The 576,716-nt window shown below is 43.0% G+C and overlaps 10 protein-coding genes and 2 long non-coding RNA genes across 40 annotated transcripts in view; 8 read left to right on the top strand and 4 right to left on the bottom strand.

Annotated features, from left to right (window-relative positions):
* MAP3K9 (mitogen-activated protein kinase kinase kinase 9) overlaps positions 1-2,758 on the top strand; it is a 132,017-nt gene extending 129,259 nt beyond the window's left edge. Inside the window, exon 11 of the mRNA XM_027642429.1 lies at positions 2,687-2,758. Coding sequence (XP_027498230.1) covers positions 2,687-2,749 — 63 coding nt within the window. The 3' untranslated portion in view covers positions 2,750-2,758. The remainder of the gene's footprint in view (positions 1-2,686) is intronic.
* LOC113946728 lies at positions 1,431-3,405 on the bottom strand. The gene is made up of 3 exons (XR_003527531.1): positions 3,221-3,405; positions 2,726-2,980; positions 1,431-2,367 (listed from the first exon to the last, which is right to left on the bottom strand). It is a non-coding gene; the product is annotated as an uncharacterized LOC113946728 (long non-coding RNA).
* MED6 (mediator complex subunit 6) lies at positions 3,343-33,468 on the top strand. Of its 4 annotated transcripts, none has more exons than XR_003527528.1 (9): positions 3,343-3,425; positions 9,605-9,764; positions 10,233-10,324; positions 12,542-12,624; positions 13,342-13,450; positions 13,835-13,950; positions 14,711-14,738; positions 19,317-19,388; positions 33,357-33,468. XR_003527528.1 is itself a non-coding variant. In XM_027642433.1 (8 exons), the coding sequence occupies exons 1-8, from the start codon at positions 3,404-3,406 to the stop codon at positions 15,436-15,438; spliced, it is 741 nt and encodes a 246-aa protein (XP_027498234.1). In that variant the 5' UTR covers positions 3,343-3,403; the 3' UTR covers positions 15,439-17,499. The 4 variants fall into 4 exon arrangements, 2 of the variants coding, with proteins under 2 accessions (XP_027498234.1, XP_027498235.1); XR_003527529.1 differs by lacking the exon at positions 33,357-33,468 and adding an exon at positions 21,582-21,969; XM_027642433.1 differs by lacking the exons at positions 19,317-19,388; positions 33,357-33,468 and adding an exon at positions 15,308-17,499.
* Positions 22,076-27,610, top strand: LOC113946720 (disintegrin and metalloproteinase domain-containing protein 20-like). The gene has a single exon (XM_027642432.1). The coding sequence runs from the start codon at positions 22,091-22,093 to the stop codon at positions 24,395-24,397; it is 2,307 nt and encodes a 768-aa protein (XP_027498233.1). The 5' UTR covers positions 22,076-22,090; the 3' UTR covers positions 24,398-27,610.
* Positions 29,461-38,064, top strand: SYNJ2BP (synaptojanin 2 binding protein). The gene is made up of 4 exons (XM_027642437.1): positions 29,461-29,599; positions 33,357-33,493; positions 34,987-35,082; positions 36,587-38,064. Exons 1-4 carry the CDS (start codon positions 29,533-29,535, stop codon positions 36,725-36,727), a joined length of 441 nt encoding a protein of 146 aa, XP_027498238.1. The 5' UTR covers positions 29,461-29,532; the 3' UTR covers positions 36,728-38,064.
* Positions 38,065-61,830: 23,766 nt separating this feature from the next.
* LOC113946725 (deubiquitinase DESI2-like) lies at positions 61,831-133,719 on the top strand. Of its 2 annotated transcripts, XR_003527530.1 has the most exons (6): positions 61,831-62,990; positions 97,204-97,276; positions 98,629-98,722; positions 99,734-99,875; positions 117,551-119,675; positions 133,709-133,719. XR_003527530.1 is itself a non-coding variant. In XM_027642436.1 (5 exons), the coding sequence occupies exons 1-5, from the start codon at positions 62,952-62,954 to the stop codon at positions 117,791-117,793; spliced, it is 591 nt and encodes a 196-aa protein (XP_027498237.1). In that variant the 5' UTR covers positions 61,831-62,951; the 3' UTR covers positions 117,794-120,583. The 2 variants fall into 2 exon arrangements, 1 of the variants encoding a protein (XP_027498237.1); XM_027642436.1 differs by lacking the exon at positions 133,709-133,719 and having other exon boundaries at positions 117,551-120,583.
* On the top strand, positions 122,444-169,201 carry LOC113946727 (cytochrome c oxidase assembly protein COX16 homolog, mitochondrial). Its single transcript, XM_027642438.1, has 4 exons — positions 122,444-122,562; positions 134,130-134,207; positions 152,828-152,890; positions 167,645-169,201. Exons 1-4 carry the CDS (start codon positions 122,503-122,505, stop codon positions 167,762-167,764), a joined length of 321 nt encoding a protein of 106 aa, XP_027498239.1. The 5' UTR covers positions 122,444-122,502; the 3' UTR covers positions 167,765-169,201.
* Positions 169,202-201,102: 31,901 nt separating this feature from the next.
* On the top strand, positions 201,103-315,320 carry SLC8A3 (solute carrier family 8 member A3). Of its 7 annotated transcripts, XM_027642080.1 has the most exons (9): positions 201,103-201,210; positions 201,385-201,633; positions 221,515-223,326; positions 289,696-289,802; positions 300,718-300,735; positions 309,498-309,622; positions 310,146-310,245; positions 311,763-312,038; positions 312,363-315,320. In XM_027642080.1, the coding sequence occupies exons 3-9, from the start codon at positions 221,561-221,563 to the stop codon at positions 312,737-312,739; spliced, it is 2,769 nt and encodes a 922-aa protein (XP_027497881.1). In that variant the 5' UTR covers positions 201,103-201,210; positions 201,385-201,633; positions 221,515-221,560; the 3' UTR covers positions 312,740-315,320. The 7 variants fall into 7 exon arrangements, with proteins under 7 accessions (XP_027497881.1, XP_027497876.1, XP_027497877.1 ...); XM_027642075.1 differs by lacking the exons at positions 201,103-201,210; positions 201,385-201,633; positions 289,696-289,802 and adding an exon at positions 291,212-291,315; XM_027642076.1 differs by lacking the exons at positions 201,103-201,210; positions 201,385-201,633 and having other exon boundaries at positions 311,766-312,038.
* Positions 315,321-321,941: 6,621 nt separating this feature from the next.
* SMOC1 (SPARC related modular calcium binding 1) lies at positions 321,942-464,014 on the bottom strand. Of its 12 annotated transcripts, XM_027642086.1 has the most exons (17): positions 463,111-464,014; positions 461,323-461,377; positions 459,959-461,005; positions 457,611-459,124; positions 413,170-413,341; positions 404,872-404,984; positions 394,875-394,974; positions 392,391-392,438; positions 371,915-372,004; positions 366,093-366,173; positions 349,515-349,707; positions 348,534-348,616; positions 344,675-344,780; positions 334,045-334,292; positions 327,367-327,381; positions 327,122-327,172; positions 321,942-325,424 (listed from the first exon to the last, which is right to left on the bottom strand). In XM_027642086.1, the coding sequence occupies exons 4-17, from the start codon at positions 457,695-457,697 to the stop codon at positions 325,408-325,410; spliced, it is 1,404 nt and encodes a 467-aa protein (XP_027497887.1). In that variant the 5' UTR covers positions 457,698-459,124; positions 459,959-461,005; positions 461,323-461,377; positions 463,111-464,014; the 3' UTR covers positions 321,942-325,407. The 12 variants fall into 12 exon arrangements, with proteins under 12 accessions (XP_027497887.1, XP_027497889.1, XP_027497890.1 ...); XM_027642088.1 differs by lacking the exon at positions 463,111-464,014 and having other exon boundaries at positions 459,959-461,011; positions 461,323-461,512; XM_027642089.1 differs by lacking the exons at positions 459,959-461,005; positions 461,323-461,377; positions 463,111-464,014 and having other exon boundaries at positions 457,611-459,952.
* A 34,085-nt stretch (positions 464,015-498,099) lies between these two features.
* On the bottom strand, positions 498,100-502,643 carry SRSF5 (serine and arginine rich splicing factor 5). 2 transcript variants are annotated; one of them, XM_027642098.1, is made up of 8 exons: positions 502,537-502,643; positions 501,968-502,125; positions 501,687-501,757; positions 501,382-501,477; positions 500,962-501,031; positions 499,597-499,670; positions 499,150-499,260; positions 498,100-498,990 (listed from the first exon to the last, which is right to left on the bottom strand). In XM_027642098.1, exons 2-8 carry the CDS (start codon positions 502,091-502,093, stop codon positions 498,741-498,743), a joined length of 798 nt encoding a protein of 265 aa, XP_027497899.1. In that variant the 5' UTR covers positions 502,094-502,125; positions 502,537-502,643; the 3' UTR covers positions 498,100-498,740. The 2 variants fall into 2 exon arrangements, with proteins under 2 accessions (XP_027497899.1, XP_027497900.1); XM_027642099.1 differs by having other exon boundaries at positions 501,968-502,122.
* A 15,592-nt stretch (positions 502,644-518,235) lies between these two features.
* Positions 518,236-576,716, bottom strand: part of SUSD6 (sushi domain containing 6) — a 114,389-nt gene continuing 55,908 nt past the window's right edge. For 6 of the 7 annotated variants that reach the window (XM_027642557.1, XM_027642552.1, XM_027642558.1 and 3 more), the window contains 6 exons: positions 568,610-568,791; positions 564,108-564,137; positions 530,237-530,434; positions 527,143-527,281; positions 525,537-525,958; positions 518,236-523,743 (listed from right to left, as the gene is read on the bottom strand). In XM_027642557.1, the coding sequence (XP_027498358.1) occupies positions 523,718-523,743; positions 525,537-525,958; positions 527,143-527,281; positions 530,237-530,434; positions 564,108-564,137; positions 568,610-568,730 (936 nt within the window). In that variant the 5' untranslated portion in view covers positions 568,731-568,791 and the 3' untranslated portion in view covers positions 518,236-523,717. The remainder of the gene's footprint in view (positions 523,744-525,536; positions 525,959-527,142; positions 527,282-530,236; positions 530,435-564,107; positions 564,138-568,609; positions 568,792-576,716) is intronic. The other variant, XM_027642559.1, reaches the window with a different exon arrangement.
* LOC113946781 lies at positions 537,735-542,195 on the top strand. Its single transcript, XR_003527544.1, has 3 exons — positions 537,735-537,897; positions 540,069-540,197; positions 540,371-542,195. It is a non-coding gene; the product is annotated as an uncharacterized LOC113946781 (long non-coding RNA).

Here is a 576,716-nt window from a genome sequence, read left to right as displayed (position 1 = left end):
TGCATGTGTAATGCCATCTGAAGACACTGGCCACGTGATTGTTTTCTGGGTGGAAAGAAAGAAACTTCACCAGCAAAAATGTTAAAACAAAATGCGGGGGATGAACTCATGGTAGCCCACTCAAACATTCCCTTTCCCTCCCTTCCAATTTTGTGATTTCAGCATTTGCCCATAAGTTTCTGTCACTGGTTTGTTTATTTTTTGATGTCTTTCCTCACAGGATAAGGATTTAAAAGAATATTTTCCCATTCCTATTTACTATAAAAAAACCAGTAGCAAATTGCTCATTTCATAACTAATTCAAGCCTAGCAATTTTTTATTAGCATAGGAATTTAAATTTCCCTTGTGCTTCACTGCAGAACTAGATTTAGTAGAACACAGAATGGGACTTGGAGCTTCTTACTACTAATCTGTGAGTTCAAATGCAGGTTGGCAGAATCCACAGTGCTGTGATGATCTCCTTCAGCAGCCTCTAATATGTTTTGGAAACTGCCCAGAGTATAATGATAAGGATACATACACAATAGTTTTCACTTGATGGCATATAGCTAGATTATTGTTCAGTCCCTGCAGACTGCTAGAGATGTGCACAGAGATGGTTTTCCATCCCTTTTTAGATGTAGCCTTCTCAATTTAGCTGTGTTTATTTGAGACTATAAAGGGACTCCTTGGTAGTCTTCCTGCTATGCCCATAATGTGGTTTGGAGCACATAGGATTACCAATCCTGCATCCGCTGGAGATAACGAACATTGCAAATTACGGACAGTCTCTTCTGTTATATATATATATGTGTAGAGGGGGGCACAGTAGAATGAGATTCCTCATTAACTCTGATCAGAGAAATACACAGAATAATTCCACTGGGGGAGGGTGATGCTAAATGACATCCAAATACCGAGCCATGAAAACGTGTCAGTTTTTATCCAAGTATTTTATGAATTCTTAAGTACACAAATGGAATGAATATGTCTAAGTATTCATTGCTTAAGGTGCCTTTCTTTGACATCAAAAGCAGTGTGCATAAATTCCTCATTTTATCTGATAGCTTTCATTAGCTCTCCATCTGTAATCCACACCTCCTGCTGAGAAGGACAGAACCGCAATGCTCATTAGGACTCTCCCTTTAGAGGAAGTCGAGTGAAAAAGCCCTAGCCTTTTATGCTATAGCAGAAGGTGAAAATGTTACCAGATGAACAGTTCTTTCCAGCAGTGCTTTGGCTAGTCACACCATGTAATTGAAAATTTATTGTAAGCCATCAAACCCCATTATTTCCCATCCAGAAATCTTTGCTTTTCATCCTCTCACTCATCCAAAGACATACTTGCTCTGGAGAGGTGCAGAGTCAGCAGGAAAGATGGACAATATGAATAATTAAAATAGAGTTTGAGTTCCTATTTGCTACTGAAGAGAAATGGTTTGCACAAAAATAGAATGAGACAGGGCGTCAGAGATTCTCCAGAAGGGTGGCTGTTATGTCGGTTGGCATTTTTGCCCTTCAGGAGGATTGTTCATGACAGGGATATTAAAGTATTTGGTTTAGAGTGGCAACCTATCATAGTATTATTTGGAAACGCTCTGGTGAGGATAACACCAGAGACATGTGTTTGGCAAAGGTTCAGACTGCTGACAAGTAGCAGCTACCTAGTGCATGGGGATATGCAGTGTACATGCATGTGAATTACCCCATGGAAAAGTATATTTCACAGAATATTATCTTGGTAAAGAAAATGAGCACTCAGGAATCATAAAATTGAAAAATTAAAGTTAGATTCAATTTTTACTGTATTTGTGCCATTAAAGACTACCAAGTGCTGTGTTTTCATAGTTTTCTTCTGAATTCAGTGCTACAATTGAAAAGTGCTGTTCTGTTCAGTAGTTTTTTTCCACTGTTCAATCTTTTTTACTTATTTTTTGCACAATAAGCAAATCGTTTTTGAAGAGAAGATCATTTTTCTCAGGATACTTACCACCCCAGCCTCATATTTTTGCAGACATTATTAAATTTATTTTCATGAACCACTCAGAGCTAAGGAGCATGTCATCATCTCCCTTTTAGAGATACAGCCGTGAGGTACTGAGATTACAAAAATCTTATTTTGGCTGATTAAAGTGTGAGAGATTTCAGAGAACTTAACTTCTCAGTGTGCAGAGACTTACAGAACAGACAAAGCATGACTATTACTGTATTTGCAACAAAGGCTCAGCACATCTATATACCACGTTATGTTGAAAAAAACTTCATTAATGTAATGTAATGACTATATCACTGGCATGACTAAAGTCCAGTTTTCCAAAGCAGCATTATTCTGCCTGATCTTGTCACTTTCTGTAACCTTCACTTGGTACCTTCACATCTTTCATCACCTGAAACACATAAAGCAAGTGTTCTTCAGGCAGCTCTCCTTCACAGAAAATAAACCCAGAATATTCGCAAGTCAGATAGTGACTGTAACATATTGAATGAGACAGGAAACCTTGGGGGTGGAGAGCTGGGGGGAAGAATATGTGGGTTTGCAACATAATGTTTGTCTTCTAATGCATTGGTATGAAAGGACTGAATAAAGAGCAAATAAGCAGCATCAGCTCTGGTTTGGTCTAACTTTTTGATCGTTCTCATACAATAATAATATCCCTTTCCTGTACTTTATACACACTAAAGTACTTGTGTACTTTATTCACGCAGATCTCTAACAGAAGGGGAAGAAATTCCATCACTAATTACCATTACGTGCCATTAGTGAGCTGATAACCTCCAGACTCACTTAGACCCTGCTGCTGCCAGCAAAGGAAGGGCTGATCTCAGCAGCCTCTTCAAAGGCTCGGGCAAGATGAGTGCCTGGAGCTACGCTAGCATGACACAAGGGTATTGGATGCTGTGTACAGCAGATTGGTAGATTGTAGTTGTCAATCTAAATAAAAAGCTCGTTAATCTTTAGTGCATGTATATTCTTCCACCCACTGAATGTTGTTCTTCATCCTGTAAATGACCAAAGAGCCAAAATGCCAAGGACCAAACCTCAGGGCAGGAACCATGCACTGCCAGTGCATGGCCAGTGCTGCCCAGTATTCTGATAGTGTGATGTCAAACATCCCACATTATTCCCACATGGCAAACTAAATCAGAGATACCCCAGCCAGCTCAACCAGGATGACTGTGATGCCGAGCAGCAAACCTGCAGCCCGCATCTCTTTTACTCTGAAAGTGTCCGGCAACTACCAGAGAGTCAAGATCAGGTGAAAACGACTGCTCTTCGAGCGGGTGCTTCCCCGTCCAGCAACTCGGCCTCGACCTCAGGAGCCTTCTCCCACCGCACCCACTGTCCCGCCGGCGCCGCCTCCCCGCTTCAAAGCCGCTTCCTGCGCGTCGCCCCGCCCCGGTGAGGAAGTGCGCGGCGCGGCCATGGCGGCCGTGGACATCCGAGGTAGGCCCGGGCCGGGGGCGGGCGCTCGGGGCTCGCTCCCCGCGGCTCCGGGGGGCCCTGCCCGCCGCCCTGCGCCGAGCTCCGCCCGCGGGCGGGGAGCGCCCTCCGCGGGGCACAGCGGGGCCCCTCCGCGGGGCAGAGCGCGGCGGGGCGACTTGAGGAAGGGGTCGGTGTGATGCTGTGACGGTCCTTGGAAACTGTGCACAAGTGGCGTTGCTAATGCATCCGTGCGATGAGATGAAAAGCTGCCCAAAAAACCAGTTTTCTGGGATATGCAGCGGGCTAGGAGGGTGTGCTGAGGGTCACCTGGGCAAAGCAAGCCTCCCTCTGGTAGGCTCTGCCTTTACAGGTGGGATAAGAAGGTCCTGGGGTGAGATGTTGATATAAGGGAATAGCTAAAAAAGAGAGTTTCAGCTCTGAAGTGTGGAGGAAAGTAGGAAATGCGGGCACGTGTGTGGGACTTGCATGAGACCAGAGGAGGGAGTGAGGCTGGTAATCTTAAAAGCATTTCAGGTGGATGTTATGAGGGAGGCCAGATGTTACGAAGACCAGAAAGCAAGCTGAAGTAACTGAGAACAAGAAACATTTGTGTGAGAATTCAGGGTTATGAGGAAAAAGAGATAATGTTTTGAAGAAGGGGTGATATTTGAATAAAGTATTAAAGAAGGTTTATGTTGTAATCAAAATATAAGTTACATTACTGCGAAGAATTTGAACTTTGAGAGAGGAATTGGGGGTTGAGAAGGCAAGAGAAAGGAAATTATTTTTCTTCATAAGGGTGACAGTGGAATAACATCAGAAGCCTTTCTGGTGGAGTCTCAGTGATCAAGAGCAGATATTTAGGGAAAGCTTGTTAAGAGTCAATTTTGATAATGCCACAGAGGTTTTCTCATTTTTTTCTTTAAATTCTTAATGGTACGTGTAGTCCTGTGTGTTTTTCTGACTGCCTTATTTGAGATTACAGGAAGGAATTATTTGGACATTTAACTTAACACTGTGTTAAGTTATTAGCTGGTGTGAGGGCCTTCTGTCTTAATCCAGATCATTTAAGCTTCCTCAGAGTCTTTTATCTGACATGATTTAATATATTAAGTAGATTTTGAGGCATACTTCTGTTTTTAAGCTGTCTGCTGTGGGTTAACCCTCGCTGGATGGCAGGTGCCCACCAAAGCCACTCTATCACTCTTGTCCTCAACAGGACAGGGGAGAGAAAATAAAATGAAAGGCTTGTGGGTCAAGAGCAGGACAGGGAGAGATCACTCACCTGTCATGAGTTACTGTCATGGGCATACCTGACTCAGTGTGGGAAAATTAATTGAATCAGAGTAATTAAATCAAATCAGAGAAGGATAATGAGAAACAAAACAAAATCTCCCCTCTACCCTCTTTTCTTCCTGGGCTTAACTTTGCTCTCAAATTCTCTACCTCCTCTCCCCTGAGCAGCAAAGAGGGACAGGGAATGGGGTTGTGATCAGTTCAGACATGCTGTCACTGCTGCTCCATCCTCCTCAGTGGGAGGACTCCTCACACTCTTGCCCTGCTTCCTTGTGGCATCCCTCCCATGGAGGACTGTCCTACATGAACTTCTCCACTGTTGTTGTCACGAAACGGGTTCTTTCACCCATTGCGCAAGAAGCCCATCCACACACAGAGTTGAGGTGTTTGATTTATTGCTCTTAAACCCTGTACCAGCCTATACTCCTTAGAACGAGGCTTCTTTATTGGCATTAAATTCAGATTGACAGTCTCTAAGCAGCCTTCAATACTGCATCCAGGGTGACACTTTCTGGTTCCTCTCTAGTCTGGTTCATGGTAAACAGATTTGACCTTTCTATGCCTTTTCCTATGAGATGTAGAGCTGTACAGAGTTCTCCAAAAAAGTTATTTGTCCATTTAGCTCAACAACAGTGGAAGAGGACATTCTGGATATAGAAACTTGTGAGTCAGTTTAGTCCAACTGGACACTCCATGAGTGTCAAGAATGGCAGTAAAGCTCTTTTTCCCATTGCTCCAATAATCAGTATCGTAACTTTACTTAGCAGGCCCTTGCAGCTAGTTATTACTGATTGTGTGGCTCTGCTGTCGATCAGAAATCTATTGTTTCATTCCCTGCTTGTACTGGAACTAGGAGACCTGCTGGGGATGCCCTGGTATTTTCCCCCGACCCCTTCCCTCATTGTCAGAAATTCTCTGGCGTCATAACATTTGCATCCTCTAGTTGACCCTTCCTGCCTACAAAGAGCACATTGGTTCAGGCCAAAGGTGGGAGCCCTTTCAGAGCCCAGCCCCCCTGCCTGTTGCTCTCCTTTCACCATCTTTAATACAGTTCTTTTTTTTGTCACAGTTAAAAGGTATTCCATATAGCCTTCATAATTCCCCAGTTAGGATTATCAGTCAGTGAAACAGTTTACAAAAGGTGGTACATTCCAGTAAAACAGATTTAAGCCTAGCCACTTTGGTTATATATTTGAAAAATGAATGCGGTCAGGTAAGGCTGAAGCTGATAATAATATTCCCTGAATTCAAGAAGAAGGGTTAGGAATTAAAGTAGAATGCTGGATGATCAATGGATCTACCTATAAAAAGGCATCCCAGTTTTCTGTGCATCATACATCAAAACCAGCAGTGAAAAATCCAAAATTTTGCACCTCTGAAAAATGGAATTGTTGGTATAATTTTACCTTATGCCTTTGGGCCCACCATAATGTGGGAATATCATTTAAATTCAAAGTAGATATTGCTGACACTAAAACCAGCCATATTTTTGGCAATGAAAGAGACTGAGAAAATTTTATCTCCACAAATTTTTGAAATTGGATCATGTGCGATCTAAAATACAGGTCAGCAATGAATTTTGTTTAATACATCTTGGTCTCTTAAATTGGTGGAATTAATAATGCAGATTAATATTCTGCACTTAAACCAACCTGCTTACAGTTTTTAAGTATTTTCTATGTAGGATGAGTAGCTTGGTTACACGGGCGATCCCTCACTTTTCCAGAATGACCAAGACCTTTGCAGCCCCCAGGGCTGGGTCAGGATGGACATCACCCCCCAAGAGACTGAAGCAACTGTCCATTGTCACAGAGAGCAGGGCCTGGCAACTCATGGCTGCTTGGCATGGCTTGTATTGTACTTGGCATTGGGAGAAATGTGAATGAGGTGCTCCAGCATGGGTCCTCCACAGGGTCATAAGTCCTGCCAGCAAACCTGCTCCAGTCTTGGGCTCCTCTCTCCATGGCACCACAGGTCCTGCCAGGAGCCTGCTCCAGTGATGGCTTCCCATGGGGTTGCAGCCTCTTCTGGGCATCTACCTGCTCTGGTGTGGGATCCTCTAGGGGCTGCGTGTGGATCTCTGCTCCGCTGTGGTTCTCCATGGGAACAGCCTGCTTCACCATTGTCTGCACCATGGGCTGCAGGGGAATCTCTGCTCTGGTACCTGGAGCACCTCCTGCTCCTCTTTCTTCACTGACTGCAGAGTTGTTTCTCTCTCCTTTCTCCAGCTGAAATTGCTGTTGTGCAGCCTTTTTCCTTTTTCTTAAATACATTATTGCAGAGGTGGAACTGACATTGCTGATGGGCTTGGCCTTGACCAGTGACAGGTCTGTCTTTGAGCCAGCTGGCATTGGCTCTGTGGGACATAGGAGAAGCTTCTGGCAGCTTCTCACAGAAGCCACCCCTGTAGCAGCCCCACTACTAAAACCTGGTCATGCAAACCCAGTACCCTATCAGGCTGTTTTACTAGCGTTGGGCTATCCAGCCGTCAAGGCCAGGAACAAGCCATTGTGTGAATTACTCTTCTTTTTTGCTATGGTTTGCTGGCTTGTCTCCCAAATTGTCTTGAAATTCATGACAGATTGGCAGTATTGTCACAAGCACTTTACTTTTGCATCTGTGATGCAAATTCCACAAGAAATGCTTTGAACAAGATGTCCTATTTTTGAAATGAACAGGGAAGCAGGAACACCATCCTTTCTTTCTCATACCCAAAATAAACAGTACTCCTTTCAGTATAACAGGCATGTCAAGTTCGAGATTGGTTTTATTCTTCCTCCCTTTTTCCAACAATAGTTTAAGAGAACAATCTTTCTAGTTATAAAGGCAGTTGTAAATACTGGCACTAAGCATCTGTGGATAATTGAGCCTTAGAGTCCAACTCTGTATTACATTTTATGATACATTTATCAGTCTATATACAGCATTATAGCTATATATATATAGATCTAAAGCTTGCCTGACATTCCCCAGAGAAATGCAGTTATTATTAAGCATACAAAAAAGAAAAGCTTGTATTTGAAATATAATGTGAGAATTTATTATGACAATAATGCAAGCACTTCATATTTTGTGTGTTTTTTTGAAAGGAAAGCTTTTTTGGCTTTGAAAGGCATTTGGAATAATCAGCATTACCATAACTTAAGTGCTTAATAATGGATCTTAGTGCTGTGTTACTGAGATTTCCATTTTTATAGCGAGGAGAGAGGATAGTGTGTGTGAAATAACATGAATGCCTCTAGACCTCCCGCTCCCCACCCAAAAAGAGTTAGGCTGGCAATTCTGAGATTAACAAGGTTTATGTGTAGCTGTTTATACTGCATTTGTCCTAATTAGCTGAGCAGGTAGTGTTACTTAATTAACTGTTCCTCAGAGAAGCTGCTAATAGTGTATGAACTGACATTTTTGGGACTGATCCAGTCATCCTTGAGCATGCTGAGTTGTCACAGAATTGCACAGAAGTAAAATATTCTTAGCAGAATGATAAAAGTGGGAGTTCTGGGTAAGTATATAATGTGTGAACTTTAGGGAGTGGTTCCTGTGCAGAGGGAATTTCAGTTCTTCAGTCAGTCTTCAGTGACATCTCATCACTTACATTTTTTTAAATCTAAACAATACATGTCTTTTCCTGCTTTCTTGTGTCTTGGAAATTCTATTTGCTGCTTCTGCAATTTAAAATGGATGAGTTTGAATATGTTTTTTAAGGTGCCTCATGGATCTCCAATGTTAGCAGATTTGTTGACAATGAAACTAACTGATTGTTACACTGGGTTTTTTTTGATCTGCTTGAGGAATATGGTGTTGTTGCAGTGTGATAATAAAATTCAGGGATGTTAATGCAAATTTCCCTAAATCTGTAGGAATTTAGCTGGCATGTAATGACTTGTAGGTTATTGAATATGTTTCATTTAAAAAGCTTGCTTTTTATATAATTGTTAATGTTCTGTATTTTGAGTTCTGTAATACCTACTGAGTTGTGGAGTAAATAATTTTCTGCAGGCAAATTGGCAGATTAATTATATAGCCAGGAATAGAATCTCTTGTTCAAGACTAGTGGGAAACATCTGCCTAAAGATAGCATCTTTGTATCTGCTGTTGTTTTTTGGGGTCAGTTTTCTTTTTTTGTATAGTAACAATCTTTGAAACATCATGATGATAGATATTTTAGTAACAGAACATATGAGAAATGTTACTAGTAGCGCTATTTTGTTTCACTCAGTAGTTTACACGTTGGTTTTAGCAATAGAAAACTCTTGGTTTAATGTGTAGAGTTCTACCTGGTTTTCAGTATCATAGTTTACAGCTTGGAAACTGTTTTTGTAAGAAGTAAATTGTTTTAAACATGGTCAGGTTCATATTTAGTGTGGACTGTATCATTTCCACTCCACCCTCACCTCCGTAACTGATTCTGACTTAGTTTAGTAAATTCAACTTACTTACCAGACTTAGTTTTCCAAAGGAACCATGCTTTGTGTTGGCTTTCTACTCAGCTAATGCTGTGTTCGGAAAGTAAACTCGTATATAATACTGCTGAGTCAATGTAGTATGATAGTATTATATGCAGTGTCAGAGCCAATTAAGTCCCAGCTGCACAGAACACATACATGTGCACACAGACCCTGCTCACGTTCTTGAGACACAAAGGTGTCTAGTGGTCAAGGAAAGAAAAGTGCAGTCATAAAAAGAGACTGTTTCTTTTGTGTACCTCCAAGAGAACTGCAGCAGGTTAAAGGTTATCAGTTATTATTTGAACTCTGTGAAACACTTTTAATTATAACGGGTTTGTGTGAGGCTGTGTTCCATCTCCTTTCTCTGCTATAGTCATTAACTGGTGGCAATTTACTCTTGGATGGATTTGCGTGTTTCTGGCTGCTTTAGTACTCAGTGTAGATTTATCTTCCCAGACAACCTCTTAGGAATTTCCTGGGTTGACAGCTCCTGGATTCCAATATTAAACAATGGGAGTGTGTTGGACTATTTCTCAGAGAGAAGTAACCCGTTCTATGACCGAACATGTAACAATGAAGTCGTCAAAATGCAGCGGATGACCTTGGACCATTTGAAGTAAGTTGTAATTTGCAGCTGCTTCCTGTGCAGTGTCCCTTGTCCCTCCATCCAAAGACTTTGATGGGTGAATGGAAGGATGCTGGAAACCTCCTTCTTGTGCTTGGTTGTGGTTGCAGAGAGGCTTTTACGCCAGCCATGCAGATGGTCACATCATACATGGATTCTTAGTTGCTGTGTTTAAATGAAATCTCGATGATGATAGATTGTTATCTTTCTTGCCATTTAGTTGTTGCTAATATGTTCCACTTAGATGTTGTGTCAGGTTGTTATAACTCCTTTTGTACATGCACCTAGGGCTTGGTAGCTAACTCAGGAAATCTCATGCCTTTATTTACTGCACATTATATAGAAGAGCTTCCAAAGCATCAGAACTTTGTCGGTTTACTGCTGGGCCCCTTGGTTGCTCTTCACATCCTGCAGATTTTACTTTGAGGAAGATACTTATTCTGGTTGCATCTTTTTCAGCCAGATGGTTGGAGTGGAGTACATCCTTCTCCACGCTCAAGAGCCCATTCTCTTCATTATCCGAAAGCAGCAAAGGCAATCTCCAACACAAGGTATGGTCACTCAGTTCTTCCCGCTGTTGAGAAGTCCGATCTGTTAGTCGTTTTTATCAATTCCTAATTTGCATCTAAGCGCTTCTGTTTCCCCTTTTCTGTCTTTACCTTAAATCTAACTGGAAGGGTCTGAGGCTTTGTGATGGGGCGGGCGTACTTCTCCAGCAGCGACCTGCAGAGTGCCGGCAGCAGGGACTGCCATCTGGTGGGGAAATGGGAACAGCAAATGAGAAAGTGCTGCCCCGTGGTACATGTTGCCACGGCAGATTGGTAATAGCATTCGTTCCACGTCACATTTATCTGTTAGGCTATGCAAGAGTGTTGATTTCTTATCGGGATGGAATCTTGTGACAACAGCACCACTCCTTACAGGGTCACTGATGACCTTTTCAAGATTTTTATCCAATACCTTAGCTTTTTTTTACCTGTCTGCATGCAACTGGCATAATTATTCCTTTTTAATCTTGAATTTGTTTGTGTGTGTGTGTGATTAATCAGATAAGTAGTCACATTTCAGTAGTTATTGGACTATCTTCCCTGTTTACTGCATACTTATATAAAATAATTTAGGTTATTTCAGAGTAAACTTTATAGAAAAGAGAGGCAAAGTTAGTGCAAGTTATGTTTTAACTTCTTTTTTTAGGGATTTAAGCTCTGCATATGCATTTTGGTCTTGTATGGGACTTTACCTTGTCTTGCAATGTTGCTTATTTGCTTACATTAGGTAATGATCTCTTTATATTGCAGTTCCATATTGAAAAAGAATATACATGATTGATTCTTTGGTAGATTTGAGTTATTTCCTTATTAAAGGTTTTGAATCTAGCTTCCAGCAGGTGAGTATCGAAATATCATGCAGCCCTTAATTTCTGGTTTTGACACCTTTTAGATGAAGATTGGATTTCCACAATATGTGTGTTCAGACTTGTGCTGTAAGGCAAATGTATGTTTGGTGGAATTTAGCTGGGACTTTTTTGGTAACATCTTTTTCTCATTGTGACCGTACAGTTTGTGCTGGGTACCTTGACTGAGTCACACAGTTCCCTAGCTCAGATGTTACCCATATGTTTCATTTTGTAATGGTACAAATATTAGTGTATTTGAGACATGGGAATGGGGAGGGAAAACTAAAATTTAATGAGTTCACAGCTAGTGTAGGGTACTCAAATACAACTGGTGCAGGCCTGTCTTATGACTTCTGTGTGTTTTTTAAAAACATGTATTTATATTTTAAGTTCTTTAAGACAAGTTTTTGCCTATTTGAAGTGATTTTAGAAAGATCTTTAGATCCAATTATTAGGGAGAGTAACCTGTCTAAGAAAGTAGGCTGCTCTGGTACAGAGCTCTGAGACAGTAAAGCTGCTGTTCTGTATCTTGCTCCACTTGTAAGGAAGTGCTGAGAATCTTTTTTTCTTTTGAGGATAAGTGGGTACTGGCTGAACTATGCACCCAGCTGTCTTGGACTGTTAATTTAGGCAGGTGTCCAAGCTTCATAAAATGCAAGTAGTGGGTGAATTGTTAATACAGATGGAGGAACTGCAACAAAGGTGTGCACAGTCCTTAGGAATGCAAAGCTGATAGCATTGTGATTGTTGCTCAATTGAAGAATGTTTGGCAGATTTTCACGAAGGCAGTTGTGATGTTTCTCTGCACTGCATCTCTAATGAACAAGAATTTTGGATTGGTCAGTAGAGGTTCCAAATCTGATTTAGCAAATGCCTTTGGAAGGTAGTCTTTTTTTGGCAAAATGTTATTAATTTAGAAAGGCATGCTCTGTGTGTGCTTAACACCATTTGATCTGGGAAGTCTAACTGAGAGGACTGTATGAGCTGGAGAAAGCTGAGTCCAGAAGAATGAGATCTTACAGTGTTGTGGGTTTATGCTGGTAGCCAAGGCAAGTGGAATTACTTCCAGTGCAGTTCACTTGACTCTACTGGTGTGGCTCTGAAAACTCCAACTCTTGTGAGGCCAGCCATTTGTTTGAAGTCTTAAAGCTGATTCTTTTCTATTTGTTAAACAGATTTTGTTTTTTTTTTTTTCTTCTTATCAGTCTATGGCTAAGCTGCAAATAAAGCGCCTTGAAGAGAAAGGTTAAGAAGAGAAAATTTTGTGATAAGATAAATATTGCAATTTCTGCTGTTACTACTGAAATTCAGCAATACACAGTCTTAAACCAGAGCTTTAAATCGATGCTGCTCTTTTTTTTCCTCCCCACAGTTATTCCATTGGCCGATTACTATATTATTGCTGGAGTGATTTATCAAGCACCTGACTTAGGGTCTGTCATTAACTCCAGAGTTGTAAGTGTTCTGTGCATTTGATGTGTACTGGTTTGTGTTTGTTTTTACTTTTGTTTTTTCTCCAGACTGTTTAAATCTTTCCTTCACTTTTTTGAGGAAAGATCATGTGTAGTAACAGTGCAATAACTTAAAAACAAACCCCACTGGTTAATATTGTGTGCATCCCACATGAAAATGAAAGATCCTGTGACAGTGCAGTATTGCCCAAAAAGTGAGATACATTGCTTAAGGATGAAGGATCAGAATAACTGAAGCTACACAATTGCTAAAACAGCATCAGGTTTGAATAATGAAAAGAAAAATTGCTTGACAAATACACATGAAATAGTAGCTAAATACATATTCAGTGAAGCTTGCTTTGAAATGTGAATGTTGATGTTAAGCTAATGTAATATATATTTTTAAATGAGGCTTACATTTTTAAGCTGATGTGATGGCACTTCTTTTTAAATTGCATGCTTGGGTTTGTTTTGATTCCTTCTGTCTCGTAAACTACTGCTTTTGCAAGTTTTTCTCTGCCAGTTTAGAAGAGCATTTCAGAAAATGCCTTGTGAGCACCTGTTAAATTATATTCTTGGTCCAAATCTAGATGTCCCAAGTTCCCTTCCCAGAATAAAAATGAATATAGAACACTAATTTTAAAAACTCTGCTTTCAAAAATTTATATTGTATTTTCTCCTTAAATTCTAACACTGCCATATGTTCCTGTCCTGAAAGCTCACTGCAGTGCATGGAATTCAGTCTGCTTTTGAAGAAGCTATGTCTTACTGTCGCTATCACCCATCCAAGGGCTACTGGTGGCATTTTAAAGATCAAGAAGAAAGAGGTATGATTCCTAGTTGCTCCTGCATACTTTGGAAGAGGAAAGGTAATGTAGGGAAAAGCTTGAGGCAATGCATAGTGATGGTGTAGAGGTGAGGTGAAGTGTCTAAAGGGTAAGCGAGAGCTCCCTATGTGAGGAAATGAATCTTGTTCTTCTGTGCTGGTGGGGATGAACATCGAGACATAGGTGGGACATGAAAATGGTGAGCTGAGTGTCAACAAAGTGGGTGACTGTTCAACCACTGGAGGCCAGCGTACATTTTCATAAGTCAAACAAGTTTGTCAAGTGGTAAGGTTAGAGGAGAGTCAAATACCAACTTGTCGTACAACAAAGAGCTGCTAAAAGAATTTTTAATACCTCTTTCTCTAATGTTTCTGTGACCTGCAGAGAAAGCTAAACCAAAAGCCAAGAAGAAAGAAGAACCAAGTTCCATTTTCCAAAGGCAACGGGTAGATGCTTTGCTTTTAGACCTAAGACAGAAGTTTCCACCCAGGTTTGTTCAGGTATGACACTTAAAAGCCACAATATTACTGTAACTTACTTAGAAATTAAAAGACAGTGATAAGTACTTGAATAGTTGAAACTGAATAGGAATTTTGTGTATTTCTGCAATGATAACATGGATTAGATAATAAATTTAAAATGGAAGGCTCTGATTGAAGTGCAGGATTCCCCTTTGTAATTGCAGAGTCATTAAGACTTAGGAGAAACTATGAGGGTGAATTTTATTATACAAACTCCTTATCTAATAACAGAGGGTCTCAGCTATCACATTTTGCTGCTGCTTCCATTTTCATGCTTTGTGAGCTCAGTCAAGTCACCACAATATTTTGTCTTAGTTGCTTCATTGTTCTGAAGACTCATTAATTAGTGTGGAATTCTTGGCATTCTGTGAAAGTTGTTGTGATTACCTCTGGTTGTCTTTGGTAGCCATTTGTTCCACCAGGTGGTCTGCTTGGGAGCAAAGGAAATTATGTTTACAGCATCTCACAAAATCATTTGCTCCTCAGATGTGGTAAAGACCAGCTAACTGCATATTTTTGCTTTAGTGTTCTTCAGTTGTAAGAGAAAAAACTTGACGTTACAAAATGTTAATTGGATTTTGTTTGAAGTGTATTTAGTGATCCATTCTACCCTCAATTCATATTTGTAAGAGTGCACTGCCTGGATTTTATTCCAAAATGAATAGTTGGAAGGGTTAAAAATTATTATTTTGGTTTCCTTGATGTGTTGTTTTATTTTTTTTTTCTTCTTCTCCTACAGCAAAAGCCCGGAGAAAAGCCTATCCCAGGTAAAACTCTAATATTCTCACAAGACATAAAAAATAGCCTCTATATGGCAGTATTTTCCAGTTGCCATGTAAGCTCTTGCTGCTGCTACTGAGGTAGTTTGGAATTCTGACACTGCCTAATTGTGCAAAATATTGGATAAGAGTTCTCTGTGAGAGCCAGAATGAAAATGAAAAAAATATGTATTCTATTCCTACACTCACTGTAAAACTGGATTGCCTGAAGGTCCAAATGCAGGCAGTGGTCTTTGAAAGTAGGAGGGTGAAAGGGTGAATGAGGAAACAGTTTAGTCAGTCCAGCATCTTAGTAATTTTGCATGGTACTAGAAGCTCTAGAAAGCCTCTGAAGACTTTTGAGTTGATCACAAGCAACCTCAAAACAGGAAATGGATGAACTCTCTTCAATCTATTCCACTTTTTCCCACATAAGTATGAATTTACTCCCTGCTTATTCTTACACCTTTGAAATTAGTTTTGCCCCTTTGACAGCAACAATATTTTCTATGTACTCTGAACAGTATTTTAGCAATAAAAATCAGAGGTTTGACTTTCTTTTGCTGTTACATCTTTAGTGGATCAAATCAAGAAAGAACCAGAACCAGCCCCTGAAACTGTCAAGCCAGAGGAAAAAGACACTGTAAAGAATGCTCAGCAGAGTGCTGCTGCTAAAGGACCACCTGAAAAACGAATGAGGCTCCAGTGAAGGGAGAAGTTGTTGTACTTCTGGATTCGTCATTAACTGAAAAACAGGAGATTCTTGCTCCCCTTTCTTTATGTTTAAGCTCTTCCACTGAGGCTGACAATTCAGGAACTGAAGTCCCTGTAACGGCTTTTTCTGTAGAAACCTCTCATGCAGATGTTAATGTCAGGATGTGAGCTGCCTCAAAGAAGGTGTTTTCAGTCTTCATGGTTTTCTGAATGTTGGCTTCTGAGCATCATTTTTACATGGACATATTTAGCAGCCTCTTGAAAACTTTACAAACTCTTGCATCCTTTGTGTTTAAGTTTCCCATGTAAAAAGAAAAAACTTTTATATATATATATATAAAAAATCAGAATTCTTGGCAAATAAAACTCCTGGCTGCTGGGATACCTTTCTTAGATGCATACTTTGTTAACAGCAAATACACCGTGTGTGCTGGCAGCATTATTTTTGCTCGGCTACTGGAATATATTTTGAGGAGGAAAAGTTCAACTAAAGGATTTAGGCTGCCTGCTATAAATTGCTGTGCCTTTAGTATGCTTGGGATAAAGATAAAAGATTTGATAACTGGAGCCTCAAATCCGTCTAATTAGATGTCAGACTGCACTCAGTCTCCAAATGTTCTTTGGCAGTCATTTTACTTATAGGTTAAACTGACACTTTATTATAAAAGCCAGTGTTCTGTGAGAGAGATTCGTAACAAAACAGGATAAAATTTCTTGCTGTGGCACACTCAGTGAAGCTGTTTATATTTCTAATTTGTCACTCTAACTCAAATATATCAATTACATCTCTTCCTCTGTGCTCCTAGCACTTCCTTGCTCCTTGATTAGACATCACCCTTTTAGACCTGAGGAGGTAGGGCAGTGGAAGAGAAACACCACTGACAGCTATATGCTTATTGAAGCATATTTATTGCACAAACCTTTTTTTTTTTAATTGAAGTAATGGAGCAATCCTCAAAATAGCTTGCTTGCTTTCCACAACTGTTACCTTCTTTCCTGTAGTAAACTGTAGTAAGCAAGAAAAAGGTTTGTACATAGCAACCAAAATGTAGATAGGAAGGCAGACTAAGATATGCTTAGATGGCTGTGCCAAATTTATTTTCAGGTTACAAGATACTCTTTTTCTGTTTCAGTAACTTAGCTACCCAGTCAGAGCTATTTATTACTGAATGATAGAATGACCTGTCAGAACTATTTATTATTGAATGATAGAAAGACCCATGTCATTTTTGTCCTGTAATCCCAAGCTGTAATGTTACAGATGTAGATAAGCCAATAGCTGTTCTCTGCTGAAGCAGATACAGATCTGAAATTCATATGTAGGTGTACTTCAGTGTGTATTAGGTTTATTTCATACCTGGGTCAGATTTGAACAGCTATTTATCCAAATGTTGATGGAAGTAGATAATAAGCTAGTGTGAACTATTAGGTCAAGTGAAAATATAGAAAGCAGTTATTCTGGGATGCTTAAAACGAGACAGAGCTAATTGTTCGGCATTGAATCATGACAAGGTGGTGTGAATATCCTTAGAACAAAAGGGTGTTGGTTCCTTCTTTTATTAAAGAAATTCCTCTGAAAACAAGTAGCTGAAGAAGCACCAAAGCCATCGTCTCATCTACCCCAGTGATGGAAAGGAGGGATCTCCAGAAATAAGACCTGAATGATGAGGAACCTCAGGAGTCCTTGCTGTTGATGTTCAGAATGAAGTCCTTGGAAATGTCCGTTTGAGGAGCTGAGGGACCTGTATGTAATTTGGAAAAACTTAAGCAAGAAAGATAACTAGACTGCATTGTAATGAAGATCTAGGGTGTTAGGCTTTGGTTGTGGGGGGTTTCTTTTGGTTCTTTTTATTGTCGTTGTTTGTTTGTTTGTTTTAATGGAAAAAAATTATCTATTTGTATACCAAGGAAATATTTACCACTACTAGCAGAAGAAAGATATCTTGCTGAAGAGACGTACAGCTGTGGTAAAAAATGGATGGTAGAGCACAGTATGAGCAAAGTATTCTATCAGCCACTGGACTTTACCTGAAATAAAGTGTGTTGTACAGCTCAATGTCTGAAAAAGAATTCCTCTAAAGTAGGGGGGGTTGAAGAAGGGCCATAAAATGAGTTTTCTCATTTCATAGGAAAGTTTCTCCTATGATGGTACTGGGAGAACCAAGACTTCAGTTCCTTTGGAAAGAAAAGACAAATACTGAGTGTTTGTAAAACTGAGTAGTGAAGCAAGTAGGAAAGTAGAGAACTCTTGTTCTGTCTTGTAGTACAAGTTAATGAAGCTGAATTGGAGTTAACATTTAGACTGAATCATATTCCATGCTCAGAATTTGAGCTAATTCAGAGATAAGGGCCTGAAGGGGCAGACTGTCCTCATCTCTTCATCTCTTAGCAGCCTTTTGGCTTTCTGCAGACATATCTGGTATTGGCTGGTGTCAAAGGGCGTTACAAAGAATGGACTTCTGGTCTGATCCCATCTGAGGTAAAGTGCTAGCATCTAAGTTATTGAGAGGACAGAAAATGGCTTCCATTCATAAAACAATGCATTTGAATGTGATAAGCCTCTTCTAGGGGAATGATCTTTTCCTGAGAGAATTACATTATAAAGCAGTTAGGGATGTTACCAATGAGTGTGCCCATTTCTTAGCAGCTGTCCAGTGCTGAATGTCTGCCATACAAGGGACTGAAATACCTTTTGATCCTGTTACTTGCTGACCAGATATTCTAAAATAATTTTATCAGTTAAGTGAGCTATGATATTAACTTACTGAAATGACATTATGTCAGATATTACTGTTAAACTCCAAGTAATTTACTGTTAAAAAGAAGTTAAGCAGCTATCTTGTAGTCAATAATGTTTTCCAGTGTATAAGAATCTAAGCCTTTTCTCTTTGGTATTTATAGGCTCTCTCTTAGTTTAGAGCCTGACTGCTGAGGTCCAAAGTCCTTCCAAAGCACCTTCAGTATTTGTAAAGCTTATAGATGAAAGGGAGATAATCCAGCAGTTCTGAAATTTGCCCATGCTCCTTTTGCATAAAGGAGAGATTTGGTCATACTGTCTCTACTTTTTGCTCTTAGATAATAACCATTCAGACTTCAGAAGGGCTTTTCTAAGTCACAGGGTAGCAGGAGCTAAAAATTACCTAGAACTCTTAATAGAAACAATTCTTCTCATAGTGTGAAAGTACATATAAATGCGTGCATACCCATGAACGGTTATGCCTGTATTGTATATATGTGTGTATGTATACACATACATGTAAAAATCCAGCCAGACTGTAGGAAGAGGGTTAGTCTAGCTACCTCAATGTAGTGTGTAAAGCTAATGGTGTCTCAGGTGCAGCAGAAATACTGTCATTTTCAACTTTTCACTAAGTAAGGTCTGACCAGGCTATGTGTTGCTCTTGCCCATTTCTCTTTGCTACTCTGCCCCTATACTTCATATTTTAGTAACCTTTTCCCAGCAAAAATGTTAGATGCCATCTGGACAGTCAGTACGTGTTGTTTGCCAAAGCAAGCTGTATTTGGAGCAAGGCTAGAAGGGTATAGGCAATAGGAGGGACAAGGCAAAGGGGATAGAATAGCTTTATTTGGAGACATAGAGGTTCCCTTTGAGGAAAAGGGTGAAGATATATTATGCAAATAGACTGTGGTTTCACTGAACCAACAGATGGTTTCTGAACAAAAGCTGATGTGATACACTTTTTCAGGGTTGTTTTCATTATTTTTTTCAATAGCAAAGCAAATGATAACTAGGCATTCAAGGTTCAATGAATCATAGATGGATGGGTAGTGGGGAGAAATTTTCCCAGTGGGATGAGTTATGATGTATTAGTGATTTCTCAGCAATCATGTGGTTAAATTTCTTTCTAGCAGTACATGGATTTTAACCTGTGGTCCACAAGGCTCCTGGGTTTTTGTGACCTGTTCCTAAAGACTCAACAGAAGGTAAGTGAGAACAGTAAATTTGTCACTGGTAGGATTCAATTCCATAGGAGCTTGCACCTTCATTGGAAATTTTAGGGGTCTACAAGATTGAAAAAAAATTTGAAAAACTCTCATGAGAAAGCCAATTACACCTGCCAAAGAAATGTTTCTGCAGTTGAAGTAGCAAAGACTGCTGTGATATTTTTTCCCTGCTGTACTGTAAGGCCAGTCATTTTTTCTTCCCAACCTGTTCATTGTCATGCAATGAGAATCTTTCCCTCCCTGCCCTTTGATCTTTACCTGGTCCATACAGAAATGCAAGGGTCTGGTAACCTGAACATAACAGAGTGATCACTCTATGAAAATTATTTAACCTCAATGCTGAAGGGCTTGCTAGGGTGCTGAATGCAGTGGCACAAAGTTACATTGGCACTACCCCACAAGAATAATCTGCCATGAGTTCAACAGTGGAACTAGAGTATTTTCTAGTCCTAAATATATATTAAAAGAGAAAGAAAGTAGTGGACAACTTCAGGCTGGGGGGTCATACAGGTGGCAAGGGATGTCTCTAGCAAATTGGCAGAGTGATTTAGTAGGGCCTTTACTATAACTTAAGGAGTGATCACACAGGAGAAGTATGTATTTAAAAATAGCACTACAGACATTGCATGCAGATTATATAACAGGATTTTTCTGTTATTGTAGTCTGAGTTATATATATTTCAAAAGACATAATCTGACATAATTCGCAGCCCTGGAATGCAAAACTAATAATTGAAAAATAGTGGATCATTTTTCAGTAACTAGCTGCACATAAAAGACTTCACAAAAAAACCCAGTTCCTATAATTTTAAAACTAATGAGAAAATAAATCTAAGGCTAACACACATCATGGATTTGGATGTATATCTAGAAAGATCCTTCTAGATCGATCCTAATAGAAGCAGGCATCCTGTTTTCTTTAATCTGAGGTACTGTATTACAAAGTGTATGCTACTAATGCTGGCCATACTTGCAAGGAGTGAGCAAGGTGTCAGTTCACAGAATCTGAAGTTCCTTTGGACAACTGTTGGTAACCTCCACAGCTGTTGGTTAGGCCTGCCAAGTGCCCAGCTTAGAAAACCATCCCAGTCAGGACCCTGGGGCATGAGGCAGCAGAAGGAGGCTCTGAATATTTTGCTAGCTGCTTCTCTCACTGCTCGGCCTCCTGAGGGGCAGTGCCTCAGATAGTTTGAAATATTAAATGTTGCTGCCTGTCCCAGAGTGATGGTCAGCACATAGAAACTGGTCTTGAAAAGCAGGATTCCTGAGATGGATATGGGGTGGTGGGAGGGTGCACCTCCTGCAGCTGAGGAAGATAATAGCCATAGCAGGTTGGACTTCATCCCAGCTGTGCTTTCAGTGCTGAAATGAAAGTTTTGAAGAATTCCCAAAAGATAACAACTGTGGCTATGTTGAATCCCAGCAATATGTGCCAGAAAACCGGTGTGCAAAGCTGTGTTGCACAGGACATCCTGTCCTACCACAATCCAGATCACTGTGTTCTAGCTGTGTCTTGATGTCATCATGGCTAGGCTTCACGAACGAAGATTTGGGATGGGCTCTACCCACATTTGCTACAAACACGCTGGTGACTAAAAAGGCCAATGCAAGATAGACTGGTCTGGTTGCAAAAGGCACAGCAGAAAGACTCCTGAGGTGGTATCGACAAGACACCGTTCTTTCTGCATTATCTTTTCTCCTCGAGAGTGAGCCTGTGTGCGTTCCCAAAAGAAGTAGCAGTGTTATATAGTGTGTCTCCAGACCTCCCAACTGGAGGCCAGAGTAGACCAGTTATGATGATGTCTTGATGTAGCTGTATCCCAAAATGAGAATGGCAGCCAAGTGGTAGAGATACCTGTAAGTATTCTCTTTCCAGTGCTGTGCAAGCACAAGCCTTTAGAAAGGCCATGATGTGGGAAAATGGCTGCTGCATCGGTTATGTCTGTAATTAAAGCATATTGTTGTAGGTATGTAGCATCTATGGTGTAAATAGGCTTGAGGTTTTATATTTGGTGCTATTAGTTTGCCTCTATATTATTGAATGTAGTGGAAGTGAATTACCCTTATTCTATCTTTTTTCTTGGAGGGGTGTGTACAGCTGTAAGTAGCTATAATAAGGCACACACTAAGAAAGGGTACCACAAGGAGTATTTCTATATTTTTTCATTTCAGACTCTAAACTTTTCCAAATATTCTTTTGAGCTGAAAATTGCCTGTTTCTGGTGTCCACTCACAAATTATCCTCTAATAGAAAGAGTGAAAAAAGCAAAAGCCATCCTTTGAGATTTTAAAACAGATTTTCCCACTTGTGGCCTACCCAAGAATGATCTTGCTCAACACAAACATCTGTGACAAAGAGTGCAAATCTGAGCTGGGGGCCTCTCTCTCTATGTCTGCTCAGAGGGAGAAGCACCCATTAATTTGAAATGAGGCTTATAAAAATATGGGAACGTGCGTATGGAAGGCTGATTTACTCCTTCCTCCCCACAAGAGCCTCTGTCCGTGCTGAAAGGGCAGGGTCAGGAGGCAGCGATGTGCCCCCGGCCGCAGGTGCCGTTTCCCGCGGGGGCCGGGGCCGGCACGGCGGCAGTTGGAGCCTCGGGGCGGTTCCTGCCGGGCTGGGCCCTCTCAGGTTCCATCCCCGGTCGGGGCGGGGGGGCGGCCGGTGCCGGGCGGCAGCGATGGGGGCACTGCCGGGGCTCCTGGTGCTGCTGCTGCTGCTGGGGCTGGCGGGGTGCCCCGGTGCGCGAGGGGCCCGCCCCGCCGAGCCCCTCGCCGCGTGGGTGACTGTGCCGCGGCAGCTGAGCCCGCGGGCCGGCAGCGACCCCCCGGCCGTGACCTACTGGCTGAAGGTGGCGGGGCGGCCGCGGGTGCTGCGCCTGCAGCCCCGGCGGGGCCTGGTCTCCCGGCCCTTCACATTGGTCACCTACGGCAAGGACGGGGCCCGCCGGGAGGAGCACCCCTTCGTGCGGGACAACTGCTTCTACCAGGGCGAGGTGCTGGGCAGCCCTGGCTCCCTGGTGGCCCTCAGTGCCTGTGACAGGGGCCTCCACGGCGTGCTCTGGGTGGAGGATGATACCTTCCAGATCGAGCCCATCCCCAATGATCCAGCCTTTCGGCACATCCTCTACCGCATGGAGGAGGCCAACAGCCCCATGGGCCCCACCTGCGGACTGACCCCTGAGATGCTGCAGCACCAAAAGGCTGTGCTGCCCTGGTTCAAGGCTCCAAAGGCAGAGGAGGAGAACGAGGAACTGAAGGATTGGTGGACACACATCAGATATGTCAAGATAGTAGTGGTCGTGGACAATGTGCGGTTTGTGAAGTCGGGCAGGAATAAATCCGAAGTCTTGAGGCAAGTCATGGAAGTCATCAACATTGGGGACATTCTGTACAAACAGCTTTCTGTTCGGCTGTTTCTTATAGGATTGGAGATATGGACCGAAAGCAACTTAATAAATATTACTAGATCGCTCGGCAAGGTACTCAGTGACTTTAACAATTGGCGAAAGTCAAACCTGTCCCAACGGATGCACCATGATGTTGCTCACTTATTTGCATTCCAGAGCTTTGGAAGCACCCTGGGATTGGCATATATAGGGACAGTGTGTGATAACCACTGGTCATCAGCTGTTGCTTCCTTCACTGAAAAAAAGTTGTCCACATTTTTTATCACATTTGTCCATGAGCTGGGCCATAATCTTGGGATGAGCCATGATAAACCAGACTGTAAATGCAAACGAGAGAAATGCATTATGTACGAAAGCAACGCTGACACTGATGCGTTCAGTGACTGCAGTTACAAATACTACTTTGACCTGCTTGTAAAAGGTGCTGACTGCCTTCGTCAACCACCACCACCAGGCGCTTTCTACACCTCGAAGCGTGAATACTGTGGGAATAAGATATTAGAAAGTGGAGAGCAATGTGACTGTGGTTCAGAATCAGTCTGCAGAAAGGATCCTTGTTGCCACCCGAACTGTACGCTTACTGTAGGTTCAGTCTGTGCGTCTGGAAAATGCTGCAAGAACTGTAAGGTTCTTCCAGCAGGAACACTCTGCAGAGAAAGTACTGGCAACTGTGACCTGCCAGAGTATTGCAATGGGATTTCCCCTCAGTGCCCACTGGATGTCTACCTACAAGATGGAACCCCTTGCAAAGATGGTGCTTATTGCTATCAAGGAAAATGTTCTTCCCACAGTAAACAGTGCCAGGATCTCTTTGGCAAACATGCCAGGGCTGCTTCTTTAGATTGCTTCAAAGCAGTGAATACTCAAGGTGACCGGTTTGGGAATTGTGGTATTCATAACAATATCCATTTTACAAAATGCAGTATTGAGAATATCTTATGTGGTAGGATTCAGTGTGAAAACATAGTCAAACTGCCTCCCTTGCAGAACCATGTAACGCTAGTCCAAACTCCTGTTGGAGATAAAAATTGTTGGGGTCTTGACTATCACGTAGGGATGCCAGGAGCTGACATGGGAGCTGTGGAAGATGGCACACCATGTGGTAGCGATATGCTTTGTATCAACAGGACGTGTATGAGTGTATCAGTGCTGAACTACGACTGTAACGTGACAAAGTGTCATGACAGAGGAGTGTGTAACAATCGTAAGAACTGTCACTGCGAGTATGGCTGGGCTCCTCCATATTGTGAACTGGAAGGATTTGGAGGTAGCATTGACAGTGGACCCCCTCCAGCCAGGAAGACTTCTCAGAGAGCAAAAGTAAGACTAATACTACTTACTTTTTTTTGTCTCTGTTTCCTTGGAGTAAACATTACCATGCGTTATAGACAGGAAATAGTAGGATGGCTTAGGAGGATAAAGGCCCAATTCCACAGAATACTGCAGTTATTTCAAAGACTGAAAAAAACAGAAGTACCTAAAGAAGACTCACCTGATGGTAAGTCAAAATCTACTGAAGACCAACAAGCAAGAAGACCAATGCTCCTGGGGAAATCTCTCTTTAGCAAAGCCATCTGATAATATCATCAAAATAATTCAACACATTCTGAATAGCTCTAATCTCATATGATATCATTAAATGCGGAGTAAAAGTTATCTTTGTTTATTTTAAATTAATAAATGTAGGCATTAAGGCCTGCTGTTCTTTGTACGCTGAGCTCTTAAATTGACGTAGTTAGGTAAACTGTAGGTAGAGTGCATCAACAGTTTAAAAATGCAAACTTCTTAAATAGATAAGATAAATTATCTGTAGATAAATTATTTGCTTCAATTTACTCCTTCATCTAATGCTTTCTTTGATTCAGGGAGAGAGATGTTTGTGAACATCTTGCTTCTGTCATTCGTTAACAACTAAAGAGAAAATATTGCTCTTGCAGTCTCCCCTGGGTTCCTTCCAACACGAACCATTCTATGGTTCTATGATTTAATTTGCATCTGTGACACACAAACAGGCAAGAAATAGGTATTGCAGTGAGATGCAGGTGTCTGTTTCATAAGTGTTTCCAACTGTTTACAGGGAGCAGCCTTTCAGGAGGGAGGTAGACCATAGGAAACAGGGTCTTCATTTTGTGAGACAGTAGAGAAGGATTATCCAGATCACACCAGTAAACATTACATTTTTGACCATCAGATATATATCAACAGTGTAGTGGCATCAAATCTGACATTTCACAAGAACAAATTGTCTTTGTTTTCTGGAAATTTTCCAGTGCCTTGAGTGATGGCTTCTTCTGAGAAGTGTTGTGTATTTTATTGTCACTAAGAGGAGCTGTCTGTGGGGTTGCACAAGTTAACTGAATTTCTAAAGTATTCGGAACTATTCTGCAAGAGTTTTCCCCACCCAGAATTCCTACAATATTTGACAGATGTTTTAGCTGACTTTCTCACGACGTTTCTCTTGGTTTATGATGTGATTGTTTCTTACGCTATAACTGAATGTGTCCTTGCAGCTCTACAGAGTGCTACACAGAAGCACTGTATTTTTCTTTTTTTTTTTTTAACACAAGATAAAATGTGTCTAACTTCTGGAAAAATATGAGGGACATGGAAATACCATTCAATAAGTTTTAATTTTATTATTTATATTATAGCAGTGACTAGATCTTTCTATCAGATCAGCATGAAGAGGATTCTGTAGTCCAGATTACAGTGAAAACTTTTTTCTAAAGGTCTGGTGTTTCTGGATTAAGGGCTATAATGCACTTCTCTGCTAACAAAAGAATTATTTGTATTTAGAAAGCAAAGAGGACATTTTTAGCAAACATTCTATAAAGGCAGAATAAGTACCCCAATACTTGCAACATTTGGGAAGAAATATGTTCGTGACTCTACAAATGATGATGGTCAACTCTAGCTGCCTCCCAAACGTGACATTTATGTTTTTAGAATACACATTTTCCTGTAATACTTTTTTTTCTCCATAATTATTTCCTATATCCAGAAAGGGCTGGTTAGATTATGATTGAATGTGAAATACAAAGGATGTGATTCACAGTGTTTCATGGCTTTTTGTCTAACGCAAATGGATCCTTACATAATTATCTATATTTGTCTGAGGAAATGAGGTAACACATTGTTTGCTCAGCAGGCTATGCTTATTGTCTTGATAAAACATGGATAATTTTGATTAGATGAAGAAAACTTAATCCTGTGTTTATGTCAAATGACAAGATAACTGCCCCTTGACTAACACCCCAAATTTATTCCTTATAGCCAGAGACCTTTTTCTGGGGAGCATAGGGGGAGTGTTCTCTGAGAAATAATAATCGTAATGCAGGTGTTGCTAACAAGGGATACTTGATAAACAAGGGGGATAGTCAAAAGACAGAGACAAAAAGTAACACTTCACCTTCCAACTAGCTATGCACAACTGGTAAGTACTGGCAGACTTTTTTAAATTTTGCTTTTTAAATAGATGAAGAGTGGCAGAACTTTCAGACAGCCATCTTGATGGCTGCCTATTGCTGATTGATACTGTACCATAAATTGCCAAGTATAGATCTGTGCTGAGACCAGAGAAAAGTTAGAGGGTCAGGGAGTTTTTATTTACAGACCTGCATGCTGAAGAGACAGAGGTATAAATGAAAGCACAACTTAGGCTAGAACATTTATTTGCAAACGTAGTTTTGGAAAAGACAAAGCAATAAAATGCTGTAGTTTCCATTTTTCTCTATGCTTAAAGATTGATCTAAAAAACCAATTACTTAATTAGGAGGAGGCTTTCAGTGAGCTTTGGATAGGAGTATTTCTGTACGCTTTTCTCCTGTTTTTGCTTAGGCCATATAAGCAAGACAAACACCTATCCCAACAAACCTAGTCTGTGTTTTATAAAAAGTGTGAGCTGCCTTGCTAAGGTTTTCTCTTTGAAAATATTGTTGTTTCTGATTTTACCATAGCTATGAATAACTTGATTCTTGTGGTAGTTTGTTAGAAGTGTCCCGCTACTCTGAAGATGCTGCTCTGAAGGTGCTAGGAAGGTTCAAGTTTAAATTTAATCCTAATCTTTCTGGTTTCCCCTTTTTTTCCCCTCATAGTTTTAATCACCTTTTAAAATGCTTTAAATGGATGCTAGAACTTGGTTAATGTATAAGTCACTTGAACATGGAAGAGGCAGCCTGCAAATGCTGCTGCACCATCTCCCAAGAGATGTGGGTCAGTGGAGTACTTGAAATGGTGCTGGAGGAAATAAGACGACACAATCTGGTCTAGTGGAAGGTGTCCCTGCCCCTGGCAGGGGGGTTGGAACTAGATGCTCCTTAAGGTCCCTTCCAATCCAAACCATTCTGTGATTCTGTGAAGTGGCCTGTGCCAGTGCAGTAAGGTATTAAGTCTTAGGTAGCTGTTAACATGTGGCAGGCTACTTAGCGATAGGTGAAGCCTGAACCTGCCTAAGAATAAGTTACAACAATAGTATACAACATATATCCATGTTTCTTGTTTGAAATATCTTCCTGGCTAAAGAAGACTTATAAGAACACTTAATATCACAGTTATCTCAGATCAAGATAAAATTGGGTTTGTTCTAAACCAAGATTGTCATCTTTAAAATACATTAAACTGCTGCTAAGGAACAGTATGTATCTTCAAGGAGTTTGCCAAGTACCTCGCAGTTGCTCACTCACTCTTCTCCCACCCCTCCCCAGTGGAAAGGAGATTTGGAAAAGAAAAGGTTACCCTCGTGGGTAGAGATAAAACCAGTTTAATAATTGAAACAAAACAAAACAAAAAAAAGAAAAAAAAGAAAAAAAAGGCAAGAGTAAAGGAAACAAGTCCTGCACAGTAAAATTGCTAATCACCCACTGGCCAATACCGATTCCATCCCAGAACGTGATTTGCCCTCTTCCAGGTAACTCCCCCAGTTTATATACTGAAAATGTATATGTCTAGAACTAGACTGTTCTGGGGTATGGAATATCCCTTTGTCCAATTTAGGTTACCTTTCTGGCTATGCTCCCTCCCAGGCTTTTGTGCACCTCCTCACTGGCAGAGCATGAGACACTGAAAAGTCCTCAGCTCCTCCACTTAAGGTTAACACTCCTTAGCAACAACAAAAACATCAGTGTGTTATCAACATTATTCGCATACTAAATCCAAAAAACAGAGCACAGTACCAGCTACCAAGGAGAAAATGAACTCTGTCCCAGCTGAAACCAGGACAGGGGGAAAAATAATGGATGACTGTTGTGCAAATTTTATTGTGTAGTGTTCCTATTTAATGGCCACAAAAAGTATAGACATCCAGGACAACATAACTCTGCGAGCTGGACTGAAACAGATGTGAAACTGAATGCTGTGCTCAACTGTTTTAAGAAGTCTTCCCATGATAGACAAATCATGGTTTTGCCCATCATTGCAGGTGTAATTGGACCTTGAATGCCCGTCTCCCGCCTCTGAGGCAGATGTTCTAACACTCAGTTTAGCACTAAGCAATAATGTTGTAGCATTAAGGCACATAGCACACTCTTCCTCTAATTCAGAGATCCATCACCCAGATTGCCTCTCCAGATTGCCTGTCCCTATTAAATTCAGGAATCCAAAAATGCAGATCATCTGGGAATGAATGCAGTCAAAAATATTTGTTATCTGTACTGTAATACCAAACAAACTGATTGATAGTGTTAACACTGAAGACCAGAGCAGCTGGTCCTCATTTTCATCAGAGAAGTTCCTGCAACATGTAGATGTGACTGATCTTGTAGTGCCAAGCAATCAGGCAATTTAATTGGATCAGGCCTGTTCATTGTTCCCTGTTGTCATTGTCTGTATTGACAGATTTGTAGCATGTGCTGAAATAGATAAGGATACAGTTTAATAAGGAAATAAGTAATGATAAATTTTGCCTTGCTGTTTATTTCCCAAGAATCTGTTGGTTCAAGAAATCCCTGTCGTACAGAGTGCCAGGTTCAAGTGGCTTCTCTGTTAGACAGCAAGTTGAACTACTTTGCCCTTTATTGCTAGGTAATTATCTGTAGAGTTTTGAGGAAATTTCTCAAATCCTCAAACCAAACGCCTTGCTCAGGGCATAGTTAGGTACTTATTGTCCCGGCAGTGGCAGTCAGCATGTACCATTTGTGTTTCTGAATCTAGAGCATCACTTTATTGCATCACAGGATATCTAGGCAATGGCATAGATGCTGTCTCTGCAATTTGCCTGCATTTGGCTTTTGCTCCTGCCCATCACTGTCTGATCTGCTTTTCAGCTTGCTGTGAGGCCAGTTAAAAGGGCTGGGAACAGGTCAGATATCTCTCTCTTTCTCTGCTACGTTCTCCCTAGACAACAATCACCTACTTCTTAACCTTCCTGAGCAAGCCAGCTCCAGCCTGGGGAGCAAAGCACGGCCAGGCACAGATGCCGCGTAGGATCTGGGGAAGGTGCGGGGGGCAGGAGGACGCTGTGCTGGGATCCCCCGGGCCCTCTCCTCTCCAGCCTCTACAGTGAGCGCCCGTCGCGGGCGGCCCGAGGGCCCAGCGGGAGCAGCCCCGTCCCGCGGGCGGCTGCAGCTCCCGGGCCGGGCCGTGCCGCTCGCAGGACGCGCTGGCACCGCTTCCCGCGGCGCGGACTACAACTCCCAGCGCTCCGCGGCGCGGCCCGGCGGCGGCGGCCGAGGGGACGGGAGCGGCTGCCCCGGGTGTCGAGTTCATCAGGCCGCAGCATGAACGGCAGCGTGGCGGGCGGCGGCTACGCCGAGGAGATCATCAGCCTCACCCGCAGACCTTCAGGTAAAGACGGGGGCGACCGCCCCGCGCTGGCCCCGGGCGCCTCCCGGGCCGGGGCAGCCGCGCCGAGGCCTGCGGAGCTCCCGGGGAGGCCGGAGCGGGAGCGCGCGGTGGTGGCGGGGGCTGGCAGTGCTGCCGTGGTGGGCACAGGCGCGGCGGCGGAGGGCCCGGCGACGAGGTGCCGGCGAGGACGGGAGGGAGAACGGGCAGCCCTGCGGTGAGGGAGAGCTGGCTGGGTCAGGCTCGGTCCTCTGCGGGAGCCCCGGCCGGTGTCCCCGTGAACAACTCGCCTCTGGTTTTCCCAGGAAGCTGCCATCTCCGGTGGAGCTCCTGTTGCTTCCAAGTGAGGTGGCAGGCGTTGAGCGCCCAGCCGCGTTGGATACCCTGAGTTAAGTGCCATTTCAAAACCGTGTGTCCCAGTGACCGTGCCCCGTAGTGTCAGCTTGGCGGTCATTGTACGGGGTAGCACGAGGGGCTTCGGGGTGGTGAGAGAGAGGAGCACAGGCTGGAGGGGAGAGGGAACAGGGCAGTCCTTGGGGCATTGTTTTGGCTTTGCTTTTCAGGATTTATGATGCCATTCAAATCACACTTTCAGAAGTGCGGCAAGTTAGCACCAAACGTACAACTCCTGAGCAAGATCCTGGCTCTAAAGAACCTCTGGAACAAAATCCTGACTCCAGGGAGGTTTCAGAGCTACAGCTGTACTTTTGTGTGTGAGGCCTTTGTCTTTAATTAAAACGAGCATAAAAGAAAGCGTGGCAGTCCTTCCGTCTGTCTGCACAACTGTTAGGGGCGGCTGCTGGCCGGCCTCGGCTCCATGGGCTCCCCAGGGACTGCAGCACCCACAGCGTTGGCCTGTGTGCCGTTTTGCGATTTCTGGGGTGAACGTATTTCTTGGTAGGTCCTGGCCCCTGTGCTGGCAATCAGAACCCAGAGGGTGGGCCCGGGGTGCAGTCCTCTGCCTCCCCTGCTCGCCAGAACGGCCACTGGTCTGAAAGACGTGTAGCCCTGCCTGTAGAGCCATGAGGTCAAGCTGTGCTTGTCAGTGAAAACTGTTTGCTAAACAAAGCCGGTTCTGATGCGAAAGCTGTTTCCATGCATTTGGGAACCTAAAATTTTGAGAGAGGCGGAAGGGAATGTTGATATGCAGAGTTGAGAATGGTCTTGGATGTGGCCACTGTGATTTAAGTCTGGTCATTAAGACGAGCTGTGCATTTTTAGTTAGGCTTCTAACTACGTTACTTGATTTGAAGGTTCTACAGCCCCTTTTGGCCTTAATGTACTTACCATATAAATTCATTTCTGTGGAAGGAACAAAACACTATTATCTGTGAAGCACAATGTAATACCATAGTCTCCCAAATCAAAGTTTAGACTGCAACTTGTTAAAATAGGTCTGATGCTAAACATCTCTGGCAAAAGTTTGCTAAGGTGTTGAATGTATTTCCAGTGGCAAAATGGTGTGTATATGTCTCTTTTTCAACTTTCTTTGTATTCAGTTCTTTTTTTTTTTTTTTTTCTAATCCTGGCAATTATAATTTTTTTCGTGTCTTTTTGAAGGACTTTTTTAGTTTCAGGGAGGTTAAATGAGGCATAGGGAGGTCTGCAGCCTCAGGGAGGGTGAGAAGTTTAACCCAGAGCCTGCTTTTAAAGCTTTACTGTTCTGCTTCTGTTTCCTTTTAGACAAGAGACTTAGTGCCATGTGCTCCCTTCCTCCCCTTGCTCCTTTTCTTCTGGCTGTGCTGTGTCTTTTTCTATGGCTACATGAACTGTAAGGGAGAGAATAGCAGAGAGCTCAAGGAATTATAGGGAAGATATTTTTAGCCAGAGTGGAAGTTTAAGTGCTGGAAAGGAAAGACACAGTGAAAAAGTTCAGTGAATACTGAACTTGGTCTAGCATGAATTGCTGCTTCTTTGGCACAAAGATTTACATCTGCTGATGAAGGCTGTGACTTTTGATTATTTCTCCAATTGTGGATGAAAAGTTGCAAAATATATACTTTTTTCATATATATATATATATATTTGAGGGCTTTTATATATGTGAAAGAGAATCAATGTGTTCTGAAACTCTAGCTCCTTCTTTCTGGCTTTTTAATAAGTGCTGATTAAACCTTATACTTTCTGTAGTATTGATTTCCTCTGTTTCCAGGGTATTGGCTTTGTGGCAAATAATTTTTAGGTTTATGGATTTTTAATTTTTTTCTTTTTTATTTCCATTGAAGAATGTGTTATTGTTCTCGACGGCCCCTGCTTGGAACAGATATTAGTCTAGTTGAAAAGTCAGTGTTTATTCAATTTGCTCTTGCTTTCATTTTCTTCCTCGCTTGTCTGAAGCTGCCAGGAAGGGAATTTTTAAAAAAAAAAAAAAAAAGCATGGCAAGATTGCAGTTAATATTTCTTTACTTCCAAGCTGTAGATGCACACTTGAAATAGCATGACTCATTTTGTAAATCCTTTGATCTCCTATGACTGATTTTAAATGCTGCTTCCCAGCAGGCACAAGGTGGTTTTGCTTTCATTTGCAACTCCTCTTCTCCAGGTTTCTAGCCACAACTTTGAGTGAAGATAAGAAAGAAAGTGAAAACAAATAAATCAGCCTGGCTGAACATGGGCAGAATTTACCTTCAGCTGTTCTTGACTATAACTTTTGGATGACTGATCTATGTAGGAAAAAAAAAAATTGTTTTTTTTTCATTTGCTTTGAATGTGTATATGATTTTTTTTTCTTTTTCCTTAGCTTTTCTTTCCCTTATTTCTTTGCAAGCCTCTTCTTAGGGACCTTTTCCTGTCCCCTGTCATGTATTATTATTTATAGACAATCTTAGCTGCATGTGCAGTGGGGAATGTGCTCTTGTAACCTGTGGTTTTCCAGATTCCCAGATTCTGAATTCAGTTAGTTCTTCTGGGTTTTGATGAAGCAAGGAATTTTAACTTTAATCCAGAAGCTGGATCCAGCTAGATATCTGTAACTGAGGCTTACTTTAAAGAATGATATAAAATGGCAAAAATGTGAAGTGGACGTCAGTTCTGTTTAATGTGTGCGTATTCTTTTTTGTTTTGCTTTAAATCTGCGAACCTTGTCTTTATTTCCTGTCATGTTTTGAATTCATGTAACAGAACAAAGTGATTGCATACAATTTGAAGAAGCTTCATGTAGGATAGTCTTATTCTTGGAGGTAAGGCACACCAGTTCCAGCTCCTGGGATGTGGAAGGGGAGCCTTCTGAGCTCTAGTACAGTTCTGCTTGCCCGTTTCCTCATCATCTGTAGACAGAGTCTGATGTTTCTTGCCATTCCTTACCCTGTTTCCCAGCTCACAAAATGCTTGTCAGGCATTTCTTGTTGCTCAAAGGTAATGATTTACTATAGCCTCATGCGAAATGCAAAATGATTTCATTTTCCTTCATGCTGTGCTGAAGAAGTGTATTCCTGCTGAGGGCTGAACCGGCATCTCAGAGATGATGGCATGTCCCTCAATATTCCCCAACACCCTGAATACAGCTCACCATGTTTTGTGAAATGAAGCATCTGGTTCCTCAGGCATTTAGTGTCTCTCCTCTGCTTTCAAGACCAGTTTTGTGAGACTAATTTCTAGACAGTGGTAGTTTAAAAGGATGATGTAGATTTATGTGCTGTGAGTTTTAGTGTGGTGAAGAAAGTAGGGCATCGTGGGAAGGTGCATTCCCGATAAGCAAGACAGCAAGAATATCTGAAGCTTTGAGCTTTTTCTCATCGGTTTTCTCTTTGGCTTACCTTAGGGCTGGGCTTCAACATTGTTGGTGGGACAGATCAGCAGTACATTTCCAATGACAGCAGCATCTATGTCAGCCGGATCAAAAAGGATGGGGCAGCTTACCTTGATGGCCGATTACAAGAAGGAGATAAAATTTTAGCGGTAAGCCCTGTCCTCTGTCGCCCCGTGTGTTCTTGAAGTGCTGTTATCAGTGATGTGATATGAGAGGCAGGCTTGCCATCGCACTGCACAGAGAGGAATGATTTGGTGAATGCAATTAGGTGATGCTGAGCAGTCTTCATGGAGGAGCTATCTTGGGGTTCTGGGGAGAGCTTTGAGTGCTGCCTCTACAGATGTGCTCGTCTCTTGCCTTCTTGATTTGTCTCAGAAGCACTCTATGGTGCTGCATTTGTGTTTCCTCTGGGACTTGCCTTCCTAAGGTTATAGAATCCATCAGAACTTCTCTTGTTCACAATGGATCATCATTTACACACGTGTAAATAAAGGTTTTCCATTTTTTGACCGGTAATCTATGATTACTGATCCTTTTGCTCAGGGGGATTTTTTAACTATAAAACTTCTAGACCATAAAATTCTTGTTTTCGTTTCAGCTCCTCAGGAATAATACAGGCTGCTTCTCCTTTTAGAAAAATGTTTTAAGATGACTGATGTTCGGTCTCACTGGTTCTTCAGGCAGCTGGCAATCGTACAAGACAATATGCTTTACAAAGTGATGGATGAAGAAGTAGCATCTTCTAGTGTGATACACAATCTTCTAGTACTCCCTAATTTTATTTTACACTTGATTATTATGTTCCACATGCAATATTTTTAGCCTCTATAGACTGCCTTGCACTAATTGGAACCTATTATTGATCCATGAAATGATCCTAAGTTAAATAGAGAATATTATCCTATCTTTTCTCAACTGTTTAATATATATGTATTTGTGTTTGGGGTATCTAAATATGAAGAGAAGGAAGGCATTGGATGTGATCTTAAGGGATACAGTTATGGGTAATGGGGATGAAAATAAAAAATTAGGATAATATAATCACTTAGTGAATGAAATCAAGTGGGCTATAAAGCTTTCTGCCATGATATATTGTTTTAAATTAAGAAAAATCCTACCACTTTCAAGGGATGCCAATAAGTATATAAGTATTTTTTGTTTTGTTTTGTTACATCAATGTGCTTTTAAATTTATGTTTACAACACTTTCTCAAACAGCGGGGTTTCAAAGGTGCACCAGTAGAGGGAACAATGTGGGAAAGAGACTCATAATAATAATTTTGCTGTAACTGCTCTTTTGTTTTCATTAGCTGTCAGAATCACTCCTTTGATTTGTTTCCAGTAAAGCAACAGCATCAGAAACTGCTATTGACACAACTGTGGTCTTATGTTCTGATTTTGCTTCTAGGTAGTTTTTTTCAGTACCCTCAGTGTTTTGGCTTGGTGTTTCTCATGTTCTGCCTCAACGTATAAAAATACATCTATAATGATGAATATTGATATTGCTGATTATAGTATCATGCCCCAAATACAGAATTTTGTGAAAGATGAAGATTTTTACCTCCTTCCTATGTTAGCCTGCGTCATTAAAAATTTGCTTTTTTTGTCTTCAGCATCTGGTTCTCCTTTTCCTTTTTTGCTAGGTCAATGGCAAAGACTTGAAGGATTTGCGGCACAAGGATGCTGTGGAACTGTTCAGGAACGCAGGCTGTGATGTGTCTCTGAAAATTCAGCGCAGGGTATGTGTTACCTGTTTCTTAGGGTTATTTCTGGCTCAGTTTAGGCTGTTTTTTATGATTGGTAGCTGTCTGTTTGATAAGGAAGAAGAGTACTATGTCCAGGTGCTCAGTGTGACATGTGCATATAAAGATCTTGTTTGACCTATGGCCTTCTCTAGTTGCCACAGCTGTAATTGTCTGCGTATTGCTTTGTAACTCCCCAGGTCATTGTTTTGCTGGAGTATGGTGTGTTTGCTCACAGATCTCCTTTCTCAGAGGTAAAGGTTTGTCTGTGAAGAGAGAATCCCAAGTTCTCCAGTTTTGTTTCAATGGCCAAAATTTTACTGGACACAGAATTCCTCTGTTGTTTTCAGAGGTCATCACTTATGTTAGTGTTGAGATGTGTGTGTGGCCCACCACTACAAGAAAGACACTGAGGCACTGGAGTGTGTCCAGAAAAGGGCAATGAGCTGGTGAGGACTCTGGAGTACAAGTCTTATGAGGAGCAGCTGAGGGAACTGGGGTCGTTTAGCCTGGAGAAAAGGAGACTCAGGGGAGACCTTGTCGCTCTCTACAACTACCTGAAAGGAGGTTGTAGGGAGGTGGGTGTCACCCTCTTCTTCTGAGTAAGAAGTGGTAGGACAAGAGGAGATGTCCTCAAGTTACACCAGGGGAAGTTTAGGTTGGCTGTTAGGAAGAATTTACACCAGGGGAAGTTTAGGTTGGCTGTTAGGAAGAATTTCTTCACTTGAAAGGATTGTCAAACATTGGAACAGGCTGTTGAGGGAAGTGGTTGAATCACCATCCCTGGAGGCATTTAAAAAATGTGTAGATGTGGGGCTTAATTTAATGGTGGACTTGGCAGTGCTGGGTTAATGGCCAGACTTGATGATCTTGGAGGTCTTTTCCAACCCAAAGGATTTTATGATAACACGAAATGAGGACTGCTGTAGTTTGAATGTACTGGCACTATTTGAGATATAACAGAGAGGAATCGTCAATCCTTTGTTAGCATTGAATCCTTCATTTCTGGCTAGCATTGAAATTGACAAAAGAAATGCTGATCAACCTGAAGCATGTTGGTGGGGAGAGGTGGGTTGAGATCCCTTTTCTACTCCCTTAGCAAAGGAGTAAGTCTTCTGGACCAGTGTAGAGGGTAGGTAAGAAAAACAGAGATAACTAGTGATGTCCTTTTCCTGGTAATGAGGAGGAAGTGGTGTGGTGGGAAGTGTATCAGTGAATGACTGGGTATGTGTGTGTTATTGTTTCTGCTGTATCCTGCTTCAGTTCGTTAGAGTCCTAGTTTACAAAGTGGCAGAGAAACACGAACATGCCTGGTACTGACTGGATACTCTGCAGTTAAGCTCAGTCCATCCAAAGCTGTTTTAACCTTCCCATGCGTGGAGTTCACAGACAGTGGGGAAACTATCTTGAACATCCTTACAGAACCACCTGGTCCAGACACCAAACTGGAGGCTCTCCTGTGATGGGTTCTGACACAAATAACTTCTTTTTTTCCTTGTAGTTGCAGCCACAAAATGGCCCTGTGGGTCATCAAAGCGATGGAGAATCAGGTGGGCTTCCTCTAGCAGCCATTCTTGTGCCAGGCCTGGCGCTTGCCGCAACAGCAGTCTGGATCTTGCTGAGGTATCGACAGCGGATGTGAAGAGTTCACGTTTGGGATATCACTGCATATTTTACACAACTATGATGTAATTTAAAGATAGAGAATCAACGATCGTGTCACAGACTGATGTCAAAAAGGATTATTGCCTATCATCAAAGCTGCTGCTGATGTTCTTATATATTGATTTTGTTGCAGGGTTGATGGAAACAGAGAGGAAAAGGGGAAGGGAGAAGACTGTATTTATGCAAAGAGTGGGATAGCTGTTTTTTGGACAAATCTGAGGAGGTTTTGCCATCCTCCTCTATTTTGCACCACGAACTTTCAAACACACTCATCTATTCCACATTTTAAGATGTAACTGTTGGTTAAAGGGCATGGGAGTTGGGGTGATTTTAAATCAAAAATATTTACTAGAGGCTTTGCCTTGTTTCCACAGAATTTTTTCTTGAAACTAATGATCCCTGTCTGAAGCATGAATAAAGAGAAGCAATGCAGAGGGTATATTATTTTTTCCATTGAATTTTTGTTGGTTGTTGCTAAATAAATGCCTTAAGAAAAATGTGTAAAATATAATATGTGGTTTTGCAGGTAAAATCATTGGCGTAGCTGCTGATTTAACAGTAATATGCAGTATTGGTAAGGTATTTTGCCAGTTGTGGAAAGATAGAAGATAGCCTGCCACTAGAAAAAGGTTTTGTTTGTCAAAATGTCTGCTCATTCTTGAGTCAGGGTTGTAAGAGAAAGCTTTCTGCAAAATAGTAGCATACTGGAGAGAGAGAGACAGGCAGACAACTGATTCACAAGGATAAGTGGAGGCAAGAGATTTGAGCATGTTGAAGCTGCAGACGAGCCTTTAGATGAGTAATGAAGTCCCTCCATTCATCAACTGGATTGAAGTCTGCATCTCTCAGGTTAAAGGTCTGGTTTGGGGATTGTTTTTTTCATGGGGAATACTTCAGATAAAGTAACTTGCTCTCTGCAGTTGGAATATATCATGATGATTGAAAGGGAGAAACTGAGAGCAGGCTGGGATCATCCTGGCTATTGCTTGTTTGTGTTGTATGATGTTCAGGAGATAGACTGACAGCTTTAAGTCAGGGTAAACCTTAGCAAGTAAAACCAGAGGGAGAGACCATTGCTCTGGAAAGCACATTGCTGAATTTACCTGCAGGGTCTCATTCTCCTCACTGTGATTTGAATAGTTTTAAATGCCCCAGCTGATATGAGCTCTATGGGGTAAGAACTGTTTCTCTTGTCTCCAAGAAATCAATATGTTTTGATTTTTTTGTAAAAGAAAAGCAGAATGCATGGTCTGGTCTGTATAATGCCAAAAAACCCAGTCACATATGCAATATATGTATTCAAACAAAGAAAAACTGGTGTCTTGGTGCTTTACTTATCTCTGTTCTTATTATTCTAGCACTGGTGTTTGCTCAGGGCCTGTCCTGCTGTCTGCCGGAGATAGAAGCGCTGTGCTATTATACATGGCGTTCCTAAATCATCATGGAGTCTCAGAGCACTTAAACCTCATGAAATACTGCTTTGGCCTATAAACTGCTCTAGTGTAGTGGGGAGAGGAAATGGGAGGAATTTTGCTCCATGTTCTTAGGGGACTTTAGGAACAGACTTGAGGTTTGTTGAATGTATATTGGTGTTGGATGGCCTGGGCTGATGCATGCAGTGACTTGCCTTGGCCTGCAAACCAGTTATGCCTGATAGCAGCAGGGCTGCTGTTCAGACAGATTGTTGCGGGTACAGCATGAACCAGCTTGTTTGTCTGTGACCTTCTCTGAATATTTGGCTGTGGTTTCCACGTGGAGCACATGTGTGTATTATGAAGGATGATAGCAGTTGATGGTGTTTTATCACATTCTTCAGAATAAAGATGCAGACAGTAAGGAAACGGCCCATCTGAAACAAACGTCTTGTTAGCCCTTGCCTGAGCTAAGTTTTTGTGATGAGGAGTATATGGAACAGGCTAGGAGGATGAGGATTTGCAGAAGGGAGTTAGTTTCCCTCATTTCCCATTGACCTAAGAGAAAGCAAAGCCTTTGGGGTTTTTTTTGTTTGATTTTTTAACCTTTCAGCTTTGGGACTTTCATACTGTTCAGACATGATTGCCATCTGTGTTGCAGCAGGGAGAGGGTTATATCCAGCGCCCAGATAATGATGTGACTTATTGACCAAGAAGAGGCTGTTTCTGGTGCACAGTGTTCCTTTGGATTTCTTTTCACAGTTACGGAATGATTTTAGTACCGCAGCATTTAGTCAGTAGCTTTTCTAGAAATTTGAGTACTAGTTTTTACTCAGAATTTAAACCATCCAGTCTAACAGTCAGGAACACCTTTCTATGTCTGCCTCCTTCAAACTAGTGCCTAGGGAGTACCAAACAATCCCTTTTCCAATCCCCAGCCCCTTCTTGTCCCATTTATTGACAAAATCCAAGTGGAAAATGTCTCAACTCCGAACTCTCCTGTGAACTGTGTCTTGTATTACTTTCTCTCAGCAGCCTAACTGTCTCATCTAAACTTTCTGTTTTTTCCAGTCTTTTCCACCGTCTTTTTCCAGTCTTTTTCCACCAGCCTTGAGTTTAATCTGTGCACAAAATGCTGTATCTACATTTTCTATCATTGTGGAAGAAGTGAATTAAAAAAAAATCTAGTGAGAACAACTTGTAAGTACAAGTGATCAGAGAGAATTTTAGCTTTTGTTACAACTTAAATCTCTGGGATTTAGAAAAAAGGTAAGTTGAAATCTATGAGAGAAACATAAAACCAACATAACTGTTTATTTGTTTGTTTTTTTTTTTTAAGAGCTCATTTGCCATTAATACTGAGGGCAGCTGAAACTCTTAAACCCTATGTTTCTCTCCCATTCTCATCTGGGTCCCTCAAATGTATTGTGAACTTACTGGTCTGCTGAAGACTAGATTTTCATATTCATAGTTTAAAGACATCTATCTAGTTTGACTTCCTGTATATTCTAGGCTTTTGTGTCTCAGAGTCTTCAGAATTGTATGTGCTAATAATAAATATTTTACTAGGACGTAACAGTGAGAAAAAGCAGCCAGACTTGATCTGAAGATTGGTAGGTGTACTACTTCTGGCACTTTTTAATTAACACAAACTAGAAGGGAGTGTGTGGGAGTGAGAGGTGCATTGCTTTCAGTTTGCCTTTAGGTTCCAACAACTGGTTTGTTGGGTGGTTCTGTGCTAGATTAAAGAGGCCTCTAGTAACTGATAGTCCCTCCCTTTGAGGGGATTTGTGTGTTGTAGTTGCCTTACCTCACTCATTATATTTAAGAAAAGAAGTCAAATGAGCACTTTAAGATTCTCAATGTAGGGTACTTTCTCTCTTTGAGTAGTTTCTGTGGCTCTGTACTGTTTCCGGTTTCCATATTGCTTTGTAAAATCCAGACACCCCAACCACGTGGGATTCTCACTTTTGACCATGCTAATACCCTATAGTAGGAGTTTTTAATATAATTTTTATCTGCAAACCTTTAAAATTTTTTTGTTAAGGTACAGATAAGTGCAAAACAAATTTAAGCACCAATTCCTAAGAGCTTGCTTTTCTTAAATAACTTTTACAGGTATCTTAGGAGTTGCACAGAGCTTTCCCTTTCTTCATTTGCAGTCTCAAGTGCCCTGAGGAATCTGTAAACCATAGAAAAAACAACATTGCCACATGAGGGGTAAATTCTCTTAATTCCAGTTTGTAGGTCAAAAGAGCAATTCTGCTTGGTTGTAGTGTGACACCAGAAATGAGTGTTAAGTATTCCAACTTCTAAATCCTTGTTCATACCCAGTGTGACCTGCATAGTGTGGGGGAAGGTGTCTGACTTAGCATTTTGTTAAATCATTGGACCTCCTGTTTGCACTGGCTGCGTGCACTGATTACTCTCTCTGCCTTGTGTGCTATATTATTTATGAGCCCACTACCTTTAGCAGTACTGGTTTTGAATTCTGCTCTATCATCAGCTAAAATACCGAATGGAGTTTGGTATGGGGGCAACTTCCCTCCATGGTTATGATTTTTCAGTAGCTGTTGGTATCTCCTGATTGTTGGATTTTTTATGTGTTTAGTGGATGCATTTTGATAATGTATGGCATTGATTTTTTAACAATACATGTATCGGCATGTTGAGTAGTACTAAGTAGATTATATCTGAGTGGTCAGTAAACTTCATCTGTTCTCTTTCTGGCAGAAGCTGATACCAGGGTAAGAATCAGGTCAGGTGAGCTTTATGAGCCTGTCTTTTTCCTATCCTCTTTCCTAATTTATTGATGTGGGTTTTACCAATGGAAGTAATTTTCCTGTACTCAGGATGAAGGAAAGAGCGGATAATTTGCTAATGGGACAATGTTCCACATGCTGGGGGCCCAAAGGAAGGCTTACGTGGTGAAATATGAAGGAGGGCCTTAACTATACCCTTGTCAGTGCTGTATTGCTTGGTACGTGTCATCTATGGAGCTCTGCTCTCTCTCTGCATGTGCAGCTGAGGGGAACTCCAGGCCTTTCAATGCTTCCTTCAAGACAGAGCCACATATGATGAGAACATATACAAGTTTAAATGAAGAGCAACGCTGTACAGGCTCAGAATGTCTTTCCTTGTCAAATTTGAAAGCTTTTGCACTTGCTGCTGTAGCTGTAACTTGTCACAGGCAAACTTCACTGCAGAGTGACTGTATCTGTCTTACCTGGCTGCCAAAACCAACTTTCCTAGGCTGAAGCTCTTAGTAAAGAAGAGTAACTGTGCTGAGTATGCAGGGTAATTCATCAAAGCGGTATGTGAATGATTTGAGATAATTCACCAAGCTTTCATGCTTGTTTCTGTGTCCCAAGTCTTCCAGCCATGTTTTGTTTTGGTAAAGTTCTCCTCCCTGTCATCACCACCTCTTCATCTCTTCACAACCTCTCAACATCCTTAAAGATGTTTTTTAAATTTAGAATATTTGAGATATTAGCAATCTGTTTTTAAAAGATGTTAGCATGGGGATTCCCCGGAGGAAATATTTGCTGTCCCACTTAAGTACATAGGCCGTGTGGGAGTCCAGATGCAATACATGAAATAGGGGGTCTAGTTACCCCAAATGATCTTTTGCATTCATCACTCCTCAGTATGTTTTAGTAAACTTCTAAATCACTGAAACAATAAAACAGAGTAGAAAAGGGGATAAAAGAATTACAATATTTAAGGCTTCTTTCACTTCCTTCTTTTTAAATATAGCAAGTTAGTACGAAGTTTGGGAATATGGTTCAGAAATTTAATTTTTAAAGGTGGGTAGTAATCCATGGATGTTTTTCTTCTTTCGTTGGGTAAATAATACTTTTCAGAAGGGGTTCTAGTGAATGTAGAGAAGACTCTGTGGAGTTCTGCTTATGCGCCTTCACAGACTGCTGTCAGCTGATACACAAAAAGGCATGCTGGTCACACACTCTGATGGCAAAGATAATACCTTTGTCTGTAAAGTGTTCCTATACAAGGGAAATATGCACATATTCTTGGCTTTGCCATATTGGGGTTACATAGGAAGGGATTTCATACATCAGGTGGAAAGTAAGGCCAGAAAAAGCACAGAAGCAGGGTGGGTATCAGTGGAGCACATTGCAGGAACAAAACTCTTGGCCCCTTCATCCAAGTCCCTGTGGCTGTGTGGGCCTTCTAGTTCCTAGCTGAGTTGTCACCTGCCACATGGCTGAAGTGCAGCAGGACTGCCACAAAAAGCCAGTTTTTCTGCCAGGCCAGCACTTGAAGATTACAGTTCTGCAGGGTATTGTCAGTCTTGGGTCCTTTTTCTTAAATTGCTTTATTTTTTTTCCCCCTAGCAGTGGTCCCTGCTTGTCCAGTTAAGTATAAACCACTGATGAAGTGCCATGTAGGTCAAGGATATGGTCAAGGAATCTGACCAAACTCTTAATTTTCTTCTAATGGCAATTAGAAGGTAGTGTTTGAATCTGTGCTGAAATTACCCAGCTCAGTGGTTTATGGACTCCACTGCATTTTGCTCAGAAGTTGAAACAGGACTTGTTCTTGTGTCGATATTTAGACATGCTGGGATGAGGAGGAAGAACTCTTCTTCATTCTGTATTCAAGTTGTCCCTGCTTGTCAAGCTTTAATTAATCTTTCCTTGAACTGCTGGTATGTCCCATTTTTGTAACTGAATTTGTTTGTATTGCATAAATACTTATAAAAATCCTAAACAGAGGATATATGAGCACTGATCAGATGAATGGGAACACATGGTTCTGAAGCTGTGATATGAAGCTGGAAAATAAAATCTCTTACTCAAAAACTGCTTCAGGGAAAGAATTTTACTGCTGCCATCTCTAAGTGCTGTTTTAAATGCTGGCTTCAGAACATGTGCTGTTGTTCAAGGTGAACAGCACAGTATGGAGATGTGGGCTGAGTGTGAAAGGCCTTGATTACAAAAGATTGGCTGAAGAGGTAGTAAGGTTTGGATAACCCCAAGGACTCAACAGTTATTGCTAAAGGACAAGGTCTGTACCTTGGTCAATGTCTTGGAAGTATCTGTGCTGATTCTCTGCAAAGCAGGCTCTACTTGCCCAAAATGCAGGCATATTTTTGCATAAAGCCAACACGCCCTTGATTTTAAAGTGGTTAAAATTAAAGTGATTTGTTCTCAAAGGCTTCAACTGACTAAAATAGGTTCTGACAGTCATGATATTCAACATTTTAGAGGTGAAATTGTAGACTGCCCCTTACTAGGAGCAACAATTGCTGATGCAGAGCTTAACAGCAGAAGATACAAAGGTTCAAAATCTAGCATTGAAAAAAGAAAAGCAACGCTAAACTGGTGTTCCCATCATGATTGTCCTGGCAGTGGGGACAGGTGGGAGGAGAAGAAGGATGACAGATAGTTGTCTCTGTTACTGATCAAATGCTGATCTATTTTAAAAGCATCAAACTAGAAACCGTTTTCTAAAACTTTACTTTCTTATGGCCTTCTAGTGATTTTTTTTCAATGTCCAAAATATATTGCAAAACCTATATGACCTTTCTCCACCTATTTCTGAAAGTTTTCTTGTAACCAGCTCCTCAGTGCACTGCTCTGGAAGAATTGCTGTTCCTAATAAGGCTGCATGTTTTTACTGGGTATCTAGTCACTTGAAAGTTCAAAATTTTGGCCTCATCCTTTGCTGCACACAGTCCAAATCCCTTTGAATTGTTTATACTAAAGAAAGTGATGATACAGTTAGGAATCTTTGATGTTACCTTCCAATCTAAAAAAAATTATTCACGGTCCTCTTCTAGTACAGCAAGTAGTGTCTGTGCTTTCTCCTTGTCTCATTCAAGGAGCTACCCAGATCTCACCCCAAAACTCCCTCCCTGAATTGTTCTCCAAGCCAGGTCTGCTTGTTCTGTCAGGTTTTTTGCTTTCTTCTACTTTGTACTGGTTCCTATGGTGTTTCTCCTGACTGTCACTCTACTGCAGCTGTGTATGTGCAGCCCTCTACCAAAAGCAATGTACACCTTAGCCCCTTTTATCGAATCCCTGGGCAACCCCAGAAATGCCTTTGTTTTGGACAGTGACGTATGCTCATGTTTGGAGTGAAGACTGCTAAACTCTTTCAGATACCATATTGAATAATAAGTCCTAGGTTTTCTATTAGTTTCAGTATGTATTATGTTGATTATGATAGATTCTTATCTTCATTATCAAACTTCAAGTAAGCTAACCTTCCACACAAGGAGATAGGCTTCAGGGTGCTGATGTGGCTGGTGATGTGTCATTGAGTGCAAAGATTGTTCCGAAGAGAGAGCTCCAGTCTCCTTCTGCAGGTGAGCTCTGGGTAGAGACTCATATTTGCTTCACTCCTCCATGAATGTCAGTTTTTCCTGTTCTTTCCACACTCAAATTTACCAGAAGGGAAAGTGAGATTCCTTCTGCTTACTGTTCTCCAGATCACTTCCTTTGCCTTTTTGGAACATCAACACAGAGTTTCCTATGCTCCTCCAAAGCAGAATCTGATCTTAAGAGATAGTATGATTTTTAGTTGAGATGCCAAAGGAAAACAGCATTAACTCTCTAGTCTTTTTGCTGGTATTTTGCAGGTCAGAAGAGTGCCAACCAAAAAGACTCAGTCTGGAAGGAGTTTCTCTTTAAGGGACTCTTCTGGGCAGCTATCAGTGCTCAGCTCATTGAAGAGTCACTGACTGGGTTTTTGTGATTCTCACAAACTCTGAAGTTGTATAGTGGTCAGAGCCAATCCTTTACAGATAACAGCACTGAGACAGATTCAGGAAGGTGTGATCTAATAATATTGCAGTGAAGCAAGTGGAAGATCTCCCAACAGGTAGTGCATTGTTTTCTGGGACAAATTAATAAAGCTATAGTGACCCTATAGTGTTGGGGGAGTAACATATACATCCCTTAGAGGTAGTTGTCTTTTTTCTGTGGAGAACCACATAATTAGTGGTGTTCTAACAGCTCCTTTCCTTTTCCAGCCTTGTATGTTGTTCAGAATTGGAGATCACTTAAGAATATCAGGAGATAAGTTTCTTATATCCACAAAATGCCCTTTCTGTACCTTGTCTTTATCTTTCCCTCTTTCAAACATCAACAGTTATGACAACAGGAAAGTCGGAGGCAAATAAGCAGCTGACAGTCTTCCTAATGGGCAGAAACACAGGCTGGAGTCTCTCCTGAATTCAGCAGCACAGTGGTAGAACTGCAGTAGCATTGCTAACGTGGCACAGAGTGCATTTTCAGCTTGCAGGGTAGCTGAATTTAATGAGGTGACGTATTGCTCATGCTAAACCTTCTACCAAAGCTGAACAATGTGATGCATACAAATGCAGAAAACACAGTTTAAGGTTTTAAAATGGCCTTCTTTATTTATTTATTTTCCAGAACAGAATGGTAAAATGTGATTTGGGTCGCAAAACCAATTTGAATTTCAAGGAGTGGAAGCATCAGGAGGTAGACAGGAGGAAAGCCAGTGGGGTTCCCTAATTACTAGCAGTGTTTTAATTAAGTAGAGCTAGACAAGTTTGATAATCTGAGTTCCTCTTTAGACTAATACTGTGTATTAGGAGATACTTGCACTGGAAGTGGTTCCTTCTCATAGTACCACAGATCTGAGAGCCATTTTATCCTGCCATTTTTAATGGAAGTTAAACCAGGACTGATAGTATTTGAAGGCTGTTACTTCTGGCTGCCAACTATTCATCTCCTTTTTCATGCATTCAGCTTTACGTTTGTAAACATTCCCTGTAAAGGTGCAGCTTAAATATCCAGAGTTCTGCATGCCTGTACTGTATATGAGCTACCTACAAAATCCATTTGTTTGAGAACTATTCAAAAGGCAATGTTTACATATGCACAGTATGAGAGTGTGTGTCCATGTCTGTGTTTGGTGGCAGACTTTGGATTTAATCCTAAAATACCTTCCAGGATGCAGCTATAACACAAGTGTTGTTAGTGAGTATGGTGAGCTCATCATGTGTCAAATTGTATGGTGGCACATGTCAACAAAACAGCTCTTCTACAGTCATAACTATTTTTAGTGCTGGGACATCCCAGAATACTGCAGCTGCTCCCTCTTGCACTGAGATGCTAAAAGCTTTACTTTGGCCCATTCTAGCTTCTGCTCCTGGGATCTCTTATTCCTCCTCTACAATGGAATGGCCATGCAATGGTGATAACACCCGGGGCCCCTGGGTCTTAGTATCCAACCATCTAGAAGTAAAGCAGAAGGAATTGGAGCCATTACAGCACTCTGGGGTTGGAAGGGCAGAGGAAGCAGAGCCTGGGGCTCTCTGGAACCACATGCCAGTGAAAATGTACTGAATGAATTTTCTGCGGGGCTCAGAGCAAGCTTTCACTGTGCTCCAGCTTTTCAGGACATGAAAAGGAATTAGAGCCTTTACAAACTTGTCTAAGAAGTGTGTTAGGGCTGCTCACATAGAGCCTGGCAATCAAAACCTCATGGGAAGTAGATTTGCAGTTTGGAGATCATTAGAGGCAGAACAGGGATCTCTTGTGTGTAGCAGCATGTGCAGTGATGTAGTCCTTGTTCCATGACAGGGGCTCTTGCCCAGGGCCTTTTCATCCAGACTTTGCTACTGTCTATAAACAGTATGGTGAGTTCAGCTAGGCTAAGTGGGCATCAGCCAGTGGGCATATGCTGAAAACTTCAAGAAGCCCAATAGCAGGGAGAGTACGGGTATTCTTTCTTTTTTTTCTAGGATGAATCATTGGCAATTCCTTTTTAAGAGCATTATATTACAGGAACGCTTAGGCTTCAGTGACCAGAGACTTGGCACCACAGGAAGTTCTCATCACTGTCCGAGAGGCCCTCAGCGCTTTGCAGAATTGGACTGCACCTCATCATCCATGTTGGACTGGCACATGGGCTCTTTCTTCTTTCCCTATACCTTGTCTTGCTCTCTGAGTGTGGTAGGACACTTCCTCTTTCCGCTATGGCACAATTCCCAAACCTGTGAAATTTGTCTGTTTCTTAGCACTGAAATCTGATCTACTCCCTGAATCTTTTGGGTCTGATTTTGCTTCTGAATTTAGTGAGGCTTTTCTCCATGGTTTCAATATATTGGGAGAGAGACATTGTTGAGAAAGCAAAGCAAACAACATGAATTCTGAGCAGGAAAGCCCTTTTAAGGTTGTCACATGAAAGGGGGGATGGTCCTCGACCCTTAGCGTTTGATTTGTCTGTCAGTGCCCCAGGAAAGCTGAGACCCTTGTGCCTGACCAATCTGTCAGCATCCTGTTATGGGAGCCCTTCACTGAACAGTCCTGATGGATTGAAGGTGATTCCGCTGCCCTTTTCAGGCAACTGTGCCAACAGCGTAAGGGAGACCCTTCAGCAGGTATTCGCACTTTATTCAAGTGTATTACCCTCTGCCAGCAAATGCTAGCAGCTGGGAAGGACTGCCACTAACAGTTTACAGAATAACATGCTTTGTTAATACAAAATAGGGACAGGTTAAGGTTCGAGGATTGGCAGTGATAGTATCTGGCTGCAAAAACATTTTAAAGCAATATTTAGACAAACTCTAATCCCAGTAAAAGTATTGAGCATGCACAGAGTATGGCTCTTACCCAATAGGCGTCCCTATGGGGGAGGAGGCAGATTCATCTCATCCACTGATGCCAGCAGTTACGATGGAGTCTTCCCTCACTTTTCCCACATTCTTGACTTACTTTTATACTACTTTGTTGCTGACTGGTGTAGAATTCTCTTGCTTTGCTTTTAAAGAGACAATAAAAAAAAATACAGAGCGCATACCCAGTGGTAGGGGGTGGTCATGCCTTGGAGGTGGGTAACTTTGAGGTTGAGGTGTGCATTAGTATCACAATTAGGCTTTAATGAACCAAGTTCATCCCAGGAGAGAGATTTTCCCACAGTCGTTTGTAATGTCCAAAACTACATGATCCCAATTTTAGGGGTGAAAACTGGAATCTTTATTGAACATATAAAATGCAATTTAAGGGTCTCAGAGGCAGGACATGTTAATGAGGAGGATGGGTTATGTTAACCAGGGGATGGGTTATGCTAACTAGGGGGTTACACAATTGATTAACATTTCCCGTATCCAGGATTACATGTGAGGGGAAGATGGTTAACATTTCCTGTAACCACGATTACGTGGGGAGGAAGAGAACAAAGGGGTTTCAGCATGGTCTGATAACATCATCACAAAGTCTTTCCATATCTTGCTGCAGGAGACAGGCCAATCAACATAGCCAAATATCAATAAATCTTGTGATGAAGCTCCTCAGAGCAAGGAGTCTCTCCCAGCCCCTGCTGTCCACTGCTTGCCACACAATCCCATAAGTTCCTTTTCTGCTGATATCCAAATTTCAGATTGCTACAGTTGTTGGCTCAGCAGCAGGACATCTTCTCCTATGTCCCTTGGCTGACAGGTGCTATGCAGTTTTATCTGAAAAAGTACCACTGAGTTCCTCTCCCTGCAAGGGTTTCCAGAGATCCTGGCTGTGGTGTCTCCACCCTGCTCCACCCTCTGTTTCATCCCCCTTAGCAGGTGCTTACTGTTTTATGGGGAATCATCATGGAGCTGCCAACCATGTTCCATCCAGGGAGTAACACCTGCGTTTTACCCTGAAATTTCCATACTGGTATAACTTCTGTTAGGATGTGAATATAACTTCTCAGTTTCCTCTACTTTTTACCCCCAACCATCTTCCCACAAAAGTGTAATTAATTTTATGGCAAAGTGCCTTCAAAAACAAATTAAGGAAAATCCTAAAAAAAAAAAATAAAAATTCTTCAACTACAAATTTGTAAAACAAATTTGCAAAACAAATTTGACACATTATATAACATGTTAATAAGCATCTATAAAATTGATGGTGGTTTTGATCTTATTTATTTTTCAGTCCTGTGGAGACAGCTGATGAATTATACATGGTGGTGGCACTTGTGAATTGTAAGTCTCCTCATGACTGAAGGTAAATGTCAAAGACACCATGTGTCAGAACAAGATATTTTGCTTGGCAGGTATGGCTTATTCAGGAAATAGGCTTCTGTTTAATACATGTGCTACATTGCTCAATTGAGCGTATCAGTTCTTTGGGCACCCATCCTGTAGCTGTCCTGTGTGGCTGAATACCTCCTCATTTAGGTAAATAGCATTTTCTTTGATAGTGGAAAAGGAAGAGGATATGATCAGTGAATCCTTTCTCTTTGGCAGTCTTCTAGTAAGTTATCAGCAGAACACATCTGTCACCTCTGTGGCTTGGAGGCACAATGTGACCTGGGTTAGAACTGAGCTGCCATAAGGCAAAACATTTGTGGCCATGTACTCTGCTCTTGGTGACAAATTATGCTTTGGACCAGCATGATGGAAGGATGGCGTTGGTATGAATGAGAGCTTGTCCTGAGCAAGTAGACATTGGATAGGGTATGACCCTTGTTGAGTATATCTAAAGATGAGACTACCAAAGTATTTTGACTCTGTAACTGTTTCAGTAGAACACACATAAAGGAAAAGTGGAGCTTCAAGGCAAGCACCTGTACAAAGATGTGTCCCTAACAGTCCTGAGTGGTTGGAGACACCATAGTGCACATGTGAAACATGCCTCTGATGCTTTCATCTTGATTCCTGTAGCTTCAAATTCTGTCTCTTTCTCCTAGATCCTCACCTCTTGCCTATCTGCTCTACTTACAGCCACTCATTGCCACTCCTCTGCTGTTGTGTGCCCCAATGAAATTGTGGTCCTGAGCCAATCTCTGTAAACTCAGACACTCTGCTGGATGGTGGTTTTGACCTATCCTACTGTCTTCTTTCTGGATGCTGCCTTGCTCAGAGATTCTAGAACTGTGATGACACAACACAGGGCAGTTCACAGGGAACTGTTCAGATTACATTCAGTTGTGATTCTTTAGTTCCTACAGAAACGATTGATCCCCTCCTGCAGGGAGGTAAGCTCATCTTTGACCAGTGATGATTAGTGGATTAAGTACAAGGGAGATGGGGATGTAGCCCTGATGAAAACCTCATTGGAATGGAAAGCAGGCTTATTTCTGTGCTGTTACGTACCCTGTGCATGTCTAAAATGACCTCATATGTGATAGTTTCCTTTCTGCTAGCAGTGAGTTTCATATATGGAAAATTCAGATGTTCTGAGTTGTTACAGCTGTATCTTGGGCAGAAATTTAGCTGAGCTGATACAAAGTATATTGTTGGCTGTCCCTCGGCTGCTGGGATGAGAATATGTTTCTGGGTTGAATGAGTTTAACTGAGCGGCAGAGATAGGGGATGCCACTAAACAGATTTTACGAAATTTCATTTAAACCAACATTTTTTTGGATCTGATATCTGAGCTTCTCTTCTTATACTAGGTACAAGGGATGTGATTAGCAGAGAGATTTCAAAAGCAATGCACTTCATCACCTGACGTGTATCTGATTCCATTTAGGATCTCAGTAACAGCTGCAAATGAATTCCATCAGCATACCAAGATTTCAAGAGCCCCTCTGGAGTCTGCCCAGAATACAAAATACAGCCAACACCCTTGCATTTATTAGCATGATATCTCCCTGAGTGGGTGATGTGAATGTGTGTGACTTGGTGGCTAAAGGCGGAGTTGCACTGCTTAAATTTCTAAGGATTAATTCATTGCGGTCTTGATGTTTGATGAGGCTGGGATGCTTTTAAGCTGGGTAAGGAGAAAGGTTGAGCTCCTACTGGGATTCCATTTTGCAAGCACTTCCTTTCTTTATATTGACAGAGGTGGTTCTACTGCAATGTGTTTTTAGTAAAACTGTCTTTTTATTCAAAAAGCTAGTTGTTTGGGTTTTTCTTTTTCCAGGAAACATTTTTTTCCCATTCAGTTTCAGTGGGATTTACCAAAAGAAGCTAATTCCCTTCTTTTCCGTTTTCTGGGGAGAGACTCAGGGGAGTGAGCATAGGGATTTTAGCGAAGTGTGAATAATAATGCACTGAACTCTTGCCTCTGAAAACCACACAGATGTGTGCTAAGACTCTGATAGGATGGGTTGAAAAAGGATCAGTTTATAGCTGCTGCCTCCCTCTTTTTCCCCTCTTCTTCCCCTTTTCCCATCAGCTTCTGTGTAAATCATCTCCCTCTTCTGACTGTTTTAGGGTTACAGAAGCAGAGGGCCCTCTGGCCTTGCATAGGAGATGCTGAGATCATCATGTCAGCATGAGCTCTCTGGCCAGTATTTCCTCTTGGACTCAAAGACATCTTCTATGGCAAGAGGAACCTGGGAGGAAAATGGATAAGACCAGAAAACATAAGATACTGTCTTGTCCTCTTGATGAGAAAGGGCAGTGGTGCTGGTTGGGGGTAGGGGTGATATGTAGAGGCTGTTTCTTCTTGCACACTTTTAACTTAAGACTCTGTTACAGATCCTGTGGGAGCCACATCAGCCTGTCTCCTGCTCAGCAAATTCTGTACATGAAGGGGTTTTGTTCATTAACTTTTACCTGCCACAGCACTGTCACTTTTTTCTGCCATCCCTGACATCTGGTGGGTGAGATTAGGAGTTAAAAAGGAAGAGAGGTGCTGGTCTGGGAATTCACAGCCCCCTGGTAGGAGAAAGGGAGAGGACTGAGAGCCAGATTAGTACCCTTCTGCTCCAGTAAAACATGTGAAGTACACGAGTGCAGTCTGGGTATAATTGGTATCTTTGGAGCCTTAGCCTAAGGACAACCTTTTTGTCTCTTAAGTGCAATGATTCTAAGTTTTTGCTATATATTCTTGAGTGCTGGTGTCACTGCAACAAAAATGCATATGAAATCAAGATAGCAGGTGTGATGTGCTTTAAGGATCATGGCATTATCCTATTGGAGCAGATGAAAGAGCAGATGGTGTAATTTAAGTCCCCAGGTTCTTTAGGCAAGGTCTGTTGGAGACTTGTACAGTCCTCATATCATTGTAAGGCATGTCATAATGTTAGATTTAACACATGACAATAAAAATGGAAGTCAGAAATCAGAGAAGAAAAATTACAGTATAGAAGTGTCAAATTTGAGAAGCTGGAAGATTTTTTTCTATCTCAATCTATTGTTGTCCTCAAGTGCTGTGTCTTGTACTTACCTTGCCTCTGTTAGAATACTGCTAAGGGTGTTTTTTGCTTTTCAATATGAAGCCATTTTCTATGTAATAATCATGTAGCAGCTTTTATTTTGGAAATGCCTGTCCTTCAAACTGACATTTTCACCCTAATTCAGATCTGGAGATCCTTCCTTGCTGTTATTTTATAGGTGAGAGTTATTGTTGTTCCAGAAGGTGACTGTGATTACTGCTGTTACAAAGATGCAAATAAGGGCAAGGCAGCCTCACTGTATTTTTTCAAGACACGCAGAAATGGAATCTTTGTGGAATAAAATAATCAGAGACAGTGGGAGTGAACAGGAATAGACTCTAGGATGGGGCCTGAGGAAGACTAACACATGGTCTGGGGGAGTTTGAAAACGCAGAGAACCAAAGATGCACATGCGGATGTGTGCATGGAGAGTGTGAGACTGAGAGAGGTGGTGTTGGAAATGACCTGACAGAGCAAGACACAGAGTTCACTGGGAGGAGCAAGCCTACTATGGGTTTTCCCTTTGTTGGTGGAAATAGGACCTTGTGTATATTTTAATCCAGCAGGACCATACATGCATAACATCTTTGCTCATATAACAGTTTTTTCCTAATAGGAACATGGATAGTCCTCTGATAGTGGCATACTGTTTAGGCAAAGTAGGCAACACAGGAAGAATAATGCTCTATTATTTTATAATTTTAAGATTTTTATTAAGGTATTTTTTAATCAGAAAGAAGCAAATATAATTGTTTCTGTTAGGCTTGGTTGTGGCCGTAGGTGGGAATGTGTGTACTTTAGTGTTCATGATACCTATGTGAGGAACTGGCAGAACAGGCAAACTCTGATAAAGGTCTGAAGCAACACTGAGATTTTTATATATTTATTTCATTATTTCCAGCGAAGTTCTGAGGATGAACAGTGGATTTGCTCCCACTGGCTATTCATTCCAGGACTGACCTTGCAAAATTATGTACTTAGACCCGTTGCCTTTGAATTTTTCAGTGATTGAGGGTTAAAGAAATATATGTTAGCTATGGAGCTTGTTGAGAAGATTACCAAATTCACTTAATTAATTCCTATAATAATAAGCTAGTCCATTAGCCTGCAGTGCCACCTAGCCTCCTCATCCTTTGGATAGTAGGGAGTATGGTGTGAATATTTAGAAAGATAAAAACTACTTGGAAAACATACATATAATGATCTTTCCCCCCTTAATTTAAAGATATGATAATTCAATCTCATCAGAAGACTTTAATCAGCAGTCTGAAAGTCGTTGCCCTGATATTAGCCAGTAAGGGGAAAAAAAAACCCAGGGAGAATTAGAGATTATTTTCCTTCAAAATGTTAGTTCCTTGTTCAAAACAAGTATTACTCATAATTTGTAAGCTTTGAGCTTGATAAGGAAGCAGAAAGCTGCTACATGACTATTAAATTTTTTAGCAGTCTGATTCATCTCAAAATGATTCAGAGACTATTGATAGTAGTCCTGTCAGGACTTGCCATCTCTGTGGTGAAGTTGGAGTGGTTAGTGACATACCACTAGTGCTTCGTGACATTTCATAGCATTCACGAGTTAAAAGTATATGAGGTAATGAAGGCAACAAATGAAGTTCTACTGGAATGCTGATATTAGCATCTCTGCTATCTGAAGAAGTCATGCAGGGTTGGCTTCTGTCCTTGGGTGGGTCACAGGGCAGACTGGTGAGGAGAAAAATGGCCCTGGGAAAGGGGAACTAAGGCTCTGCTACCTATCCTGCCCATGCCTGCCTTGGGGAGCCAGGCCTGTTGCTTTCCCATTCCTATTTCTTCCCTTATTCTTTACTGGGTGAGAGGAAATTGGTGTGCTTGGATTTGGAGAGTGGCTACTGCAGGACAGCCATTTGGCTTTGTTTCATGGTGTTGTGGGTTGACCTTGGCCAGATTCTAGGCACCCACTAAAGTTGCTCTGAGCTGGGAGAGGTCACACAGGCAAAACAGACTCAACGTGGGGTTAATACTAAAATTTATTACTAACAGGATAAGATCTAAAGAGTGAGAAATAAAACAGTCTTAGACACACTTTCCACCCACCCCTCCTTCCTTCCATGTTCTCCCTCCTCCCCCCGCAGCAGTGCAGGGAGACAAGTCCACCCCTCAGGCAACAGGTCTTCCAGATCTGCTGTTCTGTAGGTCACTCTTCCATGGGTGCAGGGGGACAGCCTGCTTCATCACGGTCCTCACCACAGTTACAGGGGGGTCCACAGCTCTGAGTCCTTCCCCTGCTCCGTGGGGTCCCTCCCACAGGTAACAGTCCTTGATGGACCTCTCCAACGTGGGTCTACCCCTCAGGCAGTAGTTCTTCCATATCTACTGTCTCGAGGGTCACTTCTCTATGGGGTGCAGGGGGGGCTCTCTGCACCCCGATAGTCCTTCATAGGATGCAGTCCTTTGTAGGGTGAGCTGTACCAATGTGGATCCCCCCCAGGGCCATGAGTCCTACCTGGGAATAACCTGCTCTGGCGTGGATTTTCCTCTCCACAGGCCAAAAGTCTCTTGAAGGACTCCACTCCGTCCTGGGCCTTCCACAGTGGATAACAGCCTTCTTCCATGCATCCATCTGCTCCAGCATGGGCTCAGCTGCACTGTGGCAGGCCGCCACAGCCCAGCTGGCACTGCCAAGAGCAGCACGGGCAGCTCGGCTAGGGTGCCGCTGCCTGCTCCGGGCTAGGTGCTGAGAGGCCCTGGGCTGGGCTGCTGCCGCCACCCACCCTTCCCACCACGGTGGAGGAGGCGGCAGGGCCGTGTGGGAGCTTCGGTCAGCTCTCCCCTGGCTGGAAAATTCTTCTGCACAACAAACTTGTTCTTAAATATGTTATCACAGAGGCGTAATTATGGGTTCTCCCTTGGCCAGCAGCAGGAAGTCCCTCCTGTGGCCAGCTATCATTGGCTTTCCAGGGGAGGAATCTTCTACCAGCTTCTAACCGAAGCCACCCTATGTAGTCCCCCTGCTACCAAAAACCCAGCCACCTCAACCCATAACATTTGGGGAGCCATTGTCCTGGAACTGGAGGAAGAGATTGAGACATTAGTGAGGATGCAGGGTGGGAGCAGCATCCCAAAATCTGGTTGGATGAAGTAGGTTAGTGAAGGGTAAGAAACATGTCATTACATCCCTGAATTCCACAAACTTTGCAATAGGCCTTTGTGCCTCTCCCAGCCTCTCTGAAGAGAGCTGAACCTTCTCCATCACTGTTGCAAGACAGAATTGTTTTCTTCTTACCCTGTGGGTAGTTGGATTCACATTTTTTTGCTCGCTGTTCAGATGATGATCTGAATTCTGTGTTACAGAATTGTTAATAAATGTAAGATGAGTAAAAAATATTAAAGTAATCAATTTCTGACCAATACACTTCCAAGACATCTGTGACAGCTTCTGCCGTCCTAAATAACAAATGTATTTAATCTGAAGCTTTGGGTTTCAGTAGCTCTGTAGAAACAAACACAGCTTTTTGCTTTGGCACAGTTAAACAGAATCTCCCTTCATTTAGACTTGAAAAAGATTAGCAGATACATCCTTTGTGAAAATCTGCAAATGGTGACTAAACATGGGGCTGTTCTCATGATGACAACAAAAATAGGCAGAAAATGGAAAACATGTGCTGTCACAGTCTGCCTTTGTGCAGTGGGCTTATTTGTCATTGCCAAGTAAGACCACAAACTAAGCTCAACGAATGTAGGTGGGATGGGATGCTGCTATTGGTTTTCTTGGTATGGATTTCAGTTTACATTATAACAGTATTCAAAAACATTGGTAGCCAGATTATGCCATGTGTAGCACAGAAGGCTTATGATAATTTGAGGGTGGGAGTAATGCGAGGGAAAAAAAAAAATCTATTGAGTTTCATCTCCAAATCCTGCTAGATTTTCATCTTTATCAGCAGACTTTCTTTCACTGTTTGAATATCCTTTTAGATGTGAACAGTTTTGTTTGAGAAGGCACCATGGTGGGTTTTGGCTTGACTGAAAGAGTTGCTTGAGCAGTGTACACGTGTCTAATGGTTAGGCACAGCCTGTTTGCTTAAACAGATTACATGAAGGGGACTGTTAGAGCCCTCCGAGTATGTCTTACAGAATATATTGGGTTAAACAAAACCCATCACTAAGCCTTGTAAAGCCTTAAAAAGCTGTCCATATTCAGAGATCCAGTGAATCAACGCAAAGGTCTAACCCTTATTGTTCTGAGGGAGTGAACTTCCCAGTCTCTGTGTCTAACCAAATGAGGGACGAGGTACTTCTGGGGAGTTAGGGAGCTACCATCTTTACTTAGTCATAGATCAATAGCTCACTCTTTAACAGAGGTTTTTGAGTGAAGGGTTAAAACTAGTAAAAAATGAACTAGCTAAGGCTGGCATGGTTGTACCTATGGTGGTCATAGTCTTGAATTTATCAAAAGGCACTTGTGGATGCACCTGCCATCAGATGTGGTGTTTGGCGTGTTGTTCTAGAAGCTAAAAGGCTCCTTTTAGAGTTGTTAGAATGCTATAATAGCCCCAGAGAATTGCAGCATGCTATTGTATCTGCTGGCTAATCATCCAACATGAATGGTATGTAAAATAAGAAAAGGGAATTAAATGTTAGTATTCTGGAAAGAAAAAGTAACCAACCACAGTTGATTTGTAAGGAAATTCATACAATCAAAGATGACTGGAGCACCTGTAATTACTAATCACTGCTATCAAGCTGTAAAGATTAGCTTGCAAGTTGCATTTTATCCTACTTTGAACATACAATTTTAAAAATTGATGGAAAAGTTAAAAATTAGAACCAGTTTTGAAATACTTTCAATACTTTTTTTTAATCTTTTTTTAATTTCCTCTATGTTCAGGTTCTATGAAAGGACTGCAAAGAGAGGTTTAGGTATAGGATAAGGAATATCTAAATTCTCTGAATAAGTTGTGATGAGTATATGCATCTCTTTAATCAATATCCTGTACCACCACCTTTGATCATTTTTCTAGAATGACTGGAATGCAGCTATGATGCAGCTGCAGAACATGATACTCAGCAGATAAGCTGTTTGACTGAAGTCTGGTCACTTTGCTTCCCCATACCTCTGTGACATGGGATTAATGATGTATCTTTTCTCGTGCCATTTACCTATCAATCGCATCTCTTAAATTACCACCTTTCATTGATTAACTGCACTCCCCTCCTATGTGTTCATATAGTGTCCAACACATGTCCCTGCCCCCGCCCTGCAGCTTCTGAATATTATTATAACATAATGCAAATAAATAATCAGAAGATGTTGCTGGTGGAAAAACCCTCTGAAACTAAGCCTGCTTTGCTCCTCAGGTATACAACACAAATTCCTGTTACTGTGTTCTGTCCCTTTTAACTGCATCCATTGGCTGCTTTTGACCCATGATTGTTTGTGCTGTGAATTTTTAATAGCAATAATAACAACAACAACTACTTGCCTAATCCTTAGCATAAGAATGAGCGGGAATGTTCAGCTTTTTCATCCCAGGTTCCAGGTTGAAAGTCTCTATGTACATTGCTTGCCTCTCAGTTGACAGTGTTGCTTTATGTAAACAGAGGAGATAGTCCTGTACTCCCTGGGGCCTCTCCATGGCCCAGGAGCACCATTTCAGCCCAGCCTGGGGTCACAAATCCCTGCCCTGGTGACGTTGGTAGGGTGCTGGTCTCTGACTCTGCCTGGCTGGGCCCAGCCCAAGGGCTGATGTCCTGGCTTGACCTTAGACCTGCCTTATCATTATGAACTTGCCTGGTGATCTGGACTCTTGGCTGAATGTGGTGGCCATCTCCAGGTCTGCCCTGCACACCTTGCTCATGGGCTGTAGGCCAGAGCCCTAGATAGTGAAGTCCCTGCCCTGCCAGCCATGTTAGGAGCTGCCAGCCTTCATTGCTTCCTGACAAACAGCTTCAGAGTAGAAAGTTGCAGAGTGTAGCTGCAATGAAAAGGGAGACAAAATGCAAAATCAGGATTGACTCAATTCAATGTAAATATCAATTATTCCCCCGTCTACTAACACATGCCTAGCTTTCAGCTACAAATCCCCACAGTCTTGAAGAAAATATTTTAAATGATTGAGGTAATCCAATTTGGCTGTTTTTCTTTCTCTTTTTGGTGCAATATGAAGTTAAATATTTCACGTGTTGCCTTACATAGGGCAAAGCATTGCTGGCATCCTATGCTGATTTTCTTTCCCCATTTTTTCCCATAGCCCATGCTCAATTCAAATCCTTGGTATATGCAAGTGTCTTGGATAGAAGTGAGATAAAATTCTTTCGATCAAAATACCTCCTCTCACATTCTTGGAATGAGGCTACAAAGCTCCAGTACCTGTCCAGGTGGTGATTTATTGCTATAGATGGAAGAACAACGTAGCAACTCCCTTTACATTCTCAAAGCAGGGAGACAAGTCTCAAAGACCTGAAAAAATTCTCAAAGACCTGAAAAAATATTGTCTCTAGTTTTTAAAAGGTGATTTTATACCTCTTTTAAAAAGGATAGTCTTGACTAATGTACTCAGAATGGGATAATAATGACAACTTGACATGGGTGGAAGCACTTTATACAATTCAAAATGACAAGTTGTCAAAAAATATAATGGACACCCAGGGGTGGTGTACCTAATGTGGAGACACAACCATTAAATGTCTTGAAGTTTAAACTGGGCAGCCCCACTGTGAAATGTGCTTGAAAGCCCCATTGTCTGCTGGGTGGCTACTGAGGCTTTGAAAGCGCATGAGGGTAAATTAAGGAAAGGTGTTTATTTAAACTAGAATTCCTGAATAGCAACACAGGTAGACAAACTCGAAGATAGACCACCACCTCTAATCTAGCCATTATTTCTCTCTTGCACTGCTGTTCTTTTGTTCTTGCCCCCAGTGGAATGTCACAGCTCTGTTTACAGTGCCCAGCGATGCCACTTTTGTGACTGGGGCCTGGAGAAGTTGGCTGAAGTTCTCAGCTACTGACTGCTTTGGTTAATGTACCAGGTAATTCCTGAAGGTTGTAACTGATTCTTGTTTTTTTAGTCCATGTTGGGTGGTAGCACTGTTTTCCTTTTAACCCTTTTCACCTCTTTCTTAATCAAAGAATTCATGTAAGACCACGCTGTCTCCTTTAGACACTGATCCTTGAAGATGCACACAGACTTATTCCATGAATAGTAAGTGGGAATGATCACAATTAAACTCAAATACATTAATCCCTTGTAAGGGAGTGCTAAGAATGTGGAGAATCTGAGAAAATGCAAGCTTGCAACAGGCTGCTTAACTGTGAATGAAAGTCTTGTCTAGCTTTAGGGATGTGTATGGAAAAAATGTGTGTGTCTGCTATGTCCTAAAAGCAACATAAGTGTTTAAAAGAAGAATTCAAAACAGAACCCAAAGCACTAGTTCCAGCTGCTTTAACCAGTAGTAAGAAGAATCTCCCTTACCCTCTGTATTTGCAATTCATTTAAATGTTAATGTTTTTATAGGGCAAGATATGGATTCTCGTGCCTGTAGGCAGTGTGGTTATCTGCAGGATTGTACTTATGCACCTGAAATAGAGCAGCTCACTTTCTTGACTGTTATCAGCCTGAGCTGTTGCTGAAACACTTCAACACAGTCCAAAGCAAACTAAGCCTTGTGAAGAGTTTATGTGACTGTTAAACATCTCATATTAATGAGCTGTTTGTATTCAGACCGATCCCTTCTACCTGGAGTTAGAATAAGTCACCTAGAATAGAATGGGGTAAAAAAGGAACTTTCAATGGATCACTGAAACACTGGAGGCTAAGTCACCATGTGGAAAAACTTCTTTCTGTGAAGGGGAAGAAAAGGGAGCTTGGAGCAATGACATTTGTAATGTAGGTCTCCCAGTTGCTTCAAGTTAGAGGGAGTGAATCCAGATCTTAATGTGCAAGTTACATTTACTGTCTCTCCTGCAGCAAAAGTCCTTTAAATAACAAATGTCTACAGGCAAAACATCTAAGCTTGTGGCTGACTGTCATCTTTCCCAAATCCTAAGTATTTATATATGTCTGTCTCTGGAAGGTGTATCTGGTTTAAGTCTCTAATTTGTTTTAGTGAACTCTGGGCATAGCAGTCATTGGAGTTAATTTAGCAAGTAAGCATGTGGACAAGTGTGGAAAGAGCTTGTAATGCTGCTTTTCAAGTTACATCGGTTAGTCTAGTATCAGCTGTTCCCTCTCCTTTCAAGTCTCCTTAAAACATCACCATCACTAGAGCAGGACACATACAAAAGTGACAATCTCAGAGTATTTGTGAAAGTTTAGTAGGAACCCTCTGGGATTCAGTAGGAGGTTTGTCTTACAAGTTAGGGCATGAGTGATTGCAGAGGGAGCTTTTCATTGCTCCGTAGCCTTTAAAATGAAATGGGGACTCAGTCTATCCTCTGAGGAATATCTGGACTCTGAGATGGTAGGGAGGAGAAAGTGCCTTTTCTCTTCTGCACAAACAGCTTCTTCAGCCCCAGGCTGCTCAGACAGATGGTTAATGGCATCCAACAGTTTGAGTTGGTGGGCTGGAGAACTGTGGGGGGAGGGAAGTCAGGGTGCTGGTCAAGCCCCTGTTCCATGTGTGTGGAATTGCCTTAGCCCACCCATGGAATTACTAGTCCAGGTGAAACGACTGTACTGGAGTCCCTGCCACATTGCATACCTTCATGCCTAGGCCTGAACTGTGGCTTTGCTCTTTCAAAATGCAAATCCATACAGTTAGGGCAAAGCAGTTCTGGATCTCCTTTGGCAATATCCGGAAGAAAAGTTTTATGTCTGACTCTGTTGGGCTGGCACTCAGCTATGCAGGACATGGGCTCACTTCCCTTTCATGCTGCCTGCCTTCACAAGAAATCCTCCTGCACACCGTGTAACAAGTCTTTTACGAGACTGCAGCTCTATGGTATTGTCTTTCCGGTCCTGACAAAGGGAGGTGAGCCCTTCTCCGGGACGGGATGCAGCTGAAGACAGGGCTGAGGCATGCTGGGCTTTGCTGATGTAACGGGCTCCCTGCAATTTTCATTCAGATCTGGTTGGCTGTGAGCTGGCAGAGAGCCTCAGCCTCAGATACGCCTCCAACTCAGATGAGGTCATCCCTGCATTTTTTTGGGTTTTTTTGGGTTTTTTTTCACTTGAGAAGTCTGTCGTGTATGAACGTGTAAGGTCAGAGTGCTAATTGCCACACCACTGCAAATCTCTGGATATAGAAACCCTCTTTCTCCCTCTCAGCTGCACCGTCTCCCAGCACCATCTCAAACCCTGCTCTCCCTTTAAAGAGAGAGGAGGAGCAAATTGAAGATGAATTTACCGCAGTGCATTTTATAATTAATTCTCGCATCCAGGTCAGAGGGGAGTGTTTGCTGGCAAGACATTGCAGAGCTGCCCGGTCCCAACATGACTGTAAAGTAGCTCCAGGACGGAAAAAACTCCAGAACCTGCTGCTGCCAGAAGCGAAACTACTCGCCCTGCCCAGTCGTTTCGTCCCTTCCCCGCCCTCCCACCGTGTGCCATGCAGCGATGCATCCAGCCAGCAGAGGACGGGGTAGGTCCCCATGGCTGTCAGTCAGTAGAGGCTGCCCAGCTCGGGACGAGCTGATCGTGAAATAAGGACTGGCCCTGCGGAGAGCAGAGCACACAGAGCTGGCTTACCCAGCCCCGGCCCCCTGGAAGCCTGGAAGCATCGCCCGCTCGGCATCCTCCTTCCTCCAGCCCCAACGCCGAGTAATCCCGCGTCGTCTCCCGCGGAGAACTGCCTACTAACTTCGGCGCCGACGCCAGGTCTGCCTGCACGCCGTGGGCAGGATGGGGGTTGCGGCATCCCCTCTGTGCCCCGGGGGCAGCCAGCCCCCTCCTCTGCCCCCTCCCACCGCTGAGCCCCGCGCTGGAGCCCCTTTGGCACAGCCTCTTCACCATGTCCTGCCGGCGGCGGAGAGACCGCAAAGGAGAGTCTGAGCAGGGATCAACCTCAGCACCGCGGACAGATCCCGGCTCTGGACGGACCTATCCCGGTACCGCGGACAGATTCCGGCTCCGGGAAGATCAACCGCAGTACCGCGGACAGATCCCGGCTCGGACGGACCGATCGCAGCACCGCGGACAGATCCCGAGGTGGCTCCGGGCTCCGGCGGCGGGAGGAGGGACCTCGGCGCCCGCTCCGGCCCCGCTCCGTGCCTTGGAGCCCAGAGCTATTGCGTCGTGCTGGCAGCCCGCTGCGGTAGCAGCCTGCCGCTCTGCCGAGAAAGCCCCCCGCACACACTGCCCCCCGCCTTGCTCACGGTGCCAGAAGAGGGCTTATATTTGGGCTCAGAATCTGTCTTCTGTGGATCGGGATTTACAAGCTTGGACGGTGCCTGGTTACAGTGGTGTATGAGTCTACTGACCCCAAGGTGCGCTACAGAGTTAGAAAGAAACCTTGGATCTGTCACGCCGTGGAAGGCTAAAATAAACCCTATACAACCAGCAAACCCAACTCAACCCTTACTGCCTCCCTCCAACCAACTTTACACACACATACACATACCAGTGAGAATTCTCTCCTTTCCTCCTCCCTCCACACTCCTTCCTTCGGCACGACTGTAGGATGAGGCATTTCCCTCTATCTGGCTCAGGGTGAAAGCATATCCTGGGGCATCAACACACATCTGGCAGGGACTGAAAGGTTTTAATCCAGCCTCTGCTGCAGTCAACAATGGCAAATGAACCAGTGATTCTGAATGTTTATGACATGGTGAGTATGAAACTGTACTGATTGAGGGGACAGTGGGGCTGGGTGGGTGTTCATGCTTGGAGGCAGGCATTGTACAAAGAGTAGCCAAGCACAGATCCCCAAAGAGGCTGATTCCCTGCCCCACCTTCCCCTCCCCGGCCCAAACTCCTCATCCAAGCATGTCATATCAGAGATGATGCTGACCCCAGCTTTTTTGGTTGTTTAGCATATTGGACCAGATTACAGGTATTATGCTCGATTTTCTGTAGGATCTTTCAGGAGCAGCACTGGGTGAGGAGAGTACTTTTTATTTTCCAGTGCCCCAGTTAAGGAAGGAAATGTGATCACCTCTGTCTTTGCTGGAGATAATTGTTCTTTAATTTTAAGTGAGCAAGCACTACCATGCTGTAGGGAAGGAGCCAGGATTTCATCTAGGGAGAAGAAACAGCTGTAGAATTGCAATAAGGACGTAGTTTCTAGGCTAATAATATGGATCAATCCCTCACATGCATAAGAATGTAGTTAATCATTTTCTCTAAAGGTTAATTGCAACAACAGGACTAAGAAATTGTCTCGTGAAGTTTCAGCACAGAGAGGAGCACAGGCACATGCTGCTGGGCAATATTTCCTGAAAGTTCACAGGATAGCAAGTTGTTTTCCTTGACCTTTTCTTGCAAAGGGGAATGTGAGTGGGTGTTATCTGTGCTAACAAATCAGAAGGTCCAAATCTTGGCACAAGCCTCCAAAGAGAAGAAAGCTTGGCACAACCTATTTGCTTGGTGGTCTGACAGAAAGTCAGGAGAGGCGTGTTCAGATGAAGAGCATTTTGATGATTGTGTACTTTATCTTTGTTTTTTGTTTACCAACTAATGATTAAAAAAAAAAAAGAGAAAAAAAAAGTAATTTTCAGATCTTCCACAAATTTAGTGAACTTTTCTGGGGAAAATACAACCTTATAAGGCCTCGTGCTGACTGAGCTCTAAATATCCAGCTCCAGACCTTTAAGATTACAGCATACATTTGCTTTTTATCATCAGGCAGTGACAACTTTTATCAGGAAGCCCACAGAATAGTGTGGGTTTCCCTGTAGGGGGAATAGACACCAAAGAGATAAGGAGTGGGTTGCTGTAAAAGTCAAACCTCTTCTTATCACAAAGATTAAGGGATCTTTTCAGGACTAAAACAGGTGGGTTGCTTTCTGAGGGAAGAGTGAGTGGTAAGGCCTGTTCAGGTGTGTGTCTGCTCTGAGGGACAGTCCAAAAAGCACAACTACAATGAACTGAAGCCACCTCTTCCAGTGCTATTATTGGTAAAATTGAGCAAGCTGATGTAAAATCCTTCCCCAGACTTTGGTCTTGAGTGTTTAAAGATCAATTGCTTGGCAGCCTGAACTGTGAACTCCCGCAAGCTGTCCTTCAACCAACAGGTCTGGTAACCCAAGTAAGTGGTAGCTAGTGCTTGATAACAAGGGACTGGCATTGCAAATGCACACACAGGAGTTTATCATTAATACTTTGAGGAAAATAAAGGAGTTGTGTTGTCCTTTTATAATATCCCCTCTCTTCCTTGCAATTTTTTAGTTTGTTCTGCAATAAACTATAGTCTGAACTTTCCTCTCTCAGCCACGGTTGATCCGCCCAAATCAGTGAATATTTCACTACTGAAAGAGATCCAAATACTGCATGGGTATCATCTTTACCTTTTTATGTTTGATTGACACCAAAGATCAGCCCAAAGGAATTATGGAAGAAGGGGCTTGCTGATCATGGTCACTGTGTTCTGAGATGGAACACAGTGAACTGAATTGCAGTCATCATTTTAATTCAGACTAAGTAGTTTTTGCTGCTTAGCAAACCATGAAAACCTTCATGTGTGAGTACTAACTCCATGGGTTAACCAGTGTGTACACAGAAACTGTTCAATTTTCATATAGACAACCTGGTTTGACTATCACTGAGTCACCTGTAGCTCACATCCTACATTATGACTATTGAGGCAACATGCTTTTTCATTGTTGCTATGATTTTAACACCACGAAGTCTGGAATGTAGCTATGCAAAATCTGCACTTTATTACACTGGTGGGGAATCATGGGGAAACTGGGAAATGAGCACATTTGCTTGAATAACTGTTGGAAAATTGGCCTAAATGGAAAAAAACCCAACAACAACAAAAAAGACAGCTGGGGACAACAATTAACTGGATGTAAAGCTCTGCTTTCCTGACAAAGAACATGACCCCCATTTGGCATCTGGAAGCACTTACACTGCAGGAAAACTTATCCTTAGGGCAGAAGTTCAATTATGGGCTTTGTGCAGCTATGAAATACCCGCTCTGTGTAGTCTTGTGTATTCAAAGATTATAGTAATTTATCCTTTTACCCATTGGATATGTACCAGGCTTCTTTAGGAAAAAAAGTGCTGCTATTTAATGAGGTGTTTTGCACAAATAGCTGAAGCAGGTAGATCTATTCGTAGACTTATTTTCTTCAGCATAAAATAATGGAGCAAAAATCACTGGGTATTCCTAGCGTTCAGAATATTCTCATCAAAAGCAAACTTTCCTCACCCTCAGCACACTGGGTGGTCATATCCTATTCTATCTCTTGCCAAAGACCTTGTACAAGCTTGTATGGACTTGTGAACTTGCAAAATGGACAGAGCAGGAGAACTTTGCTGATCAACTAGGACATTTTAAAGAGTAGATATGCAGGATATTGAACTCTGATTTAATGTGTAAGTGTGAATACAGAATATGGATCAGAGGTTTGATCATGGGTATACCTCTTTCCCAGTCTGAATCCCAGTCCAGCTCTTGCATGGACTCTAAGCCAACTTCTGGTTGGAAACCTGCAAGAAATAACTGGATCTATAAAATCTGTGGCAGAGTTTGCTCTGATCAGTCAGTTATCACTTTTACTTCAGAAGGACAAATCAAATTCCCTTTCATAACTTGTAATTCTCTTCCCTCTGGTCTGCATCAATAAGCTGTTTATCATGGAACACATCTTAGATTATGGGGTTGACTTTCTTAGGCAGGATATCATCCTGTTTCCTCATCACTTTAAGTCTTTGTGGCTTACTTTGGAATAGTTTGCCTAATCACTGTACATTAATAAATGTTGCCTATTTAAATCAGGCAGAAGAGTAACTGCAATTATTGCCTGGGTTTTAATCTTTAACAAGCAAGCTAAACACATTCCACTAAAAATAGTTTACTTGGCAGAGATTCAAGTTGGGGGCTCGGATAATATTTCCAGCTTATTGCATAGCACATTCATGCTATCATATTAAAAGCAAAGATATTCATATCACTGTTGTCCCTCTTTTATTACAGCTAAAGTTGTCCTGAATTTCCACTGTCTTTGCAGCTGATAATATATAAACCAGTCATTTTGATCTACTGGCGTTTTTTTTTTTTGCTTACTCTTTCTGCTGGGGAAAATGAACCCCTGAGATGTGCTGTAGAGGAGAATGAGAGCCCTGGTCAGCACAGAGCCAGGGAGCAATGATGTAGGGTCTATTTAAAAGGGGGTGTGTGTCTCTTTCTCAGCCTTGTCCCACTGTTATTCCATGTCATCCCATCTGGAGTGAATGAGAGGGAAATAAGATTCAAGTCACTGTAGTTGGACCGACTCTGAGATTTTCCCCTGTGACTTCAATTTCAGAAAGGTAACAAAAATGTAAATATTTATAATGGTCCTCCCATGTTCTTTCAGTTCTTTATATAATTTATATCATTTGCCTGCTAAATGGCCAAAGGCTGATAGTGATGGCAAAGGATGGCCCTGCAGCTGACTGACTGGTGTCTCTCTTGCTTCACTGATCAGTGTGTGATGGTGCCATTGGTTTGATTTCTCCATCACACCACAGAGTGGATCATCCAAGTGGCCCTGAAAGAAAAACAAACACAATAGCATTCTTGAATTCACAGCGGTGATAAAGGCCTCTGTTTTGGTTTTGTGATATTATGGCAAGCAGCCTATGTTTGAAGAAGGGGTGGCATTTTGGGTTGAGGATATAAAAGCTAAAAGTTATGCATATAGTTTCTGAGAGTCTCTGCAGAGAAGAGGACACACCAGCTATCTCTGAGGAAAGGCATAAAGCTAGGGGGTCGGTATGGCCACAGAATAATTGCATAAAACTTTAGTACTTTAAGCCAGTTTCTCTGATACAAAATAGTAGTATGGAGGAAGGAGTTACTTTTCCTTTTGCACTTTTCAGCTCTATCATTTTCAGCAATTTGCTCATATATGATTTGGAGGTGATGACCTGTGTGTACCATTGAAAACCAGCATAGACTTACCATCCTAGCATCCCTTTTGGGCTTCCTATGCAATGGAAAAGAGAGAGTGAGACTTGGCCTCTCCAGCAGAATGCTTTAGGACTGAAGGAATAGATATTCTTTTTACCTCTAGCTTCAGTATATAAGGAGCCTTTGAGTCTATTATAGAAGTAGCAACAAAATTGCAAGCACTAGCACTTCATTCTGTGAAATAATTGTTTTAAGCACTGACTAGATCATGGAGCATGTTATTATCTCTTTGGAGCAAAGAACAAGTCTAGTTACTCAGAAAAATGTCAACATGTTTCTGCTTACTGTACGTAAAGGTCTCCAATGCTCTCAGCTCGCTTAGTCAGAAGAGTGAAAAATCCTAGTGCAGGTAGTGGACCCACCTCTGCTACTTGTTAGTTGTTTCTGAGCTGCTCTGTGTGGAGAAGCACAGCATCTCCTGACTCTTTTTGGTATTCCAGGAAGCCATATGGAAAGCAAGGGAACTTTTTTGTCAAGTATGTTGATAGCTGTGAAGTTTCTTGCTGTGATGAGCTGAAGAGATGCTGTAAGTCAATTGAAGAACTTGTGGTCCTGAAAGAGTAGGTGATGGAAAGTCACTAGGGTTTCTTCTTTCTTTTTCTTCCTTCATGTGTTGGCCGAAGTGAATGTATTTAACAAATAGAGAGCAAAAGCCAAAATATTGCCTTTGGGAGATTTTAATTAAAGTCTAACAACACATGGACACACAGACACACAGACATACACACACACACATATATATACATACACATTAAATGAAATGTTTTGACTCTCCTTAAAATATTTACCAGTCATCTCTATCCAAAATTATTTGCCAAATCTGAATCATTTTAGTTCTCCAAAACACACTGTTCACTCGAAAGTTTGTCATGTTCTTGGAAGAGCTTGGTAGGTGTATCATACTCTTATTTATTCTGTGGCCAGTCACAAAACTCAAGAATTTCCTCTTTCATGAATAAGGATTGGCTAAGGAAGATCTGGGGTGTTTTAATCTTCTTCACAGGCTTGTTGTGGGGGTCAGCTCAAAGATAAATCCTTAAATTCCTGAAAGAAAAGGGGAAGATTTTAACCTTGGAGTTTTACTTTATCACTGACTCTTCATTTATCCAGAGCTTTATTCATTCTGCTGTCTTCAAGTCATATCAAGTACAGGGTACCGTATAACAAAACAAAATGGTGAGATAACAGGTGCCCAGTGCCTGGAAATGGGTTCCCACAGTGCTATAGTATGTCCGACATAAGTGCTAAACAATCTTTTTTTCCAAGAGTAGTCAAACATAGTGTTACTCAAAAGTGGTAGTGTGAAGGATCAGGTAGACCTCAGATGCTTGTTTTATGCACCTTCCTAGAGCTTTGAGTAGGCCTTCTGTGCTGTTTTCTGGTTTGCTTTGTTGTGTTTGTTTGTTTGAAGGACTGAGTTTAGACTATTAGATTATCTGTATGCTGCACAGTAGGTTCAGGATTCATAATCACTCAGGTATCATACTTTCTATTATGGGCCCAAAAACTCTCTGGGAAGGCTCTTGGTTAAAGGGCAGAGAGACTACATAGACCACTGCTGCAAATGAGAGAGGAGGCAGAAAAAGCTGCTTTCACTGGTTGTCAACAGAGTCCTGAGCCCAAGATATGAAAGGTCTGTCCAGACTGCTTCAGTTTTCTTGGATGCAACATTTCCCACTGCAAATGGTCTTGACTTTGGAAAAAAATATGAACAATTTTTTTAAAAAAGGTGTTATGGCAAGTCTGATGGCAGTACATGAGAGGTTTCAAATAAATTAGGCTGAGATGCCTGGCAGTGTGCGCCAGTGAGGAAAACTAGGCTTTGTTTCTGGTCTTCTTTTCCTCCTAGACTGCATCAATTTAATTTGACTGACAACAGGCTGACCTCAGGCAGGATAGTCACAGATTGGGATTGCTCCCTTGCCCTACTTGAACTCAGAAGCAGAGGGAAAAGGAAAGCAGTTTGGTGATGCTGAGCGCTGTGTTATAGTCAGTGCCTGCTTCAAGCCTGTGAGAAGATGATGAAATGCAACTAGACATCTCTTCTCTCTTGTGTCTTTGGACAGAGGAAGTCAATTGGAGGAAGAAAAGATTAAAAAAACTAATACACTGAGCTGCAGCTGAGTCCATTCCTTCAAGAAGAAGGAATCCAAACATGTCAACTGATTTAAATCAACTGAGAAGCTAAAGAGTAAGTGGCATGGCCTGGGTTAATAAGTCCTGCAATGAAGTGTGCCCATTTATGCATAAGAAGTGGATTTTTGTTGTCTTAGCAACAACCTGGAGATGTGTTATCCATCAGGGGAACAGTCTGTTTTAATGTTGTCAGTGTGACAAGCTGACTACCTGTCCATGTTACTGCAGATCTTCTCCTGCACTGCAGTCTTGTAGCTGGCGACTGTATGCTTATGCATGAGATGTTGTAAGAGCTGTCTCTTGACTGTACATGGGTCATTGCTATCTCTGGCTACAGCATTTATCCTATCAACAAGCTCACTGAACCATTGCTCTGTTGCCCAGTGGACTGAGTTGAACTGACTCATCCAGGGCAATACAGGAGTTGTCACTTCTCCTAGTCCTGCATGCCTTAGGAAAACTGCTCCACAACATGCTCTCCTTTACATCAGCAAATATAAGAAACTCGTGTGAGTGAGGAGATCCAGGAAAGCTAACACAATGTAAAAAAATGTGTGAACTCTGCTTCTGGAGCAAAGCTTCTCAGCTTTGCTTCTCAGCTGTCATTAGCTTACAGTTCCCACATCAGTACTCTTGAGTCAGTTCCTGCAGATGACAATCTGACAGTGTCTCTAAAGCACTCATTTCAAGGCAGCCTGAACTCTTGAGGAGTCAGGATTCTTATGGCCAGGATTTCAGGTGTAAACCTAGGGGCTCAAAGTAAGGTCAGCTCTAAGAGATACAGAAGATATAGAGATACTTTTACTGCTACTGGAAGTTGTCCTTTAACTCTATCTACAGGCAAAGGCACAATCCCCTGGCCTGGCTCTGAGCAGCTCTGAGAGAAATGATTGTTTCCTCTTGAAAGCATATGGAAGCTGGTTTCCAGTGATTTTTCTCTGGTGCTTTTTGGGCTTTCCCCTTATAGCAAGGCACAATTCTTTTAGAACATGACACTTTTGTCAGCAAGATTTAGCCTCTGGCTCACTTTGCTGTCAAGGTTCCTAATGTTACTTGGCTGTTCTTTAAAACAAACAAACAAACCCCTAAACCAAACAAACCCCTCTTGGCATTGATGAAAGCTGATGTATTGATAGTACTGGAAACTGTCACTCTCCTAACAAATAAGTTTATGCTAGCAGTAGCAAAACAGACCCTTCTGCCTTTTTTACCTTGTCCCTGGTGTGTAGGTTGAGCTGCTCTGGTGGTGTGGCTCAGCTGGTCATCCAGCTTCCTACTCAGAAGCCCAGAGGGACTAAGTTGTACATACACTGGGAGCTTCTGCAAGGGAGAGCTGAGCATTAGTGGTAGAAGCAGAGCTACTAAGTTGGAACAAATGTCAGATCCATTTCTAAGTGTGATGATAGGCAGGTATATAGTTGTGCATTAGTGCAATGAACTGAATTTAAATGGGTGTCTTAGTGCTGAAAGCTATGTTGGTGACCTGAGTTGCCCTTATTCTAATTTTCTGTTGGTTTCAGTCTCTCTTGTTCCCGTCATTATGCCAAGATGACGTAGCTGAAGCTGGGGAGGGAGGCAGAGACCAATCAATACATAAAATCTATATTTCTGCTGGGGAAGAAAAGAAACAAAATTCACAAGTCTAATGATTCTTTCTCTAACAAATGGACTCAAACTGTTAGGAAAGAAAAAAAACACTGGATGTTCTTGAGTGTGAAAGATCCAGAGCAGAGAAAGTAGGTATCTTCTTACTTCAGAGCTTTATCTATCAGCATGTGAATCTGTGAGACTTCTTATCTCAGAAAAAAAATATGAGGCTACATCCTAAGATTGGAACATGGTTTTAATTGGTAACTTAATTTTTAAGCAATTAATCTTAAGGTGTCTGGAAACATAATGATGAGGGAAGAATAAATGCTGGGAGTTACAAATGATCTCTGATAGGTAAGAATGGTGATCTGCAGAAGCGTCTGATGCTAGAAATGCTGAAAGCATTTTAGCCTGTGTAGTGCCTTCATTGAGTGTGTCAACAATGGGTTGAATGCCATGTGACTCCTGGCAGATCCACATCTCTGGGAAAGGAAGGATCTGGCACAGTGTAAGCTCTATTGATAATGTGGTTTGTTGAACTTTCAACTGTGCATCTGTTACTGTGCTTTCCATGAGGTCATGCTTAAATCCATGAGGAACTATCAACCCCTTTGCTGTTCTCTTCAATATCTTCTACTAGTGATTTATTTATACTGGATACTCATGCAAGAAAAAAGGCTTCCTAGATGCTGGTTGCTGCCTCAGGGTTTAGAATGCATGAGGAGCCCAGTGTAGCCTTCCAGAGTGAATTATAGGCTTTGCTATAGGTTATCTTTTGCTAGGTACAAAATGTTCTAGACATCTGTTCTTGGCTTATCTATGTGTCTTGCTCTGTTTGGAACTACTTGGAGCTGATGGTTTTATAATTGCCCCATATTTGTCATTTCTCCCAGCCCTGGATTAGCCTGGTGAGTGTGAGAAGTGACAGAAAGAGAGGAGCAAGAGGTTAAGCATGGTACTACTCTGATAAATCATCACCTTTGTCATTAATCTGTATTCTTGGGCAGCACCTGGGGCATGAGCCTCAGCAGTATGCTTCTAGTTGCATAGGAGGCCTAGGTTGTAGGTATTTTCAGGCAAGGCTGAGGTGCTTTCTTAGCAAATCACTTATCTAAAAAATGAAAGGCTCTACTAGCTGCCTAAGCACAGATATCAAAAGATATTTTAGGATATCCATCTGATCTCTGGATTCCTCTCCGGAAAGGTCGAGCTATTTTCCCTCATTGATTCTCTTTCATAGCTATCAAGTTTGCAGAGATGTCTTGACTATTTTAGGGCATTTGAGATGGCATGACATACCCAGAGGTTCTGACATGAGTGCTGCTTATGGGCTGGGGGAGTAACAGTACTAGTTCTGCATTTGACTTCTACCACTTACTGTGCTGATGCATTTGGAGGTTAAAATCCCTGAGGGATTCAAACACAACTGCCGCTTCACATAGGTCTGCCAGAGAAGCAGACAGTGGGATTTGGTTGTTCTGGGTCTCTTGTGTGAAAACATTTAGGTTTTGTTTGAAATACTCAGCAGAAGAGTGGATGTTTCCAGTGGATCCTGGCCGTTCCAGGAGGTTGTCCAGGCTGGAGCCAAGCAATAGTGCTACTCACACTTGTTCTCTGGCCCGCTGAATATACATTTTATATGAAAGAAATCTATTATTTACTTTATATGACTCTAAAGCTGCTTCACCAGGAAGGAATGAGAAGGCCTGACTCCAGCTACACTATGATGGGGTGGCCAGGCTGCTTTCCTCTGAGGCAGGTGGAGAGTCAAACCCCCTCTGGCCGGCTGAGGTGGTCAGAAAGTTGGTCTGTATCCTCCCAGACAAGTGTCTAGGCTCCTGGTTATCAGGTACAAGCAGAAAGCACTTGTTCCTCCTGGGAAATAGAGGCCAACCTTGCTCTTCCCTCCTCCTATATGTTTGTTTTCAATCAGGGAATTTTTAGACCGATGTCAGGCTTTGTTGCCCTGAGAGGATCTCTACCCCTTTCCTCCTTATGTGTCTACCTAACCTGGAGAGTCAGTTACTTGTGCAGCTTTTTTTCTGAGTCTGTCCCAGCACTCATACAAGGGCTAGTATGTCTTTAGAGCAACCCTGTGTTGGAGACATTGTGGAAAGGTGGGAAGGCAGCGCTGGAGGTTTTCATATCTGTGGAGGCTGGAGCTAAAAATGCATGTCCCAGGCTGAAATCCACCCACCATCTGTCTCCAGTTCTAACATTCATTGTTCTTGATTGCAGTGCCATTTGCTGTACTTTTGTTCACTCTAATTTTTATGGCTGCTCGTTTTCCAAGACAGCTGGCTATCTTCTCTTTGACAGTTCTTTGGGATGTGGAACAGACCTATTTTCTGCTGCTGGAGCACTATGCCTCTTCTGCTTACTACTGGGAGAAAATTTGGGGCCAGGACATTGAAAAATGGGTTGTGCTGAATTGAAAGAGAACAGATTAAATCCAGCATAAGCTAAGAAGAAACAGGGGCAAATTAAATAGGTCCATTTCAAGCTCAGGTGTTCTTGGGACCATTAAAAAGGAAGTACTACAAATCCTTTTTTCTCCCTATGTATCTCATAATATAAGCAAAAGCTTTGGAAGGATAAAAGAATGCAAAGCACATGGATCTATGAAAATTTCAATTGTTTTTATTGTTGAGATTAAATTCTGCCTCCTCCCCTGGGCAGAACGCTGCTGGCGGGAGAGGCTCTGCACCATGGTAGCTAGAGGCCTTGGCAAGCAGGCAGGACACCCCCTGGGGGGCAAGGGAGGACAGAAAGGTGTTCATCCCAGCACCCTGTTAATTGGATTGGTCGTACATCCCCCTGAATGCTGTGTGTGTACTCTTCTGTCCCTTGTATTCAGGCAGAGCTAATAGGAAGGAACGTGTCCCCTGAGAGCTGAACTGGGACGTAAGAGAAAAGGGGGATGGGAAAGGAGGGACTCCTTTTACATCTCTCTTTCACAGTTTTCAACGCCACAGGATGAACTAAAGCTTTTTCAGTGCTCTTTGAAACACCTTCTGTCAGAAAGGCAAGGAAGCAGGAAGCAAGTAAAAGTGACATCCTACCTTCCGAATCCATCTCTGCAGTAGTTATGCTGGGAGGCTCACACGTCTATCTGTGGCTTTTTAAGTGCTGTTTGTAATATGGCATGTTATTGAAATGCTTCAAGGATTCCCTTTGTAATGTGTAATTACTCTGAGATATGCAGTTCAGTGCCTATTGCAGCTGCTGTTCTAGCTAATTTTAATACAGTTAAAGCCGTTGGTGGATCAAAGAAATTTATGCAGATGAAATTTTAAAGCTAGTGTAATGAACAAAAATTAATAGTCTCTAACACATCAGGTACTTAAAAATCCTGTACTTGGTACCTCTGAACTTGAATTCTGCTTCTCATACCCACAGGACTTTGAAGCATGTTTCTAACTGTCTGTTACCTCTCCCAAGATCTCAGAGGTGTCTCATTAAAGCTGATGTTCAAGCCTATTAAATACATGAATATAGCTTCTAATGATGCATCTCATTTGGGTGAGTTGGCACCAGGAACTGGCAGGCATCATAGCTGCTCTGGTCCCCCAGTGGCTGGGATAGTGAAAGCCACCTGGAGAAGTGCAGGATAATACCTTCTGTGTTGGGAGATAAAAGGCAAAGTGTCTTGAAAAGGCTGCTGAGTTCCAGGGGCACACCAACCTTGTCACCTTCTCACCTACCAGCTTCCCTCCCTCCTTCCTGAAAAGTGCAGCCTCAGCTCCTGGAGATTGCAGATGGGAGGCATCTGTCCTTGAGCTCTCAGTCTCTCCAGCAAGTTAATTATTAATCATCACAATATCCCTTATGTCAAGCATCTGCACTGCCCATGAAACATGGAGAACTGTTTTATCAGTCGAGTCAGAAAGGTTTTAGTGTTCTGCCATTCATTATCGTAAGGCTTTTGTTCTGTCAAAGAACTTAAGCAGCCAGAATTATCTTACCTGACTCCCACACCAGATGACCTGGTACTAGCAGGGGCAATAAATGTGTGAATTGGAAAACCAGAAGAAAAAGTTAAGCTTGTATCATGGATCCTGCAACAGAACTGCTGTACTATTGGATATATTTACAACTGTAATGCTACTGCAGTTACAGGTATATTGCCCATTATGAGCACCTACTTGCTAGGAAAAATACCTCAGTATTTAGCTCCCTTGAAAGATACCTGCTGGGCTATTAAATCCTGAGGGGCACAACTAATTTTGTGACTGTTGGCTGGCTGTTGTGCCTCTCTTTGGTTTGCTGGTGCTTACCATTGCTCTAGAAACTGAGAGACACAGGGCTGTGTAGAGCTTTAGGACTTGACTGCTCTCTGATTCAGCTTATATGCTATCCTAAAAGAGAGATTAAGAAGAGGCAGACCAAAGAGTAGGCATGAAAGAAGAAGAACGTCATTCGACTTGTCTCAAGGCACTTCTTACTGTTGGGAATATTCAGACATGAGAACCTGATGCCTGACTCCTTCTAGCTGGGACAATTCTAGTGGAGATGGAATGGCACTGGCACTTTATTTCTGGTTTAGGCAATATGATGCTTTCCTGCCACCATTTAAAATCATACTGTGGGAAGCCTTGGGTATTGCAGGTAAGTGAACCCATTATGACAGATGATACATGAGTTAAATTGTGCTCTTTAGGATCCCTAGGACATGGTTAGGTCCTCAAGTATTTCTGTCTTCCCTTCCACCCTTCCTTCTATTCCAGGATGTCTTCACGCAGAGTGAAAGAAATTATGGTGGATCTGACAGGATTTTTTTTGTCTCAGCAAATTCATGGTAGATTGTCACTAATTATCACAGCAAGGCTCAAAGTCACTCTTACTTCATTCTCTACTAAGGTATCAGGATTGTAGAAGACCAACTCTTATTTACATGTAATAATAGATGAAGATGTTTTTTCCTCCTTTCAGTTCAAACATAACATTGTGTTCAATTACACCACCGTGTTTTGAGGAAAGTACAAGTGCTTTGAACATGTGGGAATCAAAAAGCTCTAAACAGATTGTGTCATGCTGCCAACAAAGCATGTCCTTGGACCCTAGCCGAGAACAACCAAACCTTCATTTTGAGTAAAGCACTGGATGTTGAGAAAGAGAAATACAAAAACTTTAGTCCTAGTTCCCATCTCAATTGCATTTCTAGCAAGTCACTTCAGTCTCATTGCCTTGAGTCATCTCACCTGTAAGATGCTCTTGTTGGGGTGGGAGGAAATATTTGTGGGATGTTTGGGAGGTTAAAACCCTAACTGCTTTTTGGCATTAGCGTGTAGCTGCCTGTTTTGATGTGACTCCCATAGGAATGGGAGGTAGCAGCAGGGTTTCTGGGTAGTGGGCTGAGGGGCAGCAGCCCTGCATCTTGCTGGCTGGCTGCCTGACCTGTGCCCAGGTGAGCACATGCTGTGTTGCCACCTTACTCCTGCTTACCCTGGCAACTGTTCCTAGCCTTCCTGTCAATAAGGAGGTGGGTGGTTCCACTCCCTTCTCAACAGAGCCTGCCTGGCACAAATGGAGATTTTCTTGCAAGTAGTCAGCCACTACACCTGCTCCTGGCCTTGGCCTTTACTGCCCTTTGATTAAAGATAGCAGATGAAGTATTTAGAGACACCTGCTATTTCTGTCATTAGCATCCAGACTTCCTAGGAGAAAATTGCTGAAATTTGTGACAGCTGAAATCTGAGTCAGAGGAAGCTTTTTACTTCAGCATGTACAAAAGCAAAGGGAGAGTGAAGTAAGGGGGAGGGAAAGACAGTGCTCAATTTGCTATTCATTTAGTTCAGGAAAGCCCAAGGAACTCAAGATGATGGTGTGCAAATTGCAGACATGCATGTTGCTGTGTGGTGAATATTGTTCAAGGGATTGAAGATGCAGAAATAGTGGGTAAGTGCAGTATGAGGGGGCTATGTGCTGTGCTTTGTGTCAGGACACATTTACTCCCACTGAGCAGTTCTGTGCTCTGGACCCTGCTGATGGTACTTGACAGTTTAAAGCAAATGTGATTATCTCTATGTTGTGCTGCCGTTGCAGGTGCTGGAACAGGAGAATGCCCAAGGGATTTGCTACTCCAGCACACGATCCTTTCTCAGTCTTTTCTAGTGTATTTCCCAGTATTTCTCTGGAGAAGGAAAAGGCTGTCATTCCCACTCTGCAGCTGAGGCACTGACATGCAGAGAGGCTGACTTGTCTGATTCTAGGACATGAGGAAATGGAATGAAGCTGTGTCAGGGGAAGTTTGGATTATATGTTAGAAAAAGTTTTTTACTGAGAGGGTGGTTGGTCACTGGAACAGGCTCCCCGGGGAAGTGGTCACAGCATGAACCTGACACAATTCAAGCACTGTCTGGACAACATTTTTAGTCATTATCATTTAGTTTTAGGTAGTCCTGGGAGAAGCAGGGAGTTGGACTTAATGATCCTTATGGGTTCCATCCAACTTGAGCTGTTCTATGACTCTATGACTAGGTAACTTGTTGCTGTGCAGTCTCTGTGGAGTTATGATTGTGAGACTGTTCTTACTCTTCTCCAGCTGCAGCTGCTGAAAATGCTCTGATTTCTTTTTAAGGACTGTGATAGATGTTTCAAAGCAAAGTGCTTACATGAGGCTTCCCGGTTTACCTGTGCTCCCCTTTGATGGAGTTCAGATAGCTTCCAGCACTGAAAGGAACTGTGGGTCAGAAGCACTCTTCCAGCACTCAGTCTTTTCAAAATGAAAGTGCAGGCTTTCTGATGCTATCATGATTTCCAGTTTGAAAGAAAACTCCTAGGATCAGAGATGGTTATTCCCAAACCAATTTATTTACAGAGCACCTCTGGTAATATAATTCAAGAGGCTTTCTGAAAACTTAGTAAAGAGGGGAGTAAACAGGGGCGGATGAGTCAGAGCATGAACAATTAATGCCTCCGTTGATTCCCATGGCTCTGTATAAGCTTTGGACTGAGATAGGAAGAGGTAAAGGAGAAACAGTCAGTCCTAGTTCTGCCCAATTACTCAACAACAGGATTAGGTATATGTTAATCTACCAAAATTTATCTTCTGTGTTAGAAATAAGAACAATTGCTCTGGACCAGCCTGAAGTCTTTATGCTGACCAGTTTACACAGGTTATCATTTAATTTGAAAATATTCTTATGTTTTACTTGGTACTTGTCAAAATAAAATGCTACCTAGGATTTTGGGGGGATAGGAACACATTACACACTGAGGTTACAGGAGGTGATGTGGTTAAACACTGCACGCACATATGTGCTCTGGGGACAGCTTGCCAGACTGGAGGCTTTTGGAAAGAACGAGTCTAGCAAAGGGCCAGGGGGCGGGAGGGCTGTGCAGAGGGGAGAAAGCATCTGCCAGTGAATAGATAGATAAAGATTGTCTGTGCTGCTTTTAAGAAGCACCAATCATCTTTGTAACTTTGACAGGTGGCAATGGGGCAGAAGAGGAGGAAGAGATTCAGAGAATTGTGTGGGTGGGGAAGAAATTAATCCTAATGAATTGGAAGAGCAAATCCACAGTGGGCAGAAAGCTTTGGACTTCTGCCCTGCTGGATATGGATAAATGCAAGAGAATCCCTTTTGCACGCAAGAGCTAATTGGGCAATTACAGCATAATCTGAAAACCTTTGCTTAAACTGTATTCTGACTATCAAAGTGTGAGGCAGATTCTCTTCCAGGGGTTCATAAGGCTTGCCCAGAGTCTTTCAGGTGGGTGAAAGCTCATCTTTGAAACAGCTCCCCTCTTTATACTTCCAAGGTTTCCTTTCAATGTTTTCATTCTTATTCACAGAAAAGAACACACAAGCATTAAAAATGGCTGAACTGGCTGAGACCAAGGATCCATCTAGTCCAATTTGATTATTCTTTCCTCAATGCCTGCTTGTGGAGATGGAGCAGCTCAAGCATATATGACACTTCTTTCTAACATGGTCACATATTTTTTTTGCTCTGAGTCGTCTCTGAGCTTGACCTCTGCCTCTTTACTAGTCCTCTATGGCTCTTTCTTTCATTCAGTTTTCCTGAACAAATGTAATCTTTTGTATTAATAGTCCTTGCAGGGAGTTTGCAAGTAGGTGTACTACATAGTGGTGAAAAGCTAAGTACTTTTCTTTTTTTCTCTCTTTTTTTTTTTTAATAATGGCTTCATTTTGATAGGTTTTATATCAGACAGAATAGTTAGTTCTTATCTACTTTATTGCACTACCTGCAGAACCTCACTGTATCTCTTTGCCTCTTGACTAGTTAAATCCTTACAGATGTTTTCTGGAAAATGTGATCAAAAACATTTTTGAAATAAGTTAACTATGTCAATGAAATCACTGCTTTCTCCAAAAAATATCAAGAGATGAGTGTCACAGGACATCCCCTTGCAGAATTCATGTTGATCCTTACCTGAAAGATCAAATTTATTGCCCATTAATGCTATATTTTGTTATCATTTCTACTAATGAATCCAGTTTGGATTCCAGGCTAGCAGAAGTGTTTTTCCCTGGCTCTCATACAGACCTCTGAAGATTAGTGTTACACTTGCTACATTCTGGTGTTCAGGTCCCAGAGACATTTTACACAAAGGCTGCCCACAATCATTAACAATTCAGCTATTCTGTCCCTGTCGTTCCTCTGTTACTCTTGGGTAAGTGTTGTTCTGCCCCTGGAATCCTCCAGGGCCAATTCTGTCTGTGTCATACACCCATCCATGTCAATGTTTAACAGAGCCTCTTCTGATTTCCTCACTCTTCCTACTCCTTATACAAAAATAAAAGTGGGAGTTTCAGGCATGGGAATCTCACCAGTTTTTTGTGGAAACAAGAAAGCTCTGATGGAAAGACTGAATTTATTTTCTCTGCAACAGTGAGTATCAGGTTTGAGTTCTTCTACAGCTTTGCTACCACTTGCCCCTAAAGACTTTTCTTCTGACATGTTGGAGGAAGAATTGAAGAAATAAATGTTGCTGGAGAGGCTATTCTTATAATTTTTAGGTCTATCTAGAAGGTAAAAGTGACAATGTTTTTTCTGCTTTTGAAAGCACAGGGTCCTGAGACAATTTGAATGAGGAATGATCAATAAGAGCGCTCTCTGTCTGCAGTGCTGTCTGCTGGATACCCTGTGCTTTTCCCACCCCTAATTTGTGTATTCATGTTGTCTAAATCTTTTATGTGATTATGCATTTGAGCTAAGATTTGAGTGCGACAATACCAAGCAGCTCCACATTCCAAAGAAACAGAGCATCTGGATGCTTCTAAAATTTTGGCTATTCTTAAAGCTTTAAGACTGAAGTTTGGTTCCTCTTTACTTCAACCATCTTCCAAAAGATCATTTGTGACATGAAGCATGTTATTCTCCATCCCATCTCTCTGCTGAACCTAGTTGGCGTTCTTTCTCTTAGGAAGTGTTTTTCTTCAGAATTGGCATCAACACAGAAATTCAGCATCAGGCTGGTCTTGCTCATCCATTGTGTATTGCTATTTGATCAAATGGATAAAACAGAGCATGTGACTTGCTAGGACTGAGTTGGAAGGGAAAGCAAAGAAGGTATCTGCAAACACGGATGCACAAACCACAATGGTATTAGTGCTCAAGTGAGGTAGAAACCATGGCTACACAACTGTACAAAATACAAATGAAGTTCATGTCACACTGGGTGGTCTTTTTTTACAAAGAGAGAGGAAAAAAGATCCATTGGGGGCTAGTATTTCTCTATTCAGCACTGTTTTCATGCTTGGTTACCTGAATGTTGCTGCTGCTGCAGGGTAGCAAACCAAGCTGTGTATTTACTCTCGTTGTTCACAATGTACAAATACACCTTGGAGGATAAAGTAAGCTGAGAGTTAAAATATTTGCATCCTCTGTAGTTTACTTGCTGAAGAAGGTTCTCTTCTGAGCAGACTATTGCAAAGGCATTCAGCAGCACAGCTGTGCAAGTGACTATATTCTGGGAGAGGATGATTAGGAGAAAATTGTTCCTATAAGGAGTTTTGCCAAGGACCAATTACAGTGCTGCACCTTTGGTGCCATACTGGGCTTGTTTTTAGGCTTAGTTACTAAAATAGCATATGTGAAAGGAGGCTGATTGTCAGTCACCCATGGTTGGCTTTGTACACACTCTTGGGCATGTTTGCTTATTGCTAGCAAGCCACCTGAGGGAAACCAGAGAGTTAAAACGCTGCTGTTCTCTAAGGCTTCATTATATACATACAGACTGTATTTATGCTTGCACATGTGATTCACGAGCAAATATGTCCTATTTGCTTGTGCAAGTTTTATCCATGTTCTCCTGCGGAAGGAGGTAATGTTCTCCTGCTTACAGCATGCTGGCGTTTGCCTTGTCCTTCTGTGAATGTTTTATTTGTGATACCAACTATGAGCCTCAATCATGAACTGGGATTCCACCATGAAGACACTTTATAAATGGGAACCAGAGAAAGAGCTCTAGCTCCAAAGAGATTATGAGCTACTTTTCATCTAGATCTGATAGGAAGCATGCAAAGAGTCTGGCTTATGGGCTCTATCTGGTGACACTAACACCTCCCAAGATGAGATCTCCCAGTCATGCAAGCATTCCTTTGGTCATGATGACTAGTTTAATACTGACTATTTTGGGGTTTTTATCCCTTTTTGGTCTCTTCCAGTGTGAGAGGCTAAGCAAGATTATTGTGGTGCTAAAGGGAAGCACAGTAAAATGAATTATATAAATCCTACTGAACTCATATTTTATAGAGTAAATGGAACTTTCATATAAGATGAAATATATCAGGCTGGGCTGCTGATCTTATTTGTTTGATGAATCTGTTTACCTCTTGCATGCATCCATCTAACTCAGGAGAAGGCAGATACATGGAGTGGGAACTGAATGGTCTCAGACCTATCCATTCATCACTTGCATGATGCATTGCTTTCATGGTTAGTGTCAAGATCACTTCCCTGTTATACAGAAATAGAAGTCTTTCTTCTCTCTTGATTTGCTGGATAATTAGCTTAATTCATAGCTTTATGACCACTTGTATTCCCTAGCTTGCATTTGTGAACTTAGAGAAAAGTAGCTCAGGAAAACTGAAATCCCCATCTGTCCCCCTTCATGTCTTGTGTGAGTCGTGTCCATATCTAAGCTAAGCCCAACTGTATGGGGTTTTGCCCTTGTTCTCCTGCCCTTTGGATCACTCTGGAAAGAGTGTGGTGATTTTTTTAGTTCTTTGGTTGTGTGGGAAACATTTTTGGGTCAATATGGAATATGGGTTATGTACAGTGTCCTATTAAGAGCATGGGCTCTTCTTTTCAGGTACTAATCAAAATGGGTGTGTGCTTGGAGCATGCTTCTTTACTCCTAGAAATGAGTTACAATCTGCTTTTAAAAAAGGTGGTGGGATATTGTTGGCTAATGCTGAATAAGGCTTTGTTTTTCTACATTAGATATCTGGGCATCTAGAAGCTTCTTACAAGGGCCAATCTAGGGAGATAGTTTAATCTGAGAGCAGATATCTTTGATATTAGAGGATGTTGTGAGCTAGATGAGCCATTACAGTGCTTACCTCTTTTTCTTACGTCACAGTTCAGCCTGGCCACAGTTGAGGTTAGATGTCTGCTCTGCATGATGGAGAGTTTTTTGGCAGCTCTCTGAAGAATCTGGCAGACAACACCATTTGCACACCATGGTACAAATATACAACCCTTTCTCTTTTCACTAAAATAAATAGAAGCCAAGATGTAGTTGCGGTATCTAATGGATTTTTATGGAAAGAAATGCAAATGGAGGTGGGAGGGGAAGGGAGGAATATTGCCAGGGAAACCTGCTACATAAGGCAAAATCTTCTTCTTGGTTTTACTGAAGTATTTCCTTATCTTCCCTTTTCCCCTTCACTCCTTGATCTTATTGGGTACATTTCAGATGTGGAGATACCATAAGATGCAAGTCCATGAAGGAAGCAGTTGTCTTAATCACTGAGGTCATTTCAGGTCTGTTTCTACATGTGCACAACACACAGCAGACTAGCACAGAAGATTTGCTTTAGCACAAGTGTAAAATTATTATTGTGCCCAGCAGAAAGGACATATTTAGGGCATCCTGAACACTAGTCTAACTCATGCTGTGCTGTTTAGGATGTGGGGGCAAGGAGAAGAAAGAAAGGATAACTTAGTGTTTTCTGAGGAATCTTCACTGGCATGTTTGTGCCTCTCCTTTTGCAATGGTGTGTGTGTGACTCTTGGGAGAAGCAAGCACAGAGGCTGTCCCTTTGAAGAGACAAACATCTGCACTTTAATCGGAAATTATTTTCACCCAGAACAGTATCTTCATAGTACACTGATGATTTGTTGCCAGGCACTGCTGCTAACAGCCATCTCTGTCTTTCAGTAAGGGATGGTTATTAAATGCTTTTAGAGCTGGACATCAAACCTGCTCATTAAATAAAGACAGAGGAAATCCTTGGAAAAAAAACACCATAAAATCCCTGTAGCCCCCAGACAAACCAAAGCAGAGCACATTACATCAGAGTTGTTAAGATATTCCCACAGCTTTTTAATTTTTTTTGTCAGCCATAGTGGCATGCTGCATATATTAGTCACTCTGTTGCATCTTCATTTTGGGGGGGGGGGGGGGGAGTAACCTTACAGCACTTTGTCAGCATCAAATAGGTAAATGTCAACAATAGAAAATGGTTAGTCATTTCCAAAACTATTAATATTTAGTATCTTTGGTCATTTTAATCGCTCAGCATAGAAGCCCTTGGATCATAGGTTATAAACAAGTTTCTATCTGAACTTCCCTGATTGCTGTTTCTGTATCAGTTTTGGGCTTTGTAGAAGATTCCAAAAACTGAATTTGGCATTGGACTACATTATAGAGCTACCCCTTTTGGAGACAGTTCCCTTCTCAAGGAGATGTTCCTTGCTTTACTATTTTTTTCTTTCCTTCTTCAGACCAGTAGAAACTGGAGTTTTGAGGGAAGATATATTTGAATCTCCATGGCACAACAGCATTTTATCATTGCTATATTCAAGTTCCTTACTTTCTGTTTATCCCTTAAATCTAATCTGGAGATATCACTGCAATGCGATTCTTCGGTAGCTGTGCTGGAACAGCAGAGAGAGAATGTACAATTATGGCAAAAATGCACACATATCCTTTTACTTGTAGGAAAAGATAATGCAGAGAGATGAGACACTGTATGAAATTGGCACTATATTTGAAGGCATGGCCCCTGGAATCTCTCCAGGAAAATAAATCTCAGCTCACATTGTGAAAGGGTTTCCCCCATCTATGCTGCAGAATAGATTCCCTTCTCAGAAGCTTAGAGATAAATATTGATTTTTTTTGCAATAGCAAACTAATGTTAGTGGCACACAGTCAATTTCTGTCATGGGCACTATAAGGTATTTTGAACACCACCAAAGCCAGCATGGGAGTACAGATTCCTTAGGTGCAAACAGCCCAGTTCTTTTCTGATCTTTTCTGATCTGCTATTGGCTCACAGGACAGGCACAATTGTTTTTGGCAAGTGAATGGGAATGATACAACATATAATTTTGACCTTAAATAGCCCTTGCAGGGAGAAGAGATCTGGAGAGTATTACATTCTTTTTTTATTTTTCTGTAAGGATCCAGATTCACCTGTGGGTACGTATAACTCCTGTCTATGTGGTTGGTGGTAATGCTGCCATTAGGAGCCCCTAGGCCCCTAAGGCCTAAGTTTGTGGACTTCGAGCAGCAAACAATGTGTTTGAAAGGAGAGCTGGGATCTCCATCTCTGTCTGGGATCCTTTTTATCTAAGTATCTGAGTATGGAGCTCACACTGGAGTGGAGTGGGAAGGTCTTCCGTTCAGATTGCTGATAATGATGGTGTTAAACACTTTAGTGTATATGGGGATTTGAAGAAGAATTTGGAGTATCACAGTTTTGAATTTGAATCTAGTATCCTGCTGATGAAATTTTAGTTTTGAACTAGTGTGGAGTAAATCTGGAGTATGTCCATAGCAGATCAGGGAATATGAACCTCCCAAAGTCCTTGTTTGACATCCTAGCTATGGGACTATCCTTCATCAGTTTTTCTATAGATGTTCAAATATGCTTTCACCTCTTGCTGGAACATAACATTTTTTTCTCTCCTTTCTTTTGGGCAGTAAATATATTTCATTTTTTTCTCTCCTTTCTTTTGGGCAGTAAATTTATTTCCTTTAATGTCTGCGTGCCTCATTTTATTTTTTTTCTACTGAAGATGTCAACTTTTGTCTAACAAATGTAACCCTGCCAGCTTACAGATTCCTTTGAAGTTGTTTGCTGTCTCCCTTGGGTCTCTACACAACAGGTTGAAAACAATATGTTATTGTGCTTTGCATTAATGGAATGGAACAAAAGGAACTATTTATTCCATTGCCTGTGGTGTTCATGGTCTTTCTGTGATATCATAAGGGGATTTCTTATCCCTTTCTGACGGCTGTAGTTGCAATTACTTTGTTGTTACCTCAGTCTTCTCCAGGTAGTTATCTACATAGAAACTTGGCAGAAGTCAGAAGTTGTTTTAACCAGTTTTTTATACTTTCTTGGTATAAAGAGAGATGTTTCTGCCTCGTGTATCTAGGAGGCTGCTGTCCTTGGTGAAAGCATTAATGAACTGGATTGCAATGCAAATATGGGTATTCCTTCCACTCGGCAGTCATCTCTGAGAGTTTTCCTCCCCACTCCTACCTTAGCACATTATGCCTTCAGACAGTATCCCTGTTATGATCCGGTTATTAAAATTATTAGAGATGCCTCTGCCTGAATTAAGGTGCAAAAGTCAATAGTATGGGTTTTATTTAACAGTAAATGTGAGGCAGAGAGAGAGAGAAAGAAACAGGAAAAAGGAGGGGTGGGGAAGAAAGAGAGTTACAAAGAGATTAAATAGAAAATATATTACCACTCTGTGGAATCCCATGGAGTCCCATAGGTCCTCTTCTTCTGGTCTTCCTGGTGGTGAGGGTCCAGTAAAACATAGAGTCCAGTGGATTAATATACATTCAGGAGATGCCCAGGCACCTCCCCTGGGAGGGAGAAGTTTTGCAGTCTCTTGAGACAGACTACGGATTTGTGCACTCCTCTCGTGGTAAAAGGCCTCAGGAATGAGTCTGTGGGGTGCTTTGGGGGTCTTTGATGGTTTATGACCCTTCTCAGCTGCCTCTCACATGAATGTCCTGTGTGTATGTGGTCTTCCAGGAGGTCAGGGATTACTCTTTCTGTTTTGTGTGGAGAGATTTTACCATCACACACCCAAACCCCTTCTCCTTCAACTAGGGCTGATTCTTAGCACAGCTGCTGAGTTTGGCTTTCTTTGTGGATAAATTCTTCTTGACCCAGGCTTGTTTACTTCTCATAGGCCTGAGATAATTGGACAATAGTCTTATCTCAAGTTCTGGTCACAGTCCAAATTCCAGTTAGGAGGCATATTCGGGATGGGGGGTGTGTGTGAGGGGGTGTGCTTCAGTGGTTCTTTGCAGTTTGACAAAAAGTCTTTCTATGATTTTGGCAATGTTTAAGACATTAACAACATTTCAGTTCATCACAATCACTTAAGGAGATGTTCCTGCCAAAAGAAAGTTGAAAGTGGCCTGCATGCAGCTGGTCAAAATTTTCAATGTCGTGTGTCTGATGAGCGGGGCTTTATTGTTAGTCTATTGCATCCCTTCAGAATGGTGACAGCCTGGAAATTTCGGAGATGATCCTCCCTTCTACCACTTGCCTAGAGGATATCTAGAGTGATATGTAGACTGGAGTGCATTTTCAAAGGATGCGCTGAATGTCTGTTTTCTCTCTGTAATGCTGGACATCAGGAGGGGGCTTGTCTCTTCTTTGGAGAGAAAGACTGGTAGAGGTCCACAGAAGACAGCAAAGTATCCTTACCAACAAGGAAAACGACATGTTAATGTTTCTTGATCTGAGCAGGACCTAGCCACAGCATTACTCCTCATCTGAGAAATCATTTAACAGCCTTATTCATTATTACAGTTCTAAGTTACATCCTTTCTACAAAATGAAGGACAGAGAGCCCTGAGGCCATATTGCTGACCCTACCATTTTATGTCAGGGTCAAGGCAGTTCCAGAGCCAAAGCATCTGCACTGTGCTTCAGATACCTCCTGGTAAACCAAGCTGTAGGGTATTTATCTCCCTATGGTTTGGGTTTTTTTTTTTCAAATCACCTGAATCCTCTTTGGTGGAAAGCCTACTTCTTGACACACTTAAGCCTGGGCTGAGGGCTCACAATGCAGATAGGTGTGCTGGGTCTGAAATATGCTCAGCTGAGATGTTAGCAGCCTCACTGACATTAGCAGAAGAAAACATTTCGGACCATTCAATACTGTGTCATGCACAGGCACACTAAGGCTTCCTCGATATCTGGCTCTCAGTCATACCAAAGTTTTCTTGTTCTTTTTTGCTGCCAGCAAACTTCTAAGCACTTCGTCGAAGTCTCTCCTCTTTTTAAGCTATGTTGCTCCTACTTGAGTCTTTTGTATTGTTCTTAAGAAGTCTTCTCCCATAATTCATGTCAGCCCTTCAAATGTTTGCAAATTTGTCATCTGCAGTCATGGCTTTGCCAAGCTATTAGCTCTTCTGAATTAATTCTTTTATGTCAGTCTCTTCATTTCCCTGATCATTTTGCTGCTGTTCTTTCTGCATACCTCTCAATTTGTCATCGTGAATGCATCTAAGGCAAAGGTATTATCCTTTCCTAAGTTTCTAACACATGTGAGTTTCTCAGGTACATTCCATGAGGTTTCTCAGGTACATTTCAGTGTAAACCTGCAACAGATGTGCTTTTTTCTGCCTTTGTATACTTGAAATTAAGACTGTACGTGAAAGTTGTCAAAATTAAGGAGATACAGCATGTGAAGTGGTGTGCAATAGCATAGATAGTCCTTCTGCAGGGCTGCTTAGGAGACCACTGTGTGTGACAGGCTCTTGGCACTGGCACATGCTCCAGCAACTCCCCCTCAGTGATTTCTGTTTGATGTCCCCAGTCCTACCCTGGCCCCTTCAGCTGAATCCTTTAGGCACAGTCAGTAATGAGGTTAAGGGAAGCAGGTGGAGGTTGGGAAAATGTCGTATTCCTTCTTGTATGCTGTAAACAGTTTACTATAAATACCATGTTGTGTGCACAGACAGCCAAGATGAGCCATTAGTTATGACTGGTGTGACAAACTCTTGGGATGGTGGATTCACTTTGCTGGTTTTGTGTGAACCTTCAAACAGAAGAGACAGGGATGGTCATTCTGCAGGGACAGAAAATAGTTGTTTAATTTAGCCAGCTGGTTGCCCTATGTCATTATTGGTAAGACAGGTTCCCATTCAAGTGGCAAAACATAAATTGGATGAGTGTTCACTGTCCTCAACAAGAGTTAACAGTGGTAAATGTGTAAACTTCCTCACACATGTAGCTGCAGAAAGGAAGCTCTGCTCAGGACAATGCCTGCCACTAGTGTAACAAGGTAGAAAGTGGAACAGTAATGGAGAGAGCAGAAAACTGTAAGAGACTTGAAGTAATACCAGTATATTGAGCCAGAACTATGCCTGCCCATTTATAGAATAAGGCTGTAAGTGGAAACACTGGAGGTATCTCAATCTCACAGCTAAATCTTGTTTGTGATTTTTAATTTAAAATATTCTGAGTACACCCAAAAGTTAACTGCTGAAATGCTTACTGTTTCCTTTCCACAGCATGATTAATACTTTCTTCTGTCCTGCTATTCTTCCAGTAAAGTCGCATTGCGTCACAACATTGAAGCATAAGTAGATTTCCAATCTCTCTCAGCAGCAGCATCAGTTTTTAATCCACATACAGCATTTTAGAAGCCTCTGAAATAAGCTCTTTATGCTTCATGATTGTAAAGATTTTAGTGTTGGCTTGTGCATCAGGCAATTCAGAAGCATATTATAATGTCTGAAAAGCCACAGTAAACTCTAAAGAAATTCCTTTCTGAAAAGACAGCTAAGGAATGTATTTAGTCCAACCTGAGAGGAAAAGAAAAGAGCAGAACCTGGCAGAAGTAGAAGAGCTGCTGAGAGAGAGTTGGTTGTCACAGTCCCACAGAGGGTTGGCCTGTCATTCCTTTAAGGGGTGCAATTGAGCATCTTGCCTTGTGTCTCTTCTCTTAGAGTCTGTGGGGTTGCGTGAGAGAATAAGTTTAGCAGTGTAAGTTTTAAGTATCAGGCTGTCATTTTGCAGGAAATTCCTGTTCTAAGAGAGTGTATTAACCTGAGGGATGGAGAACTGTCCTCGACAGAAGCTCCTTTTATTGAAAACACAGCAGAGAAGAGGCAGTTGCATGCCAAAGGATATCTTGTCTTTTTCTTCTTTCTCTAATATGACTTTGCTCATTCTTCAGCCAGTTCTCCTGTCCCTGTCCAAGTGTGAAGTGGGGTCCTTGTGTGGGGTCCTTGTGTAGCCCTGTATCCCTGCTTCATCAGAGCTATGTCAAGCTCTCTGGCTGCACTGAAGCTGCAGATTTCTCAGTACTTGAATGCTCTCCTGGAGGAAAACCTGTAGTTCCCAAGCTTTGATCAGTTCTGTCAGTTGGGTTATATGCAAAAAGGCCAGTGCCTACACTCTGGGAACTGTTTTTCTTGAGACTTGAAAGTTATTGCCTATTGCAGCTGGAGGCTGAGCCTGTTTGTAAATATAGACCTGCTTACTGCAGTATTTTGTTTCTTTAACACTGTCTGGCATTTTGGGTGAAAGTTAGCATACCTGACTAAAGCAGTACCTTTGGCTAGCTGGATTTAGAATGACCTGATGGCCTGTCACACCCTGGTCCATGACTTGTAGATTGACAGCTTTTGACAACAGTGATGAGGACCTGACATAGGAGGTGATCCTTCAGGCAGGAAGAGTCATGTCTGGCATGTGCTGGAGTAAGAACCTACCCAGGTAGTTTTTCCCAAGTATGAAGTACCCAAGACAGGTCTGTGTCATCACTCCTCTTCTCAATACTCTGTTAAGTTTCTTTATTTTGTTGTTGTTCTGCCCACATGCATTTAAATCCTTACCTGGTTAATCTGTATTCACAGTATACTAGGAAAACAACATTTTAGACTTGGTAAATATACAGGCCTTGGACCTCTGGAGAATGGAGTGTAAGAGACACGGGTCACACTGACGTAGCTTGGGTCTCATCCAATTGCTAAAGCAAACTTCCTAATAGTAGCCATGCTGTATAATTTGATGTCATCCCACATGATAGTGTGTGTGCCTGGGGCCTTGGAACAGAAGTGAGCACTGCTGCAATATGGCTGAGGTGCCTTGGCAAAGATCTGCAGGAAGCTCCCTGTCCTGAAAGTCTCTAGTTGAAGTAATGCTTCCTTCACCTCTGCAAGCATTACTTGGGGAACATGTGATCTGTTTTGGGCTCTCTCTTTCCACCTTTGTGGGCCCAAGATTCTGGATCTCAGTTTAGAAAGATGTATTGGGGGAAACTGAAACTCTTCTGAAGTTGCTGGCCATATAAAGCTGGGATTTTACTCACTGCTTTCCTAAAATGCTGTTCTCTAGCTTCCCCCTCTAGTTTTGTCTTTTGTGCTCTCAGATTTCACATCTGGATCAATGCATCTCACGACAATGAGCATATTCCTTTCTTTTATATATATATATAGAGCACATATATATATTTATATATTATATATAAAATATAATCTCATTATATAATGAGATATTGCTTTAATGTTCCCTGGCTGGTCTCCTGCATCAATCTGATTTTGCCTTGAAAAGACTGGCTTTTGTATTGAGCTTTAACATTGCAGAGGATCCTCTTGGTGTTTGAGATATGACTGATCAGTGCATTTATTAGTGCACACACTCCTTTGCATGTTTTCATGAGGCTGCTTATGTAAGTTGACTGCAGAGGCCAAGCACTGCCCTGGGTGTCCTCCACTTGGATTTGTTGAGCCAAGGGTCTCTTCTGCAGTGAGCCAGCTCCCCTATCCTGTAGAGAGGAGACATTTTTGCAAAGGAGAGCTTGGTGCTACAGTGTGTGACTTGGCCCTGAAAAAGGAAAGGATTAAAATCAGTCCCAGGTAGTAGGACAGACAGTCTGTTATTTGACCTGTGTTGACAGGAGTACCCTAAAATGCTCCTTGCTTACTAGCAATGTCAGAATGTCATCTGTATCTCATCCACCCTTACTGTCTTTTTTTCTTCCTCCTAGAAGCAAGGCTCTGCCAGTGAACTCACAGGGAAAAGGAAGTAATCCTGTTGAATTATATGCAGATGATGCCTTGAGAAGAGATACAGTCAAGTTAGTTGCTGGTTCATCATCTGCACCCATCCTTGGTAAAGGTGTCTTGGTCATAGTAGTGTGTGGTCATATATGGGTATCAGAGAACTAGACTAGGTCAGAGCAAAGCTCTCTCTAGCCTAGTGTCCTAACTCAGACAGTGATTGTATACAACACCTAGTGAAGAGCAGAAACTCACTGCAAAGACTTACGACACTGAGTACTCTGAGTTTGTAGCTATTTGCTGAAATCAGATTTATTTAGCAACTACTGGTGGATTTTTTTCTATATGTTCATACAGAGTGTAAGAAAGGATGGCTTAGCATCTATTCAGTAGTGGATGGATCAGGTGGAGTGGAATATCCCACCTATTGGGGTGATAACTATAATATTGCTTAGTGTGTTGGCTGCTCAGAGAAAATAATATCTGAGATACTCACGGAAATGGTCTTGTCTCCAGAATTCAGGAAGCTGTTTAGTTAAATTGCTCAGCACATTGATGCAGGAAAGATTTTGGTGACACACAGTGGAAAATAATAGTCTCAAGTAGGGAAGCAAAGAGAAAGTTAGTGACAGAAACTTCAATGTTATCGTATGATATTAACTGATGGTAGAGGTTAGTGGTTACATGGATGGGCCTCTTCTGCCTGGAAACCCATGTTTCTGGTAAGAGTCCCCAGTAACTCCTGCTCTGAAAAGTCCCAGGATGATATAATCTGCTAGTATCACATCATCTGCTTCTCCATCCTAGACCTAACAGAAGCATACCAGTATAATAAAGCTTTTTAGTTTCTTTCCTTTTTGGAAAGTTAGGGCATGGTTCACTGTTCCAGTGAGACTTTCACTTTTAACTCTGTGTGATGGATAAATGAAGTGAATAACACAAGACCTGAATCAGAGTATCTCCCAGAATCTAAACCATCTCACCATTTATTCTGATCTCTGAACCAAACCAACAGGAAATCAGAGAAGACTTGAATAAAATCTCAAAAATTTCAAATTCTGCTTCATCAGAGACCTTAATTAAAAGCTATTAACTGATACACTACAAACTGTAGATGCAGAGGTTCCTCTCTGGGTTTCAATTTTGAGTCCTGGGCTATCTGCTGCCTTTATGAAGCTATTACAGTCTGGTTAGCTTTCCTTCCTGCCTCTCTTGTGTTCTGAGCAGTTCTCTGTCTCTGTTGAAGATGAAAATGAAAAAGAATGCTCCAAGTCCCTCTGAGTAGGGTTTAGGGCATGATTTTCCAGGCAGTATGCAATGCAGACATGAATCACAACTCCCTTTAAGATACTATTGTATTCAATTCCCTGGGTCTTTTCATCTGACTGAACAGGCTGCAGATTTTTGTTTTTAATCTAAGCAATAACCAGTTTACTCCAGAGATGAGTATTTGCTGATTGTTACTGCTGTTCTCATGCTCAGAATTGCAAACCCCTTGGAAAATGAGGCCAGCTTGTGCATGAGTGTACAAACCTGGTTTCAAATCTGGCTTGGATTCTCTCTTCCAGCTCAGCAAGTGACTGACATGTTCACTTTGGCATAGCTTCCTCCCGAGACAAGCCGTGGGCTGTGCCAAAGTGCTGTGAGGCATTCACTGTGTGTTCAGTCACACACTGGAGGCAGACTCTACAGCACCCTGGAGACATGGGTGAGATGAGGACAGTACAGCCATGATTCAGAGCTGCCTTGTACTTTGGTCTTGCTAGCAGGTCATATCAGTATCATATCAATAGAACCAAGATATAAATCAGACCCCACTTCAATTACACCCTTGTATTACTGAAATTATTTGAAAGAAAGTACTAAATCAGAGTAGCTTCAGTTCAAATTTAGGTATAGCTGAGGTTGTTGCAATTCCATAATAGTTCATTAAAGGAATTCATACTGAAAAATACACCATTTAAATACAGAAATGTCCATGTGATGGTTGTAATCTTGCAACACCTGGCATCAGCCAATGAAACATTCTTTTAACTCTGGTGGAACCTCCTCATCACCTGTGCTTCCAGAGCTGTCCCACAGCCTGGTTCTCTGCTCCTGGAGTTGGGCAGGGTGGATTCCAGGGGCTGAAGTTCTGTGCTGGGAACCAGGGTAGTCGAGGTATAGGGTGGGCTTGTGATCTGACAGTACTCTGTAGGTATGAGGTGATCAGGTCTCAACACATTACCCTAAGAAATACTCAGTCAAAGAGAGGTTTTTGGTTTTTTCCTGTTTGATTGTTTATTTGTTGTTTGGACATAAGCTTCAACATGGAAGAAGAAAATGGTATAGCTGCATGTGGCTTTCAGTTTAACCTTCTTTTTTGAAATATAAAGCATGATGCAGATGAGGCTCTGCAGACAGCCCTGATTTTGATAACTGGCAAGAGCATTTCTAATTTAAAAAGTCTCCCTTCTCTTCCTATTAGTTACCTCTCTAAGCAAAGCAGCTGGCGTGACCTGGGCATGTTTTGCTTGTATTGTTGCTGTGAGACAATTGTTCAGCCTGAGGGAAGAAGACAACCTACTTACCATATCATCTGGGAGTTGTTGCAGTAGGACTTGAGAAACCAGCGTTTCTCTGAAGCTTGCTGAGACTACCTGGCACTATCTGAGGAGTTAACCCACATAGTTAAAACTTCACCTTCAGTCAGTTTGCAGACCACACCAAGTTGAGCAGGAATGCTGATCTGCATGAGGGTAGGAAAGCTCTGCAGAGGGATCTGGACAGCCTGGATCGATGGGCTGAGGTGAATTTTATGAGGTGCAGTAAAGTGAAATGCTGGGTCCTGTAGTTGTGTCACAACCCAATGCAGCACTACAGGCTGGAGGCAGAGTGGCTGGAAAATTGCCCAGTGGAAAAGAAGCCAGGGTTGTTAGTCAACAGCAGCTGAACATAAGCCAGCAGTGCCCAAGATGCCACGAAAGCCAATGGCATCCTTGCTTGGATCAAAAACAGTGTGGCTGGCAGGACCAGGGAAGTAATTATTCCCCTGTACTTGGGTGCTGGTGAGGTGGCACATCAAATTCTGTGTTCAGTTTTGGGGCCCTTACTACAAAAAAGACATTGAGATGCTAGTGTGTCCAGAGAAGGGCAAAAGAGTTGGTGAAGAGTCTGGAGCACAAGTCTTATGAGGAGAAGCTGAGGGAACTGGGATTGTTTAGCCTGGAGAAAAGGAGGCTGAGGGGAGACATCATTGCTCTCTACAACTACCTGAAAGTAGGTTGTAGTGAGGTGAGGATCGGTCTCTTCTCCCAGGTAACAAGTGAGAGGACAAGAGGAAATGGTCTCAACTTCTGTCAAGGGAGGTTTAGAATATAGAGTATATATAGAAAAATATCCTCACAGAAAGTGTTGTCAAGCACTGGAACAAGCTCACAAGGAGGTGGTGGAGTCACCGTGGCTGGAAATATTAAAAAAATGTGTGGATATGCCACTTAAGGACATAGTTTAGTGGTGAACATGGTAGGGTGCCATGGCTGGACTTGATGATCTTAGAGGTATTTTCCAACCTTAATGATTCTATGATTCTACAAGATTTGGGAGATCAAAGAACAAAAATGGGGGGTTATGTGTCCAGGGAAGACAAGCTTTTGTTCCTGTGGTAGTTTACTTTGGCTGAATGCCAGGTGTCCACCAAGGCTGTGCAGATCTCCCCCCCAGAGGGAAAAGGGGAGATGAAAAAAAAACGTAAAAACCTGGGATTTACCAAGAAAGGCAGTTTTATATTTATACGGAGAAAAAGGAAAAAACTAATAACACTACAAACACATAGGCAAAGGAAACTAACAGTAAAATTCTACTTCCCACAGTAAGCGAAGTGCTCTTTCTCTTTCCTCCAAGGAGCAGCCGTCCTGCCGGATAGCTATCATGGAAGAGAGTGAGCTACTTCCTTCTCCCCTCTTTATATCTGAGCTGACATAACGTGGTATGGAATATCTTCCGAGTCAATATGAATCAGGTGACTTATCCTAGGTTTCCTCCCAGGAAAAGGAAACGAACCCACTACAGTCCCCTGGTGTCATATGTGGCCTCCACCTCTGTATCTTCTTCCCCAATTAGAGTAGGGATGTTCCTGGTGCAGAGGACAGGGCAACAGAGAACTGTGGAGAAGGGCAGTAGAAGGCAAGGGCACCTAAATACTAGGCTCGGTGTTCACCAGAGGGTTCACTGCTAACATGCTGTCCCAGCTGGCAGAGGTTGAGAGCTACCTGACCCAGCTCCAGTTTAATGCTCTGATGTATCCTAAAAAACAAGAGTTTGCATAATTCAAGTAAAGAGGTAAGTGGAGGTTACACAAGGTCTGCAGAGAGCAGTGGGCAGGGGTCCAGCTGGGGTCAGGTGGTTTGCTGCCCTCCAGCAGCAATACGTCATTTGTGATAAGAAAACTTGCAAAGAACAAGTAGCATTACAGTGTTTTCTGGAGGGAAATGGAACTGTACTCTGGCTGTACTGCCAGAGGCAAGCATTTTTGGGGGCATGGTTTAAGGTATCAAGATTGGCTATACATTAAGTCAAGCCTGGGACAACGCTTTTCATATCAAAGCTACTGTGTTTTTTCACAGTAGCAATGGTCTTGCAGAAAACATTTTCAGGTGATTTACGGAACTACTGCAGTCATAAATACATAAGCAAGCAGTGTGAGTACAGTAGTTGGAGTATGCCAGACCTCGGGTCACCTGACAGCAGAGGGGTTCTTACTCATACCATGGCAGGTCAGTGACACCAGACACAGGGAAGGTGCAGCTTACTCTGGCTCCACAAGAAGCTGCCACCAGACCCAAAAGAGAATTTTAGTTTAATGAACCTGTCATGTCCTTGTACAGGAACAAGTGAACAACACTCACTTTCCTTGCAGTGCTTGATTAAAACAAGAATTTAGTTGCTCTGAGTTACCAGAGACATATCTTCACTGCACAGCAACTGTAAGTGAACTGTAAATATACCAGGCATGTGCAGTTTGCTCAGTGCCTGAAAACATAATTTCTGTAGCACCGCAGCTCTGCAGCTGACCTAATAAATGCTGGTGCTGGGCAGGGCTAATTATCTCCAGTGCAGCACTGCCCTGGCATGGCTGTACAGCTTCCCACTCCAGAATTAGCTTAGCTGGGACTTGTTTGGGTGTCTGTGCTGTCCTTCACGGTATGGTGAAAATGGTGGAAGAGCATCACATGCATACACTAGACTGCGGCATTACTCAGCTCTAAATGTAATGGGGAAGTGCTGGGCTACAGAGCAACAGTCACTTAACAGCTCCTCTTGAAAATTTGTCTGACTTGGATGAAGGTTTGGTCATCTTGGACCTAATTTTGGAACATCAAGCCCCTGTCTCTTCTGAAATCAGTGCTTGATAGTATATGGTGCCACTGAACAAAATGTTGACTAGCATGCTCCAAGTTCCTTTTTTTTCTATAAAACAGTTACCAATGTTTGATAGATAATTACTAAATAGTGCCCCTCTGACCTATCAGGGTAACAGACCTGTGTCTCTATGATCTTTTTGCTTAAAACCAAAATACTAATAAGTAGATGTTGGGAGGTGATGTAAAAAGGTGTGCGGAAAATAATTGGGGATTCTCTTACTCCAGATTTTGAGATCAAATAAAGCAAGTGAATTGATAAAACTGGCTCAGTGTCAGGTATTTAAGTGAGAAGATAGATAAATAATTTCACATCCTGTAGCAACTGCGTTTATGGAGGTTCAGGTTGTTATATCTTAATACAGGTTAGTGCCTTATGTGGAAAGGATTAAATGAGCATTTTTGGAGACCTAATTCCAGCCAGCTGTATAAACACAGTGCCCACTTCTGTTGGTCTGTAAAGAGTCTCAATTTGTTTGTCTCTAGATAATTTCAAAATCACTCTTCTCCTTAAGAGGAACTGGGGAGATAGGGGATATATCCTAGAGCAAGATCATTTGTTTCTTTTCCACTAATGCTTCCCAATTCCCACTTTTCTTTTACTTTAGTACTGGATAAATGAATACACCTCCACCTTGGGGATTGGTGTCTTTCACTCTGGCATCGAGATCTACGGCAGAGGTATGAAGTATTTCCTTTTCACTACCTGCAGAACATGGGACAATATATGCCTAGTCTGATATGGAAAAGTATCCCACATTTACAGCTTTTGGCAAGGAATGTTTTGAGGAATGAAAAACTCAGACAGTTCTCTTTTTAGAGTCCATTGTGCAGTCAAAGAGGAACTTGTGCAGTTCTGTCATGAATCATGTAGCCCTTCTTATTTTCAGCATGTAACTGCAGCCTCTAAGCTTGTGCAGGTGTGAGTAGGATGGCAGATAGGAGGAGCTATGTTGGAAAGCCGTTCCAAGAGTAGTGAAGGAGAGGGATAGAGAATGGGAGAAATGGGGTTGGGAGAAGGAGGGCAAAGAGAGGCAGATCAGTAGTGTTTTAAGATCAGTGGTGTTTTAACACCTGCATATGTGTTTATGCTAATTCCCTGTCAGGGTAAATCCATTTTCCAGTCATTCTTTATGAATGCCTATGGTCTAGAAATCTTGTAATCTGGGTTTCCAGATTTTGGAAACCGTTCATTTGAAACAACAGACTTACAGGAAAAGAAAATATCTTGTAAGACTTTTGAAATTGTCTGGATAGACCTAAAGCTGATTAGAGCCACCCATTGCAAAAGGTGAATTCAAGGGATTTGGGGAAACAGCTGTAGTGCAGTGAAGGATGGGCTAACATCACTGACTTTCTGTTTCCTTCTTCAACATTAAATGGGAATGACTTGGGCTTCTCACTCATGGTATTTTTACCCAGTGCAATTCAGTAGACAGAATCCCTGAGGTGCCATTTCCATCTCGAGCACAGAGGCTTTCACAGGCCCTGTGAGATGGCCTGTGGGACACTGTGAGGACCACAGGCTGTGTTTCACAGGCTATGCAAGGTGGCCTGTATGACATGGAGGGACTGTGTGCTGAGGCAGCAGAATGCAATCAGCCTGGCTTTCTGCAAAGACTTCCTAATCACTGCCTGTAAATACCTCTGAAAGATTTGATTTCTCCCTACTCCAGAAAAGACTTCTTAAAGCTCAGTAGCACCACTGGCAGCCTCTCACAGTTTATCCAGATGCCTTCAATGCAGAACTTGCCATTGAGAGGAAGTCACCTGGGTGGGCACAGAGGCAGACTCAGAGAGTTTTCCTGGTGCTGTGGGAAAACAGTAGTGTTAGCATGGAGGGAGGCTGTGAGGGCACCCTCAGTTTGATAGGTAACCAGAGAGTGAAAATGGCTTTCTGAGTCTGGCTGAAAAAGATTTTGGCAATAGCCCAGGCCCTGGTGCTGATGTTGAGCTGTGCAGACAGCTGCCATAGACTTTTTCCTGACATGGCGTTAATTCAATTACTCACAGCCTGTTTCTCTCCTTGTCAGAGTTTGCCTATGGAGGGCATCCCTACCCTTTCAGTGGGATTTTCGAGATCACACCTGGCAGTGCGGTAGAACTTGGCGAGACCTTTAAATTCAAGTAAGGGCCCTTTTCTATATCTTCTCCCCTGCCCCTGGTAGCCATCAATGTTGGAGGAGCAGGGAAGTCCTGTCCTCTGGGTCCCCCTTTCACTCTCCTCATAAGTGCCCTCGCTGCACCCTTTACATGATCCTAATTCAAAGGCAGCCCTGCAGGGATTTTGGAGATAGATAAAAGAGCATGTACACCAAATAGGGAACAGTGCTGAACTGTGTTTGTCAGGGATTAAAAGCATGTTTACAAAGGAGTGCAGTTCTCTTTCCTATTTTTTTTGTTTTCCGTTCTCCCAGTTTCACCTGTTACACAGAGCCAATGCACAGGGGAAAAAATAAAACTTCTCTTTTTATGACTAACTTCTATTTGTGGATACTGCAAAGAGTACCTGAAGTCATCTCCTGTGTTTACTGTACCTCTGTCACAAGGGACAGACGGGCTGCCAGAGGAGTCTGGGAGGATGCTGCATTCATGTGTTGTTCAAGGTGCTCGAACTGTGGGACTGTGGGTCAAGGAAATGCCCGTGGCAGGTGGCACTTGACCTTCTCAGACCACCTGTTCATGTTGAAGGTTGTTGGAGACTTTTATAATAAGTGCTATTGAGTGAATACTGGGAGAAGCAATAGGTTTTTGCATGTTTTCAGTCTGCTTCTTCCTGGCCCACCCCATGAGAACCCTCTCAATTGTGAAAAAAAGGTATCTCCTCTGTCATAATGGAAATTTCTGTTGTGGGATGATGGACAGAGTGAGAGCAGACCCCCAGAGCTGAGACTGCCCTGGTGGTGAGCAGGAAGTTCTTGGGGCTGTTGCCTGTGTGGTAACCTGCTTTGTGGAAAAGCTGGGGATATTATTGTGCCATTCTGTTAGTAAGAGTCTCTGATAGCCTCAGATATGATGTCCATAATGTTTAAGCCTGTCCTTCTTGCCAATATCTGATCATTTTCTTCTCCCTTAGTATGTATCATGCTCTTCACTGTATCTTTCCATGTTTCCTGTTGTGTGTTTTGTTTTAACTAGAGAATCCATTGCCTTGGGCACCACAGACTTCACAGAAGAGGATGTGGATAAGATTATGGAAGAGCTTGGCAAGGAGTACAAAGGAAATGCATACCACTTGATGCACAAGAACTGTAATCACTTTTCTGCTGCTCTGGCTGAGGTGGGCACAGATTTTTTTTTTTTTTATTTTTTATTTATTTTTTACTTCTTCAGGTATGTAGTAGTGCTCACAGAAAGGGAACTGGAGTCAGCACAGCCTGCCAGATTGGAGCCCATAGCCAAATCTCCTGTCTCTACCCTTACTATTTTTGGAAGCCTTTTGCTGTTGAAAGGGATTGGATCAGGAGGTGGAGATATGATAGGTTTATCACATGTTTTGTCTAAACTTTGTGGGAAATTAGGAGTGCCTGTAATTTGTTTCACTGAACAGGCACTGAGCAGGAATTGGAAGGACAGACCTGGTTAGCATACAAATATGCATTTTAATAACAAACATAAATAACTGTACATGATCTCCAAAGGCATAAAAATGGTTTATAAGTGTTCTGAAAACAAAAATTTGCAGTATTCAGGAAATGGGTGTTCTTTTTCCTCATTTAATGTGCGCCATCCAAAACACAATAAAAAAAAAAATTGATTTTCTCATAGACATCTTTGGTGCTTATTCATTTCCATGTTCTCAAAACCACTGTTAATTTTAACAAAGCTGTTATTTCTCTTCAGACACAACTGAAGCACAGAGACAAATTTATCCCAGCTATCTGCTGATTTGGGGTATCTGACTTTCTTTATTCCCAAAGTTCTGATTATTTTGGGGGGAAGCTGCCTTCCTCCTCACCCTCCCAGATGGGAGGTTTAAAGTGCATTTCAATTAATGCGTGAGCATTCAGCATTTGTGTAAATCTGAATTCTGGATCTTGACCCAGTGCCAGAAAAAGATGGGAAAAGCATAAGATGGAAGTGACCTCCCATAAAAACTGTTTCTGTGCTTTCCATAGTTGTTTTATGGCAAATACAAGGAAAGAATATCATTCATTACACTACAGTATGACTGCCATAATGGTGAAATTTTCATTTCTCCTTCTGGAGTCCCCATTCTCATTCATTACACATCTCGCCTTTCTTCATCATATGGGGCAAGAGTCCTATGCCAATAACTTCTTTTGCCTCAAGTGTCCATTCAGCCCCAAAGAAGCCCATCATGGATCCCAAATGAGATGTGTAGAAAAAATACTACATGATTTTGTAAGAAATTCCCTAGTGAATCTGAGAATCAGCAATTAATTTACAAGTGACCTGCTTAGGCTCTAAGGGACACCAACTCTCTATTGGTTTCATCCTTACTAATTATATATATGGAGAAAATGACTTAGTCCTTTCTGTAAATGTTAGTGAATTAAAACAAACAGGAGGAAATTGAATTGGTACAAACAGAGAACGAAGTTTCAAGCAGTACCGAGCAAATCAATATTAACCACACAACTAGTCTGGAGTCAAATAATCAAATTACAACAGAAAATGGAAACTTCAAAAATTATGAAGGAAACCCAGGAGAAAGTTATGTGATTATTAGGGAAAGGTAAATAAAACCCTTTACTTGCAGCAGTGAAATAAAGTCACTGCTTATTGTGTACTTTGATAGGTAAAACTTCTTTGTGAGGGGATGAGGGGTGGACAGTGGTGAACAGTGACAGTACCCAAGGGAATGACCTGAAGTTGTCAGGGAAAGTTTAAGTTGGATATTAGAAAAAGGTTCTTCTCCCAGAGGGTTGTTGGGCACTGGAACAGGCTCCCCAGGGAAGTGGTCACAGCACAAGCCTGACAGAGTTAAGAAGCTTTTGGACAACACCCTCAGGCACACGGTGTGACTCTTGGGGATAGTCCTGTGCAGGGCTAAGAGATGGACTCAATGAGTCTTGTGGGTCCCTTCCAACTCAGCATATTCTGTGATTCTGTGTCCAAACCATAAGCTCACAGCCACTTTTCCTTGATTCTTCTGCTACATATCAGTGAATCCCTCACTGCCTCCTCCTTATCTAGCCTTCCAAACACAAGTCAAGTAAGATATCTTATAAAAAAAACTAGTAGGGTATTTTAAATTTTGCTTTCAACATGCCTTCAGTCAGCATCTTTATAGGAGTGGAATTTAGGGTTAAGTTTTCCTGCAAGAGCTTTCTTGGTGGATTCCAAGTGCTCATTCATTGCTCAGTAACCTGTCTAGATAATAAAGCAACAGCCTGAATGGCGAGTTCTGACACTTCTGCTCCCAGGAGCAGAATTTACTCAGGATTTACGTCAGTTTAAATAAACCCTTCAAAGGCAAGAAGGATTTTTTTGTTGCTGTTTCTCTTCACATATGCCTGTGTTTATCAACCCTCTCTAAAGCATTACAAATGCAAACCCAGGGGAGCTGAACAGCAGGCCCAGGAGCAGAATGTCCTAGATAGTCTCTAGCATGGGGATATAGAAAACGGGAGCTGAAATTATTATAAAAATTGCTGGTACTAAGGCACTAAGCAGAAGTGCTAGCCATCCAATGTGCCTCAGTCAGCATGAGAAATATGTGTGGCTGCTTTACAATGGATATCTCCATCTGTTTTGGTAAACACAGTAGTTTGGCAATCATTGTGTTTCAGAGCTGGGTGAGAAGTAGCACAGCTTATCTTGGGATACTTCTGACCTCTTGAAGGAATCTGTTGAGACAGAACCTGCTTGAGCTGGAAGCAATGAAAGTTTCTATTCTCATTTCTCAACATCTGATTGCTTGCTCAACTTCACAACTTAAGTGATTTTTTTTCTTCTTTTTGCTATAGTTTCCATTAAAACTAAACAAACCAAAAATCACTCCATTGGGAAGCTCCAGTCCATTCCATGTAGAGCTATAAGATGCCTCACAGTGCACAGAACATGCTGTCCAGATGATGTTTGGCTCACAAACCTGTGTAGATATGTGTCACCATAGAGGGCAGAAAACAGAAATTGTACTTATGCCCTAAAATCAATTCCAAGATGAGTCCCTTTAGTGTTTGTTTTGCTCTTCAGGCCCTTCACCTGTGAAGGAGCAATAATAATAATAATAATAATAATAGTAACAATTAGCATCTATTTATGCATAGTCATGTTATGTGGCAGTTAAAGACAGTAAACTTGAAAAAATATCCAAAGAATTAAAAGAAAATATGTAGAAATTTTACTCAACAGAATAAAATTATGCATTAGAACTGGGATTTAATTCCAGCCACAAATAAAAGCAGCCAAGGATTTTTAAGTAAGTGTAAATTCTTGGTCTCTCTGTTGTTGTAGCCCCAATGGAAGGTGATGCTATGTGTACTGCAATGCCCTTTCACCCCAGAGAGGGGTCAGGGTGGAGGATACTTTTTAGTTTGAAAGAGAGAATGACCAGCTGTGCTTCCAAACAGCCTTTTAGGCTTTTCTGCTCATGGGCATAAGCAGTTGCAGACAATCAAGGAGATGGTTGTTCTGAGCCTTGTGGCTAATGCCAGGCAGATCACTTCCCTGCTCTGTGCCCAAGTATCCCCCCCTTGTATACTGGGTTATTTCCTTCCTTCAAAAGGGGCCCTGAAATCTTTCAGTGACAGCTCTTTCATCTGCCAAAGTTAATTATCTGGTTTATGGTTTTTAGCGTTCTTTTTCAGCATGGAAAACCAGAGACAGAGCTTTATAGCCAAGTGGTGATGTATGAGTTAATGCATGTTTATGCAAATGCATCTAGCAAGCCTTGAGATTTGATTGTAGGCCTGTGATAGGTAGCTTAATTTCCTTATCTGACTTTGGGCTTGCTAAATAGCGTCCAGACAGATGTTGCCCTGGTGGAAGGGCCATGGCCTGGGAGGATAATACTATCTGGTCATACAGACTGAGGGCAAATGTAGCCATGTGTGCTGCTGGCTGAGGTCACAATTCTGAACAGGGAAGGGAAAGGAGGTGTAAGGTTGGCTCTACTTCCCATATTGGCTTCCTCAGGATCACACTGTGAGACAACAGTCACATGCCCAATTGCCACGACCTGTAGGACAGGTTCCTCATTCTTGGAAGCACTGCTAAACTTTATTTTCAGATTTTTGTTTTCTTTTCCTTTACCAGTGTTCTCTCAGTAAATAAAACATCCATTCAGAAATTTTCTGTCTACATTTGTTAAAGAAAGATTTTTCTGCCGAATTCCCATTTAATACAATGATGCCTTGGGTTCCATCATGATAACTGGTATTTGTAGTCTTCAACAGTTACGTGCAGGCTGACTGCTAATGGTTAGGGGCATGTGGACCTATGATCATGACTCTGCCATTTGGCCATGCATCTTGAAAAATCCCTAGACTATAGGAAGTTCAGCACAGGCAGATAAGCTCTGCTTAACCACTGGACATGCCTTTGACCTATCTACCTCTGGAAAAACTCACTTTGCAGTGCAGCCTCATTTTGTGCTGCTGTGGCTTTAGCCTCTCTCTGCAATGCCATGCATCTCATCTGAGTCTTCTGATCTTCCTGCCCACATTCACTTGTAAGCTGCAAAGGGCTTTGTTACTCTCTAATTGCCACTTAGGTCTGAATTTTCCCTATTCCCTACTGCAGACTGCCAAGCATATTCACCTTGCTCAAGACTTAGTTCTCTCCCTCCTTTGCCAGTTCCCTACAGACTTCTAATGAGCAGTGACTGGATCAAAGAAGCATGGCTGGGTCTCCTCACAAAGCAGCTCCTCTGGAAAGAAAACATAGAATGCCCAAGTTTCAGCTGCAGGAGTTCAGACTTCCATCTTCCCCAATGCCATTTCATGGCAGTCTTATCAGTAAGTGATTCAGTGAACATGTTGCATGATCAGGAGTCTCTTCCTGTGGATTCTTCTTCATCAGGAACTTTGGGGTTTTTTTAAGAAGTGAAGAACTACCAGAAAGCATAAGTATCTGCCTAATAAGTGCTGCACACCATCTTAATTAGTTTTGAAAGACGTTCTGATGTAAAGTAGGGCAGAATTTCCTAGTGGATAATCATGAGAAAATGAGAAGGAAATCAGATGCGCTCCCTGTGCATTTGCCCAGCTTTAACTTAAGGTCACTGGTACACACACCACTTAATATCCCTTTGCAGTCTCCCTTTACCTTCACCATTTATGTCCATGTAGGAAGGCGAGAGGAGCTTGATTTAAATCAGCACTCTGACTCCTGCAACATGGTGTCATGATACCTGTATTTATAAATCACTTAAGCAAATTGTGGATTAAAATGAAGAGGTTCATCAAACTGTGGTTAGCAATTTGCCTACAGGAAGTTTACTCCTTTCACGTTGCTTATGCTGACAGTTCTGAAAATCAAGTAGTATCCATACCATACTCTCTGAAGAAACTGTCCAAGAGTATGGGCAATCCTTATGGAGGACTTATGTTTGCAATTTCTGCAAAGAAAAATCAGTCAAGCCATGAGCAGCAGATCCCAAACTTCCCATCCTATTCTGAGCTTATGTTCCTTTCTGTGTTTCAGTACTCCAGGGGGTTTTCATTCTGATGAAGTTATGCATGTATGGGGAATTCAGTTAGGACTATGTCAATATTGGATAAAGCCCTTCTGTTTGATCATCTGTTTTTAAGTTACTTTGTTCCAAACAATCCCCCATGTATACTTACAGCAATATGTTCAAAAGGCCCTTCAAGGAATTGCAAAATATTTATGTTCTTTATAAGTCGTCCTGGCTGATAAAAAAGGGTATTTAAACTCTGCCAGATGGAAAGAAACACTGGCTTTTGAACATTAAAAAAGCATTTTAAAACAAAAAGAAAGGATAAAACAATTACTTTTTTCCATAATATGAATTGTTGAGTTTCCTGATTCTTTCAGAACATGGAGACGTGAGATAGCAAAAGAACAGAAGTTACGAATTGCTGTAAAGCAGACATAAAGGAAGAGGAATACATTTGTGGTTTCAGGAAAAAGCCAAACTCAAAGAAATTCCTGGACTTTAAGTTCCCTTGCAAGGACCTGCAGGTCTGAGGTCCCAGTCTTGCCACTGCTTTGCAGAAGCACTTGTCACTGCAGCAGTGGCCACAAGGAAGTATGACGTGAGGTGCCAGAAAAGATTTGCAGTTATATACTATGTCATGAAAACTATAAGGTAGGAGCACACAGACAGAGGGAATTGTGAAATTGCTGTCAGAGGGTTTTTTCAGTGCAAGATTTCCCTGCAAGTCTACTTAGAGTCATGGAAGGTAGATATTAGGTGAGGCACAAGCATACTTGGGCCAGCTTGTACTTCTGAACACAGAAGGTAAAAGTGAAAGGTTGATTGACAGGGTTCAAATACGGGCATATGATATCAAGATCTGAGCCCTGCTGATGTGTGGGCATGTGGTGAGTGTACAGTGCCTGAGGACAGGTTCTTTAGAGGAGACAGCAGCAACTAGAGGATCAGAGGGAGGATGAAGGGTTTTCTGCTGTGAAGTTCTTCTCCAGCTTGGCAATTTTCCTCAGTGTTGAGTGTAAGGATCACACCGTGTCACTGAATCTTAGACTTTAAAAAAGGTTTTGCTGCTTAGCCCATTCACAAACAGAAGACAACTCATTTCACTTCCCACCAGCAATTTTCTATGCTTCTGAAGTTTCCTAAGTAAGCCTGGAGCTCTGTTCTTACCAGAGTGATGACAGTTGCTACAGCACATCTCAGAAAAGGACATACCACCAAGGGAAAGGAGAAAACCACCTTTGAATCAGCACCATAACTGGAAGATAAGTGGAATGACTTAAGGAAACTACTCCTTCTCCTTCCATTAATGTGATTACTGCCAAGCAACTGGAATTATCCCTATTTAAGGAAACTCTTCAGCACCTTGCTATAGGACATATGGTGCATAATTATCAAAGAAGTGTGGCTTCTGAGCACCAGGGAAGGCAGCCCCTTTTAGTCCCCAACAGCCTTACTGATGGTGGAATAACAATAAAGTCAGTGGGTCTTATGGGCTCTTTTGCTAAGATATGAAGTTGATGCTCATCATAATTAGGAAATTAATTGTGAGGCAGTGGTTTCATTCACCTAACAAACTGCTGGTGTTGGAACTTTACCTGAGAACAGCAGTGGCAGAAGGTTTTATTCTTATATCATGTCTTTCCTCCATCTTCTTGAAAGAGGAATGATATGCTTTTGATTTTTATGAGTAATTTATCTTAAGTACTGGAAAAGATCAAACTCCTCTGTATACCCTGAGAAACACTTAAGTGATCTGGTATGAATTTCCTAGAGTCGGTGACAGCAGAATCTCACCACATCACTGAGGGGTGACGAAGCACAGTTAAAAATCCCTATTTGCTTCCAAAATCATCTCATCTTTCTCTTATACCCAGAGAAATCTCTTAAAAAAAAATCAGACTTAACTGTAAAGTTAGTGTCCACATTTCATCATTCTTCATAAGGCTATTTAAAGTAATTTGGATTTGAGGAATTAAAAACTCTTCAGGAAAACAGATTAGTATCTCATTATCCAGCTTCCTTTTGTACCCACCGATCCTTTCCACCCCTTTATTCCTTTAAATATTAACGAATCTGTTTCCTTATTTCTCATAATTTCTTGATCCAAATGACTGGACTCAGGGGACAGGGGTCAGAGACGCCATCTGGGTAAATGGCTAAAATCTGAACTAATTATTAGAGTTGAGCTGGGATTTTTGGAGCCAACCAAGTCATCAAAAGAGGAGCCTTTTAGAAGAATCTGATAGTTTTATAAAACTTTTGCTGGGATGCTCTGTGGGTTCAAACAAGGCTTTTAGCTGATGAGACATATTCACAAGTAACTGAGAGAGAGAAGCTTGCTGAGGTGCATGAGAGAAAATTGGATTAAAGATTTATTTACTTTTTTTCTTATAATTTCGGCAAAAGTTCTGAATATCAGCCACAAGATGTTCTGAAGCAGAGCGTCCCTCAGCCTTTCTTGTGGGAACTGTCCTACTTTAATTATTTACATAAATAGGGAGATAACACATTTCAGCAGGAGAAGAGAAAGGCCTGAATCAGAATTTTTGTGTTTCTTGTTTTAGAAACTCATTTTGAACTTGTTGAAATTGCAGATGTCTCTAGAGAGAGAATATTATTTTGGAGAACTGGGGATCTTGTTCTTGGGCTGAAGTGGCCTTGAAAAATACATCTAGAGGTTAACAAAGTGAGCTTGGCCCATTCTTTGTTGACACAGGAGGAAAAGAGTCTTCTAAGCATTTGAGGTGGCTTAGGTCAGCCTTGGAAAATTCTTTAGCATCCTAGATGAGGCTGGCTACTAGAGGGCAGGGATTATGAACCCTGTCACAATTGAATGCTTTGCAGCCTGTCTTAGACCTGCAGCACTTCATACTCAACCTGGGAGGTAAATAGCTTCCAGTCTCCTGAAGCCAGTAACCTCAAATTGGCCTAAAAAGATGGTCTCCAATAGGAAATATCCTGAAGATTAACAAATGGAGTCCGCACAGTGGATCCTGCAACCTGATGGTTACAGAGGACTGCAGCAGGCATCTAGCATACCCAATATTGATGACAACACAGTGATATTATTACATCACTGCATGCCAGATGGGATGGAAATGCTTGGTGAAGCCACACATCTGAATCTCCTTGGGAGGCAGGGGATGATCTTGGTGCAATCAAGTTTGCTTGCTTGATCACTGGATCTAGGATGGATGCTAGGGCTTCTTTACCCCTTCCTTTGTATTACTGGTAAATATCTGCGCTACTGATAGTAGCAGAGAGGCATTGTCATTGCATATCAGTCTGATAGCAGGAAATACATATCACTTGTGACTGCAGTGCAGCAGGAGATATCTTTGTGACTGGCTTTACAGCTGTCTGGTGTATACTTCCCTGGTGGTGTGGCTGTCTCAGCTGTGCTTTGTCAAGGTGGTTGGAGCTTTGGTAGAACAGAGGGACTGTATTTTACTGGTAGAGGGTGTGGAGCTGTGCTCAAGTGACAGGAGATGGTGGTCAGTACATAGTATTTTCTTTCTGGATATTCAGCTGTCTTTTTTCAGCCACAGCAAAACTGACAGCATATAACAAACCCACATCAGAATCCTACTTTCCTCAGAGAAGCTTAATTTTCAGCAAATTCTCTGAAAGAAGGAAGGTTTGCTGAATCAAGGACCAAATGAGGACAGTTTTTAATCATCAGTTAATAATTCAAGACTAAAGCTTTTCAGGTCCATCCCCAGGCACATGTGAGTTTTCATCATAAAGTTATTAAAAACCAGGAAGCTCTCCTTACCCTGAAAGCTATGAGAGAGAAAGGCTTAAACATCGAAGAAGAGAGATTCAGGTGGCATTTGAGTCACAGTCAAAAGCAGCAGAAGCTTTCATAAACCAATCTTTAGCAAATCTTAAGTAGACAAGTAATACTCATGTTTTCTTTAGTCAGCAATTGCTTTTCAGCTGCCTCTGTTGCAGAGGAGGTAGGTGTTTTGTTGAGTAAAAACCTAAGTGCAATTCTGTTAATGGCAGGAGAGAAAAATGCTCCCAACAGACATAAAGGACAGAAGGAAGTGAACGAACAAACAAACAAATAGCAACAGGACAAGAAAGAACATTAGGAAAGCTTTATTTCCCGGTGCCTGAGCCAGTCCTCACTGAAGCTGATGGAAAGCTTTGCTTCATTGCAGCAGCCTTTGAACGTTGTTAGCTCTATGGTGAACAGACTATGTTTGTTTTGTGGTTTTTAGCTGCCATGTATGTTTAGAATAAGCTTATTTATAAAGATGCCCTGCACCCATAAATTTATCCTCATGGTTTCAGATTTTTCCTTTTGTTTCTTCCTGTATGTATGCACAACTTTGACTGCATGCAGTTAATTAACTGCTATATCACATTTCCAGTGTGGTGTCTCTGTGGTAAAATGACATTTCCCGGTGTAGTTTGTCTATCAGATGAGATATTTGAAGTCTTTGGGAATTTCTTAGAATGAAGGCTGCTATAAAAACATATTTTTTTCCTGTCATTAATCTCTCTAGCCTTGCTATCATGAATGAGTCCATAGGCCAACAAAAATTATTACTAGGATAACACTTATATGTACTTTTCAGCTCTCAGTCCATCTTCTTTCCCACTCTCTACTTGTGCATGGGAATAATATGAGGAGGGAAGTAATTTGAAACAGAAATCAACACTCCTTAAGTGGCAAGTTTTTAGCACATCATTTCAACTTTTTGGAAAAATGGTCCTTTTGCCACATATACCTCTGCAGTCACTTTAGGTTTTCCCTTTAATGTGGTCTATCTAGCAAAAAGAGATTAAAATTGAAGATATTTTAAGAAGAAATTAAAAAAAAAGGTGAGCTCTCTGGGGCTGGTGTAAATGTGGGTGTTTTTATCCATCTAATTTATTTTTTCTGCCTTTTGCACCTGCCTTAGCAACCTGAAACCCCTGTTTCCTTATCTGTTATAAGTAAGCATGATTCCTTGGAGCTAAGTTAGTTCACAGTATCTGGGGAGTTCATCTCTAGTCACACCATTATAGAACCTTCGAGTCTCTCTGTGCAAATGCCTGAAAAACATGCTTCATTTCCAAAAATGAAGATGGCAAGAAAAATCCCTGTCCTTTAAACCAGTGCCTGTTGATAAATGAAAAGTGTCAGGAGAGTAAATGAACTGTCTGAGTGTGTTGATAGGCTTTTGAGACTGGTATCTTTCGCTTTGAAGTCCTGCCAACACTGTCAGACAGCAGGTCTTTCCCTGTTCATATGAATTCTTGTATTCTCCCTTCTCATTGTATGTCCATCTGCAGCAACCTGCTTCTCTCTAATATTAGGAAACACGGCTTGAGACTGAAACACAGGACTTTTCTGGTTAGCTGTGCAGAAAAAATAGATGTTCTTGATGTCCATCCCTCTATGCATATGGATTGGCCTGGTCCTGTTCAGCATGTCCATAACACTTGAAAGTATGACCCCATTAGGCAACAGCTGTTCTCAGCCACTGATCTTGAAACAGCAGCTGCTAGGAGAACGCAATTCCTCTTCATGACCTCATGATAATAGGAATGAATTGCAGTTGTTAATTCATTTGGTGGGATATTCTTTATTTTAAACGCCATTAACAAGCCCAGACTTAATTATACTCAGCTTTCCCCAAATGGTCATCTGTTATGAGGCCACTTGCTGCCTGTCCTATCACCCTGCAGCTGTTGGCTGTACTTGTAAGTGCTTTTTACAAGGACCTTCGTGCTCAAGAGGGTATTCCCATGCTTCAGTGTTGGTACAAGACTAATCAGTGATGCCACTCAGAATTCAACTCTAAATATGGTTCAACAAGATGTCACATTTGCAGCCACTGTGTCTCTCCACTGGTGGCCTGGCCAGTGAAGCTGAAACAGTGCTATGAGTGCTGAGGTGCTATAAGCCAGATGTCTCGTTTGACACAGAGCTATCTACTCCATCGTCTCTGCTTGCAGACTGCAAAAAGGCAACTCTATCCTTCTACCAAGGTCCACAGAAGTGACTAACATGTTCCAACTAACATCATAAGGGGAGCAAGACTGTAGGTATTAGTCCCCCTTTTCAAGGTTTTCCTTTTTTCTTCACTCCTGGCTAGTCTCAGGCAGATGGCGCAGATGCTACCTCTGCTTTACAACACCCACAGCCCTGGGGAAGACGTATAGGAGTTGCAGTGCCCTGCCTGCTGTGGAACAAAAAAGATTGCACAGGAGAATGGGGGCATTTCAGATAGTTGCTTAAAATAATTTAAAATTCCTTTGACTTCTACCTTTGACTCGCATTGCTACCTCCCAGAACACAGCCTCATTACTGAGCTCATTTATCCTCATCTACAGCTTCTCAGCTATACCCCTTCCTGTCTAAGTCAGAGGCCATTCCTGGCTCTGCTGAATGTAGTCTGTGTGCAGCCTCATGGCCCAGTGCCACCTCATCTATTCTGTTGATCCCCACAGGCTAGTTATATTCCCTAGAGTAGAAATTGTCATTTTTAAACAGTAACTATACAATAAATCTGTTTCAAGCAATTGAACTTAGCATGCCAACTCCACCAAGGTGAGACTGTGCTTTCAGGTGTTTTGTGAAGGCTGTATGTCCATTCTCCTTCAGAAATCTTATTTTCAGCATACACACTATGTACAGCAGCCAATCAGGAGTGCAGAGCTAGAGGTATGTTCTCTGTTGATGCACCCAAATTCCCTTAGCCCTGCCAGCACTGGCATCAGGTGGCAAGATGGCAAAAAGATGTCTCTTCATTGAGTTAGTGGTTTATTCTGGATGTGTCCAAGAACTAGTTTAATCAAATTGGCACACTTCTCTTTCCACATAGGCATTTTGGCTACCCTAACATAGCCTGCAGGCTTTGCCTGGGCAGATGTGCTTGTTTGCGTCTAATGGCCTTATTTTGAAATTCTGATAGGCAACATCTATGCTATATTGCGTAGGCCTTGTAGGAGCCAGCTCATGCAAACATGTAATGATGTATCATGTATCATGCAATCATGTAATGATTCCCCTTGGGCTCTAAAGTCTTTTCTCTCAAAGTGCTCTGGGGTGTGTGTTAGACTTCTCGGATGCCAATAAAAGCCCTTTGCATTCTCTAAGACACGCTGAGGGGAATATTGCACAGTATCTCAAATGGATACATGTCCCATGTGGATGCCACCTCATTTTTAGCAATGCTGCTAAGTCGAAAATCAGTGGGTGGTTCAGCAGGTGTTCAGTGCTGAACTCTCCAAGCCTCAGTCTGATGACAACAATTGAAGGAATTAGCTTGTATTGTTTGAAGAATGTTATATTGCCTCTGTTCATTTTGATTTTCATGGATTGGAGCACTACAGAGTGCCTTTGGGAGGGCTCACTTAAAAAAAAATCCTCGGTGCCTTCTATGCATGGCCTGAATCACCCCAATTGCATCATCCAGCACAACACATAACCTATTACATTTGAGAGATCTCTCTTAGGATCTACTCCTGATCAGCCCTTCTCTTTGTTTTGATCGGGGCTCAGCCTGTTACACTATCTCAGATAATATCTAGCATATGCCTATAGACTCAAAGCTCTCTCAAAATGCAGCACATTGATAACATTGTCTTCTAGAAGGCAGGAGACTCAGCATCTTCCATTGTTGGATGGCATTTCAACCCACGTTTCCCAGCTGTGAGGCTTTTTGCCTGCCCACAGCAAAGCTTTACAGGGAAATGTTAAGGCTTGCCAAGCAGGGACCTAACTCTTAGGACACTTAGGAGAGGGAAGAGGGGTACAGGGCAATTTGTACATTTTAGACAATGACTTTTAGTGCAAAATGATACAGCTTAAGATGCTTAGAGGATATTTTTGTATCTCAAATTACTTGTTTCTTGATGAGTTGAAATCCTGGTGTGGATTTGACAACTGCCTAGAAATAGCACCAAAACTGTCAGGTCCCATTTCTCCCCTCCATTTGGCTTCAGCTATGCATGTCTGAACGGCTATTCCCGCAGCTGCCAGCCGGGTCATTCCCAGTTCTTTCAGAGTCCCCAGAAGAAGCTGCAGCGCTGGGAGACTTACTTATCTTTCTGTCACCAGGTGCCGCTCAGTGGAAGCTGCAAGTACGTGCAACCTTCTCCCAGGTTTCTGCCTGAAGTGAGGACTGGTGTAGGTGGGCAATCAGTTGTGCTCGCTGTCCCACATGGTGGATTTCAGTCTGTGATAGGGACTGGGTGCCTCTGAAGGTTGAGAATAACTCACACTTTCAGAACCTGAGAGTGAGAAAAGGGTGAGAAGGGGCTTTGATAGGCAGTGAGAGCTGCACACTGTTCACAGGGGGGTTGCAAAGCTTAGGGAAGCCCTACATGAGCTGATGTGTTCCAGGCATTGCTGCCACTTGTCCAGCCTCTCATGTACTCCACGGGGTTTCCCATCCCAAACACTTTTATGCCTCAGACAAGTAAGCTTATATCTCACATAGGTTTAGTCCTTCTGTGGACTGTATGTTTCTTAGCCCCTTCTCTAGTCAGCTACATATCAAAAGGCTCAGCTACTTTCTTTTCCAATGTCAAGCTCAGGGTCACTACAGGTGTCTTAAGTTTCCTAAAGGAAAGGTAGCAGGACAATTTGTATGGTGGTCAGGACCAGCAATTTCTGACCCATAATAGTTTATTATTTATTTACAATTCCTCTCAGAGTTAGCAAATGATCTATCACAGAGAAGTTTACCCCCTTCAAAGAAGAAAACCTCACTTGTTTGTTAAGGAAGAAAAAACCCCGTGTGAAATCTTAAACGCTAAAAACATCTGAAAAAGGGTTCTGTTGATGGTAATAAAGGAAGGTAACTGGGTTCTGTGAGTTTACCATTGCAGTGTGTGGTTTTCAGTGGGGAACTGATCTGCAGTAGGTAGATTTTTCTGTAACTTTGTATGCAATTGGAAAACATCCACTTCATCTTGCTTGTGCTGTTTTATTTAAACTCAATTGGCTTAATCCTATGGCAGCCAGGTTTATTTGATGTTTCTCCATTAGCTAAGCACTGCTGGATGCTCCAGTACAATATGCTTTATGGCAAGGAGTGAGAAACACAGAAGCAGACTGTAGTGTTGGTGGCATTCCCTGCCATTGCCCTTTTGCTCCTATTGAACATTGTGTTCTGCTGTGGAATAGTAATGAGGCTACACTGACAAGAGGTGACTTGACAAGCATGACTGAGGAAAGGGAAACCACTTTGACTTTATCATTATCCTTACGCTCCACAAACTGCCCTCTGTTGCTTGATGGCCTGATGCCCACACATCTCCATTCTTTTTCTGGCTCTTTCTTGCCTCACTAATTCATTCTGGGTGAAGAAGCTCCCACAAACAAAAGAGGAACATCTCAGCTTTGCTTCCGCATTGGGAAGTGCTATTTCAGTTGCTAGGGAATCTGCTTAGAAAATAGAGCCAACTCTTAAAAACAGTATTTCTATTTCCAGGCATCTTACCTTATGCTATTCTGTTGTTTCAGCTAATTTTCTGAAGAATCATACCCTTGTTTAGTTCTTCTGTTAATATCTGTGAGAAAGTCTTTATTAAAACTTAAAACTGCTTCAGAACTAAACTCACATGCATGCATACATAACAAGGAGCCTAAACTGAGTCACTTGCTACACTGGCAATATGCTGCCTAAGTTCCCGGATAGGAAGGAAGAGAAATGCTACAAAATCTAGAGGTGCAATTGTACTGAAATTTGTGACCTTGGCTCAGGGTCAAAGTACTGTAGTGTAGGCCAAAGTGTTCAAGTAGAACACATTGAATCCAGTTTTAAAAATTCAACAGTATTCTTGTGAAAATGGTCAGATATGTCTGGTGAGAAAATGAAATGGATCAGCCAATTTTCTATGAATGAGTCTTAAGTAGAGGTTATAATCTGAGGTTATAATCTGAGGTTAGGTAGAAAGCAGCATTGGCAAGAACTGAAGTAAAAGTCCTTGGAGTGTATTAGGTAAAGAACAAGCTATGCTTGCAAGTAATTTTAGCAGCTAAATGGCTCTGTTCGTGCTCTGATTCCTAATGATAATTTCTCCAATTTCACACATTGATTTTTAAACAATGCATGTCAAAATAAAGTGAGTTCCGTAGTCAAATTAGCAAAGTCACAGGTTTGCTGCCTTCTCCACACCTCATTGGAAACTCCATGCTGTTGGACCAAGCAATTCCCTTATGCTCAAGGTAACTATTGGAGTGGGGCTTAGATCATTCTGCCCAGGCCTTACACATAAAGAACCAGCTGCTCATCAGCCATAACAACTGTAGTTGGCACAGTCCATCCCTAGAAAATGTTTCAGTCGTTCTCCCTGAAAATTTCTTGAAAACTCTAAGCACTACATTTCCCTTATCAATAGAATCACAGAATATGCAGAATTGGAAGGGACCCATCAGGATCCTTGAGTCCAATTCCAGGCCCTGCACAGGACACCCCAAGAGTCACACCATTGGCCTGAGAGCGTTGTCCAAATGCTCCTTGAACTCAGGCAGACTTGGTGCTGTGACCACTTCCTCAAGGAGCCTGTTCCAGTGCCCAACCACCCTCTGGGTGAAAAACCTTTTCCTGATATTCAAACTAAGTCTCCCCTGACTCATCTTCATGCTGTTTCCTCTAGTCCTGTCACTGGTCACAAGAGTAAAGAGATCGGTACCTGCTCCTCCACTTCCTCTTGTGAGGTCTCTCTTCAGTTTTCTCTCCTCCAGGCTGAAAAAGCCAAGTGACCTCAGCTGCTTTTTTTAAGACTTTCCCTCCTAACCCTTCACCATCCTCGTGCCCCTCCTTTGGATGCTCTCTAATAGCTTAATTCCTTTTTCATATTGTGGTGCCCAAAACTGCACACAATATTCAAGGCGAGGCTGCCCCAGTGCAGAGCAGAGCGGGACAGTCCCCTCCGTTGACCGGTTGGTGATGCTTTGCCTGATGCCCCCCAGGACACAGTTGGCCCTCCTGGCTGCCAGGGCACTGCTGACTCATATTCAACTTGCCATTGACCAGGACCCCCAGGTCTTCCTCCGCAGTGCTGCTCTCCAGCTTCTCATTCCCCAGCCTATACACACAATCAGGGTTGTCCTGTCCCAGGCACCGAATCCAGCACTTGCCCTTTTTAAACTCCATATGATTACTTCTCACCAAATAATCTCCTTAATGGACTACAGACAATCACCCTCTTAGTTTTTGCAGCAATTACTATTAAATTAAGTGTAATTTTAGCCAGAAAGAGGGTGGGAGGAAGAGCAGAGGAATTTACTATCGGCAAAAGGTGCCGTATGGACAACCCTGGAACCACTAATCCATGTAAATTGTGGAATAAGGTCTGTGGGGTGGAGTTTCCTCTCTGTCTTTCTTGCTCCATGGGAGACAACAAAGGAAGGGAAGGAGAATTCAGGTATTATGGCTACTGAACCTGCCACAGACTTCCAGCTCTATTGGCTGGTGTAGGGCTGCACAGGCAGTATATTTATTTACTAAAGACAGGCTCTCGAGGCATGCCTGCTGATCAGTTCCACGTGCCTCTTCTGTGTCTTGTACAGGATATGGTAAAATGTAAAGGGAAACAATCTTTATGTAGTCTAAGCCAGATACAGCTACTAAAATCTGGCACCTGTATGTATGTGTGGTCATGTGCTACTGAAGAAATCGTCTGCTGCATGCAGAAAGTTGTTTCATTGTGCTGAATCTGATATGACATTGGAAAACAATATCTGTGCTAGCAGAGTGTAACCCAAATCAGTGTCAGGAGCATCTGTGATGGAACAGGCCTAGTGAGAACCTAGTATTTTTTGTTTTGTTGCTTTTTTCCCGTATTTAGGATATGAGGAGAAATTAAAGGGTGGTGTGCTAGGATAGGAAAAGGTTCCCCAAACACTGTAATTTGACTGATCCAGTATGTCAGCCCAAGGAGGAAAAGGGAGCAGCAAGAACAGTTTCTCAGGCATCTCCATCCCCCTAGTCAGACTCAGCTTCTTCTCAGCTCAAGGTCTGTCCAGCCATAGCTGAAATATTTTTTCCAAATTTTTTGAGCTACTTGGAAAATGAATGCCATTGTCTTGGTTGAGAAGCACCAGCAGGCCTGTCCTTTCACCCATGGACTGCTGGGAGAACATAGTCACCAAAGCTATTGAGAGCCATGAACTGTTTTCCCTGGTCTCTGCTGTGATGCTGACAAGGGCTATGGCTGGCAGGGCTCTCTGTGCATGTCAAGCAGTTGTGTAGACATTTACAGTTACACTACTTCTGACTGCAGAAGATGCTTCTTTGTCTTCTGAGCAACAGGAAATTCACTGTGCTATAGTGGTGGTGAGGATGGGGATGACATGGCCTCTATGCTTGTGTTTTGATACTATTAACCATGTTCCTTTTTGGTTTGCTCTACAGATATTATGCGGGAGAGAGATACCCCGCTGGGTGAACCGCCTGGCCTACTTCAGCTCATGCATCCCCTTCCTCCAGAGCTGCCTCCCCAAGGAATGGCTGACCCCAGCAGCCCTGCAAAGCCACATCAGCCTCGGCCTACACAAGGAGGAGCAAGGGGACACAACGGATGAGGAGTCACCCTCCACCTCTGCAGCCCCCTCAGCCTCAGGCACATCGCGAAGCTGTAGACATACTCGGGTCTAAACTGTGCCCAGCTTGCCCCCAAATAACATCCACGCTCTCATCCTATTTATTTCTCACACCCTTTTGCACACATTGTTTTCTCTCTTCTTCAGTGGACAACACAGGGGAGGGAAGACTTTCTACTTCAGCCCCTTTTCCAAGGGCTGCCACTACAGTTGCTTGGCAAAATGACTGTGAACCCCAACACAGAACTGAGGAGTGTGGCGACTAAACTGGATGCTCCTCGCAGGGTCCCCATGACCCTCAATCCACAGAGAACTGCTAAATCTCTCAGGCATGAGAGCATGCGTACGGGCAGAGTGCACATACTGTGATGTTCCTTCTCTGGAACTGTTTTATCTTTTTATCTCTTCTCCCTACCCATGGAAGCCCAGCAGCCTCTTCTCCATTTTGGCTGGGTTTCCCCTTACCCTATGACAAATCTCCTGCCCATACCCAGTGAAGGAACCAGAGCCAGAACTCAACCTTCTCATCTCTTAGACCAGCAACAAACTCCAGTTAGCCCCACCCCTTCTGTGATTATCAGGTTTCTAACTCATATGAAGGACAAATGAAAGGTGCTCCTATTCCACAACCACCAATTTTCAGTACTCAAATTTAAGAGCTCAAATTACTGTCCTGTTCTTGACAATAATAACAAAGAACCTAGAAAATGAATGTGTTACTGTGGCTTTTCTTTGGGGTCAAAAAGAGGATGAGGCTGTGGTGGTTAAAGGCAGCTGCTAAGTAGATGCAGAAATGACTGTTGACCATATTCATGTTTTTTGGCACAGACCCCTCTCAGTTCTCCTAATTTTAGGCAATATTCCTGGTTTCCTTTTTCCCCCCATATTCCCTGGGGAATCTCTCTCCTAGCTGACATTTGCTGGTTATATTTTGGGGAATGGCCCTTCTGAGCCGAACGAAAAGGAGAGTAAATCTGTTGGGAGGGTCAGTATTTCCTTTAGATTTTCCTCCTGCACTCACAGACCTAAAATATAGCCATCCTTCCCTGGCCTATTTTTGAGCCAACCCAAAAAAGTAAAAAATAAGTGGTGAACCCAAAGAATGTGAACCTGTTCCTTTCTCCTCCCTTTTTGGAGGTGGAGGAAAAACTTAGGGCCACATCTGGAAAGTGCAGATAACCCTTCCAATGCATGGGTCACCATGGTGCCTTCCATTGTGTGCACTGTTTCAGTGGCATGAAAAATGGGCACAGCTGGCTCACTGACCTTTCCAGGCTGGCTCCTGACAAGAATCCTGACAAGAATTTGGATGTATTTATAGATGTATTTATGCTAATTCTGACAGCTAATGAGAAAGCAATGGAGGAGGAGAGGACAAGTACACTAACTCTTCTACTCAATTACCTCACTAGGAATTCTAGACAGGAGGTGCAGGAAAAAATCAAAGGGGAAATTCAGGGCCCCTCTCTGCCTTGCAACTCCTCTTGGCTACACAAAGGAGGACAAAAGATGAACAGGCACCATGTTGAGAGGGGGTTGCTGTTTTAGAAATGCTGTTCTCAACAGTTGCTGCCAAGTCAGAACTTCCACCCTCCACCCAGAAAGAATGACATGCTCCTTTTTTTTGGTCACAATTGCATGCTAAATCCAACCAGCTGTTTCTTTAGCTCAGGTATATAGAAGTATGTGCTTTCAGGGCTGAAGGTCTTGGCTATGATGTACATCATATCTGCACAGACAGTGGTTAATGGTTTGTCACATGTGCATGGCCTTAGCAAATCAGGAGGCTCTGGAGAGATCTGTTGGGTGGAAGTGTAACTCACAGGATGGCCTCACGCCACTGCCTCCTGAAGTGATGCATGGTTGGGCAACAAAACTGTGATAACACGCCTCTCTTTTTCATCCTCTGTACAAATTGCTGCAAGTTCTGTACTGAAGTCATGTTCTTTATTAACCTTGGCTGCTCACAGCCAACGCTGCATTATGAGCAATTCTGCAGCTCTTAGTAACGACTCCAACACCAATTTTGATTACTCTGGTTTGTCCAGGAATGTTTAATAAGATTTCCATCCTGATCTCCATGCCACTGCCCAGAAACCATGTTACACAACGTACTATTTCGCTCTCTATTCCCCTGCAGTCGTGGTCATTGCAGCCTAAATTGGCAGTGCAAGCTTCATTTGTCTGAAATTTCCAGGGTTTCTGCCAATAGCCAGCAGCACATTATGTGCAGTGAATTTTAAAGGTCCTTCTCTAGGGAAAAGTGAGAAGAGGCTTTCCCAGAGCTTTTGTCTAGGCCAGGGAAACTGCAGTAGGAAAAATGTAGTTCCTGTTGTTGTGATAAAAGCCAGCCAGCCAGCCAGCCATCACCCTTGTGTTTCTGCTCTGCACCTGAGCTCCAGACAAAGCATCATGTACTCATCTAGGAGAGAACTAGGGCTCCAGAGGCACATTTCACAAAGGAAAAAATGCTTAATTGACTGTATGGTAACCTGGACAAGAAAAATGCATTCAGCCTCCTTGGGAACATGAATATGTGCTTGAAGTATTGGGAACAACACTTGAGGAGAGCTGTGAATGTCATAAAAAACCCCAGATGTTTGTTTACCTACTTTTATGTTTGTCTGTCTGTTTATGACAGTAGGGGTCACATCAAGGAGGTATTAAACCTGTGCTGTGAATCAAAACTAGAATCTATTCCAATCTTCAAAAGTATTTCTCCTCACCCCTCTCTGTTCAAGGTGATCAACCAACCAACAAAGAACAAAGAGACACTGTGGAAATAAAATATATATTGATGATAGTTTTACCTCTGTAATTTAACAGCATTTGAGATTATTAAACATGAAGACATTTTAAAATCCTAGTTTACTGTTCCCATTATTACAAAATTATTGTTGTTACTATATAATTATATCATATTTGTACTTAGTTACACATTTGCTTTCTCTTGCTGCTTTCTGTGCATAACAACATGGGGCAATTTTAGATACCACCAGTTATCAATGAAAACAAAAAAGCAGCTTACAAATCTTAACAAGAGCACCCTACAGCACTGAAACAAACTCTTAACCTTCTCCTTACTGCCAGGACTTTTGGTGCCCTTTTAAAAGTTGGGATGAGAGGGCACCAATTCTGCACATGGGCATCAGCAGCTGTGGGTTATGGCTCTAGCAGTGACCTAATAGTATTCAGGTGGGACAGTAAGACTGAAGGTGGGGTTACTCTAACACTGGAATATTAGAGGTACAAAACAAACTTTCTAGGGAAAGAGGAGGAGGAAAGTAAGTAATAACCTCTTTTCTCAGTATGTCTTTATCTATAGTAGCAACTCTCTTAACTTCAGCAGATTATTTTTACTGATTTCTTTTTAGTCATTTGCTTTCCTCTTCCTAAGTCTGTGATTTGAGGCCTATATCTCTCAAACTGTTACAAAGTTTTAGAGGGAACAGTTGTGCTTTCAGAGGCCTTGGGTGAGCTGGTTACCCAGCACTGAACCCATACTCCGCGATAAATTCATGCCAGGCTCAGCACAATATGGGGATGGACACAGACCTGTTCTCTTGCTCTCACTGCTCTCAGCAGACAGTTTGCATATCTGGAATTCAAACCCATGTTTCCTTTGTGTTACTGAGGTACTCAAGAAGTAGTCATTTCCTGCTATATTATTTCTTTTATTCTTCAGTTCTGTTTATTTGTCTCTAGGCTGGTAAGGCTCTCAGAACAAGTTAGTGGACACAGGATTGCAATAATATTAGCTTATCTTCTTATTATATGTGTTTGATTTTCTTCTCATTTTAGTTCCTACATATGTGCTGGCTTGTTGTTATGTTCAGAAAAGTATCTCCACCAATTCCTTGATGTGATTAATGGATAAGACCAAAGGAAGTGATCATCAGTGTTTCATTTTCAAATGTTCTTAAAATACTTTTTGAGTTGAGGCAGCAGGTGCCCTGTTCCACTTTATCCCTGCTCTGCTTGCCATCAGGCAATGAATTGGATTGTGAAAAGCCTGTGTAGTGTGACTCAGGAAGTACGCAAAAGAGGAGCTGTCATTCTTTGTCTCCATTCTGCCATTGCCACAGGCTACCAGAACATGGCAGAACCTCAGGCTATAGTAATACAGGAAAACACTGCAGCCCATGGAGAATATGAGCTCTTGTCTCTAACAGGTCAGTGCTGTACCATTGTGAATGGGGCTGTAGCTGAGTGGTGTTCGAGTGGATGGCACATTTAATTCCTATCAGGTATGAATAACTATTGATTCTAAATCTCAGAGTAAGGCTGTCTGTTGGTGCTGTTGTAGCCAACTTTACTTTGAAAACACTATAAAGGGGTTTTTTTAGTTCATTTTGACTGGGATAAGGGATAACAATGCAGAAAAACAGACAATGTGATCACGGTAATCTTCCTTCCACAGGAAACCAGGCTACAGAATGAATGATACAGCTAGGGGCTAGGCCTTCAGAACTGCTTTAATCAGAGAGGTGTGCATGCAGAGGGGGTGCGTGGGTGTGAGCGAGGGAAGAGGGGTGAGCCGTGGGTGATGCCCACAGCGCTGTGGCGGCTCTGCCACCGCAGCTCCCCCCGTCGAGCCCCCCGGGGCACGGAGCTCACACGGCTCACAGGCCGCAGCGGAACCAGTGTTGCCGAGGCGGAGCGGCCGCTGTGGCGGCGGAGCCGCGCTCCGCCGGAAGCGGCAGGGCCGGGCCGGAGGCGGGGGGGCGGCGCCGGGGCCCGCGGGGCGGGAGAACCTGGGGGGGGATGGAGAAGCTACGGAGGCTGTGGAGGGGCCGCACCATGACCTTCGGGGTGCCCCTGCTGGTGAGCGCCGCGGGGGGGGGGGGCAGCGTGGGCCGGCACAGCGCGGGGAGGGCGCTGCTGGTCGTGGGCGGACCGCGGCAGGTGGAGTTCTGCGGTCAAGGAGGAGGGGGACGCGTGTGGCCGATGGGCGCTGCTTTTGTCCCCCACCTTGTGCCCTGAGAGGGGATGAGCCGTGTGCCCGCTCTGCCCGGAGGTCTTCAGAGCTCAGGGACAGACTTTTAAAATATACCCCTGAAGATATTCCTAGCTGGAAGATGAGGCGAGTGCATCTTGGTGTTGGTTTGTTTTTGTTACGGTTTTTTTGGGGTTTTTTTGTGGTTTCTTTTTTTTATTTACAACAGCACTTATATTTTTTTTCTTACTTGCTTTAGCTTTTCAATGGATTTTGAACTGCAGAGGCACTGTTGGTCTGATAATTTGTACATCTAAATAAATGGAAAGAATTGGAGTGAAATGAGTTGATGGGTTATAGTTACAGTTGTGCTCAAAGTGCTGAGGCATAACTTTTTAGAGCAGTCGAAGTTAGAAAAAAATACTGTCAAAGGAATAAAACAAAATAATAAGACTCTCTTATACACATTACCTCTGTAATTAGTGCACATTAGGTTGCACTTTCCTGTCGTAAGTACCTGTGTTCATTAGAGGAAAAATGAAGCCATTCACATCTGCTTATGGATAAAAACTCAGGGAGGAAGACAAAAGCATCACCAAGACCAGCATGGTTTCTGTTTGTGCAAGTCATGTCTCATTTTCTAAATATACAATTGGTTTGCAAAAATTAAGTACATTTCAAGGTGGATAAAGAATAAGACAAAGGATAATTCCAAAACTCTTATAATGCTCCTAGAGAAATTAATGGCATCTTCCTCAAATATTCAGCAGCTTGCCTTAGAAAAATGGAGTGGTCCAGAGGACAGTGACACTTGTTAGAGTTAAAAAAGTTCAAGGCCGTTTATTTTAAAGGAATTTTACACAGGTTCTAGAGTAAGGACTTTCAGTGGAAATTATTAATGCAGTTGAATACGCTAAAGTATCTTTTCTCACAATATTGATGGAGGCATTTGTAAGAAATGGAAACAGTTAAACCAAACAGAACAACAAAGTAGTTGTTGTTCTGTGAATCATGGGCATTAGCAACTCCCCTCCCTGTTATGGCATACAACTTCTTCCTATAATACCTTTGTTAAAGTGACCAAGCACATTGTTAAAGCTGTTTAGATATCCTGCTGCATGAATGTAAACCTAAAAGGCTGGAGATGTTTAAGATGAACTCTTAAAGACTAGAGGAGAGCAAGCTAAAAGATAAAGCAGACGTTCCACCTTTAAGGAATGCTTGAAGGAATTGACTTAATTTATTTTAGAAAAGTTTGAGCAATTCTTACATATTGAGAGTGGTGATTGGTTTTCATAATTTGGGAAATTATCAGATGTTAGGAAAATATTATTCTTTGTTAAGAAAGAGCACTCGTGATACATGCATCTGGTTTTTAAGAAAAGGCTAAACAACCATCTGGCTGCAGTTCTGCTTTAGTGCTGGAGCCAGGACTTCAGCCTCCCAGGCCAAGATAGGCCTATGTTTGTCCTTTTGGCCATCTTAGTGTTTTTGCATGGTTTGCCATAGATCATAGCAGAAATTTTTAAGACTGATTTCTTTGACTTTGTACTGCCTAATTTCATTCCATTCCTGTTACCACAGAGCTCTCTCCTCCAGACACAATATTATATAGAAGAATATTCTGTTATATTTCTTTCCAGGATTTCATGTCTCCTTGCCTTAAAATTATTCTCCCTTGTGAATACTTCAGAATGTTTCTGTATTGCTGCCCAAAAGCTTCCCAGGGAGGAAGAAAAAGGAAAATTCATGCAATTCTTGTCAGTTCCCCAGCTGTCTACTGAATTCTGAAGGCATTTCTGAAGCTGAACAGAATTGTGCTAAAAGATCAATTACAGCAAAAAAGACAGTGAATCTAGGCACAGAATCAAAAGCAGCATGCCTTTGCAGCCCTTTAAATCCTGCTGAATTTGTTAATAATACTGAAACCAAAAGTTTCTGTTAGATTCTTGCATTCTGTACATAATTTTTTTTCGCTAGACAGGTGCAGTACTATTCTTCAGTACTGCTGGACTTTTCATAAGTACCATATTTGCTTTTTTGATGGAAAAAATAATCAGATGGCTTTCATATCTTGCCTTTTTACACTGCATATTTGAATGAAGAATCCTCGTACCAGTTTTCCTGAAAGCTTCAAGGTTAAAGAGATCCTATTCAATGGCAGATGAGTGTCTCAATACACAACACCCGAAATGTATCTTTAAAATATTCTTACTTTTTAGTGTAAATTATCTTGATAGTTTTTTCTGTGGTTTTTTTCAGCTTGGGGCTATTAGAATATTTCAGTGAAGAAGGAATTTTCTTGGCTGATCTTTAAACCTCATACTGACAGCAGCTTTCAGAGTAAGATGTGTAAATCACAGTTTTCAGTCATACTTTCTCAATAGCTAAGAATGTTTCTTTGTGAGCACCAGCAACGCTCTAGGGGGTAGGACTTTACCCTTTGGGAAACCTTGATTTGCGAATTTTCCTTTAACTCTGTAAACTTTGTAGATAAAATATCGCTGTGTGGCACAAAACAGTAAAACAGTGAAAATGCAGGAGAGAGTGATGTAACCTGGTATGGAATATCTTAACAGCTTAAATGCTACCAAATGCGTGGTCCCAAAGCATTTCAGAAGGTGGTAACATCTCTGTAGATGTTAGGAGGAACTCCAGTGACCTTAAAGATGTATCTAAAATTTGCTGTTATGATGATGGAGGACCGTACCACCTCTGTGGTAACTTAAACATCCTTGTCACCTATATTTTCATCGCTGTTTACTATCATGATAATGGGAACTCTTTCCTTGTTACATGAAGCTTAACTTACAGGTCTTCAGCATGGTTCTATTACAGAAGAACTTCAGTCTCTGCTGCTTTAGATTCCACAACCAGCTCTACCTGATGAAAAGGATATGTCTGTCAATGTCATGTTGCTGCAGTGATGCTTCTGTAGGATCCTGAGAGAGCATGGCTCGTTGGTCTTGCAGCTAGTAGATCGAGTGTCAGACCTTTCTCGGTGTCATGAGACACCGAACATGTAAGGTTACTTCTCCAGTGCAGTTAGAACATTTGAAGGTTGTTGAAAGTTATTTTTTCTGACAAGTATAAATGGTGGTTCTATATAACTGAGGAAACATGTAAGGATTTCAAAATTGCAAAGCAGTAACAAATGTAAAACACATATTAAAAAACCTATTATTTCGTATGCTGGTGCCACTTTCCAAAACTTGCCTTTGTGGTTCTGCCTCTGTCTGATTCCAGGCAAGGAGTTTTCAAATTCTTTAAGTTCATTTGGCGATTTTCATTGCAGACCGAAGATAAGTATATTGCGCTGTGTATGTAGTAAGGCACATTTTCAGATTTGCACTATGATGCAACGTTCTCCATATCTATAGCTGTACGTTTTGACCTCTTTTCATATTTCTGTTTGGGTCCCCCCCCCCATCCTGTAATGAGTACTTTTCCAAGTACTTTGCTTCTCCTTCTGGGTCTTGTCTTTGGTGTTTTACATGGTGTGCCTGGTGTTGCCAAAGGAGAAGATAGGGGTAGCTTGGAACAGTGAAAGATTTTTCTATGAATAAATAAATATGTTTCTAAAATCTACTTCTATCAGTGTTGATGAACACAGACTGTGCTACAATGCTATGTACATTGCTGCCTGGAACAGTGCAAGTTTACTTTGATAAACACTTGGTCAAGAGACACCAATAATGCATGTCATGTACAGGACAAGAAAAAAGGTCAGACTTGAGCGAGTCCCTAACAGTTCTGCAGCAATGTTGTCAGTGCTTCTAGGCACCAGTAGAGAAGATCAGTGACATCTCAGGCTTTTGTTAATGAGCCAGTTATTTTGACAAAACGAAACACCTCTTGCAGATATCAGAAAATGAAATTACATGTCTGTGGATTAGTTTTGTTCACTGGTGAAGTCAGGGTCGTCTGGGAGCAAAGACTGATGCCCAGAAATGTTTTGCAAATATTCTGAAATGATACTGTGTTGTGCTGTGAGCCACTGAAAGTGAAAGTTTTACAGGGTTAATGGGATATTTTTATCATTCAAATAGCTAAGTTTTCAAAGATTTCTTTAAATACAGCATTCCTAGTTAATTTCATAAAAAACTGCTGAATTCTGAGTCCTGGGGTATGCTGAATATAAGGCACACTTTTCCTCACAGATTCTGGAGGATCTGCCTGTAAAAAGATGATATGAACACCGAGAAATATGGAAGTAATCATCTTTGAGATCTGTTGTTGCTATTGGTGTCTGTGAGTAAAAACTTATTACATTATCTTCTGATATTGTTTGAAGAAGGATTACTGCAATCAGCATTTTTCACTTTTAGATATTGCCAGTTTTATTGTAACATCTTTCACATTATTGCCTTGGACAATTCATAATACTGAATTGCAGGACTTTTATTAATATCTATTACTTCATGTAACTTTACAATAAAATTTTACGTGCACAGAACAGTTGTGATTTAAATGTTAATGCACTTCTGAGAGATGAATAGAAGTTAACATTTACCCATGAGAAGACAATTCTGATTTCTAATATTTCTAGATAAATTGTGATTGCCTGTAAAAGTCTCAAGTATTACATTTGCAACCTAGAAAAGCAATAAATACAAAACTGTTTTTAGAATTTTAAAGCAGTTGCCCCCAATCAGTGAATAACATAGTGTTGCCTTTATGCTTCAGTGACTCAAATTGTAATTATTGGGTCTCTAAGCCTATGATGAGATGCGTCTTCAACTTCTACTGTGCTTCTGCTTTGCATCTCCTGTTCATCTATGTGTGTTTGAATCCACAGTGTGGAGCTGTTTGAGACAAAACCACCCCCTGGAACTATTGTGCTGGTGTGGAAGCCAGTGTTAAAGCTGAATGGGCTTCTGTGGACTGCAGTTTGTGCAGTCTGAATTAGTTTACTTCCATCTTTCAGTTGACTGTAATCTCTTAGAACTTCTGAGCTCACCTTTTGAATCAACATGTTAAACTTTTCATTCTTAATCTTTGAGAACTGTTTTCCAGATATAGGTGACAAACAAATAGTCACTCTTTAGTACTTGAGATTTCCCCTCTGTTTCATTTTAAAACGTAGTGTGTATTTGCATTGTTTAATGCTGTTAGAATGGACCAGTCTGGCACTTGGGGGAACCAAGGTTCTCTTTTGATCGTCAGAACAGAAACAGAAGTACAGACATGCCTGTTTAAAACTGTGTGGTTTTAGTCCTGCTCTAAGTCTCCAACATCTTCAAGGGTGTTGATGGTAAAAATGTAAGATTAAAAGTTCTGTAGAGTAAAAATTAATCTTCATTCCCTGTCTAGGATTGTCAATAGGGAAATATTACTAGTTGTGCTTCTTTATGTTCTTTAATGCTGGTTTCAGTTTATTGCTGTTTTGAGCTGGGCCTAACACATCACAGGAGCACCAGCTTGCCACGAGATGTAAACAGTTTCTCACTGTACTTCATTATCTTGGCTAGATTTGAACCTGTGAGTACTGGGAATGATAATTTCAATAGGGAATTGAAATTTTGGCCTTTAGAAGCTTATGGAGAAAATGAAGGTGATGTTTAGAAACTGCAGCTTGACCACTAGGGCAAACTTGGTTTCAGGCAACTGCAGAGTGAAATTCCCTTGTCTGACCAGCCCAAGGAATGTGTGTAATGCAAAATGACAGTGCAGTGGCTGAAAATGGCCTTTTCCACTCATTCATGTTGAGGACCTTACAGGTTTCTCTCTCTTCTGCATTATTCTTAGATTGGTTTCTATTACATGCATTTTCTGTGTTTTAAAACCTGTTATGAATCAGATATTCTAATAAACAAAGGTTTTGTTTTCTCCTAAGACACTGGATAGTAACATTGAAAGGTTATGGACAGTTTTTTTGGTTTTGTACCCTGGCCTGTAGCCACTCAAATTGCAATCTTTAAGATCGTTGCTTTGAACATGGTCTTACATGGAGCCAATTAACCTGATACCTTGGGCCAAGTTTAATATTCTGCACGTGTTCTACATACTGTGAAAACTACACTCTTCTGCTTTATCAGTCAGTTACCACTGGCTCCAGTTTATACCAGCTTCTGTCCCAGGTTGCCAGCATGGGTATCCATCTACTGGCATATTTCATCCTTTTTTGAAAGTAATGCAGTTCTGCCTTTCTACAATATGTGAATGCTAATACATGCATTAAGTCAGAGCACAGGCTTACCTTGATGTGCTTTTGAACGAAATAACTACTAATGGATGCATAGTTTTGGTTTCTGTTTTACCCCAAAGGAGGCCTCCGATGTGAACTAAAAATGAATTCAGTTTTTTGCAGACAAGAAGTAAAGGTAGACCCACTTCTGCTTCCATTGAGAGTGCGGAGAGGATTTAGGAAGTTTCTGAGAATTTGCACCGTTTCTCTCTCTTTGCAGTCTCAGTGTTTGAGCCAAGTGCAGGAATGGCTGTAGGAAATAAACTCTAGAGAGTTAGAGCTGGCAGAGGGGGGCACTTCAGGTTAAGATGACTTGCCTGGGTCTTTTCTGGGACTGGTAATTTGCCCTTCTACTTTATTTAGGGAACAGAAAAGAGACTTCAGTCTTCTAGACTACCAGATTGCCATCTTTCACCAGTCTTGCACTGCACTTATGACAGTTCTTTAAAAAGGAAGCCCCAAAACTCTCTTTGCTGTTATCACTGCAAAGATAATGAAAATAATTTATGACTGCTCTAGTTTTGAAGCTCCTGATGAATAGCTGGAGAGTTTTGCAGCAGCGGTCTTGAAGAAGAGGGTAGAAAATTACTGTGTTCCTTCTCCAGTGATATGTATCATAACATTTTTTACTACTTCGTGATCTGTGTTGTCAGCACTAAACATTGTCATTTGGTTAATTTAGAGATTTATGACTTTGTAATAATCTGGCTTTCACAATTGGTATTGTAGTAGGAATGGTTTTCTCTAACAGCAGGGATGCCTATAATGTGCCAAACTGCTGGTGCTGCCGAAGAAATAGTTTCTTGTTATTAACCCAGTGAAGTGAAGTTGGCTGCTTTAGATTATGCAGGAAACTGAAAAAGTAGGGATCTGTTGTAAGTCCTAAGTTCTGCTGTTATGAGCCCTCAGTGACCATCCATTGTAGTTGGTGACAAATACAAGTATTTCCCATTCTAAGATGTGGTTCAAGGGATCAGTCTGATGCCATCCATAACTGATTGCATAACGTACTTCCCAATGGAGAAGTGAACAAATAGAATTTTAAAAGAATGTTATTAAAGATAATTTTATGTCATTTTTTTACATAAAATGTTTATTGAGGTTGCTGAGTGTATGTGACAGATGGTGCTCTTATGTCACATCCTATCTTTCATTTTGTTTTGGAACATACAAGTCTTCCATGCATGCATAATTGCATTACAACATTGTGGGGTTTTTTTGTGTACTCACTGAAACATAAAGGATTAATCCAATATGGGATCTTTACTGGGGGGTTGTGCTAGCAGTACTCTTAAGCTGTTTGCTTTGGTGTTAAGTGCTGGCTAACTAGTATGGTTTATGATTTTTGCCTTCCTAAATTAAACTTCAGGTGTAAAGGAAAAAGTGAGAAGTTATTATCATTTCTTCAGTCTGCTGAAAGCATTCAAGTAACTAGACAGATGATGTTCACTATATAATAATGTTTTATTCTCTGCATTGTGAAGCACATAAAAATGAATAGTTCCTTCACAATAAAAGAATGCAGGTATATATGAACTTTCCAGCTTGAGCATCCTTCAGATGCCAGTGCCTTAATATTTTATGATGTACATTAAGTATCTGTATGAATCTAAAATTGTAATGAAGAAAAATATATATTAGTTTTCATTATATGTGGCATTTTTCCTTTTCAGTTAACTAGAGAGTGAACTTGAGTCTGACTTCATTAGGATGTTGCCAACCTAACTTTTATTTATATGGTGTCCTGAATAGCTTCTCCTGTCTCTTTATACCTGGACTAGTGGATGGAACATGCTGGACTTTGCTGTTGCCCTTGGCTTACATTGAGCAAATTTGTCCAGTGTTGTGCTTTTTTACCTGAAGAGTGTTTTGCAAGGAATATAGAGGTTTTCTCTGTTTTACAGGTTGGAAAACTGGAAACGTATGTAAGACATACCGAATATGCAAAGCCAACAAGCTGATAATGTTGCTGGAAATTTTAACTTGAGTCTTATCCCACTTGTGATTATTTTAAGTGGAGACTCTTGCAGCATTATTGTTACTTGTCTATAAATACAGTTAACTGAAATAAAGATACTGAGGACATCTTCCATCGTAATACAACAAAAGAGAAAGGACACCAAGACTAGTATTTCTACTCAATGTATTGTCAATCACTGAGTCCTTTGCTACCTTTGAAGGCATTATTATTACATAAATTCATTTATACCTTCTTTTATTGGCTTTTGAACACAGTTTTCAGAAATGTAATTGAATAGCTGTCCATTGCTGCTCTGGCTTGTGTAGATGAATGTGATTCATGCTGTGATTCAGGGCTGTCAGCTGACTATATTGACATGCTATTGGTTGATTAAGTGCTAAATATGGCTGATTCTTGTCTGGTTTTGCAATGAAGTCAGACATCATGTTTGGTTCTTCAGAGCATTGGTCAAGTAAACTTGCAAACATTTATATTTTTTGTATGAATTCTGTGCTTTGGAAAATTATTTAATCTTAATAACCTTCCAGCATTATAGTGTGTAATATTTCAGCATCATTTGTACTTTCTAACAGCATCAATGTCTCAGCTTAACTGATGTTTCATTGTAAGATTCATCAACCATTGCAGTATTGGAAATGTAAGAGCAACTATACTGGTACTGCCTGATATGTGAAATGTGCCAACTTGCTAGGCTAGTTACACTGCTTATGCTGTATGAAGAGCAAAGTACATCAGAAACCAAGTGGGTTTTTTCCCCTTAGTATAAAGGTGGTGTGAGTGAAACTGCAGTGTCAGGTCACAACCTGTCTACAGTAATTGAGTCGTGTGTGTATCAACTTTATCGTGTGTAGCTGTAAATGTAAGATGCACTGTGTAATGGATGGTTGCTGTCATATAAGTGATGGGATGTGATGAGACAAAAGGAGTAGTACGTGACTTACTTCATGCAAAAACCCTCTACTTGATTTCCCTTAGTTGCAGTGTCCATTACATAGTTTTAAATGATCAAAGCTAAAGAATATAATTTCTTTTTTAGCTTGCAGCATGTCTTCGTAAGCCATAGGATACCTTTTCATTATGTTAAATAATAGTTGGGTTATGAGGAACAGGCCACTTGTTCATATTGCATCTCATAATGGTATATATTCCATGTAAGTTTATTGTTGGGGAAATTAATTTTTAATTGATGTTACAAGTAATTGCTACTTTCTGCGTGGTTTAACAATTGAACCATTTCTAGTGCAGTTGCTTTGGCCTGCCACTCTTTGACAACATACTCATATACAAAAAGGCAGTAAGTTGTGGTTTGTAACAACCATAAACTTGTCTGTAGCATTTCTGATTTCTCTTTATTAGGGCTGAAAGTCTGTTAACTCATTGGCTGTTAATATAATACTTGTTAGGAATTAAAGAAGATCAGCTAATGAAAATTTATGCTGAGGTGTCAGCCATGTTAGAATTCAATTATAGTCTGATCTTTAAGACTTTCAGCATCATATGTTACCATATCTTCAGCTGACAAATATTCTGATTTGATTAATTAAATATTGAATAATGTTCAGATTCTTTTAAACCATTTTAACACTTTATTTTCTGCTTCCTTACTTATTCTTTCTTACCAATTACTGGCACGAGGAAGACTTTTTTTCCCCCTTGTTTTCTGTTGAGTATTTTCATGATCCAGTATTTGCAAGATCATCATTAATTCTTTGAAACAGTTATGACACAAGTATAGTGCCATGCAGTTTTTGGTCATTTATATTTTTAATTGCGGGAAGCTAAGTTGCTACCATGTGTTGATTTTCTGATTGGCTTTCTGAAATCAGAGTTCTGTGGCCTTGCAGCTGGGTCTTAGAGTTGCAAAATTTTTATCTCTTTGTTTCTGATTATCAGCTAGATGTTTAGACTTATCAAAAGGGCCAGAAAGAGGATCTGGAGCCTTTAACTTCTGGCTGTTGGTGAAGGGTACCTTCTTCTATGAACAGAGTACATTAGTTCCTGGGGACCACTGTAACTTAGTAGGATCTGAATGTGTGTGGAGAGTGTTCACATGGTTGTGAGTAGTTTTACCTGCTTGATGGGAAATCACACAGTGTGCAACTTTGAGAATGAATAAATGTAGGTGGCTTTTTTTGTTTGTTTGTTTAATTCTAATTTAAATTGAATGACTATGACTTTGTGGTACAAAACATGCATTTTGACTACCTGTGCAGCATAATTATAACGGTTCTTGGACACAGGCCATTGCTGCAAACCTAGTATGTAGCAAGAAATCAGCCAGCAGTGTGTAAGTTACCAGTGCAGCAACAGCCTGTAATGAGGGACTGTAAAAGCAATGTGGCATGATAAAAGAGGGTGGTGGTGGCAGGTTTTGATTGTTTGTTGTTTTTTTTTTTTAATTTCACTCAGGTCCTTAGAGCTTCCTCATGCCTCCACCTTCTTTAGATGTGCATCTCTAACTGTGTAGCCTTTTGGCCTCCTGTGCATCTTCCTTGAACAGAGAACAGCAGACAGTCTGTCAGGTTAGAGCAGTAGCAAGAGGCCCAATTCTTCTGCAAAGTAGCTAGATTGCTAAGCTGATTTTCTTTTTTTTTTTTTTTTTAACAATGCTTGATCTTTGGTTGATCTATCCATTTCTAATGGTAAAAATACATAGTTTTGTGGTATCACTTTGTCATATGAAATCATTAAATTATTCTTTCTTATGTGGATATGAAGCTCCTCTCATTTCTCCCTTTATTATCTTTATTCATAAGCTTCACAGGTGTGGAGGGAATTGCAGGACAACTAAGGAAGCAATAATAAAAGGGTAGGTGTGATGGATATGACTTTTTAGTCTGTGTGATAATATAATATTGAACTTCAGCTACAGTCATGCTCTGTTCAGAAGCTTAATTAGATCTCTCAGCCACAGACATCAGAGTAAGTCAATGTGGCATTGTTACTTCTCTGTAGAGTTTGAAGATTTATGAGAATAAATCCTGTGGCAGTGAGGTAAAGGTTCCCTTGCTGCAGTTGTGTCAGGAAACCACATGGAGAGGGGAAGGAAAGAGTAAAAGGAGAGTAAGTCCCTAGAAAGTGTGTGTCATGTATTGTATGAAGAAGGAAATCTGTGACACCTAGGCCCAGAGAATGGAAGAAGGCTCCTATACTTATGTTCCAATATATTATTTTCTTCAGCTCCTGGTGTTTCTGTTGGAATAATCCTTGGTAAATCAGTTGGGTCAGTATGCAAAGTGTTCTTTTTCATGATAGTCCTAACATACTTGTATTCATTTTGTTTTCAGCTGTATCTCATTGGAGGATCTTTTGGACTCCGTGAATTTGCTCAAATAAGATACGATGTCCACAAACTACATGGCAAGGTAGTTGAAGTGGTTTTATTTACTTTGCATTTCATTTTGCCTACATACTGTTTTCCAAAGAATTGCTAGGACAAGCAAACTTTGTATAGGGGATTTGCCTTTGACTGCTGGGCCCTGGGGTACAGCTGAGGCTCTTAAGCACTGGGCAGAGTAGGTAGAATAAAGGGGCTGACATGATGATGAAAATCCTTTTACTGTCTGTGATAAGGATCAACATAAATAATAGAAACATTTTGTTCCTTTGGTTGCTTATAAGTGGCAATTCTGAATCCTGAGAAGGAGGTGTAGCACATCTAGAAGGAGGTTATTACAAAGATACTGTATGCAATTTAGACTAAGGAAACTGATATTTTAAAAGGTTCGGTTTTCAAACAGTACTTGGCAGTCAGTATATAATGTTAGATGATTTCTGGGGCTTGGCTTTGTGTTGACTGAGACAAGCAGATACCTTTGACATTGTGCTACATCCTGCTCTTTAAGCTCTGTGAGAGAAACAGGAGCTAGTATTTACCCAGTATGTCAGAATATACTATATAGAAGAAGCCTTTCTTTAAACGAACCTGAAACCTTCTGTCTGAGGAAATAACATGTTTATTGGTGCTACTTACACCTCCAAGTGTAACATTAGGTCCAAATCGCAAATGAAATTATCTGAAAGGAGCATATCAGTTTAGCAGAAAGGAATATTGGCTTGCTTTCCATAGCTCGGTAATATGCAGGTCTACCTTTGCAATGCAGAGAGACTTTTTGGTCTCGGTGCTGCTGACTTTCAGGTTGCATGAAGCTTTTTTAAAGATTATATGGCACTTTATGTAAAAAAAAAATTTATAGAATTTTTTGCAGGACTCTGGACGCTGTGGCTTTCTACTGTAGCCAAATCTTTGAGATCCTGAGATGTTGAGAGTTTGAAGACTGCCTTGTTTTGTCTTAGACTCTTGTTGTGGGCCATCTAAATTACTTTAATCATTCCTCATTGATCCTTGTGTTGCATACTTTACAATCTGTGGCCTTTCATGCACCGTGTGGCCCACTCCTGTTAAGTTCTGTGTATGACATAGCCTGTAGACAGAGGAGAGTAATCTTAAAAGTCTTTTCTCCAGAGCTGTCTTCTGGGTAGCTATTTTTCTATCAGTCCTAGTCCTTTAGGACTAGTTGGAGCCTTTAAGTTTTTCTCCAACCAGATGAGGTTCACAACAGGGGCAAGAATTTGCCCATTGTGTTTCTGTCAGTTTTTTGGTCAGATTCGTACTCAGTGAATTGCATTTGACTCCATGATCTTTGCAAGCTGGGGAAAAAACCTGTTAATAGTTGTGATTGTTCAGATCTATGAGGCTTTCGTCCCAGCATTTATACTCAAGGGAAACATCTCTGATTTAGTAGCACATGGAAGCTCTCAGTGGAATCTACTTCACCCTGGAAGCTAAAAGAGGACGTCTGAGTTCTGCTCTAACCAGTATTACTTAAGGCTGCAGCATCTCTCCTGTGTTTTCTTTTTCTTTTCATTGTGATTTTATTTAGGAGTAGATGAAATATAAATAAAGAACAGTATAATATTGGCTGAGAACTAGCAACACCTCTGGGCTTGTTTGTAGACGGACAAATCAAAGCAGTGTGTTCTGTTAATTTCTGTTTCTATGTCCAAAAAAAGAGTTGAAGCCATTCTAATTCATTAGATAAGACAGCAAAAGAGATTAGAACGTATTTTAACAGAGAAACAAATCTAGTTTAAAATGTACATGAAACTCAGGAAAATAACATTAAGTAATTTGAAAATGCTGTTAAAATCCTGATAGTCATAACATCTGGGTTTTTCTGTCACTGGTAAAAATGTTTTTGCGTTGGACTAGAATATATTTTTCTAATATAACACACTTTGACTACTGTAAGTGGTTATCAGAACAGGAAGAAGTGGTCAAGTGCTCCTTTTAGGGGGTTGGACAGTTATATGCAAATGGAAATAAGCAATAAAATAAGTAGGAATTTTTTTGTTACAGCTGCTCCTTTGGGATAATAAGAATATTTATTAAATAAAGCTTTCCATACAAGGAGCTCAAAAGACTTTCACGGAATTTAAATGAATTAAGGTTCATAGTCCTGCTGCCTGAAAACATAGGATTATTAATTACATTTTACTGCTGAAAAAATTGAGGTTGCAGAAGTTTAAGCAACCCGTCCAGAAGTAGGCTAAGATTCTTTAAGGATGTGCAAACTCCAGTATGTCCCCTTTTGTAAGCATGACTCCTGAACTTGTTTTCTTGCTAATTCAACTGCTAAAAAGACAGAACTTAGACAATCCTTTTGTGGTAAATCTCTCATACATTTCAGATGCTAAACTATTATCCTTTCCCTTCAAAAGTATTTGTCCTTTTTCCCTCTAACTTCTCATAGTGCTGAGAGGGAAAACACAGTAGTAAGCCAGTTCTCGGTCAACAGTCATATATTTCAAAGGCAGCATTATAGTAGAACTGCTGCTATGTAGTCATGTTTCAGTGACTAAGGGGTTAACTGCCACTTTGTATTCTTGTGGCTTAATGAGTAAAAGCTGCATTTGTAATAATGACTATGTTTATTAACGTCAAACTGGCTTTTGAAGAACACTCCCTGATAAAGGAACTAAAATTCGTGAGAAAATGGTGGTTTGGACTTTTTAGGGAGTATGGTTTGGTGCTGATGCATTGAGCTGGGGCTAGCATTAGGGTAGGGAGAGAGACAGAGCCTACAGCTGTAGCTGGAGTGGGGCTGGGAAGAGGCTGCAAAAGGAATTATGTCCTCCTGTTCGTTTGGGCTATATCTTGGACTGTGTCACAGCCCATGTATAGGATAGAGAGACAGACCCTAAAGCTGCAGTTGAAGAGGGGCTATTAGCATCTAAAGACCAGATATTTCATTCATTTAGTATAACATCTTTGGATATCAAGCCTTGGATATGCCCATCCCTTGCAAAAGCAAAAAAACATTTTGTGTACACTTCTGTCTTCTCAGAATACCGGGATCAGTCCTGTTCCCTCAGCGCACTGAATGTCCTGCATTGAAAGGAAACTTGTGCTAAGGCTCTTCCTGATCTAATACCTGTTTATGCTGATCAGAATTCTCCTGAAACTAATCAAGGCTTTCTCCATTATTCGTTGCTGCCAATATGTCCATTAATGGAGAAATCATTAGGTTAGGTAATTGTTCCTTTTCTGGGAAGAATTTATGCAGATCAAAATTGGTTGCAGAAAACCAGGTATGCTTACGGGAAAATCATGTGGAATTAACAGAGTAGAAATTAGGAGGTTTGTATAGGCATTGTTCCAAATGCCTTTATTCTCAAATGGAAAATTGGGCCCTTTCTTTGTCTTACTTTCTGCTGAGTATGTAATTGAAGATGCTTATTTAAGTTTTTTTTACAGAAAATGTGACTTCTATTAAATATACAGAAAATGTCACTTTTATTAAATATACAAAAAATATTTTTTCAACTATATAATCATAGATTATTTTTATTTTTGCCATTCAAGGTGTAGTAGACACTTGCTGATTCAGATTTAGTTTTGGATATAAGAATCTTGGAATGTGTGGTATGGTTTGTACTCTTGGCTGTTAGCTACTGAAGAGAGTTGAAGGGAAGCAACATATAAACTACCTGGGAAAATCTAGGCTTTTCCCCCATCAGCAAACCTTTTAGAGTAAGAGAGTTTTTAAGCTCCAGAATGACTCTTTTGAAGAAGTACTATTGCGAGGTAGGTTCTCAGGCTGTTGGGATGGGATAAGACTGAGTTCCTCCTCAGTGCAGCAGAAGCACTTCTAGGAAAGCTGGAATCCCTATGCTGTTTTGTTAGGAAAAAAACTGTCAGTTAGCCTTTGAAGTCTGCAAATATTTCCTGCTGTGTGTTACATATGACAGTGTTACATACTGACCTCTTAAATGTTTACAAATTATGTAGATCCTGTTCACTTTTCCTTTGTCCTATATAAAGCGAGTGTACCCCAAAAGTAGAATGCTAAGAAAATAATAATACTGGTTTCTGTCTTACTGAGGGAGAAAGTAGAGGTAGTAAAGAGTCAAAATGACAGAATATTGATCTTTTCTATTCCGTCAGTTTTACTCTTGATTCAGTTGTTGTGCCTTAAAATGTGTGTGGCTGTTGTGTGGCATTCCGAGAGTTAAAATCCAAATGAAAATGAAAATACCTGACCTGTTCTTTCACCATCCTCTATGAGCAATAGAACTGCAAACGCAGAAAGAGTATTAAAGGAGTGACGATGGTTGTTGGAAGCAGACTCATTAGTAAGCGTGCAAGGAGTGTCAAGCCTGCTTTATGCAGACCGAATAGATTGCCTTTAAAAATTCTTTAAAGGGAATGGCAAGGTTTTGAGCTCCTTAGCTCATGTTTTTGACCAATTGACTGGCATGTAATTACCCATGAGACGTTGCTTGTAGACACCTGGAGAGTGTTAGTGTTGCCATTGTCAATTCTGATTTATTGCATTTAATTGGTGTCTTGAGGTCCTAACTCAAGAAATTATATAACTGTGGGGATCTCAGCTTTCATTTTATAATCCTAGACCTTGGAATTGGGAAGAAGAGCACATATGGTGTGTAGGGGATTATTCTGGAAACCTTTTTGTCCTTTGAAAGAATGAAGAGTGGAAGAGAAAAGAAGGCTAAACTTATGACACTCTGACTTTTACTGGTTTACAGCGGTCCTTATAATTGGGCTTGATAGTGATTTAAGTGCATTGGCTGTCTGGTTGGTTATACTTATTATTACAGTTTTAGAATATTGTTGGTTGGTCCCTACTGTTCTTTAACATCATGTCTTGAAGCTCATGAATGGGTGTCAGGAGACCCACAGCAGTATGTGATTTAAATAACACCCACTGATCTCAATGGAAATTTTATTTCCGTCTTGTTTAGGTTCTTGCATTTGTTGCCTCCTCTACCACAGAGCTCCTCTCTACCTATCTTTCTTAGTCTGTAAAAGGTAGGTAACTAATGCTGTTCTACTTTACATAGGAAATAGGAAACTTAATTAATTCAAATAAAAGAAATTATTTAAATTTATATGGGTATTAAAAAAAAAAATGTCCTCAGGTGAGATCCATTAATTCAAGTATTCTGGGTCAGGGTGAAATAGCAAGGAAGAAATAGGAGCAGAAAACTGACCTTTATGTTAAGGGAGAACGTATCTGACATTTGTCTCAGAAAGGTCTAGGAAATCAGTCCAGCATTTTCTCATTGTTTTAAGTGGATAGCTGAGCAGTAAGTGGTATCCGCCCATAGGAATGCTTTTGTGTTGCTATCAAGACATTTCTCTGATTTGCACACGCAGCACAGTGTTTCATACAGTTGAGCTGAGATTATTGGAACTGCAGCAGCAGTGTTTAAATGAGGTTCAGCATCCACCCGAAAAGGGAATACATCTGTGAGTGACTGAACAAGACTATGCCTTGTTGCTGGCTGCCATATTCATGTTGCTGTCCTCATGTAAGGTAGCTCAGGTGTGTCTGCAGGAGCTGCACACATGGGCATGTCCTGAAGTATTGCAGCAAAAATTGTCTGTTGCGATTTTTTTATAATGCGATTTTTTTACCTAGAGTTGTAGAACGTCAGCAGATTGTCCCAATCACTAAACATACTGCAAGCTGCTAGATAAAGCTGGTTTACTGCAAGCTGACTTGTTTATCTTATTGGAGGACCTGCATCTGTGTTAGAAAACAGTATTTTCTCTATTTGCAAAGCTATAAAAGATACTAAGAATTTAACTGAGATAGGTAGCAGGATGGAAAGATGTGTTTTTCACTTTTTTCCACAAACTGTTCAATTGACTGAAAACTGCTAGGTGTTTTTATTTCAGTTTTTAGGGGATAAGCATCCAGGCTTGAAATCATATTACACCTTGGTGTTCCCAAAGATCGTTAAGTCTGACCAAAATTTGACTGACTTCATCATTTCAAGGAGTAATCTGTATAGCCAAGTCATTGGGATTGGACTGGACTGGCAAGGTCCACAGTGATGTAGTTAGTTCTAATGACAAGTAATGAACTTAACACTGCTGCTGTGAGCCCAGGTTGTTCCATGGACTCAGTTATTTTCTGTGTTCTGCATGCTTTCTGCTTTATTGTATTCCAAATAGATTTAGATGGATTTAGACTCATCCTCTAGACTTCATGTTGTGCCAACGCCCCCTACCAATGCTACGGTCAATTTAAATTAACACTGTTGAAACTCAAAAGACTCTAAATGGGTTATTTGTATGATTAAAGCTAGGGAAGTGAAATTTCAGTATCTGCTCAGCTAAATCTAAATGTATATTTGTGGTGCTGTCCATTAAGTCAGTGTTTTGTCTTGCTCATTTTTCCATTATCTTAAATGCCTAGTTTGATATAGCTATTCAGGTAGTCCATTAAGGTGGTTTGAGAGGAAATGCCCCCCTAATAGGCTTCATTCAATTTTAAAAGAGATGCTTGTGAAACATGTTGTTCTCTTTTGATGGATTGAAAAGTAGAGAGATTGAGCTCAACATTTTATTATTATCCCATTGCAGTGAGATGATTACCTTCCTTACTGCATGATTATACTTAACTTGACCATTGAATGACAGGTGGGATAAACCTCTACTTAACTTCAAGGTACAGATGAGTTAGGTTTTTGGATATATATCTTGAAGTGGGATTCATTTTCTTAAGGAATGCCCATCTACAGCTGACTGTAGGAAGTGCCTAAATAGAGAATTTATACTTCAAGTCAAAAGTTCAGATGGATAAATTTAGGTGAGATGAAGCCTGCTCTAAGTATTCTTTCCCTGGAGCTTCATTGGCAAACTAGCAGATGGCTTGAAGGTAGAGGAACTCTTATTTAATCTGTTGTTTGTGCCTGAGGTACTATTGTATTCTGGAGAACCTGATTTCATAGGAGTTTGTATTAAAAAAAACCTGCTTGATTTGAGTGTGAACATATTCAGAATATCTTTAGTTGCTGTCTGGTGGAGTATTTTGGATTGGAAAGGTATCCTTTCTAAACCTGTCAGCCAAAGGAATGTGGAATCTTTTTAGTGTCTGTTATTGGACTTGGCAGAATAATTAAGTCTTCTCATCTAGCATTTTAGCATTTATTTATTTATAACTGCATCTTCATGTGTTTAATTGGTTTCAGTAAGCTAATTACTCAAGTGCAGTGTGGCAAGGAATTGATGTTGATGATTATTGTTTTCTTTTTTTTTATTTTCCTTAAGCAGGTCAGGTTGGCCTGAGTCTCAAGTTTAATGACAAACTTTGGCTAATTTCCTTGTCTAAGTAGATGTAGTTGATTTTCAAAGACTAAATTTATTAATGAGCTTGGCCCTAGGTCTTCCAAAAATTAAGAAAATAATACACCAAAATGTTTGATGCTTAAGAGAATGTAAGAGGCATACATTTATGGTTGCTTATGGGAGAAAAAAAAAGATCTTTGTCAGTGAATTGTCTTTAAGTCATGAAGTATGTTTTACTAAGTTAAAGAGCACCTTGCTTTCAAACATGACCTGCTTAGTGGTGGGTTTTAAAATTGTATGTTCAGTGAGGCAGCTTGGCTCCCGATTGATGGCTAGGGTACCCTTTGTTTCTTTTGGCATGGGGGATTTGTGACTTGTTACATCTTTTGACCATGGTTCAGAACTATCCCAGGTAGTAATTTCAGTCCTGCAATGTGCCACAGAAATGAAAGGGTAGCAAGAGCTTTTCATACTCTGTATTGTGGTGGTACCAGATGTTCAGATGTCAGTTTTCTTTCTTGCTTCAGTTCAATCCAGAGGGATTGTATGGAAATGAGCTCTTTATCCATGCTACTCTTGAAGATTTTGAGGTTCAGCTGCTAGTGTCTGGTTCATGTTTTTGCATTGATTTTTGGCGAAAACTAATCCATTTTACTTGAGCTCAGATGACTTCTCCACTTTGTCTGTGAAGAGCTGCTTACTGAATTTGCTATGATACCAGACAGACGTGTATGTTTTTCTTTTCCAGACATTCTTTCAGTTTAGCATACCATTTTTATGTAAAATGCAAATACAGAGTCAGTCTGGGATTCAGTAAGATTTTTGTTGTCCTATTCTGAGGCTGACACTGTGGACTTTTGGCTTGTATACTTCTGGTTTACAGGGATTGATCCACCTAGATCCACTGTTTATTGTCACCACAGACAGCTTAAAGCACTCTAGGATAACTTGGAGTTCAGGAATTGCCGTATGTGCCCTTTCATCCCTTTCATACCATCTTGTATCAAGTTGAAAAAAAATGAGACCAAGGCCATGTAGCCTGTTCTGATGAAATCAGGAGACCTGTCAATGGCAAAAGACCTCTGGTAACAACCTGAAACAGGTTTGGGCTCTCAAAATCACAATATGGTTGTTAAAAGTTGGGACAGTCTCATGAAATCAGGATGTGATGATGTTATTAATAGAGATTATGTTGGTAATATGTATGTTCACTGATGAGGGATTAAAGCTGTACTGGTTTTTAACTTTACAATATCTGGTTTTTAAATGAATCTTGAGTTTCAATCTTGCAATATTGTGCCAGCATAATTTTTGGCAATAAATATGAACGTGCATTGTTAATGATACTAAGTTTGGCCAGAGATCATAAGTAACAATATTCAGGGTTTCCATGTGTGTTTCACTGAATCCCTGTGAAGCTTTTTTAATAAGTTTGGGGTTTCCATGAAGAAAAGCCCTTACATATCAGATTCCATGTATGCAGTGGTTACGACTACTGTAGAAATCACAGTACCATCCATGCCGGGATGTCGTTATCTCCTGTGTAAGGATGCATTAATAAACATAATCAAAAATGTCATGTCTCTGAGAGGCAGAGAGATTTTGTGCCTTTTATAGAGATTGGAAAAATTGACTTAAATTGACCTTAACATCTGATTAGATCCAAGTTTTCATTCTTAAAACTTTCGTTCTGCAGCTACCTGGATGTATATTGCTTTTGGACTGAAAGTCTTTTTTGTACTTAAAATTCTTCATTTGGCCAAGCTCTCAAGTACCATAGTGTTCATGGTGCTGCATAGCTCTGCATCTGTTAAATATATGAAAATCTTTTAGTCCATGTGAAATAGGTGTTCCTCGATTTGTGTTAGCTGAGATGTATGTGCTGCCAAGTGAACTGCTGAGTACAACTTGTAAGGCTTCATACAAACTGGCTGTAGGAGTAGGGGTGCTGCTTCCTGTGACCTGCTGGTTCAGCCAGAGGGCAGGTACCCAGGATGTGGATGATACTTCAAAGACACATCTCCTTTCTTTGAGAAAAAGCAGTAACCATAAATTTGTAAATTGCCTGGAGCTGCAGGCATTATCAACTTTCCTTTTTAAAACTCATCTCTGTAAGGAATAGTTAAGAAATCAAAAGAATGAGGGAGTGGTTGTGACTTAGTGGTTAGATTATATATATGAAGTAGAGGAAATCTGGTTTTTTATTTCTGTGCCATTTGGAATTTCTGTATTTTTATCAAATAAGTATTTGATATTAAACATATTGAAGCTGGGCCCTCTTTTTTCAGGACATTATTTTTTCTCTGAAATGAGGGACTTGTTCTTTAAAACAAACAAGCAAAACTTGGTCCATCTCACTCTGAGATGGCTAAAGACTGTGAATCCTAAATGGTGGATATACATTGTCAAGAATTTACAAACATCAAGCAGCCACATTAGAGCTACCACCTGACTATGTTGCCCAGCATCTGTAAATTGCAGGCAAATGGCCAAATTTGTCCTTTTTGTTTGTTTGTTTTTGTTTTTCCAGGATGGAATTTGGAGGGGGAAAGTAGGAGTGCAGGGAGGAAATAGGGCTGTGTCTGGAGAAACCTGAACATCTGGCAGCTTTACCTCGGATTACTGAGCTTTTTTGTGATAAAATACAAAATACAGTTAAGAGTTCCTTGGTTTAAACAGAAGCCATTTTCCCATTTTTTACTTCTTGATGGTGTTTCTGTTGTCAAGACTAGATTCAGGTGAAGAGAAGGTTATTAACTGGAGAATCTCATTCTGATGCCATTGCAAGTGGAACTAATTTCAGTATGTAAAATGTTGGCAGCTTTCAGATATTTACATTTTATATGCTACCCAGATTTCTGTTTGGTTTATTTAAATCCTGTCACATTGCCACAATTAATTACTGGTATTTTTGCCTTGCAATAGAAATGATTACAAGTGCGTATAACTTAACTTCAAGCAGCTTTTAGCCAAAACATAATTTAATATCCAGCTGTTTTTCCCAACACCTCCCTCAAACACCAGAAAACATTTAGCTTTCCAGATTCATCTTTTGAAGCCAGTAGCCATGGTGTCAGCAGATTGAAGCGCAAACAGAAGTCCCGGGGTCCCACTCCCCAGATCAGTGGCAAAATATCTTTCAGAAGAAAGTAGTGCATGATGTACAAGTGTGTTGCAAATTCTAGTAATTTAAAATACAAGTAATTTGGAATATTAAAAGCTTTCTGTAAGTGCAAAGTATTAGAATAACCTTTTTCTTCTTACTATAAAACTTCACTAGATGTCAGTGTGGAAAGTATTTTTACTTAAATGCATTATGCAATATAGAATGAGAAGTGCTAATTCATTTAACAAATGCAGATTTAGGGTGACACTTACTAGAATTTGGTAGTAATTTATTTGTAGAAATGCAGTTTCAGAGCACCGAAAGCAATTTTCATAAATTCACGCTGAATTCTAAAAATTGTTTCTGTGCAAAAAGACATTAAAAAGTCAAAATCTGTTTTCAGTATTCAATAAATTTCTGAGGTATGTGCTGTAAATCAAAATAAAATTTTAAAACATAATTTAAATTATTTTTAGGGTTAAAACCATCAGACTTTTTGGTATTGTTTTATATTCTTAATTTTCTTCAGTGAGAAGAAATGCTAATGTTTATTTTCTTGCTTTTGGGTTGTGGAAACTGAGGTTGTTTGTATGAGGGTAGCAAATATATTTTCACATGGCTCAAGACAGGGCTTAGGCATTAACTTACATACTTAGAGAAGAAAAAAAAGCATATCTATTTGTACATATTTAACTTCAATTAAGAAAAGTATTCCTAATCTGTAAGTGTGCTTGTGCATTCTTGTAACTGTATTATGTGTTTATATTACATTTAAAGAATCAGACTATTCTGTGCCTATATGAGAAAATTGATTGGTTTTGGGGTTTTTTGAGCATTTTTTGGTGTTATTTTATTGGATCGTCATTGCTTTTATTGAAGGTTTTAGTCTCCTATGAGCTAGTTAGACTTTTCCCTTTAAATGAATTCCTTTTGTTTCTGAACTGATACGCCAAACGAAAGATATTGGTTTAGGTACTCTATGTGCCTTTGGTTTCACTATATTGTTAAAGTGGGGTTGTGGCCAGGAATAGTTTACAGATGAGCCTAATTAAACAGTCAGTGAGCATCTGAACATAGGTATTTCTGCTGAAGTACAGAACGAAAGAGGACACCCTCTCCAATGCTATTCTATCTGCTAGTACAGCAGTGAAAAGATTAGGATGAGAGGAACACAGACTGCTTGCATGCTGACTTCAACTGCCAATTCACGATATCTCTCTTGAAGTTACTTGCTTTGAACAGACATTTAAGTGACCTTTCTGTTTTTCAGAGTTCACACAAAGAGCTTGATTCTGTGCAAAGCTACAATATGACTAAGAGAGCCATAAGGAAAAACTTAAGCTATGCTTGCACTAATTTTCCAGGTTTAACTTGCATAGTGGGTACATAGTCATTAAAAAGCAATCTTTGAAAAATATGATTAAAAAGATGCAACTCTGCTGGATTTGCATTCAGAAGTTGAATTTTGGGTTATTTCAATGTATTAAGTATCTTTTTAGAAGCCAAAAGGTTTTTGGGTTTTTTTTCCCCTAAATACTGGCATCACAAATTCACACCTTTTTTTTTTTTTAGTACAAAAAAGAACATTTGTTTGTGCTGAATTTTACTGTGAAATTAAATCCACGCTAGCATACTGAGAACCAAGGTTTACGGAACTACTTTATGTTTTATAAATCAAATAAATAATGATGTATGTGAAAATCAAGCTGGATGTGAAAGTATACAAAAATTGTATGAAAAATCTAGAATCTTTGTTAGTTTTTATGACCTTATATATGAGAAATCTAGATATGCTTAAATGCTTGCTAAAGTATGGGATGGTTAGGTCTTCATATTAGCCTTTAACTTAATTGCGTTTCCAGTGGTATTATCACATGAAAAAGGATGATCCAGAGTTTGGGATTGTATGTCTTTTTTTGATCAATCTGGAAGCAAGTAGAAGATTTGGATTTTGAGAGATCACTGGTGCGCTGTGTACTGTAACTCTGGAAACTGCTGCTGTAACAACATTTTATATTGCTCCTTTGGAAATGTCTCCATCGATTTCTGTCAGAGACTGGATGAGATTTTTTTTAACTGTCTGTGTTCTATGCAGATCATAGGAAAGAGTCAAAGGAAACAAAGCTAGGGTTTACATCTAGTCTCAGCTGTCTCCCCACTCTTCATAAGCATTCCTGTCCAGGCGATATTCTTGGATCCTGTCCTATGCAGTACAGAATCAACAGAGTCATAGAATTGTTGGAAGGGATGTTAAAGATCGTTCTGTTCCAACCCCCAGCCATGGGCAGGAACAGTTTCCATTAGACCAGGTTGCTAAAAGTCCTATGCAACCCGGCTTTGAACACTTATGGGAATGGGGCATCCACAACTTCTCTAGGAAGCCTGTTCCAGTGCCTCACCACCCTCACAGGGAAGAAAGTAGCCTTATGTAAGTGTTGTTTGTGTATTAAATATTTTAAGTAATGTAGTTAAAGGATTGTTGTGACTGAAGTTGCACAAAAATGGTATGTTTTACCTTGCCCTTCTCTGTTACCTAAGACTGTATGCCAGAGAGTTTGGCATAAGTACAGTCTTCATTGTACATTACAACCTTTACAAGCTTTGTTCCTTTAATTTCTTGAGTAGAAAGGCTCTCAGCTTGGCTGTAGTTTACACTGCATTTCCTGAGTCCTGGGATTTATCCTCTCCTGTCTACAGCTTCTCACTCTGCTCATAAACCAGAACTTAGAATATTTATGACATAGACTTTTGTAGCAATTTATGGGAGTCTTCTCGAGGAAGATTAAAGTTGACTGATCAGCAAGATTGCTGATTTTCCATTTTGAGGAGTTAGGCATATGATAAATGTTTTTAAATAAGATACTCTAGTGGGAGAGCTAGAACTGGTGATTCTGGTTTACTCTAAGTTTAAAAAATGGGTAGGGAGAACAAATTGAAGAATTTCATATAAACAGTCATTTTGTGGACTCTGTATTGTGAATACTGCAGGAAAATTGTGTCCTGTATATTTATGCTGGTGGGAGCAGATGAAAAAATAAAAAAACTTAATTCACATTCATTAAATTCAGGCCATCATCTTCTCCCATTTCCAAAGTAAAAGCTGAAATCATTCTCAGTGGGGTGTTATTTTGTGGAGGATAGGGTAGGAACAGAAGCTCATGTTTTAGTAAAAATAACAAACTGATTTTAGAGTAGAAACATCTTCTACCACTTTCTGGAAATGCTTGCTAGAGGGAAAGTTCTGTAAGACTTTGGCATACAAATATTTGGTCAGTACATGCCAGTCTCTGGACACAAGTATACACTGTACTGCACAGACTTATGTGAGAGGAGACTGTTAAAAGCACAGTCCTCTCCTCATGATGTGGTTGTCTCCTGACTGTTTCCTTGTGTAGTAACTGAAGCCATAATTTTAGAAGATGTAATATTTTCAAGACTTGGTTTGCTCTAAAACCCATGGCTACAAATAGTACATGGACAAATAAATAATAATGGCTACAGCATATAAAGACTGCTTGTGAAAGTGGGCTGTTTAAGTCACGAATCGAGGCATACGTGTACTGCGGGCAACTGGTATGTTACCCTGAAAATCAGAATGTGAATCAACTTACTCCTCCTCTCTGAATGCTGAACAGGAGTGACACTGCTAATCTGCTTTGTATTCCTGTGTTTCATAGAATCATAGAATATTTTGAAGTGGAAGGGACTTTTAAAGGTCGTTTAGACCAACCCCTTGCAACTAGATCAGGTTGCTCAGCGCTCTGTCCAACCTGACTTTGAATGTCTCCAGGTACGAGACATCCACCACCTCTCTGGGCAACCTGTGCCAGTGCCTCACCTTCCTCGTTGTAAATACTTCTTTCTTATACTTTGTCTAAATCTACCCTCTTTTAGTTTAAAACCATTAGCCCTTGTCCTATTGCTACAGACATTGCTAAAAGGTTTGTCCCTATCTTTCTTATAAGACCCCTTTAAGTACTGAAAGGCCAGAATAAGGTTTCCCCGGAGCCTTCTCTTCTCCAGGCTGAACAACCCCAGTGCTCTCAGCCCATCCCCATAAGGAGAGGTATTCTATCCCTCTAAACTTCAAAAGGGATGGTGATGGTGTTCTTTGTGCTCCCTTGCAGAAGAGCTATCCTTTCCTTATCATGGAGGTAAAGTTAGTGACATTTACAAATTTCACAGTCACTGTCTGACTATATTATTTACTTCTGAGCCAAAATGAACTGTGGTCACTGAGGATCAATACAATATTGTTAGCTGGAAAATTTTTCTTAGTAGCAGGACATTTAGATTTATAACCAGAAATACTCGTGTCACAGACAAAAAAATTCCCTTTTTTGAAATGAGTGTACAGTTTCTCACAGTGCACTGCAGGAGTACCTGATTTGGTAGGGGCTGCAAGCACCAGGTATTCCTGCTTTGCTATGTAATGATGCCCCTTGTCTGCACCCCAAGGTGCACTGTTTCTTCCACCTAGAAATTCTGTCTAGGTTCTAATTGAAAAACTGAAATGTCAGCCTTAAAATGAGAAGTGGCAGCCACATTTTAGAAGGTTTTTAGGTAGTTACAGCCTCAAGTAGCTGCCTACAAAGATTTCTAAGAATATATCTGTGCTTAACATCTATTACTTTTAGCCATCTAAGAATTTTTTTTAAGTCTGTTTCTTTGGGAACCTTTTGAAGTTAAGTAAGGGTAGGTTTGAAGGAACAGTGGGAGTGTGAAATGGACCAAAATTCTAATTTGAAAACTGTGTTCTTAAACCCTTTTTGGGATTTTTCTGTATTGCCCTTGCCCTTTCAGTTGATGGAATATGAAATAAGCCTATATAGTGCAAGTTACTCTGAGGGTTTCATTCATTTTTGCTGCAACTGCTACAAAGGGAAAAAACCCAAACCTTCACCTCAGAAAAAAAAGAAGTAAAGCCTTGAAAAATTGTATTTACAGTATTGGTTTCAAAGCCTTGCAGACAGCATCTCACAAAATACTTGCATCAAGTATTTCAGTAGTCTTTCAGTAAGAATTTAATGTGAAGTTATACTGTAGTTATAGATGCACACATCTTTGAATTCCATATTTAGAGACAAAGTTTGAATTTAAATGCATCTTTAAGGAGCATCTGAGATTTTGCCGAACAAGGTGGAGTCCTCTAGTGTAAAGGAATATTGTTTTCTGTTCCCTCCTGTCTCTTAAATAATGGTGCAGAGGACACTGTCAGGCTATTATGGCATTTGGGCTTTGTCTGCTGCCCTCATCATATTTACTAGTACAGATTTGTATCCATAATTCAGCTGATGATTCATTTGTCAGTACATAGGTGAATACTTCTAGCTCATTTGGCAGTATGTGTGTTGGCATAGGAGTCATCATGGAAGCAAAATGTATGTGTTTGTATTTGGATCTTGCAGCAGATGTGTAATACAAAAGAGCTGCTGCTTTGGCATGGGCACTTTCCTGGCTCTGCCCCCACTTTATGTGTTCCCTTGTTATCATCTGTGATTGTGACTCATATTGATGTTTATCTGCATTTTCAGAATGAAAATAGCATCGTTCTGTTTTCCTTTTTTTTTTTTGTTCTTGTGATGTTTCAAAGATAGTGCAACATCTTACAAACAGTGGAAACTGAACTTTATAATACAGTTTTTCTCAACTGCGATATTGATTCCTAAAACAACTTGTAACCCATCTGTCTCCATTTGGTGGCTGAAAAGCAGGGATTTGCAATCAGGGTATTAGAATGTGCAGGTGGATCAACAGCTCTGTGGAGTCAAGTATGTTTAAATTATTATGTGTGGTAAGTATGAATATAGGGAACAGAAAAGGTAATGATAAGAGAAAATACATACTTGCTCCCTTTTTTTATTTTTTTTTTTGGTGGGCCTTGGAGCAAAAGTGGACTTAAGATGTGTATATAGTTTGCCCTCAAATCAGGGTTTAACTAGTCTTATTTGGTAAGTTAATTTGCCGAATAAAATTCTGGCTTCTAAAGAAGCAGCAGTTTCCGTTCCTTTCACATTTACAGGGCATTTTTCTAAAGAAATTTCAGCTAGCTTCCTTCATTTCTGCATTTTTGTTAATACTAAAGCTACAGCATCAAATTGGAATGCTGTGTTTCAGTTTTGCTAGTCTTCTCCCTTTCTGCAGGCAGAGGAGAACAAAGACATGAAAAGGTCTGAAGATACAAGGGGCTGGAAGGGAGAGGAATCAGCAGTAACACTGCTTGTTTGCCTTTACCTCACACAAATGTGGCCATGCAAACACCACACATTAAACAAACACAGTAAAAATTGCGAAAATAGAACTTGATAATGGGGATATTGAACTGTCTTTGTAAGTTGAATTCTGGCTGTGGTTAATTAGGTAAATGTGCTGCTCCAACCATGTTATTTTGCTTGCCTCATTATTAAATGAAGGGAAAATGTAGGATGAAATCAAACTATTGCATCTTTACTTGCTGGAGCATGTATTTCCCCTTGTCCATACGTACACTGCGAGAACACAAAGCATAACAAATAGTGTTTGCATTTAGTTCTGAATACAGTGAGGTCCATGATCACTCTTCTCTCTATGAAAGCAAACTTCAAAGCCTGTCTGGCTGCCCAGACTTTGCATTTCTGCACGTGTGATGGATGGGTTCGTTGTTCTAATGAAGCATGGCTGTTGTTGGAGGTCATGGTCACAGGAGAGAGGCAATCCATCTTTAATGAGGGGCAATTCTACAAAGGCCTTGAATGCCAAGGCAGAGATGTAGCATTTCATTTTTTTTATTTGATATAGAGGGCCAGTGCAGAGACACTATCTTGTTTTACAGATTTTTTTTAATTATGAAGAAGATGGGAGCTGTATCTGGTACAAACATTAACCATTTTAGATATTTTGGCTTAGTTCCCAAGTGTAATGAGTCTGGAGGTTGCAAATGTATATATTTCTATGGCCAGATCGCTGATGAGATGGGGAAATCAAACCTCTGGCCATGCACAGATGCTGTTAGACTTGCCTGTCTGAGCATCCATCCTTAGGAACTGAGGTCTCACAGGCTGCATGCTAACTAGCAGGCAGTGTCTGTAATCAAGGGGAACATTATGGCCTAGGGAGATTCTTCAGAGCAATTCCCATCAATACGGATAGTAGGTGTGTATTTTAAGTACCTCTGATGATTAGGAGCTTGTTTTAGGGGACAGTCTGAAGGTGGATCTTCTTATGGACCAGGCAAATTCTGGCCAGGCAGATTTTGTTATACGAATTCCCTCCTTTCTGTTTTCTAGGCTGCTTATAGATGTTGGTTGTGATGAGGTAACCGAGTCCTTGTCAACTGAGCCCAGGTCAAGAAACAGCAAATTAAGAATAACAAATTTTCTTCACTGCATTAGTCATAGTTGGACTAGTGTACCAGGGATGTACAACTATGCACATTACCAGTCTCCTTACACATCTGTTTTGGTTTTTAAGATCTAAAAATGAGATTGTTCTCTCATGGTGGATTTATTCAATATTTTAATTAATTTGCCTAAAGACTATGTCTGAATACTGTGTATGTGGCTGATGTCTGTTTGAGAAGAACATAAAACACTTTCTTTAAGTGTGAAGAATGCTAATTATCTTTTTCCCCTTTGCTTCTACTCTTGGGCCTGTGGGAGACAGATGTTACTTAGCAGAGGGAGGGATGAACATCACTTCTTCCGGGCTCAGAAGAAGTTAAAACGTGAAATGCATCTGCTGTGCTTCATTGACATGTCTGTTCTTGGATTTGTTCTTTGAATAAACTTCTCTGAAAGGTGGCAGGAATCACCAGCACTGTCAGGACAGAATCAAAACTAGGAAAGAGCTGTGTGTTCACCAGTAAATTGGAAATTCGACTCATGCTTTGACTTCGAAAACCAGAAAATATTGTATTCACTGAACTCAGCATTCAGGAGTAAAATATGTGATGCGATCACAATTTTCTCTTTCTTGCACTTGTTTCATTTATTTAAGCTTTGTTTAGTTTGACAGTTTCAAACTAAACAGATACAGATTGAAGTATCTAAGGACTGCAAGTGCAGGACTATAGTTAAAAATATGCTTCCTTTTTGAGTTTAAAAGTTTGGCTGTTGACCTCTCTCTTTTTAGCCCAGTTCTTGTGCTGTGTTTATCATTCTGGTATCTGAACAAATGGCACATAAACTGATTTAGAGGAGAGGAGGGTTTGCATGTACCAATATTTAGTATATTTTAAGATTTCTTTTAAAAAAATAATCTTAACAGTAAGCATTTTTACTGTATTTTTGTTTGTCTTTCAGGTTGATCCAGCTTTGAAAGAAAAATTGAAACAGAACACTGTGACACTGGAATCTGAATATGAGGTAAAATAAATTTGTTGCTTGGGGCTCATAACCTTGGGTACCCTTGGATACCCTGGCTGCTGGTGGGTTGTATCTGTCCCTAACTAAAATTAGATCAGCCATCTGCCTTTAACTCACTGATGTCCAATAAAAACAAGGTTTTTATGTAAAGAAAGGTTTTTGAACACATAATGCTTCCTTCTGAACACAGCTTCACTTTGATGTCCAGATGCCAAGTGCAGTGGTACAAATAAATTCCACTCTTTCTGTGGTTAACCTAGTTTATAAATGTAGAGCTGATGTTGGCCTTAGAATGTGTGTGTGTGCATATGTCAACACTTCTACTGCATGAGTTTTGATGATCTTTAGACCAAATTACAGAGCAATGTGCATGATATGCTTTCTGTTATTTCTTGCTTCTGAAATTTATGCGCATCTTTCAAACAACTGTCATTCTTTTTACATGGTTTCAGAACATTTTATAGAGAAATATTTCACTCAGGTTTCCGTAACATTGCATTTTCTTCGAACATTACTGTCCTCCAAGATGTCTGTTCTGACCAGTTTAATATCCAGAGTTTCATAAATCTTCAGGTCTACAAAAAGCCATGTTAGAAAAACTGGAAAAAAACCTCCCTTGAACCAGAAACAAAGGATAAAGCTATTTAAGATAATTTTTAATGTTTTAAAATTAATTGAATCAAATGTCCTGCTAACACTTTATCTATATCTATGGTCCTTTTGCTGAACACAGGTTTTTTTCTTCCCATGACACATTCCTGTGACAAGCCTTTGAAGATCTTGATAGCACCCACTGTTCTCGTACTTAGGTCTCCAGAGGGCAGAACATGGTCTTCATAATAAAACGTTACTATCATATTACTCTTCTGTGATTTCTGTATTTTTGCATGCCTAATTTCACAAAATATCTGTATACCTGCTAGTTTTTACCATTATTGCAAACACTTTTGGGATGTCCCCCTGCTATGAAGAACTACGGTTTGTGGTGTAGGGAATAAAAAGATGGAAAGTTCCAATGGAGACTCAAAACTTACAGATCCATTAGGTTCTGATTGCCTCTGGGATTATTGTGTCTCTCACTTTCCATTCAATATACTGTAAGGCTGCTCTGATTTATTTATGTGGAACAAAACGTAAAAAGAACCACAAGCAGCAAAAAGAACCAGATCTCAAACTCAATACCTAACCTCAAAATCAACTGATCTGTATTCAGATATGCCTTACTTTCTCTTCAGAAGATAAGTAAATAGTTGAAGGATAATATTTAAATAGCCATAATTGCATTAGCTTTATGGATAAATCAATGGTAATAAAATACATCTGACATAACAATATATTATAAGCCTACTTGGATAATGAGGCTCCTTTCTGATGCACAGAAATGAGAGAAGCAATCTTATTTTTTTTCTTAATCTAAACCACAGAGAGTTCCCAGACCAAGATTCTTCCAGAGTAGTGCTTGGGTGTTATAGAGAGCAGATGAGTTCAACAAATCAAATGGATTTGCATTTCCCCATAATGAAAATAGATTTGGATTATTGTTTTGAACTCTAATATCAATATATTCTATAGGAACCAACTTGCAAGCACTAGGCATATTAATTTCTATCTATAGTGAGCCTTGTGAAACTACCAGCAGTCCTGCACATGCTTCGCCCTTCCACTCTGTGTGACAATTTTAAGTCAATGTTAGCTTTGTGTTCTGGTGGACAGAATCTAACCAATCACTGAGTTACAGCTGACATTTGGGAGAGTAGTTTCTTGTGGACCCTGTCTGTTCCAGACTAGGGGATTTTTGGGTGGACTTTTTTCCTTTCTGTATTTTTTTGACTTGTCCAAAATACACTTCTTAAGAACATCTTCTAATTCAATATCTAGCTCACACTGAAGGATTACATGGGTGGCTGTTACTAAATATGGTGTGATAAGAGATCAAGGGCAGTTAAAAAAAAGTTCCTGTTTTGATATGTAAAACTTTATTTTCAAATATTATTAGCATTATATATGCAGCTGTTACTGAGGATACCACACTTTTGAATCATGGTTGCCTGATACATGCAAATGTTCTTTGGCTCTCCCTAAGACTTTTAAAAATATCTTACAGAAATGTACAAGTCCCACCAGTGTGCTTGTAGCAAATGTGGGTAGAGTCCTTCCCAAATCTTTGTTCGCGAAGCCCAGCCACGATGATGATGATGATAATGACAGAAATGTACATATTGAATACATACTGAATTCCTCTAGGATGTCAGAATTTCTTTTATAAGTATACATATGCCCTTATGGGTGTATTGCAAAAGATAAAGACATTTCTGGTATTTCAGACATGTTGAAGTCTGCTTTTTGTCTCCAGTGGGGGGGTGGTGATGTAAAAAGTTGTAATGACAGACTTAATTTACTGTGAAGAAATCAAAATAAAGACATTTTCTTACCTTCTAGTTTACTAAATTATCTCTTCTCAAGCTATACAAAATTTACTTTATTTCATGCAGGAGTGTTTCTGGTCAGGATACTATTTTGTGGAAGGAAGAATTTACATGTGTAATTCATGCTGCATTTCTTATATCTCAGATCTGTTAATAATGCCATTTATCTTGTGCCTTGGGATATGCCAGAGGAGCAAGCTACCTTTGCATGCGTTCTCCATTGTTTATGCATTCCTCTCACACACTTATGTGTCCTCGTGTGACCAATTAGTCCTTGCTCTTCCCCTTTGCCTAATAAATCATGGCTCTGTCCACTAGTGACACTGGTACTAATGTGATTGCAGTTCTGCTGCTGAGCTGGGGCCTTGTAGAACACACTGAAAAAATGTCAAGTGTTTGACCTGTTACAAAAGGATAGAGTATTTTATTTGAAAGCAGAAAAATACAGTTTGAAAAAGGGAGACAAATAAACTGATTGAGTTAAAAACATTCTTGTAGTTGTTCAACAATCACAGTACATTCTTGTTCATTGGTTTAATGCAGTCTCAAAATAACATCCCTTATCCTAGCACTTGATTGCTGTACTTCTGTGAAATTAATGGTTTAGTAAGCACTAGAAAATATGGCCTCAGTTACATCTGACCCCAAAATATAGAATTGTTGTTAAAGGGTTTTCTAGCAAATAAAAACATCCTTATGAATTTATTAACCTTTTACAATGGGAAAATCCTTTAAGTTTGAATCAAATATATGATATCCAGTCGGAACCAATAGCAAGCGAAAGTAGAGGAAAAAATATCACAATAAATAAAAATGTGAGGGATTGCTATGGAAACCGTAAATGAGAAATTATAAAGCAGAGAAGGTTGACACAAGATGTTAAGGGCATCAGAGCTGTCTGATAAGTAAGCTGACAAGGGTATGGGTAAGAGGATGGTGTTGCAGCAAACCATAAAGAATAAAATAATGAGGATGTGAAATCATGAGTAACTCTGTTGGCAAAGTAGATATATTGAAGAAACATATCTGTATTTTTTTTAATAGCAAAAAGTCCTTTGTATTTGAATCAGATGTACTTCCAAACTCCTTAATAACCAAACAAGATGTTATTTAATATCTACTAGATTCTCATGGTTTATAGGTGAGTTCCAAGAATATGCTTGGAAGACTTCAGTGGCTGCTGAAAATTTCAGTCTGGGATTGATGGTTCTCTGGGAATCATTATTGGGTAGGAAGGTGATACTATGAAGTGTTCTGTGAGATTTGAGGTATCTAGGCAATATTGAGTACTTTTTTCAGTATAAAGATATTACAGAAATTGTAAGATCCTTACTAACATGCAAGTGACACGAAAGTATTGCAATAGTATATGTATGACAAGGCAGGGACAGAGAGCTGTTCATGTTACTTGGTAAGCTGGGCCCATTAAATGTGCAAAGTACCTTTTAAAGTTGCCAAAGCTATTTATTTTTCAGGCCAGATCGGACTGTGTTATGGAAAGCAGCAACTCTGGAAAAGACTTAGGAGTCAGTGACTAAATAATTCAGCTTGATCTTCTACTGTGGTATTCAGTGTATGAATATAAAGAGGAATGGTAGATGTAGGAACAGGTGATTTTACTTCTGAGTGTGGCACTGATGAAGCTGAAACACTGGTTCAACTTTTGGTATCCATATTTTGAACAAGGGTTTACGAATGGATTAAGTTGCAGAACTGGCTGACTGTATTAACTTAGGGCTAGAGAAAAGGCCTTAAAAGAAACTTAAAGATTTAAGTACTTTTAAAAATACCAAAAAGAATGTTGCTTACGTATCAATATGTTCATAAGGAGAAAGTGATAGCTATTGAAGATTTTTTTATTGCAGAAATGATACTAAAATTAGAAATAAGGTCCATTATTGATAGATGGGAACATTATTTGAATATAACAGCAAGGAAAATGGGTCCTCTGTCTTTCAGAATATCAAAACTGTAAAACTTTTAAAGTTTTCCTTCAACTAGTTGGAAGCTATTGGACTCAGCATGACATAATTCATTGTGAATGGTCATACCAAAGAATGCTGCTTTCTTGACAAAGTGTATAAACGTTGATCAGGTTTTGTTCCTTATAATTTGATAATCACAAAAGTTTAACATCAGATCTGGACAGAAGTTTTGTAATCATTTGTCCTGAGAATTACAGCAAAAGTATTGTAATTGCAGTGTTAAAATATATGTTGAGGACAGTTCAAAAATTAAAAACAGATATATGGAGAGGTTTCTTGTGAACATAACCTCTTTATTTATTGTCTTAAAAGAAGAATTTGAATAGACTTTACATAAAAAGATTCAAGCCACTTAATGCTCATTTGACTTCAGGCATTCTGGTGCCAGCAGAATGGAGGAAATTTCTTTTCAGGGAATGACAGTGTAATAACATCATAATTTTTGTTATCAAATAGATGCGTCTAAGTGTGTGGACATCGGGAGTACTCTAGAAAGAAAGTAATTCCTGAATGTCAGTAGGTGAAATTTGCAACTGTCTTATTGTTATCGTTATCAGTAACTGAGGATTACTGATTTTGTTGTTAAGAATTAACAGATTAGTGTATTGAATTGATTTACTTCACTATCTGTGAAGATACTAGTGGCTAAATGTCTTGAGCTGTTTGAGAGCTGACTAAGATGTTAGGAAAACATCCCTAAGAGATACCGTTCTTCCCACTTTAGTCACTCCGTTCCTTCCATGCTCTCTTCTTGTCGCATTGTCCAACCTAGACATTAGATTCCAACTGCCCACCAGGTTGTGTTTGGGACAAGCTGAGTTTCTTGCATTTCAGTTTATTCACACGTAAAATGGTCTAGATTGCTTTTATTTCACTGTGAGTGTTCAACACTTAATGTTTTGTAGAGAAGGACAAAGTGGTGTTATTTTATCGTTAATGGAAACTGCCATGGGAAAGGATTTTAGTTAGAACAGTTTGTGTTAGGCATTTTATTCTGAGGGTATGTACAGTCCGTAGCCAAGCTGTAGTCTGGACCTTTTCTTCTTGACATCTCAAAAGTTTTGTGTGCCGTAGTTCAGTATGTTTGAAGTATAAACTACATTCCTAGTTTTTCATAGAGAAACGCAAGAAGTGGAATTTGGTGATGGGCATAGCACAGGAAGAGTTCATAGTGGAAAAGCCTTCTTGCAGGAAAAAAGACAGCCTTCAAAGGAAAGTTCATAGGGTATTGCTTTTTACTGGTCTTATTTCTAGAATTCATCTCTATTAATAGTCCTGTAAATTCTTTCCTGGTCATCTCTTTGCACAGGATTTTCCGTAACTGTGAGCTGTTTCTTTCATATATGTTGCATTTGCACTTTTCTTATCTCATAAGAAGACATTGACTTTTCATAGATGGAAAACGAGGTGGGGTGATTAACAGTGGAGTCAGACAGCAAACATGATCGGGACACACAAATGCGTATTATAAATAATCTCTTCACCATTTCTGCTCTCTCTTCTGCTTGTGTTTCCTGTATGTTTTTTTTTTTTTAATCCCAGAGGAACTGACCAACTCTTACCATGTTAGGGCCAACACTGTGTGTTGTCTCATTCACAAAAAACCCAAAAGTTTGAGTAGAGAGTTGTATCCATACAGGATGGCTGAATTCTTTAATTTATTGTCCTAAGGGATGTTGCTAGCTTCTACCAGGCAGTATTGGGAACATCTTCTTATGCAGATGACTGGGTGGAAATGTTAAGCACTTCTGTCACAGTAATGGGCCCCCAGTGGGGAATTGTTGGATCTTTGGTATGAAATATCTGAAGTAACTTTAGTATAGTGTATGGGAATTTAGCTACACAGCTGAGGCTGTATACATTCCTTTCATTGGCCGCCTCTGAACAGGATACAGCAAAACATATTGTTTTAAAAGAAGGTCTTGTCTCTGCAACCAGGCAAAACGACTTTTTGCAAGAATGTCATCCAGTTTGTTTTTCTTACTTTTTAACTTTTTTTTTTCTTGGCCAATTTCACAAACACTATCTGGAAAATTTTGTGACTGCCAGTGTACTTCCAGATGATGCCCACATGGACAATGAAGTCTAAATGTGAAATGCTTTAAAAGATTATTATACAATTCTCGCATGTTCCTTGCTTCTCAAATTATTGTTACCTATTGTTATTTAATGTTCAGACTATGCTATAAAAATGTACTCTGCTATAGCAGGTTACTGTCAGAGAGTGGGTCAATGCCTGTCCTAACAAGCTTACTGATCATACAGAAAAATGAGATTTGAGATGCTTAGGGAGGCTGACCGTAGAGTTTGCATACTTTTTGGCTAAATAATCAAAGTTCTGAAAGTTGGATGGAAAAGTTCCCAAATTCAGCCCCTGACTTCATGATGTGCCTGGTAAGATTTCAGTTTTGCCCAGGTATAGCTGTTCAAAGAAGTTCAAAGGCTGAGGGAAATGCTGTTGGCAATTCAGTATATAATAACCCATCTTGTTTGTAGCATCTTCCCCTTAAGTCCTTGGAGAGCCAGTGCCCCTCTCTGCCATCTTATGGCTCTCACTGAAGCAAAGAAACTCAATGACCACAGAGTGTCATTAAGCAAGGTATTCTCTTTATTACGGCGCCGGGCAGCACGAGGGATATCTCCTCCTAACGTGCGCCTGATGGAACGGTGAATGCATATTATATACATTTACAGTATTCATATTAATTACATTTCTTGGAATGGTCAGGTTTAAGCTAATTATTTCTCGGAACTCATCTACATGATTTTCCGCCTCCTTGCACGTGCACATTATCATCCAGAGGGTCTTCTTTGAGGGTCTTCAGATGAAAGCTCAAGGTCTTCCTCTTGGTTAAATTTTTGAACTTTCCTTGTTGTGCATGCTCTCTGCCATCATGGTTAATAGCCAGACCACTAGTAGAGTTTATACCAGTTCAGTTCCTGTACCTGGTGTTTGAATCACCATATTGCATACATCACTTTGACATTAGGTACATCCTGTGAGTATTGCTGATCCCAAAAATAATTCCTGATATATGCTTTATTTTCAAAAGGTTACAGGTTAACTCTGTTTTAATTACAAAAGATTAAGAGTCTACTACTTGTTTCATAACATAAATAGTCTTTAAGCACAATGCAGTTCAAAACCAAAATATCTTCCAACTTTAGAAAGACCCCAGACCTTAACTTCTAAAACTTCCTCTTCACTCTTGTAAAAATTTAGATAGATGCCTTGGTCTTTCTCAGATGGAAGTCTTTCTGATTTGATTTGAAGATCCATTGGTTCTGATAGAACAAAAGAGTTATTCACCAGTTACGTGTACTGTACATTCAGCAGTATTGCTGAGAAGTAGCTTTACTGTCACTGGCAATATAGTGGGGCACTAACACTCTTATTACTACCCTCAGCAAATAGACAGGGGATGTTAGCCACAAAGAAGAAACAGGAGGATTTTTTTTTTTCCTGTGAGAAATTTGCCCAACAGCACAAATCTAACAGTAGCTATTGATGTTACTGAAAAACTATTTATGGTTGAAAGTTTTGAAGTTGCCCTGTTAACATTTCGCCAAAATCATAGTTTCTCCACAGAGAAAAGCATTCTGTTTCAACATATAAATTGAAAAGCAGGTTCTGGAAGAGAGACGAGTGGAAAATGAGCAGGAAAGTGTAGATGAGAAACAAAAGTCCTAAACTATGCTAACTCTGTGTGAATGTTACCCGTACTAAATGAGACCAGAGTAGAGGGGGAGCATGTGAGAGGCAGAAGATTTAACTCACCAATTCAGCAGGATTGCTTAGTAAGGTTGACTGCTGATTTGAAGGGGTGTGGTTACTTCAGGGTGATTACTTAATGGCATGGATTTAAGTTTAATTTGACTCTGTTGTTGTAAACCTTCTCTAGTTGTTTCTTTTTTTATGCTCACACTCTACTGTTAGTAATTCCGCAGTGGAAACTGATAATTTCTTGTTGTGGTAATCTCTTGGCCTTTCGCTGTGGTATTCATCGCAGCTTTTCCTTCTCACATAAGAAACCTGCAAAAGGTTGCTTTTCAGATCCCTTCAGAAGAAAAAACACCATGTGTGACTCGTGGTTCTAATACTTTTTGATGCTGGTACACCTCATTCTTTTTTTTATTAGAGTATCTTTTTATCTGTATTAGAAGGACATACTGTGCCAGATTTTATATACAGAAAGTAAAGAAATTGTCCACACTTCAAGTATTCCTAGGAAGATGTTTGAAATAAACCTTTTCTGTGTTGTTGGGAGGATTTTATGAGCTCCAGATAGGGACACGCTGTGGAAATCTGTATGCTCTTTCTAACAGCAACAGAACTGTCATTTTTTTGCTCTTACTGGTCTCCTGCACTGTTAAAGATCACACATCCCCTTCAGTCAAGTTCCTCTTTATATAGCTGAAAAAAATACTGCAAATATCCTAAAAGTCTGTCCCTGGCTGCTCCTCTTTTAGGGAGTTGTGTTGCAGTAACTAGGACATACCTTTACAAAGTTTAATATGATACAAAGTTAGCAGGATCAAGCAGTCAGACTTGGGAAATTCCTTGGTCCTGTTGACTTGGCTAGCTCTCCCTAGTTGTAAATTTCAAGATAAATCTTAGTAACCAGCGCTTCTCTTTCTGGGGCACAATAACCATAGCTTAATAAAACGTTTGTATACAAGGCAAATGAAAACTATCTTAAATGTACTTCATTCTTAATTAAAAGTGGAATTTGCTGAATTTCAGATGTTTGATCTTGAAGTTGAACTGTTGCATTCATGCTGTTATTTATATTGGATGTTTCTGGGTTTTATTTTTGCTTAAGAAGATATACCGAAAGTAAATGATGCATACATGAGTTCTGTTGACTTTACCAATAAAGCTTGCGGATCTTTTGGACTGAGAAGTCCATGTTGGGTGATCTGCAGGTGTAATCTGTAAATGGCACTGGGTTATCCTCTGAGATTCACTGTCGTTTTTAAGAGATTCTTAATTTTAAAAAGGAAAACTGCTTGTAAATTAGGAGGAAATCATGGCAAAGCTTAATTCCTGATGCAAATCTGTCTAATGTTATATTCTGTTACGTTAAAAATTCAAGGTTGTATAATCATGTCATTTTAATTGAATGATATAATTGTTTAGTTTAGTCAGCAATTTGTATCACTGTAGCACCTTCACACAAAACAATAGAAGAGCACTCTGTGAGCGTTAATTAAACTCTATGACACCTCTTAGATGGAGGCAAGTTCTGCTCTTGTGCTTCATATTGGGAAAACCTTGCACAGAAAAATTGGCAGTGCTGTTTTTTGATACACATCTTTTACAACATAGTCACTTGAGGATGTTTCACTTCTCTCTCCACCCCATGATTCCTTCAGCTGTGCCAGTTCGAGTGTTTGCACAGTCCTATACTTATATAGGATTTGTTCATAAACCGTATTAATTTGTTATCTAAATTATTTTGTTTTTGTGATGGGAGCACAGCCCCATGTAATGTTGAATTGGCATAATTAAAGGGAAAATAACCCATGGGGAAAGAATCTCTTAAACCAGTTTACCATAGATTAATTAATTGTGCCATAGATGAATGGTAGTGGATCCCACTGAAGTAAGCAACAAAACGTCTGTTGGTTTCATCATTGTGGTGTTTGCCAGTCTTCAGCAAAGCCAAAAAGAGAAACAGCTCCCTGGATGCTTAGAAGCAAAAACCCTCCCCCATTTCTTCCCTTAATAAACAAAAAATATTTTATTCTGGCCATAATGTGCTGCTTGCTAACTTGCTCGTATACTAATAACATAAAACTAAACATTCTCTGGTTGGAATAAAACACTTCATTTTAATCTGAGGATTAAATCACTAATCATTGGCTGTTGAATCACAGATTATTAAATCACTAATTGCAGATATTAAATTATGTCACTTCCTAAAGAAAGTAAATAACATTAAGTTTATTTTAAGAAAATGAGATATCAAAAAAGTGGCTCTGGCAAGGAGTTGTAAAAATAAGGCCATTTCAGTGTGATGATGAACTTAAGATTTTCAGTCATGCACAAGACAGATTCAGTGTTAGCCTTAATTCTGTACCTCTGCATCTATATATCATCATAGAGCTCCTTGATATACCTTTTGTCTCTATAAGCTGTTTTGACACCTTTGCAAAAACAGACTATTCAATTGGTTTAATTCTTTCACAGAGTCACAGAATATTCTGAGTTGAAAGGGACACTGCCTTGGCTCATCTTCTGTCTACAAATGGGTGTGCTTATTATAATGATGGGAAATAATTGTCTCTCTGAATTAGAGCCATTTATTTCTGTGGTGTTCATCACAGAATTTATTACATCAAGCTGTAAAGTAAACAGGGTTCTCTTATCCCTCCTTTCACATATGAGAAACTGAGAATAAAGCCAAACATTTTTTGCAAGTGGCCACCTTGAATTAACTCAGCCTGAGCAGTAAGAGCTCAAAATGAATTCCTGCATACTTCAGTTTGTGTATTGTGGCATGAAGACTATCCTGCAAGAGTAGCATTCAAACTCTTTTTTAAATTTTATTTTATTTTAAGGCTGACACAGGATTATGACTTCTACTTAAGCCAGGCATTTGAACCAGCAATTAAGAAGTGAAGGTCTCTTTGTGTCCTCATTGGTATCTTTGCACAAGTCAGGCTGTTTAACAGAAGTTTTAAAAGTCAAGTGTGGCAAACAGTTGAGCATATTTTTCTTTTTCATGGTGCTTGTCTGCATAACTGCATTTTTTTTCTTGGATTTACAGCTTCTGTCAGTCCTGTACTCTTAAGAGGCAGTTTAGCTGATTTAGGGAGTGAACCAGTAGATTTAATGGACTATACTGATCTTACTTTAAACAGCTAAGTTTCAATATCCTTTGGGCTATTTGAGACAAGCAGGAAAAGTGGTACTGATCTGATCTGATTACATTTCATTGTAGTCTCCAATGATTTACTATTTAGTGCATTTGAATTGGGAGAAAAAGGTTTTTTGCATTTTAGACTTCAAATTCATATGATTTTCAGTTTAGTAAAAGCTGGAATTAGTTAAAGATCTTTATGTGATGTCTTTATAAAGTTAGGTAGGCAGAGTCCAGGTGACTAAAATGAAAAAAAGAAAATAAGAACTTAAAAAGACCCAGCCAGATAGAATGAAAGAAGTTGACTTCATCTGAGAGTAGAACTAGCTGCTTGTCTGAATTCTCACTGAACAGATCAGGCGAACTGAAGGACCTCTGTAACTTTGCAGCTTGTGCAAAGTTTGTGATAGAAGGACTGCCGATCGGGTCTTAGTCTCAGGACTAAAATGAATTTAAAATGTAGCTATGTACATGTCTTTAGCCTACATCTAATGTAGCCATTTATTATAGGGTGATACTGTTGCATGAATTTTCATGTCAGTGACCAAGCAAAAAGGTCATTGGTTTTATTCAGCTGTATGTGAGGTACTGTCCTGGTTTAACCCCAGCCAGCAACTAAGCCCCACACAGCCGCTCCCTCACTCCCCCGCCATGGGATGGGGGAGAGAATCAGAAGGGTAAAAGTGAGAAAACTCATGGTTTGAGATAAAGACAGTTTAAAAGGTAAAGCAAAAGTCATGTGTGTAAGCAAAGCAAAACAAGGAATTCATTCACCACTTCCCATGGGCAGGCAGATGTTCAGCCATCCCCAGGAAAGCAGGGCTCTGTTATCTGTAATGGTGGCTTTGAAAGACAGACTCCATCACTCTGAATGTCCCCCTGTTCCTTCTTCTTACCCCAGCTTTATATGCTGAGCATGATGCCATATGGTGTGGGATATCCCTGTGGTCAGTTGGGGTCAGCTGTCCCAGCCATGTCCTCTCTTGAGCACCCCCAGCTTACTGGCAGGTGGGGAGAGAAGCAGAAAAGGCCTTGGTGCTGTGTGAGCACTGCTCAGCAGTAAGGAAAGCATCTCTGTGCTACCAACACTGTTTTCAGCACAAGTCCAACATAGCTCCGTACTAGCTACTATAAAGAAAATTAGCTCTACCCCAGACAAAACCAGCACAGGTTTCACGTATGTGAAAATAGCTATGAAGTTTGAAAGCATTGCAGAACTGATTTTCAGGTCCCCTTTCAGCAGTTATACTCCTTCTTAAGCTTATCCGCATGTAACAGAGTCCTCTATTATTCTAAAATCAGATAGCATCAGTTCAGAAAATTGGAATGTCTAATCATTCTGCCTTCTGATGACTGATACCTGTCCCATAAGCTACTAATTTTTGCAGATGCTGTCACATGCCAGTAAGGGAGCTGCTTTCTTTTTGAATTGCAGTAAGACATTACAGTGTTTATATATGAACAAAATGTGAATGTTCTCTATAAATATAATGACAATAAAAAATAAAAATACAGTCCATGTGTGCATTAGAATCTTTATTTCTTTGTATTTTAATTGATCAGTGGATCTTATTTGTCTTTTCAGAAAATGCCATTCACTGTACAAGTCTGTGGTGGTTTTATTCTATCAGTATATCACAGTATGTTTTCTAGGTACCTTTATGATTTCTGTTGGAAACTGCCAAGATACTTTCTGGTACTGGTTTGTTTAGATAGTATAGTTTGGAAATGATTCCTGTTTTGGACAAACCTCCTCTCTAACAAGCCTTTGTGAAGTTTCAGGGGCAAAATAACATGAACTTCTAGTAAGGATCTCCAGTATGCATGTCTCTTTTGATAGACTTCTTTATGTAGCCAATCTTTAGATACCACAAGTTTTGTACTTATTTCAAAAGTTGATTCTTGTTCAGACTTTGGGAACTGAACACCTTTGGGAATAGTTTAGATCCTCACAGCTGTGTGATACCTTTGAGTTTAATAAAATCAGCATGTTTCCCTTCTGTTAAAGCACATGTTATCTTCAGTGTAGTTTCCTTGAAGCTTCTATTATAATCAGGGGATAGTCACTGTTGCATGGGATGATGAGTACCTTTCTCCTTCTCCTTCCTCCCGTGTCAGCTCAGATCCTTTCCAGTTGAAATGAAGTACCAGCTAAGCATAAGATGTATAAAATAGTCAAGACAATTCTACAGAAAGACCTATGCCAACTCTACTGTACAAAATAGTTCAGTTGCTCCTACCTTGTGAAACTCTGCTGTGTTTGTGCATGTGTTCTCATGTATCTTCTGTAGATTGTTGCCTAATTTCTTCTGATATCTGACTAACCTCATTGCAATTTCCTTAGCTGTAGAAGTGGCAGGAAACTTTTACATAACATGAACTAGTAGCAGCAGGTCTATTTTGTTATAGCCATTGAATTATTCTGCAACTATTATTCAAGTCCCTCAATGTTTACCATTTATTTGAATGATTGACAGTAGGAAAATTAGACCACAGGCTCAGGGCAGGGTTAAGTATCTTCTGGTATATTTTTACAGCATTTGCTGAGATGAGGCCCTGATCACAAATCAGACACTTAAATCACACTGCATTGATGGTATGCAGTGTTGATCTGTTCTGTAAAACATGTAGAACAGCCCTGATTCTGGCAGTGGTGCAGACCCTCAGTCTCCCCATCGTGTCCAATGAGACTTGAGGTCTGTGTCTGCTGGGAAGGGACTTCCATGCCTCTGCCAGTAGGGCTGTGAAGATGCGGTGGATGTTTGTGTTCTTCAACTGCAGCACTTGGTAGGTGAGGTCAGGAGGGCTCCTGTTATTTGCTTTTGTGTGTCTCTAAGTCTAGATAAATACTGCAGTTGTTGGTAGTTCCAAGTGGGGATGATAGGAATAGGCAAGGAGGTAATTAAATCTAGGGTTTCTAAGTATCTGACAGTTCAGTCAGTTATCTGATGTATGACTTAGTAAGAGACCTATCTGCAATGGCTGGGTGCCATGGGAAACTAGTCAGCAGAAAGCACTGCACACCTCTCTCAAGTTAAAACCACATGGATTGAAGGGGTTTGCACTGTTGCTGTCTCTCTGTATTTGTCTCTGCTTTGTATTTGTGCTGACAGGATACCTGAGGTCACTAATTGCTATTCTTCTGTATTAGCTATAACAATAGTTATCACTCTTACTACTTCAGTGCTTGGCAGACTCGCAGTTGAAGAATAGATCTGGAAAACAAGGTGAGAAGGGAGAAAGAGAATACAAGATATCTTCAGTCGTGCTTAGATGCTGCTGTGCTTCCTGACCTTAAAAATTATTTATGTGTTGATAAGCAGATGCAGTAATGCCCATCCTAATCATTTATGTGGCCATATGGATAATGACTAGGTTTTTTCCCTTCTTGTTGAACTTCTTGTGCAGGGTAGATGAAAGTACTTTAAATCATGGATCTGTCAAGGTGATACTGTTATTTTTGCTGTTTGTCTGCAGAAGCTGGAAAAGTCTGACTTGAATAACTGGGAGAACATCAGAGGACCCAGTCTGTGGGAAGATTCCAGGACTGTTCAGAAGCAACGGCGGGAGGCTCTCCATCTCAAGCAGAGTGACTGAACAAGCCTACTTTGGTGCCTCTGAAAAAAAAAGTCTCTGGGTGGACTTAGTTTTTAATCCAGTGTCAGGAACAGACACGGGAGCAATTGCACCGAGCAATTCATGCTGGTGTATATATAAGTAACTGTGAGATCAGTCCAAAAGGCACTGTATTATATGAAGCTCTGTGTTTGCATCCATTTGCAGAGTACCACAGGCTGTATATGTGAATTTTCAATTAAAAAAAGCTGATTATTTTACTTACAATATCCCATTGTTTTTCAATCTCTAACATTCAAAAATGCTTCAGCAAGGAATAACATTTCAAGAATCACTTGTCAGTACCAGAAGTTGTCATCCTAATGAGAACAACAGTGCTGTCATCTAGATGTGTGTGACCAGATAAATGCTGCTTCAGGGAGCCACTGCCTGACTTCAGGCTTTTAAGCTTGGAAGGGACTCCACAGGCATATGAGCTGTTTGGAACAGTGAGTCCATTTTTGGCTAAATAATACTCATGAGTTTTATTTCCAGGGACTTGACTGTATAAAGGCATGTACAGAATGTCAGCTGGTAATTGCTGAAATAACATTTGTTTAGCCGTGTTTAGATTTTTATGATTAGTTTATCGATACCTTCGTGCAGGCAGGACCTCTGCACTGGAACTTCTCAGTTTAAGTTGGAAACACTCTTCCTCACTAAAAGCTGTGCTGTTTCTCTGTGAGTAAATATTGTAGCAGAATCTTCTTGAACTACTGTGTAGTGGCAAAGCTCATCTTACCTGTATTATTACATGTATTTGTGCATGTGCACAGAAATTTTTTATCTTTCAGTGGATTCTTCTGAAATGCTTGTCTTTTTATATTTGTCTCTCTGTGCCAAATGTTTTTTAGAGGACATCATGCTAACATTCAAGACCCTCCTGCTGAGAGAGTTCAATGACAAAGCGTCCAGTTAATTTTTCAAATTGACTTCTGGGGAAGAAGCAAAGATATTTCTCTTGCATGAAGGCCTTAAACTTATCAGTTTTCTTGATGAACAAAATACTCACTGAAACATCTTGTGTATTTTTAGCAATTTGATCTTCTGCAAAGACCGTTTGGGGAACGGTCATCTTATTTCATCAGTTTTTGAATTCAGTTGTAAATAATTACTTATATGGACAACATTGCTTATGTCATAGCTTAGAACCCAGTTTTAGTGGATTGTTTGCTGGTTGTGGGGTCCTCCCACCCTTCCCTTCTTCATAGGCACTAAATCCTGTAGTTTCTGAGGACATATCTGTAACTACCTTTGAAGTGGCATCTCTGGAAAGTGATGGATTTATCTTAGCATCTCAGAAACAATGACATGCAGTTGGAAAACTTTCCAAATTGCTCTTCTCTTCAACTTTCCTTTTGACAGACAGCCCATATCTATTGATAGTCCACTCAAATAAAATTCCACCATTTTTATTAATGCTGTTGACTCATTTATGAATTAAAAAACCTTCACAATAATAATAACTGGTACAGAAGCTGTACTTCTCATAAAATGGGAAGAGCCATTTCAGCAATTCATCTTTATTGCCAAGCACTTGAACAATGGCTTCATGTTTTATGCTATGCTTTTCTTAGCCATTGAATTGGAAGTAATACTTTTGAAAGGGGCGTTGAGAGCCAATTAAGTCTCTTAAGTTGTCATGCAACCTAGGGTAGAAGGCACTCCAGAAATGTGGACAATTATAGTTCATAACACTAGCAGGAGAGGCAAACTTCAATTGGTTCAGAACTCATGCTTAGTTCAGCTGCTTATTTGAACTATCCTTTTGAAAGCCAGTTATAGCACTTCTGGTTATCTCCAAGGCACCTGGAGACAACCTTGTTCAATTCCTGAATTGTAATTCTACACATTTGTGGCTGGAGGGTGTCAGAGGTAATTAAATGCAATTGTCAGTCTGAGCCACTGATTGACATTTTTGCATCCTTTTTGGTAACTGGGATATACAGGTCTGAGGGGAATGAAAACAAGGCTTTAGTGAGAGGTGTTGAGTATTACAAGGGTAAAAGAGAGGACTGAAGAAGCCAGATCTTCTAATCAGTTTGCTGAAATGAGAAATAAAAGAAGGAAGTCTGGATAGGTGTCTCTGTGACCGAAAAATCAGTTTCAAAATCCCTATTTTGACAGTAAGGGAGAAAGTGTTTTTCTCTCAAAAAAAATTAGCAAGGTTGGTCTTTGGGATCTTCTGTAACAAGAAAAGCAGTGGGATGTAGAAGTGCAGGGAATCTGGAGCATCTGTCTCCAGAGATAGGGAGAGGTCAGCATAGCACCACAGATATATGGGTATCTGTCTGGATGGTTCCCAGTGGCAGCTGTGTGCAGCTCAAAATGTGGACCTGATCTTTGTGTGAGATCAGCCCTGTGGATCCTGCCTATTGAGTGTGGTTTTTCTGTAGCACTTTGAATGTGCAGACGCACGGATGACCCAAAAGAGAACATGCTCAATATCTTCATTCATCTGTAACAGATGAAGGAGAGCCTTAGCAAAAGCTTAGCAAAAGCTGTAGCTACTGCAGTGCAAACAAGGTTTGTAAACTACTGAATAGCACAGCAGTTGAATTTCAAAGCTACTAAATACATCTGGATGAGCAGTTCACTGTTAAAAACTTAAGAGAATCAAAATGCAGAGAACAGTCTTGCTAATAGTGATCCTCCAAGGTCTTGAAGATGGGTCCAGCCACCCAAAAAAGGTAGGTTATGGTGTAATAGGACATGAGTGATGGGAGTTTACATAGAATATAGAATGGAGAAACTTCTGAAAAACAACTTAAACCTATCTCATAACCTGGGGACCAGTCCCAAGAAGCAGAGGAAGAAATCCATTTCTTCACAGAGGAGCAGCAGCTTGGAGTGACTTAAAGGTCACTGTTCATTGGATGTTTTCCGTGAACACTTCTTGTTTCATTGTATGTGTGTGTATAGGTGAAACTTAAAACAGTAGGTTTTACCTTCTGAAATAACTACACAGACCCTTGTACTTCTTGATGATCTTGACTTTGCTCTGAGTTGCTGTGTTTGAATTTCCAGCACAAGTCCAGGGCAAGTTTCATTTTATATTCTGTATTTTCCAGAGGGTTTTATTTCTGCAAAAAATGTGAAAGCCTAATATTATTCTTTGCTGCTACTTTATGTCCACTTGGGGGAAAAAAAAAAGAGAAAAAAAAAAGAATGAAGAAATAGAGAAAAGAATGGAATGATCTGAAGTCTTAGGAAAGCAAAATAACTATTTTTACATAAATATGCTCAAAGAATTTTCCTTAAGCTTTTATGGTTGCAAAGGCTGCTTATTGTCAGTGTTTTCAGTGGAAAGCCGCTTTACATCATTCACTGGAGTAAGGTTCACAAAAAAATTTCCACTCTTATTTTAGACTAGCTAACTGGAAGGTTTTAATCAAAGGAAAGTAATTGCTTACTGTTAGGCCTTCGTTTTTTACAAGGACTTGCAACCAGACTCAGCCAACACACAAATAGTCTCTAGAGTTAGAAACAAAAACTCCATACAGATGTTTTTCTTAGAACTTGTACTCTTCCTCAGGAGGCCAAAGCAGTCTTTCATACCACTGGAATCAGACTGACCATATTTTCTTGTTGAATGTGTGTTTTAACTGCATGTTTAACTGTCTTGCTTAACACAGGCAATTAAAGTTTCACCCTCGTGGTTTCCATGCTGCTTGGGAGATGTGTTAAAATTAAATTCAACCACATTGAATTTAATGTGGTTGGTAGTGCAGCTGGTAGTGCTGCAGAATGGACATGTAAAATATAGTTATACATTGCAAATGTGAGTAGTATATGTGTCATAGTCACAGGTCACTTGAGAAAGAAAAAACAGCCCACCAAAAAAGCCCCCAGAAGTAAGGGAGTACTGTGCATTGCCAGTGCATCTGTAGGAGAAATCGATGCACTTTCACCTGACATACTTGGAGTCTGGAATGATGTGCCTCAACAGAAAAAAATGACCATACCTTTTCAGCATGTCAGTTGCAAGGTAGTTGATGAGGTCCTTGATGTTTGATACCAACTCCATTGTGTGTGTTCAGTACCAAATCCATTATGGTATCAACCTCAGGAAGGCCCAGTGGCTCTCAGGAACATCGCTTAATCCCATGCAGGATCAGGGGTAAACCCATCTCTCTGCCCTACAGGTCCATTCTCCCTCCTTTTTCTGTCCTGTCTTCCAGTGTTCCTTCTAAAAAGTAACAGTTCAGTCTCTGAGCTGCTCTTTTCTAATGGAGCTGGCTGTAAAATGTCACTCTCTTTTTTTAAAGTTCATTGTCTACCAAGAATTGAAGAACAGTGGTTTCTAAATGAATTTGAATATGCCCTGTAAAATGTAAGCTCAGAAACACAGACCCAGTGTTATATCCCCTTAAGGGTGGCATGCAGCATACAATGGGTCTCTTTTTATCTTCAGATACACAATGCTGTGCTCTCTATTTTATGTACAAAGGAAATTAAATGTACTTTTTTCTTTAAAAGATGAGATCTTCATTTATCTCCAGCTGTCAGCTCCTAATAACGTTGCCCAGAGAAGTGTTATCTGTGATTTAGTGGCTTTAGTGGACTATCTTTTGTTCAACAGAGGACAGCAGAATAAAATTTCAGCTTAATATAGCTCTTCTCTTACTCCTTCTGAATAAACAGAGGAAAAAAGGAGAGCAAGAGCAAAGAATCTTCCATTCCAGACTCAAGTTTCTTCTGCTTTGCAATAGATAGGGCATTTTAAGAAAGGAAAGGAGGGAAAGTGAGGGGAAAAAAAGGAAATACGAGAGAAGAAATATGGAAAGAAAAAAGCTTAGGGACAAAAATAGTAATAGTAAACAGCATGGTTCTTTCTGACTGGTCCCTCTGGATAGAATAAGAAGGAAAATTGTTTCTTTCCATGAAAAACTTCTGAGCTCAAAAAATACTCAAGTCTGAATGAAAAGTCGAGTTCAATATTTTGCAAGCTAATGGTTTTAGAAATACTTCTATTTGGGTGAAGTCCAATGTTTTATTTTGTTTTTCCTGTTTTTCCATTCTTGATTCTTTTTCCTCAGGTACCTTAACTCTGGAAATGAAAAACCGCCACTGATCTTAAAAGTGCAGTTTTCACTTAAAAGACTGACAGCACAAAATACTTCAACAGTTTCCCAAACTTTTCACAAAAAGTGTTCTCAATAAGAGTAAAATCTACCAAAATAGGTCTTTCTCAATGAACAGATTGCAAAGTGTCAATCAACCAGATTTTAAAAAAAAAATTGTGAAAGATCTTTTTTCAGTTTTCACCAGTCAGTTCCTTTGTTAATTGGTGAATGCTGATGCTGCTTACTGATGAGGATGTGACTGCACACCTCTGTGGCTGCATGTGCCAGCCTTCTCCCCACCAGACGTGCACACCTGCATTCGGAATATGGCATACTTGCAATTTAACAGAGGATTTTGCTACTCAGCAACTTGTAAGAAAAGACCTACCCCTTATTGCCTCCAATATTCTGCTATCCCAGATAATGACGTTGCAAGATTTACATGAACTAAAGAAGTTTCCTCAAAAAACAGTTCCTTTTTCTCCCTGCTTTTGCTAATTCTACAACCTAAATTTACTTCTGGTTAGTTCCTTTTAAATAATGTTACTTTTTATTAGATATTCAAACAGCATGCTCATATGTCATAATATACTAAGAAGAAACCCAACATTTTTCCCCATCTAAAAAAAAGCATTGCCCCTGCTTAAGTACTAGATCTAGGGTTTCCATCATTTTAAGTTACCTGTCTAGCAACAAACTGGCAATCAAAGATGGAAATACTTCAGTCCTGCTAAGGTTCATACATATTTGAAGTGACTATAGTCCATACAGTTCAGGAGTCATGTCTTGCCATTATTTGGTTATCCACCCCACCACTGCAGATGCTTTTTTGCCTTGCAAACAGCCTGACTCAGATGTGATTAAAGATGTGATTAAACACGTATTTTCAGTACAAAAATCTGAGATTGCACACTGCTTATAACAGACCTTTTGGGCTGAGCGCTCCCTGTGAAGTACAAGCATCCTAATCAGCTGTGCTGGAATAATAGCAAAAATCGTATATTTTATTTTTATCATCCTTTAAATCAAGATGAACTTGAATACAGTTTGATCAAATTTTTAAAAGTTCACCCTTGCCCTGATATGGGGATTTTTTTTTTAAGATTTAAAACAGTGTTATGACAGGCAGTGGTTTTTTGCAACTTGGCTTAGGGAAGTAATTGCTGAGGAACAGCTGGGAATATTCACGGTATGTTTCAGTTTAGGTAAAACCCTCATATTTTAAATAATCAGAAATTTAAATATCTTAAATACTCATTTGAATGTTTGAATTTTAATGTCTTTCATGACCAGCATAGAACAGGCTTCTGACTAATCCAGGTTATTCAGACTTTGCAAGAAAAAGCTGGATATGGAAACTTGTACTTTGTATGGACAGACCCAGTTGGCTGGGCAGTGATTTTGAATATGAATAGGAGCAGGAGACCTTTATCTCTTATCTTTCATCTATTCAAGAAGATTTCTTACCCCTGTATTGAATTATTCACAAGAGAAATTAAAAATTGAGCAGTCTTTGTCCCTTGAAGCTACACAGGGTTGTGCAATGTTACAATTGCACAAAAAATGTCCATTTTTCTCACACATACTGCACGTGATCTTAAAAGTTCTGTCACTGGCATGCACTATCTACTTTAACAGCCACATATTCTGTACAGTGTTTATGCATTTCCCTTTCTGTGTGTTCAGGTAATGCCAAGAAACTAGCAGGAGAACAGGTGTTAGTTCTCTCCTGTGCTGTCTGCCTGGAGATGCTGTGATCTAGGAACTGCTGCAGCAGTCAATGGAGGTATCTCAGTGCCTTGTCCTTTTGTCTCTTTTGCCATCGGAGGATTCACCATTCTGCTTTCTTTGCATGAGAGGTGTAGCAGAAGATCTGAAATTTGGAAAACATGAATACCTTTAAGTGTCATATGTGTTGTCATAAGACTGTAAAGCTGTTTTTTAGAGGGTGTGCATTATATACCAAATATTTCACAGGAAGGGACCCACAAGGATCATCAAGTCTAACTCTTAAGTGAATGGCCTGTACAGGGATCAAATCCATGACCTTGGTGTTATTAGCACCATGCTCTAATCAGCTGAGCTAATCTCAGGGTCATATGTATAGACAGAAACACATATTTAGGCAGCCCCAAGTCTTTGTTTCCCTCTCTGTACACACACTGTGGAGAGCTGGAGCATGATGTCCCTTGACAGTCACTGCCCTGTCAAGGTGGGCACATGCAGGGATCACCTCTGAGGAATGAAGATGGTTGCTGTAACAGGAGTGGTGACTGTCTGCCCAGGTTACACAGAAGATAATTCATTTTCCTACTGACACAGATGGTAGCTCCAGAGAAGTCAAGCGTCTCTTCAAATGTCACATTATCTCACTCAAAGGTAGGTGTTGAATTATGCTCTGCTACTTGTCCCCTTCCACTGATTTTGGAAAGCACTTACATGATGAGTTTTGATCACTTTGCCTTTTTAAGTCTAGTTTTGGGTGAGCTTGATCCCAAGAAGTTTGATTTAGCTTTCATGGATGTTAAGACAAAACCTTGGCATGAGGGCTTGCAAAACCAGCAAGGGCCTGTGTTCCTCTGAAAATGCCCTTGGCCTCTCTCCTTGACCTCTCTGGTACAGAGTTATCAGCTGTGATTGAGTTTGAAAATTAGGGCAGCTCTGATGCTACCATGTTTTTTAATTTATTATTTCTTCTTTCTCTTGAAAAGCTGATGAGTTTCCTGACAGTTTAAATAGATTCTCTCAGTAAATTATTATTACAAGGATCAACAAATGTTTTAGTGTGTCACACTGGTGTTTAGATAGAAATTGCAATGCCAGCATTGCCTACTAGGTAATGTATGTAAGCTACTTTTCTGATAAAATCTGGCAAATCGTGGCATGGACAAGGGGAAGTCATCCTGTAGGCAGGACTGAACACAGGCCTGTCTGAAATAAGGATGAAATAAAGTAAGGAAATACATCTTTCCTACTTCAAAAGCAAAGTTTTTCTTTGACCATCCTTCAGCCAAAGCTCATGTTGTATGAGCAATAAGGTGAGAGGATCCATCGTCTCCCCTGAGTCATTGGGGAGTGATAAAAGGTACTTTCTGCCATTACAGATAACCTTGTATGCATTAAGGACATGAACAGTGTCAGCAAACTGGCCCTGTGAGACCACTTTATTGATGCTGCTTCAGGTTTCTTGTAACATGCAAACCAGCGTTATTACAGTAGAGAACTGGCACAGACCTTTCAGGATTATGTCTTGAGAGCAGCAAGTCAAATACCATCTGCCTAATGTGATAAATTCCAAGTATTATTCCAAAGAGGTTTGCTGAGTCTCCTCTGCAGAGCACACAGAGACAGCTGCCAGTTGCTTTTATCCTCAGCCCCATTCCCATCATCGCTTCTTGACCTTTTGGCTAAGATCAAGTGTAGTATCAGTTGAAGTCTTGGCTTGTGCTGTCTTTGGGGACTCTATCCTGCCCTGGCAGCAGGCTGGGCTCAGTGACCTCCTAGCTCTTATCCATCTGTAACTACTATTATTCCTGCTCTTTAAGAGACCTGGCAGCTTTTAGAAGTTGAGTCCCGTTTAACATGCCTTGCAAGTACAGCTGAGATGCACTGCCCTGAATTACTTCTGTTTCAAAAGGCAGGTGGGTCTCTGGGTTTTGGAGTGGGAGAAATTGCAGTGTGGCTTGATTCTGTTCTGTTGAGATCCAATAAAGAACATTTATACTTTTTTAAAATTGTTTTAATGCTTAGAGGAAATATAACCCCAAAATTTTTGGAGGAAGACAACACCGTTAAGTCCTCTGAGAGTTTTGCAACCCTGCATGAATAGGGTTCTGGGACCAGGCAAAAACATCTCTGATGTTGGAAGACCTTAAAATTTTGTGATAATATGTTCATATTTGTCTGGGTTTGTAAACTTCCTAAATCCAGAGCTGAGGATCCACAAGGGACACCGTAGTTGTCAGCCAGACAGCGCCTGAAGACCTTATCTAATCCTGGCTTTTATACACAGATCTATTAACTGATCTTGGTAGTTTGTTTTGTTTTGTGTTTTTTCCTAAGTCACTCATGGAACAGGAAGTCATATATATTATTTCTGGAAGAGACCATAAAATTATATAGTGGATCCTTGTGTGTAACTCAATTAGAGGAATTTCACTCCAGCATTCATACATCAAGCACAGTAACTGGGTATCTTCCAGTCCTTGTGTTGGCAGAGATCACTTAAAAAACTCCACCTTTGTCTCTGCAGCTGTCCTTTGTAGAGGAGGTACATGGAGGATGATGTGAATTTGCCTTTCACCTAGGGAGGGCTGGCCATGTATCCTTCAAAGTCATTTTCTGGGGCAGCACCAGCCAGCTCTCTGTCCTTTGGCATAGAGAGGGATGTAGGAGACTGCTGCTGCAGAAAACCTCTAGCTGGGTTTTATGGGAAGGCAGCAATGTCTTCCAGAGTGCTAGTCTCCCAGCTGATTTTGTCTCAAAGAGCTGTCTGGTCTAATGACACAAGTTGTGGGAGGCCAGGTTTTGTTCACTGTCTCTTGCTGCTATTCTCAGGATGTGATTTTTCTATTTTGGTTGGCTGGGTGTGGAGGGAGTGTTGCTATGCTTTAGGGAATACTGCAATTAGATTCACTCAAAATGATCATGTACATGGCTCCTGTGTAAGTAATCCAGTGAGTTCTCTTACGGAAGAACCTCATTTACCAGTTGGTGACTCTTGTTAGGTGAGTCCCAGATAACTCCAGCAGCTGGGCAAATCTCAGGTGTGTTCCAAATAATTAGCAAAAGTGTTTGAATCAATAGTGGCAGGGAAGCCACTGAAACAGCTTTCCTGAAACAAATTGGTGAATAAACACTGAAAATTTTCAGTCCAAGTGAAATCTGTTTACCGAGGACAGCTTTTTTCTCCCTGTGAATACATGGCCTCAGGCCTGTGATGTGGAGTAGAAGCTGTTACTACCTGAAATTGCACTTCATTATCTCATTAGAAACTGAGCTAGAGAAGTGCCACGCTAGCCTCTGGCCTCCTTGCTCCTCCTGATGTTGTGGTCTGGGGATGTTTTCACGTCAGGAATTAGTGCTGAGGGGTTGCAGGCTGTGCTATCCCTGTGGCAGCAGCTCCGCAGAGTGTCTTTGGACCTTTTTGAAACTCTCTTATTATTTATTTTTATATATACACACACACATGTATTATACAGGCAATTAACTTTTGACTTTGCTTCATACAAGCTGAAAAACTGTTTCAGTTAGTTCAAGCACATGTAAAAGTAAATTAATTTCTTAGAAAATTAATGAATTCATATATACTGTAGTTGAAACAAAAGGTCATCTTCCCTCTGCCTAATTTTTCTGGAGACAGCTCATGTTTCTGAGTTTACTAAGGAACTCACTTCCATATTCCCAAAGGAGTAATTATTTATCCCTTAATACAAATTCTATACTTAAACGATCTCTTGATCAATAAGTACAACATAAAGTGAATGTGCTGGGTTTGCACATAAAGATGTCCTCTTCATCCAGCTTCACTGTGAAGTTGTTATATGAGGCTTGCATACTACTACAAAATGTCAACCTGCAAAGGGTTTCTAATATGTAAATGTCTGATTTTAAGAGAATCAAAAATTTAGGGAAAACAGAAGATGTTGTGAAAATGCTTTCAGTTGTCCATTTCTTCTATGAAATTTTGAAATGAAAATTTTGGAGTGCTTATTAAAAAAAGTGTCTTTCAATAGCCCTATGCTTTTGTTTGTACAAATTGGAGACATAAAGACATTTTCATATGAAAAGACAAACAGAAGCCAATGTCAGTCCCTGAGTTGTGGGTACTGACCGTGATCCTGAGTGGAAATGTTTGTATTTTCTTAATTGTCCTAATACAGAAGTATTTCATAGACTCTGTCACTTGAGGGAAAATTTTCCTTCTAACAACTGAGGTCTTGTAGCAGACTAATGTGTCCTGGTTTTAGATAAAACCAAGCATATTACTGGATATTCCTCCCTTTTGATCCTCTGTTGTTGAGATTTATTGCCTGCCATTTATAGCATTTGCAACTTGCAATTAAGGCTTCTATTTTGAATACTTAATGCATAAGCAGGAATTACCATACCTTACTATTTGGATATGTTTTTCAAACCACAGCAGAAAAATAACATGTTTCAGATGTGACATAAAAGCATTTAAAACAAGATAAAGTTCATAGTGACCTAACGTTATATGAATAAATTATAATTTTGTTAAATACTTTCCCATCATTTTGAAGAGCTTCCCTGCATAATGTCTGTCAGATTGCATTGAGCATTTGGAGCAAGGAAAGTTTAATGTTTGTGTAATTAACTCTTTGTTTTCTTAAACCCTCTTTGTTTTAAATGCTCAGCTGGCTTTGTGCAATAGAGACTAATTGGGCATTCGTCTCTTGTCTGGAATGGGTATTGGAGCACCTGATCTCTGTATCCATGAGCTGTATTCCCTCAGGAAGCACAGCTTAGCCTGTGAACTGATCCCCAGGGCCTCCTAGGAGCAGCAGGCAGTTGGCAGGACTTCTGTGGTGTCTAGCTACTGGGAGGCTTGAGTTTTGGGGGAGTATCTGGCTGCTGCACATGATGAACTCCAGCTCTGTGCATCTGCTGTATCCTCAGTTTTATGGCAATGAAGGGGCTATGAGGACCTCAGAGAGTAGCAAAGGGAAATTTGGGTGCTACTGGGCTAGACCTTTAATCATGCTGAAGGGCTGGAAGATTGAAGGATGGGCAGGAGAAAGGCTTTCTTCCCTTTGGCTGGACTGAGAGAGTGCTAACTAATGGTCATCCAAAGAACTAGACTGGGCTGTAACTATGAGCCTTGGTTGTTAGTGTTGTGTAAAGGGGGGAGATAATGAAAAGAAAGCAAAGGTCTTGTCCTCCCAAATTCCTTTCAAATGAAATCACTGTTTGTGGCTATCAAGAAAGCTGGAAATTCTATTCCACCAGGGACGGGGGAGTGGAATGAAAGCCCATGTGTATTTTTAGCATCCCTTATAATCATGTCACCTTTTGAAATGAAAGCATCAGTGCATTAGAGCGTAGAAACTGGGTAGAGGACATCTTCTACCAAGAGAAATGTTATGCTCAGAGTGACTGAGTCACTCATTGTCTGAATATTTGTGCTGGCCAGGACAGACCCATCTCCTCCTTGCTGCATACTTCCTCCCTCCTCAGTTTTATTTGGCTTCCTCCTTCATGCATCTCTGCTGGTTGTCTCCTCGTGCATCTCAGGTGATTCTACCCTCCAAACTATATCCAGCTGGAATAAAACCCAGCACATGCAACATGCTTTGGGATATTCACCCAGTTTCCTGCCCAGAGGGTTGGCGGCCCTGGCAAGGTGATGTTACATGCTTTAATGGAAGCTACTTAGCAATGCCATTTTCTTTCATCTTTTTTTGCCTATGAAGAAAGCATATCTAACACAAGGAGGAGAGCAGGGTATCTGTTCAACTGTGAATGTTTATTTGCTGTTCACCTCTGAAATGCCAATGAGCATTTGTGCTGTCTAGTTTGAACTGACTATTGGCCTTAGAGAAATTACTGATGCTGCTCTTGAATGAAATTGTCCCTTACTTTCTAAGGAGGCAGAAAATCAGTGTCTCCCTTTGTAATCTCAGACACATCATGTCATTGCTCTGCTACATCCAGGAAAAGGGAATAATTCCCCATTGTTCCTACCCTTTGCCTTGCTTTCATACACTGATAGCAAGGCAAAACCTAGTTCACAATACCCAGAACAACAATCCTCTGCTGTCGGTAAATTCCTTGACACTGTTAGCAGGCAGATCCAGTGGTTAGAGGTCACTTGTAGCTGTTCATTCTGTGTCCCTGGCTCAGCTCTGGCAGGGATATGTGGGTACCAGCTGTGAGAATTAGCGGAGTGGTTTGCACTGGCTTTTAGCACATTATTCAGTGCTGAGTGAGATGCTTTCACCCCTGGAAGGTAAAGAAACAGGAGTGATATAAGTGCTTGAGGAGGGTTGGCTATTGCATGCCCAGGCCATTCACTGCAGCTCTCAGTGCTTTGGTGAAGGTGTCATCTGTGGCTCAGGTGACCTTCCTTACTGAACAAGGTGGATGTGCAATTAGTGCTGTAATCCTTTAAACAGATCCTGTTATCACAGACCCTCCTTTATGTGCCCAAAAGAGTCAGGCAATCCTCACCTTTTCCCCCTCCCTCTCTTGAGCACCTTTTCCCGCTTCTTCCCTTGAGCATTACATTAAATCCATTACACTGGCACCAGAAGTGTGATGTTTCTGCAGTGTGCCAAGACTCGGGTCTCATGTTTGCGCTACCTCCTGCTGCATGGCAGCCACCCATAGGATTAATTAAGCCACAGTGCTGACTTTCTCCTCTTTCTTGTGTATTTTCACTTGATATACAGCTTCATGACTTGATTGAAGGTAGAAGTGGAAAACCAGGCCACAAGTCCAGCAAGTGGACACCACAGAAGGGAGCTGGGCTGGGCTGGGCTGGGCAGCAGCATAGTGTTTCAGCCACTGTGCTGCCCCTGAAGCTCCTGAGACAAAACATGTTTTTTGCCCTTGTCTCCTAGCACCTGAGGAGGGATGTGGGTTCAGAGGCAGCCACAGGAAGACTGCCTGCCTGGTGATGGTTTTGTTTGTTTGTTTGTTGTTTGTTTATTTTGTTGGGGTTTGGTTTTTTATTTTTAGCCTGATCAAGGATGAAGACATTTTTTAAACAATAAATGTGGATTTAATAGCTAATTTATTCTTTTTTCCCAGGCAGCAGACCTATCAAAAGGATCAGCATAGATCTCCCATCACGCTTCTTTTTTCATCTTACCTGGTTGTTAGTGATGACAATTTCTATTTGCACAGCACCCACTGAAGGGTCTCCAGATATTTTTCTAAAGGTGGATATCTGTTTTTATCCTAATTTTATAGATGGTGAAACTAAGAAGTACATACATTTGTGCAACAAACTTCTTGCAGCACAGCTGTGCCGAGGTGAGAAGAGGTGAGCTGCCTGGCTGCTGGAGCCATGCCGGAGGACAAAAAGGTGCAGAGTTGCTGGGGAGGCTTTAGGGCTGCCCACTGCAGTATATGGATGGGGCTGGACAGCCTTCCTCAGCCTGCATCTGTCCCCCGACCTCCCTTTCTTCCAGTAAAAGTGGATTATTTTCATCCAGAGTTGTTCTCTCAGTGACTTGGGATCACGGTACAAATTTGGGGCATGGCTTTGTCATCCACTTGTGTGCTCACCAGTACAGTACCTTGCTAAAGCATTCCCACTGCCACCCGAGCAAGGCCTCTCTGGCTCCCCAGTGAGCCTTGGCTGAGTTAGGGAGCAGCCCTGCATATACATAAGCATTTGCTTCAGGGACTTACCCATCAGTTAAAGTGGAATTACATGCTTAACTTACTAAATTACCCTAGGCTTTGCTTAAGTATGTAATTAAGAATTATGTACTCAAAGATAACCATTTGAAGCATTGGGGCTTGCTGTCCTGCTTCCATTTCCCTAATGACATAGTCAAGTTACTTGTGCTCCTTTCTTGTTCTGCCTGGGTAATGTTTTCAGCTGCTGGGATCAGGGTGTAATAGAGACAGGAGGAGAGACAATAAATACAGACCCATAGCAACACCTCATTGCTCTGGGAAGCCATCTTAAAACATGGGAGCGTTTCAGAGGTCCAAATATAGTTAAAGAAGCTTCTTTAAATGTTGCACATGGTCAAATCCTGGCTGTCCTCCAACTCAGAGTCTTTCTTCAAGGCATCTTTCCCTCTGTGGGTGGGTTGGGAAGGAAATGGCCATGGTTGTCCTCAGGCAAGCTGCTGGCAAGGCTGTGTCCCAGAATTGCCACCTGGCCAAGGATTGCTTGGTGTTTAGCAAGCTCAGCTTTGCTAGAGAGACCAAAGTCCTTGTACACGTCCTCTGCCAGTGGTTTCTCAAAATTCTGTCAGTGTTTCAGGGGACAGCACTGGGGCAAGGCAAGCTACCCCTCCCTTGTGGTTAAACCAGTATTGAAGGCTACAAACAAAGAGGGCTGACTGGGCACTGTGACCACAACCTCCTACTGGAGACACCCATCTGCAGAATGAGCCCAGGAAGATCGTTTTCCTTGGGTATCCAGACTGCAGCAAGCAGTTCCTGAGTAGCAATGGGTCTGAACCAATAACAGTCACAGGTGATGCCCTGGTTCCATCAGCTCCTAGATGCTTGTGTCTCCCCACAGCACTTTTCAGAGGGAGAGGTTCCCTAGTCCCTGTGTGATTTTGGCAAGCTTTGGCTATGGCATGGGAGCAGTCAGAGGAAACATGTATTGCCTCCTAAGGAAAGGAGTGCACTTTGGTGATGGCCACTGTTGTCCTTTCTTGTCACCTCTCTTACCTTTCTCATGAAGTCTGCGTTATTTGTATTTGTAAAGATGGGGAATGCAGGTTAAGGATGTAAAAGCCATCTAGAGTTTGTGATTTTTATATACAAGAGACAGGTTTGGGGGCAGTTTTTCCTTTTCTAATGATTTTGCACTGCCTTTTCAGGGCCAATTTGCCAAAGCTCAGAGAAGGTCAGATTTTTTTTTTTTTAGCCTTTTAATTAGGTTTGCTTGCGCTCTGCTCCTTTCTCCCTTGCCCAGACTGGACCTGACCCTTTGTGGTGCTTCTTGCAGCCTTTGGGCTCCTCGAGGTAATACTGCAGGTGGGATGTGGTGGTAGGCAAGAACCACTGCATGGACCCATTCCTGTGGGCAGCTCTTCCTCTGCCCACATTGCAGGGACAGAAGAATGTGCAACCACCTCTGCAGAGCTGTAAGAGATGGCATCTTGTGCCTGTGATGTGCAAACAAATAACAGTGGTTGTCAGAAGTTCTCTCTTCTGATGTTCGTATTGTCACAAAACCTTGGAAAAGAGCTGTGCCTCCTCCAGGCTGTCTTTTTGCACAAGCCACACCATCTAAACACATTGAGTAATCCCTGCCTCAGGCTCAAAAACTTCTGCTTGAAATAGTGTAGATCAGTTTAAAGTATCAGATATTAATTTTAACATCTTAAGTTACTGAAAGATAGCCATGTTTCAGAATGCATTGTCCCAGAGGCTGATTGTTTCCATAGCTCAACATCTGGGGCCAATCTATTGAGTTCTTGGCTCCTGCCAAATGTCACTTGTCTATGCAGGTATTTTGAGGTCTAAAATCCCGTGGTCCCCTACAAACTTTCTCCTCGGCAAGTCCAATGACCATTTTATCTGCAGAAACATATCCCCCACTGCTATTTGGATGTTGCCTTCTTCATGGTCAAATGGTTATGGTTAATGAAATATTTGCTGCACTCCTTCAGATCCTTTCATTTCTGTGGTGGATGGAGTGACTCCGGGTGGTTTTGTAGTTTTACAAAGATTTTTCTCTGAGTCTTGGGAGAAGATGAACTGCATCATGCCTGGTACATATCCTTTCTTTCTGCAGCAATAAGCAGTTTACAGTTTATTTTCTCTCTACTAGGTGCAGCCAGGTGCAAACCAGCTTGAAGAATAATTTAATGGTGTCATCTACAGTATGTCTAGAATTTAAGGAGAATCAAACCATATATATAAAAATATGCCTTTGCAGCAGGCACTCACTCTAGCCTACACTGGAATGGAAGATCCCTGGCCTACAAAATGAGCGCTATGTTCAGTGTCCTTGTACTGATCTAGTTCTCACAGTAAACCTAAAAATGCTGTTTCAACTATTCAAACAAAGGATTGCCTGCCCACACTGAGTAATTTCCATTTCTTTTTTTTTTAGTCCAGAGATCCCCGTGACAAACTTTGTATTGCTTCAGTGCTATTGTTCAATTCATCCTATGCACTCAATTCAGTTTTCCACAGCTTTTAGTAGCTCTGTTTGAACACAGCTTCACCCCACATCTCCTTCCTGCATAACTCCTCTGTCTGAAATAAGCCAGGGAAAGGCAGGTTTGTGTATGTCTTTGAATGAGAAGCAGCTCTTTCTAAATTCCTGCCCATCACACAGCTGTTCAGCAGCCATTCAAGTGTTGTTTTTTACAGAGGTGCCTCCTTGTCTCTGATCTGATAGCAAATGTCTCCTTTCATGTCCTACATCAAGGCTGCTACTTTGGCCTCCTATTCCATTTCCTCCTCTTTTTAATGCCGTGCCAAACATATTAATGTCAGGCAGTGCTGCCCTGGACCTCTTGGCATAATTCCAAACGCAAAGCCCTCCCTTTGCCCACATGGCCAGGTCTTCCCTGGGCCAGCTCCTTCCCAGCCCCATGTGTGGGCTGTAGTGGTGGCACCATCCAAACCATGGCCTGTGTATTGTCCTATTTATTGTTCTCGGGCATCCAAAGGACTGGATGATTTCTGGCCCTGCTGGCTCTGGATGGATGCTGCATTCATCTCTAAATGCACCCTGCTGCCCTCTAGTGAGAAATACCCATGGTCCAAGCCTGGCGTTTGGGACCAGAAGGAGAAAAGGGCCCATGGAGTAAAATGTCTGTTGTATGCAGACAAGGGTGCACTGTTGAAGCACGGTGGTGAAGGGCCTGTAGCTGACCAGCTCCTTTGGGTGTACATGCCACCTCCTCCTTCAGGCTCTGCTGCCTGCAGTTCATCTGCTCACACAAAAGCTTTATCCTCCTTATATACAAACCCACGGAGAATCAAGAGCAGGTTGACAGGGAGAGAAACAGACTATAAGGGCAATGGAAGGGAGTGGAGGAAGGGGTGGTGCAAGATATTTGACAGGTGATTACGGTTAGGGATTTTCTTCCTATTTATCCTGGCATAGCTGCATGCAAGACAGTTGGACTGCTTGGTAGGTGCCCTGGTGTAACTGGATTTTGCTGCAGTGTTACCAATGTTATGAAGGTTAAGAACATTGCCCCACTGCTGCAATATGGACAGAGAGGCTTCTCATCATCCACACCTCTAGTGCATAGGAGGGGTTTATTCAACCTGAGTGATGCCCTGCAACACACTGCTGATGCCCAAGTTGTTAAGACAGGGTAGGATCCAGTCACTGCATTACTGACAACCCCCCTGGGCAGCCAGAGTACTGCGCAGTGTGACAGCTCTTGCTGGCTTCGGCTTAGCTGGCAATGAGTCACCTTGAGTGCCTGACTTCTTGATAAATCCTGGAAAAACCAGGGCAGTTAAATGTCAGCCAATGGGGAAAATTTTCAGCTGAGGTAAGTTAAACTAGCTCCACAGCTGTCAGGGACACTTGCCCACAAACCACCCACCTCCAGATATGGCTGGTTCAATAGCACTAGTCTGCCATGAATCTTCTGGGAGGAGGCTGGTGAGGTGGTCCACAATACTTAAGGAAAGCCTGAAATGCTGGTACTGTTTTCTCTCTTCTAAGGCCTCAGAGTTTGTCTTATTGCTGAGGCCAGGTATGTAGAGACATTTTCTTCCTTCGCTTCTCAGGAATATAGTTGAAGGTAAAATGAGAAAATGCCTCAGTTTTTACCTAATCTATGTTTTTTTTTCTAGGTTCTCAGCTGTCTTTTAGTCACTTTAAAAGATGATAGGAATTATTGATCTCATTTACCCTCTGTGTATCTCAACTGATTTCTTATTTGGAAACCGGAGTCTTGAGATACAAAGAAAAAGCAAAGCTCATCTCATGGACTGGAACAAAAATGCACTTTAGAGTATTTGAAATATGTAAGGGGGCTTTGTGTTTCTATGGGCTGTGCTGAAATACTGAGTCCCTAGCAGGGAGGGGACCATGACCCACTTCTGTGCTTCAGAGAGGACTGTAGCCTCCTGGTCCTCTAGCAAGAGGCTCTTTCGCTACTGCCCTTGTGTACTTTTCTTCAGGTTACCTGAACTTGCAGCTCTGGGGAATGGCAGTTTTCTGCTCACGAGGAAAGCTGCAGCCAGCATTTCTGCCTCTGCCCAGGCAGCTCTTGCCCTTTAGGGCAGTTCTTGATGGTTCTAACTGTGGTGTAAGAGACAGACCTAACCTTTCATTTCCAGTTAGCTTCACACAAGCTTTCCTCAGAGCTGCATATCTCCTTTAAGTCTTTTAAGTGGGCTTGATGGTCAGTCTTAAGAGCACTGTGGGAAAGCTCAGGAAAGAATATGGTTGATTCTTTAATGCTAGGAGAAGTTAGAGCTACCTTTTCCAAAAGCTGTGCTCAACAGTGAGATGTTTCAGATGACTCACCTGCAGAAGAAAAAAGGTAAAATAATTTCCAATTCTGGACACTTCTTGACCTACTTCCAAGCCATGTTACTTCTCCTACCATCACCCACTGTGAGAGCACAAGCTTTGCAAGGAAAATTGCTGTGTGACTCTTAATAGTTAAATGCAATTTTGTTTATTGGATGTTTTGGAAAACATAAAAAACAGCTAAGTGCACATACAGACTGTTGCATCCAAACGATTTACTGCTTTGCCTTTTATAGCTCTTGATTACATCAGGTTGCTGCATCAATATCTTGTCTGTACAGTCCAGCCTGATGGACCAGCAAGGCAAAGAATATTGTTGCTGGGTGGTTTTCCAGGTGGAGTGGCAATTAAAATAGCTTTCCAGGGAGACGTAGCATAGATCTCACAAAGTTGGGAAGCAATTTAAACTCATCCATGTTCAGATGCTTGTCCAGCCCCATAGATCTAAAATTAAAATACTGTTTTAATGAAATATTCTGGGTATTTTGCTTAGGACTGCCTTGCTGTACTTGAGCAAAAACCTCGCCTGAGTATTTCACTACATCTATCTTTGTTCAGGTTGCAGTCTAGAAGTACAAATAGCTGTCCATAGTAAGGGATTAGTGAAGGCTGGGAACCAGGGTCTGGACTCCAAAACCTCTCGGATATGAAGCTGTTTGAGTCAGTTCAGAGATAGGTATTGCTACTGATGCCTTTTCTTCAGGCTGGGATCCACAGGCTCTGTCTCCTTCAAAATATCAGTAAGGTAGGATCCAGAACTTAGTGCCCCAGTGCCACATCGCAGCTGTCTTTGCACCTGCAAGTCTCACAGTCTTTCAAGAAGAGTGTCCTCCTGACTGCATAACAGCTGAAGAAGCATGTGATGGGATTTGACTTTGAGGACCCTGCAAAGCCCACAACAGGAACAGATTCCCAGTGTTCTGATAGCTCCTGTGAGGCCAGATCTGAATCCAAAGGAGATTTTGTCATGTATTAGAAAATCTACCCCTGCCCTGTTATGGTCCCACTCCCTTCAGCAAACAAAGCAGCTTTTCCTGTAGGATGCAGGAGGCAACAGAGTGAAGGTAACTCACACTGGTGTGCTCAGTGTATTACCTCCACTGTGGCCCAGAGCAGCTGGTACAGGAAGGAAGGGAGAGGGAAAGGGGCTCAGTGCACTCTGAAAGAGCTTCCCTCACAGTGGACAGAAAAAGTGGGGCTAGAAAAGCGAACACTAAAACAGTTCTCTTGGTGAAAGAGGCAATTGTTGTGACCTTAAGCCCCAGACAACACAGAATGGGGAAGGCCAGGAGAGGACAAGGAGGCTCCCTGGTAAAAACCATTTTCTTCAAGAGTTCAATTTCCTACTGTAGCCAGAGTTTGTGTCTAATTGGTGTACATCTCTAAATCAGATGCACTTCACATTCCTGTTCTTTGGTTGTGCACTGGACACAATGAGTGGCGGCAGGAAATTGAACACACAACTGCATGTCTGCAGCTGTTGGGAATGCAATGGCATTCGCAATCTGGCCAAGAGTCTCTTTTTGGTGGCTCCAGAACTCACAGAAATACAGTATAGAGCCTCAGATCCAATTTCCTCCTCTCCTTTGTCCTGGGTGTACATGTCAGTCAGAGCGACCTTCTGTCATTATCAGGTGATCCATCATATTAAAACACGGGGGAAGGAAAAACCACAGCAGAAAGGAAAATTAATGTGTTGAAGACTTTGAAGTACTTCCCCTTTCATCCTAGCCCACAAAAGTTTGATTTAGTTTTGTATCCTGTCTCAAGGGTTTTTCTCTATCCCAGTGTTCTGATCTGATCAGTCCAGTTTGGACATTGGTGGAAACCAAGCAGTACCTTTACCCATGTGTGTGCTAACCTGGCCCAGTCTAGCTTTTTCTTCTGGACAGGGTCAAGGCCAGTGCTTTGTAGGATTGTCACTTCACCCATGCTGGCTAACACCATTCCATGCCAGGGAACCAGGTTCATCATTGCTGCCCCAGGTTTGTGCCCCTTCCCCACCAGGCTCATTAAATAATAAACAGAGTGTAATGCCAGGGTGGACAGTGACCTTGTGCCAGGCTGGTGTGTGAAGGAGGAGGACCTGCAGCATACCAGGGGATGTAGGCTGTGTCAGGAGGTCTCCGTGCATGTTGTACTCTTCTTGTTGAGAGGCTGAGACAGTGCCAGTGGGACTGCAATAGCTTCCAGTCCAGTTCAAGGTCAGGAGCAAACCAATGACCTGTTTGTCTGTGATCTTGGCTTTTAGTAGCAGGCATCAACTCAGCAGTTGTCATTAAAGGTCTATTATGCTCCACCGATGTGGCTGTGACATTCTGAACAGAGTACAAATTTCATTCTGCTTCTGTGAATTCCCCTTGGAAGGTGTTAGATGCAGCATGCTTTGCTTCTTGCCCTCTACTGCTCTGCACTGCTTCTCATGGCTCTTCAGCAGCTCTCATAGAGTGGTGTGGACTATACTTCTTAAAGTGACAAAGTTCCAGCTGATTTCCATAGGATCAGGATTTGGCTTGATCTCCTTGTAATCTGTACTCTGATCCAGTGACTGGAAGCTTTCCACACCTTCCTCTGTGCCCTGCAGTAACACCGGGCTGGTTGGGATCTTGTTGCACTTTGTAAAATTGGGTAAGGGAGAGGTCTCACATTGGCAGCTCTGAATGTGGGTGAGGGCGAACTGTCCTTAGGTTCTCCAGCTGTCCAGAGTTCATGAGTTTGTGTTTCATTAATTGGTCTTACAAGATGTGGGAACCCTTGACCTGGCCAAGAGCCATGAATGCTCAGACAGTTCAGACAATGCCTGGAGGCTGAGTCTCAGTGCTTGATGCTTCACAGCCAGAGCACCCAGGCTCAGAGCTCTGCCCTTGCTGCTGCTGAGATGTGCAATAGCCAGAGGAAACATGCATGTGTCTTACTTACTTCTGTGCTGGTGAGAAATCTGTGAAGGGAACTTCCCCTGCTCAGTACCTTAGCATCCTGGGAGGCTTCTGTAGCAAGGACTGGCACTCATCTGCCTGTTTTCATCAAAGAAAATAGGTGACCTGTTTTGGACTGTTTTCTCTCATCTCCTTCCCCAGTGGTACCTGGGGTAAGGGGAAAGACTGAGTAGCTGAAAGTGAACCCACAGCTGCAATTGCATTCAGGAGAGGAAGGTTTCACATCCCCACCTTCTGTGATAAAAACCTCTGTTATAAAATTAATCGGTGATTTTACACTTCCTGATACACTATGAAAATGATTAGACACAGCAGCAGCTGGGGAAGTGATGGGACTCATTGAGGCTTTGCTCCTTCTAATAATATCTTTTTTTCTCTTTTATTTTTTCCCTTTTTTGAAAACACATTCATTGTTCATGGAAGCTGACAAAGGACTTAAAATCTCAATACACCTACCAAACAAGTCCAACAAGGGAGTTGCTCTTGCAACCTGTCCCCATACCACATGGCAGCAGCTCTGTCTCATTAAGGCAGTGAAAAACCATAAACCCACCAATAAAGAAATGAGGAGGAAACTGTCTAGGCAGAGGCTAGATAAAAGGTGTTTCCTGGTTCCTCTCTTTCTGAAGGCATGAAGAAATGAGCTTCACCTCATGGCTCTATTGCATGATTTTTTCCCTGCGTCCTGTTACAGGGATGGGATTAAAATCGCTACAGCATGTGAAGTGGAAGCTATGCCCTTCACCTCCCCTGGGTGAGTGAAGACTGACCACTGACAGACCAGTGGGTCTGTCTCTGACCTTAGCCAGAGACCTGCTGCCAGGCTTCTGAATGTGGTAGGTGACGGGTGGCAGCCTGGATGCCTAGTGGTCCACAGGATAGTGTTGTCCAGAGGGGAGATGCCAAGGTGCTAATGTTCCACTAGCCAGTTGAGAAGAGGGGAGCCTGGATCTTTTCCCCAGGGGTGGCTGCAGCAGCCAATGGCTTGGCTGTCCCTAGTCTCTAGCAGCAGTCACAGCACCGTCTGTGCCCTGCATGGCACGGAGCCATCCCTCCACTCTCCTTCTCACTAACAAGAAAGTACTTGAAGAGGCACTAGAAAGATGTTAAATGGAATACCAAAGGAATATAACCATACTGAGTAAGTGAGGGCTCAGTCCATTTCCAGATGCAGCTGAAACCAGTGAGAGGATGGCAGTAGGGACAGCAGCTGAAGGGGGAGTGCAGTGGTTCATAGCAGAACTAGATGAAAGGAAATCCAAGCACTGCAGGACCTACTGCTCTTGCAGTGTGAGCAAAGACATAGTGCTAGGGAAGGAAGCTGCTTTGCTTCTCCTAGGATGCCATTTCCCTTGCCTAGTAAGTACTACTTCTGGAATGAGCCACATAATGGGCGTGCTGAATTACACCTTCATCTTCTGGAGGACATCACAACCAAGGGTCAAGCAATTAGCCCTTGCAGTGCCTTTGGGAGATCAGTAACTGCCATTGCATTTGAGGAGTTGCCTGGCACTGCTGAAGCTCCCCGAGTAAGCTAAGGTAGGGCTGGAACCAGCAGGTCTCCTGGGTGCTGGTCGAGTGACTTGGTCTGCTTGCTGCTGGAACTCAGGAGCCTGTTCTGCTGCATGGGTGATGACTAGGAGATGTACCTGGAAATTGCTTCTGGCATTGTCAGTACCTTTGATTTCCAGTTCAGAAGTAAATCCAGGCCACTCTGAGGACCCTGGATGCAGTGTATATGACCTGAGTGCAGGCTGGGGCAGGGAACAGCATATGGATGCAGTGTCTGGGGAGCTTATATGGATTCACAGAGACTTCCTGTCCCCAGGAAGAGAGGGGGTGGTGGCAGTACAAGAGCGAGGGCTCTGTCACCCCAGAGGGACTCCTGCAAGACACACCTAGGGCATGGCAAAGGGAGGTACCTGGCCTTCACAGAAGGGAAGCAGCATGCTCCCAGGGGCCTGGACCCCACCTGCAGCTTGTCATCACCCTGTTCCCACACTGCCAGGCAGCCTGCTTGGAGCATGCATCTGCTCTCTGTGCCTGAGAGCTGGGCCTCCTGGGGCACGCCAGGGCAGATCCTGAAGGGAACATGGTTCTGCTTTCAGTTCCTGCTTGCTGCTGGCCTTTGGGGCTCAGTCTTCTCTCAGCTCTGGTGTTTGCTTCAGGTTCTGCTGCTCTTCCCATTAAGGTAAGTGGCATTTTCCCATGGTTTAGACTTTATAAAAGGCTTGTGGAGTTGGTACTTAATCTGCATGTGTGATACCTGCCTGTAGTGGCTTCTGGGCTGGGCTTCTGAGGCAAAGAGGCTGTGTGGTCTTCCTCTGCCAGCAGTACCTACCTGCCCCTCCTGTAGCTCTGGGACCTGCTAGCTGGAAATTTTGTAGCCAAGTAGCAGTTCCCAAAATCCTAATTTCCCAGTTGCGAGCAATTAGGAAGGTGGAAGAAGAGGCTTGGAATGCCCAGTCTAAAGGAAGCACGTGGTATGTTAGGGCTCTACTGCGAGACACTGAGTGTTCCCAGCTGGGTCTTGTCTGCTGTCAGCTGTGCTGAGTGATGCTGGGTCACTCCTGTCAAGTGTGGTTCAGGTGGGTGGTGCAGCTGTGAACCCTGACAAATCTCTTACTGGCATGTGGAGATGAGGCAGGTTTTTCTACCTGTTGTTCCTGCTCCTGGCCTTTGGGGTGTATTTGGTGTATTTGGGAAAAAATGCTATGAGCCCCCTGTGACTGGGATTCCCGAAAGTGGAAGATACTGCTTTGTAGCTGCAAGGTGGCCAGCAGTGCAAAAATGAATGTGAGAAACCACACAGTCCTGAGCCTGTGGAAAATGGCCATTTTTGGCTCCTCCCTCTGCCAGGAGTGCCCTGAGAGCCCGAGATAGGCAGCTCAAGACTCTCCAGGCTGAAGTGCTTCTGCCATTTCAAGTTATTCCCCCTGTTATCTCCAGAAAAAAACTGCTTCTGCACATTATGGGATATGAATCAGTTATGGAGAGAAAGAGGGAGTTATTCTAAGTTCACAGTTTATGTGATGTGTTGACAAAGAGCAACAGCTAAACCCATGTCCCCATAGCAATGACACAAAGAGGGGCTTAAAGGCGCAGCATAGTGAGAGGAGCAAGAGCGAGAGGGAGGTGCAGGTGGGAGACAGTGTACAGAAAGGGGCAGAGGAGAGGGCAGAGGCTGAATGCAGGACTGTGTACAAAGTACAGGACAAAATGCATATTGCGTGTAAAAGAAACCCCTTTAGAAAGAAAACCCAGGCTATGGAAGACCACCCTATCTTTTGAGCATACAGCTGAGTGTGTCTTTCTCCTCCACAAATTAACTTCTTTCCATCTGAATTATTTTCACTGCTCTGAGGGTGGGATTCTGTTGTTGGAGCAATCCTGTGGGACTGCTGTGGGCTGTGATGGCCTGCCTGCAGCAAGTGGGCTGTGTTCAGTGGGATCTAAGCATATATAGGTATATGTTGCATGTACCTAAGTCCTTTTGTGGTTGTGCACTTTTTTAAAACAAGAGATAATACTCTTGTAAACTCAACTTTTAGGAGAACCTGAATAAATTAATACTTAAAGGGATAGACAATGTTTTATCATCCACTTAATCCCAAAACATTACATCTATCAGAAGGATGATTTGGCAACATAACTATGTATTAAAAGGCAAGCCTTCAGCTGAGGGTGATGGCAGGCCTTGTGTGGTGTCACAATGGCAGGCCTCTTCCCAGGCAGACTGTCTCTGTCCTACCACCACCACCAGAGCAGTCTGGGGACAGATTTGTACCAGAAGTGTTCATCCCATACGTGTTTCCTGGATCCTGCCAGACCTGGACAGAAGCCACGTGTATCCTAGAGACGGATGCATCTTTCCTGTCTCTCTGTGCACAAGCTGCTCACTCCTTTAATTAAACTGTTAACTTTCATTAACAGATGATCTTAATTCACTTTAAAGTTCTTTTTTTTCCCTCCTGATTTTTATAAACCAGGATTTTGGATTCTCCTAGAGGAAAGCACGGCTTTCTTCTAACTGTTTTGTTTTGTGGTTTGTTTTTTGTTTGGTTTCTTTTTTTTTTTTTGGTAGGTCTCAGCTGTTTTGCTAAGAAAATTATTACATTGACTGTAGGGGAATTGTAAAATTTTATTCTATCTTTATCCAGCATTTATTGTTATCCCCATTGGACAGTGCTATCAAGGTCTGTAGTTATGCTACCTGGTAACAGCCACTGAAGTTGGAGACCATCAGCTCTGGCATTTTGCATGCTCAAAGTGGAGACAAATCATAGTATGAAACCTTGATTGTAGGCCCACCAGAAGCTGCTGTGAAGTTAAGGACAGGGGTACCCGCAGCCACACCAGGATTTTCTGCCCATGTGCTGAGCACCCACAACCCCATGCCAGACACTGCTCATGTAGGTGGGTGCAATATAACATAATCCCAACTATTTTTCGTTACAGCATACTTTTAGCCTGTTAGCAAGCCCACTGGCCAGGGAGTGGTTTATCCAGAATGTGAAGATACAGGCATAGGATGCAGAGGGAAGAGTCTGAAAGAGGTGCAAGAAAGCCAGCCTGTGTTGGTGCCTGACTGGAGCACCAGCTACTGCTCTAGAATTGCTGTGAATCCTCCTCTCCATGAAGCACTGGTTTAGTTTAAGAAACATGGATTTTTTTTTTTATTTTTTTTTTTATGCAGGTGGTGCAAGAAGCAGAAAAAAAAATCTTGGTGCCAGTGTTTAACAGGGAAACCAGAGTGCTGGAGGTACAATTGATTTTTGTCTTTGTTGGGTTTCAAAATCAATGAAAAATGAACTTTTCCCATTGATTTTTTTGAATTCAAAATTATTTTGGGAAGCTGTTAAATGAATTGACAACTTTGTGAGCTAAATCCTCAGTAAGACATGTGTGAGAACTGATCAGAATGTGCCGATGTGCTTATAGGCTTCTTGCCACGTTAATTTGTGTTGCTGTTGTCTATCATACCAAATCTCCTCCTCTGAGGCAAGGCTCCTCAGTCCTCAGTGGGAGCAGGGAGAGGAGCAGATCCAATCCTCTGCTATAATCTGAGCCTTCTGCAGCTGAGAAAAGGGTGTATCACCAGCAGTGTTGTTGGTGGTTGCTCATTACGAGTCACTGCAGCTGAAACGGACTTTTTGAATGTGCCCTTTGTCCTGGCACATACCCTGATGCTGTAAGCTGTAGAGTCCCACTGGTCCTTTCTAGAAAAAGTTGTTCTTATAAAACCCCTCAAAAAACATATAACCTAGTTTGTAATAGAGTTGCTATTAAGCTATTGCTCTAAGACACCAAAAAGAAGGAGTCTCAGAACTCTTCAACCTGAGAAGGTCCCCCTGAACACCACCTGTGGATGGCATTTAGAATGCTGAAAAAAATTCCCTTTGATTTAGTCCTGTTTCCTGCCCCAGGATGCACTGGCTTGCCAGGACAAACCCCTGGTATTTGTCCTGAGCGGTGGATATCCTCCACCACAAATGTCCACTGTCTCCGCACCCTGCAGTGGTCCATCTATGGATCAACCTAGTTCCTGAAGCCAATGCTAAAATGGAAAACATTGGAATTAACATGTGTCCTGGATTCCACCATGATCAAAATCTGGTTGTGAGGTGTGCCCTCACTTTCCATTGTCACATAGATTCTTTGGAAGATGTCACTTCTCATCAAAAGTTTTCAAGGGTTTTACTTGCCCAGGACTCCCAAAGACTAGTTGCTGTCTTTAGTCAAGTTTTTTATTTTTTATTCTTTGGGTGTTTGTAAATGGTGTCTGAATGCTGTGTAAAGTTGCCTTAGGTCCATGTTCACTTGCACAGAAAACCCTTGGCAAACCCAGACCAGGACATTTTTGCGGTATCAGTCACCTACATGTGGGCTTGTCTCTGCATTGTTCTGCACTCAGTTGCGATGATGAAGATGACTGCACAAAGAATGGCCCTTCCTTATAAGCCAGACCTGAGGAACGTGGTCTCTGACCCTAAACTTAAACTCCTGGGAAGCTCTGCATTCAGACTAGAGGATCTTACTGTAACCTACACCTATCGCAGCCACATCTGTGGACCAGAAACATTAAATAGGTATTTTGCTCCTTTCTAATCAGTGCACAAAGGATACACAAAGAATCCTTGTCCATCTGTGGCAAAAACCCATTTGCTAGGATCTGTAGAGGAATTATTCACTGGTTATGGGAAGTGCCATGAAGAGTGCATGGACTGTCCCAGGTGTCCCATGACTAATAAGAATTTGCACACTGTTGAGGATGTATGTGTAAAGCCCAGCTCTAGCCATGTTTGCAAAGCAGGCTTTTATGGGGGAAAAAAAATAAAGCACAGAATTTTACATTTGAACTGGGTTTATTTGCTCTGTAATCATGGATATCCTTGAAGCTGCCTTCTACATGGTGGTTCCTTTCCTCTTTCCTCTAGAAAGTAATTTTTTCTCAGATTTGGAACTTTCTTTCAAGGCTCTGCAAATGCATCATACTAATAAAATGTCACATTATCTCATCCCTTCTGACACAAATGTGAGCAGGCACCTGATGAAAGCTGATGAGGGAGAAAAGAGAATCTATGGAAAAATAGCCCAAAACATAACACAGATTCACCAAGATGAAATCTTGAATGAGAGAAGGGGGCTGTGCCAGGCCCTTAGGTACAAACTTGAGGTCAGGAGCACTCGGGCTGCTTGTATTCAAGGAACAGGGGCCAATGTACATAGTGTTTGTGGCCATTCTTGGGTCATTAGGCCAAGGGCTGGAAGACTGTGGGAGGACAGCAATAGTGGGAGCAATTCCAAAGGCCTTGCTCAGGTAGAAACTTTCCAAGGTGTAGCCAAACCTACAGCTCATAACGTCTGCCATAATAAAATAGTAACATGGCCATATCCACCTGAAACTTTGGATGGCAACTGTGTGAAATTCTTACCCATATGTGTTGAGTGCATAGCCGATGAATGAAGAGGAAGGAAGAGGTCCTTTCAGACCCAACTAATACCTCCCAGAGTTTCCTCTGGAACTTGTAGGCCACTGGCAGGTTTTTATGCCAATAGATGTTGTTGGCCTGGCAGAGCAAGTCAATTCTTGTTAAGCACACTGTCTTTACGAACAGCGCTGCCATCAGCTACATTCTGTTGTCAGCATCTTTATTATCAGCATGGTTGCCAGCAGAAGGCTCAAGTCATGAGATGTTGAAACTATGGATTAAATTAGAAAAATCTTCACTATTTTTAGGTGGACAGGGAAAGGAAGAAGAAAGCCTGCATTTCTTGTTCTGCTTCAAATCTCAAGAGCTTCGAGACAGGTTTGAGAGAAGGATTAAGGTCCCAACTGTTTACAGGAAAAGTCCCAGTGCTTTTATGAAGAACTTCTTTACTATGAGGGTGATTGAGCACTGGAACAGTTGCCCGGAGAGGTTGGGAAGTCTCCTTCCCTGGAGATATTCAAAAGCCATCTGGACACAACCCTGAGTAATATACTTGTGGTAGTTTAGTCTAGGCCTTCCTTGGTGACCAGTTTGTAACCAAGGAAGTGCCCAGATTTACCCAGTATTCCCTACGATTTTTACATAAGCCAGGGTATAAGAAGAAAGGAGGAAAGGTCTTCGCCCCTCTTTCCTTCCAGCAGCTTTGGAGGTGCAGGTTCCCTGCTGTTGAGTCTGTCGTGTTGGGGAGTGAGGCCTGGTAAGGCCTTGCCAACCTTGGGAGATGGAGGTTGCCGGCGATCGTTCCAGCGCGACTTTCTGTTGTCCCAAGGAGAGTAGTATTCTTTTGCTAATTCCTTTAGTTGCTAGATCCTGGGCTATTGATCATGTATATTTTATTTTGGTTTTGTTCCTTTTTGCCTTCCCCCTCCCCTTTCCCTTTTCCCTTTTGAAATTGTACATGTATTTCAATTGTATATAAATGTAATATAAGTACAAATATATTTATATATATTGCTTTAGCTGTCTCTCATTTCGGTTCTCTTGTTTTTTTTTTCTCTTCTCCCTGAGGTATGGGGGGGGGGGGGGGGGGGGGTGGAACTTGTTGTGGTAAGGTTTGGAGACTTGGCAGGGAGCCAGCTTCAAACCATATCAATACTCTAGGGGACCCTGCTTGAGCAGGGAGGTTGGACTAGATGACCTCCAGTGGTCCCTTCCAACCTTCCCCATTCTGTGGTTCTGTGCTCTTTTAACATATTAGTGTTTTTGTAGTCTTCCAGTGGTTTTGGGTTAGAATCATAGAATAGTTTGAGTTGGAAAGGATCTTTTAAAAATCATCTAGTTCCAGGCCCCTGCAATGAGCAGGAACATCTTCAACCAGATCAAGTTGCTCAGAGCTCCGTCCAACCTGACCTTGAATATTTTCAGGGATGGGGTGTCTACCATCTCTGGGCAAGCTGTTCCAGTGTTTCACCTCCCTAATTGTAAAAACTTTCTTTCTTATATCTAGTCTAAATCGACCCTCCTTCAGTTTAAAAACATTAGCCCTTGTCCTTAGGTGAAACATAAAGTGATCTTGGTATTCATTAAAAACTAATATCGATGCTTATTTAGTGAGATTGTGCTAAACAGCCCAAGAGTTTAAAACTCCTGTATTTTATTTGCTAAAGTTAATATAAACAAGAGGTGGTTGGTTAGTTGGAGTTTTTTAAATTTTTAATAGTGTTTTTATATTAAGGGTTTGGTTGCTCTCATCCCAGGTTAGTACCTTGCAAACACACCTTTAAGATGAAGGAAATAAAAAATTTCATATACTCCCTCTCATGATGAAAAATTTCTGCCTGAGCTGAGCAATGTAAGATCAGGCCCATATGGAAGGGAAGGGAAGAGGGAAATGCCTGGGAGCATTTCTTAAGTGTATTAGGCATGATTTTATGTAGTGGGATGAGGTGAAGCAAAACATCTGTGTACCATAAAGAGCTCTGTCTGTCTTAAGTTATTGTCAACTGTAAATTTGTGTTTTGCCCCCAAGGCTTATTCCTCCTGACGAGCATTTTTTACTGCAGTTCCTCAGCTCCAGACCCACTCTTGCTGAGCCTTAAACACAAGCAGTTGTTTGGAACTGCCTGATGATGAGATGTGGGTTGGGAGAGTTTCCCTGTGCCAGCTGGGGTGGTTTCCTTTGCTCTGTGTTGGAGGTGTCTGGAGAGCTGCCACCCTTGGGGTCTGTCCTCACCGGCAGGGGTGTGAGGTTTGGAGGAGGCCACCTGGAGATTGGGTGACACTGGCCAGTGCCAGAGTTCCTGCATCCACCCAGTCCTGGATTTCAGCCATTAATGCTGTGATGTTGATTTTATGTGTTGATGTCAGTAAGAGCTCTTCCACAGCTCCAATGAGACTGCTGGGTACTTTAATGCCTTAGGCCACACATGCACATGTGCCCGTGTTCCCCCAAGCACTGGGAAGACCTTTGCCTCTCTGAAATCACACAGGAGCATCATGCAGGCTTACAGCCCTGTGCGGGGCTGGCCAGCTCCCTGAGCTCAGGCACTTAAGTACGTTAGATCTTGCCGTGTCCCCTGGCCCATATGCTTCCCATACCACGTTCTTACCTGGTATGCTGCCTTGCTTGGGTTATTTGGGGACACCAGGAGTGGCAGGTGGCATCTGGGGAGATAAAAGGCTGAATCTGGGCCCCATGGGATGTTCTGTACTCTTCTGTGCCACCATCTCATATTTGTTTGCAGCAACTGTGTCCTCTATGTGGCCTCCTCTGGCTGCCCTGCTGCCTCTGGGCTTCCATGCCCTTCTCTAACTAATATAAGTAAGTAGCCAGACAGTATGGATAACTACTTTTCCAGGTCTCTGGATCCTTTCTGTGCCGAGGTGTGAGGTCAGAGGCTGCCCTGTAGAGCCATAACTAGAACCTACCGGCTGACTTCCAGGGACTTAGTGGTATGTGCTTTCCTGCAGGGGACCACTGCCCATTTGCAGCTTTTCTTATCCATTTTGGGCAGCATGAAGCAGGTGCAACTCTTCTACATGTCACCCTCCCAGTAAGTGTTCTGTTGCCCTTTCCGCTTCTCTCTTTGTATGTTTGCTGCCTCTGCCTGCCTGAGGTAAGAGCTCTTGCCCAGTGTAGGACTCGGGCTCAGGTTTCTCATGGCAGTTTATTCAGCTGCTTTTGACAGGGATGGTTTGCACTTGCTTATGTGCTCCGGTCTTGACAGAAAGCTTTTGTGCCCTCATCACCTCAGGGGTATGGGGAATCACTGGGGACAAACGGAGTGCGGACAGCTTCTCTCTGGAGGATGAAACAGACCATTCTGTGGCAGGATAGCCCCATGTCATGGATCGTTTCCTTGTAGTGCCTGGGCTTCAAAGAAGTGAGAAGCCATGCCAGAAGGTAAATCTTCTGGAGGCACATGTCTGCCCATAACTGCTGTGGTGGAAACAGAGGGGATCACAAGGGGAGACAAATCTATGTGAAAACACTATGATGTGTCTTGTGCTACTGCCCTGTTCCGTGGTTCTGGAAACCAGCCCCCAGTTGTCTTCTGCCAAAGTCAAATAACAACTTTAGAGGCAACATGTATTTTTGCCCTAAAATGACTTGCTGTCTCATAACCTGTTATTTGACTTCGGTTAAAAAAAATAGCCGGGTGGTTTCTGCAAGTATAAACCAAAGCACACAGCTTCAAATAAATACCAGGACCAACTCTGTGTGTGCAATTATATTGCCTATATTTAATCTCTCAGAAGTGTTTGGCAGATGCTTTAAATTTCAGATATGCAATCAATATCGTCTTTTCTGAGGCTCAGCTACCGTGTTCTTCCCCTCCCTTCCTTGAAATACACAAAGTCAAGTCAATATACTTGGAGGGTACAGGAGTGATCCCCGCTCTGTGAGTGTATATCTTTATCTGTATATACTGACAGAGACCTCGTAGAGGTGTGTGTGTGTGTGCGTGTTACATGCAAGACGTGCTCTGCCTTCATTTATTTTGGAAAGGGTTTGCCTTGGTTTTACCGTGCCTTGCTTTAAACGATCTGAAAATCCCCCCCTGGATTCAGAGGAATAAATATGCATGGCTTGTAATTCTGTTGCAGCGCTCGCTCCCAGCTGATAGGTGACGTGGAGTTTGGAGGCTCGCAGATTGGCTTTTTGATTTGGCTTCTTGCTGCAGTTGTGCAAACCTCGCTGGCTCCCAGAAATCAGGCTCAGCGCTCTGCTGTGCACCGTAATGCTGGGAAGCCTGGACCGAGCCCCGATGGTGTGAGCGCGGGAGTGGGGGAAGCCCAGCAGATTCAGTGGCAATCTGGGGTACAATCCATTTTCTCTTCCCCCCTCCCTCGACCCCCATTCATCTCCGTCCTCCTCGCCCTCCTCCCCCTTCGCCAGATCTCCCTTCCCTCCCCAAACTCCACCGCACGGAGCTGAAGATCAAGGCTGGTGGATTTATCAACATTTTACCTCCACCCCCACCCCCTTTTCCAGATGCACCTCCCCGCTCTCCCTGACAGCTGCAAAAGGGAGCACAGGTTTTGTAGCGAGCGAGGCAACTTGGACTGACATGCAAAGGCGAACCCCCCCGTACCCACACACACCGTCGGTGAATCACCGGGAGATGCGATGAGCTCCCTTTAGGAACCGGAAGGATTTGTGTTGGGGAGCCAGCGGAGCCCCCCTCTCCCCCATCCCCCATCCCGACCCTCCAAAAAAAAGTCAGGAAAGCTGCCAGAAAGGGTAAGTAAGGGGGTGCCACCCCCTCTCCGTGGGAGACGCGAGGCTGGCGGGCAAGTGTCCTGCTGCCAAGCGGGGCTCCATGCCTTGCACGGGAATGGCCGTGGAGCGGGGGGTGCTGGGGTGGGGTGGGGGTGGAGGGGGCGAGGGCTCTTTGCGGGCTCATCTCCCAGGATGGGGGGGAATTCGCGTTGCCGAGGTGCTGGGAGCTCGCTTCATTCCTGCTGTTTTCCCGGCGCCACGGCGGCTCCGTGCCCGTGTGTGTGTGTGTGCGTGTGTGTATTTGTGCTGCGGAGGCAGGGCTTTGCCCACGGCGCGGAGCGGGCGCTGCGGGGTGGATGCGCGGCGGGGAGGGGGCTCCGGGCCGGGCCGGGCCGGGCGCTGCGGGGCCGGGGCCTGGCGGAGCGGGCGGGCTCCGGCGGGGCGTGCGCGGCAGCACCAGCCCGGTCCCGCGGCACCGCGCGCGGCGGCCCCGGGATCCCTCCCGCCGCCGGGCGGGGGTGCCCCGGTTCGGAGGCGCGGCACGGCCCGCAGGGATGCCGGGGGCCCTGGGGGAACGGCTCTGCCCGGGGCTGCCAGGCGAGGGAAGCGGCTCTCATGCAGGGCTATAAATTTCCTTTTTTTTTTTTTTTTTTTTTTCTTCCCCCCTTAAATTTCCTTTTTTTATTTAATTTTTTTTTCTCCGCCGGGGGAGTCCGTGCCGGGCCATCCCCGGCCGCGGGTGGGGGCACCGGGGGCGCCGTCCCGGGCAGCTGTCGCGCTCCGTCCGCCGGGGCCGGCTTGTTTACCCCGGGTGTCAAATATAGCCGCTGCGCCAGGCGCTGCCCTAAATAGGGCACGGGGCTGCCGGCGGGCCCGCAGCCCCCCATGGCAGGGGAAGAGGAATTCTACACACACACACACACACACACACACACACACACACACACACACACACACACATACATGCGCACGCATGAGAGCTGACCCATATGTGGGGTGGTTTCATACTCTTCGTCTCTCCCAGCCTTGCTTCAGGGTTTTGTGCTTTTCACCTGTATCTAAAGGATCAATCACTCTGGATGACAGATGAAACCATTGCAACTGTTTTGGGTTTTTTTTCTTACTGATACTCTAAAACATGAGGCCATGGCCATTTCCCCCTCTACCTCCTCCAATGGAGCTGTAGTGTAATGGTTGGGTTCCTGACTTCTTGTTTTATCCCTGGCTTTGTTCTGGGGATTTCACCTTAAAAATCTGTTTCAGATTTAAGGGGAGACACTGGAGGGACAGTTGAGGTGAGAAGGGGTGCTGTACGCACATCCTCCCCCTCCTTGTGTTTATATGTATATTCCTTTAATTCCTCACATCTATGAAGCAAAAGGTTGATTTCATCAAGCTGTTTTTTTATTTGTGGAGGGGACAGGGCTGGAAGGCTTAGGTAACAGTCGGTAGCACCTTCCCGTTCAGGAGCACTCATCCCATGCTCTCTGGGAGGCTAGCAGGAGACCCTAGAGACCAGAGCTGGCTTTGGGGAACTGCTGAGACACAGAGGCCTTGAGAGTGCTCTCTAGGTGTGGTGCAGCGGGGAGAGGCATCACTCCCCTATGGCATACACATTTCTAGAGAGTCCCTCATCCTGCTCCATCCACTGCTGTTGAAAACATTCGTTTACTCTGATCATGGTTTGGGGAGCCAGTGGTGGTGCTTATGTTCATTCTTCTGTGTTCAACTGGAACGATACTTGTTTCCTAAACAGAAGTAGTGATGTTGGAAAAGAGCATGTCCAGCTACTGCCGAAGGCTGGCTGGGGAGGAGCAAGAGCAGCCCAGGGGCCCTCAGTTCTGCCATGAGTGTGCAGTGTGATGGCAGGAAAATTGGTTACCCCGTGTTGTAAACAGAAGGGTGTAATATCAACCAGGGTGGGGAAGGAGAGGACTGATGGTGGTAGAGAGTCCTACTTAAAAGGTGCAGTACTGCTGTCTGGTTTTTTTCCCCCTAAGCCAAATATGAGTCCTGCTCTTAATAAGTGGGTGGTTTAAGCATTTCCCAAATGCCCAAGGTAGGACAGATTGTGGTAATCCCGCTGCTGAGAGATCCTGTGTGAGAGCAGTGGAAATGCAAGTAGGTTTCTGGTCTCTGGCATACCTTCAGTGTTCTGCTAGGCACATTTATCTCCTGGATCTCATTTGTATCATTAATGGTATTTTTCTCGCCCTGTGGGGATTTGGTGAGGACACAGTTACAATAACTAGTGGGTGACAGGATGTGAGAAAAAGGCAGATGTGTAGCCATCCTAACACCACTTTGTGTAACACTTGTCCTTTGCAGAGAGATTGCCCCTTGCTCTACAAAGCTGCCACCTGACAGGGTGACACCTGGGATGGCAGATGCCATCATCAGGTGAGATAGTCCTTTCCCTCACCTTGGGCAGTGTTGGAGCAGTCTTCAACACCAGCACCCAAAACAGGAGAGTGCACATGGAGCACATAGCAAGCATGGCCTGGCTTGTTAACCATGCTGTGCTCTGCAGGCTCTTACTGGGCCGTGGTGAGGGCAGGAGCTGCCCTGTCTGACTGAAACAGGGTGTGTTGTTGGGAGTCATGAGCAGTTTTTCTGCATAGCAGTTGTAGAGCACTCAGGGCATTGCTCCTTGGCTTGACTGGCTTGTAGAAAGGAAAAGGGGATGAATCCAGCCTGCCTGCTTCTTCTGCTTTCCTCTGAAACTGGTGGGTCTGAAGTCAGATGAGGCTGATCTGAGAGAGGCAGGTGTTATGGTATTGCGGGTTGGACAGGTAGAGAGGTTGCTTAGGGCCTAGGCTGGCCTGCTGCTGTGTTGTGCCTGAGCCCACATATATCCGTCATTTTCAAAGGGTCCTTCCTCAGAGAGGCATCCTCCATCCCCAAGGCAGGGAAAGGCCATGACAGAGTGTGTCAGCACTTTTATTAGAAACCAAGTGAGGATGTATTCCCTCGGCCAATATTTTCAAGTGAAGCACTATACAGATAAATGGTCTGTCTGTCAGGGTTTTGTTTGCTTGTTTTAAACAAACAGCATCAGTCTCCTCCCCTAAGCTTCCCCAATGACCAAGTGGCATTGACAAATAGTTCCTTGTTCTTTGTTGCTGTCCTGTTTCAGATGTCTTTCATGTGCTTCACAGTTAAAAAGATGGCTTTGATTGCTGGCCAATTTTTTTTTAAACCAGGCAGTAATATCTAATTCTATATTAAAAAAAAAAAAGCGAAGGAAATTAAATTACAAAGGCGAAAATATCTTAATAGGAGGAAAAAAGTCTCTGAAGCCAGGAAATTGATACTTGTGATGCTCCACCTACAATCACCCACTGTGTTTAGGTATTGTGGCATAGATTAATGCTTTTGTTGATTTACTGTTTGATAACGGTAACTCCTACAGGCATGGTTGGGGGCCCATGTTTCCAAGTGCTATACAAATGTCTAGTAAATTATAGTCCCTGTCCTGAAGAGTTTCATGCATTGAGAGGTTACATAGATGACAAGCTGTTCTGGGGGAACCTTTAAAACACCTGTGCTGCAGAGCTTGTGGTCCCGCACTTGCTGATTTTGGTGACATGGGGTTTGGGGCTGGAGAGGAGCTCCAGCTCATGTCCCTGCTTACCTGCAGAATGAAATCTGGGAACTACCTTCAGTCTCCTGCAGGTGCAGTGGTCTTCTGGGCTGCTTGAGGACTAACATGGTATAGACTGTAGTTGGCTTCCCTGCTTCCCCTCTGCCTTAGTGCTTTAAACTGCAAGCTCTCATTGAAAGCCATCACGGATGTGAAAGCATGGAGTTCAGCATGATGGCCTCCCAGTCTCCCCCCTAGGCGCTTCTGTCACTGAGTTTTGCAGGAATAGCAAAACATGAGGTGGCAGGGATGTGTCATGCCATTTTGAAGGTACCACCACAACCCCATCTTGGCAGTGTCACAATGAATAGACCCAGGTGCCATTGTTCCTGCAGTGTGGCATTATAAAGTAATTAGTTTGCCCCATAAGACGCATTTATAGGTAGCTGATGATCATGCCCCTATGCTCCTTCTACTCTCAATTTCCTGGTAATTCTGTCTTTAAAGCTGCTTGCTGGAGCCTTTGATCACATAGCTGAGCTGTCATTGATGTCTCTGACAGTTGACATCATGGGAGAGAAGGGAGCTTAGGGCTCCTAACATTTCTTTTATGATAGCTTGTTTTCTAATGAAACACTCCAATGAGGATTTTCCATCATAATAAAACAGGGAGCTCTTCCAGAGCACTCAGATTTAGGGAGAAGCTTCTGTTTCCATTCAATAGCAGATTATTTTAAGGCTACAAAAGTGAACTTGCTCTGTTTGCTGCCTTCCTGTACTCTGCTGTCTTTTTACCTAAGCCACCTAACTCAGGACAGCAGCAGAGACAGCCAGGTCAAGAGCAATCAGCAATACTAAATATCCTATGCTGCTGGGCATGTTTTGCAACCAGTGAGGTGCCAAAGAGTTTTAGAAACTATAGACAGATAAGACTGCATTGCCACTGCTTTCATCTCCCTCTCCTAGACTGGTACTTGGAGGCTGCACTGCAGAATACAGTTTTAATCAAAAGAAGTGTAGTGATGCAGGGATGTACCTGTGAGAGGGCACTTAGATCTGGCTGCTGAGGTTGTGTTGAAGGTGACGTGTCCAGAACTGAATGTGGGACTCCAATGCCGACAACACAAGGTGCCCTACCAGTGCGTTCATGTGCTGCATGCTGGTGAAAACTGGTTTCCTTCACCAGAGTGGGAGCAAAAGCAGGGAGAGTTAGAGCATATCTGCTCCTCGCTCTGCAATCGGGCTACATCTCACTCTGGATGTGTCCTAGCTCCCCTCAATGCAAGTAGCAGTAGGAGAGAGTTTGTCACCAGGGTCCAGGCTGGCTGTGAAACACACCATTGCCACAGCTCCCCACACCCAAATTAGGAGAGGCAGCTCTGCCTCTGCCATGCACTGATCATGGATGGGTACTCAAAATAATGCTCTCTGTGAAGAAGCTGTCCTTTTGCTCTCCATACTCTTTGCTTTCAGGAAACTTTGTCTTGGGTCATTAAGACCTGGATGTCTTGGTTTACTGCCTTGAGGGGGCCATTCCTTGTTGGGAAGTAATATCTTGATGTTGAGCTTAAAGTTAACCTTAATAAGCACCTTTATCCTCTTCTTTGGTTTTAGTTGGAATTACTCAGTGACCCTTGAACATGCACATTAGTTGGGAAAATGGAGGCAGAGATATGTCTCTGCCTTTATGTGGCAGGACAAGGCTGTTTCATGGTCCATGAGGTATTACAGGATTCACTGCTGCAAGAGGCAAACCTGCCTCTGCCATACAGCTAATGCACTTGCCACACTTGTTATTTGGACCTTGTTTCCTGCAGCTTTCCCACCCTGGTTGCTTGTTCCTGCTCCTGTCCCCCACCTGCAGGATACTGGCGTAGTGGCATGAGTGGCCAGGTGGTGGGTTCAGCTTGCTTTTTGGCCAGATAGATTCCTCATCCTTATTCATGCCCTAGCCGTGCAAACAGTTCTGCCAACAAAAAAGAGAGAGCTAGAGCAGAGTGGGAAAAAATGACCAGAGGTGGAGAATTTTCAGGCTGGCTTAAGAACCCCTGCTTCCACCTGTAAAGCTGCTGCCTAAATTGCGTGCAGCAGTTAAGGCTTGGAGTTGGTTCAGCCTTGAAGTCTGCTCTTGATGAAATGGATAGTGCTGAATGCAAATTAGTTGCAAAGAACCTAATATAGTGATGGAGTGTGCAAAGCACTTCTTAAGCTATTAAGAGGCACAAGAATCGGCAGAGAAAAAAGATAAAATAATTTTTAATATAAAATCTTCCTAAAAACATGCATAGGGGTTGATCCTGATTAAAACAAATCAGAGAGTCTGGGCCAAGCTATTTCTCAGATGCAACATGCCAAATGGACTCAAGTTTTTCAAGAAGAGAATAAAATGAGAACTTCCCCTCTGCTCTCAATTCTTTCAAGTCCCTTGAAAGCTTCACACTAATATTCAGCACTTTATCAACAACAATCTCTACACGTTGAAGCCTCCAGACTGCGTTCCCTGACAGTGCAAGTGGGAGCAGTGCCAACTGTTTTATTAGGTTTGAACCCACAAAACCCACTAGCAAGGAAGGTCTTCATGAGACCGCTGCAGGCTAAGTTTGTGCTGCTGCTATGCACTTGCTGTGGGTGAGTCCTGGAAAAACTGCCTGCCTTGGAGCTAATTGGGAGCCCTCGTTTGAGGACCTGAGGAGCAGAGTGAAGTGGAGGTCTCGTCATTATCTTGAAGGTGCGAAACAAGGTGGGTCTCTGTATGCGTTTCCTTTGTGAGAGATTCTTATGAAGGACAATAACTTGCTACTGCTTTTGTTTTGACAGCCCGTAGACAAGAAAGCTTGGGTTATAGGAGGTTATAGGAGGCAAACAGAGGGGATGCTGCTGGAGTTAAACATGATGGGGTATTCTCCTGTATGAGCATCCTGGAGATAGGTGCGCTAGACATTGGCCTCACATAAATTACCACCTGCTCTGACTCTTGAAGCATCATTTTTTCCTTTCATTTTAACCTTCCAGAGTAGTTTCAGGTTCACTTCTTCTAGTAAATGTTTCCTTTTCTCTAACTTAAATAATCCATCTCCCCAAAGCTGACCTGACAGATGTTTCTCCCGCAGTGACCCTGCGCACACAGCACACTTCATGAAACCCTGGCTTCCGTGGGGAAACGCAGCACCAGCAGTGACCCTGCTGGTGTCCCAGCTAAAAATAAAGCCTGTCCCTCCTGGCAGTGTTGGGGTTTGCTTTTGCAGTTTTACCCATTGGCTGCACTATGCTCTTGTGCCAGGCAGAAGGCACAGCTTAACCTTCAGAGCGTGATAGAGCTGCCTTCCCTCTGGGGAATCATACCAGGAGACTGAAGGTGAGAAGATGCTCAGCTGCACTTGGTGCACCTTCGTCACTCCCAAAAATCTGCTGGCTTGCCTGCTGCCTGTCTAGAACCATCTCCTTGCTGCTTCATGCATCCCAGTGAGTCACAAACACCCCTCCTTCCCTGGCTCTGGCCTTTTCCCTCCTCTGCTTTTTCTTCTTAAATATAGAGATTTCTTCATGATTCTCCAGTAACTGCCCCAGCTCGCCACTTCCCTCAACAACTCCATGCCTCATAGCTTCCCAGTGTTCTAAGACCATAGCTCACGTGTTCAGCCTGCCACATTTCCTCCGATTGTGCCTTTCTGCCTTCTCTCAGGTCCATATGGGCTTGGCTGCTAGGCCAAAGCAAGAGGTTGGCCCAGTGAGGCAGCAGATGCTCATTTAAAAAGGGCCTTTCCAGCTTTCCATACACATTAGCAAGTTTCACAAACATTGCTGAGGTAGAAGTATTCTCTGGAGCAAGAGGAGGGATGCATCCTATCTGGTGAATCTATGGGTATTTTGAGTGTCCCATGCACATCTATTTTTCCTCTGAGTGTTAGTTAGAGTACTTAATTTATTTCTTATAGCATTGAGTTCCACAGATTACACAAATGGACGACATAGAATTAAAAAAGTTTTCAGTGCTCACTAGATGAAATACCCAGAGTCTGGAAGCTTTCTGTTGGTGTTGGCCTCGAGCTTCTTTTGGCTTGGTTGGCCATCTCTGTCCCTCTGACCAAAGCTGATTTCCCACAGAAGGCTGAGGGAGGGGACGTGGGAGTTATGCTGGGTTGTGCAAGATTCCAGGCACCTCATCTACTTACTGTTGCAAAGGGAGCATGAAGAGGTGGCATGGTTATAATTTACAAGCATCTGTGTGGGAGCCAACAGCCACCAAGCACGGTGGGCTGGCTGCAATAACCTTGGACAAAGGGGCGGTGGTCTTGATAGCCACATTTGGGAAGAACCACAGGGGTGCTGTCGGAGGAGGGATCAGGGGAAGGATCACAGAAGTGTTTTCATGTGTATCTATGGGGAGAGCAGAGGGCATGGAGAAAGGGCAGAGGAAGGATTACTGCAGAGTGAAGGGTTTTTATGATATGGGGCTCAAATTCTTTGACTACCCATTTTTACTCATTTGTCTGTCAGTGAGCTTCCACTGCAGAATGGATTCATTTCAAGGCATCACTAGTCTTGAAAAGTGACCATCATTTTGTTGAAGACCTTTTGTGCTTGTTCTTTTGCCTATTTGAGTCACTGACCTGAATGCAATAGTAATGGTGGCTCTGCTTGGGATAACACTTCCTATCACGTTGCTCCTCACTTGCTGGTGTTTGGGGACTGTTGCTCCTGTTTTGGCAAAGCATTTTTCTGTCACTTGTGACACATTTCCCAGATGACAGGAGTTACTGTCATCAGCAGTGTCAGGAAGAGCTGAGTTCACGGTACCACCACAGAGGCATGGCTGGACATGAGAGGCTTTCTGGGCTGGGGGAGGAGGGGGCAGGGAGTGAGTGTGGAGTAAGGGTGTGAAAACAGGCTGTTTATTACCACCTTAGCTGTTGCTCCATTGAAACCTGCAGTAAGAGTGGGACCCTGCAATTTTCTTGCCTTAGCTGTGTCTTAGGAGAGATTTGGACTTCAAAGCAAATTAAGCGCATCCCAGTTTTAATCTTTTCTTTGCAGAAATAGATGAAGAGATAATTTCTGCTGCCCCTGAAGGGGACTCGAGCTCCTGAGTAAAACTGATGGGGATGTGGGACTGCTAGCATCCATAACGGAGGCTGTGCCCCTCAGTGGCAGTACTGAAGCTGTCATCTCTTTTTGCCTTGATGGCTTACATAGATCGTACAGTGGGTGGCTGCGTGGGATGAGTATGTTATCCAAGCACATACATGAAGCCAGTTACTCCTGTCATTTTACCTTCAGGATGAGGCACTTGTGCTGATCCAAGGTGACAGTGGGCACATGGTGGAGGAGAGAGACTCCAAGCCGTGTTTGCTGGGGTCTGAGACTGGGGGGGAAAGAGAATTTTCTCCTTCCCTTGTCTGGTTTTAGTGCATTTGGCTGATGTGGTCATCTCCCATGACTCAGCTGATGCTTCTGTTGGCAGGACTAGTTGTAGCAAATCTGGGGCCAGCGTGGAGCATTGGAAGGAGGGAGGAACCTGGGCAGGATGGACAGGAATACAGTTGATATGGAGGAAGCACAAAGATGCCCCTCAGCTGCTGTGTGATGCAGGTTGTGAAGAGGAAATAGATGAAGCTTTCATTTTGGACGTTTCTATTATATGAAATGTTGCCAGGGTTCCTCAGGCAGCACTTTCGGTAGAATAAACTGGTTCTGCTGACTTGGGCTCATAGGACCTATGCTGATTTACGGCAGAGAAAATCTGGTCCTAAGGGCCTTCTCTCTCTTCTCTCTTGCCAGCCTTCAGCTGATGGGATGCAAGTTGACTGGGCTAGAAAGATAGTTGTCATTTTGAAGATGACTTTGTGTAAAAGGAGGCTTTTGGAGGGGAGGGTCAAGGGAGGGAAGCTGGTGTAAGTAGTGCTCTGAATACAACGAAAATGCTATTTCTTCCACTTTGGAGATAAACAGCAGTATGATTATAATATACTTTGCTAGAAAATTCTTCTGATACACGATGCCCTGCATCCAGTTTTCAAGTGTTCTGCACTGGTATCTAAGTTAAGACATGCTGACTGCTGGGAATTGGGAGAGTATCATTGCAGGCATGTTAGAAATGGCAAGGGAGGAGTCTCATCCTTTTCAGACAAGGTGCTTTTTTTGTACGAAGTGTCCCCAGGTTGGCATACACATATAGGTAATCTTGATTTTTTGAATCTTCTTGAAGGATCAAGTCACATATTTAACTGACTTAGCCCTATGACATCTGTGTGGGTGGGACCTGCCTGGTGCTCTTGGCAGGAATCAAGAAATAAACTCAGGTCTTTCTTTGGAGAAAACAGCAGTAGCCTCTCATAGCCACCTGTTTGGTTTTCTGCAGGACTTTAAAATCATGTTTAGGTGTTCAGTGAAAAATCTGTGATTTCAGTGAGGTCCAGATGTCCAAGTGGGTTAAAAAGAGCCGATCCTTTAAGCTTCTAACCAGCCTTTGAAATCTGATCCTTCGCGACTCCTTCAGTGAAATATCTGAAACACATGGAGACCATGAGTGAGGCAAAGAAGAAATTTAGTTCTGTTGTAACAGTGGGTACTGAGGGTATCTAGGTTCAGACAATATTTCAGATTACTGGGGCAGCCAGCCAGGGAGAGCAGACCTGCAGCTGGAACACAAACTGAAAGGAAAAAGGTGAATCAACCTGTCTGATAATGCTGTAGCGAAGAACAAATCTCCACTTGTCTTTGGTATAGAGATCAGAGTGGCATATGGCTTTATACAGCCCACAGGAAAGCCGTCAGAGGGTGGGGAGAGAAGAAATGAAGGTGGGGCAGCAGATAGCCTGGAGACTGCTGCCACTTACTGTAATTGCTGTAGCAGCTCAGCTTCCACTGTTTGTTGTCCGTGTCATCTCTGCAATTACCATATGGTAAATATGACTTGAGTCTCTAGCAAATAACAGAGCTAATATTAAAAGAGAATCTGTAAACAACTAGTGCATAAATGAACAAAGAGCAATAAACAGCCTGGACTTATGAAGAATGAATTAATCATGGTGGATGTGAGGAGTTATTTTTTTAAAGCAGTTGCAGAATTAGCAGCTGAAAAAACAGCAAAGGATTAAGATATCTAAATTGTCAATAAGAGAGACATGGGGATATATGGCAGTAAAGGGTGAGGGTGCTGTGTGGAATCTTATTTGATAACTGTATTCAATTTGAGTGAATTTACAGGTTTTGGCACCTTCCAAGTGAAGTGGGAGGTATTTTGAGGATAACCCGTAGCTCAGTGCATTTTTCATGCCTCCTGCTGTGCTCAGATCTGCAAAAGCAGTGGGCGTGTTACAGTGTATTTCCCTTGTCTCATCTGGAGACCCTGACTTTTTGGCTGAAACTCTCTGCTTTCGTTCCACACATGCCAGTCAGCAGCACAGTGCTCCTCATGCCAGCCCCACTGTGCTGGGGACACAGCAAATGGGTGGAGAGACCTTCAAAAGTGAGCAACACAGTGAGCTTCTGTATATCAATCTTGATTTAACCTTTGTAGCAGTCTGGTATCTGATGAAAACCTCCTGTGCAGTAGAGCTGAGAGGCCAGTCTTCACTATCCAGGCACGGCATTCCTGCTCCAAAGAGAGCAAGTCTGCTGCTGGTTTTGGTGGGAGCAGGCACTGAGCTATGTCTCTTTACAGATACCCGTCTGCTTCTGACCGCCTTGAAGATGGAGAACTAAGAGGAGATGAAGATAAATGATTAAAGGGCAGCTTGGGCTAATTTATAAAGATTAAAATAAATTTGTGTGCTTTGGCCAAAGAAGAGCTGTGGAGGAGAGCAGCTATTTACAAGTATCTGAAGCATGTAAATCTCAGACAGGGAGGAGAATGGTTGAGAGTGCTCCAAGGACACAATAATGAGAACTAGCATCATAAATTTTCCTAATTTCATCCTAAATATAAGGAAGACGGCTAAAACCTCCAAGATAAATTACATCATGGCAGAGTGTCTATGGGAAGTTGTGGAAATGCCATCACTTGGATGATTTAAAACTGAGCTGGACAAAGTACTAGGAAATAATGTTCACAAGGGGAACAATGCAGTGGCAGTCCCTGAGGCATGGACCAGACAACTCTTCTGTCTGTGGTCTAACTTCCTGTGAAATGAGTGAAACCTGTGCTAATTGGGCTAAGTAAGGGCCTTTCCTATCAGTCTAACATGATGAACAACAACCACTTGTTTTTGCTGCAGTGATAAAGATGATTTCTGAAGTGTAGCATTCTCCTCCTCCTCTCCCATCTCTGTTTTCTGCCTAGTCTCCCATTGTCCCGTTTGTTTCTTTTGCGTTTTTTGCTGTGTATAGACAAAAAAAAGATCAGAAATTTTCTTTTTATATTTCCTTGAAGGAGAAGTTAAGAAATAAACAGGCCATTCTGGAGGATTGGAGCACTGTGTGCCCCAGCTGCTGGGGTTAGCACCCAGCATGGCTGGCTGATGGCTGTCCCAGGAGCCCACAAGCCAGCCAGGGAAGGGCTCATTGCCTAGCTACTTGTTGCATCAAATCCAGCACATCACATGATTTGTTTGGTTTGCCTCAAATGAGTGTTTTCTGTCAGAAAACTTCTGTTTTTCTTACCTAGCTCTGGATCTGAAGAGAATGAGATATGACTACAACACTTCTCTTCTTATTTACCATTTAGCGTGCCTCTGCGTGCACATAACTACAGGCTCTGCGGCACAAAGGCACTGATGACAACAAACCCCAGGGTCTTTAATTGTAACAGTTTTAGATCTGTCACCAGAGTGCTAAAGGAATGTCACGAGTTGCCGCTGTCATCTGTAGGATGCTGTGAGTCACCAGGTGATAAGTCGCACTCTGATGGTGGCACCTGAACCAGCAGTATAATATGTCTGTGAAGCAGGAGCAGTAAATAACACACCCTGCGTGCTGCCACGGGCAGTACATAAAATGTACTGACAAGAAGTTTTCCTCACACTGCTGAAATTTTTTCCCCTTCCCCCGTTGTTCCCCAAATGATCTTTTCTGCTCTTCATAAACCATCAAGAGAGAGAGTGATGAAAACCAGTGCCTTGAAAGGCTGCAGCAGAGAAACCAGTGCCTGTTCCAACCCCATGTGTTGTCAGGTACTCCAGGTTGTCTCCAACAGCTGTAGTCCATGGAGGAGGCCAGGGAACCACTGAGTGGGTGACTCAAGTAACTCCATATATAACTGCTATATTTCTCTCAGCTTCCTAAACCTAAAGGAAGGACTTTCAGCCTCTTCACTGGGCCTTTCACATTATGGGCGTAAAATCAATGGTCTGGAGATTGTGCCCTATCAGTTTGGGGTTGTTCATACTGTGAACAATGGTGTGTTCACATGTGCACTGGAATACAAGCACATAAAGACTTTAATTGTGTCTAGAAGTTCCTCTAAATGCATTGAAAGGACTGATGTTTGAAGATCTGCCTCTAAACTTGCAATGGAGGCTTCCCAGTGACTTCTAAAAGGTCATGACAGCGACTTTTTGCCAAATACACGTTTGCCACCAATGGACTGCAGTGAGCTTCTAGTGCAGTTTGTACACATGGTGGGTTTGCTCTGGCTTCCCATGCGCCAACACTGGGTGTGGTGGTCAAAAGCAGTCCTGGACCCCATAACTGTGCTTTCTTATTATTTTACTGTGTAGGTGACTGAGCACTGGCGCAGGTTGCCCTAAGAGGTTGTGGAGACTCCATCCTTTGTCCTTCAGTATCCTCAGATATATTTTTGAATATATTCAAAAGCCAACTGGATGTGATCCTGGGCAACTGACTGTAGGTGGCCCTGCTTGAGCTGGGGGGTTTGAATTAGATAACCTCCAGAGATCCCTGTGTGAACCGCCCATTTTTAGGTACTGGAAAAACAATGGCAAGATTGTGTAATACTCATGAAAAGAAAAAACCTCATCTATATCAGAGCAGATAGTACTGCCTTTTAAGCAGGAGAATGCCCACTACTAATCTGTAGGTCAGCCTAAATACCAGGTTTTGTTTTTTGAATGTGAAAAAGATATGGTTCTGGCAGGAAAAAAAGTAGAAAAGGGTAACTTGCTGTCTCTCAGGCTGAGGAATCTCAGAATAGGGATATGTATGGGGAATGGAAGAGCAAACACACCGTGACTGAGCTAGCCCACACCATAAATAAGGATGGGGCTGTGATTGCCCACTGAAGGCTTTCTGCAGTGTCTTCCACCTCCTATACGTGTCTATGCACAGAGCATAAACTGCAGCTCCTATATCCCTATAGCTGTCTATCCTATACAGATATTTTTCAGCTGAAGTGAGAGCAAGGAAATAAAATGCCTGGCCAGTCAAGTGCAGTTGGTGAGGAAGAGGACAATTAAGTACAGGCATCTTTATGGGTTAGCTATTTATGCCACTGCTTCTCCAGGAGCATCACGGATACTAAAATACAAAAAACCCAGCATGGATTGGTTCCCCAGGGTGAGTTGAGTGTTTGGAGGTTGCTCCTAGCCATACACAGACTTGTGCTCCGTTTGGGCCAGCCCCTGGGATCACCGGATATAACCAGGTCCCATCACTGCAGCACTTTTAAAAGGAATTAGTAGACTTGAGTCATTATGTCAATTAAGACCCATTTACCATGCTAGAATGGTAGGTACTGCTCAAATTAGTAGAGACACCAGCTTGTAAATATTAAAAGACTTGTTACGGGAGCCAGTAGCTTTTTTTACAGTAGCTTTTTGCATGGTCTTGAAAGAAAAGAAAGGCTCTTTTTGACACATATCAGGGGGGATTAATCCGTAGGCAGTTAATTTTGGGTTTTGGCACATTTATTATGAAGTGCAGAGCGCACTTACAGCTCCTCGCTATATCTTTTCCATCGAGCCAAACTGGGGGGATCTGGTATGGCTTAAACATGAGTTATGGTGCTTTTTTCCTCATAAAATCTAGCTGGTGCAGTAGTACAGAGCTAAACTACCTATTGCTGTGTCATAACCTGTGTAAAGTCAGCTTGGGGTCCTTGGTTGTGCTCATTTCAGGTAGGCTTGTGCCATCAGTCTGATGATTTAAGGCCTGGTCTGTACTGGAAATTTGCATTTGTCAGACAAAGTGGACACTGCTCTGGCTTTTGGCTTGCACATAAATCTTAACTTGTACTCTGGATGCTATTCTTGTAGTGATGAGCAAGGGGTTTAATAGCATTTGAATGGAAACAATCGAAAAATATGCTTTGTTTTTTATTAAATATTTTGCTGTGCTTTTATTTCAGGTGAGGGAGGAGCGTGAATTAGGTATATAATACCTCTGTGAAAACTCAGTTATGTATGTTCTTTGGCAGAAAGGCTATAGTTTCAAGTTTTGCTCATATTTGTAAAAAACCCGGTGTGCTCAAATCAAAAAGCTTTTATGTGCTTTGGAGCTGAGGAATGTGAAGTCATGTTATTAAGCTGAACCTTATTTCTGTCTCCCCCAGCTTTGGAGCAGGGCTATAAGGCGACATTAATAGCAATGCTGTATCCTCTCTGTTCTGGGACAAATGCTTGTCAAGTGCATCTTCATCCTGAGATATCTCTGTCTGGCCCTTGTGCAGCACCCACGCCTGAATGAGGCTCACCTTGTGCTGAGATCTAATCAGCAGCCTTTCCTGGCTGGTCTGGAGTCAGGGAAGAGAGGATGTATGGCCACAGATGTACTCCCGTGTCTCATTTATTTGGGAGATGGGAGGGAGAGGGGAAGGAGAGGGAAGTGCCAGAAAACCTAATCTTATTTCAGTTCAAATCCAAAGGCTTTTGTGATGGTTTAAGGCAAATTTTACCCAAGTTAGAAATTAATAGGGACTTAGGGTGTTGCTTTTAGTTTTGTATTTAATGAGCAGTGATCTTGGGAATTTGGTATGTGGCGATTACGTGTTATCAGCCATCTTTGTGTTATGTTGCATCTTGATTTGATTTCTTATAAATGCTTCCTTTTGAAAATATCCTTGCCTTTAGAGTCATGTGAGAAGCTGTGTATAAAAAGCTAAGTTATAAGGGATCAGTATAGCTCTCCCAGCTTTCTACCTTATATAGGTCCATAGCAGTCAAACTATCAGTCTTCTGAAACTCAGCTATTATAAAACGTCATAAAATTGTATCGTAGAACCATAGAATGGTTTGGGTTGGAAGGAACCTTAATTGTGACAAGCACGGTCCATGCTACTTTTTGGACTGACTTCAGAAGTATTTCAAGAACTGGTCTTTCTGTTTAAGTGTGTATTTATGGATCATGTGGCCATTGTAAACTCTTGTAGAAGAAGGAGTTCCCTCTGCTAAAATAACTACCATGTGTCTTCCCAGAGCCTTGATATTGAATGCTAGCTCATTCTGGTGCAGTGATGCTTGCAGCATTTTGTCTCTCCTTTGCATTGATTGATTGCTTTGAACTTCTCCTACCAGATAGGTGATACTATCTGGTCTCCTCACTACCAATACTGAGCAGAAAATTATGTCCAATAGCAAAGAGGTAGTGGAAGTTATGGTCCTCATGGTATAAAGCTGAAGATCATCCAGCACCAACTGACTTCCCACTGCTGCTGCAGCCTCCTGTTGTTTGCATCCTGCAGTGATGTTGCTGGAATGACACCTTGCTGTGCCAGATGTGGATGTGTTTTGTCACACTCATGTCAGAAAAGTGATACTGTGGTGCCTCCTGGGTGACTAGGACTCAGGACTGAGCTGCAAGCCTGCCTGTAGGCTTGGTCCTCAGAGCAGGACTCATGCTGAAGGATGGCTGTTGACACAAGCAGCCCTGCTGAAATTAATGCTGCTACTTAGAAGAGAGATGGGGGATGTGTCTACTGCGCAGATGTGTCTACCGGGGGATGTGTCTACTGGCCAGAACCAGGCCAGACTACGTAGATCCCTTCCAGTGATCTCTTGGCTGAGTTTAGTAGTTATATTTGAGGGAGAACGTTCACCTTGGATAAATAACCTTGCTGACCTAGAGCTACAGAGTGAGTTTTAGCTCTTCTGCCTTCTGTTACCTGAGTGTTAAACTGTTACCTCAATGTTTTATTAAGAGCAGTTTTAAAATTTGATACTTTTATTCTGTTATAAGTAATTTTTGCAGCAGTTCTCAAGGGGGGATGACCACAAGAATGCTTCACTGTGTTTTTCAGATTGGTTAGGTTGCTAATGAACACGTATTAAAATTGTATTAAACAGCATGTGTGTGGATAAAGTCCCTGAGGAGTTTTACCTGTGACAAAGAATTGCAGGATTGGGTCATTGCTATATCATTTTAGAAAAGTGATTGTGGCCTCCACTTAACGTTAAAATGTTTGTCAAAGCAAGTGAAAACCAGTAAAGAAAAATATACCCAAATTCTGAGATTTTAGTCTACAACACATAGCCTGAGTTTGGAGGTCTAAACACATAAATAGAGGCTACCCTAGTAGAGATTGTCTTTGAAATAATATACTATTCATTTGACAAATAGTAAAATTACCCTCTACTTAAAATTAAATTAAAAATTTAAGCAGGACTGACAAGGTCCTGGAGTGTGTTGAGAAATGCCTAGCAATAAAAACCATCATGGCATTAGGGAAGTTAGACAGATAGTGTTAATTACAGAAGTTGTTTGTCCCACAGAGAAGGAGATTGGTGGTAGCAGTGATTTATTTCAGAGGGCAATTTAGTCATTGAACTATTCCTAGACAAGGCTCTGAATTTAAGTGATACTTAGACTCCTAAGTCATTTTTGCAACCAAATTTAGGTGCTTGAGTCATGTAGATGTTTTTGAAATTCCTCCTGTCTTTCTGTCAGCCATTTCTACATGGCTGAACTTGGAAGACACAGCAGCTACTGGCTGTGGTACAGTTAGGTAGGAGCTGGGAGCTGGAAGTGTCAAGAGGTTGGTGGATACCTGCCAGCAATCATAGTATGGATAAGGATGATCTGATGTGCCTGGGGTATTTTTGGAGCTGCTGCGCTTGTGTAGTTGGTCTCTGTGTGCACCTTGCATCAGAGGCACCTGGAATGTGTCATCTTTGCTGTGAACGTGCACACATCTACCTTGCAGCCCAGACATCTTGGGCTTGCTGCTCGTAGTCACTCTGCACATGTTCACTGGCTCTTTCTCAGGGATTTCCCAACATCCTGCAGCTAGAAATCTGGTAAAATACCATGTGGAGAGGGAAGGAGGACAAAATGGGAACATCAAATGGAACCCAGGTCGTATGTGCTGGTTAGCTGAGTCCTCCCTGAGACTCTCTGCAGGCAGTGGGGCGTTTTACAAAACTTCAAGGCTGGAGCTGGGGCTGGGCTCTCTAACAGCCCTGGCTGGGGCTGAGGTCCCTCTGATCCCTGGGAGCTCAATCAGGCACTGCAGCTAAGGAAGACAGGCAGATAGATAAGTAGGCATTGGAGTGAGAAGGTATGTAGGCAAATGTGGGAGAATCTTGCTCTTCTGAATTAGTCTACATAGCATGAAGAACTATATTGTTTTTTAATATCAAGGGTGTCAGACATGGATTTGTGATCCTGATACCGCATAATCAATTCTCTCCCCTCTGCTGTGCTTTGTCAGGAGCAGTTTTGTTCATTTGCTTGTTCACGCTTTCCTTCCTGTTTTGCTTGTCTTTATAGATTTTTATCTGAAAGTTGAAAACGGTTTTTGTTGATATCGGGAAGATTGCACCTGCTTTTGGAAATAGGCGAGTGACACAACATGATGATAAAATAGCCATTTGAGATACATTTGTTAATGCTGATAACAGACTAACGTTGCCTGGAATATTTACAGTACAAGGGAGGGAGGGGGGAGTCTCCTCAAGTGTTTAGGGGTCAGTTCAACTCTTTGAACTGCTGCCATCTGAAGGTTAGGCATCTGCTCTAAACTGACTGACTAGGCACCCTCTTGAGACCATGGCGAGAGGTGGGAAGGGACATAATCCCTTCTGGAGATGCGTGTTTTAAATACGTCTTTTGTGTCAGAACAGGATGGGACAGGAAGGATTGTCCCCTGGAAATGACTGTCTCTTTCCACTGACTACAAAGGGAGCCTAAGTGACTTTGACTTGCTGCCCAAGATTTAGATAGTTACAGTAGGGGAAATGAATCCCAGGCCTGCTCATTTGGCAGCACAAAGCACAATGAAAGTTAGTGGGAGTTAAGGCTTTTGAACCTTCCAAGTGCTGTAGATAATGCTGCTATTAAGTTTGATGTTTCCTGTGAGATACTTGCCTGTGTCTGGGCTCACAAATGTGATTTGTTGGTTAAGCCTGAGACCAAATTCTTCCAGAGGTCTGTTAGGAAGGAAGGAGGATAGTGTGATCCGTGACAATATGAAGGGTTCAGAATCCAATTTTAAGCAGTGCAAGCCCTGCAGCAATGTAGTCTGTAAGTAATAGAAGGTATTGTTGGGCAGTGATATGCCAACTCTATGTGATACATTGATCAGAGCCATTGTTTTTGTATGGTATTTTAGGTTAGAGATTACTTTCATTGTAGAAGATATTTTAATATATATCAATTTCTTAGGGCTGCAGAGGGAATGTTGGTGGGTACCTGCATTTTGCTCTGTCTGAGTTTATGAGCACAACTTTTTTCTAACTGTACTGGTTTTGTAGGTTTCTGTCACTATTTAAAAACAGGATTATTAATGTAAAATGTGACCATCCAGATCACAGAAGAAAGGCTAGTGAAAAATGGCCTTGCCAAGCACGAGTCCTGTCCCCTATTTCTGGGATGATATCTTTACCTCCTAAAATGGAGGCCCTGTGGGAGCCCTAGGGCCCTTCTGGAGATTCTGCAGCCATTAGGAGGGGCTGGCTGTAGGGATGATTTGGCCACTAAGGTACTCCATAATTTATAACTGAATTATATCCTAAAATGGACTTCATTTGGAGATTGCTCATTGGCCTTAAAAGTTGCTTTTTGTGTTGCTAGTGATTGCTTGACTTGTTTTATTCCCTGTGTTGTGAGGCAGGGTAGCCCTTAAATTTGGGTTCTTGTACTGAGTTGAAGTGCTATGTGCTGTGGAACACCATGACATCACTAGGTGAGTGGCAGCTGAGCACTCAGTTCTCCTGTTACACATGTTGTAGGTCAAGAATGGGCTATTTTATATATATATACACTTTTCCTCTGAATTACTTTTCTAGCAATTGATCTTCATCTGCAGGGCATGTAAATGCTGCAGTTTGTTAGAGTCCCTGCTAAATACCTTCTTCAAAGTGACAGAGAGACAACCCATGCATCTCTACCAGTACTCTTCAGTGGTGAGATACTGAAGTGTGTTTGGGTAAATTTTGCATCTTCCTTCTCTCTCATGCTTCCCTCCCTCCTCTCTGTTTTGTTTGTTTCAGGTTCTCGGCCTTTTTGGATCTACGCAGTGGAAGCTGCATCTTGTGTATGGCGTGGTTAAGCTTGCAGCCTGTCACCTCGGCCTTCCTCCATTTTGGGCTGGTTACTTTTGTGCTGTTTTTGCATGGTTTGCAGGTGGATGCTGGCCTGACGGGAGACTCAACCAGTTCAGTACAAAACAGCTCGTGTTCAGGATCTTTTGACTGCAAGGAGGGTGTTATCCTGCCAATATGGTACCCAGAAAACCCATCCCTTGGGGACAAAATTGCCCGTGTTATCGTATACTTTGTAGCACTGATCTACATGTTCCTTGGAGTCTCCATCATTGCAGATCGTTTCATGGCATCTATAGAGGTCATTACATCACAGGAGAAAGAAATAACTATTAAGAAACCAAATGGAGAGACCACAACAACCACCATTCGGATTTGGAATGAAACTGTTTCCAACTTAACCCTCATGGCTCTGGGCTCCTCTGCTCCTGAGATCCTCTTGTCTCTGATAGAAGTGTGTGGGCATGGATTCATAGCTGGAGACCTGGGGCCGTCTACAATTGTTGGCAGCGCAGCTTTCAATATGTTTATCATCATTGCCATCTGTGTCTATGTGATCCCTGATGGGGAAACCAGAAAGATAAAACACCTGAGGGTTTTCTTTGTCACAGCTGCATGGAGCATCTTTGCTTACATCTGGTTGTACATGATCCTCGCTGTCTTCTCTCCAGGTGTGGTTCAGGTTTGGGAAGGCCTGCTCACGCTTTTCTTCTTTCCACTTTGTGTCGTTCTGGCTTGGATAGCAGATAGACGTCTGCTTTTCTATAAGTATATGCACAAAAAGTACCGTACTGACAAGCACAGGGGCATTATCATAGAATCAGAAGGTGATCACCCTAAGGGAATTGAAATGGATGGCAAGATGATGAACTCCCACTTTTTAGATGGGAACTTAGTGACTGTGGAGGGGAAGGAGGTGGATGAATCTCGCAAAGAGATGATCCGGATCCTTAAGGACCTGAAGCAAAAGCACCCAGAAAAGGACTTGGACCAGCTGGTGGAGATGGCTAACTACTATGCGCTGTCTCATCAGCAAAAGAGCAGAGCCTTTTATCGCATTCAAGCAACCAGAATGATGACGGGAGCTGGCAATATTTTGAAAAAGCATGCAGCTGAGCAAGCCAAGAAAAGCACCAGCTTACATGAGGTGCGGCCAGAGGAACCTGAGGAATTCATCTCCAAAATTTATTTTGACCCATGCTCCTACCAGTGTCTTGAGAACTGTGGTGCTGTTCTCCTGACAGTGGTGCGGAAAGGAGGGGACATATCCAAGACCATCTATGTGGACTATAAAACAGAGGATGGCTCTGCCAATGCTGGTGCTGACTATGAGTTCACAGAGGGGACTGTTGTCTTGAAATCCGGGGAGACCCAGAAGGAGTTCTCAGTGGGCATTATTGATGATGACATATTTGAGGAAGATGAGCATTTCTTTGTGCGGCTCAGTAATCTCCGTGTGGTGGAGAGTGAGGAACCTCCAGAGCTCAATAACTCCCCATACCCGAAGGCCATACTGGCGTCTCCTTGTGTGGCCACAGTGACTATCCTGGATGATGACCATGCTGGCATCTTCACATTTGAGTGTGACATTATACATGTCAGTGAGAGCATCGGTGTGATGGAAGTCAAAGTCCTAAGGACATCAGGTGCTCGTGGTACAGTCATAGTGCCATTTAGGACAGTAGAAGGGACAGCGAAAGGAGGTGGAGAAGACTTTGAAGACACTTACGGGGAGTTGGAGTTCAAGAATGATGAAACTGTGTAAGTACCCCATTCATTTCTGTTCCTGGGTCTAGTTCTGGTGTTTAACCCCACATTTTGCATCCATTACAGGTGAATGCTGACGAGGGACAGGCTCCTTTCTTCACTTTTCCATCAGTTTCCCTACTTACCTCTTTCAGGCAAGAACCAACAGCAGGATTTAAGAGCTCAAAGCTCTTGTCCATTCCCTCTTGGGAATGACAAATTGAGGCTTAGAAATACTGGGGGCCAGGGGATAGGAGGAAAATGTATCATTCTCTGAGGTCCTGTACTAAAGCTAAGGGCTAATGGAGAGTTAAGATAGAGAGAGAAGGAAAAGGATGAGGTTTTACTTGGCTAGGCGAATACGGGAAAGCCTCTTTTTGAACACCAAACGTAGAGCTCACAGGAGTTTTTTGCAATCCCTAGATGAAAGGTTCACAACAATTATTCCTAGGCAAGCAAGAGCTGCTCAGTAGACATGGGGCTTTATTTTCAAAGGAACAGCACATCATACCTGTGTCTCTAAGCTTGCCTGTGCAACAGTGAGATCCATGGGGCAGCTAATTTAGAGCTGCAAGCTATTCTGCTGGACTTGAAATCCTTCCAGCCTTTATGTCCCTATGGTCTACCCATATTCCCCACATCACCTTCTCTGTGATTTTTCTATGTCTGTTCATTTACTACCTGTGTTTTTTCCCCTTATCAAATACCATGGCAAATGGCAATAATGCTCCAAAGCACTGCAGATCACAGCCTGTCCATGTGGCTTCATGACCCAGTGTTTTCATACAGAATAAAGAAGGGAAGTAGCATCCTATTAATTCAGCTTTTTTTATTGCATACAAAGTAGTCGATACTAAGCTAGGAAGTAATAAAGACCAGAGAGGCAATAATGTCTAATTGCTCTAAGTGCCTGCTGTTAACTTTAGGGAGGAATGAGAAAAATCCCTTACCTGAGTAGGGAGAGGGAGAGGGGTGTGAACCTGGTGCTAAAACTCCCTAGTGTTAAGTGCCTAGGTTCCTTTTGTTAAAACCTAATCACTTGACCCATCACAGGAAGAATTGTGCAGACTTGCATCTGGCATCAGAGAAAGGAAGTCTTTGTACCAAGCCTCCCAATACGGTACCCAGAAGGATGTTAATATATTAAGTACTATAGAGTAGGGATGCCCTAATTCAGTAACACCTGCTGCCTTAGCCCACTAAACCATTTAATCCAGCTAATATCCACTGCCCTGATACTTGATTATAAGTACATGTTCTTCCTATTAAAGGAAGAGAAGTTTCTGATTGGCTGACTTCAGCCACTGTCAGAGATGGAAGGGGATCAGCTGTCCTCATCTGGCCTTTTTCAGGGAGATGGGCCATGCGGGTTAGTCTTATTAATTGAGCCGCAAGCTGATTTCTCTAGAGAAAGTGAAGAAGAATGTCAGATGTGTGATTACAGTCTCCTGTGAGCAGGCTACCTAAAATATAATGGGTACTACCTTGATTCAACCAGGTCTTCAAGCAAAGAGACTTTTCTTGCTTGAAGAAGACCCATCAGTAAAAGGCCTGCAGATTTGGGATGCCAGAAAACAAGCCCATGAGCCATCTTCCTCCAAACTATATTCCCTTTCTCTCATCTTCTGGCCGATGGAAGAATTCTTTTTGTCTTTGAAAAATTTGACAGGTCAGAACATACCCATATAGTTGCTTCACTTGGGTTAAAACAAATCACATTCAGCAGAATCAGGCGCATCCTTGTGGGACAGACTCTAGTGAAAAAGAAGACAGTCCAGAAAACAAGTATGTGTAGGTTCCTTAATGCTGTCGTTTTTTGGGACAGTTTTGCTGTTTTTGGGCAGTGTATGGGTCACGATATTGCTTGGTACAAGGCTGTGTGAAGACACTGGGTCACCAAATAGCCAGAGCATTGTCTGGCTGAATATTTGAGGCCCTGCCTCTTAGATGCCTTGCCACTGAGGGGGATCCACTCCGAGTTACTGACATCCCCTGCACACTGAAGTGGGAACCAAGAGTCTACCAAGCCAGTGTAGAACAGAGAGGAAAGCAGGGAGACTAAAATGATCAGTAGACAATACTAAGGGTGTCATAAAGCAGTGAAAAGTTACGTGCTTCCTGCTTCAGCCCATTGATTAGAACCTTGTTTAGGAAAGGTGGAACTTGGGCTCTAGTTTCCATTCTGGTGTAAAATTCAGTGTAAGAGTTTTACATGCCCATCTCACTGCCTTAATCTTCTCAGTCTCCTCATGAAGTCACTTTGATAAGATTTTTTGACTCATGGAGGAAGGAAATTAATTAACAGCATCTTGCAAACATGTAAGACAGTGCTAAACTTTACTGTGGCTGTGCATGTATGATAAGGATCTGCAGAACTGCAGCCTCAAGGAATCTGTGATCTGTGTAAACTGAAGGAAAGTGAAAGGTTCAGTTCATGCTCTCAGCTTGTTGTCCAACACATGAACTAAAAAATTCCATCTTGCACTGTGCAGCAGTAGGCAATCTGTAAGTAGTTCAGTAGTAGGTCAGCCTCCTAAAGTGTGGCAATGGCTAGATTAATCTAAGAGGCACTGGCTTACACAGCGTCCCTGAGATTAAACTAGAGGAGAGGCACTGCAATCTACCAGATCCCTAGGACTGAGGATAAGCACTTTCCCTGGAAACTAAATAGAGAAGGGGTCTTCACTTCGATATAACAAAACAAACTACCGCAGGGTTGTCTTTAAGAGGCTTTCCCTAGAATATATGGGTCTAAAAAAAAGCTGAGTTGATGTGAGTGTTAAAGAACGAGAGGGAAATGGATCCTGCCAGCGGGTCTTGCTTATTGCCTCTGTGATTCTTTCTAGACTAACACAGTCAAAGTTTCCTTACTCACATTTGGGTAGGAGCACAAGAGAAAGCAGGCTGAGATGAGGAGGCTTGAAACAATGCAGTCACTACTGAAATATGGTCCCATGCAGTGTGTGTGTGGGTGTGTGTATGAGTGTGTTTGAGTGTTGGACAGCTATAAATCAAGCCATGTAATCTTGAGTGCTGTCATCTGTTGAGAAGGGAATTGATCAAGTCTCAAATATTTGATTAAGCTGCCTCTTTTTCAATACATCTGTTATTTCTGAACTCCTGCACCAGTGAGGGTCAGATACAACCTAAGCAACTGAAGTGGGATCCTAGCTCTCTTGTTGACTAAAAGGATCAATCAATTCCAAAACCTTTTTTCAGTATGACTGAATACTTTTCTCTTAAATGATTTTGCATGTAAATAAATGTTAGGTTCTTCAACGTATGAAAATGTAGAATGATTGACCCTGCTGCTTTATCATGTCCAAGCAATAAAGAAATCATTAAGAGCCAGAAGCAAAAAATTAATTGGGTTTTAAAGGATTTTCTTTTTGCATAATAAAGAGAACTCTATCAAGTCATTAAATTTAATTTAAATTTTTTTAGTTTAAATTGTTTTCTCTGTTTAAAATTTCAAATTCATATGGAAATTTCTATATGTCTTGTTTTAGAAAATTTGGGAAGATACACAAGTTACCAGTAGCTAATTGATAGGCCAGCTGGACAATGAAGTCACAAGTTTTGCTGTGGCCCTGTCACATGGAGTTAAGGTTTAGGCCAAGGAGATCTACTTTGTAACTCACCTTTGTTACTGGTTGCAAAGTTACATGCAGGACCTTAAGGCTACTAAAATCATAGCTGTCTGCCCTGAGACTATAGTTCACTGAGTATTGCTGTGGCTCAGGAAGGAACTGCATGTTGAGAGATGCTGAGTGTTACACTGGTATTTAATGGCCTACAAAGTCTCTTTGCAAAGTCAGCATGGCTAAACTTTGGTAATATGTGGCATCGTGGGTTGACCTTGGCTGGATTCTAGGCACCCACTAAAGTTGCTCTGAGCTGGGAGAGGTTACACAGGCAAAACAGACTCAGCATGGGGTTAATACTAAAATTTATTACTAACAGGATAAGATCTAAAGAGTGAGAAATAAAACAGTCTTAAACACAGTTTCCACCCACCCCTCCTTCCTTCCATGTTCTCCCTCCTCCCCCCGCAGCAGTGCAGGAAGACCAAGTCCACCCCTCAGGTAACAGGTCTTCTAAATCTGTTGTCCCGTAGGTCACTCTTCCATGGGCTGCAGGGGGACAGCCTGCTTCATCACGGTCCTCACCCCCCCTCACCAAGGGGGTCCACAGCTCTGAGTCCTTCCCCTGCTCCATGGGGTCTCTCCCACGGGTAACAGTCCTTGATGGACCTCTCCAACGCGGGTCTACCCCTCAGGCAGTAGTTCTTCCATATCTACTGTCCTGAGGGTCACTTCTCCATGGGGTGCAGGGGGGGCTCTCTGCAACCCGATGGTCCTTCATAGGATGCAGTCCTTTGTAGGGTGAGCTGTACCAATGTGGATCCCCCCCAGGGCTGTGAGTCCTACCTGGGAATAACCTACTCTGGCGTGGATTTTCCTCTCCACGGGCCACAAGTGTCTTGAAGGACTCCACTCCATCCTGGGCCTTCCAGAAGGGGTGACTGCCTTCTTCCATGCATCCATCTGCTCCAGCATGGGCTCGGCTTCACCACGGCCGGCCGCACCGGGTCCCGGCTCAAGTCGGCTGGGGGGGAAGGGAGGGCAGTGCCTGCCGGCAGGGGCCACTCTGCCACCCTGGCCTAGCCCAAGGGGCACCCCTCCCCACCCCTCACAGTTCACCTTGGGAGTTTTGGTGCTGTCGATGCTGTTCAGCTCCTCGGGCAGGATGGGCTCCAGCATGGGCTGCTTGTGGGGTGGGCCCAGGGGGCTGCAGGGCTGCTGTCCATGGGGCCGCACGCCCCGGCCCCGACCCCAGCTGCCCCTTTGCAGGGGCCATCACTCGGCTTGGTCGGCACTGCCGAGAGCAGCATGGGTGGCTCGCAGGGTGGACCTGGGGGCTGCGGGGTTGCTCTCCATGGGGCCGCACACCCTGGACCTGGACCTGACCCCAGACTCGGCCCCAGACACCCCTTTGCTGGGGCCACTAATGCCTGCTCTGGGCTAGGTGCTGAGAGGCCCAGGCTGAGCTGCCACCACCCTTCTCCCGCACCCCCCGTGGTGGGGGAGGCGGCGGGTCTGCCTGGGAGCTTCAGTCAGCTCCCCCCTGTCTGGAAAATTCTTCTGCGCAACAAACTTGTTCTTAAATATGTTATCACAGAGGTGCAATTATTGGCTCTCCCTTGGCTAGCAGTGGGAAGTCCCTCCTGTGGCTAGCTATCATTGGCTTCATTGGGGGGGAAACTTCTAGCAGCTTCCAACCTGAGCCACCCTGTGTAGCGACCTTGCCACCAAAAACCTAGCCACCTCAACCCACAACGCATGGGAACCTACAATCCCTTATCTATGTGTGTGTTAGGCAGAGCACTTAATATCAGAAGGGCTATCTCCTCCATTTGTACAGATACTGCTGGAGAAAAACATATTAAGCCTGCCTTGTTAGGCTGTGAGATGTTATTTTTTTTCTTTAGGATTTGGGCAGGATGTTGTGTGCAAGTTGCCTCTCCTTGTCGGCTTCTCCCCAGAGAATCCCCGAGGCTGCTGTGTGCATGGCTAAGGCTGTGCCATGGAGTCTCTGTGAGCCTTGGGCTGTCTCCCAGTATGTGCTTAGTTTGGTGAGGCTGGTCTTCCAAAGTGCTACCATAGCACTGAACAGTGGAAAACCACATGCATTTCTTCCTGTTGGGGGCTTCAAGCACTTTGTGTCAGGGGGCTTATGAAGTATGTGTCTGTCTATGCATGTGGTCAAAAGTGTTCCTGTCTGGGTCAAGATCTCTTTGATGCTGTGCCCTAAGTCTGGTAGTTGACAATTGTCCCAGGGCAGACAGCATATGCTGCTGCTGCTGCCGCCCTCTCTCCTGTGTGTTGTGCCACCCTTGTTTGGTAAGAAGGTCAATATTGCTTCCTCCTTCTTTCCCCCTCCTGTCCACCCATGCTTGGATGCAGAGATACCTGGACCCTAACCCTTTGCTCATTTTCCTGATTGCTGTTAGTTTCTCCCAGCAGATCTTGTGAAGGTGATAGTGGAGAAAAGTGAATGGTGTTTTTCTGGTTGAAGGATGTCGCACTGAGGTTTGGCATCATTAATTGTCCTTCCTTTTTGCCATGCAGCACTTGAGGAAACTGTCAACTTAATTTTTTGATTTGATCACCTACGCAGTCATGGTTGTGGCATTTTGAGGGAAATGCTGTTATTGATACTTAGATCTTTTGCATGGTATTTCATCAGTAGATCTCATTGCACTTTGGGAAGGAAATTGAAACAGTATTCCCATTTTGCAGATGAGGGAAAAAATACAGAGAAAGTGACTTCCTTTTGGATTACCCAGCAGATCAAAGGCAAAGACAGGAATAAAAACTAATCTCACTGAACTGCCGGCCTGCGCTGTATCCAGAGAAGGTGTGTGTATGTCAAGCTTATAATTTTCTGTTACTCAGGAACACAGTGAATTTATGCAGATTTATTGACCTCTCCCCAGCCACTGAGAATTGGGTTGGTACAGGTGTAGACAGAAGCTGCAATATCTCTCTGTTCCCCCAAACTGACAAGAGGAACCACAGTTTTGGATTCTTGTTTTCCTAAATAAAATTTTGTCTACGTGACATGGAGGTGTGCTGTGTCGGCAGACTTTGCTTTACTTATATCAGCTGTGATGACTCCAATTAATGACTGAGGTAATAACAAAATTATTTGGGTACTCTAGTCTTAAATCTTGTTCAACAGGTCTCATACACCATGCACTGATCCTGAGGCTCTGGGCTCTGAGGAGAACAGCTCTCAAATAAGACTCAAATAAATAGGACTCCAGGCAATGAGAATTTGTTGTGCGAGGCTGATGCTTTCCTTCTCTCAAGACATGCTTCCTTCCCATTAGAGCCTCTTGAGATTGAATCCTCCAAACTTTTCTCCAGTTTGTCTCTATTAGTGGGTAAGCTACCTTCTGGCTTTCTCATCCTGCTTCTTCACTTAAATTAGAAGTTCTTGACCCCTATTTTAATTCTCATTAAGGGAAAACAGTAGCAGTTGTCCTCCAGTTAAACAACTTTTCTCCTGCTATTTTGCCAGTGGTGAAAGGCTGTTGTATTTGCTTCTTACTATGAAATTCTCAGCAGTGCCTAATTTAACTGATTCCTTTGCATACATGCACAAATGCTTTAGTTTCTGCTACAGTCCGTCCCACTACGAGGTCTAGGTGATGTGACCTGCAGGGGATTAGTGTAAGGCGTCAGGGGACTGTTTCTGGAGTGTCAGTAAAATCAGCCTGCAGAAATGTGAGACCTTGACACCACACTGGGAAGAAGAGAAGGCCTGAGCTGACCTTTACCCTCCCAGATAGTCCTGTTGGCAGGTGTCAGGGGGATATACTTGCTATCTGTCCATGAAGAAGGACAAACAACATCCTGTTTCAGGGACTGTGACTTCTTGCCCACCAAAGGAGGCATTTGTATGAGTTAATGTGACAGCGTTAAACAGGAGAGGCCTGGGACCCCAGCTCAAAAAAGAGGCATGTGGCAGAGATAGCTCTTCAGAACTGGTGCATGCTTTGATCTAGCAGAGAAGCCCCTGGGGAACTCATGGATTCTTGAAGTAGGAGTGCCTTGGAAGGGACATTTTGGGAGGTGTTGGAGAGGGCAGTGATAGTTTAATGCAAACACAGGGAAATTCACCCTGATGAATGACCCAGCCAAGGTTTGGATTTAAAAACAAACAACAGATCAGAACTGATCCAACATAAAACAAGTCTACCGAGGCTTTGCCTCCTTTACTCATACTGACTCATGCCTGACTGAGTGGAACACCTTTGCAAAATTAATAGCTTAGAGGTCATGCCCTTTTCACACAGGTTTGCAGAGACACAGGTTGTATTTATTTCCCATCTGTAAGAAGGAGGAGAAGGCAGAGTTTGAATGATGCAGCTTCAGGGGATAAGAAAAGATGCTGGTGGCAAGCTTGGTGGACTATATATCAGTCCAAATATGTGCTGGGATTTTTTTTTTAAGCCAACAGTGGGAACATTTCTTACAGCATTATGCGTCTGTGACTTCTAGCAAATCAGAGTGCCAGTAAAGTCTAAGTTAATTATGGGCTTATCCTTTTGTAATTGAGATGAGGAAAACAACAGTCTAAAGTCTCCCAACCTGAGATCCTTCAGCACCTTCTTTATGTGGCTGAAGAGAAGCAGCTCATCCTGGTGTGAGGTGGCAGCTGTTTCTAGTAAGAGATGATTTACCTGTTGCTAGCAGTGTAGCTCGTTTCTTATTTACCTCATGTCAGGAAAAAAGGTGATAAAAGAATTTGTTATGCTAGCTGATTGAAGCATGAGAGACCAAGTTCATCTTCCATTCAGCTTCAGCAAAACCAGCAGATTTAAACCTGGGAGGAATGTGGACTGGTACATATTTACAGCTGTCTTAGCAGATGGGCTGTTGACAGATGAGGCCCCTCAAGTCTCTACCTGGGTGCTGGGTGCCAGCATGCACTGCTGCAAGCATTTTAGCTGAAGTCAGCCCTGGTGTTGAGCAGGCGCTGGCTGCATGGTGGGTTGGACCCTTTGGGTGGATTGTGCTGAAAGGGCAGCGAGGTGGAAGTCTGAATATTAAATAGGACCAGTTCTTCCAGCCAGGGTTTGCAGAAACCGTCCTTAGAAGGCCAACGGAGACGTCTGCTGAAATGCCGCAAAGCCTGAGCAGCTTCATGTGGAGCATGGTGTAGCCCCAGAGCTGGACTGCAGTGTACTGGGAAACTCTCCTCTGGACAGCACACCCCTGATAGCTGGTGCTGTGTCCTGCCTCTCTCCCTCTGGGTCCTCATGTGGAGCCCCTCTGGGTGTTAAAAGCAGGCCAGGACTTGATGCTCTACTCCTTGTGAGCAAAAGCCACTGCTCTGATCTTGTCCTGTGAGATGACTGAAAATCTCCTTCAGTGTTTTCAGGTGCTGAGGAGGAAAGAGACTTTTTCTCTCTTCCTTGCTCATCTCTCCAAACAGTTTCCAGGAGTGGTCGCTCCTGCCTGTATTACAGCTGTTGAGCCAAGTGTGTCTTTGCTGGTTTATCTGCTGCTACTGAACTCTATGTAAAAGTATGTTGTTACAGTGAAATGGGGCAGGAATCATTTTTTGTGCTTCTGTTTTTCTTTCTATGAGATAAGCGAGCCAAATGTGTCCTACCCTCATAAAAATACCCACCTGAATGGTGTGCTGCTCTGCCTTTATCCTTTAGAGAAAAAAGTGTAATAAAGCTATCAATATTTAATGTAGAAATTTTGCTCCACTTATCTCTGCTTTACCTGTCTTTCCTCCTGGTTGAGGGTTTTGCCTAATACTTCTATCTCCACTTCTCTCAGTAAAGACAACTGGACCACGATGCTGTTTAAGAAGGATGTGCCAGGATCAAGTGTATTGACTTTGCAAGACTAAATAAGCATCAAATGCTCTGTTTTCTAAGACATCAGAAATGCTTACTGTTGGGGTGAGTTGTGGTGGGCTTTTTGATAGCTCACAGTAGTTTTCTCATTCTGTAGTGGAGCTGGGGAGAGAAAACATATGAATTGGCAGTTTTTCCCAGATGTGTCCTGTTAGCTGACACTGCCGGAGGTGGGCAGAGCTTTGCATAATGCAGAAGCACAGTGAGCAGACTATGTATGAGCAATAACTGCTTGCCTAGCAGCTGGGCTCCTAGAGTTTCATCAGCTGTATCCTACAGAGCAGTACCTGAAAGCCATAGCAGGGTGGAGGAGCCTGGCTACTGCTGGTGTGAGAGGCTGTAGCACTGGGGAGGTGTGAGGAACTGTGTGCACTTTATCTCAGTGGCAACTGTGGTGCCTGTCCTATTGGGAGGTCTTAATTTTCTGTAATTAGCAAATTCTTGTCATAATTATCTTTCATGCTCTTTTTGTGGCCTGACAAGTGGAGCAGTGCTAGATGTGGTCTGTGGGAGTCAGAGCTGATGGCAGCTTCAATAGGTCATTAGACTTTGTGATGGGCAGCTGATGCTGACTTTCCCTTGAGGTAACTTTAAAAAGGAGAAAACAAAAAGGCTCAGAGGCCTGATTAACCCATCCTTTGTATGGTACCTAGCAGCAAGAAAAGGCATAACAGACGTGACATCTTCCCTGGCTTGAAACTAAGTTGTAGACAGCAGTGGAGGAGCAGGAGAGAAGTTCAGGGTAGTTTCCTTGTAGCACAGTGTCCAGAGGAGAGGGTAAAGAGCAAAGGATCTGCTGCCTTTGGTGCTGAGAGAGCATCAGTAAGTGGCAGGTGGTTTTTTTTCTTCCCCAAGCTCAGTGGGGAGCATTATGTCCCCTGTGTGTTCCTGTGCAGTGCTTCTGGCCATCCAGGAGTTGGAGCAGGTGAGGTACCACAGTGCAGCGCAGTTTAAGGGTACCAGTCCCCAGCTCACAGGCGGGCGGTTCAGGGATAGCAGCTGGTTTTGCAAGTCTAGTGCTGCAGCTCCCCTGGGGAGATCACATTCACGAGGGAAAACGTGAATGAGTCCAGACTAAAATGGAGAGCAAAATCCAAGGGTTGAAATACGCCACTCTCTTTGTATGACCAGGTGATGAAAGCATGGCCAGCCTCGGGGGAACAAGCTGCTTTTTCCTGGGGTCACTCCATCTGTCTCTGAGAGACCAGGGTAGCCATTCACAGCTCTGGGGCATTTGAAGACAGGACAAATGAATGGGCAGGCTAAGGGGGGACCCTTGCCAGCATGTGCTGTATTCACTGGAGCCCCCGTTTGGCCTGGCCTGGGACTATTAATGTCATGCCTCTGGAGAACACTCGTCAGGGTCTTTTCTAAGGAGGTTGAGGCTCCCTCGTATATCTCATATGACATGTCATGCCTTGTGCACGGCCATATTTCCTGGCCCTGCACTGGGAATAGAGCCCAGCAGTTACCTGGGCAGGGAATGGTGACTGCCCTTGGTGAGGGACTTTTTCCTTGTGTTGCAGGGCTGTCCTGGTGGCAGGCAAGGCAGTTTCTCAGGGCTATGAGACTGTGGAGGAGAGGCCCAAGGAAAAAGTACACAGCAACAACAAATTTTTGCTAAGGGTACCTTCCTTCCAATTTGTGGGGGGAGATGATTTTTTTTAAGTGAATTGCTGCATAAGGTAATGGCCTGCTCCCTGGAGGGTACATTTAATGGAATTAAAAGGTGTCTCTATCTTGTTTTGGGCGGTGAGAGCTTCCTCGAACCGCTGCCCAGAATACTTGTGAGACACCCTATAATTCAATTAGAAGTACCCTCCAGGGAGCATATAATTATATCATATCTATGAAACATAATGACAGCCCCCTCGTATCACATGGTGAGCAACTGTCTGCTGCTGCCCAGAACCTTTCACCGGTGAGGAACTAATCTGCTTAGTGCAGATTGAACTCGGCGGTGTACAGCACTTACCCAAATGCTTCTGCAGGGAATCCCTGCCAGCAGAAAAAACCTGTTAGCAGCGTGTGAGCATCACCGCACCCGCATCCTCTTCCCAACCTTTGGACCACTCCAACCAGGGCTGCTCACCTCCACCTTTGCCATTTTCTCTAAAGCTTCTTGGGAATTTTGAAGAATGGGAAGTTTTCTTTAACCCTTTAAACTTATCTTTTTGCCCCGTATTGTGTAGTACTAGCCAGTGATCCAGAATGTGTTGAAGGGATTGAGTTCCATAATAGGCAGTGTCCTACCTTTCTGCTGATAAGCCTGTAAGATTTTGATACCAGTTGGGATGTTCTAGGGAGAGAAATAATTATAGTGCCAGTTGAAATGTAGACCCTCTGGTGTGAACCACAGCACTACACCATCTGAAATGGTTTAAGACTAGGGGTGAGGAACGCTGTACCTGACCACCATGTAGGGGACTTCATGGGATACTGTAATTCCAATTAACTCTCACAAGAAGTATCAGCTTAAATCACTCTGAAGAAGACCGAAGAGGGAGGGCAGGGTGGTGAATTGGCATGACTTTTGAGTATCTAAAGAAATCACATGAAGGAATTTCCTTACCCACAGTAGTAGTCAGCTGGGAAACAGCGTTGTGTGCCTCATGATTGAAGAATACCCCTAGTCCATTGAGGACTGAGGATGCCTGCCAAGACTGGGCTGCCACCAACCCTGCTGTAGTTCAGCAGCTTCTGGTGGCTCTCACAGAAAGTTTGTCCATCTACCCAAATAAACGCATCTATCTCTCACAAGATTGTAGTTGCTGTGGGTGCTGTTGAGTTGCTGTCTGTCAGCCGTCAGAATACCTTTTTACCCTCAGATCCCAGAGCTCTGATTGAGCTGGACACCTCTGGAATATGGGACAGGCAAGGGACCTTTGAGAGATGATGGAGGCAGTGGATGAGTGAGGTGTGCTCCCATTAAGAAGCAGGAGAACATTGTGCTGACCTTGAAGACAATGGATCTGAATCCCAATCCTGGCATTTTGGGGATGAATCACCAAGGGTGGAGCCAAGTTGTGTTTACATGGCGTTCTTCTGTCCTTGGGGACAGTTACATGGGGAATCACTAGCCATCAGGGTCCTACTGGGGGTGTGTCTGGGGCTCAAAGGAGCTCTGCTGTGAATTGCGAAGTAATCTGGAGAACGGCAGATAGACGGCAATGTGGTTGGAATGAGAAAAAGAAATGAATGAGAGTTACTTGCTGTAAGCCGTGGGGCTTTGGTCTTCTCCCCTAACGTGGGGCTGGGACTCAGTTTCCTGCTTCAAGGACAGTACTTCAACCAGGACTTCTTAGTCAGTGGAGATGTCTTGGAGATGAATTGAAATTCATCTCCTAGTTTCTCCTCCACTAACTGGTAGGAAAGGAATCTTTCAGTCTTGCTGAGACAATACAAGGGAAGGAGGAGCTGATTTCTGCTTCCTGCTCTTTCCCTGATGCTCTCTCTACTCTGCCCCCACTCTCACCCCCCAAAAAAAAGTAAAAATAGCGTCTTGGAGCCTACCTGCTTCCATTACCTAGTGCCAGTGAATGCTTCAGGTCACACTGGGAAGGCATCTGTTTTTTTTCAGACAGCACTGCGTTTAACTGAATATGGCTGGAGTGAAGAGAGAAGCAGCATTCTTCCCCATGTTTATCTTCTTACTTCTTGGCATCTAGGTGTCTGTAATGATTATTCCCAGCTTCAAACATTACAGCAAAGCAAGAGTTTTGGCATGAAGGAAAACACTGAACCATTGTGTATATCTTTGTGGCTCTTGAGCACCATATCCTTGTCCAGGACAGGAGACTTAGGCAGACACTTGGGGCAGGCTCTCCCTGGCTGCATTAGAGTTGTGTTTTCACCACAGCTCTGGAGTAACTCTCTCTGCTCACCTGCATTTGCACAAGGAAATTGTTGTGGTGTAACACCTTGGCTTTCTGTTCCTAGGGAAACCCCTTTTACCAGTTGACTCATACTTCACTTTGTTTTAGGAGCAGTTGCATGCTTTTTCTGTAATAAGGTGGTGGGACAGTAGCATGCCCAAGGTTATCTGACCTCCTGTAGGCAGAGCATGGAGAGTCCCTGAGGAATACTGAGGTAATATTATTTAGTTACCTTGGGCTGTTTCTCATCACAATTAAAGATAATTTGTGTTTATATTTCTCCTTTTGTATGGAGGGAATCCCAAATTACTCAAAAATTGGGCAGCAGGATCATTTTATCTACTGAGCAAAAGTACCTGTAATCATGCTGTGTTTGGCACCCCGTGGTCCTGTGAGATACCACAGGACAGGGGTTAATCAGGATGAGGGGATGCCCATGCTGGGCAGGTTGGGGGCTGGCACGGTTGGCGGCAGTGTGCTTGTTCCATGAGGAGGGTTGTGGTGTTCTGGGGGAGCATGCAGTGAGCGAGGTGTGAGCTCCTGGGTGCTGAGCATCCTTCAGTGCTGGAAGGTGATCGAAGAGAGTTTGTGTGGTGCTTGGTTGAAAACACAGGCTCCGGAGAGCAGAGTGGTTGACATGACTGGGATACAGGGACTAATAAATGGACAGTTTCTTCAGCAGGAACACAGCTACTGCAGAAATCACAGTCTTCCTTCCTGCACGGCTGCTGAATAGCACCAGGCAATGGAGGTGCTTCCCTAGGGTGACCTGTCCAGGGTCACCTCTGAGATGCTTCTGTTGCCATGCCCAGATGGGGCGTGTTGATCCTCTTCAGGAACAGCGATATGTTGGTGGGCTTTATGCCATGCTGTGACACGGCTGACCCTGGGTCCCACAGCCCTTTCCAAGGAGCCTGCTTGGATCTGAATGTCAGCTATTGCTATGAGGCTCCTGCAGGGATGTGGTGTCTCACCAGAGCCTGCCATTTAAAGCATCAACCTTTTGCTAACCCCTTAGCAGCTGTGGAAGTGTTGATCTGTTTCTACCTGTTTGCAGCAACTGGGCACACCATCCCCTCCTCTGCCACATGCACACCACAGTTGTGGGCAGGAGGTGATGCCACTGTTTCCTTCACTCGTGCTATCTGTACTGTCTCTAATAACTACCTGCTCCTAGACTCTGGTGAGCACCTCTGTGAACTGTAGAGGCTGAAGTTGCATCCATAGAGGTGGCATGGTCTTGCTCACAGCCTGCTTGTTAGCTCACATTAGGCTCCATGATGTACTCATCTCAGTTTGTTCAGTAAGCCCTTATTCACCCAAACCTTTCTCCAGAGACCATTTGGGTCCCTTAGCAACTTTAAATTGCTTTTAGCCTTGACCAAACTGAGAACCTACATGGAAACACTTTTTTACAGTGAAGGAAGACCAACTAGGAGTGGATATATGCTTAGATTGTGCTCTTTCTAAGTGCAGGAAGGTGACTGGGAACATGGGTTTACCATAGCAGATTATGCTTGACTAACCTGATGGCCTCCTGTGATGAGATGACTGAGTTGGTGACCATGGAGAGACCAGTGGGTGACATTTACCTTGGCTTTTGTTTTTTGACATATTCTCCCATAGCATCATTATAGCCAGACTGGGAAGGTACTGCCTTGATAGGTGACAAAAGATGGATTAAAAAGCTGTCTGGTCTGTCAGATGGAAAAGGTAGTGGTCAGTGCTGTGAGTTTTAATGGGTAGCCAGTTCCTAGTCACAACCTTGAGAAGTCAGCATAAGGCCTGCACAGTTCAGCATCTTAATCTACATCAGGGATGATGGGGTGACATGCAGCCCTGTCCCGGTGAGCCCATGTGCACCGTGGTCCAAGGAAAAGGTCAGTATGCTGGAGTGTGGGTTGCTGGCCAGAGGGGCCTTGGTGTAAAGCAGAAATGGGCCAAAGGGCCTTAGGAAGCTGGGCAAGGGAAATGCAGGTCCTGTGCCTGAGGTGGGGGTCAGCAACTGCCCTGGTGCAGCTGGGGGCTGGCTGGCTGGGAAAGGCTCTGCAGGGAAGGAGCTGTGCTGCAGGGAAAAACTGCTTGGTTCTTGCAGTTTAAACCAAATCAGGGTTGAAGCAGTGCATCGATTTATCAGCGACATATAATTAACCAGCAATCAGTGTACTATATAAGGAGGATCAGTATCAGCAACACAGTGAAGAAACCACAGTGCTGGACACCTACGCAATGCTCACGTTCAACTATAAATTTCCAAGAGTCCTTCTGTAACATCCCCAGAAGTTATTCCCACATACACAGTTATGTGGCTCCATGGTGTTCCTGTCTCAATGATTGTTGCTGCCCAGGATAAGCCCTATGAGACCCCACAGACCTGGTAGTTCCTGTAGACATCAGTCAGCAGCATAGCATGTCCTAGATATTAGCCTGAGTCATCACTGTGCTGACTTGGGATTTTGCGTAGAGTGGCAGAGGTTTATTCCCTGTAAAAGATGGAAGCAGCTCTGGTCCTCACTGGGATGCCAAGGAAGGGTCTCACTGGGCTGCTCACCTTCTCCCCTGCTCTGGAGAATGCCCAGGCAAAGCTGGTGAGCTAGAATTTCCCACCCAATGCCCATTTTCTGACTTTTCCCCATCTGAAATAGTTGAGTGCCCTTAGATGCTGACCAGCTGAGATTCTGGTTACTAGACACAAGTAGAGCTCCTGGGGAGAGCACAGCCCTGCAGGAGCAGCTTATATCCCAATGTGGCAAGCGTCCTCCTTGCTGAACCCCTGGGCAGCGTTAGGGGATGTCCCTTTACATGATAGTTACATGTGATATGGACTCACCATGTGTTGTTCATTTTCTGTCTGCCCAGGCATACACAGATGTTGTTAGCTGCTGGAAATGGCTGAGGGCATGCAGCAACATACTCTCCTCGTGATCTATTGCTTTGACCTTCAGGTGGTATTTCTAAATTTTGAGTGTCCAGCACACACTGAAACTGTGGGGACAGAAGTGCCCCCAGGCTACACCATGTGTGAAACTGGCTGGGGACCAGCAGTGGTGTCCACAGAGCAGGTTTCTCTTCCAGATACCAGTATTGTAGCAGATGTGGCAGACAGGAATATAAAGCAGGAGAAACTTTTCAGAAATAATAGTGAAAGTGCTAATGACAAGGAGGGAAGAAGCACCACCATCTTCTTGAGATCTCAGGTAACATGTATTTCATGTGAAGTACACAATAGCCTACCTGGCTGTTTTTGAACCCTAATGTCTGGTTGAATTTCTTCTCTTTTTTCTGTTAACATTCCATTTTAAATAGAGTAATCCTTTGAGGGCCTAAGCTCAAGCCTCTTACATGTGTCAGAAAGATTTCTACAGTTAGAGGGAGTGCATTAACCATCTCTTTGCTGGTATTTGCTGTTTTGTTGGCAAATTACTTCCATGTCATTTTCACTTGATCAGTTGGAAGAGCACAAGCCATGCAGTCAAGACAGCTTATGTAAAACTTCCCTTCTCAGGCAGTCCAGGTGTCCCTAGATGGCTGTGTACCACGAGGACATGTCAGTAAATAGCCATGAAATTGGTCTATTTACACGAAATTTTGACCAAGGTCTGGCAGGACTGGAGTGCAAGTAGGCACTGAAATATTTAAGTCCCATAAGGAGTGGAAGGACTTTATTTTCCTAGCTGAGAGGGTGTGGAGATTTCACAGGCCCAGAAGAGCAGTGTGTAAGATATTTTTTGAGAACCTCAATTTTTGGTAGTGTTTCTGTGTGAAAAACAGAATAAAAGGGCAGTTCAGACTCTTTTGGCTGCATAGCATTTTTGTTCCTTCTGGTGACTTGTAAGGACAATAGAAAGCAATGAGAAGATGCAGTAAACAGTAATTCCTACCATTAGGGGCCTTTCCTGCAATTGTTCCTGTTCTCCTTGGATTTCAGTTGGAGCAGGAATTTGGCTCTTCGATTTGCTTTCTTGACTTGGATGGAAATTGTGAAGTTTTCTCTCAAGCAGCTGTGGCTACATACTTCAGTTATAGGAAGGGTTAAATCTCAGTGATTTGGGTTGAAAATGGGCCATAGAAGATTAGATCTAGAATCCCATTTTGCTGGTGCACTGATAACAGGAACTTATCAGCCTGCCACTCTTATTTGATTACTAACACTTGCTACTGCAGAAACTGAGAGGGAGAGATGGGAAGTGGCTATTGATTGGCAATCAATAGAGGCTGAGGTGCTTTCATCAGCCCCAAGGAAGGTGGTACATTCACCTGCTAATTGCAGCCTGCAAATCCCAGAGGAGATGCTCTGGCATGGCATGACAGCATGTTGTACTATCAGAAATTAGTACTTTTTGACGCTGGCCCTGTGGAAGTTGGAAACTGTGCCATCCAGTGACGGAGCCACCCATGCTTCAGCCTAAGGTTAGCAGCATTGACTGAATCCATCCAGCATGCCCTGGGAGTATACAGAACAACTGGGTATTGTACAGTGGGGCTGACTGTACTCACTGTTTGAGTACTGATTCTTCATTAAATAATAGGGGCTTGTGCAGTTGGGAATAGGACCAAGCCTCCATTTTTCTTGATAGAAGCCAGATGGAGTTTCATAATCTTTTTCTTCTCTCTTTTTCTCTGTGTATGTTTCTATATGCATCTTTTATCTCCTCTCCTGTAGCCCTCCATTTCTCAATCCACGTGTGTTTTCACCTCCAAGTACACCTTTGCTTCATATGCTTTAAAAGTTCTTGGAAAAAGGAACCAGGATTGGCAAGTAATGCAAATATAAGAAAAACTGAGGAACATCATGCATAATGCTGGTGTTACCTCCAGTAAGCGAGTTTTAAGATATTAGAAAGGTCAGTCTCTCACACAACTCCATGTGTTCAGGATGCTGTGGTGGATACAGACTGGGATGCAGATGGTCCCTAAGTTCCTGGTGACTGGGAACCAGAGGACAGAGGAGAGACCAGCCCATTCCCTTCTGATCTTTCCTGAATTAGAACTGATGCTGGACAAGGCCAGGGTACCTCCTGCCATTGCTAGTTATCCGTACAGAGCACGGAGTGCTGCACCCTGACATAGGGCCATTAGTGGTAAACTGGGACATTGCTGGGCCCAAATAAATGGTTTTTAATGTTCTGTACGCATAAGCAAGACAGACATTTGATGGCACTTTTGGCATCAGGCAGGGAATATAACTTTGTTCTATATGAAATGGAGACTTTGGGCAGAGCTTATTTCTGATAGAGAGGTTTATGAACACCATGTGTTGCAGCCATTCCTGCTTTTCTTCTCCTTAACCTGCCTTTCCACTGTTAGCATGACTTTTGTTCTGTAGTAAACTGCATGAAGCTGAGCATGGCTATGCCATGCCCCAGTAACCCGCACCTATGCAGGCTGCCTGAGCTGGGAGCTGGGGCAGGATGCTTGCTCAGGAAATCCCATGGCCTCCTGAGCATAGTTGTCTGAGGCATTTGCAACAAAAGGTGGTTTTGTGTGATAGCCTTCTCTGCGATGGAGATACACCCTTTTTCTTGTACATTCTCCATTTAAACCCAAGAGAGGCGATTTTTAAAAATTCTAGTTAAGAGAATATCCCGTTTGCATGATTATATCCTAGAAGTCAGTAATGCCAAGCAGAACGTTAATTCTGCCCCCAGTGTGTGTTGTTAAAAAAATTATATTTAATTACGCAATTACAAACTGTTTATCTGATAAGCAAATGTACTCTCAGTGTCTTCTACACACAGAGCTTTGTATGTGAAGCATCTTGTTGGAATTTGCAGTCCACTGTACTCTCACTAGATTAATTATCCTGATTCTGCCATGTGCAGCTGAATTGACCTGTGCCTAATTCTCTCTTAATTTTTACTGAGCCACTGGTGTATATGAGAAGATGCATCCTTCATGTTAAGAGAGTTACAGTGGTGTAAACCAGGCAAAATAAAATAAGGAGTTGTCCCTCATACAGAGATTATCAGCCCTTCTCAATTTTTGCTGCCTTCAAAATATTCTAGGGGGATCTATGAGCCCCTTTAGAGACATCTGACATCTTGTAAAGTACAGCAATCTTGTTTTTCCCAGTAACCTTTTGTGAATCCCTCAGGAGAAGTTCGCATTCTGCCATCAAAATGGCAGGCTGAAAGCCGCTGCTCTAAGCCTTTTAGGCAAAAATTCCCTTCCAAGTCAATGGCTGTGTATTATGCCATTCACTGTCCATTAGCACTTTGCTTTGGAGGGTGAAACAGTTAACTTTGGAGCTATTTTAGCTGCAAAACTTTGGTGGCCTAACTAAGCCTGCAGCGATTCTCTCATTATGTGCTGTTTTATTTAATTTCTAGTATGTTGTGTAAGAGTAGTGTACTAAGCTCTTGCTCCTTAATAACTCTGAGAAGTTTGGTCTGTAGTACGTAGAGATGTGCTGTACTGCGAGGTATTGCACTGACTGATATAATATGGCTTCATGGTATTTAAAATGACATGTGGTTATATTGTTGTTGTCTGCACTGTGTGTGAAGAGTAGGAATTACTTTTGGGAAAGCATGTCTGTCATACCATGAGGCAAAAATGTAATTATGCCATCATAGTGTTCTCCTTGATATTCCCCACTTAATTTGGTTGATGTAGTATGTGTGGTGTGCCAAAGCTTGAAGAAACCAGCAGTAATCAACTCAATCTGCTTCAAAAGTTATTGGCTACAAGGTACTACACCTATAGTGTTTTACAGTAATGCAGGCAGCATGAGGAACAAACAAGAGGAGGTTGAAGCTTTGACCCAGTCCCAGAGATTTAACATCATTGGCATAATTGAAACCTGGTGGGATGAGACCTTTGACTGGAGTGCCCCGTTGGATGGTTACAGGTTCTTCAGGAGAGGCAGACAGGGCAGAAGAGGTGGAGGGGTGGCACTGTATGTTATAGAAGGGTTAGAATGTATGGAGCTCACAGTTGGCAATGGCACAGTTGAGAGCCTCTGGGTAAGAGTCAAGGGGCAAACTAATGATGTGGATGTCACTGTGGGAGTCTGCTATAGACCTCCCAACCAGGACGATGACACTGATGAATTGTTCTTTGAGGAACTAAGGAACACTCCCAGGTCAAGTGCCCTTGTCCTTATGGGGGACTTCAACTTGCCAGACTGAGCATCTCTGTCCTAACAGAGGACATGTAAGAAGGGTCAGAGTGATTTCGAGGAAGATTGAAACTAAATCATAAGAGGTAGCTGCCTTAGCAGCCTACCCAGCTATGGACAGGGATGAAGATAAAGGCATCTGTCCTTCATTGGTTGCCAGTATGGCAGGACACTGGCTTCACCAGAGCTCTGTGTAGGATCAGGTCCTTACATGTATCCAATGGCATGGGCTGTGATCAGGGGAATGCAGAACTAAAAATTATGTCAAACAGGGCATCTTCAGTGTCCTGGCCCCCACTGGACTGAGTATCTCTTCCTTCTGGGGACTGAATATGTTTTTCAAGTACGTTTATTGAACTACACATTAGCTCACAGCTTAGTATCTTTCAGCAGTAATAGAGAGAACTATCACTTGGCATTGGGCTGAATGGAGTGAAATCACCTGCTGCATTGCAACCCTAGGTCTAATATAGTATGTTAAACATAGAAGAACATTTTCTTCCAGATGGAAGGAAAGATCTTTTAAATTTTACTTTCAGGGTATTGCTTGCTTAGCAGTCTCAATACTGTATTTCTTAAAGAAAGGAGAACTATCTAAATGTTCCTACCCACGTTATGCATCTCACTGTGGGTAATTAAAATAGATAATTTTTGAAATCAGAGCAGCTACTCATCATTTGCATGAGGTCATGTGCTACTGTGAGGATCTGTCCACAGTCTCTTTATATAGATGCTGCCTAGCCTTGAACATGTCCAGAGGTGTGAGGTGTCCCTTAGTAACTGGAGTAAAGTTAATGGGCTTGTTCAGAGGTGTAAGGGGAGAAGAATAGCTTTTTCTTCAGATGGAGGCTAGATCAATAGGAGTATTTCTTTGCTGAAGGGCCTCATTTGTGCTTGGTTAAAAAGTCAGCTGGACAGGCTAAGCAGAGACTACTGTGACAACTTGAAGCCTTGAGAAAACCCCTGAAAGGTTTGGTATGAATTCTCTCATGGCAGAGAGGGGTCCTGCTCCAGCCTGCTGGAGAAGGGAAGGCCCCAGAGATCTGCCCCTTCCCCATAATGTGCTGGGAGAGCAGTGGGGAATGGTACCCTGGCTCCTCCTGGCTTGGTGGCTGGCATTCGCACTCTGGTGGTGTGCTTTTCCCACTGGCGATGGGCTCCCTGCCTGTTGGAGAACTGTTGGCATGATGTTGACTACATGGCATGGTGTGCTTCCCGGGCTGTGCTGTACACAGGGGACATGATGGATACAGGACTTAAAAAAATAATTGTCTGCTCCCTTCCTCTGCCAGCTTCTCAGCTTTAATGTTATCCAAGGGTGGTCTTGTCTGTGTGAATTGCTTCTATTTGTGCAGGCAGCATGGGTAAGCTATTCTTGATCTTCCACAAATGGGATAGCTATGGAAAAACAGACTGGGATCTCTCCTGGCTTGTCTGTCAGCACCAGGCTTTCCTGTAAAATTACAAGGTCTTTATTACCAGGGAAAGCAGACAAGGTCATGTCTAACTCTCAGATCCTAGGCTGGGCTTGAAGAAGTGGCAGTTAAAAATAAATAAATAAAATGGTAATCTTTTTACTTGAAAACTGAACCTATTTCATGTGGGAACCATTGCAGAAGGAAACCCAAATGAACAAACAAATGAAAAAAACCCAACAAAACAGCAACAATAAAAAAAATTACAGTCCCTCTGACATTAACCATACTCTGGGAAGCTAAATGTGTCTCCCTCTAACCCTCTAATATTTAAAGCATCTAATTAGCAAAGCCAAGCAGTTACACCCAAGACCACCATTCATCTCTGAGCCTGACACCTGTGACTTCCTGACAGTGTTTGCAAGGTCACCCCTTTCCTATCTTTCCCACACCAAAACCTGACATAGCAGGGAGCATGTACCATCCATTTCCTCCTGCCAGGGAGTGACAGGAAAGGTGCACTGGGAAGATGAGAAGCATGACTGATGGCAGCGTAGCCACACTGAATTATTGCCTATTGCGTGGGGAGCAGAGATTTGCTTTTGGGATGTTGGACTCTAAATCATCCATCTCTTTCTTTCAAAGGTGAACTGAAGAGCTTTGCATGGGGGAAAGAACTAGCCAACTATTTAAGAGCGCAGTAAGCTTTGAGCACAGATACATTTGCTTATTAAAAATGAGGATTGAAAATCCTTCCTCCTTTATTTATTCTCTGCTTTTTGGTAGTTGCTTTTGTCTAGTCAACAATACCAAATAAGTCAGTGTTGGAAGGGGTTACAGTATTATAGTTCTGGGCTTTCCAGGGTACTGCCTATTCCCTCCTGTTCTCTTGAAATGCAGTGGTCCTGGAGTGAAGCTGCTGTTGTATCTTGAGATCTTGGACAATGGGATGGGGGACTGGTCAGCACAGCCCCACTTCATCTAGAGTCCTTCATGAGGTACAAGTTGGTTATGTGTTTCTGTGTTGTCAGAAAATGAAGGCGTGAATGAATACCTGCATCTGAGGCAAGATTTGGGGTGCAGAATAGCTTTTAACCAAGACTTGTGCGTCATCTTACTGTGTGGAAATCCAGACATGAGTTAAAAGTAATGTCAGGGTAACTGGAGGTTAACCTCAGGGAACATCTGTTTCTGTGAGCATGAAAATCTCAAACAGTAAAAGGATTCTTAAACTATCCCAGTTCTGATGTGATACCCCACTGTGGAGTCACCTGCCCTGGGTCAGGAGGCAGCAGGGCAGGGACCCTGCTGCAGGCAGAGAGGGAGTCTGCCTTACAGCTTCCATAGGAACATCAGTTTGCTCTTCAGTGGCATCTTCTAGCATTCCTTACTGATCTTGCACCTTGTTTTGAAAATGAAACTAAGGCAAAGAGGCAGTTTTGTGAAGTTAAACCATGAAGCTTTGTGGAGGGGAAGAATGGGACTGAAGTCCTAAAGCCTCCAGGGTCACCAGGGCTTTTCTCTGCTAAACCACTCTTCCTCCTTCTTCCTCCTGAAGGAATACATTTTCCTTTTTTGTTTCTCAGGCTTAAAGGGTTTCTTTCCTTTCTCCTTAGATGTAAAAGCACAGCCCTTAATGTGACATTACACCACACATGGCATCTGTCCAGGGAGAAGGTTTATGAGTGCCAGCCTGGCCATGAGGAGCCAGTCTGGGTGCTGAGGGTAATGGAGATCTGTGTGGGGAGTGTGTTTCCCTGGGAATTTCAGACTGCCAATGAGTAGTGGGGAGCGTGTGGACCTGAAGAGGCTTTGTTAATGGAGGCATTGAGCTGCAAGCCCTGCTGGTGCCTACCATGAGCTAGGGAGACCTGGTCTCATGTCCCAATGTACCTGAGGGCATCAGTAAGGGACTCTGGGAGCTGGGAAGGAGGGACTGGAGTTTGTAGGAGCAGAGGTGAGTAAAAGGCTCTTGCAGAGGAGTCTCCATCCAAAGATCTGCCTGCCGCAGTGTAAGGCACATGTTGATATGAGAACCATTCAGACCCTCAGAGCCACCCTGCACAGGGAGAGCAGGCAGTGCTGTGCCATGGGTGAAGTGCCTTGGTAGGAGTGGGTGAAATTTTGGAACTAGAGCAATAGTTATCGCCATGACCTGGGACCGAAATGCCGTGATGGGAGTAGGAGGGTGGGAGTGCTCTTGCATGGCTGCTTCTTGGCTCCCCTGCTTGAGCATATCCCTTCTCATCTGTTTTTTCTTCCACTCAGGGGCTTTAAAAGCCCAGAGCCCAACACTACCTTCTGTTTGAATTATCTCTCCTACCCTTCTTCTGGGGTGTGGGCTGACATTTCCCTTTCTAGCAGATGAATTACTTGCTGCTGTTTGGTGTGGTCTCACCCAGAGATCAGCATCCCCCCAAGAGCCTGCTTGGGTTTTAATGAAGCACTGCCTGCCTTGGAGACTCCCATGGAGCTTTCCGTCTCTTTTGTTTTTATTGCTATAATAAATCTTCCCAGATTTCTCTAGCTGGAAGGGTGGGAGGGTTGAAGAGGGGAGGTTTCCTGCCTAGTGCATTGCAAGCTTTTATTGACTGCCAGAAGTATCAGTAAATCTGAAGCAGGAGGTGGGCTGGCATCAATGCACTGAGCACTGAGTCCCCGATGGGGATCCAGCCCAGTCCCCGTGGGATCACTGCTGTTTCACAGTCCCCACCAGCAGACAGATCTCAGCTTCAGGATGGAGCTAGGCTTACAGCCTTGGTGCAGCCAAGCAAGACAAGTCATCCACTTCTCCAGGGCTCGGGTCAGTGTGTCTTTGCAGATCTTCAGCAATCTTGGAGTGATATAAATCTGACAAAAACCAAAACCCTACCCTAAAGTGTCCTGACTGGCACTAATGGATTGTTTGGCCACCTGGCTTCGAGAGGGTTAGCAGCTAGCTTGTCATTTTAGCCAGGTTTTTTTTTTCTAAAGTCTACAACTCCAAAGCCCAAACTATCTTTGTTTTCCAGATTACTGATTCTTTTCCTGTTAAAATTTTTTCTCTGTGTTTCTCAAAAGCAATGTCAAGGACTGGCACTAGTAAAATCTGTGTCACCTGGCGAGGTTGCTGCCAGTGCTGCTGTTGAGGTCTCCCAAACTTCCTCAGTGAGATTCCTGCCCTTAGACCCCAGCACTTCCTTTGGCATGGAGAGAGAACTGTCATGGGTAGAGCAAAGGCAGCAGCATCAGTGGTTGTGTGTCCTGAAAGGGTGCAGGCTGTTGCTCTGAGAGCACAGCAGGGTCCAGACTGGGCATCTGGAGGGGTGGGAGAGAAGGAATGCTACTTACATGTGGTGCTGCACCCTGCCTCTCCTCCTACACCATGCCTGGAGCAAAGGCCCTGGATATCTTTTCAGAAAGCACTAATGCAGTCAAACCTCAGGGTTATCACATGGATGTGAGTTCTGAGCATAGGAGTCAACAGTCCTTTCCAGCAGGCTGCAGAGAGAGCACACTGTATTCTGTAGTAAATAAGTATTTAATACCCACCAAAACATTGTAAATAGTATTTGAAATGCTTATGAAAGCTTTTTTCGGAAAAAGCTATTAGACAATTAATCTGCTGGGGTTCTCTGTGCAGATCTTCCCACTTTGTCAGGTTTATGTGTGAGGCTACAGTGTAACAGTAAAATCCTCTGGTTTTATTTCAGAGGTGCTTTCTCAGACTTGGTAAGAACAGGACAGGGGATGTGTGTCACCTGGATTCCTCTAAGCTGGGAAGAATGACAGTGTCTTTTCTCTTATTTTTGCCATGGCCCATTAGAACTGTGTCAACCAGGTGAAGTCCAGGGTTCCGTACAGCCAGCAACATTCTGCTATTTGGGTAAGGCTAGAGTGCTGTCCTTGGTTGCTGGTAGATCACAAAACCTGTAGACTGCAGCCCAGATCAGACAAGTAATAGACAGGCTTGTCTGTATGAGATACTTTCCTTGGATTTCTCAGTGCATGTCATTTCCCACCCACCCCACCCCCATTAAGTCCAGCATGTTAGATGAGAATCTCCATATCTCTGCTTCTGTGAGCTCTTCACTTCTCTCTTTTAAAGGCAGCAAGAATCACAGCTCAGTGTGATGACAGAAGTGGTTGTGGCCCCTCTAGCAATGACAGTTCCTTCTTCCTCTGATGTCGTTTAAATGAGCATTAGAGGCAAAATGTAATGCTAGCAAAGGGCTCTTGAGCTAGAAAGCCCAGCTTTTGTAACTCATGGCGTGAAAGGTATTGATGTGGCTTGTATCTCATCGTTCTGGCTTTAATGTCCTTTAATTACCAGCCTAAGGAATCCTTCAGAACGTGACTCTGCACCCATAATGAAGCATCCTTGTGGTCTGACATCTCCATCCTTGGACAGGAAAACACACACAGAGGTCTGTGTCTTCTCCCTATGCTCCTCTCATTTCTTCTCCCCTACAAATAAATGCTAGACTGTGAAGCCTGTATGCAGGCTCCACACCTAGAAGGGATGTTCCTGTCTTTCTTGTGAAATTTGGATACTTCTTACAGCAATTCAGCTAGATGCAAGTCTATCTTTTCAAATTAGATTTCAGCACACTGACTGAATTTCTAGCCAGAATCTGGCAGTTTGTTGGCAAGAGAACATGAAAAGAAATAGGGGAGAAATGTAAAAAACATCAGATTCTTAAGGATGTTTCTAAAACTGGTGATGCTACAGAAATGGACATGGACCTCAACTCTGTGAAACCAATTCTCACATCCATAATTCATAGTCTGTCTCACCCGAACAGTGGGGCCAAATGTCTTGGCAGGGCAGGGGATTGATAGCATCTCTACCACAGTGCAAGCAATGTAGTGCTCTGGCTGTTTGAGGTCAAACTGGGTAAGCAAAAGGCTTTTCTTCTCCCAGCTAGCCAACTCTCAAATTAGCCTTGTTGCTCATCCTCCGTTGGCTTGGGTATTTATAGAGGAGAGTACCACTACTCTGTTCTTGTAGTTTACCATTGACAGTCACCAGTCCCAGCAATGGCTGTCAATGCAGTGCCCTGTCTTGCAGGGCAGGGTGGACAGGCAAGGAGACGGCTCTTGATGAATTCCCTCTGGAGAAGCAGCTCATTTTGTGGAGTGTTACAAGGATTGCTAACAGTTTACAAAATTTCCTCTGAAGAGAGGTGTATCCCTCTGAAGAGAGGTGTATCCCTCTGAAGAGAGGTGTATCCCTCTTTTGCTGTCCCAGCTAAGCACAATGACTGTTGCTCAGCTGAGAAGCATGGGTGTAATGTAGCCATCTAAAGAAAGGTGGACCATGCAACATCACCTCAGCCTAAGGTAGAGCCACTTGCACCTTTGTATTTTCTCACAGGTATTTTTTCATCCTGTTCTTAATCCTTAATGTTCAGTGCAGAGGCATCTACAATACCCCTAGGCAATTTGTTGTAGGACTTCACTATCCTGATATATTAGAAAGAGGTTCCCAATTTTTGAGCTAAGTTGGCCTTACTCCAACTCAGGTCTCATATTGTTTATTCTCTCCATCAGGGACATGAAAAATACATTTTCCTCAAATCCTTTCTTTCCTCAATTCTTCCTGAATAAGCCTTTTACATCTTTGAATGCTGTGCCTAAAAGTTGCACTTCCTCTCCCGTGCTCTCTTCTGTACAGTGATCCCAGTTCCTTTAACCTTTTTTAGCCCTACTTACTTTTCAGTTGTTCTCCATGCTTTTATGTGGACTTCTTCCATTTGGTCCATTTCTCTCTGGAGGTACAGCACCCTGGACTTGACCCGTACTCCAGCTGGGACTTTTTCAGTTCTAGGTAGCATGGAGAGATGGATTTGGTCCCAGGATAGCTGGTTCATGTCTCTCTCTGCCACCTTCTGTAGCTCCTGCCAACCCATACTGTTAGAGCATTCTTTCCAATCCTCATTTGTGCTTCCTTTCTTAGCCAATTAGAAGTAGATCTCATCTGTTTCTGGAATTAACACTGTGGTCAGCAAAACTTTCCCTGTTTGATGAGGCTGAAGGCATAACTGCTGTGGCTGCTCTTCCTGCTCTCGCCACTACCTCTCAGCTTTGTGCCACTGCAATTCCTCCTTGTCCTCTCTTAATGCTCTCAAGGACATCTGCTTTCCTGCCTCTTGCCAGGGTGTGCTGGCTGCTGAGCACAAACCCTTGGGCCTAAGGACTATTCACTTCACACCCTGCCTATGAGAAGATGGCTGTTTATCATACTTATAGTCCATGCTCTGTTATGAAGCCGTTGGGGTTCCATCTGTCCTCAATCCGGCCTTAACTGGTGGGGTGGGATGAGAAGCTGTGTGAGCACTGCTCAGAAGTAACGAAAATGTTCCTGTTTTATCGATGCTGTTTTCAGCACAAATCCAAAACATAGCACCATATTAGTTACTGTGAAGAAAATTAATTCTATTCCTGCCAAAACCAGCACACCTTCCTGTTGCATCTTAGTTGTTTCTGTGACCCCTCTGGCTGCAGTACTAAAGACTTCCTGAGAGCCTGCCTAGCTCTCTAAATTTATTGAAGAACTATGAAGTCTGTAACATGCTAAAAAAAACCTTTTTCATACCCAGATAATATTTTGAAATGTCTGGGGCAGACATCTTGAACCTATTTTTGGAAGATCATTTGGCTAATTAAGAAGCGTCCTGGTGTTCTGAGGGGACACCATATTTCTACCAAGCCTTAGTTTGAAGAAGAAGCAAGGAGAGGTATGCTCTTCCCTGGACAGAGGACTAGCAGGATATGCTCTCCACTGCTGTCTCAGGTACTGTCTTGGCACTGATCCCCTTAAAGACCCAGGAGACCTCAGGATGGGATTTGCATATTCACAACACACTTCTCCCAATCCACAAAAGGTAGGGATGATGAGGGACACTGTGGTGCCTTGTGTGTTTGCAGAACTGTTGGTGACATCTCTTGCAGGGGTGATGCTGGTACATCACTCAGCCAGGCTCCCAAGGGTTGGCAGAGTCTGTCCCCTCCTAGTGTCTTCCCCTGCTGTGGGATCTCATCCATTCATATAAGACAGGCTCATGCCCAGAGTCAACAGCTTGTGGAGTCAAAGGAGTTTGTCCCCGTGACAGAAGTACTCCATAGAGGTGAGTGTCTCTGAGGCCAGGCCAGCATCGTCTGTCTTCTTTTTCTGTGTGTTGCCTCACAGTGTAACATAAGCCTGGACAAGTGTGATGCTCCCTTCAGTGAACAGCACAAGGCAAATCCCTAAATTCTCCTGGTTCTCATCCCTCATTATTCCCTCCTCCTACTTTTCCTCTCACTTTCTGTCTCACTCTTGCTTGTCCATGTCAATGAATATTTTGGAGATAGCTTAGAGAAGGCAGCTGAATTCCCACCTCTGATTTAGTTGTGCTACTGACAGCCTGGACTTAACTGTGTAGGTCTTCTGAGAACTCAGATAGGGATGCCGTCCCTTAGCCACAACCTCCATCCCCAGAAAACTGTGTGCAGGCAGAGTACCTGGAGCAGCAGGTGTGACTGATCTGTTCCAAAAATTCTCTGAGCTGCCAAGAGTTGCCAAAATCCTACAAGGAAAGCAACAAGAGTTTCTTGTGTTCTGTGGTCACTTGAGTGAGGTGCTGGGTATTTCTTGGAGGAGCCTTTTGGTGCCAAATCTGAATTCAGTATTTTACAACACCAGTAATCAGTTAATTGAAGAGGCACTGTGATAATTGGAAAGAGACTGGAGAGAACACTGGGGCCTTGGGGAGAGGAGTTGGGGAGAAGATATTTCTCAAACCAAATGTGTTAGATCGGTCTGTGGATCTGTCTGAGGACTTGAGATAGCCCAAGAAAAAAAGACTAGTGAAAAAGGGTGGGGAGGAAGGAAAAGGTAGATATGGTTTGTCAGATAATGGCATCAAGGTAGCAAAGCCATGACAGGTGGAGCTGCAGTAGGAAGGGTACATTAGCTCTGCTGTGACCTCATATTTGATAAGGCTTTTTGCTCCCATATGTGAACAATGTTTCTATGAATTAGACATTTCTCTGAATCAGAATAGCATCACCAGTTGTACAAATTAGGATGAAAGGAGTCCTCCAGCTCTCAGACAGGAGCTAAATGCCTGCCAGGGCCAGGAGAAAGCAAGGACTGTTTAGAGACCTCTAATACAGGTGGATGTGCCATGGACACCATGCCCAAACCAGCTGGAATTGGGCACTGCCAGGATGTTGAGGTGGATCAAACAGGTCACCTGCTTGGTGTGGCAGACATTTGCTGTTCTGTTGTGGGAGGTAGGGTAAGAATAGGGTCTATATAGCATGCTCTGGGAAGTAAAGAATTCCAGCTGGCTTTTGCTCTTGGAAAAGCAGGCACAACTGTTGGTGACAACTGCAGATGAAGAGGTAGGGAGATTGCCTGGGATGCCTTCACTTTCTGCCTTTTTGAAGATCTCAGGAGGCACTTCTAGTGACATTAGCGCAACAGCAAGTATCAGGCAGAGAGCTCAAAACTGTTCCCACTCCTCTGAGACAGGGAACTGCACAAAACTTCACTGTGGCTATATATACAGCACTGCTTCCAGGATTATCTGCTAAAAGGTTGCTCTTGGATCTTGGTGTAATGCTTGCTTTACACAATATTTCTAGTTATTTTTAACTGCATGTCTTTGATACACTCAGTGTGTCTGAAGCTTGCTCTTTTTTTCTGGGATGTGAGATGAACCCCAGGTTGGCCATCAGCTATTAGTCTGCTTTCCTAGGGAGACTGTGTAGGAACCAGCAACTTCATGATGAAAATCCCCTAGATCTACTGGCAACCATCTGAATTACCCAGGCCTTGGAAACTGTTCTGAAAACACTCTTGTCTCAATTCTCATGGTGGTCTCTTATGTGCTCAGTGCCTGAAGTTCAAAGGAGACAGTGTTGCATGGGTCATGTCATAAGGTCATGATGGCACCAGTCAGACCAGGAGCTGCAGGTAGGAGGAGAGATGCTGTGATGGATCTGTAACTATTTTGTCCCCAAATTGCAAATGGTGGGGAATAGTCCCAGCTTTTTTCCCCATTCATTCCCTCAACAGGTCCTACATGGATCATGCATTGATGGGTTTTGGGTGCATCCCCTTTCAGCTGTTTTGTGCAAAAGAGGGATGCTGATGCCACTCACCTTATCAGTGTCTCTTAGCCAGGAGCAAGCGCTGTGTGAACCTGATTCCACGGGGTTCCATCTTCTCCCTCAGAAAGTCAGACTTGGGTCACAAAAATTTGGTGTCACTATTCAGATGTATGCATTGACCTGAGCCTGTATGCTTTGACCTGAGTGCTTCCTCACCTCCTGGAAGGGTGTTAACCACAACACAAATGATGTTTTAGCTATCAGTGTGATACTTTAGCTGTCAACACTGTGGAAAATGTGATGGAAAAGGAATTTTAGTCCTTGATAAGAAGCTATACATCTAGACATGGTCTTTTTAACTTAAATGTTGTACGTAGCTTGAAATTGAACCTTTCATTCTGCACTGTCCCCTAGAGCTCCCTCCTCTTCCTACAGACATGGCTTTTGTTGTGTAGAGTGTTTTTTGTTCTGAGGCATCTCCTGTGCTTGCTTTCTTCAATGGACACTGATGTGACATGCAGAGCTGAGCTGCCAGAGCTCGGGGTTGTTTTTTTCTCCGCCCTGTGATGAGCTGTGACACTCCAGCATCCCAGCTCCACAGGCCACTTCTCCATGCTTTTGTTCACGTCTCATTGTGAATGCAGCACAGGTTCGGGGGCAAAATGCAGTGGCTAGAGGTGTGCCCAGTTCAGGGAGCATTTTTGAAATACAGTATTTTTTCAGCATTACTTAGGAATCCATAAGATAGCATTGCAGATTATTCCTGCTCCCTTTCTTCACTACTCTTCTCCTCCTGGATTTTTCCATTACTCTAGATTGTTCCAGCCATTATCTTCTTCCCTCTGCTCCTCTTCTCTCTGGCTCAGGGAAGAGTTTTGTGGGTGGATCATGGGCTCTTTGGGGCAAATTTACATCCCTTGGTGATGCAAATGAGGAAATACATTATTGGAGTTGGTAGTACCAAGCAGCATAATTGAAATGATCCCTGCAGGCTTATTTCCATGGAATAAAATAAGGCTGAATATGAGAAAAAAAGAAGTGGGTGCAGCTTCTTTGTTGGATCTTGTTTAACAGCCATTGCAATGAATGAAATTTCACCTGTGTCCCATACAAGGGCCAGCTGGTAGGCTGGGCAGTGTGAAGGCAAGATCTTGGCCTCCAGCCAAACTGTGGAGCAGGGAAAGCCAGGAGGCTGGGAGCAGCTACCTGGGTCCTGCTGAGAAAGAGCAGGTCAGGGACAGGCAAAACTATGGGCTCCCCAGGGCTGGAGGGGACATATCTTTGTAGCCAGCCTGGTGGAGGGAGGGCACTCAGCCCTTTGCTAGCTGGGTAGGCACTGACCTCTGGATGAAAGTGAATCCTGTAGGCTAATCCTATTAAGATTTTCAGCAAAAACCCCCCTGATGTTTTTGCCCTCCAATATATTAAGGCTGAGCTCTGTTTCATCTCGTGTTGCCTTTGCAATAGCCTCTCTGGCTTTAACCCTTTGGTGGCCTGTTGCTGTTTAACCCTGACGACTTGACATATTGGAGTTTTTCATGGGAGACACGTGGGATGTGAGGACAGCAAGCATTTCACTAGCAGTGCTGCATTATGGGGGAGTGTGCATTTCCAGTACAGCCTGAGAAGTGTTTGATTAATACTGCCACAATATGTGGTAAAACCCTAGGCCTTGCACCTTCCTCTCTGGACACCTGAGCTAATACACTGGCTTGGGAGAAAGGGTGTGAGTGGGAGGAGGTCTTCCTGGAGAGCTGCTTCTCCTCAGCACACCAGGCACTGTGATGGGCTTGTGTCCTGCTCCCACTACCGTTCAGGATGGTGGTTGTTGCAGCTTGGAATGGTGTCTGTTGGCACCTGCACATCTCCTCAGCTGCATCTTGTGCAGTGGCAGTGGCCACCAGATGCTGGTGCCTGGACCAGGCTGATACTACCTATGCAGCTACCCATGGTTTAGTGGTGACGTGGTGGTTCTAGGTTAACAGTTGGACTTGATGATCTTAGAGGTCTCTTTCAACATTTATGATTCTATCTTCCTCTGCTGCATCCTCCATGGAAGCCTATCTCCTTTACCTCCTGGGCTGGTGTCCCTGTAAGTCTCACCTACATGGAGCCAGGCGCTCAGGCCACATGGCTGCCAGCCCAGGGAAGAAGGTCAGTATGCAGTAGTACACTAGCACAGCTCAAACAGCTGCCCCCGACACTTTCTGTCAAAGGCCATCACTTCATTTCTGACTGCAAACTAATTACTGCAGTCACTGCGTGGCAGGTATCCAAATGAGTGACTGGGGACAGGATGGATTGGGGCTGGGGCCGTCCCCACACTCTGGTGCCTGGGGATGTAGGATCCAGCTGGCTCAGGCAGGGAGCCTTAGTTGGCACTGGCAGAGGTCCTTCCCAGGAAGAAACCAAGCATCCACTGTGTCTATAGGGTGCTAACAGGACTGGGATGGGGAGGATGTGAGGTTGTCTTGGGGCACTCTCTGACGGGACCCAGTATGCAGGGGAGGTTTGATTTTGGAAATGCTACTGACCAGTCATACTAAATGAATGTTTGCATGGCTTCAACCAGTCAGTAGGTTTTACTGGGACTATTTGACCCTTTGCCAGACAGTTCCAGAGTCTTTTTCAGAATGGCTAGTGTGCACTGGCACCATTCCCCCTCACTGCAGGGGGCAGTGTTTCCACTGGGGAAACACTGGGGTCTCACAGGGGAGATAACCTGGTTATAAAAGAGGCAAGGTCTGTCAGGGAAGCACCCATGTAGCTCGTTGGTCCCCAGGGATCCCAGCCATGCATCAAGACGGGAGAAACAGTGAGCTGCAAGCAGCATCACATTTTGCTCTCCCCTTGAGTTGCAACTTCTGCATTTCAATTTCTTTTGGCTGTGGACAAGGTCAGAAGGTGTCACCGGTGCCCTGGTCAGTGGGAGCCATGGGAAGAAGCAGCCCTGTACAGGGAGCAGGGCAGTGTGGGGGGAAACTTGGCTTTTGTCACATCAACTTGGGCAGAGCGGGAGGGAGAGGAGCAGGGAGCCAGGGTATGCAGTCAGATGGGGGAGCAAGATTCACATTGGGACACCCCCAGCAGACTGCTGGAAGGGGCAAGCAGGAAAAATGACCTTTCCTTGCTCCGAAATCTGTAATTTTTAACTATAATCCAACTATGATCCCCACTTAGAAGTCCCAGGCAAGGACTTCTTTGAAAAAACCATGCATCTCAACCATGTTCCCAGTGGTGTAGTATTGAACAAGATTAAATACTGGGAACTATCACTTGTTGTCTAGCAGATGCCCTGGCATGGAAGCCAACTGGAAATCCTTCGAGTGATTACCCTGATCTCCCCACAAACACTGAAGCATGAAATAGAATAACTTATTTTAAATATTAATGCTAATTTAACATTAGTTTTGACTTTGTTACTGGTGGGAGATACTATGTGATGCTCCTAACAAACTGAAATCTTAGTCATAAAAAACTGAGATGGAAGGATAGAACACAGCTTTGCTGTGATCTTCTGCCGACTGGTGGAAAATCTACTGTTAATTTGACTATTTGCCCATTTTAGTGATTCTTTGAACAGTAAGGAAAAGCTTTTTAAAAAAACCCACCCACCACTCTCTTGTAGTGGTGGCTTTCTTTTTTTTTCTAGGTTAGGAAAAAAAGCTGTAGGCATTCCAGAGGGAACAGTTTAATTTGTTGATACAGCATCTCAGAGGGTTTTCTTCAGGTTTATGCTTCCAGAGTAGGTAAAGCAACTTGTTGGTGAACAGGCTTTCCATAAAGAGCAGTTTCCACAGTAGTGGAGATAACAGGACACATACATGGATACTAGGATGCCTGAAGATCATCTAAGACCTGAACACTGAGTCTTGTACTGCCGTAATTATGTTGAAAATATTGCTGAATTTGGAAAAGGAATCTGTAAGTTAGATTTATTGCTGCAGACCCACTGCCAGTGATTACCCTGGAACTTGTGCTGTGTCTGCAGAAGTTAGGGCTAACTTTGGCATTCCCTTCAGTGCACCTTGGCCTGAGCTTAGACTGTGATAACTCTGAGACTTTTTGGTGTATATTTGTTGATAAAGCAGGATTGTGGTGCTGTGGCCAGATACTGGGAGGGACCAGGCCTTCTTTGCAGTGTTGTGCACTGGCACCATCAGTGCAGGGCTTATTACTAGTTTTGCTGGGATATTGCAGGGCTGAGTTTACCAAACTCAGCACAGGTTTTCCCAGCAACAGAGCAAGGGTCTGCTCTGGTCAGGGTATGCTGTTAAACGTAATCATTACCCTTTGTGTATCCATTATGAAAATTTCATGAGATGTAGAAATATTACTCTCCCCCACCCATTGCGTCTACATCCCAACTGTGCTAGAAATTCACCCAGGTACGTGCAAATACTTGTGCAAAATACTTATGTCAGAGTATTATGCAGCAATGGCTTTAGAAAAGCACAACTCTATTTTGCAGTAGTTGAGAGTTTTTTCCAGAGCATTTAACAGCAAGCAGAACCGATACAGCCATACCAGCATCCATGACTGGGCAATTCCTGCATCTCTTCTGGATGCAGTAACATCTGTTTGCCACTGTGAATATATTGTGTGATCCTTTTAGTCCCAATTCCATGAATTTTGCAGATTTTCTGATAGAGCTGTTTGAAATACAACCAAACTCCTATTTGTTTGGGTATTTTTTAAGCAGCACTGAAACATGGGGGTATTATCTTTGTGTCCTGGCTATGTGGAGAAAAGAAAGTTCAAGATACAGCCCTTGGCTCTCCTGAGCTTTGTGTGAGTGTGTATACGCATGTATTTAGGGATCTTTTTTCCATATGATGTTTATCTCACAGGTTTACTTTAACTGATAAGATTTTACAGACCTGCTGTTTACAGCTGCATTGTAGACAAAAAAGTGATGATACAGCCTCTGGGAATCAGACTCTACCCTTGGTCTTGTGAAGGGCGAGGGCAGAACTGAGCGCAAATGGTATCCACAGAGCACTGAGGCTGAGCTGTCTTTCAAAATAAGATGCTTCAGATTGTTCTAGGGAAAGTAAGGAAAAGTCAGAGAAAAACAGAAGGTGACTTCGGGGTTTCTTTTCCATGCTCAACCAAACCAAGCCTTTGGCTTTTAAGCTTGGGGCTGTATAACCTCGTCTCCCTCAACCCAACTATCATGCTGTTGGAATTGCTGCTGATGACCTTGTTTCTCTTTGGCAGGCATGAATCATGCCTATGCATATGTCAAGCTGCAAGAAATAGCAAAGGAAGGAATGAAGGAAGAGAGGAAAGGTCTCTTTGCTATAGGGCACTTCCTCACTTGGTTCGTCCTGGTCCCTTTCTGCTGGCATCCTATCTGGATGCACCTTTCCCCTGATAAAATAAAGGACCAAAAGCTCTGCGGCAGGTCTCCTTCCTTTGAGCACAGTGTCTGGGGTAGAAGTAACAAGGTGCAGTGCCTTTTCAGAGGAAATCATGTGTCTGCCACTATTCATGAGCTACAAGGGTTAAGGAGATTAACTGTTCCAGTGGATTAGTAAGGGGCTGCGAGATCTGTTAGTCTCTGTGTGGCTAGATGTCTTGCAAGTGGATGTGTTGAGCATCTAAAAATAATTCAATTATTTGTGCAAAATATCTGTCAGACTTGTTTCCCTCAGGCAGGCATTTGCTTCCAGAGCACTGCTCTTGCAGAGTGAGGTCCCACCGGAAGAGAGATGGGAGCAGATCCCTGCCACGTCTGTGGAGTGTCAAGCTGCCTGTTCCTCACTCCTCCTCTCTACAAACCAAGGAGACTCTGCCCCCAGTGCTGTGTCAGGTGGTGGGCTTCCCCCTTTCCCTTAGGCCCCTCTGCACCTCAACCACCCCCTTGCTGTCTGTTCCTCAATGCTGATAGCTGGGCAGAGTCACTGCCAGTAGCCCCGAGGTCTGGTGCCACCCTGGCAGTGGTGCAACCGTAGGAAGCATGGGTCGGGGCTCAGCCTGGAGCAGGGCAGGCAGGCTGGTAAGGACAGGGTCTCCCTGCTTCTCCCCTGGCTGCTGGGGACATTTCTCAGTGGGAATAACTTGTGCTCAGACACCCAGTATTACTCTTCTCCAGTGTCAGCACAATAAAAATCAGTGGCCCTGGGCAGTGTGAAATGAACTTTGGAGGTGTTCTGAAGCTTTGGCTGTAGATTCTCCACCTGTTTCAATATATGAAAAATAATAAAATTTTTATAGATCCCTGAGGCATCTCTTAGGCAGGGGAGAATATTTCAGCTCTCTGTGCTGGTGTTACTCCCACCCACATGTAGCTGCTTCAGGTAGAGATCCCTGTGGTGGTATCTGATCAAGGTTAGAGCTGTGGGGTAGCACATAGGGTGGGGATCAGGAGCTAGGGAAAGGGGTCAGAAGGCAGCAGGATCCTAGGATTCTGTCCTAATTTTTCCACTGAGCTCCTTAGCACACTGGCAAGTCACTTACTTCACTGTGTCTCATTTTTGCTGTTTGTAAATGGGAACACATTTCACCTCGCAGTGCCACTGTGAAGCTTAATTAAGATTTGCAAAGTGCTTTGGTGCTGTATAAAAGCCAGTCACTTTAATTAATAAAATGAAATGACTGCACACTCTTGGCTTCTTTACTTACCTGTATGTGAGCAAGCAGCAGTTAGTGTGATAATACAGTTGATATTCCACACAGTTCTGTTTTATAAATGTCCTGTTTTCCTGAAGGCACCTTGGGGTGTCTTACTGACTTGGTAGACTCGCCTGCTCCCAGACTCGTTATCACTTTTGGAAAGCAGGGATCAGTGCTCTCAGGTCTATCCTTCAGATCCTGGCCCAGATCTCCAGCAGCTGCTGTGTCCAGTGTTACACAAGCTAAGGTTGGTTGACTCTGCAGTGACCCAATATTGTCACATGCTGGTCCCATAAGAGCAACCCAGAGACCAACAACCCTACATTTCTGGCCACTCTAGATCCAGATCTGAGCATCCTTGCTCTGAAATCAGGAATCAAAACATAAGATCTGCAGTCTCTTTGAGACTCCAGTAGGTTTGACTCTGCATCTGGAAGATGCACTGTGGTGATCTCTGTGAGCTCTCTGAGTGACAGAGGCTGGGTTGTTCAAAGAGAAGTCCTAAATAAATGTAGGTGCGAGGAAGAATTCTGCATGAGTGCTGTTGGTTTCTGGGCAGGTATCCCAGATGAAAGTTGGTGGAAAGAGCCCTCTGACAAGACTCTTCTTGGAGTTATTAATAGCCTGACTTTGCCCAAATTCTTGTCTGATGTAGATATTGGGGACAAGGCTGCTTCTTCTCTTTCTTTTTTGTTTGTGGAAGTTGAATACTCTTCCCCTTGTGAGGTTGTAATGGTTAAACCCCAACCAGCAGCTCTCTTTCTCTCCCCTCAGTGGGATGGGGGAGAGAATCAGAAGGCTAAAAGTGAGAAAACTGGTGGGTTGAGATAAAGACAGTTTAATAGATAAAGCAAAACCACGAGTGCAAGCAAAACAAAACAAATAATTAATTCACCACTTCCCATGGGCTGGCAGGTGTTCAGCCATTTCCAGCAAAGCAGGCCTCCTTCACATGTAATGGTTACTTGGGAAGACAAAAGCCATCTTTCTGAACGTACCCCCTTCCTCCTTCTTCCAGCTTTGCATGCCGAGCACGATGCCATATGGTATGGAATATCCTTGTGGTCAGTTGGGGTCAACTGTCCCAGCCGTGTTCCCTCACTACCTCTTGAGCACCCCTAGCCCACTGGCTGGTTGGGTGGTGTGAGAAGCAAAAAAGGCCTGTTTTCAGCACAAATCCAAAACATGGCCCCATAATAGCCACTGTGAAGAAAGTGAATTCTATCCCAGCCAAGGAGTAACCAGGATAGCCACATACAGCTCCTTTCCTGTGGCTTGGACCTGTCCCTTCATTCACACTGAGAAGGGTGGAGCAGCAGCGGAGCCCCATCTGTATGCTGTTGTCTTTCCTTCCATCTGAATGTAGCTGCAGCATGGATGGGTCTATACCATAAAGACCTCAGACTCCATAATTTTTCTCTCCTGCTGTTGATTCCGATCCTGAAATATTAGGCCAAACAAATGGTTTTCTGAATATGGAAGTTTCCCGTCATCCTGTCCAAGGCCAGGTCTATGGAGACCACCTGGTTTGATGAGTCCTTCTGCCTCATCCTCCCTTTCTTTCCTCTTCACCCTGGCCTCCTGGGCAGGAAAAAGGAGGAAAGAAGATGCTCTGCCTAATATTCACTCCCCCACCCCAGGATGGTCCCCATCCTTCACCCATCAGTAGGTGATGCAGCCACCAAAGGCATTGCAGTCTGACACACCAGCATATCCTCTCCTGGAGGAAACAGCGTGGGAAGGCAGGAGATCCCATGTCTCCCAGTGAGGATGATGTTTGAGCATGTAGGTACCAGTGTTGGTACACTCTGTTAGTGTGCATTGCTGTGTGTATCTCCACACCTATCATTTGTACTGTAGAGAAGCACTGCCTCCTATCTGGAAGTCTGCACCATAGAGATGAGTAGGCGTGTGTGTAGGTGACTGCTTTTTATGAGCTGCCAAAGGTTCGTACGTGCAACCTGCTGGGGTGCTTGTACTTGAAAACCAGGTGCACCTCCCTCTCTTTTCCACCCCAGTCCTTTGAGTCAGAGTTTTCGGTGTGATTTCTTAGCAATCACCTCTATGCTGGACTAAAACTAACCTTTGGCTTCTGAACCATGGTTCAGGCTTCTAATCAGAAATCCATATCATCTTTCTACCCTTGCAGAGTATGAGTAAGTCAAAGTACAGGCAGCAGTGAAGGATCGGGGTGCGTATGGGCTCTCATATTGCTTCTTACTCATGTCTGTGTGACCCTGCTTAATATGTTGTCCAGAAAGTACTGGGTTAGCATAGTAGCAAATACTGGAGAATCACAAGATCAAATTAAACTACATGCCACTGACAGATTTGATTTCAGGAGTGAATTTACACCAGGGACTGGATATGTAGAGTTGAATTCTGAGACCAAAATGAATTTCAAAAGTATAATTGGAATCTTTAAAGACTGATGGGACTATTTTAATATTTTTATGTTTTACATAGCCATCCACTAGTACTGATCACAAAATTGTAGAATGATTTGGGTTGGAAGGGTCCTTAAATATCATTCCTGATGCTCAAAGCCCCATCCAACCTGGCCTTGAAGTCTTCCAGGGACGCGATATCCACCACTTCTCTGGGCAACCTGTTCCAATGTCTCACAACCGTCTCAGTAAAGAATTTCTTCCTAACATCAAATCTAAATCTCTCCTCTTTTAGTTTAAAACCATTCCCCCTTGTGCTATCACTACCTGCCTGTGTAAAAAGTCACTCTCCCTCTTTTTTCTAGCCCCCCTCTAAGTACTGTAAGGCTACAGTAAGATCTTCCCAAAGCATTCTCTTCTCCAAGCTGAACAACACCAGCTTTCTCAGCCTGTCATAATATGCTGTTGCTTAAATTTAAAAGGGCAATCAACAGTCAGATCTGGCACAGATAGCTCTTAAACAGGTTATTGTTTTTTGCAAATCTGAGTGCTAATACTCGATTAACCTTGTAGCTTGAACACCAAGGAACAAATGCTGTTTCTTAAAAAATGTATGTAAGTTAGGGATCTACTTAATGTCTTTACTGTGGTTTGCACCAGACTTTAACCCCATTTTAATTAAACCACTACAATTTCTTGTGTGGTCAAAGTCAGTAAGGATGAGTACAAACTACTTGAAAGTAGTATGTGTAATTCAGTGGTGAATATTTTCTTGAATTGGTGTTACGAGACTGTCAACACTTACTGTGCAAGATACAAAGCAATGTGCTTTCCTGGTGACATCTCCATTAATGAGAAGGTGAGTGGCCAGAAAAGGACACATGGTTTGCCAGCACAGAGAGAAGGTGAAACTGTGGAAGTCCAGTGGGAGGGGTTAACCCTTTTTAGAGATATCCAGACCTCATAGGAGATATCCCGAGAGGTAGGCAAAAAACCACACTACCTTTGTCATTGGTGGGTTAGAGTTCAGCCCACCTTCTCTCAGAAATATCCTCATTAGAGGACCAGTGATGCACAGTGGCTGAGCTGTGATGGAAATGCAGTGGAGGCCTCGTTATTGCAGGACTAGCTGGTACCATACAAAGCAAACACAGAAGCCTTGGTTTTGATCCTTATTCGTTAGTGCTGCTCAGTCTGAAAAGAACCATTGACTATGGCTGAAGTCAGAGTGGCATAAAGGCATGGGACGTGCTCCTGGCTTCTGAACAAAGACAGGAAGCCCTAAAGGAGATCTTAAAGGATTTGATTAAAAGCATAGCCAGAATTGGAGTGTTTAAATGAGTTCAGGCCTCTTCATAAAGGCTGAGGGTATGGCTTCACTTCAAAAGGCTTGGAATTGCCAGGATGATGCTGAACATGATCCACACACTATGAAAACAGCATTAGTCTACTTAGCCTTTTCACTGTCCAAGAGTGGAAATGCAAAGAGCAGTGAGACGTTAAAAAGCTAAAGAAACTCCTTTAAAATCTCAGGAGTGGGAATCAGTTCAGATGCTAGCAACAAAAGTTCAGAGAGCGTTTTTTTCCATGTTATAACATTTTACTCACAGGAACATTGGCTGAGAAACTCAGAAAACACCATTCATTCACTGACAGATTTTGACTTCTCAGAAATACTGTGTGACTGTCCCACCATCACTTGGAGGGCCCTGTGAGCAGGAGGAAAGTGGCTCATCTGTCTGGCAACTGCAGAGTGGAACCTGCAGCAAGGCTCCTGCAGGCTGCCTGTGGTCTGGACCAGCTCTCTACATATATGCTGGGTCAGACAGAGTGATTTTGATAGGTGTGTTGGCTGCATTAGAGGACTTGCCTTCTTTTATGTCAATTTTTTGCCGAAACTGGTGTGTCCCATCTTAGTTTCAAAGCTGTGAGCAGAGAGACTATGGGAGCGGGAGCATTTTCATGGTCAGGGAGTTGTGGGGCTGCTGACTCACTGTGCATGCCAGCGGCACTGCTCTGCCATCCCCAGCATGGAGGGGGAGGGAGATGGAGCCACCGCAAAGATTGGTTGAGAGATAAGGTCACCTACTGCCTCAGGTCACCAAGTAGCTGGGATTTTCACTTTGCTGTTTGTCCGCGCTGTGAGGAAGGAAGCAAAACTCTTTACATGCTACCGATGGATGGATAGATTCCCTTCGTAACAGCCCTAATGTCATTCAGATGCCTGATTTAAAACTACTTGTATCAGGAAGGAGATTCAAGAACTGATTAGTGTTGATCTGGCCTGTTTTGGTGTGCTGGGTGAGATTAGCCTGCTGTGGGTTGTGCTTTAGGTATTTGAGGTGTTTTGCACTGCATTTGGAACATTATCTCGTTTGTTAGACATTAGTGTCCTCTCCACCAGCAAGAGGCATATCCCACTCTAATCCCATGCTCAGGATCAATAATGTGTTATATTGATGCTTGTGGTTAAATTCTCCACAGTCTTGAACTGTAACTGCCAAGGTGCTGTGTCATTTGCTTTGCCAGGCACAGCCCATGTCAGGCAGTGGAGTGACTTCCCACTGGAGGAACAGACTTACCCAGACATTGCCCCCTCCCTCTCTAAATGCAGGGTACCCTCCTGTGGCAAACAGGACCACACAGCAGCAAGTACCCTGAAAAAAGAAAAACATTAAACTCCATAAAGACAAAACTCTATGCTGCATCCAGAGCCTGGCCTTCTGCACCCAGAGTCCACAGGGAGGATGGGAGTGTTAACAAAGCACACGTGACAAGCATTAGTCACATTGCTTAACGCAGAGCTAGAAGGCATTTGCAGACCCTGAATAGATGAAGACTGCTACATGGAATTTCTGGCCCTGAAGATAAGGAAACATAGGAGACCTTGTTTTTACAAGATTTCAGGTCAGCTTTTTCTATCAGAAATGCATCTATTCAAGATAACCCTGTAAGGGAGCTCTTCAAAGTGAGCTGAAAATGAAGGGGGTTTGGGAATTAGTGTTCTTTTGTTTTTGAAAATCATTCACCTAGGGTGGCAGCTGAGGATCTCCTTGAGTTGATCCTCTTGACAGTTTTAGTTTCCCCATCATCTTCCTCTCCTCTTCCAGCCTCTCAGTTCTTGACCCCGTTTCTTCCCTGAGGTAAATACAATGGCAGGGCTAATTATCCGAAAAGGAAACATTAGTGAACATCATAGGTAGAGTATGAGTTGAAAATCTCAGTGCAGTGGGCACAGCTGCCTGATTAGAGCACCCTGCCCAACATGATGCTTACATTGTTTGCTTGCTTTCTTCACAGACCCTTTGATAGATGAGTTGCAATGCTCATTACATGGGTTATAGTTCTCTGGCTGGCATTTTTGTGGCTTCATCTACACATTACAGATCAGTCATCAAGAAGGTTCAGGAGAGCCTAGTGCAGACAAGCAGGCTAAGGCTCCCTTTTAGCCCAGCTCGTCAAAAATAGTCTTGGGAAATTGTTATTCTTGGATAGGAGTAGAAGGAGCTGGGCAGGCCTGTTTTAAAAGTGACATATGTTTTGCTATTGCAACAGCAACTGGTCTGGCGACCACAGAGGGATGCTCTGCAGGCCCCTGGTGCCCACAGACCATGATTTTAGAGCCACTGGCTACCATGCCAGAAGTTGGCCTTTGTGTTCTTTTGCTCACTGAAATATTTAACATCCTTTTGCTATTTTGCATTGGCTGTTCTACTTCAAGATCCCAGGAGTGTAAGGTTTGACTTTTCTCTCAACAATTTTCAGCCTTCATAATGATCAGGGTGTATTTTCCTTTCAGAACAGAGGGATAGGCAGTCATTTTGCTTAATCTGCTTGTGGAAGTCTAGCCAGTGATTTAATCCATCTCATAACAGGGGTCATCAATCCTCTTTTCTCTGTGGACATGTCATTGAATTAGGGGAGCAGGGAGGAAACCATTCCCTGTGTTTATCCAGTGGAATAGCAAGCATTTTCTGGATGGAAGGAGGTAGGTACCAGTGTGTTAATTAAAACATGCAAGCCAGTGCAACCGAGTTCCCAGGCAGAGACATTATTACCATCATCAACTTGAGTCTTACCAGCCATTGCCCATGTCCCAGGCACAGCATCAGCTTGCGCATACTCTGCTTGTAATAGTTTTCTCACGGCACCATTTTTGGGGCATTTCTGGTTTGTTGTGCTCTCTGGAGAATGATTATACCACTGGAGGGAGAAATCTCACACTGCTCATTGCACTTTTTAGTATCCTGTTTGTTCACAGTTCTCACAGAATCACAGAGTGGCTGAGGCTGGAAGGGACCTACGGAGGTCATCTGGTCCAATCTCCCTGCTAAGGGAGGGCTGCCTAGAGCCAGTTACACTGGGACTTGTCCAGCTGTCTTTTGACTGTCTCCAAAGATGTAAACTACGCAACCTTGCTGGTCACCCTTATAAAAAGCTGTTTCCTGATGCTCACAAGGAACCTTCTCTATTTTAGTTTGTGCTCGTTGCCTCAGATACTCTTACTGGGCATCACTGACAAGAGTCTGGCTTCATCTTCTTTGGTATTTATATACATTGATAAGATCTCTCTGAGCCTTTTCTTCTCCAGGCTGAATGGTCCTAGCTTGATTAGCCTTTCCACATAGGAGAGGTGCTCCAGTCCTTCAGCTGGGGTGAGATCAAGTGCTGCATGCTTCAGCCCTCACTTCCACTGCCACAGGAGTAACAAGGGCAGCTGCGGTGGTGTAGGCACCAGCTAGGTCCTGACATCAAGGAGATCCTCGGTCCAGGGCTGGCAGGAATTTTGTATACTGTAGTGAGCAGTCTGGAGAAGCTAAAGCCAAAGTTCTCAAACAGAAGTAACAAGACCACTATAAATAGGAAAAGGAAGCGGGAGCCGTGTCTGTGTAGCATCTTGGTGGGGCAGCTGGGGTGCATAAAGGATAAAACCTCTGTTTTAGGCCTTTAGTTCTGGACATATCTGTTCTGTGACTGCAGCTTGTTAAAGGAGACCTGAGAGTTTTAGAACAGTTGCAGTAACTTGGAAAGCAATAGTGTAAATCAATTTTTTCCCATATTTACACATAGCTTTAGCCTGTGAGGAGCCTCGTGTGGCATGTGGCTCGTAGCCTCCAATCTACCTGGTGATAGCCAACACAAGGAGCTTGACACCACCCATAGCTATAGCAGTGATTGCGGTACAGATGCAGCCCTCAGCGTGCAAGCCTGAAAATATTGGCCTGTCTACCCATACGTAAATCTCAGTGCATATATTTATTTCTGTCAAGAACTAAATTAAATAGAAATGGATGGTTTGCCAAAGCTATAAAAATGTCAGGTCTTCCGAAGAGCCCCATCTCTGCAAGAGCATTTGAAATATTGCATAAATATTGGAGGGGATTAAAGCCAAATGAGAAGATACCAGATAGAGCAATAAACTCAGCCTTGCAGCCTGTTTTGTCAGGGCTGAGGAGAAAAGAGACTGCAGATCCATGTTGCGTCAAACAAGTTACTCTTAGGAAGCATGGCAGGCTCCACATGTGTATGGAGGAGTTGACACAACTTCACTACTTTTATGTGAGATTTTTTTCCCTCCCACTGAGCTCAACAGACAGGGTCTCTTTCATGACTTCATACTCAGTGTCTTCAGAAAATGGCATTAAAGCAGGGGGTAGGTTTCTAACACAGGGTAGGAAGTGAGTGTGGCATGCTAGCAGTCATGTGGGAGCTAGTACAAGTCCTCAGGAATGTCTTCTTCAGGGCTTCAAGCTAATGACTTTCCTTTTGACAGGTTAGATTCATAATGCCCCTTTTAACTTGAGCACTTAGATTGAATAACAAAACCCAAATGGAACAAACACAAACCTTCTCCTTGGTCCCTAGCCCCAGGATTGAGCTGGCTGAGATAAGAGAACATGGTGAGAGCCAGATATTTGCATAGACCAAATCCTGTTTCTCATTCAGCCTGTAGGTTCTGCTGTTGCTGCTTTAGTCTTTGTCTTATGTTTCCTTCTCTTCCATCACAGAGGTTATTTTTTGTTTCCTTTCACAAAACAATAGCTAATAAGGCTCTGCAGGCTATAAATCTCTCCATTTTGGGTAATAAGATGAGGCTCAGTTTAGGCACCATATCTTAACTACCTTATGCAGAAGATAAGCTTTTATCCAAAACACACACTACACATCTGTCACCTCTGGTGCTTCTGGCAGGCTGTTCCCTAGAGGTGATCAGGACTCAGATTGAGAGAATCACTTATGCATGAGCTGCAGGCCAGAGTCACTTGTTAAACGTGCTTTAACAGGAGCTTCATCTCTAGCTCATTCTCTAAAATCCAGAGTATGAGAGGGGGAAAAAAAGAAGTGTGATAATTTTATTCTTTCTCTTTCCTCTCCTGTTCCCTGACCCAAATGCAACAATAGCCTGAAAGGAGGGTGTAATCTACTACTGACTTCCCTTTGCAGCCAGCACCCCAGATTGTGTACCTATTCTTAAGACAAAATAACAAGAAAAAAAATTCTTTCTATCTTTGGGTGTAGTCTTGTCTTATGAGCTCTTGTAAATCAAACCAAATACAAGGCAAAGTTTGACTCCTTGCCCACACATTACTAGTGTTTGAAAAGCAGTGAAGTAGAGGAGATGCATTTGCAAGTGGTTCAAAACCATAGCATATTCTCCAAGCCTTGGGCCCAGTTCTGAGTGCTCCACACAAGAAGCTGACAGCCTCAGCTGGTAGGTGTAAAAACATGCCTGTTCAACAAGTTCAGCTCTAAGACCATGTTTCTGTCCAGGAGCCAGTGTGATCTGGCTCAGAGGGGTTCACTCCTGGTGCAGCCATGGGGAGCTACACATGCTTCTGATTTATGGGGTGGTAACTTCAGCCACCGAAATCTCTCTGGACAATCTGGTTGAAGGCATCGGACCCTGCCAGTGTTCAGGTATCCTCTTCCATCCCTAGCTGCCATCTATGGGCAACCCTTGTCTAAGGAAGGATCTTCTCCCCAGACAGGAGCCAGTAGCCAGGAGCTCTGTGGTGCCTGCTGGACACTGGGAATGGGAGCCACAGCTCCTATCTTAATTCTTCCTTTGATTTCTGTCTCATTGTCATGCTGCAAAGGTAAATGCATGAAAATGTGTGAGATATTAGGACGTGAGGTCCTTTAAGAGACTAGATTGCTAGAAATGGCTGTGGCCTTCCTATTCACAGCAAGCCTCTAAGTGCTGCCAGCAAGACTCATAATTGATAACAAGCAGAGGTCTAAGGGTCTGTGGCTTTATCATTCTTGACAGATCTGCTGAATTCTTGGTTTATGAGAGCTGGGGATGCAGCAGGGCTCCTGAAATGGACTAAGGAGCTGAGCTGACCCCAGCCTTCATTTGGGTTATGTGCCACATGTCCGTGTCATGCTGCTGCTGGACACCCTCCTGCCAACAGAGAGAAAAAGTCTGTGGAAGTCAAGCTTTTCTCCTCTTGACAGCTTCATCTCCCTTACAGGCAGCTCCCTGCCTGTCTCTACGCTGTTGACTAGTCCCATGTGGGTCCTCCTGGGGATCGAGAGAACCTTGCACAGGAACTGCTGGGAGTGAAGCCAGAAAGGGTGGGAAGAGAAGAAAAATGGGGCTGGTGTCCAGGAAGACCGCCTGGCTAAGAACATCCCTAGGGAAAAATCCTGGAAAGGGAGAGAACACAAAAAAGCATGGAGGATTGTCTGAGGCCAGGTGCTGAGCTGCCTGGTGAGGTGGAAACCTGCCAGAATTCTCTGCCTCACAGTGAACTGTGAAAACAACCCATGTGCAAAGCCTGTGAGAGTTGCTTTGGGGCCAAGAAAGGTGTTATCTTATTTTGTATATGTAGTAAAGCAAGATTTCCAGTCTGTCTGGGAATGACAATGCTGACGGCGTGACTGGAGGAAGGCAGGCAGGAGAGGTGGTGCTTTGGGATGCCCCCTCTGGGGCACCTTCTCTGCTCCCATCCTCCAGGGCAGTGCCACCCTGGGCTCTGAATGGGAATCTCTGATGGCTTACATGATTCCAGTTCCTGCAGTGTGACTGCTCATGTCCAAGCATACTGTGCTTTTCAGACGTCCTTGGCAGATTCACCAGGGCTGTTGCTCTTTACAAGAGACCAGGAGCACCTTTGTAGTTCTTAAAAGCTCACAACGGTCCTTGCTGTGAGACTGAGGTCAGTTTTACAGAAGTTTGTCTCAGGCAGGCTCTCCTCAGTCTCAGTGAGGACTGAATAGATGTTCAAGAACCTTCTTAAGGGTTTGGCCTATTAAGTTTCATGTCTTGCCATTTCCTGAAAGTTGGGATTTGTTTCACTAGGTTGTATGAATTTGTGTAGCAAGGTGAGTAGTTATAGGGCAAATCATCTCTCTGTGTGCCGCCTTCCCTATGACTGGAGCTATAAGCATGGTGCAATAATGGTGGAATATATTGTTGCAGCAAATATCGTAGGTTTCATCTTAGGCTGTCTGAAGGCAGAGCTGTGGTGGGGAGCTCAAGTGTTTCCAGAAGCTGATGAGGATGCCTTCTTATTGCTTTCTTACTTTTAAGTAAGAAGTTAATTAGCTATTTATGTTGTTGCAAACCATAATGGCCTAAGGATATAAGTCTCTAGGGGAGAGCAAACATGAGCCCAGTTGATTGGTATGGATTCTCAGGAAAACACAATTTGAGGCAATGCAAACCTTTTTATACAGGCTCAAACAGAAATCCCAGTTTTGAAAATGAGTACCTTTTGGGCAAAAAGTCCCTTATGTTCAAAAGGTCATAAAGCAATATTAGCTAGTAAAGCATATTACTTCTTCTTAAAAACCTTACTTCTATTTATTTATGCATTTCAAGTGTTCTTTCCCCCATAATATTGACTTGTCTTTAAATACTGATGCATTCATGCTTACGACATGCTTCAGAGGCAAAGGAGAGCTTGTTCCCATTTTACAAGTGGACAAAGAAGTGACTTTCTTGCAGGAGGATGCTGCCAGAGACAGAGCAAGGACTACATGGTGGCATCTCCAGTACTGTGGTTCCTTTGATTAGGAGAGCTAAATTAAGCTAAGGAGCTTGAAATGGGAGACACTACAGCCAATCAGCCTTGTGACATGAGGAGCAGGAAGGAAGGGGGATACCTGAACAGGCAGTATTTTCTTTCCAGCTTGATGACCACGGGTGGTGAGACTGGGGCTGCTGCAGCGCCTTAGCAAGCGGCGATGGCCAGTTTTCTGCATGGGTCCCTTAAATTTTCCTGGTGGCTTTGACATCGTAATTTGTGGCAATGATTTTAGTGCTGTGTAGTTTAACACGGGCCATGTTTTGTTCTACCAGCTGGCACTTTCCATGGGGCAGAAAGATGATTTTCTATTATAGTTTGTGAAATGCCTTGTGTTGTATTTCAGTAAGCTTATAACAGGACAATGAACCTGGTTTAGCAGGAGAGACGTAACAGATGGGAGCTAATGTATAGAAAATCAGCTTATGTAAGGGTTCGGTGCCTCCAAGTGATGACTTTTTACGTCAACAGGAATGGCTCATTCTAGAGAGAAGGGTACTGGGCAGATGCTTTGAACTGAAGGACGTCTGAGTACAAGGACCTGAACTGAAACAAGTAGAAAACAGTGATTTTTGATTTTTAAATTCAGATATATTGGGTTCAAACCATGTTTAGGCACCTGGCTGGAGTGCTTTATTTTAGGGGTGCCTTATTTTAGAGGCACCTGATTTTTGCCAGAATTTTCAATAATAATGTGCAATTCTGAGGGTCTTGATTTATAAATTCTCAGTGCCAAATATGTAGATTTGAGAAGAGGCTGGGCATTCCCTTTTCTCATGATATTTTATTATGCCTCAGTTTCTCATGACTGAAGTGAAAATGTTAGTATTTACCTTTATTTTTTGAGTTGCATTTATTCTTTTTAGTTCTTAGATAGGAAGTAGTGTTCCAGTACAAGGAAATGTATTGCTGTGTGAAGGAAATAAGAAGGAATTCCTGAAAAAAACCCCTGCATTTTGGAAAAATACTGTATCTTTATAATAGAAACAGAGATTTTAGACTGTGACACTCTAAGTATTTTCCAGTGATGGTGTCACCCTCTGAATAGCAAATTTAATCTGACTAGTAATAGGCTAGCTTGTCCAAGGTGTTTTCCACATTTCACAGGAATAATCCATGGATCCATAAACACCTGTCAGCCACAGGACAGCTACTGCTGATCTAGTATTTAGAGCTGTGCACACCAAAGTGGGGTTTTGGCTGGTCCTTGCTCTTGCACACATTGTAGGAGGATCATTATGGAGGACAGGAGGTAGTAATCTCAGTTTTATTCTTCTTTGAAAAGCCAGGCTTGCAACATTTTTTTATCCTACATTTTTCATCTAAAGTGGGTTTTTTTCTGTGTGTTTAGCTCCCACCCCCACAGTGGCACAGAGGACATCATCCATGAAACATAAACCACATCCTCCGTGACCTTAGCTGTTACCAAGTCTCCTGACTGTACTGTCCAGTTCTACCACTGCATTTTGTGAACCCTGGCAGAAGCCCATTTTTTACTGAAAAAGTTGTTTACAGTATTGGTAGACTGAAACAGTCCCCTTGATTTATCTCTGTTTTAACATTTCTGCCTGTGGGTGATTGAGTTTAATTAAGGTTGACTAGTAAATATTTATTCTCATGGCAGAAATAGGTCTGGGTTTGTCTGTTAAAAATACTACAGAGCTTGCCTCTTTCACTGCAGTTAACTGAACCAAACACTCCACAATTTTATTAATATCAGCAAGGAAAAAAACCTCAAATCCCACTGCCACAAGCTTTTAACTGTGCAGCTCTCCCCCAGCTGAGGAGCACCTCTCCCCCCAAGCATCCCTGTCCCCTACATCCCGGTCCCTGCTGAAGTGAAGCCCGTTGCCATGGAAGCCTCATTAAATCTGCATCTCGCCTGGCCGGGGCTTCAGGGGCTGCGGCTGTATTTTTAGCCGGCGGCGGTTGCATAAGGGGGGCGGGATGGGACTGGGATGTGCCTTATATCTCACTTTGATGGAATTCTGCCAGAAACTGGCCGAAAGACATGTCCTGCTCAGGAAAGCTCACTTGGGCCAGGCAGTCCTTGGCAGCCACCAGTGTTGCTAGAACTGAGCATGGGGAAGATGCAGCACATGGAGTTGGGCTTAATGGTCAAGCAAGCTTTAGGGTGGTGGCATAGTTCTGTAGAGTGCCAGGGGCTCCAAAGGCTGAGGGTCTCTTGAGGTTAGACTAAAGATAATAAATCTCTCTTGACTTGAGCAAAACCTTAACACCTGGAGGGGTAGGAAGAAACTCATCAGAGCGCAGCTGAAGAACAGCACTTCACTCCTAGCCATGTACATTTTGGGGAAAAAAATGCCACATCTAAGTTCATAGCCCCTAGAAGAAGAAAATGGAGCTAGATGGTGTCAGAGATGCTCAGGGTGAATCCAATCTTGGGTACAAAATTGCCTAAATCCATTTTTGGGAGGACTGGATTTGAGTCCATCTCCCTGTTTGACAAATACATGACACTGAAGGATATGAAATCTGTACTTACTGTAACCCCCCCCCCAACCCCTGACATAGTGGTTTCTATCCCAAGAAACCACTACATACACACACACACACACAAAAGAAAACCCCTAAATCATGCCACATGTTCATTCTCGGTCATTTCAAATCAGATTTGATGGCAATAGAAGACAAAAAAAAGAGGAGGTTTTAGTGTCTCTGCACTATCAGGATTTCTCGGCTCAAAACATGGGCTTGCTCTCTCTCTCTGAGCACTGAATCTCAGCAGTGCTAAATGTTCCAAAAATCAGATTTTTATCCTGAATTACACCTGGGCAATCTTTCAGTCTTCAGGGGGTCTCACAGATGGCCGAGAGAGCCTTGTTTAGCCTGCAAAACTGTTATTATTTGTGCTGAGACATGAGAAGGAAGGGGTCCAGCTTGACTGTAAATGAATAACTCTTGCCTCTAATAAAAGTCATCTCTTTTGTTGGAGGCTGTGAAAATTTGATCTGGAGCAGTTGGGTTAAAATTAAATAGAGCCCAATGCTGCTATCCTGTACAGTCACACTCCATCAGAGCTGAGTCATATGTGAAGCTCCAAGGCCTGGTAGGGACTGTTACTATCATTGCTTTTTAAAGAGATGGTCATATCATTAGAAGCTGATTTTGTCCTTTTTCCAGTCATAGATTTCCAGATGCCTGCCTCTGCAGGAGACGCCAACTGGTAAATAAACATTTAAAACAAACAAATAAAAAAGAAAACAAAAAATAAGGGTGAAAAAATAAAAAACAAAACAAAAAAATCCCAAGACTCCACAAAAACCAAATCAGCAAACCCAGGATTATTTCTAATTTACTGGAAATGGGATATGACCTGATTCTCTGTAGGCAAGTGTGCCTGACAGAGCCAGCTTTTGCAGCTGCAGGCTGTCTCTGCTGTAGACCATCTCTAAGTCCTTCCTGGGGAGTTATTTCCAGCTTCAAGGCTGGCTCCACAGACCTTTCTCAACTCTAGGCTAATGAAAAAGTCAATGCCTATGGTTTGCAGGGGTTCACAGACTCTCCCCTACAGTTGTAGAAAATGCAACTCACCTTCAGTTTTGCTATGAGATTAGGGCAAGTGATGTTTTGCCCAGGCAGCCTCATTTCTCCTGGTTCAGTATCATGATTGTGAGTCTTGCACAGGTCAAATGAAAGGAAAGTAGGCTTTTCAGACTACTTCAGAAAACCCTACATGACTTCCTCTAACCCTTGCTCAGGGCCTGACTGTGAGTTCAAAGACCCAACCTGTGAGCTCCTGCTTGGCAGCACCCACCAATCCAGGAGGGCAGGTGTAGGTACCTGGAGGGCCCAGAGTACTCCTCCTTGGGCACTTGCAGTCTCTGTGCACCAGTGATGCTGCTGCAGATGGGTCACCAGACAGAAATAGGCTGCTGTGCTGCAGCTCAGAGCCAGTGCTGTGCCACTTTGGCAGCAGCCCTGGGTGTGAGGGGTGTTTCCTGGCAGCAGGGAGGCCGGGTGAGTGCCTGGGGAGCAACCAGGCAGTAAGGGCTCTGTCTTAAGTGTTTCATTCCTGTCTGCTCCAGCTGATTGCTGCCAATGAAGCCAAGCAAATCTTTGATATCCTCTCTGCTTCCACTCTGCCTCTGGGGAGCAAAGATAAATGCAGTCTACCCACAGGTGAGAGGCCAGGGCAGAACCTCAGACCAATGAGGTGCATGTTCAGATCCAATTTGTGGGTGGTCAGCATCAGTTTGCAGGGCTCTTAACATTTAGAGTTTATTTCTCAACATATTTACTCCACCGCCTTTCTAAGGTGGCAAAGGAAGCATGGGGCAACATGATGGCACGGAGCAAGGGACAGCATTTGAAAACTAGAATAAGCCACTGATAAGCATAGACAGACACCCTGGAAAACAGACAGACAGAGCAGAAGGCTCCCGCTCCTGACAGTCTCCCTGGCGTATAGCAGTTTCCTTGTAAGAGCACTGACACTCACTGCAGGGCACATGTGCAGTGAGCTGGAAGAAAGCAGAGGCTGCAGGAGGGAGGAAGCAATGCTCAGGCACCAATGGCATTGCAACCGAATTATGTTCTGGCTGGGAAGAGAGCTGGGATGGGACCTTTCTTCAGAAAAAGATCAAAATCAGCTCAAAAAAAATCAAGCGCACCTTTTTCTTTTTTCTCAGAAGGTCTTTATCTTGGGATTTCAAGTCCTAAAAAGTTTTCTAGGTCCCATAATGGGCAAAACTCATGATGGAGTCAGGGAGTTACATTTTTAAGGTGAGAGGTCTAGGAGGTCAAAGAGGGAGGCCATTAAACAACAGTCCTTTCTCTGACACCCCAAGGGATTCATTCTAGAGGTCTTTTTGAGGTTTTAGCCTTCAGAGCAGATGTGTCATGTTACTAAACCCCTGAAAACGTGTTTACTGATGCTGGGTGAAGGGTGCTGCACCTGCCACCAAGCTGGGTGTCAGACCAGGGCTCGGAGAATGATTGTTTTTTCTTATCAGTTGCAGTTCTAACCAGATGGAGAGAAGTGTGTGAGTCCAGCCTGCAAACCCAGCATTCAGTGAGAGCTTGATGCATGCCAGGGGGCATCAGGACTGTGGCCTGTGCTTTGTCAGGACAGGTCAAATCATACAGTTGTTCAGTGGTGAATCAAAATTTGGAAGGGAGAAGACAGACCATAATTTAAGTTCTGAGGTGTTGAGGGTGTTAGAGGGCTTAGACAGCAAGAAGGGGAATAAGAGTTGAGGAGCATGTTGGAATGAGGGTAGGGCAAGCTTTTAGGATGAGTAAAGGGCCTTGGGAGGCATACAGCAGCCCATCTCTTTTGAAATTAAAGTTGGGTCATTAAGCAAGGCTTGAAGGTTGCCCTGCTCCTAGATTTAACCCTTCTGAAGCACATTTGTTCATGGCAAATCTGGCTCATGACATGATCTTTACTCAGTTTATGAATAAGGAAGTGGCTTTTTAATGGTGCAAAGCTCTGGATTCTGAAAGTAAAAGCCCATCAGGGCTGGTCTCCTCCTGGGAGCTTCTCCTAGGGCATGAGCTCCTTGAAACTAAGAAAATGGCCCTGTTTGGTTTTTCGAGGATGTTTTTATTCTGTATGAAATAGAAATAAAACAGCCCCAAAGAGTGAAATGAGATGGTGTAACTGAGTATCCTCTGTCCTATTTTCAGTGCTACAGAAGTGCAAGTACGATCAAATACACAGGACCTTGTATAATGATGCAGTATCTTGGCTCTGTATAAATGGTTGGATATGCAACTTTGGTGTTGCTGTGGCAATTTGGTGTGCTGTCCCTTATCTTGGTCACAAGAAGCCTGTGACCAGAGCCAAGGCACCCCAGCTCCAGCTCCTTTTGTTCCTATATAATAATTGTATCTGTGGTGTGCAGAGCAGGCCTGTTTCAGGCTGGCAGCTGCACAGCGTTATTTGCAGCTCATTAATTTCCTACAGATTGCTGCCTTGCTGCTTTGGATGTAGTGCAAAACTCCAGTGGCTGGGCTACAGAGCTGAAAGCACTGTCTGCTTGGGTCTGTGGGAAGAGCAGAGTGAGGGAGGGGGCAGAGGGACTTGTGAGGCTGATATCCAGATACATTTGTGATGAGAAAGTTAGTTTCACTCCCCAACCTTTTTGATGAGCTTTTAGCACTGAAATCTGTGAATGCTGTCATGTGCAGGAGCCACAAAGAAGTGGAGTGTTCCTGTGCTGGGAACTGGGGGGATTGTCCTGACTGTTCTTGAAAAGCCAAATTACATTGCCAGTGTTATCCCAGAACAGGTTCTTTCACCCAGTGTGCAGGAGTCGAGGTATTTGATTAATTTACAGTTCCACACAGAAAGGGGTGCTGGGTGGCAAATCCACAAGGCCAGCACAAGGACTATCAAAACTTTTCACTGTTTATACGTTTTAGCAAACAAAGGCATTAATATTCATTGGCTACAAGTTGCATAGTTCTCTTTTTAATTACTATTCTATCCTCTGTTGGTTAAATGATTCCATTGCTTCTTATGCTAGTTAGTCTGTATGCTCAGTCTTTCTCTTCGAGTTGGTGGATTTCTTGGGTTGGTGGTCCATGAGTCGGTGGTCGTGATCTCCCCCTGCCAGAATTACCTTTTACCCAGTCAGAGCCGATTTCAGCACAGTTGCTGAGTTGGCTTAATTAGTTTTTTCCTTATCTTGGGATTTCTGCCAAATGTCCTTTGGCCTGTAAATTCTGCATTCTTTGTGTCCACTATCAGTGGTACATCCTTCTCCCCAAGCTTTGTTAACCTCCCCCTAGGTCTGAGATCACTGAAGCATGTCAAGCCCTAAACTTTAACAGGGTAATTCTATGGACAAGTATTATATCTAGCCCCTGGACATCACAGTGCAGTAAGTGTAGGACAGTGAGTCCTGAGCAGCCATGTTAGGAGGAGCCCTTGGTCTCCACCTATATTGTCTCTGCTGGTAAGAGCAATGTTGTGGGCAGTAGATGTGAATCTGCATATCTGTCAGTACCTGCAGCTGATGGCAGCCCAGGGGATGTGGATGTGGCTGGCATGGGGGTGATCAAGAACCTCCTGTAATCCCTGTCTGTAATCCACCTTCACTTCCACCACAGCCTGGCTCCTCTGGCGCTAGGATCAGCAAGCTGAGGTCTCCATGGCCATCAGCATTCCCTCCTGTGCTGTGTTGCTTGTCCCCAGTGTGCCAGCATGCCCCTGCCCATGCTGCTGGGGAGCCAGCCGCAGCTCCCTGTCTGCCTTCACTGTCAGTAGCAGAGAGAAAGCCAGCAGGAGCTGGCTGATTACAGAGTCAGTGTGAACTTGTGAAGCAGCATGGCAGTAGCAGAACATGCAGGGAGCTTCCACAGGGCTGCTTTTGGCACCCAGGCAGCAGAGGCTGGCATGTGTCTGCTGGGATGCCATGCAGCACTGCAGGTTTGGTTTTTGGGCACCCCATGTCAGAAGGCTTTTGAAAATTCATTGAGAGTTCCGAGAACTGAATTTTGAAGCTATACAGAGTTCAGCTGGGCTAGTGAGTGACAGTTGGCCCTCCAGAGCTGTGCCCAGAGAGGAGCACATGGGTGGTTGTCCTCTGGACGTCGGGATTGGATGAACTGATGTTGCAGGTGACTATCAGCACTCACAGGAGTGATGATCTGAGCAGGGATTGGTACTCAGCACACACCCTGGGTCAGCAAGCTCAGGTCAGTGGGGCCATGCTCTCCCAAAGGAACAGTGCTTGAAGGCCAACCACTTGTGTCTCTTCAAACCTGCTGTGACAAAGACTGAGAGATGCATAGCAGGGCCATGCCATTAGGCAGTGCCAGAGGCTCATTTTGGCTAACAAGCTCCAGCAGTTTTTGCCCTGGGAGGAATTTAAAGCCTTCTCAGGCTGGTGAGGGTTGTTTTGAATCTGGCATTTCTCATTCCTCAACTTCCTCTCCCCCTCTGTCCCCACCTTCTTGTCCTTGCCAGCATCTCCATGGCAACCCTGTTGCTGAAGAATAGAGAAGACATCTAAATATAGCTTCCAAATCTACATGCCTTCAGCAAAAAGTCTAAAAACAGGGGCGACAGCTTGAAGCACTAGTTTGCCAATATCAGCCAGTGATGAGTGTCTTGCAGGTGGGATTTGGGAGCAGGGTGGTGGGACAGGGGATCACTTCCAGCTGAATGCCAGTTTCATGTTTGCTCAGGACATCTCGAAAGGCTTCCCCCTCCCCTCCCCTGTTGTGGCTGAAGTTTTCCTCCTCTTAAAATTCCTTTCTGAGAGAAAAAGGGCAGAGTCTTCTCAGTGAGGTTGTTCCCCTGGGAACCTGCCCAAGGTAGGGAGGAGAGAAATGTCTGCACCCAGGGCCCTGGCAATGCTTTGCACTTACAACAGGCTGATACCCACCTGAACTGTCTGGTTTCATGGGCTGCCAAGTTGAATTATTGCTTGTACAAGACGTACTTACTGTACAGACCTCAACAAATAGCTCCACAGGCTGTTCAAATTTTGTCTGTTCTCCCCTGGCCCAGAAGCATCAAGTCTCATAGGGTCAGGAAGAAAAAGCTGACTTGCAGCAGGCCAGGCAAGGGCCCCTCTGTGTCTGTACACACAGCTTCAGTACTTAGACCCAACAGTCTGAAAGGTGATGCACAGATTAGCCTAGATTTCTTTTCTTTTTTTTTTTTTTTTGAGAGGAATTTAAGCAAAGATTATAGCTGAACCTGAAAATGTTTAATAGAGAAAAAATAGCTTTATTAAACTGAATAAAGAAAAGAAGACCTGTGGAGCTGGGCTATTATGCTTGTACAACACAAATAGCTCATGGATCAGCAATATAGACTCAGCTGAGAGAAGAGGGATTTAACAAACAGTAGTTTTCCCCTTTTTGAAGAAATTCTTAACAAACTGTGGCATCTTTCCATGAAGAACCCTGTATATTAGAACATTTTATCATGTTTGAACAATGTGAGATGTAGAGTGCTTTGGAAATCTTGTCTGATAGGGCTGACTGCATTATGGAACCTCCTGAAGCATTTTTGGTGCTTCCCTACCATGCTTTTTCCAGCTCTTCAGGGCTTCCAGCTTGAGTGTGACACATTTATCATTCCCTAGCTTTGGTGCTGATTCCCATGGCTGATGCATGGATATACCATATCTCTTGAGTTGCCCTGAATAACAGAATAACACATCAGATACTTAAGGATTTTTTTCCAAGACCTGGAAATGCTTAATGGGCTCACTTGCAACTTAGCAGCTCTGATTTCTCATTGCCTGTACAGTTACTTGCACTGGTACAAAGTAGGTGCAAAACACTGTCATGTGAAGTTGGCAGCATTTCATATCTCTTTGCAGTGTTGGGTGGGAGTGGAAAGTGAGGGCTGGGCTGCTGTGCAGGAAACAGCAGGAAACACAACTGAAAAGTGAAGATGACCAGAAACACAAAATGACCCCTTTAGTATTGTCATCTGGGATGGAGGAACCATAAGAGTTAGGCAATTTATTTTTTTTTAAATTTGGATTGATCTTTTTACCAGCTATCACTATAAATCTTTGACCGGTAACACTTTAAAGTTTTCTAATGCAAGTAAAGACTTGAAAAAATAGGGCTTTTAGTCTTGGCTATGTCCCTTTAATTATCATGTGTCAGCTACTGAAGCATTTTTAATAGTTCTAATGGAAACATGAGCCAATTTACTAATTAGCCAAGATTACATGAGGAATACACAAAAGGAAGATGTCTTTCTGAGTCAACATTTCCTCCTTTATCCCTTACAGAGATCTGGTGTGATGTGAACAAAGTACACTGCTAACAGCCAGCTGGGCAGAGCCCTTGAGCTCCTGGTGGTCCTACACGGAGTCCCACACAGTCACGGGGAGATGGGCATGAAGGACCACACAAGACTTTGGACAGGGGTCATTGTCTACACTTCGGGGTACAGCCACGTCTTGTATGGTGTCTTCTTCAGTGGACCTTTTCCCTCCTCCCTGTGACCCTCTGTAGCAGAGCTGGATGTTTCTGTTCCTGGCCCTCGCAGGAATGGAGCGGAGGTCCCTTGTGTGCTGCACGTTTGGCTGGGATAGGGTCTTGCAGAGGGTAACCTTGACTCTAGGCCACCTGGGCCAGTCCCAGATCCCGTCTTTGTTGCAGGGACTGCAGGGGCAGTGCCAAAGTTTCTTCCTGCTCCCACCTCGTCAGTCTGCGTGGACTTTTTAGGGGTAAAGAGTTGAAATATGGGGAAAGATTGTCCAGAAAACCATCTTTCCCATGTGGCTTTCAGAAAGTAGTTGGGCAAACACCTACCTGTCAGGAACGACTTGGTGGAATGGCTCTGCCCAGAGGCAGGGTGATAGCAGTTGCTTGCTGACCTATTTTCTGAGGTCTTTTGGTTCCCTAATGACATAATGGAACTTTGGCAAGGAAGAGGAGATGCCTTACAGAAGTGCACAGGTCCCTTTAAATGGGAACCACATCAGATGAAGCAAAACAAGTTGATACTCATATGAATAAGTGATGTGTCCACCACCACTTCAATCTCTCTCTGCTCTCTTCCCTCACCTTTCTGGCTGCATCACTGTAGCATCTTCCACATGAGGAGTTCAAAGGAAGTAGGGATTGTTCCCTATCAAGTCCCTGAGAGAAATATGGATCACAGGCACTGTATGGATATGGAAGTATCCACTGATATGGAAGTATCAACTGATTTGCTTGTATGTTTTCAGGGTGCCAGGAGAAGTACATAGGTCATATGGTGATTGGCACTGTGAAGAACCTTATTTTAATGATAAGATGATAGTTATCTGATGATAAGTTATCAGTTGATTTTAATTATAAGATAACTAGTTACCAACTGGTTATCCCATAAGCCAACTTGAAGACAAAAGAAAAAAATCTCAATTTCTGAGGATGGTTTCTGTCTGTGATACTTTATAGCTGACTGGCCCAGTAGTGAGACTGTCAGGCTGTCCCCCATGTTCTTGCTACAGAAAGTGGGATAACTCTTGCACAGCTGCTCTTCCAAGGTCCTCATGAATGACACAGCCAGTTCCTGGAAACTGGCCCACAATGGCTTGTCTCCAGCTTCTGTACTAGCACCAGTTCTTCTGTAACTCAGACATCAGCAACTTGCGCATCAGTGATCTGCTCGAAACTGTTTTCTGACAGTTCATCTATCCTGTTGACATCTGCTTAGTTAATTGGTACCAGCATCTAATATGACCTTAAAGGCACCTTCAATTCTGACCTTTCTGCTAGAACAAACTGGGACCATTGCCAGTGGCTACAGCTGGATGCTTGAAAACCTGTTCCCCCTTCCACAATCCCCATGGGAGCCGAAAAATCTTTCACGAACATGAGCTTGAGCCCAACGTGCAGCCTGCCTGTCTTGGTCATAGTCTGGATAAGTTTCTGAATTACCATGATTTCCTGTTGAAATTAAGATGACTCAGCACCTCCTGTCTTTAGCTGTGCTGTGCTACAGCATAATTCTTTGCTTCAGAATGGCTTTGGTTGTTACTCTGGCTTACTTGATGTGCAGCTTCTTGTGACAGTGTGCATCAAAAAAAGGGCTTCTCTTGCTGGCTTCTTCACCTTTCCTGCGAGCACTGTCACTTTGCTCTGTTAAATATCCACCTCCCAGTGAACTGGGCAAAGACAGTTAATTCCCTCTGGTTTGCCTCAAATGCCCACCATAGCCAGCCGGTCAAGGGAGATGATTGTCCCACTTTACTCTGCACTGGTGCAGCCTCACCTTGAATACTGTGTGTGGTTTGGGTACCACAATATAAATAGGACATTAAGCTACTAGAGAGCATCCAAAGGAGGGCCATGAGGATGGTAAAAGGTCTGGAGGGGAAGCTTTATGAGGAGTGGCTGAGGTCACTTGGTCTGTTCAGCTTGGAGAAGAGGAGACTGAGGGAGGACTTCGTTGCAGTCTACAACTTCCTTGTGAGGGGAAGTGGAGGGCCAAGTACCAACCTCTTCACTCTCATAACCAGTGGACAGGAGTTGAGGAAACAGCATGAAGCTGAGTTGGAGGAGGTTTAGGTTGGACATGAGGAAAAAGTTTTTGACCCAGAGGGTGGTTGGGCACTGGAACAGGCTCCCCAGGGGAGTGGTCACAGCACCAAGACTGCCTGAGTTCAAGAAGCATTTGGGCAACGCTGTCAGGCACATGGTGTGATTCTTAGGGTGTTCTGTATGGGGCCAGGAGTTAGACTTGATGATCCTGGTGGATCCCTTCCAACTCAGCATATTCTATGATTCTGTGACTTCTCTATAAGGTCTTCTACCACAGTGAATAGGTCATATTTGTAGCTTCACATTGAAACCTCAACCCAGTGCAGAACTCTGGGGAAGGGTCAGACTGCTTTGAACTTCATGCTGCAGGGATGTGAATCCACAACAAATCAGACGAGGATTTGTCAAGGTGTGTCAAGAACACAGTGGCTTGACCCAAGGTGTATCACTAATGATTCACATTAATGAGTCACTGAAGATCTCCTGGTACATCTCACTACCCAGAGATGTTTACCTTGCTGTCCTGGCTGCTTCTCATTCTGGCTAACAGCATCCCACCATGGACTGTAAATTCTGCCCTTGCACAGCCCTGCCTGTTTCAGTGGTATACACTATATGATATCTCCTGACTTGCACTGTTTTTAGAGCTGAGCTTTATTTCACATTCCAAAGTCACATAGACACACACAGACACATCCTCTTAACCTCCTCGGCAATAATTCCTGCAAACGAGAGTGTCCACACAGAGAGATACTCAATATTTTCTAGCACATTAATCAAATAACCATCCAGTTGTTGTCTTGTGTGTTGGAAGTGGACGTGTTGTCAAATAAAATGATTTTATATATTATCCTCTGTACTTCCCAGATGGGGAATTTAGCAACATCATGTGCGCAAAGTCCTTTAGGAGAAGATCGATGTCTATTCATTTCATCTTCTGTTGCTTACTCAGGGAAATCTTATTCTTAATGTTGCTCCCCAGAGGAGCTTTTCCATCCCTAACTTTTAAAATCAGTGGTTGTTTCTAAGTGCATGTTGAAAGGAGAGCCTGGACTGCCATCATCTGAGGGCTGTTGGTGGCAGCTTGCAATGACCTCAGAGAAAAAGAAGGAAGCAAGCAGCTATCTTGACTTCTGTATGGCCAGGTTTTCCTCGGGAATGCTGGCTTTTGACTTGTCTGGCTATGTCACAGCCCAAATTGAAAGCATTGCTCCATCTGCTGAAAACACCACCAAGGCCTGAATTAAAGAGCTCTTCCCATCACTATATCGTGCAGGGATTGAGATTGGACTGTACTGTGGCTTGGTGCTGGTGGTGGAGCTTTGTGTTTACAGAGTGGCTCCTTGCCGCCAGGAGAGGCTTTTGGATGGTCTCTGTTGTTCTCTGCTTTTGAGGTCTCTGACATATGTCTTGGCCACAGTCAAGCTGTCAGGGAGAAAGAGGAAGGCTGGAAAGTGTCCTCCTTTCCTCATGTGAAACAACCAAAGGCTGGGGAATGAAAGCTGCTCAGCTGAGCAAGGTAGGCTTCAGACTCCTTACTTCCCATCGTGGTGAGCATGCCCATCAGGGCAACTGCACTGTCAGCCCCTTTCATGCTCGCCTCTGCCTCCATTAATTTCAAGAAGCTGTCACGATGTTCTCCCAGCAAAACGTTCCCAAGCCTCCTGCTCCCACACACTCTCTGCCTCTTGGTGTCCTTCTGTCACATCTCTCACATTAACGTGATGTATTCCCAGGGCAGTGTTACACTCCAGCCCTTCTCTCCATCCATTTCCTCCATTCTTCATGCCTTCTGAGGAGGCAGCTCTCAATGTTGCTGCAGGTAAGAGATGAGATTGTGCGGGAGCAATCTGTGTTTTGGCCTCCAGACAACTTATGACAGCTCAGGATGCAACTGTAGTTACAGTTGCTTTAATAGTCCTGGAGAGGAGCAAGATGCTTGCAGTGGGTAGGGAAGCTACAGAGCCTGGGAAAGGGCAGCCCTCACCAGCCACGTTGGGCTGGGAGGGGTGGCCTGATGGGCCCCATAACCCCCCTCTGTCAGCACTGGCTTTTCTGTGGTGACAGTCATGGGAACAGCCAGCCAGCTGAGAGAAGTGTACTTCCCCTCAAGGTAGCAAGCCCAGCCCCATGCCTCCATCTGTGCAGGCTGCAGAGTGGCCCGGGAGCGGGAATGCTGCTCTTTTCTCTGCCACAAAATCCCAGTGAAAGGTTAACCGCTCCCCATTATGTGGTACTGCGCCTGTGAGCCCTTATCTACCTTCCCCTGGCACTGCACAGTCCTTGCCAACTTCTGCCCTGCTCCTTTCCTCTTTGGAAGGGGACGGCTGGCAACACTCTGGCTCTGGAACAAGAGTGGGCAGTTTGGCTCCCATCATCCCTATCCCACACCACCTGGGTCCCCAAGCCACATGGGCCACACCTCTGGGCTCCTGCTCTGGGTCCTGAAAGCTTTAACAGTGTGGAGGACCTGCTGAGCACTCATCGCCTCTCAACAAAACTGGAGAGGTCGGGCACCACCTCTTTTGAGATTCAGTCAGTTGGGATGAGGGGGCACCTGTATCCATGCAGGGCACCTGTGGCTTTGGTCTGTCACTTTGGTCTGTCCCTGCCCTGTTGTTTCAGAGCTGGGTAAAAGGTCCTTTTCTCCTTCACAGCTTGTAGCAAAAGAGGAAACCAGAACTTTACTGGATTGATCACCAAATTCAGATTCTCTTTTTGGAAAAGTCACCTGAGGCTTGAGTGTGTGGTAATGGTCCAGATCACAGCAGAGCTGAGCTGGTCTAGGAGCCCAGAAGGTTTTCACTTCTGTATTCCTGACCCAAGGGGACCTGCTTTTGAAATCCAGCATTTTATCATGTTAGCCTCTAGGGATCCCCAGCATGTTTTCTTTCTCTTTCTTGACTGTTTTTATCTTCTTTTTTTTTTTTTTTTTACATTAAAAAAGAGTACTCTAAGGACTTCTCACCACTGTGGAACTATTTAGTAGACCATGTAGAGCATCTTGTACTTAACAAAATGTACACATAGTGAATCATTATTTCATCAGTCCACAGTTTGGACAGAAGGAAGGAAGAAAAGGAAGCAAAGAAGGAAGGTTGTTATATGAAAACAAACTGAAATGGTATACATGCATAATATTAATTGCATAAAGCCTTAGAATAGCTTTGTTGTGATAACTAAGGTTGCTCACAGGAAACATGGTCTGTGGTATTTTTTTCCAAATTTTTGCAGACAGGCAATACTGAGTGTTTTGAAGCTTCTAGAATGGAAAAACCATAAGCAATGGTACTTATGAATAGGATTTTTAAAAGCAGCCCGTGTTCAGGAAGCACTGGCTGCTTTTGAAAATCCCACCTTCTGTTTTGTAGTAATGAGCAAGGAAAAGATCAGAGCTATGAATCAGCTGTAGATTTAACTCAGCAAATTGAACAAGCTGTGCAAAGTATCAGGGGCCCTGACAACATCTGGTTCAAAAGGCAAATTCAACCTCTCCAACAAAATTGCAAAAAAATCATCATGATGAAGTCTTAGCAGAGTGGCAACATTTACACCAGAGATGTACCATTTCAAATCCTATATCCTTCAGGCTGGATTAGCAGAGATTGAAAGGGTCTAAAGAAGGGAAAGTAGGCTTGCTGGCATTGGTGCAGGGTATAGGTAGAGCAAGCACTGGCAAAAATAAAGATGATTTAGCTTAGAAAGAAGAATTAGAGGTTATTTGTCCTGCATATTCCTGCACTGATGGGTATGGCAGAGGTTGTATGCCATCATTTGAAAGACGAGGTTTGGGACCAAGATCAAAACTAGAGTCAGCACAGGGAACAGGATTTCCACAGTTGGAGTGCAGGAGCAGTTCTAACTTGAGGGTCAAATTGTAGGATGACCAGTTAATTTTGTGGTCATTAATGCTATCACTAGGAATGCAAGCTACAGGGATGACATGCGATCAGTTCTCCTATTCTCTGTTGTGAAATGGTTATTTTCAGGAGGCTGCTGGCAGTGACAGCATCCCCAGGATGAGGATTGCAGCATCCCCAGGATGCTGTGGGATCAAAGATACTGGGTATATTTAGTGCCAAGGGCTACAGGCTGAGGCCCATAGAGATTTCAAGCTTGGGGCTATTTTTCCAGACTCTGTGATTGCCAGTCCTGCTTTTCTCCTCCTTCCCATCCCCAGTCAAGACTAATTGTGCACAACATGACCTGGGGCTGATCTGAATGTTGAGGATGAGCAGGAAGGAAGGAGAGGTCATAGCCACAGGGCTATGTGTGGGTACGTGTGTAGGAAGCGGGTAGTCATTCACTTGTAGGAGGGGGCAGCTGGCCTGTGGCTCCTGGGGCAGTTGTTTTGGGGTAAGGAAAATGCTTTTTATGTGGAACTGACTTTTGGTTTAATGAATGCAGTTCCAGCTTGGGGCTGGGGCCAACTGGAAGTCCAGGAGCCCCAAGATGACAAGCATATATGCCCATTCAGAGCAGTTCCACCTGCAGACAATGTTGTATTTAAGAGGGTGTGAGATGAGCTCAGAATCTAAGTACCAATCTCTTCAGTCATGAGTGAGGGATGGAACTGAATGAAGCTTTGCAGCCACTGGAAAAGTAAGGGGAGCACAGGGGTCATTTTGGGCCTGCAACAGTCCTGACTGTAAGGAGGCAGTGAGCCTTTGAGTCACTTCCATTGTTCTCTTTGGGTGTGAAAGCTGCAGGACAGTAACCTCTGCATAAGGCATGTATTTATTGTGAAGGAAACCATGGCACGGTGAGCTCTTCTTTTCTTACAAAATGCTTTGAGAACTTGTAAGAAATTTGCCAAAGGAGAGACATAGGATGTGCTGCCTGGCTGCTCCAGCAGCCAGCACCTCTCAGAGCAGACCCATGAAGCTATCCCTTCAGCAGCTAAGGAACTTGCTTCACCTAGAGCTCCCTCTGACATGAATTACATCAGAGCAGCAGGTTGCAGGGTTCTCCATGACCTGTGGGGCCAGCAGGCATCTGCCAGGCCAGTGGGTGTTGCTGGCAGGGAGGCAGCAGCATGGTGCCTGTGGGGTATGTGTGCTTGTGTGGCTGCTGTTGCCTGTGTGTGAGGGGGGGAGGATGGGGATGTAGCAGGATGAGGGAAGCCTGCTTCTCTGCTGGCCATCAGACCTACTGCCCACAAGCTGAGCCCTGAGCCGGTTTGCTGGGGGATCAGAGCTGGTTTTGTCTAACTTCACTCTGCACAGTGTGGCCTGCCATTCTGCCTTTGGGTTAAACAGAAAATTGGCCAGTGTCACTTGTAAGAGTGTGGGTTTAGCCTTTCTTAAGGGCCTAGTTGAGCTTGTTCAGTGGGTGAGAAAACTTTGACTCTCTAATGTACCCGTTTAACTCCTTCCTTCCTCCACTTTTGCTTCTCTGTTCCCCTCTCCCCTTTATGACCCTTATTATTTTTCCATCCACAGCAAAACAGTTCACATCAAGGTAATTGATGATGAGGAGTATGAAAAAACCAAGAATTTCTTCATTGAGCTGATGAGCCCCCGCATGGTGGATATGAGTTTACAGAAAGGTGTAGTACTGGCCCTGCAGACTAACATTAACATTCTTCTTTCCTCCTCTCTTCCATCTCCTTCCTCCTCTTGTCCTCCTCTTCCTCTGATGTCTCTCTGTCTCCAACTGCTCTGCCCTAAGCACTGCTGTGCGCGCACACTGTGTCATATGGTACCCATGGGGTGGCATGAGGAGTGATGCTGGGGTGGGGGAGAGGCAAAGTGGTGAGGGGAGCTCAGAGAGAGCTGAGACAAGGATGGAAAGAAGTCATGCTTGTCCATATTTTTGTGGCAACTTGAGAGGGACTTTCTGCCATCGCCACTGAAGGGCCCAATCAAATTTTGTAGCATCAGTGGGAAGATGCTAGCTAGAAACACATCCAGCATCTCAGGAAATCATCACCCAGTCCTGGTCCTATGGATTGTTCTGGTCACACCTATGTTAGAAAATGACAGGAATCGAGGCCTGGAGTAGAAGCAGCTTTATAACTTCTGAGCAGGCCAAAGGCTGTGCAGCCTCTGCTGTGGTTCCTGCAATGCAACTCTGGGAACAAGAGCTGAGGGCAAGGAGGAGCTGATGCCCCACTTTGGTTCACATGGGGGCTCACAGCAACTGTGTGCATTGCAGGGATACTGGAGGGAGCTAGGTGAACTGGCATCAGGAGGAAGAGACCAACTCCGCTCTAGTGCCCAGGGCATTTCCTTTTAAGCCTTGGAGGCATTTTAGTCCCATTGAGTCCCCTGTGAGGTCCCAGCAAAGCTGTTCATTCCCTGGGAAACCTGAGTTCTCATTTGGGGAAGAGGCTAGGAAGAAGAGATAGACACTATCAAGGAGAGAAAGCCATAAGATGTGTAATTTTAAAAATAGAAGGTAGAACTGTCAGCCTCCTTTGCAGCTGACAGAGCTGTAGCCCACCAGCAGAGACCCACCTCACCCCACTGGGGAATGTGCCTTTCTCTTCTCCTCAGGCTCCCAGCCCAGAGTCCCTGCAGATTTATTATTAATTGTGAGGATATTATTATTGTATTTATTATTAATTGTGAGAAGCCATTGATCTTCCAGCCTAAACACAGTGGGTACCTCAGGGTGGTGGTCCCTGGTAACTTTCAGGCAGCTGATACCCTTTCCATTACCATCTGACACTGAAAAAATATGCGCTACAGAAGTTGCCTTCCACTAACCATCAGCAAGGTCCCTCTCCTCTTTTCTCTCCCTCTGTCCTCACTCCCTTGCCAGCCCCCTCTAACCCTAACACCCTTCCGCTCCCCAAGGAGCAGCTGCTACGGATGCCCTGTGTCCAACATGCACACTGCCCCGGAGGGGAAGGGGCTGTGTGCCAGGAGCCCACGCCGCCTCTGCTGCTGCTGCTACCTTGCCTCCAGCCAGCCGACCCGCTGTACACGGTTGTCTCTCTTGTTGTCCCTACAGGAAGACCATAAGGGTTAAGATAGTAGATGAGGAGGAATACGAAAGGCAGGAGAATTTCTTCATTGCCCTTGGTGAACCGCAATGGATGGAACGAGGAATATCAGGTGTGAGATCCTTTTTGAAAAAAATGAAAAAAGAAAAAAATCAGAATCAAGTATCCAAACCCCAAATCTAGAAAATATAACCTTCTTTCTCCTCCTTACCCTTCCTCCTTTTCTCCTCCTCCTCCTGTAGAGGGCTTGACTTTTACTTTCTGCCCTCCTGTATTCTTGCTCTCACCCTGTTTTGGTGTCGTCTCTACCTTTTAGAGCCCAGCTTACTTCTGATCCTCTTTTTGTGCAATGCTTGAGCCTCGGAAGCTGTATTATTTTGATTGGGTTTCCTTGTCTGGATCTGTTTTTCGTTCTGAGTGCAGCTTTGCTGTTCTCCCTGCTCCTGCTCCTTTGCCAGGACTTTGGGGAACGTGAAAGACAAGAGAAGGGTGTAATGCATGGCTACCCCTTCAGCTCCTCCTGTACTCCCCTGTCCTTCCCTCTGTTGTTACCTCCAGTGGCATTGCCTTGGTACTCTTGAGTCTCTATGATGTGCAGCAAAAAGTCCATAGGAGAAGAGGAAAGGTGTGAGATAACTAGTTTTGCTTTTTTTTTTATTAAATGGTTCTTCATGTCTTCCATCTGAAAAACCCCTTTAATGTGTCACAGACAATCACAATCTGTCATGCAGAGACTGTGAAGCTCTGCTGAAGTCCTACTTCATCAGCAGTGAGACCCAGGATCTCCCATCAGACCAGGATCATAGTGGGAATAACCCCAGACTTACAATTGTGCCTTGCCTACATGTATCTTTGTCCTTGTCCTATGTGTTTGATCTCTTTCTCACGGAGTCTTACCAGTGGCTTCACCAGCTTTAGGATGGCCTGGGAGGGCCAAGATTTAAACAGAGGCACTTTTCAAAAGGGAATTCAAATCCACCTTCTGGGTTTCTGTTACAGAGTAGAGTCAGATGTGTGAACCCATGGCCTTATTTCTGCTCCCATGTGCTACTGCCGGTGATGGAACACCTGGCAGTTGCTCGTGCATGGCACGGCTTATCTCGCCAGCACAGCAGCTGCCCTCTGGCCAGTCTGAGCTCCCATGCATGGCTCTGTAAGATGTCCAGGATAGGCACAGGTTGCATGAGCAATGTAATAATGTAAACCCATAGTTTTAATGCCATCAGACCGCCTCCTGCAGCCCGGAGGCAGTGAGGGGCATCAGATTTCTGTCGAGCACAGGCCCTCAGGTTTCACCAAAGTCCAGATGCCCTTGAGCAGAAGCACAACTAACCTACCGTATCCAATGGAAGTATGTCCCAGCAGTCAGTTGCCCTCCAGGGTAAAGATGTGAGCATGGCTTCTAGGTAGAAGTTGTCTGACCTCAACTTGTAGCCACTAGTTATTTCCGTACTTTTCTCTATCGCATGAAAGAACAATATAGCGCCGCAGCTTCTGTGCAGGTATCTACTCACTATACCCAGAGTACACTCAGATTTCTTCTTGGGTGTTTAAGGAGATTAAGCCCTTTAAATCTGTGTAAGCAAAGTGTTCAGCCCTGGATCAAAGTCTTCAGTCCTAGAACCACACTGGGGTTCTCCTCTCCACATGTGCCTCTTCCCATCTGTGGGTTTTCCACCTCCATCTCAGCAGGTACAGGATGAAAATCATGGGCATCCGTCTCTCTCCTGCTTATGCACTTGTCAGTTTGGAGCATCACACTGAATTTTCTGCTCAGCTGTCTGCTCTCTGTGAGTCCTCATTTCTAAACAATGAGCTTTAGGATACAGAGTCAGGATTGGACTAGTTTTTGTGAAGTTTCACATTTCTTTTTCCCATGTAGGAGGTCACATTGCATCTAGCTGAATAAAAACACGTATTTGAAAAAAATCCAAATGGCCCCAAGTGGCCACCCTAAGGTGGTTCAGTTGTAAAATGTCCTCATTATTATTAGGACTGCAAAGCCAGTTTGCTGTATCATATGTGTCTCGTTTACACCAACATCAGCTAGAGTCAGTGGGACAATCTGATTTGCAACAGGCAGAGAGGAGATCAGAGCTGGACTAAGTGATTTGCAGCACAGAGCCTGCAGGCCAGGGGGTGAGTGTGCACCCTCGGATGGACCCTCTTTGCCTAGAGGAAGTAAAGGACCATGCCAAAGAGGAGATGCAGTGCCCTGGTTGGCCTCGTTAGAGAAAAGTCAGAGTGAGAGCACCATGATTTTAAAATCTAAGAGGTGGGAGATTAAATTGCATTTGTGAATGTTGCTGGCACAAGGTGGCACAGTCGCTACACTAAGTCCAGGGCATCTGAAAAGATCCCCAGCTCCATAGTGCTGCACACTGTGGCATCTCTCGTGAGCATCTCTGGTGAGTGTACCTTGTGCTTGGGATGAAGAATAAGGAGCTACATGAGGCTTTCCCATAGAGAGCATTGTGAGCAATCAACAGCAGATGCTGTGGCCAGCAGCTTCATGGAATGCATGCTTGAGTGGCCAGCTCCTGGCAGAGAGGAGGCAGCCCGGGAGGTGCACAAGCTTGCACATGCTCAGGCATCATGTGACGTGCTGTACAGCACTGGGAAGGGATGTTCATGCTGACTCCTGCCCATGTGTTTCTGCCAGCATCATGCCATTGTAGGGAAAGAGTTCAGGTGGTTTATTTCTTGCAAAGCTGATCAGCTTTGACTCACGACTGATCAGCTCCATGGGCTGCAATGTCTGCACAGTCACTGCAGAGCAGACAGGCCCCCCACAGTGCTGTGCACGTGCTGCCATTACCCGTACCCACAGACAGGGGGAAAGTCCTACACCACAGTCACCTAGATGGAACTTTGCTTGGTTTTGTTGTGATGATGAATGTCCCCCCCCCACGACTCACATGACAAAGGCAAAGCATAGCTCCTGCCTCTCCTGGGGGGGATCCAGGCCCAGTTGCTTTTGAAGAAGAGTCTCTCTGGGTTTTGGTTACCCATACATTTTTTTTCAACGCTGCAAAAAAGTGTGTTTCTTCATGGTGTGTCCTTGTTTTGTTGTTACTTGCCATTTAGCTGTGTCCCACTGAGCCTGTGCCTAAAAGAAGCTGTAGGAGTATTGATGTTCTCAGACAGCTCTTCATAGTGTCTTCAAAACATCTCTCCTGCCTGCTCTAGAAGCAGGGCAGTGTTGGACATCTCAGATGAGTGGCAGTTGTTTTTGAAAGTAATCTGCAATCCAGGTCACACAGAGACAGCCAGTCCATCACAGTTGTGCCTGCACTACCATAGCTTTGTGCTGAGGGCCTGTACCCACCCCAGGACCTCTCCATGCAGAGGGTAGCTCCCAGCTTACCTTGGGGATACAAGCTAGGTGGCAGTGATGAAATCAGGGGTGAAATGTCCCTTCAAAGGATGGTAGAGGCGACAGCAGGGATGAGTAGTATGTGGTTTTCAAACCAGCCTGGAGCAGAGTTTGAATGGTTTATTTTGGGATGCAGAACTTGGTCCGGAGCCTTATGCTATTCAGACCCAGCGTGCTGTCCTAAGGGTACCTGCACTGCTGCTGGCTGCGGTGGCAGTGGTTTCTGATAGACATGCAGTGGAGGAGGATGGAAGGTGAGAGCCGGGTTTGCTACCATGCGGTTGATTTGCATTAGTGTCTGTGCTGTCCTGTACACCTGCTGATACAAAGCAGTCACCTCCACTCAAGGGAACTTCTCCTTGGCCGTGATCAGAGCTGTGGGGCAGAGGAGTCTGCAGGAGAGTCTCTGTGAGGGCCAGAGCTCAGCATGAAATTCATTCTAAAGTACCTGTGGTAATCCAAACACAAGTTCCTGTCTTCAGGTTGATCACAGCTTGCAAAACACAGAACAGCCACTGATACAGCCTTTTAGCTGAAACATTTTGCATCATCTGCAGATGCTGTTCTTTACTCTTCACCCCCACTTATATCAGAGCTGTGCTGCTTTGAGCCTTGGGACATTCAGTTCTTAACCCTTGCTATAAGGAGAGCTCACCACCTACTCCTGTTATATAAATGCTACATCTACAACACAAAACTTTGTCTTGCAGCTCATCTGTTCTTTTTCACCAATCACTTTCTGCAACTGGAGTTTTTCAAAGCCTTTCTGATCATCCAAACAAATCACATCAAGTAGTCTTACTATAGCAGCTCTTTTGTTGATGTGCTCCAGTAATTCAAAGAGATGAGAATAGATCTGAGATTGGTATCTTGCTAGCCTGGCCTGTGATGAAGAGCGATACCAATACTGGTAGGGGCATATCAGATGCACAGAGCACTGGCAAAGATGGCACTTGCTGCAAGCTTGTTATATTGAAGTAAATTAGGAAAAAGAAATCAAAGAGAGACTCATGTTCTTTGCTTGACAAAGATGGTAAGTGTTGCTTTTCTCTATACTCCTGGCTATTTCCCAGGTTTCCTTACTTCTTTTGTCCTCTCCATTTCTAAGAAATTAATCTTCGAAACCTTATCTCACCTTTCCTACATATGCACAGCCATGTATACTGAATCTCTGCTTACTGAGTGCTGCAGAACTTTGAAACCTCCCATCACTCTGAACCACAGTTCTGGCCATCCTTTTCTCAGCACCTTTTTAAAGGCTTTCTGCAGTGAAATGAGTCTTTTCCTTTATGACGAGGTGCTGTTTGTTGATTTGACTCTTGCTCTCATGGCAACTCTGCTATTGTGTCAGCTCACAACTGAGAACAAGGATTTTGCTGCTGTCCCAGCAGGATTTTGGAGTAATACTTTCTTTCACTCGTCAGCTTTCACACTTTTTCCACAGCCCTGGATTACAGGAGAAAAACTTGCTTTGCTTTCCCTGGATAAAGTTGCTCTTCTGGTTAAATTGTGGTTAGCCTTAGTGTTGATGGAGCCCAAATGGCAAGTGAGGCTACTTTGGAAGATTTCACTTGACTGCAGATAACATTCAAAATAACATTTGGAAAATATATTACGTGAGGGTAATTGGGAGTCAGCTTGTAAGAATGCAGCTCATGGCACAGCAGTGGAAGATTCAGCCTCAGAACTGATGTTTGAAGGCTGAGTCTTGAGGGTTATGTTTTGTAAAAGGGACTGACATCCTTCATGCAAAGTTTTGATTCAGAAAGCATGTCTCCCATAAGATACAGCTTTGCTGGAAATGGGAGCACGGATGGCTGGTGAACACTATTAAACAGCTTGTTGGCATGACTTGGCTTGGGAAGATTTTGACTGAAATTCTCTCAGCACTTCCAGCACAGATTCAACTGGTGGAGAGAAATCTCATAGCATATCTCCTTTTAACTGAGCAGCACCCTTGATGGGAAAGCTTTGTGCCCCAGAGGAGGATGTGGCTGGGAGTTGCAGAGTAAGGATTAAACTGCAAAGAAAGAAGGGTTCCTAGCTTGGATTGATCCAACAAGTTGTCTATATCAAAATATTGATGAAATTATGTGACTTGGTACAAAGATCCATGCCTGTATAAGATAAGCTGCATTGATCCATGAGCACATGTGCTTCAGTTTTCTGAAGTGTGGGCAGATGCTAAGAAGCTCCTTCTTCCATCAGCTGCTGATGGGAATAGCAAAGAAATGTTAAATTGCTGTTACTTCATTCCCTGAAGGTTTAGTGATTTGCTCGCAGCTCTCTGATTAAACTGAACGCTGGTGATTCTCCTGATAGAGAGGAGTCTCTTGGAGTCTGCAAGAGCTTTGCTATTGACTTCAATAATATCAGCATTCAGGTTAATGCTGCAAAATCTCTGCCTTGTTTAGCCTGTTGAAAAAACCCCATGTTTATAGCTCTTCACAATCTATTAGGAAAACAGTTTGTTCACCTCAGTGAGCAAATCTGGAGGCAGAGCCTGTGGACAGTTACATCTGGAAGATGGGGGTTCCTTATCTCTTTGGGGAGCTGAGCCTGTGGTTTGTATGGTCACTGCATGGTTACCTTTGGAACTGCAGGGGGTGCAGGCAGTGTGTTCTCCTTGCCTTTGGCTTCCTGTGACAGCCCTGCTGTATGACTGAGAGTCTCCTCAAAATCCAGCCTCCTGTCCCTCATTTCAGCTCACCCTGTAAATCCCAGGCCTTTAACAAGGATTCTCTTATCTACACAATGGCTTCCTGGGGTCTTTAGGGATATTGATTAGAAAAGATTTATGTTAATGAAGAATGAGTCCAGAATAAAACATGCAACATGGTCGAATCTCTCTGTAAGGTAAACAGCAGAGAAAAGTATTTCACTATTTAGAAAAAGGCTGGGACACACCTTGTGTTGTAAACTACAGGATTGCTCGATTGCTGGTCTGCTCCCGTCCCAAACCTGGTTCCTCTTGGTTTGAGCTCTTTGGCTTCAGTAGAGTTAAAACAAGAAGGAATTAAATTCCTGATTTGTAACCCACACCAACATGCATGTCACAGTAGGATTTGACCCCAAAGTACCCCAAAACCATACAGATTAAATAGCTTATTAGTAAATAGCTTTTTTAGCAGCTTTTTTAAATTCAGGCATAAATTGTGCAGTTTCAGGGGTGGCAGGGGAAGCAGAGTTCATGCATGCAATTTGGTAATCAAAACCAGGCCTTCAGGGCAGAGAAATTCCAGTAAAGGAGGAACAGGGATCCAGAGTTGAAGGCTTTGGGTCCTCCTGGAAGAGTCAGCATCACCTACCTTGTCTGCAGGCATGCCTGTTTGTCCACAATCACACCATGCAAGAGTTAGGTAAGGGATACTTGGGACTGCTATTTTGGATTTGGCTGCGGAGCTAATTTTTGCAGTTCCCTTTAAGAGTACATGTCAAACCCCTGAGCCTACCTGAGATGCCAGGAGCAATGAGGTGGCCTGGCTCGGCCCCATAAGGAGCGGGATGTCCAGAGCAGTAGTGCAGGAAAGGGAGAGGTGCCCTGAGGAGGACTGGAGGGATGCAGCCTGGGCTGGGGGGGAGTGGAAGGAGGCTTGTTGGATGGGAACAGCGTGGAGGCCATCAGTGAGGCTGGTACAGGTACAGCATCCCCAGATGGGCTGTCAGGAAACATTACAGGTCAGGGCTAAGGGCACATTAGCAGATGCGTGTGCAGGAAGGAAGCTTTAGTCCGTGAAATCATTTTCTTGCTTGCATGCACAGCATTCACTCAGAAATATAAAGATAAAATAATCCCTTGGTGTTCTGCATGCTGTATTCTTGATGTTTCATTCATAGCTTTATAGGCTTCTTCAAATATTCATGTATCATATTATAAGTGAAAGGGAGAAAAATTGTTCTTTTGCAGGCTCACAAGCAAATGGGAAGAAAAATAAACTCAAATCCCAGAGCAGTAGAATAACAGTTTTAAAAAACATGAGGAACCAATGATTTTTTTTAATAACCACAGTAACTTAGGGGCCCAGCAATATTTCATTATATTACATTTGAACGCGAAATTGACCCATTGTACTAATGCTTGTAATTGTAGAAGACAAATTAAATTTCTGCACATTGTCTGGAGAAGCAGAAGACCATGGAATAGTAAGGAGGCCACAGGGCAACCTGAACTGCAGCAGGACAGAGCTACAAGAAGACTCAAGATTCATGCTACAAGGGGCAGAGACAAGCATGTTGGAGGCTTCCTGGCAGAGCTGTATGAAGCACAGGAGATGGTGTGGACAGAGCAAATATCCCATTGCTTCTTGTGGCTCAGTGGCACTGTATGAGCTGCAGAACATATTCACAGGTTTTGACTCTCAAAATGAATTGACCCTGAAAAACAAGGGATGCTCGGCAAGGAGCCTCTTCATTGCCCCTTCCTCTTTCACTGCGCCTCTACCTGCCCGCATGGACAAGATCTCCTAGAGTGCCCACAGTATTTCCAGCTGGGGAGATGGATAGGTGGATGAAGATCTTGACTAGGTCGATGTGTCTCTGCAGACTGTTGGGAAAGCTGTGCCAATGGATGCTGCTCAATGGAGCAAGGAAGTGACTGGGAGTCAGGACTCAGGATGTTTCCCTGGCTCTGCCATGGATGCACAGTGGGACCTTTGATAAATTGCTTAGGAAATCACTTTCAAATGGCACAGATACAATTAGGTGCATCTGTATAAAAGTGCATGCTTTTCAGAGGCCTGAACCGGCAAGTCTGGGAAAATTAGCACTTCTGGACTCCAACCCACTTCTGAGTTTGCAAGATATTCCCTTTAGCTTCTCTTTGCTTGCTTCACCATCTGTCAAATAGGGCTGTTAATACTGACTCAGTATTTGTACAGAGTTTTAAACTTCTGAGACTAAAAGTGCACAATAATAAGTGTTAGTAATTACAATACTGTCATCACATGCAACCAAGGCTTCAGGAACTGGTTTGCTGTTTGAAGGACAGGTCAAAATCAAAGCTAAGGTTCAGAGTTGGTGCTTGGCCTCTCTCAAAGAGGGTTTGGGTTTTTTTGCTATATGGACTTTCTGTAGCTAGTTTGACACTTGGATGTAAGCTGTGGCTTTCTGTGGGTAACACCTAAAAGAGATCCAGCCAGATATTTCTTTGTGACAGGTCTGGGGTGTGGGGAAATCAGGACAGGGGAGGGTCTGCCCAAGGCAGGAAGGGATTTGGGCTGTGTCTGTATTGAAAGTCAGGGTAAGGTCATCCCTTGCAAGGAGCTTTGCCCCTTCATCCTCCTTTCTTCCCACTTCAAATCTCACAGGACCACACAGTCACATTTTAATTTCCTGGCAGGCAGTTGCATCCCGCTATGATGATGGTGAATGGCCTGTGTCCATGCAGCACTGTCTGGCAGACCAGCAATTTGGAGCAAAGAGAGCTAGGAGGACTCAAACAGTGATGCTTTATGTGTGCCTATGCTCCTCTCAGCACCCTCACCCTCTGGGAGTGGTACTTGTCGGGTGTGGGATAGGTGTAGGTGAGCCAGGATGTCCTGGGGGATGATGCATGGCCGTGTTACCCCCTACCCCATTTGACACTGGAGGCCAGCATACATTTTATCAATGCCTCCCTCTGATGATGTTCTTCTCAATGGTCTGCCCATCACCTCCTGGCCACCTTCTCTTCTCAACAACCTACAGCTTTTCTGGGTTTCCTCAGTTGTGCCAAGTCTCGCCACAGCCACACATACCTGGCCAAAGTGGGGGCACCTCCCATGCCTTTGAGTCAGTTTGGGTTGTGTCAGGTCTCAATGGCAAGTGTAACTGCCCCTCTTCCCCCTTTCTCTTTCCCTCCTTGCCACTCCCCAGCTGCATCCCATCCCTCTGCCTTTGCCTGGGGGGAGGGGGTGACTTTGGGGAGCCAGCGCCCTGGTGCTCACTGGTGCACACCAGCCTCCTCTCCATCTTGCTGCTGCAGTGTCTGCTCCCCAGCCTGTGCCCAACATGCAGCCCTGGTGAGCTCGCATGCTGCCTTGCACCATGTCCATTGCTCTCTGACAGCTTTCATCTGCAAAACATCTTTGGCCCTTGAATATTAACTTTTTCCCTCTTTTTCTTCTCTCTCCCTGTCTTTCTCATGTTCTCTCCCCACAGCCCTGCTGCTCACCCAAGGTAAGTGCTTTTTCTTCTTTTCTCTGCCTGCCCTTGCTCTATTTTCATCCCCTTTGGTCAGACCCCGCCATGTTTATGTTTGCTGTGTTGTAGACAACCCCAGCTCATGGTGTTTGTGTCTAGCAGGAACTATTTAAGAGCAATGCATTAAGAAAATAACAGTGATTGATTGACATCTAAGAGCATTTCCCACATTCCAGATTTTCTCCTGCAGTCTGGGGGAAATGACCCAGCCAGAGTCACAAAGCAGAACACGCAACTCTGGCTGTTCTAAAGCTGTGACTCGACCCTCTTTTTGGGCAACTCTGGTGCTTGGGTTGTGCTTATGCACTGGGGTGCATGGGGCTTTTCTGCTGGGGGTGACACTCCTGGGGTGCAGGACATTGTTGTCTGGGGTGAGCAAGGGTGCGAGGCTATGCAGGTGTCCCCTTCCCATGGAGGACCATACATGACCCCTCAAAGCACCCTTGTGCTTTCCACCTTCCATCCTGGGGGGTTCCAGGGGTGTGCCCAGCACCAGGGGAGCACTACTAGGACATGATAAGCACCAGTACCATTTCCCTACTCATCCTCAGCTCTGGCTCTGCACTCTTCATCTCCTTTCCCTGTGCCAGGATTTTATATGCATTAATACTGAGCCCTCTTCCTTGCCTGAAATCCCCATTACACTGGTCTCTCTTTATCCCACTGTGGTGCAATGTACGCCTCCTGTATTTTCATTATTCCTTCAATTCCAGATATGATTACTGTTGAATGTGCACTGAAGAAATATTTGTTAGAAGGCAAGGGCGGGCATGCAGGGTGCAGACAGGAGCTTGAATCTGACACGTTTGCAAGCAGAGCTGAAAACCAAAGCATTTATGGCGCCCAAGCTGTGCTGCAAATCAAACGAGCAGCATCTGCTATGCAGGCTTCAGTCCCTGCTCCTTTTCAGAGGATGCCAAATCTGCTGCTTAGGGGATGTCCAGAGCCCACTGGATATTGGACTAATTAGAAAATTGCTAGTGGCAGGCAGAAATCCCCAGTTCCCCAAATATCAGCTTAGGGTGTTTATGGAAAACTCCTCAGAATGGTTTGGACGATTTCCTTTGTTACCTCTTCAGGTCCGGGAGGACTGGAAATAAGTTGAGCACAGCCTCCTTCCCACTAATTTCATTGCCTTAATTCAGTAGCTGCCTAATTTGATCAGAACCCCTGGAACCAAATAATTTCTATTAAAATAACATAACTTTCCTCTCTGTGTTGTGATCCAGTCTGATTGCTTTTGGCAGCTGTTATTGGAGAACTTGGTCACCAGCTATGGAAAGTTACTTTTCAGTTAATAAGGAAAAGCCTCCCCTCTGTCTGGTGGGAGGCAATCCCTGGGGTGCCCCCTTGGTGAGCTGCCTCAGGGTGCCCTCTGTGCATGTGATGTGTGTTTGACCCCCAGTTCAGGCTTGCGGTGCTCAGCCTCCACATGTGGCTTCAAGCCAGCAGCCAGCCAGCGAGCAGACACGTGCTGGAGTGTCACTCAGCACCAATCACAGCTAATCAGTGGGGAGACAAGTGACATCCTCGTTTAGTCCGTGTCATGTTAGATTTAGGTTACACAGGCACGCAGGAATCTTTGTAAAAAAACCTGCACTATTGAATGTTTCAGTGGAATCTGTCGGTCCCGCTCCTCGTCCCCTCCTTCGTGGAGCAGCTCACACATCTCTTTCCAGGCAGTGCCCCTCTCCTGGAGCTGTGTCCCTGTGACTGCTGGGTGCCCTGGCTCTCCTCTGCAGACCTGGGGCATTCCCCCTCAAGTGGCATCCCTTTGACAGCCCCCACAGTGCCAGCAGCAGCATAGCCCCCACTCATGGGAGTGACCCCCTTTCTTTGCAGAAGCTGTGGGTGTCCCAGTGGATGAGCCCAAGTGGCAGTGCCTCTCTTGTCCGAGGAGCCCTTACCTGGGGGAAATGAGAAATCCTGGCCTTGCCCCCCCTGGCCTTCCAGAGCCCTGGCAGGGAAAATAACTGGGAAGGGCACAGATTCAGCTCAGCATTTGTTTCTTCAAAATGGGCTCTCAGAGCCAGGCTTGCAAGACTGTGCAAAGATTCTGAAAGCCTTGCTTGGCCATGTCCAACTGTCCAATGCCAGCTGTTCAGGCTTCAGAGGACCACTATAGTATAGGATTGCTGTGGAGAGACTTGAGAGTCAAACTTGGGTTGTTTTTTTTTAACTTCTCTGGTGTGTAACCTTCTGTTCTGACACTGGCAATGATCTCTCTGTATACTCTTTATACAGGGAAGTACTCAATATCAAAGTGCACAGGTACTCCAGTTGTCCCCACCTTTGCTATCAGTGGATGAACTGCTCTGATGGTCTTTCCAATCCTTGCAAAAGTCATTGAAAGCCTGTGCAGAACCTTTACTTGAAAGTTCTTGGGCTCAGGTGATTCAGATTCTTAAAGGGATGCAAAATTACCCAAATAGTAGATATGTCTATATCCTAATTTGTACATACTCATCCAGATCAAAGAAAGTATTTCTAAATCTATTTATTTATGCATTAAAACTCCTGGGTCCACTTTGCAGTGGGAAAGACTGGGGAACAGAGACGCCAGTTGTCTGGCCTGTCGGGGACAGTTGTGTCCGCAGCAATCTCAAGGCAGAGCCAGGAGTGCAATAATGCTCAGTTCCCAGCCCTGTGCCTTAGCCTTCCTCTCATGAATGTGCAGCATTTCTCAGTTAGCATTAAGGAATGCTAGGGCATGTATACAGGATGTATCATGTCTCACAAATAGCTTTCAGGGCTAAGTAAGTGGATTCCTCACATTTTAGAAAGCAGCCCAGGCTGCCACTGCTTGTGTGTGTGCATGTGCTTCAGTAAAGGGTATATCCATATGCTAATCTCCAAAGGCAGTGTGTCTTTTAGCCAGCAGTCTTCCCCACTTGTGACTGACAGCTTGACAGTGCTCAGGAGATAAGAACTCATTCATGCTCACTATTTACTTTGTTTAGCCAGGATTATATTTTGCTAAACCACAACAACAAAAAAATAAAATCCCATTTTAATTGTTGTTTTGATTTCTACCTAGCAGAATAGTCCCTAGAAGGGGTGACCTTCATACAGATACATGCCCACTCCAGAAATGGATGGAGACAAGATAGCTCAAGGCGTGTGAAATGGCCTTCATAGCAATCTTTCATGAATACATGCCTGGTTTTAATCCAATTTATTCAGCAAGTGATAGGGAATACCAACTAGTCTATGGCTGCTTGGTAGTCTTGCAGCACTGCCTGTGATGAGCGTCTACCTCTCTGATGGTGTTACAAGGCCTTCCCATTGCCTTTTTCAGCTCAAAAGATGCGGTGGCCAGATTACTCCATGGAAATTGGCTTTATCTAACTTGGATTTATGATGTGTCCAGGAGGCCTACAGGCAATGTCCAGTTGCCATTTGGTCCCCCCCATCTGAAGGAGGTTGAGTGGGCATACACCCATGTAGTATTCTCCAAGAGCAATGCATGATGTGGGAACACTGCTTAGTGCTCCCCTTTCCCCAGAAGAAATACAAGGAGGAGGGGATCTCCTTACAATATTTTGAGCCCAAGAAACTGCCTGTCATGTGCAGATCTGAAAGCACTTTGCAGATCACTGCAGCTCAAGTTCCAGAATGGCCCTGCAGACATAAGTGGAGAGAGACAGACTGAGAGACAGACACGGGATGAGACCTGAGGAGCGAGCATGGCAGGGACATGCCCAGGGCTGCAGAGCACAGCAATGGCAGGACCATAACCGGGAGCTGCCAAGCCCCCTTGTCTGTCATAGCTTTAAGGGTCTGAACAAGGCAGAGTACATGAGAGAGCATGGAATGGTTTAACCAAAAACCTCTCCTTGCTTTCTGCGGGGTCCAGTGCGTAGTGGCTGTCAGCTGTGGCCATTGCTACAGCCTGAGCAAAAGTGGACTTCATCCTCATTCTTCCCACCCAGCCTTTAATCTTATCAGACATGTTGTCTCCCCTGTTTGTAGCTTCTCCTCTCTAACCCATGGGCTCCCTGGCACCCGGAGTGGAGTATCTTGGTGCAGCTGGCACATTACCCCCAACTTGCCTAGCCTCAGCAGCCTCTATGTGCTCCTACAGCCCAGAGAGATTCCTAAGACTTGATGGTAGCACACACCAATGTACCAGGGCAGGCAGGATTTAGGGGACCCCTCTCCAGCCACCTTCCCCTTCCCAGGGAGGAGGTGGAGGCAGCCCAGGAGGTCCTGGCAAGCTCCTGTTCTTGCTACGCACAGCCAGACCTTATCAGACTTAATTGGGGTTGACAGCAGGGAGTCCAAGGAGTCCAGGGTGCAATCCGCATTGAAAAGTAGGTACTGATGCAGATACAAATAGAAATCAGGCTAGTTAATAATTAAGCTGAAGCTCGCAGCATTCACCTTGACAGACTTGACCTTACAAATTAAAATCTTTCTCGCAACACCCAGTCCCCCACCCTTCCCTCTTTATGTTTTATTTATCACAGCCCTCAGTACTCTTATTTGCAGGCTACTGCATGAGGGTGATGTGTGACACACCTCACAGATGTTCTGTCTCTGCTTCCTGGAGGAGCCCTCCAAGGCCCCAGCCCTACACCCAGTCCCTCAGGAGTTGGGGGCCTGTGGCTACCACAGACCATATGGGAGCATGCCCCATGCTTGATGTGGGGACAGCAGCCTCCTGCAGCTCCACAGGCATCCTGGTGCATCCTGCTGCTGGCCAAAGGGCTTCCCTGAAAGGCAGGAGCATTGGGATTGTGCTCTGTCACTGGGATGTTGCAAGAGTTCATTCCTTCTCAGCTGTTGAGTCAGTACACACAGGGCCTAACTCAGCCGTCAGCATTCCCATTGGAACAGGCAGACCTAACAAACCTGGAGCAGGTTCAGCTTGGGCTCTGGTGTTTTGTAGAGGTTGACACTGATTCCTATCAAAAGGTGCTCATATGTGTCCTAAACAGTAGGTGGGGAGAAGCAGTGGAATCATGTAGGTGCTTTGTATCACTCTTTAGAGGTGCTTAGCTCTTCCCTTTAACTGTATTGTGGTATAGGCTGGGGCAAGAGATGTGTCAGCTGGGCTTCTAATTTTGTCCTTCCTGCCACAAATGGCACAGCCTTAATTTCAGAGGACAGTCAGCAGCCTGGTATTTGGCACCTGTGGGTCACTTGAATGAGTGCCTTGAGCAAGATCCAGCACAGTATTGACATGTGAGTCTTGATCTGTGTTTGTCTTCTACATTAGGATAGAGATTCAGTGAAAATATAATGGCAGCTTAAATGTTTTCAGATGCACCTTTGAAATTTGTTAAGTTTCTGTGCTTTGCTTTCCTGTTGCACATTCACAAATGTGATTGCATTTTTATGAGATAAGAAGGAATTACTTCCTTTCTTCCTTATCTGAAAGCTTCCTCTATTAACATTTCTGTGAGGTACCCATTTGGACATGCTGCCTGTTCCTGTTCTCCCGTGGTTTGCTTGCAGCTGACATTTGAAAGACTTAGCTTGGCAGTCATATTCAATCAGTTGTTCCCATAGGACACCCTTGACAGGCTTTCTTGGGCACCCATGTTTCTTCTCTCTGCTCCTCAGTTCACAAACTGGGGCAGAGAGTACACACTGTACAAACAGCCCCAGTTCACCATATACACCACAAAGAAGGCCTTGTGTGTTGACAGCAGGACCTCCATTATTCATGTCTCGATCGACATGCTGTCAGTAGGCCGAAGGTCTCCATTGCTGGTCAGCTTGTCCCTTCACTTCAGGTGGCCTACTTAGGGCTTGGAGGTGCCTCTGGTGGCACTTAGTCCAGTAGCAAGGTGCCCTCTTGAATAGCAGGACTCCCACTGCCCCTCAGTGCTGTGGTAAGCAGCAGCACCTTTATTTTGTGCAGTGTCTGGTGTCACCCTCATGCTAGCATGCAGCCTCTAGGCTGACAGAGCAATCTGTCCACTCTTGGACAGGGTTGTGTCGCTTGACTTACTCTGAGAGCTGCCTGGCAAGTGGTTGCCCCATTCATCGAATCAGTTGGTGATCCACAAGTGCCTTGCAGAGACAATAAAGCCACCTGCTGGCAGGTGCAAGGTCCTGTGGACACACATGTTCCCATGCAGCCTGCCCAGCAGCCTTGGACCTGGCACACTCTGAGAAGAGATGCAGGAGATCTTCCTCCATAGGGAGGGCTTCAGATACTGCACTGTCCTGCCTGGTGCAAGTACATTAACCAGCCTGAGCAAGATACCAGGTTCCGGGATAAAGCTGTGTTGGATAGCACTTTCTATGTAGATGAGCAAGTTTTCTGCACTGGACATGCTTAGAGACCTGCCAGCAGCTCAGCCTTGCTGAGAGGGATAACATTTGCATGAGGCTCCGTGTTCTCTTACCATGCCAAAGGCTTTTGTCAAATCAGTTAAAGGAGGGACTGAGGTTTCATTGCATTATTTCTCCTGGAGTTGTGAAGCCGAGGAAATTTGGCCTGATATTCCCTGTTTTCAGAGCATCTCCTCAGATTCCAGACATTTGCTTTCTGCACTCTGCAACTGCAGCCAGTGGGCGGGAGCCCAAGGGACTGCGACCGCAGCTTTTCAGATGCAGTTACTGCCCAGGGAAGGTTGTAGTGAGTCAGACTGTCACAAATTCCGGGCTTTGCAACCCTGATGGGATGGCTGTAGTGCTTTTGCTCAGCTCTGTACTGTCAGCACATGTCAGCATGCCAAGCTGGGCTTTGCAAAGCTGAGGGTGCCTCCGCCCCTGAGCTTCAGGTTATGGGGAGTTCAGACAGAAGCAAAGCCATGTATGTGCTTTGGCAGCTGATGTATGAGCACCTGCATTTTCATCAGTGGATATAGCTTGTCATCCTCATATGCTTCCAGGTAGAGGCAGAGACTGGTCTTCCTTGTTCTGTGTCTTAGAAAGAGATGTAGATTGCATCTGACTCCCTGTTCCAATGAATAAAAGTATCTTGAATCTTGTTCTTGATAATCATCAATTCATGCCTACAAGCATAGTATAAGGCAGAACATTTTCATAGAATCATGGAGTCATAGAATCATTAAGGAAAAGACCTCCAAGATCTTTGAGTCCAGCCTTTGACTGAACACCACCGTGCCAACTAAACCAGAGCACTAAGTGCCACATCCAGTCTTTTTTTGATGTCTTCCAGGGATGGTGATTCCATCACTTTCCTAGGCAGCCCATTCCAATGCTTAACCACACTTTCACTGAAAAAATTCTTCTGCACTTCTGCAGCTCAGCTGCCTCCTCCCCTCTGTGCTCACTAGGTCTTTGCCTGCAAATGTGTCCCCTATATCCCCCAGCAGTCTGTATTGCCCATCTTCTTCTCCAGGTGCTGTGCTCTCCTGTCTTTGTCATTTCTTGTAAACTTATGTGATTCCTAAATCCAGACTATTCTGTCTTTAAGCTAGGCAATGATGGTGTGGATGTACATCATCGATTTCAAATGATGGATGTAGCTTTTCTGCTTCTGTGATGGGTTATAATAATGTCACCTGCTACAAGAGTTATTATATGTTTTATAAATTCTGCAGGTCTTGCAAGGCTTACAATCAATCAGTCTTTGCAATCAATCTAGTTGGGCAGATGAAGAGAGAAGTCAGAGTTTATAAATAGATTTCACTGGGACTTCATAACATCTGTGTGATTTTTGGTAGGAAGCATGAGATCTGCTGGAGTCCATATGGGATTAATCACATGTGAGGCATTACCTGGGCATTTGTAACCTCTACAGGAAACCTTGGGTAACACCTGTTAGCCAGAACAAGATGCTCTGCCGGGTTCTTCAGAGCTCCAGCTTCTGCTCCCAGGCTCAGCTGAGCCTTGTATTGCAGCTCGTACACCCTGACTGGTCAGACACAGGAAAACCAGGGGAAACCCAGCTTCTTTCTTGAGATGTCAGAGCTTTACCGAGACCCCATCAGCATGTGTCTGCACTTGGGTGGGTGGGTGGAAGAGGAGACCTGGGTCAGGGCTAGGAAGCTGCCTGGGCAGTTGGGATGCTCCTTCCCATCTGGGCAACCATAACCCTTTCCAGGCATCTTGCTGGGTTAGCTGGGACATCAGCAAGATGAGCCTGACACAGGCTCATCTCAGAATGCTGCTGACCTGAGGTCCTGATTTAGTTTCCTCCAGCAGAAAATAAACGTATAATCAGAGAATGGAATATGTTGGAAGGAATTTTTCATCTGGTTTCAACCCTCCTGCCATGGGGTTGCTGGTCCCTAGACCAGGTTGCTGAAAGCCACGTCCAACCTGGTCTTGAACACTTACAGAGATGTGGCATCCATAACTTCTCTGGACAACCTGTTCCAGTGCTTCACCATCCTCACAGTAGTATGAAAGAAAAAAGTACTTGTTTCATTACTTACTTATTCTTGTTCATTTTTCCAATTCATGTGTGGTTCCCATGCAGTTGTGACTGTGTGTTGCTCTGAGTGCTAGATCAAGCACTGAGTGGCACAGTGATTTTCTGCTCAGAGGGGAATAAAAAGATCCTGTCTCTTGTTCATTCAAATCAGGGAACACATCAGGGTGTTACCTCAGTCTCCCCAAAGATGTGGCTACTGCGGAGCTGATGGGAGGGTATATGTCAGCCAAGAGCACCAGTGCAGATTGAAGAAAGATTCAAGGGGATTTTTTAAAGAAATTGAAAACATGTTTCACTTGGGCCCTGCAGACAAGCCCCCATGGTGCCCTGGAGCTCCAGGGCTGCTACCTACAGCTTAGTGTTGACCTTGCTTTCACAGAGGTGGCTGAGAGGAAGCTGACAGTTGAAGAGGAAGAAGCCAAGAGGATTGCAGAGATGGGCAAACCAATACTCGGCGAGCATCCCAAACTAGAAGTCATCATTGAGGAGTCCTATGAGTTCAAGGTCAGTAGGTGTCCTAGGGGTCTTCCAGGAGGGGGAAGCCATGTGGCACTGCTGAGCAGCCTTGGAGAGTAGAACTGAGGAGGCAGCATGTGCAGGGAAAGAGCTGTTGGAAGAGGGAAAGAAGTATGTAATGCAGTAAAGGGTGGGTGAAGTCTACAAGAAATGTCAGAAGTAGCAGCTGCTGGTAGTCAAGGGTGGAGGGAGAAAGAAAAAGGAGCCATGCTGTAAGCAGAAGCAGCCAATGGGGAGTAGCAAAGCTGTCTCTGGTGAGGCACGGATGAGGGAAGAAGAAGCCTCATCAGGATTAAAGGGTGGGAAATAAGCTGTCTCTGGTGAGGTTTAGGTCAGCCAGTCCAGGGAGAAGGTGACCTTAACTCCTGTCATGACTTCATCTGGCTGGTGGGAGAGTGCTTGTGGCACTTCCAGAGTTTGGAAAGGGTCTGTGAGACCACAGTGCACTCAGAGATCGTTCTTGCCAGCTAACAGCCAGTTTAACTGCTGTGCATCTTTATTCCCACAACAGAGCACCGTGGACAAGCTGATTAAGAAGACAAACCTGGCTTTGGTTGTAGGGACACATTCCTGGAGGGACCAGTTCATGGAGGCCATTACCGTCAGTGCAGGTGAGGGGGACATCAGAAATCCCATACCAGCATCCATAGGGTTCATGCAGCCTGGAATGAGATCTATCTGGGCTCAGGACACCACATCTCCCTGGTCGGTGATGCTCATCTGTTGCGTATGTGGTGACCATCAGCAAAGCTAGTCCAGAGAGCTCCTCTGCTCCACATACAGTGGGCTTTTGCAGATACATTAGCCAGGAGCTCAGGAGATCCATCCTTTGGTGCAGAGCTATCCAGGAGGCCAGTTTTCAAAAACTTTATGTCAGCTGGCAGTGCTCCTGCTGCTTCAGTGATCTGATGAGTAGTGTACAGGCAGCAAGATCCTATTCTGGTTGGGGTCCTGGTTTGTGGCATGTCCAGTGCAAGTAGCTTCTACTGCTGGAAGATGTCCTGTCTGCCACAGCCAGTAGAGTTTCTGGGAGCAGGAAGGGTTACTACGTGCAGACAGGAGATGTTGCCCCATGAGGCAGCAGCTGGTAGAGCAAACGATCCAGAGACCTGTCAGCTATTGCCTGGCGACAGAGCTCACCACTTTCAGAGCCAGGCAGCTGTGGAGCATATTCTTTAGGCATGTCTATGCCATTAATGGCATTTGAGCATCTTTCTGAACCTGTCCTTGATGGTTTGGCATCTTCCCCAAAGGGATGTTTTACACCCAGCTGTAGAGCAGGCAGTGGACAGGCAGGCAGTTGGGTGGGAGCTGTTGCCAGTGACCACAAGGGCTTCTTCTGACATGAAAGAAGAGATGCAGGGTATTCAGTTTTCTTCTTTCTAGCAATTAAGAGAAGCTGCTTCTGTGGAAGCATCCTTGGAGCAATGTTATTTCCCTGGTCTGCTTCTGTTCCTATGTCTCTCCCCTTCCCTTGACATCTGCCCTGTGCTCCCTACCTGCTTTCTCTTTCTCCAGTTTATTTCCATTGTCCTGTGTCTGTACAAAGACCAGCAGTACTTCCAGTTTTGGGGCTGACCTGGCCCACCAGGCTAAGCAGGAGACTCCTCCAAGGGCCTGCACCACCATTGCTGATACCCTCACACAGATGAGAAATTTCTTGCTGGGCTGCTGCTGGTGTCCAGCCCATATTCTGGAGCAGGAGGATCAAGAGGTCTCTCCAGTTTCCCAGTTCTATTACTTTCTGCTAGTTTTTGGACCAGATTATCGCTTGCGTGTGTAACTTTATCGTGCCCCTCAACAGTGATCTCCACAGGTTGATTATATCCTATGTGGCTGCCTGTGGATGGGGATAGGGCTGCCCCTCTGTGGGTGTAGTATCCCACTCTGCCACTCCCCATCCCTGTGGGCTCTAGAGTGTCTGAGAGGCACTCCTATTGCCAAGCCTCACCTATCACTGAGGGATCTGCTGTGCCCTGAGCCCAGTGTCATGGCTGGCACCATCCCACCTTGTCCCAGGAGAGCAGAATCCCGGGGTGAAAGGGCCAAGCAGAGGCTACATCTAACCCCTGTAAACTTGACCTGCCCCAACATGAAGGCTGGACCTCTCCTTCCATGTTGTTTGCAGCGGGTGATGAGGACGAAGATGAGTCTGGTGAGGAGCGGCTGCCATCCTGCTTTGACTACGTGATGCACTTCCTGACTGTCTTTTGGAAGGTGCTGTTTGCCTGTGTGCCCCCCACTGAGTACTGCAATGGCTGGGCCTGCTTCGTTGTCTCCATCCTCATCATCGGCATGCTCACGGCTGTCATCGGCGACCTCGCCTCCCACTTCGGCTGCACCATTGGCCTCAAGGACTCGGTGACTGCTGTTGTCTTTGTCGCCTTCGGCACTTCTGTACCAGGTGAGGTGGCTGCAGGGAAGGGATGGGGTGGGAGGTAACTCCTCTGATGATGCTCTTCCTTCCAGGGGAGCAGCTCTGTCATGGGATGGGGTTCAGGCTGGGAAGGGGATCCACAAAACCCTGTTCCTAGACAAGGTCTGCACTCTGCTTGGTGGCAACATGGAGTCTCTGGACCTGGGAGGGGGTTGTGCACCAAGAGAGGTGTGTGTCCTAACCTGGTCAGTGTCACACCTAAGCCTCCGTTGTCCCCCAGACATGAAGCGTTGTCTGTTTCTCCTGTTGAAGCCCCCAGTGATTTCTCCTTCCCTCCTCCCTCAACCCCAGACACATTCGCCAGCAAAGCCGCGGCCGTCCAGGACGTGTACGCTGACGCCTCCATCACCAACGTCACAGGCAGCAATGCTGTCAACGTCTTCCTGGGCATCGGGCTGGCATGGTCAGTGGCAGCGATCTACTGGGCGTCACAGGGGCAGGAGTTCCAGGTGTCGGCAGGGACGCTGGCATTCTCCGTCACACTTTTCACCATCTTCGCCTTCATCTGCATCAGTGTCCTCCTCTACCGCCGGCGACCCCACCTTGGCGGGGAGCTGGGAGGCCCCCGGGGGTGCAAACTGGCCACGACATTGCTCTTCGTCAGCCTCTGGCTGCTCTACATCCTCTTCGCCACCCTGGAGGCCTATTGCTACATCAAGGGGTTTTAGGCAGTGGAGGGATGGTGCTGCCGGAAGGAGGGACCCCCTCCTCCGTTACCTCACCGGACACCGGTCCTGGAAGTGCGGTTTCACCCGAGGGTACAGCTGTCTGTCAGGGGCTGCCACTGCCCAGACGGTCAGACAGCTGGGTGCCAAGAAGGGCAAAACCATCATAGAGTGAAAAAAACAAAGAGACAAAACCCATCCAAAAATGGTATAAAAGAAAGCAACAATGGCAAGTATTGAAATAAAACACAATAAACCCAGCCACTGACCCTATTCAATGAGATTATGAAGTTTCAACCATCTCCAAAGGCCACCTCTCCCATAGGGGCTCGTCTCCTTTCCTGCCGAGCACCCCTCCACTGTAAGGAGATGTTTCCTTATTTTTACTAGTTGAGAATTGCAGAAGCCTGATTCAGGAATTTGAGGGGGGATTTTTCTTTTTTTTTGTTTGCTTGTTGCTTTTTGGTTTTGGGGGAGCACGCTAATTGATTTTTTTTCTTTTTTACTACTTAATCAGAAAAATGTTAAAAATTTAAACTCTAAAGCTTCAAGCTGCCATCAGTGCTGGAATTGAACATGTGTATTTTATGAAGCCACAAAAGACTGTGACACAGTCAAAGAACTTCTTCACTATTACCTGTTCCCTCCCCTGCCACCCTCCATTACTTTCTTTTTTAAGAACATCACAAGACTGATATATTTTTAATACAAACACAGACACTCAGTCACACACATTTAATGATAAAGGCTGGAGCATGTAGCATCTCAATCACCTGCCTGGGCTAAGAAAAAAGAAGGAAAAAACCCCCAACCCTCTAATACAATACGTGTCATGTATATTTTGACTATGGCATTTCTCTTTGTATAATTAACTTTGAGCTTGTGGTACTGCAGGGAGAGAAAATTATGTTAATTTACAACTGTTAAAAGAAATAAATGGCTACCCAGGAAGAGCCTGCCGCAGGGGGAGCAAGGGGGCCAGGGAAAGTGGCACTGGCTCCTTGGGATGGTGGTGGTGGCGGGTTTGCTGCGTGGTTCTCCTGCTCAGAGGTGGAAATGAATTCAGGAAAACCTGGATAGTGTGCCCATATGTTCCCAGTGCCATCTCACCCTGAGCTGTGGCATGGCTGCCCTTTTATTCAATTGCTCCCCCAGTTTTCACAAAGCCTGTATCTTTCTGGTGGTCTTCAGGCCACTGACAAGTACAGGCTTAAAAACTGCCATCCACATCAGGACTCCTGCGTCATCTCAAGTACCTTTTAGGCACACCAGACAGACAAAAAAGCATCCTTTTCATTTGAAGTGCATTTCTTTTTAAGGAAAAAGAAAGAAAAAAACCCACCACCACGAGAATATGTCATGAGTTACATCAAAAGCTGAAAATTGAAATGTTGGGTTGGTAATAAAAATAAATAAAAATTATACCTATATCTATATAAACAGTGCTATCTAGAAACATATTTCTTAATTGAGAGCCCTGGAAGAGAATGTTAAAACCCTACTCTTTGTAAAGTGTTTTCAAGACAAAGATAATTTCTTCTATCAAGAAACAGGTGCTGTAAAGGCAACCATTTTCATCGAGTTCTCAATAATAAGCCAAACTTTGGGAGGCAGCAAGTAAGAGAGAGGCTGCTGAAAAGTACATCTCTGCCTGCTGAGGTGTTTTTGTCTGCTCCAAGAGGCAGGCAGGAGGTGTCCATAGGTTAGGGAAAAAGCAATGGGAACAAGGTTGTCATGGACAAAAAGAGATTAACATATAATGTGACTAGGTGGAGGTGACGATGGTTCTTAACACCCAGTCGAAGTATTTATTTTCATACAAAATGTTTATCAGATATCTGTATCTCTATACAAATGTGTATACATGTGAGGCAGAGAAGAGGGATTCTTCTCAGAGGAGCAACAGGAGCTTTGCCAGTGGGAGCCCACCATGGGTGAAAACCACTGGGTTTGAAGTAACAAGCATCTGACATCCTGCCTCCTTATCCTCCCTTCTCCATACCTGTGGTAAAGGGCCTGAAAAAGATGGGCAAGAAATCCCGAGGCCAGGCTCCCACTGAGCTTGCTGGTTCTTCTGGCCTCCAGTAGTGCCAACAAGAGCAGCTGCTGCCACCGCCATGCTGCCCATCAGATGGGGACCCAGAGCTCACACATGAGACACTGAAAGAAACATTACAGAAGCCCCCAAACGCTTTCTGGGGGGATTTAAATTGCAGCTTTCAAGGGGAGATTGTTACCGTTGCTGTTTTTAATTTGGACATATAGAGTATGTTGAGTATGTTGAGCTCTTATTTTACCCATGCCAGCATACCCATTCCTGGATAAAGCCCAGCCTGGAGCGTTGTTGTGCTGTTCTTCTGTTGCTTGTGTGTATGCACCATGTGCTTTTCATCCACCTCCTTCTCCAGCAGACTGCAGGGAGGGGGTGGAGGTAGGACTGGCTACCATGAGGGCCAGCTGCATGGAGACCCTGATGCCCTCCATGCACAAGGGTGATCTGCACCAGGCTGACAACCTCTGTGGCATGTTTCTTTCTTTCATTTTTATTTTTTACTTCATTAAAAATACGCAAGCTGAAAAAAAACAACAGGCTTGGTGCCTTTGGGGATTTTTTTTTCCTGGAGCTTTTATGTTTCATTTTGGGTCTAGTTATCTGCTTGCTTCTGTTTTCCTTGGGGCAGGTGCCTGGACTTGGTTGCAATGGCTCTAGCTAGTTTGCCCCCTGATTCCCAGCCCTGCAGTTCAGTACTGCTGGGAGGACCCTGCAACACTTGCCCCTGGCTTGCTGGCAGAGAGGTGGTTTTGCTGCTGGTTTTGTTGTTGCTGATCCTTCCCCTTTGTTTCTCCCATCAGCTTCCCATGGCAGCCTGCAACAGCAGCCTCTCCCAGCAGCCTGTGTGCTTTGGGCTGCAGATCTTACCTTTCGGTCTCTTAGCATTGTATGGGGACATAGTCTAAGGGTCATGCATGGTGTGGGGCCAGTGGTACCAATGGCTGCCTTCCCACCACTGTTGCCATGGGGGGCACCTCCAGCATTTCACAGGTTTTGCTATCCAGGTGATCCTGCCGGTCTAAAATCAGCCTTTGCATAAAGAAGAGTATTACAAAGAGGAGTCACTCGCCTGTCCCCCTCAAACTGTCCAGGAATTGCATCCCAGTTTTGGTCAGTACCATGCTGCCTCCTCACCCAGCATCTGACTGTTTTTTTCACTTGAATTTGGGTGCCTGACCCCCAAAATGCCCTTCACAGCGGGCCTTGAGCTAGAACTGTTCCTATATGCCCTCTGCAGCAAAGGGGCAGCTGGTGCAGCCCATAACCCCAGTTTCCCATCTTACCTGCCAGCATGGGGCCCACCTATGGGGCTCCAGGGGAGACTGGGTTTTGGGCACCTCACAGCGCAATGCAAAATGTCCAGGTGGGGTGGGAGAACTCCTGGGTGGGCACCCATGCTGTAGGAAGGGTTGCCCTAGTAGAGCAGCTGTGGGAAGGCTGTGCTGCACATTGCTTCCTCGGAGCAGCCAGATCTTGGCAAAGCCACAAAGAGACCACTGCCCTACTAGGTCCGGCATGCTCCCACCCCCCTCCACAGGCCTGTGGGATCACTTCCCACCTCTTGCCCTGTTGGCTGGCTCCTGCCCACGGTGATCACACCTGCTTCTGACACAGGACTATTCATGACAAGCTTAGACAGAACACAAAAGTATTCTGTGATACACATTTCTTCTGAATCCATGGCTGGGGCTGCTGGACTAGTTTGTAAGTCAGTTGTCCTCTGGCATAGGAGAACCTCTCCACTACCCTCCATCCCTAAGTAGCAACATGATGTCTCCTCACAGCACCATCTGCAAGGAGAAGCCCCCATCAGCTGCATGTGCCACTTTAGGCTTCAGCTGCCCTGGCCCACTGCTGTGGTGGGATGATGCCTACCTGCGTGTCTCCACCAGTGTAGCTCTTTGCTTTGGAAAAACATTTTTGGAGGACACCCAGTACTGTTGTACTGTCACTGGACACTGCTGAGATAAACTATAGGTAACAAAAGTTTTGTTCACCTACAGTTCACCTCATCCACCCCCATAGCACAATAGCACATAGATACAGATCTGGATGGTAACAGAAAGGCACCAAGGAGGTCTTGTCATGCTTGAATATGGCACCATTCAAAGCCAGGAAATTTCAATCCAGTCTCACTCACATTTGGCATTAAGTGGCAGCAGGTCATTCCTTGTATCATTCACCTGGAATTGCTTTCTTTCTCCCGAGGGAAAAAAAAAAAAAAAAACCAAAAACTTTTTTTTTGTTAATTCTGCCAGGAAGCTGTTGCAAACCTGACCTTGATGTAGGACCCAGCCTGCACAAATGGGAACAGAAGTTGCTCAGCCCTGGCCACAAGCTGGAAAGCACTTGTCACCAAGAATAACCTTTGTAGTATTACATGGAAAAAAAATGTTTTTAATGACCGTTGTCATCCATGTGCATGTGCCAGGAGCAGCCAGCTTGCTAATAATAGAGTTATGTGTGCCAGTGCTACTTAGAGCCCAGCAGAGAAGACAGCACTCCCAACCTGCCTCTATAGCAGGAGGGGATTAAGTACCTCCGGTATCTAAATAAGTCATTTAAAATATGTAGATAATTACCACCATGAGTAGATTTACCCCTCCTCCCTCCCTTCCTTTCACCCAGGGGGTCTGTGTTTTGCCCAGAGGCGTGTGGGTGGCAGGGGCAGACCAGCCCCCTAGATCCATGGGGCATCCCTGCCAGCAGCAGAAACCCTTGGCCCCTTTCCCACATTGCGTTTGGAAACCCAGCACTTCCCCGCATGTGGCCTGGGGTGGTAATTTGAGCTTAGACATGGAGCCTACAGGCATGATGTGAGGTGGATGAGCTCAGCAGATGTTCCCACTGCATCTAAATGTAAGCATTCACCCATGTTCCAGACTGTACCATTGCTATTGCCATGTACATGGCAAGCTGAGTGGGAGCTGTGCCTAAAGGAAAACTCACGACCCACCTACTACTCATTGCTGGGCATGGCCCAGTTTCAAGAATGCAATAAAAATCCCCACAGGCCTAGGAAGTACTTTGTTCGAATGATTTATTTCTTCAATTCACCTAGATTTCATACCCGTTTCAAAGATTTTTTTTTTTAGAGTGTAAGATAGAGGTTATAAATGTACAACCTGGGGGAACGGGGGAAAAAATCTCAACACAAAAGCTTCAGAGGCTCTCAGAAAGTTCCTGTGGCAAATCCTTGGCACTAAGGCATATTGTACAGAGCACCTGAGTGTCTCTATTAACACTTTAAAAAGTCTTAAATGGTCTTAAAAAGGTCTTAAAAGGTCTTAAAAAAGCTACCAAAAGAAATTTGATTGCCTCCTCTTCTTGTGGAGCATCTTCATAGAAACTAGCAGCAAACCCAAATGTGGTATGTGGGGGTGGGGGGGTTAGCACTCTTAATTTTTTTTTTCTTGTTTTATTGACTAGGGCATAAAAACAACTCGTTGCTATCCTTACGGTAAGAAGATTTTGTACATGGCATTGCCCTTAAGGTTCTCCACTTTCTCCTTTTCCAGCTTCTGAGAAGTCATTTCTACGGAATTGCTGCCTGGTGGGTCTTGCTTTGTGTTTGTGCATTCAGACAGCTGCCTTATGGCAGGTCATCCCATGCCTCTGCTGAAACTCATCCTGTTGACTTGGATTATTTCTTCAACCTATCAAGCATTCTGGTCCTACCCTCCATAGGTGCTGACAGACACTCCCCAAACCCCCCAAAACCTCACCCCCTAAGTTAGATATCACCAGGAAAATATTTAGCAAAACAATTTCCAAAAGTTGCTGCTGAAAATACCGAATAGACTTGGATGCTGGACAATCACTGGAAAGATTTCCCCAGAGGGCTCTCTGACTTTGACACTGCACTCAACGTATTGTGAATCTAAAGAGGTTGCATTTCCTCAGCTTGCTTACAAGAATGTCTTCTGGGACAGTGCCAGAAGCCTTTCCAAAGTCAAGACATATCACATCTAGTGCTGACCCCCCTAGCCACAAGGCTCGTTATCCTGTCAAAGAATGGAATCAAATTAGTTTGAAACGATTTGTCCTCAGTGAAACCTCAACAAGCCCATTCCTGCCATTTATTTACAAACTTATAAATCTATGTAGGGTATTGGAGAATAACTGGTCAGTAGCTTGCTCTTTTAAGTTTTCACATACAGATATCAGGTCTGTAATTCTCTAGGTGTTTCTTCAGCTAGGTGATGTTGCCATGGCATCCTTAAATCCCCGGCAGCTCACATGAAGTCTGAAATGCTCCAACATTCATCCTACAGTTCATATTTTCCCTTCTCATGCTTCAGACTGTTGAAGAGCTCTTGATCCACTTTATTGGTCTCTACTTAGGCTCCTTTCATTTCCCTTGGAGCAGGATAGTTTCTTACTGGGATTTTGACCCTAGTTCTTTTGTCAGTCCCCAGATCTGTTTTATACTTTAGGAATCTCTTCACAGATCCTGGACACCTGTTTTCTGAATGCACTTATATTTGGTATCTTGGTTTTTTGGAGTCTAAATACTTTAGATTAACTCATTTTACAAAGCTCTGGTATTCAAGTACGTTTTGAGGAGAAAAAGCTTGCAGCAGACATTTGAACACTGGAAACAATTGTAACAGTTCAAGAGATGCAAAAATTCACATTCATGTTGGGCTGCAGGTGAACAAATACAGCTTCAGTCACCTTCATACAGCTTTGTCTGATGCAATGTGCCAGTTCATAGTGGGAACATCCAAGTCACTTCAGAAATAGCTCCCTCTCTTCAGCCAAATGCTGTGTCAACTCTTTTCTGACATGGTGAAATCAGCAGGGATCACTTCCATGGTCCCTGCCAAAATCATGACTGAAGGAGATAGCAGTGACACTTTGTGCTGTGCAAGGCCAGAGCTGAACTGTGTAATGGGATACTGGACATTCAAACTCTGCAGTTTTTAAGTGCTTGAAGCACAGCTCTGAAGTGCTACAGAAGAACGTGTTTTACCAAAGTGAGTCCTTCATTCACAACCAAAAAGCAACGAGTTAAGGATCTGCCTTGTACTGGGACTGAATTTCTCTGTTTTAGTGAGTTGAATTCGTCTGTACTTCAGACTCCCAGATGTTGCTACTCTGAACTCCAAACAATGGCCACCTAATCGTGAGTTGTATGCATGAAACCTGAGCTATTCCTGCTGGCACCAGAGACAAGGGAAGGTGTGGAAACCTCAGTCTCCAGGAGCCACAACCTGCTGCCTCCCTCATCACTCAATGTACACCCTGTGCACCTCTCTGCCTGCAGCACAGTGCAGGTCTAGCCCAGGCAGGGAGCGGAGAGCCACCCATCACCACTGCCTTGTCTGGGGGTGCAGGCTGGCTAAGTACACAGCAGGGTCTCAGGTCCTCTGCCTTGGCTGAGAGCCAGAAGACCAGTCCAGTCCCAATGTGTTGAAAGAAAACATAATGTGGAATAAATGTTCATTTATGCTTTTGCAGGAGATGGGGGTATATGTTTGTGATAAAACACACAGCACAGAGCTGGTGGTGCTTTCTGAATGAAAGCTGGACACTTCATGGTGTGCACAGGCAAGGCTCCTTTGAAAAACAAAAGCCACCATTAAAATCAGTAAGCAGGTTCTCAGATAGAGAAGGACAAAAAGCATAACTGCTTCCCCAAGTAGCCAGTATCAGGTTTTCTGGCAAACACTCCATACAAAACACTTGCTGTTATACTCTTAGTTCCTGAGGTAGCATTTCTTAACTCACTTTGTTTTCAAGGTGTTTTCCAAACTAAGGAGCATCACTTCTGCAGATCCTGCTGTCCAATTTAATAACAGCTTTTGAACAGTTGCCAGGTTATTTTGCTTGAAATGGCTTGTAAGGGCTGCCTGCTGAGAAGTCAGAAGGTCGATGTTCTGCATGTGGATTTTGTTACTTATGTCAAAGATAAGGAGAAAGGAGGCAGAAGAAGGAGGAAGAAAAGTCTTCTGGACATATCACTGTTGGAAGCAGAGGCAGAAGCAAGCCCTTTATAGCCCTTTTGACTTGCTTACAGAATGACTGCACTGCCAGGGAAGGGTGAAGGCCTCTCAGACTACCTTACATTGACCCCAGAAACAGGAAGCATGGCCAAAGAACTGGCCTTTTGGGTTTTTTTTAAAATACCCTTTCCCTATTTTTAATTAAGTCTTGCAGAACTCCAGAGATGACAACTCCTGCTCTTCCCTTAGTCCAAAAACTTGCTATCTTGGTAATACAAGGAAAGTAGCTTGGTTTGTCAGTTTGTTCTTGACAGATACACACTGGGTGTCACTCATACCTGCATTTTCTTCTTTTATCATTGAACTTGCACCTAAAGACAAGAATCTTGTCATGGCTCTCTCTGACCATCTGCAAGCAATTCAGCCTGTTGACTACCATACAAGCAGAAAACCTTCTTTGGGATTGCACTTGCCTCCCTTTTGATGTGCAATTAACGTCTCCTTATTCATTGCAAGAGAGCTACATGTAAACAAGTGAAGACAGAGACATGATGAGAAAGCTGGTCAAATGCACTTGAAGCAAACAGTGTGTGGCCTCCTCTGTCATGGGCCGGGTGCTGCAGCCTCTGATGAATGACACTTCTTTGTGGCCTAGGAAAAAGCATGTTTTACAATAACACAGTATTCTAGCATGGCTTGTTACTTGTCATCTCTGAGGATTACAAGGTTATGGACAACAGCTATTTCAGGCTCCTATATAGTGAGGGATGACCTGCAAAAGTAAAGTATGAAAGCTCTTATGAAAGGGAGGTACAAGGACATGTAAAGTGCAGGGCCTGACTGCTGCACTGGGTTTGGGGAGATGGTGCTACAAGATCCCACCTGGCTGTGGGTTCCACCTTCTCCAATCATCTCTACACTCCTGCTGAAGCTTCACAGTCTTTCTAAGCAGCCTGCATAGATCAGACAACTGTCATCGAACACAGAGACACACTCTGGAGCATGTTTTAATTCAGCCCAAAGGCTTACACACAAGAGAGAAACATCACAGACTGCAGAACCCAACCATAGATTGACACTTGATTCTGCAAAGAGGAAAGTCTCCTTCCCTCTCCTAAGGACTGCAAGGGTAACAGAATATTATGTAGAAGAGAGAAGTTCTGGGAATCAAGATTGAACAAGAAACCACCACAAGACACTGGAGTAAAAGTTATCTATTTTATTACAAAACCAAAACTAAACAGATGCCTTTCAGTTTAACAAATGATGCCATAGGCAAAAATGTGCTGGGGCAGGGTAAGTTCAATATAAACTCAAGCCATGGAAAGCAGTGCCTTCACACATGTGAATCCCACCATAATGCAGTTTCCTCCAACATACTATGCCCTTGGAGGATCAGCAAAAAAGGAAAGATTTTTATCTTTTGGTAGGAGGAACAGATGACTTGCACTGTGGGGTCTTGGTTCTCTTCTCTGCTGTTTTCAGCTGTCATTCAAAGTAGAGCAGGAGAGGCCCAGGAAGACTTGAAACTTGAGGAGACACCTGCACAGTGTCTGCTTCCAGACACAACACTGACACTCCCCATGTCCCAGCTTCAGTAAAATGCTACTGATGCAAGGCAGAGCAGAAGAATGCTTACCACCACCAGATAAGGACACATTTGGCCTGGCAGCCACATGGACTGGCCAGGTTTTTGGCAATGAAAGCAACAGGGGAAGCAGGCAGCTGAGGCTCTTCTGATGAATACAGTGTTTGGACAGCTCATAGCATGGGTTGTATTAATCAAGACCAGTACTGTCTGCATGATCCTCCAACACAAAATCAGAACAAGTAACCTAACATCTACTTGGACATTACACAATCATGCTTTTTGGATCTTCCATGGCAGTGTACAAGTATTACCAGAAGCTGCTCAGAGACCCACACAGATCAGGATGCAGGGACTTGGACTTGTCTTGTAAAAGGGGAGCAATATAATGCTTGGTCCCCAATCCATCCATAGAGTCAGCTCTAGCATAGCAACATGAACACCCACTAATGCCAGAGCTAATCAACAGCCACCCCTTGTCTGGCTTCCTTGAAGAACTGACCCAATTTTAATTGCGAACTTTATGTGAATGCAGGCCTCTTGGAGGGGAAGGACACAAGGATGAGAAAAAAGGAAGTCAGCAGAAGAATTTATGTGACAGGTAGGAGTGTTGGCTGGGTGATTTATTTACATTTCCAGAAGAAAAGATGCAGTGAGTTTTAGCAGTTCTGTAGTCCCCCCACAGTCCTGTGGGGCATTGCCCAGCCCCAGTGCCTGGCTGACACAACTCCTATAGGCATCCAATTGGTTGCTTCTGCTGATGCAACTATACATTAAAAAACAAACACACAAACAAACAAAAAAAACCCCACCCCCCCCAAAAGACCCCAAAACCCCAAACCACCAAACACCAACCAACCCAGCAGCCAGATCTTTAAATTCCTAAAACTAGCATATTTAAAAGGAAAGGGGTTTTTTTTGTACATTGGATTCATTCTTTACTCCTACAATAGAATTAGTGAGTGTGACAAGGACATTTCTAACTATACAGTAAACCAAATTATTTCAACACACAAAAGATATGCCCTGGGCATTTAAAAAAAAAGGAAGGAAAAAAAAAAAGGGAAGAAGCAATCAAGAAGGTGGGAGCTTGCAGACCAGAAAAGCACATACATTGTATGTGAGAAACCATGAATATCCAGCAGCAGGATCTGCTCTTGCTAGAGAGACGACATCTTTATATTATGGTGGTGTGATGTATATTTCAGAGATTACAAGAGGTGTTTTCAACCAAGCTACATGTTTTAATTAGCTCCAATCTACTTCCCAGAAGTTATTACTACACTTAAACAGTTACTTGCAGAACTATTTTTTTGCTTTTCTTTTTTTTGTAACTTTCCATTTTGCCAACAATCACTAACTTACTGCATCAGGACACTTTTGTTTGTGATGTATTTATCTAATACTATTCTCATGATGACATGACACAGAGTGAAGATGCTTTGTTGTAACATCTTTTACCAAAGCAACGGGGATATAGACTCAAAGAATGACTCCAGTCTCTACAGTAACCCAGTGCTGTTGCAAGCAATTGTTGGTGTGATCTCATTAGCGTGGCATATCATCATCTCTGACTACAGTTTCTTCTAACAGAGACAAGTGGCATAAGGGTCACCAGGTCTGAAGTGGGAGGCTTCTCAGAACAGGTGAGTGCTGCCAGTGGTTGGAAATACATAAAGCAAAACACTGTCCCATCACGCTCTGCCCAAACCTAGGACTACTGATATGGGTGCCCCTGCAAAAGAAACAACTTTGGTAAAACTTCTAGTTGTTGAAAAATCCCCTGTGGCCTCCAAGAACACCAGACTCCTCACTCCAAGCCTTCACTGTTATTGTTCATCAGACTCCAGTGTCATCTTACACAGATAACACTGGTAACAGCAAATTAGGAAGAGTGGATACTCTAAACTAGGCAGGCACACCACTGTGCAGGAGGGAAGCTTGGATTCACAGTCATCAAGGACAAGAATAGTCATTTCTGACAGACAGTCACCAGTGAGCACAGGCCAGGCTGTAGTGTTGAAACATAAGTAAAGCAGACACTTGGGGACCAGCAGCATGATTGTGTCTTTCTGCATTGACAACTATGTTCTTTGCTCTTCAGGCAAGCAACAGGCAGGTAATGCTGCTTTTAGCAGGATTCTTAGTATTTTTATTCTTGTATGACATATAGATGAACACTTAGTCAAAGAGGAAGATGTACAGCTTCCTTCCCCTGACTCTGCTAGACCTACAGCTCCCACATCATTCCTACAGCGTTAGATTCCAGAGGCATGGTACATCTTTCTTAAGTATATCATCTGAGCCTGGATAGCAATGCAATTGTAATTAGTTTCTGTCCAACTTGCAACAGGTGCAGAAACTACTTTTATATGTCCTTAATACAACCCTTTTCTATCCCTACTTTAAGCAGCTTTGCAGTGCACCAATACTTACATGATATCTGTGCTCTCAAAAGCCCAATTGCCTGTGAGTTGCACAGGCTTTACAGTAAGAAAGGGGGTTCAGATGCTCTCAAGAAGCATTTGGTATCTGGCACACTGTGTGCACATCTGCAAGAACAAGTCATGCTGATACACTGGCTCCTTTCCGCATGGGAGTGTTAAGGTTTGTCACTGAATGATGGTTTGGTGGCAGAAATGAATGCATTACTGTAATCCAGTAAAGCTAAACTGTCTCTCTAGCCGTAACAGCCTTCAAAAGCAAAGGGAGGAATAGAACAGTGACTCCAACCCTGTACAAGACAACTGTACAATTTACATATATATTTATATACAGTATATAAAAGTCTTTGAGTCCCAGTGAACTCAATTTTACATCATCAGTAGCTGTTCCAATTTTAAAAAGTCATGATCCTGCTTCTCTCCACTCTCCAAAGTATTAGATTATGGCATTGAAAAGCAATTAAAACCAAACCCAAACCAATTATTAAAAAGTGCAAAAATTCTGGGTGCCACTTCTGCTACGCTGGATGTTGCTGATGCTGCATGCTTGCTCACAAGCAGCAAGGTGTCTGTCCATCTGTCACTGGATCTTTCCTTCCTTTGGGTCAGCTCCTGCCTTCCCTTCCCGTCTTCTGCTGCTACACCAGGCGACCTACTGAAAGGGTGGGGTGGGCAAGGAGGAAAAAGACAAAGAGAACAGAAACAGGACAAGTGAGGAAAAAAGGCAAATTAAAACCAAAAGTAACATGGCTGATAAAGATAAAGAATAGCCTCTGCTGAAGCCATGGTCCCAGAAGGCTGAGATCCCAGAGTAAGCTGTGAGGCTGAAAACAACTAGGGGCTAATGAGACAGCCTTGCTGAAAAAAACACTGAATGATTCACACAGAGCCTTAGGGACTGCCATATTTTTAAATATAAACCACCACTTTCCTCCCCCTCCTTGGAAATGGGCATGCAGTCTAGGGAAACAACTGGTCTCCCTCCGCTCTTCCGGTTGCCACAGCTGATGCAGAATTCCACTGCTGCCAGGTTGCCCTGCCACCATCTCCCTCAAAGGCCACAGCCAGGTGTCTCCTCCCCTAGAAGACAAGCAGGTCTCGAAGGAGGCCTTTCTTCAGAAAGCTTTTAAGTCCCTCATCAAAGATTCTTAAAGAATCAAAGCTCTTACAGGATCAGAGCAAGAGCTCTGTGGATTAATTACAGATGAAAACACACTATAGAGAAAGCAAAAGTATGGACTTGATTTTCAGAAATTAGAAGGGTTACATCACTGGGAAAAAAGGCCTCACTGGGATCAACATGCCCTGCCACAGGGGGCAAATACTGTCAAATGCAAAATTACTCCAGATAGTCATATTTGAAATTGACTGCACAGCTCTGCAAACAGCAATTGCAGTGCTCAGTGAGCAGCTCATAAAAACAGTAGATTACCTTCAATGTCCATAAATGCAACGCAGAGTGTGAGTGGGGATGACTTGTCCTACACTGAGTGGTCTGAGTGACTAGGAAAGAGTCTGAAGCCACAGTACGCACTTGTTTGAATGCCTCTGCTCAGCTTTTAGCGGCAGACAAAAATCAGATACATGCTCAGAACTGAGGACACACCAAGAAACATCACTACATCAGTGTATAAGGTTTAGTCGATCTTTATCTTCAGTTCTCCATTCAGCCCATCTCAACCAGGACCACATACGGTCCCCAGAAAGGTAAGGACAGCAAGAGGTATGGGAAGACTTCTGTCCTTAAGCAAATACGTAGCCTAGGTCTTTTCAACACAAAAAGGAACCTAACCAGATGTATACTGGATGGCTATAGAACAAGTGGGGGAGTAGGCAGGGGAGAACTGCTCACTGCTTCTTACAGTCCAAAATGAGAAGCACGCAATGAAACCATGAGGCAGCAAGCCTAAAAGCAAAGCAAATAATGTTGTTCATGCCTGATAAAAGGGTGCAATTTGCTGCCAGAAAATACAGAGGAAAGCAGATCTGCACCATGAAGAGTATAGTGTCTTCATGGAAACTTGTCCATGGAGTAATATAATGTAAGCACAACAAATCAACTAAATTATTGCTTGCTAGAGGGAGAATAGAAGAGGAGAGTATTCATCCCATAGCTGCTGTATCCTATCTAATTCCTCAGCAACGTACTGTCTGCTCCAGCTAAAGACACAGAGCTGGACTTGGAGATGATGCAGTGGAGCTGCATGTTGGTATATTCACACCTCTTATGAACAACTTTGGTTTCCATCTGTTTCTATATTGCTGTTCGTGAACATGAGAGAGCAGGGAAAAATTAATTCTGAAATACATGGGTATCACAGAAAAAAGGAACCATTTTGACAAGATACTCACTGAAAGGGTTAAGGCCTTGTCTTTTTCCATTGGGCAAACTGCTCAGGCTACCTGTAAAATCCAAGAACCACATTAAAGGCAATAAATGCTGTGGCATGACAAAGGGGGCTCCTTGTTGTCTGTTGCCAGAGGGCAGGTTCAAAGGAGCCCCTCTGAGCATGCTCACAGCAAGTCCTGCCAACACTCTCTTAAGATTCACATGCAAGAGTTTGACTAATATGCTCGAGATGACAGATATTAAATACCTGGTGTTGTAGTAGCTGAATGTCATGAAATCCAGAGGTTTGGTGGGGCAAGAAACAACAATTACAAAGTTAAACTGAACTGTGGAAGGAGAAAGAAGAAAGGAAGGATACAAGTACTGTCATGAGGTTTCCCCAAGCAAGCAAAATAATGCCATGTAGAAAGAGAGCAGCCAGAAAGAGAGAAAGTGCAGGCAATACAGATAGCCCAAGTTTATTAAATCTTTCACTTGAACCAAACAATCAAACAGGTGCCTAAAATCAAAGACCTGAACTCATAACTGGTGGAAAGGCAGAACTGTGATTGTGTTATGAGATAACAGGCACACGCACCCTATACCAGTTGGAGCTCATGGCAAGGGCCTCTTACCTCAATATAAACCTGTTCCTACCATGTGTTGAGTACAGAGAGCTCAGGGATTACAGGAGCTCTCAAAAGCATGCCACATTTCCTCCTAGCTGCTTGGTCTGATTTCAGAGAGGGATTAGCTGAAAACGGGAACTCCAGCTCCCAGCCAGCAGCACTAAGCCTGTTGCCACTCTCCACTCTGCCCAGCTGAAGACTTTGATTTGTGCATGCACATGAGTTGACTGCACAACTTGTTCTGCACATCAAGTACTCTGCACGCCAGCAGCTACAGCACACTTTGCTCTGTGGAGAGACGAGATGGGCAGAAGCTCAGAGGGCAGCGGTGAGGTGGGGGAAGCCCCGGAGGTGGGAAGGCTGGGCTGCAAGATGCAACAGAGCTGCTGGGAAGGACAAGAGAGGGGGAGAGAAAGCTGGTGCTGGCCGAGATTGAAATGGGTCACAAAGCACAGCCTCTTGGCTTTAGAGAGCATTAATACGAGAAACTGTGTAAGCACACTAAGTTATATGAAGGCCTCCGAACACCAGCCTGGTACCAGCCACCTGCCCTGGCATGATCAGCGGAACCGCAACTCGATGATAGCTGTGCCCAGCCGTCCACGTGCGTGTAAAACACCAGAGGTTCCACTGCTGCCATCCCGTCCAGCAGCCTGGGTAAGCCAGAGGGCATCCGAAAGAACCCTTACCCCCCTTTAGCACCCAGAGCAGGTAAGCCTGTATACAGCACAGTGCTGGGAACGAGAAAGAGGTGAATGAGCACTATCTGTCTTTGGAAAGAGGTGGGGAGCTCCAGGTGGGTGTGTGCAGAAGGCAGGAGGATCCCTCGAAGTGGGGCACGGCCCCATGCACCTCCATGGGGAAGCCACACTGTGAGGCACTAAGAGAGCATCACCTTCAGCCCACTGCCTGCCAGATAAAGCCATGTATACCTATGGAAGGCAAACCCCTGCCACAACAATGCTGCACAGAGCAGAAAAGAGAGGAAGGAATAATACGGCAGGTGGCGACAGTGGGTTACTAACATACTTGGGAAGCCCTTGGGCATTACAAGGTAACATCCCATCACTCAGCAAGTTTCATAATGGAGAGTATTTGCTCAGCCTCACAAGTACACTGTTTTGAGTAACAATTCTAGCCACACTGGTTTAGGCCAGGTGTCTTTCAAAAGAAAAAGCTCCAAGGAAACTCCAGCAGCTTTTTACATGAAGAGATGATTCCTCAGACTTACTGAGCAAATCTCTCACCTTTTGGGGAGAGAACCTTGCCACCACCAGCTCTGTATTCTCAATACATTACTGATGTCCTGATTTATCACTAACTTTTGTCAAGATTAAAGGCAAACCACTACAAAGCTCCAAAGGGGGATATCCAAACAAGAAAAATAAAACCAAGCACTGAACCAGTGGAGCTCCTTTGCATTCTAATCTAATTGTAACTAGATGCACTTTAAATTTCCTTTTTAATTCAGTCATTACCTGGTTATAGTTTTCTCATGGCTGCGCAGACTGTTGTTTTCTACCATCACTGGTCCAGAAGCATTTCCCAGGTGACTGCTCTTTGCTACCTTCTCCCACACAGCTGCTTGCACAGTAGTGATATAGAGTGACCTCAGTCCCAGCCTCCCAAGCATACAGCGAATCAATTACTTCTGAAGATACCAATAAGAAAGGTCCCGAGCATCATTGAAGGAAATCTGCTGTTCAGATTGTCTGTTACTTTCCCTTCTTTCTGTAGTATTTCCTCAGATCCAGTAGAAAGTGACATGCTGTTTATTTACACACACACACTTTTTAATTAAGATATTTTGATCCTGTTTCTGGACTGTGGTCTTGGTGGCTGAGTTCCACCTCAGAAGTCCTCATGGTCTGTGAAGCACGCCCAACACCTACCATCTGACAAGCTCTTGGACAGCAAAGCAATCACGGGATCTGAGCTGGCAGAAGGGAACCTCCCATCAGCTGGCAGAGGGATATTTCTTCCCTGCCTATTCCCTTAGCTCCTCTTTAGGCAGGCACAAAATGCTGACTTGTTCTTCTGAACTTGGAAGAACAGAGAGGCAAAACTCAACTCCAGCATTTTGCAGCCAGCACAACTAGCATAAGCCTTACTCAGATGTACAGCCCTCCTCTCCAACATGACTGGACTCCAATTTATCTCGGGTCCAGTAACTTTCCAGCAAAGCTTTGCAGTGTGTGTCTATTTCCTCTCAAGGACCCTGCCTTCTGACTAATGCAGAGAGCTAAATTTGTTCTTTGATCACAGATGGTTCCTCCCTTAACTCAGGTTGTGCAGACTGCACTGAGGAATGCTAACTTTTAACAGTCCGTTTTCCTTCCACAATTCCTCAAACAGACAATCCTATATCTAATGATGGTAAAGACCATTTCTGGCATACTCCAAGCTAAAAGCCCTCCCTGCCTGTTCTGCTCCAGTTTAAGAAACTATTTGCAGGCTTCTGCAGATCCTCAAAGGCTGACTCCATGTGGCTGCTCCATTCTGAGATTCAGAAATGGCATTTTTCCATGTGAATGGCCCTTGACAGAAACAAGTCAGGTTTAAACAGAGGGACAAGAGCTGTGCAAAGTGGCAACCAGACCTAGCAGATTTTCCAGCAGCTTTCTAGATCACCATAAGGATGGAATAGGAAGGGTTTCTGACAGACTGGACAACTACTTTCCTCACTGAAGAACCACTGGCTGGCAGTACCCACATATTAAGTTACCACAGGCATTAAGAACCTGTTGAAGAAGGGAAGAGAGAGAGAACTATGCACCTCGCACAGATTTGATCCTAAGCTGGAAAGAGCTCAGATTCAGGTTTGTCCTTATGAGTACCCTAGCTGAATCCTCACACATAAATCTTATTTATTTAGACTCTTTAGTCCCTGAGAGGCATATAAAAGTAGTGATTTATCTATGCCCTATGCTTCCTTTAAGCAATACTATTTCCACATTTGGATGGAATTGGCCACAAAAAAATGGCGAAACACTGACAAAAATGTATAATAATAATATCTCTATTCCTCAGCATCCCAAATGCTACAAAATTTGTATTATATTTTATTTTCAAAATCATTATAAGTGCTCAATTTGCCGAGCAGGAGGCATACTCACCTGGAATGATGACCCACTTAATTTTAGTCCTTATGCTACTGAATACTCAACCACAATTTGGAACATCTGAGCTAAGTTCATTTGTAATGAGGTATATCAAGGGGAAATTATGATTTTCTTGCCTCCTTCCAACCCTTCCTCATCCAATCCAGACCAGAAAAACCTTTCAAACAAAGCTTTTGTTAAAACAAAAACATTTCCATGAAAAGTTTTGGTTTCATCTGATGGCAGTTTACAACTGAAAGTACATGATCAAAAAGGTTCCCAACTAGCTCTTGGCTTGAACCTACAATGACCTCAGCCCCAGCAGATCTTTGGGGGCCATGGTACAGAGAAAGAAACAGACAGCAAATACATGGACTAGTTGATTGACTACATTCGCCCATGATCAGGATAAGGGAAAGTTAGAGAAGGGGTAAGATCGTAGAATCATAGAATAATTTGGGTTGGAAGGGACCTTAAAGATCATCTAGTTCCAACCTCTCTGCCATGGGCAGGGAACCCTTTCACTAGACCAGGCTGCTCAGAGCTCCATCCAACCTGGCCTCCAGGGACAGAGCACCCACCACTTCTCTGTGCAACCTGTTCCAGTGCCTCACCACTCTCACAGTAAGGAATTTTTTCCTCATACCTAATCTAAAGGTACTCTCTTTCAGTTTCAAGCCATTTCCCCTTGTTCCATCACTAAATGCTCTTGTAAAAAATTCCTCTCCTTCTTTCTTGTAGGCTCCCTTCAGGTACCAGAGGGATGCAATTAAGTCACCCCAAAGCCTTCACTTTTCCAGACTGAACAATCCCAATTCTCTCACCCTTTCCTTGTAGGAGTGGTGCTCCATCCCTCCAATCAACATTGTGGCCCTCCTCTGGGCTCGCTCCAACAGGTCTGCGTCCTTCTTGTCCTGGAGACTCCAAACCTGGATGCAGTACTCCAGGTGGAGTCTCACCAGAGCAGAATGAAAGAGCAGAATTCCCTCCCTCACCCTGCTGGCCACGCTGTTTTTGATGCAGCCCAGGACACGATCGGCTTTCTGGACTGCAAGTGCACATTGTCAGCTCATGTCCAGCCTCTCATCCACCAGCACTCCCACAGCCCTTCTCGACAGGGCTGCTCTCCATCTGTTCATCTCCCAGCCTGTACTGATACTGGGGGCTGCTCGACACAGGTGCAGCACCTTGCACTTGGTCTTATTAAACCTTGTGAGATTCCCATGGGCCCACTTCTTGATGCCGTCCTGTTCTTAGGTGTGTCAACCACACCACTCATCTTGGTGTTGTCTGCAAATCTGCTGAGGGTGCACTTGATCCCTTTGTCTGTGTCACTAATGAAGATATTAAATAACACTGGTCCCAATACAGACCCTTGAGCAACACCACTGGTCACTGATGCCCATCAGACTCTGACCCGTTGACCACTACCCTCTGGATGTGACCATCCAACCAATTCCTTATCCACCAAACAGTCCACCCATCAAATCCACTTCTCTCCAATTTAGAGAGAAGGATTTGTGGGAGACCATGTCAAAGATATCGACTGTTTCTAAATTTAGAAGTTCTTATGAATAGAAAGCATAGAAAACTTAATGATTTCTTAAAAAAGATCCATCACAAACGTGCTTACTGCACCTCTAGAGTATTTCCCTGAGTTCTTTCCTACACAGTAGTACCTGCTCCCTGCACTGCCCCCTCCACCACTTTTTAGTCCTCACCATCCTTTAACTTACCCATTTATCTTTGATCCTCAAGGCTTATCAGGCCTGTAGAAGGTAAGTGGAGCTGTATGACAAAACAAGATCAGAGCCCCTTTTTGACCACAGTCCTGTCCTCATACAACAGAAGAAAACATGAAAGGTCAAGGCTGCGTTCCCAACAAACAGTTGGACAATTAGGCACTCACAACGTCTCTCTGCTTTCTTTCCCCTTCATATGGGCTCAAAGTTTCACATTTTCTTTCTTCTCCACATTTGATTTTTTTCCCCTTCCATAAACTAAATTTTGAACAGTCAGTTGGCCAAGGCAGCAGATTCCAGAGAGCCTTATTCCAGGCCAAATAGCAATAAAACTCATTTGGCATATCCATCTTATTGGGAAGGTAAAAAAATTAAGGATTGCTATTTTGGTATGTCATTCCTCAGTAAGGTACTGATGACTATAAAAAAACTTCCACTGGGCTACAGAAGCTGAATGCTTCTAACAGCTGACAAGTAATGCAACATGCCTATTATGGTAACTAAGATGTTTACAAAGCACCTAGAAAATGCAATTTCCCAACACCCAAATGTACTGACTCCCTTCCCACTTGTGCTAAACCTGAGAAAAGACCTAAGGAAATGTTAAGATGAGACAGAGAAAGCTACCCACCCTTCCCAACTAGCACGACAGTTATAACAAGAGCTGTCTGCACAGACAAAACACCTGCACAGGATATTAGTCCCCTGGAATCCCCCTGTTTGCCTTCTCCTGCCAAGCAAGTCTGCCCACAGTCAAGAATGACTGATAATTATTGAATTTGGGTTGAACAGTTTCAATTCATAAAATTTCCAAAAATACCCATTTGGTTCAGGTCCCAACAGATGATGAGGTGAAGGTGAAAAAGCAAGAAAAGGCAGGAGGGTGGGTTGATTGCTCAGGCACTAAACAAAAAGGAAAATAGATTATTCACATGCCTTATTTCTCCCCCAATCTTGAAGTACAATTTAACTCTGAAAAAGGGAAACAGTATATCCCTGTACTTTCTTTCTAAGTTGTTCTCTCCCCATCATCCACTTTCCTCCATGCTGAATTTAGCAATGAAAGTAAGTATTATATCTGTTAGTCAACAAGGTCTCCAGAGAAGGCCGGGTCTGTCAACCTCCATGGTTGAGACAACCTAATACTGTTAGCAGGGTATTACTCAGAAGGGTCTTGATCTGATCTGAACTACAGTTTCCAAGGACTTCTACAGTACAAAGCAGAGTTCTGGTCAAGGCTTATCTGTTGCCCTGTTTCTGTATAGTCTTAGCACAAAGGTCTGTGATAAGGGATATAAGATGGAGCCATAACACAAATAACGAACTACATTTGCATGGCAAGGTATTAATCCCACTCATTTTCTCACACAAACTCTGGCGCTTTTGAAACAGTTGGAAGAAAACAGATTCCTGAGTTTGTCATAACTCCGTGTCAGTTTTTATTGTCATGCAACGGGGAAGAAAAGGCACTCACCTCCTTCCTTGCTGACTCCCAAACACCCTTTCAGTTCCTGAAGCGAGATCGACTTGTCCTTGTTGAGATCACAGTAGTCAGTGAAACGTCGGGCACATTTCTTGGGCTTGGCTTTCTTCTTTACATAACGTTTGAAAGGCTTTAGCTCCCGCTTGTTGATATCATCACTGCTGTTGTTGTCCAGCTGGCTGAAATACCAGTGTACCACTCGCTCCTCTAGTGTGTGGCTGGGGTCTGGCTCAGAGAACCTGGAACAGAGGAAGCACAGGCCCCCGAAAAATGGGTGCTCTCACCAACACTGTCAAGCATATGCTGAGGAGCAAGAGCTGCTCATCAAATCAGGCAAGTGTTATGTCATATTTAAAGAAGGCAAAAAACACAGGTCTTCCAACCTCCTCCTTTTAGCTGAGCTCTATTGAGAGAGATAAACTTTTTCTGAAGGTGTCCTTTAGCATTAACAAGTGGTGCCAAGAGAATCTTGGACTCTGATACTCTCAGTAGCTCTGGTTCTCCTCACACCAGTTGCTGAAACTCTGTCTAATCCTGGAACAATCCCCTTTAGAGGGTAAGAAGCAATACCCTTGGTCCTTCTGACCCTTGGGTTCCCATTCAAGTTACCAGCAGGAGAGCCATGAGTGTCAGCTGCCATGATAGTTTTTGTGACAGCAACATCTAGACTTCAGAAAGGGAACAAATTAATTTAATGAAAGAGACATTCGTTATTTGGAAATGTCCTTGGCAAGATACAACATCTCCCTGTATCTGTACACCTGTGCTGTATTTTCAGCCTTTTTAATGCTTTTCACGTGGCTGATTTACACATAAGAGTTCCACAGCAGACAAACACCACAAATCATTAAAAGCAACACTACAGATTTGGCAACTTCAGTTTGCTTCACTTCTTACTCGTGATATTACAAGCTTGATGCTGTTTGACTCATTTTATTTCTATGGGAAACAACAATATCAGAGAGGAAGAGAAGAAAAAGAGGAGGAACAGCAACAGCTATAGATGCAAAAATAGAGAATGCTGACTTTCAACATCAAGCCATCACTGAACAAGCACCATTATGTCATACCATTTAAGCAGTGTCTAGTGCTCTGCAGCAGCAGTAGGAAAGGGGTTTTTCCTCAGTGATATTGAGAACCAGGGAAGAAACTCTTTCTAAGCTAGCCTGTCTTTTCTCCATATGATGAGCATGCCAACAGAGAAAGCTGAAAAGATGCTGAAATGAGGCTTGAGACTTAAGCCTTTTTGCTTACAAGAATAAAGCATTTCAGTGCATGGAAATTAGTGGATAGGTAGTCAGACATGGTACACTGGCACTGGTTGCTCTGACTTGTTCCAGGAGACATACCCAGCTGCTGCCTAAATTCCTTCCCCAGGAAGGAAAGAGGAACAGTTTCATGCTGCAGGCAGCCAGATTCTCTGTGTGAATTTGGAGTATTCTAGCTGATGGGGAAATACAAACTCCAGCACCTTATAAAATGTACTCTAAGACTGTCACCAACCTTGTTTAAGAAACTAGTAGGATCTATATTTAAATGGTCACTAAAAATTTCTTTGTTGGTAACTAGAAGGGAGAAAATTCTTTTCACTTTCTGGTATGACCAGTTTTGCCTTTAAAACACAGCTATAGAGCCTGAAAAGTAACCCCCCCACCCTACCACCATGGTAAATTAAATCATTAGTGATGAGGAATCTATAACATGCAGAAAGCAAGAACTGGCACTTAGATGGAGAACAGAGATCCTCATTAACTTTCTCTGATAGCTTTTACAAATTACCTTAGAATATAGAAAGATGGTCCCTATCCAGAGATCCATGAATCCTTACAACATGTAAACACTCACAGAAGGGAGAGGCAAATAAGCTGCACAACAATTTTCCCAAGGTTTTCCTTGAAACTATCTCTATCATTTAATTCTTAGCTGAGAGGCAGGCTGGCATTCAGTCACAGAAGCTGGTCAATGAACAGCAGAATAAACACTGTGCAGGAGAAAGAACAGGTTAGGAATAAGTCTGGGGTATTTTTCCTGGCCAAAATACCAGGCAAACCCATAGATTCACCTGTGGACAAGCAGAAATTACAAAAATCTCCCCAGGAAGTTAAGGGAGTGCCCAGATTTTCAAAACTGTATACGTTGACCAGGATGACAGGAGAGAACAGAAACACATCCTCTGCCTGGTTTTTATGACATTTATTAACATAACTATTGGCTTCTCTCCCTTTTGGAAAAGAGCTGGCTATCATTTGAAGACTAGCATGTTTTCAAAAGCCTCAAGGAAATTCTATATTGCCAGAAGCAATATTCTGCTTTTGCTGAGATAGAAGAATAAAACATGAGTTTTTACATGTAAGATTCCCCTTGTCCATACCTTGGCTTGTGCTTTGTTTCCTGAAAGCCCACAACTGGAGAAGCAGAAATGGAAAAAGTAGCAGAGCATCTTAGAACCAACATCAGAAAGACAACAGATAGGAATACAAGCTTCTTACTATCTGCTGAAGAGACACTCCTTTTCATGAGGAACACCAAGGAAGAGCTCTTATGAGTTACCAAGAGAAGCAACATAGCTCTCTTCAGCACTTCCATACAGAAAATTAGGGAAATCTACAAGTTAATACAAATACATTGACTCATGAGGTGATGATAAATCGATCTTTGCCATTACAAACATGTTGAGAGCTCATACTGAAAACTGCAGCATGCTAATACAACTAAAGGGAATTAGTTCAATGGCTGTGACTTTAGGAGGAAGGAAGATATAGCCATTTCTGAGTTTATACCACTTCCTGTAAGCTACCTTAGCAGGACTGGAATTCCTAAGATGTTTGCCTGCTCTCTCTGATTATCATCCAGAATCCTGGCACAGGAAGCATCCACATCATCTCAGTTCAGCCATACCTCCCTGGCTCATGAAATCATATGATACACTAATGAAGGCTGAGGTTACCATACTTTGACAACTGCTTGTGCAAGGCACTTAGGCAACACCATGAAACATAAATTCATGCAACTTTGTAGCACTGCTAGGCCACCTAGCTTTGATAATATGCATGACACCAACCATACGTGCTGGGTCAGCTGAAATAAATCTGGGGCTCTAATTGTCCTGCAAGCACAGACTTGGCAAGAGTATTCCAAGGGAATTTCCTTCTATTTGCCCCCCCCCCCCCCCCCCCCCCACTGTTGCAAGAAAAATAAATCAGCTCTCAGATGCAAACTTCATCTGTTGGGCTGCCTCTCTACTCACTCAGACCATAAAGGAATCATAAACACCAAGACAGAACAAAGCTGCCTTGTACATTCTCAATTTCCAACATCTCTTGCTTTAACACCAGTCACACTAAAATCCACTGAATTCCAGTACTTCAGTGCTGTAGCAGCTTTGTAAGACCTAGTAAAGGCAGACATTACCAAAATATAGATGGTCTTCTCAGGTTGACTGCATTACAGCTGTACTTACTTTTTTTCCTAATTGTTCCTCTTTAGCACTCTGTGGCAAAACAATCAACCCCAAAGAATGAGTACTAGGGTAGCAAGGAGCTCTGTGCAAGCTGCTTTTCCAAATGTAACCTGCTGGACTGCTTTTGTACACAATCCAGCAGGTTTAGCTCAATTAGCAGCATAAGCCCACCAACATTCCAATAGTGAGGAGAAGCATGGTCTGTCAGTAACAGCCTAGGACAGCAAAACTGCTTTCTCAGTTGTCTTACAAATTTATTAGCATCAAGGAGATAGTTGTCTCTAAGTAGGCTTTTGCTCCTCCTTGTGTATATTGTGCTAAGAGCTCTGTCATAGCAGAAGAATACTTAGTTCTTAGGTGGCTTATGCTTGGAGGTATGTGAGTTAAGGTACTGTGACTTTTAACAACACTATCTTCCAGCTGAGGCACACTTCAACAGAATATTTCACATCATCTAGTGTAATTGGGATACAGACAGAACACACAGAGGCTGTGAAAAAACATTGATATAACACTTTTGTAAGCTGTGCTGAATTCTGAATGAGAGAGAAGACTGCTAAAATATCAAATAGGTAGCTTGAATATGCACTTTGCATGCCATCTGTAATGCTTTCCAGTCCTTGAGGCTCCTTGCAAGAAAGGAGGAGTTAACTAGCAGGAAGGACCAGGGAAGAAGGGGAGATAAATACGGTGTGCAATCACATTATCCTCCATAGAACTGTGCTGTCAAAGGGTAGTATGACCGCCTAAATTTTACCACATAAATTGAAGTCCATTCCTGCCAAAGGTGATCCTTTGCTCCCTGAACACTTACAGCCCCACTGCATCCCACTTCACAGGCTGCATGGACCCACAGCACTGTTGCAGTGACAAAAAATCCTAATACAAACTACTGCTTTGACAGAAAGCAAGGTTGCAATCTCTGAAGTACCCACCAGATGATCACCTGTTTGAAGACTTTTAGAAAATCTATTCTTCTATAATACAAACTTTATGTAGCAACATTAGCAGCTGAGGCAGAAGGAGGGAAGGGCAGTAAGACCAGCCTAACATCACCTAGACGGACTGCAGAGACTACAGACCACAGGGTTTCATCATTCCAGGATGAAAGAACGAAGGACAAGAAGCTGCTAGCACATGCAACAGTGTTAAAAAAAAAAAAATCAAGTCCAGCTTTCATTCCTAACATACAAGGCACATTTGTGGTCAGGACGTTTACAGGAGTTTAAGTTGTAAGTTTCTATGACTTGACAATATTTTGCAAGATGGAAAGTGACTGACCCTGCCAGTCAATGCCCATGACTGCATTGATGATGTCCACCAAAGTGCCAGCAGGGAGCAGTGGAAAGCAACAAGTTTAACAAATTGAGGTAAAATCCATGATTGTTCTTTCTCTGCTTCCACTTCTTACTCCCCTTTTGTTGTTCTTTGCAGTTGCCTGTTCTAAAGTTAAAGGCTGTAATGGTGGAACACTGTTTGAATCAAAGAGGATTACTCTAATAGAATTGCAAAAGGATCCTGTATTTGTTTTCCTATTCTCCCTTTCCTGTAGCCAAAGAATCAAGAAGCCAACAAAAAACTAAGCTGTGTTCAGACTAAACAAAAGGGAACTAGGCAGTCCAATTTCATTAGGGGAAATGCATAATTCCTCTACACTTAAAACTTCAGTTATCTCCCTATTACAGTTTCTTCCTCTCCTCTGGCTAAGTTGTACATGAAACATTATTCTCAACTTTTCTGAAGACTGTGGGATAAATCATTTAGAAAGTTAAAAAATAACCTCCCTTCACTCATCATTGACAGCTCAAAGACCCTCCTCTTACATGAGCTCTCCTGTATCTTTAATTAGGTTAGAATTTCAATAAGAGGACAAAGAGAAGTTGGTATCCAACTTCAACTGAAACACAACATGAACTGAGCATTAACTTCTCTGTGCTGTTTGAAAGCGTCAATCTTTATTAAAACATGGATTGACTTCAGAATGCCCTGGAGATGTGCTGAGCTGTGCTTGCCTGCTTCAAACTGCTGAACTACAGCATAAAAGGGAACCTCACAGGCATTTTCTGAAGTACGTTTTGGGGCTATTACATAGAGAACAAGTGGCAACTTTAAATGAAGGGACATAGCTGCTGTGTTACATAATAAGGGTGGCTGTTGTAAGCTGCCCTTTTACCCTAAATTCCACTGGGCAGTAATATTTTTGCTGATAATGTATCAAGCCATAGTGCACACATTTTGGCAACTAAAACTCATTTCTGAATCAGCAGGGACCAAAGAAAGTTTCTCAGATCAGGGAAACCCAAGCTGGGATTCCCTTTGATCTAATTTAGTTTAGGCCCTGTGTAATATGAATATATCAGAATTAGAAAATAGACTAAAATGTACTAAAGCAAAGTATAAATTTTTTAAGTGCTGCTCCTATTATATGCTATTTACATGTGAACAATTTCAACAATGCTTCTTTTCAATATGGATACCAAACACTGGCTAATAAACCAATTTCCTACAAGTGCTCCCTTAATTACTTTGAAAGCATACAGTAACAAGATGTGCCTTGGAATTATTACATAAACTTAAAATCAAGAATGAATTTTACCAGAGATTTTCTGTTTCAAAACTCTAAATGAAGTCTACGTGGCTATTATGCTGTAATATAAACCTGGGCCACGAGGAAGGGAAGTTCTCATCTCATTTACATTATTGTAAAGCAAGAGTAACTCAATTAAAGTCAATAGCTTTGAACTTTCTTAAACAAGACAAGACCTATAAGGGATTACAAGGTTGTTTTAAGCATGCCCAGTTAGAAAAAAAAAAGTCTTATCAGGTTTTATTTACATGGCCTGCAGGAATCCAAGTGGTACTGCCTCACTTTGCTGCTACTAGATTGTTTTTGGGTGCAATTTAGCACAGCTCTATGCAGTATTTTAAAAGCAGATCTCTAATTTCTCCTCATGCTCTGCCTTCACTCCCTCCCCACCATCCCTGCAAAAAATAAAAAAGCTAATATTAATTGCAAAGCCACAGACAGCTTTACATTATAAATAGGTAAAGTCTTGAAGACAGCAAACACAGGAAGTTTTTACTCACATATTGAGATCCAGACTGAAGGCAGCAGGGTAATCTAATCTGATTTCCTGTATATCATACTCATAAAATGTGAATCAAATTATTCTTAGGACCATAACTCGGGTTTGACTAAAGCAAGTCTTTCTGAAACACAACAGGCCTAAGATGAAAGCCTTAGAGAGAGGGAATTAGTCACCTCCCTCATGACTTCATTCTGCCTTAGATTTGCCCTCACTTTAAAGAAATTTTGATCACGAGTTTGTTTATATTCAGTTAATCATGTTCTTCCCTGATAGATTAAAGAGCCTGCAGAGTCTTTGTCCCTGCGGAGATACTCAGATTATACAAAATCTTTCAACCTTTTTTTTTTGTTTCTCTTAATACCCTGAGGAAGGCTGAGCTCCTTAAGACTCTCACTGTTAAGATTTTTCAGTCCTTGACACTTTGGAAAGGCTGTTCTCTGCCTTTGGTCCTATATTTTAACACTGATGCATAAAGATGCATTATTGTATGTTTGTATCATCTTCCTGCTGCCACGTAGAAACAGGAGTACTCCCCCACCTACCCTAAAACTCATACATGCAGCTTCTCTGATTAAAATACATAGGCCCAGTTGACACGGGGGTACAGCTTGCTGTTTGCCTGGTCTACTCCCTGTATCAAGCATAAGGTTTGCTGCTGATATGTTAAAAATTTACCTTGGATAATTAGATGCACTTGTTCAAAACCTAAAAAAGGCCCAGGAGAATAAAAATCTGAGCTCTATTAAGGAGCAGAAAGAGGGAAGCTACAGAGGGAACCAGTGCGTGTTTAAATACAGAACCTGTTCTGCCATCATTATGGCAAAGATGGAGAAGAGACTCCAAAAGTGAAGCTTGCCTCATGAATAAGGAAAATTACATTAAGACATTAAAACTGACATGACTGATATTAAGAAAAATCAGATAGTCACATCTTTAGCTTTTCTTTTCAACAAGAACTGGTCAGTAAACATGGGCCAGGGAGATACAGGATAAGCATGGTCATAAATACAGTATTTGGCTAGTTGTTAAGGCTGGAAATTAATTAAACATACGATTAACACAATAGGTAAAATATCCCTTCAGCTTGGAAAAGAGCTTTCATTTCCAGTGCCAAAGTCAAGTTAGGTTACCTAGACAATTTCAGATATACATAGAATCATAGAATTGTTAAGGTTGGAAAAGACCTCCAAGATAATCAAGTCCAACCATCAACCTAGCATCACCACCATGTTCACCACGAAACCACATCTTTGAGTTCCATATCCACATGGTTTTTGAACACTTCCGGGGATGGTGACTCCACCACTTCCCTGGGCAGCCTGTTCCAATGGTTTGCAACCATTTCTGTGTTTTTCCTAATATCTAATCTAAACCTCCCCTGACACAACTTGAGGCCATTTCCTCTCATCCTGTCACTTGTTACTCGGGAGGAGAGACCAACCCACACCTCCCTACAACCTCCTATAAGGTAGTTACATGGAGAAATAAGGTCTCCCCTCAGCCTCCTTTTTTCCAGGCTAAACATCGCCAGCTCCCTCAGCTGCCTCTCACATGACTTACTCTCCAGACCCTTCACCAGCTTCATTACCTTTCTCTGGATACACTCCAGAATCTCAATGTCTTTCTCATAGAGAGGGGCCCAAAACTGAACACAGTTCTCAAGGTGGAGCCTCACCAGTGCCAAGTACAGGCAGACAATCACTTTCCTGGTCCTGCTGGCCACAGTATTGCTGATACAAGCCAGGATGCCATTGGCCTTCTTGGCCACCTGGGCACACTGCTGGCTCATGTTCGGTTGGCTGTCAACCAGCACCCACAGGTCCTTTTCCTCTGGGCAGCCTTCTAGCCACTCTTTCCCAAGCCTGTAGCACTGCATGGAGTTGTCGTGACCAAAGTGCGGGATGTGGCACTTCACCTTACTGCACCTCACGCAACTGGCCTCAGCCCATTGATCCAGCCTGTCCAGATACCTCTACAGAGCCTTCCTACTCTCCCACTCAGCATGGTGTTATCTGTCAACTTGCCAAGGGAGGACTTGATTCCCTTATCCAGGTTGTTGATGAAAATATTAAATAAGGTTTAATTTTTTAATTAATTTTTATCCAATACTGAGCCCTGAGGAACACCACTTGTCACTGGCCACCAGCCACTCTCTGGGCCTGGCCATCCGACCAGTTTTTACTCAGCAAAGAGTACACCAGAAGCCAATTCCTGAAGAGAGGACTCAGGATATTCCTTCCCTTGGGACCCTTGGAAAGCACAACTCACTGCAGAAAGGCAGCTTCCCAACTCCGCAAAGCCATATGAAATGAAATATGTACTGATTAAATTTTTATACAAGTACAAAAAAAATCCTTGAAATTATCTTTAAAAAAGACATGGTCCCATCATGGCATGTGGGTTGGAAAAGCTTGACATGTGTACATGCTTAGCTTAGCTGATGCACACGGAAAGTTACATCAGAGCAGTTATCTGAATTTAATCATGGTGGTGGGCATGCAGAGTATTTGGGTGGTGGCAGTCTTTCACCTTACCAAGGATAACCTGCTCTAAGATTTAATTTTCCCTCACAACTGGGCTGCTGAATTGGAGTGGAAAATAAATCAATGTGACAACTATGTGAAGACCTGGGCAGCAAAAAATTCCACCAGAAAGGCCTCTATTGAAAGCTGAGAATTACACAAAGCCTAAGGAACATTAGGAATCAAGCCTGCTGGTTTATAGAAGTACAGAAGGGGCATACATCTCTGGTCTCTACAACACTGGTTTATATTAAGCTTTATTTTAAGAGTAATGATTTACATTAGCTGTGTTTCAGTCCCAGTGCCAAAGATGCCAAATAAATATCACATACTCTCCAGGGCTTTCCACCACCCTTCCCCACTGCATTTTAACCATGCAAATTAGACAGAATTGACATTGGAATGCTTAAGTCTGGGAGAGAACGATGGATTTCCCATCCTTGGGGCATTTTTCATCCTGTTTATATGAATACAGACATGCTGGGTATATAGTGCTCATTAGACGGGTTACAGAATATTCAGCATGCAGGCACTCACTGGCCTGATTTGTAAGGTCCAAAGGCAAAGTTAAACCCATATGAGTTCACAAGCAGTTCTTCATGAAGCCAAGGGACAAAGAGGTACCACCCAGGACCTTGAATAGTTCAAGATGGCACTGATTCCTTTTCCTTTATGAAGGAGGAAAGCAGGGGATCAACATTACTCTCAACATGTTGGAGCAATACCCACAGAAGTAACATATGCACAGAGGCACCTCCATCTCTAGAATCCTATGAACATAAGCACATTAGTCATCGTGGCATCCCTGAATGCTACACTAATACTGACTCCTTTTATAGTCAGGCGAATCCAGAACCATAGAAGCCTTGCCTAGCCAATGTAGCACTTCTTAAATCCATCACAGTTCATTCTCAGTGGCCTGTCCCAATACAGCACTGAAGCTGCTGAGCTGAGAGGATCTGCTGTTATCAAGCAGGAGGGGGAGACACAGCCTCAGCTTTCCATCAGTTTCCCAAAAACAGAGTTGTGGCTATCTCTTTCAACAGGCCTGACCTGTTCCTCCTTCCAAAAGGCGTGGACAGGCAGTTGGTCAGAGAGGAGGGCCATAAAAACCAGCTCCTCACAGCCTCACAGCAAAACCACAGCACTGGTACTGCCAAGAATTCAGTTCACATTCTTCAATCTCTGTGGTAGCCACTAGGCCGCACGGTCTCCTTCAATGCATTTGCATTTTATTAGGTTTTTTCATGCACCAAGGGACAAAAGAACAAGCCACTTCCTCCCACTGAGCTCTCATTTCACACTTCAAATGGTCTCTACTAACCTTTATGGTGAAGCAGCTGCCAGGGAGGAGGGGCGGGAGAAGGCAGGCAGTGCTAAGATGACCGGACAAAGCAGTTTCTGAAGATGCAGCCTCAGATCCTCTCCCAGCAACCCAGAGGAACCCAAATCAGTCAGAGCAACACCTTACCCTCTTGTCCCAACTCAGGGACCCTCAGACCTCTGCAACCACCTGAGTGGCGTTCAGCCAGAGTGCTTTCTGGACTCACCTCCCACCCCCAGTAGGTGCTGCTGAGTTAATAGCCTGTACCATGTCTGTTGTCAGAGCATCAAGTAAGCTGGTAATAAATTCAACTTTCTTCCCTTCTGGGCAGCCTGCAAAAAGAAAAGAGGAGGTTTAATGCAAGAACACACAGGCTTGGTCTCCTACCCCAATTCAGCAAGGATCAGCCAGAACCTCTTTTGTTTTTAAGACGGCAGCCATCAACACAGTCCCTAAGGAGAGGCAGAAGAATCCCTCAGTGGGATTCTCTGCGTGGCAATTTGTCCTGCAGCTTTTGTCCAGGCACATGCAGGGTCATCAACAATATCTGGCAGGAAGACTGTGTGGTTAGCTTTATGGTCTCATCCAGTTCTCTACCAGCAAAACCGCAGGGATGTGCTGGAAGCACCTGACAGACAGGAGTTCCCATGGTGACACTTGCAGAGAAGTTTACAAAACAACTCATTACCTCCTGGGTCATCTTGCAATGCAAACATGGTTGTTCTGAGGTCCTAACTGACGTGTTAAAAGTCTGATAAGAGTACTTTAAACACACATGCTTAAAACATCACAGAGTACAAAGCAAGGTCTGCCGCTTGCACTCTCCTCTTCAGGCACAGAGAGCACTGCCTACCAGCACCTACCACAATAATTCAGTTCTTTGCATGATCACATTCATAGGAAATATGTTAATCTGAGTCAATATGTGGCAGTCACCCCCAGTCACTGCTGGCTTAAGTAGGATAAAGCAGGTTGAAGATGAGCTTGGTAACCATTTCCATTACTTAGTGAGGAGGCCACCTAGTCCCCCATCATCATAACCACAGACTGACAGAGCCTTCTATCCTAAACAGCACCAATCTGTTATGATGAAACTCTCCATCTCCTTACCTTTAAAAGGCAGTCTGTGCTGTTTCCTTGCATTCTTAAAGCATGCTTCACTTATTACTACACAAATACTGTAACAATTGCTCTAGCCCACCACAGAACAAGCATGCTTAACTTCAACCCACCACCTTCAAAACTATTGTCCAAACGCCATTACCCTCCCATCCTGTTGTTTTCTCTTCATGTGATAGAGAAGCCATCATTACATCCCTCACCTCTTTCCCCAAACCACCATGCACTACCTCAATTACTCAGCTGATTAAGGCAGCAGACATCAGAAAACAGCCTCCCACAGCAACATATAGCAGTGTCAACACTTTCTGCTTTTCTCGAATAAGACAGAAGCACATGTACCCCAAAGAGAGCACCGGAAACTTACTGTCATCCCTTGACAGCTGAAAGCAGCTTGCAAACTGATCTGACAAAACTCTCTCCTTTGCAGTGTTACAGGCTCTGTTCTCTGCAATAGCTAACCAACAGTTCTTTGCCTGTCTCCGTATTATGTACATTACACACACGCACACCCCTCAGCACTTGTGTGGCACATGGTCCAGAAAATGTCAGCATTGAATGGGTAAGCTTCTATTGCAGCCAGAGTAGACCACTCACTTAAAGGAGCTTTTTGTTGAGGTAATGAAAAGGATGAAAAACTGCTTGCTAGAAGTCATTTCCCTGGGGTCACAGCATCTCACAGTCTGAAGGAATTAGCAGTTTGCCATTTGCTATATACGAGCAACATTTTCCTTCCTTCTTTCTTTTTTTCTTCTGGCCATAGTCATGACAGTTTCTGAAGAGGGTATGTGTACATGTGCAAGGATCTGAACTTCTGTCTCCTTCACCTTGGCCTCTGCAGGGTCTCTCCACATAGGCCAAGGAGCACACTGCCTGCAGCACTGAGAGTCTTAAGAATGGTCAAACCTCCAGAAGAGGCATAAAGTAAGGGGTCCCTTGACAGAACTGAGTGCAAATGGAACAATCAATCTCAAATTAAAGCAGGGGTTTTTCTTAAAATTCAGTTCTGCTAAGAAATAAGACCAGAAAAAAAACCAAAAAGAAACATTCTCACCCCCCGCACTTCTGAATTTTTGCATACAAGAGCAGTCAATCAAACAAACCTCAAGACTGCATTAAAAAGATCATGCAGCACAGCATCTCTCAGGCAGACAAATCAGCATTAGATCCTCCATCTCCTCATCTCTCCATAGACGGGTATTTTCAGTGACAGGAATCACCACAGAATCACAGCATGTGGTTAGGGTTGCAAGGGACCTCAAGGATCATCTAGTTCCAGCCCCCTTGCCATGGACATGGATGCCATTTACCAGATCAGGACCCAATCCAATCTGGCCTTGAACACTTCCAGGGCTGGAACATCTAAAACTTCTCTGGGCAACAATCATGCCAACCAATGCAGCCAAATGCAGAACTTAAAGTTTACTCGGGCATGGAAAAGTGGCTTGAACTGAGAGGGCAACTCTCCTGCAGTCTGATATTGGGACCAGACCACTAAGCTACAGAGCATCCTGTGTCGTCTTCTGCATCAAGCAGTTCCTGTCCCCTTGTCTGGCTTCAGTGGAGAAGGGAAAGGAGAAGGGAAATTAAACCATTCTGTCTGAGATCAGCGATAGAGTCTCAAAGAAAAAGCCCATAAGCAAAGGATTTTCACAGAGGAGCTCTGGAGAGGCAGGGGTGAAGTGCAAGGACAGGCAGTAAAGCAATGGGAGAAGGGGATGGGGAAATCAAGGAAGTAAGGTTATTCTATTTTAGTGTGATTTCCTAAGGAAATGATCCTTAATGCAACCATTTAGCTGGTTTCCCTCCACCTATCATCCAACTTGAACCAATTGGTCAATTTCCTTTGAATGTGAGAAAAAGGCAGATAGAAATTTCTACACGACTTGTGAAAATGAGGAGCTGCACAGGAGAGAGCCCTGCTGAGGGCAGAGTTGCTAAGCAGAAAGCTATGGGGTCTGAGGTCAGGAGTCAGCAGGAGGAGAATTAGAAGACACAGAAGGCAGATCTGGTACAAATCTCATTTCCTTTGTGAACATGCTCAGGAACAACTTGTTTTATGCTAGCCATAGAGAGGACCAGCAGAAAGTAAAGCAAATCCGTAGCTAACAGCTCTTTCTGCAGAGTTATTGGTCTCCACCACTCCCTCATGGTGGAGAGGGACCCACTGTAGCTTCTGTTTTCAAGCAGTCCCCACCCAGGAGAGCAATGGTTGACCCAATGTCAGTGAAGACCCCCTCACTCTGCTCCTTAGAAAGGCAGTAGGAAGGAAAAACCAAAACACAGGCAGATGGGATACCATTTTTTAAGAGCCACGCAGGCAGCTATGCCCAAAAAATGTTCCTAGTAGAAAAAAGATGGGCAAACAGTAAATTATGGCTTGTCAGGGAAAAGCAGAATAGAAGACATGCAGCACTGGGAAATAAAGTGCAACCCAGGCAGAAAACAAGGGATAAAGTCCAGCTAAGCGAGAAGCCATCATTAGCTAAGGGATTTTAGTACACCAGGAATGCTGTCCTGCCTGGTCCATGCAGTGTCAGGGAGCAAAGTCAGTCAACTAACAATTGCCAATTGTGTCCTCTTTCATAACTCAAGGGGCACCAAGTTGCTGAAAAGCCCTACTGAATGGAAAGGGTCCTGTCCTGGTCAGAATTTGAAGAACATACAATGCTGAGCCCATTCTCCCCCCAGAGTATTTTTTGGCATCCAGGTTTCTTTCCTGAGAATTCCGATTCCAGATATGTTTTCAAAGGGCAGACAGGCAATAAACAGGCCCCCCAGGACACTCCCAGCCTTTTCCAGCTCACTGCTGAAACTGGAGATAATCCAAAATAACACAGAACAAACCCCACGGTAAAGCATGCATGAGGAAAATCCTCCATCTCCTCAACAATATTCTTGATCCCTTAAAGAGTCCCAAGGTAAGACAAGGTAAGAAGGGAGAGACAGTATCTTGTTCCTCTGACCTGGAAGTTCTCTGTCCTTGAATGGATCATCAACCTCTGTGCTCTTCGATCTGGCATCACTTTCACACACTGGAGTCTCATAGCTGAAAAAGGAGAAGTTCAGAAGCTGAACTGTGTGGCACAGCTTTAATGACATCACATGATCACCAGTGGGTTGTGCCTTATCTGCTTACTGCAGGGGAAACCAATAAACCTGCAGAAGAAATACCATTCTCAAGCATCTGTTTATGGACAGTCAGCAACAGCAGCAGAAGTGGAAAGAGAAGAAAGAACATACTTTGAAGTCCAGTACCAGCTACCAACTGAAACCCACAAAGAGGCACAAGGCCCTCTTCCTTTCCTCGTGGGCATAGGCTGATAATTTTTTCAAAGCTGTCCATGCTCTGCACAATCACTGTACCTATCGGTCCCAGCTCCTACTGGGCTGTTTTTACAGCTTGCCAGACCCACAGTTTGTTTCCAAACCCAAGTGAGAAAAGAATCCTCAGGTAGTTTTAAGATAGAGAGTAACTGGGGGAAAAAAAAATAATCTATCACTTGCTTAAAATCTACTAATGCACAACCAAGCAGTCTTCTAAATCCATACTGGTCAGGATTCAAGTAGCTACAGCATGGAATTATAAAGCAGATGATAATGCAAAGCCACTTGTCTTTTCACTGCTCATGCCCATAACCTGTACTGAAGCAAAGCATCAGTTCCTGATACCACCCAAAAGCTTCAAGACACAAACCAAAAAAGGCTGTTTTGAATGAGTGCTTAACACGGAGAAAAGTAAGGACAGTAGTTTCTATCCAACTCCTATGGAGAGGGAGCTGCATAGTAACACTCAACAGGGAACATCACATATGGCATTGTTCACTCTAAGGAAGGTAGCGCAGAGCTGACTGCTCTAGAGTGAGAAACTGATTTGATATGGCACTAGCACTTTTTTTTATATCTTTTCTTTCCAGCACCTCACCAGGCCTGCCTATAGCTCTTACCGAGTGGAAGTACCAGGCAGAGGACGTCCTGTGTCCACCAGGACACACCAGCAGTACCCAGTAGACTGGTGGCATTGCACTGGTTTGTAGAGTCCTCCAGGAGCACACTCGGGGATGACAATACCCTCACGGGGATTCTGCCTGGCCTCCTCCAGGGCGCTCTCCCTTTCCTGGTCGCAGGAGTGAACTTTCTCTGAAAGACAGAGAGGAGGTTGAAGGGAATGGGAAAAAACCCAAATCGAGATCACTTTCCTATGCTCAGCAGGATATAGGTATCCTTCACATCAGGAGCCCTTTGTGGCTGTTTCCCTCTCATCAAACACCAGTATGTCTACGTCCCCAGGAACTCAGAGCCTTCTACATTGAGAGCTTTCTCCTACATTTAGCTGTGACACAAGATTATGGATTATAGACATTGTCTGCCAAGTGCCCAGCATGTCAGAAACAGCAGGAAACACTCTTCCTGTTCACTTGAGTTCTGGAACTGAACTATCAAATAACAATAATTCACTATTACTGCAGCCATGAGGTGAGCATTTCCCAGATTATGTTTTCGCAAACTGATGGATCCTAAATTATGACTTGTATTTTCCAGTTAAACAAAGGAGGCAAACACCCTGCCCTACCCCACACTCTTCCCTCTCAACCTGCTCCTCTTGGGATCATGTTGGAGAGATGCTATTATGTTTTAACACCTCCTTATCCAGTGCAGAGAGCACCTGCACACACCTCAGCAAGGAACAGAATAGGAACAGTTCTACCCACACTGCCATCACCTCTCCACCCTGGAAAACAAAGGGCACCCAACACTGCTTCCTACCGAGGCGTAGGTAAGGCCCAGTCCCTTAATAACCTATTAAACAGAAAAGGGTATTTCCAAAGACATCATCGAACAGAGAACAGAGTACAGAGATGGTTCTTTGGCAGGAACCCAAGAACAGAAGAAGCCCAGAAGTGGCTTCTGCAGCCAGTCTGATACATAGGGCCCTAAGGCCACCTCTTTAACTACCACCCGCAGAGCACTGATGGATGCATGGAGAGTGCCAGGCTGCTCCCTCTTACATGGACCAGCCATTTAAGGGGAAAAATAAGTGCAGAATAAATGTGGAACGCTAAGATCAATTTGGCTCAACAGCCAGAAGTTCTCAAGTATTCAAGCATTCTGCCCTTTAATGAGTAGGAAAATTATTTCACTACCGAAGGTATCACAGTGAGAAAAAAGCAGTCAAGGCAGCTGATCACCTGATTTAATGCATGTCTAAGTCTAGGGTAACAAAAGACAACAATCTAACTTTTATCCTTAGGAGAGTGATGAAAAACAGAAGCAGGAACAGTTGTCCTCTTCTTCCCTAGCCTTCCTCTCCCTTGCAGTTTACTATGTTTTTTCTTTTTTTTTTTTTTACACATAAGCCACAAGACCCATAACTCCTTGCCACAGGCAAGAACTCCCTCAAGTTTTAAATACAGAATATTCTTCAACATGGACCAGCAATGACACCACAGTTCATCCCAAATCTTTAGATGTTTGCACCATCAGCCAGCAGACCTCAGCATCCTGCTCCCAGGTCTGGCTCAGCATACAACTAACACACACTCACTGTTTGCCTGCCTGTCTGCACACCGTCAGTTGTGTCTTTTATTTTGGTGATAAAGTATGGTGTTGAGAGTAATTTTTGTTCCATATTTGGGGAGCAGAAGGGGTGCCAATTCACAGCTAGAATTCCTCAGCTTGGTGGCAGCAGGTGCAACAAAAAACTCCAGCAGGTCTGCACAGCATCACCTGAGTACAGCATGCTTGGGTACCAGAAGAACTTTTACCGGTTGAAATTGAACTGTAGCTGAACGAGTCTTAAAACCCAAAATGGCCTCAGCTCTCCTCAGCATTTCAGATCACTGCCAAGGCTGGGAATGTGAAGGGCACCTAAACTTTGCCACACACAAACCCAAAACTGTGTTATTCAAAACACAGAACAAAAACTTTGAAGTGCGGCAAGTCTGACTCAAGCAGAGAAAAACTTGACCAGGAAGGAGCAGGAGGGGATAAAGTCAACAAAAACTGAAAGGGAGCTCAAGCCTCAGCTGATATTTAAGCTGACTTCACTCTGCTGACAGACTTCACATCTGAAAAAAAAAAAAAAAGACGCCGTAACTGTTCCCAAGCTGTACGTGGACAGAGAAGCCATTGAGTGAGAGGTTTGCAGGCTCTCTAACAAACCACTTACATCAGAGAGGCCCCCTCTTACCCACAGTCTGCCAACAGCAATTCACACCTTGGCCATCAGGTGAGGCGAATCATTCATGCAGCTTGGGTAAGCAAAAAAACAGAGGCAAAATTCCATATCATCTTTATATTATAAGCAAAAGAAAAAAACTGCTAAAAAGAACTACATTCCAGGAATTTTTCTATCTAAATCCCCAAAGCTTCCTGAGTGCACAAAGTCAAAACAAGATTTCTCAAGTCCTTTGAGTCTTGCAAAACTAGCAGTAAAATTACTCTGAAACAAAATAAAGTGGGTTTTCTTTGTCAGAACAGAGAAATATGCTACTTTTATTGAAATCAAGAAAAAAAAGTCTTTAATGAACTAGTATCTTATTTTACATATATTTGCAGCTAGGTATGCAAATTACACAGAATAAATGTACATATACACACATTTGTGCTATGCCATAAAAAAGAGAAAAATCTCTCTGCACGTATTAACAGAAATTTGTGGGAATTGAGTAGTCACAACATTTACTACCAGAATACATAACTAACTGGTAGTTGTTTCCTGTTTGAATGGTGTTTAAAGGCTGAGTGAAACAAATCTTAAAGCCTTTGTTCAGTTGATATCAAATAGATATCATGGCGTAAACTCTGCCATTGTCACCAGAATTCAGTGGCCCATCATTAGTAATGATGCAGTACAATCAAAATAGCAGGGAGATCACACTTTTCTCATTTCTAGTATACATCTAGAAGCAGCTGCTATGAAAGTTCTTCCCTGTATTGCAGATTTCTACTTCATCTCTTTTACACGCTGAAGTGTCCCAGCTGGTAGTTCTTCTCTGAACCCTTTCCAGATCCACTATACGTTCCCTGAGCTAGAGGAGATCAGAATGACAAACACATTGACTCTGACAACAGCCCTGTGGAAAGTTCCTTCAGTGACATCTATCTAGTAAGCAGAATATATTAACTAGTACTAGCCCCTGGAGAAGCTCTTTCCTTCTGGCTGCCACTCTAACAGCATTTAATTCCCTTAAAAAATAAACATGAGTATTAACAGTTGGGGTATTCAAAAGCCAGCAGAATCAGCTGGGAAATCCATACCATCAGCTTTCCTAGAATGGGACTTGGCATGAACTGCACGCACTGTCACCCTGAAAGATGGTCTCCTGAGTAACGAAGGGACCATCAAATGCTATCCCAGCTTCAGGACACTGAAGACTGCCTGTTCCAGTCAAACTGCTTACTGGAAACTTTGCTGTTGTTGCCAAGGCCACATTCATGGAGAACAGTGAAAGCCTATGGTCAAGCTAGAAAGCTTAATGCCAGGTATGAAATTAGGCTGTCATCTTAGAAAGTAGCATATATTTATTATACTCGCAGGGTATTTAAAAGCCTATTCCCTGTTAATGGGAGTTGCAGGCACAGAAAGACAAAGAAAGGTTTTCCTTCTTTCTCTAACTAAACATTTAGAGAAAGAACATTTAAAACAGCAAGGTGGACTCAGTCTTCCTAGGACAAAAAATAATATTATACTCATTTATTTCTTTATTTTAAAGGCACTGTCACATTCTGCTGTTTTCTGCCATCTCTGCTTGTCTGAAGACAACCATCAGCAAAGAAACTAAGTAACACTTGCCAGCTTGCTGTTGCTGGGGAGCAAAACCTTTGTAAATCAGCAAATCTAGATTACAAAAAAAACCAATTACAGTAAAAAAAAAAAATAGGGAATGTATGCACACTCACAAAGAAGAGAATTGCTGGCAGAAATCCATTTTACCTTAACTATTCAGCTCTAAAATGCTAACTGTTTGTTCCTTCTTACTCCTGGTTGCTCCTAACACTTATTAAAATATATTTTTAAAAGTAGTACCTCTGAAGCCATGAGGTATTGCAGGAAAACATGGCTTGGACATCTGCAGTTGCACATTATTTCTGCAACAATTTTCCCCTTAGTAATGGCCTTCTGAGAAATACACGGTCAGATTCATAAAAAGGTCTCTCATTCCTGGTCCCATAAGTACACACATTCAAACATATATCTAGTGCCTGCACAATAAAAATAAAAGTGATGGATGAGGTAAAGGAATCATCTAACTGTCTAATAAACTATATGGTTATTAAAGAGATGGGGTGTTTGTTTACTCTACAAAGCTGAGAAGAGAGGGTGTCTAGCAGCATCTAGCCAAAGGCTTGTGCTTAACAATTCTCATGCTCAGCTTGCAGGGCTAGATGCAGCCAACATGCTGCTCTGGGGACAAGGCAGACTCCTCCAGCTGCTCTCCTGACACATAACTCTCATTGCTATCAGAGCCAAAGGACTAAGCATGATTCACTGGGGCTGTTAGGATGCTGTGGATGATTAGGATAGGACTTAAGGAAGATCTACCATCCAACCACAGCAGATTATATTTTGAACATTGCTCTTTTGCACCCACAATTTTTTTTTTTTAATTAAAAGAAGGAAACACTGTGACACCAAAATCAAACACCCGTAAGAGTTCCCTACACCCTTGAGACAGGATTTCTTCTTCCAAACTGGGCAAAAGAGAGGATCTAGCCTTCCTCTGTGCTTCTGCCCAGCCCCAATGAACCTATATAAATAGCCTAACCCCAAAGCTACAGGCCATGCCAGGCAGGGCAGACTCCCTTCTCTTTCCCGCTCTCATTTCTTTTGACCAGAAATTCTGTCTGGACCAGAGAAACTTTTCCCATGGAGTTCCCACAAAAAGCTTCAGTTTTAGTGAACAAGCATTCATCACAAGGGGAGGAAAAGGTCTTTTACTGAAAAATTCTTGACCAATCAACCATTGTTAGTGCTGCAACAGGAACCTGACTTCAAAATACCATTTCAAAAAACAGAGCACATCTTCCCCAAATTTTTTTTTTTCAACTCCCAACTTTCCCCTCAGTGAGCAATTAGTGCAGCACAGAACAAAGGGCAGCAGCACAGATATCTAGTGCCAAGTTCCTATTGACATCCTGTGCCAATCCAAACATGTGGACTAAGTGTCTTTGTGCCTCAGTTTTCCTCTCAGTGAGAAAAAAGTGTTTGACTGTCTCCCGGGGAGCTTAATTCAGACAGGGTTGATTTCTCATTTTTACTTAGCATCTTTACACTACTGTAGAAGAGAACAGGAGCCTTGAACTGGTTATTTTATCATAGCATGTGTGCAAGTTTAAAGGTGCTTTTACATTGTATAATGGAGCTTTAATGTGAACGGGATCCAGGTCCACTCCAGGAGAACAAATGCCTCATCGCTGTACAGAGATTACAAAAGCTGTGGCCAGAAAGTACAGCCTCATTCCACAAAGGAAGTTCAGCACAGGTTATAACAGCAGTCTAAATCTGCATCCTTTACACCTCAGCGGGGAAAGAGAATTTGAAAAGCCTTGGGTATGCACATGCACAAGTGTTAGCAGGACTAGCAAAGCAACGCAGTGAATAGGCACTAGCTGCCTGTTCCCTGAGCAGGGCTGTGGGTGGAGGGAGAGAAACAACCCCTTCTGTGTTTACTAGGAGCACAATAACAGCTGAGCAAATATGGCTCATGGGGATAGCATAAATCTCTCCACACCTCTGTTAGTCATCAGTGCTGATACCCACTCCACCCTGTTCTGTCTGGAATCATAGTCCCTCCAGAGTATTCTGGTTAATATAAAGGTAGAAAGAAAAATAAAGCTTGCAGGTGCTCCCACACTGTACCAATTGAGCAGTCCTTGCTTTACCTTGGTACTCACTCCATTTCATTTCTCAAGGCGTAGGCTACAGAGGAAGCAGATGCTACATGTTCCAGTGCTGAGCAAGTACAACGCAAAGGTTTAACAGGTGGGTTATAATTTTAAAAAAGGCATTATTCCAAGTGGCTCAATTAACTTCAGCTATCCAGGAACACATCCCTCCCCTGCCATTTTATTCTTGCTCAAACAGATAAAGCCGCACTGCATTCCCACCAGTGTTACATGATGAGAAGTCTATTCGATATCTACCCTCTGGCTTGAAATAAGGAGGACTGGCTGAAGAAAGCACTGTTTCAGGGATTAGAGGGACTTTCTGATGCTCAATTTGTGCTCACTTAGCAGAACCTGTGGTGCTGCCCAGTTAAGAAAGGAGTCTGCTTCACGGGGTTTCCAAACCACACAGGAATAAAGATCCACACTCACTTATCTTGAAACCTGTCAGTTGAAAGCTACCTGTCCTTGCAATTCTAACTCAACTGCCAAGGCAGGCCTTGGACTCTTTTTACCATCCCATCTCAAGCAGTTAGTCACACAGCCCTAGCCCTCCTAGAGCTGTAGCCAGACCAGGTGAAGGATGGCAGAAAGAGACCAATGCCTTTTTTACAGCTATAGTACATCATCCTGGGAAAAAACCTGCAAACACATAATGCATTAAACAGAGCTCTGCTTAAATTCTAGTTCATTAGAGCATATTATAAGTTGTGTCATTCTCACAAGAAAACAAGGAAAATGTAGACCGTATACAGTTACCATGAGATGTCTAACACTGCAGGTTAAGAAAAATACACTCTTTGAGACGAGATCTCAAAAGTTCTCTTTGAAACTTGTATCAAATTAAATGACCAATTTGGCTAGTGGAACAGAGCACCCAATTTACAGACTGAACTTCAGGAAAGAATTCAAAGTCACCTTGATAAATGGTTTTAAGTCAGTGTGATCACAACTTACAAGTACAAACTATAACAACCAGCAAGGAGAAATCCAGTGGATTGAGAGGAAATAACTGGCGAGACAGCAAGACTTGGAAAAAAATGGTCAGGAGCTTAGGTAGACCACAAAAAAAGCCTGCAACTTCCTGACATTACAAACAACAACAAAAAAGTCAAAACAAGAGAATCTAGCTGTGGGATGTAATGACAGGGGCTTCACATAAGAAAGGGGCACTAAGGACTGGTAAGCCTTTATATCAGCCCTGTGTACAAGCTCTGGGCATTGCACTTTGAGGGAGAGGTGGACCATTTGGCAAGAGGGCATGAATGAGCAAAGGGAACAGGCAAAGGTCTAGGAAACTTGATCTATGAGAAAAGGCCGAAAGAATTCACTTTGTTTAGTCTAGGGATGACATTCAGTCTTCTGAGACATAAAAGCTGTTCTATAAAAAAAAAAAAAAAAAAAAAAAAGATAGTCATAGAATTTTTTTTCTCCCATGCATAGTTCAAGTAGCAGACAGCTCACTTGGAGAAAGGAGATTTATGTTTGATATAAAAAAGTCCTGGTGATTAACTGTTCACTAACTGGAAGAGGCAGTGGGATCTCTGTTGCCACATTAGAAGCAGGTTACATGTGTCAGAGCTGCTATTAACTGGATGCGACCCCAGGTTAAAACAGAGAAAAAAATACATGATCCCTTCAGGTCTTTTCCCTTCTCCTCACACAGGCCAAGAAGCTCCAGCAGATCCTCAATAAGTGAAGCAACCCCTTTGCTAACACAGACTAAAATCTTGAAGATATTTGATCTGGTTTAAGTTTCCAGATTTTGGGTTCTGATCCCCCCCATAAGCACCTGGATTCTATATGACAGCTGTAGTTGTGCAGTACCTTCACACTGACAACAGTTTCCACAGTTTAAGGAGAGAAAGTGTGGCATCAAAATGCAGCCTCTTCAGTTCTTGACATCAGGATGGTTCCTCAGCAGTAGAAAAGCTTTCAACCTTAGACACTGCCCTTGTCATTTTGATGCAAAACTACACAGAGTCTGTGGGTTTTGTTCCTTAATACCTCTTTTCCATTTCACACAGTTTCTAAGCACTGTGAGTTTGAGGCATACCTAGTTTTGAGATAAGCCACCTGTCTCTGAACACATTTATTTTCCTTATACTCCTTTTCCACTGCACTCTTTCCACACTGAGGAATATTGTTCAATAAAACAAGAAGCAATAGGTGTTTCCAGTGGAGCCTTAGCTTTACTGGGAAACTATTTTCACTTCCACACCTGTTTTTAATAGTGCTTGGAACAACTAGCACAGCAATTATTGGAGAACTTGACTACCTCTGCTGGCTAGAGTATACAAGCATGCTATTTTTACAGTATTGTAAGTGTGCAATTATAGGACACCAAATAGAAAGCTTTTGGAAACTGTCACAGTCAGGTAAAAAGCAGTTCAGACTGGTCTTCCTACCTACAGCAATGTTATTTTTTTATGATACTACTGGTGAGTAAAAGAAGGCAAGAGAGACAGGTTTATAGTGTGATAGGCCTTTTCATGGAGTGATAGACCAGCTTTTTCTGGTAATATTTAGCACTTTACAAGGAGGCAGAGGGAATTGTCTCTGACAGTAGTGCTAGCACTTATTTCTGGATATTTAGCTTGAGTCAGCTGCCTCTGGGCAGAATATTCAGGCTTTGGAAGTTCATGATAACATGTAATTCAGACATTAGCCATGATGAGTTCTCACTTCATTCAGTGTCACGAGACGGCTATAGCCCTCTTCCATGTTCTGGCTTAAAAGGCAAAGGAAGTAATACAGAGTGATACTATAGCTGAAGTTAATGCTCCCAGCAGGATTTCTCTGAATTGCAGCCTTACATAGGCAATAGCCACTCCATCTGTGGAAGTTCCCATTGACCACTTCCTTATTTTGGGGGTCTGGCAAAATGTAAAAATGAGATAACCACCAAGAAAAAGAGAATATGAGGATGGTAGTCCCACCCTATCGCCAAAATATACACAGGATTCTAACAACACGGTTCACAGCTCTGATGACATCAGTTTGAAAGTAAAAAGAACACAGTCAACATACAAAGAGGTTGTAATAAGGCGGGTGTTGATCTCTTTTCCCAAGTATCAAGTGAGAGTATGAAAGGAAACAGCCTCAAGTGGCACAAGGAGAGGTTTAGACTGGATATTAGAAAAAAAATGCTTCATCAAAAAAGTTATCAAGCACTGGAACAGGCTGTCCAGGGAAGTGGTTGAGTCACCATCCCTGGAGGCATTTAAGAGATATATAGATATGACAATTAGGGAGACATTGTTTAGTGGTGAACTTGGCAGTGCTGGGCTAATAGTTGGACTTGATCTAAAGGGTCTTTTCCAGTCTAGATGATTCTATGATATTTTCCCATGCTGCTGCTCCACAAGCCCTGCTGATATTCCTGCAGGGCCTCACACATTTCTTTTATCTACTCACTCCACCTCCAAGACCCCCCAAAGCTGAGAACCTCTGCACCCTAAGCCTGGCACCAAAAGACACCTTCATGGGAGGAGTAAGGTTTTCCAAAGTTCTGGAATGCAGGTCTACTGCTTCACAGCCTTATGCTGTACTAGGCAATATCCATGGCCTTCTTGGACAAAGCTGGGGGCAACAGATGCTCCTAAGGATATACTGATCTATGTTCTGAACCCTTTTTTTTCCTTCAGCTGTCTCCTTGCAAATCACTCGCAAGCCCCACCAGGGCTTTTGGCTTCAGGACAAGCCTAGGTCTAAACATTTTCCAGAGGTTATCTAGGAGCTAGTAATGACAGTTACTTTGAAACATCTCCTCCTTAATTGTAGTACCTCAGAAATGTTGTGAAGTTGACAGGAACATTTCAAGAGAGGCATGAAGGTGATCACGTGCAGTTTATCTGCAGGCATCAACTGGATTCAAATGGATGTCTGAACTGCAGATCCACCAACAAGCCTATGCTGAATGTTGCTATTACATACAACAAGGAGCTGCTATAGAAATATTTCAGCAAATCAATGCAGTCCCTTCAATATGAACCAGCTTCTGCTAAAAAGCAAAACAAACTCCACAAAGTTGACCACACTCAGTTTGTCCCTGTATGTCCAGGTAATACCTGGTGCTGGACTTTATTTCCTTTCCCCTCCCCACCTAATCGTCAGTGGTTTTAAATGCAGGGTTGTTTTTTATTTCCCCTTTTACCCCAGATTCTTATATCTTTGCCCCTTTCCTACTGCTCCCCGTCCACTCGCCTTAACTGGCAGCTGCAGAGTAGCAGTGTTGACTCCACGTCTAAAGTAATTTGTTTTCTTTCTTTGGGGGATAAAGAAGGGGGAGGGACTGAATTCTTTGGGAATGATTTATTGCACAGCACTCAGGGAGAGCTTCATTTATTTGCCTAGCTGCATATGGTTTAACACCTATGGTTGCATGCCGATTATTATACAATGTTATTTTTCCCACTTGTATACTTTGCACCTTTTCATAGAGCAGATTAACTGGTCCCCAATGGCATGTTATTTATGACTTTGTTTGCTGACTGTCTGGGAAGGGCCCTGGTCCTAGATTCTTCCATTCCCCCGCCTCTGTTCTTCTCTACATACTCCCTTCTTCACCAAACACACCTGTCACACTGAGACATGGGAGAATCACACTTAGGCATCACACATATACCTTCTCAGACTTCCAGGAGGAAGACAGAGACAGAGGCCTCCCAGGCAGCAGCCAAGACAGGAAAGGATGCCTGAACCACAGATGGAGCCAGAGGGAAGGGCAGGATAAAAAGTAAGGAAGAAACATCACATTTTGGCTTGCAATGAAGCAAGAACTCAGCAGATAAGAGCATAGATATTTGTTGTGAAAATGTAATGGAATTAGTAAGTTTTCATTTCATACTCAACAGGAGTGAGCTTCTCTTGAGATTGCTTCATTTGATATCAAGCCAAAATCTAAATTAAAATTAATTCAAAAACAAACCAAAACAAACACTCACAAAAAGAAGGGGTGGAAGGAGTAATACAAAAGTCTGAAGATAAATAGTTGTGGCAGGTAGGACAATGAAGTCAGATTTTTAGCCCAAGAGTTTTGACAGGTCAGATGAGCACTCTGTTGGGAGGCACAGACTCAATATGCAGGACAAGAGCCAGAGAGGACACATTAAGAGAGGATAGTAGAAAAGGCAAAAGCTTTCTAACACTCTTTCCCTCCCATGAGCTCCTGTTCTTGATACCATCATTGACACTTTTCTCCTCCTAAGCTATGGAGAAATTCAAAAGCCACTAACTAATCCCAGGTGTTATGCCCAGAGGAGACAGAGGCACCAAAACATTTATCAAGAAGGACTGCAGTCAGCATTAGAATATCATTCACAGGCACCAACATTTTCCAGTTCAAATTCTGCCATGATGTCTTTTTCAGATGTTGCTAAAGCACAATTATGCCTGACTACATCCCCCTTTCAACCAACCTGCTTTCCTGCCAAAGTGATAGCCACCTCCTCCACTTGGTATCCTGATTAACACTAACCAGCCACAGATTTTGGGGAAGAGCCTACAATCCTGTATGAGACATTTGAACAGTAACATTAAAACAACTGGCATGGAAAGACAGTAAATTTGGAACTAACACAATTTAGTTTAGTAGTAGCAGAAAGTTGGAGCTTGTCAGCAGGACAAACAGAAGTCCATGGCCTCACATGTCTTCAAACATTAAGGTGGAGAGAGAGCCGTGCACCAGAGTAGGACAAGACAACTAAACAATAAGGCTGGAGATAGAGCAGTAAAGACAAGTGAGAAACTGCCCCCATTCAAAACACTACTTCGCTTTTCAGGAGCCATATGAATTTACCTGTGGCTCCTTATTCTCTGCAGCGTTTCACATTTCCAAGGTACGAGGAAATTTGCTCCAACTTCAAATAACTATACATTCAATGCAAATAGGTGCAATGTCTCCCCATTCTGGAAAATAATATAGGCATTCAAGTTCCTTGGGTTTATCCTCACTTCTGAAAAGGAAAGTCCTAATAACATATTAAACTTTTGTCCAAACTTGGCTATTTTTGGGGTATCCCATCAATATTCCTGCCATATTCCTTTTCCAGGGCAAATCAGCATGCTCTATATGTATATACATATATGCTTATCAGCATGCTCTATATGTATATATCCTGCTGTATGTTGGTTGGGCTAACCTGACTCAAGAGGAACTACACTGATACTCAATATAGCCAAAAACAGACTCCTTTTTAATGTATGGGATCCTAGAAAGCCTACATTTGGCTAAGGCAACATAGCCATGAGTATATTCCCCCTAGAAGCAATCACTATCCCTGATTGTTAAGAAAGGCACGCAGCAAAAATGGTCCTAGCTGAGTGCTAGAGAGGGGGTTTTTTGGAGTGCCCATGGGTGTTTTCTTGTCTTTTCTTTTTTTCCTGCAAGTGAGAAAAAACTTAAAGGAACACAGACAAACCAGAGAAACCAAATCCTATTAGTACACTTGATGCAATCACATCCCACCTCACTGTGCAAATCTCTGGAGACAAACTGCACCCAACAATACAGAGCCTCCCTTCAGGGTGGATGGCAGGGTATATACAGACATGAAGTTTTCAAGTTTTTTCTCCCTTTGAAAAGCCCTTAAGCTTGGACTCCAAGTGGACTCAAGAAAAAGAAATGTGAATACCACGATTCTTGTTTCCAAAGCTCATTCACAATTATACTCTGTCCACTAAGAGCTCCTGAGAGGAGAAAGTGCTATCACTGGAATGCCATCATGAGATGGCTGTACAATGCTTGGGTGCCAGAACTGAACAGAATAGGCCACATGGAATTGGCCCCCATTCACACCAAGTAAGATTTTGAAATAAACAGCTGTGGGGTTTTTCTTTTTTTTTTCTTTTTTTTTTTTTTTTAAACTAGGCACACACACAAACCTGTCTTCAGCTGCTAACCTTAATATATTACTCATTCTTCCTTTCAAATAATGTCATTATCAAAACCCCAGTGACTGCAGAATATTTACTTGAGGCTGCTACTGCTGGTTTCTCCAGAGCTGTTTATTTTTCCATGCATGCACTCATTACATCACTCTGTGGTTTTCTTAAAGGTTGTCACGGTAAGCTGGATACGGGCTGGAAATTCTTGCTAACTAAAACCAAATCACTAAGTAGCACAAATGATTTGGAGATAACCCAACTCCAGAAGTGAGGAAAACCCCTGGATTCCTCAGTGGAGATGGGGTGCTCCTAAACAAGCAGTCATTACATTTCTTGAAAGTGGGAAACATTATCAAGTGTTTTCCTAGATTAAGAACTGTAAAAAAAAGAATTTGGACTATTGCAGTCTGGAATGGGGGGAAGGGGAGGGTTGAAACAGTAAAAGCAGAATGAAAAGAATGAAAAGACAGTTCCCAGCCTACTGAGAAAGGCATCTAGTTGTCATTTAATTCTTTAAAGTGGGCTGGGGTAATAGCACTAGCAATCCCTCCTAGCAATGCGGTTTTAGTGAGAGTAGAAAAACTCACTGGACACATACAGATTCTCAGTCAAGTGCTCTAAGAATCACCAGGCTAGAGTCATCCTCCTTTTTCCAATCCCTAGCTTAATTAGGATTTACACATGCCAAGCAAAATGTAAATGCTCCAAAAAAAAAGATCAGTTTCAGGAGAATCTCTTCTGTTTGTCAGCACTAAACAGAAGGTGGAACACTCAGATTTCAAATGCAGTTCTTGAGATACAGGCTGCATATGCAACATGGGGTATTTATCAGCTCTGCAATGCTCAGCTGCCTCGTGAGTGGTTCACCTAACATTGACCAGAGACAATGAGAGCAAACTAAAGAGTCTATTTGACTCCATACAGTAGTTCTTAAATTCTCCTCATGGTTGATATAGTGACGGTGCTTGCTTTCCAAGCTGTCCAATATCAGTGCTAATTAGAGAGCAGAACAGGTCCTCTGACAGTAGTATCTGGACTTCTCTTCACTGCAAAGGACAGTGCTATTTAACTAGGGCAGGGAGGAGTTACATCAGGGTTAAGCATTTCACTACACGAACTCCAAGAAAGAGAAGCAAAAGTTAGGCTGAATATTACAAAAAGACAAAAACCTGAAATTGAGTTCAGAGAACAGAGCAGCTTCCTGTGGGAAGAAGTAAAATCTTTTATTATCTAAGGCTACACTTAATTTATGCTACACTAGAAAATAGTGCTCTTTGTACAGTATAACATTCATTAGCCCTAGGGCAGTAGATTAGATGACCTACTAGGTCTTTTCTCACCTCCAGTTTCAGTGATCCCTTTAAACTACTGCAAGAGGATACCAGGCTATGTCTGCTTCAAGACTGTAAGTGTAAACCCAGATAGACAATACAGCTGAGGCAACACCAAACCCAAAAATTCAAATCTTATGCCAGTAAAACTTACCTTAGCCCTTTAAAAATAAATGAAAAATCAGAAATGTGCCAAGTATTAATATTTCAGGATGATAAGGGCCAAAAGCAATTAAAATCATCCCCCAACTTTGCATGCCCATCTCATGACAGCTGTTTCATCATCTGCAGCCAAGACAGACTTGAAGACATTTGAAGAAATGTGATTCTAAATTATAATCGTCCCCCCCCAGCTCTTTACTGTTTGATCCCACCTACCTTATATTGCCTTTTAATATATATGACAAGGGATGAAAAGAATGAGATATCAAACAAGGGGACTAGGCTTCACTAGTTAAAAGAAACAATCTGAAGTAGCCCACACTTAATGTCAGCTAAACAACAGCTCTAAGCAGCATTTCTTAATATCAATAATTTGCAAGAAACTGAGATGCTTGGGTATTTGTATGGCCTAACATGGAAATTTGGGCATAAAAATTGGCAATCTAGTCTCTTAATGAGAACCTACAGTAAATGAGTGTCAGAGCAATCAGTAGGTCTGGGTCAGATGAACCACACGTCTCCTTTTAGTTTGCTATATAAACCACCTCTCACAGAACTCTTGAATTTTCCAGAAGATCATTTGTTTTTCATTTGTAACATGTATCCACAATAATTTTATTTGAATAACAGAATTGATATCAGAAACAATTGAAAAAAGTGGACAAAAGCAAACTCACAAAAGGAACTCTCCCGTGGACAAAATTCCAGTTCACATCAGGCAGTTCCCTGACTAAACACTCAATTATTGCCTTTACAACATGAAAGGCAGCCTACTTTGGCTCTTCAGGCCAAGAAAGGGTCTCCAATAAAAAACCCTCCTGCTTCCAAGTCTTTTTGTAACCTCTTAGCACCGACTCTTCTTTCCATTGCAGCTACCAGGATTGCTGCATTAGTAGAAAAGTTGTCACCAAAATAGGTAGGACCCATTACACAGGATTTTAATATTAAACTGTCGCTTTCAATTGCCCTGTGAGCTGCTGGTTGTGCCAGAACCTCACAGAACAGAAGCTGCATTTGCTTTCCCCTGAAAGACATCCTTAAAGAAGGATGCTGATACTCGTACATCATCTGAAGCTTCTGGATGATTCCCACTGGCAGATCTTACACAGACCACTCTGCTACAAAACCAGTTTGGAAGTGAGGCACAAGACACTTGTTAAAACTGTGGTCTGGACAATGATGGACATCTGTCTGTTAAGAGATCTTCTCCACTCTGCAGCAAGAGAATTTCACCCAACCTAGGACCAAGTTCACCCTGCAGCTAGGAACTGGCATAGGAAGGCTAAAGGAACTGTCATGAATGCTCTCTAGCTAATCCAGAAATATCAGGTGATGAGACACTTCAAGATATCACAATCTACCTGTTCAGGCAACTGAAATTATTCCCAGCAGCCAGTTCTAGGCATATTTGTTTCATAAGATATGGAAAATAGTAGCATCTCCTATTCAAACGTTAAAGTAAACCCATGGTTTCTTATGGCAATTTTGTTCTCTTATTCCCTTTAATTTCTTAATTTCTCTTGCTTCAGTTAATATATATCAGACAGAAACCATTCTTACTAAGAATCCATAACTTTCCTCATCAGAGTCTCAAGTTTCTTGTGATTTCAATGACTCTATACCACCATTTCACCCTGCTCTCCAGTCTCAAGTTTTACACCCTAACTTCACATCTTCCTGCTTCCCATTTTCCCACTCATGTTCAGGATCTCTTCTTTGCTGTTTTTTACGCTTTGGTTTTCCCCCATCCACTCCATTACCCACAAAACAATCTCAACATTTTCTTAGGCCCAGACATAAGTAACCTACTTTCAGTTGTAAAATTATCCAATCATTTCTCTATCAAAAAATATCCCCTGCAGAGAAGAATCTTGAATTTTCTAGAAAAGAAGCCCCTTTCTATATTTTTGCAACTGCTTAGACTAAAGCCACAGCCCAGATCTTTGAGCCAAATGCATCAGTTTGTATATCCATGCTGAACTGCAAACAGAATAAAGATGACAGATGGCTGGGGTGAATTAACAGATCAAGAAAGTAGAGATTCCCCAGTTATGGTCTGTGGAAACAAACACCCTTCATCACATATTGACTATGGTCGTCTGGACACAAATAAGGATGTTATCTGAAATTATTTTATAATCGGACTGCAAGTCCCACAAGCATCATGATAGCTACCATGAAGAAAGAACAAAACAAGAACAGATGGTAAAGAACTGCAGACTAGTTAAAAGAAATTTTTTTTAGATGGAACATTACCTGAATTTCTTATACTGGAGCTGTTCAATTTGGAATCTTTGATGACCAAGTGCTTAATCCAAAGGGTTGGTGCTGTGATTTCTGAAAGAGAAAAAATAACATCCTTAGAGAAACTACAGCAACTAGTAAATACACATGGTTGTTAATCAGACTCATATAATGGTTTGGGTTGGAAGGGACCTTAAAGATCATTTAGTTTCTACCCCCCTGCCATATGCAGGAACACCTTCCACTAGACCAGGTTGCTCCAAGACTCATCCAACCCAGCCTTGAACAATTACAGGGATGGGGTATCCACAACTTCTCTGAGCAACCTGTTTCAGTGCCTCACCACATTCACAGTAAAGAATTTTCTCCTTATATCTAATCCAAACCTACCCTGTCAGTTTGAAGCCACTAGCTCTCGTCCTGTCACTACATGCCCTTGTTAAAAATCTCTCTCCAGCTTTCTTGTAGGTTCACTTCAGGGACTAGAAGGTGCTATCAAGGTTTCCTCAGAACCTTCCCTTCTCCAAGCTTGACAATCTCTGCTCTTTCAATCTGTCTTCACACAAGACAAAACATTTGCTGCAATCGTGCCTTAACTGATCCATCATCTTTGTAGAGACAGGCTCATCTCCTGGTGAGATCTTCCACCTTTTATGAACCACCATTTGTAAGTCTTCCACAAGGCTATCTCATTATCTTCACATTCCAGGGAGTACCTCTCTGCTGGTAAAACATTTTTATTAAATCCCTCTATCCCCCACTTCCTAATTTCTCAAGTCTAAAGCCTTTCTCTTCAGGACTTAGAGATCTCAAAGATTATATTGTGTGCTATAGTATATTTTGTTTCTCCTGAAAGTACATACGAAACCCATATTTTAAATTAAGTCAATCCAGACCTTAAATATTACTCTAACAGCCCAAGAAAAGCTGGCCACAGTCAGTTCCCTGAAACAAGCAACAACAAAATCCAAAATAAATAGGCAGAGACATGAAGATATTTCTGGAAAGACTTGAAAGTCAGTCTATTAAAGAAACAAGTCCTGGTTAGAAAAGCATGTCTGATGCACTAACCAAGACATCTAAACATAAATTTGTGGGGAAAAAGTGCTTAGAGCACCTCCTCTGAGGTGTGTTATAATCAACTTTAAAACACATCAGAACCTGCCCTAATCCACAGAAATGATACAACCTCAGCATTTGACTAGAATTGAGCAAAGCAATACTAGATACCATTGGCTAGAGCACCTCAAGTGGCATTTTCAAAACTGATACTTTTTGAAAAAAAATTTAGTTTCCACAAGAACACACCTTAAATAGTTCCTCTAAGAAGTTTTTGCAAAAGTTTTTCCTACTCCCTTGTTGACATTTACATGGATCTGCTCAGCAAAGGGAGAAGCTAGTTGACTACAAGAGAAACTGATTATACATTACAAGAGTATGAAGGGAAAAAAAAAAGAATTTTCTCCTTCCTAAATATTTTCAGCAATGTTGATTGTAGGCATTATGGTAGTTGTGTTAAGGGCATTTTTTTCACAAGGAAATATTAGTTGAACACTGTTAAGCAAACTTTTGTTACTGTTGGAATATCAAAAATTGTCCTATCTGCAGGTTTCACTACACTATTTTAATGAATGGATTTATGGATTATTTCTATTTCTATTTCTATGCTTCTCCCCTTCCCAGCTCTTATCCAATGTTTAATCTGAAGTAGTTCTCCCAACAAAGGGCCAAAATCTGGGATGAAATTTAGCACTGACTCTGTACCATATGGACTGGATATGTCTATAGCTGAAAAAGGAGGGACAACCAAAGTCAATAGATGCTGAAGAATGAATAAAGGTCTTTAGAAACACAGTGGTGCACATCTTTCAGTGAGGTTGAAAGCTGCATAAAAGAATTCTGGGAAAAGAGGAGAAAGAAAAAGAAAAAGAAATTATTCCTTCGGAATCTCGCATAAAAATCGGTTTGACTTGGACATTATTTTTGAATACAGGCAAGCAACACAGACTCGTCTGAACAACAGATATGTGGACAGAGTAGATTACCACTGAATTAAGAGAAAGAAAAGGTGTTTAAAGAAGATATCTCTAGGAAATTACTACATCTTGCATATTGAAACTAAATAGAGGGTGAATGCAAAATAAACAGAACCTGTAAGTGCAGGAGGGAATACAATTTTTTAAAGCTATAGCAGGGATATTAATGAAACAGTCTTCAGCAGAGGAGAATCTTGTCCTAAGATTCACTATAAACACCTCTAAGACCTGCATTGTAATGATATGAAATAATTTTAAAGAGATGGCTGATTTATGATTTAAACCTTGGATGGCAGAATTTAATTTATCTGATTTACATTATCTCTGGCACTGCTGTCTTATGCCCTCAGGAAGGATGGTATGGAGTGGGAGGAGAACTTATGCCTGAAATGTGAATTTTCTTTATCCTCTAATGTAGGTGAAAAGATGAGACAGGTGAACCTTCGTCTTGAAAATGTTGAGGTCCAAGAGGTATCACACATTTCAGGGGAAGCTGAGTGCATTTAATGCCCTTTGAAAAGAGTCAGCCTCTTGTGTATTGAAGGTAGGCGACCAAAGGCAAAACATGAAAAAAAATTCACATTTTTATTGTCCATTCATGTTGCTATCAGCTCCACCCTGACTGCCTGACTTTGAATATATAGGCTTACAGGAACCCATCAGTTCTCAAACCCAATGAAATGGAACAGGATCTGGACTTCAATTCCTCTGAACATCTATGAAGATTCTAGACCTGATGGGTGAACTGATAACTCTTTTGCCCTTTTCTGTCATCTGCCATTTGTGTCAGACATGAAGTACAAGCTATTCCTCAGGAAGACCTAGCCAGGGGCATTGGGAGAGTATTCTAGTGAAGTATCGCGACATGTTTGCTCACATAGAATCAAGGGATTGTTCAGGATGACATCCTGAGGTGTCTAGTCCAACTTTCTGATCCAGATAGGGTCAGCTAGAAGAACAGATCAAGTTGCTTAGGATTTTAGAATCATAGAATATCCTGAGCTGGATGGGACCCACACAAATCAAGTCCAACTCCTGGCCCCACACAGGACAGCTCCAATGCTCCTAAGAGCATTGTCCAAATGCTTCTTGAACTCTGGCAGGCTGGTGCTGTGACCACTTGCCTGTGGAGCCTGTTCCAGTGCCCAACCACGCTCTGGGTGAAGAACTTTTTTCTAATATCCAACCTAATCCTGCCCTGACACAGCTTCATCTTGTTCCCTCTGGTCCCATCACTCGTCACCACAGAGAAGAGATCAGATCCCACCCCTTCTCTTTCCCTCCTGCAGAAGTTGTAGACTGCAAGGAAGTCTCCCCTCAGTCTCCTCTTCTCGAGGCTGAACAGACCAAGTGACCTCAGCCACTCCTCATATGGTTTCCCCTCAAGGCTCTTCACCATCTTTGTTGCCCTCCTTTGGACACTCTCTAAGAGCTTATGTCTTTCTTATAATGTGGTGTCCAAAACTGCCACAATATTCAAGGTGAGGTCACACCAGTGCAGAGCAGAGCAGGACAATCACCTGGACTGGCTGGTGATGCTTTGACTGAGGTACCCCAGAACACAGCTGCCAGAGTCAATCTGCCCCTGTGCTTTATCCAGCTGGCTCAGAAAGGAAGCACAGAATATCACTTCTCTGGGCCGTCTGTTCCACTACCTCATTGTCCTCAGGGTGACAAAGTTTTTCCTTATATTCAGTCCAACCATTTTGTTTCAATTTGTGACTGTTGTCTCTCAACATGCATTAATATGAAGAGCCTGGCTCCATCTTCTTGAAAAACTTCCCTGGAGATACTGGAAGGCTGCTATTAGGACACCTTCAAAGTCAAATGCTTATTACTCTTCCTGGTCTACCCACTTTAACGGACTGTTGGAGGCAGCATACTCAAAACGTAGTGGATTACACAAACCTTTGGTCAGGCACAGAATGGGTTTTCTTGTGCTTATTGTTACAACCACCAGTGAAATCTAGTTAGTCCTATTTTACTGGTAGAGATGACAAAAATATAGAGTGACAAACTCAGAAGAGGTTATTCATCGATGCATAGCTTGATTAATCTGCCTGTCAGTCTCTTCTCCCTAGTCATAAGGGACACCACTAATACAATAGGAAGCCATTGCATTAGTCATTCTCACTCAAAGTCTAGTAGATAAGGTCTTGCATAATATATTGTAACATTTGTGAGAGGCAATCTTTCATCACACAGTCCAAGTCCATTTATCAGACTTGAGTCCACCTACAAATCAATGTGAAAGTTTTTGATTGAAAATGTTTTTCATAGAAGAGAGGATAACACTTTTTTTCAGACTCTGCCTGTCCCCAGAAGGACCAGAAAAGGTCTGTTCACCATACTACTTCAAGAATTTTGCCCAGTTCATTTGACCAAAACGTTGAGCCTCTCCCAGAAGGAGCCTCTGAATAGGTTGTATTAATCACAATCTCATTCCTGCATTCTACTAGCGCATTCTTTCCTTTGAATATCTATGAGCCCCCTCTCAGGAGAAGACTTAAAGGTCAGAAGTTTGTGATTACAAACAGTAATTTAATACAGTATCAGCTTGCTGCCAGGAGGAACTTTCTTTTGATATAAACAAGAGATAGTCAGCATGGCTTCAGTCTCCTTTGTTTATTTGAGAATGCTTTTTGCTCTGAGGGTTTTGCCGTTTCTTAAAGTTCACAAGAAGATTCTTACAAATCTACGATCACTAAATGGAAGTGATAGGACCACAGCATCTTGCCATTAAATAAGCTTATTTTAGCAACAATAAAACCCCACCCCATCACCTATTTTTACAAGAAGGTATAAACCATCAACAGTACAGTACCACCTACTTTTGCTCAGTAGTCTCCATTTCTGACTTCGACCCAGTTTAAAAAAAAAAAGTGAAGTACAGCATACCACTATGAAATGCACAGGCTTTCCCTCACTGCCTTATGATCCGCAGTTTCAGATATGTCACAGAGTGGTTCATACTTTGGCCTATAGCTTTACTATAATGGCTGTGGGTTTAAACCTGCAGAAAACATGCACTACTTCTAAGCAATATGCAAGATATAAGCAGCTGCTACTAGGCCCGTTCATTACCAAAGGACCACTATCCCCACAGGTATTTATGTTTGTATGTGTAAAAGGCTTGAACCCTCTGTGATGACAGCCATTTTATCCTTGTATAAAGGCTTCCGGTAGACTGAAGTCTGAAATTCCCTATCCAAAATAATACAATTGCAAGATTGCCCGTTTGAGAAGGAAACTGCCTGGGTGGGCCATGAATCAAGTGGGCCTAGGACAATGACTTCATTTGCTTAAATAGTGTGTGCGTCAATGAAAGCAATCGCTAAATAAAGAAACCTCCCAGCAATTTTCATCCAAGTCAACATTCACAAGCTGTGGTTTAGCATTACCCTTCCCTTTGTGAAGCTGTAACACACTGCAGAGGTTATGAAACTCCCAGCATTAGCATCATGAGTGTGGAGACAGTAAAGGGGTAAGGACAGTCTAAAGGAAGTTGCCATTTCTGACTTGATACACCTTTTCTTATTTGCCCTGACACTTTTTACTCAAAGATGATGCCAAGAATCTGGTCAACTGGTGTTATTGTTGGATTCCAGAAGAGTAGGGAGGATGTAAAAGGATTAGGGAAAATGCCTGAGGTCCCAAGGGCACTGTGAAATTTGGATAACTTACGAGATTCACTGGTTTTTCTGCTTTGCAGGATAAGAAAGCATTTAAGCCATAAACCCTAGAGAAAAGGGAGAGGGAAGTAGCTTTTTTTGTTGTTATTTTAAGGGATGTTCTTACCTTCTCCATCGAAAATAGGCTGGGTTTCCATGGTAGGCGTTGGCTTCGAACCATCATCTGAATTGAGGGTTAAAAAGAACCGAAAAGAAACTACCATTATTGAGGTAAATACTATCTACTCTCCAGTACAGTTGAATGATTGGGATTTGTACATGGCCCGGCCAAGTCCAGAAGAGAAAGAAGACAGACAGAATGAAATCATTTTATGCTAACAGGAGTAACAGTTTACATAAAACATGCATCAAGCACTATCCTTAGACTTTAAAAGCCTCCCCCCTCCCTCCACAAACCATTGGTATTTGTCACCTGGTAGTTTCCCCTTGTTGCACTGATCAAGCAATCAGCTTTTTAGTTTCAAGTCAATTTAGTTTCACACAGGCCATTTCCTGAGACAGCAGAGGTCTGGAGATTGCTGTCTCATTGTGTCTTTCTCCTCATTGCTTTTGTTCAAAAGAAAAAGTCTTCTTCTGAAACTTACCTGTGTAGAACCTGGAACCAGTATTCACTGCAGAGCTGTTAGAAAGGGATGGTCAATAGCAAATCTTTTTTCTTAAAATGACTTTATCAAGGTGTTCTCTAATTGTAATGTGGTGACAATGTCTTCTAATTGCAAAATTGTGGGAAAATTACTTCTCTTACATTAGGTTTCTCATGTGCAAGAATGCTCCATGTCTTCTGACCACAATTCTTTCATAATTAAAAGCTTCAACCAAAGAAATGTTCCACAGGAAACATAAATCTTGATATTTAGAGATAGACCACAGAGAAAAGTGTTCAGTTTACAATTTCTTTGGCTTAGTACACCTATCCATCATATCTACAGGTCCAGCCTGGATTCAGGCTGAGTCTAATTTCCTCAGGGCACAGAGGGACCCAGATTTCAAGTCCCAGTTTGGAGCATCTTTACACAGCACTAGAATATTGGCATAGCTTTTACTGAGGCAAAATTTTTGACTGTGAGCAAGTTTAACTGTAAAAAGCTGCAAAGTCTCTTATTACAATGCAAGATTAGAAAATAGAATGTTGTTGGTAGTTAAACTAAAAACGAGAATAGCCTAGTGTATTAGGTTTGTGTGGCCAGCTTTTGGTAGTGGGGAGGGGCTACCAGGGTGGCTTCTGTGAGAAGCTGCTAGAAGCTTCCTCCATGTCCAGTAGAGCCAATGCCAGCTGGCTCCAAGATGGACGTGCCACTGGCCAAAGCCAAGCCAATCAGAAAGGGTGGTAATGCCTCTATGATAATGTATTTAAGAAGGAAAACTAAGTTGTTGTGCAGATATAATTACAACCAGAGAACAGCAGAGTGAGAATATGTGAGAGGAACAACTCTGCAGAGAGCAAGGTCAGTGGAGAAGGAGGGGTAGGAGGCTCCAGGCACTGGAGCTGAGGTTCCCCTGCAGCCCGTGGTGCAGACCATGGTGAAGCAGCTGTGCCCCTGCAGCCCACAGGGGACCATGGGGATGCAGAGATCCACCTGCAGCCCCTGGAGGAGACCTGCGCTGTAGTAGGTGGATGCCTGAAGGAGGCTGTGAACCTGTGGGAAACCCATGCTGGAGCACGGTCCTGGCAAGGACCTGCTGAGCCATGGAGAGAAGAGCCCATGCTGGAGCAGGCTTTCCTGGTAAGATTGTGGGCCTGTGGGGGACCTACAATGGAGCAGCCTCTGCCTTAAGGACTGCACCCCATGGAAAAGTGACCCATGTTCCAGCCATTTGTGAAGAACTGCCCATGGGAGGGACTCATGCTGGGAAACTTCATGGAGAACTGTCTCCCATAGGAGGGACCCCACAGTGGATCAGGGGAAGGACTCTTCTCCCTGAGCAGCAGCAGGAACTTGTGATGAACCAACCATAACCCCCATTCCCAGTCTACCTGTGCTGCTTGGGGGCAGCAGGGAGAGCTCAAAAGGAAGGAGGGGTGAGGGAAAGTGTTTTTAAGATTTATTTTATTTCTCATTATCCTGCTGTGATTTTGTTAGTAAAAAATTCAGTTAATATCCCCAAGCTGAGTCTGTTTTGCCCATGATGGTGATCGGTGAGTGATCTCTTCCAGACCTTATCTCAACTCATGAACCCTTCGTTATATTTTCTCCCCTGTCCAGTTGTAGAGGGAAGAGAGCGGCTTTAGTGGGTGCCTGGTATCCAGCCAGGGTCAACCTACTTCACCTGGAATTGTTGGAGTTTTTTTTTCCTTTTGAAATATAGGAACTTAAAACTTGCAATTTCTAGTAACTATTTTTTGCATGTGTTATGGGCAAAAATGACACTAGGCAAAGTGGGCAGTAACCCAAAATGTAAACTTACACAGTGAAAATCTGTTGGAGGGAGGAGTCCATGCCAGAAAAGTTAGGCTTGCCTCCATCTCCATGGCCAACAGATGCACAGGGCAAACAATATTTGGAGGAAAGGTACATGGGACAGAGGTAGAAGTAACTGCCCTTAGCCTTCCCTTGTATCAGTTCCATTCACAAAAGTAAGAGACCATTGGAACAGGAAAGAAAGGGTAGAGGGATAAAACAAGCTTGTAGACTTTTTTTACCCATACCTGTATTTGCAGTTTTATAAAGTGAGCAAAAGTCTGAACACCTCTTCCACTTCTCCTTAATTTTATGCATTTCCACATAAAGTAATCTAATTCACAGAAAGCAAAAACATGCTGATAATTCCATTTCAACCGCAGAGATACACTGAATAAAGGAGGTTGACAGAAATGAGTGAGAGATGCCCTGTTCTCATTTTCCCTCTTCATCATTGTATTTGGTTTTATGCTTAACTGCAAACATAACAAAAAATACTTGGAAGAAAAATTCTTACCATTCCTCAGTCAACTCTTGTTCTGAGCTTTCCTGTTATTGGGCATTGCCAGTTACATGGATAGGCAGTACTTTTTTTTAAGTTTGAGCAACTGACTTGGAAAAAAACCCTGAATATTGTTTAAATTACAAGGAGAATGATTCTGCCCTTTAAAAATCTTTGGATAAAAGTAAATAGCTGATCTTGACTTTTTTGTTAGAGTAGGCTGCTCTGCTTCTGCAAGATTCCAGAAACCACAACTATGGTTTGTTATTTATTTAGGATGACACTTTACACTGTAAAAAAGCAGTGAACAGTATGTAATTAGCATGATTGGTTTTACAGATTGAGAAACCAACCCAAAACTGCTGAAGACACTCATAGAACAATTGTAAAGTGAATAATTCTTAAGTTATACAAAAAAGGAAGAGACCTGACATAAAAAAAGACCAGTATGATAATAAGTTTCTTCTTATTGTTCTCATGAATGCTTCTGCACCAAGTAATTACAGAATTGCTTTTCAGATTTAAAGCAGCAACTCAGAAGCCAACAGTGGGAAAAAATTAGAAGTGGATTTGAGCCACAGCACTATGTGAACTTCGGCAGAACTAAGGATACTTCAGGTTCAGGGGACTTCTTTTAGATTTGTGTATGTTAGAAGAACACAGCAGCAATTACAATTTGTGAAATACATTCTTCTTAAAGAAAGAGAATTTTGCAGCAGCTTAGGTACGAAGCTAGGCATTAAGCTACTGAAGCGTATTAAATAAACCCCTCAGTTTAAAGCTACTGTTTAAGATAATCTCGGTAAAATGGCTCAGTGAATTACACAATCATTTCCTTACTGGGCTACTAAGACCAAATTGTCACTAAGTCCACATTGTAGCAGCACCCAGTACAGTATTAAGGGTTTTGCAAATATAGGGAAGTATAATTACTCCCCTGTTGTTTAAGCAAGTACAGTTCTTTCATCACACATACAAGAAAAAAATGCAATAGACAAGAGCCCTGTAATTACATTCACCATTTTTCAAAAATCAAAAGCCAAGGATATTTCTGATTATTTTTTAAAGGTCATGAAATAGTCACATAAAAGACAAAAATTGCACTTCATTAAAAACACCATGCTCACTTCCCAGGTGCCAGCTTCTTACTCTGAAATTACCAAATCTTTTTCTTAAACTAGAGAATTCTCAATAGGTCTCAGTGTTTCAAGCTAGCTTATGGCAAAAAATTTCACTGCTGTTCCCATTGGGCAGAAAAACCACCCCAACACTTGTCTACTCCTATTTGATTTTTCCTCTCATTCAGTACTCTGTTCGTCACACTGAACATTTGTTCCACTGGCCTGTTGGCTCCTCCTAAACAAGGAATAAGTTCTATTTTACATACCTGAAAATTTTTAACAAACACTATACAGAATATCTCTTCTTGGAACAACATTTTAAAGCTACAAAACTCTTCGGTTAGTTTCCTTTTCCTAGGGTACACTTGTAAGAGTTAAACAAATTTTTCTGGCTCAACTGCTGTCAACTTTAAAATGGTACTTTTATCTTGCCACAGGATAAGAGTAAATAGGCAGATCAAAATGAGATTCCGTAAGTTATTTGCACATTAAGACACCATGGCTATAAACCAGAAGCCCACTTGCGCTACTGCTATCAGAAGCTCATAAGCAAGAACAGTTTTTATTGCATTGGTCTAACGATAACTCAAAACAGGGACAATTACTTGCATGTCCTGATCTACTGCTAGCGCTAGGCAAGAATTTTATACTCTCACCAGGATTCCCCTCCCTTAGCCTTATCCTTGCAGAATAACTAGCAAGGATCCACATCTGAAATGACTGCAGCATACACTGGGGTTGAGGGACAAGGAGATTCAGTTCATGCAAAAGACAACTGTTAAAGTGATCTTTTTGCTCTGAATGACAAGCTCTGAGGCCAAGAGCAGCTCTTTATGTCAGGAGAAAACTAAACTCCCTGACGTAAAAAAGCAGTAATTACTATGAAAAAACCGTGAAGTAACTGCCTGCTGCTGTGAATCAACTTTCTTACCTCAAGCCACGTAATGGAAGCCAGATAAAGGGGAAAGTTAGGAGATAAAAGTGATGTACGGAAGGTTGAGGTTGCTTAGGAAGCATATAGGTCTTGGTCTATTAATGTGATGATGCAAGTATACAGAAGACTTTTGCAGTGGGTGTATCTTCCTGGTTAGGAGATGTGATATGGGAAGTTAATTTTGTGTTCTCAGTGGAATCCATGAGACAGTCTGTAAACATTTCTTCCATTTTGAAGAGCACAGGTGCTTACAGAGTCAACCATCCAGGCCTTATACAAAATTTGGTCTTTTTTGTAAGTCTACAGCTTGCACATCAATAGCTCCCAGACTTGAGTCAGCCTGACAGAATAAGCAGATGAGAATTTTAAGTGCATGGCTCTGCTGGGAGGAGGCAGCCTTTTTCCAGTGTCAAGTGGTTCCTTCACTTACCACCTGGTTTTGGCTGAGCTATTAGAGAGCATAGCTGAAGCTAAACAGGTAGAGCACAGAGAGCAAGGACCGCAAGCAAATTCTTAGGATGTCCTGTTCAGTGCAGCAAAGTTCACCTTCAACAAAACTGTCAAGCCAACACGAAGGAAGAAGAGCTTTCCTAGGCCTCAGTACCCCTGAATACATATTCATTTCTGCAGCTTTAGTAACTCTGGTCAGAAGAGCAAAGACTCTCCAGGCCAACTAGGCTCCCTGTGTCTGTGCAGTTCCTGAATCTCGAAGATGCAATTTTACAACTTTGACATATCTATATATTATCCCCAGGTCTGGGGGTGTTTGCGCTACATGGGGTCTTATGCAAAACCATGTGTTCTTTCCAGTATTGAAGGGGAGGAGCAAGTTGTTTCCTTAATCACAATCCTTCCCTACATCAAATGAAAAAAATTCATAATTAATTTAATAGTCTATGCAACTTTTATGCAGAGACTTATACTGCCAATATAAGTGCAGAAAGCATTCATGCAAAAAAATTATGAAACTCTTACAATCCAGCCAATCAAGATAATTTCTTGCCAAGCAACTGAAATGGAAACACACCAGTGCAGACAGACTTCTCCACCAAGTTTTCACACTCCTTTCCATAGAATTGTTTAGGTTAAAAACGACCTTTAAGATCATCAAGTCCAACCACTTCTATGTATGGAGATCCCACAGCTGTTAAGAAGAAAACCTCAATTTTTTAAACCAAATCAGCAAAAGCAAGTTCTCACTCTTTATTGCCTTCATTTTAAGAAACAGCAATAATGTGCTGCCTTTGGATATAACCACTCCCAAACACTTGGACATGGACCAAAATACAGTAAAGTTTTGCTTAAAAAGGTGAAAATATGCCTAAGTGCTAAACATTCTCTGTATGGCTTAATGATCTCCTAACTGTAAAGGTTGACTTGCACTGTCATTGCAGTAATTTTTCTCTTTTTACATCAACTATTCTGTATGCCATATGGATACAGGCAGCCTTTACTTTAGCATTGCATTCCAGATAGGATGAGTAGCCTTCCCCTGTGCCTTCTGGAAGGCATTAGTTCCCCCCACTTCCTTCTCACATCTCCCTTGCAGGTGCATCAACATGAAAAAAGCCACTCAAGCCCCAAGGACTTTGTGGTCCAATGTAGTCAGTGTGTTTGTTTGGCAGCACAATTCTTCACCCTGCAAGAAAGCCTATCCCATGCACAGACAGCTGGAAGTAACTCTGACCCCTGTGACACAATTCAAAGCCTCCTCTGTTTGGCTTTTTGATTCCTGATTGACACATTCACTGCCAGGCGGAGATAAATGCTGCTGGGAGGACAATGTTGATCTGCTCCAACCATTCTTGTGAAGGATTTTTTCAGAATAATAAACAAAAAACATTGGTGTGCTTAAGTGCCTGAATAGAACTGGAGGTAGACAGAGGGGAGTGGAGTGCTTTACAGAGGCTGGCGAGTCGATTGAGGAGTTAATTGTTTGGGTGTACAATGAGTTTATTCTGCCCACAAACAAAGAGCTCCCTCTTCCTGGGCCTGGTCCTTCAAAAGAAAATGTGTCAAAAGGGGTCTGGAGCAGCACTCTGTTAATATAATGCTCTAGTCTCTGGGATTCAGTGGCTTTAAAAGTGTTGAATCTTAAGATTCAAACAGAATCTCTCTGAAATCCAAAGCTCTTGTTTACTGTGTGAAGTTCTTAAGGTACTTCAGTAATTAGCCAAACCAAACCTGCCTTCTAAACTCTAATTCTTTGCAGCTTTTAAACAGCTTCTTTTAAAAAATAAAGACAAAGTAAGGTATTACCCTTCAGACATAATGCTGTAGACACCTTCCTCAACATGAGATTCAATTTTATATTATTTCAATTACACATAATTTAAACGTGGTCCTAAATGTCTCATATTTGGAAAGATGCAGAATCCCAATCCACAGAGCTTGCACCATAATAAGTCAAACCAATACAATGTCCAAACACACCCCCTGCCTCTGGGAAAGTTTAGATCCAGATTCAGATTTGAACTTTGCAGGTTGAACCAAGCCCTATGGTAATTACCACTTAAAATACCTGATTCACTTCTATAAGTTATGCAAACCTTTCTGGAGAAAAAGATCTTCCTAGTACTGCTGCAGTTGAAAACTGAGCCATTACAGTTTACCACTTTGATGGTAGCACTCTTAGTGACTTTGGTGTCAATGCAGAGATGCATATGTTACAGGAACAAGCAGCACCCATAAAGCTCAAAGAATTAAGTTGACTTGTTTGTGAACTTTCTGGTGATGCAAATTTGCTTCGCTACTTGTGAAAAGTTGTTGTTTTAACACACTCAGAAATACAGCACTCCAAATAACATTTTTCCTCAGGTATATGGGCATGCTTCCAAGTCGAAGACAAAGTACCTTAAAATTATTAAAGCCATTATTTTAGAGCACTCACCTAATTCAAACTTAAAACTCATCCTTTGTTTTCCCCTTTTTCAAGCAAAGATCCCAACTATAGTACGACTGAGTAATTTAAGAGGACAGCAGGGAGCCACAAGTTTGTGTGATCTCTCTTTTGTTCTAGTGAGTAATATATGAGGGATTCAAAACATCAAAACCTGTGAAATAAGATTTCTTGGTTTGCAGCCAGTTTCGCTCCAAATCGTAAACAGTAAACCACAGTCTTAACCAATTTTGCAGGCTTGGAGTTCTGGACAAGAAGCAGCAGAATCTCCACCTAGACTGAATACAGATTAATTCAGAACAAGGAACCTGCACAGAGTCCTGTTGTTTGGAACTAGAATTCTCAGTTCATTTTTGGGCCAAAGTTCAACACAGAGATGATCTCTATCAAAGCAATTTATACAAAAGACATGGGTTAGAGAATCAGAGGATCAGATTTTAGTTTGTTTAATACAGCATTTTTGAGGTCAAATGCAAGGAAGCCTGAATGGGGAAGACCTGTCACTGTGCATAGGTTTACCTTATGCAGAGTTTTACAGTTTGCAGACTTCACAGCCAAATTCCTTCAAAAAGGGTAAAGCAGGTCTCTTTGAAGATTTGGAAGTAATAAGAAAAATAAATGCCTAAGGTCAGATTTGATCCTTATCTGTTAAAAAGGTGAAGCAGTAATAAAGGTTAGGTTACCTTGACACCATTTCCAGTCTAGAGTCACACAACAATATTTTCAATCAACATGGAATCACTATCAAGCTGTGAAGACAATGACCCCCCATGTCCTCCCCCCATTTTGTTATTCTCACCCTCCCCCAGCACTCCCTGCAGCAATTTCCTTGGTGAAGTCTCCAGATTCTGGTTGGGTCATCTGGTAAGTTTTCAGACAGGATCACAGCTTGCCTGTCATAGCAGACCGATGTTTCACAGCTGCTAGCAATGTTCTCCATGGCTAAAGAGATGAATTTGCAACCACTACAGAGTGTGGCTCTTCTCCTCATGTACCAGCCACAATTTCAGTGGCATAAAAAGATCAGCTACAACAACACATGGGAAGGCTATTGGAATGCCTACAAACTAAAGAACACATACAGTCTGCAGAAAGAGGCTCCTGAGGGGAGTAAAGAATATTTTTCATTCAGCTGTGTACTTAAGCTGTCCTTTGAAAGTCTAATGCCATCCCCCTACTGATACACATACCCAAGGAGAAATGGAGTGTAGTGGTTTGAACCTTGTTTTCCCCCAGAGGCTGAAAAGTGGTAACCCCCAGGGGTGGAAATCCCTGGAAGTTTTGAAGTTCTGCCCAATGAGCGCTCCTGCAGAAATGTAAACATATCACAAGCACCGGAAGAGAAGAGTTGTAGTTTGTTGTTGGTTGAAGAAGTAGCCATTGTTGTAGGAGCCACGAGGAAAGGGGCCCGGAGCCCCTCGGGGCCTCTGGGGCCCCTTAGCCCCAGTTGGGGGCTACAGGGACCTGGAACAGCATAAAGCTGGGCTCGGTACCTGTAGTTGTGAGCTGGGAGAGGTTTTCTCCAAACTGGGCAGCGGCCGGAGAAAAAGCAGCAGCCGAGCTGGCACTGACCGGAGAAGCGGTGGCAGAGAGCCAGAAGAGATAAGACGGAGCAACAGACATGCAGCACCGCAGAGAAGACTCCTGGAAGGAGAGTTGAGGAGAAGAGAGCCCGCAGCAGAACTACGGAGTTCTGGGGGTAGGAACTGATACCAGAGCCCCCAAAACTCCTTTGAGACCTCCTGGAAAGGAGGAAGATGATGGACTCTTGCTTGAAAGAGCCTTTCAGTGCAGCATGCTCTGCAGAGAAGAGCTGAGAAGCTCAAAGGCGTCCTGAAGCTGGACCGGGATGGAGAAGGAATGCGGGGGGGTTGACCTTGGCTCCCCTCGCTGCTGCTGCTAAGCCAGCAGCCTTGAGACAGAGCACGGAGCTCTGCAAAGGGGAATTTGAATCCCCTGAGGAAGGGACTTTCACGAAGATGCCCCTGCATTTCATGATAGACCTGTGGTGACGCGAGTCTGGTCCCTGCTGGCAGCCCACAGGTGAGGCCTTCGCTTGGACCGAAGGAGAGCCGAGGGGCTTGGAGACCCCCTTGTGTGTATTGAACAGAGATCCAGCTACAACAATCCAGTTACTGCTGCATGCATGAGATGAGGAGACCTGCTGCCTTAGAAGAGCTGCTGCCTGAGAGACTGGAAGGGATCTGTCCTTCCTTCCCTCCTGGACTTTTATTTGGGGGGGAGAGGAGATCTGATCCATTGTAAATACTGTATGTCATGGTAGAGATAGTTGTGATCGTGTGTATAATGTGTTATAGTATTTATTTGTACAGTCATTGTAATATATTCCCTTTCCCCCACTTTGAGTCTAGTTGTGTTTTGTCTGGAAAAACCCATCTCACATTGGGTTGAGATGTGGGAGGGGGGATGGAGCTAGAGAATCGGATTTTGGGGCTATCTCAAACCATGACATGGAGACACACCCAAAAGAATCAGGGGGACTAGATGGGTTTTTGGACCGGCCATAACATATAGCACCAAAAACTACCTGCTACCAAAAACCATGACTACTTAATGCTTGCTGAAAAATGATGACATTTACAAGTTGACATTGGCAGCTGGCTGTAGAGATGGCACTCAGTTTCAAAACTGAGTGTCCAAGACTCATTTGGACCAGCAGACACATTCACGGGTCAAATCGCATAGAAAAGCTTTGCTGTGGTAAATACAACCCAGAGAGTTGTAAATCCAGTACAGTATTTTTTCTCTACAGAGAAGGATCAAGATAATGAAGATGAGAGGAAGAACTGGAATAACTTTATTTTTCAGGAAGATAAACAACCGAAAGGAAATAAAACAGCTGTAATAAACAGTGAATAAAGAAGAATTAGGCCCTGTATCTGTGTAACAAAAACTGTATCCAAGTGCATATCAATATAGGCTGCAACCAAATTATTTGTAAAAGATCATGCCAATCCATAGAAGAGATGTTGGGCCATCTTGTCCCAAGAAGGAGTACTGCCTCTAGTTAAAAAAAAAAAAAAAAAAAGAGGAAAGGGAGGTGATTTAGAAGAGGCATTGTGATACATGGCTGCTCCAGACAGTCCTGGCACTAAGCTTCACAGGGAAACTGGAGAGAAGAGGTAGAACACAGGAAAACAGAGTAGCAATATTATAAGGTAAATCACAATCCCCCTTTGGCAAGAGTCAGAGCATACACTACTAGGAATGTTTGTTGGTGTGTTTTGTTGTTTGTTTGTTTGTTTTCTTTTAATCCAAAGTAGAAACACCTCCAAAGTGTCAGCATTACTTACACTGCAGACCAAGTGATGAAATCAAGGAATCAGCAATACCCAGCACTGAGAATGTTTAAAAACAGAATGATGGAGGAAAAGTACAGGAAGAGATGCTTACCTTTTTATGACTTCCTGTTTGGTAGAAGAATACACTTTTATCTCACCTTGTAAACACTACAAGTATTATAGATACTGCAGGATTTTAAGCTACAGTATCTTAATTTTGAACCATCTTCTGTTTGGCTCACTGCCTTGAGCGATATTTGACATAAAACAGGGAGCAAAAAAGTTTCCGCACAAAGAAATATTTTGCTTAAGGCACCATATCTCATAGCAAGATTTTTACCACTTGACATTGCTCCAAACTTGGAGAGAAGTCTGCAAAAAGCTCTACAGCACTGTCAACAGCTGCCTGATCACCCCTGGCAAAAGCAACAACCACCACATGATTGTTTAGTTTAGCTTCTCCAGTTTTATTCTACCTACAATATATCACATCTTTTTTCAGGACCCTCTGCTTTGATGTGAAGTATTCTCTGCTTCTGCACAGCCTCCCCACCCAAGACACCCTCTCCTCAACTACCTCTTCTAAAATGCTGCTCAGAGTCCACAATCAACTACCACCTTGTCACTTCTAGATTGTGTAAGAGCCCATATACTTGTGGAAAAGGGAGCACATCTAAAATGCCCACAAGGACATTGTGAGTCTGATCTTAGACTGCTTTACTGAACAAGGGGAAAATATTAACTATTGTTATTCAAGCTTTATATAGTAATAACCAGATCCCTAGCTGTAGGAACATTTTAGAAGTTACCTGAAAATATACAGTGACCTGGGGCAAGGGGTTTGAACAGTATTATTAGAATATCAGTCTCTCTTCCATCTCTCCCCAATACCACACGTTCCCTTTCACTCCTTTCCTTCCAGCTCTGGTCTCTTGAAGGTAAAGACTATAAATTCCCCCACATCTTCAAGGCCTAAAAGTGGGGGATGGAGACGGCAGCAAATTTCCTAGATCAATGGCCATTTGAAATTCAGACATATGGCTGAAGCCCTACAGCTGCATGTCTTAATTACCACACGTGTCCCCTGTAAAGCAGTCTGTTAGACACAAAAAGAAAACAGAAGAGAGGAAAAAAGCCTTTCTGAGGGATTAAGTAAATAGTCTAAATTTTTGACCCTGCTCTCCCAGACACATGCCTGTGTGTAAGAACATAAGCTGCCTTCCTTTCTCCCAACACCTGCATACTGAGGAAGCACAAGACCCCTTCCACCTCTAGCCATGTGCATTCAACATATCTCAAAGTGTACTTTCCCCCTTCTAGCTCCTCATTCCCAGCCTCTTCTCTTGCCGGCCCCTCTCCCTTAGAGGACTAACTCCTGGCTGACAACCAGACTAGCCTTGGGCTTACAATATGCCTTTTCATTTCCTTGCAGGCAAAGAGAATGGATACCTCGCTGCTATATCTGTATTGCATGTGTGCAAATGAAGAAAAATAGAGGGGGAAAAAAACCAGCTTTTTCCACAGGTTCCCCCCCAACCCTGATCATTAAAGAGAAGAGGTTCAGAGCTTTAGTGAGCGAGCACAACTTTGTCCTCTAACTGCATTGCCTGAGCTAGTTCACCTCAGGATCTGAATTCTGTCTAAAGGACGGTTTGTATTTGATTATGAAAGGACTAGTTTTCCTATATGAGGGAAGGAAAGGAGAACAGAGGGAAGCAGACAGACAGAGTAACTGAATTGTGCTGGAAGGACCTCCAAAGAATCTAATATGCTTCAGAAGGAAGTCTGTACATACAGAACAATGTCAATAATGTACACAAGGTATAAGTGACAACACATTCTCAACACTACAATATTTTAAGATGAAGGTCATTACTCCAAGTTACAGACTGCCAGACATCTACAGATTGACTGTTCAAAATGAACCAGACACAACTGAATTTAAGGAATTAATCATCATTTAAAGGCATATTTGTGAGTAGCTGAACAGTCAAGTCCTTACACAAATTGCTTTGCCGGAGCACCTAAAGGTCTCATCAGAAACTGAACACCAAGTTGAGCATAGTGACATGAAACAAGACATGGCCCAGAGAAATTCAATCTGTGAGGAAGACTTCTCCCATCCTTAGCGTTTATCAAAGCATTTTGCAGTACATATCCCTTGCTGTCAACATAGAACAAAAACCCACACAGAGGAAAGCTATTATTCCAGCTAGATCTGTTCTGAGAAGCTTTAATTCCCCTAGATGCTGTCCCAGGAACTTGAACAAACATTAGGGTTGCCTCTCCAGCTTCCTCCTACCTTATTTACAAGCACACATGGTCTGCATGCATTTAAGCTTTCCCATTACAGTTTCATAGTTTATCTCTCTTACAGAGAAACTTTGAGGCTTATAGGGCAAAGGAGTTGAAAGGAAAGTACTTCCAGCTCCTCAACTAAACACCTGCACCATGACAAAACATTTCCTGGTGCATTACATTGATTTGAAAGAAAACACTAACATTCAGATGTCTAGGTTCTATATAGCATGGGAAAAATAATTTCAACAACTGTTAAAAAAAAGGTGTTAAGGCCACATAGATATAAAGTATTCAAACAAAAACAGCTCACAGATCCCAAATCTATTCCATTTCTCTGCAAGCTGTAATTGATCAGACACCAGAAATCCATGTATAGCACATAAACAGTTAATAATACCTTAACAGATGTTCCTTAATCAATTGTTAGTCTACTTATTAGATCTACTCACCAGGCTGCCCAATACCATGACTTAATCATTTAAAAACCTTTACAGCTGTCCTTAAGACATTACAGACATGAGTCGTCTGTAGATTGCTATAATAACACTTGTAAACTACAATTTTATTAAGTCATATTATATAGACTAAACTACCGATTGGAACTGTTGCTTTACAGATGAAAGCAGAATTCTTGCATTGTATCAAACAAAATATAGTTTAAAACAGAGTTTGCCTTCTGTTCACGCTTGCCAATGAAACTTTCTTCAGCCTCAAATTTGATACATCTGTTCTGAGGCCCACAAAGAAGTCTTGATGAAAACTAAATTTCAGACAAGTCAGTGATGTGGGGACCCAAAAGGACTGTGTTTAGTTTTACTGTTTATGCAGCAAATTTGAGGTTGAATTTTTCTTCTGGAATTTAATATTTCAAAAATCTGTTTGCTCAGAACACTGTTCTACTCTGGAAAAGTGATCCAGTATACACAGCATTACAAAATTACATTCCTCTGTTCTCACAAAAATTGATCACAATTCCCAGTTAAAAGCTGGATTCTCTCTACCTTATAAAATCTGTATTATTGGCAGACTACAATCTGCCACACATGTGAAATTGACTTGCTTTCTATAGTTACATTTAACTGGAATTTAATAAAAAATTTTGTAGATTATATACCATATAGAGATAGCAATGGGAACCAGAGAGCATTCTGAGTATCTACAAGCTGGCAAACCTACTGATTAAGTTAACAGAAATTTTTACAGAACTGTTTTTGTAATAGAGAATCAAACTTCAAATCCACTGCTAAATTTGCTTGGAAATACAAATATGAGCTAACCAAAATCTTATGTGCTACAAATTCTATCCACAGAAATTTTTGCTCACAGCCCACTTGGGCTGCTACAGGACAGGTTTTGTTACACTAATCTCTCCCTGTAACTTCTCTAGTCACCTGAGTTTTTATTCTAGTTTCATAGTATACATTCAATTTCTCCCATAGATTATTTCCTAATTCCCGTAAATTTTAACAGTATACGCTGAGAAACTGTCACCATCAGTGTGTGGTAGGAAAAAGCAAGCTTTTGCACATCTGAAGGACTTGGGGCACTCACGTAGCACACACAGAGCAAATCTGCTGCTTTCAGGAAGCAAACTTATTATATATGAATAGCATCGTGACTTTCCACACAGCTACACTATACACACGACTCTGTCCAAAAGCAAACAGTTTATGCACATTTTGAGTACACATGTATATTTTACCCATACAAGACCTGACAAACACATCAGCCCTAGTCTAGGAATATTACATGACAAAGTTAAAGAGTTCAGAAAACAATATTTGCATGAAAATTCTCCTTCTCCTCCATTCATTAAGATAATAAATAGTTTATTTAAAAACAAATATGTACCATAAGGGATCCAGAAGAATTGTTTGAATTGCACTGCAAACTTGTTACCTGCTAATGTTCTGAAGAAAATTAATCATAAGATGGTGTTCACCTGCCAGAACCATCACTTCACTTCATACTGCCCCAGTAAACTTGTATTTCTTTCATCTTACTGATGAAGGCCACACTATATTTCTCTGTCTTTCCTGTATTCTCCACAAACTGCTAAAGACATCAGAGCATTTTCTAAGAATATATGAGGTCAGAGAGGTAGGAGCATTTGAAACTTGGTTTGTGTGATAGCACGGTTGCATTTCAGATTTGGTCAGTACCTAATTGAATCCAGAAAGATCTGGAGAAGGTAAAGACCAAAGTCCCAGTCTCAGGGTTTAGTCACATTTCAATACGATATTTTTGTCAAGATATTATCTGTCTTATGTGAGACATTCTAACCACTGTGGAGGCAGTGTGCTCCCCTCCCTGCAAGTTGATGGCAGGTGAATTAGTGCCAGCTGCACTTGACTTCTTAACACCAGCAGACAAAGCCTCCAGGTCTCCAGGTACAAGCAGTTCCATTTGTTTACACTAGCACAAGCCATCCTTCAATTGGGTTTCCCTGAGGAAATTGTTCGCCCTTTACTACTCAGTCTAATTATTGACTCAGACTAATGGCTCATTACTGATTCAGACTGCTCAGTCTATTGGCTGCACAACTAGGCCAATAACATTTTCTAAAGGTAAGACTCTTGAAAAACAGCAGGAAGAGAGCCACAGAATGGGCCAACTTGCCCAGAGCTGCAGTCCAGAATTTCTCTGCCAAAAAAGCCTGCCTTGAAACTAATTTCTGACAGTCAAATCCATAAAAAGGAACCCAATTCTACATGTTCAGTTGGCTGGCATTTCAAGTTGCTCATCTTAGGTTTCTCAGACTGCTTCAGTTTTGAATCACAGAATAACCTGAGCTGGAAGGGACCCACAAGGGTCATCAAGTCCAGCTCTTAAGCAAATAGCCCATACTGTGGTAGAACCTTGGCATTATTAGCACCATGCTCTAACCAACTGAGCTAATCTCAGGGTAGGTTGCAAACATATTGAGGAAAGATTTTTGCAGCTCCATACAAGTCTTGTCTACATGTAAGATAGTAACTGTAAAACAAGTTCAACCTGGGCTTTGCTTTCTGTGGGTCCATCAGAGCTTACATTTCACCAACTGTACAGGGAATTGCAGATGCTATTGCCAGCTTTTGCAATTGGGAAACAAGACAAGTCAAAACAGCCCTGGAACTTTATGCACTGCAAGAGACTTTATAAAAGAAAGCGGGAATTCATACCACTCAAGACTTTTCATGACTGACACTGAAAGTTACTCCAACCAAAATTTACCCTGTAGTTGCATCATCCTTAAATCCCAGATTATAGAACCAAGCCACCTTTCCCATTTCCTTCAATCAGTTGATTTAAAAATGGTATCAACACCTCTCACGTGTCCAGAAGAGTTAATCGCTAACAAACCAGTATCCTCACTTGAATATATTTCTTCTTCCAGAAGGAAGACCAAGTGACTTTATCAAGATAAGCAATTGCATGGCTGTTTTTGACATCCCTCTGATTCCTGACCAGCCTACTTTTTAAAACCTTCTTCGTGACTGTAAAAGATACCACTCATGACTGCAATATGCTAAATCTGTAGCTTTGAGCTAAAGCCCTAGAACTCCTCAGATAAAATAAAGTTTTAAATTTTCTTCGTTTCACGTTTGTTTTTTTTGTTTCAAAAGGGTGGCACAATTTCCCTTTGGCTGGAAAGGAGCGTTCTGCATTCTTTAGGCAAGGAAGAAATCCAGTCACGTTGGCTCCAAAGATGCCTTTAACTGCTTCTTAAAACATTAACAACATCCTAGTGGGAGAGACTGGGGAGATTCAGACCTCTAGAGGACAGCATGCATTTTCCAAGAGTCTCAGGCCTTTCAATCTAAGCAGCAACTGGAGCAAATTAATGCAAGAAGCTCCTTATGAGAAAGGACTGTACAAGGAACAAGTTGGAATAAAAAAGAGCAACAGAAATCTGCAGGTTTTGGATATCCTAGTCCCATACAAGAGTAATCGTATTCCCTGACAAAGGTCCTGGGAGCTTGTTCTTCACTTGCAGGCTGCATTCAGCATAGAAAGCATGGTGGTAAGTGTCTGAGCTGCAAAGTCCACACAACAAGCATGTTCTCGAGAGCCTGGGTTTCTATTCCACCTCATGCAAACATGTCTCCATCTTCCCACGCCTGCTCTGCCTTTCAGCAACAGAGCACTTCCCAGAACAGAACAAACCAATATCTCCTATTTTAAAATTTTAACTTCGGTGCAAATTCAATTTAAATTAACTTACAGGGCAAATTGTACGAGTAACTGGCTTTGTGTCATACAGCAATAGCAATATCGATAACCAGAGCACGGAATTTAAAAATAAAAAGTATCTCTTGCCAGCATGCTTGCTTGTTCTCTGCAGAAAGCTCCACAGAGCCACTTCTGGAACTACATGCCAAGCCACATGCCCATAGAGCAATTGAATTTTCTTTTCATCAGGAGTGAGAGAGCCTGTGAGTGGAATTGCATGCTATCTCACATCTCCTGGTACTCCAGAAATTACAACTAAACAGGAAGGAAAAGAGGCCAAAACATTTGGAGAAAGACTTATTACCAACAACCAGCCTTTTTCTCCTTCCAACATTAATTTCCCTCTTCTAAAGGAGTGCTAACAGGCTAGTAAAGTCTTCACTTATTACCCAAGAGCTTAAGCCCATCCATCTGCACTATTTCTAATGCAGAGCAGCCTCTATCCAGAAAACTGTTTTTGCCCCGAAGACTTGAAAGGCACCAGCATCACAAAGTTTATTAGCTCCATATTTTACATTCCTGTATGAATGAGACAAAAGAAATCACTTCTGAGAGTCTTAGCTATTACTTTTCCTCTTCAGAGTACTTATTCTGTGCCAGATAATGCTCTTTGACTAAGAGACCCTCAACCAGAAATGGAGAGAGGAGTCGACTGTGCAGTGGGAAAATTCCAAAAGCTCCCAAGTCAGTTGGTAGTTGCCCAAAGAGTTATCAGAAGCTTCAAAGTTGTGCCCCTAAAACACAAAGGTCATCACTGACCCAGTTCCTGCTGGACCCCTCCTCATCCTGCCCTTTTTGTCATTTTGCAAAGGGTTATCTTTACAAAAACTGTTTGAACACTCAGCTAGAACAGATGTGCATACTGGCTAGCCACCAGACTTCAGAGAAGCTGGACCTGCAGCAACCACCTTGCTTCAAGGAAGCCAGGCTCTTGGTTCTGACTTCTGTAGATCAGGACCTGATACAGGAATTTTAAATCAAAGTAACTTACGTCAAGAAAAAGTGCTGACAAGAAAGCCAAATTCATTTTCAGATTAGTCATTCATCACTAGCTGAAAATGTAATGCTAAGTCCATCAAATTTTAAACCAAATTATTACAGCTTCTAAAAGCCCTCTTGATTTTAAAAGACCTGTTTAATAACTGCTCCTAAGTATTTTTCTAACATGATAGAAAAGGGCCAAACTTGCTTGTGTGTGGGCTTCCAACAGCCACAAATGAATTCAGAATTAGAGGGAACAGAAAATTTACATGATTGCTTGAAGCATGCTGGCCCAAGGGGAGGCATTTTCTGTTTGACAGCTACTGCATAGGGCATTTCTGCAGCCACATGACCAAGCATATCCTTGAAATAGGATGCTACAGGCTGCACTAAGGAGAGTCAATTTATATTACAAATTTTAGATCAATTTATACCATTTACAGTTCTCTTTTTGCATGTTCCAAGCTCTAACTTAATAAAGGGAGTGATGAGGAAAAACCAAGTTCAAATGTTTTCCCCTTTTGCTCCTGTTTCTTATGAAATCCAGTCTCAGCTGCTTCCAAATTTAGGACAATAGACCAGGACTACTCAGGTAAAAACCCTACAAAGAGCCTCCACTCAAAAATAATGCAGATTTCAAGAGCTACTTGATTTGCTTATACTTCAGGCTAGTCTAGCAATGATTGCATTAGCAGAATAACAATGGATTCAGGTGTCAATTATACATTAACATTTATCAAAAGTGAGAAAGAAACTTCAGCATTCAGTCTTAACTAAGTAGTTTTCCTTGCATCTTTCTTCTCCCTACCTTTTCCTAAACTACTATACACAAACAATAGACTGGAGAGCAGACATGCATCACTGCTCTGAACATAGCAAGCTAATCCCTCTTAAGTGTCTTCAGGACTGGATTGACATCCCCAGCATGGAAGATGTTCCTCAGATTAAAGTATTGGCATTTTCCTAGGCTTGAAGTGTCAGGAGAACAGGTTTAGAGAGTTAGCACTAAAAATCCTGCTTCAGTAATCAAAACAGGAACTTCTCCCAAGAAATAGCATTCATCCTCACCAGCAGGAGTAAGGATGCATTCAGCACTGTTTTCCTGTAGTAAGGAGACAAACTCAAAAGTTGACTCTGAATCAGGGGTAGAGGGAAGAAATGTTGAGTATCAGGGTGGGGAGAAGGCCTAAAGACAAATTTCACTGCTCCTCAGTGAGTGTGTGTGTATGTGTATATATATATATACACACACACACACATACATAGACACTTCAATGGTCAACCCTCCCAAGACTATTAGAGTGAATGCAAACCAGAGGACACAAAGAAGAGCTAAAATACTCACAGGAAAAGAACAAGGAACTACCCAATGCCTTGCACAGGAAAGGCAAGGACTGAAGACAGTAGCAAAGAAGAACCAATGCCTAATGCACAAAAGAGTGAGGTTTTCAAGCACAGCTAGGGTTTAATCCAGCGCTGCTCCAGCTTGCCAGAAGGTTTTATGTGCTACTAGAAAAACTCCATTTTTCAATGCATACAGAGCCACAACCATAATATTGGCACTTGTGACTCCCAGAGCACCAGTCATATTGATAGCCTTCCTAATCTCTAGGGATTTTACTGAGAAATGCTCAGTATGTTACTTCAAAGTGAACAAGCAGAGGCTATTCTGGACCAGCCACCCACCCTTAGGGAAGCTCAGCTGTCTTGCACTACAACTCAGTTAACAAGCACAGAGCAAACCACACCCTTTTCTACTCTTCAGGGAGCAGAACAGCCATCTTATTCCTCCTCCTGAAGAGGAGGTCTAATGGTACATATGTCTCCCATGCACTGACTGATTAGGAACCCAGGTTCTGAGCTATTTTAAGGGATGTGGCTGGGCAGCTGCTATTACAAAACAAGTTGCTGAAGCACAGGACTTCACTCACCTTTCCTTCCTGAATTACCCTGGCTTGATGGTTTATCAGTTACAGAACCTAAAGGAGAAGGAAAAAAAAAGACATCCATTTAGATGATCACACAGAGCACGTGATGTCACATTAATACAGTCAATATCTCAATGCATAAAGCATCTGTTTTACTTATCAACAGCTCCATTTAGGAGTCAGAAAGCCTGTGGCTTCAACCAATGCAAAAAACATAAGTTTTATGCATTAAGATGTTACATTGGGCTGAGGGCAAATAAGAAATCTTTAGTAGCTGGATGCAGTGATCTGAAAGAGCTCAACAGAGCATTGTGCTAGTAAGAAACCTGAAATAAATTCAAAGGTAAGAAGGAAAGATCAGTAAAAGTCACTTCTTTCATTTGTAAATGTCAGGAAGAACAAATCAAAAACAGATGGGGAGAATGTGCAGGGAATGCAAGTAAAGTATTCTAAAGGAAAGGGATTAAGTGGGACAATTTGCAGAAAATGGATTTCAACCAACCCCTGAACATCCCCAGCTGTTTTAAAGGGGACAGTGAATAAGATCCAGCATGTACTTGAATAGAACACATCTTGAGTTATTTACTATAACTTAGGTCTTCACAGAAAATATATGATTCTACGTTTGTTTCTGCAGTCTGCTTCAGTGCTTCATCCCAGTTTTCTGCTAAAACTTGAACAGGTAATAAAAGCTTTTCAAACAAATTCATTATCAAAGTGTATAAAAATCTATTACAAGATTATTTTTTTAAATAGCTTTATTCCCAGAAAACTGATTCTTCCATGCACCATTATTAAACAGTTCCAGTGATTACTTAACCTTCAGGAAACATGGATCAAAAGTCACCTCTAAAGAAGACAGCTCTGAGAGGCCCAAGAATCTGGTCAAGACAAACTCTAAAGGTAAACTATTCCCCAGGCACTTTCACTTGCAGATCAGTTAATCACAGATCTACTGCTGAATTACAAGCAGTAAGCACAAACACAATATTAGTCATCACAGGCCTAACATCTGTGTCCTACAGTACAACATGACTTTACTTTCCCGTAACACAATTTTATAAACAGCACAAGGCTAAACAAACAGATCAGCAAAACTCTAAAACATGCCCTACCAAAACGATGTACTGAAAATGGTGTCAGTCATATTCTAAGGTTTAAGTCAAATTGCTGTAGCATTTGACCTTACACTAAAATAGGATATTAATCTTCTTTTACTTTTACATGCCTGTGAAAAACCAAGCACTTCCTCAAGCTACATGGACTCACTAGTTCTCAGACAGCTCTCCCACTCAACTCAAACCCTTATGCAAGTCACTTACATTTGCTTATTACCACAAAATACCTTCCAGCCAAGAGGACACTGAATAAGGGAAGAAAAATTAAAAAACCCAAAGGTTTGACTGCGGTCATGCTCCCACCTAAAGAGCAAAAACTGCAAGGTGTGAGAGGAGAAATACTTTAAAAATCCATGAGGTGCAGATTGCAAAGCATGGAGCCAGACGCAGCAGCAGTGCCCACATGGCATCACTGAACATGTTAGAACACTCCTATGCTTACTGCTTTTTCTTTCTTCTTTTATTTTTTCGGGGATAGGGAGTGGGCGAAAGAGGGGAAGTGAGGAGGGCAGCCTAATTCTGTGTTGCCCTCGAATTCTCCCAAACAGCACAGAACAGCTTCCCACCCTTGCCCATGTCTAGTTTGATGTTGCCACAGCAGCACTGTTCACCACAGCTCACAAAGCTAGACTGTACACTACTGATCAGGGCCACATGAAAATCTAGGGACCAATCCCATTCCATTTGAGCCATGGGCTGCCCTAATGAATTGTGGGGAGAAAAAAGAAAAACAGCATTACTCTGTTTTAAGGAAAATTGTGGATTTGGTCTCAGTAAACCACAGTGTGACATTACTGTGTCACCCTAAGTGCCCAGAAGCACATCACTTAAAATACACATGAGTAAAAGCCTGGATCTGGACCTCCCTCTTGTGACCTGTGGTGCAAGCCCAGTGTTGTCAACTCTTATGACACAAAGGCATTCTAAAGTAAGCAACATGATCAAAAGACCCAAATTCATTAGAACAGCAGAACCTCAGAAACTACCAATTTCTCACAAAACCAAATTAACTGAAATCACTCTGTACAAAAAATTACTCCATGTCCCCCAAAATACCACTTCTTTAAAATACAGCTCATGGAAAAAAGTTATCGCATCTGTTATGTGAATCTTTGGGTTTGGTGTACATGGCAACACTGACTCTTGTCTTGGTTACCACAGGTTATTATCTCAATAGTTTTTCTCACTGAGCCGTGCAGAAGCGTCTGTATGCTAACCACAGGTGGACATGTCAGAGTTCAAACTGCAGCGTTAAGTGGGGTAAACTGGTCAAGTCACCTGAAAAGACTTAGCTCACTCAACAGGATGCGTTTACCTCAGCCCTCTTCAGTTATAGAATTAGTATTTGTTGAAGCCACTCCCACAGTACCTGAACATACAGGAGTTTTGTTCTGTACAGAAGAGCCGCTAATAGGCTTGCCATCAGGTGTCACACACCAGCAGTATCCAGTGTAGGTATGGCACTGCACCTGTTTAATAAAACAAAGAGCAGGCATTTCATTTCTCACTATCACCAAACACTTTTTTTTTTTTTTTTTTTATAATTCAGCATCCCATTGGAAGTCCCAACCCAGATGCATCACAAACATATCCTTCAGAGCAAGGAGGTCTCACAGAACACTATATTTGATATTCTTATCTTTTCTTCCCTCACCTCCGCCCCACCCCAAAGAAACATTATTCATCGTACTCCAACTCCTTTAGCTGAAATTCAGGCACCAAAAGAAGTTACAAGTAGTCATCTGAGAGCACTTTAGTTGTGTCTCAGCTCATTCCACCCTCTGCTAAATTCCATTCACTGTTTACTATTACATAGTTGTTCACTGCATCCCAGCTGGGTTATGGAAAGGCCACCTGGTCCCAAATTCCATAGGCATTGCTAGAGAGCAGCATCTGTGGGTATTTCAAGAGCATTTTGTTCAGTAAACACGGCTGAAAAAAATTCAATACGGACTTGTTATGTTAACAAACCTTCTCCAGATAGATTGAAGCCCTATTCTGTTATTATGTCAAACTACACGGTAGGAGCAAGATACAACATGCTTGGTCTTGATATATTGACAAGATCTTAAGAATGTTTGATGAAGGTTCTAGTGAGTCAAAAGGTACACAATATAAGATTCATCTTGCTTAACTTTAAAGCTCTAGACATCCAGAGTTGCCCACTTCCTTCCTTTAACAGAGATAGACACCAGAATTACTAGTTCAGACATGGAACCCCTAAAGTGAGAACAAATAACCTCTGATCTAGCAGACTGGTCTTAGTAACATCTATGTGGGTATTAGTTCACCAGCACTGTAGTTTCATAGAGTTTCATTTAGCTTAATAAACCCAATAACAAACAACCTTTACCTCAGCTTTCAGAGTGGTCAGCATTTGGATGAAATTCAGGATGCCTTTGACATCCCTTGAGACAAAAGTAAATTATCATCATACAGGCATCTGTGTAAGTACTAACAGATTCCAAAATCCTTTCTAGCAAACACCCTGTCAGCCGTGGCTGAGTGTGCACATCAATATCTTCAAATGGTATAGAAATGCCTATGTTACTTTAAAAGACAGAGACGCTCCTTCGATACATTTCTGAAAAAAGCCATGAAATGAGACCACTTCAGAAACAGCCTTTTGTTTTACTTGTTAAATTAATTCTGTCCACTCGCTCTTTTTCCAAAGAAGTTCACTGAAGCCAATTTCCCATTCCAGTTCTCTTCACATAGAAGAGTGATGGGGTGTTTGTACAGTTTCCTTCACTAGGGATCCTTCAGAGCTAAATCAGTCATTCCCCCTTGCTGACAGCTGTCTTCAATGCCCTAAGGTAGCAAAGTTTGTTCAGAGACTTAATGACAGTTTTTTTAAAAGGCTTTGAATATCACATAAAACATGATCTAAGAGCAATTATAACACGGTACGTGGTATTTATCTTGGGTTTCACTAAAGCGCAAATCAATAATTTTACCTCAAGCATTCACTTTTAGCAGCCAAAATCAACAGTAATCTCATGTACCCATGTTACTACACTATCACTACTATCTGCAGTTTCATCTTTATCACAAAATTGATTGCAAATTACTAAAAAGCACTGTGACTATAATTAGAAAGTATTTCTTATTGGTCAATCTTATCAACTGAACATTCAAAAAAATGTGATGGAACTGCTTTGGTTTGTGTTTGTATTTATCTTTGCTGATCACATAGACAACATTGCATTCCCAATAGCACAAGAAGCTGCCTTTACATATGAGCATTAATTGTAAAAATCCTATCCCGGGATAAAGCTAAATTCCAGGATAGAGTCTTGAATTCTTAAGGCAAGATCACTCCATATTACATTATACAAAAAAATCCAGTGTACCCAGCATTTAAAAAATTCAAGTATTAGTGACTAAACAGTCCTTCAACCAAACCTTCAGAAAAATTACAAAGTACATGGCAGAGGAGTCAAAAAAACCATATTGATGTAAATTTAGGATAGATGCACTAACTAAGAGTATGTTATGCAATGCATCTCAATGCAGAGCTACCAATTATATACACTCATTTATGCAAGCCAAGCACATAACATCCATAAAAGTGAAGTAATTTTGTAAATAACTGGGCTTAGGAATGCTGGTCTTCCTTGGACTGGTATCCCATGACCCTTTCTCCCCCACGCTGCCATTAAAAAAAAAGGAAAAAAACCATCTGAAATTGACAGCACTTGCACAACAACCACAAGCACATGTTCTACTGCAGCACCAAAGGACTTCCCTACTACAGATAACAGCTGCAATTAAATCTTATCCTTATCCTAAAGGTCAGACAGCTACTACCCATGAAGAATGGACACTTCAGAAACCTCAAAAATTACTGCAGTTGCTTTTTCTGAATGTCTTCATGTTGAGAGATGCTATCTTTTACCATAATACCTGACCAAGTCTCAGTATATTTAGGTGTCGTAACAGTGGCCTACAGCCTAGGGTTTGCAGTTTAAAAGCTGGGGGGAAAGGTGTACTTTTCATCAGTTATATAGGACTGGTATGACACTGAAGAAATGTAAAGGTAATAGGTGATCCAGTACCGTTTCTAAACACTGTATTTAAACAAATTTTAAAGGTCAACTATTTCAGAGCACCTATAGTAAGGAATCTTGAAAATGTGGGGTTTTACTTTAAATTTTCCCAATTATGTTAGGCTTGAGCTTTTGTTTCTAAAGAAAATTTAAATCTTCAACCCAAAATTCAACCTTATTCTAATCCCACTCCAATAGTAGTGGGATTAGAGATTTTTAAATAGTGTTATAACCAGAAGAATAACTATGTAAGGATGACACATGTTTACTGCACAGATCAAATCTTCAGTTACTGAGTTAATTTTGACTATCAAAATACATGTTAGAGAAAAATGTGTTTGACTTTTTTGGCTCTCAGTCTCCTAAAGCTAAGCATTGTGTCAGAGGCAATACAATCCTATATACTAAATACACTTGATTGTTAACCAAACTGCAGGTATAGAATGCCCATTTCTGCTGGAAAGGCACATGACAGAATTTGACATCTCAAATTAGCATACACCTGTCCAACAGCTGAACACTAATTTACATAATAGGCAACCAGTCAAATAAAACTTGTCGATCATTTGAGGTCTTCAACAGATTTCCCATTAATCTCTACACTTAAAAAAAAAAAATCTGATTGCAGTTCTAAGCACTGCAAGCAGCCAAATCCCTGATTGTACAGGAGGACACTGTTCCTAATTTTCATGGAGAGATATGACATTTCACCTGGGTCTCAACTGAAGGATGAAAAGCATGAGGGACAAACTCAAGAAAGATTGCTCTACTGCCACTGCTCAAATTAAAAGTGTAGCAGCAGCTCCTCTACTCTACCCTGCCATTATCATGTGTGAAATCAAACAGCAGCTAATATACTAGCCATACAATTAAATACCTGCTCTCATCAAAATTCATTACAATATGAAAACATTAAAAGAGTAGTCTCTGACAGATGACTCTGCCTCTTAAGTTCCTGAGGGGAAAGAGAGGCCATTGTTTGGGGTTTTTCAGTACCTCACTGCACTAGAACCAGATTTCCAAGCAGATTTCCAAGACTTTAAACAAGTAAGCAGCAAGCAGCATCCCTTTACAGCTATTTGACAAAGGAGGATCAAAGGGTTGTTACTGAAAGATAAAATGGAAGTCAGAGAGAAATTGCATGCACATATATGACAGAGAACAGAGGCAAAGCAGCAATTCTGTGATGTCTGAAACCAGTTTCTAAAAAGTTACAGAAAGACGTAATTTGCTGTGAGAGGCTTGAAAGCACCTTGGACAAGCACTGGGCTGAGCACAGGAACAGCAACACTCAGACTAGCCTCTCACTGCTGTTCAGATGAAAAGTGACTCCTATCCCAACACAGATCCAAACAAATATTTCCTGGCTCCTTCCATAACAGAGAGGAGAAGGAAAGAAAAACATTACTCCTGCATTCAAAGCAATACTTCCGTGAGAGAAGAAAAAACATATTCAGTTTTTTAATGGTACTGCTGAGAGTATGGGCAGGCAGCAGAGCTACTGCCTGCACTCACAACACGAGACAAGGCTCCAAATCCTGGCTGCTCCAAGGTGCTCCTTGTAAACACTGTAAAAACAGCTAAATAAATAGCTCCAAGCCAGCAGGTCATCTAGTCTGAACCCATGGTGCAGAAGCCAGTGTCACACAGCCATTCTTCTATCAAGCCTTTCGTTTGCTCAAGCTATGAGGCTCAGCTAGCAAGTCCTCTGAACCCAATTTAGCACAACCAGCACACTGGCCCAACGGCTATTTATCTTAACTCTAAATAGTGATGCCTCTGTTCTGGTTTACGTATCTTGCTGTAATGCTTAGACCCTGGATCTGATTAAGAGTCCGCTGACTATTATCAGAAGCCTGCCTTACCTTTATAGACAATTTTTGGGAGCTATGAATCAGTCTGCATCTTATGTTTGAGCTTCTTTGCAACTGCAACCCTTTAAATAATTTTTGTCACTTTTTCTGATCTCTGCTCATATTTAATCCTTTACAAATGGTGCTGTGCAAATATTTCCACCAAGGCTTTATGCAGCACCCATCTCCCTCAAGTCTATGCACCATTCAAGAAATGCTTGCTCCACAGGAATTTCACTATTCATATAATCAGGGACAGAAGTGATTTGAAGCAAAAAAATCTCAGCCATGGTCAAGGGCATTCCCATCAGACACAATAACACATATACTATTTTTAGTTCAGGAGAAATGTACCTAAGAGAGGTTTTCTGCTTCTGACATAGAAGGAGACGTTTGGAAGTTAAGAATGATCTTATATTGTCACCTTCCCTAAGTATGTCCACTCCTGCTTTAAGATTGTTGCTTTGTTCTCTCAACTGGTACTTTGAAGAAATACCATGTATAACCAAAGTTCTTACCTCCTTACCCATTCGCGGGTTGTCTTTAGCACAACATACAAACGAGAAACACAACAAAAGCTGCAGGAAGAAAGCAAGTGTTTAAGTAGAAGACAAACCTGCAGAGCAGTGCTCACTGAAAGCTACAGCTACAGTCTTTTATAGAAGGAATGTCTTCATTAAAAAAAAAAGCCAGGACCATTTATCAATTAATGCCCAGATATTTTATGAACAGTTCCTTCAATTTAGCAAGATAGACTGTGTTCTTGCCTTCTGAAAGCAGAGGTTAAATCCTTAAGAGCTTAGTATTGCTAGAATATAAGCACTGAATAATGGAATAACACACAGCATCCAGGGAATGTGGGACATGTCTACACAGTGCCTTGATGCATTAAGAAATTAGTTTTTGTAGTTCTGCCCAGCATCATGCTACACTAGACAATGCAGAGGAACAGACTTGGAACATGAAGTCTGAAGACTGAAAGGGTTCCCCAAATCTTTAGAAAGGGGTTGTTTGTGGAACTCAGGAGAAAACAGAACTTTGTATGTGCATTAGCATAGTGCAGAATTAAACTATAGCCATGGACCATAATATAGATCACTCTTTCCAAACAGACTTCTACTACCAGATGTGAGAGTGGTCTTGAAGCTATCTGATAATGGAGAACTCTGATAGCCCACTCAATGATCCTGCCATAAGGTGGCAGGTTTGACTGATGCACTCACTTTAAAAGAAATCGCAGTGCTGCATCATAACTGCACCAGCAGCTGCATTTTGGGAACCCTAAACTCAAAGAAACTCTCCAAGGAGATTTGCTCTCAGCCACTTGTATGATGACTTGTGAGAAAAAGAAACCACAGCTAGACTTTGGAAGGTGGCAGCAAATAGCAAGACATACCACAAAGTCCCACAGAACTACACCCCTAAGGCAGGATTAGCACTATTCATGTTCATATTAATCTGTCTGAAATGGATCCCATTTAAAACCTCAGTAACCTTTTCTAAAAAAGTGCTTGGGGGAAAACTATGAAGAATGCAAGTCTCTCTCAGCCCATGGCAACAAGCCCAATGGCACTAGGCAGCAAAAGAAAGTGTGCAGATTACCCACTAGAGCCTGTTGTTTATGAAGAACAGATCACAGCAGGTTAAGTACAGCATGGAAAGGGAATGGCATTTATGCAAAATACAGCATAACAGCAAAAAGGCAAAAGTCTTGGGAACAGAAACTGGTTTTAGTCATGTCCAATTTCGCACAACATTATGTGACCTCAGCTTTTACAATTAATCAAATTACTCATATCTAACAAACATTCTTATGTTGTGAATAACTCAAATTCTATCTGCCTGCTTATATTACTGTGGGCTAAGTGCAGAGAGCTTTTGTTGTAGGAAGTAATATTCTCCATACAGACTGAAATATAAAGAAATAGCAATTTCAGAGCAATTAATCAGGTCTGCTGCCATTTACAGTCATCCCTTCGTGCCTGCAATGCCACCTCTACTTCATGCTGCAAATCCATGTCACATTTTTAGATGTGTAAGCAGCACTAAAAAGGGATTTGATAAGATCTTTGCAATACACAAACTTAAAAATAGGGAAGCAGCACACATGGTGCATAGGAGTTACAGTGAATTGACAAGTGTCTGCTCCTCTTAATGTAGTACACAAAACACATTATAACTAGTCATGCACAGGAAAACTGGCCAGCCAAGCAACAGAATCGATGGCAATACTCATTCTGGTCTAGATTTCACAGACAATGAAAAAAAAGACAGATTATACAAGAGTTTACAACACATAATGTTTCTCTAAGGGAGGGTTTAAATGCCAAACCTAGGTCTTTGCCTTCAGTCCCTCCTCCCTTTCACCCTTGTTACCAATCTAAGTGTTGGGTCTCAGAGCCAGCTGCCCCGCAGGGAACCAGGAGCAGATAAGGTGAGCACAGTCTTCCCTCTGCAGCTGCTGCCCCATGCAGCACGTGCTGCTGCTCACAAGACAGCAGAGCAGCTATGTTCTCATCACCACCCTATGGCCCCAGCCAATTTGCAGTGGATCCAGCCCCAAATTTAGTTTTGAACTATCTACAATGCCAAGAGCTGGAAAGGGCACACTTGAGCTGCTCTCAGAGGAACAGCCCTCACCTAGTGCTGCTTTCAGTGTTTACCCATAGATTGCAATTCAGTTTCTAATAAAGAGAATGATGACAAACTACAAAAGTAACAGTTCAACCTGGTTAAGGCCAAACAGGTTTTCTGAACATAGTTACCACTACCAAATGCTTCCACAAAGCTCATGCTTTTCACTACTACAAAAATTTCAAGGATTTCCAACAATTAATTAATTAGATAAAAATTCAGATCTTTTTAACTCTGATGGCAAGGACAATAACATGGGCCTGAACACCTACCATGTTCAGTAGGCTCTGCAAGACCTGAAAGAAATCCACATCTTGAGTGAGCACTGTAACAATTTAGACATTTGATATTCTAAATATATGCAGGCATCTTTTTTTCCACTCTGATCAGAATTTTTCTTTTACACAAAACACTTTTTCAAACTCAGTTACACAGAAAAGATGGGGGGAAGTTGTTGAAGAAATTTCCCCAACCTGCTCTATGTACAGGGTTTACGCGGAAGCATGTGCCTCTGCTTAAGCTCTTGTTGGGATGGGAATTCCATGTTGAAGAGCAGGGTGGGTATTTCTCCTAGAAACTTTGTTGAGAGATACTGCTCCGTTGTGGACTTCCCAACCGAGATTTTGGAGTCTGGATGGAGCAACACTCTGAGTAATGAACTCGAATAAACTAACAGTCCAGTGCTGACTTCATCATAAGGCCTGAGGGACTTCAAGAACACAGCCTCCCTGTAGAGCAGAACCCAGGAGCATCGCTTCTCTGCACAAGAGATGCACTATCCAAACCACCTCCACCAGATGAGAACTATTCATGAATTGCTGGAAGCAAAACTGTTTAGACTGTTCACCAAAATTCTAATTTTTATACATCCTTTTAAAAATCAAAGTTTAATTAATTTGGACCAGGAGCTAAAGGAAATATTTGCCTCAAATGCAGGTTGAAACTAGTTAGCATTCTTGGACATTATTTTTTCATTTAAATCTTATGCAGGGAAAATGACCTTAAATGTTGCAATATAACTGATGAAGCTGGTTCATGAGGTATGTGCAATATAGGGTATTTTCACAATCCAAGGAACAATATGAATTTCAGTTAATTCCAGCTACAAAGAGATCAGAGGCTTCCTTCATCCTGGCAGGTAAAACAAAAGCACTTCAGTGTTCACAGATAGAACTGAACAGAGGAAGAATGTGAAATATTGCTTGACTGCCAAATGAAAACACAATTTTTTTAAGCAGTTTCCTGCTGCCCCTCAACTGGCAACCAACAATAGCCAAAGAATGTACAGGAAAGAAGTCCAGCAACTGCTCACAATCCAGACATTGGTACCAACCTCAAAAATAAATATGTCTGAAACAGCTTTATCAACTACACTATCAGTCCAGCTTATTAGGATAAAAATTTCACCTGCACCCCTACTTAACTCTCCAAGAGGTTGATAGACAGGTAATAGACATTTGAAAGTCAGCTTTCCTTCCTCCTTTTTTCTTGAACTATGAAGTTTAACATGGAACATTTTGCTGGCCCACAGTGCTAGGTTTTATAAGTATTTCCCTCCAGTGCCAACACAACCTGAGCAGCTCTACACAAAATCAAATTTCAACAACTGAAATTGTACTTAAATTGGAAGAAACTGCAGCCATCTTCTCTTACCCTCACCTTCCTGTGATGGTCCACAGCACACAAATATGATGCTGTTCCAAAGTAGCACGCAAAGTTGGCAGGATGGATAAAATTTTTCCCACTTCACCATTAAAAATCAAAACAAAACACTCCCACACATCAGATAATGTGAGGGTAAGGCTGAGGAAGGGAATAAAAATTTTTGGTGGGTTATCACACACACACACACACAAAAAAAAAAAAAAATCTTTCCTCTCCTATTCCCCCAGGCATCACAAAATGTTTGAACCAAACCCAAAGCTCTTTGCCTTTCTCATCTTTTTTAAGCCAATATTGATTCCATTTTGGGATATCTTCTACCTTCAAAAGACTTTGCAAACAATAACTTCTGTATCCTAAAATTTCTCTGAGGAACAAGATGTCTAGAGCAGGGCTAGATACATGGAAGCTAAGGTAAAAAAAGTTCTGTGATTTACCTAGAGTCACAAAAAAGAGGTCATAGGGTTGCAGGATTTTGGCTTTTGAAATGCATGCAAAACTGAGCAAACAGCACACCCCTCCCACCTGTCAGGAAACTCTGCATGAGCCATTTTTAACAGGCAGTTCAGTTAGCCCTGGGACACTACCCAATATGCCAGTGGTAACAGAAGCAAGTATCATTCTTCATTTCTACCCTGCTTTGGCAAACTTCAGCAAGTGAACAGTAAAGAGTCAAAAACCCAAACAAAGAAGTTTCATCATCTCTCTGCCAGACGTCCAAACTACAAAAGAGCACAGTACAAGAAGTATCCTGCAAAAGGAAGAAGCTGAAGAGATTACTTTTTTGCTGGGATAGATGAAGTACAGGTAACACCAGAATCAGCCGGATCCACCCTGTTGTAAACCACAGCTCCCTTTACAGCTCCTCTTCATGGAAAAATTTACCTCCCCTGCAACTGTTTTTGTTTCTACACAGTGCTGAAGGTTGATGCCATTTGTTTCTGTACTACATTCGAGCTGTATGCTACTGCATTTCTATTTGTCTTTAAGGTATTGTGACTGAATCAAACCTTCCATTTGGTTAAAGTCTCCAGCTTTCAACATTTTCACCTGAGTAACTGAGTCAGGGTGTGAACCCATGCTGCTATCATCACTTGGCTCATGGCGTAACAGTGGATCTCCCATAGACACCTGAAGCCTGGTTGAAAGAAGCAAATAGAAATTTTACCTGAGTGAATGATCCATCCTCATTGCATTCTGGGATGAAGACTGCTTCCTGGGGCTTCTTTGCCTGTTCCAGTGCTTGAGCTCTCTCTAATCGACACTTGCTTTGGCCAGCATCTATGAAGAGAAACACAAAACCCACTTACATTGCAAACATCATTTGGCCCCTCCAAAAGCTACCAGATGCACCTAGCAGCTGTGAGGGAAAAAACTCCAAACAAATAAATATAAAGCATAAAGGATCATTAGCTGCATGTTCACAAAGCAGATATCAAGTTAGCACTCATGATCTCAAAGACAAATATGAACCTAGACAATCATACTATAATCCAGTTAATGAAAAGTTGCCTAATTTCCTAGTCAATAGTTTTTATGGTCATCTAAGGACTCTGGAAGCTTCTTTCAACAAGTGCTGGAACACAATGTCCATGCAGGGAGTTGTGTTTGTGTTAGCATTAAGAGCCTGAAACTGGATGGCTGAGTATAAAGCAAGAATTTAGGCTCAGCAGTGAGCAGTGTGGAAGAAGGGATGACCCTACCAAAAATTCTTCTCTGAGCAACTCTCCCAATAAGATGCTAAAATAGCCAGTCACCCATTTGGACTTCCACCTTTGTGTTGTTCAGGTAAGGTAGACACACAGTTTCCTGTGCTTTCCTGAAACTCACCTTGTACCTCCAGTCCCAATGCTTAAAGCCAGGTGTTCATTATAACTTTCTCATATCAGTTACTCACTTTGATGCCAAGAAAAAACATTGCTCTGCAAGCAGAGTCTGAAGGGGTTAAGATCTCAGCTCTTACGTCAGATGATGGCAGTGTGTAGCATAATGACTTTAACCCCTTCCAGGGCTAGCTCACTGTTAAAGTACACTCAGGTAAGTCTTACACTGATGACTGATGGGTCAAAGAGGAGAGTTCTGCCCTGTAGAGGATACAGATTGATTCAGTGTTTACATTTAAAAACATGAGGTCTAACAGTACTGCTGTTCAGTCTAGAAAGAGAAGGAAAAGAGCAAACATCTGTCTCCATGGCACTCTAACACAGGGACTAGGCACCTTCTTCCTTATTCCATGAATCCACTGACTAAAGACTTTCAGTGCAGAAACTGCAAAATTTGATCACCAGAATCTTTCAGCAGCACCATAAAGAGTGACCAAGACTGAATCCCCATTCCAAGCATGGAAATCATATTGGTTAGCAAAAAATTCCACTGGATCCCTGGAGTTCACATATTCTGTTTCACAGATCACATGAACTTCAACAACAGCATCACTAGTACCATCACTTAACTAGAAAGTGGCTCTGGGTTCTTAGATCAACTGAATTCATACTGCATGGCTACAGAAGCAACTTCCATCTAAGCATAACTAGATATAGAAATCAATTACAATGCTGTAAATAGTTTTGATAAACGCATAGACCAAAGCTTTCAAGCTACATACTTTATTTACTGATGACTCAAGACACTAAGTTTCCAGTTTGCCAACAGAGTTTAATTTTAAACATACCACATTACTCCCTACGAAGGATTTCACAAGGTTTACAAAATAATGAAAATCAAACCCTTCTCTCTGAAAAAAGTAAGGATTCATAGCAATAGTCTCATAGGTGCCGGTCACTTAGGGGCTGGGTTAGAAAGCAATAGTGCCTATATCAACTCTGCCACTGACTACTGAATGACTACAAGTTGGTCATTTCACCTCCTTGTGACCTCATGTCACTTCTCATCCTATGTCACTCATCTTTGGACTAATTTGTTTGGGGCGTGTTTGCAAAATATCCTTAGCACATGGAGCTTTGATCTCAGGTGGACCTATTAAGTACCTGTACTAAGAGCAAGGTTGTTACAGAATGAAAAGACTTGAATAGAATTTACACTGTATTTAGAGAAGCGGTATTTATTTTTCTAGTTCTCCATGAAATAAGCTGTGATATGGAATTTCCTTTTCCACTGCTTGCCAAAGCGACCAGATGATCAGACCTTGTTTGCACATCTCCCGTGGAGGACAGTCCTGCAAACTGACCCTTTGTCAAAGGGGCAACTATGTGCTCTTTCTTTCAGATGAAAAGGAAGCACTGGCAATGTTGTTAATTTTAACACCTATCACCTGCAGATCTCCCATTCAAGCTTAAGAGTAATCTATCTTGACATTACAGAGAACATTATTACAAAACCAAATGGTGTGATTGCACCTTCTGTTTCATAGCTAGCTGCTCTACTGAAAACACTTTCAACTTCTGCTTCACAGGAGACAACTAAGCAGCATTAAAAAAAAAAATCAACATAGATTATGCAGATGTGCACTTGTAAGGAAAAAACCGTGAATTTCTTACATGACAACCAAAGTACAAGTTCCCAAATGAAAATGCTTTCTAGTTTCTTCATCTTAGGATACAAGACTGCAGACAGGCATACCTCACTCCTCTCCTGAACATAAAACATAAGCATAAAGCACTTCCACATAGCATCTGCTTTAGTGCTGGCACACTCACAACTACATGACCGAAACTGGATGCTTCAGCACAGAGCTGGTAAGAACAAACATTTTGTGATATCCCCTGTAGTACAAATACATTAGGAGTCCAGGCAGAAGAGAGACTAACCAAGATCTTTGACCAGTTTCTCTAATGAACAGAGAAACATGCATATGATCAAGCCCTAACTGTAAAAAGAAGATAATAAAACATGTGACTGTGGCTCTCCTGGCAATTTTAACTGACATTTATAGTTTAAACTCTCTACTACCACCCAGCAGACCATAGTTCATAACACACCACCACTACACGACAGCGTTTAAGAGCTTTTCGTTGCTCTTTTGCAATTCAACCCTTGGCTCAAGTGATGACTTCAGAAATGGCTGCTGAAGTACAAAGACAGACAATTTTTCTCCTGTACATGAGCACTCGGGACTGATTACGTTTTCCATCCCCTCCTCATAGATTTCCAAAGGTTGTGCCAGTCCTGTTACAGCCTTGATTTGGAGCAATCAACTATATGCCATGCTGAGTGGAGAGGTGTGTGCATATGGCTATCTTTTTCATCCATCTTCCACAGTTCAGTTCCAGTAAAAACAGCACCTTTAATATCAACATTTACCAGTTTGTTTTTAGAAGGACTGTCAATCCTTCTCTTCCTCACTTTATGGGCTAGTACTTTTATACTGTTTGCATCAACATGTGATTTCAGTGGGGTGATTTCACCTTGCTATTTTTGCTTTGTAAATAAGAAAATGTAAAATAACGCATAAGTGCCACTGTTAAAAAGTAGCTGCCAAATAGATCACCCCAAATAAGATGCATAACAAATTTTATTAAAGCCTGATCTTATGATGGTAGGTTCGTATACCCTACTCTGCATTTTGACGGCTTACTTCAAGTGTTTCAGCATTTTTTACTTCTCTCTTTTTAAAAATGTTCTCTGGACTATCAGACACCATGCCTATAAAACAGAGTGGCATTAATGCATTCCAGTTTCACAGACCAGACAGACTAAATTGGACATTCTTCCCCCCCCATTACATTAGGAGAAAAACCAAAACAGGATGACTTCCTTTGAAAGCAGACCTGCTTAATTTTACTTTATCTTCAATCTTGGGTCAGATTTACTGTAGCTAAGAAAGCTGCCTTTTAAAGAAAACTAATTCTCAAGCTGACAGCTGGCAACTAGGAGATTGTTAACTACAAGTGATGTTTTTGATATCCCTGGCCTAGTCTGCAGAACACAGGTGCACATAATTTTGGGTTTTGCAATGAAGTTGGCTAGTTACCATACTTGATCTTATCCATGAACAGTTTATTCAGACACAACTACCGTGTCCCTCCTAATACACACAGTGCACTCCTAAATAGGCCCCAAGAATTCCAGCATCCTCTCTTCAACAGGCAGAAGCAGTACTGACATCACCCAGCATCATAGTATAAAGACCCAAGCTATCCTAATAACACCAGGTAAAACATCTCCAGACATCTGCATAACACTAGCAGCAAATTGACACAATGCAACCACAGAAATTTATCTGTTTAAACTATCTATTTAATTTTAATTCTACTATGTTTGTATCAAAAGCTCAAAGGGCAAAAATTTATCCAAGCTGTTTTTTAACTATTTCTAGTTCCATTAGGTAACTGTCTTACATGCAGGCCAGGTCCCCAGCAGGCAAGAAGTTCCAGCTACACTGAAGTCAGCAGATTCATATCCATTTTCTTCAGCCAATTTGCATAAAAAACAAGCAAAAATGGAACCTGAGCAAACTGCAAAAACATGCCCATCTGTTCTACAGGATATCAATAATTCTTCACTCTTCTCACTGTCAGAGTCCTACACCTGGAATCTCCAACTTCTCTCACACACACTGAATGGTACAGGTTGGAAGAGACCACTGGAGGTCATCTGGTCCAACCTCGACCAGGGTCCCTTGGAGCACACTACTCAGGATTGTGTCCAGATGGCTTTTCGATATCTCCAGGGAAGGAGACTCGACAATGTCTCCAGAAAACTGTTCCAGTGTTCAATTACCTTCACGGCAAAAATGTTCTTCCTCATGCACAGGTGGAACTTTCTGTGTTCCAGTTTCTGCCCATTGCCTCTTGTCCTATCGCTTGGCACCACCAAGAAAAACCTGGTTCCATCCTTTGACACCCTCCTTATATATTGTTGAGATCCCTCTCACTCATATCTTCTCCAGGATAAACAGGCCCAGCTCCCTCAGCCTTCCCTCACAAGTGAGATGCTTCAGTCACCTAATCATTTTCACAGCCCTTCTCTAGACTCATTCTAGGAGCTCTACATCTTTCTTAAACTGGGGAGCTCAGAACTGGACACAGCACTTGATATGTGGCCTCAGTAGGGCTGAGTAGAAAGGCAGGATCACTTCCCTTGACCTGCTAGCAGTGCTCTTCCTAGTGCATCTCAGGATACTGTTGGCCTTCTTGGCCACAAGGGCACACCGCTGGATCATGGACAGCTTGTTGTTTACCAGGACCCTCTAGGTCCTTCTCTGCAGAGCTGCTTTCCAGCAGGTCAGCCCTCAGCCTGGTGCATGGGGTTATTCGTCCCCAGGTGCAGGACTCCACACTTTGTTGAATTTCAAAAGGTTCCACTCTTCCCATCCCTTCAACCTCCAACAAGTCAAGATCGTTCTGAAGAGCTGCACAGCACTCTGGAGCCACTCCTCCCAGCTTTGTGTCATCAGCAAACTTGCTGGAGGCACTCTGCCCCTTCATCTAATTCACTGATGAATAGATTAAACAATACTGAGGCCAGTACTGATCCCTGGGTGACACCACCAGTGACAGGCCTCCAGTGGACTCTGTACCACTGATTATGACTCTCTGGGATCTGTTGTTCAGCCAGTTCTCAAACCACCTCACTGTCCACACATCCAGTCCACACTTCCTGAGTGTCAAAAGCCTTGCTGAAGTCCAGGTAGATGACATCCACTACTCTTCCCTCATCTATCCAGCCTGTTGTCCAACCGTAGAAGGTAACTTGGTTGGTTAACCATGACTTCCCCATCCATGCTGACTACTTCTGATCATCACCTTTTCTACCTTTCATGCTGATGTTCTTTGCTCCTTCTTTGATACTCACATACCATTTCTACTCCAGAGCTCCCTAATTTATTTGGAGCATGCATAAAACCATGCCTAAATTTACCAAGTGATTGAAAGTGACATTTTAGATTTTACTGACTAACTGCTGCCAAGGAGGGACACACTTATTCATAGTCAAGGGAGAATAAAGTAAGTTCAAAGATAAAACACATGGATCTAGCAAGCAGACTAAGTGATTTCAAAATGCCATCTCCCATCCAACAAAAATAGTAGGTAGAGGAGAAAGATTATCTACAAACACCCCATCAGTCAGGAGGAGACCTGTCTTTCCAGAACATTAGCCAGAAGTTGCATTCATCTCCTGTGTCCCAGGACAAAAGCTGAAGACCTGTTAAAATTTCCACCACTAATTTGCAGATAGGTTCACTCTATGCAGTGACTTGTGATTTAAGAACAAGCTCTGTACCAGCAGACTTTCCAAATCAACCACTATAAATCTAAAGGGAAGGTTTTAGAACACTCCTACACTGGGGTTTTTGTAATTAAATAAGCCAAACAAGTTCCTAGAAACCAACCAGTTAACACAGAACTTAAATGTGTTCTAAGTCACGGATATCCAATATACCAATATAACAATCACTGCATAAATCAGTCTTGGCCAATTGTCATGATTAACAAGTATTCATCCTTCATCCTTGCAAAGTTTAGAGGTATAACTCTTATTTGACATCAGATCTTATGATGCCTTCTGACAAAAGATGCAGTTAGAATTGCTTGTCTGTGTATTTTACACACAGCTATACCATCTGGAATATTCTATACAGTCTCATCAGTGAGGCTCCATTTGTCATGGATGCCACAGTTTGATCATTTTAAGCTACTCCTAACTTCTAACCCTTTATGATGTGTGAGTGAGGGTTTGAAAGAAGTTCAGATAATTTAGCACTGAAGGAATTTCACTGAAAAGCAGGTGAGAAAGCTAGCAAGGGATGAGGGCTAGATAAGGGTTATAGTTCCCAAAGAGCTGGCAAGATTTCATCTTTAAAGGTCCTTAATTTCTTGAGAGAGAGCAGAGCATCAAGTTGAATCAAAAAAGTTTGTTCTCACTATGGAAACCATTCTATTTTCCTAGGCACAAGCACAGTTCAAGTCATTGGTATATGACATTGGAAGCCTATCGTAATCTGGGGTGCAGAACCATGCCTTTCTGTCTGCAATATACTTTTTCTTTTACTTATTTCAGCTACCTATTGTTTTCCCCCCTTAGAGAGGGAAGCACAAGTTATAAATGCTCATTTCATAAGGGTAAGTTCTCGGGTACAGTATCTATCACAACTTCATATGACTGAGCTCAATGGCTCATGGGATCCCTTACAGTTCTATGGGAGTTCTCCTATAGAGCATCTCTGTCATCCAGGAGGAATAAAGGCTGCTCAGGGTAAATGTGGTGCCCTACTACAGCAGAAGGTGCTTGAACCCTGTTAGTGATAACTTCCTTTAGCACGGACATACCACACTTCAGATCTCATGTTTCAAGCAACTGAACAGTGCCAGTTCATATACCAATATCAGCCATAGAGTTGCTTATCTAAGCCACTCTGTTCAAGGGATGAAAGCAAAAACAGGACTCCTACTGAACAGCTTCTTACTGTGATACTCAAAAAGGCATCACTTGCAAGAACAGTCCAACTGCTTCTTGTGCACTGGGAAGAAAGCTTCTGAGTTTCCAGCACTCAGAAAGCAGCCTAATTCAAAGGCCTTTATCTATGCTATGTGAGAAGTTACCATAAACCAACCCAGTAGCTGTGACAAAAAAAAAAAAAAAAAATCATACAGGTAAGCTTTTTTCTAATGAGAAACTGTTTATAAGAGTATTTGACATCATGCTCATAATTCACCTGAAGTCTGTCAATATATTGAAAAGGGATTAATATTTTAGATCAAGGAATTTCAAAGATACATTTTTACAACAGTAAAAAATAAACAAAAGCCAGGCTTAAATGCATGCCTATTTATCCTTTCACATGGATTTTAATTAATTTCTTCTGTCACTTTAACCAAGTGCTAAAAACATCTGTGCCATCTGCCCTGTAAGTCAACTGTGCTCTCAGATGGACTCTACTTGATTTTTCACTTCACTGCAGAAGCAAACCATTTGTGTGATGAGACACCAATATTCCTTTAAAAAGTTTTAACTTCCCCTTTAGGTTATGCTGAAGAGCTGAACTGAGGGACAGTATTCACACTTTTAAGTAGATGAACAACAGCAAACAGGTAAAACAAAGCCTCGTAAAGCCTTGCATGCACTATCTTAATTAGTTCAGCACAGAAAGGCTGTGTATGTCCGAAAAGGGATTAGACATTTAGTGTGCATCACACGTTCTTCCCCACTCCATATTCCTATCAGTCAAAGGTATCCTGGTTCCTCACCAGCACAGGTAGCAAGGAAGAAGTCTGCTTTCAGGATTTGATTTCACACTTCCATTCAGCCAGTTGCTTCTGTCTGCAGATACATATTTCAGCCCTTTTTCAGTGATGTCCATGTCTCCTTTGCCTTCTTTCATTGATAGTTCAGCCAGCTCTTACTCTGCTGCCTAAATTCAGACTCAGATACCCATCCTCACATGAAAGCACAGTTTCAAATCAGATTACTCACAGAGCATAGTAGTAAACTCAAGGGTCTAAGAATTCAGTTTCTTACAAGATAGGTTTCCCAGTCCTCCTCTCAGAGGTATTTGAAATCCACGTACCTTTGCACCGGCCACGATGTGTCACGCTCAGACTTGACTCACGGCATTTGGCTCTCTGGTAGTCGCACATGGACTCGTATGTTCTGCCGTCAGAGGCACACAGGGGTTTGGACTGGGACCTGGAGCAATGCAGGTTACACTGAGGGTCTCTGTCGCGGTCGCTTATTAAAAACTGAAGGAAGTGAAAAAAGGAGGGAGAAAAAAAAAAAACAGTTGTTTTGTTTGGTTTCCCAGAACAGAGCATGGTCTATTTTTTTTTATGACAATAATAATATGGTCTATAATGCATTTTAAGCTGCCTACCAAAGCTGACTTTGCCTGAAGGGAACTTTAAATGAAACACGTACATCTTTTAAAAATATCAAGGGTCTTTGCCATTCCATTTTCTTTAATAAAACTAAAACATTACTCACTCTGCCTCACCTCTAAAAACATAAGATGTGCAAAGCCAAACACAACCCACACGGGAAAGGCAATACTGAGTCATAACAGCCCAACTTGCCCAGTGCCCTGCCACAAACAGTATCTGGTATTAGATAATTTTAGTCTGAGACACAAGAAACTTATCATCAAGGACAGAGGAACCCAAATAACCTATCAAGATTGGTTTCAGTAGTTGAGCCACACATGTGGCCAGCTTTATATCACCAGATATTTGGTTTTTAAAGCATTGCTTATATCATCTGTGGATATCACATACAAGGGCATACCTGCACATTCCCAAAGCCACCTTTTGTTCCTTCCTGATGACATCCAGAACAGCTGACAGCTGCATTCCATGCATCCCACAATTTAATTACACACTACATGAAAACCTATGTCCTTTCAGAAATTTAAATTTATTATCTTTTTGAATACTACTTCTTCCTGAAAATTCTATTAGGATGCATCCCATTTTGTATAAACGTGGCATTCCTTGTCAGTCTCCTAATTTGAACAATCCCAACCTCCCAATTTCTCACCCAGACCACTTCCTCCATATCACGATCACTATTGTCTTCATTCTCTGAAGACAGCTTGGCTTCTGCCTCATTTTTGGAAATAGGGAAACCCACAATGCACATGAATGGGTCCCCCTCTTCTGTCGGCTTGTTTCCTGCAAATCCCAACATCTCATCTGCTGTACTCTCAGCTCTACTCTGAGCTGCCTAGAGGGACACCCTGGTCTCTTTCCCAAGTGTCTATTGTCTTCCTGAGGATCCCAACTGACAGCCTTCTTTCCATAAACACCAGCACAAAGTTTTGGCAAGACATGATAGTAGCAGCCTGTCCTGGGTTACACAAAAATTCTGGTATCCATCTTTCCTTTTCTTTTTTCTCCAAATATGCCTTTTTGGCTTTTTGGTGTTTTGCCATCTTCAAAGAGACTGAACTGCTGTGATTAATGACTCAAACATTCAACCACCTGCAGTGACCGCCCAGGTGCTGTCAGAGACTGGATTATTGGTGCTCGTGGCTCAATCAGCAGCAACTTCCACTGACAACCACCACTTCGACCGACAAACATCGAAATTGCAACAACCAAGTCTAGTTGCTGGATGCAATTAGTGTCTTTCAGGTCCTCCCAGTTGCCAGGGGGGTCCGCAGCCCTTCTCTGACTGCCTGTACCAACACTGCAGCCTCACTCCAGCCCCACCCAAGCATCTGCAGGTACCAACTCCTAGCTATCTACCATTTCCTTCTAGCGCTGACTCTGACTGTTCCTGCCAGGTTTTCCAGGCTTGAGATAAGTGAACCATATGGAAGGACGGCCATCCTGTCTCTGTCCTGTGGTCAGAAGTGTTTTTTCCAGGTGGAGGAAGCCAGCCACCATCTCAATTTGGTCCAGTGGGCAGGGCTTGAGAAGTTTCTCCTCATCAGTTGGTTTAACCCAGTTTTAACAGTATTGTTATTAGCATTCTTCTTCATAAAGAATTATTTGCTCTCTTTTTCTCTCTCTCTGTTGGAGAAACCAGGGGTATTGAATCCGAGGAAGGAGACTTCTGTCTGAGGTCTCCATCCCTCCAAATTGTCTCAAACTGAGACAGCCCTTTTCACTTCTCATGCTACTTCTCTTAGGGGTTTAACTATTACCCCAACCCAAACACCTGCTCACAGGAAGATTTCAGGGGACTCTTCAAAGAAGTTACACGAGGATTAAGCAAAGAAAAGAGAAGTTAAACCTGCTTTGCATTTCCTTTTCTCTAGCTTCCATTTCTAAAACCTCTCACAAGCCTGGGGGCACCAGAACTGCTCTCTAACACACTGATATCCCAGTTTGCTGTCAGAGCTGGCTGGCAAGTGGGCATTGACTGACACCCTGCCTGCATGCACAAAGCCACAGCTCCCCAAGTGTGTTGATAGCTGGATGCCTTACAGGGAAGTGTGAGTCATTGCCATAATCACCTTGGTGTTACAGTTTCCTACAAAGCTGTCTACTCAATGCTTGGAGGTTAAAGCTGTTGAAAAAACACTGCCTGAAGTCTAGTTTGGGTTGGTTTTTAACCACTCTGAGAACATGCATCTCTGAAATTTGGTTGTTGGTTTGGTTTTTTTATATTAAAAAAAAAAAATTCTTCACCCCCTTTCTCCCCCCCAATTAAATGAAAAGCAATTGAGAAGTTTCATACTGCTCAATCTTTTGAAGACTGATGCATTATTAAAAACACGACACCTGGGAAAAGTAAACAAGGTTTGCCTTTTTTTTTTTTTTTTACTTTTGGTGGGGCAAACTTTTTTCAAAATCTCATCTGTCAGAGACTCACCAAAATTTGTAGCAGCATAGTGTTTTTAAAATGTTTTTGTTCCTTTTCTGCAACACTTTCTATAACCTGGCAACACTTGTTCCAAATGGGAAATTGGAAAATTTAACCCTTTAAAAAGGGAATTTTATATGGTTTATAGAGACCTGGACTAGACTATAAAAAACACTGTAAAGCTGGACCAGATTTTTTTCTTTTTAAGGGCTGGATTATCACAAGTTAGCTTGGAATTGCTCTGGCTACAGTAATGTCTTTCTGTAGCCCCCAAAATGCAATCATCACCAGTGACTGTAAAAACACAGCAAAGAGCAGCAGACTGAAGATGCTGAAGCCTTTTCCCAGCATGTGACATCAGGGATCCTGAAAGACTCAAGGTTTTTCAGCTGTCTGTATGAATAAACAGACTTAAGAGCAGAGCTGCCTGGTAGGATAGTATGGCGCACATGCAACAAATAAATATTCAATTTAACACAGAAGCCATTCCGGTTTAGAAGGAACACACATATCTTCCAAGCTGAGGGCTTGAGCTACTGGCATGAAACTTTTCACAAATTCCTTGTGTCAGAAGCTGAGTTCCACAGATCCGAGTTATCCAGAGGTGCAATGAAAAAGCTAGAACACTGGTTCTCAGCATCAAACCATATTATCAATTTATTGAAAGTCATCTTGTATCAAGAAAACTCACTTAAGCCTTCCACAGCCTGTACAAAAGCACTCAGTATAGAGGGACCTTGGGCACCAGGAACACCCCTTCTTCCAGAAAGGGCATCTCTGAAGAACAGAGGGTTATTCTCGGGGCTGACAAACAAGTTAAACCTAAGGCTGTGGAAGAGCTTTCCTCAGGTGCCTCCCTGCAGATAGAGAAACACCTCGACATTGATTAATTATGAGGGCCTGAGGAAACATGTAGAGCACCCCAGTGCAGGCCATGAAGTTCTTGCCTGCCCAAATTCAGCCAAGAATCATGTTATTACAAAAGAAAAAAAAAAAAATCAAAGCCTTTTTAGCATTTGTAATTTGGATTACAGTAGGGAGCCCACACAGCATGTTAGGTGCTTTCCAGACACTGAAGATGCCACACCTGCCTTGCCAAAAAGTTTATGGTTTACGTAGTTGCACAAGATAGTGCTTGTTTTGTTCAGGGAAATTGTAACTGTATAAGTCTGCATTAATTTCAAGACCAATCCAGGATCACGCCTGTCTGATTGGGGTTCTTCTCATGCAAGCAAACAGCCCTGCCAGAAAGGCCAGCAATACCTCCAGGAGATCCGAAGGGCTTCAAAAACACCCTTACAGTACGACACCTGCTTCACTGTAGCTCACAGCCCATGTCTTTGCTCAGCATCCCTGCCACCTTTCAGATAGTAAAATAGTGTTTCTTTGTCCCATTTCTAGCTGGTAAGAATTGATGCTACAGAAGTGATGATCAATACAGACTATCCAGAGACATTTAATATACTAGCTATTTTGAGTGTACATCCCCTCCCGCCCAGCACAGAAAGTCTTCCTTCTAGCATTTTGCCTGTTTGAGAGCATGACATCTGCCCTTCCTCATAGGCAACCTCAGCTACATGAAGAAAAACCTAGGATGAATGTCAAAATGTATCTGCCATGGGGAGACTACTTGGATCTATAATTTCAACAGCTAGGACTACAATCTTTACATTACTTCTCCCCAGTTCTTTATTCCTACTTCAAGCAAGCAGGCATCACTTTTCAAAGAACACAGCCCTGCTCCAGAAAAGCACCTTGGTCACTGCAGGAGGTACTGCTAAGCCAGGCTGAGGGCTGTGAGCAATTGTGCACAAGTTACCCTAATGCCTGGCTACCCACCCTCCCCAGACAAAGCCGAGGCAGTAACATGAGTCTCTGGTCCCTTCAGGGGAAGACTGGCAAGGTATATATTCTGCCTTTAACACCAGATGTCCTATGGTGACCCTTGAAGCTCAAATCAGAGCTTGATGTCTAAACAGCTTCAGGACACACACAGAGATAGACTTTGCAAATAACAGAATCACCACTCACAGAGCAGTGCTTGGTGCTCTACACAACAGACACACAACACGAGCAGACATGGGACTCAGGGGGAAAAGTAACTCTGCAAATATGTGCAGCACCAGTAGGTTTCCAGGCTTCATATAGAAAGAAGAACCAAACAAACAAGCCACCACCACAAAAAAACAACCCACAAATACAAAACCCCACAAAACCTAGAAGGACTGATCTATTTTAAAACTAGGAAAAAGTTAAAATTGACCAGATTGCAAATGGGGTCCCCCGAATGTAGACTCAATACTAAAATAAAGCGTAAGTAACACTAGTATTAAGCAACAGTATTTGTATTCTTGTAGCATTTGTTTACACTAAGGGAATCTGCACAGCTCCTATACCAGTCAGTTTGAGTCCCTGCCCTAAAAAGCTTCCAGTTGTACGTAGCTCTCAGAGCATCTTTTTAATGTCAAGTGTTCTATCTGTATAAGGACACAAACCTCCTCCTTTAGCAAGTACATTTACACAGGTGCTTGCAGTAACCACTTTCTAAACTGCTTTCTGCTTCTTCAGACTTGAAAAGAAAACAGAAAGATAAGAGGTCAGAATGAAGTTAACTTTGCCAACAAAGCATATCTGTTCTTTTTCTCCACACCTCAACACCACTGCTGACAAACAACAAACACTGATTAAAGGGGTTTTAATGCCTGTGAAGGAAAGCAGACTCCCTGCAGCTGCACAGCAGCTGGGAACACTTGGGTTATTTAGCAGAGAAAGGTCTGACCCCACAAGTGAAAATGAGCTTGGTGGTCACTCATTCTGTTCACCATCTGGGTACATTATAAGAACAAACAGAACAGCACAGCCCTTTGTGACAGAGGGAAGAGAAAGGGCCAAGGCATTGTAGTACCACAGTAACATGCTTTAGCATGGCTTCAGGGAAAAGAGGGAGGAAGGGACACAAATGACATAAACGTGAGAAAGTGGAAGTCTATTGAGAAACAAATCTAGAAGAAAAGAGTTCACTACAGATCAAAACAGAGGTGCCTCTGCTATTTAGCAGCTTTGCTTCCAATTAGCACTGAAGAGTGCTGCTGTCTAACAAAACTGAAATGGAGAAAATAGCACATTTTACTCCTGTTTTGGCAGACTTCAAGTTTGCAGACCCTTAGAATACATTTTGAGAAAGAGTGATTGATCTAGGTATAATCAGATCACCCACTCTGACTTTAAGCACTCAGACTGGCCTGAGTACAAACGAGCAAGTCCTTCCCAGGGAGAATTTCCCAGGAATACCATACCACTTTATACATTAATGGAAAGTATAAACTTCTGGGCATTCTTTTGCTGTCGGAAAGAAGCATTTCACATTTTTATGCCTTAGTTTCAGGCTCCAAACTGGTGCAACCAGCCATTCTGGAGGCAGAGCTGGAACCAAGTCCTAGTTTTAATCATGGCTAGATTCTCAGCCCCACGGTGGGTTGCCCACAGGGCACAAGGACTTCAACTTTGACCACTGGTTTTGAACTTCAGCCAAGTTTCCTGCCACAGAACCATAAGTCTAGCATGCCTCACAGGGTCAAAGATCCTATTGTGAGCTAGAGACCCAAAACACCTGGCTTCTAGGAGCACAAAGAAGACACTTTGAAATCCTTAAAAACTCTGTCAGAGAAAGGACTGTCAGGGCTTGCAGTCTCACATGTGCAGAAAGATATCAACCAGCCAGAGTCACCACAACTTGAACATCTGACCAGGCTGTCCAGGCTCTATCCTGAAAGTGCCCACACAGCCTCAGAACCTATGAAGTGAAAAAAGGCTTTTGAAGTGAGCTTCCTGGGAAGTCTGTCATGTGTTTTGGAGAAGGGGGAAGAAGAGATCAATCTATTTAATACACTCTTTTTTGGAAACGCTCACAAGTTTGTACTTCACTGGCATCTGGATTACTTTGTCTTAAAATCACATTCTTAAACCAAAGTTTCTCAAAGTCCTGCACCTTAACAAGTTCCAGTCCTTGTGTGGGTTTTTCTAATATCCTACAGTTTTATACTAAGACTTAAGGTATTCCCAACAGATTTTAGATGGCCACAGCACTTTCCTCAGGCAGAAGGTACTTACAAGAATGGTATTATAATACTTTTATTCCTCCATTCATCCCTCCTGCAAAGTGAGGAGTCTAGCCTAAGTTAAAGCACCACTTATGTTTCAACCCCAGGCTCACAGCTGTGCAAGTAAGAATGGGTTTGAAGTACACAGCCTGTGCTTGAGGATGGTAAAGGCTGGGCAAACATATGGGATCACACTGCAGAGCCAGCAAACTCCAGATTCATTCACATTAGTTGAATTCAAGACAGTTTTTGATCTTATAGGCTAGATACCTCTTTTTTTCTACCATGACTCTCCCTTTCCCCACACTATCCTCCCTTGATCTTTGTTTTGTGCAAGCCACTTGTATTGGGTCTGGTTGAGGTGGAGTTCATTTCCCCATATAGCCCTCACAGTACTGTGCTTTGCTTTGGTAGCTAGAAGGGTGTTGATAACACACTGGTGTTTTGGCTCCTGCTGGGCACAGCATCAGCACTGTAACATTCCTTCCTCAGTTGAGGGCAAGATCCTGGGAGGGGACACAGGTAAGCCAGCTGACCCAAACTGACCAAAGGGATATTCTGTACCATATGATGTCAGCTCGGATATAAAAGCTAAGGCAAGGAGCAGGAAGGCAGGCATTCCTTGTCTCCAATGGCTGCCTGCTAAGGAACTGTTGCATGTGCTGAAGCCCTGCTTCTTGGGAGTGGCTGACCATCACTGCTGATGGGAAGTAGAGAATAAACCTTGTTATTTTCTGCTTTGCTTTTGTGCACACAAGCTTCCACTTTGCTTTTGCTTTAAATAAACTGCCTTATCCCAACCCACGAGTTGTTTTTCCACCTTACTCTCTCCCCTGTCCAGCTAGGAAGTGGAGTGATAGAGCAGCTGGGTGGGCACTTGGCATCCACCACACCACTACAATGAAGGACAGCACTTAATTATTGTGCTTCACCTGTTAGATGACTTCTAGCTAAGAGATAATGCTTTGGTTTTCTTCACAAACTGACCACCAAACATGATGCAGCAGCTGTGCTCTGCTTTTAGATGAGGTACTTGATCTAGAAAAGCTGCCTAAAGGAGTATTTGAAGTGCCCACCAAGGGTTCAGGAGAAACCCTTAGATTTGGACCTCATCCCAGAGCAGTTCTCTGGGCTTTCTGTTGCTATGATTTTGTTTTTCATAGAAAAAAAAAAAAAGAAAGCATTGCTGTCAGGGAGTGAACTTTTAAAATTTTATCTTTTTTGCCTTTGAGGTGCAAGTTTATGCAAGTGATTAACTACAGTTGGCTTGTGGAAAAGAAAATGCCAGAGATATCAAGGAAAAGAAGTTAATTTCAGATTTTAAAATAATCTGTTTTCCACACAATTTTTATCCACATGCCTATATCACCTTTATAAAAATGTAACTTCAATTTTGTAAATCTCAAGTTTAAGCATTTTGTAAGTTGTACCACAGATCAGTATACCAATCATCTGAACAGAGGAGGAAACCAAAACTCAAACACAAAACGGAATTTTCATCTTAAGTCTCACATTTCTAACACACGACTTCTAAACCTTTCTAGTAATTTTGGTGGTATTAATGTAAATACTGACTTAATTCCTTTGAAATAATTAATTCAGCTTCTGTCAAAGCTCACTCTCCTACTCAGATTGTTCACGCAGCAAAGGTGACATGTAAGCCTAGAACAAACTTGAGATTAAATTTAATTTGTCAAACACATTGACAAGACAAAGCATATTTAACTTGGACTATTTCTTCTCTTTACCTTTGCTACTACACATGTTGAACCAGATAGAAAACCCAAATGTTAGAGCAGAGAGGCAATGAACTTCTCCCCAAGAAAAATTCCATTGATATATGTAGTATGTTAACCTTGACTGGACACGAAGTGCCCACCCAGCCTCTCTATCACTCCCCTTTCCCACTAGAAAAGAGGAGAAAGAATAAGATGGAAAACTACTTGTGGGTTGGGGTAAAGCAGTTTACTAAAGCAAAAAGCAAAAGCTTGCACATGCAAAAAGCGAAGCAGAAAATAACGAGGTTTATTCTCTACTTCCCATCAGCAGCGATGGTCAGCCACTCCCAAGAAGCAGGGCTTCAGCACATGCAACAGTTCCTTAGCAGGCAGTCATTGGAGACAAGGAATGCCTGCCTTCCTGCTCCTTGCCTTAGCTTTTATATCCGAGCTGACATCATATGGTACGGAATATCCCTTTGGTCAGTTTGGGTCAGCTGGCTTACCTGTGTCCCCTCCCAGGATCTTGCCCTCAACTGAGGAAGGAATGTTACAGTGCTGATGCTGTACCCAGCAGGAGCCAAAACACCAGTGTGTTATCAACACCCTTCTAGCTACCAAAGCAAAGCACAGTACTGTGAGGGCTATATGGGGAAATGAACTCCACCTCAGCCAGACCCAATGCAATATAAAATGTGGAATCTTGGCTTCAGTCAATTGTATTGTTTAATAACATGATCTGGTTTAAGGAATCCTGTGCTTATTCAGCATAACTCAAAAAAACAAACTAAAAACATCCTTCTGTGTAATTTATGCCAAGGTAATCTCTGAGTAACCATAACCCCCACTTCAGTTTGTTAAAATAATTGAGGCTGTGCATCTCCCCTGGCAAATGTAGCAGGATTACAACTTTGTGCTGTCATTAGGTGAGAAGTCAGCTATTCCATTGTAATGGGATATGTTTTTCTCAAATGAAGCTCTCAGAAAAGCAGAAGGGTTGAAGTAATACCAGGTGTATATTTCAACAAAGGACAGTATCTCAAGCAGGATTTCCAGAAATAGCCATCCCTGTGTTTACACAAGTGTTAGCACACTAAATGCTTTAAACCACTGCATTTTAACCCATTGCACACTATTGGCCCCAATTCTTTTGAATCATGGAGGAGGTTGAAATACATACTTTCTTACCCTCCAATGTATAAACCACAAAAAGTCAGTTCCAGGGCTCGTACAGTTCTGTGCACTGATGTGGGAAGTCTAGTCACTTACAGAAAGTGGCTATGAAATAACACTTTCTTGACCCTATTGCCCCCCTTGTACTACTTTTAGTAGGACTGGCTACGCAGTCAGCCTAGGAAACCTTCTTCCCCACCATTTACAAGAGCTTGGAGTACTGCAGACACAATGGGCAAGCTGTGGGGCCATCACTTCTGAGCTCTTGAAGTGTTAGAAGATGGAAGTTTACCTAATTAGATCTGGCTGCATAATTCACAGTAATCATAGAATGGCTTGATTTGAAAGGGACCTTAAACAACCTCTAGTTCCTACTCCCCTGCCATGGGCAGGGACATCTTACACTAAACCAAGTTGCTCCAAGCCCCACCCAACCTGGTCTTAAACACTTCCAGAATGCGGCATCCATAACTTCTCTGGGCAACCTGTTTCAGCGCTTCACCACCCTCACAGTAAAGAAATTCTTCCTAATATCTAATCTAAACCTGTTCTCAGTTTGGATGCATTCCCCCTTGTCCTGTCAGGTTCTTCTACATGCTCTTCTAAATAGTCTCTCTCTCCATCTTTCTTGTAGGCTCCCTTGCACCTACATTTAGTTTCCCCTCTGCCTATATTTAGTTTCTTCCTAATAATTCCACTAGAACCATTCTGCAGCCTGTCTTGAATTTGTCTTAAAATTTCTACTAGTGCAAGTTTGCTAGCATTACAGTAATACTGTTCACTATGCTGTAATGAGCAGCATAATGCTTCCTTGTTCCAAAAGGCAGAAGAGTCTTGTTATAAGCCTTCACATGAGTCTTCGCTATGTGCTGTGGGGATACACATAAACTGCAAGCATGTGCGATGACAACCGAGTTTTGCTGGAGCATTCTTAAATGAATAATCTGTTTGATGAAGTACAAATTCTGTTGATTTTCCATCAGTAGCCTGATAGGTATAAAGGGCTTCCTTTTAAATCCAACCACCCTAAAATTTGTCATCATCACCTGACATCAATTCATTCAGACCTCCTTCTCTTAAGCACCTTCTCATGCTGTCTTTCAAGAACTCAAAGAACTCTGCCCTTTACTTCCACAGCATTATGCTGAAGAGTTTCGCACCTACTTTAAATGGAGTCTCCAAGTCAGTTGGCAAGCTTTCCAAACACCCCAAACTGACAAGATAAAACCCACATCTTCTCCCCTCATCACCCATTCTTCACAATAAGACAAAACTTCCTATACATGCCAGAGACTGCCCACTGCAACAAGTGGGTATCAAGCCTTACCAAAGACAGCTTTGTAAGCCGAACACTGTCTCCTAGGTAAGTACCATTCCCTTTAGCATGCACACAAAACATGTTATGTAAGCACACACAGCACAACAGTTGCAGCTGAGCTCAAGCCAGATACCATTTCCCCACTTTCTAGTCTACATCACCACCAATGTCTCCCTTCAGTCACAGCTACATTTATTAGACATTATTACTGTAAGCAAAGCAGGTGCATGAAGAAGACTACCATCTCTGGAACTGCTCTATTCTGCTAGGAGAGAGTCTCATAGGGAGACATGATGATTGAACATAGTTTACAAACACGGTTTGGCCACCACATCTTTAGCTCAAATGGATATCAAACTGTACAAAGGCACTTCTTACATCACAAATGTTTTTTCCTTGTACATCTTCCAGTATGGAGAATACCACACATTATAACTCCATAGCTCTGCAAGTTTCAGTCCTCAAATCAGTTCCTCTAAAATGCTGACAGAGGCATTGAAACTGAAGCTGGCATCCAGCCTTCATTATGGTTGGTGTTTCTGCGGCCAACAGCAGAACCAAGAAGTAGATATTAGAAGCATCTGAACTCATTAGCTCAAAACCCAGCAAGGGCTGGCTGCCTATCAGTAGATGCATACTTTATGAATGCAAAGTCAAATTCCATTGTGCAGAAGGGATATTAAAAAGGAGGTACTGAGAATACTCAACAGTCTTCTTTCCTTAACTATATTTTTACCCCTACATGCTCCAAAGATAATGATTAACCAAAGGTAACTCTCGGGAAGATGGCTACATCAGGAGCTTCTCCCCATTTAATTTTACTTTACATGTTCTATCATCAGCACTTCAGTGTCAAAGTTTCTGAAGCACTATTATTACTTCTGTCTGGGGACACAACTTTCTTGACTTGTCTCCTTCTATAGGCCTACCTTGCCATCTCCAGAGAGATGTTCAGAGTTGGGTTCTGGCCCCAGCAGCTATAAGGAAGGTTGCTGCTATTACTGTTACTCCTCTGAAGCGTCACAGACAGTGAAACTGAAAAAAAGACTGGAATTTCACCTTGTTTAAACATATCATGTACTCTCATTAAATACAGAGTAGATCCTGTTTCAAATATCATGAAAGTAGCAGCTGTCTTACATTTATTAGTAACATTATTCTAGTGCTGTTAAAAAGAAAGGGTTTTTTCTAATACCATAGAGGTTGTGTTATCCCTGAACTTCCAGTCTACAGATTAAGAGGCAACAACAATAAAGACACTTTCTCATTAGCAGAAGAACATTAACTTTTCAGTTAATAGCTATGAGGGACCATTTGCTCCCCCCACAAATCACTTCAGTAGTGATGTCTGCCTACCAATACATGCAGTTATTTGACATGAAGATCACATGCATCTGATCTGCAGACAGGTAGTTTCAGAGACTCAACTTTATACAAGTCAGTGGATAACATACATAAACACCATTTAGAAATCTTAACACTTGCTTTAGCAGACCAGCAGAGACTCTTCTGAATAGCCCTCCATTAGGGTGCTGTTGTTGTTATAAGGATCCTAGGTTTGGCTTCATAAGACTCACTGCTTCAAGTACCAAATCCACCTTGGTGGATTGCACAGTGACCCAAACAGACACATTAAATACAAGGCAAAGTTTAAATCCAGAAGCAAATAACCCAGTCCTTCTAACTAAGAAAAATGTGCCAGTCAGGAATTTAGACCAAGAAGGAAAGAATCAGGAAAGAATGTACAAAATAGAAGTGAAACTCCTGTCAAAAGCCAGAAAAAAATAAACTTTTTATATCAATTCCCTCTTTCTACTTATATTTAAAACAAATGCTTCCCTCCATTTTGTAGGGGTAACCCTCCAGAGTTTAGTCCTATGTCCAAAGTAAGTGCTGGACAATGCTTTCTTAGACTGTCAGGCAATTATAGCCTTCAGGGACAGCACAGGCAGTAGCAGAGAAGCTTTCCCCATCACCAAAGTCCTTCTGGATCACAAATTAAGGAAGCTGCTGCAAACAGAAGGCTCAGGAAAGAAACTTCAGTTCTGCTGGCTTGAAACTAACTCTTTCTTTCCTGCTGCCACCTCATAAAATGTCACTTAATATGACTATCTAAATATATGACAAAAATCTTTGCATTAAAGACAAGACACATGGACTGGTTGCTTCATGAGTTGGAACAGCTACAGAGACAGTTCTAAGATAAGCTGTTCGTGTGAGCCAAGAATGAAGGATCCTTGTTAGCGGCACCATGGTTAGCTCTAATGCCATCATCTGCTGTTAGACAACATTCAGAAGAGTAAATATACTTTCCATTTCTGCAGACAGGATTTGTTTACAGTAGTTACTTGTCTTTCTTCAAAACTGTAGCAGTAACCTAGCTGCTGACTGCTGAACTTGGAGGAAAAAAAACCAAACAGGTCAAGCATCTCTACTGCACTAAAGAGTCAAACTAGGCAACACCATTTCAAACCAGCAAGTTGACAGCAAGTTGTTGGCGTGCAAGGTTTTCTAGCCTATCCAAGTACAGTTCACGTGCCTCCCAATATCTTGGGGGTGAGATGTTGCATTTTATCACTGTTGCTGAATTATTGAGCAATATTACTATACGCTAGCATAAAAACCTGTTTTAGCATGAAAATCTGTTCGCACAGGTAAGACGTATTGAAGCGACATGTGGTTTGTATGACGTTCCCAGCAGAATTCCTCCTGCTGAGATCTACAAGGAAACATAGAACAGAATAATTTAGTTTGGAAAAGACCTCTAAAATCAAGTCCAACCATTAACCCAGCACTGCCAAGTCCACCACTAAACCGTGTCCCTAAGTGCCACATTGATGCACCTTTTAAATGCCTCCAGGGATGGTGACTCAACCATTTTCTTGGGCAGCCTGTTCCAATGCTTGACAACCCTTTCAGTGAATAAATTTTTCCCAATATCCAACCTAAACCTTCCCCTGGTGCAACTTTAGGCCATTTCCTTTTGTCCTGTCTCTTGCTGTGTGGGAGAAGAGGTTGACCCCCACCTCACTACAACCTCCTTTCAAGTAGTTGTAGAGAGCAATAAGGTCTCATCTAAGCCTCCTTTTCTCCAGGCTAAACAAACCCAGCTCCCTCAGCTGCTCCTCATAAGACTTGTGCTCTAGATCCCTCCCCAGCTTCATTGCCCTTCTCTGGACACAATTCTTCTAAGTCTTTCTTGTAACAAGGGGGAACATCTCTAAGCTGTCAAGTTGCTGCTATGAGATCTGCAACTTTTAATATGTAGAATGGGAAGCAAGGACAGAGATGTCTTCAAAAGAAGAAACATTTACAGGTATACCTTGATGCTGCCCCAGATTACTGGTATGAGCTTCCCCAGCAAGATAAAAAATCCCTTCCCCATCAATGCTTTTCCCTTCCTCCCCACTATGTTATACATACATTTAACCCCCACATCCAAGCAGAAAGGTGTTAGTGACTGATCTTCATATAGGCTGTTCACTCTCTCAGGTCAACGGCTTTTTCACAACATTTTGTACTATAGAACTGTTTATTTTAGTGTGTCTATTTTCAACTTGCAGAAAGGGCAATTCCAGCTACATTGAACTATTTTTCACACTTTTGGTGAGGAGCTGCAGAATACTCATGCTGCTTTCTTGTTGCTAGAAGCAGACATGCTTTCCTTATTTTCCATGGAAATAAGCTTTAGAGCATTCCCAGTTCTATGGTATTTCACCTTAAACACAAGTGAAGTTAACTTTCATTGTCATCAAGACCCTTGTAGTTAAAAGCTATGATATCTTTGGTTATCTTTGATATCTTTTTTGGTATCTTCATACACAAGCTGTTCTGTCTAGGACTGACAGCTTTCCATACAAGTAGCCATCTGTAGTCCAAATTCACACAGGACTCTCCAGGTTAGCTTTCCTCCAATTGCACTCACTGGGGTTCTAGAAGTGCTCATCTGATTTTGTGCTGCCATTTCTATGTGTCTCTCTAGTAGAACTTCAAAACTTTCTAATATACATATCAGTCTATTTTTGCTGTCTTCCTCCCTGAAGGGAGCAGGGTATGTCTTAATGTAAGCAAATACAAGACCTTTGCACTATAAATGTTTGACACGGAGACGGACAATTGGCAAGATTACAGCAGTCTCTCATCTTCCTTTTCAGGGCATGTTATTGAGAAAGCTATGGCAAAACATCTGTGGCTTTATCTGGATTCCTCAGATTTTCTGGATCTTTTTCCGTTTGGTCTAAGACCTGGCCTCAGTACAAACATACTCATGCTCACTGGTCAGACTTTTCACAGTGGACAAAGACTAAACTAACATTTTTAGTTGACAGAAAGCACCTTCCATATAGAGTTTTGAGACTGATTCAGGCTATGAAGAGTAAGTAGTACTTGTATCACCACCATATCTAGAAGAGCAAGCAGAGTGAGCTTCTGCACAGGGTTAAGGAGTTTTCTTTCTTCATGCCTTCTATAGCTTAAGAGGCTACTGGGGCTGATCTCATCTGAAGGAATTTTCTGACCCAAGTAATCGAGGTTCCTCTTCTCACTGGAGGATACTGCCTACCTTAAAGCAGCCTGGACTATGGCTAATAAGAAAATGATCCCAGATAGAAGTGACACCACTAAAAAGAATCAGAGGAAGCAGGACTTCCTTTATCACTGAACAGCATAACTGAAGAGTAGGCTGCTTATTGCTCATGTGATACTATACTGCTTGAGGCAACAGCAGGCAAGCTAATGCATTGGTAGGGAATAAGGCAGATGAAGCATCAGCAATCACTTCTCCCCATCCACCTGCAGCCACCTATGCAAGAATTACAGCATGCATTTTTCCTCATCCAAACAAGACAACAACAGTAAATTAAACCCTCTCATCCTGCTCAAATGCAAACTTCAGGGGAGCTCTAGTTACTTTAAAGTGCTGCAGACCCCAGTTGAGGATTGTTTAAAAACAGGTAGATAGATAGCAATAATGAAGGCCTCAACTATGGTGGTTGGCATGCACACCCAAAAATGCACTATATAATATTGTATAATATTAGCACTATATAAATATTAGCAAGACTAGTGACAGCAGCATCCAGGGCAATCAGTTCTCAGTGGGATTCTGGCTGAGGAAGAGCCTTTTCTGGTTCAAAAGGCCCTTCCCTCCCCTTCCAGAGTTCAGCAACCTCTTCTAGGCTGAAGAGTTATCCCAGGCACTAGCTGTCTTAGCAGACATTGCTAAACCCTACTTTCACCTGAAAAAAATCTTGACATGCTGAATCACATATCATCCCGCTCTTACAAGCTTTTTGGTCTATATCAGGAGGCAAGAGATAATCGGAGGGGTAATCTATTTTAAGAAATCTAAGGAAACTCAGTCTTACAAATAGGGAGGGAACAGTTAGGAAACAATTATTTTACGTTGTCTCATAGGACTCCAGGCAGATACTAAGTCAGTCTAAGTCAACTGTGACCAAAGAGAAAATAACTGTTTTTAAGAAACTGGTGTGACAGTTTAATTAAAACTGGTTTAGTAGGTGCACAATAAATGGCTGCATGTCTGGCCTAGCTATAAGGTTTCATGGACTTGTAGCCACCAGTGGCCACCAGTAAAGATTCCAGCCTAATTCTATCTGAATCAGGTTGCTTATCCTTGTCAATCTTGATTTTGGCATGACTGTTTGCCCCACACATTTCTCCAGTAAAGTCTCCTTGTTACCAGACACTGCCACTTTTTTCATTCTTACCTGCTCACTCTTTGTCTTTGCTCCTTTTTAATTCCAGTCCTTTTAAGATTCAGACAGGTCCTACACATTTAATCTGTTCTCTTTCAGTGCCTAGTTGGAAAACTCTAAAAGCTTTGAGAATAGTATTAGTCAGGAAGAGCCATCTTTGTTCCTCCCAGCTGAAGTTTGCCAGCTCTTTCACAAAGAAAGACGACTCCGTAACTGACTCTGAAAGACATTTTTCCCCTAGCAATTACATTAACATCTTACATATATAAATATTGTTACCCCCTCCTGTACCAGGCATCTTCTCACATGCCAGGCTGCTGGTTCATTTCCATCCTTCATCACTGTTCCAGCTCCTCCCCATCTATTCCGAACTTGTCCATCTTCCTAGGCCTTTTCTCTCTTCCCAGTTAGTTACAAACCTGAACAATTTCACTAGCCATCTTCTCATTTAGAATTCAAGTAGAAGGAGGAAGTTATTAACCAGATTCTCAAACCCCCTAATTATACTCAGTAATTCAGCTCTATCAGCAGATACATTTCAATTCCCAATCCTCTGTTACTGGTTACAGTTCAACTACCAGCATATTCCTTTGTCTTCACAGGACTTCTGACTCCAGGCTACAGAGAAATAAGTCAGTTCAATGCTGCCCTGCTTTTGCTCAATCAAGTCAGATGACAAATTTTGTATCTTGAAATTTGATGTTTTATTCCTACCAGTTTTCAGTGACAGAGCAAGATAAGTGTATCCTAGTTTCCTATTACTAACAAGCCCCTGGATAACAGTTGTTGGCCACAGGACAGTGAGTCAGTAGCTTAGTTTCTTGCAAATACTTTTTAGAAGCACCACACTACAGTTACACCTGGATGCCAAGACAGCACCAAAAAAGCATCAGCCATTAGCATTACCTAAAATAAAAGCAGAACAGAGAAGAGCATGACAAAATGCAAACTCAAATTATCCCTAAGAAAATACAAACCATTTGAAAACAATATTAAGTTACCCTGCAGAGACTCCACTCTCTGCATTCAGCTGCCTTCACAGTGGGTCATCAGAGCCTGCTAAAAGCATAAATATGTTAAGGCTCACATAGGACTAGGACTCACTGCAATTCTCAAGTCTGGGTGTGAAGTCTCTGCCAAGGAGCTTCCTTCTTCCCTCTCTCTCCCCTCACTGGAATTTCCTCATTAGTAAGCAGAGCCCAACACAAACTTCTTAGAAAAAAGTTTGCAAGGAAATTTAGTCATCATTAACCCCTAGGTAAAAGGGAGGGAACACTTCAGTAGGTAAAACCAGAGCCAGACTCTGAACACCTGTGAGTAAGGTTTAAGGGAGGAAAGTCTGAAGTTTGCACACAAAGAGGCTGACAGGAGCATTTGCCTCCAATTGATTTATATCCCTTGTTCATTTCACCATTCTCCATGTTCATACCCAGAAGTAGATTCTATTACAGACTGTGAGGACTGCTACAGCAAAGATCTTCATCTCAGCACTGTTCTTAAAAACAGAATCACTGAAAGTCCTTCAAATTAGATGAACCGTGGGTTTGCAATCAACAAATGGACTACTTCTACGTGGTAACTTTCATGAAAAAGCCTTGAAGCAGGACCTGCATATATTCCTGAGCGTGGAAAGAAGTTTCTTCAGAAGTGCCAGAATATAAGTATGGATCCTTAAAAATCTCTTACTGAATGAATTGCTAAAGAGCAGAAAACAAAGCTGGAGTGCCTGGTCTCCCCAAATCACAGGGCACCCTAATAACACCCCAAACATTTTTCTTGAAGACAGTTCCCTGAACTAGCATGCTCTAAAGGACGTGTAATACTTTTGGTGATTAAGTATTCATAAAGAGAGGCTTGGCTTGAACCAGAAAGAGATTGAACCAAAGAATGAAAACAGCATCCTCACAGAAACTCAGTATAATGTGAATTTAGAGACAGGATTTTTGTTAGAAGATTATTACTGTTGCTTTCCCAGGAAAGTTCAAGTCCACTGATCTCTTCAGCTTACTAAGCTTAAGCTCTCCTTAAGAACTCAAGGTGAATGGAGAAATGTTGCCTGAGAAAGTTATTTAGTCTTAATGAAATTACTCTTAATAAATCAGAAACACCTGAGAAATCCTGTCACTTTTTACTGTCCTGAGAATTGTTTTACATGGTGATAATACAAGGTATCAGCTTGGTATCCTACCCTACGTCAGGAAGGAGCTATAACTCTGCATTTAAGGAGAAAGTATGATAGCTGCAAAAATTTTCCATAAATAAATAATACTCAAACATCAGAAATACAGGTTTTGATAGGAAATTTTCAATTTACTTCAGCATAAATAGATTATGATGTGTTTAAAAATTATCTGAAATGGTTTGCTGCAATATTAAAAAAAACCAAACAGCAAAGCCACATAGCACACCAGGACCATCTGCAAAGAAAACCTGCAGCAAAACCAAACTGAACATCAGGAAAGATACTGACAGAACTTTAAAGGACAGCAGGCAGAATAGCAAAGGAAAGGACCAAATGGAAGGCCAGTACAAAAGTCACAGAATTCAACTGTGAAGATCTTTCCAAAGATTATATGAGGTTTTCCAAACAATGTCTACCACAAAGGTTGTTTTAACAACTCATCTCTAGCCAGCCCAAATATGGTTTATCAAGAATGATCTCTATCTGCTTGAGTCTTTCAGTCCAAGGCCCTTCTCCATAGTCTTTAAACCTTTAGCTCCTTACATTTTACAATAAAGAGGAAACAATGCCAAAAATATGCCTTTTTCCTTTTGAAATGTTTTAGAAGCAGTGAAGACAGCACATCTAGTGCCAAGGCAGTTCACAGATAGTATCGCTCTTCTAGTTCTTACCTCCTTCCCTTCCCTAAGAATTCTAACATAGCAAGAATGTCCTTCTGCAGCAAATCAATACAGCAATTAGCACGAATTCCATTTCTGGCACTTAATATCTATAAATATGTAGCTCAAAATAACTGAGGATTACAGAAAACAGTGAGAGACTACTGCCATCTCAGGCATTCTTAGACAATTTAGATAACTTCAGCTGGCAGCCTACAGCTGCATCCAGTCCCCAGGACAGCCAAGTAATCTCTTGCTACCCAGCAAACCTACTCCTTGCACTGGGGCTCTGGGATGCAGAAGCAGCACTGAGAGGAAGGGCAAGTTCTACAGTATTAGCCTGTCCCTTGAGTTATCAGCACCTCTGAGTGAACGAGCTTTGCTGTATACTGATGCAATGGAAATACTGTTCCCAGTAACACCCTCTAGAAGAAAAGGGCAGAGACATCTACGCTTCCATCTCAAGGCATTGCTATTTCAGAGGCTGCAAAGCAGCCTCAAGGCACCAAGGTGGAACTGCCTGTAGGCAATCAAAACCTTATGGACCAGATATGCTCCCTTCCTCATTCTTCTCACCCTCAAGCCTGTCTTAATTGAGGACATGCACACCATTTCCTAATGGCCAGTGGCTTCATTAGATACTAATCCCCCAGTTCTCTCACAGACACTGGCCTTCACCCTCCCCACCATGTGTTTCCAGCCTGTCCAGGCCCAAATCTGTATTTTTTCTCTCTGAATTACAAAGGATCATGCTTACATTAGCATCTTTATCAAGTTCGGATGTATTAGAAAGCATGAGATGCTTCTGTGATTCTGTGGAGGAGCAGTTTTTCCTATTGATGACATTCTTGCTCTTAAATTTGAAGTGAGGACAAACAAATCTAGTGTATCCAAGTTTTACCAGACTGCAGGAATGATATTGGAAGAGTTTCTTCTCTGCAGTTCCCAAGCCAGACACAAAAACATCCCAGACATTCCTTGTTCTTGTTTGAGCTTTCATGCAGGAATTCTCTTGGGTGCTGTACAACACATGAACAAGAATAATTTGCAGTCTTTTTTAAGAACAGAAATTATCAGGATCCCATCAAATGCAACAGGATACACACTTGGCTGCTTCGTACGAAATAAAAAAGACTTGTTAAAAAAAATCAGTTTAAAACATCCCTCATTAACTGGAAATTGCATTAGACATTGCCAAACAGCTGTTTAATGGGGATATATTATAAGCATGCTGTGCAGCTTCAGAGGTTTTGCACTTCTAAGACTTCTTTTATCTGTGGACTTCAGCATATTTACTAGGAAAAAGGCTCTGACACATACCTGCAAGGCAGGCATTATCCCACTCTAGGTGAAAAGTTTTAGAGACAGTAACTCACTCAAATTCACAAAACAGTAGAGAAGATAAAAGAGAGCACAAGCTACCACCATTCTTCAGGCATTTAATGCCTGGAAAACTATTGTCCCCCAGCCTCTGGTCATGCTCATAGATACTCACTAAAAACATATCCCAGAAAAAGAGTACAATAATGCATCACTGTGGTCAAATGTAGTTTGTAGTTAACTCCTTATATGTCAGAGCTCTTTCCTGTTACCTCTGAACAATTACAGCTGTGGCTTCACTTACATGCAGTGCTTGAACTATAGGGAGGCGCTTGCTGATGTAGCCCAAGTATTTAACATAGGAAATGGATGAATAATGTTGGACAGCAGTGAATGAAGCAGTGCTACTGCTTTAACCTAAACAGTACAGTGAACACCCGTCAAAAGAAAAGAGTTAAGCAAGAAGCTATCACTGGTCTCTTATACCACTGCATGACTATTGCACCAAAGGACAAGACAGATTACCACTATGTACTGTCCTAGATTTTTTATGTGTCAAGGAAAGGTTAGGTAGAAATATGCAAAAGGTGGTACCAAAGCTAGAGTCAGTCCAGTTGAATGAACATGATGCAGGCTTATTGTGGAGTTACTTGACCTGTTGAGCTTTTAAAGAGTTTACATATATAATAATCTAAGCCCAAGATTTAAGTGGAATTTGAGAGTTGGATCCATGCAGTTTAAGAATAATATGCCAAATTTTCTTATAAAACTAAGTTATGAGTTAATTAGTAGCTTACCCAAAACTATAAGATACTAATCCTCAGTAGCAAAGGGGCAAGTTATTCCTTTATTGGGCTGCAACAGCCTGCTTCTCCCTCCAACACCACCTGGTACTTTTCCCATCAAAGGAGACTGGTCAAAATAGTAGAAATTCAATATCATCCTGATGCTCCAAGTTTGACAAAGACTTGGAGCATCTGTGTAAGACTCTGGAACTTTCCATCATATTTGACATGTTTACTCATTCTTTGAAAGACTTGAAAATCCTCTTAAGTTACCTAATCATATCCTGTAGCAAGCTGAAGATACTTGACATTCCTCCCTTCTCTTTCCCCACCTTTGGTGCAAACTAAGTGTAAACATGGCACCAACCCAACTACAGCAGAGCCAAGTACCATTTAGGATCTCGGAGGAGTACCCTTTAAGGTTAGCACAACACAGAAGGTCCAGGCACTGTCCCTTCTCATCACCTAACTAGCCTGTGGGATAGAAAGCATTGGGAGAGGCAGTGAAGGATGAGTTTGTTTTCTGTTGCAGTATTGGCACTTCCTCTCAGCTCTAAGTCTAGAAACACATGACAGTTCCTCTGTAAAAGAAAAAATAAACACTCATCCACCTAACTAGGAACAGAAATAGGGTGAGGCACTCCAAAACAAGCAATGGGGAATCAAATGCAAAAAGGCAGATACCTCTTTCAAATTCTCAATTTAGAAGGGGCAGACAAGATGAGACAGAAGAAGTACCCAGTCTGATGCAGCCTTTAATTCTCAAGATGGCTCACAGCTTGCATAGATTCTTTCTGAAAATTTTCTGAACAATTCCTTTGGATTGTTCCCACTCTGCAAATTTGTGGCAGAATATACATGCTGCTGACAATCCAGTTTAGTAGACTTATGATAGGAGAAGATCAAGTAGGACTACTGTTAACATCATTCCCTTTCACAGAGAAACCCACTCAGATGCTGACAAGCCCAGAGTTAAAAATATCAAATCTCAGGCATGTACCTTTGTGGGAGACCAACAGCTATATGCTTTGGAAGATGCACTCAACCCAGCTGCTCAAAGAGCTATAGTAGTTGCATGTCTGTTTTAGGAACTGTTTCGCCATCTCAGTATTGCTCCTCCCAGCTCAGCACAGAACGTCCACCAAGTTCAGTATCAAACAGGACTGAATGGATAAATGCAGCAACACAACTGTAATCAAGTGTAATATCCATGATAAAAATCAGAAACTGAAGAGTCCAATTCAACACTTAATTATTAGAGCAAAGATCTGCTGAAAGAGTGGTTTAGAGCCTTAAAGGGTCTTCTTACCTCCTAAATAATGATTCTGTTTCTCAACTTCAGCAGAAGCCTGACTAGTTTCTATCTTCACCTATTTCTTATTTGGACGAGCCTATATTGTACAAACTGAAGCAGTAATCATCTGCTTAACTCCTCTGTCTGTGCAGAAATACTACATGGCAAGGTAAGTTTAGATACTTTGCAACTAGGAAATACAAAGCTGCAGCAGGCTTGATAGGAAAAAGAGACACCACACTGAGTTTGTCCAGCAGCTTTATTGTTTCACTACTGAAGCAAACAAACCACTGAACTGAAAAAACAGCCATCAGACAAGTATTTTGACAAATATACATCCACTGTATTAGTATAGGATGAGGTATCCTTAAAACAAAGTTCTTACCAAGCCTGTGACTTACTTCACTGAATAGTAAAGATCCTAAACCTAGTGCATTTAAATCTTTCAATTCTTGGTACAAAGCCCTAGCAAAATGGGGGAGGCACCACTTCAAAGAACACAATCTAAAGAGAAAATACAAGTTTTACTGCATTTTAGGCTAATTTTTTTTACTGTGTTGAAGCTATTTAGGAGTCGTCCAACTTAAAACAACCTGAACAAATTACCAGAACACAGATTCTCCAAATCCACAAGCACACTCAGATGAGACTCTCTTCAAAAGCCAGATGCATAACCTAATCTTTGTTCATTCACTACTATAGTCTAACTACAGCTTCCACTGCTCTTTTTAGTTGCTTCCAGAGGTAATTATTCAATTTCCAGTTCAAACCACTTCATAACTAAGCATGCAAGAAAGCCATCTCTGAGACTCCTTATCAGTAGGCTGCACACCAATGCATACACCTCTAAATGACACAAACGGTCAATTAATTATATTGCTGGTCAGGCAGACTATTCAAATGGAATTAAAGCGTCTAATTAACTTTCACCAACAGCATACTAAATGAACGTTATTAGAAGCCACAGTAAATGTAAAGATTAGATTTAAAGGCAGAGTCTTGCAAGCAGTTTTGACCTTGGAAACTCAAGGCATATGTCAGTTTTCCTTCTTGGTAGTAAGCAATTATAGACATCTAATTATGCAACCAAACACTTTTCAACCTTCTATAGCCACACAAACACGGAGCATCCTAGGTTTTTTACTCCTCAAGAGAACGAGAAAGTGTTAGAGAGCACACAGGCAGCAGCATTCAAAGCTAACCAATTCCTTTAGTAGATTAACCTAACTGTTAGGAGGCACACCTGTAGCTAAATCGCATATACAGATCTCCAACTGCTCCAAGTTCCCAAGCATGTACAGTCTTCCATGGCTCTTGCACAGTAAATAAAGTGGTGTGTATTTTATCTACATAGTTTGAAGTAAATTAGGTTTTACCACAGTGCTGATGCAGTTCTGCACTGTGCAATTCCGAAAGTCTGTCTTGGTTAGCTTTCCATTTTATCATCCAAGTATCTGACTCTTTGCTCAAAAACCCAGGCTCTTACAGAAGGGAATGCTGCAACTCTTCCACAGCTGGGTCCTCTCACAAAGGTTTACTCTCAGCCTAAAAAAGTGTAAGTACCAGATGCCACTTCTAGAATGCTTGGCATTCCATAATATTTAAATAATTCCAGTCAGGAAGTATTTCCTAGATGTTTTCCACTGTTCCTCCTCACAGTGTTAGAGCATAGCTGCGTGCCCAGCACACACACTTCCTGTGGAGCAGCACACCCGAGGCAGGTGCTCCAGGTAACAAGGCAGCCATTCCTGTGCAGCCAGAGCCACGAGAGGGCAGGATTCCACACAAGGGACAGGCCTTGCCCTCCATTTTATAGGGAACCCAGATTTCCGTACAAGCTTGCTCTATTCAAAGTCTTCTCTCCACAGGGATCTCATCACCACTTGGATGCTCGTGCCTAGAGCCACATGAAAAGTATCCCATGCTTATCATAACTGCCTCGATGCAAGATTTTAGCCTTTAGCTTATATCAGCCAATTCACCAAATCAAGCCACAAATCACATCAACTCATATTTCCACCCTTGCACACCACTTCTTACATTATTCAACTTTTGCCATCTAATTTCAATTTTTTTTTGTAATTTAGACAGCTGAAAGGATTTCTGAGCATTCTCTGCCCCATCCGCAGACAGTAGTACTCTCTTCTTCCCTTCCAGGCTAAGTTCAACATTGCTATAAATTCCAGGCCTACTTCCCTCATTCCCATCAGGTACCTTGTTCACACTTGCAGACAATGTTTTAACATACTGTGTTTACAGACACTCATGGCAGATTTCCACTTTCATATGCTGCAAACCTAAACAAGAACTAAAGGCAACTGACAATCCTGCATTCAGATTTAACAAGCAACAGATGAATAGAGAAGCCCTGCACTCTCCTGAATCATCTCACTGTTCTATTTCAAGCAAGTACTTAAATATTTGATAATGGAGAATAAAAAGTAGCTGTCAAGCGCTTTGTACAGTTTGGCCATAGGACTTAATAGCAGAGAGAATTAGATTTTAAAAGCCTAAATTAATAGCATGCCCTAGCTAGGCTAAATCTAGTTCATCACACTCACACTTGAGGGTACAGAGTTTCCTTGCCCTATTCGGACAAAGACCTTTCAGGGTATACATAGGGTCAAAGCCATCCACCAAAACTTCTTGAAAATTCAGTTTCTAGTGAAGTGCAGATAACTATTCTGTGTTCTGAGGAGCCACATCATCCCCTCAAGTGCTGCTCCCCTTGAAACCAGCTTTGAAAGCAGCTTGCCCAGGGCATTACACAGAAATGTCATAACCAGTGTGATGCAATCATTTTATTCCAGAGGTTGCATCTTGCAATTGGGCAGTTCAGTAAATGGAAGTACAACACAACCAGGTATGCCAGTTTAGAGCATCTGCGAGGCATCAACCTCACTCCATGAAGTCCAGGCAATGACTCTGATCAGATCACAGATGTGTCTTCTACAGTTGTCGGCAAAGGTAGGCATCCTTGCAGAATTCAAAAGTACATGCAAACAATTTAGATCTACCCATTAACCACTATACTAGGTGTGCAGGGAATGCTTCCAAACAAGCAGCCAGAGAAAACTAATTATAATGCCAAGACTGGGACATAAAAGTCACCCCAGATCTCTTCTGGAGAGATGTATAGTTTTCTTTTAGCAGATGAACTCTTGCAGATAGCCCAGACAATTCCAGTATTCAATTATACCTAAACTAGGTGTAGAGTAAATAGACAGCTCTGCCAGCACAGGACACCTGCAAAGTGTGCATGTGATAACAGTAGAGACATTTGCTTTGAACTAAAGTTAGCCCAGACACCCTTAATTAGTCTGACATTGAACTGGTCTTCCTCATTTCACATTAGCAAAGAAATAATCTACTATTGATTTGAGATATAGACCCTATTCAAGGTGGGGGGGAATAAAACCAAGTTCTATGCAAAACCTTAGCCTACTCTAAAAGGCTGAAGAAATAGTTTGTCTTACACTTCCTTGGAAGTAAAGTTATTTCTCATGCATGTAACACTTGGCTGGAATGTCATACCAGAAGACTGCAACTCTCAAATCTGGGTAGACTAGGAGTCTCCTGTGATTTTAGTAGGCATTAAGATTTGTTCCTGTTCTCAGCCATCAATGTACAGTGAGTACACACAAGCTCTGCTTTTGCTAAGGAGACAGCATGAAGAACTTTGCATTATGAACAGTAATAAAAAAAAAAAAAAAGGGAGGGACTCCTGATATTCTGAACAGGGAGTAGGAAGCATAACTAAGTTAGTATAGTTCCCGAGTATACAGGAAAGCAGTGTTTTATCTTTAATTTGCAGCAGAGCCTCAGAGCTGTAACTCCTTTTTTCACAGGGGTTATAAAACGGGACAGCATTAAAGTTCATAAGTAGCACTTCCAGACCTTGTCTGGCACTCTTAAGTACAGCTCTAGGATTTACAGCAGTCATGCCATTGCCTCTTGCTCAGAGCTAAATAACAGATACTATCACTGAACCAACATCTCTGATCCAGTGATATGTAAGCATATGGATGGTGGGATGAGTTAATAAACCAGTCTTTGAGAACAGGGTTTCTGAAATAGAAGAAATGCACCTACTGTCACTAAGCTGAGTGTCCAGTCTCCAAAAGATGACAGTTGCAAGATTTTTTAACTACTGTGCTTTTAGAAGATAATTCAAAATTTAACTTCACTTAATTCACTGGTATATGGCAGAAGAGAAAGGGCTGAAGCACTTCCAAGTGTGTTAAGTTGCCTGATAACTAGAAGTGTTAAGTCAGCAGAAACAGAGCCCATTTTCATCCTGATCCATCCCTACGGACAGGGCAGGCTGGCTATCAGGAACTGCAGTATCAAAATAAGAGCTCCTGTAGACTAAGAGCTGTTCAACTTCTACAATATGTCAGCACTTCAACCAGGAGGCTAGAGCTGTCTAGACTGCCTTCAGTAGCTGTCCTTCATCCAGACTTGACCACCAACACAAGTGACTAAGTCCAGCTCCAGCCATACAACTGGCAGACAAAATTTGTCAGTCCAGCCACAGGAGTTGTCTGGCTGTGGCTCACAGTAGGCCAAACCAACACATCAACACATAGCCAGGGATCAGAAAACACACTCAGACATGAGCCTGGAAACACAGACTACAGAATGGACACAGCATAAATGATTGTTTGTGGGCAGAAAAACTGACTGGAAAGAGGAGGCTGTTATAGCTCACAAGGACCCAACTAAGCTCGTCTGTTGCCCTTAACTGCCAACAATCTTAACTCAAGCAGTGATTCTTCTACAGCTAGGATAGACTTTTTTTTTTTTAATAAAATTACTATGTTCTACTTAAAGTTTGTACTTTCCACAAAATCCTGCCAAAAGGAAGCAAGCAATGCAAGGAAAGTAATACAGTTTTATTACTGCTTTCAAGTGTAAGGTCAGTAAGTGCTTGTGAATTGCAGAGGCATAGTCTTCATGAGGCTTTGAGAAACAATTTAGTAAAGGCCTAAACCCTCAGATTAAAATGCTAGAGAAATTGTCAGATTCTGGAAACTTTAAAAGATATATTTCTATCCTGTTTGAGGATAGTTTGTGACCAAAATTACTAGTTGCTTGCTGTCTAGCTAAAGACAGAATTTAAAAGACATCAGAGAAAATTTTAGCCTCAAGCAACAATAAAAAAAACCTTAAGACCTAAGAGAAGTCAAGTTTTGATCTTTGACATACAGCCCATTTTCAGCATGGTCCATCCCTACAATCAGCACAGACTGGCTATCAGGAACTGCAGTATCATAATGAAAGCTCAGATACTGTAAAAATTGCTCAACTTCCACAATATGTCAGCATATAGAATATTTAAGTAGACAAATTCATTATTTGAGCAGTAGCTTTTCTCTGAAGCCAAACTTATTTTCATCAGGGTATGAAAGCCTGGGACCTTGTCCACACACAAGGATGCAGACCATCAGATCTGGATGTTATATAGGCGCTCCTATAAGTTTCCCGAGTCAAAGCTTGCCAGGAGATACAATAACCAACAGTCCTTTTTCAGAGTTATTCAGTACCAAGACCAGTAATGGCTTATCATTAACTGTGTGCTCTCTTCCCCTTCCAAATGGGGAAGAAGAAAGGGAGTCCCTAGGTTTGGGTGTGACAGCCCTGCAGTGTCATGTCAAAAATTTTAGAGGCTCCTCATGGAGCCAGAACTTACAGAAATTAATAGCCTCTAGATGCTTGAATGCATGTGGGATTTAGCACTCAACTCATTGCCAGAGAACCTGCATCCATATGCCATGATCTGAAGGACCAGAAGTGTGTAGAAGCTAGAATCGCCAAAGAACTTTCTCCTTCCTGACTATGGAAGTCACTTACTCCCTGTAAATCACACATATGCCTGCAAAGCAGCTGTTTACAAACTGTACAGAACTGCAGTACTCCAAAAGTAAGGGTACTCATATGGAAAAAACAGAGTAGCACAATCAATACTGAAATCTACATTCACATGGGAACAGAACTGGAAAGTACTCAGTCGATTTGAGGCTACATCATAAAAAATTAAATGCATGGAGCAGGATATATACTGCACTACACTTTCTCTGATATTGCTGAGGTGCACTGGCACCTTTCACAGCAAAGCCATACACAACCTCTGTAAGACATCCACACTGCCTTAAAAAGTATTGAAATGACTTCAAGGTACAATCAGTTTGACTGATGTGAATTTCATGTTGTTGGTACTTCCACAGAAGCATAGCAAAACCATTGTTGACTCTGCTGGGAGATTTACAACTCAAGGCATCATTGTAGAAGAAGCAATACTGACTAACAGTATAGAACCCGGTCTGACCACCTGTATTGTGTTTATATAGTGCTGGACACATGGTTCCACAACACACCCACTGCAGAGCAAAAACATGCTAAAATATACTTAAAAGTCAAAATGTCACATGGTGTGGGTAGCAGGGCAGGATGTGAGAAGCCACAGTATGATCAAGATGAGTGAAAGAGGTGCTCCAGATACCAAAGCAGAGATTCCTCTGGAGCTCACAAAAGAGACCGTAGAGGAGCTGGTATTGCCCTGCAGCCCATGGAGGGGATGCCACAGCAGAGCTGTTGGACATTTCCTAATGGAAGCTGCAGCCCATCTAGAACCCATGATGGAGCAGATATTTTCTGGAAGATTGCAGTCCATAAGAAAAACCCATGCTGGAGCAGGGGAGAAAGTGAGGAGGGGTCTGGCAGCTGGGCAAGGTCAACCAACCATACAAGCAAGGACAAAAGCAGTTTGCAAATTCTAGCCAGAATCCTCACATTCCAGTCAAGAACTGCCCTTGCTGCTTGGTCCTGTGGATAACTTAGTGCTAGCTTGCCTGTCATAAATGAGACTTAAGAAATAGAGGGATGGCCTGAAATCTAGAAAGGAAGCTTTCCCTGGTGTAAGGGAATAAACCAGCAAATAAATCAACCAAGGGAAGGAATAGGGAATTAAGTGAATGCAAGTGATAAATTACAGTTCTGTTTAATCTTGTCATATTGTCTGACACCAAATTAGTTTCTGAGCTCTCCTGTCTTTCCAGAACTGTTGGCCTTCTGGGCTGATAAAGAAACATCTGCCTTTTTAAATTCCCTTTTCTAGCCTAAGAGCTTATATTGCAATTATCAAAGTGGAATACAAGCTTCAACTGAGACAGACACTTCCCCAATATTCATTCAGTCCTCCACAACTGCCTCTTTAGTAGCTTGAAGTGTCTGTTGAATCATCACCATTTGAGTTTTAAAGTGGAATGGCTTTATAATCTTACTCTATTTCCAAAAAAACTTTCCCCAAAGGGGAATCACATTTAAAGGGAAGCTTCCTACAAAGCCAAGCCCACTGTCTGAAAGCAGTAGGTCCAACTAAAATTGTTCAAGCTGAGCAGCCTGCATACAGCACTAGATATAAAATAGATGTTGCCCTATAAAATATCTAGAGAGATTCCCAAGAGCCAGTTGTACATTCTAATAACCACCAACTGAGAACAAGATGACACTGGGTACCACCAGCTTCCTCCCCAAAAAATACCTAAGATAGAGGCATGTCTCTCCCTAAAGTAAGGGGAAACTTTCAGTGCTTTCCCTTCACTTCAGGAATCTGAAGCTCTTAGCCAAGTGCTCAAGATCAATAAGAAACCAGGACCGCAGCTTGACAGGAGTTTCAATTCAAAAGATACTGCAGCAGCTGCTTTATCAGGAAAAAAAAAAAGGCAGAGCTGGGGAAAGTAGAAGAAAGTACTCCCTGCTCTCTGGGTAAGAAATGCTTCCTCAAACTCTGTCCCTTGCCTATTTTAAGAGGTTTCCTCTACTCAAAGCCATCAAATCCTGATTTCAATTTAGTATAGGGCATTAACTAAAATAGCTTCATCAGTGTCAGCATTTACAAATGCTGTCTTCAGTTAGTATCTTGTTGAATCCAGTAGTGACTTCATTAAGATGCTTTGTGTAAACAAAAGGTGTCAATCACCTCACAACAAAACAGATGCCAAGAGAATCTTGTATTTTTACATCAGCATCTGTTAGTGAAACAAAAGCCACTAGCAAGTCCCAGTAAAGCAATTTTAGGTAAGTATTGTTCTACCCATCTGAACACTGGCATAAGATTTAACAAGATTATGTCTTCTCATTTGATCCTAATTGGTTGCCTTAGGAAATGCATGGATATGCATGAACAGTCTACCATACACTGAAGAATTGACAAGCTTGGCTTAGGTTGTTTGTGGTAATCCCTAGGTTTGCTTTCTAATAAATACTAACCAGAGACAAGCCAAAGATAACACCCTGTTTTGTCCTCTTAATCAGAGGTGACCTCATCATGTCTATCATCAGCCTTCTGGCACTTCCTGAATACAAGTGCCTGTATTCTCCACAGTTTCATGCAAGGTGAAGACAAGGAAAGAGAAGTGAAAGTAATCTTTAGCTTTTGCTCTGACATGCTGCACTTAATCATTGCCCTGAAAGGCTGGTTATATTTCCACACATGTTTACCAATGCTGAGCAAACTGAAGCAAAATATGTCAGGTGGAATATATATGTGCAGTTTTACTTTATTTACTTGCCCTGATGATTTCCAAAGAAAAGCATGAATTACTGAAACTGGATACACCTTAACCAGGAGGAAGGCTTCATGCAGGGTTCAGCAAAAACTACCAAGTTCAGAACTGTTCTCCCACTCCCGTTGTCCTGTCTGAACAAAGGCACACCCAGAGAGTATATATCTTGGAGGGAATGAAGCAGATTTTGACAGGAGTCTAGAGATAAAGAAAAAGCTAGTCAGAAGCTTTTAATTTATAGCTATCCTGAAGGTGGCACTATTAGTGGGCAGGTTAACTTGGAAGTAGTTACAGTAGAGGCTTCCCACTTAAGGTCAGATGTGGAAATTTTCTAAAGAAAAGCAATAAGGAGCTAAAACACAGCATGAGTTTACCCAAGAAGGTGTCAAGTTTAACAGGAAGAACAGTCACTGTGATGAGATACCTACCTTTTTTAAACATGGGGGGGGGGGGGGGGGGAAGATGCATTTGTAACTCAATATTCTTTGCTACAGAGAAAAACTTCCTGAGAACTGAAATTAGACTTTCTATTTGGAACTATCATTCACTCAGCAGCATAGTGTTGTGTGGAGTTTTTTTTTAAAGTTTCAAGTAAAATAAATCCTTCTCTTTTCAAATTGCCTGGGATTTTACTACTCAACTCTTCCAATCTGTTCTGGGCCTTCAACAGGGGACAAAGGGAGAAGTCCCTGGATTACATGAAGCAATTGTGGAAGCATTTTTGGTTTTGTTTACCAGCAGAACTCAAAGTAAAACTTGAAGATTTTTAGGTAAATTCTTAGAGTTCCAACAGGAAACTTAAAAGTTAGTTTACTTCTGACACCAGCTATTCAAGCTAGATCAGAGTCTCAAATCTTTGGGCTCAAAGTGTACTTGTCATACAATAGGGCCAGATCCAGAAATGTTGAAGGACAGGTTTTAAGAATGCTCAAATTTACTTAGTGTGGTAGACTTTTTTTTCCTCCAACTCAGTTCCAGTTTCAGCATAAAAAAATTCTAGCGTTCTAGAAGACATACGGCATTTTTCTGAAGTTCACTCTAAAGGCAAAACTCCATCTGGAAGTTGGGACTGATTTTTTTTAAATTACTTTCATGCAAGAACCACACATACGAACCAGGGTTCATACGAACCTAGCTTCATCCTCCTAGGATAAAAGCTAACAGCTACACATTATACCTGTTTACACACCAACATATTTTACAAAACAGTGCAGATGAGTTAAGGTGCTTTGTCCTATGGGTGCTTTTATATCCAGATTAGAAATCTGCAAAACATACACTGCAGTATGTTGATGAGCAACAGCTAATTTCAGCTCCAATACTGCTGCCAAAGTGCTTCAGGTGAAGAAGCGCTTTTGTGGTAAAGCAGAGCTCAACTTCTGTTCCCAATCTAGCTAGTTTGGAACTCCTTTAGGTACTTACTGTTCACAACAAAAATCCTGAAATTTAGATAGCCTCACTGACAACTGAGGTTGAAGACAAGAAAAGCATTAGCAGCCATACTATCACGCTGATTGCTTTTCACTCTACATCCTATTTGCCCTCAAGAGACACATATTCCAGTGACAACATGGCAGAAGTTTAACTTTTCTAGTTATTTAAAGATCCATTAGCCACATTAAATGTAATCCTGTTTTTTTCAGAATGTGCATAACAGATAGGTGAGCTGTGAAGTTCAAGGGGAGTTCCTACAGTTAGATTTTAACAATTCTGCAAGTTTTAAGAAGGGTAGTAGTTTAGGTCCTTAATTTAGAAAAAGAAAACCACCACCAAGGTGGAGCATAAAGCACTTTCGGAGTTTACTGTGAAGAGAACACTCAGCTCCCTGGAAGTTTCTGAAGATAAGCACCCAAAACAAAAAATTTGGGCTGACATACTTCCCCATACTTCCAGACAACAGGTTTAACAATCATTAATACATTACCACAGCAAAGTATGTTTATGTCCATTTTGTAATCTGTAGAAATTGCAGCTACAACCCTAAACATCCACTGGTCAGATTATGTGACTAATACATCCGTTCTAGAACAAGCAGCAGTCACAAGTATTGAGGCCATGTTGCTGAAACACAGCTGCGCTGGGCAGGACACGTCTCCAGGATGAAGGACCACCGCCTCCCTAAGATCTTGCTTTATGGTGAACTTGCCACCGGCTGTTGCATGAGAGGAGCCCCAAAGAGGAGATAAAAGGACTCCCTGAAACAACATCTCAGCCTTGGCCACACTGATCATCATAACTGGTCTACTCTGGCCTCCAGTCGGGAGGTCTGGAGACACACTATCTATAACACTGCTGATGCCTTTGAGAAAGCACACAGGATCACTCTCGAGGAGAAAAGACAACGCAGAAAGAATCGTGTCTTGCAGAATATACCACCCAAGGAGTCTTTCTGCTGTGCCTTTTGCAGCCAGATGTGCCTGTCTCATATTGGCCTTTTTAGCCACCAGTGCGCTTGTAACAAATGTGGGTAGAGCCCTCCCCAAATCTTCGTTTGCAAAGCCCAGCCATGATGATGATGATGAGAAATTGCAGCTACTACTCCTTCTACAGTTCAAGCTTAAACTGGGAAGGTAAAGCAGTTGCAAGATCAGTTACTGCCACTGAGAGAACATCCTGTCTCTGTGAAGCAGAACATCACTGGCTCTACAGAGCACCTAACAAGCTAAAGCCTATAGAAGACAGCTTTGACTTTCAACCCTGGACCTAAGGGTATGATTCCTGCTCCTAGAAATACTGTCTGTACCTATGCGATAATAAAGAAGGAAAGATAGCCCACAGACACTGACAAAGTCAGAGGAATGTTGGTGAAGCAACCCTGATAAAAAAATCATAACAAAATTCTTCAATGTTTGCCCCCTTTATGGAAAGCATAAGACACATGTCAGGTAGCACAGTCACCACTGAAATACCTTATTCCATCATTAGGTATTGCCTATCCAGTTAATCAATATTGCTTTGTCATCACTTCAGATTTTTACCCACAAAGCTGCAGGACAGCAGAATAACCTGAGGCCTTTAGGTACAGCAGCCAGAAGCACCATTTTCTTACAGTCAAGAAGTAAACCCCTGGACTCCTACACGTGTGCAGTGCATTTAAGAAATCCTATCCCATGGCAACTGCTTTCAGAAGTTAAAGTTCTAGTAGGACAGATTTCTTCATCTGCATAATTTTCAGGAATATTTCAGACAATTGCAGCTAATTGAGGGCAAATAACACCACCAGCAGCAGCACTGATAATCCAGTTGGCTACAGTTTACTACAACAGAAAGGCATGGCAGTATTTACACCCAATCCCTTACCAGACAGAACTCCAAAGCCTTGGCAGTAGATACTGGTATTGTTTTTAAGTTAAAAGGGTGGATCAAGTTCTTCTAGATCTACATACTTTTAGGTTAAAACACAGAAAGGGAAATAAGTCAAGTTAATCTCTAGAACTGTGTAGCAAAAAAACAGTGTAGCAAAAAGTCATTGCATGAACACCCCCGTTCATTTTACACATACCAGTCTTACAGATTTTTTATGTTAGAAGTAATTTCCTTCCACTAAGCCTGAGAAGTGTACACATTAAAGCTCACATTTCCCTAATAAGTTTGGAGTAGATAATCCTCTAGTGTTCCAGATGCATACATATTTTTAAAAGCTACTTTTGTACATAGCTTATCTACTTTTGCAACACTTGTCTGCTCACTTTTAAGAGCAGAGGAATAAGCCAAATGCAAAACTCCAGGTAGAAGCCAATGAGAGTTATCACCATTCTGCATGGTAACTAGACCCAAATCAGAAGCTGCTTCTTGGCTCAGACAAAAACCCCTTTATCTGGCTAGTATCCACAAACTCCAACTCATTTAATATCCTCCACTTGGAAATTACACCCAAGAGCTTCTGGCTTTTTAGTTCTTAACTTGCACCTAATTCTACCACATATTTGTTTAAGCCTAAGTGTAGACAGCATGTAAATCTGCTTCAAAGAAATGGGAAGGAAAATGGTTTGATGTACCAGCTAGAGTAGGTTCTTTAATCTTCATGCTACTCAAGGGAGTCTATGCTGCAACAAACGATTATCATTCTATCTGCTTCTGACTAGAACGTATATGGTACACACAGAAGCAAGATTTAGAGATAGTGTACATCTGGACATCTTTCCTAGGCATCTGTCCCCATATGTTGTATTTTAAAGGATGTCACTACCTTTACCATGCCTTTACCAGGTGTTTTCATGTGAGGGTGCTTCCTTATCTATTTGATTCCTGGTTCACTCCCCCTCCATACCATAGGTGGTCACACTACTGCTTCTGCAAGCCATGGTGGAACATAAGATAAGCCATAGAACATAAGATAGTTACCTTTACATTAAGGCTGTATTGGATTGTTCTAATTTGCTGGAGTGTCAAACACTAATGTATTACAACTGAAGGATCACATGATTTCAGGTTCTCTGTACAACCAAAGAAAAAGTTCTCATTGAGTTCCAGAACACTTGGTTGAGATTATAGAACAAGCACTATTCCATGCATCACAATCCTAAGTATAGCAGCTAAGCTAGTGGACTTCCTTAATCAGAAGGTAGAGTATTGCTTCCCTATACAACTTAAGTGATTCATCTCTGTCATGGAAGAGAACAAGGATGGACAACATTTTCCACATTCCTTCTAGTCTATGACCCAAGCAGTGGTAACAGAGGACTGGTGGCCAAGAGAAACTCTGAAACGGAATCTGCCCACTAAGTGTTTGGAACCCCTCCTCCCTATTTGAGGATCAGCACTTCCCTCTGGATACAATTCCAACTATCATTAACTGGACCAGTGGCCAAGAAAAGCCTTAGAGAAGCAAGTTATTTCCTCTGTCCTACTTCTCCATCTTTCTTATCTATACACACCTTCCCTTCTACTTACTAAGATTCTTTCTATCAGAGGCTTTCTCATGGGAAAGCCCTCACCTTTATCAGCCCCTCAACCCCAGCTTTAATCAATAACTCAGTGGCACAGAAAAAGCAGGTTTCTTCCACTCTGAACAGGGTGAAATTACATTCTTTCACTTTGCCATGAGACTGAGAATAGAGAAAAATTATATTACACCAATGCTCTTACAGCAGTGAATCAAATTTAACTCAGACCGACAAAGGCTGTCATGTAGCTTACAGAACCAATCTCAATAGATTCATAGAATAGAATCTCGATAGTCTATACCTTGCACAGAAAGAATGGTGTGTGCAAACAGTCTGCTTCTTTTCCCTTAGCTACTCCAAGTCAAACTGCATGAGCCAAGGCAATGCAGTTTGCAGGCTCTGGCACATGGTCTGGGTCTATACTCAAGTACTGAGCACTGTGGTTCTCTGTGGCAGTTACTCAGGTACTGTTGTCCTGTTAACACTCATCCATCTTCTTCATCCAGAGGCAGCAGTTGTTCCTTCAGAACTCCAGCCCCAGCCCAGGAGGGGAGTCTGGGTGCTCATGGCAGAGCAAGTTATCTGCCTACGCACACAAGTTTCTGTATGACTTCCTCCACCTGCATGGAAGAGTCTGCCAGTAGCACTGGTGGGTAGCTTGTCTAGGCTTTGCTGCCAGACTCTACATGCCAAAATCCTGAGCCAACCTTTAATGAGGCAGCCTCTGTTCCTACAGTAGCTAGTGTTATTTTCCTATCTCTAGGCACAGTCCTTGGGGGGAAGTACACCTAAGTTTGCTCTCATTTCGCACCTACCACTCAGTTCCCCACTGCATAGCTACGTGCCACTCCAAATGAAAACACCTGTCAGTGGGCCCTCAAAAGCAGCTGGCTCGGCCACAAGCCAGTGGGAGGCAAAAATGCACAAACCCAACATGCAGGCATATCATCCTGAAAAGGCTACAGCTGGAAGACCACCAGCAAAGAGTTTGACAGTGCAGGCATTTGGAGGCTTATGGGGGCTTCTAGGCCACTGCTCTGAGGACAGAAGCACAGCAGAAAAATCTGACAATCACAGAGTGGATAAGGTTGGAAGGGATGACGGTGAGGCCATCTGGTCCAACCTCTCTGCTCAGGCAGGGTTATCCTAGAGCACATTGCACAGGATTGCATCCAGACAGTTCTGGGATATCTCCAGTGAGGGAGACAGAACACTATTCCACCAAGTGTGTTACCCCAGGCTGCTGCTGGCACCTTAGCACCATACAGTCAGGCCCAGGCCAGTCTTAAGACTACTCTGAAAGTGTCACACAGACTAGAATGAATCCCTTCATAAGCCAAAGCCAGTTTGTTCCATCATCACTCCCGATGCTGTAGGGACTGCACTTCCAGCATGTAGGCCTTTTAGTCAGATAACATAGGCAGGCCCACTATAGGAGGCAATGTTTTCTTTACCAAGCAAGCAGATGACCCTTCTCTAACGCTCATGAACATTGCTAACACTATATACATTGTTACTGCAGCATCCAACAGGAGCCTAAGTTGCATCAGAAGGCTACTGTGATAAGGAAAAAACCATCCAGGAAGTGGGGCGGGAGCCTGATTTCAAGGTAAGGCCTCATCCTGAGGAAGCTGACTGCTCTCAGGCTGAAGAGCTGCTGATAGCCTACATGAAGGCAAATACAAAGAACTCCTCCTTTATAGGGTATCTGGTTCTCACTGCTCTGAGTGAAAACTTTACAGCCTGGTGTAACTAAGCTACATTTTCCTGGTTTTATTCTCCTATAGCTACAATGCTCCCCCAACCCCAAGAGGGCGGGGGGGTGAAAAGTCAAAGGGCAGAGTTGCATTCTCAGTCAGGATTTTGATGCCAGAATACTTCCTCCTCATACTTACAAGCAGTAAAGTCATCACACACAGAAAGCTTCACATGGCTCACGCAAAAGCTGCCGAACACAAGCTGTAACTGCTCACATGAGCCAGTTAGAAGAGGGAGACAGTTACATACCACTTTCATCACATCCTGGTAGTTTCTCTGTGTAAGCAAAAAGTTCACAGTGACTTCACACCTTATCCAGAAAGGTCCAGTGTGGAGGCAATATACTCACAACAATGGCAGCCTTCGCTGTTGGGGCAAGAACTTCACAAACAGAAGAGCTTCTCACAAACAAGCATAGGAAGCTTTAAGTCCTACCAATGCAACGTCAATACATAAGCTTGTAACACAACAAAAAAGTAGGCTTCATAGTTTAAGTCACAACAGGTGCTACTCTCCCAGAACGTCACTTGAAGACCAAAGCAGTAAACTACTCCCACTGCACACCAAGCCTGACTCAAGGTTTGCTGTGCCACAAAGTCCCTGGATGGTGCATTAGCACCAGAAACTTCATGGCAGCTGCTGGGGGACTCTGACAGGAAGCCATCACACAGTCACACAGGACACTAAGTGTGACAGTCAGCACAGCAGCCTTGAGGGATTAGCTTCAGTTTCACCTTTACTGCTTCCATGTTTAGCTTTTAATGTGAGCATAAAGTTTATTGTGTAATACTTAACTGTACTGTCAGATGTGCCAGCCCCAGAAGAACTGGGATTCAGCAGCCAAGTAAGAGACAAATGGGGTTTTGTTTGTTTGGGGTTTTTTTGACATAGTAATGTCGCAATTAGTTTGAGATGGCAGGATAAGAACATCTAAGATATTTAAATAGCAGTATTAATATTTCAGAGCTACTATACTACTGAAATGAGTTTACAGTCATCTTACCAATTGCTTCAGGCCATCTGGAAATGCAAGAAGCCAAGACAGCATCTGCTCCTCACTGTGAAGATTACCTTAGCACATGACTAGTGCTAGAAACTGGAAAACTAGGCCAAGAGGTTATCATTGTAGGTGTTCTACCAGCTACAGAGTTTGCCACCACCACCAGCAGTTTCTTTTTCTGTACCAAAGCTTTTGGTGGCCAGAAATCTTTCATTAATGGCACAGCTCATTTACATGAGTGGAAATAGTCTTGTAGCCAACTCTGAAGCTCAAGTAGTTAAAACACCAACTCTAAAACTACATAGAACAAGTCAGATCCTACAGCGTTTTTCTGCTTAGAACAGGACCTGCTGTTCCAATATGAAAGTATTGGAACATAATGTTTTAATAGTTCTCTACACAACAATTAATCTTGTTCTTCAACATAGTTGCATAATGTTTTAAAAAACAAGCCAGATTAGTTTCTTTGGTACATATCAAGGAATTCAGCTAACATTAAAGGAGCAAGAAGAGGGAGAAATAATAAGTATAGCTCCATATACAATCAGAGCTTCCCCTTTGGTTAAAAACATCTCTCACCTGACCAGAACAGAGTATCTGTACCCAAAAGCTGTTTGCCATAGAGTAATAAACCTGTCCTATTAGGGGATACTTTACTAAAGGCTTGCCTTTGGGTACTTATTTCTTCATTAAATTAATCTTTCCAACTGTAAGGAAATCTAAAACATTAAAGTGCTTCAGCTGTTATCAGTGTAGACCTTTGAAAAGCAGTGTGTTGATTAAGCTCAACCAAAAACCAAAATTCAGTCATTGAAAACCTATCTAAGTTTCACTCTTCTATTCTAGATCTCCTTTGAACGAAGCCCTCTGCTTTACATTTCTATCATATGTGCTTTTGTAACTTCTTCCCACCATAAAAAATGGTCTCCTTAATTTTGGTAGGGCATGTGTAAAGACATCTGCTTTGTGGAACCCTCCAAGTGGGGCTGCAGTGAACATATACCAGAACACACTCCTTGTGCCACTCCTTGGCACAAGCTGCAATGCTGCTTGCTCCTCCACAAGGAATGACAAAGCTGCAGGAGCCTTTTCAGCACTTTTTTCTTATTTGGTATTCCAACTACTTCCAGCTAGTAGCCAGCTGCAGCAGGGAATTCCCATTGCTCTGTGGCACTTCAATTTATGCACTGGAATTTGTTGATATCTTCACAATTTTATTATTTACCACCTTCCCTTTGCAACAGCACTGAACTGTAAGATCCCACCCACCATCCCTTTCAAGGGAGAACATGACGTATTTCCATGCATGAAACTAGGAAGCAAGTTATAGTGACTACCTGTCCTCCCCTCCCATTTTTTAGTCCTCTGCAGTCACTGGAGGGGGTACAGATCCCCAGTCTTCCAGAAATCCAAGCCCATTCATAGGACAGCTTTTGACTGCTGCAGTCACATTCTGCTCCTTCTGCAAGCACCCACCATTTCTCTGTGCTAGTATTTGTCATTACTGCCACCAAGAGTTTTCTGCCATAAATGAACCAAGTTCACAATAGTCAGGAGTTATACTCAAAAAGCAGGAGGCCTACACAGATCTGTCTCTGAACTAGAAAAAACAAAGGTCACAATTAATTGTCCAGATGGAGGAATACAGAGTTTAGTGGCACAATCTATTTAATCTGCTGTGAAAGAATACTGCTTAAATGCACCACACAGTAGGAGATGCATGAGCCAGCCCAGTCAAGCTTCCCATCTATCACTTTGGAATCAAGGAGGGGGAAACAGCAAGACCTGGCTTGTCACACAACTCCAGATCTCATGCCAGCAAAGAGAAAGAGGCACACAGGAAGATAACATGATAGAAAGTAAAGCCTGATTATCTTTTTCCATCCTTCAGATGGACAAGTACAGTCAGTTGATCACATCCACAGTGTTCTTCTGAGCTACAAAAGTAGAAGTGACCAGGCAACTGGGTAACACAGCAGAAGCTTTTCTAGAGTCTGTCAAGTGAAGGAACAAGTCACACAGTAGCCTTGGGCTTCCAAGTCATTTCTAGGACAAGGTATAAGACTTCATATGGGGTTTCACTTGGAGCAGCTGCTAGTAAGTGTCAGTTGCCAACAGCATATGTGCAAAAGCCAGATGTTTCCTGCAAGTCACTGACACTTACCAAGTCTAAGGAATTCATGTCACTGCTCATAGTTTCACTATAACAAGAAACAGCAAGATTCATACACCTTTTGAGAGCCAGAAGTTCCTCAGCAGACCTGTAGATACTAGCTGCACTTATAATTTACCTTCGCATTCAAGTAATTATCCTGAACTCACTTCATTTGAAAGTTTCACCCCTTATTGGGAGAAGAGATGTAGATACACCTATTTCTCTTCAATGCCCCAAGTGACTGCCTAGCTTAGAAGCAACACTACAGTAGCAAGAGGAAAAAGCAAGGAGGAAGATCTGAAACTTGCTTCAAGCGTAATTGTTGGTCATTTAAATTCATTGAGAAGGATTAAAAAGCTGCTGTTCACCTTTAAAAGCATTTCACCTTGCAAATATTGTAGTTCCAGTGCTTACCATACAGAAAAGAAAATGCTAAAGGATAAGTTTCATGCCTAGCAACTGAACACCTACAGGATTTGACCCCCAGAACTGCAACACTGACACACCACCGTCACCTACACAGGGAGGTTTCCTGACAGGAATACACTCTTGATCACAAGTCAGCATGAGAAATACATACCAGTATAACTTGGTAATAATCATTTAACAATTAATAATAAAGAAATGTTTGTGTTCATTTGAATCTAAAGTATGGCACCTTTATACTAATGACAACTAATCACTACAAGAGATGAAGCTCAGGGGCTTATATCAATCAACATGGCTGCAAACAAGTAAACCAAACTCCTCCCCTTCACATGTACTTAATCATGACACTTTGAAGGGCAAAAAGACAGATTTCATGAGTTAAGCACCTTGGAAGTTCACAGCTTTCTATTTAAGAGCTCATAAGCTAAAACTTTAAGGCACATCTTTCCACAGACCTGTAGTTACTAGTGCTCATAACTGATGTTCTCCCCCAGTCATGAAGGGAGAAATAGCAAAGTCAGTTCACTTACTTCAAGCAAAAAGTAAATCAGTAGTCCTTTGTATTTGGTTTTCCACTCTCCTGAAGTAGCTCCCATTCCAAGAGACACACCATAAGGAGTGATTAAACTGCCTTGTAAAGTACACTATATAAAAATGGCATATATGAAACCTGTTTGATATATAGGCTTACTATAAAATTATGCACTGCCATCAGGAACTTTTTTATTTTGTTCTTTGTTTAAATTGATCTTCATTAAAGCATTAGATATCAGTGCTGATGAAGGGCCCTAGTCATCCAGCCAGACTCTTACTTATCACCTCAAAGCTCCCCTCTATTTGGAACCACTCCAATTTTGAGGTTTATGCTTGATATGGGGTAATACAGATATATGCATAAGCACCCCTGTGTTTCCTCATATTTTAAAGCAGGTTTCCAATAATTTATGGCACACACCAGTTCTGACTTAGTTCTGTTCACACTAGTTCTAACAGTTGCTGTTACACATCTGGCCATAAAAGAGGCTACACAGCATAGCTGAACACAAGGACATCGGTGCAGCCAGTAGTACACTTTCCATAGCTCAGAGTAGCATTTAATAGCCATCATGGTCAAACAGCACTTCCATTAAAAAAAAACCAAAAAACTCAAAAAAACCACAAAAAAACCCAGAAAACAGAACATTGCACTGAAGTCCCTTGTTATATTTCAGATGAGTAGGGATTTTGAAGACTCCTGATCTTGCCTAACCATGATCTAAGTTAATTAAGTGCTACATTTCACAGCATTTCAGACTGCTAGGTCAAGAATGCACACGGCCAAATGCATTCAACAAGCCTGCGGAGATATAAGTTTGTCCACTTATCCAGAGCGGTGCTTTCATTGCAGCATTGGCTGAAGAACAGCTACTCTTTTGCAGTTTTATATTTGAAAGCTCTCATGCTACTCCATAGTGGTGCTGCAGTGGTAGCACTCGCTCACTGGGAGAACCATATTTAGAAAAGATGTTGGTTTCTCCCCCGGAGCAATGTAATAGTTTGGTAAGTGAAATTAACAGCCCCAGTAAGAGTCAAATACTGTCAGATTAAAAAAAAAAATAGAGCTAGACTCCTACAGGGAAAAGTCTGGGCTGAAGGCATCGAGCTTTATTGCAGGGATTCATTTAATCCCTGCTTGAGAACATAAAAAAAAGTCCTAAAGCTATGTGCTGGGAACAGGGGCTACATTAAATGCAAGACGAGCAATATAAAAACACAGCCTGCCAACCTCCCTCCTCCCGTGTTTTCTGCAATAAATACCAAGAAGCTAATAACGGTGTACGAACTTCGCGCAAGCAGCCGGCACCCGGCTTTTAATAAGCGAGAGGGGAGGCCCTTGCGAGGGTCTGCGCCGGGCGGGGCGCTGCCCCGACGGCCGAGGCTCCACCTGCGGCGCTGACAGGGCCCGGGGGCAGCGGGCCGGGGCCAGGGCAACCTGCTGCGGCGGGGCGGCAGCTTACTTATTCACTTACCCGGGGCCCCGTGGCTCGGTGGCCGCGACCCTGCGGCAGATGCACCAGCAGCAGCGCCAGCAGGAACGGGCGAGCACCCACGCTGCGACAGGCCCGCGGCACCATTGTCCCTCGGGGCGGCGGCGGAGCTCTGCCGAGGGGCGGCGTGTCCGTGTCGGGCGGAGCGGCGCTGCCGGTGCCGGTGCCGCCGCGGCAGGTTACGCGCCCCGGCCATGGGGATGCCGCTTATAAAGCCGCGGCGGGGCGGGGCCGGGCGGCACTGACCGCTGCAAGCACCAATAGTCGCGCGACCGCCGCGGGCCGCAGCCAATGGCGGGGAGGCGGTGCCGCCCGCCCCGCCCCGCGGCCCGGCGTGAGGCGGACGGCGCAGGTTGGCCGCGGGCGGTGGTGCTGCCGGCGGGGGGCGCGGGGCGGCAGTGCCCGGGGCCCGCAGCATCTGGAGCCCTCGGCAGCACCTGGGCGGGTGCCGGGCAGCCTCGGCGGGGCTGCGGGAGACGACCAGCCAGCGCGGCCGGCACTCTCCAGCTCAAAGCCCTGCAGGGCATACCCGGCCCTAGCCCCGGGCTGGGACAGTAACAGCTGAGCCGTGCAGCCGGGTTGGGCTGGTGACCAGGAAACTTTGGCATAGGAAATCACCTCATGGTCCACAAACCGCGTTCCTTTGGTCTGGCTCTCTGGGGCAAAAGCTGCTGTAGGCACAAGCTCGTGCCTCAGGGTGTGCATGTCCTCTTGTCACCTCCATGCCGGGGGCCCAGGGCATGGCTGACCCACAGCCACAGAGACTACCTGTCCCTGAAGATCTTTCCCTGCCTTCCCAACTGCACAAGTAGACCCACAACCCATTGCTTTGCATTGCCCAGCCAATCCTGAAGACCTCGTTGTGGAGGTGATGTGCTTGTGGTCTTTCCCTTGCACCTGGAAAACCATTCCAAGTTTGGTACCTCTTGAGACAACAAGCCCTTATTGACTGCATGAGGGTCCCAGTATGTACAAGCATAACCAGGTACTCAGTAATGGGAAGCTTGGGTAGAAAGTGAGCATTGTGTCATGCAATAGGAAAGTGAGTGCAGCTGTGGAGCAGAAGCAGGAGGGAAACGGAGATACATCTACCGGCAGGGCCCAGTCTCTGCAGGCATGTCTGTCAGATTATGAACTAAAGAGGGAGCAGTACCATGGCAGTGTAATGGCAGTAAGCTGAAGACTCTGAGCACTGGAGGCAGAGTCTAATGCCAAGCCTCTCTCTACGTGCTAATTGAGTGGTGGAGATACCTTGGGAACCAGACTGACTTGCTTTTACATTGAGTCCTTCATTTTCAAATTACCAGCATGAGTTTGATGGAAGGTATGGCAGGGCAGAGGCCATACATTTTGAAAAACAATATGCACAGAAGGTTCTTGCTATGCATGTAATACGGATAATTTTATGTAGCACTATTTTCTGATGCTCTCAAGGAAACACACAAGACATAAAATTTCTTCATACAATGTATTTAACTTTCTTTAGTCGATGACCTTACAAGAGGCAATATTCACATTTGCAAAAATTCCCTACAGTGTATCCGCTAGGTATGGGGAGAGGCTGCTATGCCCACACAAAGAACCGTGTTACACAGTAGAAATCGTGTAATTCTGGCATCTTATCAGAGTTAAGCAGTATGTTTAGCTATAGCGGTTGCTTTAATCTTTCTTTAAAAAAAAAAAAAAACAAACAAAAAAACACACAACAAAAAAAACTCCACAAACAAAAAAAAAAACAAACCAAACATATTTATTTTTAAAATCCCACTATGTAACATTTTATCATTACACTAGACAGGATAAGCCATTTGTTACTCACACAGAGTTCTGCAAGTATTCATTATTTTTGGCCTCTGGGACTCCAAACACAGCACCCCATACAAGCCTACCTTAGTCCTAACCCTCACCACTCTGCCAGCTCTTCTCCAATATGGCCTGCGGTATCCTCTGATTTTCCATTTCAAAGTCTCTCTGATCCATACCTGAACTTATGCCATTCCACATGACATGAGCAGAAAGACCTTGAGGGGAAGAGGAGGAGGAGAGCTAGGTAATCTGAATATGAGTGTCCTTGTGTACATCAGGATCAGCTCTGTTGAGTTTGGACGAGTTGTATCAGTGCACACCTGAATCTGTGAAAAGACAGGGAGAATCTAGTACAGTTTTGTTCAGGTGGTGATCCCATCGCTGAAGTACCACATCACCTCATAGTTAAGTCTTGATAAAATTTCAGTCCAGATAAAAATATCACACTTGCCTAAGTTCCCCTCTCCAGCTTTATTTTTGCATCTGACCTATTTCATGTGTGATGCCTTCGTGTGTTCTTTATCACTTCTACTTTAAACATGAATGTCTTTCTTTGGTGTATTTTTTCACAGACAAACCCATGGATATCAGGATCTCTGTGCTATATAAATGGTCATTACCACCATAAAAAAATAATTTTTTTCCTAATCCCTAATGAAGAATATCTGCTACACGGGAAGCCTACCCTTCAATGCCTATGAGACCCTGACACCAGCAGCATCTCAACACCAAGTAAAAGTTCTAGAGATGATCAGAAATTCCCAGTAACAGAACCCTTTGATCCCTTTATGGCCAAAGCTGTTCATAACCTTGGCACACATACTTCAGTCTCGACCTATATTCCCATGGCCAGGTGTTTCTCTGTAGGAATGTATATTTCCTTTGCAGAATCACAGAATATTCTGAATTGGAAGTGACCCACAAAGACAATCGAGTCCAACTCTTAAGCGAATGGCCTGTACAGGAATCGAACTAGCGCCTTAGTGCAGAAGAGACTTCATAGCCTGGCTTATGTATCACAATCATTAAATTCCACAGAGCTGCTCCAAGCCCAAAAACCTTACCAAATCACCATTCAGGAGGGTGGAGGACACCCAAGTTCATTTAAAGACAGCATCAAGAGAGAAAATTCATAGGGTTTTTTTCCAATAGTAAATTACCTTCACAATTGAAAATGCATGCCAAACTCTTCAGCATAGTGGTCTGGGTGCTTTGGTTGGTATAGATGCACTTTCCTGGTGTGTCATCTTCAAAGAAAAATCTAGGTAAATAAAACAAACTGCTGAAACAGAAAGTTTTGTGCCACTAAATTGTCTGTTATTTCTCTTCAGATTGCTGGCAAGTGGGAAGTGCCTGCACTGGGCACCAGTGGCCTTGCAGAGATGCTGACAAGCCAAGAGCAGGCTACTGACCAAATGTAAGAGGAATTGGGCTCATAGCCTTCTCACTTGAGCTCTTCTGAAAATCCCTGCCATCACTCAGAGTGCCAAAGACTGTGCTGGCACAGTGCCACTCCAGTCAGTGGTGTCTCACCAGCAAAGAAGTTGCCCAGGGTGTGTAACTGAAAACTACAAAGAGAGAGGGACATAGAACTGGAAGAGAAGTTGTTCTTCGTGTCTAGACATTTTTACACAAGGCCCAAAGTTTGGATCCTTCAGAGAAAGACGTAAACTCAGTTGTAATGAATTCAACTATGCAGTGATGCTGGAGGTAGCACTGAAACTGGTACCGTTGGGGCTTGTTGTGTATACCAGATCAGCCTACGACTTGCATCTCAGAAGACTTACCCCAACATGTGCCTGTCTGTGCTGATGATTAATATCTTGTTGCTATGGTGCATGCATATCATGCTCACCACCACAAACTCATGGCACAGAATGTATATATTGGTGGTCTTGACAACTGTTCAGGGAGAACTGTTTGATTGCTCTGATTATTTGCCTCTGCATCTACTTGTCTTGTCCTCAAACAAGTTTCAGAAGATTGCTGTCCTCTTTTGAATAGTATTTGCCCCCACAAGAGAACTGTCATGGGATCTGTCTGCCACAGCTTCCATCAGGGCAAGTATCACCTCTTGCACATGTTTAGTAGAAATGTTTACTCACACTTTCAATACAGAATAGTCTGCTGCCTCCAAATATGAGTTAATTGCTTTTAGGGACCAATTTACTGTTAGAGGTCCTTTTTTAAGTCAGTGGATGCTACAACTGCTCCTACAACAAGTTTAGATTTCACTTTTTGTCACAAAAGGAATAAAGAATAAAATGAGGAACTTGCTGAAAGATTGGTTGTTGTAGGTTGTAACGATGCAGAATTCAGAGCTCTTTTTTTTAACATCGTGCCTATTGAATCATTTGGATCATTTTAATCAGAGAATGATCCAGTACTGCCAGGCCTTAATTGCTGAGAACCTGTAGAAGTGAAAGAGCCTTTTATACTATGCTGGCACCCCCAAATCTCCATCTAAGGTGAGTTCAGGGCAGCCTGGAATAAAGACTGGAAAGCCACAGTTGAGCGTACTCACGATCCAATGCGGTTTGGAATAGCAAGCACAGGATGAGAGAATCTGTGCAGTCACCCTAAAATGAGGTAGAATACAATTTCCCCGGCTTCCCAGACATAGGTAGAATGTGAGGGAGCGGGGAGGAATAAATTTGACTCAGTGATTATGAAAGTGAAAATCAGGAATCATTGAGTTTGAAAGGATTCAAATCGCAGTGAACAGCAGTTTTACAGTGTCACCCACTGTCAGCACAATTGCTGCTGTGTGCAAAGTATTCACACTTGTTAAGCAGACACACATTGCTATTAGCATATTTTGGGGTGCATTTGCTGGATTATGTCAACAAAAAGGAGTCTCAGCTTTTTATCAAAGCTAATTATATATATGCCTGAATAAAACAGAAACCCCATTAGTAATAGGAAGTGTTCTATTAGGCTTTTCATCCTGGAAGCTCTTTGCAGAATATTCACTTACCCTTGAACAAAAAGCTTTGTCAAAAATATTATAGGATTTCAAGTCTTTTTGCATGAAATCCATGTAGAGTCTGCCACTTCATTCATTATACTTCATACAGAAATTCTGTGCAGACTTTTTCTCTAGAAAGTATATTAAATTGTGTTGGTCCTGGCTGCACTCCTTCGGTTTCCCAAAATGTTGCTGGTAGTCCTGGTTAGTTCCCAAACTGACAGTTCACTGCCAAACTTTCAACTCTCACTAGTGCCATCCATCTGACTCTACTACCCAACTGTACCTTCATAGCCCTGTGTTATTCCACCACAGGAAGAGGCTGTTGGCCATACACCCTTATTATTATGAAAACAAAACCCAAAAAAGGAATGCAGTGAGGTGCAAGATGTAGTAAAGAGGCACTAATGCCCATTTGATCTTCAGTATGCTTTTACATGGTGCTGCAGCACATTACCTGTTTTTAAGGATGGAACCTCTACAACGACATGGTTGATGTTAGTCTGTAATCTGCCAACTCCTTGAAAACAAGGGTATTCTCCTTTTTTGCTTTTTTACGCTTACTTATATTTTGCAGATTGTAGCGTATAATGTTAAGAATCAGTATGAAGCCCAGTGCAGTGGGGATGAATGAGGGGTACTTATGTGGCACTGGAAAATTAAATGACTCTTCCAAATATCTATCTAATAGGTTTCTAATGCTAATTGTACACTCTTTTTAATTCTGTGAAGTAAATATACTATCACTCCAGGCTCTAAAAAGAATGCCAATCGACCATATCTTTAACCTTTAGAATCTTTAAAAGTACTTAGGGACTTGCCAACTTTTTTTTTTTTTTTTGAATCAGCTATGAGTTTGAAGTTGGGTAGGACTCCATATGGACTCCAGAAAAGAGGAGCTCTGTTCCAACCTCATTTATCAATCTCATCAAGGCAAGGATTCTTTCTGCTCATCCTGTCTACCTGGGTGGGATAGATGGAAAGTGGGTGGGGAAAGAACTAGCTCTGCACTGAAATTTTGAGAACTTGGTACTCTGGGCTGCAAATGTGAAGGAGAGCCAGTGGTGAATCTCCCACACATGAGAACTTTCTGCCCATGCAGAGTGGGCTCACCATCGAAACTGTGAAAGAAGTGTGCATGTGTGGGAATCATACCAGGGCACATGAAAAGCAGGGTCTCCCACCTCACCACCAATTCATACAATCCTCTAGTGGCACAGAAAATAGCAAAAAGGAGGAGGAAGCAACTGCGGACCAGGTCCTATGAGCTCAACAATTCATGACATTGGGATTGTATTTTAGATGAATGCAATAAAGTATTTTGTCTCACAGGTTGGCACCCACCTCATCTGCCTCTCTGCATCAGCAATCCATATCCTCAGGAAACTCAGAATCAGAATTGTGTCCTACACAGCATGAAACAGCTCATAAACATACTCCAACAAAGAAACCCTGGCATCATATTAGACATTCCTTGTTTTCCGAGTTGGGGAGGCAAAATGGTGACAAAACAGCAGAATACAAATTCTAAGGTGTCCTGATCTTGCAATTTTTCATCAGGGCCAAGAGTAACACTCGTTATCAGACAGGCAAAGTTTTTTTCATCCCTACCAGTTTCTTAGCACTGATTTAGGTTTCACATTGACAACAGCAAAACAGCACTTAAATCACAGCCCTGAGAACCAGCTACACGTATCCAAAGCTGAGCAGAGTTCAAACCTCAGCCCTGTGCTGATACAGAGTCTTTTCTGTTTTAAATTGCCCACCCACTCACTATTCCCAGCTGCCGAGCCACATAAGGTTCAAAGACCACACACAAGGTGCAAGAGCAATAGGGGCCTGTTGAAAATTAAAATGCAACAGCTTAGTCAAGAGGATAGACTCCAGCATTGCTGCCTAAAAAATGGGGACAAGGAATAAGGACCAAAGGGCAGACAGGACTGTGGGAGATCCAAACGGAAAGTGATGAGAATCTACTCAGAAGTGTATTTTACAGAAATCCCCTACCCTCAGCTCACAGGGACTCACAAAGTTTCCCATATGAAAGCAGGCAAGAACCAGATCAGAAAAAGAGTTGCTGTTTTCCAGAAGCTAGACATGATACTAGGGTCCCAGGGTTTGTTCTCGGCTTGGCTGGAAGCACCTGGAACAGACCAAAAAAAAAGTCTCTGTGCCTTATTTCCCCTTCTTGAGCAAGTGTCAAGAGCCTCACGCGAATGTTTTGCTATCTCCCACAGCCCCCAACAAACAAAAAACCTGGTTTCTTCTCTCCAGTGCTGCTGTTGAAGGGACCTTGCTCTGAAGTGCACTCATTTGAATGCCGTATGATAGTGTCACTTATTCCTCTTCATCCCATTGTAAGAGCACATTGCCACTGAAAACTAGAGAATGTTGCGATCTCACTCAGTGATGACACAAAGGTAGAAGTGGGTCAGCACCATCACACATCACAATGTGGGACATGTCTCACAGCAACCCCACTTTTAGAAAAGAGTGTGGCCCCTTGCTGACTTCTAGGCTGGGACTCTCAGGGTCTGAAGCAAACTGGTGAAAATAGTCATTATCCTGAACATATCTGCTCAGATGGCTGAGTTTGGTAAGAGTTTTTTACAGACTGTCCACCTAAAAATGTTTTTTAAACATTCTTAAGTTTTGCCCAGTTGCTTCTATACAGAAAGAATGTGTGTTTATATGTTTATACATCCAGATTTTGTACTTCATTGCTAACCAAGGCTGAATACTTCAAGGCTGAGTCAAACTACTCTAAATATGGGCTATTTTATCCATCACTAAATTAAATGGCTTTACTGCTGAGACAAGGCAATGTTGTAACAGCACACAGCACAACCCAGCAGTCAGAACAAGAAACAAGGAAGGTGGTTTCTGACAGAAAGCACTCAGGGTGTTTGAAGAGGCAGACTGCCAGGGCTCTACAGGTGTCATCCTGCTCCCTAGTCCTCAGCGAGGACAGCAGCTCAGGAGAGATGAAAGGAGGAAAGATGAAACACAACATGCCATGAACTTTCTCACTGCAATGCTGATTACTGCTAGCAAAAGAAAGCAAGCTAAGGAGGCACTGGAAAGGAAGACTCAGTCAAGTACCCCATACCAAATACTCTGAGATGGTGGTTTGAACCCAGAACCACATGTGGTAACATGTGTGCCTGCAATGATCTAAACTAGAAGCACAGACACAAAAGTTCTTGCAGCGTTGTCAGGCTCTTTCATTTGGTCCCTGATTTGGACTTCAGAACATGTACAACAATAAACAGAGCAAAAGGTACCGAGACTGGAATTTTGGTAGTTAATGCTGTTGCTCTATTAGTTTCACTACCTTCTTTAAAAAAAAATGGGAAATGTAAAAACATAGGTGAACATGCACACAATTTCATTCTTCTGACTCCTGTCAAAAACTTGGTGCAGAAAAAACCTTCCAGCACACAATTGCTTGCATCCAGCTTTTTGAAATATCCCACTGTGATATGTATCAACCTTTTCCTTTTGATTGATAGACTTTGCTAGGGAAACACAGCAGAACAGATGTGAGTGCATGGGTGCCATCAAATTAATTTTAACACTCTTTTTTTCCTGCTCCCCCCTCCCACCCACAGGCTTATAAAGTTATTCTGAAAGACATGAGAATCCTAAATACTGGGGGAAGGGAGAGCGGGGATTAAGGGACATCTGAAGAAGGCAGTATAAAATTGCACCGAAAGCAAAAATCCTCCCACCATAACCTACTCTTGTCCACTCCTGTGTCAACAAATATGCAACCAATTAACGTAATTGCAGAGTTATTTACGGCACACAGGAAAGTGTAGTCAGGGACCCTGAGAAACAAGGTTGTAGGGATAGGAACGCCTGGGTTTCCCCCTCACCCCCTCCTTTGCAGATGTTTAAGTTGACTTGTGGTGTCCATGTGTCTCATAACCAAGAGCCTGGCTATTTTGCAGGTGTTGCTTGCTGCATGGGGGTGGGTAAAGTGGTTGAAAGGAGGCCTGGAAAAAAGTTGGGGTCTTCTGATTTCAAACTGTGACCAAAAGATATTGATTGGGTTTAGATATCCCCCTACACACTTTGCAGCCTACAAAAGCCCCGTACTTAATCCCTTCAGATGACCCTTTCGACAGCAGCAACAACATTTGAACACAATAAGGGAAAAAATTTCTTAGCTCCATGATTTGATTGTTCGGGGTGACAGTTTTGTTACTGTTCAGTGCCCTGCAGAAGAGAGGTTTTAATTAGAGCTATTGAGTGGTTTGAATTGGCACAATTAGGGTCAGCATTAATGATTGCTGCATGTGTTCTTTTGAACAGTAAGGGCTTTTTTTCTGCCCATGGACAGGAGGGGGTAGCAGCTAATGAACTAGGAGAGTGCAAATTATCTCTGCGAAGCTGGGGCAAGTGTAATACACACTGGGGATGAAGTGGAGAGCAGGAAGAGAGACTGCAGCATATGAGGCTCATCCAGAAGACTTCCCAGTAGAGTGCTGAGCACCATCAACCCCCACTGCTTGTCCTTTACTTCTTTAGGTGCTGAGGCTGTATAAAGCACTGACAGAGATACATTTCTTGTATCACAAGGGAACGCCTCAGAGAGGCAAAGTATATGCAGTATTTTCATACCAAAAAATACAAAAGGAGATAGAAAAAAGGCTGCCTCAAAACAAGGGCATGCTGGTGCAAATTGGTACTCTCATGAGTAGGCTTGTAGGCTTTACCCACCTCCTATTCAATTCAGTGGGATACTGGATCAGTTCAAAGAAACACAGCCACATAAGAGAGGAAGAGAGAGATTTGTGTACAAGCACCCCTTCTGTGTGTGTGTAGAAATGCCTCCCAAATAAACATACCTGCCTTAACTGCACTGCAGTGGATACCAGAGCCCAATGCAAATGGCAGCCCTGCCAAAGGCTGCTCCCACTCCTGCTGAGAAAACGAGTCCTCACAACACACGCCACTTGACTTAAAGAGAAGACCTCCTGGGTGACAAACCTATGATCTCCTCAGAACTTGCAAATCTCCTGAAATGTGCTCATTACACAATCTTTTCCTGACCCATACAGTCCATGAAGCGCTGCAGAAATGCTCTTTTATTGCAGGACGAATACGCTCCCATGTCATTCCAGCAGAGCCAAAGGGGCCTCTCTTCCACATAGCTGCTTATTGGGGAAGGTGCAAGTAGGTGATAGTGATAACAACCATGTGGGTGCAGGGGCTGACTGGGGGCACAGGACCTACCCCACTCCTGTGAAGGACCTCCATGGCTTCTGGGCCAGGCACATTTTCCCCAAAGCATGAGCTATTTTTGCCTCAGGCCTGAAACAAAGCTTTCCAAGTGCTCTCCATTTACTAAAAAAAGCTTTTGGTCAGGCATTATATTAGAACCACAGGCAACCTTCTGCAACCTTCGAGGCACAAAAAGAGTTTGTTCACGTGCCAGCTGCCCAGCAGTGGAGCTCCTCTCCACTGCAAACAGCAAGAAACAGCCATTCTCCACTTACGTGTGCAACATATACCTTTTTACTAATGGTGGGGTGATCCCTTGGTACCTGAATCAGCCTAGAAGTCCCTTCTGGGCTCCAAAATGCCTAGAGAGGGCAGCCCTGGTAGGGGTAACTGTAGGGCTGTCTCAGGTCTGGCAGTACCAGCTGAGTCAAATACTGGCATTGGTCTCTTGGTGTGGCCCCTGAATACCAGTGCAAGCCATCAGGCCTGCTGTAAAATGGCCTCTCTCTAATTGTCTGTAGTAGTCATGTCTCCTGAATATGACTCAAAGAACGTTGTCAGGCACCATGCATCAAAGGAAAGGTTGATTCTTCAGTAAGTTTAGTTGGTAGAGCACAAGAGAATGGCATATATGCATATGCTGTCAGAGGACTGATACATAGTTTTCAGAAAACAGTTTCAGCCAAACTTTCTGCAGTCATCCCAGAGTGTGGCCACCAACACCTAACCACTCAAATTTTTGAGGCCAAGCATTAACACCAACCAAGGCTGCACAGCCCACCAGTGCCTTCATTGACTAAGCAGGTAAAACTGCATGCACAACTGGAGCAGAGAAGCTCGGTGGAATCCTGGGTGTGCAATCTCGGTTGGGAATTAGCCAAATACTTCACCTTTCATATATGCAAAGGAAGACAAAGGTGCCCAAACCATGGAGAGAATGAGACTCTTTGCTGTGGCTAAACAGAAGTTTCTATGTATTTCTGTTAGTAGATATTTTCAGACATTTCAGTGTCTCCCTCTCTCTCTAAACATTATCTTCTCTGAAAAAAAAAATAATCCAATTTCTCTGGCTTTTTAAAGTAGGTAATATAAATTGTGCTCTTCTTACTTAGGGTACACAGTAGCCCAACACATTTAGTAAATAATTACAGGTGAAAAATCTTGCCATGCAAACAGAGGTCAAACAGTTTTTGTCCAAAGAGCTCTTACTCTCTAATAGGCCCAAACCAGAAGGAGTTTAGTCTGCAACATGAAGAATTAAGAAGTGATGCTGCTGCAGTCCAGTCGGAGCCTATGGATTGATACAAATCCAATGGGCATTCACAGCTAGGATAGTCTCATTTAGTTCTCAAGGTAGAAAAGAGTAACCTAATGTAGACCCATTACATCAAGGTGTGGGTTACTACTCATTTGTCACATTGTGGCCTCACAACAAGTTCTTTACCTTATTACAACCTTTTGTGGTGCTCGTGCCCAAGATTCACGAGAGCGCATCTAGTAAAGGATCTTTACCCAGGTGTGCCAACCTCCAGGGCACAAAGAGCCCAGCAGTGCCAGGCAGAGCTCTGCTGCTGCCAGCAGGAGCTGGAATCAAGCAGGTGGATGGTAGGAGGGTGAGAGCAGAGCTGCAGCAGTGTGGCCCTCTTGGGAGAGAGCAGCATGGCTGCAGGTATCTTCATCTTGCCCAGCACTCCTGAACAGAGAAGACATCCCCCTGCCCTGGTTCCACTGGGGCTCAGCAGAGGTGCAAAAATGAAGTGCTGGGGGAAGGGCAGAGACACAAGGAATACCTCATGGCTGCTTTCACCTCCTCCTCCCAAGTCTCTCTCATAAAGACTTGAACTGTTCCCACGGCCAGTGATTTGATTTGGGCAGGCATCCAGCATTGCTTAGCAGATCCAAAATGACATCTCACACATTCTTGAAGGTGTGAAAGAAACAACCAAGCTGAATCGTTTCACCACCCTCATGGTACTAGAGGTGATACCATAGACTTGCCAAGGAACATAGAAGGACATCCACAAACATTTCACGACCACCTTCTTTGAGCCTGCTTTGTTATTGAACAGCCATGAGTTTTGGCATTAGCTGGAAAACCAAACATACAACTGCTCAGACAGGCCCTCTACCTTGACTTTCTTATCATATATCCTCAAAAAGGTAAGACTTTTCAGTAATGATTTATATTTGTCATCTAATAAATATATTAATAGTCCTCATATGGATCATTTGCAAGCAAATAATAATGCTGCAGGCCGGAGGATGGGGATAGGGCTAGCACTGCAGGCACCAACCTGCCAGCTGGGCCCTGGCCTGAGGTTAAGCTACCTGGAAAGATTCTGAAAGCTAGCAGGCAAGAGAGTGGATGTGATGTGGAAAGCTGAATGTGAGAGGGAATATTGTGAGAAGCTGGCAAAAGCTACAGGTGGTGCTGTGAGGGCTAGCTGGATCCCTCATGTGGTTAAGGGGAATGTGTGTGAGCAACAGCCGAACCACACAGCTGGAGTGGAGCACTGGGGACATTCTGGGAAATAGGACCAGTGAGCCTGGTAACCATACCCATAATAGCACATAAGTCTGAGATAACCTGGCTAGCAGTGTCAGAAATAACAAACTGGGGAATGGATATGGCAAAACTAGGACTAAAGAGGAAAAAGTAATTAGGTACAGGTTGTCTCTCTTGATTGAGGAATGGAAATGGAGATGCAAGGTGGCAAAAAGAGACATCAAGATACACAGAAATGAATATTAAGATATGTAATTTCATGTGTCTGGGCATATTTGTCAAGCAGCCCCTAACGCTTGACCACTGCAGCTGGAGCCAGACAATGAACCAAACCCTGTGTTTCTTGGCCATACCAGCAGAATCAGACCTACTTCCACCCCAGGCAGAGGATAGGGGTTGGCAGTGCAGGGAGGAGCTTTCACTTGCTGTCAAGTAAACATTGGGACAGACAGATTGAGCATCCCAGCATAACCACTTTGGTGACTGTTCCAGATCAGATGGCATTAGTAACAGCCCACCACTGTGTAACAGATAGGATTTCAGATTTTTTTGGGTTTTCTTTTCAATTCAGTTCATACAGATAAACTACTGGCACCAAAGAAGGTGCCTTGTTTACCTTCAAATTCATGGTCTGCACTCAAGTGTCTTCCAGGAAAATAATTTACATTGCATCTCCCCTGCCTTAGTGCAGGCATTTGATTAGGAAATACAAAATATACTCTTTGAAGTGATAGTTAGCAGTTCTGCAAGCACTCCCAGCAGAAGATATAAATGCAGATTTCAAAAACTTGTCAGGAAAAAGCAAGTTACTCAGAATTTACTTCATCTGAGCTTTGGCTGAAGGTTTGATATCGACTTATTATACTGAAATTAGTCAGCTCATCTCCAACTAAAGAGAAATATATTTTGTATTCAAGCTCTACAACATTTCATTCACTGTACCTCAGATCACCCACCAACCAGCAGAGACTTGGCTTTTCGTAATTTCCCCATATTGGTGTTGCCATACCACTGCATTTCTGTGGTGCAGCCACACCAGCACTACTTGTGAGCAGACCAGCTAAGAAAAGGTGATGAATGACCCTGTGGAGATTAAGCTGTGAAACATCTCTCATTGGCCTGAATACTGAGCCTCACAGCCTTTTCTCCATGTTCCCAGGTCTCCTTCCCCTGGCAGGTCCAGGGTTTGTCCTAGCTTGGACCTCATGTAGAGAAGCCATTAGCCCTGTGCACCCAGAGTTTCAGCTCTTCTTTCCTAAGGCAGACTGCTCCATCTCACTTTAGAGCTCCTGTTTCCTTGCCCTCTGCTGTAACCTCTTCTGAAGGCATCTTTTGCTCCAGCCTCACCACAAGGAAAACAAGTTACTCAAATTCTGTATCTAAGAGTACTTTGGAAAACTCCATGTTGCCCAGACACTTGCAGGGGGCTGAAAGAAGCTAAGTATTTTGCTGAATACTCTCCTCTTGAACAGAAACATGTGCAAAGCTGGACTCCATATCATCAGATTCATCAGATATGCTAACCAATATCCACTGCAGAAGTGTTCGGGAGAACGAAGAGAATGCTGGGGGCCTTTAGCAGAGCGGGGCAAATGAACCACCATTAAGAACTCTACACAGTTTGAACTATTGATCCAGTTGACTTCTTGTTTAATTGCAAGCAAAATCTGTTTTGCCACCCTGGAGTTTTTATTCCTCACTGTTATAGAGATTTTTCAATATTATTGCCTTGGTTTGGGGGAAGAGTACATTTCTCTTTTTGTCCCATTAAGCTACATTCTCACATTAAAAAGAAATGTCAAGCAGCCAAGTTGATTTTCAGCTACATCTGCCTCCAGAGCAGACTTCTTCCCCTAGTTAACTAGTGGGATGGATCATAAGACACGGCTCAGGAAGCTTTGGAGTCTAGGCTTGATCAACAAGCTGACAGTCCTGAAAAAGGGCAGCTGAAGTCAGGGAAAAGCAGTAAGAAGAGCAACATGAACTGCACAGTAATTTTAGGAATACCATCAGGAATTCTGATGTAAACTGTTCAGATTTTTGAAGGTAAATCCATCACTCAATTCACAGTCACAATAAGCTTGTATGTAAGGGTTTCTGCAGCATGGAAGGGCAGTAGATCCTCCCACCTGCACCATAACTTGACCGGCAGCTTTGCAAAGGTCACAGTGCCCAGAAGCCCAGCCCCTTCACCACCACCCTGGCCAGGCTCTGATCCCATGCTTGGTAACACAGGCAGCAATAAAGCTGGCTGGAGAAGAGGTACATCCATGTGCAGTTTCTAAACTTTCCAGAGTCCCTTCTTGCTCTGATTTCTCATCAGGACTGAGAACCTCTGCACTAGTCAGAGATCCTTACAAGAAAGAGCAATTTGTCACCACAGGAGCATATTTTGTGTGCCATATCAATTTAGCATGGTGTGAAGATTCTGTAGAAATTGGAGCTAGAGCTATGGTATTAAGTTTAGCACAACTGACTGGGGACCCACATCCTCACCTTCTTCAACTGTCCCATTTTCACTGCCTGCAAATTACTTACCTTCCCTTAGCTCCATCTCCTCCACTCTTGAGCTAACACAAATCAACAATGCCTTTTTTGGTTCTATAGCAGCTAATGGCTTAAATATAGTACAAGTGAAGATCCAGTGATCCAACTGTAAGTACAAATGAAGAACATTTGTTGGGTCCTCTGGCTGATGAAGTATTGCAGCCTTACTGAGAAGCCAGTCTTTGTAGGTGTATCAGGGTACAGTTAGCTCCTAGTGTAGGATATAGAGAGCTTACCTGGAGACAGTCCTGCAATCGTCCCTAGGTCAGGTATCTGTGGAGCTGATCTCTTTGGCTCCTGCAGCCCTCTCCCTTCCAGTGGATAAATTACCAGCTATGTAACTGGTGAGCACATTATTCTTCCTTGAAAAGCAAAATTGGAAAGATGAGCAAATATCTCTCAAAATAATAATTAAAAAAAACCACAAACAAACAAACAAAAAAAGATTTTAAAAGAATGAGGAGCACTTGGCCCTGAGAAACAGCCATACTGCAGCAAATGCAACACCCTCTCCTGAAAACTGCGAATTTGTCTGGGGCAACAAAGCTAACTCACTCTGCTGGAAAATATCACATTCATCTTGGCAAGAACAGCCATTACAGAATTAACTTAATTCTGATGGTTTTTAAAAGAACTACCTTGTACAGTTCATAGGAAGGAAGTCCTTTCAGCATACAGTTTCACAGGGATAGCTGCACTCTGAGAGGGCAGATATCTTGGTGTGGGGAGGCAGGAACATTTGGGGGAGCAGACCAGGGGAAGGAATTCTAGTAGCACTGGTCATCATTTTTGGAAACAGCAGTCAGTCAAGCAGATGGCAATGAAGCAACTGTTGTTCATCCCTGCTGATGGCGTGTCAGATAAGTGAGGTGCTGAACACTCTGGAGTCACAGAGAGAATTGAGATGAATGGCTTCAGCTGGGTATCCTGCTCTTGGGAAACTTGTTAGGCAGGGAGAGTCCCATCTCAGGAGCTGCAGGATTGCACTGCATAAAGCCTACGCCATTATTTCTTGTTTCTTATGAATCTAGATATCACTGGGCTTAACAGCAAACAAATTTTCCTCTTCTGCCAACATTCTAACTGAGCATACAACCTTTCCCACATAGTCATTGCTATGATTTACCAGAGAAATCATCTACAATTGCCACAATTAGGACAAAAGGCATAACTTCCACTGCCAAAGCATGGAAATTCTCTGTGTGACCTCAGCCCTTCAATACCCCTTGAAGGCAGCGATAGCCACCATCAGACTTTCCTCAAAAGGATGCTGAACTAGTCTGTCACAAACGTGTGGGCTAGTGAGCAAAATAAGTAGCTAATTTTCCAACAGTGAGTAAGTGCAACTCTGAATCTGAGGTGTGATTTCTCCTGGGTATACTGGCCTTCAAGGTTTCTGTGATGATATTTTGTGTCCCCTTCTCACCACCTCTCCAACCAGGAACAACCCAGGAAGGGGCTGGTCCATCCTGCCTCCCACACAGATGTCTGCACGCCAAATCAGCACCAATGGCAATACCCTTTTTCATCACCAGGCCAGCAAGAATTCAACCTCACCTTCACATCCATAGGTACGTTTACCTTTAGAATAACTTTTATTTTTGCTACATTATGTGAGGCCCAAGCCTTTGGGTTGCAGTGATCTAGGGAGGGACTGCAAAGCTAAGAATCTCAGCAGGCACCTACACAGCACCCCTACCATGCTGCCCAAGTCACAAGACAGGCAGGGAAAGGATTTCCAGCAAAGAAGAAAAAGCATAACAGAGTCCGGGGGAGGCACTGGTATTCATGGTAGTCCTCATCCAGTTCTGTCCTTCCCCTTGCATCATTCTCATGAGTGGGAAAAGACATCAGTAACGTAGTCTACTCTCTGCACATAACTCCTCTGTTTGGATGCAGAGGGCCAGGCTGGCACAGAGAACAGAATTTAAGAGTGTCTAACCTCATGCTTGGTAAATTGGGCCCATTATACAACCCCCGTCTATATCACTGTATGTATATATTGATGAAGTGGGATTTTGCATGCTGAATAACACCCATATGCTACGCAGGAGATACTTCCTGTTCTCAGTGCTGCTGTGTCATTAACTTTCCTGCTTGTTTTGACTGTTTATCTCTCAAGCTGAAGTGTCTAGAACTGTGAAAGCGACAGCTAAGAAAAAGTCATTAATACAAACATCACTAATATTTATGACATTCTGAGAAAAATATTCCACAATGCATTGCCTTGTTTTCCACATAGCTCAGTAAGGACTAGGGTGCCTTGGAGTTCTATTCTGCTTCAACTCTCTTCCATTTTCCTCCAAGCAGCGAGGGCGCCTCGGAGCAACGAGGATTTTCTGGCCCTTTAACAATCCCCTTGTCCGCCAGACTTCCTCCTTTCATAGCCCCCATGCGCTCCCTCCCCTCTCCCCCAGGGCTAGTTAATATGTGCCAAATCCTGACACCCTGAATGGTTTCCCAACGCCGACACTAATCACGTTTTCGGGAGCAGGTCAGCAGTGAAGGAGCTGAAATTCGTGTGAAAAAGTCCCCGGGATGGCCCCGGTGCCTCACACCTGCATGCCCTATTCATCTGCACTGTTTACACATTGTCATCCACAATTAATTCTTTCCAGGGACGCTCCACTGCCTGCCCTCCCGTTGCACAGGGACCCCATTCTGAGCTGTTGTGTCTGTTAAATTGAGCATGGGGTGCTGCGATTAAATTAAGTTTTGTGGCGCTCTCTCTCTCTCCCTCCCTCCCCTTCCCTTTTCTCTCTGTTAATAATGATGCCTGATGGAAGATTGCTGGCACTGGAGTAAAGAGGTAATTACAGGCACTAAAAGTAGGGAAAGAAAAATTTCTATGTGGAAATGTGAATGGGGACATCTTTTCTAGCTAGCCCTCAGTGCGAGGTGGGAACCACAGCCCCGTGCAATGTCCAGGGTACAAGGAGGAGAGGAGGACACGGGGGCACACAGGAAGATCTCCCACAGAGCAAATGGGCAAAATTCGGATCTGTGACAGTCTTTACGCACTGGCCTGAATACAAGTTTTCTTCAGCAAGTGGCATTCTCACTTTCTACTACAGCCATGTTTGTGCATATATGTAGCATACACCAGCTATGGTATCTTCTCCCAAGACAACATACCCAAACACACCAGGAGAAATTCCCTGGCCTAATGGGCTAGCAAGTCTCCTCACGCTGGCACACTTCTGCACTGTTGAGTAAAACGAGTAAAACGTGGAATGAGAATAGCTCACTGGAGGTGAGGAGGAAAACAAGAGAAAAGGACAGAAATTTAACCAGCTTCTGCAAAACCTCAATGCAGCAGCTTTTTTTTCTCCAAGTGTTTTACTTGTGCATGAAGTGGACAACAGGTTTTTATTACTCAGATGTCTTCAAAGTCAAAGAGCCATTTTTGTTGAGAACATGCAACTTTCCAAGCAAGTGAAGTTGGGTGGATTTGGCTTTATATCTTTTTTCAGACACTTGCAGGACTCAATACCACAAGCAAGAAGGGCACTACCATGGTAAGAAGGGCAGAGCTCAGACCCTTCCAGCCAACAGCCTGGACTAGAGCTACAGCCAAGTTAAAGAACAGCCTCTGTTTTCTCATGTTAGACACACCAGAAAAAAAAAAAAAAAGACACGAGAATTGCCTGAAGTTCTGAGGCCCCAATATCCAAGACACACATAACACATAACAAAATTAATTGACTACAAGCACAGTCTTTTATGTCTCGGCAAATAGCAGCCTCTCTGATTTTTATCCTGTGCAAGAAAATTGCCCCTGCAAGACAAAAATCTTCATGTTGGCAATTATAGAAACAGCCTCCTTATAAACACCACTGTAAAATATTGTTGCATGCATGTATGAAATGTACTGGAAAGCACGTGCTACATCCCCCTCTAGTGCTGAACTACTACAGAATAACAACCTAATCCTGCTACTGCTTTCTTCAGGTGGAGCAAAGACTTTTCTGCAACAATCCATATTTAAAATCCAGAAAAAAACCTCAAGGGTGGCTGCCATATATGAAGGCATCTTTATGGGATGATTGCTCTACAGAAGATGGATTCACAGGGGCTGAGAAGTCCAAGAGTCCTTAAAATGAACAAGGCTTTAATACCTCCTAAATACCAGTGTGAATCCAAAGTAAATCTGTTTTGTTTTGCAAGTCTCCTTATTCATTTTGTGCTTCCTCTTAAAAGCTAGGGAGCTGCATACATCACACACCTGATCAACACCCAGCCCATTGCATCACAGGTCTTTAGTGCTTCATAACAAGCATTACCTGGGGAAAGCAGCCTCTCCAAGAGCACCAGCGCCCAATGGTTCTGCAAAGTACGTGACAGCTCATAGCAAAGGCATTTTGACTGCAAGTCTCAGTTCTCAAGCACGCATGGCAGTGTGTGTTGCATGTCACAGACTCACCCCATGCTTGGTGATGCAGAGCTCTTCAGGTGGTCAGTCTGCATTTACTTTGCATCCCACTGTGGGATAGTCTCAGTTTGTTAGTAGGAGAGGGAGGAAGCCAGAGAGCAGTCAGGCATCAAGGAAAGTCAGACCCAAAGAAGGTCCTGGGGTGGTTGAAGAAAGCAAAGACAGGCTGACTTCAGCAGCTTACCTGGGTCAGGCTGGGCAGAGACCAGGATTTACAACCAGCATGGGCAGCAAACATTACTCTAGCTGACATCCTCAACTGGACATGGGAACAAGGCAGCACACATAACACCAGCACCATGCTCCTCCTTCCACCCTTCCTCACCCAGACAACAGACCCTGCTTATACTGTCCTTCCAACCTGCTGCTACAGGCACAAAGCACACAAACTTTAGCAAAAGCCTCCAAGGCCTCCTAACAAAACCACAGTCCCTCAGCAGAGAGGAGCAGTGAGCCAGGAGGCTCCTTGTACCAACAAGCCATGCTGCACCACCAGCTGCAAGCACTCTCTACCTCCCCTCTGTATTCAGCCTCAAGGAGAAGCAAGCACAATCCTTCTTTCCAGATGGGTAAAACCTGCCAAAAACCAGCTGAACATAGGTCTTTACAATGGAGGCATTTGAGTAACCTCAGTGGCAGGTGTTGGGAGCAGCCCTGCCTACGAAACATGAAGCAAAGGCTCATACTTAAATTATTTCCCTGAAGCAGAACTACTAGTACACTTAGTAATGTAACTATCACAAAACCTGCAAGCTGCCTACCGACTTTTCCTCCCACTGAAAACAATGAGAGTGGAGGATGTTCAGTAAATTATACCACTTGCCCAGCTAATAAACAATTCATAAAATTATGCATGGTTTTGAAGTGCTCTATAAAAAAATATTAATCAATCATTAAATAATTAAGATAACTCTCTGTTCTTTTTCTCTGGCACTCCCAAGTTGATGGATGTTCCTATAGCAACAGAGGAGCAGGACTGAGGGCAGGGGGAATGCAGGACTCAGGAGGCGATGCTAGCACAGGACCTTTGCTCTCCAGCCCTCCAAAAGTCATGCAGGGCAAGCGGAAGGGGGCTGCGAGAGGTGACATGCAGGAAGGAGGCTTTCAATTTTAATGGAGATTCTTACGATGACAGTCTATGCAAATAGGTACATGAAAGAGGAGAGGAAACAGACTGGGGGAAGGGGGAGAGAAATTAACCCTGGTTCAGATTTCAAAGCAAAGCCAGGAATAATTTTTGGAGCTAAGAATAGTTGCAATGCACCTTGTTCTCCCTAGGTTTGAGCCCTGCATAATTCTTAGACTCGGAGTCTGAAATTACAGCCGGGAGGGGGAGGGAAGCCAGGCTGCACAGTCCAGGAAACGCGGCTGTCCCGGCTGCAGCTTCATCACCTTTATGGTTCTTTTGTGTCACCAAAAGGCACTATTTAACAAAGGAGCTGTCCTTTTGCTTTTGCAGGGCCATTGCAGTTGTTTTGCAAATGAGATTGCTTGATTGCTGAGCAAAATCAGAGATCTTTTGAAGCTGTTGCCCAGGAAAGGGGGAGGGCAAGGGATTCAATTATCCCTCACAGAAAGTCGTAGGACCTGCCTGGTCTTATAGAGAGCTGTTGAGAATGAGCCAATGCAACTTTTGAATTTACTTTTAGGTAAAATTAATGAGAAATCCCAGGAAGACCCTACAACCACTTCCAGAAAAGAGAGGAGTCTGCCGAATTGCCAAGAGAAACTCCTGTCCCTATTGCAGCCCACTCATCTTCCTCAGGGACAGCCAAGCCAGAGGCTGCCCGGCCCCAGCTAGCCTCTGAGAGGATGAGTGGGGATCTTTAGCTTGTCGGGAAATCTGCCCAACACTAAAGGGCAGCTCTGTCGCTAAGTCCAGGGGGCCACTCTGCAGACCCCCAGGAGCTTATTGGTGTAGATCAGATCACATCAAAACCTATGCAGGCACTCACTGGGTGACCTTTTTAATCAGAGCACAGCTTCTGCAACACAGAAAGTGCCTCTGGGAATTCAGGGATGCTGCTGACAAGAAATGGTGTTTTGTGGAGGTGATCTGGAACGGAGCACTTTGCTTCAACTGTCCCAAAATTTTTCATTTCAATTGAGTTTAGCGTTGAAATGAATTTTCCCGAAAAGGCCTCTCTTCTTTCCTGTGCATGGGGCTTGCGGCTGAGCTGCATTCACTGAGAACAAAATGGACCTGGCCCAAGCTTCATGGGAGCTGGGCAGAGCTCCCAGGGAGCACAGCCCAGAGGAGAGAATGGGACCCAAACCCAAGGAAAGGCACTGCCTACTTTAATGTTAAGCAGACTCGAAACTAAATGTTTCATGTCAGTTCAACAAATTGAAACAAAACATTCCTACCTCACAAATGTCAAAATGCTTCACTTTGATCCAGAAAATGTCAAAACGGAACATGGAAACATTTCTGAACATGACTGTTTTAATTCCAGGAAACAATTTTTCCTGGTTTTTTGCCACAGTTTGCTCTGTTCTGAAAAACAGAAATTCAAAATTTCACAAAGCTTCACTTAGAGCCATTTATCACAGGAGGGACCAATATTGCATATAAACGTGTGTGTGTGTGTGTGTGAACACTCTCATTCACATGCACAGCACATCCCTGTGGCACTTCAGGACTCTCTCCAGGCTGATTTCACCACCCATATAGCTGCTAGGCCTCCAGCCCCACGACCTGAGGATGCCCTTCAGTCTGTAGAAGGTCCCATGTGCCTGGGAATACCCAGTACAAGTGCACTGTCAAACATAAGCAATGGATGTCCACGAGATACCTTAAAAACAGAATGTTTAGGACTGGCACTGCCATCACTACCATCTCCACAGGGTTCGCACACAATCCAGGTCCCTTAGATTCCTCCTATTCTCAATTAGGGCAGACACAGGCTTTGGTCTGACTTGTTTCAGACCTCATAGTTTGGTGATGATGTGACTGACGAGAAACTGGTTTGAATAATCTCCTTGTTTGAGAAGCAATGTTAAAACCAGCACTTACTTAGAGAAAAGAGGGAAGGGTTTAGAAATTTCACAACTTTCATATAATTTGACCAGTAATGTTAATCTATATTCTGATGATCCTGTCCACTGAGCGTGGTTAAAAACACACTAATATGGAGAAAGGTGACATGTTTTTAATCATGTACTGCATGCCCAAGGTGGATCCACGTGTCTATTTTTGCTTCAGTAGATGAGATCCTAATGCTGCATCCAGTAACAGTTTGACGACTTTGTATGGACACTACTTTCAGTGTTCTTGCCATGCAGCTGAAGGCTACAAACATGTGTCACTGGCCCCTTGGAGAAAGTGCTCCCATTTTCTGTGCTAAGAAGCAGCTAAAGCAGGGAACAAAGTCTTCCCCTGTGCTCCTCCCACGCCTACCAAAGCTTTCTGGCTGTTCTGTTTACCCATTTGCTTAGGATACCCCTCTTCTTTCAAAAAGCTAAAAGACATCCTAGAACATCTTTGTACATTTATTTTTCACAGTCTTTCAGTGTTGATTTTGTCTCCACCACGTGTTTCCAAACAGGGTCCCTTGGTGCCAGGTCCTATCTTGTTTCTACAGGTGAAATGTCCTCATAGGGGTACACTATAGCTCTCTTGCATAGTGGGATAGCTGACATGAAAAGATTAGCCACATACATCTTAGCCCTCCAAACCAAACTGGCCAGGAATGGGGCTTCACACTCCTCTCCTGCCAGACTCTCAGCATCTCCTGCCTAGGTTTCCCTGCTACAGACTAATCTTTCCCTGGTGCCTCCATATTGGGGAACTTTTCTGTATCTTGGTCTCTTCCTTACTGGGGGAAAAAAATCTTCTTTAAAATACTTCCCCACCAGCATTTCTGCAAAAGCACCTCTCATCATCCCTGGACACACAATGTTCTACCAGGAAATATATTTCTCATTTTGTATAAATAACCAATAATAATTCATTCTGCTAATTCTCTGATTCTCTCCGAATCTTCCAAACTCATTCACCCTCTAAGCATGTAAAAATAAACTGCAGGAACAATTCATGTTGCATCTACAGCTAAACACTCTCTTGAGTTCCACTGTTGCCAAGCTGTACCCTTCAGACTCATTCCCTGTGGGTTGGCAGTAGCTCAGGGCTTGCAGGCTCTCTGAGGCTTGGATCTGATGCAAAATCAGTCTTCTTGATGAGGCCTTCCAGTTTCTTCACAAGGCTTTTGCAAAAACTGAAAAGAACATCCAGAAGACCTCATCCATCACTGGGCTGTCCTGGGCTGAGAGAGAAGAATGGATCTGAGATAGGCTGTCTTTCAGGTAATAATTGTTGCCACCTCCTAGAAACAGCTTGCAGCAGCCTTGCCAATTGCTGGGTTTCATCCCTAAATATAGGAAGGCTTTAGGCTTTAAAATATGATGCAGATGAGTAAGAGATCTTCCTTTTAGGGATAAAAGTGTAGCAACACTTCATGGAAGCAGTATATCACCTTTGAGAACCAAGGCACGCATTGTTTTAAAAATAGAAGATGATAAGATAAAATAAGGAATAACCAGAGGAACAGAGAAAATTGGTGTGTAGGTTATATTCTGAAAGCCTCCCCAGTGAAGCTTCAGAAGTGCTCTGTTGCCATCAATCCCTTTGAAGATTATTTCAAGGCTGTACTAATATGTGGATCTTGAGTGCAGCTGTTACCATGGCCACATATCTAATCAAAGGAGCCTAATTATGTATATTACCCAATTTGACACTTAGGGAGCACTTCAATGATGATTCTTCAGCTTGTCTGACAAATAACATGATTATTCAGTGAGCTGCATTTGTTTTAATATTGAATTTTTGTTCTTTCATAAGTAACTGTCTAGCTAACCAAAAGTGCTTTTCACTTGTGAAGTCATAGCCAATATTAGCAACCAGATTAAATTAATTATGTTTAATAAGCTAATAAATATATTTAGGACTCTTCGTGCTATGCTCAGTCACCTTTAGAAAACATTTCATCATTAGTCACCAAAAAATGAAGTGTTCTCTTTTTTTCAAGGATGTCAGCACTTTAAAAACTTCAGTTTAACATTCTAAATTAAATGCAATTTGCTTTAAAAATAGATTTTAAAATTGATGCTTGTCTTTAGCTTTAAGACTGAAAACAGATTCTTTATATATGTCTCGGATTTATGGGAGAAGCAAGGAATTTTTCAGGAACATGTCAGAAATAAGTTGGTGGTGCTCATTCTTAGGGCCTCACTATATTAAAGATGTGTAGAAGACTCCTGCTTCTCCCACCCTGCTACAATGCTCCCCAGCATAAGAAGAAAGCAAGGTTTTTCCTGTGACACCTAAAGAATGAAGGAGACTGCCAGCAGAAGGACAGTGGGATGGGTAGTGACGCAGGTTGCAGAGCTGAGCCGTGCTTTAAATCATCTGTGACAATGAGCTGGGAGACAAGACAGGAGCCTGACAGACTTGGGTCAAGGTCTCGAGGAGATGAGCAATCCTACCTGTGCATACAACATTTTGCTTTTCTTCTCTGTCCTTCTGCCAGCTTTACTCATCTATTGTTCTCATAAGTATATTCAGGAAAAGGACTGAGAAAGGCCCCTCTGGAATTGTTGTTTTACCTTCCATCCCCATCACATCCACACAGCTGCCAGAAGGACACATGGTTGGGAGAACCTGCCAGGTTGAGTAGCCTTTTCCTTCCTTTCATCCATGCGCTGAAAGGATAATGTGAGAAGAAAGAGACCTTGTAAGTCATCAGGTGACCAGAAGCACATCACCTTCTGTGCTTTTCTTCCCATGACAAGGATTCCTCAAGTCTGCAAGAGAGAAATATGCGAAGCATGGAGTTGGGTACAGGAACGAAGCAAACTGTTGAGCTGCAGGGGAACTGGTGTAACAGAACAGGAAACCACCCAAACTGTGAGGTGTCTAGTCAAGACTAGCAATAAAAAAGTGTCTCTACCAGAGTCAGTGATGAGTAGGTAGGACCAAGGCAAGAGGACTGAGGAATTACTCGGCAGGATGAACCATGTGATGTCGCTGATACCAGCACAAGCCGTGGCCTATTGGCTTTGGCAAAATTCTTTTGGAAACTCATTGGCAAAAACAGCTGCTGATCAGGGGAAAGACAAGAACCCTCTTTTCCAGCCCCAGTGTGGACATGTGAAAGACCCCCAAGTCAGTACCAGTTACCCACTGTCATCAGCATGAGTACCCTGCCCCAGCCACCAAGGAGGTGGGTCTGCAAGGGCACAACTCAGCTAGTGCTGTGTTCAGTGGTCCTGCTCCAGTTGGTCAACTAAAAAGTGAGCCAGTACGACTGGAGTTTGCATGGCTGTCAGTGTAACACCCTTTATGTGAAACTGAAGCATTAATAATAAACCACATAATAGTAATTGGAATACAGGTATCCTAGTAAAAGATGGGAGTGTATCATTCAATATTCCCCACATTGGTTGTCATCTGATTCAGCTGGCAGTCTCTGTGCAAATCAATCATGAAGTTCCCAGCCTCAGTCACTCTGTGATACCAGGCCTCCTCTCCCTCCCCTAGCACCCCACATCATTAAAAGTAATTAAACTCTTGTCCTGTGTCCAGGTGTCACAAGACACCCGGTGAGTCTCACCTTTAACTACACACGTGGATGTGCTGAAATAGCAGCACTGCAGATGCTGCCTCTGGGGCTCAGTCTGCTCCCACAAAGCACCAGGTGAGCTGCTGGCAGGGCACCCCCTGCTCTGCTTGGCTTCCCAGGGCACAGTAGGGAGCTGCAAATGAATCAGCAGTGCCCCACTGCAGGTCAACACACCCAGCTATCTGTGTTTTCCCTTGTTTGTCAATTTCCATCAGCCTTCATTTTCCTCTAAATCTCTTTGGGGTACCAATTAATCCAGAGGGTTTTCATTTACTCTGGCTGTCCAAATCAGCAACACACGAATACCCCCCACAATCGCTGCCAACAGCTCGTAATACATTTTAACTGCTCCTTGGCCTTTGATGTGTAAGCCTTCTGGGCAACATTATCATTACCCTTTATTTACCTCTGTATGTGAATGCAGCGCTGCACAGCCACTTGCACGTGCTAAGTGCAACTAGAGTTTGCTTGTGTCTGAAGTAAAGCATATTGCCCTAAGAACCACGCAAGAATTTTGCCCTCTTTGCTAGCAAAACCCTGAACCAGCCAAAATAAACAACAATAATATCCCAGGTTATGGAGAGCTTATTTTCAAAGTGGATGAGCAAATACAGGTATGAACAGGACAAACCAAAAGAGTTGTTTACCTAGGGAGAAGACTTAGTGGGAGAAAGGAGACCTGGTTCAGTCTGGAAGCATGGACACCATGTCAGGGTAACCAGATAGTGTGCCTTGCACACATTCATATGCTGAAAGTAAGAACACTGTTCTAGCTGAAACACTGGATACAGACAAACTCATGAAAATGTAATGGGTAAATTTTAGTGAGCCAGGGTGATTTCAGTTCCAGGCTGGGGCATTCTTTGCAACTTTGGAGACATTTATGGTTTTGAGGGCTCTCGTAATTGAAATAGTTACAATTGCATTTCTCAGGGAACATGAATATGCATGGCTGGCATTCAGGCTGAGGGTTTGGAAGGGTGCTCAGCCCAGCTAGAAAAATGTGAAAACACTCAGAGCCCTGCAGGATTAGTTGAACACGGCACAGGTTAGCTAAAGATGGTTTCAGAGGATCCACACAATCCACGGATGCTTACAATATGGGGGTGGAGAAACAAATTCCCTGTAATAAGTATTTTTGTGGGAAATGATGGGTATACAATCTTAATACAGGTGTGCCATATCAACACACAGAGTCCCCAAGCCCAGACAGTGAAGGAGGAGATCCTGGGTAGTGAGGGAGGAGATCTGGACTTTGCCCAGCCAGGCTGTAGCCTCTGAAGTTTTCTACTTGTCCTGCTATCTTCTCTGACCAAAGTGATAAACGACTCCCCCCACCTCCATGGTCATCCTGAAGCTGTGAAACAAAGCTCTGCTCACTGTTGCTCTCCTCTACCCAGAGGGCTGATATTTCACTTTTTATAAATTCAAATCTTTGATTGAGCAGGACGAAGCATAATTTCCTTATTGCAGGCATCATTCTGCAAAGGATGCAATGGGCTATGCCCTCGTAGCACAGAGCTTGGTGTAGCAACCATGGCCAGGCTCCAGATGCTCCAGTTCTGCAAGGGACTTGTGATGGATTAAACTAGGACTACCCCATAAAACTGTGAGGAAGGCAGAAAAAGGGGCTGCTTGCAGCATGTTGCTGCATCTGTCCCTAAAATAGGAATGAGCCCTTCCCCACTCACCCTGAAAGCATGTGGGGATAAATAGACCACAAAGTGGAGCTATTAAAACAGGTCCAGGGGAGGCTTGGTTTCAAGCAGGACGTGGGACACCAAACAATAGCTGCCATTTTGAAGCAGCTAGAGCCCAGGGTGCTCTTGACAATGTGGTGGAAAACACTGTCTCAGGGTACGACCCTTGCTAGCGAAATAAATAGGCCCCTGAGAATTCCCTGTGCAATGGCTGCTGACGTGCAAATTCAGAGCTGAAAAACATCAACTGTACTTTCTGAAAATATGAAAGAGCAGTGCCCAGAGGAGGGTGGCTTGGGAAGGAAGAAGCAGAGGAAAGAGCCCAATGGTGTTCCTGCATCCCTGCAGGATTTCTGGGAAGGTGCCATGCCTTTCCATGCCCTGCAAAGAGCAGGGTCATGCTGGGGGCCCCGCTCGCAGCAGTTACCACATGCAAACAAGCACCTGAAGGAAAGAGCCCCTTCCCTTTGTAAGCCTTCAGGGAAGATTACATCCCTACAGCAAGCTTTGCCCACTGGAGACAATCCTCCAAGACAAGCTGTTGGCTTGCAAAGGAGGAGCCATGCACTTGGCTGCAACTGAGAGGAGGACAAGAGGTGCTGCTGTCCGAAGTGATCTCCCCAGGACCCTCCTCACCAGGAGAGCAGGCTTTAAGACCCTGGAGAGGCTTCGCTCCCCAACAGGTCTGAACCACATGGCCAGATGCACCCATGCAGGGCAGCCTCTGTGGTGATCCTGACCGCTGCCACCATCTCTGTCTGCCCTTCCAAGCCCCCAGAGATGGAGAGGGCTCCTCAGCTGCAGGACAGGCCAGCCAAGAAAAAGGTGCAGAAACAGTTAAAGTAGCTGGTAAATAAAATTCCCAGCAGAAAAAACATGATCAGAGCAGAGAAAAGCATCCTTTCCAGCACTGCCAACCCCATATACTCAAAAATTATGCATCAAGATCCAGAGAATCACAGCTTTAAAATTGCAAGGGGTTTGTTCTGATTTTGTTTTTTTTTTAAATTATAAATGTTTGAGCTTTTCCTAATTGCAGTCTGGTTTCCTGAAGTTTATGATCACGTTTTCAAACTTTTCTGCAAATCCCTGAGGGCTATGAACTTCTTTTTTTTTTTTTTATAAAATAAAATTGAGGAGCTCACCTAATGCCCATAGCTTTGGGGCAAACAGCAAAGATCAAAAGACACACTAAAATGAGGACTATAGGAAACACTGGAGATCTCAGGAATGAACACCCTCCAGTATACGTCTTATCATTTTCACCCAGTGTTCCACAAAAACACTTTTAGAAGATGTTTTGCGCTTTTAACAACATCACATTGCTTAAGTACTTTATTTGCCAGCATGAAGAGCAGGTCTTCAGTGGCATTTTGCTTCCAAGAATAATGTTGTTTGCAGCCAAGGCCTGCAGAAAAGTTAAAACTGGGGCTGCTGTCTCTGGCTAAGGGGACCAGAGAAGCACACAGTTTCCAGGAACACGTTGTGTGCTCAAGGTTGCTGCTGTTCACAGAGCAAGGAAGGTTGTGAAACATTATCCAGGTCAAACCCAGACCTGACTTTCCATCTTTAGCCTGATCCATACAGAAATATATTGCCCAAAAGGCATCAGCTTACTTTCTTTGTCTCCAAACTGCCATGTCTTACAGAGAGACCTGTGTTACAGGCAGACAGGCTGTGGGAAATACATCAGCCAGTAAAGAGCTCAGTGATCCTGTAAGATTAAAGGCTGATCTGAGTGCAAACTTGCTATCGTGCAGTCTTGAAAGGATTTGGCATGTAACGGCCTGATTATCGATTGTTGTCCTTAAGAGAATGTGATCCTCTCCGTGCACTGATCCTGTTAGCTGTATTTACGGTAACACGTGCTGAAACATCCTCTTGTAGAGATAACAGCCTCCTTTGGTTGCTGCCAGAATGAAAAAATGGAAACAAAAACATACTGCTAATAATTATGTCCTACTCTAATTAAAACAAGACAAAAACACTGCACTGCTGGGTTTGGTTTGCCATGGCCTGGGTGCTTGGACAAGCCCCGGGCACGAGGGCTGACCACAGGAATGCCAATAACCAAAGCACAGCAGTGCCTAATATATCAGTGGAACTCAAAACCATGAGGTTTCCACCAGCCCAGAAACTCAGCAAAACATTCATGAAGACAAGGAATATGTTTGGTACCCAAACTAGGATCCAGCTACATGGAGGCTGCTCCTCTAGGCAGAGCTCAGCCCACATGAGCTTAATAAGTTGCCAGAGGTGATGGCAGATTGGTAAAGTACACAAATTATCAAAGGTTTTTTAACAGTCCTCTTGAACTTTTCATGGCACATCTGCACCATGCAGAAAGGCCAAGAGCTCAGTTCAGGCAGAAGGCAATGGCTGTAGCAGGATGGTTGAAGAGAGGCAGAATTTGGTTTGCCTGTGTCCCACAGCAGGACATTAAGCAAGAAAATAGGTCTATCTCCCTTCTCCTGTGAGTGAACACCATAAGCTCTGCATATGCTGCCTCTTCAGTCTGAATCAGGGTCCAGTCACAACAGGTGCAAATTGAAGAAAAGGGAACAAAATAAGTGAGGAAGAAAAAAGAACAAACGCCTCCACAAATCCAAAATAAAAAGCAGTGGCACAGCCACACCAAGTACTGCTGTACACACAAATATTTATTTAGGATTACTCCACTGATGGATTGTGAATAACAAGAGCTTGGCCAATACTCCAGGATTACCGAGGGGTGACCAGACTTCAAACATGCCTTGGGATATGGTTTCAAGAGCCCCACCTCAGCTATGGTGCTGACTTGTGAATTCCTGCTGTTTCCTATGCCCTCAGGCTGGCACACTTGGGATGCCCCACTGGCCTGTGGGAGTCAGGCTTTCACACCGGCCTTTCTGTGGATGCTGAAAACAGAACCAGGCTTAAAAGAAAACTGTAGCAAGAACATGCTATGCTTATCGCTTATTAAGGTCAAATTGCTTCCCCACTGCTTTTCCCACAAAGGAGATGGCTATAGAGCAGGACCAAGATCTAGACTGATCCCAGCCGTCCCCTCAATTGCTTTTTTAGTCCTCATGAAGAAGTGCAATGTGGCTGCCGCCACTTCTGTCTCTTAGGGAGCTCTTTGCTGCTAAGTAAACTAACATGTCCTCTTCTTGAAACTCTTAACACCCATGGAAGAGAGAGAAATCTGACCTTCTAATACACACAGTCTACAGCTTCCATGTAAAGTCCATGAGTAACCACAAGTGTAAGAAAGAAGAGAGACAAGGTCATTTCGAGGCACCAAAGCCAGTGATACAAGGATGCTGAAGGAGCAGACAATGACCAGGCAAAGCCACGGGCTCCACAGTGGCATCACAGTGGCTAATAATACTACTTATTAGCCCTGTAACTCCAAAAGGTCAGCTTGGTCCTACAAGGTCAGGCACGCATTTAAATATAGATCTGTTTTGGACTGGATTACTTGAATTATTTCTTCTTTTTGTTCTCCAAAAAAGATATTTTTCCTCCTCATGCTTTTTAGAAGTCTTTCACACAGTTACCTGGGAATTCATTTTTAAGATTAACTGTAGTGGTAGTTTCAAGGCTTTCTCCTGGACATGGAAATTTCTCTCACTTATACAGGCGATTTGGCTGCCCTTTATGTGGGAGCTTGGGGAGCAGCAGGAGGGGGAAAACTGGGTGATGAGTCTACGTTGTTATAGACCTCCTGGCTCTCCCTGGGGGTTTACATGAGGGTCTTGGACTCTTACATTAATCCTTGGTGATTCCTGATCACCTTATTTCTTACTTTCCACTTCCCTAACCTTTATTAAATCTTCCTATTCATTATGTAGGAAGGAGGGCTAGTTCATGTCACTAACAGAACAGTTTAAAGCTACGACATCAGAACTTGAGCACAATCTACCCAATGAAATTATTTAAATATAAGCTTTGATATAAACAAAGCACACTCACCTCAGTTGAAGGTGCAATTGCCCTTTGTAGATGTACAGGATACACAGCTGGAAGTTAGGCAAGGGACTGGGCAACCTTCTGCTGCCCAGATCAGCTCTCCCAAGCTCATGTCGAAGAGTCTTCTCATATGACCCAGAGAAAACACATCACCCCACAAAGGTCAAAAGAACAGTAGACAAGGTTCATTTCTCCCATGAAGCTAAGAGCAATAGTTAGGGCTATACAGATTGGAGACAGGCTTAAGGAATGCCCTGCTGTCCTGCTGACAGCATTTTATCAAAGTTGCAAGAAAACCTAAGCTGTCAAATTTTTCTGAAGCTGTTGACGTCTGGTCCCTTAGGAAATGAAACAGTCAAGATTAACTAGACCCACTAAATACATAGTTAACAAGTAACTACATTAGATAATAAACAATATCTCTTTTTCTACAGAGAAAAATAAGCATCACAGACATGAACACGCTTCCTTCTATAGAATTTCCTCTCAAAAATCTGCCTTTAAGGTGATTCTACTCCAACACTATGCTGACACCCTTCCTGTGGGCAGAGACAGCAAAAGCAGAAACACCCTCTACATCTGGGAATGTGGGGTGACCCCAGTGCTCCCCTCAACACATCAGCAGGAGGGTTTCTGCCCCAGACCTGCAGCCTTCTTCCCATCGAGGGAAAACAGAGTCTTTCCCATGTAACACCACACTGCCTGCTGCTACAGGCTCCTTAGGGAAAGAGAGAATGTACCTCAGCAGCCAGAAATCCATGGCAACCTGTGTTTGCCTACCATAAAAATCACCCTTCTCCAGAAGCAGAGCTCTCTGTCTGGAGTAAATCCCTTAGGGTAATAACACCACTGAGAGAATGGGGCAGGACACTTCCCTCCCACCAGGCCCTTTGGCAGTTTCCAGTGCTGGTAGAAAGCCTAGCTCTAGAAATTCGGAGGAAGATTCAGTGCACTGATATAATAGAAATGTTCGTCTAAATGGCCGAAGTACCTCACACTCTCAGGAGCAGCATTTCTTTCTCCAGAGCTTCCCACACTGCTTGAGGCATAAACAATGCCCACCTGGCCAGCAAACTCAAATTTAAAACACCCTCCCTGACACAGAGAAGAGGCATCAGAGTAAGCTTCTTTTTCACTGCTGACCAAATGGAGCATGCTCCAGTGGACACTACTGAGGCGACTCTGGGTCTCTGGCTGGGATGAAGCCATCAGTAAAATTACACAGGGTGCAACATCTCCACTCTGACTGTTTAAAATAAATGTCACTAAACCAGACAGATGCTGGCATCGTGTCCCAGCAGATACTAATTTAGCCCACACAGAGTGCTCTTACATCATTTGTTCTGGGTACAGCTTAATTGCTAAATTAATTACTTTATCCTATGAAACAAAATTGTACAAAAGGTAATCATGTGATTTTTAAGCTTGATGGATGCTAAATGCGATTTGAATAAATAAAACCAACTTTGATTCCTGTCTATGCTCAGGATTGCTGAGAGTAGCACCACTAGGGTAGGGAGCCAGCAAATGCCTAGCAGTGGGGAACAGGACACAGCTGCCACCAGGAAGGCAGAGATGCAAGGTTCCACCCACCCCAGCATTGGGTGGCGGATGGGGCCACCATCTGTGCCGGAATGCTGCAGCAGACACAGCTGGGCAATGAACTGCAGGTCACAGTGCTGTCCATTCCCAGCACTTCCCAGTGGCTGCAGGAAGTCTCCAGGGTATGCTCCCTGTATCATGACAGGGCCTTCAGCCTTGCTGCAGGGAGCCCTGCAGGACTATCCAGAGCTGGGAGAGCCTCTCCAGCCCCCCTCCATATGTGCCCCTTCCTTGTGACATGCCGGATAGTCCCTGCCATTGTGGAGTTGGTGTGGCAGCACACTAGCACCCAGCATGGGGATGAGGAGAGAGGGGAGTGTGGCCATCACTGTGTCATCAGGCTACAGCTGATCTCAGCCAGTGATACACAGCAGCTTCTGCCCAGAGTGCTCCATGCCAGGTGGTGAATGGTTTGCATCTCAAGACCAGCCCATTCAACTTCTTTTCGTTTCTGACCCTGTTGCAAGGGACTCAGACACAAGCAGTGCTAACCACCACTCCGAACACAGAACTTTTCCTGTGACAGGACAGAACAGACCTAGATTTTAACTGGAAAACTTCTCATCTAAATGGGACTCACCTTCAGGTGATGACAGAAGTGAAAAAATACGGAGAGTACGAAAACTGTGGTGTGAGGGAGCCACAGCTGGAACAAGTCATGACAAATCATGATTGCCTTTGAAGAAGCTCCTTGTTCCATTCCCTTACAGCCTCTCCAGCACAGTGCCCACATGTGGGCAGGGCTGTGATGGGCAAAACCTCAAAAACACATAGAGCAAACTGATTAGCCATGCACATAACTGTACAGTTCTCATTGTTTTCTCAAACCTTACCTGAGCAAAATACGGACACAAGATGTTGAAGTCATGCCTGGTCTTGTGGGCCCACAGAAAGTGAAATCTGACATAAATCAAGCACCACTGCTCCTGTCGGGCACATCTCATGGAACAGAGGCTTTGGGCAACTACAGGACTGAGCTCAAGTTATATTAATTTCTGTAAAAACACAGAAGAGACAATGATTGCAGCTGCAAACTAGAAAACTGGGCTTCAGCTTCTCACTACTGAAAGAAGCACATAAGACATTTTGTATTTATCGGATAAATTTATAAAGCTGCATTATGAAAGCATGAACCACTAACTCCTTTTAAAAAAGAAAGTCCACAATACAGTTCATTTTGAGCTCCAACAGGAAGTCTGCAAACTTGTATATGTTTTCTTATTCATTTTTTAAATACCTCCTTTAATGCCTCCAGTTTGTTAAGTGTCCCGTGATGCCTGTTGTATTAGGCCATATCTCTGAATTTGGGACTGTTTGACTTCATAAAGGCGATCTAGGGAATCTACGGTGAGACTGTTTCAGGAGGTCTGTTCCCCGCGGGGAGCGCCGGGGCGCTGGGCGTGCGGCCACTGCCCTCCAGCGGCGAGAGCCGGGCAGGACCCTCCGCGCAGCTCCGCGGCTCCACGCAGAGAAGAGACCCTTGCGCCGGGGGCTGGCTGCTGGAGCACATTTGAGTTGAGACAGAAAAAGCGGAGAACATCTGAAGAACAGCTCGAAGTTTACCTTTTAGAAACTGAGACCATCCAGGAAGCGGCTGAAGGAAGGAAAAGGCATGCTTTGCCTAGGGATGAAACAGGCAGTTTCTCCGAGGCCAAAGCCTTCTCTGAACAGAGGTAGGTACGTGGCCACCAGGTCAGCAGCAGCCCTGGCAGGCTACCAGCAGTATGCTCACACAACACCCAGGCCCACTGCATGGGAGCATGCTCCTTTCTCCAGCCATGCCCTTCAGCCATCCCACCTCCCACATCCCACCAAAGGGAGCAGCAGCTTTAGAGCCAAGATACAGTTCTCTTGGCCACATCTGAATGCAAACCCCCAGCTCCAATGCTCATGTGAAACAACTGGATGTCCCAGGATGAGCCAGGGTGAAACAATGATCCTAATTTATTCTTGCTTCCCTTGACCAGTTTCTCCCTTGGCTCCCATGGCATTTCCTCCATTAACTACTGGGAAGCAGCAGGAATGCTTGAACAATAAACAACTAGCAGGCGTTTTTTCAACTATTAGGGTAGTTGAAATATTCTTTTACAGCCCTGCAAAGACAAAGGGTGAGAGCATTAGAACATTGTCATTTTTAAAAACCTGAGCTGCACTGAGGAAGGGGCTCCAGGTGCTGCTGAGGCAGTGACACTTAGTTGCTTGTCTTGACCCTTTTCTCACCTCTTACAAAACTGGGTGCACAGCTAAAAGGCAAATGCAGTGAAAAACAAACATTTCCGTAGGAAGACTGGGGATTTGCAGGAAAGAAAAACCTAAAGGGAGGAGCAGAAAGAGATAAGGAATTGCTGTGGGCTTCGCTCACACATTTTCACTTATTTCCTATGGATCTTGCTCATGTGCTACTTTGGCAGCCCTTGCTTGTGTCTAGAAATCTTGCAGATGCCCGAGGAAAAATGAAACACATACAGTGCTGTAGGCCACCTCCTCCTGCTTATTCAGCCAGGGCCCAGCAATGAGGTCAGGCAGTTGTCAGTGACACAGAAGTCTCAAGGCAAAACCTGAGACTGTGATTTATGGGGAAGGGCCTTGCCTCCAAGCATGGCGCTGTGGTACTCACAAAGATGTAGGAGAAGCCTTGGGCATGGATGTGCAGAGCCACTGTGAGCTGCAGGCACTGCTCCTCTCCACCTGATGAGAGATGCCTGTGCTGGGCTCCTGAGCTGTTGTTGGGGCTTTTCTAGCCTGGCTGCCAGCCTGGAAAACAAAGTTCCCAACCAAAGCAAGAGCGAGTGTGGAGGAACAGGGAGACCAGCTCCAACATTCCTTCCTGCTGCCAGCAGCGTTTCCAGAGCAATAGGGCTGGAGAAGCTGAGCCTACTGAGCTCCCAGATGAATAGGAGCAATGGACATGCTACTGAGGAATTATAATGCCCTTCAACATACGGATTAGAACTCAGCCTTAGGGCAGCAAACCTCCCTGATTAAAATCTCTTCCCCAGTACTGTAACACAACTATCCTATAACAACTTCCCTATCTGTGAGGCTCTTTTAAACCCAGGCTTTATAGTCTGCAAGCAGAGGACAGGATTCTACCAATGGGGAAACACTTTCTTGATGCAGAAGGACTGAAGAGTGCTATCACTCACCAACTTCACGCAGGAAGGGATGGAGTAGCAGGTGATTTGACAGAAGCCTCGTACAGCTGCATCCACAGGCATGTGAGGTAATGACATTCACTTTGCTCTAGTCTAATGTGTTCAGCTATGTTTCTCAAGTCTCTCCCTGGACCTAGGGACAATTTGAAGGCAATAAATGTCTTAAATGAAGGCAAAATCTGGAGGAAGAGATCAGGAAGCATGGCGCCTTAGGACAGGGCAGGCAATGTGCCATTCCCCAGCATGGCAGGCATAGGGAAGCACATCCCCTATGCAGCCAGGGGTGGAGCAGTGGCAGGATGACCAGCAGTCACCCTTGCAGCAGCTGGAGGATCAACCACCTTCCTAGTTCCTCTTCCTGCCCCAGCATCAGGTGGTCAGCTCCTGCTTCCCTCCATGCCAGAGCACCGAGTGCGTGTTGTGCCATGCAGGCTCGTACTGAAAGCATAAGGCAGGTACCACTCAGGGATGGGTAAAAGGTGCCTATTTGGATTTGCTTGGAGGGCTCAGGTGATGTCTGCAGCCCCAGCTGGATCATGGTGCTGAAGGCAGCACTGCTGTGCCCACTGAGCACAGGCCTGCACTGCAGAGGTCAGTTGAGGCTCCTACTATGCAGAACATCCCCTCAATGATAAAGATAGAATAATATTTTAGATATTAAGGCTTGCAAAATTAATTCCTATATGCAACCAAAAAATTTCTAGATAGTGTCCGACTTAGCACATCAGGAAAAGAGACATGAAAGCCCCTAAGAATTTACTAGAGAAATGACTCACCCATGGAGGAAGTTTCTTCCTAGACCTCCTATCAAGATGTTGCTTCATAGCCGGAAGAGTAAGTATTTTATAACGCTCATTAAAAACAAAGTACTCTGGGATGCATCATGTTTTTAAGCACTGGCCTTACCAATATCTTGTGGACAAGAGTTCTGATTCATTTTCCTTTGTATGAAGTGTCCGTCTTTACAACTTCTGAACAGGTCTCCCTCTCCCATCAGCTATGTTTTTGTTCTCTTTGTGAGGCTGGATACTGGAAGAGGTGGGAGACCAGAGCAGAAGCTACACAAACTGCACAGCATATTTCTGAAGTGAATGGAGTTCACAGCTGATTGCTTTAAACGTGGATTTCTGTTTCAACGGCTGCTGAAGGGTAAGACCAGTGTCCTGAGAGCTCATGTTTTGCTTGCATTAATTGAATGTTATTTGGACTTCTTCAAGCCTTCCTTCGCTTTCCCAGCCACTTGCAGAAGAAGGGACCTCTAAACCCTTCAGTAGGATGAACGAAACCGAGTGAGCTTTTGAGAGCCCAGAGCTTTGGAGCCCAGGTTGCGTGCAAAGAACCTCATTGACCAGTGTGGCACCACCATTTGCATTTGGCCAGCAGGCCATGGACAAAGCCCTGAATGCAATCCTCGTCATGGTCCTCTTTGACATCATGGAGATACCTAATTAACATGCGTGAACTTTATAAGTAGTGAATGTGTAAGACATTTACTGAATATGCAAGCTGAGAATGGGACATACACGATTAGAGGAGCTATCATCCTGTGTGTCCAGTGCTGATAATGAAGGAATGCCTGCCCGCTAACGCTCACAAATTGAGTTTTAGGGGTTTCTTATTTGCTGATTTACAGTAACAAGTCTCTGAAGGTTGTCACTTTTGGAGTGCGGGGAGGAAGAAGAGAACAGAATTGCCAAGTACTGCAGCTGAAGGAAGGAAACATTTGGATCCTTTGCTAGAAAAGTATATAAAGAGCTCAAAACTTAATTTAAAAATATATACAGTATTGGTATAGACGTAAGACAGACTCTTCTCCAACTTCAGCAGGTCCATAATGCCAAAGCCTGGCTGTCTATTTGCAATGATGGCTGAAGAATGCCCTGTTGAATGAGATCCTCCACCAGTCACCCCTCTGATGCTTCCAGTCCAGCTTTCTACAGTCCCTGGGAACAAAGCAGCAGCAGAGTAGCTGCTACAGAGCTGCTGCAGTTATCACTTTACCAGATTTCATAGCTATGTGGAAGGGTAACTGCTAATGGGGAAAAAAAACCTGCTCTCATTTGGATCCTCAGGTGTGCCTTCAGTGCAAAGCAGTTGACATTCAAAACAGCCATGCAGGTGCTTGTAAGATTACAGTAAAAAAAAAGTGGCTTTCTAGGCTCCGAATCATAAATCACTGGAAACAACACAGCTTCACTCTTTTGGTAGGAGTTCCAAGTTCCTTCCTCTTGCTTTAAATCACCCAGCAATACCAGTTGTAGCTGTGTCACAATCTTTCCATAACCTGGTTTCAGAACTGCTTATTCTCACATTTTTCTCTTTCCTCAGATACAGCACAAGTGATCTGTGCAGGTTCGGACACAGTTACTGCTCAACAAATGAAACCAGTGTCAAGACCTTGCAGAAACAGTGGGAAATCGGGGAAACAGTAGATGGATTCTGCAGCAGCTGTTATCACAACCCTCTGAGGTGCACCTTCTCCAGCCAGCTCACAGGTCTCCAGCAGTTCTGTGTAGGACTTTGATTTATGTGCTCATTTTACACCAGAGAAAGGGAGTGCCACAGAGCTACCTGCACCCACCATGTTGTTTTCTGAAGACCTTGCTCCAGACTAAGCCTCTCCCTGCCAGACCAGAAAGGAGACATTCAGTGACTTCCAAGTCATTCTGACAACCCTTTGAGACAGCTTACAGCCATGGTCCCAAGTGACTCCCCCCAGTTTTGCCTGTATGAAAATCATTGCCTGCATCAGTTCCCTTTTTTTAATTTCACTTACTTGTAACTGTCCTACTGGCACATGTTGGAAGGGGCTGCTGAAGACATCACCGAAGATTAATGTAATTTCTCTAACAAAGACCCAAAATGAGGTGTGAAAGTTTCTCTGTGCAGAAACCAGCAAGATTCAGTGCACAGCTGAGCAGCCTGTGGACTGCTGGTCGCTCCCATCTTCCAAACCCTGAGCAACACTCTCTCCACACAGCAGAGGCCACAAAAACCATGACCATGGCTGCCTCAGTATGTTGAGTCAGTGCCCAGCAAGCCGTACCTCTGAGAACAGATGAACTTGAATGTGCCTTTTATCAGCCAGTGCACTCAACAGCACGCCTGATGAGAACACCACCCAGCTATGGTGACAGTACATGCACCGGTACTCCTGAAGATTGGCATTAACACCTCCAGTGTCCAAAGTATGCACTGTAACCTCAAGTAATCCACCTTAACTAAGATAAACAGGCTCGTACCAAGAACCTACACTGAGTAACACACAATCATTTCTGGCCAGAAGTCAACATAAGCCCCCATAATGCAAAGCCTGGGAGTTTGTTTTAAAATGGAAGCTCCTCATCACAACAGCCAGCTCCCCAGGGAATATGCAGACACCTATTCACACCACTTGCAAGGCAAGTAAGCGGTGCAGTTTAGAAACAGAATTCAGAACAACTACTTATACAGCAGACAGCATTTCATGTTTAGCCTGAGAGAAGAGTCTGACATCCCACCCCCTTCCCATCATCAGGTGCCTTCAGCTACCTAGGTTCCAGTTGAAGCTAAGTCCCACTGGGACACAGATGCCCATCATCAACCCAAGTAAGCAGGATCAACTCACTTAAGGTCTCAACACAGCTAACCTTCCGCCCCCATGTCAGTGCTGCTTTTATCCCCAGAAGTTAAAACCCTTTTCTTCCACCTCTTGGGGTGATCCAGCATCAGATCCCAAGCCTCTGAGAATGAAGCCTCCCCTTCTCCAAAGCTGACTAGTAAAGATCCAGTTAACTATGGATCTAAGCCCCTCTCCATGCCGGCTCCCAGCAGCGGCTGGTACACTGCCACCTTAACACATCGATCCACAAGGCACAAAAGCTCCTCCCTCCATTACCTCAGTACACAAGGACTCTGCAACAGCAAGGAGAGAACGCAGCAGGGCTGCAGAGGTCAGACCTCCTTCTGAAAGGAACCCCCTTGCACTTCCTATGATCTCTCCAAATCCCAGCCTAGGCTACAAAGATCTTTTTAAAGGTTTCAACGGATTATTAGAATAGCTTTGTAAAGCACTTTATAGAGAAAACATTATTTTTAAAATTAAATTCTAAAGCTCTCTTGTGGTGAGGGCTTGAGAAATGCAGGGATTGCAGAAAACTGCTGCCCCTAGAAGGCACAAACACTATAACGCAAATCCTCAGGGTACCACTGCTGTACTCCCACCCACCAACTGAAAAATGCCTCTTGCCCCAGAATGAGGACTAATGCCTATAAAAATGGTTTATCTCAACGTTCTCAGAAGCATCTGCACACACACACTAATGATGTATGCTGACTACATCCATCTTTAACATTCCATGCTTATTATCCAAAGTGATTAAAAGCTAAATGACTCATCTGTTCCACTTTTTGCTCTGAACAATGACAAGCATAATTGTTCTTCTTTCAGAACACACAGACGTTCAAGGACATTGCACGATGTATTTAAAAGGACGCCACTTCTCCCCCAGGCCCGAAACAGTCATCACTTTGCCGAAGACCCATCTTTAAGAAACATTTTAATGCAGCTACAAACACTTTATTAACACTAAGAACAAACTAGACACAGAAATGTTTCTTTATACTTTATTTAAGCTATTTCATTCTTAGGTATCAAGAATTAGAGTGCTTCATAGAATATTATTACCACAGGGCAGTGAAATGGGCATTTTCTTAGTGTAGTGCAAGTCATATTAAATGAAAATATTTTAAAATAAAGTTTTATTAGCAGTACCAACCAGCACTTATCTGCTGACCTATAACTGAAACAATGTCTCAAAAGCACAAAAAAATACTCTCTGAAATACAGCTTTATTTACAGCACATATAGAGCTCTTGGATGCCTAAAGCTATTAGTCTGATATTAAACTAATGCTTTTGAGTTGCTATTCACAGTCGAATATACTGAGAATTAAGTGCTCAGATGACTTCGAGTACAAAAAAATTTTTCTGCTTTAGTTATAAAGAGCTCTGCCAATATACACAAACTATACACTTCAGACATTCACAAAAAAATGTGAGCAAGAAAAGGGTTATCAAAAAACATTTAATACAATTAGTCAATAACCCTTCCCACCATGGTCCACATCTACAAAGTTCTCCCATCCCTCCCCCCCTCCCCATCCAAACCCTTCCCCACAGAAAGTCACATACTTACCACAAGTTTTAGCAAGTATGGTTTAAAAAAGGGCCCCAAGGCAAGTTACTTATAGTTCAGTTGCCACTGTCAACAGATCTGGACCTTGATCTAGACCTCTGCCGATCCACAGATGATGGAGATTTTGATCTGCTGGATGAACGACGTTTCTGGCTCTTGTCTGGCATTGGAGATCTACTAACTGACCGAGACTTGCTATGGCTCCTGCTCCGTGACCTGCTGTAGGACTTGCGGCTGCGGGAACGAGAACGGCTACGAGACCCGGATGAGCTTCTGCTGCGCGACCGCGACCTGCTTCTGGACCTACTGTGGAAATGAAGAGCAACAGTGTGAGCAACAAAATCCCACGGACCACGGCAATAACCAGGCAATTCACTGGGCTCCAGAGTTCAGCTGCCTGGTCACTGACTTCAAGGCTTCCTCCGTGAATATTTAAGCATTATTTAAGAGAACAGAAATCCGTACCTGTGCCTTTTGCTGCCTTCGATTAGTTTGATTTTCCTTCCATTAATTTCTTTACCAGAAAGCTTTTCAATAGCATTCTTTAAATCACTGTAAGAGGCGAATTCAACCACCCTACAGAAAACAGAAAAAAAATCCCCAAAAACAAAGATTACTATTACAAGTTGTATTTATAAACACAAACACAATTTACAACCGTGAAAAAATGGAGAAAAAAATGAAAAAAAAAAAACCAAAATCAAACTGCAAAACACACTGCTCAGCATAAATATCCCTTGTTATCACTGAAGCATGGAAAATTCCACTCCCTAAATACTGAATGCATTTTCAAAGGGCAGTGAAATTGAACCAGGAACAGCTGCTGACACTGAAAGTAGCCAGCTTCCCTCCCCAAATATTACACGTAAGTTATTACTCTACAGCTTTCAAGAGGTGATTTGAGAAGCTTACCCTTCATTTAACTTTGGTCTGTGTGCATCTGCAAAGGTTACTTCCCCGGCTTGTCTCATGAAGTCTTTGAGATCCTAACACAAGACCACTTATGTTATGCACAGAAGTGAAATTAATACTTATCTATACAAAAGTAGTTTAAAACAAACAAAAGAATCTTATGACTACTGAAAGAGAAGATGTTAGGTAAATCACAAACATGGCAACTGCCATACTTGTATTCTATCAATACTGAATTATCTATATTAGGGCACGAAATAAATGAAAAAAAGCATATTGCTTTAAGCAAAATGCTAATAAAGTGTCTTAACAATAAGGCAAATATTAGTCTACAATGATTTTACAGATTAAATAACAAAGAGAGAGAAAGAGAGAGAGAGAAAGAAATAAAAAAGTACATTTGTATACATAGTGGATTGAGTGTGAACTACTACCCATATATTTTTGGATTATTTCAGTCTCCATTTACATTACAAATCTTACACGAATATAGAATTACATTTACATAACGCCAATTATTTTGTGCCCCATATGTCATTAAAAATATAGTTTACTTTACCTTCATTAACAATTCCCTAGGCTAGCCAAGCAGCAAACTGCATTAAGCGACCGGAGATACCGTCATGACATATGCCCGACTGGCTCTTCGCCACCCACTTGACGAACACTACCCAGTCGATGGAAGCCATTAATCGCACTGCCCTCCCTATCAGGAGACTATGGATGGATCCAGACATTCTCTATGCTCGATGTCACCAAGGACCACTTTACTGCGATCAGGATTCCAACGACCACCTAATTTCGTATCTTTCAACTCTTTTCGACCAGGACCTCGTTATTCGGAAGCGTTACAGGAAGAACAGCTCTCAACTTAGGAATCAGATCTCGTTAACGCTCTGGGATCGCTGCAATGTGGCACTTTAAGGAGTGCATCGATTACGTCTAGACCGGCAAACACAGATCTAGAGGTGGCCAAGTGACATTGTAGGAGCTGACTGGAAAGTCAACCAGGCCCGACCAAGAGTGACCAAGACAGAACGATTAGGATAACCCACAGGCACTCCTCGTCATAAGGCCAACGACACAGATAGGCTGGCAAATAAAGGGTTTAATATGTGGTTAAAATGGATTTTAAAAACAAGAAAAAAGTAAATATATATCCTCAAATACATAAATTTATTATTATTATAAATTTAAATTAACTAGTTTTCATTCAAAATATTTAAATTACATTAAAAATCATATTAATTACATAAACATTTTAATAAGTTAGATTTAATTTTAATCAATTATTTTACAAAATAACTACATTATATAACATTTCCTTTAAATTAAATCAAAATAGTTAATTGTGTTTCAACAAACCTGCCAGCTGACTCGGGAAGACAAATTTTCCACTATGAGGCGATTTTCTGTTCTTAAAGGTGGGGCATTTCTGTTTGGAAATAAACAATTCAGACTTTCATCAGCAAACAATATATAACCACTTTAATATTAACTAAGGCTGTACCAAGAGCCAGTATTGGCGTATCATCATTAGCACTACAAGCTGAACTACGTAATGCCCCGAGCAATGTAGGACAGGCAGTAAACACTTCTGGGAGGGAGCATAAAGATGACAAGCATATGTGAGCAGTTCCATAATCCTCCAACTCCTACTGCCACATCAAATGACTGACTAAAAAGACAACACCTTTTAACAGCTCACTCCAGCTCAAGTTCTTGGATGGGATGAGCCCACAGCGTTCCTTTTTTTAAAGTGCCTCAGTTCAAAGCAACACGTACCTCCTGTCACTGCGCGGCCGGCGGCTACTGAACCGGTCAGAGTACCTCCCTCTGCCTCTACCCCTCGAGCGTGCTCGGGCATGCTCAATTGTCACCCTGGGAAACAAAAAACAAGGAAAACCACACGTGTTTACATTTTTTCTTCTTATGTATCCTGCTACAGTAATTGGGGGGGGGCAAAGACACATGGACCAAACAAACACAAAATAGTTTGAACAGCACTAATTATGCAACACAAGTTAAAGTTGACTCACTGCTTATTTTAGATAGCCAAGATGGCACATCCATGAAACAGGATACCTCACCTCTCACTGCAAAGCTCTTTTCCATCCAATTCATAGACAGCATCATCTGCATCCCTCGGATCCTCAAATTCCTGCAAAACCACCACAACAAGTGTCAGTATGAAATTACATCTCCAATAAAAGAACAGATACTTATTTGTCACACGGCATACCTCCTTGGGCACATTAACGGGTTTTTTTTTTTTTATAAGTAGCGTCGTGCACATCAAACGCGAATGAGCACCGAGGGCGAGGGACCCTGCAGAGCTAGGGAAGGGGGAGGAGAAGGTGGGCATACTCACCACAAACCCAAAACCTCTCTTCAGGTCGATGTCGCGGATACGGCCGTATCCTTTGAAGAACCTCTCCACATCTTTCTCCCTGGCGGCCGGGTTCAGCCTCCCGATGAAGACACGGCAGCCGCTCATGGCTGTCTGCGTTCTGTGTGTGCGCGGCGCTGCTGCGAGGACACTGCGCGTCAGGCCCCGCGGGTGACTCAGCACCGCCCGCCGCTGCCGCACTGCGCCGCGCGCCGGCCCCGCCCCTGTCGCGGGCCAATGGGAGAGCGCCGGGTGGACACCGCCTCAGCCCACGCCAATGGGAGCAGGGCGCTCCACCCGCGGCCCCTCCCCCGCCGAGTCGGGGAAGAAAAGAGAACGCCATCGCTCCGCCACAAAATGGCGGCCGTGCCGCACCCGGCTGCGGCATCGACCGCGACGCGGCGCGCACCGAGCGAAACGGCACGGCGAGAACGCCGGCCGTGCGCTACGAGCCGGCCGGGCAGGCAGCGGAAGCGCCCTGCGCCGCACCCCACCCGCTAAGTTCCCCCGGCGTCCCGCTCCGCAAGGAAGCCGCAGGACCTGTCACGAACCTGGGCTGCGGGTCTCGGTGCGGACCAAGCCTGGCGAGTGCGAGGTGTGGTGAGGTGTGGTGTGGTGAGCGCTCGGCGGTGCGTCCTCACCGTGTGGCGATCAGCTCCGACTACTGCGCAACACCAGCGCTGCGCCTGGAAATGGAGACGGCCCCGCGCGTCACCGCCGCCCCGCGCGGCCATTGGCCCAGGCGGCGGCCACGCCCCCCGGGGAATCCAGGGCAGGGCGGGGTCGCGGCCCTGCGTCGCTCTGCGGGAGCCATTTTGGGGTGTAGGGGAGGCGGGAGCAATCCTGAGGATTCAGTGTGGTCTAGCATGGGGCTGTCATAAAGCTGAGTTGTTAGGTTCAAGACAACCATCAGGACTCTTTTACTCATACAGTACACAACAGTAAAAAGCTGTGCTGCGCTTGTGTGCCAGGCGGGTGTAAGAGTAGGCAAGGTCTTGCAGAAACAGACCGTGATCAGCAAAGAATGAGGAGAAAAAATATGTGAGGTGCTCCTGATCTGCTTGCATCCTGATTTGGAACCAAGTATGTAATCACAAAGTAGATAGCTGAGCTTCATCTCTGTTTTACATAACTCTACAGAATTGTATCACAGCTTGGCTTCTAGGTGGTTGCAGTAAAGACAGTGGATTATCCTAAGGGCTATTTGAAATGCTGAAGACATCTGGAAGTTGAAGATACACCCACTAGTTTTCCAATACAGACGGAGATCTGCTAGACTGGCTGTGTGACTGTCCTTGCCAGATTTGTCTGTGGGTCAGCTGGCTTTACACAAAGAAGCAGCAGTTACAGCTGCAGCAGGCTGCCCCTTTTGGTGCATTTTATGATGATAGTCTGATCCTTTTGATAGCATTTTCCTGATTTGTCACCTGGAATCCCATGCTGCCCTGAGTCCTACCCCCTCCCCCTTCCCCTAGTGGACCATATTTTTTACACCCAGGGTCTGTTATTAGTGACCTCTATGGAATTAATTTCTCTTTTTCATGCTTAGTCATGGACTGCAGATTTCCCTGAAACAATATTGCACATGATGCCACTGACATCATAGCTTTACATGACTGCCCCCACACTCACTCCTGAAACTGCAACAGCATGCAGAGTCCCCGAACTGAGAAAGTGATTTGTGCTGCATGCAGGCAATGATGAGAAAGGCTACTCTGTTTGGCAAGGGCAACTGTCAGCATTGCCCATGTTTCTCCTGTGTTATAAAGATGTGTGTTTCCATCCTGCAGAGCAGCTGCATCCATGAAAAAAGCCAGGGTGATGCACACCTAAGAGAATCTGCAGTACAGAAAGGACTCAGAACAATGAAAGACAATGCTTGTGATTATCCCTGTGATTCATAGCCTTTGCCTGCCAAGGAAGGTACATTCAGATGTGCTGTCTAACATATAACACTGCTAATTTCATAATCAGTTACAGTGCTTTAACAGGTGCCACCCTGGGAACATGCAGTTCTGTTCCTGTCAACACTGGTGCTCTCCAGTCTGCACACTGAGCTTGTGCACAAAGCTAAACCAGCAAAAACTAGTACTGGAAAAGGCAGCAAGCAGATGTCTGAAGGTTTGACTCCCAGAAAACCAGCCTCTAGAGGGATGAAAATAAGGTTAGCACTGAACAGAGAGAACGGGAAGGGGCGGGAGTGCTGTTTTAAGGAAGAGCTGTATATTTTAGCAGTGCAAAACTGCAGCCTAAGAGGCCTTGTTCTTGTTACTGCAAACCAGGAATTTCCTCTCTGCATGTCATTGTCTGAACACCGGGAGAAAAGAAGCAAAATCAGGAGGGGATCCAGGAGACAACAATCGGTCTTTAAAACATTCCTGTGTTACCTAAGTCTGTTGCTGATATAAAGGTCACACTCTTTTACTCACATGGACTTCTCACATGAGGGTCATAAGCAAGCACATTTAATTCCTACCTAGTTTCTCCAAGATTTATGTTAAGAGGGTAGAGTATTTCCTAGGTGGTGTTTGAAGACCACCTAGGACTTGTTAATATTATTGCTTCTGGCTAGCCCACTATCCACACTACTACCTTCCCTTCAATTCTGTTTTTTTGAGAGCCACACAAGCAGGCTAAAATCCTCCTAGTTAATTCATCAAGATAACTAGGTACATACAGTTGCTATTTGGAAGCGAAAAGGTCATGAGGCAGCAGAAGACTAAATGAAAGATGAAACAAAGTCCTAGCCAGACACCATTAATATCTGGTACTGCTTGTGGAAAACAGTTGATAAGGATTAACTCTTTGCTGTCTCTTACTTAAAAAAAGGTCATCAAATTAAACTAATGAAGTCCCAGTCAAAACATGTAAAAGGAGGTGGTTCTTCACCAACTGGTAGTAGATCTCTGGCATAACTTGCTGGAGGATGCTCTGAAGACAAGAAGTTTCTATGCTCTCACCCTACAGAAAGCTTTAAAACAGGGAGGAGGAGGAAACAGGAAAAAAACAGAGGAGTGAGAGAGTTCAAAAGAGAGGCACCAATTCAGAGACTCTACCTGCCATTGCTGCAGACCCTGCAAAAAACTACCATCCCTCAGAACCACAGTGAAGTTGCTAGGTAAGCCACGTAGCTAAAGATTCAGCACTTGCCCAGTTCTGCAGGAGGTCTGTGAATGGAAGCAGAAATGTAGCTTGCATCCTTTCCTACTGGTGAATGTATTTGTTACTACTTTCACAAAGGTTATCCATTTTAATTCCCTCTACCTTTCTTTACTTTCTCCTTTACTATACACCTACTCTATCCCTTTTTTCCATAGCTAACTAAACTAACATTTTTCTGTTACTCCTAGATTAAGTATTACTTCTCTTAAAGGTAGCAGCAACGAGGCCTCAAGAGCTGCTTTACAAAAGTCTCAAGGAGATGGCAAAAAAACCCAGAGAATTTAATCTTTGATCACCAATTGCTTTTCTTCAAAATATTTCAAAAAAGAAAATGGAAATTTACCTAGAAATAATAGAATAACAGACATTCAGAAATAAGTTTGTCACTGGTTTTTTTTCCCTCTTTTTCCACCTTTCAGGAAAGCTAAGCTTTTCAAATTACTCAAATCTAAAAATACAGATTTCTTATATGTTGGTGTCAGGCTGAGAGTCCTTGCCCACCACCCAGAAATATATTTAGCAGTAGAACCCTTTTTTCACCAGTGAGTAATTCAGCGTGAAATATGCTGCACTGGTGCTGTGTTACTGAGCAGTCAGGAGAGTTAGGGAGCATGACTGAGGTCTACTCTTCCATGGTCCAAACAGATATTCCTGCCAAACCAGCCTCGTTTCAGCTGGCTCCTGCCAGAACCCCTTGGATACAGTTCCTCATGCTCATCTTTCCTACCCAAACAGAAAAACTAACATCCTGTTAATTGTACCTCAGCAGCAGTATTTAGTTAGTCCTGGAGGTACCTTAGGTACAGAGGGATCTGTAGCTCGTCACTGAAGTTGCAGACTTTACCTTTGAGTTCACATGAGTCTGTTCAGGGCTGTGCTAATGGCTGTGGCTCAGGAAAAAGCAGTAGAGGCAGGAACTGATCACCCCATCTAGGATAAGGAGCAGACGCTGTCCATGACTGTGCAGTTTGCCACTGTGTGAGGCAGTTAAGGAAGATTGACATCAGAATGTGCATCATCACATCAGATCACATCCCAATAGAGATTTGATAATGATAAGGCATTACCCACCATCACATTTTTTACGTTATCTAGCAAGTGCAACAAAGTTGAGGTTAGCTTTTATGCAGAACTTATGCCAGCTGCAGACGGAAAGCTGGAACCTGGTCCAGCATGAAGATTACAGGTACAAAGGGGAGAAGATTATTTTTTTTCCTCCTTGGGTTAATAATTGAATGATCAGAACAAGTTTACACCAGCTCAATGTGTTTAGTTTTAGACGCTGAATCTGAACACGTGAGGAAATCTCACAACACTGTGAGGGCAAGCTGTAGACTGCTACAAAAACACCTTATGGGGTCAAAGATATTTATAAATCTTCAGAGGGTAACAGGAGATCTTCTGCAGGATCATGTGTCCTTCTTTGCCTGGCTCTTTCAGACCTTTACTGAAAGCCACCTGAGCCCCTTTCTGATTTAACCTAATGTTAGATGTACCCCCAAACACAACCACCACTCTCATGGCCATAGTCTGCCATTACATTTCCAAGCAGCATAAATCATATTGTGTCTCTGTTCTGACAAACCATCTTCTTTGTTTACACAGACCCAGGGACTAACATCGGCAACAGTTTTTGTTTTCAGCAGATCATGTCATGTCATCTTTACCTTTTGCTTAACTGAGACGCAGTATTCGCCTTAAAAAGAGTGTGAAGAACATAGGTCATAATAGGGGAAAAACAGAATTAAGAAAGTTCACATTTTCTCAAGCAGACAGCACTTTTAATCCTTAAACTCCATGAGGTAACTAATGAACCACCTCTGAGAGATCTCTAGCACCATACCAAATGCCTAATTTCCTGGTGGTGCAGTGATTTTTTGATTGGCAGACTTCAAAGGTCAGAAAGGCAGTGGAATGAAAGATTAAATCGTCAGTTTGTATGCACTTTCATTCAGCAAACTGGTAAGCTGCTCATGCCAACAAAGCAGGCAGTCAAGAACAAGCTGTTTCAAATGAATACAGTACTCCTTACTGGAATAACTAAACTATCAGGCAAGGGGGAAAATCAGAGAAGTGTTAAACCTGACTATAATACATATTTTAGTCCATTTTTTTAAGCAAATAGGAAAATGCCAAGCTGAAAGTACAACTTTTTCAGAGTTTGCATTCAAAATAGCTCCTTGACAAACCTGGGGAAAATTTCTTTGGGGAATCAGGGATCTCTTCTTAGCACAGGATCATTTAACACCTGCATAAATAATTTGTTAAACAGATTAGAGTATGCAGTGTTAAAACATGCAGATGAATCAGCCTGGGAAGAGTTTCAAACACTCTGAAGACAAGAAGAAAAACTTGAAATGAGTCTCAGAAACTAGAGGAATAATTCAACAACAAGGGCAGACTGTGTCTGATCCACCAGTACAAACTAGAAATGCCCCTTTAGGAAGCGTCAGTGTCTATAAAGGCTTGAGCTAAAGCAGACTGCAATCTGAAAATAACTCAGTAAATACACTGACATTGCAGAAACAGGTAAAACCTATTTTGGGATGTAGCAACAGCGGGTGTGATATTTAAGGGTCAAGTTATGAAGTGAACAGCAGAATGACAGTAAGGTAAGTAAGATTTAACAATAATCTCAGTTTCCTTACCTCACAAAGGCACACAGTTCATGAAGAGCAGTATATATTGCTTTGCGCTATTTTTAAGAAATAGAAGCCAAACCTTTGTGGAAGACTGGAGTGTTACCAATGCTGTGTCTTGTCATGTTCATCTCACTTACTTTTCAAATGCTTTTCGAGTCTGGGGAGGATAGTACATGTCCCATCACTGATGGTTTTATTCCTTATTTTTAAGCAACTGTTACACTAAGGAAAAACAACATTAAAACATTATACCATATACTTGCACAGTCCAGGAAAACTGTCACTAAGCTGTAACAGGAACCTGTTTAAAACAGATGTCACATTACAGGTTAAAGCACAAAGTAGAAAGGACAAATCTTACATAGGTATATGACATCCTGGTTCCTCCAGCCTTCTGACAGATGTTGCTGAAAATCAAGCTGTTATTTCATGACTGTTTTACCATCCAGCAATTATGGCTACCTTGCATGGAATTTTTATGCCACTATAATTACTTTGAAAATGTGTATATAAGCATTATAACTCTTTGAAAGTACTCATACCAATACAAAGGTCTTTATTTTCATATTGCCTAAAGATACAGGTATATATGGTCTTTCTATAGATATGATTTGACGCTACAGTCAATTCAGTGACAGACTTGTTTCAAGAGGTTTCTGCTCCCAGCTTCTCACACTTTCTGCTCTGTCTCCTCCTGTTGTACCAACTCAACTTTCAGGGCTACTGTAATAGCAACTATTCTGTTTTTTAAACTAAAACTATCATTCTTTCCCCTTGACAGGGCTTTGCTGTCAGAGGGGTACTAACTTGCCGCGGTCCGAGCGGGGGAGGAGAATGGGGCCGCGACACGGCACGGATCCCAGACACAAAGGTGGGGTGCAGGTAGAATCTTTAATCCAGCATGCGCACGGGGTTTTTATCCGGAGGGAAAGGGCCAGAACATAGGGTGGAGCAGGAGACAGACAGACGGGGGGACAAACCAGGATTGAGCCGTGGGCAAAAAAGGGGGGGGGAGCACAGGAGGGACCAGGGGAGGAAAGGGCCAATGGGGGCTGTCTCCTGCCGCAGCTTCTCCAGCCAGTCGGCAGAGAAGACAGAGGTGCAGGGAGGTGAGCAGGCCGGGACATGCCCGGAAGATACAAATTCGGGGGAAACACACAATGTGTGAAGTCCATTCAATCGCTGTACTTATTTTTCCATTTCCAGAATCGTTCCCATTCCGATTCCTGGTCCTCGACACTAACTAGATCCACATCTCACCATATCCACAGGAACTTATCTCTGAAGTGCTCTTTCCCTGCTGGGCACCATGCCACCATGTAACATCAGGCCCTTGAGCTTTAAACCATACCATGATCTATGTGACAAGTGTAACAACATAAAGCTAGAATAATTAGTGAGGACACTGGAGTTCACTCTTCCCCAAACTCATAACAGTAGCCAGCCAAGCCCTCAAGAAGACAATTCTCTGAATATTTCTCTCGCAGCCACCAGTGCTGGAAAGGTTGTTTAAGTGTAAGAGAAGATTCGGCAGATTTTGGCTTATATTATCCTCATACATAGGCTCTTTTGCAAGAAGCACTCCATCAGCAAGGGAGCGTCTGGTGCTACAAAGCACTCTCATCTACAGGCATTAAGGAGGGATCAACACCAGCAAATATAGAGGCCAAGGTGGGACAGTCCCCAGGGTGCAACAGCTGAAAGGCTCAGGGGAAGACTTCACATGCGTTTCCTAATTGTTAAGCATATGGATTTGTTTGAATTCTAATCTCTGCATAGGGTCTGCTCATACCAAGTTTCATCTCAAAGGCCTGACATCAGTGTGCAAAGCTGCAATAACCCAAGGTCAGAGATATCTCCAGCACTGCCTCCCCTTCTCAGTCACCTCAGTGGGCATCTGAGGGCTGGTTGTCACCCAGCTGGGGCCAGGGAAGCAGAGGCAGCACACAGAGCTCGCCAGCATTATCAAACCTTTGCCTCCTTAAGCAGTTTACTAATATGGTTAGTTAGATTGGACAGTAAGTTTCTAGCCAGGCACTAGGTTCACGTGGAGTGGCTTGGTATCTCAGCCTGGTTCCCAGTCCAGGTTAATTATCTACCATCCTGCTAACCTGGTGCCAGAACTTAATTAAACATTCAATCTCAGAGACAGGGCATTCCTCCAGCTCAGAGTTTGGGCACAAGGACCATCACAAGGCAGGGCAGAGCTGCTGCCTGACTTGCCTGCTCCAGAGAAGGGGCAGCTTTTTTTCCTAGATGTTTCACCAGCAGCACCTGCGCTGCCCTAGGCTGTCCAGCACCATGTGCTGGACCTGCCAGAGTGTGGCTTCACCCTGCCGAGCCAGAGAGGAGCAGAACTTTCCTGCTTCAGCTTAGAAAACAAGTGCAGGTGCTGCAGGGTTGTTGAGACACTGCAGAGGACAAGGCCAGCAGTGCTGGTGTCTGGTCCTGCCAGTGAATCATGATCTGTTTGCGTTAACTCTGCTCCTTCCACAGCTCTTGGTCCAAAACGCCTGCTCTCTTGGCACAGGAACTGGCATAATCTCCCATAAGGAAATGGCGACTGTGCAGCTGCCTTCCCAAATGCTACAGTCAGATCAGTGACTGTGCTACTATTTTCAGCACTGAGCTGAGGACATCCCTTCTGGTGAAGATAAATTCTTTGTTCTGACATTTTTTGGGCTTTGCTTACAAATGCAATGGCTAGGAAGCCTATTGTTTAAATCACATTTTAAATTGTTTTAGTAAGATTAAATGCTTTGGGGAATAGGCACATTATCTATTTGTTCTCCCCTGCCCCTGGCCCCCCACATATGCATTCAGAAGCACATATTGCACCTATTGCTCTAGAATTAAGTGTTTGGCCACCACAGCGTCCTGACCATGTGTCTGCCAGCAACAAAAGACATGATTGTGCAAATCTCTTTTCTATTTGGCACACTTCTGCAGCTCTGAAACATCCAAGGCATTTCTTATGCAATCCCCTGAGCTGCACAGTGCATTAAGTAAAGCCATGTCAGCTTTTCCAAGGGTCTGATACTGCTACATAACCCTCCAACATCCCCAGTTTGCTAATTCCCAGCACATACAGAAGCAGAAGAGTTTTCTTTTGTTACTGTTCAAGCGTTGAATGGCACATAGGATAAGTAACAGGCACAGGCCATTATTTCTGAGAGGTAGAAAGCTGGAAGACAAAGAGCCTGGCAGGTCAGTCCATTGTTCAGTACTTGCCTTGTCTCCTCACCACCGCCTCCTGCCTTTCCTAAAGCACAGGAAAACACATCTCCTCCCCAGCATACAGACCAGCCAAGAGCCTGGGCTTTTGCTGCTCCTTGTGGGAAATTACTTCAGCTTAATAAATAACATTACAAGGAGCAGGTTTTCTTGTCTATTTAACCCATATTTACTTTTCCAAATACCTCCTGTCACATTGAGTTACAAGCCCTTGAAGTAGGCTAAAGATTTTCTTTTCCTCCCTGGGGACTGTTCCCTTTGCATAGTAGTGTCAACCCTCCTTAGCTGTCCCTGCACAGCTGAGATACATGTATTTATCATTTCTCATCTTTTCTTGGAAGTCCTCCCAGTCTCTTATCATTTCATTGCTCTTGTGTGACTTTTCCTCTGTTTTTCCTGTGTCTTAGACTCAGCCGCAATAGCAGCTGATAAAAATTATAACTATCACAATGCTTAAATATGTTGCTGCTCCCATGGGTGCCTCCCACTCCTCCTCCTCATCTGTTGGTAGGAGGGTATCTCCTGACAGCCCAGAGGACTTTGTGTCACACAGGGCTGAATTCATGTTACAAAGCTGGCCTCATCACCTCTGCTGCTCTGGGCTGCACTGCTGAGAGAAGGAAAATGAACCCCCTGTCTGGTAAAAGTGCTCTCTGTGACCCTAGCTCAGCTGTCCGACTGAGATGGAAAGATGGACATAAAGACTGGCTCTCCAGGCAGCTTCATGGCAGAGAAGAATAGTGACTCGGGGAAAACACTGCCAAGCTCTGCACTTAGAGTGTAACATGCAGTGACCAAACTGTGTACAGGGAAACTTAAAGTGTTCTGTACAGCTGCACTGGGGCTTCATTTGGCTCTATTTTGGGTGCTTGTTTGTTTTTTTTTTTCCAAAGCTCGAAAAATAGAAGAAGAAAAAAAAGAAAATAAAGAAAATGACTTTTAAAAAAAGTCACTCCCTGTTTTTAAGGTTTTTTTGTTTTACCAAATTCTTTTCACATTCAAGGGGAAAAAGGGTGGCTTTGTGCTTAAGCTGTCAGACATCCCTGGTTTCAAAGGTAAAAGTAGCCATGGTTATGTAATAGCTGAGTGCTTCGTGATGTAGGCTCCATGCTCTAGTAGATAGGTAGGTACACAAACAAAAATTCAGGCAAGATCTGCCTTGAGTGACTATGAAGCATCAGCCACAAGACAACATCAAGCAGGCTTCTGAAAGAGGGAATAAGGACCCTCATCAAATGATTATGCTCCATTTTTGTTAAGTATGTTTTTAACTTCAACAGCTAAGTAACATACTGGCTCACAGCTGCTTTATTTAAAGTTTCATTGATCTCACTCTGTTGGGAATTTATAATGAATACCAGATCCCATATCCCTAATATTTGCTATGGAGACAGGCAGAAGAAAAACATCTAAAACAAGGCAAGCTTTCTTTGAGAAGCAGCAGAGGGAGGGAATCCCCCTCAAGCAGTAATATCCCCCTGCTCCCTCACCAGATTAAAAAGGAGACACATAAAAGTTTTAAATAATTTCTTTTTCTCAGTCATGGAACCCAATAATTAAAAAAAAAATATTTTGGACTTTAAAAACCAAAAAATTTTGTGTTTTTCAGAATTTCAAAGGAAACTGCATAAATTGCCCAGAAGGGCATCATGTCTGGAGAATTTATTTACCTCAGTCGTTAGACTGAGTGGCAAAGCACCCTATGCCCCAAAAGATCATGTTTGGGTTGCAGCATGTCACCCTGACACTGCTGGAGGGAGACTGGAAAGACTGCTTTCCCTTCCCCATTTACATCCCTTCCTTATCCCCTTGGCTTGGGGTTAGCAGTAAGATGATGCAGAGTGGGTCTGTGCTCCTGTGGGAAGGGTCAAAATGCAATGGTGATTGGCATCCTCAAAAACATCAAAAAGTAATCACTGGTATAAAATGAAGATGAGTTCATACAAATGCAGAACAGGGGGAAGAGCAAAGAAAGAAATGTTTAATCTCTTTGGATCTCTCATAATTGTCCTTGCCAATTGCAGGGGGAAACTACAAGGCATTAATCCTTGCTTCTCAACTCGCAGGGACCAGGACCAGCTCAACAAACGATAAACCAACCAAAACAGCAACACATTTCATTCCCTATTGGCACTAGTAAGCAAGAAAACCTTATTCCAGTGCCTCAGAGGTATCCCAGCATCATGTGCCACTGTATCCAGAGCCCTCCCACACTCCATTAAATTGCATTTTTATCACCTTGTTCTGAAATTCCTAATTTTGCTGCCAAAAGACAGCAAAGAAGAAAGTGAGTCTCCCTGTATGCTCCCAGAATCCCCACCGACCTTTCTTATGCTGGGAACAGCAGGGCCTCTATTTGATACCCTAGGGCACCGCCCTGACTGGTTTATCTGAAACCCATTAGCCACAGGACAGAATAAGATGAGAGTGATTATGTAGCAGGTGTTACCCTTGGCATTAGGCTTCCATAATGAGGAGAATCAATATCTCTGAATCACCATTGCAGTCATTCGCTTCAGGCACAGCCTGCCCTGGAATAAAGGGGCTGTCCCTTGGGGTGACAGCTGGATCTCCATGTGCAAAACAAAGAGGAGCTCACAGCTAAAGCAGAGGTCTGGAAGAAGACAAGTGGAAGGTGTTATAAAGAACATTTGTTTCCCCACATGCAACACAGCCTCTGGTGCGACCTAGAGAAGGTTACTTCGGTTCTCTGGGTTTTTTCCCCTCCATCAACAGGGACAGCATGGGGCTTCCCACCAAGATGCCACAAAGATAAAATTCCCAGTTACTTGTAAGGCTGTTGAAAAAAAGCACTAGAGAAGTGTAAGAGAAATACTGAATAGTTTCAGTAACAAATCAACCATTTTAAAGCTTCCTGGAGGAAACAATTATTTGGAGCCAGGTTACGTTTATGGGGGAAACAGAGACTGTAGAATAGTAACAACTCTGCCTGCAGAGCTGAACCCAGGATCATAATAGTGAATGGGGTAACATCAGACTGGTGACCTGGCCCTGTTCCACAGGGAACCTTAGGCCCTGTGCTCTTCAACATCTTCCTAAACGACTTGGACGCAGGACTGGAGTGGATACTGAGCAAGTTCGCAGATGACACAAAACTCGGAGGACCTGTTGACTCCCTCAGAGGCAGGGAGGCCCTGTAGAGAGACCTCGACAAATTAGAGAACTGGGCAATTACCAACCATATGAAGTTCAATGAGGGAAAGTGCTGGATACTGCACCTGGGATGGGGCAACCCTGGATGTACAGCCAGACTGGGGAATGAGATGCTGGAGAGCAGTGCTGCAGAAAGGGACCTTGGGGTCCTGGTCAATGGCAAGTTGAATATGAGTCAGCAGTGCTCTGGCAGCCAGGAGGGACAACCCTGTCCTGGGGGGCATCAGGCAAAGCATCGCCAGCCCGTTGAGGGAGGGGATTGTCCTGCTCTGCTCTGGACTGGGGCAGCCTCACCTTGAATATTGTGTGCAGTTTTGGGCACCACAATATAAGAAAGATATTAAGCTGTTAGAGAGAGTCCAAAGGAGGGCAACAAAGATGGTGAAGGGCCTTGAGGGGAAGCTGTATGAGGAGTGGCTGAGGTCACTTGGTTTGTTCAGCCTGGAGGAGACTGAGGGGAGACCCCATTGCAGTCTACAACTTCCTTGTGAGGGGAAGAGGAGGGGCAGACACTGATCACTTCTCTGTGGTGACCAGTGACAGGATCTGAGGGAATGGCCTGAAGTTGTGTTAGGGGAGATTTAGGTTGGATATTAGAAAAAGGTTCTTCATGCAGAGGGTGGTTGGGCACTGGAACAGGCTCCTCAGGGAAGTGGTTACAGCACCAAGGCCGACAGAGTTCAAGAAGTGTTTAGATGATACCCTCAGGCACATGGTGTGACTCTTGGGGATGGTCATGTGCAGGGCCAGGAGTTGGACTCAGTGATCCTTGTGTGTCCCTTCCAACTCAGCAAGTTCTGTGATAAGTCTCCTGGAAACAGCTGTTACAGGGATATTTCTGCCATCCTGCACAGGCAGCTCAGGGAGATGGAGGAAAGTTGTGCAAGATTAGAGTTCTCTCACAGGTAGCCCTACACTGCCCTGCAACACCCAGGGACAGGAGCATGAGATGGGAAACCCAGCATCATCACTCCTTGGGTACTAGGCTTCCCCTTTTGGCTCCCTAGAAAACTCTGCTACTCTCAAATCTGGCCCCTGGCCTTTTCAACATGAGGCCTTTTCAACATGAACATTATGTACTTTCTAAATATGGGTAGCATATTAGCCCTCTTAAGGGAGGATCTGCCTGATGGGCACAGCCAATGCAGAAACATATCCAGCTGTGTGCCAGCTGCAGCCAGCAGCTCTGCCTGGTCCAGCCAACAGCATCCCCCAACTGCCATTGACCTGTAAGGAAGGTCATGCACCATCACTTCCAGGTCTCCCACCCATCCCTCTCCCACCCCCAACTGCCACTGAACCCAGTGAATAGGACTGCCAAGGCCTCCTTTGTGCTTTCCTGTATCCAGAGGATGCTCCAGGCCACAGTGGCTCCCTCCTCCTTCCTTGAGAGCATCAGCCCTGCACCCAGTGGTGCCTGATTGCTCCTGAGCTGCTGGGTGCTGTGGTTTGACACATATGGGGACAAGGAGAGCCTGTCTGCCCCATGAAGTGGGTCCCCCAGCCTCAGGGTCCTGGAAGATAAATCCTGCATGCCAGGCAGTGCTGCTAAACACAGCGTGGTCTCAAACACCAACCCTGAAAAGAGCAGCCAGGAGGTCTGAACATCATGTCTGGAGAAGCAGAAAAGGAGACAAGGGTGTTTGTGCCTTGAATGCCAGCATGTTGGCACCAGCCTGTTCCTTCTTGCCCCAAAGTCTGTCTTTTCTCATGGATGTGACGTGAAAAGCCTGAGCTGTGTCCCACAGATCCACCACGGGGATGGTGTGGGCCAGATGACAAAGAGCTGTCAAAGAACAACCACCTAATGCTGAGGTACACTCAGGGCTGCTCAGCTCAGTCTGAGTCTCACTGAAGGTTAAGGTGAGGAGTTTGCTGGTAAACATCATCCTCCTGTAAAAGAGAAGAGAGAGAACTGGGAAGTCCATTGTGTGTGCTTGCCCATCCCTTCCCCTGCACCCCTCTTGGTGCTGAGACACCATTACAGTTTTGCCCAGTACCACAGCTGATGAGGGATGGGGGCTGGAAGTGTGTGCTGGCCAAATCGTGTTCTCCTCTCCTGTGACAGCACTGTAAAGGGCCTCTGCATGGCCCTGGCAGGTGAGGAGAAGTGTGCAAACATTTGCTTTGCAAAGCACAGGGCTTTGTTGGCACATAGCCTGCTGGCATTCTTCTGCTTTTGGGAGGGTGAATTTGTATTTCATGACACCCTTAAAAACAGGTCAGCGGCTGGGGGAGCTGTTAATGTAGGGGAAGGTCTCGGCAGGGCCGAATCCACAATACATCAATGGATGATTTGATAAGGCAACCCTTCCACAAAGCTTTCCGATGGTGGCGCTGCATCACACAGCAAGGACCGATGAACTCGGTCCTGTTAAAGGGTTAAAGCACGGGGTTGTACTGGGGCTGGTGTGTTCACCGCTTTGTGTTCCTGGGAAATCCACCCGTTCAGAACATCCTGTCTGGGAGCCGAGCAGTGTAGTTGCCCGGCTGGCAGGACGCCTGGTGAAGGTAGAAGCCCATCCTTCTTTGCAGCCCTTCCCTGCAAAGTTTCTCAAAGCAGCTTAGTGGCAGGGTCTTTTCTTGAAGTGGAGATGTTCCTGCGTGACCTGGCTTTTGGCCCTTCAGGTGAAGGGCCAACAGTTAGGGAAGATTGCCCAGACCACCCACCTCAGGCTGCCTTCCCTCAGGGCTTGCCTTCCACAGTAATTTCTCATTGCCAGAGGTGACAAATCACTTCCAACGTGTCAAGAAGGGCACATTCCTGGCTGCCAGAATCGCTGTGGCAGGACACCACGGCTCAGTGAAAACCTAAGAGTTTAAAACCAATTCCTGAAGGCCAGTGACTCCCATGTGCATGCACAGGCCACAGTGCTCCAGCTTTGCAGCGGTATAATTACAGTAAAATCAGCTTGCTGTGTAGGTATAATTTTAGGAACAAACAGAAACGGGGGGAAGGTGTCACCCCTTCCATTCTCTTAACCTGGCTGTTCCTCCACAGAGGATAAAAATCATGGTGTGAGTATACAAAAATCTCATAACATCATTAAGGACATCGCTTTGAACAAGTCAGCCTAAAGGACATCCTCTCACCTTCCCTCCCCTATTAACACTACCAATAGATTTCATTAAAAGAAAGGAACATTGATTAGTACACTTGCCTAAAAGAGCAATATTACCTTAGGTCTTTGAAGCAAAGCAAACATTAATGACAAACAATAGCAATGGACTGTATATCGCACTAATAGAACAATGGATGTCTGTTCCTCTGCATTTTCTGCTTCTGCCATCCTCCCAGTGCAGCACAACTACCCAGAAAAGAGTACAGCCTGCACCCAACCTCACCTCTGCATTCAGACATGCACCGTCTAGACCCATGTATTTGTAAGATCTCTCTAATGTCTCCTATACTATCCTGCTCACTTGGGATTATTATTTCCCCAGTGAGAGCCATCTTCTCTCAAAAAATAGCATTCTCTTCCTATACATACTGTTCTCCTTATATAGACTCCAATATTATTAGCCATTTATATTTACCCCTTCTTCCTCTCTGAAATCCATTGATACCATACATGACCTCTTTAAACCTTTCTACCTCTGCCCTTTCCCATCATTAACAACTTGGCCAGCCTCCCTTGTCTTACTGTTCCCAAGGGCCTCACCAATGACAAGACAACAGGTCCAGGTGGCACTCGAGTGACCACAGCCCTCCCAGAACAGCCCTTGAACCAGCCTGGCTTCATTCCTCATACAGTTCCTCCATGCAAGCACACCCAGGGCAGCCTTTGCTTCTGAATTTGGAAACAGATGATCCTTCTAAGACTGTGCCCACTCTGTACCTCCCTCCCCCAAGCCCTTTGAGCATCCCTAGCTTTACCTTCATCCTGATCTTCCCATGGAAGGCACTGCACTGCTGTAATATATAATTAATATAATATATTTATATAATGTAATGTAATATAATATAATTAACGGTCTGCTAGATTTCCAGTCCACAAGGCTTAAACAGCTAAAAAAAAGCCCACAAGAAATTATAGCTTCACTTCAAAAGAATTTTTTTTAATTTAGAAATGCAGTTATATACATAGAACAATTAAATTAAACTTTGTACAAATATTAAAATACTATCTTCACACCCACTGCAATGTACAGGATACCAGAAAATACATATAAAATAAAGCAAAATAAAATCAATTGAGTGACATCCTGCACAGCATCAATTATGGTTTGAAGTCCCACATATATATGGAGTACCATTCTGCAAATAATTCCATAGTGGTGCAATTCAGATAAAAAGAAAACACATACAGGAGAGAAGAAAGGATTAATGCACAAAGGCAATCAAGCTCCCCTTGCACTTGCATCAGCAACTACCAGCAGTCTACCCACCACGTCACAGGACATCTGCTTCACAGATAACTTCACTTTGTTTTCTTTTGGAAGAAAGCAAATTTGAGAATCTGAACTAAAACATTTTCCAGCACAACTCAGTTGCCTCTGTTCTTGCTCACTCGAGGACAGAAGCAAAAGCACAGCTTATGGAAAGCATATGCAGAGCATCAGTAGAACACATTCTGGTGGGTACAGAGATCTGAACATCATCTGCAGAGGGTCAAGTTTGGAAGCAGTGCTGATCACAGGTCCCTGAAGTATGGGAAGTGGCATGCTCTGTCCTGGTGTGGTAGGACTGGAAAAAGGCTTATTTCCTGTATAAAAATACATCTTAAAAATGAAGCCTGCTCTAGGAAACCTCTTTGCACTTTCATAGCATATCATAGACAGTAAATGTTTTCTAGTGAAGTCCTTCTGCAAACAAAGGTTTTCACAAAGAGCAAATTCAATCTGCCGTTCCCTGGTAAGGGCTGAAGGGTGAGGATGGGGTGAGGCAGGATGTGCAAAATGAATGGGATTTATTGCCTTTATATACAAAAAACCAAAGTGAAATTTATTTAAATAGTTATCTGGATAGAGTAATAAGGCAGGTTTTTTTTAAAACTGCTATCAGAACAGTAAAACCACGTTTGCAAATACGTTCTAAAAAGGTCAGCAAGGACATCTCAGTGTGTCCAAACAGTTGAACATTAATTTTCCTTATACAGCAAGCGTGCTGGTGTATGCTAAATCATCTAACAAAGCACAAGCTTCCTTAAAACCTGGTTGTGATTGCATTAGCTCATCAGCCTGCAGCATACCTCTGTTTTCAGTACAGCTCTTCCTTAGTCTCCTTACATTCCTTTTTGACCTAACCATACCAGATTATTTCCAATGGCCGAGCCTGTTGCTCTCTTAGCCCCACTCCTCAGTATCGACCCCAGCCACCCACCTCTGGGAGCACCTTAGGATATTTCCTCCCAAAACATGTGGAACAGTTCTTCCTAACACACCTGAGTTCTCCACACACTGAAAGGCCAAATAAAGGCTGCAGATGCATTAAACTATTCACCATACTGGAGCTGAAAGGCCAAGGAGAAACCACCAGGGAGATGTCCAAGGGGTGAAAAGCAGCCTGCTTGCTGAGTAAGGATTCTGCTACACAGCAACTTCCCTGGTGGTTAAGAATAAAAATGCATTAAGCTCTTCTCACTCTCAAACTCCTGAAGTTTTAACTCGGCAGCAACTCCACAGGCTCACATGCTGCAGCACATCTCTCCTCCTGACTTCATTTTTACCTCTTCTGCAGTTAATGGTGGGGAGATGCAAGCTATTTAAAACAACAAACACCCCACTCTCTCAACCAGTGCTGCTGACACCCTTCAAGGTGACAGGAGGCTCTGACAATTCTAGCTGTCTCATCCTTTCAGGTGAGCTTCATGATGCAGATCCTGACAGGAGACTGTCCCACTTCCCCATGGATCTCTGCCAGCTTCACTTTCTGGCTCTCTCAGGCTGGTCCAGTTCTGCAACACTTGGGCTGTAAGCACTGCAGTAGGTTGCATTTATTTTTCCAAAAACTATGCAACTGAAAGGGAGCAAGAACATTTTTCTATTGCACGTAATATCCTGAATTTCTGAAATGCCCTTTTTCCCCCAACCTATCAGACTCCAAAACCAACAGAAACCTTTAAAATAAGTGCTATTTTTATTTTTCCAAATAAAATTAAATCGTTTCAATGTTCTTGAATATCACAGGATCCAGCATGTATGACAGAGCATGAGATGATTATGTTGGGAGTGTTAAGTAAGTAAAAATGCCTCCCTTTGAAATGTTTTGTCAGATATGGGTGGGGGAAGAAAGGGTGCAGAGACTGTGGCCCCATCAAGAAAAAAAAGAAAAAAAAATTTACTGTGTCAAATCTTGCAAGGCTGAGCCCCTGTGCTCCCCATCCACCACACTGAGATCTAGGACACATCTACCTTTGGCAAAATCCGAAGAGAACACATTCTTTGCTCAGAGATGATGAACACTCCTGAGACAGAGCAGAGTTCACATCTGAGGGATCTTTAAGCTTCAGCCCTTGCTCCCAAAAGTAAAGACAGGACTGTGCAATGTGGGTTTTCCTACATCTCTGCCCAAAACACTTCCCAATCCTTCAGCTTCTGCAGAATTAAACAAACATGAATAAGTAATGATCACTTGATAATCAGTAAAGCGAGGCCTTGCTCTCCTATGGCCTTGAAAAAACTGTCAGACATCTCTCGGGTTCCTCCCCAGCTGTTTTACCTCATTTTATACGAAGCTGAGGATGTGGACAAGAGCAAGGTGATGCCCCCAAACTGTTTTCCATGTTCTGGCTTGCACAGGTCCATGGGGCCTGTTCCCACAAGTGTTACTGCAGGGGACAGAGCTCTTCTGCAGAAGCTGGAATCATCAGATGGTGTTAGCAGGCAGCACAGCAGAGACTGGCCTGGGAGCTGCTCACCAAGCCAACACAAGCTGTCTGTTTATGCCTGATCACAAGAGCTACACTTGCATATTTCTCTCCACCTTCGTATTTCCCCCGCTCCTTAGAAAAGCCATTTCCAACAATTTTTATAAATGAAACAAAATTGAAGCACTCCCTACTTGTGCAGCTTGCTTCCTTTTCTTCCCCACCCAAATTGAATTTTCTCTCCCAAGCTGGGAGCTGCTTCCTTTACAACAGCAGAGAGGAGGCAGGGCCACACAATATGTGTTTCCTGCTGACAGTGCAAGTGCTCGTCCAGATCAAGGCCAGGCCTTGGGATCAGCTTCCACCTTCTCCCACCAATCTAGTGCTAACACTGTGTTAAAGCACTGCCTCTTGCAGGAAGGTAGCACATTTCCAACTTCTATACCTTGAATTGCTGAGGGTCAGTTTGAGCAGACAGGACCTTAAATGCATAAAGAGAAACTCCTGCGCTGAGCCGGCTAGGCAGCAGGAAAGAAGTCACATAGTCTTTCCTCCACACTTCCTTACCACTACTCTCGCTCAATCCCTCCATCTGCCCTGATAAACCAATGAATGAGAATTTGCTCAAGCTTAGACCATTTTCAACATAGGAGTAAAAAACCTAAATACAATCATTCCCATGCTTATTTTCTAAAATTCCATTAGCAGATGTGTAAACAACATTTGACCTCTACAGTGCTTGAAGCTGAGACACCACAGCCCACTGTAAAATGACATGGGATTTTCACCATCCAAACTGAACAAAAAATACCTAAACCACCCAAATGGGATTTATCAAATCCTTGTGTTAATGCAAGGTAACATGAGCAATAGGGAAAAGTTTAAAATACTGTATTTTTAAATTAACATCCCTCTGTAATAAGGATAGGGAAAAAGGATTCTTCCATCCACAAGCACACATCCACTGTCCCATGTGTCCTGGGATATAAAAGCTATTTGGGAAGAGGAACAGCAGACACCTAGCTGGATACTATGGCCAATCCCCATTTCCAGGAACTGGAGCTAAGCACAGTGACTTTATAGGTAAAGATGTTCTGTCACTTTTGTCAAGTGCTGTAATGGTTTGTTCTTGTAGCAACAACAATGAGGATGGTAAAGATTGTAAACCAAAATCAAAGCAGCAAAGACAGCATCCCTATTTACCTGTATATTACCACACAATGTGTAAGGCCATGACATTTTGCTCCTTCAACTCAAAAATTTAGGAGCTTCTCACAGGGCAAACACTTCCCTGGTTACTTCAAGACAATTATGACAAGGTACATCTAAGAAGCCAACTCTTCTTGCTGAAACCAATCTCATGGTACAGAGTTCAGACCTCCCCAGTGAAGAACCTTACAACCACCACAATGCTTTTGTGATTGTACCACATACCCCAGACAAATGTGGCTTCATGCAGAAACAGTCTTGTTAACAGCAATCAGGATATTCCGACCTGCTGCAGATAACCAGGGGGGTGGGGTGGGAGTGGCAGAGGTATACATATTTTTGAATTTTCTTTTCCCTACTACCAGAACGTAAAAACAATCCTTAAAATTTAGGTTCAGGAATAAGCTATGGTGTCCTCTAGCCCTAGGAGTTAATGTAGTCAACCCTCCCTCACACCAACCAGCTGGCACTATATTTAGGAGAGACTTTACAAATGCTGCTTACCCCTAGCCACAAGGAAGGAGCCCTTCCCTGGGCCCACTGGAGCCCTATAGGATAAAACAGCAGACCCTTGCTGTATGAAGCTAGGAAGACACACTAGCCTCTGAGATGGCAACTACCACCTCAAGTACCAAAGTACCTACTGTGGCTGCAAAGGGAATTTGGGATTGCACCAATGGCACTAGATATTTGCTACCTACAGGCATTTTTTTTTCTCTTAACATTTTCAAAGACCTGAACCACTCCCAGTGTGCTACACCTGTAGAGAAGGAAGGAGAAGACAAAAGTAATTTTCAGAAATGGACTTCTGCAGAGATGGGGACAGAGGGTATTCCTACATGTTGGACTTCTTAGCCTTCAGCACTCTAGCAATTCTCAGTGAACTGTTATTGCATGGCTAAGTTGTCACACAGCCCATCTCATTTGAGGCGCTTCTAGACATGACAACCTGCCCCTTAACTGGGATCCCTCCCAAGCCTCACTTCAGTCCCAGTGAGGCGTTTTCTCCTCCCCTATCACAAAGAGGATACTGGAAGAAGAGCCTATATAACATATATACGTATATTTAAACTGTGTCTGCACCCAGCGAGCAAGCGGGTTTACCCCCTGCTCTCTGGGCAGCAGAAGGGCTAGAAAGGCTGATAAGCTGCAACAAGCCGGTGTGAGAAAGAGAAAGGCACAAGAAAAGAGCAGCTCTTCAGAGACTGCTGTCAAACATCTGGCTGGGGAAGAGGAGAGGAAAGCTCAAATGTACTTGTTCCTTGAGCCCCTGATGCTGATGGAATGGGGAAGCCAGCGCTGCACCAACTCCACTGGTGCATCCAGGAGGCAACCTGGCGACATCCTTTGGATCTTCAGCTGAGGGCATCTCTTCTTGGAGGTATCCAGGGTACAGCTCGCGAGGACAGGGAAGACCGCACGGAGTGCTTCTGTCCCAAAGGCAGGGGCAGGGGAGGAGGAAGAAATCCAAGATGGAGAAGGCTAGACAAACACAGCAGACCTCATGCTTCCTTTAACAATGGAATATCTGAATGGTAGGGAGAGAAAAAAAAAAAAAAAGTCAAACTTCTGCAGTTTCAACACACACCAGAAAAACTACTGTTGAAAGCAAGAGAGGCTCCCACTTCCATAACATGATAATGCAGTGGTCTCCCTGTCATCACAACACAGCAGAAGGGAACTATGGAGGACTCTGCTCCAAGCTGCCCCTGTGAATGAGATTATCACCAGCTCCAGCCTGGACAAACGCTAAGGACAGAGACTCCATCACCACACTGGGTGTCCATCTGGTCCTGCATTACTAGCACAAAATATTTTCTTAATACCGAATGTGAATCTGTCAAGTTACAGTTTGTAGCCATTGCCCCATGTTATATCATCTGCCTGAGAAGAGCTTAGCTCCACAGTCTTTCCAACTCTCCATTAAGTAATTGTAATTAATCGTTGGTTTGGCCCTCAGCTGCTTCTTCACCAGATGAAATGAACCCAGTTCCCTCAGTCACCCCCCACAAGCTCTTTGCTATCTTGGCAGGATCCCAACACAGCCTGCCCAGTTTCTTCACATATCTCTTGAACTGGGGGTTCCCACAACAACATACAATATCCTCAGTAAAGCCTCATCATGTTGCTTAAGGGAAGGTAATAACTTCCCTTAAGAATGACAGTTTCTCTCTTTCCCATGACCTTATCAATCTTATAGTCCTTAAAATGCCAAAGATATGTTTCTTACTGTGACAAGGATGGTTGGAAATAGAAGGATCACACCTGCCCTTATCTAACTTGAGGAAATGCAAACTCTTCCCATAGCTGCAGCTTCCTCACCTCTGAGCCACAAGCACTAGTTTTACGGTGGTCTGCTGGAAGGGGCAATCTGCTACTGCACAAAAAGCCTTAGAAGCAATACATGTTTCCAAGCAGAGATAAAAATGACATAGGGACACAAGAAACATCCTTTAGTTTCTACACTGCAGACATTTTCCGTTAAGCTTCACAGTTGGGATTTCTGCTGCTTATGCACTTGAGGTTTAATGCCCATCTTAGAATATGTTGTTATTTCTGCCCTTAAGCAGAAATACCCTTTAACTGGTTTTAGTGCCAGGGTTCCAGATGGCATTACTATGGCTATAGGGCTTGACACCATGGAAAAGGGAAGTTCTGCCCTGAGCTATCTACAAGCCAGTTACATTTCTTGCCTAAGACACAGCAGCGTCTGCAGAAGCTACACCTTCACATCAGCTCTGGCACTGCAAAGCCACTCCTTCGTGGCAGCACAGAAGTGAGGAAAGTAGGATGTACTGACTGTTTAACAGACTTGCCCCTCAGCCTGTACAATAAGTACAAGCACATCCCTTTTATGTCTTCTTGCCTGCTAAGGCTGTAACACTGTATGCACTGTGGCAGGAAGCTGCTTACTAAAACAGTCTAAAAATGAAACCCAAACATCACAAAGGGTTTGTATTCCAAGTATGTCCTCCCATTCCCACCAACTTGGTTTCCACACAGTTATTTTACTGCTTTTGCACTATGATGCTGGAGGCTGAATTTCTCTGCAAAACCTTTGCTAAAACAAGAGTGAGCAGTAGACAATTTTTCTCAGACTACCCTGGTCTCCCAGTCTGAGAACACCGAATTCTTCAAAGAAAGATAATAAATACTGCTTATATGTCTAAGTTGTGAAATATGCCATGGAGACCGGGACACTTCTTTTCAAAAGCTGCTCCAGTGGCAGACGCATATAGGGTCATTCCTAGGTACTCAACTGCAGAACCTACTCTTAAAAGTAAGCACTCTCATTTAGTGTTTCTTGCCCAAGACACGTACCATCTGTGTATTCCTCAGAGGAAGTGAGTGATAAAAGGCTCTGTATGTCGCTGCTTTCTGAATCTTGGACCTCTTTGTGTACAGGTCCACTGCTAGCCATGCCGGCTACCCAGGAAGAGGTAGCAGCCTGATGCACAAGAACAGTTTCAGAGCGCTGAGAGCTACTGGCTTCACAGAGTCCAGAACGTCCAGGGGCTTCATCTTCTCTTTCAAAGCTATTGCAAGCCCCTTGGTCCGGCTGCTGCATCTCTCTGGGTCCATTCTGTCCAGCTCCCTCCGAGAGCACGATTTGCACCCGGGAGTCTGAGGGTGGAATGCAGTTGCCTGTGCTGCCATACACTGCTTCTTCATAGGACGGCAAGGCCACTTGGACACCATCCACCATGATAGATACCTGATCTCCGGACACACCTTGGTCTCGCCTCAAAAAAAGAAACAAACAGGGGGGGAGGAGAAAAAATAAATCAAGTTGAGCATTTATCTTATTATACATATGTTAACAAGAACTCCAGTAACCTCCCACAGCAGAACTCTAATTCTCACCATTGACTTACTGAGGGGAGAACAGACAAATATGAATGGTGGTTTAACAAGGTCAAGCAAGTATAGTCTTGCAGGTCTACTGTGAATTGACATTAAAAAAAAGCAGGGGCTGTAATTCACAGCACCCAATGGATTTAGCAGCAAGAGCTGAAAAGGTTACAATGCTTCCACCCTCACCTACCTTCATAGCTGAATTTGACAAAGATCATGAGTCAGAGCCTTGTGCTGTTGGCAAAGTGCTCTGACCACTGTTGATTCCAGCTTGGTACACTGCTTTATTCCACAATGCCCAGCACTGTCTGTTCTGCCGCCTCTGCTGCTGGCAAGATTATGTCTGGCAGGGTGGGGAAGACAGCTCTAGCACATCATGAATCACCAAACCTCATGAGGCAGAGGCCTGAGAGTACATTCTTCTTTTCCAGTGATTTGGATTTTTTCCAGAAAAGGGCAGACTCCAGGGCCCCACCTCTCAACTTCCCCGCTGCTGGAGTGTCCATAGGGGCTTTGCTGACCTCAGCCATCAGCAGTGTTATGGCTGCATGCCTCCCCTCATCCACAAACCCAGAAGGTTCTCCTCCCACAGCAGGGAAGGATGGCAGACTTGCACGTGTATCTAATGAGCAGTACTGCCTGAATTCACGTCCATAGGACCTCAAATAGACCAGGGGAGATGCAGATATATATACCCAGACATATACTTCAGTAGCTATCCAAGGCTAGAAGAGGCAGCAGACTGATCTATAGCCAGGCTAATAAGGATCATAACCTTTTCCATTCAGAGACAAGGGAAAAGCACAGGGAAGCCACCCCTTGGGTGGAATATAAGAATGGGTACTGCAGGTGAGTATCGCAGACCAGCATTTCAGACTACTGCTGGACCAGCAGTATGGTAAGATAAGTCCAGTACGATGGGGCAGAGGTGTCACTCAGGTAAATAAAATAGGAACAAAGAAGCAAGAGGGTAAGTTGCTGGATAACAAAGGCCTGACTCAAATACTTTAATGAGTTTCTGCTGCAAAGAAACAGGTGCCTCTGAGCCCCTCCAAACCCCAGCTACACTTACCTGCTATGATGGAACGACTTCAGCTTTGGCTGCAGCAAAACAAACAGCACAACTAACAGCAGAATCAGGGCGACAGAGCTTGCTGTGGAGGCTACAATGGATAGCGTGGGTACTCCAATTGTCGGAGGAGAGTCCTTTTCTACAAAACCAAGGGGAACACAAGGTAAAATGATCCACTCCCTTAAATAACTGCCATAGAGAAGGAAAAACATCCACACTGCCTGCTCTCAGGAGTTACACCTGGGGGCACATGTGAGGAGCCCAAGTTTCCTATATAGTCAAGGCACACCAGCTATCTCAGTTCAGATCTCCAGCTGACACCTCTCTGTAGAGGGAACCTAAAATAACACACGCACATGTTTTTCCCTTGGAAAAACAGGGCTAACAGAAAAGCAGTGCAAGCAGGCCATGGGAACTGACAGATGGTGCTAAGGGTCATGTTATATATAGATCTGGCTGAGCAAAAGCTAAAAAAATGTCCTGATGTCACCCCAAGGCCAATAATTGTCTAACACAATAAGCAGGAAATTTTAGGCCAAACAACAGAAAAAGTTCCAAATAACACTTTTTCTTGACTAATAAAACAGCCTCACAAAGGAGAGTGGAAGTCACCTGGCTGGGTATAATTAAGACACAGCAAGTATTCAGTTTCTCTCTCACACAAACATATGCAAGAGAACAGAGAGGGAAGGCAGATGTTGCTTCAGAATGCTGAGCTTTCAGTGTTGGACACATGTGCCCTGCTGACATGACTCCTTCCTACCCTTCTGCAGCTGTACTGTGTGGGAACTAATTTGGCTTTTAAAAGACCTGTACAGGAATAAACTGGGAGCAGTGAGAATGGCCTAGAGGTATTACTGAGCACTGCATGTCATGCCTAGAAGACTACACTAGTCCTTTCACCTCCCTAGAGGAAATAACTGTCTGTATGTGTTGCTTCTGTCCCTAATTTAGGTCTTTGGTAGAGATCTTAAAAACCTCACCTACTCATCAGCAAATTCTATTGTCCATTTCACATTCAGGACATTCCCATTTATGCAATTTCTCTTTTCTACATTCAACACAGTCTTCAGCAGCACAGGTCTCAAACTGCAGAGGGAATTCAAGACCCATGCAAGGAGGGATGAGAGGAAGAGCAATAGGTAAACAGAAAGAAAAAAAAAGCTGGGGAACCATTGTTTTTAAGCCTACAGCCTGAAATCTGTGCCCAAAACAGGCATTTAAGCTGGGAAGCCAGTGTGAAATTTTCTGCATCGTCCCTTGGGGTGAAACCTACTGGCTTTGTTGTTTCGAACTTACTTCTCTGAAATTTTTTAGAAGTAGCTTGACCAGGGAAAAAAAAACTAGTGACTGGCACATTTTTCCCTATAGCAAATAGGGTTGAGTAAGGATTTTAATTTTCAGCATTATTCAGGGTACTTTGAGTATGCCAACAAGAATGAGGGTAGGCAAATAGAGATGCTCATTTTCAGCATCAGTACGTGATGCTGTTAAATTGTTCACTACCCAGGGTACACTCCAGAGCATTCACCATCTCATATGCTGAAAAGATGCTCACTAACTCATATAATAATCTGCCAAAAGGCTCTGGGACTGACAGGCTCAGAGCTACACAAAACATGTGATTACTGCTAGGGATTTCATTTATTCTGTATGGAGCAGGTGGAATCTTACCCTTACCAATCATTTTAAGACCTACAGTCTTTCTTTCTAGTGTCTCCCACCTTCTTCTCCTTTTAGCTCTGTGAATGACACCCACTAGTTAAGACTCAGCTATCTCTGACCCTGACCCTTTGATTCAAAACTTATGTTGTGAAAGCAATGGCTTTTTCTCTGAGTCAGATGTTTGATGCACCATATTTTTGGTAAGGCCACTGGCTCTTCCAGATGCTAAAGAAATTGAGGGATTTCTGCTCATCACAACACAATTCTTCAACTAGACCAAGTGCCATCATGCAGGAGTGCCCCCCCAAGGAACACTACTTGCAACAGCACAGCTTTTTTCTCCAGCCCGGGTTCAGCAAGGGGAAGGGAGAATCACTGTGGAAAGGAAGCTTATATCAAATTTGAAAAGCCCCTTCAGGATCTAGTCGCTGCCAGGTAAACTCCCAGATCCCTTCCTTACACATCATAGCAAGGGGCTATTGGAGTGGCTGTGGCAGAGACACTGAGAAGGCAGTGTCTTTGGGACAGGACAGGATATTCCAGAGATCAGATATGCAGTGAGTTCCATAAAGAGCTTGAAGAAAGTACTTCTCTGTTTCCTCCAATTAAGCTAACACATTTTGCTTTATGTATTACGAGACTTAATTCCAGAGTGTACATCTTGCTGACTCAGGATGATTGAAAAGTAAGGCTCTATGAACAGCTAAATTTGTAGAGGGGAGGGAGTTCTCCCTTTACCCATTATGTCCACTTTTAAAACCAAAAGAGTCATAGGAAAACTAAGAGTAGTATGATGAACGTTATGAACGTTTTCCTGCAAACCTTTTTGCTTTCCTCCTTTGATGGAGGCATTCCTGTTCAGCTTCGAGAGAAAGACAAAATAAAAGCTGTCCACTTCCATCTGGAGAGAAGCAGAAATCATTTGCCAGCAATGTCCTTTCCTGCCAGTGCAGTGAAAAGCAGCACCATCGAGCTCTTTGCCACAAGAAGCCAACAGTTACTTAACCTGTTTGCACAGAAGATCAACTCTACATACGCACATACATGTGCACATGTGGACAGACAGGTACACCACTAAGGGAGATGTACCATCAAACCCACAAGCAAAACCAGACAGCATGCAAAATGCTTCAATTAGGGCTTCCCCCCTTTCTGGGATGACAGCCATCAAAATAAAAGGCTATACATAAGTAACAAGTCGCCTCCTTTATACTCTTTTCCATGGGTTGTTTCCTTGTATTATCTGCATTTGATGGGCTGCTACTGAAGAGACATTTTTAATAAAGAGCTGTGACTGTGAGCTGTGTTTATGAAATCGTTGGAGCAACACGAGACAGCCACATGGACTTCGTCAGTGTCACACTGACTAAGCATTTAGGGATAATCTGAAGTCAATGTAAGGGCAATTCTAGAGTCAGGGAGCACTCACCTGGGCTGAGCCTGCAGCTGACTTCCATGGCTGGGTTCCATTCTCCATTCTTGCAAGTCAAGTACTTATAATCTCCTTTCAGCATGTAGCCTTCGACACACAGATACTCTATGACACTGCCTGAAGTCAGAGGGTTGTTGCAGGGGCTAGGGTGGCATTTATAGCCTCCATTCTCAGGTTGTGGTGGCTGGGGACAATCTGTAAAAAAAGAAAGCATCATGAAGGACATCTCAGAGGAAGACACCTGTTACACAATATATATGACACGCAGGCAGACTTCTACCAATGAACACTCACTAAATTAAACTACTTAAACCAAGGAGAAAAACTGTTACACATGGCAGAGAACACTGCTCAGTTTCACCTCTGATATGTCTTCTGTGATGGCTAAATACTTCTTGTTATCCCAGTAGTACAATATAGTTGGCAGGCACCAGTCTGGTGATACTTCTGAACAGTGACACAGAGATTCTATTAGAGAGGCCCAGAAAATCCTTGATGCTATCTTTTCCCCACAGCACTTTCACTAGAGACTGGGGGGAACCTTACAGCTAGGATTTCCTACTAGCCTGACACAGAAAATGCACGAGACCTCCTACTGAAATGAATGAAGAATGCAAAAATCCCTCTATACTATGGGTACGGTGTTAAGGTACCCCACCACAAGGCACCCTGGAAGCCTGTAAAAGCATACTGATTTGGGCTATTTCACAGAGATATGCCACCAACAATATGGGGAACAGAGCTTTTCTGCAGTAGGAAGAATTCACTAAAAGGGTGGTCAGGCATTGGAATGGGTTGTCCAGGAAAGAGTGGAGTCATCACAAGCCCTAGAAGTGTTCAAGAAATGACTGGGCATGGCACTTAGTGCTATGACTTAGTTCCATGGTGTTGTTCAGTCAAAGGTTGGACTCAATGATTTCAAGAGATTTTTTCCAACCTTAGTGATTCTATGATTCTATTTGAAGACCAAATATTCCAGTTTACTTTTAAAAAGGAATTCATTATATTACAAAAACATTTCTAAAAAAACCTCTGTTTACCTATGTGAACTCTGGAATGCTGAAGGCACTTCACATTCCTCCTTGCACCTCCACTATCCTGACTAGTGAGTATAGACATAGCACACGCCAGAAATTTTCTTGTAGAATTTTCAATAGCCATTCAAATAAAAACAACAAATAAAAAATGAGGAAACTGCACAGAAAACAGAGTATTTGCATTGTTCAGAACTTCCTCTCTCCTGGCAGGTCACACTGACCCTGCAGAACAGTGCCAGCATCTCCCACTGATGACATGCATCTGCCTGGCTGAAAGATGGAGAATCCAGATTTTTCCCTTTAAATCCACATCAGCTTCTCAAACTTCATAAAAAAATACATCATAGATCCCTCTCGAGATATTTTGGGGCATGGAAAACCAGCCAACCATGTTCCATCACAGCATGTTGACTGAAGCCTGCCCTTAAACCCCAGAGCATGCGCTCCTATGTTCTGCCTCTAAAGGTCCCACTTACTTCAGGATAAACCATGAGAAACAGCTGGGCAAAGTTCAAGTAACTAGATTTTGGGAAAGACTTAAGCACAGGAAAACTTGAGATTCATTCACTGTGGAAAAATTTGTTACATTGCTGCAGTGCAAGTGACTCTGGAACCTAATCACATGTGAATGCAGCATAGGTGGTGCCTTGTCAATGCCAATAAACCCCAAGATGAAGTGCTGAGCAAAGCCAAAAACCCTCTGGTGTGAGTTCTGCCAGTTTTATAACTGCAATTCAATTTACGTCTTGAGAAAAGGTTAAAAGGGGTCTAAGCAGTAGATTTTCCAGAAGACTTTGTTCTTGAGGAGATTTATTCTTAAATAAGCTTCAGAGAAGCCACTGCTCTGTGCCTCATGAGTATTAACTGTTACCCCTTCTGTGTTTTTTTATCTTTTCTTTGTAACTAATTTTTAATCCTTCACCATGAGGCTAAAACTTGCTTACACTTTAAGCCTGTCCAACACTTAGGAGTAGTTGGGATCAGCTGAAGCAACAGACTAATGGCACATTTCATGTTCAGGTACAAATGCCCTGATTCATCTGCAGCCTAGCAAAGAGGTTTCTTGCTAAATTGTAAGTACCCATTTGAGTACCAGAGATATTTTTAGCAGTTTAACATGTACCTCTCTAGGCAATGGTGAAGAGCTGTGGATAAAAGCCATTGTTGCCACAGCAGTTGCCAAAACTTAAGAGCAGAGAAGACAACTTCCCTACACCTTTTTATACCATAGCAGGTACCTGGAATTGCTTGGGAGTCACGCACAGCATCTTTCTGCTAACCGACTGCAGCAAACAGCTCACTCCCTCTGCTCCCCCTTCTCCTGAGCTGCACCGACGTGTGAGCCTGGCCACTGCACCAGGAGCCCTTTTGCACATGGAAACAGCTCACTGTTTGGTTCCCCTTCTATCATAAAGTGCCACCTATACTGATGACGTTTCTGAGTTATGTACAAAAAACCAGCACCCAACAAGAAACAGGCACTCATTTACATTGCAGTAGCACTCTCAAAAGCTTGGAAATACCACCACATCAGGCACTTGCAGAACCCTTACTTTGCCTCCTTACGAAAGGGCTTCAGGCGATGCACAGCTATGCAACCGCAAACTGGTTCCCTCCTCACCTCCACAGGCCACTTGGCACACAAAAGGAGAGAAGCAGCTGATAGGTCTCTTCAGGCAGTTGTCCTTGACTTGTTCTCTTAACAGGGAAGGGAATTAGTCACCTCCCCTTTCCCTACTCCCAGCCTTCATTTGCCATCACAGCATCCAAGAGTGTCACAAGTATTTTAAAATGTCACCTGCACTGTGATGGAAGACCACTGTTTATGTGCTGGGGAAACAGATAAAAAAGGTCTGGATCAGGTAGCCAGAACATCAACATCTTCCATTCTCAACATGATTGAACTGATCCTGAACTGTCCTTTGCAAGGCAGTCTCAGGGGAACAAAGCACCTCAGAGCATGTAGCTTTGGGAAGGTCTACTAGACAGTGCTGATGGAATTAAAAATTGCTGAAGCTGACCCAGGCAAGGCTTGGGTGGGTACGATAATGGACTGGTGGTGCCTGAAAAACTGAGAAAGTCAAACACCTCTGCTCCCCGCTGGACCTGGCATCTCTGACAGAACACAGCACCTTTGCAAATCAGGGCCCAGTACAGCAACACAGGCACCCAGAATGCTTGGGACAGACAGCACAGATTTCCACTACAGTGACCTGTTCCTACGGTAACTAAGTACCCTCAGCTTTCACATGCTTTCACATGCTCCATTGCTTCAATTGCCTCTGTATGTGCACTCTAAACTGGAACTAACAGAAGATAAGGTACGAGTCTGATTCTGCACAACCCTTTATATCACCAGCAGCAAAGCTTACGCCCCAAGTTTGCAGCACTGGTATATCCACAGCTATAGAGAACCAGGCAGAGCATCCCATTTACTGCTTTCCACAGAATAAACTACTGACACACGAGGGGTGAAAAAAGCTGGGTGCCAACTGCTGCTAGAAGCATGTCCGGAGCAGCCCACTGCTGGCTAAGTTTGCAGCCAGGTGTGGATGGATGGGAATAGCTGCCTGTGCAAACTGTTTATTAGCACTCCAAAGCATGGTTGTGCCATACTGGTTCAGTACTGGGTTTGGGACCAGCCTGACCCAGCTCTCCTTCCAGTTCATGCTTCCCAGTGGGCTGCTCACGTTCAACCCTCAGCAGTATTTGCATGCTGCTACGTGGTCCAGCTCCAGGCTGCATTGCTGTTTGGATATTACTTTGGCACATTGACACTTTTTGAGACACATGAACTAAACCCTGGAGGATGGTTTTTCATTATTTCAGCTCCAGTTAAAGCCTGACAGATTTCATAGGACACAGCAAAACAGTGACATCCTCCCTCCCTCCTGTCCCCATCCCCAACTCCCCTCCCCTTCACCCTGGGATTTACCCCTCCCAAGTTTCAAGGGGGTGTGACACACAGTAGATACACTAACCTTCCCACAAGGTTACAAAAAGTCCTTTAAATTTGTGGGACACTAAGTACATATATTGTAACAATTATCTCCTTGCCAATAGCATCAGCCTAGACTCACAGTCAAATATGCACAGGTACATTTGAAATAGAAAGAAACATGCAGGAATTTCATCAACTCCCACCGTGAAACACATGTTTTTGGAAGTATCCCAGGGCTTGTGAGACATCTTAAAACAAATGTTCATGCCAGGCAGGGAAGAATAAGAGAGCCAAGTTAGAGAAGTTACTAACTTCCTAGTGGGTTACTGACATTCTAGGCTTGCAAAGCTGTTGCCAGCATCTTGATTATCGAGCTTTGAGGATGCACAGAAGGGGGTTTTAAACATTGTTGCACTGTGTGCAAAGGGGACAAAACTCTACTCCCAAAGTCACTACTTCTAAGTGGTACTGAAGCTTATGACATCTCCGGAGAGAGCTGGTGCTCTGCCAGCATACACTGCTGGAAAAGAGGAAGGAGATAACAACTAGATAGAGGTCGAAACACTGTGAACATCACTGAACTCTGTTTGAGGTAAAGAACCAGTCATTTTCAGATCAACAGGCACAAATTAAGTTATGCAATGGAGTTTCTGCAAAATGCCATTCCAAACCATGAGGTATTTACCATATAGATGACTTTTTAATATGCAAATGAAAAAATATTAAGCCAGTATGCACCTCCACCCAATTTCCCACCAAATCATCTTCAATCACTTCAAGGAGTGTTAACTGCTCTTATGTTCTTTGAATAGCTGTTACCAACTTGACAAGAATCACAACACTAAGGAACTTCTTTTTATTGCAGTGACAGCATCATCACATTGTACCTTCACAGGCTCCCTTTTCCATGACTCAGCTAATAGCAGTAAGCTCCACTTGCTTCCTCATCCACCAGATTTCACAGATAAGTGTGAGGCGTTGGAACCTAGCTTGTTTTAGAGACAGTAAGAAATGTTGTTGGCTAAAGTGATCAACCTAATCACCATAGGATGAAATGGACCTTCTATGTCTGGGTTGAGGTGAAACTGAGCCTAGGTCCTGACTGCTGACCTGATGCAGAATTACAAAGCATTTCTAACATAATGTAATAAAGACACAAATCCATGCCAGGGTCATATATAATGCCACAGATGGAAGCACATGGTATGCTGTGTGCTGACACAAAAGTGAGGAGTTTAGATACTCAGAACATGAACCCCAGGAGCACAGTCGAGCCTCCATCACTAAGAGTGAAATTCACAGATAAGCAGATGATTTCCAAAGCTCAGGCAGGATTAGCCTGTTGTGGTAAGGATCAAGCACAATACACTCCACTTATACATACAATGAAAGATTAAAACATACTTTAATCTGACTGGATAATTGCTATGGAATTATAAAAGCTCCCCGGTACTAACCTTCTTCGCCCATACACAACACCAAACAGAAGACCTCTCTACAATCTTTGCTTGTCACTGTGTCTTTTTTCAACTAGTAAGACTTATGGACCCTGTCAGGGCTCTTACACCCCTTTTTTCTGCACCAAGCAACAGAACTGTACTTCAGTCACTCACCTGTTTTGCTGGGCAGCAAAATCCTCCTTAACAAAATGCATTCTTAAAAGAGAAAAACAACAAAACCCCACAAACAAACAAACAACAAAACCCACAACAGGACAACTTCTAATCATAATCACTAGAGTGCCTAACTATAGGTTTGTAACTGAGGGAGAACAAACCATGGCATTGCTCACCTTACGTGGGCAGACATGTGGGTACAGCATTACTCAACGAAGGGATGTTTTGCACTGAACATCCAGTGACTTTTTTTCTTCTCCACAGCAGGGCACAAAGGTCACTAAAGCTAGGACAGGAACAATTCTGACAAATTATAGTTACTCTTTATATGAGTCAGGCTCAAATCCCAGCAATTCCAAGAGGAAGTTGGACTGAGTCTCAGGTAAATTCCTCACTGACTACACAAGTGCTCTAGCAGGTTTAACCATCCTCAGAGCAGTGTCAGAGGAACCTGTCAGCACTGAAGCACTTTGGAAACCATTTGGGTTTACAACTGCTCTGCTGGATGCCCTGAACACATGTCCCCCTATTTGGATGTTATTAAACTCTCCAGCCTTTAGACATACCACAACTTCTGTGGGACAAGACTGGAAATGGAAGATCCTAAGCTCAGTACTTCTCTTTCTTCATCCACGAGATTTAATCCATTTAACAGATACTATCAAGACTCACGGAGGAAAAACACCCTATAAACAAAACCCACCCTCCTGATCAAGCTGAACATGTCCCCGCCTAGTCTGGTTCAACTTGACATGATTGTCTCATGCCAGCATGACCTACCTGGTGAGTGAACACCTTTGTGAAGCAGAACACATAAGCACCCAGTTAAATTGTTCCAGTGCTAGATGCCATACCATTTCTTTCATGCAGTTTCCTCTGAAGCCTCATCATAACTTTTTTGCACTACCTTGACTGCCCTACAGTAGGATTTCTATAGAGGAGCTTAGAAAAAGTTGGCTTGCCTCAAAGTATATCTTTTTGTCTCTTCTCATATCTCCTTTCACATACAAAAGTTTCCTCCTGGTCACAGTCATTGCCTTTGCCTATTCACTCTCTTCCAAGTTGTGTGCTTCAGCACATTCCACAGTGGCAAGGAGCACTTCTCTGTCCAAGTCAGTTCTCCAAAACAATGCCACCATTACTCTCTCCGACAGGACTTGCCACTAGCCTTAGAAATAGCACATCCAGAAAAAGCATCCAAAATAAACAGAAAATATCCCCATCTTCCAGTTACCTGTCCCTGCTATGGATACTTTAATTTTCAACTTGGAAAATTTGTGTGTGCATCACTTCAGTACAGCAGAGGGAACTGCAAAAGCTACTACTACATTACTTCTGGCAAGGACCTTCCAAAGAGCCCCAAACTCTCTAGGACACCCTTGCGAGTAATCCTTCCTCTCTACTCCCACCTTCAGTCTGGGTCCTGTCACAGCTAAATGGGTGGTCTGAAACACTAGCTGCATCTGAAGCCATACAATGCTTTTTCACAATAAAAACCTGACAGCCTGATGCAGTCAGCAGGCTCGAAGTGCAAATCAAAGAAAGCAAGAATGTCCACTTCAGCTTCTATAGGGTCTGGCAATTCTAGTAGAGTGCTGCCCATGGATCCCACTCAGGGCTGATACTGAACATTAGTTTCACTTAGGAAGGAATTAAATGAATTTGCTAGCAAGATCTCTGGCCCTATGTGCTAATAGGAGAAGAAACAGTGTTTTCTCTCCTTGCAGAGTTTCAGTTCTTGCCAGCAGGACAAGACCTCTTCACCTGACCTCTCCACTAATCTCCTGGTTATTTAGTAAGCCAACAAGGAAAGAATTAACCCCTTCCTTTGCCCAGTTCTTGGATATACTCCCAACCTCTGTCTCTGGTACTCAGAGGAGCATGAATGTGACCCAACTAGATAACAGTGTCACTACTGTCCTTACCCACAGCAGCAGGGTAGTCAGCCACAGTGAGAAGCTGACTGAGCAGCTTCTTGAGCAATAACAAGCCTCCAGTGCTGCAGACAAACTACAGTGCTTCAGCTCACACCTAAAGGAACACACTCTTCAAGTTTTCATGCAAGTAGCTACCTTATTTGTTTGTCTGGGGGCTTTTTGGGGGTTGTTTTGGTCTGTTTTGTTTGTTTTTTGTTTTGGTTTGTTTTTTTTTTTTAAACTTAGCTTTTCCTCATAGAGAAGGAGTTGTCTCAAACCTTTCCACATTTGCTAGGGTAGGACAGATCCCTACCTAGCATATGATGAACTCGAACTCCACTACCTACTGAGAGAAAACAACCTGCAAAGTAGCACCAAAACTAAAGGTACACATACAACTGGCACACATAAGTTTTCAATAGCAAGCACTTATTTTATAAACCCTTCCTAACTAGCAGATAGGAAATTAACTGTCCAAGTTAACTGGTTTTCTCATGTCAACTTCACTTCATCCCCAACACTCTGAAGAGTCTCGGCTAAAGGTGGTTTGCTGCCTTGAGGAGAAAAAAGATTAAATATATATATATATATACACACCTATTTTATTCAAACAACATGCAGCTATCTGTCATGTCCCTGTAACCCAAACCTCCTGCTGTGTCACTCTCTGGGCAAGCAGGGGAAAAACACCATGGCTGCAGTGACACTGTGACTGCAGAACAAAAAAATTCCACAAGTTTCTCTTCCAGTCAGGAATTTTTCTCCTTAAACCAGGGCCTTCAGTCACACAACATTTTCTTCTGCCTGAGGCAGGACTTGTGTTTGGCTCCACAAGTTTTCTGCAGTGGGGGATGATGAGGGAAGATGACTAGCCAGCTTTGCTCTCAGTGTGAAATCCAGACAGGCAACATCCTTGATTTTCCTCTTCCCTTGTGCATACAAACCAGCCTATAAACAGCAGAAGCTGCTTTTGGCAGCCCCTCCCTCAGCAGCAATTTGGTTTTAGTAAGAAGCAAGTCTGTTACCATTTCATACCCCTTTTAGACTAATTTCCTCAACTAAAGACCATCTTTTACCAAAGCAAAAACCACTTCCGAGACATTTGGTCTGCAGAGAAAAGGCACCTTGGTAAGTTTTGATCAACAGCACTGCTGCGCCCCACCCACACCTTCCTTCCTGTTGAGAAAGCAATGACAGGGGGATGTGCTTTACTGGTAGATAGAAAAGCAGTCACCTCCACCCACATTCCCCAGCATGAGTGCCAGCTCCATTTCTGAGTGCTAAATATCTTCAGATTTCCACCTAACCATGTTTGCGTGGATACACTCAAAAGCTTTCAGCATAGCAGCTTCTTACTATGCACCCTCTGCTCCTGCATTGTCCTCCCCATGCAGAGAACAGGAATTTCCTATTAGGCTAGGAAATGGCTCACCAAGTATTTCAGGGACAGTCACTGCTTGTAACAGCAGGTTTGTGCTGAACACAAAGGGCCACGTGCTTCAGACCAGAATTTCACTTGGCAGCCTGGCTCTGTAAAGCACAACAATGACCTGTTGTGGGAATAATATTTGAGATTTTACCCTCTTCCAGCATCTTGGGGACATTTTTTAGCCCATGGAACGAAATTCCAACACAAATGCCTCCTACAGTCCTTAGAAAGGCTTATCCCTAGAGGACAAGTGGGTCACTCCTAGTTGAGGTGTAGCATGCTCTGCTCCTCCTTTCAGGTAGCTCAGGGTGTTGGTGGGGGTTTTTTGTTTATTGCCCACAAGTCTGCTAACCTTTGTATTTTAACTATAAAAATACAGTAGCTGCAGATACAAGATCTAAAAAGGGACCCAGACTGAAGCTGTCCTCTGCCAGCTGGCAACAGTTGAGAATTTGGTGTGTTTCTAGCTGGAGACAGCATTTACTCCATAAAAGACAGATTACCAGATGCCCGGGTTTTCCACTGGTCTGTAATTTCTGGGGTGGAGATGGGGACTGGAAACAGGAGAACAGATTTTGAACCTTTTCAGCACTCTGGCTTTCTCTAGCACATGAGCAGATGGATCATTTCCCAGAGGGATCCAGCAGCTGCTGGCGGGGCCCAGTCACAACAGCTGAGGCTAAAGGACCTCTTTATATTTAACTTACAGAAGGCAGAAGTCACTAAAAGGCCTCCATTGTGAGCACAAACACTTCTCACCGACTCTGCCCCTAAAATATTTTAAGCCTCCCTAAAAACACACTGCAAAACATAACCCTCTTTGGGCTCTGTGTATTAAGCAGAAGCCAAAGTCCACTGAAAAATAAGCTCTCTGTCTTTACTGGTTCCAGATGCTGCTTACTCTGAAGTCAACGACAGAAGAGCAAACTGAGCAGGACTGGAGTCTTCACAGGGAAATTGCAGTTTCCCCAGCAAGGGCATACTCTGAAAAGGAGGCTTATTTTTCTTTATGTCATAATGTGAGTAAATGAGAAGAACAAAAGCAAAGAGATTTGTATATACAATCATATAGCTCTGCATTTATATAATTAGACACAAGCATTTGCAATGTGTACAGTAACAGGCACCCCTCACAGTCATCCTATACACACCAAAGCTGCCTTTCTTCCCCCCCTCTTTTTTTTTCCCTTAGGACAAGGGAAGAAAAAGTAAGGAAGAAAAGACTCTAATTGCAGCCTTCCACCAATGCAGTCGCCATCTGGTAACTCAAGAGACACATGGAGCTGAATTATCTTAATTAACGTGTTACAAAAGTATTTAAAAAACTCTATGCTTATTAACACTCAGCTGTGATTAGCCAACCATGGAGGAAGCCTCCTAGTGCAACATTAATTATGGGTCTTGTCTGTCTATTAGAAATATGATTTTTTTTCCCCAGTAGTTTATCTCTCTCCTAAAATAAAAACCATTAGCATCAAAGCTTGCTCTAAAATGCAAATTATATTTACATTTTACAAGAGTCAAAATGTTTAGGCTATATGAAGCTGCCACTGGTGCTTCTACAGTGATACAGATTGTCTAGATACAAAATGTACTTCTCTATGCCCCTTAGAAAGCCTTGCTTCAGTTAAGCAACTCCCACTCCCACTGAAATTTTAGCAGAAAAATAAAGTTTTATACCTTTCTTTCCCCTTCCAAAACAGGACAGACTTTGCTGTATGCTAGGCAGTTGAAAAACCAAGACACAAATTCCAGGGCTAACAAAAACTGCAAGTGCGAAAGGAAGCTTTCTGCGACAGAAAGCAGCAACCCAAACACAACTGCACTCCAGCAGCAGATCTGCCTCCCCAGAAGAATGCTACTCACTATGACAACTGTATTATTTTCCCTGCAACAGGCCCACCTGTAACGTGGTCCCCTCAGATACATTCCCAAATGATTCAGCCTGAAAGGCTCCGAGACTAACACTGCCAAGTTTTTCAGACTTGGCTCGGTGTTATGTTTGTTACAGGGCTGGCTGCAGTGGGGCTCTCATCCACACTAGGCATCCTGAACATCAGTATAACACCAAATTATAAGACAAAAACCTGGTGCTTTTAAACAAAGCCAGGATTGATAAATTATTTTGGGAAACACTAACAAGGAGGAAGAAACAAATCAGAACAACTGCAGAAATATTTTTAAGATCTTCTGATAAAGTAATCTTATAGCTGCACACACACACACACACAAATAAATTTAAATTGTTGTTGATGTATGTGGAAGCTCACAAAGCTTGCTCAGGTCCAGTAAAGATGAAGACCAAATGACCAGTACTTTACAGCATCCCATATTGCCAGGACAGCATAAATAATTTGTATCTGGGCTGCACCTGAGTCAGCAATACAGTGGCCCCAGAAAAGCCAATGTGATACAGAAACCTGCTCTCACCTATGGGCATAGCACAGCTTTCCAAGTGGCCCACATTTCATTTGCTTTTGTTTTCCAAGGCTGCTTCCAGCCTCCCTGTGCCTTCTTCCAACTCCTCCGTAATTACTTCCACATGTTCCAAGAAGGAAATAAGCAAGTGCTGTAATAACACTTTGTGTAATGAGCAGGGTTCCAGATTCTGCTTTTGAAACCCAAAGCCCACTGTTGTAAGTAGCCTTGTGGATTCCTCCCCCTTCAAAAGTTGGATTAGGAGGGTCTCTCTAAGATAGCTGCATATGGGTTTTTGTTTGAAATTCTGATCATCAGGAAATATAAAGGGTGCAAAAGTGTTTGCCACATGGGGCAAAGGCAGCTAACAATCACTGGGGCCTCTCTTCCTCTCACTGACAGCTCTTTCAATTCTAAATCTTACTTTATATTGCAACAAGGAGGAGAATATTTAAAAAGATTAAGAACTGTCAAAATAATTTGATGGTCTTACAAAAAAGGAACAGATAGCTGTGCAGGAACTTAGTTATATCACACAGCTTGATTTGTCGTCTTGTCCTGATCACTTGTTCCCAAAATCCTACAAAATTAAAAACTGGTCCCAGGAGCAACCTGCACATATACTCTGTTGTTTCTTTGTTCCTAGGTGGGTTTTTAATTTGCATACAGTAATACACCAAGGGTGTTTTTTTAGGATAAAAGTCTGACACACACTGTGAGGCTCTGGTATCATGAAAAACATGACTCTTCAGCAAAAACAATGAGACAGTATAGGAAAAAGCATAACTATGTTGTTCAGCATAATATGATGTTCATGCTGATTTTGGACACCAGGTTTTGATACCACAGAGATGACTGATCTGCACTGACTGGTCTGTTAAGGCCTGAATGAAATAAATATAGCCCCTCTACTGATGTTAGGTGAGGACATACCTTCAGGATACAGAAGAGCAAAACTTGTCTCTACCAGTAAAGTGACAGGAGGCCTTCAATTTAGCAGTGCCTCAGGAGGCTTAACTTTCTTGTGGATTTCCATATGATTATAAAACACTTCCACTCCTGAAACTTCAGCCTAGTACAGCAATTAGGTTTCTTTCTTCAATAAGGCCTTAGAAGTTCTTGCTATGGCAGTTTCCCACAATATGTCCCTGTTGTGGACTCCAGCATGGCCAGTCAAGCTCTGGATGGCACATATCACCTGGCTGGTAACACTAACAGCAGTAGTGTTCTGCATTGCTTCCCTTCCACTGTGAGGTGGAACTCAGGCAGACACCACCAAACAACACAACAAAAGGCTTCCCCTTACCCAAGAGGCCAGCCCATGCCCACCTTCTAACCCCAGTTCTGCTATGGTTTATTCTGAGACTTGACACGGATCATTGCACGGTCATGAATCTGCTCAAGAGGCAGTCCTAAATTCCAAAGGGACATGGGAATCTCTGAAGTAAGAATTTTTGAGTTTAGAGACACTAGGCAAGTCACTTTAAAGCTCTGACCTCGTAGGCCCCCTTCATTCACTAATGAGCCTTTCGCAGCTGATTCATTTTTCATCCTTTCAGTAGCAGCAGCTGTTGCCTCTGACTCAGCCTATCCAAAAAGTACTAATTTGGAAGTTTGGCCAAGGCTGATCTAGTAATGGCATGCACACAGGAGATCACTGTGTGCTAAATGCTGTTCCACTTTCATCTGTGTGGAAACTGAACTGGGAAGCTCAGAGCCCTGGGTTACTTTAAGCTTCCCTCTGAGGTAAGTCTACTGACAGCTTTGCTAGGGAAAGGTTGGTGAGGACAGTGATCCCAAAACCTCAATCTGATATGCCAACAAACAGGAGAAAACTTTTTTATCCTGCCATGCTATATATCCTCTGGCTTTTGGCACTGCTCAGGACCATTGAACCCAACAGAATCTAATATCTGGGCAGATTTTTTTATCCTTTAAGAATAACTCATCTGTGTCATGGACTTGTCAGAACAAGCACTCAGTTAATTTACCACTGGCTGGGCAGAACTGCAAAGACTTATTAGCCCTGTCTCGTTGGAAAGCCTCTCTCTTAAGCACATTTCATATTTTCACTCTAGATGTGGTAGGTTAGCTGAAAGTACTAAGTCATCTTTTTTACTGGCTTTAGAGGAGCTCAGCACCACAAACAACTTCTCTGCAGAGTCTGGCAGGAAAAAAAAAAGAAAAAAACCCAAAACAAACCACTTGATCACTCTTCAAGTCATCCTATTCTATATAGTGACAGAAGTACTCCACATGACAAACTCGGCTTTTCCAGAGACCTCAAAGTCTTACAGACTCACACTTATGCAAGTTCAATCTGAGCTACACTTGCTTGAACCAATTAGCTGATACAGACTCAATCCAGACTCTAGTAACTCAAGAGCTCTAAGACAGAGTGAAGCTGAAGAACTACTTTTCAAAGAAAAGTAAGAAGTTTCTTCTACTGAGACGAGCTAGCTATGATACACCTTTCTAAATTGTCTAACACTTTTAAGAGTATTGGGCAATTTAGGAGCTAGCAGTAGTAGGAAAAGTAGTAGGAAAAGTCGTGTCAGACCCTCATAACCTGCACTGAAACTTAACACCTACTCAGTAAGTGGTCTTCTCTATTTACTAGCAATACAAGTAACTAGAGAGTGTCTTTTGGCAAGAAGGGAGGAAACCCAGTGAAGCTATCAGTAAGCTTGCTTTGTGACTAGAGCATGACTAGCAAGAGGCATCAAGGTCTGGTGGGATGCTGCTGCTACTTTATCAGTCACAGAAGACACCATCAGCTCTGGCAGAACAGGCAAAGTCCCACACATTCTACCCACTCAGAGTCTTCTGGGGATCAAATGGCACACAGAAAGTAAATGGCAACTTAGTATTATGCATAAATGCAGTGAATAGAAGAAATCAGATTTTCAGCCACCTTCATTTAGAAGGCTGTACTGCTATATAGATGTACTTCAAAGAGTTTGTTTTTGTATCTCCATTTTCCCAGTTCCTACCAACAGCTCTAAGCAAATCAACGGACATGACACAGCACATTGTCAAAAGCATACCTAGCAGCAAACATGAATTCTTCCTTTCTGTCTTTCTAGCTCCTCATCCCAAACACCCATAGGGTAAACATAGTGAACTGAAAAAAAAAAAAGCCAGGATTGGGTAACTGTTCAAAAAACAAGCTCCTTCCATGGCTGGCAAGAAAAGTGTTCAGAGAAGATGTGTTAAAGAAGTTCTTGCCCTTTGAAATACTGCTTGTCCTTTGACACTTTCACTATAGCCACTGGAATCAAACTACAAGCATGTCAAAATATCCAGCTTGAAAAAGCACGTAGTAAAAAGAAATCCAGCTTATTAAAACATGTAATAATAAAAAAAAAATCACCAAAAAACCACAAAAACTCAGGGATAGCAACTGCCAATATAGAACCCATCTGTAGCCCTCAATGCCTGACAAAAACATAAGAAAAGATGAAATACCACTCCTTCCATTTGACATAAAAAGAAGTTATAAAACATACAACCCAAACCCCCACAATGTAACAGATCTCCTCGAGGACTGTTAAACTTCTGCCTTGTTTCTCTGCACTTCTCTGCTTTTAAGCAACAAGAAATACAAGACCATACATATTCTTTGCATCTTATTTATACTCCCTGGTAACCTAGACAAGTTCTTTGTTCTGGAAGTATTAAAATGCCAAGCTAAAGCCACAAAGATGACCAGTGGACTGGAGCATCTCTCTTAAGAGGAGACTGCAGGAGCTGGGCCTGTTTTGTCTACTCTTCAAGACTGAGAGGAGATCTCATCGATACATACAAATATCTCAAAGGCCAAGAGGGTGCCAAGAGGATGGTGCCAGACTCTCTTCAGTGGTGCCCAGCGACAGGGCAAAGAGTAATGGCCCTAAACTGAAACATAAGAAGTTTCACCTCAGCATGAGGAAGAACTTCTTTACATTGAGGGTGGCAGAGCACTGGAACAGGCTGCCCAGGGAGGTCAAGGAGTCTCTCTTTCTGGAGACATTCAAAACCCACCTGGGCATGTTCCTGTGTAACCTGCACTAGGCAACCCTTCCTTGGCAGGGGACTTGGACAATGTGATCTCCAGAGATCCCTTCCAACCCTAACTATTCTGTGATTCTAAGGAAAAAAAAAAATATCCTCATAATGCTTTATTATAGGGTCACTTTTCATAGAGTCATAGAATGGTTTGGGTTAGAAGGGACTTTAGAGATCATCTAGTTCCAACTGTCCTGCCATGGGCAGGGACACCTTCCACCAGACCAGCTCAGAACTCCATCCAACCTGGCCTTGAACACCCCTAGGGATGGGGCATCCACAACTTCTCTGGGCAACCTGTTCCAGTGCCTCACAGTAAAGGATTCCTTCCTCATATCTAGTCTAAATCTACTCTCTTTCAGTTTAAAGCCATTCCCCCTTCTGCTATCACTGCATGCCCTTGTAAAAAGTCCCTCTCTAGCCCTCCTGTAGCCCCCCCTTTAAGTACTGGAAGGCTGCAATGAGGTCTCCTCGCAGCCTTTTCTCCAGGCTGAACAACTCGAGCTCTCTCAGCCTGTCTTCATAGGAGAGGTGCTCCAGTCCTCCAAGCATATTCATGGTCTGCTCTGGACCTGCTCTAACAGGTAGGTCCATGTCCTTCTCATGTTGGGGGCCATAGAACTGCATGTAGTGCTCCAAGTGGAGTTTCAGAAGAGTGGAGCAGAAGGGCAGAATCACCTCCCCCAACCTGCTGGCCACGCTGCTTTTGATGGAGCTTAAGGTTGGCTTTCTGGGCTCAACTGTGCACTGTCAGGTCATGTTGAGCTTCTCATCAACCAAATACCCAAAGTCTCTCCTCTCCTCAGAGCTGCTTTCAGTCAATTTTTCTCCTTTCCTGGTGTTTTTGAAGCACAGCTGGCCTGACAGAGGCTCAAGAGCCTTGGAGGCACACAACTCCAGCTTCTACCTACTGCCACAGAGCCAGCCAAAACACATCACTGACTTTGAGATTATGTATCCTTACACCAGAGGCTGACATTTTCAGGTGGGAAATGCTGCAGTTTAATGACTGGAACTAAAGCCTAGGCAGAAGGGACCCAGGCCTAGAGAAACACACCACCAATAACTAAGCTGAGGTTTTGCCTCCCTGCCTCAACTTGCCCCTTCAGAGGGGTTTCTTGTCTGCCCTTGTGAATATATAGTTTCAGTTAGTTTGGAGCCCTCAATGTGATGATTTAGGAGTTCTTGTCAGCCATGTAATTATTTTTAATAACAAAGACTTACAGATTAATTTGACTGCTTTACTATTCATGTCTTCCTTTTCTATACCAAGAAAGCCAAACCAGAAGGCAGGATTTCACAGTTCAGTAGTTCTTCCACACAGGTCTCTCTGGCCAGGAGTTTACTTCAACCTATACTGTCATAAATACGACTATCACATGGCTGAAGATCCATATGCTGCATTACCATCTTGCAGTGCTACTGTCTGTTTTCTTCTCCACTTCTGCTTCTTGTATGCCAACTGTTTGGTTTTTTTTATATTATTTGTGACATTTCATTAAGTTTCATTTATTGTTCTGAGGCGCTTATTTCCTCAGCATTCTCAAGTGGCTTCCTTCAGCTACATATTATCTACACAGCATCACCAGTCATGTCAGAGTAGTTCTTGCTAAACCAGCAAGAGTATTTCTCAGGGCAATGTAATTTAACAGGATAACAACAGTGTAAAAATGCTAGATTGAGTTTTGGTTACAGAAAGTACCAAGAATCACACCTCAGTGACTGCACTTTACCTGGATCATTCCTGTCTCTGACAGACCAAACCTGATTGATCCTATTATCATTTTCAGCCAGACAGACCTTGGGGTCTAGGACAGGGCCTTATTGAAGAGACTGTTGCAGCCCAGGTTCTTCCAGACATTTCAGTTGATTGGGAGATGCTGTTACAAAACCGTGTTTCCTTGAATACCACAAAATCCAAAATATCAACATGAAACTGTTTTGCTTGTTCTCCTCTGCACCTTCCGGCCAGCATTTACTTTCAAGTTCCTCCTGAGCTTCTTACAGTTTTTCCTCCTCCTTTCTAAAGTCCTACTGTTCCTCCTCACAGCCATCCTCCATCAAATGTGTATGAGACAATTCCTGCTCAGCTCCAGCATTCTCTTGCATCAGACAATAATTTCAACTCCCTAGCTCCATCAGAGATAGTGTGGTTAGCTGGGGCTTGGGGGTTGTTTTGGTTTTGTTTGGGGTGGGTGTTTCAGTTTATAGGTTTTTGGAGACTTTTTAAACATTTATCTACAAGGACATCTTTTGTACATTTTGTACATTTCAGCAACATTTAAGTAAAAATGTAGTGGATATATCCACTACATCACTACTTGCACCTTTTTGTCTAAATTGTCAATCCAGCAGGACAACATTTTAAATTTGGTTTCAAGAACCTGCAGAACCATCTTATCTTCAGAGAGGCTTATGAAAATGAAATGCTGATTTTACATTATAAAATGTCATTATAATAGCTCAATCCTTTGACTTCTGAGAAAGAGGATGAGGTGGGAAGGCCAGATTATTCAAAAAAACCCCAAGTAACTATTTAAAGGATTTACTTATTTATAGGTTCATGATTCAGAGAACAAAATCCCTTCCACTACCCTGGTCAACACAGAATACATATGTATGGACACTGATCTAGCAGGCAGATTTCACAACCACCACCTGACTCAGGCTTTGGAAGGGAAACAGTAAGCAAGAGTGACCAAGACAGTAGGAGAAGCTATAGCCTGTCAGTTAAAAACAACAACACAATCTTCCCCAAATCATGCAAGAACAAAGCAGTTTCAAGTTCCTTATACAGAAAAACAAAAAAGAGTATTTCAGATGTTCCCTGGGGAAGAATGCAGTAGAGGAAGCTGTCGCAGCATGCCTGAATGCCACAGGAAGCACAAAAGGGGAAAATTCCTGAGTGTTCCCAGCTTCCTCAGAGCTGGGGCCAGAGCTCAGAGGAATGCTGAGACCACCACCCTGGTGAGCCCTCAGACTCACATTACAGCTGGACTCACATCTGCCTCCCATGTCATCACATGAACACACAATGGCAGAATGGTAGGAAGCAAGCATCCAAATCCCAACTCTTCCCCAGTATCAGTGCTCCCATCTAATATTCCCTCAACCTACGGAAAAAAAAAAAAACACAACAACAAAACAATCAAAAAAACCCCAAAACCCTGGATCTGGTTTTGTCCCCCCTAAGAGTACTTATATGACAAAAGCTTAAAATGGGAGAAGGCAGAGGTTATGCTTCCTCGTTCTACAGACCCAGTTGCTGAATGTGCCTTACACACACCTTCCTGGTCCTCACTTGGCTTCTGCCAATCAGTCCTGAGGCAGATACAGGCCCTGCCCACTGACTCAGCAAGCCCCATATCTGTGAGGAGGCAGCTCACAAGCAGATTGTTGGACACTTTCAAGAAAAACACAAGATCCCTCAACACATGGGGCAGCCCACATCCTAACAGCTGACCTCATGCATGTTCCCAAGTCACATTTTCAGGGAGCTGAAGAAAGCCTCTCCTGCATGAGACTCCCCAGACAGAGGGTTCAATTCAGGCTCAGTTAGTTCTGAGGCACCAGACACCTACACAAAGCTGGAAGATATGGCACAGGCCCTTCAGGAGCTCTGCACCCTTCCAGAAAGGCAGCTGAAGGGTACGCCAGATGTGAGGCCACTGACTTCAGACCACTCTCAGTCACCTACATCTGAACACTTCCCATGCTAATTAATTCAACAACCCTACTGCCATTCCCAGGTCATCATCTAGCCCTACATCCATGTGCCCTACAAAATTCAGGGCCTTTCTACATTCCATGAGTTCTCTGAACTAAGAAATCTCTCCTCCTCATTTAAACATTCATCAGTTAATGCAGTTTTTCTTTCTCCCTGCAGCACATGTTAAAATTTCTCCCATCACACTTTCTGGATTATAATTCAGTAGAGAGGCAATAAACCACCAAGTGTTACTATGGCCAGATGAAGTTTATCAGTTGATGAAAATGAAGACCCCAGACACAGTGAAAATAAACAGTACACAGAGTGTCCCTACGCCAATTGTTTCTGAGATGTAGTAATTCTATGCCAGGCTGATGTCTCTTCAGCTACTCAGGGTAGCTCAGTCTACCAGAAAGTTTGGCAAAAATGCTCAGACAGTGGTTATAGCTTTCTTGCTAGAGGAGTGAAAGCTTCCCATGTAACTTTGAGATCCATTTACTGTATGGTTCAATCTCTTTCCAGTTTGTAAAGTTTCTCACAAAAAGGAAATGGAAGACTCAAAGAAATCATGCTAAAAATAGCAAAAATGCTGCCCCCCCAGAGACACACTTGGGAACTCTCCCAACTGTGTATGCAGACTCCTTGAGAACAAAATCTTATGCCTGAGAACTAATGGGAAAAAACAGCTTGGAGGGAAGTTATTATGATGCTGATAAATTAACATCCAGACTGTAAAATACAGTTCCAGAGAAAAACCAGGAGTCCAATTACTAAACTTATCAGTTACTGTTTTGTAACGAATTTCTTTTTAATACTGATACAGAAAATTACAGAGAACAGCACATGCATTTAATCAGAGAGAATAAGCATTATAGGCGAACAATGTAAACAGAAATCTGAGAGCTCCTTTACCCAGAGGTTTCCTGGTTTTTATTCATTTGTTTCCCCCTCTCCTCCATATGATTGGGGAAAATGATATTTGAACTCTTTCAGGGGAAGGAAATAACAGAAAACCCACTGTATTAGTAGTAACGCAACAGGCACTGCAGAACCGCATTCAGCAGGCAGCAGGGAGTTACTAGGACAAAAGGCAGTAAAAAATGCCACAACCCCTTCTTAGAAACTTCTGGTAATTTTCCTTTCTTCCCATCTCCTCCACCCCCATACAATTTGCTCAGCACACAGGAGTTACTCTTTCTTACCAGATATATCACACAGACACTGTCAGAACTTTCTTCCTCTTGCCAACATAACTATAGTCAGGCTGTCCAAAGGCTGTTGCGTTCCATTTCACAGAGCTGATCACGTCAGACAGCCTGCAGAACCATCCTTTATTCTGCCCCTCGTCCATCCCCTGTCTTTTCTATTCACTTTTTAGAAAAGGTTACTTTAGCCACACTTAGCATGAGGATGCTACTCACAAGAACAGCTATATTCTGGCAGTTGACATGGAGAGCAGAGGACAATGCTCCTAGGAGGCAGCTCAGCTTCTGTGGAAAGTAACTCAAGTTTGGGAAAGAAGGGAGAAGTGCTAAAAGTTCCTGCTTCTCAACTAGACTTTCTCATAATAATCTGTATCTTTCATTAGGGTATTAATGAAATACTTAACAACACAATCTAAACATACAAGGGTCTCTCCTCCCAAATCACTGCTTACTGGTCAGAGCACTCAACTGGAGTTTGACAACATGGCCTCCAGCTAACACCACATTCCTCCTGTGCATGCACACGAGAGGCTTCTAAAATCTCACAAGAGATATGCTAGTACCAAAGTAGGAAAAGCCCTTTTCCAAAACCTCTGGATTAGATCTTTTCACCAAGGACCCAGGCGTTTCAAAGTTACTATTTCTAAAACACATGATCAAGACCTGGCACTGTCAAGATATAGATTTTCTTCTCTCATAGTCACCCTATGAGCAACAAACCTCAAAATTGGTTCTTAGTTCTTAACCTGATGCTGCAATTGTGCAATGGACATTTTGTGGTTAAACACCATTATACTGTGTCAACTCTCACCAGAAGTAAAAGTGATTTCCCTAGAAATAGAAACAGATTTCAGTGTCTGGAAAACTAGAGTTTTCCTCAAAAGATAGACCCACTGTTCTTCTCCATTCTCTTTTTCTTCAGATTTTGCCTGAGGACAAAGAGGGCAAGAGCCTCTCAAGCATTGGGATAAGTCACTCAGATTATGACACTGGACTTTTCCTCCCCCTTTTTCTTTCCCGTTGGTATGTCTTTATTAATAAGGAGGGTGGAAGTGTCTGCTTATATTAAATGCCATGCTCTACTTTCATAGCCCTACCCCCAGAAGCATCAGAACTTAAAGCCATGAATGCAAATCACAGCAACCTAGTTATTGCACATCAAAGCTGGCACTGTCACTCTTATTCTCAGGATAGAAGAGACAACCAGACAGCTGACATTTACTCTTTAGCTCACAGGGTAAACAGAAACCAAATCACAATACCTTTGCTGCTGCTCTGGAAGGACACTGATCCCACACTACCCTGCAACAACCATAATGCCGGGCCTAGATTCCTTTCTGCAGTAACTCCACAGGGAAGAGTCAGCTACCAACTGTACCAGTGTTTCCCTCTTAACAGTTGAGCTTTTTGGAGTTCTCTCCTCCTGCTCTTTTTAAACCCCTTATCAGTAATGAAAGTTACTGCAGTGTGTAGAACACACTCCAACAAGAGCACTCCTCTGTAACAGAAGCAGTTTGTGAATAAATACCTTCTTGTTCAGAGGCACATACCTCTGCCAATTACAGAAACTGCTTGCACTGAAAAGCAAAAAGACATTCAAAGCTTTATTTTAACACAATTAAAGCAGTTTCAAAGTAAGAAGCTGTCATCATGTGGCAGGCAGAACAGCATGGACCATTATTATCTGTTCTGAAGACCACTGCTTGGAAACATCTAGTCCCAGTCTAGCACATTTACTGGCAACAGATTTCCAGTCTAGACTTCACAAAAAGCTCCCAGAAAAGTAGTTTTCCCATAATGCTCCATTCTGATACAAGGTCATGTGGCTGCATGTACAAAATTTGGACATATTAAGTGACTTGCTCTCCTCAGTAAAAATGGTCAAAACCAAGGTTCATGGGAATGGGAACATAATATGGAAATCCTTTTGAAGAATCACGTCTACTAGACTGTAGTGAGTTCCTGTCTAGAAGTGCAAAATACCTGCACAGTCAGAGCTATTCTGCAGTCAAGGAGATCTCCAGGGCTGCAGTGGCCCACAGGAACAGGAAGGATGGATTTACAAGAGGTGCTCCTTGGTCAAGAACAAACAGCTACTTCTGTCCTATGGCATCTGTATCGGACCCAGCCAGGGGCCATGCTTGTTCCATGGTTGATCACCTGATGAGACTAACCAAACATGGCATGTTGCTTTCAAACACTACTCTTGATGACTTGACAAAAAGGATTGCTTAGAAAACCACAAGAAAGTGTCTCACCATTGCTGCATAAAACTGCTTTATTCAGTATACTATTTTCTAATAAATCATGCCCTGGGGAGCACTCACACTGGGGTTCATAATAATGTTGAAGACAATAGAAGAGTCTGCTGCTACTGGGAAAACTGGGAACATAGAAGCATCTTTCCAAGCGGAACTGCAGCTAGAGAATTAAGCTTCCTTCCATCAGTATTCAGGGCCTAGCCAGGTTTGGCAACACATTTTTTCTTGTCACAGAGTTGGACAAACTGGCAATATGAAGCTCTCTTCTACTCCTGGTAGACTTTTATTACTGACAGTTAGTCTTGTCTGGGGGTATATACCCACGAAGAAGAAAAGGCATATGGTATTACCTTGCCTTCCTGAAACAACTCAGAATGGGCTGCCACCACTGCAATTTGCTTAACTGAATGGATTTGAGTCTTCTTCCAAATGTTCTCTCAATCTGCTTACAGTCAAGTAACCTTTTGAAAAAACCATCTTCAGTGTCTCTTCATGGATTTCCAGATGTTACTCAGTTGCTCTGTTATTCAGTTATCTCATGCTACTTAGTTTTCATAGGAAGTTTGCAGCTCTCCTTCACTAATGTATTGCCTATAAATTTAAGCAGTAGAATACTAAATCCCTCTTTCAAATTGTAAACACATTAGGCAAAATTTTCAGCAGTGTTTGTATGACTTGAGACATACTCTCCCAACTGATTACCAGTGGAACACAAGCACTTTGGAAAATTTCATTTGATGGTAAATGCACCCGACATCAGAGCCATCCCACCAGATATCTTCCTAATTTAAAGATACAATGCTATTTTTCTTCAGTATTTACTTGCCTAGCTGATATATCACTTTATAAGGACCCGTTCAAGCAGACAAAAGAACTAACAATTTAGTGGAATCTAAACTATACCATCTAGAAGTGAGGAATTTCTGACACAAACTTTATTGTAGAAAGATCCTTTTCTGGCATTCTGCCCCATCTCCTTTCTCCCACCTCATGCACTCTTGCCACTTGTTATACAGAATCCCATTATTCTGGGCACTTATTTCCTTTCCATATTTGTATCTATTTTATGCTGACAGGAACAAAAGAAAGAACAACTTTATTAAAAGGATCTCTTTGAAAGTCAGTATCTCACTTGCTTCCCTGCATTTAAAATTGCATCTTATTGCCCTGGTTTCTCCCCTCTCAATACATCAGAGGCATATTAATTCAGTTCTCAACATCTACTGACACAAGGCACTTGCAATAAGGGATACAGCAGTTAAGGTCTTATGTCTCCAATTATTTTTACTGAATTGCCTCTTCTTTTAAAATTTGCAGTCTTGTTAAAAGTACATTTGAAAAAAAGCCACAAGTTTGTTACTAGCTATTTCCAAGTAATTAAATTCATTAATCCAAACAGGGACCAAGAGAAATAAAACTACTTTCTCCTTCTAGCTTTTCCCCCTCCTCTTACTCCATAATAATTATAAATGCTCTTAACCCACTAAATATTACAACCAGGACTTATTCATTCTGCTTTTTGCTGTCCTTATCTTTCTCTTGCAAGCCTTACAACAGTAATTGCCCTGAAACTGGAAAGAATGAAAGAGGGTTCCTCCCACAGTAAATATAAAACTTGATCAGCCCCTCAAAAATCAGGCTGTTTGTTGTTTCCTGCATTTTTAGTTCTTAGATTTTTTAGTTCACAGCATTCAGATTTACAGTTTTACTTTTTCTCCAGCCTGCTTTTGTCATAATACTGAATATTTCATTTCTATCATCACTACAAGTGTTTTGAAAAGAAGATGCAGAAACTCACACATCCCAAAACCAGCCACACACAGATGCACAGTAGCTAAGTTTAACTGCAAATTCAAAAGCCTGTGCAACTAGAGCTGGTTGCACAGCAACTTGGTGACTAACTTCCTAAGGAGACAGCTGGCAGATTTGCATAGCTGTGTCTGCTGATGCATTTGCAGAGACAGAAAAAAGGAGAGGACAAGACACTTGAGGCTCTGTCACCCTGTGCTTTCTGTCCAGCACAGGGCACCCAGATATCCCACCTTCACTCAATGTAGGTTCAACTGAACATCTAATGTTTAAGACATTCCATCCTTGTTGTACTTTATAGACAGATGTGTGCTCTACAGAAATAAGCAGATTAGAACAGACCTGGATATTGGCAGAGTTAGAAATATACTGAATAAGCACATACACACCTTGTCAGCAGCCACAACATTCCTGGAAGGAGTTGTGTATTAACACAGTGAAGTTAAATGCTTCCCTTTCTCAGCAGGCCAAATACCCTGTACTGTGTTTACAGAGGAAGTTACTTTTGCTCCTCCCTGATGCCCAGTGGGACAGATTATCTATGGCTCAGGTTGCAACTACAGCAATTCTTCCAGCCAGGCTCTGCCTGTTTGTCCCCGTGCAAGAGTTGTGAGTCATGGGAAAAAACCCAGCTCCCAGCAGCACCAAGAGCAAGGGACATCTATGACTCCACCAGCACTGCTTTGCAGAACCACTTGGGGAGCTATGCCCTATGTGAGCATGCAAGAGAAATCCTGATGGGCAGACACAAAGATTAAGGCCTGTGAACACTCCAACCTACACATAGGAACATCTCCTCAAAACACACCTTTCCCTTCCTCTTCAATACTACAATACAGCACTAGCAGTACACGGCTCCAGGCAACCACCAGCGTTTTCTGCTGCACACCCTCTAACTGTACTCACTCAAGTCAAGGGGCTCCTGTTATGGACACAATGGGTCAGCTAATAATTTTATGGCCCATATACATGGTTGGAGAGGTAGCACAAAATACTCTTGCCTCTCACTGGTAGGCAAACAAGACAAATCCCTTTGTTCCCTTGCCCCAGGGACCAGACAACCAATCTGCCTGGCCTGAGCTGTCATTTCTATATCTAATGGAAGTGGAGAGGAAATAGCAAACATAGGGATTTTCCACTAGAGCCCAGCATATCTAAAGCCTTAACACAAGTTTCCAGCACAAGTAGCATCAGAAAGGGAAAGCAAACTTAATGAAAAATGATCAACTGAATTGTAATCAGAGGTAAGGGTAATAAAACAGAGTTGCAAGAGTCAGGAGTTAAGTTTCACTACAGAATTTTTGTTGCTAAACAAAACCTTGTAAGAATACAATCACTTTTCCCAAGGAACCACCCTAAAATTCTGTGCCTGGGCAACAGGTTGCCACCACAAGAGGTGTGGAAGGCAGATGATGAATAGGATGTATGTGCTCCCCATTTCCCTTGATTGAAATACACTAGACAAACTGGTATAACAACCATACCTCCTTCCTGTAAACATGACTTCAGGATACTTCTCTAGCATACAGCTGTGATCCCAACACAGACCCTTTAACTTTTCCATCAGGAAATTCTCAGGCAGTCACTTCCAATCAGCAAGAAAGAATGCTATCAGCGACAACTTCATATCTGCCAGCCCACATTAAGGCCAATAAACAACCAGTTTCCTCTCAACAACAACAATCCCCTTTTATCATGGTGTGGATACCTTCACCAACCCTTCAGGATCCACTGCAGGGGGAAAAATAGACAGAGATAATCAGAAAGCAGCTTTTCAAGCCAAAATACCCTCCCCTCAGAACCTGGGGGTTGTGGTAATCCCCTTTTTGAAATGCTAATGTCATTACAACCATAGCAGCAGAAGACAAGCGGTGGGGCCTGGAGGGGCCTGGGTGACAGAGCCTCTGATGTGCCCTTACACAGATGATTTAAACTGGGCCTTTTGTAACTCTCCTTCTCAAAGCTCCCCGCCCGGCATCATGCTTGACAGGAGCTGCAGCTGCCATCCGACCCTCCCAAGGAGCAGGGGTGCAAAGATCAACCTGATGAATTCATGCGTGTGGGGCTGGGGCTGGCGGCTGCAGCCTTGTGTTCTCCAAACGCCAGGACAAAGGCTCAGGGAAGACTTGAAAAAAGACAAAGCTGTTCTCTTGCTACTGCTGAAAAACAACTGCACAACAGTAAAAATCATTACAACTGGTCACTAAACTGGGCTCAACAGATATCAGTACAGGAGAGCACAGCTCAAAGAAACTAATCAAGATAAATACATCTATCCTTAACATGACAGGAAGCAGCTCAGCCTCAGGAAGGAACCCCTCCCATGGAGAAAGTTACTCCAAAAGGACAGAGAGCAGTCAACTTCCCTGGCAAAAGCAACTGGAACTAGCTGCTGTGGGGAGATCAGAGACCAGACTGAGCACAAGTTTCATCCTGCCACCGCATGCTATGTAACAACTGACAGATGGTTACCAGAGGGCTTTCGTTTTGTTTTCAATTCCATGTTCAGTTTTCATTGCCTCCGATACCAGTCAGGGAATCAACAGGGAAAACAAACTTTACTGCAGTAGTGTTTCCTGCAACTTGCCATTTCCTACCATCTCCCAGGGAACCTCTCACTACAAGAGAAAAAGCAGATCATCACCACAATGGTTGAGAAGTAAATCAAGCTAAGTTTTACACCAGGTGAAATAACTGGAAAAGCAAATTACAGACTGAAACATTTGCCATTCACAAACACTGCTGCATTTACAGCAATTTCCACTTCACCATGTGATTGAGTGAAGCTACTCTAACACCACAGTCAAAGCCAGTGAAAGGAGGTGATTGTCCTGCTCTGCTCTGCACTGGTGGCCTCACCTTGAGTACTGTGTGCAGTTTTGGGCACCACAATATAAAGAAGACACCAAGCTATTAGAGAGCATCCAAAGGAGGGCAGTAAGGATGGTGAAGGGTCTGGAAGGGAAGCTTATGAGGAGCAGCTGAGGTCACTTGATCTGTTCAGCCTGGAGAAGACTCAGGGGAGACCTCATGAGGTCACCAACCCCATGAGGGGAAGCATAGGGGCAAGTATCAATCTCTTCACTCTCGGGAGTGACAGGACTTGAGGAAATGGCAGGAAGCTGAGTTAGGGGAGATTTAGGTTGGATATCAGGAAGAAGTTTTTCACCAAGAGGGGTGGCTGGGCACTGGAACAGGCTCCCTAGGGAAGTGGTCACAGCACCAAGCCCGACAGAGTTCAAGAAGTGTTTGGACAATGAATGCTCTCAGGCACATGGTATAACTCTTAGGGTGTCCTGTGCAGGGCCAGGAGTTGGACTCAATGATCTTGATGGGTCCCTCCCAACTCAGCATATTCTATGATTCCATTAAATAATATATAATAGCCCCAAATCCCTCTGCTGAAAAAGAAACCTTACAAGTTCAGTCATCTCACTGCTGCTTAGGTGTTTGAATTCCTACCTATAAAGAAGTAGCTGCATTTAAAGAGGAGGCCAGCCTCTACTGCCACAGAAAAAAGAAAGGTGACAGACCACTCTGGAAAAAGAGATGTGTTTGATTTCATTTGTGCAGGGTGCACACTGGCAAGCAGCTTTGAAAAGCTGGTTTCAGTGGCAACATTTTAAAAAGAAAACCACAAAAGCTCCAGTTCTGCAGGCACTCTCCCTTGGTGCTACTAGCTAACCAAAGTCAGGAGAAAAATTTCCTCCATATGAAGCAACTAATTAAGTCAAGAGTTCAGTGGGTGGAAACAGACTTAATGATAAGATGCTTCCCTGCTGTCAGAGGATGTAGAACAGACATTCGTTTTCATCCTCTCAAATTTCTCCATGGCAGCTGATGCAGGCAAGCATGAAATACTCCTGACCTGCCACAGACAAGTGGCAAGTGGCCAGAGGTATGCAGTAAAATAGTTAGAGATTTGCTCACCTTGACTGCTGTCAGAGAATGAATCTTGTCACAATATCCCTAATTAGCAGCTCACATCAGTCCCTTTTTGTTTTACTAACAGCAAGAATCAAAGATGTTAAAAGCAGCCCTACCTGTGTACCACATGACATGCTGCAATGTCCCATTTCCCCCACGCTGTCACACCACTGCCTACCCAAGGACTCAACTTGTACACAGGCTCACCTCATGACTGAAAAGACCCAGTTAAAGTGGAACCAAACATGACCAAGGCAATACTGACAGGAAAAATAAAGAAAAAAAAATGAAAAAACAAAACAAAACCAGTGCTCTCAAAAGTGCTCCAACCCTGAGGAGTCTCCACAGCTGAAGGCATGTGCCAAGAGGCAGTCAGTTCTCCAGAGTGCTAAGAGGAGGCAGAACTCACAGGAGTTAACCTCTTTCAGCACAGCACCCACACTGCACCTCCAGTGTGTTCACCCACTAGAGGCATGGCCTTACACCAGCAGACAAGAATCTGGCCCCCACTGCACACATCTCCTCTCCCACACAGCAGAAGTGCACCAACACTGCCTGACTGCTAGTCTTGTGTTCTTCCTCTGTTTGTTTCACTACTGCTCCAGTGACAAAATTGAACAAGAATCCTGTACCAATAGAGAGATCAGCTCTCCCAGCACCGTAAATCTCCTCCAAGTATTCCAAAAGTGGAGTCTAGCTTACTAAATTATATGGAAGAAACAGTCATCATCAAAGCACAACTGTCAACTTAAAGATAACATTCTGAGAAGTAAATGCAAATAAAGAGACAAAGTGAGAAGGCTCAAAGGTCAACCCTACTTTGGGATAATGGCAATAACATTTGCAGCAAGACTAGTTTGCTGGGAACAGCAAAGAAGCAGAGGACGAAAACAATAAAATTGGAAAAAGAAACTTACCACCCTTCATGGGTTTCACTAAGATTTGTACTCAAAGGCAAACTCATCACAGTTTGTGACTACGTTCAGATTTTTCAGCTTAGATATCAAAAATTAATAGTTTCCTCTTTTGAGAGAAAAGTGACAGTTGAACCTAAACACTCATATCCTAAAGCTTTTATCTTTTCTTAGTATCTTACAAACTAAGTCAATTACACCCAAGAAAGTGTTTACAATGAAACCTGAACATTGTTCTTCAGGAGCATTCAACGGTTACTTTTGCTAGGGAAAGCAAAAGGAGTGACAAAAGGGAAGTATTAGCTTTAGGATAATATATAGCATTACAGTTACTTTACATACTTTGCCTGTACAAAAGAGAAGTAAAGATGTGCTGCAGCATAATGCGTAGCTCAGCTCAACTCTTTCAGTACTGGTCATTTTCAAGAAGCACATCAGAAGACCTAAAACTTGAACTACTGGAGGCAGGTTACACAACAGGGGCATCCCTGGGGCTCCAAGTTTCAAAGATAGCTCTTCTGAAGATATAAGTGGAGTGGTCCCATAGAAACTGCTATATCAGCAACTGTGAGTTTTGTATGACACACCAGAAGCACATTCCTAAAGGCCTCTGCAGCATCAGCTATGTTTCCCAGAGATAAATCTCCAGGATGCTGGTGGTCCAGAACAAAGGCAACATCAGAATTCCCTAACCCACTCTAATATAATTTCATTCCACACATACAGTGACAGACAGACCCCACCATCAGCAAGGAGTGTCAACAAGGGTCAGGCAGGTTTAATAGGCTTATCTTCTTTACAAAAAGGGTTCTCTAGAGTGGGTGAAACAGATAAATGGGGGGAAGAGCAAAGCAGCTTCTATCTATAAAACCGAATACAAACTAAGAAAAGCTGAACTTTGAGAAAGTCAGATACTACTCTACACATGGCAGCAATTTCCACCTGAAATTCCTCCCTATATCTTCTTTCACACACAACTGCTATATGGTCTTCCACAGTTTCTCACTCCTCAGATCACCATCCATGACATTAGAGCACTTATAGGCAGGCACAGTCAGTGCTCCAGTAACCGGTATCTTAACCCTGTTCTGCTTCTGCCTTCGGATTTCTGCATTGAAGCATCAGGCCCCGGAAGGAACACACGCTTTTTAACCGTGTAGTTCTTAAACTCTGTCAGTGTCTCACTAGTCAGTCCTGTGGCATATAGAAAAGCCTCAAAACCTTGATGTTGTAAAGGCATCCTCCTGCATTAAGATACTCTTACCTAACCCTTAAAAAATAAATACACATATATAGATATTTTACTAGAGTCCTCCCTCCCAAGGCCATACTATTCTCAAGCATTGTAATCTGCTTGCATAACTAAAACACTACCTTCTTTTAGGATTTGCACTTAACCACCAAGCCACTAATTGGCTTTTTAAACCACCAGGATATTTTTCACAACTCCACCTCTGGAAACATTCACCCTCCTGTTTTACTGCACTCCTGTCTCCCTGCTCTCCTTCCCAGAATATTATTCTCTACTGATCCTCATTCACCCTCAATCTATTCTATCACCTTCTTACAAATCTCCATTTGCATCTAGTCCTTTTCTATGCCTGCCGAGTCTCCAGACAGATCCATTTCCTTCAAGATATTGTAGTTCTACCTAAACCAGAAAAAACTTTACCTGTTGTTTCATCAGTTGACACCTCTGCTGAAAAAGCAGAAGAAAAAAAGTTGTCTAAACCACAAAACTGGTAAGATCACAAAACAATTTTATTCTCTTTCTGATGGACAGTTTTATGACTGCCTATGGGTATGTCTGACACAACATTCTTTATACATCTTGTTAGTCTTTCTCAGGACATAAAAAATATTCTTTCTAGCCAGAAAAACACCAACAGCCTCTGACTTTCCAGTTATGACACTGCACAAATCAAGGCTTATCCTATTCCTTCCCTGTCTGTGACTGTGGCTGAGAATTCAAAACAACATCCACTAGAGGTGCTTATCTCACTATACAGCAAGGTAACATTTTTCAAATAAGACATACTTCTCCCTGTACTGACAAATAAAATATCTATCTCAAAAGCGGCAGCAATGTTTATTTCTGGTCTCAAACAAGAAAGATTTCTCCCAATTCAATTAAGATGACTGCTAGACCTAAAATGCAGAGCCCACAAGATTTCAAGATGCTCTTTTTTTACCCTACTGTTCAATTCTTTGGCTTCTGCTGCCACTGAAATGCTTCTTACTATGCCAAGGAGATAAATACACTTACCCTTGCATTCACAGCATGGTCCTACAGAGAAGGAACACAGGAGGCATCTCCATCCAGCACCAGCCATGCCAAGGTACACAAGCAATGAGGGACCACCCCCACAACCTCTAGACAGTCTTCTCAGCACAGGAACTCCAGAAGTTCCTCTCTCCCTTACATAATAAAGAGATCACTGTAGTAGGCTGGGCCAAAAGTTCATCTTATTCTTCAACAGTTTAGCAACAAGCTCCCTCTAGCTCAATCCACCTAGCACATCCTGTAACTCATCTAAGCAGCCCCATACCTAAGGGGTTACTTGAAATCCCTTCAACAACATTTGGAAGCAAGCAATTCAACAGTCCTCCAACTCCAGTAAAACACTTTGCAGAGGTAGAGCCTCAGGGGAATTCCTGTTTGCAGAGGAAGATGAACACTCCACAGAGGTTTCAGTTAATTAAAAGGAAAATGTGTTTTTAGATGGAGATCAGCACACACAGATAAGCAGATACAACCTCTTGAGACAAAGCCATAATCCTGTCACTGGGTTCCAATTACTCTCACAAAGGTACAAACATTTCTGAGCTTGCTGTTCAAGTGCCTTTAGTATCCTATCCTACTCCTGACAATCAGCAGCTTGTTATGAGTAGTGTTTTAGCAACCCTCATGGAGACACAGATTGATGGGTTTAACACAGAGCCTTGACAGATTCAGCAACAAAAGCTGAACAGCTACAGCTTTTCACCTTGCCCTAACACTTGTTTCTTCCTTATCACCCATGTCAGATTGTTGAGGACATACCCACAGCTTTACACAACACACACCAGCTATCCAGCAGTATTCACTCCAGGTTGAAGTTTGCCACAGTTCAGAGCAGATTTACTTCTTGCTCTGCCATCCCCGCTGCAGAATCATTAACAGTTGGCAGCATAAACACCACACTGCTTGTGGTGCTACAGCTAAACATAAGGGCTGGAGAAGCAATGGCAGACATGGGTTAGACAGACAAAAAACATTCCACATATCCTAAAAACAATGTCTCAGTAGCAACGGTAACCAATGTAAGATTCAAAAGGGACAGAGGTAGGAAAGGAATTGTCAAATGGCACAAGGTGATAGCAAGCAAACTTTCTTCTATTGCACTGCTAGGACTTTTCCCATGATATGAGGAAGAAACTCAAACTCTTCCCAAATGATTGGCTCAAGCAGATAAAGAAGGACTCAGTGAGAGAAGGAAGCTGAATAAGAAGACAGAGAAGTTTGCATCTTCAACCTTGCAGGCAGCAGTCAAAGGACACCAGGACAGTGATGAGTCAGAACCTGCACTGTAGTTCACAAGCAATTTCTCTCAAAGAACAAATGTCATTCAGCACCCCTTCTGCTTCCCTGTACAACGAAGTTCCTACCAGTGTCTATTGTTCTCATTTTAAACCAAGAAGCTAAGGTGAATTGGACCAGACAACTCTTGAGGTTTTTCCAAAAACAGCTATTTTCCTGCTAGCAACCATGGCCAAGAATTGAAAGCCCCTTAATACTATGTGTGTGTGATACCACTGCTCTTCTCAGGAGTAAAACTTAGACATTGGATAAAAGTTGATGATTCAGAGGATTCCATCAGCTCTTAACTCCCACTTTCTAAAGACCAAAATTTGGTAGGTGGTAAAATTTCTCTCTCACACCTTTAAATTCCTCATTATCAATCCGTTCCCCTCAGACTTTGTTCCTGTATTCATTTTTCTTTTTTTTTTTTTGAGGAGAAGGGAAAGTTCAGACTGAATAGATCAAATTTCATAGTTTAACAAAGATCTACAGAAAATTTTATATATTTAGAACAGATAAGGAAGCCAAATAAGCTTTCCAACTCCTTCCAAAGTGGTATTCATCCATAACATGCACGCTGGAAAGATTTTAGAATTTTTCTGAGCACATGAAACAACAAGTAGGAGTACACAATGGAAAAGATCAAGATTCATGGTCTGTGATGACATGTTCACTTTTCTTGATTAAAGGAAAAAAAGATTTTTTTTGCCTCAGCCTGTCCTGCCCATCCTCTCAACACTCTATTGGCCCTTAAAACTCTCACAAGCAGCATCTCCCTCTCCACTTCAACGAAACATTTATTCTGATTTCTTGTTTTCTTCAGTCATTTGAAGTTAAACACTATAGAAGGCACAGGGATCCCTTCGAGCACAGTGAAACATATGAAGTTTCAAACTGAGAGCAGCCATCTTTCCCAAATACAAGGGTCAAAAACGGCAATGGGACATAGGGATGAATCTCGGCCTATCCAACACAACAAGAATTATAATGGGAATCCTAGCTCACAGATGCTTATATTAACCAGTAAAATAACACACTCATTTCTCACAGTACAGCAGTGAATATAAGTTTACTCACATGCAGGTCCTTTGGATTTTCTGAGCCAATCTAGGAGAGACAAAAGAAAAATTCAGGATTATTATTTAGCTATCATGGTTTAAACCAGCAGTTAAACATCACAAAGCTTTAATTCATCCTTCAACTACTAGAACTGGTTAAAATTAAACAAGTTACATGGCTTCTTGAGATCCCTATTACTCTCTTCAAGGCAATTACTTAAATAACACTGCATGGATCAGTGTGGCAGCAGTGTGAATATTATTATTTGGATAGTCTAATTCTAGACCTGTCTATATCTGCTTCCTAGCCACCTTTGTGGCCTGGCCATTATTCCACAGCTCCTCACCATGCTTTTCTATACCACTCTGCTCTTATTAAGCTCTCCAAAGGGACTGGAAAGAGGAATTGCACCAGAAAATGCTCCTTCCCTCCATGGAGAACAGCACACTGCTTTGGATGACCCTGTAATTTCTCAAAACCCACACTTACGTGAAGCATACAGGTTAGAATCAGGATCACCTATTCATGCATGACACCTCCCCACATTTCTGTCTGGCCATCCAATGCTATAGTGTCCTTGTTTTCACGACCATTGAATTCACCCCTAGCTGCATTAATGCCTTCCTTTCAGCTGCATAATCAGAGACAAAGAAAACCTCTGCTTTGCACAGATTCCCAGAGAATAGGAACAAGTCTGAATCTGCTCAAAGACTGGAGTGCGCTCTAACAAGCTGTTCTAAGCAATGCAAACAAATACCAGCGGTATCCAAGAGCTTCTGTGCAGAATAACCTTGGCACTGAAAAGACCTTACAACAGCAAGCAGCAGATTGCCTGCATTTGCATCAGAGACAACACACAGGAATGAAGTTGTTTCACTTTATTCAAGCTCAGTTTATGACTTCCATGGCAATCCTAAAAATTAAAGAGCTAACTTTATAGCATTTCACAAGTGCAGTCAACAAAAATCAGGCTGTGTCTAAATCTAAATGGACTTAGATTCCCTGAGCCCGCATTACTGTTAATTTTTAAAGGTTAATGTTTAAACTCTCTCCTTTATGGGTATTGATATTTGCTTAATTCAGGATGTTTAGTACTTTTACCAACACATTTACTTGCATTTCCCAGGACCAGGTGATGCTATTATCAATAATGAAAGGCCCAACTTATATTTTGATAGGTTTCTGACAGCGCTAGTTATGCATCCAAGAAAGATTACACCATTTGGAACATAAATCATAGGAAGCTTTCAGAGTATTTTAGAGACTATGTGTTAAAATTTAATGAACAACTTAATCTGATCCACTGTCACTCTTCCAAAAATAGCCTGGCCAGACATTCATCTCATTGTGAATGAGATATAAACACAAGGCCTTTGAGAGCTTGGGGATAACATTAAGAGACAGAAAGAGGAGGAAGATGGGGAGAGGAATTTTTAAAAAAAAAAAAAAATCAAAGCAACAAAGAAAGAATGGAGAAGCAATATCTGTAGAAATGCAGACAAAAAGGTTGTCATTGCTCCTCTCCAACACTTAAAAATTCCCCATCTCTATCTACTAAGTGTCCCGGCTGTTAGCTACATTCCAGATGAACCCTCAAAGAAAACAGAAGAGACAGAGGAAGAACTAAGTCTCAGTATTACTGAGGAGCTTTCCAAGTCTCCTTGCCTTGTCACTCCATTATTTCCCCCAAATAATCTTGGAGAACTTGCCAGATAGGGGAAAAAAGGTACAACAGTGATAAAGCTAAAAAATATTTCTGAACAACACAAGCTTCCACAAATCCTCTTCTGGCATAGCTTCACTGCTTGCCCATCACCAGATGTTGCATTTGTTTTGTGTTAAAATATGTGCAGCGGTTATTTTAATATTCATGGATATCTTCCCGTGAAGAGGGAGCAGTTTCCCCAAATTCTGCAGTGTGCTTAGTGACTAAGCAACTTATCATATTCGTCTCATGGCACTCGAGGATATTAGGATAGAGTGCTTGAGACAAAGTGCTGAGGATTTTTCTTAAATATCCATGCATAAATAAAATCAGTTCATTACCAGAGGACAGAGCAAATGCTTGCTGACTGAAAATGAGTCTGCCCTCTGCATTAAGCACATGGCAAAGAGAATACATTCCTGCCCAGATCATGAATATATCTCTACACTTCCTGGAACTCAAGTAAAATTACTGCAATACAATATACCTCATATGGTTTTATATATTAGGAATCACAAGCTCTGCTTTCTCACTCAGAGCTGAGCCAGCTATTGTCTCCATGCTTGTCTGTCTTTTTATGAGAACATTCTTCAGCTTTTGTAGCAATTGTGAGCATGTCACATTGGCCCCACATTCAAGATAAGCATTACTGGCCAAGAGATTTAATACAATATCTTGCTTCATGTTAACATCGCTTTGCTCTTCCTGTTCTGAATGACTTTGCTATGTAAAGTAATAAAGTGAGGATGGCAAGGTGGTTGGGGGACAAAGACGAGGGAAAGATGATTTTCCAAGCACCTCAACAGTACTCTTTGTTTCTCCATCTGGCTCTGCGCTCCTCAGCTGACTTGCTCATTAATGTTACTCATGGCTGGCGTGCTCTGCAGGTGCAGCTCCCCGGGCCCATGATGCATCGCTGAGCACCCGTCCCTCCCAGCAACTGGCAGTTGGGTTGCTACCTCCCAGTCTCAGAAAACCTGCATGTGGAAATGCTCCTCAGCAAGCCCTTCCCCAGGATTTTTGACCTTGCATTTCTTGCTCTCTGCTATGATCCTGGCCCCCCTCCATTTTCTCACTTCCCCTACACGAAGCAGTTCGTGCCTAGCCACTATAATCCTATTTAGCTGATGATCTGCCTTCATCAGTTCACCACAGCTGGTCTCAGATTCTGAAGCAAAAAGAACACAGAAAGGGAAACACAATGAAGAACCACTCTTGGGTCTTCTGACATGCTTAACTAGTGCTTTTGTAATGTGACTGGATGGCTCAAAAATTACATTGAAGTATTGTGGCAGCTTTTCGCCATCCAGCAGCTGTGTGCAGCACAAGGTATTTGCATACTGATTATAGACTCAGTTGAAGGTGCTGCAGTGTGTAATGGGAGCTTCAGATGGGGAAGGTGCACTCCAGACCCAGGCTGGGAGGCACATCTGATAGGCCTACATCTGAAACAAGGTAGTGACACTATCACCAACAACAGCAAGGCTAGAAAAAAAACCAAGGACAGACCAGATCCAAAAAGACCTTGTGCCTTTGCTACTCTCAGTAACTGTTTGTGTCAATTTATCACTCTCAGATGTGCCACCCCCACTCCGCATTACCTACAAAATCAAAATCAGACCAGTAAGACATACAGGTCTGGGATACCTGATTGCAGCAGCCTCTCCCTTCCAATTCAAAGAGCCAGAAATACTAAAAGGAAATCAACAACTTGTCCAGCAGTTTTCAGCACCAGCAGGCTTTTCCATATAGGATCACCTCAACTGTAAGTGCACCTGGTAGCTGACGTTTATTCTGCTCTACCATACAGAGGCCAATTCAATCTTCACTGATGCTGAGGAGCGTTGGTCATGCAACCTTTTCAGGTGCCATGATATGTCAGATAAATAGGACCTTTTAAAGTTATGTCAAGAACTGAGGTTTCCTTTTAAAAAGCAAGCTATTGTTCCACATTGCAACAGCTGTGGAAGTCAAATCTATGTGCCTTTTTGTGACTAACCTCCTTCAAAGCTCTGCGCAAGAGCACACAAAGTTATTCCTTCTACCTCATGCCACCTATGACCAGGCATCTCTCTACAGACAAAGAATAGATCATGGCTGGTCTGAGGAAAAGAAGACACACTTCAGGGTACACTGGGTAAACAAGCACATACTTCATATCATGTACTACCTTCCGAGTATCGGTATATTTTCTTCTTTCACTCATTTCTAAAACACAGATCCCTCATCTCTGATGACATATCATCCCATTCCAGTGCTATTTACACTATTCACAACACTTAGCCATCACAGAAACATCAAGAACTTAGAAAGGGGAGAGGGAAAACTGAAGCTGAAAAGAGGATGTAGGTAGCAGGTGTTGCGGTGTCAGAAGACAACACACAAGGAAACATTGAACAGATTCATAAGTTGTGCAAAGAGCTGAAGACAGTCTCTGCTTCTATTACTTCATGTGAACAGTTGCTACAGGGCACACAGATAACACTGTCTACATGAGAATTTCATTCAACCAAAATACGGCCCGTGCTCTTGAGATGGTCCAAGTGCCCCCAGCTGCAGTGAAGGGATGAGAACAGAAGGGGAAAAAAGCCGTGGGAATCAAAACTATAGGATAAAGGACAAGTACTTTACTAATATGCAAGACTTGTTCAGTTCAGACATCCCGCTCTGCTTAACAAATAGCAATGGAATTTTTTCCTGTGAGTACTGAGAGGTGTGTACAAATGCATCAACCATCACTAGCTTTCCCATAACAATATAAGGCCAGCCTCATACACCTCCCTGTCCCTGAAGCATATACAAAGGTTTCACTTACCCGTGGCCTGGGCTTCCAAGATAAAGGTACCAACGATAATTAGCAGACGAAACAACCCATGGTTAGTCAAGGCAAGAGACGATCCTGTGTTGCTCTTTGGTGCTACCATTCCATGGCACATCTTTTACCCACCAAAATTTCTTTTTAAAAAAAATCCGACAGATCTGGTTGATCAGGAGCACCTTAGTCAACAAAAAACAAAGACAAAGCAAGAAACAGTAAGTGTTGAGCTAAACACCTATAACCCTGGAGAGGGAAAGCGGAAATTTAGAAACAAAAAGCAACCTTTTACATGTTCTAGCACTTAGGAATCTTACCAAGTATTCACAGTTCACAAGGTAACATGAGCAGAAAAGGCAATCTTCTACACAGGAAATACTAAAAGGAGCTGTATTATAGATATGAGACCATAACTTTTCACTTACCCGCTAATGTTTCAGATGTGAAGACTGCCTACCCCACAATTAATTTTAGCTTTTCCTTTCAAGACAGTCCCAGAGGACATAGCATCTGGAGGATTTGTCTCAAAATATCTTCAAGAGGGCCAGTCTCCCACCACTTTTCAGAAGGTCTCCAAGACACAGCAGACTGTACTAGACAGCTAGGATAAATAAATCAAATCCTTCTTCAGCCACCCAGAGAGGCACAGCAAACCTGACAGCCAGCCACCAGGTAAACACACACTTACGAGGAGGAATGTAAAACAACTGGCAAACCTCAGGTATAATGTTCTGACAGTATAGAGCACAGCAATTAAAATTACAGGATATGACACTGCTCATACCTGAGGACTGAGGGATTCACCAATAGACTAGAAGACACTGTCACAGCAAAACCAGACTTGTACACAAAGCACAGCTGGGAAATATAGAAAGCACAAAGCTGAAGCCTTATTTTTAATTAAGACCCAGCCGAACACGTATTCCACCAACTTATGGTTTTAACCTGCATAACCTCCAATGATAACTTTGGACCTGGATGAATAATAGTGCCATGCATAAATCCAAAACTAATAAAATAAAGTTGAGACTAATAATCTGTGTGTACTAAAGGGGAGCACTGGTATAAAGACAACTGTGTGAATGATGGAGTAAAAAATCAACCAACCAAAAAAACCCAACCAAACAAAAAACTAAATCAACCAACAAAATAAAACCAACCAAGAAAACCTCACTTGGAGACACATTTCAACACTTTATCATGCTATTCCTTACACATCCAAAGCTCCCAGGTAAAAACAAATTTGCAGAAATTAATGGTTTTTTACACTGGACAACAGGAATAATTTAGTTTTGAGGGACACCCCATTCAGCCACAGCTTCTTCACATAAATGAATATTTGTACTGAAGGGGGATTAGGTTTTTTATTTGGCCAAGTTTCCCAAAGAAATTCAAAACTGTTGGATAACTAAAAACAGATTTGAGAAGTGCAGAGGTGGGTATTCTACAATTTTGTACCCTGTAAGAATGGATGGGACACAGGCATTGGCACTCCTGGCACTCCTGGGGAAGGCAGTATGACTTTCAGATCCTTAAGTACTTCTGAGATGAAAGCAATAAACCAGCACTGACCAGAGAAACACATACTTAAACAGCCGTAACTCACATTTCCAATTACTCAGGCAAAACAGTAGCTGCATTATGGGAGGGAATATGCAGACTTGCCATTAAACCTGGTAGTCATCCTAGTGAAGAGAGGGTTTTTTCCTTAGTTCCATGTCACTACTATGCTCATATTTACTTCACAAAAGGGTTATCTTTAAAATTTGGATCTTTCAAGTTAATTAGTCTCTATCAAAGAAGAATTCTTTGTCTGCGTACATCCCTCCTTGAAATGTCATTTCAAGATGACATTTAAAGTGTCATGTGGCAAGTCTGGAGCTACTACTACAATAAACTCTGTGTCTACCCCTTTTGTTTCTTGCTTCATTTGGAGGGTGAAGGAGAGAAGTGAATCTATCCCACCCTGCCTGTAGCACAGCCTATAGATTTCTCACGTCTTCCATGGATAAGGAGCCAATGCTTTGTTCACCAAACTCCCACCATGCAGAATGGAATAATGATGCTTTCACTTACCTGCTGGAATTCCTTCAGCAACAATTAGACCATGGAATGAAGAAATACTCCATGGGAAGAAAGCTAAGCCAGTTAATCTGTACATCTGACCCCTCCTCTCAAGTCAGATCTCTCGCATGGAATTTAAGTTCATATTCAACTGGAAGAACCAGCATCTGGCCTATACTCCAGGCCAACAGATGGCTGCTTACTTCCAAGAGTCACTGCTCAACACAGAATTACAGCTCTGACAAAGCAGTGCACCATCTTCAACAAATGCTCTTCTGATTAGACCAAGACAGGTCTGTCCTCCCCATTCCAATATAACAAAGCCTCATTAATATAACAAACTCTGAAAGTCCTGCTAAGGTATCTTTTAAAGGTGGCCCTCCCTGCCCTTGGAACAGTGCATGCCAGGTGACATATCAGTGGCCAGAAGGAGAGGTAGGGAAGAGGGCATGCAATTATCACAGAATTTCCTGAGCCACCTGAGGTGTCCTACCCTGCCCCAGAAGCGTTTTCCTCTCCCAAAGACTGCACCTGGAAGTCAGCAGTCCAGTTCTGGTCTCTGAACAGCAAACAAGTTAGAGATAACTAAAACAAGAATATCTTCTGAGGGAATCAATTATTGCTTATTCTCAATTCACTAATAGATTGCTCCAAGGCATAGCACTGCTCCTCTCCTTTCTTCTAAAATCAGCCATGGTTTCCACATCTCTTTTCAGCTACCAAATCACTCAAATCCCAGGTTATGAGGAATCCTCTCTGCCAGAAGCCTGAGGCTGCCCCACCAGAAATGCTGTAAATTGCTGCTGCTATGCCTATAGTAATATCCCACTAAGCTGATTTAGTTCAGTGTGGGATTTGAAGGAGCACAAGGGTAGCTGGCCCATCTAGTGGACAACAGCACGGATAAACCCCTCAGAATTGTTATGAGACAAAGGGCACAGGTACCACTTTTAAGGATCCTCCCTTAGGCTTCAGCCAAGTAACAGAACTTGTTCCCGCTTTGACTGTTCCTTGGCAAAATTAGAAGATGAAAGAGATTATGACTAGATAAGAAAGTATCCTTTTCTTCCCAGAGAAGAGCTGGTGGTTTGGAAGCTATTTAGACAGACATTCAATTCTCTGATAACTGACTGTTGTTTTAGCACATTCCTTATACTTGCAGCTCAGGGGGAAGCAGCTTTCATAACAACTCTTCAGGCCTCCACCACCAGAAGTTAACTGGAGTGCGCTGCAGAGCACACACATTGTCAGAGACATACTCTTGGGGACAGAGCTTAATAATTCATGGGCTCATGTGAATCAAAGCGATTCCCTGTGTACACACAGCATTAAGGAATGGGCTGATTTCTGCAATAAACAATGAGGCAGAAGCTGACAGTAAGTAGCACAAATATGCAGAGCAAGAACATTTCAGACCTATCTCACATGCCGCAGCCTGCGCTGAAGGGTTATTCGATGATTAAGTTTAAACAGAGATGTTTTCAAAGATAATATTTAGTATAGCCAGCAGTTCCCATAAATAGAGTAAGGAGGGTAGAACAGATTCTTCTCTGTTAAAAGTACATTAGTCAATAAAGGTGATGGGTTTTTTGCTTTGTTTTTAATGTGAACCTTGAAAACACCTACTAAATATGGATAACACAATAAACCATCCTCTATATTCACACAGGCAATAGCCTGTGAGAGAGCAGGGGATGCTATGAATGAGGAAAAAAGTACCCATTGCTCCCAGGTTACAGCCATCCCCAGCTCATTCTTTCCTTCAAGTCTTGACATCAAGGAAATTTCACAGTGATGCTCCAGCATGAGCCCCCTCTTGCTGCACTGCCAGCTCTGCTTCCACAACAAGCAGTAGTTTGCTTCTACATATAGTCTCTGAAACAGGCATCAGCTTCCACTGAAGCCATGCAGGCCAGAATTCTTGCTTGCTCTTAAACCACAAACAGCCCTTTCCAAAGATGACGCACTCATGTACAGCAGGAGCTTTCTCTAAGCTAAGCTGTTTGGAGACCTTTGCCATTTATCTTCCAGACCTTCAGAAGCTGCCAACTCAAATCCCTTGATTTAAGATCCCTTCGTAAGCATTCATAAATTTTCATAGGACTATGACTTAATTTTCTTATTTTTCTTATTTTGTCAGAGCAGGACTCCTAGGTCCCCATGAAAAAGCACTCTTTGAAAGTCATATGCTCAGGACATGAAAGAGAACCAGAAACTGGTCAGTCTGAGGCTCTATAGTGCTCAAGATTCCTGGCACAGCTATGTCCTGTGTCACTGTGGCTGGAAAACAGGCCTTCAACCTGAATTCTTCAAAGTTTATTTAGGGAAGTGTTCAGTATGTTTGGAATGCCACTGGCTTGCTTCTAAATACCATACTTGGAACTTACCAGAAGAAAATTAGTTATCCTCATGCACAGCAGAAACCTCTATTTTATCCACATAGTTTTTCCCCCCTCACAGAATTATACTCAGGAATTGTTTGCTAACTCTTGAATGCACACAGCAAACATCTTAGCAGTGGCATGAGTGATGGGTGTGCACAGCACACACCTTTTGAAAAGCTAAGCATTGTTCTTGCCTCATGGTCCTGCTGAAAGTGGAATCTAATGTAAGCAATGTGGTTCAAAGGATTTAACCTTCACCCTTAGTTGCTGGTTTTGTTGTATCCTTATTTTGTTTGCTTTCAAAGAGCAGTCAAGCTTTAAAACAAAGTCATCTTCTTGGCTGCTAAATAAAAAAATCCAGAAAAATCAACTCCAACTGGCAGCAGATGAAAGAAATCCTTAATTCTACTTACTTTCTGTAGTTAAATTTCAATTTAATTGAAAGCTTTTAAAAAGAGAATTGTATTTTTAACATTTTTGGTTAGTGCCACAGTTCAGTTACACTGTTCAGTTAAACTAGGCAGAAAGATAAAAACCAAAGCCCTTGAAGTTACCTGCAAGCAGTTCAGAAAAATCTTAATAATCTGACTTTTCAGCACAGCCAACTCTTAATTATGCAGGATAACTGGAAAACATGAAAGAGGAAAAGAGGAAATAAGAAAAACCAAATAACATGTAACACTCCCCACACCCTGTCCAGTAACCAGATGATGTGCTTAGTAACTTTATTTTACACCTGCATATTTGAATTACAAAAAGGCAGATTTCTGCATAGCACAGTCACAGCATTAAGCAGAGGACTGAACTGCAAATATTTCCTGCTACAGAGAAGAATCACTAGGAAAGACTGAGCTGCTTATTCTGGACATTGGAATCAGCACACATTCTCCTGCAAACGACCTCATTGCAACATGAAGTGGAACCTGAATAGTTGAGTTTCCTTTCTCATTCCCCATCTGTGCCAAGGGTTTGGCCTTTGACCTGCAAATTCAACTGTTTCTTTCACATAAATGTCTCGCTTTAGCTTTTACCTCCTTCTCTCTCATGAAGGTTTCTACAATGCTTCTTTAAAAAAAAAAAAAATTAAAAAAACCAAAACCAACAAACAAAAAACCAAACAAAAAAATGGTAAAAAATCCCAAACAAACAAAAAAACCCCAAAACTAAAACAACAATTGTTGGTGATGCTGAACTCCTGTTTTCAGGAAGGAACATTAGAGTTTGCTCAGAAAGAAGCTTGGTGGACAGGCCAAAATATGAAATTCCATTTTAATCTCTGATAAATGGCACGTACCTAACTCTCCACAGCCTCACCAAGGCATACTCAAGCTTTAAGCCAGGGAACTGGATTTTTTCCTACTGGATAACTAGTCCCTTACAACTGGGAAAGACACACTAACATTTCTACCTCAAGTGAACAAACCTGCGAGATCCACCAATTTGCATAGCTTATTACTCAGCTTCCTCTTCTCTATCCTTCCTATCACAGTCTAAAGTACCATTTGCACCCACATCATGCTTTTGCACCTCTCCCTTGCTTGCCTCCTTATGTCACTGGATGCTCCTCAGAAACTCATCCTGAGGTTAGCCAAGTGTATTTTCCTGTGGGCTAAAGGCAGGGAGCACTTCCTTCCTCCGTTTATTTCTCTTCCATGCTAGCAGTTGGGGGCAAGACTTTGTACAGATATCTGAGCTTCTTCCCTGCTGCAGCCCAAAGAGAAATGGACAGCAGGCTCACTGGTATTCCTGAGCAGACCAAGCAAGCTTCAACTCCAACCGTCACCTTAGACGTAAGTAAGAAGGAAGGAACAGACTTCTCAAGGCATGCAAGGAAGAGGTGCAAGGTTGCCAAGGGGAAGAGGGGTGGTATTCAGTACCTTTCTCTGTCCACCGCAGGATGGAAATGCTCAAGCCAGTTGTGGATTAACAACTGACAAGCAGGGCTCATCACTCATACTTTTAGAAACACAATCAGAGGCAAGTCTCAGTCTTTCAATGATCCTTTCCCATTCCCATGTACTGTGGTTGTCATGCCAGGTCTGGCACCATCACAGAAGATATTTGAATTTTATGATTTAAAAAAAAAAGGGCAATTTTCTTTGTCTTGGTAAGCCCAAGAAAAAGCCCTAAATAGCATTAGCTCCCCAGATTTTAAGAAGTTTCCTTAAAATTCATGGATTTTCACTGAAAACTTATCTTCCTCTTCCCAAGTAAAACAGAAAAAGAGATCAAAATCCAACTGTCCTTCCAAATAAGGAAGGAGAAGCTAGTTATGGGCAGGCTGTGAACTTCCAAGAACCAGGAGGAAACAAAACAGAGCTGCAGAGGAGCAGCGGGGAAAGTTACACAGGTTAATGCACACAACTTCAACGCACAGCAGATTTCTGGACTATTGCCTATAGAAGGAGGATCATGTCACCAGTGAATGAAGAGAAAACAGTTATTTAAAAAACCTGCTGGATCTGCTTTAAAGGATTTTTATTTTAAACATACTGTCATTTATGCAGTCTATGGAAGAAAGTAGAGACTGGGGTATTGTGGAGAATACATCTCACAATCTTTCCCAGTTTTGTTTTTGGGTGAATTTTTGTTGTTTGGGGTTTTTTTAAACATCTTTATTTGGAAAAGTATTCCCTTTGGAAACTATTGTTTCAGCATTTTTCTCCTGCCACACTGCATCAGAAAAGTTAGGTTTCATACTTTCAGCTTTAATGAGTACAATAGCACATTTACAGAGGACCATATGCACAAAATGTTCCAGAATGCTTTCCAAAAATAATAAGTCCTGAAAAAGAAAACTCACAGTAAAGTGAGTTCTGCTTCAGGGAAGGAGAATAAGGAAAAGCCGTGCAAAGGCACAACCTCTTGAAACCACATCCAAGCTTGAAATGTTACTTCCAGTAACAGAGTTCACAAAGCAGCACTGGATTGGTAAGCTCACTTGTATATCTAGGTTGCTTTTCTCCTTTATGCAGCTGTGTTCATCTGGTTCAGAGTATGTCCCACAAGGCCCGTGTACAGTAAAGGCTTATTTCATAATCCCTCACTACTAGAACATGCTTCTCCCCATCCTTACAATGTGTTGTGCTTTCATTTCAACTAATGTGGCTAAAAGCATCAGTCTGCTATACATGCAGCTGCAGTATCACCAGGCAGCACAGCCATTTGAAGAGGACATCCATTTGGAAGTCGTCTTCCTATCAAATGCCAGTCTGACATTTAAATAAGCAACTATACTAGAAGATGGAGAAACCCTTACATTTATTCCTAAAAGCACAGGTGTGAGATACAACTCTAGTTTAAAATTATCACATTTCCCAGATATTAAAACATCTACTCACCCACTTTCAAGAAGTGGAGACAAATGCGGTACAGTACTTGTTATTTGCATCCCAGCTTATATAGAAAGTTCTTCGCAAGAGATATGTTGTAATATCAGAGCATTCCAGGCTAACAAATCCTTGATGTCTGAATGCCTGTCAGCACAAAGGTCTTTTCAAAGATAAATCCATAACACAAAAAAACTCTGAAAAATAAGACTGTCTCTTAAGTCCTCTGAAAACTTCATCTTCCAACAACACAGATCATTGACCAAACTGAGAAAGTTAAAAAGCACAGTTTCAAATTCTGGTTCTGACTTTAAGATTGCATTTGGGATT

Source organism: Corapipo altera, unplaced genomic scaffold, assembly GCF_003945725.1.
Source record: "Corapipo altera isolate COAL_440 unplaced genomic scaffold, ASM394572v1 23b, whole genome shotgun sequence".
In the NCBI taxonomy this organism is placed as follows: domain Eukaryota; kingdom Metazoa; phylum Chordata; class Aves; order Passeriformes; family Pipridae; genus Corapipo; species Corapipo altera.
The sequence above is the reverse complement of the archived record's forward strand: the minus strand, read 5'-3'. Positions and strand labels throughout refer to the sequence as shown.

Excerpts from the sequence above, each read along its gene's own strand:
- SRSF5 (XM_027642098.1), bottom strand. The coding sequence starts at position 502,093 with ATGAGCGGCTGCCGTGTCTTCATCGGGAGGCTGAACCCGGCCGCCAGG. Across the intron at positions 499,261-499,596 it reads AGACCAAAGTTAAATGAAGG|GGTGGTTGAATTCGCCTCTT; the intron begins GTAAGCTTCTCA and ends TGTTTTCTGTAG. Across the intron at positions 498,991-499,149 it reads GAAGGCAGCAAAAGGCACAG|TAGGTCCAGAAGCAGGTCGC; the intron begins GTACGGATTTCT and ends TCATTTCCACAG.
- SYNJ2BP (XM_027642437.1), top strand. The coding sequence starts at position 29,533 with ATGAACGGCAGCGTGGCGGGCGGCGGCTACGCCGAGGAGATCATCAGC. Across the intron at positions 29,600-33,356 it reads CCTCACCCGCAGACCTTCAG|GGCTGGGCTTCAACATTGTT; the intron begins GTAAAGACGGGG and ends GGCTTACCTTAG. Across the intron at positions 33,494-34,986 it reads AAGGAGATAAAATTTTAGCG|GTCAATGGCAAAGACTTGAA; the intron begins GTAAGCCCTGTC and ends CTTTTTTGCTAG.
- MED6 (XM_027642433.1), top strand. The coding sequence starts at position 3,404 with ATGGCGGCCGTGGACATCCGAG. Across the intron at positions 3,426-9,604 it reads GGCGGCCGTGGACATCCGAG|ACAACCTCTTAGGAATTTCC; the intron begins GTAGGCCCGGGC and ends TTATCTTCCCAG. Across the intron at positions 10,325-12,541 it reads AAGGCAATCTCCAACACAAG|TTATTCCATTGGCCGATTAC; the intron begins GTATGGTCACTC and ends TCCTCCCCACAG.
- SMOC1 (XM_027642083.1), bottom strand. The coding sequence starts at position 457,079 with ATGGTGCCGCGGGCCTGTCGCAGCGTGGGTGCTCGCCCGTTCCTGCTG. Across the intron at positions 392,439-394,874 it reads CAAAACTCCTGTATGTTCAG|GTTCTGTAACTGATAAACCA; the intron begins GTACTGTGGGAG and ends CTTCTCCTTTAG. Across the intron at positions 366,174-371,914 it reads GCCTATTTTCGATGGAGAAG|AAATCACAGCACCAACCCTT; the intron begins GTAAGAACATCC and ends TTTCTCTTTCAG.
- LOC113946727 (XM_027642438.1), top strand. The coding sequence starts at position 122,503 with ATGGAGAAGCTACGGAGGCTGTGGAGGGGCCGCACCATGACCTTCGGG. Across the intron at positions 122,563-134,129 it reads CCTTCGGGGTGCCCCTGCTG|CTGTATCTCATTGGAGGATC; the intron begins GTGAGCGCCGCG and ends TTTTGTTTTCAG. Across the intron at positions 134,208-152,827 it reads TCCACAAACTACATGGCAAG|GTTGATCCAGCTTTGAAAGA; the intron begins GTAGTTGAAGTG and ends TTTGTCTTTCAG.
- LOC113946720 (XM_027642432.1), top strand. The coding sequence starts at position 22,091 with ATGGGGGCACTGCCGGGGCTCCTGGTGCTGCTGCTGCTGCTGGGGCTG.
- LOC113946725 (XM_027642436.1), top strand. The coding sequence starts at position 62,952 with ATGGCAAATGAACCAGTGATTCTGAATGTTTATGACATG. Across the intron at positions 98,723-99,733 it reads GGCGAGACCTTTAAATTCAA|AGAATCCATTGCCTTGGGCA; the intron begins GTAAGGGCCCTT and ends TGTTTTAACTAG. Across the intron at positions 99,876-117,550 it reads TTTCTGCTGCTCTGGCTGAG|ATATTATGCGGGAGAGAGAT; the intron begins GTGGGCACAGAT and ends TTTGCTCTACAG.
- SLC8A3 (XM_027642080.1), top strand. The coding sequence starts at position 221,561 with ATGGCGTGGTTAAGCTTGCAGCCTGTCACCTCGGCCTTCCTCCATTTT. Across the intron at positions 223,327-289,695 it reads TTCAAGAATGATGAAACTGT|CAAAACAGTTCACATCAAGG; the intron begins GTAAGTACCCCA and ends TTCCATCCACAG. Across the intron at positions 310,246-311,762 it reads GGCCATTACCGTCAGTGCAG|CGGGTGATGAGGACGAAGAT; the intron begins GTGAGGGGGACA and ends TGTTGTTTGCAG.